Source organism: Salvelinus fontinalis, chromosome 3 (assembly GCF_029448725.1).
Source record: "Salvelinus fontinalis isolate EN_2023a chromosome 3, ASM2944872v1, whole genome shotgun sequence".
Taxonomy (NCBI): domain Eukaryota; kingdom Metazoa; phylum Chordata; class Actinopteri; order Salmoniformes; family Salmonidae; genus Salvelinus; species Salvelinus fontinalis.
In genome coordinates, this window is record NC_074667.1 from 19,485,730 (window position 1) to 19,974,448 (window position 488,719).

Here is a 488,719-nt window from a genome sequence, read left to right on the forward strand (position 1 = left end):
TTTCGTCTCCTTTAAGGTGGTGGCAGCTCTGTTGCCACTAGTTTTAGTGTTACAAAGCAATTCGGTTTAACATTGTGGAGGTTGCAGAGTAGAGATCATTTTTGGTATATTAGAAAACATTAAAAAGTAATCATCCAGAAGATGTATTGGGACCTATGGTTGGAAATATGTTGTCCGGTTAGATTGATTTGTAACAAGTGCACATGCATTTAATGGTAGATTAAAGGGTCAATCTGTGATTGCTACATCCATTTTTGGACTTTTAAATTCATGATATATAGACATTGATAAATGATTCATTTTGAAATCAACAAAGATTTGAAATCTGTATTTTAATGGTAGGGACACTAAATCAAATCAAATAACAGAACAATTTAATTAGATTGCCAACATGACAGAGAAGCCTTAAAAATGTGACACTACAGTCTCAATCACATTCTGGTCTTTTCTATATTGTCTTAGTAAATACAGAGATTTTCATAAAGATGTTTCTATTCACAATGGAAAAAATCTGTCTACTGTACATTGAGGCCACATACATGATACACATGCTAAAATAATTAAACAGTTTAAAAAGATAACCCATGATATCAGGCACTGCATACCCCTAACTTGATTTTTTTTACCCCTAACTGCATACACAATATACGAAGTTGAGGTCATGGTGGGGTCATGGTGGGCCAATCAGACAATTCTGTCATGGAATTTAGTCACAATTCTCCTGGCTCTTCTATGACTGCTCTTTACTGTGGACAGTCAGATGATTCTTTATGATGTCATTCACTGGAAAACAAGATAGGGTGAGTATAATGTTTAGGACAGTATAACATAAATTGTACTTGTAATAGTAAATCACATTGACACTGTCGCGCCACAGGGTGTCATATCACTGCTTTTCTCCAAGCATCCACAGTCAGAGACAGAGCCGCCAGAAAACGTGTGGTTAGACAGCATTTACCCCAGTACTTTTCAAAGCATCAGCTTTTTTCACGTTTATCAGTCCACGTCATAGAAACACATTGGAAAACGATTTGCAACGGAAAATAAAAAGCAGATGTTTATTGCACAAGTTCAAATAGTAACTCCCCCAACTTCAGGCCGCTTGCCTCCGTTTTTTTCTAGTGAATACAACCCTGTCCCTGGGATTTCACACAGTACCCCCACGCTCGCTGCGACAGGTGGATTCACTTGTCAGTCACAGTGGTCTCAGTGCTACAGCATACAGAGACTCATCACCCACACCTCTCAACAACTATGTTTGGTTGCACCTATTTTTTTGACTATGCACTTGGTTTCTTTCTTCGCTCACACTCCTCTCCTGCCTCCCTGGTTGTCTGCCTCATGAGAGAGCTAACACACATTTTCATATCAAACAATGTACATGTTAATAAAAGCTGTTTAGTCGTCCTCTAAAACTTGCTACAATAATCCAATCTATAGCTAGCTAACAAAATTACTAATGTTATCTTTAGTAGCCTAGCTAGATAGATAGATAGCTAACATACGCTAGCTAGGTAGCTAACATACGCTAGCTAGATTGATACAATCATGCAGCCAGCAGGTAACGTTAATAATTTAGACTCATTAAATAAATGTGTTTGGCACAGAATAAAGGGGATGAAACGATCTGCTGCTGCTACCAAAGGCCAAGGGATACTGAAGTTCCTGAAAAGGTTAGTCAGACAGTTTTTTTGCTTCACGAACAATGGCATATTATTTTATTTCTACTGCTGGTGGTTATTCACAAATCTTTGTGGTGCAAATTTCACTGTCTTAAAAGTAAAAAACATACACATTCCACCACAGACAATATGAACACATGTGTCTAACCATAACAGATGAATGGCTAATGCAGAAAGAGAAGATTTATGGATTCTAGCACAACAATGACTTTCACAAATACAGAGAAAGGCAGCCATCATGGCATCAGTCTTTTTGACTAGCTAGTGAATAATGACACCTACTGATATGAACTGGTAATGTAGGTTTGGTTAGAATATAGTGCAATAGAGTGACATTCAATAAATACATATTTTCAATGAAAATGTTGAAAGTAGTTGATTCAATGATTGAATATATGGGTTTTTAGAGGCAATCAGTTCCTACAGTGAGCGCCAGGGAACCAACCTCTGGTGGGCCAGATGGAGACCAGGGCAACAAAACAAGGTTAGTGATTTTATGACTTACTCATAAAACAAACTTTGTTACAAAGTCTGTGTATAGTGTTAAATGTAACCCTGCCTTACATAAAGTTTACAGAATGAATAATAGCAAAATAACACTAATCAGATGAACAAATAGGTTTTATGACAAAATGTAATGACTTTTCTACATTGAAACCTGTGACTTTTTTATTTTTCAACATCCAGTGCTTAACATTGTGTTGTGTGTATAGAGTGAAATAAATATTTAAATACATTGTAACCATTATTTGCATAACGCTCAGCCCTGTTGTCCATTGAAGTTGTCTCTGGCTCTTTTGATACCAGATTCAGAAGAATGAATAATAACAAGGTTTGTGGTAGCTTGAAAGAGTTTGAGCCACCTTTGGCCAGGAGTGTTTCAAATGAACATTACATTTACATTTAAGTCATTTAGCAGACGCTCTTATCCAGAGCGACTTACAAGTACATACATTCATACTTTTTTTGTTTTGTTTGTTTTTTGTACTGACCTGACAAGAAAAAAACCCTGCTTCCATTCAGCCACAAGAGCATTAGTGAGGTTGGGCACTAATGTTGGGTGATTAGGCCTGGCTCCCAGTCAGCGTTCCAATTCATCCCAAAGGTGGGCAGGCCAGTCAAGTTCTTCCACACCGATGTCGACAAACCACTTCTGTATGGACCTCGCCTTGTGCATGGAGGCATTGTCATGCTGAAACAGGAAGGGACCTTCCCCAAACTCTTGCCACAAAGTTTGAAGCACAGAATTGTCTAGAATGTCATTGTATGCTGTAGCGTTAAGATTTCCCTTCACGGAAACTAAGGGTAGGCCCCATGAAAAACAGCCCCAGGCCCCAAACTGTACAGTTGGCACTATGCATTGGTGCAGGTAGCATTCTCTTGGCATCCGCCAAACCCAGATTCGTACGTCAGGCTTCCAGATGGTGAAGTGTGATTCATCACCCCTGAGAACGCATTTCTACTGCTCCAGAGTCCAATGGCGGCAAGCTTTACACCACTCCAGCCGACGCTTGGCATTGCCCATGGTGATTTTAAGCTTGTGTGCATGAGGCCGAGGCTGCTCGGTTGCTCCTACACATTTCCTCTTCACAATAACAGCACTTAGAGTTGACCGGGACAGCTCTAGCAGGGCAGACATTTGACGAACTGACTTGTTGGAAAGATGGCATCTTATGACGGTGCCACATTGTCATTGAGCTCTTCAGTACGTGCCATTCTACTGCCAATGTTTGTCTATGGCGATTGTATGGCTGTGGGCTCGATTTTATACACTTGTCAGCAACGGGTGTGACTAAAATAGCTAAATCCACTAATTTGAAGGGATGTTCACAACTTTTTGGCCATGTTTTTGTGTGTGTGTGTGTGCGTGTGATGGGATGTAAAGACATTATGGACAGTACGCGGAGAGAACAGTATTCAGACCTTAACTTTTTCTACATTTTGTTGCGTTACAGCCTTATTCTAAAATATATTTTCTTCCCTTATCAATCTACACACAATACCCCATAATGACAAAGCAAAAACAGGTTGCAATTTTTTCAAATGTATGAAGAAAAAAAAACGGATATCATATTTACATAAGTATTCAGACCCTTTACTCAGTACCTTGTTGAAGCACCTTTGGCAATGAATACAGTCTCAAATCTTCTTGGGTATGACGCTACAAGTTTGGCACACCTGTTTTTGGGGAGTTTCTCCCATTCTTCTTCGCAAATCCTCTAAAGCTCTGTCAGGTTGGATGGGGAGCGTCGCTGCACAGCTATTTTCAGGTCTCTCCAGAGATGTTAGATCGGGTTCAAGTCCGGGCTCTGGCTGAGCCACTCAGTCTTTCAGAAACTTGTACCGAAGCCACTCCTGCGTTGTCTTGGCTGTGTGCTTAGGGTCGTTGTCCTGTTGGAAGGTGAACCTTTGCCCCAGTCTGAGGTCCTGAGCACTCTGGAGCAGGTTTTCAAAGAGGATTTCTGTGTACTTTGCTCCGTTCATCTTTCCCTCGATCCTGACTAGTCGCTCAGTCCCTGCCGCTGAAAAACATCCCCACAGCCTGATGCTGCCACCACTATGCTTCACCGTAGGGGCGGTGCCAGGTTTCCTTCAGATGTGACGCTTGGCATTCATGCCAAAGAGTTAAATTTTGGTTTCATCAAACCAGAGAATCTTGTTTCTCATGGTCTGAGAGTCCTTTAGGTGGCTTTTTGTAAACTCCAAGCAGGCTGTCATGTGCCTTTTACTGAGGAGTGGCTTCCGTCTGGCCACTCTTCCATAAAGGCCTGATTGGTGGAGTGCTGCAGAGCTGGTTGTCATTCTAGACAGGTGCCTGTTTTTCCAAATCATGTCCAATCAATTGAATTTATCATAGATGGACTCCAATCAAGGATGATCAATGGAAACAGGATGCATCTGAGCTCAATTTCGAGTCTCATAACAAAGAGTCTGAATACTTATGTAAATAGGGTATTTCTGTTTTGAATTTTTAATACATTTGTTTTCATTTTGGGGAATTGTGTGTGTATTGAGAAAATTATTTAAACCATTTTAGAATAACGCTTTAACGTAACAAAATGTCGAAAAAGTCAAGGGGTCTGAATACTTTTCGAATGCACTTCATGTAGTATATCTGAAGAATACGTAGAATAGTATATGTACAGCAATCGTTGAATAGGATGTCCTTGACTAGAATACAGTATCCATATGAAATGGGTAAAACAGCATGTAAACATTATTAAAGTGACCAGTGTTCCATGACAATGTACATAGAGCAGCAGCCCCTAAGGTGCAGGGTTAAGTAACCGGGTGGTAGCTGGTTAGTGATGACAGGGTACTGGGTGGAGGTCTGCTAGTGAGGGCTATTTAAGTCTGATGGCCTTGAGATAGTTGCCTCCTGGATGATAATGGGGTGAACAGGCCATGGCTCGGGTGGCTGAAGTCCTTAATGATCTTCTTAGCCTTCCTGTGACACCCACTGGGTGTTGTATATGTCCTGGAGGGCAGGCAGTGTGCCCCCGGTGATGCTTTGGGAAGACCGCACCTCTCTCTGGAGAGCTGTGCAGTTGCCGTACCAGGCGGTGATACAGTCTGACAGGATGCTCTCAATGGGGCATCTGTAAAAGTTTTTGAGGATTTTAGGGGCCAAGCCGAATTTCTTCAGACTCCTGAGGTTGTGGAGAAGCTGTTGCGCCTTTCTTCACCACACTATCTGTGTGGGTGGACCATTTCAGATTGTCACTGATGTGTACGCCGAGGAACTTGGCTGGGGGGGGGGGGGGGGGGGGGGGTTGTGTTCCCTCAGCTGTCTCCTGATGTCCACGATCAGCTCCATAATTTTGTTGACTTTGAGGGAGAGGTTATTTTCCTGGCACCACTCTGCCAAGGCCCTCACCTCCTCCCTGTAGGGTAGGCTGTCTTGTTGTAATTGGTGATCAGGCCTACCACTATTGTGTCATCTGCAAACTTGATGAATGAGTTGGAGGCATGCGTGACCACACAGTCATGGGTGAACTGGGAATACAGAGGGGTTGAGTACACACCCTTATGGGCCCCTGTTTGAGGATCAGCTTAGTGGAGGGGTTGTTGCCTACCTTCACCACCTTGGGGGCAGCCCATCAGGAAGTCCAGGACCCAGTTGCACAGGGCGGGGTTCAGACCCAGGACCCCAAGCTTAATGATGAGCTTGGAGGGTACTATGGTGTTGAATGTTGATCTGTAGTCAATAAACAGCATTCTTACACAGGTATTCCTCTTGTCCAGATGGGATAGGGAGAGATTGAATATGTCTGTAAACACTCCAGCCAGCTGGTCTGCGCATGCTCTGAGGACGCAGCTTGGGATGCCGTCTGGGAGGGTTAACACGCTTAAATCTCTTACGTCAGCCACGGAGAACGAGAGCGCACAGTCCTTGGGCGCAGCCCTTGTTATCCTCAAAGCTGGTTCGGGAGCAAGATGTCTGTGTCCTCGAAGTGGCTGGTTTTCCCTTTATAATCCGTGATTGTCTGGAGGCCCTGCCACATACAGTACGTCTCGTATCTGAACCGTTGAATTGCGACTCCACTTTGTCTCTGACGTTTTGCCTGTTTGATTTCCTTACGGAGGGCATACTGGACTGCTTGTATTCGACCATATTCCCAGTCACCTTGCCGTGATTAAATGTGGTGGTTTGCGCTTTCAGTTTTGTAGCCATCCCGGAATGTATTGTAACGATGGTCGAGAGTTTTTGAAGCATGAGTACTGCAGGCAATGTGTTGATCAAATCAAATCGATGTCACAGTCAACTTGTTCTCAGTCAACTACCTGGTAAAATAACGGTAAAATAAAAATAAAAATAAATAAAAAAAACATGCGCTGAATACAACAGGTGTTGACCTTACAGTGAAATGCTTACTTACAAGCCAACAATGCAGTTTTAAGAAAAATAAGTGTTAAAGTATTTACTCAAATATACTGAAGTAAAAAAAGATATATACTGTATATAAAAAAATGAAGGAGCAATAAATAATATGCAATAAATATAAATATATAATATTTATAAATAATATAATTTTTTTTAAGTCTGTCATTATCCTCAAATGGGAAGAGTGCTGGAGTATTGAAAACAGGGAATCCAATAATTTTGACTTATGCTTTTGAGAATACTTGATAAACAAAATCTATTTCTCTGAGCAATGACGTTACCATAATATATACAGTACCAGTCAAAAGTTTGGACACACCTACTCATTCAAGAGTTTCTTTATTTTTACTATTGTCTACATTGTAGAATAATAGTAGTGAAGACATCAAAACTATGAAATAACATATGGAATCATGTAATAACCCAAAAAGTGCTAAAAAAATCTAAATATATTTTATATTTCAAATTCTTCCAAGTAGTCACCCTTAGGGCTCCTGAGTGGCGCAGCGGTCTAAGGCACTACATCTCAGTGCAAGAGTTGTCATTGCAGTCCCTGGTTCGAGTCCAGGCTGCATCACATCCGGCCGTGATTGGGACTCCCATAGAGTGGCGCACAATTGGCCCAGCGTCGTCCGGGTTTGGACGGGGTAGGCTGTCATTGCAAATAAGAATTTGCTCTAAACTGACTTGCCTAGTTAAATAAAGGATACAAATAAATTGCCTTGATGATAGCTTTGCACACTCTTGGCATTGTCTCAACCAGATTCATGAGGTAGTTACCTGGAATGCTTTTCCAACAAGTTCCCACATATGCTGAGCACAAGTTGGCTGCATTTCCTTCACTCTGCAGTCCAACTCATCCCAAACAATCTCAATTGGGTTGACGTCGGGTGATTGTGGAGGCCAGGTCATCTGATGCAGCACTCCATCACACTCCTTCTTGGTCAAATAGCCCTTACACAGCCTGGAGGTGTGTTTTGGCTCATTGTCCTGTTGAAAAACAAATGATAGTCCCACTAAGCGCAAACGAGATGGGATGGCGTAGCGCTGCAGAATCCTGTGGTAGCCATGCTGGTTAAGTGTGCCTTGAATTCTAAATAAATCACTGACAGTGTCACCAGCAAAGCACCCCAACACCTCCTCCTCCATGCTTCATGTGGGAACCACACATGTGGAGATAATGTGGAGATAATTCGTTCACCTACCCTGCGTCTCACAAAGACACAGCGGTTGGAACCAAAAATCTCTAATTTGGACTCATCAGACCAAAGGACAGATTTCCACTGGTCTGATGTCCATTGCTCGTGTTTCTTGGCCTAAGCAAGTATTTTCTTCTTCTTGGTGTCCTTTAGTAGTTGTTCCTTTGCAACATTTCAACCATGAAGACCTGATTCACACAGTCTCCTCTGAACAGTTGAAGCTGTAATGTGTCATACTTGAACTCTGTAGCATTTATTTGCACTGCAATTTCTGAGGCTGGTATCTCTAATGAACGTATCCTCTGCAGCATAGGTAACACTGGGTCTTCCTTTCCTGTGGCCGTCCACATGAGTCAGTTTCATCATAGCGCTTGATGTTTTTTGCGACTGCACTTGAACAAACTTTCAAAGTTCTTCAACTTTTCCGGATTGACTGACCTTCATGTTTTAAAGTAACAATGAACTGCCGTTTCTCTTTGCTTATTTGAGCTGTTCTTGCCATACTATGGACTTGGTCTTTTACCAAATAGAGCTATCTTCTGTATACCAACCCTACCTTGTCTGGTTGAGAGAATGCCGAGAGTGTGCAAAGCTGTTATCAAGGCAAAGTGTGGCTACTTTGAAGAATCTCAAATATATTTAGATGTTCAACACTTTTTTGGTTACTACATGATTCTATATGTGTTATTTCATAGTTTTGATGTCTTCACTATTATTATTATTATTATTATTATAGAAAATAGTAAAAGTAAAGAAAAGCTCTTGAATGAGTAGGTCTGTCCAAAATTTTGACTGGTACTGTATACAGTTGAAGCCAGAAGTTTACATACACCTTAGCCAAATACATTTAAACTCAGTTTTTCACAATTCCTGACTTTTAATCCCAGTAAAAATGCCCCGTTTTAGGTCAGTTAGGATCACCAATTTACTTTAAGAATGTGAAATGTCAGAATAATAGTTACAGAATGATTTATTTCAGCTTTTATTTCTTTCATCACATTCCCAGTGGGTCAGAAGTTTACCAACACTCATTTAGTATTTGGTAGCATTGCCTTTAAATTGTTTAACTTGGGTAAAACGTTTTGGGTAGCCTTCCGCAAGCTTCCCACAATAAGTTGGGTGAATTTTGGCCCATTCCTCCTGACAGAGCTGGTGTAACTGAGGCAGGTTTGTAGGCCTCCTTGCTCGCACAGGCTTTTTCAGTTCTGCCCACAAATTTTCTATGGGATTGAGGTCAGGGCTTTGTGATGGCCACTCCAATGCCTTCACTTTGTTGTCCTTAAGCCATTTTGCCACAACTTTGGAAGTATGCTTGGGGTCATTGTACATTTGGAAGACCCATTTGCGACCAAGCTTTAACTTCCTGACTGATGGCTTGAGATGTTGCTTCAATATACCCACATAATTTTCCTACCTCATGATGCCATCTATTTTGTGAAGTGCACCAGTCCCTCCTGCAGCAAAGCACCCCCACAACATGATGCTGCCACCCCCGTGCTTCACGGTTGGGACAGTGTTCTTCGGCTTGCAAGCATCCCCCTTTTTCCTCCAAACATAACGATGGTCATTATGGCCAAACAGTTCTATTTTTGCTTCAACAGACCAGAGGACATTTCTCCAAAAAGTATGATCTTTGTCCCCATGTGCAGTTGCAAACCGTAGTCTGGTTTTGGAGCAGTGCCTTCTTCCTTGCTAAGCAGCCTTTCAGGTTATGTCAATACAGGACTTTTTACTGGGTATATAGATAGTTTTGTACATGTTTCCTCCAGCATCTTCACAAGGTCCTTTGCTGTTGTTCTGTGATTGATTGGCATTTTTCGCACCAAAGTACGTTCATCTCTAGGAGACAGAACGTGTCTCCTTCCTGAGCGGTATGATGGCTGCGTGGTCCCATGGTGTTTATACTTGCATACTATTGTTCGTGCAGATGAACGTGGTACCTTCAGGTGTTTGGAAATTGCTCCCAAGGATGAACCAGACTTGTGGAGGTCTACCATTTGTTTTCTGAGGTCTTGGCTGATTTATTTTGATTTTCCCATGATGTCAAGCAAAGAGGCACTGAGTTTGAAGGTAGGCCTTGAAATACATTCACAGGTACACCTCCAATTGACTCAAATTATGTCAGTAAGCCTATCAGAAGCTTCTAAAGGCATGCCATAATTTTCTGGAATTTTCCAAGCTGTTTAAAGGCACAGTCAACTTAGTGTATGTAAACTTCTGACCCACTGGAATTGTGATCCAGTGAATTATAAGTGAAATAACCTGCCTGTAAACAATTGTTGGAAAAATGACTTGTGTCATGCACAAAGTAGATGTCCTAACCGACTTGCCAAAACTATAGTTTGTTAACAAGAAATGTGTGTAGTGGTTGAAAAACAAGTTTTAATGACTCCAACATAAGTGTATGTAAACTTCTGACTTCAACTGTATATATATATTTTTAGCATACAATATAGCTCAGTATTTGTGTTATTTTATACAGGATTTTTTTGCTAATCTTTTATCAAGGGTTCCAATCATTTTGGACTCCACTGTACTTTTAGATCGGATAGGTTAAGTGTAAGCAACACTGTGGCAACGCCATCTTGCCCTCTGATACACAAAGTGGAATTGTCACCATATTGCTTATTCCTATTCTATCTTGTAAGATCTCAAAAAGTGGATCTAGTGTTAGGGCTAGGGGTTGATTTGGGATTCAGAGATAAGAGACCAACTCATACAGAGTGTCAGAGTAGAAGTCCATATCACTCCTCTGTCTGGCCCAAAGTCAAGGGGCCAGCAGCGTATTCTGGCAGGCTACTGCTGACAGACATTCACGTAATGAATATATACACACACACACATATATATACACACATATACACACATACATATATACACATACATGTATATATGCTCTACATTTCCTGTTTATCATCTGTATCTCCTTTGAGAGATTAGGGATACGAATAAATGCGTTTCCTCTCTCAAACACATGAGTTTCTTTGAAGATGTTGCTGGGTATTGTATAACATTGTTGTGCATCTAAATTTCCAGCATCCCCACCAAAATAACAATAACAGTTTAACCATAGTCATTCTCACCAATTCAAAACAACAAGTGAGAGGAGCCTGGGGTTAGGGTTGGGCGGTATCCAGACTTTCATACCGTCATACCGTTTCTACCACACCGGAGTATACGGTATTACCGAATGTGCACACAAGGGGCACTATTTCAAAACAATTTCGGGCAACAGGGATCTTGATCCAGGAGGGGATTGAATGTCTCTGCTGTAACCAAGACGTTTGATCTTGACCACTTAGCTAGCAAGTTAGCAAACCAAATGCATAGCTGGAACCCTGAGATGGATATAAATTATTTCACACATCTTAGATTTCTTATAGTTATAAGCAGTGGCACGCACCCCTGTAGCCCCCGTGAGCCAGGGGTGCCCTCAACAAATACATTTTTATTCATTTTATTATAAAATATATTATATTAAATTAAACAGTAATGAAAATCATACCGTCTGTATCATACCGTTTCAAAATACCCCAGTATACAGTATAAACGGTATATCGCTCAAGACTACATGGGGTACAGTACATTTCTGCAGTATGCACTATGTTTTTCACTCACCATCATCCAGATAGGCTTGGTTCAGGTTTTCTTGCTTGACCATCACCTTCTCCAGGACTGGCCCACTCTGGCTCCCCGTTATTGGACCCCTCTGGGCCAGGGTAGAGCTATGTCGTGGTGGTAGTCGTGGAGACGTGCCCAAGACTGGCACCACCATCTGCATGAAGTTCTGGTACTGGCCTTCTGATGAACAGGCCTCTGTCGAGGCACCAACCTTCCATGGTGAAGGTGCAGCCGGGTACCCATCACCCACCATGGTGACATGCTGGTGTTGGGCCAATGGGACCGCAACGTTGACAACTCGCTGATTGGTGGCAGAGTGAGAGGGGTTGAAAGGTTGGGAGACTAGGGTGGAGTAGTGCTGGCTACCGATTTAGGACATCTGAGATGGGGAGCCATAGTGGATCATCACTGGGTGGTGGTGGTGCATATCTTGATACAGAACAGGGCTGCTGCCCAGGCTTCTGATTTTACTGGGGTAATAGACAGATGGGTCTTGTTGATAGGCTGACAATCTGACAATGGAGTCGTGGTGGCTTGCCTACTGGCAGGATGCTAAGGTTGTCAAGCCAGCCTTGTGGCTATTAGGGGTAAAGTGGCTACTGGGGGTGTCGTGGTAGGACTTGGGTGACACTCCTAGGACCTTGGACACAGTACAACCCAGCTGGCTAAACTGGAAGTCATCTATGGGTTCCGTTTTAATGGCGGGAACTGAAAAGAACAGTAAATCGGAATTAGACTTTGGATGATCTGAGTTTTAAATGACAGTTGGCGCTAAAAACAAGTTAAATGGATAGTTCACACAAATTACAAAATGATATATTGTCAACAGAAAGCCCTCTAGCCTTTTGGGTTTAGGTTGCCTCTGGGCACGTGCCTTGCCTTGACATGGGCTAATTGATTGACTGACATAACGAGATGCTGATGCACAACTACATTTCTAAATTGCACGTTGTGTATTCTACCATGCTATCTCTCAACAGTAAGTTCAGATCCTGACTGACTTCCTACACACAGCACGCTGCTTACTCTGTGTTTAGGCAGAGGCGGCACCGATTGCCAATATGTAATTTGGGGGAACTATCCCTTTAAATAGTAAGCAATGGGATAGTGATAAAGTTACTGAAATTTAAGGTGTGGCCGTATCCAGTTCTAATAATGACAAAAATATATAAGGCGTATGGATGGACTCACCTGTTAAAGGAGTGTAGGTGAAGTGCTGCGCCTGACTGCGTTTCCTCCTCCCGTTGATCACATAGAAGTTAACTTTAGCCACGTGATAAATGGTGTGATCTCGATATGGAGGGATCTCGACACACAGCATGCTCTTGATATAATATGGTACAGTAGAACATCAGTCATAGAGTATCACTGAGAGTATCACTGGGCGACAGTGTGGACTGTGTATATTCCATATCTCTATACTGAGGCTGTGTGAGATACACTACAAGATCAGAAGTATGTGGACAACCGGTCGGCGAACATCTTATTCGAAAATCATGGGCATTAATATGGAGTTGGTCCCCCCTTTGCGTCTATAACAGCCTCCACTCTTCTGGGAAGGTTTTCCAATAGATGTTTGAACATTGCTGCGGGAACTTGCTTCCAGTCCTGGCTCGCAGTCGGTGTTCCAATTCATCCCAAAGGTGTTTGATGGGGTTGAGGTCAGGGTTCTGTGCAGGCCAGTCAAGTTCTTTCACACCGATCTCGACAAACCATTTCTGTATAAACCTTGCTTTGCGCACAGGGGCATTGTCATGCTGAAACAGGAAAGGGCCTTCCCCAAACGGTTGCCACAAAGTTAGAATCACAGAATTGTCTAGAATGTCATTGTATGCTGTAGCGTTAAGCTTTCCCTTGATCCGCCAAACCTAGATTCTCCAGATGGTGAAGCGTGAATCATCATTCCAGAGAACGTGTTTCCACTGCTCCAGAGTCCAATGGCGGCGGGCTTTACACCACTCCAGCCAACGCTTGGCATTGCGCATGATCATTTTAAGCTTGTGCGTGGCTGCTCGGCCATGGAAACCCATTTTATGAAGCTCCTGACGACCTGTTCTTGTGCTGACGTTCCAAACTCCCTCTGGAAGCAACTCGGTAGTGAGTGTTGCAACTGAGGACAGAAGATTTTTACGCGCTACGTGCTTCAGCACTCAGCGGTCCCGTTCTGTGAGCTTGTGTGGCCTACCACTTCGCGACTGAACCGTTGTTGCTCCTACACATTTCCACTTCACAATAACAGCACTTACAGTTGACCAGGGCAACTCTAGCAGCACAGAAATTTGACAAATGTACTTGTTGGAAAGGTGTCAACCTATGACGGTGCCACGTTGAAAGTCACTGAGCTCTTCAGTAAGGCCATTCTACTGCCAATGTTTGTCTATGTAGATTGCATGGCTGTGTGCTCAATTTTATACACCCGTCAGCAATGGGTGTGGCTGAAATAGACAAATTTACTAATTGAAGGGGTGTCCACATACTTTCGTATATATAGTGTATATATGTAGAAGAAGAGGATTTAGGTAGTACTTTATAAAGCCAATAGTATTTTAATGTCACATAAATGTGTTAGGACAGTAACTCACTGATTGGCTTTTGTCTCGGTCTACTGATGCTTCCACTTCCCAAATCTGCAGCCCATCTGAAAGAAACACAATGCAAGTGCAGTGTACCATTAGCATAAATTGAATAAATTGAATTAAATAATAGGAGCGGAGCAGAGATTGATATGAACAAACTCTAAAATTCGCAGAGAGGGATGTGAAGGCAGCTACAGTAGTAAATCTGGAATAACATTCTTCTATATATTTAATAAATATTATCTAAAACAGGAGCTAACGAGTGTATTTATAGTCAAATGGAACCTTTTAGATCCGAACAAAACACAAATGGCACAAACAAACCCAGTAATGTGGTGGTAGCAACAAACTTAGCAATTACATGTATCATACTCAGGATGTTACGAAAGCATTTATAAATCTATCAAGGTAGTGAGGTTTTATGAAAACCCCCTATTCACCCCCAGTTTCTTCTCAGTAACTGGCATGTAGGCAGTATCAGTAAAGATTCTCTGTCATCTCTGCTCTAGTATATTCCCATCTCAACTTTTACCTACTGCACACAGCCCACGTTTTGAGTAAAGTGAGACAAAAAAAAACTCTCTGCTTGAAGATGATATCTATGGTTTGTCTAACCACATCCTCTCGCACTAAACCACATGGTAAACAAGAGGGCCGTTTACAAACTCATAATGGTACTTATATTCTGCACCCACACCTTGTTACGTGACATCATAATCCTGTAATGACAATACAATGATGGATAATAATCATTGCAATATGTAGGCCCTATGTGGCTCAGTTAGTAAGAGCATAGCGCTGGCCATGCTAAGATCATGGCTTCAATTCCTACAGGGATCACATACATGCACTGTACTGTAGGATGCTTTTGAAAAAATGGTCTCCTAAATGGCATATGATTGAATATTTCAGAACTTTTTGATCTAGTCATTGTTTTCATTTCTGCTGTTATTTGAGCATGTGCAGTGCATCCCTATTTTGTGACTGTTTGAACTTGGGAGTAGTGCGTCACTGTAAACCTGTTATCTAGAGCAAATGTTCTGGGAATTGACTTCTCAATAGGACAACTATTACAAAATAGTTATCAACTACTGCTGAACAAAGTCAGTGGCCTTGTGGTTTGAGTGTCAGAGATCAGGTTGGGATTTGATCCTTGGCAGATTAATACTAAAGATGCCATTACTAGATACAATGATTTGCTTTTGCTTGCTCTTTGGAGTCTAGGCCAGGTTAATGTAAAGCACAACTGCTGATGTAAAAGGGCTTTATATATTTGATTGATTGTAAATTCCTCACCAGGTGTATTCTTCGTGAACACCACCTTGGAATAAGAGGTGAAGTTCTGTCCGGTCAGTATCATCCGCTGTCCCCCTAGAACCGAGCAGCGGTCCATGTCCTGACTCTCTACAGTGGGTAGCCTGGTGGGCCGACCTCTGGGCTGTGGAACCACAGTAGAATATCATTAGGAGAACATTAGAAGAACCATAGGAGTACATTATTTACATTCTGAGGGTGACATTTTGCACAAGCAAATCGCTGTGAGCAAAATAACTAATATTTCAAAAAGACAGGAAGACGTATAGACAGGAAGGCAGTTTACTAAATTCCTGTCATATAATCCTTATATAACATTACATTACTGAAGAAAAGGTTTGGATTAAATTGCTCTGCAGATTATTATTATTATTTGCAGTAGTTAGAAGTCAGGTTGCTGGAACAAAAGTTAACTTACAACACTCGATGGGAAGGGAGGCCACTTGAAGAGAGACATACTGTCCTCCTGGATGGGGAATATGGACCCGGAAGACCAGACGGACACAGGTATTCTTCCGTCCGATGTCTGTCTCTCCTGTCCTCAGCTCAATGTCAGCGTTCCTCAGCTTTAGGATCCCAGCACAGTCAATCCTTTACATAGGAAGTGAACATTTATTTGATTCATTATTTTATAACCTAGTTCTGAAAACATCTGTGTGTGTGTGTACTGTACTGTCTCTAATGTGGCAGCTCTCCTTACACTGCTCTCATGTTGTTCTTGGGCTCCAGAGGGATCTCCAGGACCTTGGTGCCATTGACCATGATCTCGTTGCTCGGTTTTCCCCGTCATGCGGTGCACTTGGTAGAGGGCATGGGGCTTGAGGAGCCTCTTGTCAGCTGTTCCGATGAACACCAGCAAACCCAGTGGAGCTTTGCCTCTATACCCATGAAGCTGTCAACAACAAACAAACAATTTTACCATTAATACTGGAATCTGCCACGTCCATTTGGGATTGGTTCGTCAGAGGGCATAGCGGGATTTCTTAAAAGCTTCCGGACTCTAACCCCGGAAGCTTATAAGAAATCCCGCTATGCCCTCCGACGAACCATCAAACAGGCAAAGCATCAATACAGGACTAAGGTCGAATCATACTACACCGGCTCCGACGCTCGTTGGATGTGGCAGGGCTTGCAAACTATTACAGACTATAAAGGGAAGCACAGGCTGGTAGGCTCGTGCCCATTGACACAAGCCTACCAGACGAGCTAAATTACTTTTATGCTCGCTTCGAGGCAAGTTATACTGAAACATGCATGAGAGCGCCAGCTGTTACGGACAACTGTGTGATCATGCACCCCGCAGCTGATGTGAGTAAGACCTTTAACCTGTCTAGGCTGAGGGTGCCGCTAGCGGCACTCCCCCCCGACCCCCACTGAAAAGGCAGAGCCGCGAAATTCAAAAAAAATATTTTTTTAAAATATTTAACTTTCACACATTATTGAGGATGGGGGCGCTGTTGTGACTATTTATGCTAATCGTGTAATTTTTGAAACGGCTTCCCACAAAGTTCTTGATCGTACAATATGCATATTATTATTATTATTGGATAGAAAACAGTCTATAGTTTCTATAGGAGTTGAAATTTTGTCTCTAAGTGGAACAGAGCCCATTCTACAGCAATTTCCCTGACATGGAGTTAGATTTCAGAAATTTTGGCCACTGTTCTGGAGTCAGTTAAAAGGGCACTGTTATTGCTATGACTATACGGACACTGCTTACGTCTTCCCCTGGATGCCTTTACGTGATGACGATTAAAATGGGGTCGATTGCGCGTTCACAGGCACTATAAATTAAAAAACCCTGTAGCTAGCAAGTCTTTTCTTGGTGCGTAACGCGCGTGGAGGACACCGACCCGCTCCTGTTCCAAGCATTAGTGTTGGGAGTAATCTTTCTCCGGTCATGTTAAGACTCGTTATAGGAGTTAAAAACATCATAAGGTAGTTAATTTAAAGCGTTTTATAGCAATTTATATCCGTTTAGTGCGATTTTGGGACATTTATTTCTGAAACGCTCTGAATTGCTGGGCACGCTTCCAGTTCATCCCGAACGCAGTTGGCATTTCCACATGGCAAGAGGACAGCTTTCCACCAAAAGACGATTGGACCCAAGAAAGGATCCTTTGCCCAAGATACTGATGGAAGAACAGCTCAAAGTAGGACATTTTTATTATGATAAATCGTGTTTCTGTCGAAAAATATTAGTGGCTTAGGACGCCATGTTTTTTGACGTAGCTTCGCTTAGCGCAAACTGTATTGAAAAGTAAGGATAATTTAAAAAATGTAATTCCGCGATTGTATTAAGAATTAAATTGTCTATCAATCCCTGTCCACCCTATATTTTTTAGTCACGTTTATGAGTATTTATGTATAAGAGTAGATCACTGTCTAAGTGGCGCACGGACATTTTCTCACCAGCTGGTCTACATTTCACATTGTCTAACCATGATTTTGGTGGCTAAATATAAACATTTTCGATCAAACTCTATATGGATTGTGTAATATGATGTTACAGGAGTGTCATCTGAAGAATTCTGAGAAGGTTAGTGAAAAAATTAATATATTTTGGCGATGTTGACTTTTATCGCTCACTTTGGCTAGAATCAATGCTGGGCTGCTATGTGCTATGTGCTATGCTAATATAACGATTTATTGTGTTTTCGCTGTAAGACACTTAGAAAATCTGAAATATTGTCTGTATTCACAGGATCTGTGTCTTTCGATTCGTGTATGCTGTGTATTTTTACGAAATGTTTGATGATTAGTAAGTAGGTAAACACGTTGCTCAATGTAGTTCTTCTAGTCCATTTGTGACGGTGGGTGCAATTGTAACCTATGCCATCTACCTGAAATATGCACTTTTTTCTAACAAAACCTATCCCATACCATAAATATGTTATCAGACTGTCATCTGATGAGTTTTTTTCTTGGTTAGGGGCTATAAATATCTTAGTTTAGCCGAATTGGTGATAGCTACTGGTGTTGGTGGACAAATAAAAGATGGTGGATTATGCTAATGTGTTTTTAGGTAATAGATGTACATCTTTACATATTGTGTCTTCCCTGTAAAACATTTTAAAAATCGGACATGTTGACTGGATTCACAAGATCTGTGTCTTTCATTAGCTGTTGGTTAAGGGCTTAAGGGTAAGTAAGCATTTCACTGTACGGTCTACACCTGCTGTATTCGGTAAATGTGACCAATAAAATGTGATTTGATTTTTTAAAACAAAGATGTACCGCAATCAACGAACACGGTTCTTTCCCCCTCTGACATCATTGCACGTGCGATAGAACAGCAGAATATGTACTGTGTCCTCTGTACTGCACAGCTCTGGCATTCTTTCAGCTTTTATACATGAGGGTAAACAATCATATCTCTGACAAAAAAATGAATAATTTTAAACTGTGCACCACATTCTAATGTGTAATCTACAGTAGCACAATTCGTTCTCGACACCTACTCATCAAAAGATGAAACTGTTGAAATCAGAGACATCTATAATTACTTAGGGAACATCGAGGGTTAAATACTCAACAATATCACAGCTCTTATCCATTACATCATGAAGGAAAAGGCCAACTCCGACTTAATTATTTGCATATGTAGCGGATGGCTAATGATTAGCGGATGGTTAGCATTGCTACTGTTGCCCTGGACCCAGAAATGCCTTGGCTTTCACGTCACAGAATGAGAAGACCGCTCATTAATTTAGTAACGAAAGGGTTCAAAGGGTTCACATTTACATGGAAAAAAATATATCAGTAAAGGATGATTTCAGCAGGTTTTGAGTGTGAGATGCTAGCTCACAAATCAACTTACTAAACAGGGAGTCTTCCTCTCCTTTACTTAAGACTCATGTACTCTTCTTCTCAAACTACTTGAATAGAACATTGTAGTAAATAACTTTTTGTAAAGAAGAGTACATGAGAGTATGGGCACTTTCACATATCCCCTGTATGATCTGGATCCAAGAGTGTTTGGTACCCTGATCTGAGTTCTTAAGCATGCGTGAGTAGTGAGTCCAAGATCCAAGACCAGAGTACTAGGTATTGTGAGGGGCAGCGCGAGTCGTGTGTAACTTTTAGCTCGTTACAAACAAGCTAGCTTGCTAACGTCATGTAGAATGAGCATCTTGCAAATCAAACCCTGAAACGGTTATTGTCAGGTCTTGTAAAAGCTAAACTTATTTTGTATAATTCTCACAAACACTCCAGGAAACCGAACGTCATATGTGAAAACACTGTATGATGTAACTGTGCTATGCTGGTGTTGTGGTTGAATGGGTGTAGTCATAATAATGCAGGCTGATACAAGGATGTTCATTTACATATTGCAGCTGGGCACCTGAGACAAACAGGGTGACACAATGACAAGGAAATACCACCACGGACACATATTTATACACACCGGAGTACAAGCTGCACTATACATTGACACTCAAACATCCACACAGGCACATTGTCAACACCCATCCCCACAAACATACATACCTAGATTAAACACACACCTCCCCTCCCCACACCCAGTACCTGAACCACAGTGTGTTCTCCGCCAGGTGCTTTGACTGCTCCCCTGCTGCCCTCTGTCTCATAGTGGGCACGGTGGTGCTGTTTAGGCTGCTGCTCCAGACAGAGCTCATATTGGCCTGAGTGACTGGGCAATTGCAAATCTAGAGGGGGCAGAGATGGCACAGGAATGCTACTGAAGAGGGGAGAGAGAGAGATTTCACTGGTTGTAGCGGATTAAGATCATTAGTACCATTACAAGAATTACAAAAACACATATCAGAACATGAAATCACAATTTCAAATGCAATAGGATTTTCCTAATACTGCTTCTTTACATAGCCTGTCATTAAAGAGTCATTCTTATGAGGGATCATCATTCCCATAGCACATTATACCTGATTGCTCCGTGGGCTAGTGGAACTGGCCAGACAGATGTAGGGAGGATGTAGGTCTCTGCCCCAGCTTTGCCTCTCCTCCCCTGCTCCATGGGGTGCACATAGCCATCCCCCTGGCTCTCTCTGTACGTGTAGCACTCCACAATGGGCTGCACTATCTTGGAGGGCACAGCCCTGGGTAGGCTGGAGCTGAGGCTGCTCAACACCTCTTCAAGGCTGGGAGCCTGCTCAGCGGCATAGGCCTGTGGGTCAGCCTGGGCCCTGGGTCGTTGGGAGTGGTGGGGTGAGGGGCTGAGGCCCCCGGGAGCGCTGCTGCTGGCTGGTGGTCCCCAGGCTGGGGCCGCTGTACTGGTCGTAGGTGCGTTTGCCCTGAGGAGAGGCGGAGCGAGAGCGCGGGTGGGTATGGGAGTGGGGGGAGAATGACCGCTGACTCTGCAGTACCAGGAATGTCTCCTCTGTGATGCTGGTTCATGGGGAGGTCCCTGGGGAGGAGTGAGCCATGGACATGTGGATGCCTTGGAGGTGGTCCAAGGTGGTCAAGCCTACCGCGCCCCCATCACCACTGGGAGATACACAAGGAGAGACCCAGGGAGAGCAAGCAGCCAGCCCGTGGAAGAGTTGCTGCTGGCAGGGCTCAGGCACTGAGGCTCTCTATAGGCTGTATTCTCATAGCCAGACACAGTCAGGGCCGTCGATCTGGGGCTGGCATCCAGGGGCTGAGTCCGGTGAGGGTCCACAGATGGGGTGATCTCAATCCTGGGGCTGGGGGAGGGAGCACCCTCTGGCCTGGAGGGGAGATCCAGCGAGTTAAACCCAGGCCCAGACAGGCAGTCAGTGACAAGGCCATGGTAGTAGGAGGACTGACGGGAGGTTGTATGGGCACAGCTGGAACTGTCCTCACAAGGGTAGGGCACCATAGATGGAGGGTTGTGACCATCGTGAGGGGGAACCCCTGAGTTGTCTGTCAAGAATATGGAAGTATGAAGGGGTTACTCATTTAGGCGAGTGCATCATGGATTGCACCATTTCACGACCAGAATAGAGATTTTTATTTGTTTTTTCTAATTACCATACGCTTGCCATTTTAGTGACAATATTTTTTGTTCTTACAATTTTTTTAATGTACATCAAGCAATTACAAGTAATAATAGGAAACATGTTCCTAAAATTGCATGCGTGTCAAATTGATGGAGTGACATCATTCACCACTGGTTCAACCTGGTTTAATATAAACTCAGTCACAAAACCATGGATTTGTACAAGCAAGAAAAAGCTAATTGAAATATATTATTTTACATTTCGTTTTGTGACTGTAGCCTTTTCTGAGTAGTGTACAAAATATGATTTATGATAAGAATACTTTTGTCTTGTAAATTCTGAATAAAAATCCACGTTATAAACTCCAATTTAAACCTTTATTATTTTAACCCCAAAAGATTCGTCGGAACACATGATTGACTGCACTTCTGGAAAATGCTTGCTGCCTTACCTTCATTCCCGCGAAAGTCATTCTCAGATGGGTTGTACAAAAACAGGTAGGAAAAGTCCAACTCCTCTTCACTGTTATCTTGACGAAGACCTTCCACAAGCGCCAAAGAATTTGGATAATTCTCTTCGTAGATGGAAGTCATCCCACGCACGTAAATTGTTTATCAAAATGAAAAGAATGACAAAACAGCAATAGTTACATTAAACGTGTTACTTTCTCAACGATATAAACTGCACGTTTTCTCGACCAAATTGCAACATCAAGAAACGCACACCTATTTAGGCGAGGTGCTGGCTAGCGGAGTAGAAAACTTGAAAATAAAGGAGAGCCGCACGCTCTAGGAGCTCAGATGCTAAACATATATATATATATATCCATATATATCCATATATATCCATATATATATATATATATCCAACGACAGCCAAGCTGTCTTCATCAGGGTATAATGGTTCAAATGAAACATGACAGCGACAATTTTTTAAAAATCTGTCGATATGGCTTCCTGCTTTTAAGCTGTTGCATAGCATAATTGAGGCAGATGATTCAGTGGTGATGATGTAACTTTGTCGGGTAATTTTGTATCAAATGCTTTGGAATGTTGCTGAATAAAATAACAGACACTGAAATGGCTACTGCATTTTGCATTTCAGGTGTAACAAAACTCTAGACCTACTTCACTATTAATAGGCCTATTATTTCAGAATCATTTGACACAGTTACCTTTATGTTTTAGATGCAACATGATATGATTGACTGAGCCTGAAAACATCATGTTTCATTTTGGAAGCATTAACATAACATAACTGATTTGGCTGCTTTCTGTCACAAGTGGAATTGATAAACTTGCAGTATATGGAAAGCTGTTGGCCTATTTCATTCATGACATAAAATAGGTTACTAATCCAATGGGTGGTGCTACTGTTCACATTGGCGATTTTAGCATGTACATCTTGGTGGGGCAAACTCCCAAAAATTGTTTAGATGCATGCCAGCAAAGCCACTACACAACACAACACTAAACCATACAATACATTAATTGCAGTATAATGGTGACATATGTTAAAGATTGATGATATTTACTAGAAGAGAGAGACCAAGTTGAGACGCTAGACCAGGTGGATAAGGTATGATATTTAAGGCAGTTTAATAAGTTGCAAAGATATCTGACAACACGTGCACGGGCTCGTCCATTTAGCTCAGAGGGAGCTAGCAGGAGGAGCCCCGACTCATATTCTGCAATACATTTTATACAGTGAAATGACGTAGTTAGATTCTAGTAGTTCTGCTCTCCTGACTGGTCGCTGTGAGTGGAGGGCGGTCCCCTTCAGGCTGATATCAATGTTCCATTGGTTCTCAGTAGTGTTCTTTGTCCTTGGAACTCCCGCCTGAAACAGGGGTTTGTGTGTGTGTGTGTGTATATGCATGCGCATGCTCGTTGAGTGCCATGCCGGTCTGGGTTGTCTCTTGTATTGACAAGATGTTGAAGCAGACACCAGCAACTGGCGCCTGAGGTCAGAGCGCCCCCTGCCTTATCAGTGCTCATAAATGGTTTGTGTCAGCCATCTCTCTCTGTGTGTGTGTGGGAGTAAGGTTAGTATCTGGCACAGGCAGAACTGGTTCATCTGTGGGGTGCAGCAAAGTGTTACAACCACGTCTGCTTTAATAATGAAGGCATTATAACAATATTATAGCTAACAAATACAGTGCCCACAAACTATTAGGGCCTACATAAAGCTGTCCCAAAACCTAACCACTGCTACACCTGGCTATCAGTGGAGCCTTGTCTGGCAGAGAAACAATTCATTCAGCTTAATTTACTGCCTTTAAAAAAAACATAGCTGATACGGCTGACTTGCTTAAACAAATGTCGTTTCTACTGTCAATTGAGACCTACAAACTATGGCATAAGGGGGCGACAAGGCAATCTGTAATTTCGATTAAGACATTAATGAGCGAGCTAGGACGGGCGTAGTCAATATAACTATTTGTTCAGCACTTTTGAAATGTACAGCAACAGAATTCAGAACATGGGTTGTTCTTACAGTATTCTCCCTGTACACCAAGTCAGAACCAAATGATAAGTGGGCATAAAGGCAGACAATGACATTTCTCTAAAACAGGCTATAGGCTACATGTGCACCACCAAGTCAGAACAGTAGGTTAGGTTAAGAGGGGAAAAGGAACAAAATGATTAGGGTGAGGCACATGGGCTACTAACAGCTTACTATAGAAACATACACTTAGCATTACTTTCTTAGCAACAATATACATATCTCCCTGGAATATGACATAATTTATGCAGCAGCATGCAATAAATGTTTTACTCACCTTGTTGTGCTGTGCTCACTTGAACAGGAAGTTGGCGCGGCGGTCCTTCGTGGGGCAATGTTGTCATCAAAGTCTGGCATTCTCTGGATTTATGGTGCTTTCAAGACAACTGGGAACTTGGAAAAAAACAAGGTTGATCCATGACGTCAGTAATCTTCAGGTCGGAGCTCTAGAAAGAGGCCCGAGTTCCCAACTTAGAATTCCAAATTGGATGACCATTCAAAACGTATTTTCCCAGTCGGAGCTCATTTTTTTCAGAGTTCCCAGTTGTCTTGAACTCACTGAAGTCTGAGATTTCCCAGTTCCGAGTTTCCAGTTGTTTTGAGTGCAGCAGAAGTCATGCTGGATTGACAGCATGGCCAATGTTGAATGTTTATCCTTTTACACTTGGAAAATAGACCCTTAAACCCAGACTTGGACCACAGACCCACTCCACTGAAGGCTAGTGATTGCTTTGCAATGCTTGCAGTTAGCCACTGATTCTTTCCTAACCACTCATTAGTGAATTTACGATTTCCAACTTGTTGTGTAATATTTTACCAACGGCCGATGAGCACCGAAGTTTACATACACTTAGGTTGGAGTCTTTAAAACTCGTTTTTCAACCAATACACAAATTTCTGTGGATTGCCAAAACTACAGTTTTGGCAAGTCGGTTAGAACATCTACTTTGTGCATGACACAAGTAATTTTTCCAGCAATTGTTTACAGACAGATTATTTCACTTATAATTCACTGTATCACAATTACAGTGGGTCAGAAGTTTACATACATTAAGTTGACTGTGCCTTTAAAAAGCTCTGAAAATTCCAGAAATTGATGTCATGGCTTTAGAAGCTTCTGATAGGCTAATTGACATCATTTGAGTCAATTGGAGGTGTACCTGTGGATGTATTTCAAGGCCTACCTTCAAACTCAGTGCCTCTTTGCTTGACATGGGAAAATCAAAAGAAATCAGCCAAGACCTCAGAAAAAAATTGTGGACCTCCACAAGTCTGGTTCATCCTTGTGAGCAATTTTCAAACACCTGAAGGTACCACGTGCATCTGTACAAACGATAGTGCGCAAGTATAAACACCATGGGACCACGCAGCCGTCATACTGCTCAGGAAGAAGATGTGTTCTGTCTCCTAGAGATGAACGTACTTTGGTGCGAAAAGTACAAATCAATCCTAGAACAACAGCAAAGGACTTTGTGAAGATGCTGGAAGAAACATGTACAAGAGTATCTATATCCACAGTAAAACGAGTCCTATATCGACATAACCTGAAAGGCTGCTCAGCAAGATAGAAGAAATCACTGTTCCAAAATCACCATAAAAAGCCAGACTACGGTTTGCAACTGCACATGGGGACAAAGATCGTACTTTTTGGAGAAATGTCCTCTGGTCTGATGAAACAAAAATATAACTGTTTGGCAAGCCGAAGAACACCATCACAAACGTGAAGCACGGGGTGGCAGCATCATGTTGTGGGGGTGCTTTGCTGCAGGAGGGACTGGTGCACTTCACAAAATAAATGGCATCATGAGGTAGGAAAATTATGTGGATATATTGAAGCAACATCTCAAGACATCAATCAGGAAGTTAAAGCTTGGTCGCAAATGGGTCTTCCAAATGGACAATGACCCCAAGCATACTTCCAAAGTTGTGGCAAAATGGCTTAAGGACAACAAAGTCAAGGTATTGGAGTGGCCATCACAAAGCCCTAACCTCATTCCTATAGAAAATGTGTGGGCAGAACTGAAAAAGTGTGTGCGAGCAAGGAGGGCTACAAACCTGCCTCAGTTACACCAGCTCTGTCAGGAGGAATGGGACAAAATTCACCCAATTTATTGTGGGAAGCTTGTGGAAGGCTACCTGAAACATTTGACCCAAGTCAAACAATTTTAAAGGCAATGCTACCAAATACTAATTGAGTGCATGTAAACTTCTGACCCACTGGGAATGTGATGAAAGAAATAAAAGCTGAAATATATCATTCTCTCTACTATTATTCGGACATTTCACATTGTTAAAATGAAGTGGTGGTCCTAGCTGACCTAAGACAGGGAATTTTGACTAGGATTAAATGTCAGGAAATGTGAAAAACTGAGTTGAAATGTTTTTGGCTAAGGTGTATGTAAACTTCCGACTTCAACTGTAAGCATCACAAATAACGTATTATTAGCAACGCTAGCTTGCTTAACCGTCTAACTAAAATCTCATTGGTTGAAGAATTGTTCCGAATACAAAGGCACTCATGTCATCGTTATAACTTCACCAACCTGGAGACACGAGATCCAGAGTTAGCAAGCCTTAGCCGTAGATTAAGGGGTCTCAAACTACCGGCCTGCGGGCCAAATGCTTGTCTTAGTAAATGCCGCCCACTGCCTGCAGAGTTCTCTTAGAGGTGGGTGGTATTTCTCAAAGTGAACCCTGTTCTGGTTTGATATTGCGGGAAACATGTTGTAATCGTAGCGATTGGCACACAAAGCATAATAACACTTTCCTATTGGGGAGCACAGAGGATGACTTCTCCTGCTCTGGAGATACACCTGGCACAAGCTCTCCCTTCCTTATCACAGGTGAGGGGGTTTCAACGCGGGAGGGGATGGGTGTTGTTGTCACATCAATGCAAATGAGGCTAGAGGCCTGGTGTGGGACGTATCACAGATGGAGGGGCACAACAGCACAGTTTTCCACTCTGTTGGCAGCAAGGTCAACTGGTGCATGTTATCTTACTCACTCACCCTCTTTCTCTCCCTCCCTCTCTCACTCGCTCTCGTTCGCTAAAGGGTGCAGGAGTTCAGAGCAGGGAACACAAGCACCCGCCTGAACCCGTTGCTTCGCAAGCGCACACACAGGGCCTCATAACAAAGTAGTGTCTCCATTACCCCCCTCACCCCCACCCTCCCCAAGCTTAACTGCGTGGGAAGAGTTGAGCAGATGCCGCCTGCGCTTCACAAAACAACTAGCTATGTCACTGCTAGCTAAAAAAGCATGAAACACATTTATATCTGATCAACAGAATGACCTAAGGGCTCTCTGTGCCTCTCTGGCCATATCAACACAGCCTTGGCATTGCCTGCTTTCTAGCACCAAAGTCAGACAGGTGTTGTAACTAACCTGTGCTGTGAGTGGTGGGGATTTATTTTGGTTGCCAGAGAGGCGATTGTAAACACACATGAATGATGAAAGAAAAACAGGTTGGGGACAATGCCCCACATGTGTATATGAGCTTATACTTACATGGAACACACTTCAGTGCACATGTACACTCATGCTTCCATGGTGGGTCTCTGCGTGGGGAATATGCATGGCTGGGTTATTGTACTGTCCCAACATGTTTGTCTTCTTTTGTCTGTATATCTCGCTTTCTGAGCATGTGAGTTCCTGAGCATGTGCGCTGTGACTATTTACTACCACATTGAGCAACATTTTCCACTCCCTCAATGAAACCTGAGAATGTTACTGTACACACCAAGGAATGTTTTTCACCGAGCGAGTGACAATTGTCCTGCCATATTTGTCCATCTCTGAAAAGTCCCCTTCGTAGCAGTACTTTTCCTCTTTTACAGAAGAATCTCAACAAAGCTTAAATGAGAAGTGTAAGCTATGTTGCACAGTACACCAGTTGTCATAACAATGATATCTGAACTTGCAGCTGTCTGTCACAATGAGGTACTTCCCAGCATGCAACAGGAAGCTCCTAAGCGCTTTCATCTTTTAATGAGGCGGTCGTAAAGAGAGAAAGGACATACTGTGTTTGTGTGTGTGTGTGTGTGTGTCATGTCAGATGACGTTCTGCACTGGTGCTACATTAAGAATTAACTTCAGTAAATTAGGCATGTGACTTCCATCGGCCTCTTCTGTCCTTTCTTTCTCTCTCTCACTCAAACACACACACTCTCGGACAGAAGAGTCCCTACCTCGAGAAGACCTCAGTCCATGTCAGTAATTGTGTATCTCTTCTCCTCATTGTCACATAACCCCTTCAAAGTGAGAAAGAAAGCACACCTTCTCGATGGGTCATTGACCGTGTAGAAAAACAGAGTGGGAAACTGGGAGTACTTCCAAAACAGCCGAGACAACATGCAGCGTCAAAGCATGCCACCCGACAAAAGGTTAATGATCCTTGCGGAAAAACAGGTGACAGAGATCTATTTTGTTTCCTCAGTCAGGTGTCAAAATGCCTATTAATAGTGTGTGGAACGACCTCCGATGATGTAGGATGATATCGGAATAAGTAGAACATCTTTTGCATTTCTGTCTCCTGTGACCTCTTTCGACATCTATCCAAAATATTATCTCAACACATGAAACATTTCTGAAATCCTTAAGATGTTTCCTAATCACACACAAAAAACAAATGTTTGATATCATATTCACAGGAGGCATGACACACCCATTTGTGTACATATTTTCAGTTCGCATTTGGTAGACTGGAACAGCAGATTAGATCAACTGAGACACCATTATTGTAGTTCTAATTGTACCCCAATGGTAATTTAACCGAACAAAAATATAAACACATGTAAAGTGTTGGTCCCATGTTTCATGCGCTGAAATAAAAAAAATCACAGAAATATTCCATACACACAAAAAGCTTATTTCTCTCAAATGTTTTGCCCAATTTGTTAACATCCCTGTTAGTGAGCATTTCTCCTTTGCTAAGATAATCCATCCACCTAACAGGTGTGGCATATCAAAAAGCTGGTTAAACAGCATGATCATTACACAGGTGCACCTTGTGCTTGGGACAATAAAAGGCTGCCTTTAAAATGTGCAGTCTTGTCACAACACAATGCAACAGACGTCTCAAGTTGAGGGAGCGTGCAATTGGCATGCTGACTGCAGGGATCTCCACCAGAGCCGCTTCCAACATTGTTTTAAAGAATTTGGCAGTACGTCCAACCAGCTTCACAACCACAGACCATGTGTAACCACTCCAGCCCAGGACCTCCACATCCGGCTTCTTCATCTGCGGGATGGTCTGAGACCAGCTACCTGGACAGCTGATGAAACCGAGGAGTATTTCTGTCTATAATTGTTACGCTGGTATAAAGGATTTGGAAACAGGCGCAGGAATACACAATAGGGTTTTTTAATACACCCAAAACTAACATGTATACAAAAACATTGGGCTGTACCCAAACACAAGAGCGAGGGTAAACCTTGTTGAACGACATGGGACGATTGTCACGAAACCCGCCGAAGATGGGGCCTCTTCCTGTTCGGGCGGCGCTCGGCGGTCGTCGTCGCCGGCCTACTAGCTGCCACCGATCCCCTTTTCTGTTTCATTTAGTGTTGTCTGATTAGTGCACCTGTTTCTTGTTTGGGTTTTGTTTTTGGGCTATATAAACCCGGTAGGCCCACCGGCTTTTGTGCGGGCTTGTTTTTCTGTTATTGGTGTGTGTATATTTTTGTGGATTTTATTTCCCGAACCGTTTCGTCCTGTTTGTTTTGGACTGGGTCTTTTAGTGCCCGTGTGTGTGGTGTTGACCGACACTTTGTTGTTTGGGAATAAATATCCACGTATCAAACTACCCTGCTCTCTGCGCCTGACTCCTCCACCCACTACTTCTAGAAGTCCTGACAGAAGCCCGCACCAACTATGGAGTCAGCAGGAGCAGCGACCACCCCTCTTCCATCGATGGAGGAGCGCGTCCTCCATCGGATCGGTTCGGCGATGGACCTGATGATGGAGTGGATGGAGCGATGGGAGAGGAGTGGTCTCCCGACATCCACCCCAGCTCCCCCACAGACGACGTAACCCGTCCTCCTCCGTCATCGTCTGGTCCCAGCGCGTTGCGTCCCCGAGGGAGTACGATGGGGCGGCGGCTGGGTGCCAGGGATTTTTGCTCCAGCTTGAGCTCTACATGGCTACCGTTCGTCCGACTCCCTCGGGTGAAGAGAGTGTGAGCCTCCTCGTCTCCTGCTTGACGGGTAGAGCCCTGGAATGGGCCAACGCTGTCTGGTACGGCCCAGACTCTGCTCGGGACCACTACCCGGTGAGCGACTGTTTCACCTCAGACAGGAGACGAGGAGCGCGCAAGACTTTGCTTTGGAGTTCCGGACCTTGGCCGCTGGTGCGGGGTGGAATGACAGGGCCCCGATGGACCACTATCGGTGCAGCCTCTAGGAGGACGTCCGCAGGGAGCTAGCTTGTCGGAACACCACACTCTTCCTCGACGAGCTCATTGACTTGTCGATCCGGCTGGACAACCTGCTAGCTGCCCGCGGGCGTTGAGAGGGGGTCCTGTCAGTTCCACCTCCCAGCCCTCCCGCTCCAACTCCGATGGAGTTGGGAGGAGCTGCATCAAGGGGGACCGGAGGAGGAGGCTCCTCCTGCACCTACTGTGGGCGGAGAGGATACACTTCGGACCGGTGCAGGAGGAGTCCGTCTGGGAGTCGAGATGGCAGGCGGAACACTTCTCGGCCACCCCAGGTGAGTAGGCACCAAACTCACCCAGAGCTCCCTGTTGGTCACATGTTTTTATTTATTTTTTCCCCTGCGTTTTTCCCTCTCTCCAGCATAAGGCGCTAGTCGATTCAGGCGCAGCTGGGAGTTTTATGGATCGCGGACTCGCCCGTAGGTTGGGGATTCCGTTGGTGCCGATAGACCCACCCTTCCCCGTACACTCCTTAGATAGCCGACCATTAGGGTCAGGGCTGGTCAGGGAGGCCACGGTTCCGCTGGACATGGTAACACAGGGCGATCATAGGGAGCGGATCAGTTTCTACCTTATCGATTCACCTGCGTTTCCAGTGGTGTTGGGGATTCCCTGGCTGGCTATTCACAATCCCCTAATTTCCTGGAGACGGGGCTCTTCAGGGGTGGTCAGAGGAGTGTTCAGGTAGGTGTATAGGAGTTTCCATCGGTGCCCCGTCGGTGGAGAGTCCAGACCAGGTTTCCACTGTGCGCATTCCCTCAGAATATGCCGATTTGGCTATCGCTTTTTGTAAAGAAAAGGCGACCAAATTACCACCCCATCGACGGGGGGATTGCGTGATAAACCTCCAGGAGAACGCTGCACTTCCCAGGAGTCACTTGTACCCATTGTCACAGGAGGAGACGTTGGCTATGGAGACATATGTTGCGAAAGCTCTGAGACAGGGGTACATTCGGCCCTCCATGTCACCCGTCTCCTCAAGTTTCTTTTTTGTGAAAAAAAGGAGGGAGGACTGCATCCGTGCATTGATTATCGAGGTCTAAATTCCATCACAGTGGGATTTAGTTATCCGCTACCTCTCATCGCTACGGCGGTGGAATGATTCCAAGGAGCGCGTTTTTTCACGAAACTGGACCTCAGGAGTGCATATAATCTGGTGCGTATTCGGGATGGAGACGAGTGGAAAATCGCGTTTAGTACCACATCAGGCCACTATGAGTACCTCGTCATGCCGTATGGGTTAAAGAATGCTCCAGCCGTCTTTCAATCCTTTGTAGATGAGATTCTCAGGGACCTGCACGGGCAGGGTGTGGTGGTATACATTGATGACATCTTGATCTATTCTGCCACATGCGCCGCGCATGTCTCCCTGATGCGCAAGGTACTTGGGTGACTGATGGAGCATGACCTATACGTCAAGGCTGAGAAATGTGTGTTCTCCAAACAAGCCGTTTCCTTCCTGGGTTATCGCATTTCCACCTCGGTGGTAGTGATGGAGTTTGACCGCGTTAACGCCGTGCGTAATTGGTCGACTCCGACCACGGTAAAGGAGGTGCAGTGGTTTTTAGGGTTTGCCAATTACTACCGGAGGTTTATCCGGCGTTTTGGCCAAGAGGCAGTTCCTATTACCTCACTGCTGAAGGGGGGACCGGTGCGTTTACGGTGGTCGGCCGAGGCGGACGGAGCTTTCAACTGGTTGAAGGCGCTGTTTACTGACACGCCCATGTTGGCGCATCCGGACCCCTCGTTAGCGTTCAAAGTGGAGGTGGATGCGTCCGAGGCTGGTGTTGGAGCCGTGCTGTCACAGCGCTCGGGCACGCCACCGAAGCTCCGCCCCTGCGCTTTCTTTTCGAGGAAGCTGGGTCCGGCGGAGCGGAACTATGATGTGGGGGACCGGGAGTTGTTAGCTATGGTAAAAGCCCTGAAGGTGTGGAGACACTGGCTTGAGGGGGCTAAGCACCCTTTCCTCATCTGGACTGACCACCGCAATCTGGAGTATATCCGGGCGACGAGGAGACTGAATCCTCATCAGGCTAGTGGGCCATGTTCTTTACCCGATTTAGATTTACGATCTATTATAGACCAGGTTCCCGGACCGGTCCATCGATCCTACTCCCATCCTTCCAGCTTCTAGGCTGGTGGCTCCGGTGGTATGGGAGGTGGACGCGGACATCAAGTGGGCGTTGTGGTTGGAACCTGCGCCTTCACAGTGTCCTTCCGGTCTTAGGTACGTGCCGCTTGGTGTCCGTGATCAATTGATTCGGTGGGCTCACACACTACCCTCTTCAGGTCATCCGGGGATTGTGAGGACAGTGCGGGGTCTTAGGGGGAAATACTGCTGGCCCACCTTAGCCAAGGACGTGAGGCTCTATGTCTCCTCCTGTTCGGTGTGCGCCCAGAGTAAGGCTCCTAAGCACCTGCCTAGAGGGAAACTACAGCCCCTCCTGGTTCCACAACGGCCATGGTCTCATCTGTCGGTGGACTTTCTTACTGATCTTCCCCCGTCTCAGGGGAACACTACCATCCTGGTCGTTGTGGATCGGTTCTCTAAGTCCTGCCGTCTCCTCCCATTGCCTGGTCTCCCTACGGCCCTACAGACTGCGGAGGCTCTATTTACCCACGTCTTCCAGCACTACGGGGTGCCGGAGGACATCGTATCTGATCGGGGTCCCCAGTTCACGTCCCATGTTTGGAGGGCGTTTATGGAACGTCTGAGGGTCTCGGTCAGCCTGACCTCTGGTTATCACCCCGAGAGTAATGGGCAGGTGGAGAGAGTGAACCAGGAAGTGGGTAGGTTTCTGCGGTCGTATTGTCAGGACCGGCCAGGGGAATGGGCGAGGTACGTCCCATGGGCTGAGTTGGCCCAGACCTCACTCCGTCACTCCTCCACGAACATGTCGCCATTTCAATGCATGTTGGGCTACCAGCCGGTCCTGGCTCCGTAGCATCAGAGTCAGACCGAAGCTCCTGCGGTAGAGGAGTGGGTACAGCGCTCTAGGGAGACCTGGAGGGCAGTCCAGGACGCTCTCAAGCAGGCCGGTGGACGACAGAAGAAGAGCGCTGACCGCCACCGCAGTGAGGCCCCTGTGTTCGCACCAGAGGACAGGGTCTGGCTCTCGACCCGAAACCTGCCCGTCCGCCTGCCCTGCCGGAAGCTGGGACCGCAGTGTGTGGGGCCATTTAAAGTCTTGAGGAGAATAAACGAGGTGTGTTATAGATTACAACTTCCCTCTTACTATCGCATTAACCCCTCGTTTCATGTGTCTCTCCTCAGGCCGGTGGTAGCTGGTCCCCTACAAGAAGGTGAGGTGCCGGAGGTCCCTCCGCCCCCTCTGGACATCGAGGGGTCCCCAGCGTACACGGTATGCACTATTCTGGACTCGAGACACCGGGTGAGGGGCCTGCAGTACCTCATGGACTGGGAGGGGTACGGTCCGGAGGAGAGGTGCTGGGTACCGGTGGGGGACATTTTGGATCTTTCTCTCCTGAAGGACTTCCACCGCCTCCACCCGGATCGCCCTGCACCTCGCCCTCCGGGTCGCCGAAGATGGTGCCTCTTCCTGTTCGGCCTACTAGCTGCCACCGATCCCCTTTTCTGTTTCATTTAGTGTTGTCTGATTAGTGCACCTGTTTCTTGTTCGGGTTTTGGGCTATTTAAACCCGGTAGGCCCGCCGGCTTTTGTGCGGGCTTGTTTTTCTGTTATTGGTGTGTGTATATTTTTGTGGATTATATTTCCCGAACCGCTTCAACCTGTTTGTTTTGGACTGGGTCTTTTAGCGCCTGTGTGTGTGGCGTTGACCGACACTCTGTTGTTTGGGAATAAATATCCACGTATCAAACTACCCTGCTCTCTGCGCCTGACTCCTCCACCCACTACTTCTACAAGTCCTGACTGCACCAATGCATAATAGCTGCACCAACGCATAGGTATTCACACGACTAACGGACATGGGAACAATAACCGACAAAGACAGAGAGCACATATATAACATACTAATCATTGGGAAATGGGAACTAGGTGTGTGTAATCAGACAAGACAGTCCGGGGTTGATGATAATGAATCCCGTTCAGTGAAGCCTAGAAATCCAGTGACGTAGACCTCTGGGAACTGGTGAACAGAATGAGCAGCAGTACCGGGGGTATCCGTGACAATAATGAATCCCTTTTGTGGGGAAAAACGTATTCTGATTGGCTGGGCCTGGCTCCCCAGTGGGTGCATTTCTATTTTTGTTCAGTATATAATTCACAGTGGTTTAGATGTTACAATTATCCTCTACATTGTTTGCTTTGTCACATAAACTGAAATTAGGCAATCATTTTAGCAACCAGGTAATAACAGAGGGATTTCTATACATTGCCGCTTTAAGGTCTGAAAACAAGCTGAACTTTAGAGTGAACTATCACTTTAGTCATAACATATTGTATCCATCTCCAACCAATGAGACAATACATACAGTTAAGGTTAGCATGTTAGCTAGCCATTCTGATTGAGAAGACAATACTGACTCCCAAAACGGTACAGTAGGTTGTTCAGCTCATACGTGATCCCGGATAACCTCTGACATATAACCCTCCCTGATTAACTCCACTGCATCCACCTCAGCCAAGGCCTAATGCAATCAGAGAAAGCGAAATGACCAGGGGTACACAGTGACATACAGAGCCATTATTAGCTATCTACTGCCATGATAAGTGAGGGGCCATGTTGCCTGAAAGAGGTACTTTCACTAGTGATGGCGGGTTGACTCATAACCCGCGTTCCCCGTGGTTATATCCTATATCCGCAGGGTGGGTGGGTTTAGGGTCAGTAAATATTGGGTTTAATAAGGAGAAAGTAATGCATACAATATCCATAAATGTATAATTCCTGTGCAATTCATATCTATAGGCTACGTTGAGATTTTTTTTCTCCATTATTTATATCTGCCGTTAGTGCATAGCCTAAGCTTTAGGGCCTAACTGTAGTGCACCAAATACACGCCAATTGCCAAATGCTTTTGAGAAGAAAAAGTTCAAGGCTATCCTCTGAGGGAAAAAGGACGATGTCGGAGTTTAATTCAGTAAGAGAAAAGCTGTGAAATGGAGAGTTGAAAATAAATACAAAGGAGGGCCAGAACAGTAGTCTAATGTTTGGGAAAGATGGTAAAAGAGGATGATAGCAGAGCCAATATCACTCCCTAAAAACACAACCTTATGGAACAATCCTTGGATAGCTTTTCAGAAATTCATTGATAAATTGTCTCACATGGAAAACGAAAGGCATAGAAACCGTAAATGACTTGGTTATAAGAAATACATTTACTGTATTTCCATGATAGCTTTAAAAATACAATTTGGTTTGACAAATGTAGATATTTTCAAATACATCCAACTTAAGTTTTATCACAACATTTTGATTTGAAATCTTGAGAGCAATTTTGAGAGAATCTGTTTTGAGTCAGAAAAGGATATTCATAAGCTGTACAAATGTCACGATCGTGTGGCGGATTAACGGACCAAAATGCAGCTTTTGGAAAATAAGCCATCTTCTTTTATTATAACACGAAGATGAACACGACACAAAAACACTTTAACAAAACAACAAAACAACAAAACGACCGTGAAGCTACAAACGTTGTGCACAAACATACAGGCTACTAACGTTCTTACATAGACAATTACCCACAACCAACAAAACAAAAACATTCCCCATGTCACACCCTGACCTAACTAAAATAATAAAGAAAACCAAGAATACTAAGGCCAGGGCGTGACATAACCCCCCCCTTGAGGCGCGAACTCCGGGCGCACCATACACAGTCTAGGGGAGGGTCTGGGTGGGCTTCCATCCACGGTGGCGGCTCCGGCTCTGGTCGCGGTCCCCACGTCACCACAGTACCTAAACACCTCCTAGGCTTCCTCCAAACGACCCCCCTCCACATTAACCCCATTGCATTAAAGGGCAGTTCCGGACTAAGGGACAGCTCCGAACTAAGGGCCAGTACCAGGGTAAGGGGCAGTACCAGGGTCAGGGGCAGTACCAGGGTAAGGGGCAGCACCAGGGTAAGGGGCAGCACCAGGGTAAGTGGCAGCACCAGGGTAAGGGGCAGTACCAGGGTAAGGGGCAGCTCCGGACTGAGGAATGGCAGCTCCGGACTGAGGAATGGCAGCTCCGGACTGAGGGACTGCAGCTCCGGACTGAGGGACGGCCCATGGCTGGCTGACAGATCTGGCTGCTCATGGCTGGCTAACGGATCTGGCTGCTCATGGCTGGCTGACGGATCTGGCTGCTCATGGCTGGCTGACGGATCTGGCTGCTCATGGCTGGCTGACGGATCTGGCTGCTCATGGCTAGCTGACGGATCTGGCTGCTCATGGCTAGCTGACGGATCTGGCTGCTCATGGCTAGCTGACGGATCTGGCTGCTCATGGCTAGCTGACGGATCTGGCTGCTCATGGCTAGCTGACGGATCTGGCTGCTCATGGCTAGCTGACGGATCTGGCTGCTCATGGCTAGCTGACGGATCTGGCTGCTCATGGCTAGCTGACGGATCTGGCTGCTCATGGCTAGCTGACGGATCTGGCTGCTCATGGCTGGCTGACGGATCTGGCTGCTCATGGCTGACTGACTGATCTGGCTGCTCCTGTCTGATTGGCGGCTCTGGCAGATCCTGTCTGGTTGGCGGCTCTGGCAGATCCTGTCTGGTTGACGGCTCTGGCAGATCCTGTCTGACGGACGGCTCTAGCGGCTCCTGTCTGGCTGGCGGCTCTAGCGGCTCCTGTCTGGCGGACGGCTCAGTGGGCTCATGGCAGACGGGCGGCTTTGCAGGCTCATGGCAGACGGGCGGCTTTGCAGGCTCATTGCAGACGGATGGCTCAGATGGCGCTGGGGAGACGGATGGCTCAGATGGCGCTGGGGAGACGGATGGCTCAGATGGCGCTTGGCAGACGGGCAGTTCAGTCATCGCTGTGCAGACGGCAGACTCCTGCCGGCTGAAGCGCACTGTAGGCCTGGTGCGTGGTGCCGGGACTGGTAGCACCGGGCTGGGGACACGCATCTCAGGGCTAGTGCGGGGAGAAGGAACAGGGCATACTGGACCCTGGAGACGCACATTAGGCCTAGTGCGTGGTGCCGGAACTGGTGGTACCGGGCTAGGGACACGCATCTCAAGGCTAGTGCGGGGAGCAACAACAGGGCACACTGGACTCTCAAGGCGTACTATAGGCCTTGTGCGTGGTACCGGTACTGGTGGTACCGGGCTGAGGACCCGCACATCAGGGCGAGTACGGGGAGAAGGAACAGTGCGTACAGGACTCTGGAGACACACAGAGGGCTTGGTGCGTGTTGTAGGCACTGGTGGTAATGTGCTGGAGACACGCACCACAGGGCTAGTACGTGGAGGAACAACAGGGCTCTGGAGACACCCAGGAAGCTTGATACGTGGTGTAGGCACTGGTAGTAATGGGCTGGAAACACGCACCTCAAAGCTAGTGCGAGGAGCAGGAACAGTGCGTAAAGGGCTCTGGAGACGCACCTTAGACCTAGTGCTTGGTGCCGGAACTAGTGGTACAGGGCTGGGGACATGCATCTCAGGATGAGTGCAAAAAGTAGGAACAGGACACACCGGGTTGTGAAGGTGTACTGGAGACCTGGTGTGTATAGCCGGCATCAAATCTTCCGGAACTTTAACACGAGTTTCAGGCTGAGTACGAGGAACTGACACAGGTGGCATCGGACAGCTAATACGCTCCTCAGGGAGAATGCATTGCATACTCTGCCAAACCAACAGCTCTCTCTCTTCACTCTCCTCCAATTTCGTCAACAACTCTTCGAATGTCTCATAATCTCCCCTTCGTTCACTCTCCTCCAATCTGTCCAATAACTCCTCGACACACTCAGACTCACCCCTCAACTTCGCCGACTGCTCCAAGTGCCCCCCTCCAAAAAAATTTTTGTGCTGTCTCTTGGGCTTCCTCCCGTGTCTCCGTGCTGCCTCCATCTCTGCCTTGGGGCAGTGATATTCCCCTGGCTGTGACCAGGGTCCTCTCCCGTCTAGAATTTCCTCCCATCTCCAGAAATCCTGTGTAGGTAGGTCCTGTTGCCGCTTTCCATGCCGCTTGGTCCTATGGTGGGTAATTCTGTCACGATCGTGTGGCGGATTAACGGACCAAAATGCAGCTCTTGGAAAATAAGCCATCTTCTTTTATTAAACAACACGAAGATGAACACGACACAAAAACACTTTAACAAAACAACAAAACGACCGTGAAGCTACAAACGTTGTGCACAAACATACAGGCTACTAACGTTCTTACATAGACAATTACCCACAACCAACAAAACAAAAACATTCCCCATGTCACACCCTGACCTAACTAAAATAATAAAGAAAACCAAGAATACTAAGGCCAGGGCGTGACAACAAAACCTTCCAGAGAGCCTACACAACTGATCATCTCTGAGAAAAAAATATAAACTATTGGAAAAAATATTGAAAAAGTACTGATATACAGTTAACAAAAATGTACACTTGATCTAGTATACATTTATGTATAGAATTTATTATACAAGAGACAAAATTCACAATGGCAGAGTCGTGTCTGAAGTGTAAAACTACTAATGACTCAATAAGTCATGCCTCCTGGAAATGTTACAAAATTCTAAAGTTATGGGTAGAGTTGCAAAGATTGATGTCAGAAGTATTGAAATGTAAATGTGCTTTTAATTTGCCTGTCTGTATTTTTCAAAACATGACATATGAGAGTGCAATGAGATACCTGATGGGTTGGACAATACTCTTCTCATCAATTATCTTCAAAAAACATACAAAAAAAGTGGAAATCAGTCAATCCTCCTTCATTCATGCAGTGGAAATGTCAAATGCTTTATTATCTAAAAATTGAAAGATTGAGGATGACGGAGAGAAACAAAATCATGCCGTTTGTGGCAGAAAGTGTACTGGAGATAGGGTTTGGGGCTAGTGTGTCTGGGTAGGTGTGATGTAGTGTTTGTATGATGTAGTCGTTTGTACGTGTATGTTTTGTATAGTTTGTAAAATACAAAATAAAATCGTATAAAAAAAAAGGATGCTAGCAGTGGTATGTTTTCTTCTTTGGGCTGCAAGCCCGAAGCCGGGCACAATATGACAACAGCCCCTTCAAGTGCAGGGCGCGAAATTCTAAATATATTTTTTTGAAATATTTAACTTTCACACATTAACAAGTCCAATACAGCATATGAAACATCTTGTGAAACCAGCCAACATGTCCGATTTTTTTAATGTTTTACAGCGAAAAAACACCACATATATTTATGTTAGCTCACCACCAAATACAAAAAAGGACAGACATTTTTCACAGCACAGGTAGCATGCACAAAGCCAACCTAACTAACCAAGAACCAACCAAACTAACCAAGAACCAACTTCATCAGATGACAGTCTTATAACATGTTATACAATAAATCTATGTTTTGTTAGAAAAATGTGCATATTTGAGGTATAAATCAGTTTTACATTGCAGCTACCAACACAGCTACCGTCACAAATAGGACCGAAGCAGCCAGAGTAATTACAGACACCAACGTCAAATACCTAAATACTCATCATAAAACATTTCTGAAAAATCGATGGTGTACAGCAAATTAAAAACAAACAACTTTCAACTTAACTTTCACACATTAACAAGTCCAATACAGCATATGAAACATCTTGTGAATCCAGCCAATATTTCCGATTTTTTAAGTGTTTTACAGCGAAAACACAATATAGCATTATATTAGCTTACTACAATAGCCAACCACACTACCGCATTCATTCATCAAGGCACGTTAGCGATAGCAATAGGCACGTTAGCGATAGCGAATAAACCAGCAAAAGATATATAATTTTTGACTAACCTTGATAAGCTTCATCAGATGACAGTCCTATAACATCAGGTTATACATACACTTATGTTTTGTTCGAAAATGTGCATATTTAGAGCTGAAATCAGTGGTTATACATTGTGCTAACGTAGCATATTTTTCCCAGAATGTGCGGATATTTTTATGGCACTCAACTATTCTGACCAAATAACTATACATAAACATTACTAAAAAATACATGTGGTATAGGAAATGATAGATACACTAGTTCTTAATGCAATCGCCGTGTTAGAATTCTAAAAATAACTTCATTACGACATCCAGCTTAGGTATAGCGAGAGAGTACCCAAAATCTGGGCACAAACGACTATTTCACATGTTCGACAGATATATGAAATAGCATCATAAAATGGGTCCTACTTTTGACGATCTTTCATCAGAATGTTGTACAAGGGGTCCTTTGTCGGGAACAATCGTTGTTTGGATTTAGAATGTCCTCTTCTCCAGTCAATTAGCACGGAAAGCTAGCAAAGTGGCTCGAAGCTCTCCTTCCTGAACAAAGGCACACAACGCAACACGCCTAACGTCCCGAAAAATGTTCAATAATCGAATAAAACTATATTGAAAAAACATACTTTACGATGATATTGTCACATGTATCAAATAAAATCAAAGCCGGAGATATTAGTCGTCTATAACGACAGCTGTACAGAAGGCAAAACCAGGTCCCTTCACGCGCTCTCCAGAAAACAGGAAACTGGTGACACGTCATACAAAGAGCTTTTGTTCGACCCCAGATCAAGTTATTCACTCCATTTCTTCTCTCACTGCCTGTCGACATCTAGTGGAAGACGTATGAAGTGCATCTATACTACTAAATATCAAGGACATTAATAGGCAGGCCCTAGAACAGAGCATCGATTTCAGATTTTCCACTTCCTGTCAGGAAGTTTGCTGCAAAAGGAGTTACGTTTTACTCACAGATATAATTCAAACGGTTTTAGAAACTAGAGAGTGTTTTCTATCCAATAGTAATAATAATATGCATATTGTACGAGCAAGAATTGAGTACGAGGCCGTGGGCACCTTTTATCCGGCTACTCAATACTGCCCCTGCAGCCCAAACAGGTTATGGATGATTGTGAAACGCTATACAAATTCGACAGTCACAAGATGGGGACTTGGGAACTATATTGGGAACTATACTGTTCAGATGGGTTAAATGGAATAGTAGCCAAACTTAAATCTGGACACTGACTGTAGGTTTATAACTTCTCATATACATAATATTAACTCCAGCATAATTAAGCATTTCTGGAAGTAAAATGACACACCAAACATCAATGTTTACTCAGGAAAAGGAGTGGAGAAATAGATTTCTTTCTTTCGGCATCTTGAGAGAATAAATACACGGTTAGGGACCGTCTGTAAATTGGAATTAAAGGTGGAATTTTTTTTGCATTTTCTTCCTGGTCCCTAAACGTCTTTGCTGCGCAAGAGAAACAGAGATGAAAGAGGAAACCAACTTTACGGATTTCAACTAAATCTAAGCCTTCATTCTATCGATATTGTCACGTTCCTGACCTGTTTTCCTTTGTTTTGTATTCATTTTAGTTGGTCAGGGCGTGAGTTGGGTGGGTTTGTCTATGTTTGTATTTCTATGTGGGGTTTTGTGTTCGGCCTGGTGTGATTCTCAATTAGAGACAGGTGTGTATTGTTTGTCTCTAATTGAGAGTCATACAAAGGCAGCCAGGGTTTCACTGGTGTTTTGTGGGTGTTTGTTCCTGTGTCAGTGTTTGGGCCACACAGGACGGTTGAAGGTTTGTTAGTTTGTTGTTTTGTAGTTTGTAGTGTCTTGTTTGCTGTTCTTCATTAAAAGATGGCTTATTTCCCTCAATCCGCATCTTGGTCCTATCCATGCTCCTTCTCGTCTAAGGGGGAGAACAACATTGACTGCCTTTACAGATATATGACAATTTTCTGGTAGGTAAGGGTTTATTTAGTTTTCTATGGCAACAAGTAATTACAGAGAAGAAAAGCTGCATGCATCTAATAATAGACAAGTTGACAAACAAATAGCCTACCAAAATGTCAGAAATTATAAGCAGAATTATAAAACGGGTTGTTTGGATGCTGATTGGTTGATAGCTGTTAGTTATTTACGATAATCCATGCAAAATGCCATGATGCCATAATACCATAATTACATTTCGAATATCAACACACATCCACTGTCCCGCAGCCCAGCCAAGCATTCATAAACATAAAGTAAAGGGGAAAAAATGATCAGTGTTATTTCCCGATAGTTGCTGGTTGAAAACAATCTACACAGGACCTTATAATCAGCAGGTTTGCATGGGCAGGAGTTTCGACTTTCCATGGTGATATCACAATGCGCTAACTTGGTTAATAGACCAATAACAAAGAGCGTTCCAAACCTCTCTGCCAGTAACAGCTAGTTGTCCGTTTCCCCCTCCCCACTCAGACCACTCCCGGTCAGTCGTAGCAAAATTCTTGATTGAGAAAGTTTTTTGCTAAAAAAAGCTATTTTTGCACTTTTAAAATCTATTGTAGTAAGGGTACTGAATTGTTATCCAGAAATGATTTGATATTGATTAAAAACAGCTGCATTGGGCCTTTATTCTCCCCCCCGGGAAAAAAAGCATCTTGACATTATTTCCACATGCTTCTTGTCTAGCAAGACGTTTGGTACAGCGGGGGTTAATATACACCAACCTGTACAATATTGCAGTTTTTTTGCTGTTGAGCTCTCCACCTGTGCCATGCATATGAATGTGATGAGACTGACAGCTTTTAAACATTTTTTATGACATTGTCACGTTCCTGACCTGTTTTTCCTTTGTTTAGCTTTGTTTAGTTGGTCAGGACGTGAGCTGGGTGGGCAGTCTATGCTATTTGTTTCTTGTTTAGGTTCATTGGTTAATTAGCCTTATATGGTTCTCAATCAGGGGCAGGTATTTGACGTTTCCTCTGATTGAGAACCATATTAAGGTAGGCTGTTCACACCGTTTGTTTGTGGGTGATTGTCTTCCGTGTCTGTGTATGTACCACACGGGACTGTTTCGTTTGTTTTGTTTGTTCCTGTTCGTGCGTTCTTCGTGTTTTGTAAGTTCTCATGTTCAGGTCGGTCTACGTCGTTTTGTTATTTTGTAATTTATCAAGTGTGCTTCGTGTTCGTCTTGTTTAAATAAATTCATTATGTATTCCACACAAGCTGCGTTTTGGTCCGATCCCTGCTCCTCCTCAGACGAGGAGGAGAACAATTGTTACAGACATTTTATTTTTCACATGCGCGGAATAAACTGGTGTAGACTTTATCGTGAAATGCTTGCTTACGAGTCCTTCCCAATGATGCAGAGTTTTAAAAAAAATAATACAAATTAAAATAAAACACTAAAGGAGTAAAATAAAAGGATTGCAATATGCATACAGGTGATTCTGTGTTCGCGTTAGTTAGCTAGCAAAGGATAAGTAACTTTAGACTAGCTATCATCAATAACTATCTTATTGACTGTTTGTTGCCAATTTATACATTATTTATTAAATCATTATTTGCTGAAGTTCTTGTTGCCTGTTTATAAAATATTTATTCAATCATTATTTATTGAAGTTCTTGTCTCTCGTCATCATTGAACATCTGTTATCTAGCTACATGCCAATTATTTGTTTAGCATAGCAACGTGGAATAAATAGAATGAACGATTGGCTTTGCCTTGGGCCTAAGAACAGCCCTTCTTATCACACAATAATCCCTGGGTTCGCATGCCTTATTCCTTAAACATAGGCCTATCTAAAAAGGCCTGTCAAAAAATAGTTTGCGATCTCTGACAATACATTGCATTTTGTATATTTGCGGGCCTCAGATTTCCCCTTCATCACATTATATGTGATATAGTCGGGCGGTTGTGGATGGGTTATTAGCACTTGCGGGCGTGTGCGGGTGAACTAACAGCATCATTAATGTACACTCTATCTGCAGCCTGGTCTCATAGACTAGACGTAACATAGTAAATGTAAATCCAGGATACCAAATTAGCATGATATGTTATGTTTGGTATGGTTACATAAGACAAATGGTTACTTAACCTTTCAAGGACACACGTTCCGCTAGCGGCACACCCCCCACACCCCCACTGAAAAGGCAGAGCCGCGAAATTCAAAAAATATATATTTTTTAAATATTTAACTTTCACACATTAAAGTCCAATACAGCTAATGAAAGACACAGATCTTGTGAATCCAGCCAACATGTCCGATTTTTAAAATGTTTTACAGGGAAGACACAATATGTAAAGATGTAAATCTATTAGCTAAAAACACATTAGCATAATCCACCATCTTTTATTTGTCCACCAACACCAGTAGCTATCACCAATTCGGCTAAACTAAGATATTTATAGCCCCTAACCAAGAAAAAAACTCATCAGATGACAGTCTGATAACATATTTATGGTATAGGATAGGTTTTGTTAGAAAAATGTGCATATTTCAGGTAGATGGCATAGTTTACAATTGCACCCACCGTCACAAATGGACTAGAATAATTACAATGAGCAACGTGTTTACCTATCTACTAATCATCAAACATTTCGTAAAAATACACAGCATACACTAATCGAAAGACACAGATCCTGTGAATACAGACAATATTTCAGATTTTCTAAGTGTCTTACAGCGAAAACACAATAAATCGTTATATTAGCATAGCACATGTGCAAACATTACCCCAGCATTGATTCTAGCCAAAGAGAGCGATAACGTAAACATCGCCAAAATATATTATTTTTTTCACTAACCTTCTCAGAATTCTTCAGATGACACCCCTGTAACATCACATTACAACATACATATACAGTTTGTTCGAAAATGTGCATATTTAGCCACCAAAATCATGGTTAGACAATGGGAAAAGTAGCCCAGCTGGTGAGAAAATGTTCGTGCGCCATATTAGACAGTGATCTACTCGTATACATAAATACTCATAAACGTGACTAAAAAATATAGGGTGGACAGGGATTGATAGACAATTTAATTCTTAATACAATCGCGGAATTACATTTTTTAAATTATCCTTACTTTTCAATACAGTTTGCGCCAAGCGAAGCTACGTCAAAAAAGATGGCGTCCTAAGCCACTAACATTTTTCGACAGAAACACGATTTATCATAATAAATTGTTCCTACTTTGAGCTGTTCTTCCATCAGTATCTTGGGCAAAGGATCCTTTCTTGGGTCTAATCGTCTTTTGGTGGAAAGCTGTCCTCTTGCCATGTGGAAATGCCAACTGCGTTCGGCATGAACTGGAAGCGTGCCCAGAGATTCACAGCGTCTCAGAAATAAATGTCCCAAAATCGGATATAAATTGCTATAAAACGCTTTAAATTAACTACCTTATGATGTTTTTAACTCCCATAACGAGTAGAAACATGACCAGAGTAATATTACTCCCTACACTAATGCTTGGAACAAGTGCGGGTCGGTGGCCGCCGCGCGCATGACGCAGCAAGAAAAGAATTCCTAGCTACAGGTTTTTTTTATTTATAGTGCCTGTGATTGGGCAGTCGACCCCATTCAAATCGTCATCACGTAAAGGCATCCAGGGGAAGACGTAAGCAGTGTCCATATACTCATAGGAATAACATTGGCCTTAAAACTGACTCCAGAACAGGGGCCAACATTTCTGAAATCTGACTCCATGTCAGGGAAATTGCTGTAGAATGAGTTCTGTTCAACTTAGAGACAAAATTTCAACTCCTATAGAAACTATAGACTGTTTTCTATCCAATAATAATAATAATATGCATATTGTACGATCAAAAATTTTGTAGGAAGCCGTTTCAAAAATTACACGATTACCATAAATAGTGACAACAGCACCCCCTAGCCTTAAGAAGTTTTAAGGCAAAAAAACGAAAGTTGTATGGTTGGCCAGAGTGGATGTATAATGCGAGCATCTAGCAACCCAAAGGTTGTGAGTTCAAATTTCATCACGGACAACTTTAGCATTTTATCTAATTATCAACCTTTCAACTACTTACTACTTTTTAGCTACTTTGCAACTACTTAGCATGTTAGCTAACCCTTCCACTAACCCTAACCTTAATCATTTTAGCTAACACTACCCTTAACCTTTTTAGCTAACCCTTTCCCTAACATTCACCCTTTAACCTAACTCCTACACTCCTACCCCAACCTTAACCCTAACATTAGCCACCTAGTTAGAATTAGTAACATATCATACATTTATAAATAATTAAACATATAGAACGTTTGGCAAATTCATAACATATTGTATGTTTTGATAACATATAGTCCAAATTATAATTCACAACATATAGTACAAAATGGGTGATGGATATTCACAAATTAATACATACCATAGGAAATATAACATAACATACTAATTGGAGTGGGTCAGATTTACATACAGATTAATACAAAATGCTCTGAGACTGGGTTACTATCTGGGATCAAGCGCTTCAACATATTTAAGAGGTAAAGTTTTAGTAAGGGCAAAGTGTATTGTTGGTGTGTATCCAACCAGTCTTCAGTAGTGACCACAATGGTTGGGGTCAATTTCATTTCAATTAAGTCAATACAGGAAGTAAACAGAAATGTAAGTTAACCATTTACTCTGCTTTTCAATGAGGGGAATTTGGAATACACTTGGAAAGTGGATGGTGTCACATAGGTAAACACAACTGAAGACCCCTCACAATGTTTGGAGATGTTGTTGACATGGCAGTGCTACGGTAGCTACGGTAGCAAAATAGTATAGGAACGGTTGTTAACTAACTGTAAACAAAATGAGATTGCTAGCTAAGCATCTTGGCTAACTGTGGGGCGAAGAAAATCACCTATTTACAGTGAATTCCTACTGCATCCCTACCACTAGCAAATGGAACACCTCTTAAAAACTGTGAATAGTCTCCGGTAATGTTTCTTTTTGTGATATTTTGTTTCATCTCCACTTTCCAAGCCTATTGGAATTGGACTTTCAGTTTAGCCTACATTCTCATTTGAATTAAATTAAATTGACCACAACCATGGTGACTACAGTTTACACCTGACTATAGCTGTTCACCTATTGACACAGGTAATACAGTGCATTCGGAAAGTATTCAGACCCCTTGACATTTTTCCACATTTTGTTACAGCCTTATTCTAAAATTGATTAAATTGTGTTTTTTCCTCATCAATCTACACAAAATACCGGTCACGTTTTGTGATATAGGAATCGGGAGACAGGTGCAGGAATGCTTAATAGGGGTTTTTATAGACCCAAATTATGGCGTTCCATGTAAAGGCACGGGGACGTAGACCAAACAAACACGTATACAAAACACAGGGTTGAAACCCAAACAAAAGAGCGACGGACATGGGAACAACGGACATGGGAACAATAATCGACAGCCCAATGGAGACCCAATGGGTGTCACGGTTTTCTAAAGTTGATCCCAGAAGCAGACCAGGACAAGGAGAGTAAGACGAAGGTGAGTATTTATTTACAAGTTTGAATGTAGTGATAGAAAAATCCAAGTGACGGAGCGGGCAGCGGAGGTGAGTTGATGGGATTGAATAGGTAGATCCAATGAAGTAACTGAAGTCACCGACGACCAGGTAGGGATGAGATGAGTGTTCCGGGTGAATGACTGTAGACAGAATGCACCATATCTATACATGTGTCGGTGGCGACCTGTCATTCAAGGCAGGTGGGATCTTGCCTGTTTTGCATGTCATTTTGGCATTAATACGTGTCACATATCAGTTTGCTAACTATGTAAAAAAAAAAATATATATAATTGAGTTAATAAAGCCACATACAAACATGGTCTCTTTTTTGTTTTCTTGAGTAAGGCAGCTCCAAAATGCAGGTGTTTCAGCCTAGCTCAGTGTTTTCTGTGGTGGTGGAGCAAGCCTTCAGAAAATAGAAGCATGTGCCTGATTGGCTCAGTGTTCTGTCACTCATGGGGACTCATGGGGACACTAAGTTGCAGGCAGAGTCCAAGTTCTTAGTAAGAGTAGACATTGAACATTTCAGCCCTTTGGGTCCTGTCATAGAGTTATATTATAAGTGCCCTTCCAAGAAGGCTCAAGGTCCATTGGCCACAGATACAATTATTTCAAATCACCTTATATTTGATTGGACTAATCATGTCAACATCTTACTTTCAAAATCTTAGCTAGCAGTCATCATAATGAGTCAAGTGGACAATCTACTGGCAAATCATTTTTAATACTTGTCATACGAAGAGAAATAATGAAGAGAAATTATAGATAAAACGTATCAGTGCTCATCGGCCATTGGACATGGACCCATTACACAACAAGGTGGAAATCATTAATTCAACAAGGAATCAGTGTCACGTTCCTGACCTGTTTTCCTTTTTCTTGTATTTATTTAGTTGGTCAGGGCATGAGTTGGGTGGGTTTGTCTATGTTTGATTTTCTATGTTGGGATGTTTGTGTTCGGCCGGGTATGATTCTCAATCAGAGACAGCTGTCAATCGTTGTCCCTGATTGAGAATCATACTTAGGCAGCCTGGGTTTCACGTGTGTTTTGTGGGTGTTTGTTTCCGTGTCTGTGTTTGTTGCATCACACGGTACTGTATCGGTTTATGCACTTCGTTTAATTGTTTTGTAAGTCAGTTTCAGTTTCGTTATAATAAATCATTATGAACCCTAACCACTCTACGTATTGGTCTGATCCGTCTCGCCTCTCCTCGTCCGAGGAGGAGGAAGAATATGACGATAGCCGTTACAATCAGTGGCTAACTGCAAGCACTGCAAAGCAATCACTAGCCTGCTATTCAGTGGAGTGGCTGTGCTTTTATCCCTGAGTTCCCACCGTAAATACAAGAATTTGATGACAAAGTTTGATGACAAAATTTGCCCACAAAGGACTGCCTCACCATTTTCCTGTTTAAAATATCTACGGGATCGGTGTCGCTATACCGGAACGGTTGAGCTAACGTGCACTAATGTGATTAGCATGACAGTTGTAAGTAACAGCAAACTTTCCAGGACATAGTCATGTCTTATATGGGCAGAAAGCTTACATTTTTTTGTGAATCTAACTGCACTGTCCAATTTACAGTAGCTATTACAGGGAAAAAATACCATGCTATTGTTTGAGGAGAGTGCACAACAACAAAAAACAACTGGTTTGTTACATTCACCTCCGAAGGTAAAGAATGTACTTACATTCAGTAATCTTGCTCTGATTTGTCATCATGAGGGTCCCAGAGATAAAATGTAGCATAGTTTGTTTGATAAAATCAATTTTTATATTCAAATGTAGGAACTGGGTTCTACAGTTTGAACCCCTGCTGTCTCTGGCTCCACACCGACTCCGCCCGGCCATCTAGATGTGTGAAAGTGAGTGTATATGTCAAGGCTCAGTAGAAAATGTATCAATTGACCAATTTGGCACATTTGGGCAGACTTGACACAAAATATTGTCCAGTGTTACAATGCTTCACTGGATCAATCTGAAACTTCGCGCACACACTGCTGTCATCTAGTGGACAAAATCTAAATTGCGCCTAAACTGCAATATTATATTATGGCCTTTCTATTGCATTTCAAAGATGATAAAACAAAAAACAAAAATGCAGGTTTTTATGTTTGTATTATCTTTTGCCAGATCTAATGTGTTATATTCTCCTACATGAATTTCACATTTCCACAAACTTCAAAGTGTTTCCTTTCAAATGGAATCAAGAAATGCATATCCTTGCTTCAGGTCCTGAGCTACAGGCAGTTAGATTTGGGTATATCATTTAAGGCTAAAATGTTTTTTTTTTTTACAATCCTTAAAAAATGTTTTGTATGCTGCTGCATAAATTATGTAAAATGCCAGGGAGATATGTAATACTGTAGCTAAGAAAGTAATACTAAGTGTATGTTGTGTAGTATGCTGTAAGTAGCCCATGTGCATCACACTAATAATTTGGTCTATTTTCACCAACGCAGTATTGTAAACACATCGTTCGTGTGTGATTGTTTGCAGACTTTTTTTTGTACAGCTTTGACAGTCCTACTGATAGTAGTGGTGGTGCTTGGCTTGCATGTGCAAATTCAGCACACACAACATTCTATAATAGAATTGTGTTATTTGACGTGTCAAAATGAAAGCTTGTTTAATGAGTCAAATAGTGTTATTTGACGTGTATCTTTTTTGACATGCAAATACCCAAACAGCATTCAATGTGCCTCACCCGAGTCATTTGGTCTTTTTTCACCTCTTCATTTTGCCTACTGTTCCAACTTGGTGGTGTACATGTAGCCTATAACCTGTTTTAGAGATATGTAATCATCAAATATTGTAAGAGCTTTCATTGTCTGCTTATTTGCCCCCTTTATTTATCCTATGGTTCTGACTTGGTGTGCAGGGAGAACAATGTAAGAATGGCCCATGATCTGAATTCTGTCGCTGTACATTTCAAAGGTGCTGAACAAATAGTTATATTGACTACGTCCGTCGTCGCGCTCTCATTTAATGTCTTAATCGAAATTACGGAATGTCTCTTATTCGCTCGTCGTCACCACCTTATACCATAGCAAGTACATCTTAATTGTCATTAGAAACCACATTTAAGCAAGTCAGCCATATCAGCTATGTTTTTTTTAAAGGCGGTAAATGAGGCTGAATTAACTGTTTCGCTGCCAGACAGGGCTCTGCTGATAACCAGGTGTAGCAGTGGTAAGGTGTTGGGACTGCTGTTGGGACTCTGCTGTTGGGACAGCTTAATGTAGGCCCTAACAGCAATTCATGTATTGCTTAGTGCTGTGTTGTGTAGTGGCTTTGCTTGCCTCACCAAGATTTACATGCTAAAATCGCCACTGATCAGTGTCATGCATGTGTGTTTGTGTTTTGTGTGCACTGTGATTGTACCCATGTGTGTGCTCCTGTGTTAGGGGATTACAAAACCAACATGCTCCCCCTAAGCACGCCAGCAAACATTTCTCAATGTTCAAGGTTATTACGATGGCAAATGACACTCAGTGAGTAAGCACTTTTATAGGGCAACAACATGGTACTTCAAAATCCAAAAACATGCCATCCTCATCGCTGACATGCCCTCATAGTGTGACTGCCGATGGTTCAAGCGAACTGCGTCACCTTCAGTTTAGGCCGATATGTTTATTTATAAATTATGAGGCAAGGGCACTTCCTGCATCTATCTGGGGTCATGCGATCCTCACAATTTGGATTCATAAATGAATGGTGTGGGTTCGCCGGCCACACCATGCAAGCCCGATCCCTGATTGGTTGTGAATAAACACTGTCAAGAGTATATATATTGTGGTAGGCGTCACAGTTCCAAGAAACGAGAACACTGAAACTTCCAAGTTTCCAACAAAGCAAATAAATTAATTAGTGCCCCAGTATTTTTTTTTTGCCTATCACAGCACGAGAATGAGAGCACAAATCCAAAAGGTACCACAGATAGTCGAATTGTTAAAAAAGAAAACGGTTGGTTTGCAGCACTTCAAGCCAACATCTTCAGTGTGCGTCCTGGACCCGAAGGATGCTACATTGGTTGCGCCTTGTCGACACAGTCTTCCCTCGCAGACTCAGAGCCTTGACTCGATACCTGGACCCACCAACTGGCCCTTATTTGGCAGTTTGATAGAACTACTACGCAAAGGAGGGCTGCAAAGACAACACAATGCATTGGTAAATGATAACAAGAATATATTATAACGATAAGAATAATAAGATGAAGAATAAAAACTAAAAACAATTCGACAGATGTTTTATTTTATTTCATTATAATAGATAATAAAGTTGTTTTATTGGTGGATTAAATGTTTTGTGTCTGATATTTCTTCCTTTTAGATTGATTACCATAAGAAATTCGGAAAGATTTTCCGGATGAAACTCGGCTCCTTTGAATCGGTCCATATTGGCGCACCTTGCTTAGTGGAGGCACTCTACAGAAAGGAGAGCGCTTATCCACAGCGTCTGGAGATCAAACCCTGGAAAGCATACCGAGACTTAAGAGGCGAGGCATATGGACTTCTTATTCTGTAAGTGGCACTTTTCAGTATTCCTATGATATCGTGCTATTTGCTCAACAGAAATACACAGATAATCTATTTTAACAGACGTAGCCTACCAATTCATAGATTTCCTGCTGATTTTCAGGGAAGGGGAAGACTGGCAGAGGGTGAGAAGCGCGTTTCAGCAGAAATTGATGAAACCCACAGAAGTCGCGAAACTTGATGGAAAAATAAACCAGGTTTGTAAGATAATTTATCTGCGGTAAAACTGCACATTTCAAGGTGAATTTGATCAAATGATTACTTTTTCTTGTCTCCAAAATGAAGGTGTTGGCCGATTTCGTTAGTAGAATTGGGCAAGTGACTGACAATGGACAATTTGAGGACTTGTACTTCGAATTGAATAAATGGTCAATGGAGAGTAAGTAGCCTATTGTTTATAATGTAAATAACATATTTGTAGTTAGATATTCATATTTACAATAAAGATTGTTGCTTATATGTAATGTGGATGTATTAAATCATTTGAATTATTCTAATGATAATTTAATTGTTTTAAAAACAAAATTAACTAAAAGTCTTATTAGAATGAATGGACATTATAATTGATTTGCTACTGAGGAAAAATTAAATAATACATTAATGCATGTTGTTACTCAATTCATGTTTTCAATGTTTTATTATCTAATTACAGCCATTTGCTTAGTGCTCTACGACAAACGTTTCGGGCTTCTGGATGACAATGTCAACGAGGAGGCTATGACCTTTATCACATCCATAAAGACGGTAAGTGGTCATTGATTTTACACATCCAGTTACTATTTGCCTATAGTGATACAGGTATTGTGGGTGCAGCTGAAGACCCCTGGCTTGGGGATGATTTTAGTGATCTTTCTGTGACAGAGCTATATTGCGATATCGCTCTGAGCCTATAGATAGAGTGCAGTTCACTGAGTTCACTTTAGTGAGTGTGCTAATCACCACTGCTACAGTTACTGATGAGTCAATAGACTATCTGAAACTGGTCCCTGGGTAGGCAGGAATTTACTGGGGCAAACAAATATCTTCAGCAGCCAGGAGACATGCATGTATTTACAACGTCTTTTAAACAACATTTTGTTAGGGTAACCATGGTCCTGTGCTATAAGTTGATATTGAAACACTGGAGGTAGACTTTAAAAATGACTGGTTGCAACGATAAATTGTTACATTGTCATGTACTGTATGTCTTTATTTGATTGTTACATTTAAAGTATCTCTCTCTCTTCCCTCTCTCTCTGTGGATGTGTAGATGATGAGCACATTTGGCGCCATGATGGTCACGCCAGTGGAGCTCCACAAAAAACTGAACACCAAAACATGGCAGGACCACACCACGGCTTGGGACCGTATATTCAGCACAGGTAAAAACTCCTCCTACAATGCCCCCCGACTCTCGGTCCCCTCCCCATCCCTCTAAAGAAACCTCCCCTCCATGTCCACTCTCTCACTCTAAATGCCCCCTGATCTCGCTCCCAACCACCGCTAAAGCAACCAGGTACACGGGTGGGGGGGGGGTCTCTGTGATTTTCCTTTTTAAACCACAGAGGTGGGCTGTATTGCATTAGTGGATACTCATACTGCTCTCAGGGCAGGTCCGCCAGTTTTGACTTGCAGAAGTGACTTTTCATAGCAGGTTAAGAGTACTTACACAGCAGGTTAGGATAGTTAACATGACAGGTTAGGAGAATTAACGTAGCATGTTAGCAGAATTAGGTTAAGGTTAGAAAAAAGGTTAGGGTTAGCTAAAATCCTAAAATTGTCCCCGATGCCAAATCAACCAGGGCTGCCCTGGGAAGTCTTGGGTTCCACTGATTTGAAAAAAAAGCTTTTACCACGGTAGCAGTTCAAAATAGCATTTCAAATAAAAAGGAGAATGGTTAAATTAGCATTATTTTGATTTTTGTTGCATTTAAGGGGGCTCATAGCTCATTCCCCTCCTATACGTCATTTTAATTAAGAATTTGTTCTTATCTGACTTGCCTAGTTAAATAAAGGTTAAATAAAAAAATTCAATAAACAGTGGCCGTGTATGTTGTCCTCGTGGCCAGGTTCAGTAGATATAAGATGGTTGAGGGCTTTTGAAAGTAGCAATAGGGAGTGGAAGTGAGGGCATTTTATGGCTTGTTAAATATCGATGACTTGTTTGTAGAAGTTTACAATTATCATTGTTTATGACTGGTTACAGCTTTTCACAAATAGAATCCATGTTTTGGTGAATAAAGTTGACCATTTAGAATGGCTTTAAAAATGGACTATATGCAGTCATTGTTACCTAGCTTTTTCAAAAATATCTTTCAGTTAATTATTTTGCGTTTGTCTCTTGTTGTTGTCCGCAGCCAAAGTCTACATAGACAAGAAGATAAAGCGCCATGCAGGGGCAACAGGGCCCAGTGATGACTTCCTGTGTGACATCTACCGCCACAGTCAGCTGTCCAAGAAAGAGCTGTACGCCGCCATCACAGAGCTCCAGATCGGAGGAGTGGAGACGGTAAGGATCAGTTGACAAATGTAACAGAGATGGTTTGTGGCGCTAAGTGATTAGCAAGTCTAACCACACTTGCATGATGGGTAACCTTGCTAATCGTTTAGCTTCACGACACTGAAGTGTGATAGTCCTCAAATTTTTTCCCGGTGAACTGTGATGAGTTACATTGCTTGTCACCTGAAGACTTGCTTTAGGCCTAGATTTTCGCTTAGCGGGACCCGGGTTCGAATCTCGGTCGTACAAACAAGAACAGGGCCAGATTTATCATTCACTTGCACCAGCGCCTATTTTGCTCTTCTATTTTCCGAAAAATAAGAGGGGAAAACATGACACTCCATCCTTTGTTGTTGATGACTTTCCACCTTACTTCATTTCTTGCTCCCATACATTGTTTTAACTTATTTACGCTACACTTGAAGTGGTATTCCCTCCCTGTGAGAGAAGAAACAAACAGGTGCAAACTGCAATAGTAGTGGTTCAAAGGCTGAGGTAATCTGGTCTGCAGTCCAGATGGGACAGAAACAACCCTTGAGGAACCCCTCACATTCCTCAGCTACATTTACTGTAGGACCCCCTTTATGGAATGCAGTTTATAGTATCTCTCTGAATGAGTCTGACAACTCTCCCCTCTCCCTCTCACCCTCTCTATCTCTCTCTCTCTCTCTCTCTCTCTCTCTCTCTCCCTCTGTTGATGTTTTCTAGACTGCCAACAGCATGCTGTGGGCTATTTTCAACCTCTCCCGTAACCCCTGCGTTCAGAAGAAGCTGCTCCAAGAAATCAGAGAGGTTCTGCCCGCTAGTCAGACTCCCAGTGCCAAGCACCTCCAGAGAATGCCCTACATCAAGGCCTGCCTCAAGGAATCGATGAGGTACAGTAAGACATTCTACTGGGATGTGACGCAAAAACAATAACACTGCAGTCATCGTGTACTGTATGTCATTCAAACCGGTACACACGTCCAAAACAAATTAGTTGAGGCATGGGCGCTTGGCTTTGTCTGGAAGTAGGTGCAAAAAAAACTATAATAATTTGAATGAAACACAAAAATAAATAAAACATTTGTTGTTGCAATTTTTTAAACAATTTCCTGCAATTCTGCACTGTTTCTTCACAGGGGGAATCCATATTTATTTATTTATTATGTTCTGCCTTAATAAATTATATTGAACTTGAGTACTCTAATTAAAAAATATATATATTTTATCATAACCATTACAGATAACAAATCCTAATTTCTAAATTGCACAATATATATTCAGTCAATAGAAAAGCAAGTGCCATTTAAGACTGACTTATTGAAACCACAGTCAACTGGTTATATTATATCGTAGAACACAATCTTCAAAAAGGCAGTAACCTCGTCAGTGGATAAGCCTATTACTGTGCAAAGGCATAGCCTTGTTTAGTTAATTTAGCAGACAATACACTTTTATTTCCCAAGCCCTTATCATAGTCAACACACACCTAATTTATAGTAAAAAAAACTATGTGATATATCAGAATTAAATAGAACAGAATATTTTTTATAAGGAAAAAAATTGGCACTGTGAAGTGATGCGCATCTCGTGTCTAGAAAAGTTATTCTCAAAGAGTGAACATTTGAAACGGGGCTCAATTTGGCGAGTTGAAAGAAAAACATTTTAGCGTTACAAACCAAAATCGGTCTTATTTTTAATTTACAGACATTTCGAATTGACAAGTGTTTTTTGAGTTTAATGCAGAAACTCACACAGAGAACGTTTATGAATTTTGACAGATTAGCTATTTTCCTTTCAACTTGCCTTTAAAAAAAGGTTTGAGTATGTTTAACTGATCCTAAAGAGCTTATGTATCCTCCTGCTTCAACACTATATTTCCAAACCCTTTTTTCAAATTCCTCCAGGTTATCGCCGTCAGTTCCCTTCACGAGTCGGACCTTAGACAAAGACACTGTGTTGGGGGATTACTCCATTCCCAAGGGGGTAAATGGATTACTTCAAATTCCATCATTTAAGAGTTCATGTTGGGGCGATTACAACAGTTGATGGATGTCTAATCAAGATCTTTATTCTTCATTTGCAGACAGTGTTGATGATCAACAGCCATGCTCAGGGTGCCAATGAGGAATACTTTGACGACAGCAGTCGGTTTAAGCCAGAGCGTTGGCTAAAAGAGAGCAGTACCATTAACCCCTTTGCCCATGTGCCTTTTGGTATTGGGAAGAGGATGTGCATTGGGCGGCGTCTGGCAGAGCTACAGCTGCAGTTGGCACTCTGCTGGGTAAGAACAACCTCCTGTGCCCCCGAAGTGGCCACCAAGTTGCCAACATTGTAGTTTTACCGCAGGTAGTGCTTAACACCTGTGGGCGATATACAGCATATTACTCCGTCTTCCTGCGTCAGGTTTCAATGTGTACAGTCCCTTTTCACATACGTTGTGTTCTAGCCTGAATTGAAAATGGATTCAATTGATATTTTGTGTCACTAGCTTACATACAATACCCCAATAATTATGTTTTTAGAAATGGTTACAAATTAATAAAAAAATGAAAAGGTGAAATGCCTCAATAAGTTTTCAACCCCTTTGTTATGGCAAGCTTAAATAAGTTCAGGAGTCTGCTAAACGTCTAAACGTCTGCTTAACAAGTCACATAATAAGTTGCATGGACTCACTCTGTGTGCAATCATAGTTTTGAACATCATTTTTTTACGACTACCTCATCTGACTACCACATCCTGTTTGCAATAAGGCATGAAAATAAAACTGCAAAACGTGGCAAAGAAATCAACTTTATGTCCTGAATACAAAACGTTATGTTTGGGAAAAATCCAACACCACTGAGTACCACTCTTCATATTTTCAAGCATGGTGGTGACTGCGTCATGTTATGGGTATGCTTGCTATCGGCATGGACTAGAGTTGTTTTAGGATAAAAATAAACAGATTAGAGCTAAGCACAGGTAAAAACCTAGAGCAAAACCTGGTTCAGTGTTCTTTCTAACAGACACAGGGAGACAAATTCACCATTCAGCAGGACAATAACCTAAAACATAAGGACAAATATACACTGGAGTTGCTTACCAAGATGACATTGAATGTTCTTAAGTGGCCTAGTGACAGTTTTGATGTAAACCGGCTTGAGAATCTATCACAAGACTTGAAAATGGCTGTCTAGCAATGATCAACAACCAACTAGACATATCTTAAAGAATAAAAAAAACAGAGCTTGAATAATTTTTAAAATAACAATGTGCAAATATTGTACAATACTGGTGTGCAAAGCTTGTAGAGACTTACCCAGAAAGACTCACAGCTGTAATTGCTGCCAACGGTGATATTAACATGTAAACATGTATTGACTTAGGGGTGTGAATACGTATGTAAATTAGATACTTCTGTATTTAATTTTCAATATATTTGCAAAAATTTCGAAAAACATGTTTTCACTTTGTTTTCATATTCATATTGAATTCAGGCTGTAACACAACAAAAGTCAAGGGGTATGAATACATTCTGAAGACTTTGTTCTGCAATGTGTGTTAACCCTGAATTTCTTTTCTGTCACCATGTGAGTCTTACCTCAATTGATACTGGTTGTCCTTTTACATACCCTTCATAATCTAATGACTGCTCCTTTTTCCCCTCTTTCTATCAGGTCGTCAGAGATTATGAAATTGTGGCGACAGATAGTGAACCAGTTGAAACTATCCATTCGGGGACGCTTGTTCCCAACCGTGAATTACCTGTGGCTTTCATTAGACGATGAGGTAAGAATAACATTCACTCTTGAATATACCTCAAAATCATACATATACTGAAACTTACAGTGCCTTCGTAAAGTATTCAGACCCCTTGACTTTTCCACATTTTGTTACCTTACAGTCTTATTCTAAAATGGAATACATGTTTTTAATAATAATCAGCAATCTACACACAATACCCCATAATGACAAAGCAAAAACAGGTTTTTTGAAAGTTTTGCAAATATGTTCAAAATAAAAAAACAGAAATACCTTATTTACATAAGAATTCAGACACTTTGCTATGAGACTCAAAATTAAGCTCAGGTGAATCGTGATTCCATTGATCATCCTTAAGATGTTTTTACAACTTGATTGGAGTCCACCTGTGGTCAATTCAATTGATTGGACATCATTTTGAAAGGCACACACCTGTCTATATAAGGTCCCACAGTTTACAGTCCATGTCAGAGCAAAAACCAAGCCATGAGGTCGAAGGAATTGTCCGTAGAGCTCCAAGACAGGATTGTGTCGAGGCACAGATCTGTGGAAGGGTACCAAAATATTTCTGCAGCATTGAAGGTCCCCAAGAACACAGTGGCCTACATCATTCTTAAATGGAAGAAGTTTTGGACGACCAAGACTCTTCCTAGAGCTGGCCGTCAGGCAAAACTGAGCAATCGGGGGAGACGGACCTTGGTCAGGGAGGTGACCAAGAACCTGATGGTCACTCTGACAGAGCTCTAGAGTTCCTCTGTGGAGATGGGAGAACCTTCCAGAAGGACAACCATCACTGTAGCACTCCACCAATCAGGCCTTTATGGTAGAGTGGCCAGACGGAAGCCACTCCTCAGTAAAATTCACATGACAGCCCGTTTGGAATTTGCCAAAAGGCACCTAAAGACTCTCAGACCATGAGAAACAAGATTCTCCAGCATGACCGGTTTGGCGATAGGTCAGTCATGGTGTGGGGTGGCATTTCTTTGTGGGGCCGCACAGCCCTCCATGTGCTCGCCAGAGGTAGCCTGACTGCCATTAGGTACCGAGATGAAATCCTCAGACCCCTTGTGAGACCATATGCTGACACATGCACATTTGTGGTCTGCTGGAGGTCATTTTGCACGGCTCTGGCAGTGCACCTCCTTGCACAAAGGCGGAGGTAGCGGTCCTGCTGCTGGGTTGTTGCCCTCCTACGGCCTCCTCCACGTCTCCTGATGTACTGGCCTGTCTCCTGGTAGCGCCTCCATGCTCTGGACACTACGCTGACAGACACAGCAAACCTTTTTGCCACAGTTCGCATTGATGTGCCATCCTGGATGAACTGCACTGCCTGAGCCACTTGTGTGGGTTGTAGACTCCGTCTTATGCTACCACTAGAGTGAGAGCACCGCCAGCATTCAAAAGTGACCAAAACATCAGCCAGGAAGCATAGGAACTGAGAAGTGGTCTGTGGTCACCATCTGCAGAATCACTCCTGTTTTGGGGGTTGTCTTGCTAATTGCCTATAATTTCCACCTTTTGTCTATTCCATTTGCACAACAGCATGTGAAATTTATTGTCAATCAGTGTTGCTTCCTAAGTGGACAGTTTAATTTCACAGAAGTGTGATTGACTTGGAGTTACATTGTGTTGTTTAAGTGTTCCCTTTATTTTTTTGAGCAGTGTATATAGGACCATTCAAAAATTTGGACACACCTACTTTCTTTATTTTTACTATTTTCTACATTGTAAAATAATAGTGAAGACATCAAAACTATGAAATAACACATATGGAATCACGTAGTAACCAAAACAATGTTCTTCAAAGTAGCCACCCTTTGCCTTGATGACAGCTTTGCACACTCTTGGCATTCTCTCAACCAGCTTCATGAGGTAGTCACCTGGAATGCATTTCAATTAACAGGTGTGCCTTGTTAAAAGGGAATTTGTGGAATTTCTTTCCTTCTTAATGTGTTTGAACCAATCAGTTGTGGTGTGACAAGGTAGGGGTGGTATACAGACGATAGTCCTATTTGGTGAAAGACCAAGTCCTTATAATGGCAAGAACAGCTCAAATAAGAAAAGAGAAATGACAGTCCATCATTACTTTAAGACATGAAGTTCAGTCAATCTGGAACGTTTCAAGAACTTTGAAAGTTTCTTCAAGTGCAGTCGCAAAAATCACCAAGCGCAACTGTTCAGAGGAGATTGCGTGAATCAGGCCTTCATTGTCAAATTTCTGTGAAGAAACCACTACTAAAAGACACCAATAATAAGAAGATACTTGGTTGGGCCAAGAAACATGAGCAACGGTTTTGATGTCTTCACTATTATTCTACAGTGTAGAAAATAGGAAAAATATAGAGAAACCCTTTAATGAGTAGGTGTGTCCAAACTTTTGACTGGTACTGTATATTGTATATATAGATATATACCTCATATCTCAAATGAATATAACACACACACACACTTGTGGAATAGACACTAGCTAGAATGCGGTTTTAACCAATCAGCATTCAGGATTAGGCGCACCCGTTGTATAAACACACAATATATAACTATAAAAAGGTACATTCAACTCCACAAAAATAAGAAAACATCTATTAGCAGGTTGTGAAATGTGATATTTGATTCCATGTGTTATTTTCTCCAAAACAGGCTTCAAACACAGATCATTTGGACCTCACTACAGAAAGATAATAGTTCTGGACCTGAATGTCCAGAGAGACTCCCTTTATTGCTGCTCTGTAAATAACAAAGAGAAAATATCAGATCTAAATATATTTGTATGTAATCCTGTCATATATACCTCAAACGAATATAAATGCATTTAAACTATTAACTATGAGAGTTAGCCTACTTGTTGACCAATAACTTTTAGCTTGTGTTGTAAGGCAACTGCACTTTACTGCCCACTAATCTTAAACAACTGTTCTTATGTCGAAAATGTTAAATCAATTATAACTTTTGTATATGTTGTCTTTGTATGTTAAAGTGTATACAGTACATGTATAAAAGCTACTTATGTATTTTTCTCCATTGTGTGTGAAGTGAAATAATAGTGTCAACATGATGTACATTTTAAACATTGTAATTCTTAGAGAGAATATATTTCATCCACTTTTTGTTTTTGTTGCAGTATTTTCAATGTTTGAAATTGTAATTACTTTGCGGAATATGGTTTAAGATGAGTACAACTGTATCATAGCCACACACAAAAGCTAAGGACCTAATGATTTATGGCTTTGGTATATCATAGTAATCAAGTGCTATTTGCATGTGAAAATGTCATGGAATGGTAATTTTACCGGCTCTTGAGCTCAGCTCAGGGCTCCTACTCAGTTAAACCTGCATTAGCAATAGCTACTTCAACTATCCACACACCATAGTACGTCTAGTCTTGCAACAAAAAATATTATAGCGATAAAAGGTAACGTACACTGCACCCCTCTGCCATTCAGTGATCTTCTGCAGTTATCTTTAATATTACAAGTAGCTGTAATGGTAATAGACGGGTATAATATGAACCTATTATAATAGACTTCATATGTCCATCGCACTGTAAATGTTTACGATTTTTTTACTAATCTGGTTTCAATCGTCTGAAATACATGATCTCCTGAAAAGTGATACAATTCTTCATTTCTGCTTTGTGAATTTTGTGTATTTGTGGGAGCATGATATAGTATTTGCATGTATCTTACTGATATATCGTCTTATAAAAGGAGAAGATAGAGGTAGGTAAAGGAATACAGGTATAAACTCCATGCCACAAGGGGCAATGTGTGATCAAAAGTCGACAGTCGACAAACTGATATAACTTTGTTTTAGAGTCTTATTGATAAGAATAATATGAATTACATTAAATGCTTTGTCAACCAATTGGCATCCTATAGGGATAAGTTTTTAGTGTGGAGAAATATGACTATACTGCATCATAGTCAATTATATTATATTTAATTCATATTATTATTTAATTTCACACACACAAGACATTGATTTGAAATACACCGCTGGGTATTTAACACAGTGTACTTCTGCCATCTACTGTTCAAAACATATACTTTATGGTAAAGTCGACATGTCTTGTATCTCAATAAGGAACTTATTTGGACTGAATTACATAATAATTTAATTTCTTATTACATCATTTATGTTGACATTGTGAAAATGAATCTGCAGTAATGTTTAATTTAGTTTTTTTTGGTATATATGGGAGCTAAAAGCTGAATTGCATGCAATGGGAAATTCAAGAAGACATAGCTAAATCAAATCAAATCAAATTGTATTGGTCACCTACACCGTGTTTAGCAGATGTTATAGTGAAATGTTTGTGTTTCCAGCTCCAACAGTGCAGTAATATCTAACAAAAGTAATATCTAACAATTTCACAGCAATTCACACAATACACACAAATCTAAAGTAAAGGAATGGAATTGAGAATATATAAATAATTGGACGAGCAATGTCAGAGTGGCATAGACCAAGATACAGTAGAATAGTATACAGTATATACATATGAGATGAGTAATGCAAAATATGTGAACATTATTAAGTTGACTAGTGTTCCATTATTAAAGTGGACAGTGATTTCAAGTCTATGTATATAGGGCAGCAGCCTCTAATGTGCTAGTGATGGCTATTTAACAGTCTGATGGCCTTGAGATAGAAGCTGTTTTTCAGTCTCTCGGTCCCAGCTTTGATGCACCTGTACAGACCTCACCTTCTGGATGATAGCGGGGTGAACAGGCAGTGGCTCGGGTGGTTGTTGTCCTTGATTATCTTTTTGGCCTTCCTGTGACATTGGGTGCTGTAAGTGTCCTGGAGGGCAGGTAGTTTGCACCCAATGATGCGTTGGGCAGACCGCACCACCCTCTGGAGAGCCCTGCGGTTGTGGGCGGTGCAGTTGCCATACCAGGCAGTGATACAGCCCGACAGGATGCTCTCAATTGTGCATCTGTAAAGATTTGTAAGGGTTTTAGGTGCCAAGCCACATTTCTTCAGCCTCCTGAGGTTGAAGAGGTGCTGTTGTGCCTGTGCAGGTGGACCATTTCAGATTGTCATAGATGTGTACGCTGAGGAACTTGAAGCTTTCCACCTTCTCCACTGCGGTCCCATCGATGTGGATAGGGGGTTCTCCCTCTGCTGTTTCCTGAAGTCCACGATCAGCTCCTTTCTTTTGTTGACGTTGGGTGAGAGGTTATTTTCCTGGCACCCTCACCTCCTCCCTGTAGGCTGTCTCGTCATTGTTGGTAATCCGGCCTACTACTGTTGTGTCGTCTGCAAACTTGATGATTGAGTTGGAGGCGTGTGTGGCCACGCAGTCATTGATGAACAGGGAGTACAGGAGAGGGCTGAGCACGCACCCTTGTGGAGCCCCAGGGTTGAGGATCAGTGAAGTGGAGATGTTGTCTCTTACCTTCACAACCTGGGGCGGCCCGTCAGGAAGTCCAGGACACAGTTGCACTGGGCGGGGTTCAGACCCAGGGCCTCGAGCTTAATGAAGAGCTTGGAGGGTACTATGGTGTTGAATGCTGAGCTATAGTCAATGAACAGCATTCTTATATAGGTATTCCTCTTGTCCAGATGGGATAGGGCAGTGTGCAGTGCGATATCGATTGCATCGTCTGTGGATCTATTGGGGCGATAAGAAAATTGAAGTGGGTCTAGGGTGTCAGGTAGAGGTGATATGATCCTTGACCAGTCGCTCAAAGCACTTCATGATGACAGAAGTGAGTGCTTAGTAATTTAGTTCAGTTACCTTTGCTTTCTTGGGTACAGGAACAATGTTGGACATCTTGAAGCATGTGGGAACAACAGACTGGGATAGGGAGATTTTGAAAATGTCCGTCAACCCTCCAGCCAGCTGGTCTGCGCATGCTCTGAGGACGCGGCTAGGAATGCCGTCTGGGCCGGCAGCTTTGCGAGGGTTAACACGCTTAAATGTCTTACGTCGGCCACGGAGAACGAGAGCCCACAGTCCTTGGTAGCGGACCGCGTTGGTGGCACTGTGTTATCCTCAAAGCGGACAAAGAAGGTGTTTAGCTTGTCCGGAATCAAGATGTAAGTGTCCACGACGTGGCTGGTTTTCTCTTTGTAGTTCGTGATTGTCTGTAGAACCTGCCACATATGTCTTTTGTCTGAGCTGTTGAATTGCGACTCCACTTTGCCTCTGTACTGACGTTTTGCTTGTTTGATTGACTTACGGAGAGAAGAACTACACTGTTTGTATTCAGCCATATTCAATAAATGTGATACAGGAAAGAAAATAATGTTCTATATATCTAGTAATTATTAAAAAATAAGAATAATTATGTAGTAATGTATTAGTATTATCAGTATAATATAGTTAGTTAAAGTTTAAAGTCGGAAGTTTACATACACTTCAGCCAAATACATGTAAACTCAGTTTTTCACAATTCCTGACATTTAATCCTAGTAAAAAGTCCCTGTTTTAGGTCAGTTAGGATCACCACTTTATTTTAAGAATGTGAAATGTCAGAATAATAGAGAGAACGATTTATTTCAGCTTTTATTTCTTTCATCACATTCCCAGTGGGGCAGAAGTTTACATACACTCAATTAGTATTAGGTAGCATTGCCTTTAAATTGTTTAACTTGGGTCAACTGTTTTGGGTAGCCTTCTACAAGCTACCCACAATACGTTGGGTGAATTTTGTCCCATTCCTCCTGACAGAGCTGGTGTAACTGAGGCAGGTTTGTAGGCCTCCTTGCTCGCACACGCTTTTTCAGTTCTGCCCACAAATTTTATATGGGATTGAGGTCAGGGATTTGTGATGGCCACTCCAATACCTTGACTTCGTTCTCCTTAAGCCATTTTGCCACAACTTTGGAAGTATGCTTCGGGTCTTTGTCCAATTGGAAGACCCATTTGTGACCAAGTTTTAACATCCTGACTGATGGCTTGAGATGATGCTTCAATATATCCACATAATGTTCCTCCCTCATGATGCCATCTATTTTGTGAAGTGCACCAGTCCCTCCTGCAACAAAGCACCCCCACAACATGATGCTGCCACCCCCGTGCTTCACGGTTGGGATGGTGTTCTTCGGCTTGCAAGCCTCCCCCTTTTCCCTCAAACATAACCATGGCCATTATGGCCAAACAGTTGTATTTTTGTTTCATCAGACCAGAAGACATTTCTCCAAAAAGTACGATCTTTGTCCCCATGTGCAGTTGCAAACCTTAGTCTGTCTTTTTTTATGGCGATTTTGGAGCAGTGGCTTCTTCCTTGCTGAGCGGCCTTTCAGGTTATGTCGATATAGGACTCGTTCTTCTGTGGATATTGATACTTTTGTACGTGTTTCCTCCAGCATCTACACAAAGTCCTTTGCTGTTGTTCTGGGATTGATTTGCACTTTTCGCACCAAAGTACATTCATCTCTAAGAGACAGAACGTGTCTCCTTCCTGAGCGGTATTACGGCTGCATGGTCCCATGTGTTTATACGTGCGTACTATTGTTTGTACAGCTGATCGTGGTACCTTCAGGCGTTTGGAAATTGCTCCCAAGGATGAACCAGACTTGTGGAGGTCAATAATCTTTTTTCTGAGGTCTTGGCTGATTTCTTTTGATTTTCCCATGATGTCAAGCAAAGAGGCACTGAGTTTGAAAGTAGGCTTTGAAATAAATCCACAGGTACACCTCCAATTGACTCAAATTATGTCAATTAGCCTATCAGAAGCTTCTAAAGCTATGATAATTTTCTGGAATTTTCAGAGCTGTTTAAAGGCACAGTCAACTTAGTGTATGTAAACTTCTGACCCACTGGAATTGTGATACAGTGAATTATAAATGAAATAATCTGTCTGTAAACAATTGTTGGAAAAATGACTTGTGTCATGCACAAAGTAGATGTCCTAACCGACTTGGAAAAACTATAGTTTGTTAACAAGAAATTTGTGGAGTGGTTGAAAAACAAGTTTTAATGACTCCAACCTAAGTGTATGTAAACTTCCGACTTCAACTGTATGTTATCATAGAGCATATCATGTTTTTTCATGTGCCTTTTTTTAAAAGTTGAGTCATAACACATCAAGTGAAAAATGTCTTGTATTTTAATTAGTAAAAAACACATACTGCATTTGATGCATCACACTGTTCAACACTATTTGTGTACCTTATTGATGTTCTCTTAAGTTAAGTGTATTCACCTGTCATGATATTTAACTAAAGTCCAGTTTTAAGTGGACCAGATCTCCATCAGAGCATATTTAAGGACAAAAAAACAAATTTTCCCCTTCGAAAATATCACACTGTGCACACATACCATGTTTATCTTCAAACAAGGCCTTTAGAGTATATGTTTTCCCAATCACCACGTGATTGACCCAGACTCAATATTATCCTCATGTTTTGGTATTTCAAAAGTTTCGAACTCAAAGTCTTGACGGGAAGCACACAAAAACATTGGCAAGTGTTATAAAACGGGTGAGATTATCTTTACCCTTGGTTTCTCAACATGGTCTTTGCTTTGCACAGCTGCCAAGTGTCATTCACCTGAAATGTGTGTGGAGCTGAACTCAAAACAAGTATAATTTGTTGCTTTGCAAGTACAAGGCTATGCATAATAAGAGTATGCCTTATGCAACTGAAAGTGATGTAGATGTAGGCCTAGATTAACTGCGCTTGCCTTGCACAATGCACAGGAACAGTCCCGAAAATGCTGATTTTAAATCGCAGCTCCTCCACCCCCAAACTACTTCCCATGGCTATAGGTGTGTCTACAAATATGCCGTTCCATCACCTTTATGCGTGAGGAAACGATGAATAAGGTTGACCAAGTGGAAAAACATACTTTATTTCTTTCCGATTGAAATAACACCAATCTCCATGCACTGTAATGTATACATTGATAAGAGCTATTGATAAGAGCTAGGTAAATTAGTAATCCGTTTGGATAAGGGGATTGTAAATATAAAATACAATTGTTTTAGATATAATTTACCTTATGATTGCTGGAGACAAATGTGAAACCAGTCATATTTCAGCAAACTGATAGCATGTCAACATGACCAACCTGGTCTCAGAGCATTTTATATTATTCTGTATGTAAATCTGTACACACCATTTAGAATGATATATCACGTTATGTATGGTGTGTATTAATTTGTGGATGTCCATCACCCGTTTTGTATGATATGCTACGAATTACAGTTCGTATTAAATGTTGCAGATTTTCTAAAAATGTACAATGTGTTGCGAATTTGACAAACATAGTATATGTTATGAATTTTCTAAACATATGCAATGTTACGATTTCTAGCTAGGTGGCTAACGTTATCTAGCTGGCTAACGTTATGTAGGCTAGACGTTAGGGGTTAGGGTTAAGACTAGACATTAGGGTTAGGGGTTAGTGTTAAGGTTAGAGTTAAGTTTAGGAATTAGGGTTAGCAGTTTGGTTAAGGTTAGGGTTAGGGTAATGGTTAGCTAAAAGGGGTAAGGTTAGGGTTAGAGGTATTTGCAAAATAGATAAAAAGTAATAAGTATTTGAAAAGTGGCTAATTAGCTATAATACTGAAGTTGTCAGTAATGAGATAAAAGTGGCAAATTATCTAAAATGCTAAAGTTGTCCGTGATGAGATTTGAACTCGCAACCTTTGGGTTGCTAGACATTCACATTATACACCAACCCATACACCCCAACCAACCACCTTATGTTCATTTTTGCCTTAAGTAATCGTATATCTAATATAACCATACCAAATTAACATATACTAATTTAAGTGTCTGGATTTACATTTACTATGTTACATCTAGTCTGAGACCAGGCTGACATGGCACATATTTCGGCCTCTTTTCCACAGTGAAGTATAAATAGCTGTGTCATTATTCAGAATAACAATTTTAGGCTTATGGCTTCATCATTTGCAGGGCTGAAATTTGGAGACCCAAGCCCATGCTGTAGCCTATGGAAACCCATGCACACTGACAGTAGCACAGAACCTACCGAGTTGAGTTATGTGCTCTAGAATGTTGCCCAATTTCTATCTTATTTAATATTATGCACTGTCTGTAGCCATCATCAGTAATACCCACACACATAATAACTGTCACTTTAGTGCAGTGACTGTTAGTTTCCTTAAATTGTAAGCCTACATTTTGCATCATTCCTGTCACGGTTGACTAGGAGTGGAAGGCAGGAATCAGGCACAGAGAGCAGAGGTTCAAGGAAGAAATCGATATATAATCCGGCACAAAAAATGGTCCTACCCAAACACAGGGCGGAAAACACTGACCAACCCAAAACACAGGGTAACACGGTCCGGAGCACAACAACACCTCCAACTCAAAACGTGAACACAAAACAATCCCGCACAAACAAGAGCGGGCTTCACAAACTTAAATAGGTGATTAAATCAAGAAAAAACAAATAGGAACAGGTGCAACTAATAAGACAAAACTAACAGAAAAGGAAAAAGGGATCGGTGGCAGCTAGTAGGGCCGGTGACGCCGACCGCCGAGCACCGCCCGAACAGGCAGGGGAGCCAACTTCGGCGGGAGTCGTGACAATTCCATTACATTGTTACAGTAGTTTACCTTTTTTCCCCCTATGTCACATCCATGTGGTTGTTCCTGGGGGTTGCTAAAAATAGTGGATAATATAAGGCTAAGGTATTACAATTTGTGCAATAATTTAGGACATGTAGCCTATTTGAATCATTATGGAACACAGATCATACACCTGGAGCCTGGATGATGGTTCACAACGACTGGACCACTGTCATCACAGTTCCATGATTAGGGTGAGATTTACAGGACTATTGTTCGAACCCTATTGTTATCATCTTTTAATATTTCATCGACTGAACAATTTAATATGGCAATTTTCAGGATGAATCCAACCACTGTATTTTTGATTCGCTAATATATTTTGTGCCTAGCGGCTCTCCAACCATGTTTATGTATGATTCATAAATACTTTCCTAACCTTAAATAATCTACACACAAGATCAGAGTTTTTTTTTAAAAATCTACCAATTGGTGTTGAAAAGGAGACTAATAGGCTTGTATTTAGATGGATTTCTTTAATTGATCCTTATTCTGACTGTTCTCTTGATTTACATCCCCAGATTCAGATTCGGAGTGGGTTGCAGGTGTGATTGCAGGGTACAGTGAAAATCTTAGGCTTCGAGCTTCAACATGCAGGACTAAATAAAATAGAACAATGAGAAAGGTAATAAAAAAACAACAACAATAGAAATAGCACTATATACATAATAACAACTGTAGCAGGGTTGAATAAATAAATGGCCATCGGGGTGGAGGCAGAGTAATAACTATTGGGGGGGGGGGGGGGGGAGCAGCGGTCAGACTAAATTACTACATAGGGGGTGTGGGGACCAAGTGAAATAAAACATTAATAATACAAAATAAATATTAACAACTGCAACAGTGATGAATGTCATTGGGGGTGGGGGCAGAGTGAAAGTCCTTTGAGGGGGTTGGGGGAAATGTCCATAGGGGAAGCAATAGCAGGTAAGGTAAGTGACTGTTGAGGGGGAAATATCCATAGGGGGAGTAGCAGGGGGAGTGGAGAGCAAGTAGCGGACTAGTGTTGGTTATTCAGCAGTCTGATGATCTGGCGGTAGAAACTATTGGCCAGTCTTCTGGTTTTTGCCATGATGCTCCTGTACTGCCCACGTCTGAGTGATGGAAGCGGGGAGAAAGGGGCATGGCTCGGCTCCCTGGGGTCCCTGATGATCTTCTTGGCTTTCCTGCGACACCTGATGTTGTAGGTGTCCTGGATGACAGGCGGTGTGCACCCAATGGTGCGTTCGACTGCGTGTATCACCCTCTGAAGCAGCTTGTGGTCCGTGGTGGTGGAATTGCCATAACAGGCTGTGATGCACCCCGACAGTATGCTTTCGATGGTGCTCCTGTAGAACACTGTGAGGGCCATCAGGGACAGGACATATTTCTTCAGCATCATGAGGTTGAAAAGTCGCTGTCGTGCCTTCTTCACCACGGTGTCCGTGTGATTTGACCATTTTAGCTTCTCTGTGATGTGTATGCCGAGGAATTTGAAGTTATTGACTGTCTCCACAGTTGATGAGGATGAGGGCATGTCCAGCCTGGTTCCTCCAGAAGTGCATAATCAGACTCCGTTGTTTTGCTGACATTGAGGGAGAGGTTGTTAACCTGGCACCACGCCGTCAGAGTGCCCACCTCCTCCCTGTAGGCCGTCTTGTCGATTTTGGTTATCAAACTTGAAGATGGAGTTTGAACTGTGTGAGGCAACGCAGTCGTGGTTATACAGGGAATACAGGAGGGGACTGAGGACGTACCCTTGTGGGGCCCCCGTGTTGACGACCAGTGTCAAAGGTAAAGTTGCCTACATTCACCTCCTGGGGGTGGCCCGTCAGGAAGTCCAGGACCCAGTTGCATAGGGAGGAGTTCAGACCCAGGGCCGTGAGCTTTGTAATGAGCTTATAGGACACTAGGGTATTGTAGGCTGAGATGTAGTCGATAATCAGCATCCTCATATGTATTCCTTTTGTCCAAGTGGGTAAGGGCAGTGTGCAGTGCAATAGCGATTGCGTCATCCATGGATCTGTCAGGGCGGTAAGAATATGTGAGATTTTTAAGTGTGTCGGGGATGGAGGAGGTAGGGTTTGGTCTTTGACTAGCCTCTCAAAGTACTTCATGATGATGGAAGTGAGTGCTAGTGGTCGGTAGTCAGTTTGGTTATTTTCCCTTTCTGGGGCACAGGGATGATAGTGGACATCTTAAAGCAGGTGGGTATAGCGGCCTGAGATAAAGAGTGATTTAAAATCTCTGAGAACAAAACAGCCAGCTGGTCTGCACATGCTCTGAGGCAATGACTAGGGATGCCGTCTGAGCTGGCAGCCTTGTGAGGGTTAACACTTACATATGTCCTCAGTGGAGACCGTGAGTATATAGTACACATTGTCATCAGGGGCTCTCCTCGGCAGCTTAGAGTCATTGTACTTGAATCATGAAAAAAAAGGTGTTTCGCTCATCCGGTAGGGTGGTTTTGGTGACCACGATGTGGCTGGCTTTCTTTTTATTATCCCTGATTGTTAGGAATCCCTGACACATACACCTTGTGTCTGACTGAATTTCTGCTCCACTTTGTCCCTATACTTGTGTTTTTGCCATCTTGATCCATCTGCGTAGGTCATATTTGTACTGTTTAACCAAATTTTTTCAGTTTCCCTACAAGGCTGCTATCAGTCTACAGTTTCTTATTCGGGTATGTTTTGAAAGACAATATCGGTATACATGTGTCAAAAAGGCATGTATCAGTTGTCAAGAGTAGAATTTTGGCAAGTTAGACAGTCAATGTGTTGGTAATAATTTGTGAGCATGGAATACATTTGAAGTAGAGCTCAGGTGCATCCTGTGTCCACTGATCATCCTTCATATGTTTCCACAACTTGATTGGAGTCCACTTGTGGTCAATTCAATTGATTGGACATGATTTGGAAAGGCACACACCTGTCTATATAAGGTCCCACAGTTGACAATGCATGTCAGAGTAAAAACCAAGCCACGAGGTCGAAGGAATTGTCCATAGATCTCAGACACGGGATTGTGTCGAGGCACAGATCTGGGGAATGGTACCAAAATGTCTGCAGCATTGAAAGTCCCCAGGAACACAGTGGCCTCCATAATTCTTAAATGGAAGAAGTTTGGAACCACCAAGACTGTTAAATTAAAGTGATAGTCCTTAGTGCTTCACGTTGGTTCTGTCATTCTAAATTTGGGTTGGATAATTTATCAACAGTTATAATTATGATTTGGAAAGGCAAGGCTTCTAGAGACAGAGCTATGCCCCCAAAATGTGAGGAGAGCCATTAGATTGTAGCTTGGGCTAACCTTTCCCCAATCTCATTTTTATCAAGGTTGGTGTGAAACTATCATAACATGTGTTCTCTCTCTTCCCTGTGAAAGTCAATATGCATGTGCCCTAGACCAAATTCGGGAGATCTCTAGAGACTGAGAGAAAATTGGCAATGCTAGAAGAATTGTGTAAAATGGCTTTGCAAAACAGAGAGGCTCTTGACTATCTTTTGGCAGGTCAAGGCGACACTTGTGCAATCATTGGCGATGAATGTTGTACTTTTGTCTCAGATCACTCTTCTGATATGACTGATATCACCGAATACATTGCCACTGTTGCTAAGAATAATTCAACACAACCTGCAACTTGGTTGGAATCCCTGTTTGGAAGTTAGGGATCCCAAGTTGCCAAATGGGCTTCAGCGTGTGTTTTTTTCTTAATTTATCTAAATTGTGTTTTTTAACATGTTGTGAATGTGTGTGTATTTTTTATCAATTCACTTACGTTAATAGAAGTAGAAACTTTATTATGATGATAGTATTACCATACTAATTAGATTGTATAATCCAGAATGAAGGCCTTAAAATGATGTGTATGGTTTTATGTGTTGATTTCCCTTACTTTAATAGAAATATGGAAGTTCAAATCTAATGCTTCCTTTAAAATGTAATTATCAGTATCACACAAGTGACACATTTTACTTTGTGAAGAAACAGTCTTGAAAATGATCATCTTGTCTTTGGTGTCATGAACAATCCTTGGTTTCTGCCTGTGCCTGGTAAAGATATGAGTGGGGGCCGTCATGACCATCTGGCAGAACGCCCAGAATATGTTCTTTAACACCTATATCGAATAAAATCAGAGCCGGATATATCTAACGCCTATAACGAGAGCTTTTCCGAATGCAATCCTGAGGTCTGTCTTGCGCCATGACGAATGTTGAAAAGACTGCACACCCGGTTCCAAGAGCTTTTATACGGCCCCAGATATACCTAGACACCCCATTCCAATTCTCACTGCTTACTGACATCTAGGGGAAGGCATATGCAGTGCATGTCGACCCATACATTACATGCAAATTAATAAACTGACTCTGGAACAGAGTGCCCGATTTCAGATTTCTCACTTCCTGACAGGAAGTTTGCTGCAAAATGAGTTCTGTTTTACTAACAGATATAATTCAAACGGTTTTAGAAACTAGAGAGTGTTTTCTATCCAATAGTAATAATAATATGCATATTGTACGAGCAAGAATTGAGTACGAGGCAGTTTAATTTGGGAACGTTTTTTTACAAATTCGAAATTCGCGCCCCCCTATTGAGAAAAGGTTTTAATGGCTGTGATAGGAGAAAATTGAGGATGGATCAACAACATTGTAGTGACTCCACAATACTAACCTAAATGAAAGAGTGAAAAGGAGGAAGCATGTAGAGAATACAGATATTCCAAAACATGCATCCTGTTTGCAATAAGGCACTAAAGTAAAATTGAAAAAAATATATGGCAAAGAAATTAACTTTGTCTTTAGAACAAAGTGTTACGTTTGGGGCAAATCCAACACAACACATCACTGAGTACCACTCTTCATATTTTCAAGCATGGTGGTGGCTGCATCATTGTAACGACTGTCTTCGGGTGAAAGAGAGGAGGACCAAGATGCAGCATAAATATAATCCATATTTAATGGGAAATACTTAAACACCGAACAAACCGACAAAAAGGAACGAAGACGATAAGTCCGTTAAAGTGAACACTAACCACCGGTACACTGAAACAGGAACAATCACCCACAAACAAACAGTGAAAACAGGCTACCTTAATATGGTTCCCAATCAGATACATTGACAAACACCTGCCTCTGAGAACCATATTAGGCCAAACAACAAACCCAACATAGAAACACAAAACATAGAATGCCCACCCAGCTCACGTCCTGACCAACTAAACAAAGGAAATAAGGTCAGGAATGTGACAGTATCCCCCCCCCCCCCCCAAGGTGCGGACTCCGGCCGCAAAACCTGAACCTATAGGGGAGGATCTGGGTGGGCATCTGTCCACGGTGGCGGCTCTGGCGCTGGAGGTGGCCCCCACCCCACCATAGTTAATTCCCGCTTCCGTGGCCTCCTCTTAACGGCGACCCTCCAAATTAACCCCACTGGACTGATGGGCGCCTCTGGACGGAGGGGCAGCTCCGGACTGAGGGGCAGCTCCGGACTGAGGGGCAGCTCCGGACTGACTGACGGCTCTCGCAGGTCATGGCTGACTGACGGCTCTGGCCGGTCCTGGCTGACTGACGGCTCTGGCCGGTCCTGGCTGACTGACGGCTCTGGCCGGTCCTGGCTGACGGGCGGCTCTGGCGGCTCAGGACAGACGGGCGGCTCTGGCGGCTCAGGACAGACGGGCGGCTCTGGCGGCTCAGGACAGACGAGCGGCTCTGACAGCTCAGGACAGACGGGCGGCTCTGACGGCTCAGGACAGACGGGCGGCTCTGACGGAACTGGGCAGACGGACAGCTCAGGCGGCGCTGGGCAGACGGGCACACCTGTAGGGAGGAGACGGAGAGACAGCCTGGTGCGTGGGGCTACCACAGGACCCACCAGGCTGGGGAGACCTACAGGAGGCTTGGTGTTAGGAGGAGGCACCTGAAGGACCCTGCTGTGGGGGAGCACTGGAGCTCTGGTGCGCAGTCTTGGCACCACTCCCCCAGGCTGGATAACTACTCTAGCCCGGACCCTCCAGAGTGCAGGCACAGGTTGAACCGGGCTGTGGGTGAGCACTGGAGATCTCGTGCCTACTACGCGCACCTCTCCCTTAGGCTCCACTCCCACATTTGCCCAGTACGAGCGGAGCGCAGGCATAGGACGCACTGCACCCTCCCAGCGCCCCGGAGACACAGCACGCAGAGCCGGCGCAGCATACCCTGGACCGAAACGGCATACACGCTGCGTACACGCTGAGCAGGCACAAAACGCCCTGGCTGGATACCCACACTCGCATGACACTTTCCCCCCGAAAGCGCACCGGGCTATGGGCACGTACTGGTGACACGTGCACTTAACTGCATAACACGGTGCCTGACCAGTAACGCGCTGCTTATAATAAGCACGAGGAGTGAGCTCAGGTCTGCTACCTGGCTTAGCCACACTCCCCGTATGCCCCCCCCCCCCATAAAAATTCTGGGGCTGCCTCTCGTACCTGTCGCGCTGCCTCCTCATATCGCCGCAGCTCAGCTTTCGCTCCCTCCAGCTTAGCTTTGGGGCGGCGATATTCCCCAGCCTGTGCCCAGGGTCCTTCTCCGTTTAAAATCTCCTCCCATGTCCAGGAGTCCTGATATTTCGACCGCTGCTGCTGTTGCCGCCCGTTACCACGCTGCTTGGTTCTTTTGTGTTGGGTGATTCTGTAACGACTGTCTTCGGGTGAAAGAGAGTAGGACCAAGATGCAGCGTGAATATAATCCATATTTAATGGGAAATACTTAAACACCGAACAAAACAACAAACTGACAAAAAGGAACGAAGACGATACAGTCCCGTAACGTGAACACTAAACACTGGTACACTGAAACAGGAACAATCACCCACAAACAAACAGTGAAACAGGCTACCTTAATATGGTTCCCAATCAGATACAATAACAAACACTTGCCTCTGATTGAGAACCATATTAGGCCAAACAACAAACCCAACATAGAAACACAAAACATAGAATGCCCACCCAGCTCACATCCTGACCAACTAAACAAAGACTAAACAAAGGAAATAAGGTCAGGAACGTGACAATCATGTTATGGGTATAGGATAAAACATTGCTAAGCACAGGCAAATCCTTGAGAAAAAACCTGGCTCAGTTTGCTTTCCAACAGACACAAATTCCCCTTTCAGCAGGACAATAACCTAAAACATAAGGACAAATATACACTGGAGTTGCTTACCAAGACAACATTGAATGTTCCTGAGTTGCCTAATTACCGTTTTGACTTAAATTGGTTTGAAAATCTATGGCAAGACTTAAAAATGGCTGTCTAGCATTGATCAACAACCAACTAGACAGATCTTAAAGAATAGATTTTTTTTTTAATGGTCAAATATTGTACAATCCAGGTCTGCAAAACTCTTAGACTTACTCTGAAAGACTTCAACTGCCAAAGTCGATTCTAACATGTATTAACTCGGGTGTATTTAATTCTCAATAAATTTGCTACAATTTGCAAAAACATGTTGCACTTTGTCATTATAATTTCTTTATTTAATATATTTTGAATTCAAGCTGTAACACAACAATGTGGAATAAGTCAAGGGGTATAAATACTTTCTCAAGGCACTGTATATAGTATACGGTACATATTTTGTCTGTCATGAAATATGGTGCCTCTAGCTCTATCAAACTCTGAACAAATATGGAAAAAACGAAGTGTTACTTCCATCCCGGCTCTCCCCTATGTATGTGTGTGTGTATATTTGAATGTGTGTGGGTTTTGTGTGGGAGTGTCAATGTAGTGTGTGTGTGTGTGAGTCAATGTAGTGTGTGTGAATAGTATGTATATAGTGCATACAGTGCCTATTCACCCCCCTTGGTTATTTTCCTATTTTGTTGCATTACAACCTGTAATTGAAATCGATTTTTTGGGGGGGGTTGTATCATTTGATTTACAGCTGTTATTGACAAATAGACATACCCACCCTTGTCTTAACCAGATGTAGCTTCCCTGTCCTGCCGATGCATGGAAAATCCCGCCAGCTCTATATTATCCGTGTCGTCGTTCAGCCACGACTCAGTGAAACACAAGATATAACAGATGCCTAAAAACCGACGCGTTTCGGCTGCATGGCCATGCAGCCGAAACGCGTCAGTTTTTAAACAACTTTGTTTCTATTGAACATGCCATACTAATAAAGGCATTTTAATTTATTATATGAAGAGTGCCTTGGTCCTCCTTTCTTTTTGATGACCAATTTACACCTTTTACCAAAGAGCTTCTATCTACCAAAATATACTATAGTGTACCTTAGTAGCGCTTCCCTTCCTCCTCTTTCTACAAGATATTACATTTTTTAATGTCCCATTTGTAGGATAGTCTTGATTGTATATCATCCATTTTGTTTTCTAATGGTTGCACGTTGGCCAATAGAATGGATGGTAATGGAGGTTTACTCACTAGTCTACAAATTCTCAGAAGGAAGGCCGACCTCCACCCCCTTTTTCTTCGTCTTTTTTTCACACATAATTCTGGGGATTTGGGCCTGTTCCCGAGAAAGCAGTATATGCTTCACGTCGGACTTGTTAAAGAAAAAATCTTTGTCCAGTTCGAGGTGAGTAATCACTGTTCTGATGTCCAGAAGTTATTTTCTGTCATAAGAGACTGTTGCAGCAACATTATGTACAAAATAAGTAAAAAAATAAGTTACAAACAACGCGAAAATGCAAACAAAATAGCACAGTTGGTTAGGAGCACAGAATACCCCCCTTCTATCAACAATTCCCTCTGAGTAAGTCTGGAGAATATATCTAGGGATCAACACACAACCTTTGGCCTTCTGAAAGTATTAATATCCTTTGACTTATTCCACATTTTGTTGTGTTACAGCCTGATTTAAACATTTATTAAATTGGGGGTGGGGGGGGGTGTTCTCACCCACCTTTACGCAATACCCCATAATGACAAAGTGAAGACATGTTTTTAGAAATGTTTGCTAAATTATTGAAAATTGAATACAGAAATGTCTAATTTACATAAATATTCACACCCCTGAGTCAACACTTTGTAAAGTCACCTTTGGCAGTGATTACAGCTGTGAGTATTTTTGGGTAAGTCTCTTTATCACGTTTTAGGGAAGACTCAGATGCAGACAGTGTTGAAGTAACAAAAGTTTATTACAAGAACAGGGGCAGGCAAAACGACAGGTCAAGGGCAGGCAGAGGTCAGTCATCCAGATCAGAGTCAAAAGGTACAGAACGGCAGGCAGTCTCAGGGTCAGGGCAGGCAGAGGTCAATTATCCAGGGCGGTGTGACAAGGCACAGGACAGCAGGCAGGCTCAGGGTCAGGGCAGGCAGAATGGTCAAAACCGGAAAACCTAAAAAACAGGAACTATAGAAAAAGACAGGAGCAAAGGGAATGACGCTGGTAGGCTTAACGGACAAAACAAACTGGCAACAGACAAACAGAGAACACGGGTATAAAAACACTGGAGATAATGGGGAAGATGGGCTGCAGTCCTCATGCCTCCTTGCTACATGCCTAAGGCACGTTCAAGCAGATGAGCAGGGACCCTGGGTATCTTTATTTTGGTGTTTTTCAGAGTCAGTAGAAAGGCCTCTTTAGAGTCCTAAGTTTTCATAACTGTGACCTTAATCTCAATAAGGGGTGCTGTTTTCACTTTGTAAAAATGTTGTTCCCAAATTAAACTGCCTCGTACTCAATTCTTGCTCGTACAATATGCACATTATTATTACTATTGGATAGAAAACACTCTCTAGTTTCTAAAACCGTTTGAATTATATCTGTTAGTAAAACAGAACTCAAGTTGGAGCAATTTTCCTGTGAGGAAGTGAGAAATCTGAAATCAGGCAGGCTGTTCTGGGGTCAGTTTATTAATTTGCATGTCTTCTATTGGTCGAGATGCACTGCATACGCCTTCCCCTAGATGTCAGCAAATAGTGAGAATTGGAATGGAGTTGCTAGGCAGATCTGAGGCCATATAAAGGGTCTGGGAACGTGGGGTCCACTCTTTTCGACATTCGCCATGACGCAAGACAGACCTCAGGATTGCGTTCTGGAAAGCTCCCGTTATAGGCCTTAGATATATCCGGCTCTGATTTTATTCGATATAGGTGTTAAAGACATCATAATGTTGTTATTTTAAACCGAGTTATATCAGTTTATATCAGTATATTGCGATTTTCGGATAAATCTTTGTGCTGCGTTATAGTGAGTTGGACACGTCTTCGCCACATGGCTAATGTTTACTGCTAATTCCAAAGTTGAAGGCGACAATCTACAACCGAGCAACGATTCCTCTGGACAAAGGACAACTTGCCCAAGATTCTGATGGGAGCTCATCAAAAAGTAAGAAGTATTTATGATGTTAATTCGTTGTTCTGTTGAAAAATGTTGACCTACTATTCCGCCATTAATTTCGGTGCGGTCTCGCTTTAACGCACGCTGTATGTCGTAGTAACGTTAATTTTAAAAATCTAACACAACGGTTGCATTAAGAACTAATGTATCTTTCATTTGCTGTCCAACCTGTATTTTTTTGTCAAGTTTATGATTAGTTACTAATTAGATTAGGTGCCTCTCCCAAGATTTCTCCCGACATTTTGTTGGCAGCTTGGCTACTATTGTCATTGTATAACCACGATTTGTGCTGCTAAATATGCACATTTTCGAACAAACTCTATATGTATTGTGTAATATGATGTTATATGACTGTCATCTGAAGAAGTTTGAGAAGGTTAGTGAAAAAATTAATATATTTTGCTGGTTTATTCGTTATCGCTATTGTTGGCTTGAATCAATGCTGTTGTGTGGTTGGCTATTGTAGTAAGCTAATATAATGCTATATTGTGTTTTCGCTGTAAAACACTTAAAAAATCTGAAATATTGTCTGGATTCACTGGATTTGTCTTTCATTTGCTGTACGCTGTGTATTTTTCATAAATGTTTTAGGATGAGTATATAGGTAATTCACGTTGGTCTCTGTAGTTATTCTAGTTGCTTTGGTGAGAGTTGTGATGGTGGCTGCAATGTAAAACTACGATTTATACCTGAAATATGCACATTTTTCTAACAAAACATATGCTATACAATAAATATGTTATCAGACTGTCATCTGATGAAGTTGTTTCTTGGTTAGTGACTATTTTTATCTTTATTTGGTCGAAATTGTGATAGCTACCTATGCAGGGAAAAAATGGTGGAAAAAAAAGTTGTGTCTTTTGCTATCGTGGTTAGCTAATAGAAATACATATTGTGTCTTCCCTGTAAAACATTTTAAAAATCAGAAATGAAGGCTGGATTCACAAGATGTGTATCTTTCATCTGGTGTCTTGGACTTGTGATTTAATGATATTTAGATGCTAGTATTTACTTGTGACGCTATGCTAGGCTATGCTAGTCAGCTTTTTTACTGATGGGGGTGCTCCCGGATCCGGGATTGGGATCAAGTAGAATTGCCTACATTCTGTAAGCTGTTAGTTTCTTAACAACCGTTCCACAGGTGCATGTGTCATGTTTTGTCATTGATTACCATGTCTTGTCCCTGTGCTTCACTTCTATTCGTTTCCCTCTGCTGGTCTTATTTGGTTCTTTCCCTCTTTCTATCCCTCTCTCTCCCCCTCCCTCTCTCTCTCTCTCTCTCTCGCTCTCTCTATCGTTCCGTTCCTGCTCCCAGCTGTTCCTCATTCTCCTAACTACCTCATTTACTCTTTCACACCTGTCCCCTATTTTGCCCTCTGATTAGAGTCCCTATTTCTCCCTCTGTTTTCCGCTTCTGTCCTTGTCGGATCATTGTTTGATGTTTGCTGTTCTGTGTCCTTGTTCCGCCCTGTCGTGTTTTTGCCTTCATCAGATGCTGCGTGTGAGCAGGTGTCACCTAAGATATATCCAGGAGTATCGTTTTGTTTAAGACTGGAATAAAGACTCTGTTTATGTTAAGTCGCTTTTGGGTCCTCATTCACCAGCATAACAGAATGATCCGACCCACAATGGACCCAGCGACTACGGATTCTCGCAACACTGCTATCAAGATCCAGGAAGCAATGCTCGGCAGACACGAGCAGGAATTGTCTGCTGCTCGTCATGCCGTTGAGACCCTGGCCGCTCAGGTTTCCAACCTCTCAGGACAGTTTCAGAGTCTTCGTCTCGTGCCACCTGCTACTTCCTGGTCTTCCGAGTCTTCGGAACCTAGGGTTAATAACCCACCATGTTACTCTGGGCAACCCACTGAGTGCCGCTCCTTTCTCACCCAGTGTGATATTGTGTTTTCTCTCCAGCCCAACACATACTCAAGAGAGAGAGCTCGGATCGCCTACGTCATATCACTCCTTACTGGTCGGGCTCGGGAGTGGGGCACAGCTATCTGGGAGGCAAGGGTTGAGTGTACTAACGATTATCAGAGCTTTAAAGAGGAGATGATACGGATTTTGATCGTTCAGTTTTTGGGAAGGAGGCTTCCAGGGCCCTGGCTTCCCTATGTCAAGGTGATCGATCCATAACGGATTACTCTATAGAGTTTCGCACTCTTGCTGCCTCCAGTGACTGGAACGAGCCGGCGTTGCTCGCTCGTTTTCTGGAGGGACTCCACGCTAAGGTTAAAGATGAGATTCTCTCCCGGGAGGTTCCTTCCAGCGTGGACTCTTTGATTGCACTCGCCATCCGCATAGAACGACGGGTAGATCTTCGTCACCGAGCTCGTGGAGGAGAGCTCGCGTTAACGGTGTTCCCCCTCTCCGCATCTCAACCATCTCCTCTCACCGGCTCAGAGACTGAGCCCATGCAGCTGGGAGATATTCGCATCTCGACTAAGGAGAGGGAACGGAGAATCACCAACCGCCTTTGTCTCTATTGCGGTTCTGCTGGACATTTTGTTATTTCATGTCCAGTAAAAGACAGAGCTCATCAGTAAGCGGAGGGCTACTGGTGAGCGCTACTACTCAGGTCTCTCCATCAAGATCCTGTACTACATTGTCGGTTCATCTACGCTGGTCTGGTTCAGCTGCTTCCTGCAGTGCCTTGATAGACTCTGGGGCTGAGGGTTGTTTTATGGACGAAGCATGGGCTCGGAAGCATGACATTCCTCTCAGACAGTTAGGGAAGCCCACGCCCATGTTCGCCTTAGATGGTAGTCTTCTCCCCAGTATCAGATGTGAGACACTACCTTTAACCCTCACAGTATCTGGTAACCACAGTGAGACCATTTCCTTTTTGATTTTTCGTTCACCTTTTACACCTGTTGTTTTGGGTCATCCCTGGCTAGTATGTCATAATCCTTCTATAAATTGGTCTAGTAATTCTATCCTATCCTGGAACGTTTCTTGTCATGTGAAGTGTTTAATGTCTGCTATCCCCCCTGTTTCTTCTGTCCCCTCTTCTCAGGAGGAACCTGGTGATTTGACAGGAGTGCCGGAGGAATATCATGATCTGCGCACGGTCTTCAGTCGGTCCAGAGCCAACTCCCTTCCTCCTCACCGGTCGTATGATTGTTGTATTGATCTCCTTCCGGGAACCACTCCTCCTCGGGGTAGACTATACTCTCTGTCGGCTCCCGAACGTAAGGCTCTCGAGGATTATCTGTCTGTTTCTCTTGACGCCGGTACCGTGGTGCCTTCTTCCTCTCCCGCCGGAGCGGGGTTTTTTTTTGTTAAGAAGAAGGACGGTACTCTGCGTCCATGCGTGGATTATCGAGGGCTGAATGACATAACGGTTAAGAATCGTTATCCGCTTCCCCTTATGTCGTCAGCCTTCGAGATTCTGCAGGGAGCCAGGTGCTTTACTAAGTTGGACCTTCGTAACGCTTACCATCTCGTGCGCATCAGAGAGGGGGACGAGTGGAAAACGGCGTTTAACACTCCGTTAGGGCATTTTGAATACCGGGTTCTGCCGTTCGGTCTCGCTAATGCTCCAGCTGTCTTTCAGGCATTAGTTAATGATGTACTGAGAGACATGCTGAACATCTTTGTTTTCGTTTACCTTGACGATATCCTGATTTTTTCACCGTCACTCGAGATTCATGTTCAGCACGTTCGACGTGTACTCCAGCGCCTTTTAGAGAATTGTCTCTACGTGAAGGCTGAGAAGTGCGCCTTTCATGTCTCCTCTGTCACATTTCTCGGTTCTGTTATTTCCGCTGAAGGCATTCAGATGGATCCCGCTAAGGTCCAGGCTGTCAGCGATTGGCCCGTTCCTAAGTCACGTGTCGAGTTGCAGCGCTTTCTCGGTTTCGCTAATTTCTATCGGCGTTTCATTCGTAATTTCGGTCAAGTGGCTGCTCCTCTCACAGCTCTGACTTCTGTCAAGACGTGCTTTAAGTGGTCCGGTTCCGCCCAGGGAGCTTTTGATCTCCTCAAGAAGCGTTTTACGTCCGCTCCTATCCTTGTTACTCCTGACGTCACTAAACAATTTATTGTCGAGGTTGACGCTTCAGAGGTGGGCGTGGGAGCCATTCTGTCCCAGCGCTTCCATTCTGACGATAAGGTCCATCCTTGCGCTTATTTTTCTCATCGCCTGTCGTCATCGGAACGCAACTATGATGTGGGTAACCGCGAACTGCTCGCCATCCGCTTAGCCCTGGGCGAATGGCGACAGTGGTTGGAGGGGGCGACCGTCCCTTTTGTCGTTTGGACTGACCATAAGAACCTTGAGTACATCCGTTCTGCCAAACGACTTAATGCACGTCAAGCTCGTTGGGCGTTGTTTTTCGCTCGTTTCGAGTTCGTGATTTCTTATCGCCCGGGAAATAAGAACACCAAGCCTGATGCCTTATCCCGTCTCTTTGGTTCTTCTGTGGCTTCTACCGACCCCGAGGGGATTCTCCCTGAGGGGCGTGTTGTCGGGTTGACTGTCTGGGGAATTGAGAGACAGGTAAAGCAAGCGCTCACTCACACTGCGTCGCCGCGCGCTTGTCCTAGTAACCTTCTGTTCGTTCCTGTCTCTACTCGTCTGGCTGTTCTTCAGTGGGCTCACTCTGCCAAGTTAGCTGGCCACCCCGGCGTTCGGGGTACGCTTGCTTCTATTCGCCAGCGGTTTTGGTGGCCTACTCAGGAGCGTGACACGCGCCGTTTCGTGGCTGCTTGTTCGGACTGCGCGCAGACTAAGTCAGGTAACTCTCCTCCTGCCGGTCGTCTCAGACCGCTTCCCATTCCTTCTCGACCATGGTCTCACATCGCCTTAGACTTTATTACCGGTCTGCCTTTGTCTGCGGGGAAGACTGTGATTCTTACGGTTGTCGATAGGTTCTCTAAGGCGGCACATTTCATTCCCCTCGCTAAGCTTCCTTCCGCTAAGGAGACGGCACAAATCATCATTGAGAATGTGTTTAGAATTCATGGCCTCCCGTTAGACGCCGTTTCTGACAGAGGTCCGCAATTCACGTCACAGTTTTGGAGGGAGTTCTGTCGTTTGATTGGTGCTTCCGTCAGTCTCTCTTCCGGGTTTCATCCCCAGTCTAACGGTCAAGCAGAAAGGGCCAATCAGACGATTGGTCGCATATTACGCAGCCTTTCTTTTCGTAACCCTGCGTCTTGGGCAGAACAGCTCCCTTGGGCAGAATATGCTCACAACTCGCTTCCTTCGTCTGCTACCGGGCTATCTCCGTTTCAGAGTAGTCTTGGGTACCAGCCTCCTCTGTTCTCGTCCCAGCTCGCCGAGTCCAGCGTTCCCTCCGCTCAGGTTTTTGTCCAACGTTGTGAGCGCACCTGGAGGAGGGTCAGGTCTGCACTTTGCCGTTACAGGGCGCAGACTGTGAGAGCCGCCAATAAACGTAGGATTAAGAGTCCTAGGTATTGTCGCGGTCAGAGAGTGTGGCTTTCCACTCGTAACCTTCCCCTTACGACAGCTTCTCGCAAGTTGACGCCGCGGTTCATTGGTCCGTTCCGTGTCTCTCAGGTCGTCAATCCTGTCGCTGTGCGACTGCTTCTTCCGCGACATCTTCGTCGCGTCCACCCTGTCTTCCATGTCTCCTGTGTCAAGCCTTTTCTTCGCGCCCCCGTTCGTCTTCCCCCCCCCCCCCCCCGTCCTTGTCGAGGGCGCACCTATTTACAGGGTACGGAAGATCATGGACATGCGTTCTCGGGGACGTGGTCACCAGTACTTAGTGGATTGGGAGGGTTACGGTCCTGAGGAGAGGAGTTGGGTTCCATCTCGGGACGTGCTGGACCGTTCGTTGATTGATGATTTCCTCCGTTGCCGCCAGGGTTCCTCCTCGAGTGCGCCAGGAGGCGCTCAGTGAGTGGGGGGGTACTGTCATGTTTTGTCATTGATTACCATGTCTTGTCCCTGTGCTTCACTTCTATTCGTTTCCCTCTGCTGGTCTTATTTGGTTCTTTCCCTCTTTCTATCCCTCTCTCTCCCCCTCCCTCTCTCTCTCTCTCTCTCTCTCGCTCTCGCTCTCTCTATCGTTCCGTTCCTGCTCCCAGCTGTTCCTCATTCTCCTAACTACCTCATTTACTCTTTCACACCTGTCCCCTATTTTGCCCTCTGATTAGAGTCCCTATTTCTCCCTCTGTTTTCCGCTTCTGTCCTTGTCGGATCATTGTTTGATGTTTGCTGTTCTGTGTCCTTGTTCCGCCCTGTCGTGTTTTTGCCTTCATCAGATGCTGCGTGTGAGCAGGTGTCACCTAAGATATATCCAGGAGTATCGTTTTGTTTAAGACTGGAATAAAGACTCTGTTTATGTTAAGTCGCTTTTGGGTCCTCATTCACCAGCATAACAGCATGTTCATTAATTGTTTATGGTTCATTGAACAAGCATGGCAAACAGTGTTTATACCCTTTAAATGAAGATCTGTGAAGTTATTTGGATATTTAATAAATTATCTTTGAAAGACAGCGTCGTTTCTTTTTTTGCTGAGTTTATAACTTTTTCCATCTTCAGAATGGTAACTCTGGATATTATTGTCATCCATTCAGGAGAGTACGTATTGGTGTGTTAAAAGAGTTAGGGTAATAAGTACAGAGGGATCTGTTAGCAGATTAAGTATCTTATTAATTAAAGGCAAACAAATACTTTTGTGTACAGAACTTTTTGTTGTTGTTGCAGTTGTACAGTACATTTCCTGTAATTTAAACATTTTCCCATGGGGTGGGGAGACATTTTTGCTTTTTTAATAGCTAATTTCCTGCAATTCTACACATTTTGCCATGACCTATGCCATATTAATATGATGTCTTAGTGAGAGCCCCCTGGAGGTCAGGGCCCCTGGGTGTGTGTCGGTAATTCGGCCATGATTACTGCAAATTTAGACAGCTAGCTAGACTAACTAGAATAATTTACCAATTGACATTTTTTACTGACATGGGCTAATTTAGTGACTGTCAGTGATCGAGTGACGTATAACAAGAGGAAAACTACTGATGCACAACCAAGTTTCGAAATTGCAACCTTGTGTATTCCAACAAGTTGAGACCCCGCCTGAGTACCCCCAAATTATAAAATAATAACAATATTTATTTTTGAAAAAAATGACAGATGTCCCATCCTCTGTGTCCTCATATGTGGCTTTGGCCCTAATGGCTAATACCTAAGAATGCTAGTCCCAGGTGTTGCGTTCAACCAATCAGGTTGCAGCAGTCTTGTTCATCCCTGGCTTAGCCTCAGCAGGGTCGTCAACAAACGGATGTTCAGGTTTTCAGAGGAAATGGAAGAAGAGAACCTCCCCCGACAGTTTTTAAAATTCTCGTCAAGACCACAATGTGGGGGATCTAGTTTCACTCATGCTACATTAAGTTACCAATGGCTGAACGTGGGGCACAATCACCACCTTTGCAGCCGGAATGAAGAATGTTTTATGTACGAATGTCACGCCCTGGTCATAGAGAGGTTTTTATTCTCTATTTTGGTTAGGCCAGAGTGTGACTAGGGTGGGCATTCTAGTTTCTTTATTTCTATGTTTTTCTTTGTGTTTGACCGGGTGTGGTTCTCAATCAGAGGCAGCTGTCTATCGTTGTCTCTGATTGAGAACCATACGTATGTAGCTCTTTTTTCCTCCTGTGTTTGTGGGAAGTTGACTTTGTTTAGGGCACATAGCCTTTGAGCTTCACGGTTTGTTTTTGTAGTGTTTATTGTTTTGTTCGGCGTCATTTTTATTTAATAAAGAAAATGTACGCACAGCACGCTGCACCTTGGTCCTCTCCTTTCAACAGCCGTGACAACTAACCTAAGGATGTAACTTTGTGTTGCACATTGTGGGGTCAGGTTCAATGGGTTCCGGGGTCAACACCCTTCCCAGGTCTTCGGGAGATAACTTTTTTTTATATAGGACATTTATATGTTGTTTCTGGGGAATTTTGAATGGAAAATTAATCCCAAACTTTCCTCATAATAACTGAAATACCAATAATTGTTGTATTACTTTAAACTGTTGGTCTAACTCTAACAGTTCAGAAAGGAACAACGCTTGGTATTGTTTTGTAGAACAACTGTGAGAAAGTTAGTTCTGGGGTGTGTTAAGTTCGATTGAAATTGAATGCTTGCTACGCTGAGTAACGCATTGTACTGAATGATACATTTCCCTAAAACGTTCTTCAATGTTCCTGAACAGACTTTGAGGTAGCCTACTGTACATTTGCACCGTTTGGTGGGGTGTGGCTCGAGGCAATGGGTGACGTATTTGAAGTGCAGCGGTGCATTTTGAACCCACAACCCAGCCCTTCCCTGTTTTTCAACGGGTCGTTCAGGAAAGCAGAATTTTCGTTGAATTGTACATTACGTTTTTTTTGTTGTAATGAAAGCAGCCCTGGTGACTTTCCTACTCCAAAATTAATTAAAATAAAATGATGGTGACAGCATTCAAATATAATTTTCCCTTTCAGAAATGAGCCTAACAACATATTGGTCCATATTATCCGGCTGGTGTGTTATTTAGTAATAAGCATTATCACCTGTAGCCCAACTGATGCAGAATAGTGGCTATAAATAAATAGGCTGAAGCATGGAGTTGCCCATCTGTATTTTTGCTAATAATGTCCTAGATCATAATTCCCAAACTCTTTCAGTCATGGCCCCTTTTCATCACATGGGAACATCCTATATATAATACCTCCCCCAATTGAATGAACTGCTACTATTGTTACACAAAAATATACCTTTTACTCATCAAGAAACATACAAACACCAGTTCCCGGTTTCCTTTCCATATTGAAATCAATAACAAAAAATGTATAAAGGAGAAATAAACAAGCTTACTGCTGTGCAATGTCACATGCATCTCTATCAATAAAGATTAGGGTGGGACAATTTATTTTGTACATTTTATCAATTGAAGCGAAATATAACGGTGGTTGTGGACGTATTCTTAGTGTGATTTATTAGGTTGCATAAACATGATGAGTGTTTTAATTCCACAATTGTGGCCTTCACATGTGTTTTCTAAACATAATTATGTAGCCTACTAGAAACCAGTTGTTTCTAAGTCTCTAATACTACCAAAGTTGTCTTTGAACTCTTGAACTCTCAAGAATGAGCCCAATATAACCATTACCAATTATCACTTGTTTTAAGAAATAACACTCAAGATGCACAGATTGTCACTTCACAATAACTTTCTCCATTTGAAAAATATCCTTTTTCTATACAAATTCTTATTTGTGTTTATGAATTTACCATGTTAAATGTCCCTGTTCTTTATTTGTTGCAAGTTAGCTCACAGAATTAAGGGTTTGAGAGAGAGAGAGAGAGAGAGAGAGAGAGACTATTGCTCAGTTATCCTTACAAGCCTTGCACAATTGTTTTTCCCCTTCACAATCCAAGGCCCCCATGGACCAGTTCCGGCACATAATTTCTATTTAGAAAGGCCAATTTGACTTCCTGAATAATATATCATGATGAATTTGATGCATTGGAAATTATTTTCCCACCGTAGCTACTGGCTTTATACTATGAAGTACTACTCTAGCCTAATTGTATGATTGGACCCCCCCGCCTCCAATTATGGTTTTGGTTTGGCCCGGTGCTGAGAGGGCGAGTGTATTGCCGGCTGCATAGGATCCCTTTGGAACGACTCAATATCGCCATCTGTCGGGCTTTAGGCTACTGTCTATCCTACATCTTTGCTGATGATCCACCGCCTCTCGGATCCATATGCGTAACCGTTTCCAGACACCGGTTGACGTGATAGCTTTCTCATCATTCAATATCTCATATCAACGAACAAAACGCCGCAGTTTCCAAATACAAGACAGAGGGAAACTTCTTGTTGCTGGTCAATAATACCAAGGACAATCATTTGAGTCGGTGAACAGCCCTCTTAATAGCTGACAGGAGTGTCTGCCTGCATCTGCATCCTTGGTGAATTCCTCCACCGTGTCGCCGCCAAGGCAGGAGACCCGCCGATTGTCTCAACGTTGTGAGGTACTGCCGGCGACACCATGAGCCAGAGGTTTACAGTGACAGCCTTTTCCAAGAGCGACATGTCAGACATCCAGGGCGAGGTGAACCAACTGTTCGAGGGAGATGAACCCACGCCGAGCTATTCAAATAAAGAAGTGTCTTTCAATACGGAGGTGGTGGTCGTGGAAGGTAGGATGCGCGCTGCTACTGTATTGTATGCTACATGGTAACGCCTGGATGCTTGGTGGTTTGCTGCGTGCCACCATAGTGTCTGTGAACAGATGTCTGTGTGTGACTTGAATTTTAAATGACCGCAGGGGCACACGGTCAACAATGTCCTATTTGCATCCATTATTTCAATGGGGTATAAAGCCACAGGTGCATTGCGCAAAATGTCAACCTAATGGCATTTTCTATATACATATTTTTGTATTTAAGTTAATTGAAATGACAGAGAAAACAGAAAAAATGTTTTTTTTATAGGAAATAACTGCCCCAGTAACATAATTTACATGGATTATTATGGAACTGTTTGTTGCACATTAATGATTAGTTGCAATATTGTGCTTTTGGTTTGAAGCATGGTGTCTTATAATGTTGAGTCACAGCAGCTAGATAAGCATGGTATGTTACTTGTTGAGACTCCACGAGTGTGTGTTAATCTTACTGAGATTGTCTGGGTGCATGACAGGTGGATGGTAATTCCAAGCATTGCAATGATCCCCTTCCATTACCATACAAACCCATTCCCTCAAGTTTGAAATGAGTAAACCCTTAGTTTTCAAATATCTGTTGATGGTAGTCAATTTTAGAACATTGTCCATTAAGAATTCTAGCAGTTCACGATTACCAGAGGCAACATGCTATAGATTACAGTTGTTTTCAGGTCCTGTACAGTTCAGTTAATATACATTCTTTCAGAACAGATCAATAGTCGTCATACATATTTTAAGGGCTGGTTCAGGGTAAACACTAAAGATACACATAGATTGCACTTCTTCAAATTCGATTTTGAGTGCTCATTCATCACTTCCCGAGGGTGAATTCAATCAGATCCGCATTGCAGTATGAATGCAGTGTGTGTGTGTGTGTGTGTGCGTGGAATAACATACCTTTTTCCTGTACTTCTTAACATGGTTTAGAATGGTTTAGAATTCTTTTGAGTACTCTACAAGTGGTAGGTAGAATGTGCCCTACCGATTTAGTCTTCCAGTTTTAATAATAAAACCCTCCTGTATGCAGGCAGTAGACAAACAAATATAGGTCTGCTTACTGCATAAAAATGAAAATTTTATTGAATCATGCTCCCATTTGTGACTCGTTTCCGGAAACTAGGCGTATGTCGTACGTCACTACTTCACAGGAGTGCCATTTGAACGGTATTTATTTATTTAAAAAAAAATGCGTTTTTTGGCAAATGCCTTCTTGAACATGTGAACTTTCATGTGCCTTAATAACAAAATACGAATAAAATTGTTAAATTACCAGCCTAGTTGGTTTAGCCACGGAAAAAAGCCAGCAACCTTCCCGCTAGCCATGATTGGCTGAGATAATGAGTGGGCTGGACATGCCGAGAGATGAGTTCAGATTGGTCTGCCATGTAGAAAGCTTCTGTCTATAACATGAGATGGTCAGTATGTGTAGGTAATCCTTTCTAACATAGTTTTTTTGAAAGATATTACGTAGTAGAACTGCATAAGTGTTGCTCTTCACTTTCTGGAGGACCGAGTTTTGAAAGAGTATTCGAGTATGATAGCTAAGGAGAAGGAGAAAAATATGGTGTTTGATTGCAAATATTCAGACAGAGTTCAAAAATGGAACACACAAGGCTGTTGTACAAAACATCTGTCTCCGGATTACATCTTCAAACTAAGAGCAACCGTGGCATCTGTGACAGAGAGGGAGAAGCGTCCGTCCATGAATAAGATAGTCTAGCTAGCTACATTTTCAGATATTACACGTTTCTAATTTTGTCAGAAAGTCATTTTCATTTCAAGTTAAAGTGTACTATTAGCTAGCTAGCTAATGTTAGTTGGCTGGCTAGCTAGCTAACATTACGTGTATGATCTGTGTAGTAATATTATTCGTGTCTCAGATCCATTTGCATTGCTAGTTATAGCCTAATGTTAGCTAGCTAACATTGAACCTGGTTGGTTAGCTACCTGCCGATTCATGCAGGGTAGTACCATTATGAGTTGGGATTATGGTTCATTGTTCAGCTAGCTAGCTACATGTCTAAACAAAAGACTACACTATGGAAGTAACTATTTCAATAGAATGTTTATGCGACAACTGCCTAGAAGGCCAGCATCCCGAAGTCGCCTCTTCACTGTTGACGTTGAGATTGGTGTTTTGTGGGTACTATTTAATGAAGCTGCCAGTTGAGGACTTGTCAGGGATCTTTTTCTCAAACTAGACATTCTAATGTACTTGTCCTCTTGCTCAGTTGTGCACCGAGGCCTCCCACTCCTCTTTCTATTATGGTTAGAGCCAGTTTGTGCTGTTCTGTGAAGGGAGAAGTACACAAGGTGGTACGAGATCTTAAGTTTATTGGCAATTTTTCGCATGGAATAGCCTTACTTTCTCAGAACAAGAATAGACTGACGAGTTTCAGAAGAAAGTTATTTGTTTCTGGCCATTTTGAGCCTGTAATCAAACACACAAATGCTGATGCACAGATACTGAACTAGTCTAAAGAATGCCAGTTTATTGCTTCTTTAATCAAGACAACAGTTTTCAGCTGTGCTAACAGGGTTTTCTAATAATCAATTAGCCTTTTAAATTATAAACTTGGATTAACTAATACAACGTGCCATTGGAACACAGGAGTGATTGTTGCTGATAATGGGCCTATGTACGCCAATGTAGATATTCCATAAAAAATCTGCCGTTTCCAGGTACAATAGTCATTAACAATGTCTACACTGTGTTTCTGATCAATTTGATGTTATTTTATTGGACAAAAAATTTGCTTTTCTTTCAAAAACAAGGACTTTTCTAAGTGACCCCAAACTTTTGAACGGTAGTATATTTAATCCATTTTGAATTCAGGTTGTAACACAACAAAATGTGGAATAAGTCAAAGGGTATGAATACTTTCGGAAGGCACTGTATATCCCCTACTATGTAAACTTAGTATGCAAAATGCCTTCTCAATACTTCTAATTTTTCACTTTGATACACTCGGCAGTATTTATTTTGCAATCTCTCTCTTGCCCAGCGCCTGCACTCGCTTAGTCTTCATGAAGCGCGGCGGGATCACAGTAGAGGTGTCACAAGTAATCGGACAAAACGAGTATCGTAACATAAATGGGCAATTTTCTGGATACGATTATGATCCAAGTATGTTTTGTAATTATCCATGATCGGAAAAAAAGTTATTTTCGGGTGGGGAGAGGCGAAGGTCAAGAGCTGTGCATCCTCTGAAACACAACCCAACCAAGCCTCACTGCTTCTAGACACAATGCCCACTTAACCCGGAAGTCAGCCGCACCAATGCGCCTGAGTCACTAGTGCGAGATTGGACAAAGACATCCCTGCCGGCCAAACTCTCCCCTAACCTGTACGACGCTGGGCCAATTGTGCGCATGCCCCATGGGTCTCACGGTCGCGGCCGGCTGCGATAGATGTTCCTGCTTCTCTGATTGGATAAAGTGAAGCTGTATTTCTCCGTCCAGTCGCTTCATAGTTTCATCCAACCACTTTTCCTTGCATGTTTTGGGACTAATGATTTAGATTGCTGCTGCCTGCTACTATGATACATCACAAAGCGAGGACGTTTGCTATCAAGCGACACTATATACACAAAAGTATGTGAATGCCCCTTCAAATTAGTGGATTTGTCTATTTCAGTCACATGGGTTGCTGACAGGTGTATAAAAGCGAGCACACAGCCATGCAATCTCCATAGGAAAATTGGCAGCAGAATGGCCTTACTGAAGAGCTCAGCGACTTTCAACGTGGCACCGTCACAGGATGACACCTTTCCAACAAGTTAGTTTGTCAAATAGAAACGTCTAGGAGCAACCGCGGCTGATTTGCAAAGTGGTTGGCCACACAGGCTCACAGAATGGTACAGCGTAGCGTGTAAAAATAGTCTGTTCTCTGTTGCAACACTCACTAAAAAGTTCCAAACTGCCTCTGGAAGCAATGTCAGCACAAGAACCATTCGTCGGGAGCTTCATGAGATGGGTTTCCATGGCCGAGCAGGCGCACACAAGCCTAAGATCACCATGCGCAATGCCAAGCGTCGGCCGAGGGGTGTAAAGCTCGCCGCCATTGGACTCTGGAGCTGTGGAAATGCGTTCTCTGGAGTGATGAATCACACTTCACTAGCTGGCAGACAGACGGACGAATGTCAATTGTAAAGTTTGGTGGAGGAGTAATAATGGTCTGGGGCTGTTTTTCATGGTTCGGGCTAGGCCTCTTAGTTCTAGTGAAGTGAAATCTGAATGCTACGGCATACAATGACATTCTAGACGATTCTGTGCTTCCAACTTTGTGGCAACAGTTTGGAGAAGGCCCTTTCCTGTTTCAGCATGACAATGCCCCCGTGCACAAAGCGAGGTCCATACAGAAATGGTTTGTCGAGATTGGTGTGGAAGAACTTGACTGGCCTCCACAGAGCCCTGACCGCAAACCCATCGGACACAATTGGGATGAATTGGAATGCCGACTGCGAGCCAGGTCTATTTGCCCAACATCACTGCCCAACCTCACTAATGCACTTGTGGCTGAATGGAAGCAAGTACCCGTAGCAATGTTCCAACTACTAGTGGAAAGCCTTCCCAGAATAGTGGAGGCTGTTATAGAAACAAAGGGGGGACCAACTCCATATTAATGCCCCATGATTTTGGAATGAGATGTTCGACGAGCAGGTGTCCACATACCTTAGGTCATGTGGTGTATCAATGTGCATAATATCTAACTATTGGGGCAAGGGTAGGGAAAAAAGTTGAAATGCTAATGCACATTCTGACTGAGTGACAGCAAACTTGGCTGACCTCTGCAAGTTCTTCCGATCATGAGTATCATTCAATCCGACTATTAACTGTCAATTACGGATACGATTACAAATACGTGTATGGCCATGTTGGCACCCCCCTAGTTCACAGCCTTATGGAGGCTCTTGTCTCAAAAGCAACAATAACATGGTTACCATGGCAACATCACCTTTTCATTCTCATATTTCATTACAAAGGGTTTTGCAGTGAAGAGAAAAACACTTGGGGAAAAAAGCAAGTGATATGCTGTATGAAGCCAAGCTTTCTTTCACATTTAAATAGATTTTGATTCATTAGTTGTCTGGTAATCAGTTATGCCTTTTAAACAACATTTCAGTAAGAATAATTTCCCCCCCTGAGTGAGCTCCAAGGTCTGTTCCACGCTTACCCTCATATGTATGTCCAATCACAGATTAATAGTATTAAGTAGATGCCGATTTTGTACGACATATCAATTGAAAATTTGTACATCTTTCTCCTCACTGTAAAACCATCTGTAATGCAATATGAGAATGAAAAGGTGCTGTAGCCATGGTAACCATGTTATCGTTGATCCCGAGACAAGAGCATCCATAAGGCTGTGAACCAACAGTGTCTTCTGGCTGGCGACCAAGGGAGTCCCTCTATGAAGAGGTTCCTCCTTTACAGAGGAAAATGAAGAGATGGCAAGATTAGTTCCTACTTGAAATGCAGGCTCTGGCCAAGAGAGTGATTGATACACACAGTAGTATTTATTTTGCAAATTGAAAGCTGAGAAGGCATTTTGCATTCTAATTTTACATAGCAGGGGATATACAGTGCCTTCAGAAAGTATTCATACCCCTTGACCCTTGACTTATTCAACATTTTGTTGCGTTATAGCCTGAATACAAAATGGATTAGATTTTTTCTTCACCCCTCTACACATAATGGCAAAATGAAAAAATGCTGTAATTTCTAAACAGTTCACCTGATATGGATGAAAATACCTTCAAATTAAAGCTGGCAGTCTTCTCTTTAACCTCATAGTATTTGTATCTTTTCAAATCCAAAGGGCTGGAGTACAGAGCCTAAACAACAAAATGTGTCACTGTCCCAATAGTTTTGGCGCTCACCATGGTGGTTTAGTGTGTAACAGTCAAAGTTTGAGATACCTCATCATTCCAAAAAACAATGTATGTACAGTTGAAGTCGGAAGTTTGCATACACCTTAGCCAAATACATTTAAACTCAGTTTTCACAATTCCTGACATTTAATCCTAGTAAAAATTCCCTGTCTTAGGTCAGTTAGGATCACCACTTTATTTTAAGAATGTGAAATGTCAGAATAATAGTAGAAAATGATTTATTTCAGCTTTTATTTCTTTCATCACATTCCCAGTGGGTCAGAAGTTTACATACACTCAATTAGTATTTGGTAGCATTGCCCTTCAAGTGTTTAACTTGGGTCAACCGTTTCAGGTAGCCTTCCACAATAAGTTGGGTGCATTTTGGCCCATTCCTCCAGACAGAGCTGGTGTAACTGAGTCAGGTTTGTAGGCCTCCTTGCTCACACATGCTTTTTCAGTTCTGCCCACAAATGTTCTATGGGATTGAGGTCAGGGCTTTGTGATGGCCACTCCAATACCTTCACTTTGTTGTCCTTAAGCCATTTTGCCACAACTTTGTAAGTATGCTTGGGGTCATTGTTCATTTGGAAGACCCATTTGTGACCAAGCTTTAACTTCCTGACTGATGTCTTGAGATGTTGCTTCAATATATCCACATAATTTTCCTCCCTCATGATGCCATCTATTTTGTGAAGTGCACCAGTCCCTCCTGCAGCAAAGCACCCCCACAACATGATGCTGCCACCCCCGTGCATCACGGTTGGGATGGTGTTCTTCGGCTTGCAAGCCTCCCCCTTTTCCCTCCAAACATAACAATAGTAATTATGGCCAAACAGTTCTATTTTTGTTTCATCACACCAGAGGACATTTTTCCAAAAAGTACGATCTTTGTCCCCCTGTGCAATTGCAAACCGTAGTCTGGCATTTTCATGGCGGTTTTGGTGTTTATACTTGCATACTATTGTTTGTACAGATGAACGTGGTACCTTCAGGCATTTGGAAATTGCTCCCAAGGATGAACCAGACATGTAGAGGTCTACAAGTCTTTTCCTGAGGTCTTGGCTGGTTTCTTTTGATTTTCCCATGATGTCAAGCAAAGAGGCATTGAGTTTGAAGATAGGCCTTGAAATACATGCACAGGTACACCTCCAATTGACTCAAATGATGTTAATTATTCTAGCAGAAGCTTCTAAAGCCATGACATCATTTTCTGGAATTTTCCAAGCTGTTTAAAGGCACAGTCAACTTAGTGTATGTAATCTTCTGACCCACTGGAATTGTGATACAGTGAATTATAAGTGAAATAATCTGTCTGTAAACAATTGTTGGAAAAATTACTTGTGTCATGCACAAAGTAGATGTCCTAACCGACTTGACAAAACTATAGTTTGTTAACAAGAAATTTGTGGAGTGGTTGAAAAATGAGTTTGAATGACTCCAACCTAAGTGTATGTAAACGTCCGACTTCAACTGTAGGTGCCGATGCTATATAACTGCGCCATCAGCTTGATTGTTTAGCAGACATCACTTCTTGCTTATATTCAGTCAACACATACAGTATATCTTACGAATATCATTGAATATAATTGAACTTTAAATTTTTAATTTCTCTTAGAATTAAACCTTAGTAAACAACAGTTTTAGTAAGTAATACTGACGAGTAGTAAGAACATTTTTGTTTGTATTTTTCCGGGTGTGCAGGACAGAGGAATAACAATTCTTACACTATTGTTCTAAATTCAATCACCTTCTTCACCCTCATCATACAGTTCATTGAAATTCAATTTTGAATTTGTGCACAAATATTAGTTTCTATTTGGTTTGTCGCCCATTCATTGTCAGTTAGAGGACACATTAGCGCCTTCAGACCCAAAAGCATAATCAGTGCTCTAACTCCCCCGTGCGCTTGTCTGGAGCAACTAAGCAGTGACGCAGGGTACCGTACTAAACCACAAATTACCTCTAAGTCCCGCAGGATAGTCTCAAAACCTTTAATTGAGCAACCACTGTAGGGGTTGTATACAGAAGATAGCCCTATTTGGTAGAAGACCAAGTGCATATTATGGCAAGACCAGCTCAAATAAGCAAAGAGAAAATGACAGCCCATCATTACTTCAAGACATGATGGTCAGTCAATCTGGAAAAGTTCAAGAACTTTGAAAGTTTCTTCAAGTGCAGTCACAAAAACCATCCAGCGCTATGATGAATCTGGCTCTCATGAGGACCGCCACAGGAAAGGAAGACCCAGAGTTACCTCTGCTGCAAAGGATAACTTCATTAGAATTACCAGCCTCAGACTGCAGCCCAAAATAAATGCTTCAAAAAGTTCAAGTAACAGACACATCTCAACATCAACTGTTCAGAGGAGACGGCGTGAATCAGGCCTTCATGGTCGAATTGCTGCAAAGAAACCACTACTAAAGGACACCAATAATAAGAAGAGACTTGCTTGGGCCAAGACACACGAGCAATGGACATTGCACCGGTGGAAATCTGTCCTTTGGTCCGACGAGTGCAAATTTGAGTTTTGGTTCCAACCGCCGTGTCTTTGTGAGATGCAGAGTAGGTGAACGGATGATCTCCGCATGTGTGGTTCCCACCGTGAAGCAAGAAGGAGGAGGTATGATGGTGTGCTGGTGCTTTTCTGGTGACACTGTTTGTGATTTATTTTGAATTCAAGACCAAATTAACCAGCATGGTTACCACACTATTATGCAGCGATACGCCATCCCATCTGGTTTTCGTTTAGTGGGACTATCATTTGTTTTTCAACAGGACATTTGACCAAGAAGGAGAGTGATGGAGTGCTGCATCAGATGACCTGGCCTCCACAATCATCCGACTTCAAACCAATTGTCACGTTCCTGACCTATTTCTGTTAGTTTGTTGTATGTGTTAGTTGGTCAGGACGTGAGTTTGGGTGGGCATTCTATGTTTTCTGTTTCTATGTTGGTTTATGGGTTGCCTGGTATGGCTCTTAATTAGAGGCAGGTGTTTGGCGTTTCTCTAATTAAGAGTCATATTTAGGTAGGTGTTTTCACAGTGTTCGTTGTGGGTGGTTGTCTCCTGTGTCAGTGTTTGTCGCACCATACGGGACTGTTTCGGTTTGTTTGTTCAGTGTCATTTATGTGTAGGCTTTTTTCCCTGTTCGTGCGTTCTCGTGTGTTATGTGAGTCCGTCGTCCAGATCTGTCTACACCGTTTATTTGTTTTGTTAGTGTATAGTCGAGTTCGTGTTTTTCTTTAATAAATCATGTCTTCACCATCCGCTGCATATTGGTTCAATCCCTGCTCCTCCTCTTCTGATGAAGAGGAAGAGGAAAGCCGTTACACCAATTGAGATGGTTTGGGATGAGTTGGACCGCAGAGTGACGGAAAAGCAGCCAACAAGTGCTCAGCATATGTGGGAACTCATTCAAGACTGTTGGAAAAACATTCCTCATGAAGCTGGTTGAGAAAATGCCAAGAGTGTGCAAAGCTGTCATCAAGGTAAAGGGGGGCTACTTTGAACAATCTCAAATATAAAATATATTTAGATTTTCAACTTGTTTGGTTACTACATGATTCCATATGCGTTATTTCACAGTTTTGATGTCTTCACTATTATTCTACAATGTAGAAAATAGTAAAAAGAATGAAAAACCCTTGAATGTGTAGGTGTGTCCAAACTTCTGACTGGTACTGTATATACAGTATATACACTACCGTTCAAAAGTTTGGGGTCACTTAGAAATGTCCTTGTTTTTGAAAGAAAAGCTCATTTTTTGTCCAATATAATAACATCAAATTGCTCAGAAATATAGTGTACACATTTTTTATGTTGTAAATTACTTTAGCTGGAAACGGCAATTTTTTTAATGGAATATCTACATAGGTGTGCAGAGGTCCATTATCAGCAACCATCACTCCTGTGTTCTAATGGCACGTTGTATTAGCTAATCGAAGTTGATCATTTAATTTTAAAAGGCTAATTGATCATTAGAAAACCCATATGTTAGCACAGCTGAAAACTGTTGTGCTCATTAAAGAAGCGATTAAACTGGCCTTCTTTAGACTAGTTGAGTATCTGGAGCATCAGCATTTGTGGGTTTCATTACAGGCTCAAAATGGCCATAAACAAACACTTTCTGCTGAAACTCGTCAGTGAATTCTTGTTCTGAGAAATGAAAGCTATTCCATGCGAAAAATTGCCAAGAAACTGAAGATCTCCTACAACGCTGTGTACTACTCCTTTCACAGAACAGTGCAATCTGGCTCTAACTAGAATAGAAAGAGGAGTGGGAAGCCGCGATGCACAACTCAGCAAGAGGACAAGTACATTAGAGTGTCTTGTTTGAGAAACAGACTCCTCACAAGTCCTCAACTGGCAGCTTCATTAAATAGTTCCCGCAATACACCAGTCTCAACGTCAACAGCACCTCCAGGATGCTGGCCTTCTAGGCAGAGTTGCAAAGAAAAAGCCATATCTCAGACTGGCCAATAAAAATAAAAAATTAAGATGGACAGAGGAACTCTGCCTAGAAGGCCAGCATCCCAGAGTCGCCTCTTCACTTTTGACGTTGAGACTGATGTTTTGCGGGTACTATTAGCCTTTTAAAATCGCCCACCCTGGAAGCCATAGTTTCTCAATGTATTTGAAAAATCCTCCCAGCTCTCTACCTTTCGATAACCACTCAGCGTGAAAGAGAAAAATGGCATGCTCTGATCCAGTGGAAACTTCATAAAATAGGCCTACCTGATTCCTTCTTATCAGTGCTTGACTTGAACTGAAATAGGTTCCCGTACTCATTTTGGGTGCTGGTACTATTTATATTTAGGTGCAGGAGCTCCACAATACTTTTGAGCTAATATTGTATAAGAGGAACAGGAGCTCAAACAGTAGAAAATGTGAGGTGCTGGTTCTCAGCTACGGTGAACTCCTGCCCAAGTCAAGCACTGCATCTTGTCCTTTGTGCAAATAGCTACAGCTGTATCTGTCCCGAGCTCAATGGAGCTGGAAACCCTGATGGCCCAGAATATTTTATACAATGTTGCAAGTTTGCCTGACCCAAGTTAATAGATGATACAATGTTTCAAGTTTGTTGCAGACGGGCCATGTATAGCCAATGTGATTTATACGATTTTTTATGCGGATCTTTTCTACCTGCAGGCTGCAATGTTTTTATTTGTGGGCTTTAAGTAGGCTATTTTTACATAGTTGGCAATGGCAATAGAAGTTACCTTTTAGGTTTGTTTAATTTAGATTTGGATAGAATTTTGATTAACCACATGACAATGATTTTGAGATATGAAGACGTTATTATAAATTAAATGAAACTGTTCCATGAAAATATGCATATGAAAACCATAACTGGCACGCAGATAGGTAGAAATGGTAAGATAAATTGTCATTCCACATGAGAAAGGTTGCTCGTGTAGCCTATTACCGGCAACTTCAGGCGAGTAATGGCAGAATCTGCTAAAGCCAGCAGGAGCGGGAGGAGAATGGTTGGGTCAGGTTAAGGTTTGTTTCTTCTGGTTATCTAGATCTTTGGCTCCCTCTTGAGTCATTTGTGTCTTATTTCATCAAACAATAAGCTTAAAGCTTCAGACAAGCTCAATGCATACAGTTGATTTTATTAAAACACAGAGTGTGTCTATACAAGGAAAACTACTTGTTTAAAAATGTGGGTATTTGGGGTATTATGGTAGCTCAGCCAATAAGTCAGTTTGGCACAAAGGCTGTTACGGTGACCCTATTGCCGCCACACTGGCTGTCACGAGTCATGAAGGAAGTCAAATTCCATGTGACGGTTTAGTCACAGTAATTAGGCTTCTCCAATCACTGATGCTGCTGATGGCCATTAGTAGCCTACTAAACCTGCTAACTGCCTGGTAATAAGCACTCTACTGTCCCTGTATTGCTCTGATATCGATGCAAATGTATTCAAAGATCTAATCAAACACTTCATGAGAGCCCATGAGCTAATGTTGTGCAACAGTTTTATAGCTTATGCAATTGCATGAAAAAACTGAAAAATGGCCTCTATTAAAAAGAGGAGGATCCCATCAGCTTTCTATAGGCTAGGCCTACTATATTTATTTCTAAACATTCCTAATATTAAGCACATTGCTTCTCTTTACAACAGGAGTATAGCTTACCTGGGCGGCATGAAAATGAACAACGCGAAAAGCATCCTCAATTCGTTATTTATAAAGGTCTTTGAAGCACAACTGTCCCAGACTATGTTTGGAATATTTATTTCTCGTACAGAAAAGGTCAACTTTTGTACTATTGGGGATAGTAGATTGACATAGGATAGTTATTTTGCTGTTCGTTAGAACTACTCATTTTGTTGGCTGACAAAAAGTAAATGTGGACATATGCGTCTCGGATAATTGGATAAGGACATGCACAGTTGCGTCCCCGATGTGTCGGTCTTCACTTAGCAGAAGGCTCCATGATAATCGAGAATTTCAATAAGCCCTTCTCTACGTCTGGCCATGCTTTCCACCTGGCTACCGCAACCCCAGCCAACAGCTCTGCACCTCCCGCAGCAACTGGCCCAAGCTCCCCCCGCTTCTCCTTCACCTAAATCCAGACAGCTGATGTTCTGAAAGAGCTGCAAAATCTGGATCCCTACAAATCATCTGGGCTAGACAATCTGGACCCTCTCTTCCTAAAATTATCCGCCGCCATTGTTGCAACCCATATTACTAGTCTGTACAACCTCTCTTTTGTATCGTCTTAGATTCCTAAAGATTGGAAAGCGGCCGCAGTCATCCCCCTCTTCAAAGGGGGAGACACTCTAGACCCAACCTGTTACAGACCTATTTCCATCCTGCCCTGCCTTTCTAAAGTTTTCGAAAGCCAAGTGAACAAACAGATCACCAAACATTTCGAATCCCACCGTACCTTCCCCGCTATGCAATCTGGTTTTCGAGCTGGTCACGGGTGCACCTCAGCCACGCTCAAGGTCCTAAACGATATCATAACCGCCATCGATAAAAGACATTACTGTGCAGCTATCTTCATCGACCTGGTCAAGGCTTTCGACTCTGTCAATCACAGTATTCTTATCGGCAGACTCAACAGCCTTGGTTTCTCTAATGACTGCCTCGCCTGATTCACTAACTACTTCTCAGTTAGAGTTCAGTGTGTCAAATCGGAGGGCCTGTTGTCCGGACCTCTGGCAGTCTCAATGGGGGTGCTACAGGGTTCAATTCTCGGGCCGACTCTTTTCTCTGTATATATCAAGGATGTCGCTCTTGCTGTGGGTGATTCTTTGATCCACCTCAATGCAGACGACACCCTTCTGTATACATCTGGCCCTTCTTTGGACACGGTGTTAACAAACCTCCAAACGAGATCCAACATCATACAACACTCCTTCCGTGGCCTCCAACTGCTCTTAAATGCAAGTAAAACGAAATGCATGCTCTTCAACCGATCACTGCCCGCAACCGCCCGCATCACTAGCATCACTACTCTGAACGGTTCTGTCTTAGAATATGTGGAAAACTATAAATACCTAGTTGTCTGGCTAGACTGTAAATTATCCTTCCAGACTCACATTAAGCATCTCCAATCCAAAATTAAATCTAGAATCGGCTTACTATTTCGCAACAAAGCCTCCTTCAATCATGCTGCCAAACATACCCTCGTAAAACTGGCCATCCTACCGATCCTTGACTTTGGCGATGTAATTGACAAAATAGCCTCCAACACTCTACTCAGCAAATTGGATGCAGTCTATCACAGTGCCATTTGTTTTGTCACCAAAGCCCCATATACTACCTACCACTGCGACCTGTATGCTCTCGTTGGCTGGTCCTCGCTACATATTCATCGCCAAACCCACTGGCTCCAGGTCATCTATAAGTCTATGCTAGGTAAAGCTCTGCTTTATCTTAGCTCACTGGTCACCATAGCAACACCCACCCGTAGCACGCGCTCCAGCAGGTATATCTCACTGGTCACCCCCAAAGCCAATTCTTCCTTTGGCCGCCTTTCCTTCCAGTTCTCTGCTGCCAATGACTGGAACAAATTGCAAAAAATCACTGAAGTTGGAGACTTATATCTCCTCACTAACTTTAAGCGGCAGCTGTCAGAGCAGCTTACTGATCGCTGCAGCTGTACACAGCCTATCTGTAAATAGCCCATCCTACCAACTACCTACCTCATCCCCTTATTTGTTTTTGTTTTTCTGCTCTTTTGTACACCAGTATTTTTACTTGCAAATCCTCATCTGCACATATATCACTCCAGTGTAAATTGCTAAATTGTAATTACTTCGCCACTATGGCCTACTTATTGCCTTACCTCCTTACTCAATTTGCACACACTGTATACAGATTTTTCTATTGTGTTATTGACTGTATGTTTGTTTATCCCATGTGTAACTCTGTGTTGTTGTTTTTGTTTCGCTTCTTTGCTTTATTTTGGCCAGGTTGCAGCTGTAAATAAGAATTTGTTCGCAACTGGCCTTCCTGGTTAAATAAACATTTACATTTAAGTCATTTAGCAGACGCTCTTATCCAGAGCAACTTACAAATTGGAAAGTTCATACATATTCATCCTGGTCCCCCCGTGGGAATTGAACCCTGGTCCCCCCGTGGGAAATGAACCCACAACCCTGGCGTTGCAAGCGCCATGCTCTACCAACTGAGCCACACGGGACCCAGGTGAAATAAAAAAAATAATAATATAAAATAAAATATAAATATAATATAAAATATATATATAAATTATAAATTATAAAATTTATAATAAAAAATTATAATAATTTATAATTATAAAATATAAAATATATAAATATATAAAATATATAATATAAAATTAAAATAAAAAAATAAAAAATATTGTAGCCTGTGAAAAAGACCCGATCACGTGATGGAGAGCCATGTGAGTGAGAGGTGCTTCAGCCCAAGGGCACAACGACGACTGGCCACAAAAGGCATGGATTTTTTTAAGGGGCATTTCGGCCACACAAAAGGGATGCCGCCGGGAAATTCGAGGCATTATCAAGTGCTTGTCAAATTGTGAATGAGAGACTGATGAAGTGTGTACAGCCTGTGCAAAAAACAAAGCAGAGCTGATGCCTTTCATGCAACTTTTTTCAAATCATCATTAGAGTCGTATTATGCAGCCTTACAATGTATTAAAAATCCAAACATATAGCCCAACGTTTGTATAACAACCAAAGTTACATTAATAACTCTAAATTAAGCATATATAGGACGGCCTATTTATTTGTTAGCTGCTCAACACAGAATAGCTGCATGTGTACACTCCCTCAAATGATTTGGAGAAAATATCCTTTATATTTTATTCAGCTTTGTTCAATTGTTTTCTTCATACTATAAAATAATAGAAAATGATTTACCCAATAAATTACTGGGAGTTTATATAAGGATTGTGCGACTCTCTTTATTTTTATAGTTTATAGTTTAGTTAGTCAGCACCTCAACACAAAAATAATTTTTATTGGTGTGCGCCAGCTCATGTTTTTTATTTTTTAGACCTGTCTAAAATAAATTATGAATTTATTGTCTAGATTTAGGCCATATTATATGGATTTATTAGACCTTTTAAAATGTAGGTGTTCCAAAGGTCTGCATCAGAGGCTTGTAGGCTGTGTGTGGAAGCCAGGAGATGCTAAATGTGTTTATGTTAATTAATGTTCAATTATGAGCCCGGTAGTTATTTGCTTGACAATCACCGGCTGACAAAATTTCGTGACAAAATTTCGTGACCACCACAGCCCTATCTGGCTCTGACATTTATTTTTTGTAGCTGTCAAATACTTGCTTCCTCTATCCTCAGTTGCATGGAATGCAATCCTTGATTCATTGCATCTCCTCTCCTTGTCTCCTTCTCAAAACCAATTCGATGAGAAGATCAGAGGTCCCTCCTCTCTCACCTTCTTATTCAATGGGTTTTGAGGAGGCAGAGAGGATCTGAGGAATGAAGGAAATGCAATTGAAAGGATGCTCCCCTTGTTTTCTCCATTCCTCACCTCCCTCTCAAAGCACATTGGGGGAGAGGAGAGAAGGTTCCTCCCATCGGGCTTCAACGCACTTTCAACGAGAGGCAAGGAGTGGAGAAAAAAGGACAGAGGAAGAAGGAATGTGATGTCTAGTTCACACATAAAGGGAAAGGGAGCTACCTAGTCAGTTGTACAACTGAATGCATTCAACTGAAATGTGTCTTCCGCATTTAACCCAACCCCTCTGAATCAGAGAGGTGCGGAGGGCTGCCTTAACATACACTGCTAGAAGAGTTCACTAATAATAATGATTTCTTTAATGGTTATTACTTTTGTTAATGATTTTGTTGACAGAACCCATTGTATAAAATTATTATATCAACTATTAAAAAATAAAGAAATGCTGTTGGAAGGTTTAGCATGGCTATAAAGGATAGAGAGGTTGACTAAAGCACGAACAGACCTGGCTACTAGGCAAGACAAAGAAACATGCAGTGTCCATGTTTCATGTGACATTTTGAATGAGATGTAGATGTTTTGTTGTAGCTAAGAGTTATGGTCTCATTGTGTCTATCTATACTCTTATTCCTGTAACTACACATTTGAAGCTGCAAAGAAAATCATTTGTTAAATGTATATCAAACCATTTTGAAATGTTGACCTTGATTTCACACATTGGCCCATTAATTTCTAGAAAGACCCATATACTGTACACTAGATTACTGATATGGAGCACTGTGTTAAAGACACCGTGCCTCCATCTTGGCATTCCCCCACCATTGTAGAAAATATTTTAGAAGGTATAGAAATGTATTATTGTTTATTTTCGTATTGCCTAATTTATTATTTTACAGACACCTTAATACTTTTAAATTATATTTTGTGAGCTAAACATAAAAATAACAAAATTAGAAACATTTTCCTTAAAGTATTTTTGTTGTTGTTGAGATTACTAATGTTAATGTCCCCACTACAACAGAAACATACTTTAATACCTGTAATTAAACATATAATTGAAATACTGCAGAATACCATGTACTGTATTCTAATGGAGGATTGCTTCTACTGGGGAGTGCCAATATGGCCGAATATGTCACGATCGTCAACGGGACAGAGAGAGGACCAAGGCGCAGCGCGTGGAAAGTACATCTTTTAATTTAAAGAAGGAAAAAACTAAACAACAAACAAAACAGACGACCGTGAAGCTATCAAACATAAGTGCTGACACAAAACACTTCGACATAGACAATTCCCCACAAACAGCTAAAGCCTATGGTTGCCTTAAATATGGCTCCCAATCAGAGACAACAATAACCAGCTGTCTCTAATTGAGACCCAATTCAGGCAACCATAGACTTTCCTAGATACCTACACTCAACCATAGACACAGCTAGACTTCTATACTAAACATAAACCCAACTACTCTAATAAACCCTCTAAACCTTACAACCACCCTAGACACTACAAAAAACACATACATTCCCCATGTCACACCCTGACCTAACTAAAAATAATTAAGAAAACAAAGAATACTAAGGCCAGGTCGTGACAGAATAGTGACTTCAAAGCCTCTAAATGGCCAATAAATAGCATCAGGAATCCAGGGATTACATACATCATTGGCTGTGAAGTGCAGAGCCTGAGCTCTGATGTAATTTATAGCGTCTTACGGAACAGCCACTGCATTCCAATCTGCCATTTTCAACCTGTATACGGGTAAAAGTGTAAAGGGCTACAGGTCCAGTATGTAGCTTTGTGGATGACCTGACCAACTTCACATAGAAACATGAGTTATCTGTCATTCTCATTGAAAGCAAGTCTGATAATTGGTAGATCCGTTCTAAGTGCACTATTTCTATGATTCCCGTCCATAAGTTATGCTTTTGCATCATTACTTTGGTTTTCTACACCAGTTTCAAACAACCTAAAATTAAATATTTTTGGTTATTGAAAGATATTTCACTGCAGTTTAGATTGTACAATGACTCTACACTAAACATTGCTTTTTTTGTCACAAATTGAAATTAGACAAACATGATAGACTTTTTGCAACCAGATAATGGCTGAGCAATTTCTATATATTACGCCTTTAACCAGGGTTTAACAGTCTACCAATTAGAACTTGAAATCACCAATTTAATTGATGCAAAGGCCGAGACTTATTGTGGGACAACTCCACTATTTTCTCATCTAAACAAAAAGAGTGCATCATTCAACATTTGCTGTTATTCACTTACAGTTGAAGTCGGAAGTTTATATACAATGAGGTTGGAGTCATTAAAACTCGTTTTTCAACCACTCTACAAATTTCTTGTTAATTAACAAACTATAGTTTTCGCAAGTCGGTTAGGACATCTAATTGTTTACAGACAGATTATTTCACTTACAATTCACTGTATCACAATTCCAGTGTGTCAGAAGATTACATACACTAAGTTGACTGTGCCTTTAAACAGCTTGGAACATTCCAGAAAAAGATGTCATGGCTTTCGAAGCATTTGATAGGCTAATTTGCATCATTTAAGTCAATTGGAGGTGTACCTGTGGATGTATTTCAAGGCCTACCTTCAAACTCAGGGCCTCTTTGCTTGACATCATCGGAAAATCTAAAGAAATCAGCCAAGACCTCAGAAAAAGATTTGTAGACCAAATGCCTGAAGATACCAAGTTAATCTGTACAAACAATAGTACGCAAGTATAAACACCATGGGACCACGTAGCCATCATATCGCTCAGGAAGGAGACGCGCTCTGTCTCCTAGAGACAAACGTTCTTTGGTGCGAAAAGTGCAAATCAATCACAGAACAACAGCAAAGGACTTTGTGAAGATTCTGGAAGAAACAGGCACAAAAAGTATCTATATTCACAGTAAAACAAGTCCTATATCGACATAACCTGAAAGGCCGCTCGGCAAGGAAGAAGCCACTGCTCCAAAACCGCCATAAAAAGCCAGACTACGGTTTGCAACTGCACATGGGGACAAAGATTGTACTTTTTTGAGAAATGTCCTCTGGTCTGATGAAAAAAAAATAGAACTGTTTGGCCATAATGACCATTGTTATGTTTGGAGGAAAAATGGGGAGGCTTGCAAGTCAAAGAACAACATCCCAACTGTGAAGCACGGGGACGGCAGCATCATTTTGTGGGCGTGTTTGCTGCAGGAAGAACTGGTGCACTTCACAAAATAGATGGCATCATAAGGCAGGAAGATTATGTGGATATATTGAAGCAACATCTCAAGACATCAGTCAGGAAGTTAAAGCTTGGTCGCAAATGGGTCTTCCAAATGGACAATGACCCCAAGCATACTTCCAAAGTTGTGGCAAAATGGCATAACTTCTTATGGCTGGGGGCAGTATTGAGTAGCTTGGATGAATAAGGTGCCCAGAGTAAACTGCCTGCTACTCAGTCCCAGAAGCTGAAATATGCATATTTTTAGTATATCCGGATAGAAAACACTCTGAAGTTTCTAAAACTGTTTGAATAATGTCTGTGACTATAACAGAACTCATATGGCAGGCAAAAACCTGAGAAATAATCCAACCAGGAAGTGGGAAATCCGAGGTTTGTAGTTTTTCAACTCATTGCCTATCGAATATACAGTGGGATATTGGTCATATTGCACTTCCTAATGCTTCCACTAGATGTCAACAGTCTTTAGAACCTTGTTTGATGCTTCTACTGTGAAGGAGGGGGAATGAGGGCTTTTTGAGTCAAGGGTCTAGCAGAGTGTCATGAGCTGACCACGAGCGTTCACGTGAGAGTTAGCTTGCGTTCCATCGCATTTCTGAAGACAAAGGAATTCTCCGGTTGAAACGTTATTGAATATTTATGATAAAAACATCCTAAAGATTGATTCTATACATCGTTTGACATGTTTCTACGGACTGTAACGGAACATTTGGAATTTTCGTCTGCTCGCGTCTCATGAATTTGAATTACTGGGCTAAACGCGCAAACAATAATGAGGTATTTGGACATAAATTATGTACTTTATCGAACAAATTAAACATTTCTTGTGGAACTGGGATTCCTGGGAGTGCATTCTGATGAAGATCATCAAAGGTAAGTGAATATTTATAACGCTATTTCTGACTTCTGTTGACTCCAACATGGTGGATATCTGTATGGCTGGTTTGTTGTCTGTGCGCTGTACTCAGATTATTGCATGGTTTGCTTTTTCCGTAAAGTTTTTAAAAAATCTGACACAGCGGTTGCATTAAGGAGAAGTATATCTCTAATTCTGTGCATAACACTTGTATCTTATATTAAAGTGTATGATGACTATTTCTGTAAATTGATGTGGCTCTCTGTAAAATCACTGGATGTTTTGGAAGCAAAACATTACTGAACGTAACTCGCCAATGTAAACTGAGATTTTTGAATATAAATATGCACTTTATCGAACAAAAGATACATGTATTGTGTTACATGAAGTCCTATGAGTGTCATCTGATGAAGGTCATCAAAGGTTAGTGATTCATTTTATCTCTATTTCTGCTTTTTGTGACTCCTCTTTTTGGCTGAAAAAATGGCTGTGTTTTTCTGTGAGTAGGTGCAGACCTCACATAATCGTTTGGTGTGCTTTCGTCGTAAAGCCTTTTTGAAATCGGACACTGTGGTGGGATTAACAACAAGGTTATATTTAAAATGGTGTAAAATACTTCTATGTTTGAGGAATTTTAATTATGAGATTTCTGTTGTTTTGAATTTGGCGCCCTGCACTTTCACTGGCTGTTGTCATATCGACCCCGTTAACGGGATCTCAGCCATAAGAAGTTTAACTAATTATGACAAATGTTAAGAAAATGTTGAGCAATGTAATTAAGAATTGACATTTCAAAAAGTTACCTTCCATGTTATGTTGGCTGACAATTTGTTAGCTACTCTATCCTTACGAACTGCATAGCATGTCATTACAGCAGTATTTACTGGTATGTTAGCTAGCTACCTAACATTTGTTGGCTACTAATACATCGAACTTGCCAGTATATTAACTATATGCTATCTAACTAACTACCCAATGTTTATTGACTTGATTATTAGTCGTTGTGCGTTCTCAATTGACTTTCAGGTGCATTCGTAAATTCGCTCTGGCTTTCTACTCCGATTTCAGAGCACTCTGGTCTGAGTGTACCTGTGCCAGAGCACAGAATAACTGATGAATTTATGAACACTCAACACCAGTTGAATATGGCCGGTGTCAGTAAACGTGAGCAAGAAAACGTAATTAAATTGTTGCCAGCAGCACAGAGTCACCAACGCTCTGGATAACATGAAAACAGCCAAACCAGCTCTGCTAGGGCGAGTAAAATGGTCAGAGTGAGGTGTTCTCTCATTTGTGTCTGGAAGTAGCTAGCAAGTTAGCCAGTTAGCTTGGGTGCTTGACTGCCGTCGTGAGGTCAGAATGCTCGGATCAACCCTACTCAGCCAGAGCGTCCAGTGTGTGCTCTGAATATACAAATGAACAATCTAACAACGCTCTGAATTTATGAACGTCCAGGGCACACCCCGAGCGCAGTCTAGCACTCCAGATTAAATGTAATACCCAAAGTCATAAAATGTCGAGCTGGTAATTTATGCTATCAAGCTAGCAAGAGGTTGCATAGCAACAGCATCCACTTCCGGTAGACAAGTGAGGCGCTAGTACGCTCAACTGAAAGGATAGTTTACAGTATACAAAAATGAACTAATAGTATATAGTATAGAGTATGTTAGTATGGGTATTCGAACACAGCTCCGGTCTTCCATTGCATTAGACTCTTCTCTTTGGTCTCGAACAATGACTTGTCCTGGATAAGAAATTATTGGGCCATACAGTATAAAAAGAAATGGGCATGGAGAAATTCATTCAGTGTGTCACGTCCTGACCTTAGTTCCTTTTTTATGTCTCTATTTTAGTTTGGTCAAGGGCGTGAGTTGGGGTGGGCAGTCTATGTTCTTTTTCTATGTTGTTGTGTTTCTATGTGTTTGGCCTGGTGTGGTTCCCAATCAGAGGCAGTTGTCTATCGTTGTCTCTGATTGGGAGCCATACTTAGGTAGCCTGTTTTCCTACTATGATTTGTGGGTAGTTGTTTTCTGTCTTTGTATTAGTTACCAGACGGAACTGTTTCGGTTGTTCTTTGTTTGTTTATTTTGTATTTTAGTGTTCAGTGCATTTTAATAAAATGACGAACACTTACCACGCTGCACATTGGTCCGATCCTTCCTACTCCTCCTCAGACGAAGGAGATCCGTTACACAGTGTAAATCTACAATACTCAAACCAGATGGAAAGTTTGGAGAGAAGATAATTGACCTATTTAAAATAATGTCATCTTTGAGACCAAAATAAAAATTAGACAGTATGTGAGAATAGAACAATTCCCCAAATTCAGGATTGCCACATCCTCTGCCACTCCAACCACATAAGCCCCTTTTTGATCCAGGAAAAACTCTAGACCAGTTGACTTCTACCAAGGCCACAGTGTGTGGGGTCAGCCTTGTACCCCAGTACCTCAGTGTCCATTACAAGGGGCACGGAAGCCTGGACAAATGTTTGTATGTGTCTGTGTATATATTTGTGAGGTTACTCTGAATGACAAATGGGTCCTTGAAACTTTTTCTCCATTTATGAGCTGGTGGATGAACAGTGTGTGGTGTGTGTGCATGTGCATGCCTGTGTGGCATACAGCACAGTGCAGCCTTTTGAAACAGTGCATCATTCATCCCTACCTGTGCATTGTGTTCTTTCTCATCTGTGTTGTTGTTCGTCCTGGACTCTCGCCATTGTGGAGCAGAATGAGCTTGGCCATAACATTGGTGCTGATTAGAGTAAGGGCTTTGTTTTGTTATTATTATTATTATCCAAATCAAGATGGAACCATTAGCGTACTGGGAGCTGTTGATTACGCCTCCTTAACAATGAGCTGTTGACTGTTGCTTTGACATGAGGAGGGCTCTAATCATGCTGTTCTGTCTCCGTGCCACCATTGATGATGTGTGTGAATGGAGGGACTCTTTGATTTGGGAATAATACGCTTCCTGTCTAGTGGAGACGCATGATATCATTCTAATGGCCGTGTTCAGCCCTCTATCACTCGGAGACAGCAGTAATGTTCAGAGTCTCTCTGACCCATTGTATGGCACCCGTGAATGGATTAATAGGATGATTATTAAGTCAATGTTGCAGAAGCTTCAGCAGTGAGTTGGGACTCAAGGACTGTTGTCTATGGAGTGTAATATTATCTGTATTTTTTCTTCCTGTATTTTCTGTCATATCATCGACTCCATAAAATCTGAATAGGAATTGTATGCTAATCCAAAGCAGTGTCTTAGTAATGAATGAGTGTCTGTAAATCACATTTCTCCCTCTAAGCATTATTATCTACCAGGTTATGTTGTGTATCTGTGTCTTTCCAATGATTTCATATTTTTAAACATGTTTAATTTACCTATTATATAACTAGGCAAGTCAGTTAAGAACAAATTCTTATTTACAATGATGGCCTACCCCGGCCAAACCCTCCCCTATCGCTTACAACGCTGGGCCAATTGTGCGCTGCCCTATGGGACTCCTGATCACAGCCAGTTGTGATACAGCCAGGGATCGAACCCGGGTCTGTAGTGACACCTCTAGCACTGTGATGCAGTTTCTTATACTGCTGCTCCACTCAAGGAACCCATCTCAAAACTTCAATACAATCTGATGCTATTCAATACTTCTGGTCAGTAAACACCCTATTTCCAGGATTTAAACACCAGAGATGGGTTGAAAAATGAAGTGGCAAGCAACCTCACAAATTGTAGCCTACCCAGATGGTCCTTACAGGGACTAAAACTTGAGGAAGAACAAAAGGTAAAATATAGACTAAGTGGAGACAAACTTAAAGGAATAATTCACCTAAATTACACAATCACTCGTATTTGTCCTCGCCTTCAAAGTAGTCTATCAGTAAGGAGAGATTGGCACATTTATACTTTTCGCTAACTTAAGTGTCGATGATCATCATGGCACAACAAGAGTAAATGGACAGTAATTATATAACCGTGTAATCGACAAATATGGACAATGATGTGAAAATACTAAAATGACTGTCAGAACCATTTGAATACATCAATTAGGTACAACTTTATAATAAGTAATAAACCAAATATAAGACATTTACAGTTTGTTCACCATTTTATTAATCATTACTCCCACACCAAGGCTGGTCATGACGCACATGAACACCATAATCACAGACACCCCGGACCCACTCCAATTCACATACCTCCCCAACAGATGGATAATTGCACTTCACACTGCCCTCTCCCACCTGGACAAGAGGGGAAATAACTATGTGAGAATGCTGTTCAGAGACTACAGCTCAGCGTTCAACACCATCGTCCCCTCCAAGCTCAACCCCAAGCTTCAAATTCCTTGGCGTCCATATCACTAAGGGCTTAACAGGATCCACACACACACCACCACAATCATGAAGAGGGCACGACAGCGCCAATTGTTTTTAGGGGGTGGATCAGCTTTAATATATTGCGCATAGATTGTTATCTTCCATCAATGTAATTGTCTGCATCATTTCCAATCCCCCATATATTTTTGGGGTAAATATATACACTACTGTTTAAAAGTTTGAGGCCACTTAGAAATGTCCTTGTTTTCCATGAAAACATACATGAAATGAGTTGCAAAATGAATAGGAAATATAGTCAAGATGTTGATAAGGTTATAAATAATGATTTTTAATTGAAATAATAATTGTGTCCTTCAAACTTTGCTTTCGTCAAAGAATCCTCAATTTGCAGCAATTACAATTTGCAATTACAATTTGTTGAGGTAATCTGAAGAGATTTCATCTCGTGCTTTCTGAAGCACCTCCCACAAATTGGATTGGCTTGATGGGCACTTCTTACGTACCATATGGTCAAGCTGCTCCCGCAACAGCTCAATAGGGTTAAGATCTGGTGACTGTGCTGGCCACTCCATTATAGACAGAATACCAGCTGACTGCTTCTTCCCTAAATAGTTATTGCATAGTTTGGAGCTGTGCTTTGTGTCATTGTCCTGTAGTAGGAGGAACTTGGCTCCAATTAAGCGCCGTACACGGGGTATGGTATAGCGTTGCAAAATGGAGTGATAGCCTTCCTTCTTCAAGATCCCTTTTACCCTGTACAAATCTCCCACTTTACCACCAAGTAAGCACCCCCAGATCATCACATTCCCTCTACCATGCTTGACAGATAGCGCCAAGCACTCCTCCAGCGTCTTTTTATTTTTTTCTGCATCTAACGAAAGTTCTTTGTGATCCGAACACCTCAAACTTAGATTCGTCTGTCCATAACTCTTTTTTTCCAATCTTCCTCTGTCCAGTGTCTGTATTCTTTTGCCTATATTAATATTTTATTTTTATTGGCCAGTCTGAGATATGGCTTTTTCTTTGCGACTCTGCCTAGAAGGTCAGCATACCGAAGTCGCCTCTTCACTGTTGACGTTGAGACTGGTGTTTTGCGGGTACTATTTAATGAAGCTTCCAGTTGAGGACTTGTGAGGCATCTGTTTCTCAAACTAGACACTCTAATGTAATTGTCCTCTTGCTCAGTTGTGCACCAGGGCCTCCCACTCCTCTTTCTTTTCTGGTTAGGGTGAATTTGCACTGTTCTGTGAATGGAGTAGTACACCGCATTGTATGAGATCTTCAGTTTCTTGACAATTTCTCGCATGGAATAGCCTTCATTTCTCAGAACAAGAATAGACTGATGAGTTTCAGAAGAAAGGTCTTTGTTTCTTGCCGTTTTGAGCCTGTAATCGAACCCACAGATACTGAACTAGTCCAAAGAAGGCCAGTTTATTGCTTCTTTAATTAGTACAACAGTTTTCAGCTGTGCTAATATAATTGCAAAGGGGTTTTCTAAGGATCAATTAGCCTTTTAAAATGACAAACTTGGATTAGCTAACACAACGTGCCATTGGAACACAGGAGTGATGGTTGCTGGTAATGGGCGCCTATGTACGCCTATGTAGATATTCCATAATACATCATCCTTTTCCAGGTACAATGGTCATTTACAACATTAACAATGTCTACACTGTATTTCTGATCAATTTGAAATTTGATGTTATTTCAATGGACAAAAAATTTGACTTTCTTTCAAAAACAAGTACATTTCTAATTGACCCCAAACTTTTGAATGGTAGTATATATACTACCAGTCAAAAGTTTTAGAATACCTAATTATTCAAGGGTTTTTCTTTATTTTTTACTATGTTCTACATTGTAGAATAATACTGAAGACATCAAAACTATGAAATAACACATATGGAAACATCTAGTAACCAAAAAAGTGTTAAAGAAATCCAAATATAATTCATATTTGAGATTCTTCAAATAGCCACCCGTTGCCTTAATGACAGCTTTGCACACTCTTGGCATTCTCTGAACCAGCTTCATGAGGTAGTCACCTCCAATGCATTTCAATTAACAGGTGTGCCTTCTAAAATGTTAATTTGTGGAATTTCTTTAATTCCTGAGCCAATCAATTGTGTTGTGACATGGTAGGGTTGGTATACAGAAGATAGCCCTATTTGTTAAAAGACCAAGTCCATATTATGGCAAGAACAGCTCAGATAAGCAAAGAGAAACAAACTACAGTCCATCATTACTTTAAGACATGAAGGTCAGTCAATACAGAAAATGTCAAGAACTTTGAATGTTTCTTCAAGTGCAGTCGCAAACACCATCAAGCGCTATGATGAAACTGGCTCTTATGAGGACCGCCACAGGAAAGGAAGACCCAGAGTTACCTCTGCTGCAGAGCATAACTTCATTAGAGTTACCAGCCTCAGAAATTACAGCCCAAATAAATGCTTCACAGAGTTCAAGTATCAGACAGATCTCAACATTAACTGTTCATAGGAGACTGCGTGAATCAGGCCTTCATGGTAAAATTTCTGCAAAGAAACCACTACTAAAGGACAACCAATAAGAAGAAGAGAAACATGAGCAAGAAACACGAGCAATGGACATTAGACTCGCTGAAATCTGTCCTTTGGTCTAATGAGTCCAAATGTTGAGATTTTTGGTTGCAACCATCGTGTCTTTGTGAGACGCAGAGTAGTTGAACGGATGATCTCCGCATCTGTGGTTCCCACCGTGAAGCATAGCATGGAGGAGGTGTGATGGTGTGGGGGTGCTTTGCTGGTGACACTGTCAGTGATTTATTTTGAATTCAAGGCACACTTAACCAGCATGTCTACCACAGCATTCTGCAGCGATACACCATCCCATCTGGTTTGTGCTTAGTGGGACATTTGTTTTTCAAAAGGACAATGACCTAAAACACACCTCCAGGCTGTGTAAGGGCTATTTGACTAAGAAGACGTGATGGAGTGCTGCATCAGATGACCTGGCCTCCAGAATCACCTGACCTCAACCAAATTGAGATGGTTTGGGATGAGTTGGACCGTAGAGTGAAGGAAAAGCACCCAACAAGTACTCATCATATGTGGTAACTCCTTCAAGACTGTTGGAAAAGCATTCCAGGTGAAGCTGGTTGAGAGAATGTCAAGAGTGTGCAAAGCTTCTTCTCTCTACTGTATACACCAAGTCACTCGGCTCCGTCATATCGTCACATGGTCTCTCCTATCATTGCTATGCGGATGACACTCAACTACTTTTCTACTTCCCCCTTCTGACACCCAGGTGCCGACACACATCTCTACGTGCCTGGCAGATATCTCATCTTGGATGTTGGCCCACCACCGCAAGCTCAACAAGATGGAACTGCTCTTCCTCCCGGGGAAGGCCTGCCTGCTCAAAGACCTCTCCATTACAGTTGACAACTCCACAGTGTCACCCCCCCAGAGTGCAAAGAACCATGGCGTGACCCTGGACAACACCCTGCCGTTCTCTGCAAACATCAAACAGTGACCCGCTCCTGCAGGTTCATGCACTAGAACATCCGTAGAGTACGGCCCTACTTCACACAGGAAGCGGCGCAGGTCCTAATCCGGGCACTTGTCCTCTCCCGTCTGGACTACTGTAACTCGCTGTTGGCTGGGCTCCCCGCTGGTGCCATCAAACCCTTCCAACTTATCCAGCTCCCACAGCCCAGTCCAAGCTCTTCTCTGTCCTGGCACCAAAATGGTGGAACCAGCTTCCCCAACTTCTTCAGCATACAGAGAAGTGTTTGGAATTTTGGATGACTGACATGCCCAAAGTAAACTGCCTGTTGCTCAGGCCCAGAAGGATATGCATATAATTGGTAGCATTGGATAGAAAACACTCTGAAGTTTCTAAAACTGTTAAAATAATGTCTGAGTATAACAGAACTGATATGGCAGGCGAAAACCCGAGAAATTCATCCAGATTTTTTTTTTTTTAGGTCACAGGCCATTTCAATGCTAGCCTATGGGATATACAAATAGATAGGACCCCGATTGCAGTTCCTATGGCTTCCACTAGATGTCAACAGACTTTAGACAATGTTTCAGGCTTGTTTCTTGAAAAATGAGCAAGTCGTTTTTCCAAGGTATCTTGGAAAAGTAGTCTTGTTGGCCCGTGAATGAGGTGCACGCCCTTCGTTATTTATCTTCCCTATTGAACATACTATTCTCCGTCTAAAATATTATCATTTATTTAGATATTAGAGTACCTGAGGATTAATTAGAAACATCGTTTGACTTGTTTGGATGAACTTTACCGGTAACTTTTTGGATTTGTTTGTATGCATGTTGAACGAGTGGATTACTGAGATCATTGGCGCCAACTAAACAGACTTTTTGGGATATAAAGAAAGACTTTATCGAACAAAACGACCATTCATTGTGTAGCTGGGACCCTTGGGATTGCAAACAGAGAAAGATCTTCTAAGGTAAGTGATTTATTTAATCACTATTTGTGATTTTGTGATGCCTGTGCTGGTTGAAAAAGTATTTGTGTGGGGCGCTGTCCTCAGATAATCGCATGGTATGCTTTGCCCGTAAAGCCTTTTTGAAATCTGACAACGCGGTTCGATTAACAAGAAGTTTAGCTTGTAAATGATGTAAAATACTTGTATTTTTATGAATATTTAATATTACGATTTTATTTATTTTTTATTTCGCGCTCTGCAATTTCACCAGATGTTGTCGTAAGTGTTCCGCTAGCGGTTCATGCGCCCTAAGGCTAGGACAGCAGAGTCCCTGCACATCTTCTGAAAACATCTGAAACAGTATCTTAAATAATCCTCCTCCTCACCCCCAGCTCTGACTGTACTGATAGCTACGTTATTGGGGTAAAATGTACTTTCTACCCCTGTGCTATGTGGTTGTCCCACCTTGCTAAGATGAATGCTCTAACTGGAAGTCTGCTAAATGACTATAATGTAAAACAATGTAAATGTAAAGTAGGCTACACAATACATTTTCCAGTGACACTGACTCACCCATTGATGAAGATGAAGCCTAGGCTATTCACTCTTATTATAAGATGCTTTATGAATAAGGGCTGTGGTTCTTTGTTGAAACAGCAGGGGGCAGTTGTGTTCTTTATCTCTCTGCTGTGCTGTGCTGCTATTTCATATCTAGTGAATCATGAAGATACAGTATATGTGTGCGTGTGTGTGTGTGTGTGTGTGTGTGTGTGTGTGAGAGAAAGAGGAGCGAATGAGAGAAAGAGATATTGCATACATGTGCATGCATGCATGTGTTCAGGGTACATATGTGTGACGGTGGGGGTTGTGTGATGTGCCTAGTCTATGTCCCTTTGCGTCAGTGTGGGTTTCTGCTTCATGCGTGTGTGTCTGTGTATCTGAGTGTACGTGTGCACACGTGTTTGTGATAGAAATGCCCAGCAGGAGGGAGACATGCAGTTGTCCTTTAGCATAGCCCTCATAGCCTGGTTATATAAGAGTGTCTGCACAAAGAAAGGGGGATGGGGAATTGATAGAAAGAGAATGTGACCAAATCTCACTCACATGAAGGCAATATAGTGAGAAGACATTGCGACACTAGAGGTACAATATACGTATATATATTTGACAGTTTCTCCCTTTACATTGCTGATAATACATCTATTATAAGGCTCAAATAGGTTATTATGAATTTTGATTAAGTATTACTGGGATTTAGGTATATGTCAGCTTAGACAACCATTGGAATAGAGATTCTTCCCCTTGTACACTCTATGTACCTTTGTACATTCACTTACAGTATCTGGTACGTCTCTTGTTTCTCTTTCCCACAGTTCTACCCGCCAATAGGTATCTGGGGTTATGATCCTATCTGTCATCATCACTTTGAGTCTGGGCACTGTTTCCCCTCTCTCCTGGAGGAGAAGTAAGATTGGTGTTGTCCCAAATTGCAGCCTATTCCCTATATCAGGGGAACAAGTACTAATTGAGAAAGTCCGGTCGTACAAATTTCCTAGGTGGCAAAGGTCCAGATGGATATTGTCATTTATCGGCGCAGTAACAAACCCACACCTTGCAACCCATGCAACCGACCCTAAACTCTGCACTGTTCACATCCCTCTTGTTGGCAGAAATGTTGGCCTACCCACCTGCAGTCCATATTGACCCTGTTCTGAGTGCCTGTTGTGTATGGATGCCCTAAATAGTGCTCTACTTTTGACAAGAGCCATATGGGCGCTGGTCAAAAGTAGTGCACTAAATAGGGTATAGGGTGCCATTGGGGACACACACTGAGATTCAGTGAGGGTGACTTATTTGGGCGGTGATTTGTGACTCCCTGCACCCTCCTTCCTCCTTCTACCCAGTCTGAAATAGGAGCCCTAGCTCATTATAAATCACTTGACAAACCGATGCCAGTTCACTCGAAAAGCAAGCAAAAAAGACAGACACGGGTAATATTTCACTGCGGCGAAAAGAAAACCATCGCTCAAAATTGGCGACATTTGAGCCTCTGTTGTTGAACCGAGGCTACTCGAATGGAAATGTAGGACAACAGCAGCAGGAATCAATTTGAATAACAGCCACCGCGACATCAATCCATAATTTAGCAATTCGATGTCGGGAGGGAGAGAATGATGTTGTAGCTTTTTTCCCCTACATTCTTTCCGAGTGAAGAAGGCTGCTGCGTTGGCGAGTGAAGAAGGCTGCTGCGTTGGCGCTCTCTCTTGTGTTGTTGGAGATTGTTGTGCGTTTCCACTGCTTTCTCCTCGCCGTGTCCTGGCATTACATTTAGTTTCATCATGCGGTATCTGACCTATTGGGAGGAGAATCAAGTACACCCCCCCACCCCCTCTGAATCTCACACACACACTTTAATTTGCACCGCAACAGTCTGTAAGCACTGTCACTACAGATGGAGCTGTTGTCTCGAACATGTCGGCATTTGTCAACCGACTGACGGTGCTCGTTCTAGAGATAATACCCTGTGTCTGTAGGGTAATCTTTATGTCCATGTTTAAGAGCATGAATGGCGCCGGAGAGGGGATGGCTGCTGTATTACGGGCTCCTAACCAACTGTGCTATTGTTTGTAACTCATTTTGTACATAATGTTGCTGCTACCGTCTCCTATGACCGAAAATGAGCTTCTGGACATCAGAACAGCGATTACTCACTTCGAACTGGACAAAGATTTTTTCTTTTAATGAGACCGACACGAAGGATATACTACTTTGTCAAGACAAGGCCCAAATCCCCGTCATCAGCGTGAAGAAAATACAAAAAAGGGGGAGGAGGGTGGGGTGTCCTTGTGTAACAGTATAACTTTAGTACTTCCCCTCGCCCCGACCTCAGGCGCGAACCAGGGACCCTCTGCACACATCAACAACGGTCGCCCACGAAGCATCGTTACCCATCGCTCCACAAAGGCCGCGGCCCTTGCAGAGCAAGGGGCAACACTACTTCTAGGTTTCAGAGCAAGTGACGTAACTGATTGAAACGCTAGTAGCGCGTACCCGCTAACTAGCTAGCCATTTCACATCCATTACACTTGTAAGAATTCACCACTTCGCTTTGTCATTATGTGGTATAGTGTGTAGATTAATTTTATACATTTTAGAATAAGTCTGTGACGTTACGAATGTGGAAATAGTCAAGGGGTCTGAATACTTTCTGAATGCACTGTATATAACGTCGATATACGCTGAACAAAAATATAAATGCAACAATTTCAAAGATTTTACTGAGTTACAGTTTATATAAGGAAATCCGTCAATTTAAATAAATAAATTTGGCCCTAATCTGTTGGTCAGAGATACTTAAAAAAAAACGGTCAGTATCTGATGTGACCACCATTTGCTTTGTGCTGCGCGACACAACTCCTTGACATAGAGTTGATCAGGCTGTGGATTGTGGCCTGTGGAATGTTGTCCTACTCCTCTTCAATGGCTGTGCGAAATTGCTTGTATACTGGTGGGGACTGGAACATGCTGTTTTTCACGTCGATCCATAGCATCCCGAACATGCTCAATGGGTGACATGTCTAGTGAGCATCTTTCGGTCCATGGAAGAAACGGGACATTTTCAGCTACCAGGAATTATGTTCATTGTCCGTAGCTTATGCCTGCCCATACCATAACTCCACTGCCACCACGGGGCACTCTGTTCACAACGTTGACATCAGCAAACCGCTTGCCCACAGATGCCATACATGCTGTTTTTTTTATTTAGCTTTCAAATAGCAACATTCTTCCCCTTTCCTTTCCCCTGCCACTCTTCCCCTGATCGTAGCAGGTGTAAAAGTGTATCCATCCAGAGATCAGTATATACTGTTAAGAGAAAGTAGTGCATGTTTTTTGTCAATATACCTAGTAAAAATAATGGTTAACAAACAACTCTTAAGGGGAGCTCTATACCATCTGTGATTTATCCATGATGGACTGTCGTTTCGCTTTGCTTATTTGAGCTGTTCTTGACATAAAATTGACTTAATATGGTATTTTACCAAATAGGGCTAACTTCTGTATACCACCCCTACCTTGTCACAACACAACTGATTGGCTCAAATGCCAAAAAATAAATTCACAAATTATCTTTTAACAAGGCACACCTGTTAATTTAAATGCATTCCAGGTGACTACCTCATGAAGCTGGTTGAGAGAATGCCAAGAGTGTGCAACGCTGTCATCGTGGCAAAGGGTGGCTACTTTGAAGAATCTAAAATATATTTTGATTTGTTTAAGACTTTTTGGGTTACTACATGATTCCATATGTGTTATTTCATAGTGTTGATGTCTTCACTATTATTCTACTGCAAGTACACTGCAAGTATTGACTTTGCATCAACTTCATGTAATTGTCAATAAAAGCCTTTGACACTTATGAAATGCTTGTAATTATACTTCAGTATTCCATAGTAACATCTGACAAAAATATTTTAAAAAATACAATAGAATAGATTACAGTATATACATATGAGATGAGTAAAGCAGTATGTAAACATTATTAAAATTGACGTGTGCCATTATTAAAGTTGCTGGTGATTACAAGTCTATGTAGCAGCATCGAAAGTGCAGGGTTGCGTAACCGGGTGGAAGCCGGCTAGTGATGGCTATTTAACAGTCTGATGGCCTTAAGATAGAAGCTGTTTTTCAGTCTCTCGGTCCCAGCTTTGATGCGCCTGTACTGACCTCGCCTTCTGGATGATAGCGGGGTGAACAGGCCGTGGCTCGGTTGGTTGATGTTCTTGATGATCTTTTAAGGCCTTTCTGTGACATCGGGTGCTGTATGTGTCCTGGAGGGTAGGTAGTTTGCCCCCGGTGATGTGTTGGGCAGACCGCACCACCTCCTGGAGAGCCCTGCGGTTGCGGGAGATGCAGTTACCATACCAGGCTGTGATACAGCCTAACAGGATGCTCTCAATTGTGCATATGTAAAAGTTTTAGGGTTTTAGGGACCAAGACAAATTTCTTCAGCCTCCTGAGGTTGTTGCGCCGCCTTCAGTGTTGTGTACGCTGAGGATCTTAAACCTTTCCACTTGAAGTTCATGATCATCTCCTTTGTATTGTTGACGTTGAGTGAGTGGTTATTTTCCTGGCACGACTCTCCCAGGGCCCTTACCTCCTCCCTGTTGGCCGTTGTGTTGTCTGCAAACTTGATGATTGAGTTGGAGGCATGCATGGCCATGTAGTCATGGGTGAACAGGGAGTGGGCTCCCGAGTGGCACAGCAGTCTAAGGCACTGCATCTCAGTGCTAGAGGCGTGACTACAGACCCTGGTTCGATTCCAGGCTGTATCACAACCGGCCGTGATTTGGAGTCCCATAGGGCGGCGCACAATTGGCCCAGCATCGTCTGGGTTAGGGTTTGGCCGGTTCTTAACTGACATGCCTAGTTAAATAGAGGTTAAATAAAATAAAAAGTGCAGGAGGAGGCTGAGCACGCACCCTTGTGGGACCCCTGTGTTGAGGATCAGCAAAGTGGAGGTGTTGTTTCCTACCTTCACCACCTGGGAACGGCCCATCAGGAAGTCCAGGACCCAGTTGCACAGGGTGGTAAGCCCGAGCTTAACCATGAGCTTAGAGGATACTATGGTGTTGAATGCTGAGCTATAGTCAATGAACAGCATTCTTACATAGGTATTCCTCTTGTCCTGATGGGATACGGCAGTGTGCAGTTCGATGGCGATTGCATCGTCTGTGGATCTATTGGGGCGGTAAGCAAATTGAAGTGGGTCTAGGGTGTCAGGTAAGGTAGAGGTGATATGATCCTTGACTAGCCTCAAAGCACTTCATGATGACAGAAGTGAGTGCTACAGGTCGATAGTCATTTAGTTCAGTTACTTTTGCCTTCTTGGGTACAGGAAGCAAATGGGGACAGCAGACTGGGATAGGGAGAGATTGAATGTCTGTAAACACTCCAGCCATCTGGTCTGTGCATGCTCTGAGGACGTGGATAGGAATGCCGTCTGGGCTGGCAGTCTTGCGAGGGTTAACACATGTCTTACTCACATCGTCCACAGAGAAGGAGAGCCCACAATCCTTGGTAGCGGGCCACGTCGGTGGCAGTGTGTTATCTTTAAAGAAGAAGGTGTTTAGCTAAATCTTGTGAGACACTAATTGTTAGCCGCTAATGCTAATAGCTAGCTAGCTAATAAATGCACTGAGTAAGAGCAAACGTAGCTAGCTAATACAGCTTGATAATACCAGTGGTGGTGTAGACCTAATCAGCATATTGTTTGTGCAACAGTATCTTCTAAATCAAAGAGGAATATGCAAAGCAAGAGTATGTTAGCTACATGAAGTAGCTAAGAGAAGCATGAACGTAACCAAAGCTTATAGGGTCCCCTAGGAAACACGTATCAACACTTTTTTCCCCCTACCCTGTCACAACAACTCCTCCCTGGCATTTTAATTTGTTGTCATCTCAAACACTGTATTCAAAGTGCCTACTATTAAATTCTAACTATAGAATTACAATTGTCATTCTCTTTCTATGATTCCAACAGTTTTGCTAATTTGCAAGTCAAATCACAATTGCAACATTTGGTTAGAAATAAATCCTAGATTATTTGCCCATATCGTGCAGCCCTACATGACAGTGTAGAAATTATCTCAATTGAGCAGTGGTGTAAAGTACTTAAGTAAAAATACTTTCACGTACTACTTTTTTTTTTTTTAATCTGTACTTTATCATTAAAAAAAAAAACTTTTACGTCACTACATTCCTAAAGAAAATACTGTACTTTTTACTTCATACATTTTCCCTGACACCTAAAAGTACTCGTTACATTTTGAATGCTTTAGCAGGACAGGAAAATAGTCCAATTCACGCACTTGTCAAGAGAACATCCCTGGTCATCTACTGCCTCTGATCTGGAGGACTCACTAAACACAATTGCTTTGTTTGTAAATTATGTCTGAGTGTTGGAATGTGCCCCTGGCCATCCGTAAATTTAAAAAACAAGAAAATGGTGCCATCTGGTTTGCTTAATTTAAGGAATTAGAAATTATTTATACTTTTACTTTTGATACTTAAGTACATTTGATCAATTACATTTACATTTGATACTTAAGTATATTTAAAACCAAATGGTTTTAGACTTTTACTCAAGTAGTATATTACTGGATGACTTTTACTTGAGTAATTTTCTATTAACGTATCTTTACTTTTACTCAAGTATGACAATATGGTACTTTTTCCACCACTGCAATTGAGTGCAGGAAATGCAGAAATTATAAAAGTGCTGAAATATGTTTTGGTTGAAGTTGAATTGAATAGTATAAAACAATCAGAATGGAGAAAGACTTATTGAAATCACTTAGTGTATGTGTTGCCACCCTAGGATCACTCACTACTCATACAGCAAATGTAAAACTTTTATTATTCAAAAACTAAAAATACTGTTAAATATCGTCATGTCAACCAATTTTTTATTATATATAGTGATATAATATTTTGGCCATATGGCCCAGCCCTAACGCAGCGCGTGAGTTTCAAGTTTGGGGAAGATCCTTTTAACCATAAAAATGCACCTTTATAATAAAAACATTACATGCATAATCACATTTGTGGTCACTTTTGAGAATGTTGTTTTCTTTCTAATGGATCAGTCACGCTTGTAGCCTACTGCCGTATGCGTATTTCTGAGCTTATAATGTGAAGAAAAAGCCTAATAGTTTATCGCCATTTTAAGCTAATCGTTCTCATCTGTTGCGTCGGGCTCATTGCTTAAAACAGTTTTTTAATTCTAGTGGTTGTATTAAATTGGGATCTATCGCATTCCACAACTCTTCCAGACTATGTTTGGAATATTTATTTATTGCTCAGAATAGAATAGGTCAACTTTTGTACTATGGGGATAGTAGATTGACATAGGCTAGTGCTTTTGCTGTTCGTTAGGCCTCCTCATCTTGCTGGCTGACAAAAAGTAAATGTGGACAGTTCTTCCAATATCTTCAATATGCACCTTGGAATTGGATAAGGAGGGACGCATTTGCATCCCCGATGTGTCTGTCTTTACTTGTAGCCTGTGACAAAGACCCGATCACCATGTGAGTGAGAGGGGCTTCGGCATGCAGCCGGGAGAAAGGAATTATAATTATTATATTCAGTCCAAGGGCAAAACGGCCACTGGCCGCTAAAGGCATAACATTTTTAGGGGGCATTATGTCCATACAAAGGGGATGCAGCCGGGAAATTCGAGGCATTATAAAGTGCTTATCAAATTGTGAATGAGAGACTGATGAAGTGTGTACAGCCTGTGCAAAAAAACAAAGCAGAGCTGATGCCTTTCATGCAACTTTTTTCAAATCATCATTAGTCGCATAATGCTGCCTTAGAATGTATTGAAAATCAAAACATATAGCCCAACATTTGTATCACAACTAAAGTTACATAAATAACTAAATTATGCATATAGGAGTAGTTATTTCTTTATTAACCGCTAAACACAGAATAACCGCATGTGCGCACTCCCTCAAATCTTTTGGAGGAAATAGATGTTCTATTTTATTCAGCTATGTTCAATTGTATTCTTCATACTATAAAATAATGCTATGGAATTCTAAGCAAATATTGTCTGCTAAATGAACTATTGTAGCCCACAGCCATATGGCATAGCCAGATCAGGGCCTAACATAAGGACAACTCAGAGTATGCTATTCTGTTCTTCTGAAATAGACTACATTTTCTTCATATAACGTTTCTTTAGACCTGTCTAAAATAAATAAGGGATTTATTGTGATGGTGTAGGCTATTTTACATGGATGTATTATACTTTTTAAATGTAGATGTTCCAAAGCTCTGCATCAGTGGCTTGTAGGATATGCTTGGAAGCCAGGAGATGCTAAATGTGTTTATGTTAATTGAGGTTAAATTACCGCGAGACCAGCAGTTATTTGCTTGACAATCACCGGCTGAGAGAATTTCATGACCACTATAACTTTAGTCATGAGTGCATTCAGATGCGTGGTCCGCTGCATGGGTTAACTGAGAGGTAGTACATTTGTAGTTTCTGTAGTTAGTCCACCTGCCTCATTTATGTCCAGGGGGGAGGTGGCAGGTGGGTGTAAGGTTACACGATTTAAAGAAATGGCCTGTGTGTCCCTGTAGGGCTGCCTCTTCCACAGCCCACTTCCCTCCACCTCTACCAGGAGCTTGATCCGTGTGCACGGTCCAGGGTTTACACGTCCTCCATCACCATTACTACAGATGCCCTGTTGCTATCGCAATGTCAAAAGGTGACTGCCGTTTTTGTCTTCTTGTCTTTCTGCTTAAGATGCCAAAAACGTACATCTTTTAGAGGTCAGGTTTGAACTCCTACAACTACTCGTAGGCATACTACTACACATACTCACGGCAATGTTTTCGGTACATGTATGGATCTGTAGAGAATATTGTCACGTAAGGTATAGCGTATGTTTTTTTTATATACCGTCATATGACGTTTGGGCTATATTGCCAAACCCAACTACGAATGCTACTACAACTACTACTACTACACTAAATACTGTATTTGAATGGGTTGATAGCAAACACTGTGTAATACCCCATAATATAAATTCACAATGAATTAAATCATCCTCCCCAGTCCACATCCACCTGCAGTGCATGATGGCAGATTAAGACTGCGGCCCCTCCTCTACTGTAAACTTCAATCCATCAGTGTCTGCCTGCTCTGCTGTACCCAGTGTGGCATACAGCACCACCCCCCAGTTTTTCTACCATGTGTTCCTAGTGAATGCGACCCAGCGCTGTATCTCTGCGTCTTTCCATGACCTTCTCCACCACTCCTTTACCCCTGACAAACACCTAGTCCTACCCAGAGTCTATACAGACGCGTGGTTCTTTTCGACATATTGCTCTCAATTTATTTTCTTTGCCCTGCATTTGTTTCTGTCAGTTATCGGAGAGCGTATGCACATGTGTGTATCTAAATTCTTCCAACTAACACGCCACAAACGCCGTTCTCCATCATTGTTTTCACCCCAAACAGTTTTTTTTCCAGTTTCCAAATGTCGCTTTTTTCCCGCCTGTCTTCCTGTTGTACAAATCTGGCATGGGGACGTTTGCTCCAAAATTAATGGATGGAGGGAAGCAACAGTCAACAAACAAGCATTTGGCCGGCTACAGTCAGGTTAATCTGTTGAATGGGGAATAATGGGTGGGAATGATAGCGAAGGATTGTATGTTATTTTTATGGCAGGAGTGTCATTGTGAATGAAGGTGAAAGGACATTTGAAATATTGATATTTTGGGCTTCAGCCATGAACCCTTTACCCCCACCAGTGAAGTGAGCTGAAGCCAGATGGATTGCAAATATAAGTATGTATTGTCTCTCCTGTTTCTCTCTCTCTCTCTCTCACTTTCTCCTCTCCAAAGTATCCTTTTCAATCTCTTTCTGTCTCTCTTGCATTACTGCTAGTCTCTCTCTCTGTATCTCTCTCTCTCTCTCTTCCCCCCTCTCACTCTCTTACACCCTCTCTCCCCTTGGTTTTGGTGCAATGCAGTGGCATTGGAGACACAACAGCTTTGGCATGCCAGGTCTCTCTCTCCCTTTTTCTTTTTTTTTCTTTCTCACTCACTCTCTCTCTCTCACTTCACCCCCTTCTCTGTCTGGCTCTCCCCCTTCTCTCTCTCTCTCTTTCTCTCTCCCTTCTCTCCCCCCTCCCCCCTTTCTCTTTCTCCCTCCCTCTCTTTTAATCCAAAGAGGAGTGTGCATTGAAAAACAGAAACAAGCTGTAACCTCCCAATTTACATATCAAAAAGCATGCACAAGATTTAAAAATGGAACAAACTGAAATCCTTTGCCCTCATTCTGTTAGAAAGAGCTACATATTGCCATACACAGCTGTATAGTTTCAAAAGCCCCTCTTTTGAAACTGTTCACGAGGCAATCACCTCTCCCATTTACATTTTAGATTTAGTCATTTAGCAGACGCTCTTATCCAGAGCGACTTACAGATAGTGCATTCATCTTAAAGATTGCTTGGTAGACGACCACATATCACAGTCGTAGTAAGTAAAAAAATAAAAAAATCCACAAAGAACTTATCAGCAAAGTTAGTGCTAGTAGGAAAAGACAAGTTTTTTTGGGGGGGGGGGTGGGGGTAAGACTGACTGAGATGTCTTATTTAAGATACTCTCCGAAGAGGTAGGGTTTCAGACATTTTCGGAATATGGGCAGGGACCTTGTGTCCTAGCGTCAAGGGGAAGCTGGTTCCACCACTGGGGTGCCAGGACAGAGAAGAGCTTTGACTGTGCTGAGCGGGAGCTGACCTCCTGTAGGGGTGGGATGGCCAAGAAACCAGAGACAGCAGTGTGCTTCATTCTATAGCTAGAGGACTCTCCAGGGGTGATAAATATACTTTTTGTCTTTATCTGTTGTCTAGTACTGTCTTTTTGCTAGCTTTAAGTGCTACATGTCTTCCCAGTAGCCTACTTGGTGTGTGAACTGCTGACTGCTCATAACCTGCTGACGATTGTTGCCACGTCAACCAGGACCAAGGGGCAGGGCAATGTGTCACTTGTTTTAGTAATCAGTGGCTGTATTGGAAGGGGAGTGGTTTCTCCTCTCCTAGGCAATCAACATTTAGTACAGGGAGGTGTGCTCTCCACCTCTGCTCGGCAATTAGCAATTAGTGTTAGTACTTCAGTCTCCTCTGGTTTCTCAGCAGCAGCTGTAAGCGGTGGCAGTTGTGTCAGTGGAGGTCAGCAAAACTAAGACCGATGCCAAAACAAAGACTGTTCTTCTGGGTTTTTCTGCGTTCTTCGCGGAAGGAAAGAGAGGAAGGCTCCACACTCTCACTTGAATAACTTACCTAGTTATTTTCTGATCTCATTTTGCTCTTTTGTAGCTTTGGCCACTTAACTCAGCAAAAAAAGGAAACGTCCTCTCACTGTCAACTGCGTTTCATTTTCAGCAAACTTAACATGTGTAAATATTTGTATGAACATAACAACATTCAGCAACTGAGACATACACTAAACAAGTTCCACAGACATGTGACTAACAGAAATTGAATAATGTGTCCCAGAACAAAGGGGGGGTCAAAATCTAAAGTAACAGTCAGTATCTGGTGTGGCCACTAGCTGCATTAAGTACCACAGTGCATCTCCTCCTCATGGAGTGCACTAGATTTGCCAGTTCTTCCTGTGAGATGTTTCTACAACTCTTCCATCAAGGCACCTGCAAGTTCCCAGACATTTCTGGGGGGAATGGCCCTAGGCCACACCTTCCGATCCAACAGGTCCCAGACTGCTCTTCACTGGCCATGGCAGACCACACTGACATTCCTGTCTTGCAGGAAATCACAAACAGAACGAGCAGTATGGCTGGTGGCATTGTCATGTTGGATGGTCATGTCAGGATGAGCCTGCAGAAGGGTACCACATGAGGGAGGAGGATGTCTTCCCTGTAATGCACAGCGGTGAGATTGCCTGCAATGACAAGCTCAGCCCGATGATGCTGTGACACACCACCCCAGACCATGACGGACCATCCACCTCCAAATCGATCCCGCTCCAGAGTACACGCCTCGGTGTAACGCTCATTCCTTCGACGATAAACGCGAATCCGACCATCACCCCTGGTGGGACAAAACCGCGACCTGTCAGTGAAGTGCACTTTTTGCCAGTCCTGTCTGGTCCAGTGAATGTGGGTTTGTTCTCATAGGTGACTTTGCTGCCGGTGAAGTCTGGTGAGGACCTGCCTTACAATAGGCCTACAAGCCCTCAGTCCAGCCTCTCTCAGCCTACTGCAGACAGTCTGAGCACTGATGGAGGGATTGTGTGTTCCTGGTGTAACTCGGGCAAATGTTGTTGCCATCCTGTACCTGTCCCGCAGGTGTGATGTTTGGATGTACCGATCCTGTGCAGGTGTTACACGTGGTCTGCCACTGCGAGGACGATCGACTGTCCGTCCTGTCTCCCTGTAGCGCTTTGCAATAACGGACATTGCAATTTATTGCCCTGGCCACATCTGCAGTCCTCATGCCTCCTTGCAGCATGCTTAAGGCATGTTCACGCATATGAGCAGGGACCCTGGGCATCTTTCTTTTGGAGTTTTCAGAGTCAGTAGAAAGGTCTCTTTAGTGTCCTAAGTTTTCATAACTGTGACCTAAATTGCCTACCGTCTGTAAACTATTAGTGTCTTAATGACCTTTCCACAGGTAAATGTTCATACATTTTTTATGGTTCATTGAACAAACATGGGAAACGGTGTTTATCCTCTCTAGGGTATGTGGGACGGTGGCATCTCACCTCGTCAACAGCCAGTGAAACTGCAGGGCACCAAATTCAAAACAACAGAAATCCAATAATTAAAATTCCTCAAACATACATGTACTTTACACCATTTTAAAGATAAACTTGTTGTAAATCCAGCCACAGTGTCCAATTTCAAATAGGCTTTATGACGAAAGCAAACCAAACGATTGTGTTAGGTAGGTGCCTATGCACAGAAAAACACAACCATTTTTCCAGCCAAAGAAAGGAGTCACAAGAAGCAGAAAGAGATAAAATTTATCACTAACCTTTGATCATCTTCAAAAGATGACACTCATAGGACTTCAAGTTACACAATACATGTATGTTTTGTTCGGTAAAGTTCATATTTATATCCAAAAATCTCAGTTTACGTTGGCGCGTTATGTTCAGTAGTTCCAAAACATCCGGTGATTTTGCAGAGAGCCACATCAATTTACAGAAATAGTCATCATAAATGTTGATGAATATACAAGTGTTACACACTGAATTTTAGATCCACTTCTCCTTAATGCAACCGCTGTGTCAGATTTCAAAACTTCCGTAAAACTTTACGGAAAAGTAAACCATGCAGTAATCTGAATACGGCGCTCAGACGACAAATCAACCCAAAGAGATATCCGCCATGTTGGAGTCAACATAAGTCAGAAATAGCATTCTAAATATTCACTTACCTTTGATGATCTTCATCCGAATGCACTCCCGGGAATCCCAGTTCCACAATAAATGTTTGTTTTGTTCGATAATGTCCATCATTTATGTCCAAATTCCTCCTTGTTGTTCGCGCGTTCAGTACACAATCTAAACACACGACGCGCGTGCAAGTCCAGCGGAAAGTACGGACGAAAAGTCCAAAAAGTTCCGTTACAGTCCGTAGAAACATGTCAAACGATGTATAGAATCAATCTTTAGGATGTTTTTAACATAAATGTTCAATAATGTTCCAACCAGAGAACTCCTTTGTCTTCAGAAATGCGATGGAACGCAGCTAACTCTCACATGAAGGCGTATGGTCAGCTCGTGGCACTCTGGGAGAGACCTTACTCAATCTCCTCTCATTCGCCCCCCACTTCACAGTAGAAGCATCAAACAAGGTTCTAAAGACTGTTGACATCTAGTGGAAGCCTTAGGAAGTGCAACATGACCCCATTTCCACTGTATCTTGGATAAGCAAAGAGTTGAAAACCTACAAACCTCAGATTTCCCACTTCCTGGTTGGATTTTGTCTCAGGTTTTTGCCTGCCATATGAGTTCTGTTATACTCACAGACATCATTCAAACAGGTTTAGAAACTTCAGAGTGTTTTCTATCCAAATCTACTAATAATATGCATATCCTAGGATCTGGGCCTGAGTAGCAGGCAGTTTACTCTGGGCACGCTTTTCATCCGGACGTGAAAATACTGCTCCCCTACCCCAAAGAAGTTAAACCCTTTACAAAGAAGCTCTGTGAAGTTATTTAGATTTTTATGAATTATCTTTGAAAGACAGGGTCCTGATCAAGGGACATTTCTTTTTTGGCTGAGTTTATGTGTGTGTTTTCTATACCTGTTCGTTCCTCTCCCTGTAGGCTTTACAGGCACTCCCCACCCCATGGCTGCAACCCTTCAAATTTAGTGTACCCTGATCGTACAACCCATGTGGAATTCCGGGTCTCTGGCAGTGTTTGGAACTGCCAATCTGCAGTCAAGATCCCCAAGTTCATCTGAGCCTATGCTTCCCTTCAAACCCTTGACTTTTTGGACCTGACGGAGACATGGATCACCCCAGAGAACACTGATAATCCAGCTGCTCTCTCTTCATCTGACTACGTTTTCTCTCATAGTCCAAGAGCATCTGTATAAGGGGGGCACAAGGCGTGACCCAGATGCAGACACAGGAGGCAGATGGTTAGAGTCCAAGATGTTTATTAACAATCCAAAAGGGGTAGGCAAGAGAATGGTCGTGGACAGGCAAAATGTCAAAACCAGTTTTGAGTTCCAGAGGTACAGAATGGCAGGCAGGCTCAAGGTCAGGGCAGGCGGAATGGTCAGGCAGTCGGGAATAGAGTCCAGAAAAACAGGCAAAGTCAAAACTGAGTGGACTAGCAAAATAGAAGAGACAAGCAGGAGCACGGGAAAAACACACTGGTTGACTTGAACATACAAGACAAACTGGCACAGAGAGACAGGAAACACAGGGATAAATACACCAGGGAAAATAAGTGACACCTGCAGGGGGTGGAGACAATCACATGGACAGGTGAAACAGATCAGGGTGTGACAATCTGGTCGTCTCGGTGGTGGCACAGGGCTACTCATTTCTTCTAACTGGAGATTTTCTCTTTTTTCACTCTCTCACCTGTCCATCTCCTCATTTGAATTCCATGCTGTCAGTGTCACTTGTCCACTCAAGCTTAACATTGTTGTCATTTATCGCCTACCAGGTGCCCTTGGAGAGTGCCTCAATGAGCTTGACACCATGATAAGCTCATTTCCTGATGGCTCACTGCTCTTCGTACTTGGCGACTTCAAGCTTCCGACATTTGCCTTCGATTCATTTCTTTCCAACTCTCTCTTTCCCCTCCTTGCCTCTTTTGAGCTCACCCTTTCCCAATCCCCTCCAACTCACAAGGCAGGCAATACGCTTGACCTCATCTTAACTAGAGGCTATTCGCCTGCTAATCTCAATGCAACCCCCCTCCAGGTCTCTGATCACTACTTTGTTTCCTTTTCCGTCTCCCTTTCCTCCAACCCTAACCACTCAGCCCCTACCCAGATTGCACCGTCGCAATCTTCAATCTCTCTCCCACTACTCTCTCCTCTTCTATCCTATCATCTCTCCCTTCTGCTAAATCCTTCTCCCTCCTGTCTCCTGATTCTGCCTCTTCGACCCTACTCTCGTCCACTTCCGCATCCTATAACGTGCACTGTCCCCTTTCCTCCCTGCTCGGCCCTCCCTTCCTGCTCCGTGGCTGGGTGACTCATTGCGAGCTTACAGAACAGGGCTGCGGGCAGCTGAGCAAAAATGGAGGAAAACTAAACTTCCTGAGGACCTATAATCCTTTCACTCCCTCTTCTATACCTTCTCTTCCTCTCTATCCGCTGCTAATGCAACTTTTTAAAAATCTAATTTAAATTTAAAACCCTAGGAAACTCTTTTCCACCATCTGCCCCCTCCTTAATTTTCCACCTCCTCCCGCTCTGCAGACGACTTTCTCAACCACTTTGAAAAGAATGTTGATGACATTTGCTCCTCATTCACTCAGCCTATTGAGTTCACTGGTCCCACTCACACAGAGCTACCCTACGACCTCTTTCTCCCCTCACTCTCCAGATTAAATTCTGCGACTGGACGCCCAACATCCTGCCCGCTCGACCCCATTCCCTCCTCCATACCATTTCCGAAGAGTTTCTCTCATTCCTCAATTCCCTCATCAACTCATCCATGACCACTGGCTGTGTCCCCTCTGACTTCAAAATGGCTCAAGTCGCTTTCCTCCTCCTGAAGAAACCAATACTCGACTCATCTGACGTTACATTATTTTTTTACTTTTATCCCTTACTTTTCTTTCCAAAACACTTGAGCATACGGTCCCTGATCAACTCTCATTATCTCTCCCAGAACGATCTTCTTGACCCTAAACAGTCAGGCTTCAAGACGGGTCACTCAACCGAGACTGCTCTTCTCTGTCTCAGGAGGCTCTCCACACTGCCAAAGCTGACTCTCTCTCCTCTGTCCTCATCCTAGATCTATCTGCTGCCCTCTCCACCCTCTCAGGGCTGGGCGTCTCATTCTCTGCACACTCTTGGATTGCATCCTATCTGGCAGGCCGCTCCTACCAGGTGATGTGGAGAGGACCACGTGCTCTCACTACTGGTTTCCCCCAGGGGTCAGTTATAGGCCCTCTCCTCTTCTCTCTATACACCAAGTGACTTGGCTCTGACAAATCATCACATGTTCTCTCCTATCATTGCAATGCTGATGACGATCAACTACTTTTCTCCTTCCCCCCTTCTGACACCCAGGCAGCGACACGCATCTCTGCGTGTCTGCTCTTACTCCCAGAGAAGGCCCATCCGCTCAAAGACCTCTCCATCATGGTTGAAAACTCAACAGTGTCACCCTCCCAGAGCGCAAAAAACCTTTGCGTGATCCTGGATAACACCCTGTCGTTCTCTGTGAACCTCAAATCAGTGACTCGCTCCTGCAGGTTTATTCTCTACAACATCCAAAGAGTATGACCCTACCTCACACAGGAAACGGCACAGGTTCTAATCCAGGCACTTGTCCTATCCTGTCTGGACTACTGTAACTCGCTGTTTGCTTGGCTCCACGCTTGTGGAATCAATCCCCTGCAACTTATTCGGAACACTGCTGCCCACCTGGTTTTCAACCATCTCAAGTTCTCCCATGTCACCTCACTCCTCCGCACACTCCACTGGCTTCCAGTCGAAGCTTGCATCCACTACAAGACCATAGTGCTTGCCTACAGAGCAACAAGAGGAGCTGCCCCTCGCTACCGTCAGGCTATTCTCAAACCCTACACCACATCTCGAGCACTCCGTTCTGCCACCTCTGGTCTCTTGGCCCTCCCACCCGTATGGGAGGTTAGCTTCCGCTCAACCCAGTCCAAGCTCTTCTCTATCTTGGCACCCCAACGGTGGAACCAGCTTCCCCCTGAAGCTAGGAAAGCAGAATCCCTGCCCATCTTCCAAGAACACCTGAAACCGTACCTCTTCAAAGAGTATCTTAAATATTGCTGAACTAACGTTTGTACTTGATAGAAAGGGGCTTTAGCATCAGATACAGAGAAGGTCGAGAGGAGAGAGTGGAAGGATGATTGGTCGTCCGGCGCCATTGGACACAAAACCAGAGGTACCAATCTGATATTTTGATTGCACTAAACAGTTCAATTAATCCTAGTAATATCTAGAGCAGGGCTCTCCAACCCTGTTCCTGGAGAGTTACTCTCCTATAGGTTTTCAATCCAACCCCTGTTGTAACTAACCTGAGTCAGTTTATCAACCAGCTAAATATTAGAATCCGGTGCGCTAGAATAGGGTTTGAGTGTGAACCTACAGGACAGTTGTTCTCCAGGAACAGGGATGGAGAGCCCTGACCTAAAGACAAAACTAATTTGGTACATCGTACTTCTGAGCAGTTCTTCAAAAGTCCTGCTGCTGTAGCTTTGTTTCTTGAGGCATTATTGCACGCATCGCCCAGCATGAATCCCACCCTATAATAATCCCAGCTATTTTCACCCAACACTCCCACTCATCAAAATCCAAAGGTACAGCCTCCGATTTAGTATTCCGTGCATGGCGTTACGTAATGCCTTTGTCTGTCAAGCTTGATCACTAGCCAGGCACAAACATAGTTTATTAATGAAAGGAATGGCATAAGAGAGAGGGGTGACTCCTTGGGCACAGTGCACACGATAGGGACTAGGCAGGGAGGCATGGAGACACGGCAGCCCACCCCTGTTGAGGTTTTTACCAAGCCATGCAAAAAAAAAGAGTATGAATTTCATTCAGACGCTTATGATCAAAATGGCCCATTTGCCGTACCAAGACTATTCAGCCTCTATGTAGGTGTGTGTCAGAGGGAAAAGCTTCGGAGGCAGTGTCAGAGAGATAGAATGTGTGGGGCTTGTCCTTTGGTATCATTCCAGATTGACTAAGCACAATCGTCAGGCTCTGTTTTGTGTGCCCCTCTAATTGAATTGTGGCCAGACCAATTGAATGCCAGAGCTGCCTCCATTGAATTTAAAAGTGTAGGTGAATATGTTTATCACATTTCTGCCCACGTTAAGATACACCTCTATATCAGGTTGTGTGAAAGGAAGGCCCAGAAAATTGTTAATGACTCCAGCCAGCCAAGCCATAGACTGTTCTCTATGCTTTCCGCATAGCAAGCGGTACCGCTGCATCAAGTCTGACACCAACAGGCTCCTGAACAGAGTATATCCCCCAAGCCATAAGACTGCTAAATAGCTAACAAAATGGCTACACAGACTATTTGAGTTGACCTTTAGTATATATACAGTACCAGTCAAAAGTTTGGACACACTTACTCGTTCAAGGGTTTTTCTTTATTTTTAATAACACCCATGGAATCATGTAGTAACCCAAAAATGTTAAACAAATCAAAATATATTTGAGATTTGAGGTTCTTCAAATATCCACCCTTTGCCTTGATGACAGCACTCTTGACATTCTCTCAACCAGTTTCATGAGGTAGTTCCCTGGAATGCATTTCAATTAACAGGTGTGCCTTGTTAAAAGTTAATTTGTGGAATTTCTTTCCTGCTTAATACCTTTGAGCCAATCAGTTGTGTTGTGAGGTAGGGGTGGTATACAGACGATAGCCCTATTTGGTAAAAGACCAAGTCCATATTATGGCAAGAACACCTCAGATAAGCAAAGAGAAAAGACAGGCCATCATAACTTTAAGACTTGAAGGTCAGTCAATGTGGAAAATTTCTTCAAGTGCAGTTGCAAAACCCATCAAGCTCTATGATGAAACTGGCTCTCATGAGGACCGCCACAGGAAAGGAAGACCCACAGTTACCTCTGTTGCAGAGGATAAGTTCATTAGAGTTACCAGCCTCAGAAATTGCAGCCCAAATAAATGCTTCACATAGTTCAAGTAACAGACACATCTCAACATCAACTTTTCAGAGGAGACTGCGTGAATCAGGCCTTCATGGTCAAATTGCTGCAAAGAAACCACCACTAAAGGACACCAATAAGAAGAACAGCCTTGCTTGGGCCAAGAAACACGAGCAATGGACATTATACCAGTAGAAATCTGTCCTTTTGGTCTGATAAGTCCACATTTTCAACAGGACAATGACCTAAAACACACCTCCAGGCTGTGTAAGGGCTATTTGACCAAGAAAGAGAGTGATGGAGTGCTGCCTCCACAATCACCTGACCTCAAACCAATTGGGATGGTTTGGGATGAGTTGGACCGCAGAGTGAAGGAAAAGCACCCAACAAGTGTTCAGCATATGTGGGAACTCCTACAAGACTGTTGGAAAAGCATTCCTCATGAAGCTGGTTGAGAGAATGCTAAAAGCTGTCATCAAGCGAAAGGGTGGCTACTTTGAAGAATCTCAAATATAAAATATATTTTTAGTTTTTAACACTTTTTTTGGTTACTACACGATTCTATATGTGTTATTTTACAGTGTCGATGTCTTAACTATTATTCTACAATGTAGAAAATAGTAAAAATAAAGATAAACCCTTGAATGAGTAGGTGTCCAAACGTTTGACTGGTGCTGTAAATATTTTGTTGCACTGTCTATGCGCACTCACAGGACTCTACATACACACACACTTCATTTGCACACACACACTTCATTTGTTCACACACATTTATAGTGACTACACACACGTACACACCCTCACATACAATCATTATATACACTGCTGTTACTCTGTTTATCATATATCCTGATGCCTAATCACCTTACCCCTATACATATCTACCTCTATCCCTCCCGTATCTCTGCATATTGTAAATATGGTATTGGAACTCACTCTTTATATAGCTTACTTACTTCTCGTGTTATTCTTATTTTTCTACCTTATGTTATTTTTAGCACCACCTTTATATTGATTACTGCATTGTTCGGTTTAGAGCTTGCAAGAAAGGCATTTCACTGTACTTGTGCACGTGACATTAAAACTGGAAACTTGAAACCTCCACACGGCACACTCCCGGGGTAGTTTGGTCCTGGTAAATATCAATATGACGTAAAGACAGGAGCGTATGCCATGAGGAGGTTAAGGTCAGTGCCTTTGTTGCAGCTGAAATAGTATGATGTATTTCAAATATTTCAAGTGCCCTCAAATTAGTTTGCACAAATTTGCAAAAAAGTGACAGGTGGGCAGGGTTTGCATTTTGGGGATTATTCCATTGGTTCCATTATGCAATGCAAGCTAAATCAAGCCAGACCTGGGTTCCAAATAGTTTCCTTTCAGAATACTTTTGAGTGTTTGATTGAGGCAACCTCACTCTTGGGACTGTTCTATTGGTTCCATTACACTAGGAAAGGTCAAAACAGCAGAGCTAAAGTATTTGAAAGAAAGCAAATTAATATTTGAGCCCATATACTGTTTTGTCCCAGGTCTACAGGAAATTCCCCTGTATCCCTACATTTACATTAGCTGAATTCCCTATTTGTCACTGATTTAAAGTGTGGGAGAGGTGGATAATGATTCATCAGCGATCAACATCTTGCAAAAAGCAGTCTGTCTCATAGGGCACCAGTGCTACACCTAGCCTACGCTTCACCTAGCTTACGCTTCACCTAGCTTACGCTTCACCTAGCTTACGCTTCACCTAGCTTACGCTTCACCTAGCCTCCCGTGTGTGGGATTGATACCTCAGAATATAACATTTTATTATTTGCGTCTAAGTGTGAATCAAATGGCGAACCGAACGGTACTAAAAACAGAGATGATATTAGAGAATATTACAGACTATTTTAGCATCCCATGTGATTTAAAAAATGCAAAGTGTCAAAGGAAAATCAAATGACACAAATACTGTCTTCTGGTTCGTTATGTCGGTGTGCTTCATATAGGCCTAGTTCTTGCATAACAGAAGCATAGCAATACCATTTTACCCTGGTGCAAGCTTCCTGTCAACAACTGAAATTGCTGGCTGTATTTATTTCTCCATCAAGCAAATAAAGAAATGAATAAGTGAAGGAATAATTGGCGAGGCTAATTAGCATACTGGAAACTTGCATCTCCCTGACTCGGTCAATAGTCTCGCACCCTTTAGACAATTTCAGCTACTTTTCCCCTGTGGAAGCTTATTAATAAGAAGCTTAATCACTCGCTATAGATTGATTTGGAATTCCCCAATGATACATGCATGCTATGATGGTCATGCTTGTAATCCTGTTGGGTAAATATGATTAACTGTGAAAGCAGAGTTGGACAACAATGTGTTAACTTTGACAAAATGTCCCAAATGGCCTCAGTAATCTAAGGGAGTGGTATTCAATCTGTCCACTATTATGGTTTTTCATACGTGTGGGCTCGGGCGTTATTCAATCACAGCCTGTATTTGGAAGTTTCTCAATCCAATCAAAACGACATGATTTTTTCGGCTGCAAGCATGCCAAATTGAATAAAATGTTATTTGTCACATGCTTCGTAAACAGCAGGTGTAGACTAATAGTGAAATCCTTACTTAAGGGCCCTTTCCAACAATGCAGAGAGAAAATAAGAATAATACAAGATATCACAAGGAATGAATACACATCGAGTAATGATAACTTGGCTATATACAGGTGCACAGGGTACTAGTACCAAGTCGATGTGCAGGGGAATTGAGGTAGATATATACAGTGCATTCGGGAAAGTATTCCGAACCCTTGACTCTTGCCACATTTTGTTACGTTACAGCCTTATTCTAAAATGGATAAAAAAATATATACACTACTATCACTATTGTGAGGTATCACAATCTCTTTCAATAATGGCAGGAATGGAGGAGGTCTTTATTCCAGTGAGATTGCTAAAGCAAACACCGCCATGTTTAGTTTTGCCCAACCTAGGTCGAGGCACAGACATGGTCTCAATGGGGATAGCTGAGCTGACTACACTGACTGTGCTAGTGGCAGACTCCACTAAGCTGGCAGGCTGGCTAACAGCCTGCTGCCTGGCCTGCACCCTATCTCATTGTGGAGCTAGGGGAGTTAGAGTCCTGTCAATGTTCGTAGATAAGATGAGCGCACCCCTCCAGCTAGGATGGAGTCCGTCACTCCTCAACAGGTAAGGCTTGGTCCTGTTTGTGGTTGAGTCCCAGAAAGAGGGTCAATTATCTACAAATTCTATCTTTTGGGAGGGACAGAAAACAGTTTTCAACCAGCGATTGAGTTGTGAGACTCTGCTGTAGAGATCATCACTCCCCCTAACTGGGAGGTGGCCAGAGACAATTACTCGATGCCGACACATCTTTCTAGGTGATTTACACGCTGGAGCTATGTTGCGCTTGGTGACCTCTGACAGTTTCATCCTAACATTGTTGGTGCCGACGTGGATAACAATATCCCTATACTCTATACACTCGCCAGTTTTAGCTTTAGCCAGCACCATCTTCAGATTAGCCTTAACATCGTTAGCCCTGCTCCCTGGTAAACAGTGTATGATAGCTGGATGATTCTTTTTAAGTCTAATATTGCGAGTAATGGAGTCGCCAATGACTAGGGTTTTCAATTTGTCAGAGCTAATGGTGGGAGGCTTCGGCGTCTCAGACCCTGTAACGGGAGGAGTAGAGACCAGAGAAGGCTCGGCCTCTGACTCCGACTCGCTGCACAATGGGGAGAAACGGTTGAAAGTTTCTGTCAGCTGAATGAGCGACACCGGTTGAGCATTCCTACAGCATTTCCTTCCAGAAGCCATGAGAAAGTTGTCCGGCCGTGGGGACTGTGCGAGGGGATTTATACTACTATCTGTACTTACTGGTGGCATAGACGCTATTTCATCCTTTTCTACACTTAAATTACCCTTGGCAACTTTACGGTTTGGTAAGAAGAATGCACCTCTCCCCACAGGTGCGATTACTATCTCTGAGGGTTTAGAGCTTGGGGTAGTCACCTCATAAAGTAGTTGGGAGTGCGGCTAGACAGTACACTGTCCTTCTCTCAGCACATATCAAAGTTGCAGGCTAAAGTTAAATCTAGACTTGGTCGCTCCTCTTTCACTCCAGCTGCCAAAATAACCCTAATTCAGATGACCATCCTACCTGTGCTAGATTACGGAGACATAATTTATAGATCGGCAGGTAAGGGTGCTCTCGAGTGGCTATGTTCTTTACCATTCGGCCATCAGATTTTCCACCAATGCTCCTTATAGGACTTATCACTGCACTCTATACTCCTCTGTAAACTGGTTATCTCTGCATATCCGTCGCAAGGCCCACTGGTTGATGCTTATTTATAAAACCCTCTTAGGCCTCACTCCCCCCTATCTGAGATATCTACTGCAGCCCTCATCCTCCACATACAACACCCGTTCTACCAGTCACATTCTGTTAAAGGTCCCCAAAGCACACACATCCGTGGGTCGCTCGTCTTTTCAGTTTGCTGCAGCCAGCGACAGGAACGAGCTGCAACAAACACTCAAACTGGACAGTTTTATCTCAGCCTCTTCATTCAAAGACTCGATCATGGACACTCTTACTGACAGTTGTGGCTGCTTTGCGTGATGTATTGTTGTCGCTACCTTCTTGCCCTTTGTGCTGTTGTCTGTGCCCAATAATGTTTCTACCATGTTTTGTGCTGCTACCATGTTGTGTTGCTTCCATGCTGTGTTGTCATGTGTTGCTGCCTTGCTATGTTGTTGTCTTAGGTCTCTCTTTATTTAGTGTTGTGTTGTCTCTCTTGTCATGATGTGTGTTTTGTCCTATATTTATTTTTATTTTTAATCCCAGCCCCCATCCCCGCAGGAGGCCTTTTGCCTTTTGGTAGGACGTCATTGTAAATAAGAATTTGTTCTTAACTGACTTGCCTAGTTAAATAAAGGTTAAATAAAAAAAATAAAACATCTGCCAAAGGGAGGGTGAGGAAGAGCCTTGTATACGTTTTCCATTTTGAATGTGCATTTTCTTATGGCCCTATACAGCTCATTGAGTGCGGTCTTAGTGCCAGCATCAGTTTGGAGTAGTAAATAGACAGCTACAAAACATATTGATAAAAATGATCTTAGTAAATAGTATGGTCTGCAGCTTTTTATTAGCTAGAGACTTCCTTTACATTAGATGTTAACAAACACACACCCCTCCCCCACTACCTTTACCCGAAGCTGCCGTCTTGTCTAGATGCATGTAGAAACATGTGCATTAGGACTTGTGTAATCCAGAAGAATATTTGTAGTATATGTGAAACTATTGGATATTAAACACTCTTTCTCATGGGCAGCGCTAGGCACATTTTACTTTTGCTTTACCTTTCAATTAAAGCTGCAATATGTAACTTTTGGTGTTTTTATATGTTGAAAAGCTCCAATAGCTCGCTAGAGGTCAACTCGCTAGTGATGCAACAGTAACACTAGTGCGCCCCTAGCCTGCCTGAGAACTGCTGTATACACTGGTATTCATTTTCCCAGTCGGGTCTGATTTTACCATCCAGATTTTGTGACGTGCACAATGAGTGATGTATTTTCCGTCAGTGAGGAGGCGGTTTGATAGCTAGCTAGGCCAACACTTAGCAGAAATTGCTACAGACATGGCAGACGTGAGGGCAAAACGACCTGACCCCGCAGCAACTACTCCTCCATCTATGCAAAAGAAACAGAGCAATTTGGAAAGCAGACAAACAAAAAGGGAACGCGATAGAGCCCGGGCTGGACAATAGGTTAGGCTGGACAATAAAAATTAACCCGAGGCTGAAAATGGCAAAAGAACGTTGGCTAAGCTGGAACACTTGCGCGACGCCATAGCAAATGAATGGAATGGAACGTTCGCAGAGGTTGTTTTGACTGGAGTGATGCTTAGAATTCCATTTTGCCTAAATGGCACCAAAAAATTTATCCCTTTTTATTTTACCACTACAATCTGTTCTTAGGACGAAACTGAAAAATAACAACTTGTGTAGAAAGTTAACATCCGCACCTCGATGGTGCCAAGTCTGCATAACGAGGAAGTATGAAAAAAATTGCAACTTCTGACTATTTTTGGTCTAGCGTTTGAGAGAGGGGATTCTCATGATTAAAATGGTGTCCGAATTGAAAAAAATCGAAACATACATATTGCGAGATATTTGCCGAAATATACCAGCATGCTTCTCCATAGGGAAAAAATGGGGCGAGCTCAGCGTTCCAATGGTAAAAGGTATTTCGGGGCTAGCGTTTGATGACAACGAGATACACTGCCCAGCCTTACATAATTAGAAAGATGAGATTCTCATGATTAAAATGGTGTACAATTTTAAAGAATCTAAATTTCCACATTGTGAGATATTTGGTAAAATAGATAGACATACCTATATTTCCTTATTGTAAACAATGGGACGACCTGAGAGTTCCATGAGTAATTTTTTGTTGTTTACAATTGAGCTTAGTCAATTGAAAACTGCAAAGTACTACACTGATATCGCAGAACTTCAGAGAGCAGTGCTCAGTTGGTTGCTATCAAGGAGAATGGTCCTGAGATCAGATGAACCAAGACTCCCTGAAGTGCCACCACCAACAACGGCTGAGCTGCTACAACTTCGAGGAGACATCTCCCCGCAACACAGCATGCCGCAAACAAACCTTTGAGCTGGGAAGGACCGGCGCTTTCCCTGTTGTCAGACTTGGTGGTCCCTGACAAGTGTGTAAACCTACAGAATACTCCGAATTGTTGTTAAAGAGGTAGGCCGGCCTCCCGAGTGGCACAGCAGTCTAACGCACTGCTTCGCAGTGCTTGAGGCGTCACTACAGAGCCAGGTTCGATCCTGGGCTGTGTCGCAGCCAGCCGCGACCGGGTGACCCATGAGGTGGCCGGGACGTCCTTGTCCCATCGCGCTCTAGCGACTCCTGTGTTGCGGGCCGGGCGCACGCACGGTCGGCAGTTGCACGGTGTTTCCTCCAACACGTTGGTGCAGCTGGCTTCCGGGTTAAGGGACCAAACATATGAATAAGGGACGTTTGTGTGGGCAGCAATAAACTTGTGTGAGAAATTAATAATTGTGCATTTTTTTATCTCGCATATAGTTATCGTTATTGTACTTTTGGAATGGTTTTGGAACGATTTCTGTTCTCTTTTCCTGGATATCGAGGTTCTTGACGGTTTTGTCACAAACCAGCTCGTAGCCCATAACAATGAGTGAGACAACACGGAGATATAGGAATAACAAAAATATATTTATTCATGAAACAGCAGGGAGCAGGTCTCGAACCCTCAACCGTCTAGCCCGAAGTCCGGCGCGCTATCGACTGTGCCGCAAAAGCATTTCCGCGCTTATAAACCCAGGGTCGTTACACTATATACAATTAACAATGGTGTGTGTCGTCAGTATTCAGTAGTGTAAGTGAGTGGTTGCGTGCATAGATGTGGTGGTTATGAGGGGTGTTGAGAGGTGTCAAAACAAACAAACCACAAAATGCCACAACCAAAAAATGAACAGTGTGTCTGCTTGGAGGGAGTCTCCTCAATGAATAAAGTACAGTGTAGTCGTGGAAAGTCTTAAGCTGTTATGTAAACGTAATAAATACATTTAATATTTCAGTGGTGAAATGGCAGCAGTTGTGTGTGCTAAGGTGCAGGAGTCTCGCATGCAGATGCACCAGTGAGGTTGTCCAGAGACCCTGAGATAGCTCTCCGGTACATGATGTCATGGGAAGCGCCTCTCCCCTCTCTTCAAAGGACAGCTCTTGCAATTGAGCCTAAAGTTATGAGGAAAAAAAGCTACATGAAATTACAGAATGCAGCCAAATGCTGCGTGATATGATTATAATGTTATGAAACAGGTAAACAATACCACGGGTGAAAGATTTTTTTTTTTACTAACCTTCATCTCGGCCAGCCTCTCTTCTTGCAGTCGAGCAGCCCTTTCAAGGTCTTCCTGTCCAATTCTTTCTGCAGCCCTGCCTGTGCCCCTGGACGGTCTGCGGCTCATCAAAACTGGAATCCTACAGACAAAAATATGTGCACACTAAACACTTATTAGGATTGTATTGTAATGTTCACTACATGTGTAACCAATAAGGATTTTAATGCAGAGGACTCGAGTATAACACTTCAACAATCCATAAACAACATCTTCATAGCCATGCCAAAAACAAGGGGCCATGCCAGTAATGTTATTAGCTAGCTAGTACAGCTAAGCGTCAGAAGGGCAAAGGATTAAATGCATGCCCAAAGCCAAGGTTATTTTTCATGAATGAAGAGCTATGATAATCAAAATGACACTTCTGCAATCAATACACATCTTCATAGCCACAGCTCTAAACAATCAATTCGGCAGTTATTCACCAGTTAGCTAGCTAGTGTAGGAGTCAGAGAAGGGCAATGGACTTGCCAAAGCCAAGGTTATTTTCCATGAATGCAGAGCTTCGATAGTCAAAATGAATTCTTTGACACGGTTCAAATCTAAATAAATATACTGCATTCTTGCCAGAGGGATCTCCAAAAACACCTGTACACACATAGTTAAGCAGTGCTGGTTTAACATTTTGCCCCAACTTGGATTTTCATCGAACTGAGCACCCAGTTTACCCAAAGGATTAAGCCGTAACTTCAGCACTATCCACGGTTGGCGTAAGCAAGTTGTTTCGTTTTTTAAAAAGTTTGACGAAAGACTAAAACTGTACCTGTGTCAGAAACGGTGTGTGATGCTAAACAAGTCATGTTCTCTGATTCTGACTCAGGTTTTCCTCTCTCAGAGCAGACCTGCGACAGGGCACGAAGCGGTTGATTGATATTTGTGCTGACGGTATCAGACCATAGAGGGCAGTGAAGACAAGTGCTGTGCTCTCGCAGCAACCGCCTCTTCATGATTAGATTAGTGCCTCAGGAAGAAAAGCACCCAAATTGAGAGTCAGAGAAGATGAGAATGTTGTGGGGTGTGAAAGTGAATGAGGCAGAAGGTATGTCTAGCAATGTAACTGGTTTAAACAGGTTTTAGTGACCAATAGCGATAGCACTTTATAATAACTCCACATAATAAAACATTTACAATGATTTAGTAAATAGTTTATTCATCATTTATAAATCATTACTCCATTCATAAGATGTTTATTATAAGTACATTTACTTACCATTAGCTAAGCCTTTTCTGTGGCCTCTTCAACATTTTGGGCTATTTATAATGTTATAAATACTTTATAAATGTATTTTTTGAGTCACCAGTGTAATTTCTTACATAAAGATTGACATGCCATTGGTAGACTATACAGATTATGTTGAAACATATTGCACATTTTATTCCAAAACAGTCACACTGTTGTAATAGTGTAATGAGTTACTTCTATGCTGAGTAAAATAAGGCGTTTCTTCCGGAAACACTAACATTATCATTTCTTGGCAGTTACTTTTGTACTAAAACCAAGGTGTGGATTGCAGTCACTGGTTAGAGCAGTCCACAGACTGCTTACGATGTAAGGAAACAAGAATCTGAATACATCATTTCACTGAACTATCTCATTACTTTAAAGAGACACTACCTTCAAAGGCCCAGTAAAAGTGCCGCCAAAAGTGGCCGAAAAACCCACTAAGCACAGACGTCAATTCAACATCATCCACATTAGTTCAACATAATTTCATTGATGTGGAAACAACATTGATTCAACCATTGTGTGCCCAGTGGGAATGGTCTGCGGTTAAAAGACTAGAAGCATTTAAAGGTTATTACATTTCTACCTGCAAATCATACAGTAAACAGTTTTACCTCAATCAGATATCAACAATAATGAAGGAGTAAAAATCCACGAGAGAAAAATTGGCCCTGTTTTATGATTAGTTTGTTTTTCGGGAGGTTGACATCATTCGCAATCCATTCACATTGCAGCTCTTCTTCATGCCTTTGCAAACAGTTTTCCAACAGTTTTATTTTCCCTTAAATATCCTGTGTTGTGTGCTTATTCATTTAACAGTGATATGTTCTAGGCTATTTTCAGACCTTAAGGGTCATCAGGTACTGCTGAAATGTCGGCCAATGGCATGTTCATCTTTTTCTTCGAAATTACACTGGTCACTCGACATTTCTAAAGTATTTCTAAAGTATAAATAGCCCACACTTTAAATAAGGCCATGCAAAAAGACTTAACTAATGCTTAGTGTATTGTTTATAAGGACCTATATTAAACATATTATGAATAGAGTAATGATTAAGGATGAATAAACTATTTCTAATCCATTATGAATGCTTTATTACATGGCGTTAGTATAAAGCGTTACCTCTGTGCTTACTTTAGGGTTAAATTATGAAACTGAACACAAATAACATTAGTATGAGAGGATGCTCTAAAGTGGTCATAAACAACTATGGTCATTTAGTACTAAAACAAACACAATGTACCAAAAGGAAGGTGAATTAGAACATTTGCGTCCCCCGTCACTCTAAGTACTACTTCAATCTGTGAATAGCATGATGGAAATGTCCAATGCGTCCTGATTATTATTGTATTGTAGGAAAATGTCTATGTATTATACTGTATAATTCATCATTGACTGCCAGCTGTAGGCCTACATGTCAGGACTTCTAGGAGTAGGGGGTTTGGAGTCAGGCGCAGAGAGCAGAGAGTTAGGACAATTGTATTTATTCCGGTACAAAACGGTCACGCCAAAAAACACCAGGCGCATAAAACTGACCGGCCCAAAAACAGGACCCAAACAGTCCGGAGAAAATAAGAAACAAATGCATATCCACGAACTAACAGAGGAACAAGCCCTCACAAAAGCAGGCGGTCAAAACCGGCTTAAATAGCCCTAACCAAAACTCAAACAAGAAACAGGTGTAACCAATAAGACAAAACTAACAGAAAAGGAAAAGGGGATCAGTGGCAGCTAGTAGACCGGTGACGACGACCACCGAGCGCCGCCCGAACAGGAAGAGGAGCCACCTTCGGTGGGAGTCGTGACACTACACAGCATAAAGGCATCTGTTATGGTGGTGTACCATTATGTCTTAGAATTTTTACCAATAGACTTTCATCAAATAGAAGTAGAGACTTCCCACAAAAAAACGTTATTACAACACACATTTAACGATAATGTTTCATTTTAAACTGGTGTTACCGGGAATGTGATTTAAAATGATATAGTAACGATGGTTGCTCAAATAACGCAATGCCGCAAAGTGGGAGCCTGGTCCGAGATCTGTTTGTGCCCTCTTGCCAACTCCTATGGTCATTGTCACAACTAACTGTTTGACGTGACAATGACCGTAGGAGTTGGCAAAACGGCACAAACGCATCTCGAACGATGCTATCAAAGTGGTGCATGTTTCAATGAATCCCAAAGAAAACCTAAATGCAATTATTATGTATAACACAACCAATATGTCCCTTATGTTGATCAAAATGAAAGCAATTCCCTTCTGTCTGAAAGCGTATCGCATTTTCCTTTAAAACTCATAGCTAAACCCGACTGCCTATGAGTCAGTTGCCCAGTTCACGCACACAGGACCATGCACATATCTTTCAGGGGGCAGGTGCTCAAAATGACCCCCCCCTATTTAGCCCTATTTATTTCTGTAACAACACGCTCACTAATCACAAACTAATATTCATAATCTTTTAACTCATGATACACTACATGACCAAAAGTATGTGGACACCTGCTCGTCGAACATCTCATTCGAAAATCATGGGCATTAATATGAAGTTGGTCCCCCCTTTGTTGGTTTAAAAGCCTTCACTCTTCTGGGAAGGCTTACCACTAGATGTTGGAACATTGCTGCGGGGACTTGCTTCCATTCAGCTGCGAGCATTATTGAGGTTAGGCACTGATGTTGGGGGATTAGGCCTGGCTCGCAGTCGGCGTTGCTATTCATCCTAAAGGTGTTCGATGGGGTTAAGAGCAGGGCTCTGTGCAAGCCAGACAAGTTTACTGCCAGTGTTTGTCAATGGAGATTGTATGGCTGTGTGTTCGATTTTTTACAGCTGTCAGCAACGGGTGTGGCTGAAATAGCAGAGTCCATGAATTTGAAGGGGTGTCCACATACTTTTGTATATATAGTGTATATGGCAGGCTGGCTGGCTGGCTAGTGGCTTGTGCGGATTGTTTTTAATGGTGGTTTGTTGTAAGATGGCACCGGAGAAGAAGACAGACGTTTTACGTGCCACCAGCCAATTGTGTTTTTTGTTCATTTATTTCCGTTGTTTGTAACTTATTTTTTTACTTATTTTGTACATAATGTAGCCGCTACCGTCTCTTATGACCGAAAATAACTTCTAGACATCAGGACTTCTAGACATTCGTAGGCGATCGAATAAACCCCCACTTCCCTCCATTCTGCTAGCAAACATGCAATCTTTGGTGTATAAAATAGACGAGTTACGCAGAAGATTAAACTACCAATGGGACATTAAAAACTGTAACATCTTATGCTTCACGGAGTCGTGGCTGAACGACGACAATATCAACATACAGCTGGCTGGTTATACAATATACCGGCAGGATAGAACAGCGGCGTCTGGTAAGACAAGGGGCGGCGGTCTATGTATTTTTGTAAACAACAGCTGGTGCACATCTAAGGAAGTCTCGAGCTATTGCTCGCCTGAGGTAGAGTATCTTATGATAAGCTGTAGACCACACTCTCACTCTCTTTTCAATGAGATTTCATTGGGAATCCAGATTTCTAAGGGACCTTCTTGCAGTTCCTATCACTTCCACTGGATGTCAACAGTCTTTAGAAATTGGTTGAGGTTTTTCCTTTGAGAAATGAAGAAGTAACACTGTTCAGAATGAGGGTAGAGGGAAGTGTACTCTTTGTTAGAGGCGCATGACCTGAAAGCTAGCTACACTTTGTTTTCCTCCGTTATTGAACACAGTATATCCCGTCTTCAATTTTATCGATTATTTACTTTAAGAAATACCTAAAGTTGTATTACAAAAGTAGTTTGAAATGTTTGGACAAAGCTTACAGGTAACTTTTGGTGTCATGTTGCGCGAGTTGGAACCGGTGTTTTTCTGGATCAAACGCTCCAAATAAACTGACATTTTGGATATATATCGACGGAATTAATCAAACAAAAGGACCATTTGTGATGTTTATGGGACATATTGGAGTGCCAACAGAAGAAGCTCGTCAAAGGTAAGGCATGAATTATATCTTTATTTCTGCGTTTTGTGTCGCGCCTGGAGGGTTGAAATATGATGGTCTGTGTTTGTTTGCTTGGTTGCTATCCTCAGATAATAGCATCGTTTGCTTTCGCCGTAAAGCTTTTTTGAAATATGACACGTTGGCTGGATTCACAACAAGTGTAGCTTTAAGGAGTACACCACATTAGTGATTGGCTTCATCAATAAATGAATCGATGACGTCGTCCCCACAGTAACCGTACGTACATACCCCAACCAAAAGCCATGGATTACAGGCAGCATCCGCACTGAGCTAAAGGCTAGAACTGCCACTTTCAAGGAGCGGGACTCTAACCTGGAAGTTTATAAGAAATCCCACAAACCATCAAACAGGCAAAGCGTCAATACAGGACTAAGATCAAATTGTACTACACCGGCTCTTACAAACCATTACAGACTACAAAGGGAAGCACAGCTGAGCGCTGCCCAGTGACACGAGCCTACCAGATGAGCTAAACCACTTCTACGGTCGCTTTGAGGCAAATAACACTGCACATGCATGAGAGCTCCAGCTGTTGCGGAAGACTGTGTGATCAGGCTATCCGCAGCCGATGTGAGTAAGACCTTTAAACAGGTCAACATTCACAAGGCCACAGGGCCAGACCGATTACCAGGACGTGTACTGCGAGCATGTGCTGACCAACTTGCAAGTGTCTTCACTGACATTGTCAACCTCTCCCTGTCCGAGTCTGTAATACCAACATGTTTAAAGCAGCCCACCATAGTCCCTGTGCTCAAGAACACTAAGGTAACCTGCTTAAATGACTATCGATCCATAGCACTCACATCTGTAGCCATGAGGTGCTTTGAAAGGCTGGTCATGGCTCATATCAACACCATCATATTCCAGAAACCCTAGACCCACTCCAAATTGCATACCGCTCCAACAGATCCACAGATGATGCAATCTCTATTGCACTCCACACTGCCCTTTCCCACCTGGACAAAAGGAACACCTATGTGAGAATGCTATTCATTGACTACAGCTCAGCGTTCAACACCATAGTGCCATCAAAGCTCATCAATAAGCTAAGGAACCTGGGACTAAACACCTCCCTCTGCTACTGGATCCTGAACTTCCCGACGGGCTGCCCCCAGGTGGTAACGGTAGGTAACAACACATCCGCCACGCTGATCCTCAACACAGGAGCCCCCCCTCTATACTCCCTGTTCACTCATGACTGCACGGCCAGGCACGACTCCAGTACCATCATTAAATTTGCAGATGACACGACAGTGGTAGGCCAGATCACCGGCAATGATGAGACAGCCTATAGGGAGGAGGTCAGAGACCTGGCCAACAATCTCTCCCTCAACGTGAACAAGACAAAGGGGATGATTGTGGACTGAGCACGCCCCCGTTCTCATCGACGGAGCTGCAGTGGAGCAGGTTAAGAGCTTCAATTTCCTTGGTGTCCACATCACCAACAAACTAACATGGTCCAAGCACACCAAGACACGGCCAGGCACGACTCTGAAGTGGGTACGACAAAACCTATTCCCCCCAGGAGACTAAAAAGATTTGGCGTGGGCCCTCAGATCCTCAAAAGGTTCCACAGCTGCACCATCGAGAGCATCCTGACTGGTTGCTTCACTGCCTGGTATGGCAACTGCTCGGCCTCCGACCGTAAGGCACTACAGAGGGTAGTGCGAACGGCCCAGTACATCACTGGGGCCAAGCTTCCTGCCATCCAGGACCTCTATACCAGGCGGTCTCAGAGGAAGCCCCTAAAAATGGTCAAAGACTCCAGCCACCCTATTCATCGACTGTTCTCTCTGCTACCACACGGCAAGCGGTACCGGAGCACCTAGTCTAGGTCCAAGAGGCTTCTAAACAGCTTCTACCCCCAAGCCATAAGACTCCTGAACATCTTGTCAAATGGCTATCCAGACTATTTGCAGTGCACCCCCCCACCCCCTCTTACACCACTGCTACTCTCTGTTGTCATCTATGCATAGTCATTTTAATAACTCTACCTACATGTACATACTACCTCAACTTACCGGTGCCCCCGCACATTCACTCTGTATCCATACCCCCCTTTATACAGTCTCGCTGTTGTTATTTTGCAGCTGCTCTTTAATGACTTGTTACTTTTATCTCTTATTCTTATCTGTATTTTTTTTAAACTACATTGTTGGTTATGGGCTTGTAAGTAAACATTTCACTGTAAGGTCTACACCTGTTGTATTCGGCGCATGTGACAAATACATTTTGATTTGATTTGATAGAGTCTAGACTACCTGTGTTCAGTGCTTAAATTGTAATCGGCAGGTGCCGGAACAAAAAGTGTGCATGAGAGGTGGGTGACCTGCCTGAGGGAGCTCTGAGAGAGCCTACCGGAATACATGAAAGAAATGCACCTTTATAATAAAGCATTGTATGGATATCATCGCATTTGCGTAGGAGCATAGAGCAGTAGAGTAGACACACGTATAAAGGTTGCACACATCAGGAAAATGTTTGCCTTTTTCAAAAGCATGTCATGCAATTCTACATCATTTTACACGACTGGAGTCTGGAGATTTTGGCGTAGAGTAGAGGCACATAAAGGGGAAAAAAAAAATATATACTTTTTTTTACTTAACCTTTATTTAACTAGGCAAGTCAGTTAAGAACAGATTCTTATTTACAATGCCCGGCCAAACCCGAACGACGCTGGGCCAATTGTGCACCGCCCTATGGGACTCCCAATCACGGCCAGATGTGATACATTCTGGAATCGAACCAGAGACTGTAGTGACGCCTCTTGCACTGAGATGCAGTGCCTTAGACCGCTGCGCCACTTGGGAGCACATCAGGAAAATGTTTTATTTTTTCAAAAGCATTTCATACAATTCTACATTATTTTACATGACTGGAGTCTGGAGATTTTGGCAGAATCTTTTTTTAATACCGCACAAATGATCGAAATGACAAACTACTTTGACAAACTGAGAATATGAGATCAATAAAAATGACCTTGTCTTGAATCAGTCTATAGCCTAGCTGTGTGGAGACACATTGTACAATATGAGGAAATTATAGTCCTAAAAAAGCACCAGTTTCACTGACTCACCCAATGATGCTCAGCTAACTTGCTTTACTTAGTATTTTGTTTTACTTTGTAGAACAATGTTCGCTCTCTCGGCCTATAATTTTTTTTATGTATTCTACAGCAGACAGATTAGTCTTCTCTTTTTAGCAGGAGCCATTTGCTTTCCAACCTGTGTTTTCCCCAGCGAAACGTATTTGAACATTTAGCGAAACGCCTGTTTTGTCAGCAGCGAGTTCCCGACTCTAGGCCATGACTTATTATTGAGCTACACACAATCCACAGCTAGGCTAAAATAAGATATTGATCCTCTGGTGCTAAATTATAGGCCTATTCATGGTGTAATAGGCTATTCTGAATTATTTCATTTATTTAACAGACAGCAGTAATTCTATAACTTTGGCACATTAATATCAATTCATCATCTCCTCCAGCACCCTTCCTGCCGCTATGATTCTATAATGAAATAAATTAGGAAGTGTTGCTGTGCGTAGGCTATCAACCAACCAACCGAATGTTGATGATGATGATGTAGCCTAAATCAGGTGATATCAAATGTTATGCTGCTGTGGCAGTACTGTTGACATTTAAACTAGGTAGCTTGCTACGCACACTCAACCGGTCACATATCTCAAGCAATTCATGTTTGGATACCTGCCATGTGCAATCTCTGTAGCCTACAGGGCAGACTGGAAAAAGGCACAACCAGGCAGGGCAGACCAACGAATAGGGTAGGGGTGGGAGGTGGTGAACTTGACAACATCACGACGACATTTTTTTAATTTTTTTATACCAACACCCAAAATGGCTCTTGGCGAGTGAGAGTGTAAATGGGTAGGTGTTCGTGCACAGGAAGCCCCCTATCTGTGCACATGCCTGCCCGCATATTGGGAAAACAATGGAAGCCAAATTCCCATGCTTTCATTCTGTCAATTCAAATCAGTCAGCCTCAGGCCTCGATGAACATGATAAGCGTCGGAATAAAAATCTGTGGTCTATCGGGCCCTTAAACCTAATCCCCTGGCCGTGAGGGCCTCTTAACCAACGCCACACTCAGCATCCCATTCCAGTCACCTGGGTGAGGAGAGGAGCAGAGGAGGGCTGGACTTCGAAAAGAAGAGCATGGGAGAAAAAGGAAGAGAGGGAAAAAAAGGAAAGCGAGACAGAGAAAAACGAGACTGGCAGGCCCGCTGCTTGCTATTTTGGAGAGGAGTGCTGTTGCCAAGGCAACCAGCGGCCCCTGATTGGTATTTGGAGCAGCTAGCGGAATTGCTGCAGAGGATTTGATGTTCTGTCCATACATTAAAAAAAACTTTGCCATTTCACATGTGCGCCCCCATTTCACTTGCAGTTTCACATGTGGAATTGTATTTTCACATGTAAAAAACATTCGTGAAAATCCCATTTTCACATGTGGAATTGCAAGTTAAAATGTGAAAATCAACCACGTGAAAAAATCAAATTTGCAGGTCAACGTAAAAAAAAAAACGGTGAGCCTATCGCAATAATTAAAACAAAATTTCAATAAAACTGTAGGCTATTACACCACTTTTTTTTTACATTACCACATGTCATAGGCATGAGCACTGGCAATTTGAAAAGGCTGAGATGTCTCTTTCCATTCACCAGTGTTTGGAGTCTGTAAATATGTTGCAAGTGGATGAACGTACATGGGTAGCCCAGTAACTGAGCCCTTTAAAGTGATTGTTTGACAATCAGATGAAAACATCAGGACTGGTTGTGTTTATGCCACAATAACAGGTAATACATTTTAAAAGTTAAACGACCAGGCCCACAGAGATCATTTTGAATTAATAGGGATTCTATGTGTAATTTTAGACCCATACATTTTTCTACCGTCTCCCCTGTAAGAAAACTTTCATATGTGGAATTGCATATTCACATGTGAAAATAACATTTGCGGTATCACACGTGAAAAACTTTCACGTGATTGTTTTTCATGTGGAACTGCAATTTAGATTTTATATGGTAACCCCATCGCTCAGTTTTTCACCGAAACTGTGGTGGGAGGCGCTCTTTGTTAAAGTTTCAATTAAGGATTGCCACTTTAAACACCTTTTAATAGAGTAATAGTGCTATTACTGTAGTGAGGTGCGTACTGGCGGCAGAGAAGTCAGGCGCAGGAGAGCGAAAGCTGATTTACAACGGTGTCGTTTAATATCCATAAACCACCGTCAACAGAACAATACAATAAATGGGTCAAACAAAACCCGGTAAATACTATCATACCGTGCATAAGCACTACAAGAAACAATTACCGACAAGGACATGGGGGGGAACAGAGGGTTAAATACACAACATGTAATTGATGGAATTGGAACCAGGTGTGATGGAAGACGAGACAAAACCAATGGAAAATAAAAAGTGGATCAGCGATGGCTAGAAGGTCGGTGACTTCGAACGCCGCCCGAACAAGGAGAGGGACCAACTTCAGCGGAAGTCGTGACAATTACAGTGCATTCGGACAGTATTCAGACCCCCTTGACTTTTTCCACATTTTGTTATGTTACAGCCTTATTCTTTTAGACATTTTTTCAAATGTATTAAAAATAAAAAACTGAAATATGACATTTACATAAGTGTTCAGACCCTTTACTGAGTACTTTGTTGAAGCACCTTTGGCAGCAATTACAGCCTCGAGTGTTCTTGGGTATGACGCTACAAGCTTGGCACATCTGTTTTTGGGGAGTTTCTCCACTTCTTCTCTGCAGATCATCTCAAGCTCTGTCAGGTTGGAATGGGAGTGTCCCTGCACAGCTATTTTCAGGTCTCTCCAGAGATGTTTGATCGGGTTCAATTCCGGGCTCTGGGCCACTCAAGGACATTCAGAGACTTGTCCCGAAGCCCCTTCTGCGTTGTCTTTACTGTGTGCTTAGGGAAGTTGTATTGTTGGAAGGTGAACCTTCATCCCAGTCTGAGGTGCTGAGGGCTCTGGAGCAGGTTTTCATTAAGGATCTCTCTGTACTTTGCTCCGTTCATCTTTCCCTCGATCCTGACTAGTCTCCCAGGTCCTTCTGCTGAGTAGTGGCTTCCGTCGGGCCTCTCTACCACAAAGGCCTGATTGGTGGAGTGCTGCAGAGATGGTTGTCCTTCTGGAAGGTTATCCCATCTCCACAGAGGGACTCTGGAGCTCTGTCAGAGTAACCATCAGGTTCTTGATTATCTCCCTGACCAAGGCCCTTTTCCACCGATTGTTCAGTTTGGCCAGGCGGCCAGCTCTAGGAAGAGTCTTGGTGGTTTTTCTTCCATTTAAGAATGATGTAAGCCACTGTGTTCTTGGGGACCTTCAATAATGCAGACATTTTTTGGTACCCTTCCCCAGATCTGTGCCTTAATACCATCCTGTATCAGAGCTCTACGGACAATTCCTTCAACCTCGTGGCTTGGTTTTTGCTCTGACATGCACTATCAACTGTTTGACCTTATATAGACAGATGTGTGCCTTTCCAAATCATGTCCAATCAATTGAATTTACCACAGGTGGACTCCAATGAAGTTGTAGAAACATCTCAAGGTTGATTAATGGAAACATGATGCACCTGATCTCAATTTCGAGTCTCATAGCAAAGGCTCTGAATACTTATGTAAATAAGGTATTTCTAAGGGGGGGTTATACTTTGGCAAACATTTATAAAAACCTGTTTGGAGTATTGTGTGTTGATTGATGTGGAACATTTTTTTATTTAATACATTTTTAAATAAGGCTGTAATGTAACAAAAAGGGAAGGGGTCTGAATACTTTCCGATTGCACTGTATATGTATAACGCAATTAAATAAAATGCCTCCATCTTTCCTGCAATTTTCCTTATCTTTAGTTATGTTACCCTGGCCTTTTATTTTGGTGCCTTTTTTCCCGTTACAAGTTCTGGCACATTCATTCAAGTAACATAGCACCCTGCATCCCACTGCTGGTTTGCCTCTGAAGCTAAGTAGGGTTGGTCCTGGTCGGTCCATGGATCAGAGACCAGATGTAGATTGAAAAAGTAATAATAATCCTGTGACAAATAAATGTAATGACAATATCCTGTGACAATAAAATGTGCAGTTTTGTCACACATCACAATGCCACAGATGTCTCCAGTTTTGAGGGAGTGTACAATTGGCATGCTGACTGCTGGAATGTCCACCAGGGCTGTTGCCAGAGAATTGAATGTTCATTTCTCTACCATAAGCCTCCTCCAATGTCGTTTTAGGGAATATGGCAGTATGTTCAACCAGCCTTAGAACCACAGACCATGTGTAGCCACGCCAACCCAGGACCTTCACACCTGCGGGATCGTCTGAGACTAGCCACCCCGGCAGCTGATGAAACTGTGGGTTTGCCAACTGAAGTAACAGGTTGCGTGCTCATCGTCATCACCAAGGTCTTGCCCTGACTGTAGTTCAGCGTCGTAACCGACTTCAGTGGGCAAATGCTCATCTTCGATGGCCATTGTAACATTGGAGAAGTGTGCTCTTCACGGAAGAATACCGATTTCAGCTGTAGCTGGCAGATTGCAGATGTCAACATTGCGAACAGAGTGCCCCAGGGTGGCGGTGGGGTTATGGTATGAGCAGACATGAGCTACGGACAACAAAGACAATTGCCTTTTATCGATGGCAATTTGAACGCACTGAGATACCGTGACGAGATCTTGAGGCCCATTGTCGTGCCGTTCATCCGGTGCCATCACCTCATGTTTCAGCATGATAATGCACGGCCCCATGCTGTAAGGATCCGTACACAATTCCTGGAAGCTGAAAATGTCCCAGTTCTTCCATGGCCTGCATACTCACCAAACATGTCACCCATTGAAAATGTTTTTGGATTCTCTGGATCCATGTCTACGACAGAGTGTTCCAGTTCCTGCCAATATCCAGATACTGCGCACAGCCATTGAAGAGGAGTGGGACAACATTCCACTCTATGTGAAGGCGATGTCGTGCTGCGTTAGTATCTGGTGTGACCACCATTTACCTGACTGGTTTTCTGATCTACGCCCCTTCCTTTTTTTTAAGGTATCTGTGACCAGCAGATGCTTATCTGTATTCCCAAATCATGCGAAATCCATAGATTAGGGCTGATTGACTGATTTCCTTATATGAAGAGTAACTCAGTAAAATCTTCTAAAATTGTTGCGTGTATATTTTTGTTCAGTGTATATACAGTATGTTCTTTCAATGTGATTTTTTTATGTGTTTTTTGGATGGGTGGGGGTCAGGTAATGTGGCGTGAGGCTAGTCGCGGCACGCCGTACACACAATACACTGGGCCGGGGGATGGTGGATGTTCGCAATTGGGCACGGCGCCCCCAGCCGTGTGAACCTCTCCATATTCTGATTGGCGTTCATAATGAGACACATTTGTTATGAGCTCGCTAGCGACGCGTAAAGGTTGTGTTTGTTTTTAGCACCTAGAGCCTCACGGCATGAGCTCTTGAAAGTTTCGCTTATTTTGTCCTTGTACAAATAACAGTAAACAAAGCAATTGTATCTGGCCGTTTTTTCGAAGCTGCTTACATGCTGACAAATTCATCATCCACCCCGTGTTTTGGATGAACGCTAAAAGCTATCTATAAATAATAAGTGTGTCGAAAAATTTGCTCGCCTGAATGTCCTCCCCTCCATCTTCCATTCTCCTTGCGAGTGTGTGTGGGTGTTTGTGTGTATGTGTGTGGGTGTGTGTGTGTCAGATATGTGGAACAGGCGGTTGTGCATGGCTTGATGCCTAACTACGACCTGGGGGAGGTTAGGAGCACATGCAAATGTGGGAGCCTTCTTTCTCTACGGCTCATTAAAAAGACATCCTATTTACATGTACAATTGAATATGTTCAGGTTTCTTACGGCAGACATTCCCAACAAACAGTGAACGTTCCTACAACGCTAGGCAACGTTGCCAATAGACATACACCCTTGCCATATATGAAAACGTTATAGTCATTTCATGGAAACATCCTGTGCCAACGCTTCAGGGTTAACAGCAACTTTAGAAACATGCAAAACTACCACTGAGATTTGACCGGTGATCCTCAAAGTATAAAATGTATTGCAGAAATAGAAATGGTGCTTCTTGTTGACAATTATCAATGAATTCAGATCTCCTTTAACCTAATGGTTAGAAGAGTGTGTAGGGTAGGCTATGATGCTGCCGTTTGTAGGTGTCATGATGAGAAGAGTTTGCACCACTCGCCATGAAAGGCCAGACCTTGCCCAGTAATTTGGATGCTTGCACAGCTAGCCCGTGGGCAAAATGCCAAACCTCCATCAGTGCACATATTCCTAATTCTATCCAGATGTGGGCCATATAGTACGTAGCAGTGCCAGTGCCAGAACCACATGTGCCACGAAAGATTTTGTCTCACTCTCTCTTTCGTTCTATATCTTTCTTTCGTTCTCTCTTTCTTTTGTTCTCTCTCTCGTTCGTCCTCTCTCTCTCTCTCCACTCGCGCAATACCACACCTGTGACCCCAGAGAGTTTCCGAGTGCAGCGTTATAGCCTCTCTTTCTGAACAGCAGAGAGGGGGTAGGGGTCGGGTCTCCACTCCCAGGCATTAGAGTGCTCGTTACAGTGTTTACCCCAGAGGCTCTCACGGGTGCAGAAAATACATTCTCGAGCCTGGCTGTAGAATGGCAGGGTGCAGCTTTACGTTCTTTTTCTATACTTCTGAGGCTCTCACTGTGCATTGTTATGATGTGCGTCCCAAATGACACATTCTCTCTATTACGATGGGGCCTGAGGGGGAAAGCACATATCTAGCAGCTCTCATGCTGCTCTAGTCAAAAGTAGGAATAGCTTCCTAATATTGAGTTGCACCCCCTTTTGCCCTCAGAACAGCCGCGTCGGGGCATGGACTCTACAAGGTGTTGAAAGCGTTCCACAGGGATGCTGACCCTTAGTTGACTCCAATACATCCCACAGTTGTGTCAAGTTGGCTGGATGTCCTTTGGGTGGTGGACCATTCTTGACACACACGAGAAACAGTTGGTCGTAAAAAAAAAAACAGCAGCATTGCAGTTCTTGACACACTCAAACCGGTGCGCCTGGCAACTACTTCCATACCCCGTTCAAAGGCATTTAATCTTTGGTCCTGCCCCTTCACCCTCTGAATGGCACACACACAATGCATGTCTCAATTGTCTCAAAGCTTCAAAATGATTCTTTAACCTGTCTCCCCCCCTTTATCTACACTGATTGGATTCACCTGGTGAGTCTTTGTCATGGAAAGTTCCTAATGTTTGGTACACTCAGTGTAGGTTGCCATTTTGGACACCGCCATGGTCTTTATCTATTACAATGGGGCCCGAGGGGGGAAAGCATATCAATAGCAGCTCACTCAGATTCCCTTACTGAGCCAGTGCTACAGCACCACCACTTATTGACTAGATCAGGTTTAAAGGGAGACAAATTCCATACCCGTTGTCATAATATTGGGAAACAATGTTATTGGATAGTGTCTGGCATTGAGCTGTTCTGTAACATCTCAGTATCATTTTACTCAAAGCAAAACAGGTCGAATTTATACGGCAATGTCATTGAAGTGGTAGCAATACATTTGATTTTTCTAAGACCAAAACACTGAAGTACATTGATGTCATTGAAACTAGAAATGAGAATATATTTTATCTCTAGATTAGACTCTCATTTTCTTTTGCCAGTGGGTATTCAAGATGGCTGCTTCATGCTTCCTCATCGAGAGTGAAGTGGACTGACCACTCATCAAGGAAGGAGCTTACGGGGCCAGAATTCTTTCAAGACATAGCGTATGCTGAGGGAACATCAGACCAAATGGGACCCGTGGCTGTGTGCTATATTTAGTGTAACAGTCTAAGGGCAAAGCTACAGCTGAACAATAACGTGATGGCCAACGGCTAATGGAAAAATGGGTTACACACGTGTCTCCAACTGGGTTTTTAATGCTCGAGCACCATGTAGAGACGTTTCCTAGTTCCAATTTATGAGAGTGAAAATTCCAACCCGACTAGGTAACAACCTCACACCCATCCACATTGTAACACAACATAGGCAAGAAGCACGGTCAATACCACAGACCCAGAAAGGCATGTGCGGTAAGTGGACAGTCTTTTGATAGCAGTAAGTATTTTACACTCATTGCAGATGTCAGTTGTCTCGTGGATGCCGATTAAGGCAGCCTCTGATTCAGAGGGGTTGGGTTAAATGCAGACACCATTCAGTTGTACAACTGACTTGGTATCCCCCTTTCCCTTTCATCCCGATGCCTTTCTGCCCAAACTCCACAACCACTCCGAAGCGTATACAGAATGCCCTGCCGTGTAAATATTTCATAGATGAAAGTGCTTACATCACCCAGCTCTGTGGGAGATACAGGAGCTCCATACTTCTGTCACTTCACTAGGAAGCCACAATCTAAAAAAACGAGAGAAAAAAGAACCCACAATCTAGTCACACACCACTTGGACAGAGATTCCCACATTGCACACAAAATGTCAGTCATTAAGCCGGCATGCCCACTTTTGCACAGTTTTTCAGTTGATTTGGTATGTTACTGTACTGTGGTATCTGTCCCTTACTTCCATCCCGTGTCCTCCACCACCACTCCCAGTGCCCCCCCCCCCCCTGTATTATTCATCATACAGGACTCCTGCCCCGCTTCCCCAAGCTATTTATACCCAGCAGCCCCTGCTCATTTACCGCATCCCTAGTCCCCCGCTGCTCGACACAGCAAGCCTTTATCCATCTGTATCATGGATTACATCCCCTCTCTCTCTCTCTCTCTCTCTCTCTCTCACTCATCTTCCATTTTCTCCCTTGTGATTCGCTTCTCTTCTTCTACTCTCTCTTTACACCCTCCTCCTCAATCCCCACTCACTTCCTCCTTCCATATTAGTTATCCTCAGTCCAAATGTTTATTACTTTTCTATTCAAAGGGTAGTTGTTGGCACAGAGTGGTGACCCAAGCCGGGTTGACAAACCAAGCCATATAGATCACTCACTCGTCGACAATAAAATCATAGCCACGTTTTATTGTTTTCAGTAAAAGCTGCGATATTGAAATATAGTCACAAGGACAAAACATCCTCAACCAGCCACATTATGGTTACAGCAATTACACACGCCATAAACTGTCCCATCCTGATGGGCTCGACCACATGACTACACAGATGCTTAGCCTATGGCTGGCAGCAGTATGTTATTCAACATTTATACCCTCTATATATTAGTGTAATTATACAGTATTATACAATCTCCTTTCCTTTTCTACCTTGTTATTTCTGTCTTTTGTTTCGATCGTTCTCTCAGCCTCTACAAATTGTTTCCCATCTGTCTCCCTCCTTCTGAAGTGCATTTATAGTCTTGAGTGTCCACAACATATACTGAACAAAGATTTGACTGAGTTACAGTTCAAATAAGGAATTTAGTCAATTTAAATAAATTCGTTAGGCCCAAATCGATGGATTTGACATGACTGGGTATCTGTTTGTCACAGATACCTTGAAAAAAAGTATGGGCGTGGATCAGAAAACCAGTCAGTATATGGTGTGAGCACCATTTGCCTCATGCAGCACGACATCCCCTTCGCAGAGTTGATCAGACTGTGTATTGTGGCATGTGGAATGTTGTCCCACTCCTCTTCAATGGCTGTGCGCAGTTGCTGGATATTGGCGGGAACTGGAACACTCTGTCGTACACAGTGATCCAGAGCATCCCAAACGTGCTCAATGAGTTGTGACATGTCTGGTGAGTATGCAGGCCAAGAACTGGGACATTTTCAGCTGAAGCATGAGTTGATGGCGGCGGATGAATGGCACGACAATGGCCTTCAGGATATCATCACGGTATCTCTGTGCAATGAAATTGCCATCGATAAAATGCAATTGTGTTCGTTGTCTGTAGCTTACGCCTGCCCATACCATAACCCCACCGGAACTCTGGGGCACTCTGTTCACAATGTTGACATCAGCAAACTGCTCACCCACATGGCGCCATACACGTGGTCTGTGGTTGTGTTGCCGTTTGAACATACTGCCAAATTCTCTAAAGTAACGTTGGAGGCGGTTTATGGTAGAGAAATGAACATTAAATTCTCTGGCAACAGCTCTGGTGACCATTCCTGCAGTCAGCATGCCAATTGCGCGCTCCCTCAAAACTTGAGACATCTGTGGCATTGTGCTGTGTGACAAAACTGCGCATTTTAGAGTGTAATGATCATGCTGTTTAATCAGCTTCTTGATATACCACACCTGTCAGGTGGATGGATTATCTTGGCAAAGGAGAAATGCTCACTAACAGGGATAAAAACAAATTTGTGCACAACATTTGAGAGAAATAAGCTTTTTGTGCATATGGAAGATTCCTGGGATAATTTTTTCAGCTCATGAAATATGGGACCAATACTTTACATGTTGTGTTTATATTTTTGTTCAGTGTACATCGGTCATAACTTTGTGTATTTATGAATTATCCGTTGTATCTTTAAAAGCGCTGCGTTAACCTCTTTACATTCGATGTCCTTTCTCTGGTTCTAGATTGTACTAGATTCATGCTAGATTGTTGAGAAATTCCATTTGCAGATACACAAGTATTTGCTGTAGTCCCTGGCGCCCCGAAATGAAAAAAAAAATGAATAAATAGACATGGAGAGAATAATAGGGGAGAGGTGACTGATGTGGTTGATGGGAATATTATCTGGGGCCAAATCCTATATTTCATCACCAGGTCAATCATAAGGTTTCCACAACCACAATAGAGACCCAGTCAAGTGTTTCATGTCTTTCGATTCTAATCTTTGTCAGCAAAGAAGGCAATGCCATGTTTATGATCCTACGAATATACACATAAACGCTGAATACTATGGATATACGTGCAAGGAAGATGAAGTTAGATGTGAGAGGAAAGCGACACAATGACTGCATCACTATTCCCAAAGCTGTCACCAAGGCAAAATGTTTACTACATGATCCCATGTCTTATTTTATAGTTTTGAAGTCTCCGCTATTATTCTACAATGTAGAAAATAGGACAAATAGAGAAAAACCCTTGAATGAGTAGGTGTCCAAACTTTTGACTGGTGCTGTATAGGTTTTATGACAAGATTGAGTCGGATGTATGGTTGTAGGTTCCTAATTTAATAACTTCTTTACTTTGAACAACCACGGACAAAAGGTGACAGTGAAATTCTTCCCGAGAGAAAAGAAGGTGTTTTCAATGCGAATACATTTCCACCATCTCCAACGAAAACATAATTCATTTGGGTCAAAGAGGTATTCCCCAGTTGTTGTTGTTTGTTTGAAATGTATCAACAAATGTGGAATTACATCCATTAGATTTTCCCACACGTCTCCATGTGAGGTGTTAATAGCCAGAGTAAAGAGCAAAACTCTGGTCTTTATGTACTCTCTCCTGTCTCTCTGTCTCTCTCTCTCCCTCTCCCCCCCTCCCTCTCTCTTTCTCTCTCTCTCTCTTTATCTCTCTGACCTGACTCAGTGTCTGGGAGAGAGGATCACAGGTGCTTCTCCTCAATACAGGTAACACTGTAGGGGGGACCGGCTAGCTGACCGCACCGTCACCGCGTCATTTCCACTCAACGCTCGCTCACACATCACGAGATTGGCTGTTCCCACCGCGGCTCCTTTCAAGCTTACGTGAGATGAAGCCTTACGGGGGGAATATTGCTAATGAGGCGAAGATCACTGGCTGTCGTTTTGTGTTTGTTTACAATGACATAAGAGGAGCCCCGCTCCTCCTCCTCCTCCTGTATGGTTGGTGGCCAATGGATATAATTATCATGTGGGGGACAACAACAACAGGAAGCGCTGTCAATGTGATGGTTGGATGTGTTTTTGAAGATGCTAGCTAAGGAACGCGCATGCTGCTGGGAGAGAGATGTATACTGTATGATGTGCTAGTTAAGTTGCCAACTAATATGGAGTTGTTTGAAGACTTGCCAGTTGGGTATTCCGTTAGAGAAGAGAAATGGGTGTGGAACGATTTGTGGGATATCCATGCCATTGCCACATGTATGATTTGATTGAATGTGGGAATCATTTTGTTTTATGCGTCAGTAATGAATGGTTTCTCTAGCAATTATCCCTTTGTTAAATGATATGCTTGTGTAGTGTGGCATGTGCTTTGTTGTTCTGTCTGCTCAACACTCTTGGAATACATACTGCTACTTCTCTTTTACACTTGATTTAAAGACTCAGTTTGTAACCCAGCAACATTCAAATCAAACTTTATTGGTCACATACACATGGTTAGCAGATGTTAATGCGAGTGTAGCGAAATGCTTGTGCTTCTAGTTCCAACAGTGCAGTAATATCTAACAAGTAATCTAACAATTCCACAACAACTACCTAATACACACACATCTAAAGGGATGGAATATGTACATATAAATATAAATATATGCATGACCAAGCGACATAGGCAAGATGGTATAAAATACAGTACATACATATGAGATAAGTAATATAAGATATGTAAACATTATTAAAGTGGCATTATTTAAAGTGACTAGTGATCCATTTATTGACGTGGCCAATGATTCGAGTCTGTATGTGGCAAATGATTCGAGTCTGTATGCCTCTCTGTGTTAGTGGTGGCTGTTTAACAGTCTGATGGCGTTGAGATAGAAGCTGTTTTTCACTCTCAGCTTTGATGCACTTGTACTGACCTCGCCTTCTGGATGTTAGCAGGGTGAACACGCAGTGGCTTGGGTGGTTGTTGTCCTTGATGATCTATCTGGCCTTCCTGTGACATTGGGTGCTGTAAGTGTCCTGGACGGCAGGTAGTTTGCCCCCGGTGATGCGTTTTGCAGGCCGCACCAGCCTCTGGAGAGCCTTGCGGTTGAGGGTGGTGCAGTTGCCGTACCAGGCGGTGATACAGCCCGACAGGACACTCTCAATTGTGCACCTGTAAAAGTTTGTGAGGGCTTTACATGACAGGCCAAATTTCATCAGCCTCCTGAGGTTGAAGAGGCGCTGTTGCACCTTCTTCACCACACTGTCTGTGTGGGTGGACCATTTCAGTTTGTCTGTGATATGTACGCCGAGGAACTTAAAACGTTCCACCTTCTCCACTGCTGTACCATCGATGTGGATGTTGGGGTGCTCCCTCTGCTGTTTCCTGAAGTCCACAATCATCTCCTTTGTTTTGTTGACGTTAAGTGAGAGGTTGTTTTCCTGACACCACACTCCGAGTGCCCTCACCTCCTTCCTGTAGGCTGTCTCGTTGTTGTGGGTAATCAAGCCCACTACTGTTGGGCCGTCTGCAAACTTGGTGATAGAGATGGAGGTGTGCATGGCCACGCAGTCGTGGGTGAACAGGGAGTACAGGAGGGGGCTGAGCACGCACCCTTGTGGGGCCCCAGTGTTGAGGATCAGCGAAGTGGAGATATTGTCTTCTGCCTTCACCACCTGGGGGCGGCCTGCCAGGAAGTCCAGGACCCAATTGCACAGGGCGGGTTTGAGACCCAGGGCCTCAAGCTTAATGATGAGCTTGGAGGGTACTATGGTGTTGAATGCTGAGCTGTAGTCAATGAACAGCATTCTTACATAGTTATTCCTCTTGTCCAGATAGGATAGGGCAGTGTGTATTGTGATGGCAATTGTGTCGTCTATGGACCTGTTGGGGCAGTATGCAAACTGAGGTGGGTCTAGAGTGGCAGGTAAGGTGGAGGTGATATGATCCTTGACTAGTCTCTCAAAGCACTTCATGATGACAGAAGTGAGTGCTAGTCATTTAGTTCAGATATCTTTGCCTTCTTGGGTACAGGAACAATGGTGGCCATCTTGAAGCATGTGGGGACAGGAGACTGGGATAGGGAGAGATTGAATATGTTCCTAAACACACCAGCCAGCTGGTCTGCGCATGCTCTGAGGACGTGGTTAGGGATGCCATCTGGGCCGGCAGTGTTGCAAGGGTTAACACGTTTAAATGTCTTACTCGCGTTGGCCACGGAGAAGGAGAGTCCTTGGTAGCGGGCTGCGTCAGTGGCACTGTATTATCCTCAAAGCAGGCAAAGAAGGTGTTTAGTTTGTCTGGAAGAAAGACGTCGGCGTCCGTGAAGTGGCTGGTTTTCTTTTTGTAATCCGTAATTGCCTGTAGACCCTGCCACATACGTCCCGTGTCTGAGCCGTTGAATTGCGACTCCACTTTGTCCCTATACCGACATTCCGCTTGTTTGATTGCCTACACTGTTTATTTTCGACCATATTCTCAGTCATCGTTCCATGGTTAAATGCAGTGGTTTGCGCTTTCAGTTTTGCGCGAACAACTACGCAAATGCATTGATTGTCTCACAGTATGAGTGATTTTGTCTCTTGATCATTTGCGAGCTGTCATGGGAGGGCATATTCATTTGTTTGTGATATACTTCTATACATAGGCCTATACTATAGACCAAAATAGATTCCCATCAGCCTAGTTTCACAACTAAATGGTTCATCAAGATGAAATGGGATCTTGTGAGTTTGTAGGAGGCTGCAAAATGTCTCAAATACAATCTCTCTATCCCTCTTTCTCTCTCTTTCTTTCTCTCTCTCTATGGTTTTAGGTTCCTAATTTAATCATAGATTTACTTTGAACAACCACAGGCAAAAGGTGACAGTGAAATTCTTCCCCTGAGAGAAAATAAGTTGTTTTCAATTCTTAAACATTTCCACCAGCTCCAAAGAGACTCTTTCTCTCTCTGCCACACTCCCTCTTTTTCTCTCTCTCCCGTCGATGAAGGCTGCAAGGTTTCTCAATTCTCTCTTTCTCTCTTTCCCATTGGTGCCAGTAGATGCTGTACATGGAGAGGGCAACACTGTAATCCCACATCACAAAGCCCACATAGCCACATAGTGCTGTTATTATGACTCAAACACAGAATGACGAAGGAGTTCAAATTAAGTGTTACCCAACAAAGTAAGAGGCCGTGTTTAATAAAGCGTTCCTGTGAGTATCAACCAGTCAAATGTAAGTTAGAGTGACACACCGTCCGCACGGAATATTAACCACTGCCGCTGTTTTTCTCGTCTTTAAAAATGCATCCGCCTAAATATTGCATATATTGTACAATTTCATTAATACGGCGTGAGTGTTGAATAATATGGACGCTTCTTATCGTTTGCGCAAAACATCACTCAAACCTGCTTACTTTAGTCTATAGGCAAGGCAAAGCGAAACTTTATGGTTTTCCTTACATATAAATGACCCTCAGCTCCCTAGAATGACACCTTATGCGAATGGGGCCGTCGACCGGTTCACTACTTTCAAAGACAAACCTTTTGTGGAGAAACAAGTAAAGAAAAAAATCAACAGATAAAACAGGTGCTCCATACGATACCCATCCCAGATATTTCATCTCTCTGGAAAGTCATCTTTTAAATTCAGGAGAGGAGAAGTGGATAGATCCTCTCTTTTAGTCCTGTAGCTACACTCAATCTTGAGTTGGGGAGGCTGGGAGAGGTTGGGGCAGGGGAGGCTGAGGGAGGGGAGACTGGGGAGGCTGGAGCCTTTGGCCCTAAGTGTGGGGAGAGCTCTGCTGAACACGTCGGGCCCAATCGCCGCGAGTGAATTTACTGCCGTTCTGCTTCCTGCTCTAGTGGGCAGATAAGATTACAGAATTTAGATTCAGCACCAGTACTCCTCCTCAGCATGGCTAACAAACACACACACACACACACACACACACACACACACACACACACACACACACACACACACACACACACACACACACACACACACACACACACACACACCAACCACACATACAGGGAGAGGAAGGAAGTCCCAGGTTACCATGGTATTTTGTAGCTGCAATACCATGCAATAGGTGGTATGGGTAGATTCACATATTGTAGTCATGAGACAGGCGGATGATTTTGCAATGTAACATACTGTACTTCACCCCACCAGTATCCCTATGCAGAGTGCGTAGCCTGCATTTGATCAATCAACGTGGAGAAAAAATGTGATTTGACCACCAAGTAGACACTTGATATGCCGACTGTTGACAGCTGACAGTTGGTTCGACAGTATACCTCACATACATCCTCACTGAGCCATCTTGTCAGTTCAGGGTGTGCCACGTGCTCAACTATTTGCATATGAATAATACATATAACTAAGTTGACAGATGTTTCAAGAGCCAAGATCTATCCAAAGAAATGTAGAAACAAAAAAACTGCATTCAATTCATATTTTGGGGTGAAATAACATACAGAGATGCAATAATCCATTTACAAAAAGGTGTATCTACCTCCTTTATTTTGTCCTAATTCAATCAGAGCCTCGTGAGGCCCTAATGTTGTTATCTGCGGTTAGCAGACCGCAGGCGGCGTGCAATGACGATCTCGACAGGACAGATTACCTGTGAATGATCCACTCAGAAAAGGACTATCTCTTCTCAAGAGGCTGAGGTGTCAATTGATTTGAATCTTCAGTCCCCAATGTGACGTGTCTCTCTCACACCTCCAGTCAATTACAGGCCAGAAAGACAAATGGTTGGTCTAGTTAACCCAACGGTATATGTTCTAATGATGCCGGTTGCATCCACATGCTCCGGGGAGAAGCTCGTTGGACCTTCGCAAAATGGGGGACAATGTTTCATATTATGAGGCATGTCTTACCTTGCTTCAAAGTAGCCTCTAGCCAAAATCCCACCATAGAAATGGGGAGACAATCATTTCATAAAGACTTATTCATATTGTTCTCCTATTGTAATTATTTTCTTTCAACTTTCTTTCATTGTCTAGCAGCCAAAGGCATTTTCCTAGTCATATTACCAACCCAAGATAGTTGTTACATCTTTATATCTCCCCTCAAAAGGATATTTCCATCTCTGTCCGTGAAACCGCTTCCATGTGCGTCGCGCATTTTAGAACTGTGTTTTCCCGCCAATTGCATTTTGGAACATTTGCCTCTTTGCACATTGTGGCGATTAATATGTGAAGAAGTAATAGTTTAATCAACATTTTAAGCTAAATGTTCAGATCTGTTCCATCAGCCTTACTAATTGATATGGTGTATAGCTCCACTACACTACTTTGATACGCAATGTGGGGAGTAAGGAGTATACGCAATGCCCACTGAAAAATAAGTGGGTATACGGCATATACCTGCATATACCCTTCACTACACCACTGCTCTTGTAAGCCTGTTAAAACACCTTTCACAACGCCACCATCCACCAAGTCAGGACCATTGATGACAACACTCTCTTGACACGTGACACATAACGTGGCCCGAGGTGGGCAGAGTACTGAAAATCTGTACTTAAGAAAAAGTACCGTTACTTAGATTGTAATTTACTCAAGTAATAAGAAGGAAACTATTAAGGAGTAGTTATACATTTAGTTTGGTAATGTTTTACCTTATGGTAAACTGTGACAGCAAACAAAAAGAACAACAAGTTAGTGGAATTGATTTGACATGAATGATTTATTTAACCCTGCCAGCACCATCTTGCAGATGTCGTCCAGCACAGGTAGTCTCCAATGAAGACTGAATTCAACTAAGTCCTTAGGCTGTTCATTTTCAATATACTCAATTTCATAAAAAGGGAAATGGTGCTCAAGACATTGGAATAATTTCACAATTCACAATTTCAGTAGCATTAAAGCTGCAATTTGTAACTTTTTAGGTGACACAACCAAATTCACATAGAAATGTGCGTTATAGATGTGTCATTGTCATTGAAAGCAAGTTTAAGAAGTGGTAGATCTGTTCTGCGTGCGCTATTTCAATGCTTCCTATTCTTAAGTTTTGTGTTTGTACACCAACTTCAAACAGCTGGAAATACAATATTTTTGGTTATGGAAAATATATTTCACAGCGGTTTAGATAGTACATTGAGTCTCTACACCATACTGGCCTGTTTTGTCACATAAACTGAAATGAGGTGAACTATTAGAATTTTAGCAACCAGGAAATGGCGGAGCGATGTTTGCATAGAAAATGCATTTCACAAAATAATTTGAAGTACACGCAATGTTGAATGCGTACTAAAAGGATTTAGATCAAGTGTGATGTTTAAATGTTTACTTAATGAAATATCAAGGAGGATCAGGTTAGTGTTACAACAGTCAAACCAGGGTTGCCGGAAAACGTGTGGTCAGGCGGCATTTGCCACAGCACTTTTCAATCAGGTGCTGCAGGGCCACACTTATTTTGATTTAGTTTAATAAAATATATTGATGCAAAGCTTTAAAAATAGGGACAAAGGGATTTTTATCGATTTGCCTCATGATTGGTCAACTCCTTCACAGTTTCTCTGTCCTTCACATCGGAGTGCTGCTGCAGGCTCTGTGCATGTCTTGACCAATCAATCGCAGGTTGCGTGGGCCGGACACAACACACAAAGCTCAAGTATATATATATATATATTATGTTGGATATAAAAGACTGTTGTAACGTCCTGACCAGAGTTCTTATGTGTTTTGCTTGTTTAGTGTTGGTCAGGACGTGAGCTGGGTGGGAATTCTATGTTGTGTGTCTAGTTTGTCTGTTTCTGTGTCCAGCCTAATATGGTTCTCAATCAGAGGCAGCTGTCAATCGTTGTCCCTGATTGAGAATCATATATAGGAGGCTTGTTTTGTGTTGGGATTTTGTGGGTGTTGGGATTTATTGTTTTGTTGTTTGTAGTGTGCACATATTCTTTATTAAATTATGTTGAACACTAGCCGCGCTGCGTTTTGGTCCTCTCCTTCATCCCAGGAAGAAAACCGTTACAGAATCACCCACCAAACTCGGACCAAGCAACGTGGCAAGGGTTGCTACACATGGGAGGAGATCCTGGCTGGAAAGGATTGCCTCCCATGGGAACAGCTGGAGGCAGCTAGGAGAGCAGAGGCAACCGGAGAGAGGAACCGGCGTTATGAAGGTACGCGGCTAGCACGGAAACCCGAGAAGAAATCCCAAAAATTTCTTGGGGGGGGGGGGGGGTAGGAGACCTGCGCCCACTTCTCATGCTTGCCGTGAAGAGCGGGAGTACGGGCAGACACCGTTTTATGCGGAAGAGCGCACGGTGTCTCCTGTACGTGTGCATAGCCCGGTGCGGGTTATTCCACCTCCCCGCACTGGCCGGGCTAGATTGAGTGTTGAGCCAAGTGCCATGAAGCCGGCTCAACATATCTGGCCTCCAGTACGTCTCCTCGGGCCGGTGTACATGGCACCAGCCTTACGCATGGTGTCCCCGGTTCGCCTACACAGCCCAGTGCGGGTTATTCCACCCCCCCCGCATTGGTCGGGCTACGGGGAGCATGCAACCAGGTAAGGTTGGGCAGGCTCAGTACTCAAGGGAGCCAGTACGCCTGCACGGTCCGGTATATCCGGCGCCACCTTCCCGCCCCAGCCCAGTACCTCCAGTTCCAGCACCCCGCACTCGCCTTATGGTGCGTGGCCCTAGCCCAGTACCACCAGTGCCTACACCACGCACCAGGCTTTCAGTGCGTCTCCAGAGCCCTGTTCCTCCTCCACGCATTCTTCCTATGGTGAGTGTCTCCAGCCCAGTACCTCCAGTTCCGGCACCACGCACCAAGCCTCCTGTGCGTCTCCAGAGCCCTGTACGCACTGTTCCTTCTCCCCGCACTCGCCCTGGGGTGCGTGCCCTCAGCCCGGGAACCTCCAGTTCCGGTACCACACACCAGGCCTATAGTGCGCCTCGAGAGTCCAGTGTGCCCTGTTCCTGTTCCCCCACTAGCCTTGAGGTGCGTGTCTCCAGTCCGGTACCACCAGTTCCGGCACCACGCACCAGGCCTAATGTGCGTCTCAGCAGGTCAGAGTCGGCTGTCTGCCCAACGCCACCTGCACTGCTCGTCTGTCCAGCGCCGTCTGAGCCATCCGTCTGCCCAGCGCCGTCTGAGCCATCTGCCTGCTCAGCGCCGTCTGAGCCATCTGCCTGCCCAGCGCCGTCTGAGCCATCTGCCTGCCCAGCGCCGTCTGAGCCATCTGCCTGCCCAGCGCCGTCTGAGCCATCTGCCTGCCCAGCGCCGTCTGAGCCATCTGCCTGCCCAGCGCCGTCTTGGTCATCTGCCTGCCCAGCGCCGTCTTGGCCATCTGCCTGCCCAGCGCCGTCTGAGCCATCCGCCTGCCCAGCGCCGTCTGAGCCATCCGTCTGCCAAGCGCCGTCTGAGCCATCCGTCTGCCCAGCGCCGTCTGAGCCATCCGTCTGCCCAGCGCCGTCTGAGCCGCCCGTCTGCCCAACGCCGTTAGAGCCGTCCGTCTGTCCCGAGCCATTAGAGCCGCCCGTCTGTCCCGAGCCGTTAGAGCCGTCCGTCAGACAGGAGCTGTCAGAGCCGCCAGCCAGTCAGGAGCTGCCAGAGCCACCAGCCAGTCAGGAGCTGCCAGAGCCACCAGCCAGTCAGGAGCTGCCAGAGCCGCCAGCCAGTCAGGAGCTGCCAGAGCCGCCAGCCAGTCAGGAGCTGCCCTCCAGTCATGAGCTGCCCTCCAGTCATGAGCTGCCACTCAGTCATGAGCTGCCATTAGTCCGGAGCTGCCCTTCAGTCCAGAGCCGCCTCTCTGTCCGGAGCTGCTTTTCAGTCTGGAGTTGCCCCTCTGTCGTGAGCTACCTCTCTGTCGTGAGCTACCTCTCTGTCTTGAGCTACCTCTCTGTCCTGAGCTACCTCTCTGTCCTGAGCTATCTCCTCTATCTAGGGGGGGCCTTGGTGAAGGTTCCTAGACCAAGGTCGGGGGCGAGGGTCGCCACTCAAAGGACGCTAAGGAGGGGGACAAAGACAGTGGTAGAGTGGTGTCCTCGTCCTGCGCCGGAGCCGCCACCGCCACCGCGGACAGATGCCCAGCCAGACCCTCCTTTTGAGTTTTAGGGGTGCGTTCAGAGTCCGCACCTCAGGAGGGGGGTACTGTAACGTCCTGACCAGAGTTTTTATGTGTTTTGCTTGTTTAGTGTTGGTCAGGACGTGAGCTGGGTGGGAATTCTATGTTGTGTGTCTAGTTTGTCTGTTTCTGTGTCCAGCCTTATATGGTTCTCAATCAGAGGCAGCTGTCAATCGTTGTCCCTGATTGAGAATCATATATAGGAGGCTTGTTTTGTGTTGGGATTTTGTGGGTGATTGTTTCCTGTCTCTGTGTTTGTGTTCTGCACCAGATAGGTCTGTCTCGGTTTTCACATTTATTGTTTTGTTGTTTGTAGTGTTCACATATTCTTTATTAAATTATGTTGAACACTAGCCGCGCTGCTTTTTGGTCCTCTCCTTCATCCCAGGAAGAAAACCGTTACAACTTTAAAAACACCAGCTCCAAGTGATTTTAAATTAAGAAATCTGTTCCCACGCATAATGGAGAGACACGTGATCGTATACAAATGTAAAAAAGGTTTGAAATTATTATGTTTTAGTCAAACCTTATATCTGTTTGGGCTTCTTGCGTTCAATTTGCAGTCTACAAATTATTTTGTAATTATGCTCTGGCCCCCCGACCATCCTCTCAAGAAAAAGTCGTCCCGCGGCTGAATCTAGTTGATGATCCCTGGTTTAATGGGTCCGTTTTATTGTCATCTGGCATCTATCATTTTCTCACCTGACTTTACATGGCTAAGCCTAATATCACGAGGGACAGCTGGTTGCTCGGTCACTTTTGCTAGCTGTAATGTTAAATCATTAAATCACCCAGTGAAACGTAAAATGTTTTTTGCGCATTTAAATCAACTTAATAAATATCGTCTTTCTTCAGGAGAAACATATCCGCATTTTCGACCACTCTCGCTTAAAAAGAGGGTGGATCAGTCAGTCATATCATTCTAATTTTCATTCTAAAACTAGAGGAGCAGCCATTTTAATTAGTAAGAACATACCGTTCGCAATGTCAAGTGTAGAGGCAGACTCTGCAGGCCGTTTCATTATTGTAGTAGGAAGACCGTGTACTACACCTGTTATCTTAGCAAACATTTACGCACCAAATTGGGACAACAGTTCATTCTTCACAAATGTACTTTCTCGATTCCCAAATATGGATGCCTAATATTAGATGGTGATATGAATTGTGTACTGTTCCCCAATCAGTATCGTAGCTCTCCTAGGGTATCATCTCCAGACTCGCAATTAATCTCTTAAAACATATGACTTATATGATGCATGGCATTTCCGCAATCCCACAGCTAGGGAGTATTTTTTTTTCTCGACAGTTCATAAGACCTTCTCACATTTAGACCAATTTTTCCTGGACAATAGATTTCTGATTACCACGCTATCGTCATTTCGGATCATTCTCCCCTTACGACGAAGCTAATTATACCAAATACACAGCCTAATTATCATCCTTCGTGGTTTAACTCACTGCTGCTATCAGAAGAAACATTTGTTTGTTTTATATAATCTCAAATTGAGATGCTTAATCAAACCCCTGGAATGTCTCCTACGACAGTATGGGAATCAATGCAAGCCTATCTAAGGGGTCAAATTATATGTACAGCGCAAGATTAAGGAAGTGCAATATTCAACGCCTTGGGGAATTTACAAATAAAATCTTGGATTTGGATATGGCATATTCACAGTCTTCATCCCCAGACCTACTAAAACAAAGTTTGACACTTCAGAAGGAGTTTGATCTTCTTTCAACTCGACAAACTGAAAATCATATTAGTAAATCTCGATACCAAAATTATGAACATGGAGTGAAATCAGGGAAAATTTTAGCACGTCAGGGAACAGCAAATCAAACCATACCTGAGATAAATGACGAGCTGGGTAATGTATTGATCATTAGTGATCAATTCATGCTTTCATAACTTTTACTCACAATTGTGAGAGACCGGCTCATATCGGTTTTATGTAGCAAAATTTGAAATTGTGTTTTTTACATTGGATAAAAGTAGACTGCATTTTTGTGGAACAGTGGGAAAGTAATTATGCTTTGAAGTTGATAAACTTGTAAACTTACTTTTGAGAAAATGGCCTTTGAATCTTTTGGTACCTACTGGAGAGCTCTCATTTGTCTACACCCATTCAGCATTGTTCACACCCTCTTAACCCTTTCATGCGTGAGTTCCAAATATTTCTAACGGTCGCCCCAGCGTGAGTTTTTTTATGCACGTGATGTTAGAACGTTCTCTCCATTCCAGAATGTGATTGTTATGTAACAGTACATTTAACCTGCGCTGCCCTCAAACCAAAGCACGCAGCCTGTTTTATTTGTCAATTTAAAATTATTTTCTAACAAGTTTTTTATTTTCTAATAACAGTTTGAAATGATGTGTGTTTCGCCTTATTCATTCACATAAAAGTAGTCATTTTTACTTTTGCGGACCAATTAATTTTTGGGACATTTCTGACCCGGACAAAATTCCCCAAACACTTCTCAATTGTTTGTGCAGGACATTTACTCATCTGCCGTCCTGCATACACGTGTTCATATTTTCCACCTGTCGCCTGCATCGAAATCAAAGTTGTTTTCGTTACCAATGATACCTTTGGTAATGTGTGCGTTTCTATCAAAGTGCCTTAATACGTTATAATAGTTTCTGCATGTCGTGTTATGTCGTTTCTACTGTAACGTCATGTTTTTATGTACATTCCTTATAACCGCGGACAGGCGATGTAACGTTACTCATTTCATAACATTTATGGTGTTATACTCAATGCTTAGGTATCTAGCTACATTCTCCTATTAGCTCTGGAAAACAATGCTAATTTCGTCAGGGAAGTATTAGCATGTGTTGTATTTCGAAGCTACCCTGGCCTTATGACTCCCAAGTGGCACAGCGTCTCAGCGCTAGAAGCGTCACTACAGAGACCCATCTTCAAATCAAGACTGCGTTTCTATCAAAGTAAGTGCCTAATTACGTTATAATAGTTTCTGTGTCGTGTTATACCGTTTCTACCGTAGCTCACTGTGTATGGAGCATAATATATTTGTGTATATTCCGTATAACCGCGGACACGCTAGGTAACGTTACTCATGTTACTCACCTTTTATGGTGTTATATTCAATCGTGCTGATGTAGCTAGTTACATTATATTAGTTCTGTAAAACAATGCTAAATGCGTCAGAAGTATTGGCATGTTGTATTTTGACGCTACCCTGGAGAAATATCTTATACCACTTGGTCGTTTTCTGAGTACATTCCACAAAGCTGTTTATCATGTCAGCCTTATCCACTGCCCTCATTTTGAGGTAATAGTCAAGCACGCAGTCTGGTTTGATGTTTCTCTGTCTGGTTTGTTTCTCTCTCCCGTCAGGTGGTCCACCTTCCCTGTGGCCAACATGGTTGCTGTATGGACAGTGGAGAGGACTTGGACGTCTCGTTTGTCATGCCACTTTACTGCCAGCTGTTAACATTTCTTATTTTGTATAACGGGTCATTTAGGATGGTAGTAGCGTTGATGAAATGCAGTCATAGCAGCAGAACTAGAAAGCAGTCTTTACTGTCACCAGGAATGTGTACATTTCACAAATTGTGGTTGTCCCCCACTCCTGGCTCTCTCTTCTCCTGTAGCTCCAAGGCATAGTGATTGGTCTCTACTATGTCTCCCACCAGCTCCTCTGTCAGAAACAACTTGAAGCACTCTGCCTCAGTTGGAAATGGCAAGGGGCGTTGCACTCCAGACTGGGACTCATCAACACAATCAGCAGGGCCAGGAGGGATGAAATGGCTGGCAGCCTTCCAGCTACCACAGAACTGTACTTCATCCACTGTCAGTCTGCCACCATCACCACCAGCATCTTCAAAGGGACCTGGGACTTCGTCAGTGGACAAGGGAAATTCAGATTCAGGGTTCTCAGTGGCTACAAGGTTGGGGGGCAGCTCCTCACTCAGTCAGAATCTGATTCCTGACTTTCATACTCTGACTCATTGTCAGAATTTTTAAAAAATCTCCATAATTTCCACATTTGTTTGTTGTCTCCTTTTGAAAGATTGCTAATGCTTCAGCTTAGCTCACTAGCTACATACATAAACAACAACACTGAATGGTTTACAGTGAGAGGGTACGTGGTTGACTGCCGGCACGCGCCACTTGTATCAATAAATCACTATCAGAAAATGTTTCGTGTGGCAATTATTTGTGTATTTACCGTTTTATTCACATGTTTTCAAATCTAGGTGACAAATCATGCATTCCGATTCTTGCACAGATTGTAATGGGCACATATGTGTGTAAAATACTTTTTTGAAGGTTATACTGATTATGATGAGCTAAGCTAATTCCAGCTGTGTAGCCATGTTTGTTGACATACAATGCATTCTGGGTTCACGTAATCGTCTGTTTGACCAAAGATGTTATAACAAAATGAGGTGAGTAAGAGTTCATAAATTCTTTGAGTACTTCCGGAAATGAATGGTGGGATGTGAACGATGGTAGATGACACACCCCTTCAACATGCATACTGTAACGACCCTGCTGTTTCATTACAATACTATAAACAGACCAAACTCATCTCGTCTTCTCTTCGGTTTCTGTGAGGAAAAATGCATGGCTGCGCGCTGAAACTAATCATCGGATTACTTTCGATTTCTATAAAGTTTTACCTAATTATTTCGATCAATGGTGAGAACACCCGTGATGTGATTAATTATACATAGTAATTGCTATTAGCTAATTCATATTGTAGTTTATGTCAGCCTAGAGTTAGAAAATATAACTGCTTGTGTTGGGTCAATCTTTCCTCAGTTAGCGCTAGGACTATTGTAGCCTACATTTTCCCGGTTAGGATGATTGTGTTATGCTATACTGTATATACTTCTGTGAATGTCTGAACATTGAATCCAAAAAATAAACTGCTCACATTCTGGACATAACTTTGTAAGGACTGTTTGTGTAAATAATTTCTGAAAAAAGTGTGGCCAACTCAAACGCTGATTGTTGCGTCATTCGAAACTGGCCGTTCTAAACGAGCGTTCTAAATGGGTGTTCTAATCACACAGGGTGTGATCGTAAGCTTCAGGGACCACTGTAGAACGATCACACCCTGTGTGATGGTACGTGTGAAAGGGTTAAGCCAGCCACACCCACCTCTTTAAGGATTCACATGTGAGGTCATGTGCTAAACAGTAGTGTAGTAAAGATTAAGACTAAAAAATGTAAAAGTAGTAGCCTACAATAAGGAAAAAATCCAGGTAAACAGAAAGATGAAAAGTGTCCAGACAAAAATACATTTTTTTGTGTTTATCTATCCATCTATGTCCTTAATCAGTTTAAAGGAGGACATGTTGCTCATTTGTTGAGCAAAATCAAAGCTGTGGATGTTCGAGAAGGCATTTCTGCCGCAAAAACATTTTGATAAAAAAAAGAAACATTTAAGTTCAAACGGCTCTCCTGTGAAGTCTTGCGACATACGCCTAGTTTCCTGAAATGGGTCACATTTATACACTTCATTAAATACACAAGTAACACTACCTTATTCAACACCTTCTTTGAGAATTTAGATATTCCTACAGTTGAACCTAAGATTTGCTGCTGAATTGGATGAACAGTTATCTGTAGAAGAGATTGTATTGGCAATTAAATCTATGCGGTGTGGTAAATCCTCTGATCCCAATCGATTTCCGAGCAAAGTCTTTAGAATTGTGTTAATCAACTTTCTCCTCTCTTGCTTTCCGTATTTGAGGAATCATTCTCCTCAAACTCTGTACCCTCAACAATGAGACAATGAGACAGGCATTTCACTTATTCTGAAAAATAAAATAAAACTCAGTGTACTTTCTAAGATACTTTCCCGCCGTTTTGAATCAGTCCTTCTTCATTCTTCATTCTTTTTTCAATATTTTATGTATTTATAGTATATTTTATAATCCCTCTTTATCTGACACACAATAAATAGTGTCATCACTTGATTCTGAGAAGGCGATTGATCAGGTGGAGTGGGATTTTCTTTTTTATACTCTCAAATTATTTGGATTTGGTCCCAATTTTATATCCTGGATCAAAGTCCTTTATTTTTCCCTTATGCCTGCAATGTGCACAAATAATAACCTTTCATTCTATCTCCAACTTCAATGTGGGACAAGACTGGGTTGTCCCGTCCCCTCGGATGTTAGCCATCACAATATAGTCTTTAGCCATAGCAATATGTACTAACACCACTATCAAAGCTATTCAAAGAAGGAGCTTAGAGCATAAAGTCTCACTCTATGTGGATGACATGCTATTATATACAGTGCCTTCAGAAAGTATTCAGACCCCTTTTTTTCAAATGTTGTTACGTTACAGCCTTATTCTAAAATTGATTAAATAAATAGTCACAGAAATCTACACACAATACCCCATAATGACAAAGTAATTTTTTTTAATGTATAAACATTTACTAAAAATAAAAACAGAAATTACTTATTTACATAAGTATTCAGACCCTTTGCTATGAGACTCGAAATTGAGCTCAGGTGCATCCTGTTTCCATTGATCATCCTTGAGATGTGTCTACTTGATTGGAGTCCACCTGTGGCAAATTCAATTGATTGGACATTATTTGGAAAGGCACAAACCTGTCTATATAAGGTCCCACAGTTGACAGTGCATGTCAGAGCAAAAACCAAGCCATGAGGTCGACGAAATTTTCCTTAGAGCTCCGAGACAGGACTGTGTGGAGGCACAGATCTGAGGAAGGGTACCGAAAAATGTCTGCAGCATTGAACGTCCCCAAGAACACAGTGGCCTCCATCATTCTTAAATGGAAGAAGTTTGGAACCACCAAGACTCATCCTAGAGCTGGCTGCCTGGCCAAACTGAGCAATCAGAGGAGAAGTACCAAGAACCCGATGGTCACTCTGACAGAGCTCCAGAGTTCCTCTGTGGAGATGGGAGAACCTTTCAGAAGGACAACCATCTCTGCAGCACTCCACCAATCAGGCCTTTATGGTAGTGGCCAGATGGAAGCCACTCCTCAGTAAAATGCACATAACAGCACGCTTGGAGTTTTCCGAAAGGCCCCTAAAGGACTCTCAGACCATGAGAAACAAGATTCTCTGATCTGATGAAGCCAGGATTGAACTCTTTGGCCTGAATGCCAAGCATCATGTCTGGAGGAAGCCTGTCACCATCCCTACGGTGAAGCATGGTGGTGGCAGCATCATGCTGTGGGGATGTTTTTCAGCGACAGGGACTGGGAGACTAGTCCAGATTGAGGGAAAGATGAACTGAGAAAAGTACAGAGATATCCTTGATGAAAACCTGCTCCAGAGAGCTCAGGACCTCAGACTGGGGCGAAGGTTCACCTTTCAACAGGACAACGACCCTAAGCACACAGCCAAGACAATGCAGGAGTGGCTTCGGGACAATTCTCTGAATGTCCTTGAGTAGCCCAGCCAGAGCCCGGACTTGAACCCAATCGAACATTTCTGGAGAGACCTGTAAATAGCTGTGCAGCAACACTCCCCATCCAACCTGACAGAGTTTGAGAGGATCTTCAGTGAAGAATGGGAGAAACTCCCCAAAAACAGGTGTGCCTCGCTTGTAGCATCAAACTCAAGGAGATTCAAGGCTTTAATCGCTGCCAAAGGTGCTTCAACAAATTACCTTTTTAAGGGTCTGAATACTTATATAAATGTGATATTTCAGTTTTTTTTATATCTAATACATTTGCAAAAATGTATAAAAAACGTTTTTTGTCATTATGGGGTATTGTGCGTAGATTGATGAGATATTTTTTTTTTAAATCCAATTTAGAAAAAGGCTGTAATGTAACAAAATGTTGGAAAAACAAGGGTTCTAAATACTTTACGAAACACTGTATGTCTGACGCTTTAACTGTTTTTTCAGGATCTACTAAATATCCAGATTTAAAGTTAATCTTCAAAAAATTGAATTGATTCCTATTAATCCTTCTGCCTTGCAAACTTATTTTAGTAATGTGCCCTTCAGAGTAATTACACAGAAATTTAAATACTTGGAATATGGGTTACACACGATTTCAAATATCTCTATTAAGCCAATTTCCCTCCCTTAACACTCTATTGAACGCTGGCTTTGGGCGGAAAAATTGACAAAAAATTGACACTTTTAAACTTATTTCAATGTATTCCTATCTTTCTGACAAAATAATTTTTTATCCCCACGAATAATCTGTTATCTGCTTTTATCTGGAGCAAGAAAAACCATTGGATACATAAAAGCGTATCGCAGAGATCTTGCCCCCAGGGTGGTCTAGCACTTCCGAAAGTTCAATATTATTACTGGGCAGCTAATATAAGAATCATTCTTATTGGATGACTGAAATCCCTGATGTTGCAGGCCCAAAATGGTTGACCCTAGAGGTTTCATCCTGTGGCCCCACCTCAGCTGCCTTACTCTGATCAAAACTCACATAAGTCCAGGCGATCATTTGTTCTCGGGAATTTTCTACTTCTGCCCCGTTATCAACATTTTCACGTGTGAGCCCCATCGTGAGTTTTTTTATGCGTATGATGTCAGAATAGACTCACTGTTCCAAAATGTGATTGTTACGCAACAGGACAGTTAACCTGTGCTGCCCTCAATTTAAATTATTTTCTAACAAGTTGTATTTTTTGACAACTGTTTGAATTCAGGTTTGTTCCGGCTCCTCATTATTTCACATAGAAGTAGCCAATGTCACTGTTGTGGACCATTTATGTTTGAGGCTTTACTGAACCTGACAAACTTCTCTCTTTGATCAGAGCCCAAGCACCTCCCCAGTGTTTCCCCAGATCAAGTATGCAGACATTTGCGTAGTCTAGCACAAAAATTCCCCCCCCCGGCACATTTTCTGAATAGTGGAATGGCGCTCACATTTCCTTCATTGTTGTTTTCCTTATAAATAATAACTTTGGACATGTGTGCGTTCCAGTCAAAGTAAGTGTATATCGTGTTGTCGTTTCCACTAACACATTTGGAATTCAACAAATGTCTGTCTTTTTGAGTGGGTGAATAAAGGTTGAAATCTTATTGATCTACGTCTCAACCAAATATTACCCACATTTCCACATTGAAATGCCATCATTAAGTTTGCTGACGACACAACACTGGTAGGCCTGATCACAGACAACAATGAGAAAGTCTATAGGGAGGAGGTCAGAGACCTGGCAGTGTGGTGCCAGGACAACAACCTTCTCCCTCAATGTGAGCAAGACAAAGGAGATGATCGTGGACTACAGGAAAAGGAGGGCCGTACAGGCCTCCATCAACATTGATGGGGCTGTAGTGGAGCGGGTTGAGAGCTTCAAATTCCTTGGTGTCCACATCACCAACAAACTATCATTGTCCAGGCACACCAAGACAGTCATGAAGAGGACACGATAACACCTTTTCCCCCTCAGGAGACCGAAAATATTTGGCTTGTCTTCCCAGATCCTCAAAACCTTCTACAGCTGCACCATCGAGAGCATCCTGACTGGTTGCATCACCGACTGGTATGGCAACTGCTCGGCATCCGACCGAAAGGCGCTACGGAGGGTAGTGCGTACGGCCCGCTACATCACTGGGGCCAAGCTTCCTGCCGTCCAGGACCTCTATACTAGTCGTGTCAGAGGAAGGTCCAAAAATTGTCAAAGACTCCAGTCACCCAAGTCATAGACTGTTCTCTCTGCTACTGCACGACAAGTGGTACCGAAGTGCCAAGTCTCAGTCCAAAAGGCTCCTTAACAGCTTCTACCCCAACATGAGCCTCAACTCAGAAATTTGGTGGAAAAATTCAAGGGGTGTGAATACTTTCCATAGGCACTGTAAACGTTCCTTGTGGGGGAAAGTTCTGTCTAAAATAGGTATAATATAGGCCAAGTAGGAGGATGTGAGAATAGTGAACATCATGCACCTTCTTAATTCTGTGAATGGCCTGATTGTCCTGGCACTAAATGCTGCCATGTACAAGACAACGCCTGCAGTGAATGGGTGCAAATGCAGAGACAGGGACAGGGACGCCCACTGACATGCCAAGCGTACAGCTATCAAATTTAACCTCTTAGATTGGTTGTTTACAGGCAATTATTTGTATGGTCTAAATACTAAAGACTTCCATTTCTTAACTCCATGAACATGATGTCAAATTACATATCTTCACCACTGAAGTGTTACATTTGCTAGCTAGTTGAATTACTATAATTAAGTGATTGTGTTAACCAAGTTAGTTAGCTAACTAGCTAAAATTATTTAGAGTGAGTTATCAACTATCAGACTTGAGTCTCAAGTCCTGAAAATTGGAGTCAACCAGTGACCTGGAATTGTACTCAGAGTCGACCAGTAGAGATTTTGTTTTCATAATTCATGTTATGCTAAAATGCTAGCTACAACAAAGCATGTTTGGTAGCTATTAGCTAGCTAGCCTTACTAATATGCAACAAAGCTATTTTTCAAAATTATGAACTGTAGCTTGAAAGATTGTTTGACCGCAGACTTTAGCTTGAACGAGGTACTTGTGACTTGACTTGGACACAAGTATAAAGGACTTGGACTTAAACGCTAGGGCGAATTAGAGCATAATATGGTGTTAACTTCTCTGATCTACCCATCCCGGTATTGGGATAATTGTCATCAGCAACTCTGAATAGCATAGCGCCACAGTCAAATAATATTACAAAAAACCACCTGTCGTCTCAGATTTTGAAATTATGCTTTACAGCGAAAGCAATACAAGCGTTTGTGTAAGTTTATTGATCGCTCGACAAAACATTAAGTACACTTAGCATCAGGTAACTTGGTCACGAAAATCAGAAAAGCAATCAAATTAATCGTTTACCTTTGATGATCTTCGGATGTTTTCACTCACGAGACTCCCAGTTAGACAACAAATGTTCCTTTTGTTCCATAAAGATTATTTTTCTATCCAAATACCTCTGTTCGTTTGGCACGTTATCCTCAGAAATCCACAGGAAAGAGCGGTCACGACAACGCAGATGAAAATTCCAAATAATATCCATAATGTCCACAGAAACATGTCAAATGTTTTTATAATCAATCGTCAGGTTGTTTTTCAAATATATATTCGATAATATATCAACCGGGAGTGTTGGTTTTTCAATAGGACCGGGAGAAACAATGGCCGCCTTTCTCTGTTGCGCAAAACTCACTCTGAGAGCCCCCACCTATCCACTTACGCAATGTGATCGTTCTCGCTAATTTTTCAAAATAAAAGCCTGAAACTATGTCTAAAGACTGTTGACACCTTAGGGAAGCCATAGAAAAAGGAATCTGGTTGATATCCCTTTAAATGGATGATAGGCATCCATAAGAACAGAGAGGTTTAAAAAAAAAAGAGGCACTTCCTGATTGGATTTTCTTCAGGTTTTCGCCTGCAATATCAGTTCTGTTAAACTCACAGACAATAGTTTGACAGTTTTGGAAACTTTAGAGTGTTTTCTATCCTAATCTGACAATTATATGCATATTCTAGTTTTGGGGGCTGAGAAATAGGCCGTTTCAAATGGGTACGTTTTTTAGCCAAAAACGAAAATACTGCCCCCTATACTTAAGAAGTTTTAACAAACTATTAGCATTTCTTGTATTTTGTTTCAATCAAAGTATATGGCACAACCACCCTAAAAAGTGTTTTTGGTGTAACAGTAATGTTATAGGCCTATTATGCTATGGAATTGTATTCGGTTATGTTATGTAAAATGTAAATTAATCATTATGTGATCTTGCGAGACATTGATTAGTCTTTGAAACACGATTGTGAGAAGTGATAATCTGCTATTTGTAATAATAATATGAAGTGATGAGTATGACTATTAGGCGTAAGCAACAGATCTTGATGAGATGTCATTTTAAGAGATCGGAGCATCCTTTGTGGTGCTGAAAGGACAGCGAGCAATGATGTTAAAGAAGCTGAACCAAGTTGTGGTGCTGAAGGATGGCTTTACCATTAGGCCAGTTCAGGAACAAACAACAATAATTTGCAGTAGGCCTATAGCCTAATAGGCCTACGACTATGTGGTGTAGATATTTGTAGGCTATAGCCTAATGTAAATACAAATACAAGCTTAATATCATTGCACTGTTTGCGAGGAGAGCTTTATTGCAAGTAGAAATGTCATTGTATTGTGTAGTTTACACTCTGTATCATGAATAAACGTTGATTTGATTAGCTTGAACACATGGCTACAATATACTGTACCCTATTACAAAATTAAAGTAAACTATCAATTCATAGAATGTATTTGCATAGATTAAACATGCTAAGTAGTGAACATAAATCATTACTACGTAGAATTGCAGAAAATTAATTTTAAAACAGCCATAAGATTCATGCATCTAAATAAAATATAACCTAAATGCATTATTACCTCCAACTTGGCCCAATTCACATTTGAATTTGCCCGCCCTGACATATCAAGCTAGTAGTAGTACCAAACATCGGCCGTGGCATACTGCATACTTTTTACTAAACAGTACGTTTTGCCCTACCCAGTACGTTTATCCCCACCCAGTGACCTTTCGTAGTACGTTTAGTACACAGTATGCAGTTTAATTAAGTAGTAAACAAGCCAGATTCCGGACACGGCCATTGTATTCTGCAACCTGCCCATCCAAGCCTTGTTTGGTGTGTTTTCGCAACAAAATGTCTCCAGGAAATATTTCAGGTTTGCACTGAGCGTTGTTGACGTAGCACAGCGGACTGAAATAGCCCAAAAGTTCAATGTGGCATAAAATTGCCTTAAATGTGATAACAGCAATGAGTTAGTATTTTATCAGGCGCACACATCGTCCACTCAATGATTTTGTAGCAAAAACATAAGTAGAAAAAAATTATATCAATGGCTTTTAATTTTGTGGAAAACAGGTACCTTTCTTGAGAACATACTTCAACAATACTTTTAAGACCTCAGACAAAGCCTCCAGCAACAACAAGTGAAGAGAAAATATTTAATGTACAAAAAATGTTGAATCACTAAAAACTTGTAAATAAATAAAGTAAATAAAATATGGAATAGAAGAAGAATTTAAGCAATGGGGTCTGTGTCCTTCAAGGAATAATATTCAACTTTGTATCTCCACTAACGTAAGAACTAGCGTCATACAGTCATCACTCGATTCCCAGTCACCACGTTTTCTGTAAGCATCTGCTAGTATGTGCCAATATGACTCACGCTGTCACAGAGATTTCTCTAGTTTTGGGTTCACACTCAACATACGCTTGTCTCATTTCAAATTCCAGTATGTTGATAGATCATTTAGCATCTCCAATGAGATTTAAAGTAGATTCCATTCTGACCAAGTAACAAGTGATTGCACAATGATATTTTTGTACAAAATATATTCATCACTTGTGTTTACTCGCGGTTGAATAACAACGCACAACATAATCAGTGACCTGATTGTACGTGACCCATTAGGTTTCACAGGTTGCCATTTATTGTCATGAATCTTGCCCCGGAGGCAGCTCTGCAGAGTTTTTGTGAATTTTCATGATATAGCACATTTTCACTTAGCAGCTGGACCATCTTGCATAAATTACTCAGTTCTGCCTTGTCGTGACGTGACTATCATTAACGTGATGACTGCTATTTATCAAATAATTAGCTACTATGTTTAATTCATACTCGATTAAATGATTCATGTAACAATTAGCTAATTTGGAATTTGAGGCACCACTGTAAAGGTTCTTTATCGAGTTACTGCCTCCCGACTTAAACTCTAAAGATATCTAAATAGCTCTTACATCAATAAAAGTACATTTTTCATTTTTACCTCAGTCTCATTCTGAACATCATATAATCCTTGGATATCTGTACAAACCTTAACCTAAGTGATGAATCAGTGATACACAAATTGGCTTACTTATTTATTTACTAACTAACTAAATCATCACACGGAATACGTAAACACACACAGCGTAAGTTATTGATTACATACATAATAAAATGAAAACAGGTCCCTAGTGGACTAACAAAATCACGACCGTTTGGTTACGCAATGGAAGGGAGGGGTATGTAAGGAGAGGGGGAGACAAAGAGAGTCAACTTATCGTACATACATTTGGAAGCTACGCTCACCGGAATATGAATGCTTTGCACATGAATGACTGCTCATTCAGAAAAGAAATGCAATGTAAATATTTACGCATAGATGTCTTTGTCGTCTCTCTGTTGAACTCGATGGTTCTATGGGAAGTGGTTCGATGTAAGTCTCTGGTTGTCCACCAGAGGTCACAATGTCCTTCTGAGTTGTAGGCTTCTTCTGTCTGGGAGTATTCGTTAGAGTAGATACTTCAGGTGTACCACGTGGTGGTAAGAGGGAGCTGTTCTTCCCTCTCATCTTTGGTAAAATGTCCTAGACTACTTTGCAGACACAGCTAAGCTGCAGACTGTGAATGTTTGGTATAGTCTAGGACATGATTTTTCAGGGTTCAAAATCAAAAGTAACAGTAATCAAAAGTAACAGTAACAATCAGTATCTGGTGTGGTCACCAGCTGCATTAAGTACTGCAGTGCATCTCCTCCTCATGGACTGCACCAGATTTGCCAGTTCTTGCTGTGAGATGTTACCCCACTCTTCCACCAAGGCACCTGCAAGTTCCCGGACATTTCTGGGGGGAATGGTCCTAGCCCTCACCCTCCAACCCAACAGGTCCCAGATGTGCTCAATGCTGGCCATGGCGGAACACTGACATTCCTGTCTTGCAGGAGATCATGCACAGAACAAGCAGTATGTCTGGTGGCATTGTCATACTGTCATATCAGGATGAGCCTGCAGGAATGGTACCACATGAGGGAGGAGGATGTCTTCCCTGTAAAGCACAGCATTGAGATTGCCTGCAATGACAACAAGCTCAGTCCGATGATGCTGTGACACACCAGGTTTGTGCCCGTTGTTGCCGGGGATGTCTGATGAGGACCTGCCTTACAACAGGCCTACAAACCCTCAGTCCAGCCTCTCTCAGCCTATTGCGGACAATCTGAGCACTGATGAGGGATTGTGCATTCCTGGTGTAACTCGGGCAGTTGCCATTCTTTACCTGTCCCGCATGTGTGATGTTCGGATGTACCGATGCTGTGCAGGTGTTGATATACGTGGTCTGCCACTGCGAGGACGATCAGCTGTCCGTCCTGCCTCACTGTAGCACTGTCTTAGGAGTCTCACAGTACGGACATTGCAATTTACAGTTTATTGCCCTGGCCACATCTGCACTCCTCATGCCTCCCTGCAGTATGCCTAAGGCACGTTCACGCAGATGAGCAGGGACCCTGGGCATCTTTCTTTTGGTGTTTTTCAGAGTCAGCAGAAAGGCCTCTTTAGTGTCCTAAGTTTTCATAACTGTGACCTTAATTGCCTACCGTCTGTAAGCTGTTAGTGTCTTAATGACCGTTCCACAGGTGCATGTTCATTAATCGTTTATGGTTCATTGAACAAGCATGGGAAACAGTGTTTAAACCCTTTACAATGAAGATCTGTGAAGTTATTTAGATTTTTACGAGTTATCTTTGAAAGACAGGGTCCTGAAAAAGTGACATTTCTTTTTTTGCTGATTTTATGTTGTCACAGTGTCCGTTGTTTGATGTTGAAGTTTTGGCGGCAAAGTCTCTCTGTGTAGCAAAGGATTTTCAGCCCTCCAATACTGCAGAGCCCAAGGGAGAGTTTCTGCAAGGTATTTAAGTCATAAAACAGGCCAAACTCCCCCCTCTCCTCTCCATGGGGGAGAGAGGGAGGAGGGTCTGGCTATCCTCAAACATTTGCCTAGCTGATGGGTCCTTTTGATCCTCGCCATGGAGATAAGGTCATGACAGCCTCCAGGTCAAGATTAGTGACAATAAATGTCAACCTGTTAGAGCGCACACCTGTACTACAAAGGTTGTGGATAGATGATGATTCTCTGGGCTCAGTAGATTTTGTTCCACATGTCCTGGAATGAGAAATAGAGAATCTTAAATAAGATATATCAGTGTTAAGCCCCAACTAGATAGCTAGTGCTTTTCCTACTAGCACTTCTGTATTGAGGAGAAATGGTCTTCGACTTTGATATGTGGTTGTCTCACCTAGCTATCTTAAGATGAATGCACTAACTGTACAGTAAGTAGCTCTGGATAAGGGTGTCTGCTAAATTGCTAAAATGTAAATGTAATTATAAAACAACTATTTATCGCACTTGACTGCAGAACCTTTGAATTCAATTTACATTTAGGGTGACATTTTCCACAAGCAAATAGTAGTGAGCAGTGGCCAAAATAATATTTAAAATAGACAGGAAAGCACATTGTAGCTCACATCTTAGAAGAATAGTTTCAAATAAAAATTTGTCGGGGAGATTATAATGAGTTCTACCTTTTCGTTTACATTTAACGGAACTTTTGGAACCTTCTGTTCTCAAGAAAACAATTCTTTGACACAGATAATCCCTCTGATGTGGTCTCTATGTGATACAATTCATCTGCATTGTGCAGGATGAGTTGGTCAACTCCCATGTTATTCCCTATTTTAATGCCAAAAACCTCCTTCCACTAATTCGACCCACCACCCCACTCCAGCCCCCTCCACCAATACCTTCAGAGATGCAGCTGGAGAATGTTGATGTCCTAGGTGTTTGTCTCCTGCCGGTTTCACGGGCCTGCTACCATTGAGGGATTAGCACAATATAAAAAGACAACACCCAAGGATGCCCCAACAGGGTCTCTATCAGATAACAACCTCCACCACAACCGTGTTTAGTACAAACAAAGAACCTGCTGTGTCGGAATATTCGGGCAACAACTTTTATCTGCTGACAGCTTCCTGTTGTGTCAGAGACCACAGCTGCGAGGAATCTTTTACATCTTTGGATGTTGCCTCCAAATCAAAGTGTTGTCAGATGTGGGTGGTTTCCGGACTGTCCGGGATACTGGGTGATTATTAACTCGACAACCCCTTGGGTGGAAACTTGCTGACTTACTCTGTCACGTGATTTAATAACCTGGGCCTACCATAATGACATGTTGATGACTTTCTCAGTGCATGGTCAATTGCTCACACATAGTGTAGCCATCTAGGGGGTGGAGGAACACGTTCCCAGATGTCAGAGGCGTTAATTGACAGTATCGAATTGATTCGGTCTCACACAGCACTCTCTTATGTCTCCCTCAAATTGGACACTGTGCATAAGTGTAACGCAAGAAATTATGACCGGCAGGAAGATTGCATTTTTCTACTTTGTAGTCACAACATGATCGTGTATTGTCTGTTTCGTAACAGCTGTAAGTATGAAACGCATGATTCGATTTTGTTTGCGAGAGTGAAGGACACATTCCAATATGGGTCCAGTCAATATAGCGAATTTGCACAGCAGATATAATCTCGTTATTGAATTTGGCAGTGATAGGTAAACCAGCAGAGCACTTTGAATGGAACCTGGCCAAAGGTATCGAAACCAAAGTAACGTTCTCATTATCGAGGAATTCCCTCGGGTTGGTTGAAGACAAATAAGGTTACCATAGTGTAGTTTGTGTGTGTTACTGTACTGAACAGTATCAGCCCTGTGAAATCTGGTGAAGAAGGGGATTAGATGGTTATTTCTGCAAAGGCTTTGTCAGATTTACAGCAGAGAGGGGAATGAGACACAGGGGGAATCTAATTGGAAATTGCTCAGTCTGAGATGTTCGGTTTGCGTTGTAAGTGGCTTTACTAAGACATGGCAATATAAAACTTAGTCCACATAAGTATTACATAATGTTTGATTTAGTTGTTTTTCACATATTTCAGTTTTGGAATTGCTTCTACGTACATTTGGCTTAATCATGCAGTCATATCACAACGTTATTTTAATATAGGCTTAATAAGTGGTGATATTGCAAGATGTAATATTGGCTCTTGTGTATTGTACTCCCTTTTTGTTTATTTGCAGAAATGTACATACATGTCAATAGGAGGTTTTTACAATATACATTTTCCCTAAAGAGAAGATGCATGATTTAACACACATGTGGTCATATATACAGTACATCATGTACTTTTATGTTTTCACTCTGTATCCACCTTGTGACATTGCATTTAACGAGCAACGCATTTACACTTGGCCACAACCTACAACAGGTATATGTCTGCACGTGTCTTCTGGAGGTGGTCAGCCATATCGTAATGATCTTGGTCCTTTCCAAAAAACAGTACTATTTACATTAGGGATGCACGATATAGCGGTGAACATATCGGAATCGGACGATATTAGCTAAAAATTCCAACATCGGCATCGGCCCGCTGTCTAGTTTAACGGTGATGTGCAAAACCGATGTCAAAGGTGAGGTGCATACCTACAGTTGAAGTCGGAAGTTTACATACACCTAAGCCAAATACATTTAAACTCCGTTTTTCACAATTCCTGACATTTCATCCTAGTAAAAATTCCCTTTCTTAGGTCAGTTAGGAATACCACTTTATTTTAACAATGTGAAATGTCAGAATAATAGTAGAGAGAATGATTTATTTCAGCTTTTATTTCTTTCATCACATTCCCAGTGGGTCAGAAGTTTACATACACTCAATTAGTATTTGGTACCATTGCTTTTAAATTGTTCAACTTGGGTCAAACGTTTTGGGTAGCCTTCCACAAGCTTCCCACAATAAGTTGAGTGAATTTTGGCCCATTCCTCCTGACAGAGCGCTGTAACTGAGTCAGGTTTGTAGGCCTCCTTGCTCGCACACACTTTTTCAGTTCTGCCCACAAATTTTCTATAGGATTGAGGTCAGGGCTTTCTGATGGCCACTCCAATACCTTGACTTTGTTGTCCTTAAGCCATTTTGCCACAATTTTGGAAGTATGCTTGGGGTCATTGTTCATTTGGAAGACCCATTTGCGACCAAGCTTTAACTTCCTGACTGATGTCTTGAAATGTTGCTTCAATATATCCACAAAATGTTCCTGCATGATGCCATCTATTTTGTGAAGTGCACCAGTCCCTCCTGAAGCAAAGCATTCCCACATCATGATGCTGCCATCTCCGTGCATCATGGTTGGGATGTTGTTCTTCAGCTTGCAAGCATCCCCCAAAAATAACCATGGTCATTATGGCCAAAGAGTTCTATTTTTGTTTCATCAGACCAGAGGACATTTCTCCAAAAAGTACGATATTTGTCCCCATGTGCAGTTGCAAACCATAGTCTGGCTTTTTTTATGGCAGTTTTGGAGCAGTGGCTTCTTCCTTGCTGAGCGGCCTTTCAAGTTATGTCGATATAGGACTTGTTTTACTGTGAATATAGATACGTTTGTGCCTGTTTCCTCCAGCATCTTCACAAGGTCCTTTGCTGTTGTTCTGTGATTGATTTGCACTTTTCGCACCAAAGTACGTTCATCTCTAGGAGACAGAACGCATCTCCTACCTGAGTGGTATGATGGCTGTGTGGTCCCATGGTGTTTATACTTGCATACTATTGTTTGTACAGATGAACGTGGTACCTTCAGGCGTTTGGAAATTGCTCTCAAGGATGAACCAGTCTTGTGGAGGTCTACAATTTTTTTCTGAGGTCTTGGCTGATTTCTTTTGATTTTCCCATGATGTCAAGCAAAGAGGCATTGAATTTGAAGGTAGGCCTTGAAATACATCCACAAGTACACCTCCAATTGACTCAAATGATGTCAATTAGCCTATCAGAAGCTTCTAAAGCCATGACATCATTTTCTGGAATTTTCCAAGCTGTTTAAAGGCACGGTCAACTTGGTGTATGTAAACTTCTGACCCACTGGAATGTTGATACAGTGAATTATAAGTGAAATTATCTGTCTGTAAACAATTGTTGGGAAAATTACTTGTGTCACGAACAAGTTGATGTCCTGACCGACTTGCCAAAACTATAGTTTGTTAACAAGAAATTTGTGGAGTGGTTGATTAATGAGTTTTAATGATTCCAACCTAAGTGTATGTAAACTTCTGACTTCAACTGTAAGTAATAACCCCACGTAAAATTTAGGGCTACACGTGTAACACAGCATTCCCACAATGTCTGCTGTGTGGATCGAGCAGTCCACAAGTCGAGCAGTCATTTGAAAGAATACGAACATTTTAGTGAGACAACTTAATGGCGAAATCCATTAATGCCAAGATAATGGAATTCATTGATCTCGACAATGAACCGTTTTCTGTCGTGGGTGATGTTGGCTTTCACCGACTGGTCGAGCACCGGTACACACTACCATGTGCACTATTTTTCAGATGTTTCCCTACCGGAATTACACATTAATAGCGCCACTGCTGTTAGCTTCACGACTGACATTTGGACCAGTGATATCAGTCTATTGAGCATGCTGAGTCTGACAACACAGTGGGTCGTCGAGGATTGCATGCTCATGAATGTGCTGGATGCCATACCGCTGCTTCCATTTCAATGGCATTTGAGAGCATGTTTGAAACGTGGAAACATGAACACACTAGCTAGCTCCATTTGAACATCTGACTCGAGAAATAAGCTCATCAACTGCGCCTGCAACAGATGTGATACCCTCTGTCATGGCATTGAAACGCCTGCTCAACAGAACTGCAGACACAGGCTGTGAACAAGCGATTCGGTGGCATTCTCTCTTTGGTGTTTCACCACCATGCTCAATGCTATGTACAAGGACCACTACTTCGATGCAGACAAGAAACAGGGTTGACGTGAAATCTTACACACACATCTGGACAAGATGGAAACGGACACAGTGACAGTGTGCACCGAGGAAGAGAGGCAAAGGACAGACAGAGCTGAAACTTCACTGCTTGATGTGTATGATGAAATCCTGGTTTAGAATGAAACGGCTGAACAAATGAACAACGAAACAGCACAGCAAGTAAGTGAAAGAAATAGGTTTTGATTATGTTTTACTGGTAATGGGGACTTGGGTAAATGCCAACAAAATTACTTTTTGGTCAGTGTATTGTGTGTGTGTAACCTTTATTTAACTAGGTAAGTCAGTTAAGAAAAAAATCTTATTTACAATGACGGCCTACCCGGGCCAAACCCGGACGACGGTTAACGGTATCAGTATTGTTTTTTGGGCGGCAAGGAAAATATTGGATATCGTTATCGGCCAAAAATGTCATCGGTGCATCACTCATTTACATCACACGAGAGATCCGATCGCCCTGTCACGTTGGTCCTGCGAGTGAGCAGTAACCATCAACCATTATTCCCTCAGCCCCCCCTACTCCCCTCCATCCTACCTCTCAGTCCATCCCTTCCTTGACCCAACACAAGGTCACCTGTTCCTACTCAGAGTCATATTTATTTTTAAATGTATCAATGTCTTGCTGTCGTTACGTAGTATTAGGATGCATTTCTCTTCATTATCCAGTGGAGAAGCCTTGAGTAGCAGGACTGGGTCGATAGGACCACTTCTATTTACAAAAACATTAAGCTTCTCATTCCTGCTCGGTTTAGAGTCACACTTTAAGTTCATGACATTTAAATAAGAGCCAAATCCGATGTGGAATTTAGAATGGTGAGTTTGTCTCGAAGGCCCTCTGAGAGGGTTAGAAATGGGTGCTAATTGGGCTTTGGCACTGACATTGAAGATTATGGTGGCTCATGTGGTGGATCACACATGCAAATGCACACACATAACCATGCACACACACACATGCTCATGTGCAGGGGCGTCGTGCACCCATTATATCATCACCTTCCCCCCCTGGAAGTTGGATAATTAAGCATTTTTCAAACACTTGAAACCAAGGTTATTATAGTTAAATAAAAATGTAAAATTAAATCCGAAAGACAATTTATTAAACTGAAATAAATGAATTATGAAAACATTTGAAAAACTACAACTATACTGAAACTATTATCTTTGACTGCAAAACAAACTAAAATAAAAACTAACATGATTTATGTTCAGTTTTAGTTTATTTTAACATTTTGGGGGGCAAAAATGAAATGGGTTTTTCAAGCTTTTTTTATGGGGTTTAGGTTTTCAAGCTTCTGGTTCTGGCGGGTAAATGCTTCCCGTCGATGGCAATCTTTCTAAAAGGCCTAGCTTTTGCATCACTATCACTTGCTATCACCAGAGAGAAAGAGGCAAAGTGAGAGGATTACCTCCACCCACAATCTGTCCCACGTGGTCAATGAGAGAGTGAGGCTTATTTTATAAAATTACGTGAGGCTTATTTGATCAAATAGAGTAATGTTTAGGTGTAGTAGGATTGAATCTTAGTCCTGTATTGATGCTTTTTCTGTTTGACGGTTCTTCGGAGGGTGTAGTGGGATCCGGATTTGTGTCCTGCTCCTTATAAGGCACCATCCAGGACCACTATACCAGGCAGTGTCAGAGGAAGGCTCTCAAAATGGTCAAAGACTCCAGCAATCCAAGTCATAGACTGTTCTCTCTGCTACGTTACTGCACACAAACATGCATATTGACGCCACGCACGCACGCAAGCACACACACGCACATACACACACATACAGACATTTTCAAACTTTTTCACACTTATCTATTATCTGTTTTTATGCACATGGACTCTATCACATTTCAGGTGAGACCCAAATGCAGATTGTGTTGAAGTAACAATGTTTATTTCAGCAACAGGGGCAGGCAAACGACAGGTCAAAACAGGCAGAGGTCGATAATCCAGAGTAGTAGGGCAAGGGTACAGGACAGCAGGCAGGCTCAGGGTCAGGTCAGGCAGAGGTTGGTAATCCAGAGTAGGGGCAAATGCACAGGACGACAGGGAGACTCAGGGTCAGTTAGAGTGGTCAGGCAGGTGGGCTCAGAGTCAGGACAGGCAAGGGTCAAAACCAGGAGGGTGAGAAAAAGAGAGACTGGGGAAAAACAGGGAGCTCAGACAAAACGCTGGTTGACTTGACAAACAAGACGAACTGGAAGCAAAGTTCTGTGAGACATGGATTTACATCTAGACACATGAAAAGTATGTAGTATACTGAGGGTACGGGGCAGCAGAGGATGAACAGCAGCGGGGCGAATGATTTTGGAGCAGGGGTGAAAGGTCTCGGCTTCCGGGGGTGTAGCCGTGGGGCTATAGCGGCGTGCCAGCGCATCCGGCTTAACATGCTTAGGTACCAGTCGGTGTTGCGGAAGTGAAGTGGCACGGGCATTACTGAATTCTTCCCGGAGGTCCTGGTACTCCGCGGGAATGGCGGAGAGGTTCGGGGCAATTTCCAAGCCCCCAGGAAGACGTCTCTGGGCAGGCAGTGCTGATTTCAGGTAATGAGCGTGGCAGAACGTGCTCCAGCCCATGATGGCACCAGTAGTCCAGTCAATTGAGGGATCGTGTCGCTGGAGCCAATAGAATCCCAATACCACAGGAACCTGCGGAGACTCAATTAGCAGTAATTGGTTCGTCTTGCTGTGGTTCCCCGACACTCGTAGGTTGGTATGGTGGGTGACCCGGCCTATAGAGCGCCCGTGCAGCGCTCTAACATCCATGGGAATGGAGAGGGGTTAAGTGGGGATGCCCAGCTCGGATGCCAGGGTAATGTTCATAAGACTCATGTCGGCCCCCGAGTTGATGAGTATCTGGAGAGACTTGGACTGGTCGCCCCACAGCAAGGTGGCATGGAGAGGTGGGTGAGTAGGGGGAGAAGCAAAATGATCCATAAGACCCACCAGAGTACTCATTCCTACCAATGAGCTAGGTTTCTTGAAGGGACAGGTAGACACTTAATGACCGGCAGTACTGTAATACAGACAACTCTAGGTGTTAAGTCTAGGTACGCGTTCGGCTGGAGACAGCTTGGCCCTGCCAAGCTGCATCGGCTCGGGAAGAGGCAAATCGGCTGTCTTCGGAGGCTCATGGAGGATCTCGGGTAAGCTCGGATCCTTTCGGGGATGAAGACACTGGGGACTTTCGGAGTTCATCAGATGCCAGGTGGGATCCTTGAGTGAGCGATTGCGGTTGCAATCAGACCTCTTCTCCCTCCTACGTTCCCGGAACCGACCATCAATCTGGATGGTTAAAGTAATCCCGGGTAGTTCCCGGGTTGCAAGCTTGTCCTTTACTTCCTCCAATAATCCGTGCAGGAACGTGTCGAACAGTGATTCCTGGTTCCAGGCACCCTCCGCTGCTAGCGTGCGGAAATCCACCGCATAGTCTGCCACACTGAGGGAGTCCTGCCGAAGCTGGAGTAACTTCCAGGCAGCCTCTCTCCCGGACACCGGAGCCTCAAACTTTTCTCACTTCCTCCACGAATACCTCCAGACTGAGGCAGACGGCAGATTGTTGCTCCCACACCGCCGTGGCCCAGACAAGTGCCCTCCCGGACATCAGCGGACTAATGTACGCTATCTTCGAGCATTCTGAGGAGAACAAAGAAGGCTGCAGCTCGAAAACAAGGGAGCACTAGGAGAGAAAGGCCTGGCAGGTTCTGGAATCTCCATCATAGCTGTCCAGGGGAGGTAAGCAGGGTTCCCGGGGAACCGGGTTGACGGCGCTGCTACCAACCCGGTTACTGAGGGGCTGGGAGGTTTCCGTCGTGGTAGGCAACCCATGGAATTGCTCCCGAAAAGTGTCCAATGCTAGGTCGTGACGTTCTTCTATGTCCTGGACCCTTTCCATCAGACCACAAAGTAACTCCTTGTGTCTACCAGTGAGGGTTCCTTGGGAGGGGATGGCGTTGCGGAGCTGGTCCAAGTCTGCTGGGTCAGTCATGGCCAGTTCGTACTATGACATTTCAGGTAAGACCCAAATGCAGACTGTGTTGGAGTTACAATGTTTATTACAGCAACAGGGGCAGGCAAACAACAGGTCAAGACAGGCAGAGGTCGATAATCTAGCGTAGTGGGCCAAGGGTACAGGACGGCAGGCAGGCTCAGGGTCAGGTCAGACAGAGGTCGGTAATCCAGAGTAGGGGCAAAGGTACAGGACGACAGGCAGACTCAGGGTCAGTTAGAGTGGTCAGCTAGGCGGGCTCAGAGTCAGGACAGGCAAGGGTCAAAACCAGGAGGGCGAGAAAAAGAGAGACTGGGGAAAAGCAGGAGCTGATACAAAATGCTGGTTGACTTGACAAGCAAGACGACCTGGCAACAGACAAACAGAGTACACAGGTATAACAACCCAGGGGATAATGGGGAAGTTGAGTGACACCTGGAGGAGGGTGGAGACAAGCACAAGGACAGGTGAAACAGATCAGAAGTACTCCTTGTATATAGTTGTCTTATTGTTATTTTATTGTGTTACTATTTCCTTTTTTAGCTAATCGTCATTTTTAACTCTGCATTGTTGGGAAAGGGCTCGTAAATAAGCATTTCACGATAAAGTGTACACCTGTTGTATTTGGCGCATGTGACAAAATAAATCTAGTAAATCAAGTCTGAAAACTAAACAGATTTTTTTTAAATCTAAAAACGAATAGAAAAAAAACCAAATATAAAGTCACAAAACTAGAACCTTGCCTGAAACAGCGTTTTCCTGCAATCTAGAGCCATAATCATTATGCTAATTATATGTAAAAATGTCTGCATAAGTTATCTAAGCACACCTGTTTAATTGTGATTTTATTTAATGATACACATTGATTATTAAAGAACTTTAATGCCTTAGGAGTTACCCTGATAACCTACAATGAGCTCCAAAAGTAATGGAACAGTGACACATTTTTGTTGTTGTTTTAGCTCTGTACTCCAGCACTTTGGATTTGAAATTATACAATGACTATGAGGTTAAATTGCAGACTGTCAGCTTTAATTTGAGGGTATTTTCATCCATATCGGGTGAACCATTTAGAAATTACAGCACTTTTTGTTCATAGTCCCCCTATTTTAGTGGACCAAAAGTATTAGGACAAATTCACTAAAGTAGTCAAAAGTTTAGTATTTGGTCCCATATTCCTAGCACGCAATGATGACATCAGGCTTGTGACTCTACAAACTTTTTGGATGCATTTGCTGTTTGTTTTGGTTGTGTTTCAGATTATTTTGTGCCCAAGGAAATGAATGGTAAATTATGTATTGTGTCATTTTGGCGTCACTTTTACTGAGAATAGAATATGTTGCTAAACACTTCTACATTAATGTGGATGCTACAGTACCATGATTATGGAAAGTTCTATCTCTCTCACTCACTCACTCACTTACTCAGTCACTCACTCAGTCACTCACTCAGTCACTCACTCACTCAGTCACTCACTCACTCACTCACTCACTCACTCACTCACTCACTCACTCACTCACTCACTCACTCACTCACTCACTCACTCACTCACTCACTCACTCACTCACTCACTCACTCACTCACTCACTCACTCACTCACTCACTCTCTCTCTCACTCACTCACTCACTCACTCACTCACTCACTCACTCACTCATATACAGTGCACACACACATGGTCACTCAAACACACCCGCACACATAGATATGCACACAGTGTGTGAATTACAGGAAAGCATTTACCATTCTCATATTTGTTAAAGTGATAATTGTACTGCAACAGTTTCAACCATTTTCTTTCCATGTGACTCCCCTTTGGTGTCTTGACTTTCCTTTTTACAAAAATTGTCCATTTGACAGCAAGTCGCAGCAATTCATTTAGGCTACAAGCGTGTAGGCCTAATGGCATTGCCGAATGTGTCACGTTCCTGACCTGTTTTCCTTTGTCCTGTATTTATTTAGTTGGTCAGTGCGTGAGTTGGGTGGGTTTGTCTATGGATGATTTTCTATGTTGGGATTTTTGTGTTCGGCCTGGTATGATTCTCAATCAGAGGCAGCTGTCAATCGTTGTCCCTGATTGAGAATCATACTTAGGCAGCCTGGGTTTCACGTGTGTTTTGTGGGTGTTTGTTTCCGTGTTTGTGTTTTTCACCACACGGTACTGTATAGGTTTCTGCACTTCGTTTATTTGTTTTTGTAATTCAGTGTTCAGTTTTGTTATATTAAATCATTATGAGCACTAACCACTCCGCGAATTGGTCCGATCCGTCTCGCCTCTCCTCGTCCGAGGAGGAGGACGAATATGAAAGCCGTTACAGAATGTCATTACACTTTTTGGTGTTTTGTAACAGATGTCTCTTTACATTCATCAAATGCCAGGTGCGCAGTGCCCTGTTTGGATGCTGGAGTTTTTTGGGGGAGTGGACGAACGTGCGCAGGTAGACTACTTTTTCTAAGTTATTTCTTTGACAATCCGATTAAAACATCATGACTGGTTGTGTTCATGCCACATTAAAAGGTAATACATTTGTACCATTAAATGACATGCCTTTACTATTATGCCCATACATTTTGTTTTTGCACACATAGGAGGTCCCGTCAAAAAATACAGACCCCCGAATGCACATACTGTACACACATACCCACCAACTCACTCACACTACTATAAACACGCATACTATACAGTCACACACCGAGGGACTCCTAGGGACTCTTCTGACTCATCCCCCACCGCACTCAGGCGTGCTAAATGTAGAACACAGGTCTCCGTCGGAAAGACAAGCCTCCCGTCACTCCCGAGAGCTGGCGTCGACAGCGTCTTAATCCCGCCGCCCGTCTCTCTCCAAACCCAACGCCAAAGCCACAGCGCTGTGAATGCCTAATCAAATCAAATGTTATTTGCTTCGTAAACAACAGGTGTAGACTAACAGTGAAATACTTACTTACGGGTCATTTTCCAACAATGCAGAGTTAAAGATAAGGATTTTTTTTTTTTTTACCTGTTATGCCCAATGTTCAACAACTCTGCCTATCGACTGGAGTGCTGAAGTGACCAAGGGCATGTTACCCAATACTGCGCATCCAATCTGTGGGGCTTAAGTTGCACATTTCTTCCCCACAACAGTCCATCTGGACCAAAAACCTAGCTTTGGTACAGTCTCTTGTTTTAGGGGTTGGCTTAATGATGGAAAAGGGTTCTGTTTTTGAACAGGACTGTGGTTGGCTGGGGTTGTCATAAGCCATGAGGACAAGTGGACAAGACGAATGCTATCTAATGGAGTACCTATAGTGCTGAAGGCCATTGAGACTTAATTGGTTTGGGGGGGTTGGGTAAGAAAGATGATAACATCCATTGGTTTTTACCAGAGAGCCAATGATTGTATCCAGTGGGATTTGCTTTGGAAGGGGGAATGTCATCAAAGAGATGGTTCATATACCACCACAATCATTTCATTTTCCACAGTTGAATTGGTTGCGTAACTCCTCTCTCCTTTATATTACGAAGCATTAACCGATGTGCTATATGTTAAATGGCTGCCAAGTGGGTTCACCAGAAGTTGGTGGTGGATGACATAAACAATTCTCTGGTTAATAGCTGTTTTGTATGTGTTCTGACTGGTTTCTTATTGTTATTGATACGCATTGTAGCAAATTCGTTCATTGAAAGTTCAGCAATTCATTCAAATCAAATGAAATTGTATTTGTCACATGCGCCGAATACAACAGGTGTAGACCTTCACGTGAAATGCTTACTTATAAGCCCTTAACCAACAATGCAGTTCAATAAATAGAGTTTAAAAAAACGAACTAAATAAACGAAAGTAAAAAATACAATAAAAAGTATCACAAGAAAATGACATAACAATAACGAGGCAATATACAGGGGGTACCGGTACCGAGTCAATGTGCGGAAGTACAGGTTAGTCAAGATAATTTGTACATGTAGGTAGGGGTAAAGTGACAGGGGTAAAGTGACTATGCATAGATAATAAACAGTGAGTAGCAGCAGTGTAAAAACGAAGGAGGGCTGGTCAGTGTAAATAGTCCGGGTGGACCTAGACTTGTGTTCCAGTACCACTTGCTGTGCGGTAGCAGAGAGAACAGTCTATGACTTGGGTGACTGGAGTCTTTGACAATTTTATGGGCCTTCCTCTGACACTGCCTAGTATATAGGACCTGGATGGCAGGAAGCTTGGCCCCAGTGATGTACTGGGCCGTACGCACTACTCTCTGTAGCTCCTTACAGTCAGATGCCGAGCAGTTTCCATACCAGGCGGTGATGCAACCGGTCAAGATGCTCTCGATGGTGCAGCTGTAGAACTTTTTGAGAGTTCGTTGGTGATATGGACACAAAGGAACTTGAAACTCTCGACCCGCTACACTACAACTCCGTCGATGATAATGGGGTCTTGTTCGGCCCTCCTTTTCCTATAGTCCACGATCAGGTCCTTTCCTTTCTATATTTGAAGTATAGAGAATTGAATTGTGCGTATCACAGTTACATAGCCATCGAAAGATGGAGGATGCTATTGATTAGTTGGGCAGACAATTATGTGCCAAACATTGAAAACATGATTCCTATTGAAAACAGTCAAATTCCAACATGTCACAACGTGTCCCTAAGACACCATATTAGAGATTGTGACAGCGATTCAAGAATTATACCTTGAGCTGTAAACCAAGGGACCAACTCAGCAATAGGTGGGAGCTCCACCACTACACTAATTATACCTATCCAGACCCCTTAGATCTGCAAACATCGAAGGGTCAGGGCCTAGGGAGTGGGACCAATTGTAGCTATAGGTTGTCATGGAGTATAACATTGATTAACCTCCATGGATAGTCAAGCGAGTTTTGTTTTGTTGGCTAGTTGTTCAGTATTGCAGCCCCATAGGTGTCACGGCCAGTTGTGATACAGCCCAGGATCGAACCAGGGTCTGTAGTGACGCCTCTAGCACTGAGATGCAGTGCCTTAGACCGCTGCGCCACTCGGGAGCCCTACTACTTGTTTATTCATTTATTCATACACTCGTATAACATGGTAACACATGTAATAAGGGTTTCATAAAGCTTGATAAATGCTTCATAAATGCTTCATTTCATGCTTCTGTTTCATTTCATTTAAACATTTTTTTTACCCGAGGTACATCCACTCAATAACAATTCACACTGTTTTTGAGGGAGTTCAAGGGATCCATAAAAACAATAAAAAAACAGACACATTACATAATCAAACACGTTGCAGATTAAATGCACACCAGTCCGATGGTATGATTTGCCTGGAGAGCCATTTCAAATAATGAACCCTCTTTGCTTTGTGATCATTATATCCCTTGTGTATCCAAATAAGGAGTTTATATCGAAATATGTTGTGTGCATCTGTGCTACCCAGACGTATTACAGTTAAGCGCTAACTTATCTGTGGAGTGGTATCCCAACCTGTGGCACACATACACACACGGGGATGAATATGGTTTTGAAAATCAAATGCTTTTCTAATTTTTGTATGAGCCAACACCTCATGAAAGGACAAGATGTTATTTCTGTCTCCACAACTACACAAACGACAGTCTGTCCCCGCTCACCGTGTACTGTCTACGATTAAGACGAAATGACTGACGCTGTTTGAATTGACCGTGATACTTCTATATTGACACCAGTAGCGGTGTGTGGGTAAAATCACCGGGGATGCCAAGCCAATAAAAAAGCCATATTACAACCTATGTTGTGATATGTGCATTGTTTGCGCTATAACCCCCATTCGATCATATGCCACCATGATATACAATAAGGCTGAGACGACAAAAAGACAACGGTCACACAGTGGCGGAATAAATTCAACTACACATAGTAGGTTTTTTTTTCCATCACAAAACCGGAGAGCAACATCTGTTCGGTGAAGTCCACAAAGCAAATATTGCGCGTAAAACAAACAGTTACAGTATATGACCTGCAGCGTGGTCAAGCAAGGTAATGTTTTCAACAGTTTACTAAACAACTACTGATTTAGAACCATGTAGTTACCGCAAGTCAGGACAAAGACAACAGGAGCACTGCCTTCGCTAATCCATCACCATTTCAACTTAAACTATTAAGGCACAAGGCGAGACCCAAATGCAGACACAGGAGGCAGATGGTTGGAGTCTTTACAATGTTTATATCCAAAGGGGTAGGCAAGAGAATGGTCGTGGACAGGCAAAAAGGTATAAAACTAGATCAGAGTCCAGGAAGTACAGAGTGGCAGACAGGCTCGTGGTAAAGGCAGGAAGAATGGTCAGGCAAGCTGATTCAAAGTCCAGAAACAGGCAAGGGTCAAAACCAGGAGGACTAGAAAAAAGAGAATGCAAAAAGCAGGAGAACAGGGAAAACCGCTGGTTGACTTGGAAACATACAAGACAAACTGGCACAGAGAGACAGGAAACACAGGGATAAATACACTGGGGGAAATAAGTGACACCTGGAGGGGGTGGAGACAATCACAAGGACAGGTGAAACAGATCAGGGCGTGACATTAAACATTTAACCCATCATCAAATCAACAAGGCTGTATATGCTTAGTTTAATACCCTGAAAACAAACTTAAAGATACCAAAAACAATTTAGTCCAATCAATGTTGCTAAATATCATGTGGCTGTCCATGGTACTGATTTGTGTGTGTGTGTGTGAGTGTGTGTGTGCGTGCGTAAGTAAAATTGTAAAAAGTTCACTCACCTAGACTAGTTGAACGCCAATGCCATCCTCCTCTCTTTCATTCATGTTGGCAAAACGGTCTATGGCTCTGTCATACAGTACACTTTTAGTTTTTGTTTTCATAGGCTACCTAGCTAACATGCTTGCTAGCCTAACTTCCTCACATGGGCTAAAATTAACCAGCTAAGTTAGCTAGTTAGTTAACGTGAGCCTACTAGGCTACGTCTAGGTTATATATTGAACTTCAATCGTCTCAGACGAGTGGCACATCATATTAATTTATGGTTAGATCAGAATCACCATCATAATACTTTGCCTGTACAGAGAATTAAGTGAAAAACCACAAGTCCAAATCCCAATTACCGTCCATGGTTTAGGAAAGGGACGATTTAACAAGCGAGCTACTGCAAGACATCAACACAAGCAGACCAGAAACAGACCCGGTTTTTCTGAAAATTACGTTTTGCTTCGGAAGTGATTAGATTGGTCTGAAACCAAATGATCTTAGTAATGGTGGGGAAATGCTTGCTAGCATCAACCAATCAAATGCTATGGCAGCAACATGTTATACTCTTTTGGTCCAGACAGCATCAGGTACATTGGCTACACATACAGAGACAGAGGGGCGCTGTTTCCCTCGTGCGGATGATTTCTCTGGTGAGATTCAGCCACTTGCGAATTAATGGAAAATGATGAAAACACAGAGAGATGAACCTGAATATTTAAATGTTTTTAGAATATATATTGTTTTATTAGTGCCATTTTTGGGGAAGCCTGGCATCCCTGACTACACGCCACTGATTGACCCATAAATATGGAGTGTATGGATTAGAGTCCCACTGGGTGGGTAGAAAGCTCTCTGTATTTAAGAGAAAGGATCAAAGAGAGAGGATTATGATAATATCCATGGAGACCCTCAGTTGGCCGTGTGTGTGTTCATGCTTTCGTGTGTGTGTGTGTGCCTGCACGAGCGTGTGTCTTCATTTGCTGTAGCTACGCTGAACGCAGATCATATTGATTGTGCTTGTTCAAAAAGCCCTGACTTGTGATGGAAACACAACGTGTCATTTGCATTTGACATTAAAGCGACCAGCGCTAGCGAGCCAACGTTGATTACAAAGGTGACGTGAAGAAACTTTGATGCATTTTGCATCTGGGTTGGACAGGAACACCAAAGTGGAGCGGCTGAGGAAGGTTAGCGCTCGCTCTACAAACACTGCCGAGTCGTCCCTCTCCAATCACCTTTCCATGTGACAACTGTGAAGAGAGGGAGAGCGAGGGAGACAGAGAGGCAAAGAAAGAGGAAGAGAGAGGGAGGGACATGCAATAAGACCCTTTTGAATACGTGATCAATTTGGCAAGCAGAATTACACTGATTATGTTGGGGGACGTTGGTTGTGCAGAAAGAAAGAGAGAGTGTGCGTGTGTGTGCTTGTCTGTGTGTGAGTGAGTGGGAGATTGAGTAAGAGAGTGAGTGGGAGATTGAGGGAGTGAGGGAGGGAGGGAGAGGGGGGGAGGGAGGGAGGGAGGGAGAGAGGGAGGGAGTGAGTGACTGTGCTGCTTCTAGGCGTTCCATCATCCACTAAACTATTGCAGCCTCCCTCTCTTTTTCCCTCCTCCTCCTGGAAAGATAGAGCAAGAGAGTCACACTTACAAGCCAGTGAGGAGACGACAAGAGGAGGATCTGCAAAGGGGGAGAGAGAGAAAACAAGGACTCGTTCTTGTTCGCCCAACTCTCTTCTCTCCTCTGCTGAGCATCACATAGGGGAGGCAGGACCAGAGGAGAGCATCTCTGGGTTATTTTTCTACTTTGTTTGTTCTGCATTGTTTTGGGGGGAGAAGACAGGAGAGGGGCTGATACCGTTGTAGTATCTCTCCAGTAGAGCTGTTAAAGAGGAGCAAGGATGCTTAACAACCTGACCGACACAGAGGAAGGGGACGGGGGACCCAACGGCCAGGGTGAGTGATTGAATCTGTCTCAAACACACACACAAGCACACACACACACACACACACACACACACACACACACACACACACACACACACACACACGCACACACACACACACAAACGCAAAAACACACGCTCACGTACACATACACATTTGTGCGGTGCATACACACACATCCAGAAGGTAGCGAACAAAAATACATTCGAGTGTGAGTGTGTCGCTGCGTCATGCATTTGTCTGCCTACTTGCTTGCCTGCTTGGGGTGATGCTTTTCCTCTTACTGCAAGGCTGCTGTGACAGGAATAGTAATGGGTTTCTCCCCATATACGACGGATGGGTGATTACAGCACACAGACATACACACAGAAATACACACACACAGAGATACACACACTGCTCTGGTGCAGCGGTCCCCAAACTTCCCAACCACCTTGTCCACCACCACGGCACCTTAAACACTCAAACCGCATATGACGCCCAGTGCCCGGGCAAGCGTGGGCACACGCACACCGCTGCTCGCTAACACAGATGCCAACTTGTCGCTCACTGCTAATCTGCCTGCCCTAGCTGTCAAAACGAGTTCCGTCTCCCAATCCTCCTCCTGTACCTCACATCAGTCACTTCCCATAGCATACAGTAGGCGCTGGGAAAAGAGGGCTTTCAATAAATACCTAAATTACCTGTTGTGTAGGATTACTTGTTTTATTAAATCGTCTGTTTTCACATGTTTGGATTGAACAGGGTTGGGTTCTTAGCTTGCCCTTTGCTCTCGCACGTACTTTTTTCTTTTCTGTGAACAAATCTCCCTTATTTCTGCCTGGGCTCCAACAGATGCGCTGGAGAGCCAGGTTTCATATGAGGAAACAGTCACAGTGCCGCTGCCGCTCGGGAGCTCGCACACCCGCGAGGGCTTCATGATAAAAAACATTGACTGTGGCAGCTCGAAACATGAATATTTAACTTCATGCGGGCATCTTTTGGTGAGAATTATAACAGGGCATGTGGGGATGGAGGGGGAGTGCGACCCGCTCAGACATGATCGGCGCTTCGCTCCTCGTCAAGGGCAAGTTGTTGAGTGCAAGATAAACCCGCATAACAACAGACCCGCTGCGTCAGGCTATCTGACTGCTCGAGCGCTGTTGCGTGTGTGTGTGTGTGTGTGTGTGTGTGTGTGTGTGTGTGTGTGTGTGTGTGTGTGTGTGTGTGTGTGTGTGTGTGTGTGTGTGTGTGTGTGTGTGTGTGTGTGTGAGACCGTGTGTATATGTGTATGTATGTGCTTGTGCATGCATCTAGCTGTTTAACTACAGTGTGTGTGTGTATGTATGAGCAAGTGTGTGTGTGTGTGTGTGTGTGTGTGTGTGTGTGTGTGTGTGTGTGTGTGTGTGTGTGTGTGTGTGTGCAGAAAAACATATGTGGTCATTGACTTTGTTACGTATGTGCCCAAATATGGAATTCAGATTGTCTCAGCGGGCAAGCCGTTCCCTTTTATCTACGGAATGTGCACTTGGCTGTGTGGAGATACATAGGGGATATCTCCTGCTCTGTGATATACACTGAGTCCCCCCCCCCCCATTTTGACCTTAGAACAGCCTCAATTCGTCGGGGCATGGACTCTACAAGGTGTTCGAAAGCGTTCCACAGTGATGCTGGCCCATGTTGACTCTGATGCTTCCCACAGTTGTGTCAAGTTGAGTGGATGTCCAGTGGTGGACTATACACACGGGAAACTGCTGTGAAAACCCCAGCAGCGTTGCAGTTCATGACACAACCTGGTGCGCCTGGCACCTACTACCATACCCCGTTCAAAGACACTTTCATCTTTTGTCCCTCTGAATGGCATACATACACAATCCATGTCTCAATTGTCTCAAGCCTTAAAAATCCTTCTTTAACCTGTCTCTTCCCCTTCATCTACACTGATTGAAGTGGATTTAACAAGTGCCATCAATAAGGGATCATAGCTTTCACCTGGATTCACCTGGTTAGTCTATGTCATGGAAAGAGCAGGTGTTCTTAATGTTTTGTACACTCAGTGTATGTACCCCCACTGCAGCAGATAGAAAAGTCCACTGATCTCAGAATAGAGGCACACATTTACATTTAGCCAGAGGCTTCAAAATGCATCCTGTGCATACAGGAGTCAGTGTGCAGCAAACCTGAATAACTCTGTGTAGTCAATACTATTACTTTTGAAGGCAGAGCGAGAGAGATTGTTTCAGCAGGAAACGTCACTGTGGTGCGGTCTGTGGTGCTGAAATCAGCCTCTGGTTGTATCTGGGTGCACTTGCTGCCGCTGTCCAAGGTGCTGATTTATATCCTTCATTACACGGCTGGGTTACAGGCAGCACTAGGCTATAGAGCTGCTTGCTACAGTACCAGGAGATGTATTTTCTGCATCTTGTAATCACTCAAGATGAAAGGCATTGGTCGGGAGAGAAGAAATATATATAATGCAATTTCTGCGTCGCTCATTTGCATATTTATGAGCTGTAATTTTGCTTCTGCCGCTATATTGTTAATTATTTGCAGTAATTTCAAAAAAATCAAGAATAGAATAAACAAGGGAGCCCCGCGAGTTTGTTTGCTCAGTTTCTTCCTGCGTCGAGAGACTTTGACTGTAAAGCCTTGTTTTTTTAAGGGCTAGAGGAATCTGTTTTTGTCTGTGGGAAAGGGGGGAAGGGGAGGGTTGGAGGATGTTGCTGCATCAAATGTAGCTGTCCACTCTCATCAAGTGAAGTGTGTAAGGTGCTGTGAACATGCCTGCTCTTGTTTCTGTGGTTTTTAGAGGACATCGAGAAGAGAACGTTTTCCTTCCCCTGATGCCTTTGTAAGGAGAACTGCTCACCCTTCAAGAAAGTACATTTTCACATCTATTTTCAGCCTGGCCATGAACTAGGGACATACATTAGCTATCTGGATAAAAAGCTAACACATTTAGGTCTGAGCTAATTCAGAAATGTTGATTACTGTGCATCATTAAATAAAACATTTGACTATATGAACACATTTTGATTGTATAATCTTATTGATGAACTCCATCATACTCTAAATGGACACTGTTCTACAGCTGCACCATCGAGAGCATCCTGACGGGTTGCATCACTGACTGGTATGGCAACTGCTCGGCCTTCGACCGCAAGGCACTACAGAGGGTAGTGCATATGGCCCAGTACATCACCGGGGCCAAGCTTCCGGCCATCCAGGACCTCTATACCAGGCGGTGTCAGAGGAATGCCCTAATAATTGTCAAAGACTCCAGCCACCCTAGTCATAGACTGTTCTCTCTGCTACCGCACGGCAAGCAGTACCAGAGCTCCAAGTCTAGGTCCAAGAGGCTTCTAAACAGTTTCTACCCCAAAACCATAAGACTCCTGAACATCTAATCAAATGGCTACCCAGACTATTTTCATTGCCCCCCCCCCCACACACACACACTTTTATTCTGCTGGTACTCTCTGTTATTATATATGCATAGTCACTTTAATAACTCTACCTACATGTACATATTACCTCAATTACCTCAACTTACCTCAATTACCTCAATTACCTCAACTAACCGGTGCCCCCGCAAATTGACTCTGTACTGGTACCCCCTGTATCTAGCCTCTCTATTGTTGTTTTACTGCTGCTCTTTAATTATTTGTTACTTTTATTTCATACTTTTGGGGGGTATTTTTCTTAAAACTGAATTGTTGGTTAATGGCATGTGATTCTTTTTTTGTTTGATTTGATTTGTTTATTTTCCCTAGTTTGAGCATTGATTGTGTATTCCACAGGGGAGACGGGATATGCAAATAAGGCCCTGAGATAGGGTTCTTGTTAGCATGCGAATGGTTCCAGTGCATATAGGATGTGTCCAAAATGGCTTCTCCCTCTACTTCAAAATAAAAATCCAACCAGCCAAATACTCCAAATGTACTACTTGTATTTTCAAAATCGTGTGTGTTTTAGACTATCTAATTGTATTGCACTATGGTGTGTGTCTGCCTCTTGCCCCACCTACAGCCCTAAGGCTAACACGTTTTGTCTAGGTAATTTGGAGTGATTCGGTTAGTATGTTTGGTTCCAAGGGTGAAGACGTACAGGTGTTGCGCTAATAAGTAGGTGATTTTCCACTAATACGTAGGTTTTTTTGCGCTTAGGAGTGGAAAGGAGGGAAGAAAAACAGATAGACAACTGTTGAAAAGCCCGGGGGCTTTCTGTCTGACAGAGGGGTTAACAACTCTCTCTCATCACTCAGGGTACCATTTGGGACGCAGCCTCTGACAATCCCCATCCATCCAGACTCTCAGCCTACCGCTGCAAACGGGCCCTTTAATGATCTTTTAGTTAGGGCTGACTGCATAATACTGCCAAAAGTCCCCCGAGCATTCTCCAATGGAGGGAGTTTTTTTTTGTAGAAGGAACGTCATTATTCTCTGTCTGTTGACTAGTGGGAGACCTGCAACAGAAATGCGCAGTTAGAGATAGAGATTGCTAGCCGCGACAGAATCGCAGAAACTTGTTGTCGTGGCAAGGAGGCAGATGTACTGAACCTGTGTCTGGGTACTCACGCTCATGGTCTTTACTTAGGGCCAGCTCTAGCTTTTTTTATATGGGACGAAGAGAAAATATTGCAATTTTCTAACAAATTTCTTGCAATTCTACTCATTTTGCCATTGGGCAGAGAGACATATTTGCAGGTTTAAAGCAAGTTTTCTGTAATTCTACCCATTTTGCCATGAGGTGGAAATGCAGCTTTGCCGTTTTAAAGCTAATTGCCTGCAATTCTGCACATTTCGCCATGTTAATGATATCTGAGTGAGAGTGACTAACAAAGTAAATGGGTGCCTCTTGGAGGTCAGGGCCCCTGTGCGCATGCCCCGCGTGCCTGGTTGGTATTCAGCCACGATTACTACATGTTTAGATAGCTGGCTAGACTAATTTACTAATCTAAAAATTGTTAGCTGACATGGCTAATTGAGTGACTATTAGTGACTGACAAAATAAGAGATAAATTGCTGATGCACAACCAAATTTCAAAGTTGCATCTTGTGTAGTCTTCTATTCTAAACTCTCAACAGTAAGTTGAGACCCCCCCCACCGAGTTCCTAAAAAGCACTTATGTCGCTTATACATGGAGCCGGCCCTGACTATTATACACAAACAAATGCATGTTCACGCAGACAACTGTGTATACAGTGCAACACACACACACCCGCACACACAGTCACCTGAGCCGCGCTCCACAACAGTGACTGATTCAGCGGATGCGATTAGGTGCATCGCGGGTCGGCACTTCGAAGGTGATGTCACCTCGGTCTCTGTTATCATTAGTACCACAAAGGGAAAGCCCCAACGGTGCACATAATTACCCGAGAATCATTACTAATTTATCAAAGTCTCCATTTCAGAAATACAATACAATGGCTCATAAATCATACAAGAGCACATAGGGCATAATTACATGTTGCGTAATTAATCTGAACAAAGGTAATAATGAAATATGGAAACAATCACAGGTTTATAAAGATGGGGCAGATGAAGGCTAATTTTGGCTAATTATGCTAACCCACAAGTTGAAATCCAGATAGGAAGGGGTGTTATTCACAGATCGGTTTCCCAATTAAAACTCTAAATGCAGGAGTGTGTAATTAGTGACGATGGGGCGGCTCTCTGAAAAGGCTGTTGACTCATGCAGCACTAATTAACATATCCAACGTAACCAGTCTATCACACACACGGACACACACACATGTGCAAACACACACATTTGGACACACCTACTCATTCAAGGGTTTTTCTTTATTTTTACTATTTTCTACATTGTAGAATAATAGTGAAGACATCAAAACTACTAAATAACACATATGGAATCATGTATTAACCAAAAAAGTGTTAAATATTTGGGATTCTTCAAAGTAGCCACCCTTTGCCTTGATGACAGCTTTGCACACTCTTGGCATTCTCTCAACCAGCTTCACCTTGAATGCTTTTCCAACAGTCTTAAAGGAGTTCCCACATATGCTGAGCACTTGTTGGCTACTTTTCCTTCACTCTGCGGTCCAACTCATCTCAAATCATAATCTCAATTGGGTTGAGGTCGGTTGATTGCGGAGGCCAGGTCATCTGATACAGCTCTCCATTACTATCCTTCTTGGTCAAATAGCCCTTACACAGCCTGGAGGTGTGTTGGGTCATTGTCCTGTTGAAAAACAAATGATAGTCCCACTTAGCGCAAACCAGATGGGATTGCGTATCTCTGCAGAATGCCGTGGTACCCATGCTGGTTAAGTGTGTCTTGAATTCTAAAGAAATCACCAACAGTGTCACCAGCAAAGCACCCCCACACCATCACACCTCCTCCTCCATGCTTCACAGTGGGAACTACACATGCAGAGATCATCCGTTCACCTACTCCGCGTCTCACAAAGACACAGCGTTTGGAACCAAAAATCTCCCATTTGGACTCATCAGACCAAAGGACAGATATCCACCGGTCTAATCTCCATTGCTCGTGTTTCTTGGCACAAGCAAGTCTCTTCTTCTTATAGTTGTTCTTTAGTAGTGGTTTCTTTGCAGCAATTTGACCAAGAAGGCCTGATTTTACGCAGTCAACAGTAGATGTTGAGATGTGTCTGTTACTTGAACTCTGTGAAGCATTTATTTGGGCTGCAATTGCTGAGGCTGGTAACTCTAACGAAGTTATCCTCTGCAGCAGAGGTAACTCTCGGTCTTCCTTTCTTGTGGCGGTCCTCATGAGAGCCAGTTTCATCATAGTGTTTGATGGTTTTTGCGATTGCGCTTGAAGAAACTTTCAAAGATCTTGAAATTTTCCTGATTGACTGACCTTCGTGTATTAAAGTAATGATGGACTGCCGTTTCTCTTTGCTTATTTGAGCTGTTCTTGCCATTATATGGACTTGGTATTTTACCAAATAGGGTCTACCTTCTGTATAGCACCCCTACCTTATCACAACACAACTGATTGGCTCAAAAGCATTAAGAAGGAAACAGATTCCACAAATCAACTTTTAACAAGGCACACCTGTTAATTGAAATGCATTCCAGGTGACTACCTCATGCAGCTGGTTGAGAGAATGCCAAGAGTGTGCAAAGCTGTCATCAAGGCAAAGATGCAAGGATGATTAGACACATTAAGGATTATGTTCTACTCCCCCAGGCTATCCCTATCTCGGTTACACCCACCACATCTTATCTATGGAATGCCAGCTGTAGGTTTTTAGGCTCCTCTCATTTCACACCGATATTTGATGAGAAAGTGCTCATCAAAGCCATTCAATGCATAAACAGTATAACATAATCTTGTAATTTTGCTCTCACATGTTCACTTAGTAATGCATTTTTTTGTCTTTTTATTTTTTATTTTTCAAATTTGACTTTAACGGAATTTAGGATCTAGCTAGTTCTGTATTTGAATAATCCTCCTAACCTCTTGATCCTATGAACCAGTCTGATTCATGAAGCTAGGTAGGTTACAGTTCCTGGCAGACACAACAGAGTGCATTGGCCAGGTATGTAACATGCAGCTGTGGTCTAAGGCTGTTGCACATCTTGGGAGAAGCTACATCTGCACTGATTAAGGCAACGTCTGGGTGTATCTACGCGCTACTCCTGTTCCTTTGTGCTATGAATACAGATTATTTTGATACGGCACATCCTGTACATTTAAATGGGATTATATCATGATCCACCACAGTGCATTGGCTGCATTGTATGTTTGTTAGTTGTTCAAAGCACCCTCCCAGACATGATATATTTGAAGACTAATTATTTGGTCTGTTAAAGGTCCTGTTTGGTTTACTTGTTTGTTTGTTGTTTTTTAGGTTGTTTTGCTTTAAAAGAAAATTACATTCAATGCAGTCATCAGTGATTAAAGTATCAAATGAATATGCCCTAATAATTGTAACGACGTGCGCTGAGAGTCGGGAAGCAAGTTCAGGGAGTGAGTGTTTTAATAAATATACGAAACATAATACAAAACAAGAAACTCGAACAGCACACAGACATGAAACTGAAACAGAAACAATAACGCCTTTGGAAGGAACCAAAGGGAGTGACATATATAGGGAAGGTAATCAGGGAAATGATGGAGTCCAGGTGAGTCTGATGACACACAGTTGCGCGTAACAATGGTGACAGGTGTGTGCTATAATGAGCAGCCTGGTGACCTAGAGGCCTGAGAGGGAGCACACGTAACAGTACCCCCTCCCAGACGCCGACCAAAATGAAGATCCCCAAAATGAAGAGGGGTTCAGGAGCGAACCGGTCACCTCTGCTGAGGCACGGGAAACCTGTCAGTCCGGCTGATACGCGGGAGCATGGCGACCTAGAGCGCCGGAGAGAGCATTCGTGACAGTACCCCCTCCCCGGCGCGTTCGGCTCCAGCCGCAGGACGCCAACCAAAGGGACGACCCCGGGGATCAGGAGCGAACTGGTCACCCCTGCTGATGCGCGTGAACTTGTCGCCGGCTGGGTCGCGGGAACCTGACAGGCCGGCTGAGGCATGAGAGCCTGACGAGCTGGTGGAAGCTGGAGCCGCGCGTCGGGGAGGGGGTACTGTCACGTATACTCCCTCTCCGGGCTCTAGGTCATCAGGCTGCTGATTATCCATCACACCTGTCACCATCGTCTCGCGCACCTGTACCTCATGACACTCACCTGGACTCTTCCCTATATCTGTCAGTCCCATTGGTTCTTTCCTCAGGTGTTATTGACTCTGTTTTCATGTCGGTGCGTTGTTTGTGTTTTGTGTTCATTGTTTCTTTTATTTATTAAAACACTCACTCCCTGAACTTGCTTCCCGACTCTCAGCGCACTCGTTACAATAATAAGAACAACGCTTTAGAGTCCATATGTTTTTATGTAGACAGTTACAGCCATTTTTATCAAATAAAGTCACCCATTTAATCGCAAAAATTAATGGAAAATATATGTGCATTTTTAGATATTTAGATATCAACTTAAGTTGGAATAAACATACTCCACAAGGCCAAGTGCCGTTGACAATTGTAGTTTATTTTGTCAGCTGTCCACAACTTCACGTAGAGCAAACGCTAGAACCACAATGGGCATTTGTTCAGTGCCAGACAAATCTTCCACTGTTATTCATGTGAGCCTGAGAGCCTATTTCCACCATTTCAGTCCCACTCCCAAACACAAACGCTGAGAAATAACACAGAAATCCACACTCCATTACCAACGGACCACCCTGCCTCGTGCCTCGTCCTCCTAAAGCTGTTTTCTCTTTCTCGAGCTAGGAAAACAGCAAAGTGGGTAATGTGCATTACCATGGTTACAGTCCATGCTGTGGGAAGTGTTCCATAGGATCTAAATACACAGCCTTTCATGAGTGGGCTAACCTTGAGAAATACCACCACTCCGTCCCATACAGTCTCCCATCATGCATTGACTTTGATAAGCAAATCAATTAATGGAATGAAGTCGCCCATTAATATATGATTTGACATTTTCCCCAGTGGATTTATCTAATTTGCATTTCACATGATAGTCACGTTTTTCTGTTCTCAAGCTCACAAGCCTCTTTGTCAATGCTTTGCTCTCTCTCTCTCTGGAAAAGAAAGGAGGCTTTTTTTGACAGAGGATTTCTTTCCTGCTGCATTTAATTGCTTGGGTAACTCACCAAATGTGTGTTTCTCCTTTCATACGCAGCCAATTAACTGGATCGGGCGTGCTGGATATCTGTGTGTATGGGAGTGTGCTTATGTACGTGTAGCCAGGTGATTTTTAGAACAAGACCAACATGAATATGAGTCATTGACATGCCTCCTCTCCTGAGACGCTGTTTTGAAGTAAGCAATATGGGGAGTTAGTATTCGTCTGCTTGTGATGCTGGGGAATCAGGAAGCAGTGGTTACAGCCGCAGGAAACCGAGAGCATGACACAGCCTGTGTGGGAGGATCCCTCTGTTGTGTACTGCGGGATTCTGGGATTGCCGCATCTCTAAACATGTAAGAAAGAGCATTAATTGGTGGGGATGAGTGGGCAGAGGAATGAAAGGCGGGTCGGCAGTGGATGTTTGAATTCCCCAAAATAGAGCCTTGGAGGGGAATCAAAAGCACAGGGTTGTAATTGGGTTTAGCAGGGAGGGCTGTGAGCAGGGATCAGTCCCGCTAGCCTGCATCACTGCCAAGCCTCTCTCTCTCTCTCACACACATACTGGATGTAGCTGGGCTGTGGCTAATGAGACTGAATGGAGCTATAGCTAACTCCATAGCATCTGTACTGTGTGAAGAAAGGGAGAAATGGTGGATGGATGGAGGTGTGAAGACATGGAAGATGAACAGATTCATTCATAAATAGATGAGAGGATACTGGGCAGTTATTCAAATAGGTTGAGAATATTTCAGGCATACAGTGCCTTCAGAAAGTCTTCATACCCGTTGACCTATTCCCATTTTGTTGTGTTACAGTCTGAATTCAAAGAATGGATTAAAAAAATATGTCTCACCCATCTACACACAATGGCCCATAATGACAAAGTGAAAAAATGTTTCTAGAAATGTTTGCAAATGTATTGATAATGAAGTACAGAAATACTGTATCTCATTCACATGAGTATACATGTTAGAATCATCTTGGGTAGTTTTTTATAGCTGTGAGTCTTTCTGGGTAAGTCTCTAAGAGCTTTGCACACCTGGATTGTATAATATTTGCAAATTATTATAATAAGAATTCTTCAAATTGATTGTTGATCATTGCTAGACAGCCATTTTCAAGTCTTGCCATAGATTTTCAAGCCGATTTAAGTTAAAACTGTAACTAGGCCACTCAGGAAAATGCAATGTCGTCATGGAAAACAACGCAGCCAACACCATGCTTGAAAATATGAATCGTGGTACTCAGTGTGGTTTGCTCCAAACTTAACACTTTGTATTCAGAATATAAAGTTAATTTCTTTGCTGGATTTTTTGCAGTTTTTCCTTATTGCAAACAGGATGCATGTTTTGGAATATTTTGTATTCTGTACAGGCTTCCTTCTTTTCAGTTTGTCATTTAGGTTAGTGTTGTGGAGTAACTACAATGTTGTTGATCCACCCTCAGTTTTCTCCTATCACAGCCATTAAACTCTTTAACTGTTTTAATGTCACAACTGGCCTCATGGTGAAATCCCTGAGCGGTTTCCTTCCTCTCCAGGCAACTGAGTTAGGAAGGATGCCTGTATCTTTGCATTGACTGGGTGTATTGACACATCATTCAAAGTGTAATTACTAACTTCACCATGCTCAAAGGGATAGTCAATTTCTTTCTTTTTTACCCATCTACCAATAGGTGCCCTTCTTTGCAAGGCATTGGAAAACTTATTTGTGGTTGAATTTGCGTTTGAAATTCACTGCTCGACTGAGGGACCTTACAGATAATTGAATATATGGAGTACAGAGATGAGGTAGTCATTCACAAATCATGTTCAACACTATTACTGCACACAGAGTCCATGCAACTTATTATGTAAATTGTAAAGCACATTTTTACTCCTGAACATATTTAGGCTTACCATAGCAAAGGGGTTGAATACTTATTAACTCAAGACATTTCAGCTTTTCATTTTTTATCAATTCATACAAAAATTCTGAAAACCTAATTCCACTTTGACATTATGGGGTATTGTATGTACTGTAGGCCAGTGACACAAAATCTCAATTTAATCCGTTTTAAATTCAGGCTGTAACACATCAATGTGGAAAAAGTTAACGTGTGTGAATACTTTCTGAAAGCATTGTAGATTAATGTGCACGAACTATACTAATGGAAACTTTGTCATCCATGTGTAAATTAGTCAATAATGGTTACTTCTTAGAAAGTATTGAGCTGTAAAGAGGAGTAAAACAAGGCTGTCCGTTGTCTCCATATCTATTTATTATGGCCATTGAAATGCTAGCTATTAAAATCAGATCCAACAAGAACATCAAGGGGTTAGAAATCCAGGGTTTAAAAACAAAAGTGTCAAGGTATGCCGATGACTGAAGTGTTTTCTTAATAAGTCCACAATCTGGATCCCTGCACAGTCTCATTGAAGATCTTGATCACTTTTCTAGCCTCTGGACTATTGGATCATTAAAAATATATAAATAGACTTACCGCAACCAATTTCAATAGAACGTTTGCAAAAACAGATAACATTCTGCAACCATGTAAGCGGTAAGTACTTGTCTATTTATGGAAAAATCATTGATTAACTCTTTGGTCCTATCGCATTTTACTTACTTACTAATGGCACTGCCTACTCCAGACGACTTGTTTTTTAAAATCATATGAGCAAAAAAATATTTCACTTTATTTGGACCGCTAAGCCAGACAAAATGAAACGTGCCTAATTATAATTAATATAAGTTTGGGAGGCAAAAATGATTAAATATTAAATAATTAAACCGCTCACTAAAAGATAAGTTAAGTTGTAAGTTATACTTAAACCTGAACTGGTTTTCCAGTATGTTATGAAGAAAGGCTCAATCTTTGTACAAAAATTGCCTTTTTGCCTTTATACAGATTACAATTTATAATTTCCGACTAATTGAAAATGAAACTTTGCTTAAAGTATCGCCCTTTCTTAAACAAGCAATACAAAGCTGGTTACAATTTCAATTTTATACTCCAGATAAGATAGAACAAATATTACAATAAATACAGTATTAAGGGTAAACTCAAATATACTGATTGATAAAAAAAACAGTTTATTAAAAAATATATACATATTATATTTATTAATGATATTATGAATAGAAATGGTGGTGTTATTGTAACGGCTGTCCTCGGAAGGAAGAGACCAAGGCGCAACGTTCTTAGAGTTCCACATAAATTAATCACGAAGTGAAACTAAAACAGGACAAAACAATAAAGAATACAACGACCGAACAGCTTCGATGTGCAAACTCCCTGCACACAAACAAAGAACAAGATCCCACACAGAAAGAGGGAAAAGCGCAGCCTAAGTAATGATCCCCAATCAGAGACAACGATAGACAGCTGCCTCTGATTGGGAACCACACTCGGCCAGAAACAAAGAAATACAAAACCTAGAAATACAGAACATAGAATGCCCACCCAAATCACACCCTGACCAAAACAAAATAGAGACAATAAAAGGATCTCTAAGGTCAGGGCGTGACAGTTATGTCACATGTGCATCTCTCAAAAATATATGGGAATGTCTGCTCAATCCAAAGTTACAACCAACTGATTGCAGCATTACTGCAAAAATGGAGGAGGCAAGTGGAATAGGCAGAAAGTAGAGCACTTGTTTGTCTGCCATATATTTAAGATACAAATTGGCTGAAAAGGATAAAAAATAGAAATATATACGGTTGTAAATGGGAAGACATTTGCGATGTACCGATTCCAAGGCACATGGTATATAAACTGATACAAAAAAAACAACACTTGATTCAACACTGAGTTTTTCAATTTAAATTATAAAAAATGAATGCCATAAACAGAATGCTATAAAATTTGGAGCATACAATATCTCAGCTCTGTAGAGTTTTGCTGTGAAGAGACAGAATCACTCGATCATATATTCTGGTATTGCCCCTATGTACATCAGGAATGTTTAAAAAGTCACAACATTCACTTAAAATGGACCTTACAAATAGCAGTGTTGGGCGATTTGGAAAGCCATAGTCAATCAGTCAGTAATATAATACTCGTAGGAAAGATTTTCATTTTTAGCTCACAAACTGTGGATGCTAGGCCATTTGAAAGGATAAAAATGTATTTAAAACATCACAGCACAATTGAAAAATATATGGCACATGGAAATCGCAAGAGTGGTTACTCTAAAGGTCTTGTTTGTTGATGTAGGCACGGCACAGTATGCACTGTACCTGCTTTACTTACCAACAACAAGCAATCACAAGAGGCTGAGTCGCAGTTACCACAGTTCCTGAATACAGAGTTGTGTTCTCACAAAAGGTAAAGTGAAAGCAGAGCTCGAGTGTGACCCTAAGGTTGAGTGTGTGACACTGACGATGACACTATTATCATATTCAAGGTCTACATTTACTTCATGTAATAAATGATTTATGCTTATTAACATGGCATCATTTTGCATTTGCAATCATATTCGAGGTCCAAATGTCCAATTGTATGACAATTGTCATTGCTGGTCAAGTTTATATAATTATTCCAGCTCTCATTTCTATGCCATAATCTGTGTCCCAGATGTAGCCATTCCATGAAAGCTTGAATTCTGACATAAATCTGCCCATTTGTGTGATTGTCCACGATAAAGCTTATTGGTTCATTTGTAATTTTAGTTAAAGTTGTAGGATGGCAGCTACTTTTGACGGAGTAGCAGCTATGGGTGGCTGTCTCTCAGTCTGTGTTCCATAGGGCGCTGGTCAAAAGTAGTGCACTTTAAGGGCAAAGGGCGAGACCCAGATGCAGATGGTTTGAGTCTCTGATATTAATTAGAATCCAAGGGGCAGGCAAGAGAATTGGTCGTGGACAAACAAAAGATCATTAACAAGGTCCAGAAGTTACAGAGTGGCAGGTAGGCTCGAGGGCAGGCAGTATGGTCAGGCAGGCGGGTTCAGCGTCAAGGAAGGCAAGGGTCAAAACCGGGAGGACTAGCAAAAGAGAGATAAGAAAAAGCAGGCGCACAGAAAAACACACTGGTTGACTTGACAAGACAAACGGGGAACACTGGAATAAATACCCAGGGACTAATGGGGAAAACGGGTGACACCTGGAGGTGGGTGGAGACAATCACAAAGACAGGTGAAACAGATCAGGGCGTGACAGTGCACAATGTGGGGAATAAGGTGACATTTGGGATGCACCCTCAAGCAATTCAAACCTTTTCTAACCATCGAGACACTTATAGAGTGATTATTATGGGGTACATATGTGTTTCCTGTATTTAGAGGAATTAGCACTTTAGAAAATAAGCACGGCAAATATGTAACTTTCTAAGCATCTCAATGTGTGAGGAGTGGGCATCTTCATAACCAATTCACCTGCATGTACACCTTAGTAGTTTGTGCTGCTTCCTGGAAAAGACTCCTGCACTTTCTGTCATAAAAGGGTAATATATGGTTATGAAACAAACCATAAACCTATTAGGATATGTCATTGTTGCACTATACAGTCAAATATGGACTGTGTTGTTGACCTTTGTAACCTACGATTTCCCAAACCCCATATAAACTTACTGTAAAAAGAATGAGCATTTTAAAATAACCATGGCTAATGATCTGATTTCATACATCATAATACGAGGGAAACACTGAAATGTTCATGAGCATCACTCAATTAGCGGTATTGTGGCAGTAACATAAAGAGCGGGGCTATACTTTCACCATTTCCATGACAGAGCTATCAGGGTTGTTGAGGAAAATAGTAATTTATACCAAATAAGAAATTTGGTCATTCATTCACCAGCAGTTTTGCCTCAGTTTCATACCTCAACCAATTGTGTCTTAATGTCTGCTATATTGATTCTGAAAATCTGTCTAGAATCTCTGTGTGTGTTTGTTCTAAAATTATGGTCTGTTTCTGCATGGGTTGGCCATTTTCCTGTGCAAATAGGTCAATGTTTGTCATAGTGTTTATCTTCTATTTGATTATGTCTCAGGGTTTGTGGAGGCAGGGCAGAGTTTGTGGGCTGCAGAGTGGGAGGGAAAATGAGTGATAAGACTCGTATTGGCAGATAACCTCTGCGATTACTGCCTTGTCAAAGACACACACACACATACACACACATACACACACACACACACACACACACACACACACACACACACACACACACACACACACACACACACACACACACACACACACACACACACACACACACACACACACACACACACACACACAACAGATTCAGTTTCAAACTATAGCAACAGAAGGCAATATAAGGAGTGTTGTTGCAAGGCCTCTGGACTCTGCTACAGCACTGTAACTGCATTAGTAAAGAGTCTTGATGCCGAGCAGCACCACAGGATAGTTCAGGCATCAACACCAGTTTCCCTATTTCACTGATTCGATAACATGCATTTCAAAAGCCAGACCACCATTTCATTTAAACAGACCACAGTTAAGTGGTGATAGCAATGTAAATATAATCACCCAATCAAATATCAATGCCGCGGGATACAGTATGAAATGCAGACGTCTCTCAGCTGCGTTCTCGCATCTCTTTCCAGGTTACTCAGATCTCTGAAAAAAGCCAGTTTGACATGTCTGCATGCTTTCAGCCGCTGAGTGTCTCTGCTGTGTGAATAGTATTTCCCATTTCATCACAGACAGCCTATCAACATTCTCGGCGAATGGAAATAAACCATCTGTCAAAAATGTCCTCTCCAGGAACCAAAGAGTCGCAAACTATTTTTGTCACATTTGGGCCATCAAAAGAAACCCATTTTCCCTACTGCCACACAGAGAAATGGGATGACATTAAAGGGAGTCTTTTGAGTATTTGGTTACACTAGACTAGAGTGGCTGGGGTGGCTGTTGGTTTTTAAGGTTTGATTTAGCACCTGTCTCTTCCCATTTATTCGGACTATTACATGTTTCTACGCAAATCAATTCTGTCGATGGCTAATCAGTCCGTTTTCATGACTAATTCCAGGATTACGGATTCCTTTGCCTTTAACTGTATTACTAAATACAGTTTACAATTATAGCAATCCATAGTATTGATATAAAAACCATTCACAACAGATTTACTTAATATTAAAGCCTACATATATATGAACGCCCATCAACGCATTTGTAAAAAGTGTCACCGTAACCACTTCTATTCTCAAAGGGCTTGGGTTGAAGGACTGAGTGGACTGAGTATGCGTCCGTCACGACCGTCGCTTTCACAGGGGTCTGTGAAAGTACTTCACCCTCTGTCTTAAGGGTTAAATCCGATTGGACCTTGCGCCCACTGAAAGGGATCCCCTCTGAATCGCCGTCCAGTAATCCCTCAACCTTGGCTCACACATTGCTGATCCGTCCCTTCTCACACCGTCTTTCTGAATTGGAGATTACGAAACCCCAACACTTCCTAATCCCCTCATCCTCATTTTCTACACCACTTCCAGATGATTCATCAAACGGCCACTATTTCAGTTTAACACTGCATAAGACCTTTGCCCCTTGGTGCAATGGGGCAAAGCACTAGCTGGTGCTGCCTGTCAACGTGAAACCGATATTTTATTATGTGGTTTCTCTGGAAAATAAATCAGTGCGCTTCAAAGAATTCCCAAAAAATTCCTAAGTCTGGAATTTTCCTCCCGCCCTTCTTTCCAGGGAGCCATAGTCCCTCGTTCTTCTCCCTCTCCTCGGCTTTGGACGCTCCTTGGATGCGATCCCTGCAGCTAGGAGCACATTTGAGTGGGATTTCATTATCAATGCTTTGCAGAGGGAGGGGGAAAAGCCTTTGATATGGAGGCACAATGTGTGGGAAGAAGAGGAGAGACTCATGGGATAGAGGACGCCATCACAGCACACAGGAACATCAAAGGCCTCATCAGCAGATGTTCCCAAACAAGATCTATGCCAGGTCATCTTAGTCAATTAGACCAGTAATAAGGACAGGTTGATATATTCATGGTGCACTCTGGACTATGTAGTGGGTTGTCGAGTGCCAGCATGTTTTCTCAGATCTTTCCCTAACCCTTTCCTCTCATTGAATATGACATTTGTTAGATTTTCTACCTCTAAATTATCTCTGAAAATGGGCATATGGTTATGTAACAGTATTTTTATATTTGGTCACTAGAGGAGTGACTTTCTACCTTTGTGAGGTTACTGAAGCATTTTTGATGTTGTGCAGACTGAGGAGGTTTTGGAGAAGTGTGCTCATGGCAGGGCTATGTTGGCTTTACGACAGCTGTCAAGTCCGATGTTTCTGAGGGGAAACTGAAACAACACCAAATTATCCATGTTTTGGTATATATGGGGCCTGAAGGGGTGACAAAGCGAATGGTGCGTGGGGTGGCCTAAACAATGCCTGACTGAATGAGGGCATCGTATAACACTTTGGTTTTGTGAGAGGAAAACTTCAAAATAGCCCATAAACATGTCTCACTTAGATGAGTTATTTAGCCTTAAATACTCCATGGTATACGTTTAAACTGTATTTACTGTACAATTACCATACACAAACAGAAAGACTAGGCTCCTTGGTTGATACTAGTGCCTTGATGCGGCTCTGCTCTGAACTCATAAATATGGACACATATGGCATCAAACGAAACGTTACGCAAACATTACGCCTCCAGGGTTACTAAATCGAAATGTTTGACTCGCTTCGAGGTCCCAAAATCACCCCAGGTTGATGCAAAAATAACCCAGCCACACTGTCTGGACAGGTGCAATGAAGCATTCGTTTTTTGGTTTACTTTTAAAGTTTGAGATTTTGTGAATCTCCTGCAAGTGTCTGCCTCTTCCTACAGTATAATTCATGAAGACACATGGCCGCAAAGTGCCTTGTATATACACCCTCCCAAAGACACATAAAGGAATGTTAGCATACAGTCCTAACATGGAGTGTGAGTAGAATAGAGATGCTGCCGAGAAGAACATAGCATGCAAGAGGCATTATTGACACCCCCACTGTCAATATGGGAAATGACAATGCCATACGGGCAATATGTTTGATCTGTGGTGTATCCACTGTGAGCATAAGGGAGCCGTTCAGATGATTGAACATTCCCTCCTTGCCTCGTCCCTGGCACGAGAGAGTGAAAGCCTGCCTGTGACGCCAAGCTTTGTCTTTTGGTGCACGGCTAGTTGCTATGGCAACATGACTTTGCATTCCTTTTCGCATGCTGTTTTTTTTATTATCAATAATCCCTCCCTCTCGCTCGCCACCCTCCTCCGTCCAACTGCAATAGCGCCACACCACAGCTACCATACTTCTAGAATTAAACCATAGCTCATACCCAGGGCTGTTCTAGTATTGCCATTCCACTTCTGATTCTACTAATTTGTACTTTGCAAAAATGACACCATGCCCTGCCACATTATTACTACCATGGTACTCATGCCGCCTTAATACTATTCTATTATGGATTACCACAACTGATATGTACCCACCTTAACCCCCCCCCCCCCCACCCCATTGATGTCTGAAGAATTGGCCTACTTTCTTTGCCATCTTACTCGTACATCTTACATCTCACTGCCACTCTGTAGTTGGCTACTGCTGTTGTAACCACTGCATTGCCGCTTTCTCCATTCAATTATTACAATGTTTCAACAACTAATACACATCAGTTGTCTTCCCATATGTCAGTTGACCAATTTCTTTCCATTCCTGCTTGGGCAGAAACACCATGACACCACACCTACTGGTTGCATGTCATTACCGTTCCTGGGTTCAAATAGTATACGTTTCAAATACTTTAGCTGTGCTTGATTGAGCTTGCCTGGTGCTATGGAACTAATGAAATAGTTCCAAAAGTAAAAAAGCCCACCCATGTGGCACTTAAGTAGTACTATTTTTACTGAAGTACTTTACACCACTGCCTATTTTTAAAAAGGTGTTCCAAAAGTGTTATTCTGCTGTCCCCATAGGAGAACTCGCTTGGGTTCCATTTGGAAACCCTCTGTGGAGAGGATTTATATGGAAAGGGTTCTACCTGGAACCAATGTTTTTTTCAAATAGTTCTCATATGGGGACAGACGAGGAACCCTTTTAAGTTGTAGATAGAACCTTTTCTTCTTGGAGTCTAGTGCGTTACCTTTGTCCAAAACCCTATGGGCCCTGGTCAAAAGTAGTGTACTACACAGGGAATAGGTTGCCACACGAGCTACGGAGATGTGTTAGGACTCCTATCGTTTGATCCTTTCTTTTCCTGGAACGACGGTTGTTCTAATTGGGCTTTTTTACTCAGACAGGATTGAACGGGTCCTAGTTCCTAGTTAATGGGTCCTGTGTAATGGCTGTATAAATGGAAAGTGACAGTGGGATCTTGCGTGTAAGAGACCAGGCAGGGCGGGCAGTATTCAGAGCACTGAGGCAGGCTAATCAATCCCATCAATACATTTAAACACACAGCACCTATGCATATTTGTAAGTACATCCATTGTCACATTGTACCCTTACTCAAATTATGACCCACATACACTGCACACATGTGTCCCTACACTCATACATAAACTAAGACATACTGTACAGTAGTACATTGAGGCTCAGATGCAAATACACACACACTTTCTCAACTGTACACACACACACACAGTCAGATTTGCGCAGGGAAACACGCCCGTTCCATTCGTCATCCAGACAGTCCAACGGATGCAAACCAAATCAAATCAAATTGTATTTGTCATATGCGCCGAATACAACAGGTGTAGTAGACCATACCGTGAAATGCTTACTTACAAATGCATGCAAACTTGTAAGTCGTTATTAATTGTCCTGGCATGCCATGGACAAATCATGGCTCCCAGATACCAGCTCAGTGATCATTTGACATCCCACTGGGCACAGACGTCAATTCAACGTCTCTTCTATGTTGGTTCAATGCACTTTCATTGGAATGACGTGGAAGCAATGTTGATTCAACCAGTGTGTGCCCAGTGGGATGTGATGTAGCGGTAGGCATACTGTACCATAATGAACACAGACTTGATTCTCCCTGACGTTAGCATTTCATATTCAGTTCAGACTTTATTGACCATGTTTTTGCAATAATTAAAACGTTTATTTGGAATACAGGCATATGGTTTAGTGCGTCACAGTACACCCAGATAGAAGATACAAACAGTAAGAGATATCACCATATCAGATGTCATAATAGCAAATCTAGTGATCTCTTTGAATAAGATCTAAACCAGGGCTCTCCAACCCTGTTCCTGGAGAGCTACAGTCCTGTAGGTTTTCGCTCCAACCCTAATCTAGCGCACATGATTCTAATAATTTGCTGGTTGATAGGGTTGGAGAGCCCTGGTCTATACAGACAAATCCAAAATTATTGGAATCCTTGATAAAGATGAGCAAAAAGACAGTATTAAATAAATAATTCAAATACTGAGCTATATTGTGTATTATGTTATACTAATACAATTGCTCAGAGAAAGTAATATTTGTATCTCTTAAAAATATACATTTCACCTAATGAGGATTTATGAGGAAAAAGGCACTGAGCCTTTTTCTAAAATGCTTTATGAGATTGGAGAACACATTGGCAGGGATCTTAGGACATTCCTCCTTGCAGAATCTTTCCAGATCCTTGATAACCTTCATCTACCCTCTTCATTTCAATGGGGTTTAAGTCTGGAGATTGAGAAATGTTGATTTTGTGGTCAATTAACCATTTCTTTGTAGATTTTGATGTGTGCTTGGGGTTATTGTCTTGCTGGAAGCTCCACTTGTGGGCAAGTTTCAGCCTCCTGGCAGAGCCAACCAAGTTAATGATGCCGTTGACCTTAACAAGGGCCCCAGTCTCAGTGGAAGCAGAATAGCCCCATGACATCAACGATCCACCACCATATTTTACAGTAAGTATTAGATTATTTTCCTTTGGCCCTTGTTAAAGGTCCAATGCAGACATGTTTATGTCAATATCAAATAATTTCTGGGTAACAATTAAGTACCTTACTGTAATTGTTTTTAAGTAAAATGGTCAAAAATAAATAAAAATTGCTTCTTAGCAAAGAGCAATTTCTCAAGCAAGAATTTTGCTAGGTCTGTCTTGGGAGTGGAAAACTGAAAACTAGCTGTTATTGTCAGAGAGTTTTGGAACTCTATTTCTTATTGGTCTATTAACTAATTTACCGCATGGTGATGTCACCGTGGAAAGGCGAAAACTCCAGCCCACCAAAACAGGCAAAAATTTCAGGTGATCTTTTCAAACAGCTCTTACACTAAAAGGGCATTATCATAAGTTTCACAATTTCACAGTATAATTCCAACCTCATATATATAAAACCCAGGAAAATCACTTTTTTGACTGTGCTAGGCCTTTAAGGTCAACGGCATCATGAACATTACTCTCTACCAGGACATTTTAGCAGAGAGAGGAAGAGGTGAAGTGAGAGGGTTTACTCCGCCCAAAATCTGTCCACGATAATAAGACCACGAAATTAGGATTTTTTTATGGAGGTCAATGAGAGTGTTCGGTAAAAAAAAGGTAATTGCTAATTTGCTATGTGAGGTTTATTTTATCGAATATACGTTTTGTAATGGTTAGGTTGTTACGAATGCACTAAAATAACTGGATGCACGTGGCATTTTGGCAACTTTGAAAAAAAACAACTTTATATCGGAGTTGTGCCTGTTGTTCAGACGTATATCTCCCTCTCATTGGCTAGAATGGTCCCACCTGATCTTGCCTCCTCCCACCTGCCTTCCATCTTTGAGGACATTTATTTTCCTTGTTAGAGCGGTCACTCGACTATCTTGTCAATAAAATAGAACATCGTTGATTTTAGCCAAAAACAAAGTTGCCTCTGCCAGGAAGCTATAACCCAAAGAAATGGTTAATTGATAACAAAATTAATATTTTGCAATGGCCATCTCAGTCTCCGAAACAAAATTGTATACAATATAGCTCAGTATCTTTTATATATACTGTATTTTATACTGTATTTTTTGCTCATTTTGGACCTGAATGTAATATGCACAATTTGGCAAACTGCCCTAAATGTAACACAAAACATTCCATAACACTGATGTTTTAATTTCTATTCCAACTACCATACAATTGTGTTTTGTGATTTTGCTGGCAACTTTTTAAATCTCAAACGGATATTGCCAAAAACTGTATCCAGTTTTCCCGCACCCAGATTAAGACTAGTCCTGAATGAATCTCTATTCTCAATAGAAAATGTCAATTGAATGTGCTTTTTAGTCCAGGACTAGGCTTAATGTGGGTCCAGGTAACCAACCCCATTGTTTCTATCTAAGGCTGAGTCTACCTTTCTAACATTCTAGGATTCTCTGAGTGGCGTCAGGAAAAGACAGTCTCTCCATAGCCCCCTGTGTTTTCACACCTATCCAACCCATCACTTAATGAGGTTTAACTCATCTGTTAACTCGCTAATGAAGTGGATATGGCATTGGGCGGAGGACACGCAGGGGGCCGCATGGACTCCCTTTGAGATGATAGAGAAAAGGCCTGATCTTTGGTGCACCACAAACTCCCTGACTGGATTTGCCTCGACTGAATTTTTCGTGCTTCGCCACGTTAAATCAACAACTACCGCGCGACAAGCTGGCACTGATGTCTCGGCACATTAGCACATATTTTTTCCCTGTTTTGCAATGTTCCCTCTCAGATTGATTGTCGTTTCGGTGGGTAAGTCTGTGAAGTGTGAGTAACAAGCACTGGCACATGGCGCGATGTAGAACATTTGATTCAGCAACATCTCACTCCCTCGCCGACGTGGCTTTTACAACAACACCTGGGTCTGCAGGATTGATCTGGGCAAGGTGTGTAAACACAAATGGAGTCCTTGTTTGAGTGTGTGTCTGCGTGTGTGTGTGCATGTGTCTTTTTGTGTGTTTGTTAGAGAAAGATTGCTCTTCTTCTAGTAGCTTTGAAGTGTTGCTATTCTCCTATTAAGCTTTATGCTCACAAAGCACGCACGTCAATGTCGTGCGACACGTGTCTCGATATTTTGAGGGCAAAAGACAAAGAAAAAGGGGGAATTCACTTGCTGTATCTTCATTGTATTCATGAAAAAAGCCCTGCACTGAGCTCCAGCACTGTCCCCTTTACTCCCGGCTGGCTGAGCCCTCCCCTCCTGCTCCGTGGCTGAGTGACTCATTGTGAGCTCACAGAACAGGGCCTCGGGAAGCTGAGCGGAAATGGAGGAAAACTTAACTTCCGGAGGACCTATAATATTTTTATTCTCTACCTTCTCTTGCTCTGGATCCACTGCTGAAGTCACTTTCTATCACTCTATATTTCAAGCTTTTCAACCCTAGGAAACATGTATTTTCCACCTTCTCCTCCCTCCTTAATCCTCCACCCCTTCCCTCCTCGTGACAACTTTGTCAACCACTTTAAAAGGAAGGCTGACGACAGCCACTTCTCATTCACTCAGCCTATTGAGTCCACTGGTCCCATTCACACAGAACTACCCTACGCCTTGACCTCTTTCTTCACTCACTCTCCAGTTAAAATCCTGCGACTAGTGAGTTCCGGATGCCTGAAAATCTGCCCGCTCGACCCCATCCACTCGTCCCAATCTTCTGCCATTCCTCACTTCCCTCATCAACTCATCCCTGACCACCTGCTGTGTCCCCTCAGACTTCAAAATGGCCAAAGTTGCTCCCAGACGGGTAGTCCTTCTTCTTTTCTTTCGAAAGCACTTGAGCGTGCCGTCTCTGACTAACTATCTTGCTATCTCTCTCACAATGACCCTAACAAGTCAGGCTTCAAGACAGATCACTCAACCGAGACTGCTCTCCTCTGTGTCACGGAGGCTCTCCGCACTGCCAAAGCTGACACTCTCTTCTCTGTTCTCATCCTCTTAGATCTATGAGCTGCCTTCGACACCTGTGAACCATCAGATCCTCCACTCCACCGTCTCAGGGCTGGGCGTCTCAGGCTCTGCACACCCTTAGATTGCATCCTACCTGGCAGGCCGCTACGACCAGGTGACGTGGAGAGGATCTGTGTCTGCGCTCTCACTACTGGTGTCCTACAGGGCTCGGATCTAGGCCCTCTCTTCTTCTTTCTATACACCAAGTCACTCGGTGCCGTCATATCCTTACATGGTCTCTCCTATCATGGCTATGCAGATGACAACTGCTTTTCTCCTTCCTCCCTTCTAAAACCTAGGTGGCGACACCCAGGTGGCGCCAAAGGAGATAGCTGCCGTTTTAAGATCCCATAACCAATTGTGCTATTGTGTATGTTTCTTTGCGTTGTTTGTACGTTTCTTTGTACATAATGTTTCTATCACCGTGTCTTATGACCGAAAAGAGCTTCAAGATATCAGGACAGGGATTACTCACCCCATACTAGAGGAATGCTTTTTCTTCAAAGAGTCGTCACGTCTGTAGCCATGAAGCGCTTTGAAAGGCTGGTCATGGCTCACATCAACACCATCATCCCAGAAACTCTAGACCCACTCCAATTTGCATACCGCACCAAAAGATCCACAGATGATGCGATCTCTATTGCAATCCACACTGCCCTTTCACACCTGGACAAAAGGAACACCTACAGTTCAAGTCGGAAGTTTCAACCACTCCACAAATTTCTTGTTAACAGATTATAGTTTTGGCAAGTCAGTTATGACATCTACTTTGTGCATGACACAAGTAATTTTTCCAATAATTGTTTACAGACAGATTATTTCACTTATAATCCACTGTATCGCATTTCGAGTGGGTCAAACGTTTACATACATCTTGTTGACTGTGCCTTTAAACAGCTTGGAAAATATGATTTTATGGCTTTAGAAGCTTCTGATAGGCTAATTGACATCATTTGAGTTAATTGGAGGTGTACCTATGGATGTATTTCAAGGCCTACCTTCAAACTCAGTGCCTCTTTGCTTGACATCATGAGAAAATCAAAAGAAATCAGCCAAGTCCTCAGAAAAGAATTGTAGACCTCCACAAGTCTGGTTCATCCTTGGGAGCAATTTCCAAACGCATGAAGGTACCACGGTCATCTGTACAAACAATAGTACGCAAGTATAAACACCATCGGACCACGCAGCCGTCATGCCGCTCAGGAAGGAGACGCGTCCTGTCTCCTAGAGATGAACGTACTTTGGTGCAAAAAATGCAGATCAATCCCAGAACAACAACAAAGAACCTTGTGAAGATGCTGAAGGAAACAGGTACAAAAATATCTAAATCCACAGTAAAGCGAGTCCTATATCGACATAACCTGAATGGCCGCTCAGCAAGGAAGAAGCCACTGCTCCAAAACCACCATAAAAAGTCAGACTATGGTTTGAAACTGCACATGGGGACAAAGATCGTACTTTTTGGAGAAATGTCCTCTGGTCTGATGAAACAAAAATAGAACTGTTTGGCAATAATGACCATCGTTATGTTTGGAGGAAAAGGGGGAGGCTTGCAAGAATCATGATGTGGGGGTGCTTTGCTGCAGGAGGGACTGATGCACTTCACAAAATAGATGGCATCATGAGGGAGAAAAATGTTGTCGATATATTGAAGTAACATCTCAAGACATCTGTCAGGAAATTTAAGCTTGGTCGCAAACAGGTCTTCCAAATGGACAATGACCCCAAGTATACTTACAAAGTTGTGGGAAAATGGCTTAAGGACAACAAAGTCAAGGTATTGGAGTGGCCATGACCAAATCCCTGACCTCAATCCCAAAGAACTGAAAAAGCTTGTGCGAACAAGGAGGCCTACAAACCTGACTCAGTTACACCAGCTCTGTCAGGAGGAATGGGCCAAAATTCACCCAACCTATTGGGGGAAGCTTGTGGAAGGCTACCCGAAACATTTGACCCAAGTTAAACAATTTCAAGGCAATGCTACCAAATAGTAATTGAGTGTATGTAAACTTCTGACCCACTGGGAATGTGATGAAAGAAATAAAAGCTGAAATAAATTATTCTCTCTACTATTATTCTGACATTTCACATTCTTAAAAATGAAAGCTCAACCTTGACAAAACGGAGCTGCTCTTTCTTCCAGAGAAGGTCTATCTGCTCCAAGACCTCTCCATCACGGTTGCCAACCCTACGATGTCCCCCTCCCACAGTGCAAAGAACCTTGGCGTGACCGTGGACAACACCCTGTCATTCTCTGCAAATATCAAAGCAGTGACTCGCTCCTGCAGGTTCATGCTCTACAACATCCGTAGAGTACGACCCTACCTCTCACAGGAAGTGGCGCAGGTCCTAATCCATGCACTTCTAATCTCCCATCTGAACTACTGCAACTCGCTGTTGGCTGGGCTTCCCGGTTGTGCTATCAAACCCCTGCAAATTATCCAGAACTCCGCAGCCAACCTGGTGTTCAACCTTCCCAACTTCTCCCATCACCCCACTCCTCTGCACACTCCTCTGGCTTCCAGACGAAACTCACATCCACTACAAGACCGTGATGGTACATGCATATGGAGCAGCAAGAGGAACTGCCCCTTCCTACCTTCAGGCTATGCTCAAACCCTATACACAAACCTGTTCTGTCACCTCTAGTATCTTGACCGTCCCACCTTACTGACTACGGCTGTAATATGTGGTTGTTTCCCCCATCTATCTTATATAAGATGATTGCACTAACTATAAGTCGCTCTGAATAAGATAAACAGTAAATTATTCAAACGTAAACAGGCTGGTCAATGGTGGGACAGTTTCTGGTGAGTTTCCTTTGGCACTGCCCACAACAATGGGAGGGTGCCTGGCTCACTGCGCCAACTCCCTGCCATGCCAGTCAGCAGCATGCCGCTAAGTAGGTCAGACTGCAATCATACAGCAGGAGGAAGGGAGGAGGAAGAGAAGGAAAAGGGGAGAGAAGAAGGCGAGAGTTCTGATGTTGAGTCGATACTGTCATCCCTCTGTCATCTCACTTACCACCTCCTAATCCCAATACCCACCCCAATCCGCCTCGTGGTCATGACGAGGAACATTAAAGGTGTGCTGTTCCTTGCCGGGAAGCGAGCGCAATTTTTGGCGTTCTATTTATACACGGAACAATGTGCAATCCTGCATGATAGATAGATGCTCTCAACACCAGCAGGCAGAGAGAGTGCTCTTTAGTTTGTTTTCCTGGGAATTTAGCAACACGAGGCGAATAAAATAGTTTTTTCTTTTTTTTATCAATGTGTCGATCTAACTTAGAGTTTGTTTGCACTATGTGTTTTTTCGGGGGTAAAGAAATGTGATGTTTATCACGCTATTAATACGTGAGTCGTGTTTTGGCCATTCGACACAAATTAGCCCACTTCTCAAGTAAATGTGTTTGGGCTTTTTATACAATTTTTATTTGTTCATTCAGCTACAGTGTAACACCTATACAGAGATGCTTAAAACAAAGGTGTGTTATCAGATTCCAGTTCAGGCATATATCTATGCATTTCAATAAGTTTGTCACATCCCTTGAAACCAGGATTCTGTCACTAAGAGATGGAAAACATGTGGGCATTACTTTTAATAATGGAGTGGAGTGAGAGCCTCTGAAGTGTGTCTCTGCTGTGACAGAACTAGACTATGTAAACTCCGTCTAAATCGCCTATTCGGAATAAATATAACATCAAATCCATTAAAATGAGAAAACAAACAAAGATGTGTTTTGACTGGCTGTCAGACCACACAGCCTTTGAAATGAAAGGGATCTCACAATCTTTTTGTCTATAGACTATTTAATCCATGAGATAGCTATAGCCACGTATCTCATGAATATATAAGTGTTAAGCGTTAAGTGTTAATTAGCATGAATATTGGACTCAGTATCTCCATACAAATGATTTGCAAATAGTGTGCGTCTCAATAAAAAAAGAGTTTCTACTATGCGCCATGTTTACCCCAAACATGATTTAAAACAACCAGTTTATTTTCCTGCATCATTAGTTGGCTCAAAACACACACATCACACTCTCTTTCTCACCAAACACCCATCACACACGCTTTTTCTCTTTCTCACCAAACATACATCATACACACTGGTCGTGTCCGAAGACCCATACTAGCATACTACACACTCAAACTGCATACTCATTTTGCCGTTTGATCTAGTAGAAATGACTCATCTTTTCCCACTCGTGTGTTTGACGACAGCTGATAACCAGATAAATTGACGAGCTGTACCAAAACAAATGGCAGGGGTTAATGCAATTGCGCATTGGATGATGCATTCAGAGTACTCTTTTTGAAATTTCATATACTATAAAAAAAAATATATGTTGCATTCTACTTAGTGTGCTAGTATAGGTATTCACATATGGCCACTTACGTTCTCTCTCACACACACACTCACACCCTCCTACGAGTCCACACAGGCCCGGGGAGGTAGTACTAACGACCCCTCACTGTATACACACCCCATCTCCGTCATGCCAGGAAGACCATTACTGCAAATGAAACCCTCTTCCTCCATCACTCTCTCCATCCCGAGACCCCCTTAGAGGAACTGGGAGCTGGTAGAGCTCGACGGAGGTAGAGACGGTTAAACAGCCCGCCTTATTTTGTTAATACCTGTTAATACCATGTCCATAGCCCTTAATGCCAAAGTCAACGGTGTTTAATTGAACTCAAATCAAATCAAACGTTATTTGTCACAGGCACCGAATACAACCTTACAGTGAAATACTTACTTACAAGCCCTTAACCAACAATGCAGTTTTAAGAAGAAAAAAAAAGTTAGAAATAAAAGTAACAAATAATTAAAAAGTCGCAGTAAAATAACAATAGCGAGGCTATATACAGGGGGTACATTTACATTACATTTAAGTCATTTAGCAGACGCTCTTATCCAGAGCGACTTACAAATTGGTGCATTCACCTTATGACATCCAGTGGAACAGCCACTTTACAATAGTGCATCTAAATCTTTTAGGGGGGGGGGGGGGGGGCAGAAGGATTGCTTTATCCTATCCTAGGTATTCCTTGAAGAGGTGGGGTTTCAGGTGTCTCCGGAAGGTGGTGATTGACTCCGCTGTCCTGGCGTCGTGAGGGAGTTTGTTCCACCATTGGTGTGCCAGAGCAGCGAACAGTTTTGACTGGGCTGAGCGGGAACTGTACTTCCTCAGTGGTAGGGAGGCGAGTACAGTTCCCGCTCAGCCCAGTCAAAACTGTTCGCTGTACTGGTACAGAGTCAATGTGCGAGGGCACCGGTTAGTCGATGTAATTGAGGTAATATGTAACTGTAGGTAGAGTTATTAAAGTGACTATGCATAGATAATAACAGAGCGTAGCAGTAGGGTGAAAGGGTTAGGGGCAATGCAAATAGTCTGGGCAGCCATTTGATTAGATGTTCAGGTGTCTTATGACTTGGGGTTAGAAACTGTTGAGACGTAGACTTGGACGTAGACTTGGCACTCCAGTACCGCTTGCCGTACGGTACCAGAGAGAACAGTCTATGACTACGGTGGCTGGATTCATTGACAATTTTTAGGGCCTTCCTCTGACACCACGTAGTGTAGAGGTCCTTGATTGCAGGAAGCTTGGCCCTGGTGATGTACTGGGCCGTATGCACTACCCTCTGTAGTGCCATGCGGTCGGAGGCCGAGCAGTTGCCATACCATTCAGTGATGCAACCAGTCAGAATGCTCTCGATGGTGCAGCTGTAGAACCTTGTGAGGTTCTGAGAACCCATGCCAAATCTTTTCAGTCTCCTGAGGTGGAATAGGTTTTGCCATGCCCTCTTCACCACTGTCTTGGTGTGCTTGGTCCATGTTAGTTTGTTGGTGATGTTGACGCTAAGGAACTTGAAGCTCTCAACCTGCTTCACTACAGCCCCGTCGATGAGAATGGGGGCCTGCTCGGTCCTCCTTTTCCTGTAGTCCACAAGCATCTCCTTTGTCTTGATCACGTTGAGGGAGAGGTTGTTGTCCTTGCACCACATGGTCAGGTCTCTGACCTCCTCCCTATAAGCTGTCTCGTCGTTGTCTGTGATCAGGACTACAACTGTTGTGTCATCGGCAAAATTTATTTTATTTTTTATTTCACCTTTATTTAACCAGGTAGGCTAGTTGAGAACAAGTTCTCATTTGCAACTTCGACCTGGCCAAGATAAAGCAAAGCAGTTTGACACATATAACAACACAGAGTAATACATGGAATTGTCACGCCCTGACCTTTAGAGAGCCTTTTTATTTCTCTATTTGGTTAGGTCAGGGTGTGATTTGGGTGGGCATTCTATGTTCTATATTTCTTAGTTTTTTTGGCAAGTGTGGTTCCCAATCAGAGGCAGCTGTCTATTGTTGTCTCTGATTGGGAATCATACTTAGGCAGCCTTTTTTGCCACCTTAGTTTGTGGGATGTTGTTTTTGTACAGCTCTGTGTAGCCTACCGAACGTTACGGTCGTTTTCCTTTTGTTGTTTTTGGGTGTTCATTTTTAATAAAGATAAAATGTACACCTACCACGCTGCACCTTGGTCCGATCATTTCGACGAGCGTAAGAGGAATAAACATACAATCAATAATACAGTAGAAAAATCTATATACAGCAGGTGCAAATGAGGTAGGATAAGAGAGGTAAGGCAATAAATAGGCCATGGTGGCGAAGTAATTACAATATAGCAATTAAACACTGGAATAGTAGAATGTGCAGAAGATGTATGTGCAAGTAGAGATACTGGGGTGCAAAGGAGAAAGATAAATAAATACATACAGTGTGGGGATAAGGTAGATTGGATGGTCTAATTTACAGATGGGCTATGTACAGGTGCAGAGATCTGTGAGCTGCTCTGACAGCTGGTGCTTAAAGCTAGTGAGGGAGATAAGAGTCTCCAGCTTTAGTGATTTTTGCTGTCCGTTCCAGTCATTGGCAGCAGAGAACTGGAAGGAGAGGCAGTCAATGGAAGAATTGGCTTTGGGGGTGACCAGTGAGATATACCTGCTGGAGCGCGTTTTATGGGTGGGTGCTGCTACGGTGACCAGTGAGCTGAGATAAGGCGGGGCTTTACCTAGCAGAGACTTGTAGATGACCTGGAGCCAGTGAGTTTGGAGACGAGAATGAAGCGAGGGCCAGCCAACGAGAGCATACAGGTCACAATGGTGGGTAGTATATGGGGCTTTGATGACAAAATGGATGGCACTGTGATAGACTGCATCCAATTTGTTGAGTAGAGGGTTGGAGGCTATTTTGTAAATGACATCGCCGAAGTCGAGGATCGGTAGGATGGTCAGTTTTACGAGGGTATGTTTGGCAACATGAGTGAAGGAGGCTTTGTTGCGAAATAGGAAGCCGATTCTAGATTTGATTTTGGATTGGAGATGTTTAATGTGAGTCTGGAAGGAGAGTTTACAGTCTAACCAGACACCTAGGTATTTGTAGTTGTCCACATACTCAAAGTCAGAACCGTCCAGAGTAGTGATGCTGGACGGGTGGGCAGGTGCGGGCAGCGATCAGTTGAAGAGCTTGCATTTAGTTTTACTTGCATTTAAGAGCAGTTGGAGGCCACGGAAGGACAGTTGAATGGCATTGAAGCTCATCTGGAGGTTAGTTAACACAGTGTCCAAAGAAGGGCCAGAAGTATACAGAATGGTGTCGTCTGCATAGAGGTGGATCAAAGAATCACCAGCAGCAAGAGCGACATCATTGATGTATACAGAGAAGAGAGTCGGCCCGAGAATTGAACCCTGTGGCACCCCCATAGAAACTGCCAGAGGTCCGGACAACAGGCCCTCCGATTTGACATACTGAACTCTATCAGAGAAGTAGTTAGTGAACCAGGAGAGGCAGTCATTTGATAAACCAAGGCTGTTGAGTCTGCCAAAAATAATGTTGTGATTGACGGAGTTGAAAGCCTTAGCCAGGTCGATGAATACGGCTGCACAGTAATTTCTCTTATCGATGGCAGTTAAGATATCGTTTAGGACCTTGAGCGTGGCTGAGGTGCACCCATGACCAGCTCTGAAACCAGATTGCATAGTGGAGAAGGTACGGTGTGATTCGAAATGGTCAGTGATCTGTTTGTTAACTTGACTTTCTGATCTTTGGAGGAAGTTGAAAGTCCGTGTTGCCCAGCAACAGCCCCAAAACATCACTGCTCTAGAGGAGATCTGCATGGAGGAATGGGCCAAAATACCAGCAACAGTGTGTGAAAACCTTGTGAAGACTTACAGAAAACGTTTGACCTCTGTCATTGCCAACAAAGGGTATAAAACAAAGTATTGAGATAAACTTTTGTTATTGACCAAATACTTATTTTCCACCATAATTTGCAAATCAATTCATTAAAAATCCTACAATGTGATTTTCTGGAGAAAAAAAAAATTCTCATCTTTTTAAGTGGGAGAACTTGAACTATTGGTGGCTGACTAAATACTTTTTTGCCCCACCTTATGTGGGAGGTGGAATTAAATGGTAGGTTAAGGCATGTTGAGCAGGGCTAGAGGCTCTACAGTGAAATAAGACAATAGTCACTAACCAGGACAGTAATGAACAAGGCATATTGATATTAGGGAGAGGCATGCGTAGCCGGTGATCAATAGGGGTCCAGTGAGTGGTTGGGCTGGCTGGAGACACGGCGATTCAGGCAGCTGGGAGGCCGGGGCTAACAAGCTAGCAGACCGGGGCTACCGGGGCTAGTAAAGCTAGCAGAAGGGCCTTATAGGGACGTCTTGACGGAGGAAAGTCTGTTTTGGCCTCCGCATGCGGTGACGTTGATAGACCAGTTGTGATGGATTAGAAGGGTTCCGAGTAGCAGAGGGGTCCAACTCCAATTGGAAAAATAGGTATAGTGGCCCAAGAAATTGGCTGATGGATCTATACAGCTAACAGTCCAATATGCTATAGACAGCTAGCAGCTAGCGGGCCGCTGCTATCGGATGGGCAATTCAGGGGTGGTCGCGATGTAGAGGCCAGTTGAGTACCGCCTCGAGCAGATTACGTCTAATTGGTGCTTGCTCCGGGATCAACGTTAGCCAGTACTCGGATAGCAGCTAGCTAGCTGCGAAGATCCAGGTGTAAATGACCAGAGCTTGCGGTAGGAATCCGGGGATATGAGGAGAAAATATGTCCGGTATGCTCTGGTTTGAGTCGCGTTGTACAAACTGGCAGAACTTTCCGAGCTAATGGTTAACTGTTGACCACTTGCAGTGGTTAGCTGAATAGTAGCTAGTGAGCTGGCTAGCTTCTGTTGGGTGATTCTAAATATGAGGTGAATAATACTTTAGAAAAAAACAGATCCGCACCACATTGGGTGCCCCCGCCCTGTGATCGTTCAGTTCTCCCACTCCCGCAACAGCAGGGGAGGCAGATAGACTGGAGAGGGAGGAAGATGAGAGCACACATTTCCATATACAGAAAACTGTGTTCTGGGATAAATATAGTAGGTGTTCTGAACATCATGTGGTCATGAAGAAACGTGTCTAGCACACTGTATTGTTTACACTTACATTTATTTGTTAAATATTGAAAGTATATATTGGCTGTTGCTACAGTATTTTAAAGGCATATATTGGCTGTAGCTACATCAGGGGTCTACAGACCACCTATGATTGCAGACCACCTATGACTAGCTCCCCAATACAATTATGAAGTACATTCAATTTTCACGTGTACCACCGCAAACTGTCATAAACAAATCTCACAAGTACAAGACACCGCAATCTCCCATCTACAGTGCCTTGCAAAAGTATTCATTACACTTGCCGTGTTACATTACAACCTGTAATTAAAATTGATTTTTATTTGGATTGCATGTAATGGACATACACAAAGTAGTCCAAATTGGTGAAGTGAAATGAAAAAGAATAACTTTTCAAACGGAAAAGTGGTGCGTGCGTATGTATTCATCCCCTTTGCTATGAAGCCCCTAAATAAGATCTGGTGCAACCAATTACTTTCAGAAGTCACATAATTAGTTAAATAAAGTCCACCTGTGTGCAATCTAAGTGTCACATGATCTCAGTATATATAGACCTGTTCTGAAAGGCCCCAGAGTCTGCAACACCGCTAAGCAAGGTGTACCACCAAGCAAGTGGCACTGTGAAGACCAAGGAGCTCTCCAAACAGGTCAGGGACAAAGTTGTTGAGAAGTACAGATCAGGGTTGGGTCATAAGACATATCAGAAACTTTGAACATCCCACGGAGCACCATTAAATCCATTATTAAAACATTTAAAGAATATGGCACCACAACAAACCTGCCAAGAGAGGGCTACCCACCAAAACTCACGGACTAGGCAAGGAGGGCATTAATCAAAGAGGCAACAAAGAGTCCAAAGATAACCCTGACAGAGCTACAAAGCTCCATAGCGGAGATTGGAGTATCTGTCCATAGGACCATTTTAAGCCGTACAATCCACAGAGCTGGGCTTTACGGAAGAGTGGCCAGAAAAAATAAGCAAGCATGTTTGGTGTTCACCAAAAAGCATGTGTGAGACTCCCCAAACATATGGGAGGAGGTACTCTGGTCAGATGAGACAAAAATTGTGCTTTTTTGCCATCAAGGAAAATGCTATGTCTGGCACAAACCCAACACCTCTCATCACCCCGAGAACACCATGTTTTTCATTGGCTGGGACTGGGAAACTGGTCAGAATTGAAGGAGTGATGAATGGCGCTAAGTACAGAGAAATTATTGAGGGAAACCTGTTTTAGTCTTCCAGAGATTTGAGACTGGGGCGGAGGTTCACCTTCCAGCAGGACAATGACCCTAAGGATACTGTTAAAGCAACACTTGAGTGGTTTAAGGGGAAACATTTAAATATCTTGGAATGGCCTGGTCAAAGCCCAGACCTCAATCCAATTAAGAATCTGTGGTATGACTTAAAGATTGGTGTACACCAGCGGAACCCATCGAACTTGAAGGAGCTGGAGCAGTTTTGCCTTGAAGAATGGGCAAAAATCCCAGTGGCTTGATGTGCCAAGCTTGTAGAGACATACCCTAAGAGACTTGCAGTTGTAGTTGCTGCAAAATGTGGCTCTACAAAGTATTGACTTTGGGGGGTGAATAGTTATGCACGCTCAAGTTCTGTTTTTTGTCTTATTTCTTGTTTGTCTCACAAAAAAAATGTTTTTGCATCTTCAAGGTGGTTGGGATGTTGTGTAAATCAAATGATACAATCTCCCCAAAAATCTGTTTTAATTCCAGGTTGTAAGGCAACAAAATAGGAAAAATGCCAAGGGGGGTGAATACTTTCGCAAAAAAGTATTTACGTTGAGTGAGAGGTTATTTTCCTGTCACCACACTCCGAGTGCCCTCACCTCCTCCCTGTAGGCTGTCAAGACGTTGTTGGTGATCAAGCCCACTACTGTTGTGTCATTTGCAAACTTGATGATTGAGTTGGAGGTGTGCATGGCCAAGCAGTCATGGGTGAACAGGGAGTACAGGAGGGGGCTGAACACGCACCCTTGTGGGGCCCCAGTGTTGAGGATCAGCGAAGGAGAGGTGTTGTTTCCTACCTTCACCACTTGGGGGCGTACCGTCAGGAAGTCCAGGACCCAATTGCACAGGGCAGGGTTGAGACCCAGGGCCTCAAGATTAACGATATGCTTGGAGGCTATTATGGTGTTGAATGCTGAGCTATAGTCAATGAACACCGTTCTTACATAGGGTGGTGTGCAGTGTGATGACGATTGCATTGTCTGTGGACCTATTGGGGCGGTAAGCAAATTGAAGTGGGTCTAGGTTGACAGGTAAGGTGGAGGTGATTTGATTCTTGACTAGTCTCTCAAAGCACTTCATGATGACAGAAGTGAGTGCTACGGGGCGATAGTCATTTAGTTCAGTTACCTTTGCCTTCTTGGGTACAGGAACCATGGTGGCCATCTTGAAGCTTGTGGGGACAGCAGACTGGGATAGGGAGAGATGGAATATGTCCGTAAACACACCAGCCAGCTGGTCTGCGCATTCTCTGATGCCTGGTGGGTATGCAGGCCATGGAACAATTGGAACATCTTCAGCTTCAAGGAATTGTGTATAGATCCTTGCGAAATGGGGCTGTGCATTATCTTGCTGAAACATGAGGGGATTGCGACGGATGAATGGCACGACAATGGGCCTCAGGATCACGTCACGGTATCTCTGTGCATTCAAATTGCTATCGATAAAATGCTATTTTATTCGTTGTCCTTAACATATGCCAGCCCAGACCATAACCCCACTGCCACCATGGGGCACTCTGTTCACAACGTTGACATCGGCATACCATTCACCCACACAAAGCCATATACGCTGTCTGCTATCTGCCCGGTACAGTTGAAACCGGGATTGGTTACACGTGGTCTGCTCCTGTGAGGCCTGTTGGACGTACTGCCAATTCTCTAAAACGATGGTAGAGAAATGAACATTCAATTCTCTGGCACAGCACTGGTGGACATTGCTGCAGTCAGCATGCCAATAGTATACCCCCTTAAAACTTGACACATCTGTGGCATTGTGTTGTGCCACAAAACTGCGCATTTGTGGTCTTTTATTGTCCCCAGCTGAAGGTGCACCCGTGTAATTATCATGCTGTTTAATCAGCTTCTTGATATGCCACACCTGTCAGGTGGATGGATTATCTTGGCAAAGGAGAAATGCTCGCAAACAGGGATGTAACCAAATATGTGTGCAAAATTTGAGAGAAATAAGCTTTATGTGTGTTTGGTAAATTTTTGGAATCTTTTATTTCAACTCATGAAACATGGGACCAACACTTTACATTTTTTTGTTAAGTATATTATTATTTCTATATATTATATATTTTATAATTCATCATCTGTACCTGTAAATACACCTCACCCAGTCCCACCCTGGGTGTCGTATGAAAAGCTGTGTATTGATCTGAGTGGATCCTCTCTCCTTCCCCTCCCATGCTCTCCTAAACGGCTGTGTACAGGAAGCTGTCATCCAAGACCAAGAAGCAATTATTCTGTGGTACTGATTGATGACATGTCCAGCTCCGCTTAATGTTGAGAACAACCCTCGCTGCACCGACAACACACAATATTCTCCACAGCCTTACCCCCCTCCCTCGGTTTTTGTCAAGTCCTGTAAAATTGCATCTGGCATTCATTTGTTGGAATTGGAGACTCAAGCCCATGAATCAAAATCCTCCTCAAATGCAAACACTTGCAAAGATGACAGATTTCATAAAATACCAGAGGGAGTGGGTACAGTTGTGTGTGTGTGTGTGTGTGTGTGTGTGTGTGTGTGTGTGTGTGTGTGTGTGTGTGTGTGTGTGTGTGTGTGCGTGCTTATGTTTGCATGTGTGTGAGAGGGGGGAGCGCTAATGTTGCATGATAGGTAAACCGAGGACTCCTCCTGAAGGTGAGGGAACCAGACGCACACACACACACACACACACACACACACACACACACACACACACACACACACACACACACACACTGCGGTGCACCATTGACTTTCTTCCCCCCTGACAATTTCACACAAAGATAATACATTCCCATAACTATCTAAAATCACATTTGCCAATGTACTAAAGGGGCAATCTGCCGTTCAAACAATAACAAAGGGCCACCCCGCCACTTTTTTGGGTAACAGTGTTGGGCTCAATATCGGAATTGAATTGAGAATGCCTCATACAGTCCAGTTCAATTCTTGAATTTGAATTGAAGTAGTAAACAGGATACAGAATTGCAATTAAAGGAAATAGAGTTGAATTCATTACATTCAAATGCCTGTTCTATTCTATGTTAGGTGTGGTCTATGCAAATATACATCATGTACATAAAACATAAAACGTGTTGTTATATGCATATAAAATATTGTTGAAACAATTGATTTTCAGGACAAACTCTTGAAATTAATGATTAGGAAAACAAACTTGTATGTGAATAATCTAAGTTGTTATATTTCATTAATCACTTCATTAATCAGGCATTAGTTTAAGACTCAAGTTGACCATGAAGCTTTCAAAATGAGGCCAAACAAATTAAATGATTGTTGGAAATATAATTGTCTATTCTAAGCACTAAGGTTAAAAGAGTATATTAACATTGTTTATGGAGAAAAGTGATATATTCTTTGGTATCTTGAAGTGTACCCTTTCAGATTCAATTAAACTTTCATGTTCTATAACTGAGTGGAATTTCTTTGAATTGCACTGAATTAAATTCCTAAACCCTAAATCAGTCCATGAAAATAAGCCCACGAAGTGAGGAAGTTTTGTATGGGGGTCAATGAATGTCGAATTTGGTCAACAAAAGATGTAATTGCTAATTTGCTACTTTATTTGATCGAATATAAGTCTCATAATGGTTAGGCTGTTACGAATTCACTGATAGAAGTGGACGCACGTGGCATTTCGGAAACTATGAAAAAAATGACTTTATATCGGAATAGTGCCTGTTGTTCACACAGGTATCTGCCCTCTCATTGGTTGGAATGATCCCAGCTGATCTCACCTCCTCCCACCTGCGTTCCATCTTTGAGGACATGCATTTCCATTGTTAGAGGGGTCACTTGACTATCTTGTCAATATAATAGAACATCTTTGTTTTACTCATGAGCTAAGGGATTGGGCTAGAGAAATGTAACCACTTTCAAACTGATAGACGGGGTGACCATCCATCATAGTTTAAACCAGGTTCCGAAGCTATACAGTGTTTGTTTACAATTATGTTATTTACCAAAGAAAAGCATACATTTTGTCTTCTGATGGAGTTAGACAGTTGAACTAAGCTCATGAGGCATTTATAAGTTATATCATTAAATAATCAATGGGTAAATATCATTAATTTAAAAGTCCAAAAATGGATGAAGCATTCACAGATTCCAACTCAATGAATGCATTTAATATGTACATTTCCAGTAGGATCTACAGTGCCACACAACATGCACAGCCAACTCACAGTCGGGGGGATTGGTCAGTCCATGCAGATAGAGAGGGAAAAAGAGAGAGAGAGAGATTAAAGAGAGAACGTGTTGAGAAACAACTAGGAGAAATCAAGAGGGATGGAAAGGTGAAGACAGTGAACTAGAGATGAGGGAGGAAGCTAATATTGCTTCACAATAGGCGGTGTCCCAAATGGCACGCTATTCCCTACATAGTGCACTACTTTTAACCAGGGCCCTGTTGAAAAGTAGTGCACTGAATAGGGAATAGAGTGCCATTTTGGATGCAGAGTCACAGAGCTTCTGATCACTGCATCCACGTGGGTTGCGTAACACTTAGTAGGGGGAGAGAGAGGAGCTAGAACTCCATTGAGGGATCAGGCGTTGGTAGTCCAGTGCAGTGCACCACAGAGCAGAACAGATCAGCCTAAAGCTTTGAAGTTCTGGCTACACAAGCCCTTTGAACCTCCCAAGCTTAGATTTTCATGTCTGTTGCTGTGCAATAATTATCCTTTGACCGGGATCCATTTTTAAAGACAGGAAGCGAAACACAAACAGTCCTTCTTATCAACGGGCCGGAAGACAGATAGGTGAAGTTGCTGCATTTAGCCTGTTTGTCTGCGTCTACTTGCCTCGTGCCAAATGGCACCCTTTTCCCTTTATATACAGTGCATCCGGGAAGTATTCAGACCCCTTGACTTTTTACACATTTTGTTACGTTACAGCCTTATCCTAAAATGGATTAAATAATTTTCCCCCCTCATCATTCTACACACAATACCCCAGAATGACAAAGCAAAAACAGGTTTTCAGGAATGTTAGCAAATGTAAAAAAAAATAAGATGAAATATAACATTTACATAAGTATTTGGCCCCTTTACTTAGTACTTTGTTGTGGCACTTTTAGCAGCGATTACAGCCGCAAGTTTTCTTGGGTATGATGCTACAAGCTTGACACACCTGTATTTGGGGAGTTTCTCCCATTCTTCTCTGCAGATCCTCTCAAGCTCTGTCAGGTTGGATGTGGACCGTCGCTGCACAGGTATTTTCAGGTCTCTCCAGAGATGTTCAATCGGGTTCAAGTCCGGGCTCTGGCTGGGCCACTCAAGGACATTCAGAGACATGTCCAGAAGCCACTCCTGTGTTGTCTTGGCTTTGTGCTTAGGGTCATTGTCCTGTTGAAAGGTGAACCTTCGCCCCAGTCTGAGGTCCTGAGCACTCTGGAGCAGGTTTTCATCAAGGATCTCTCTGTACTTTGCTCTGTTCACCTTTCCCTCGATCCTGACTAGTCTCCTAGTCCCTGCCGTTGAAAAACATCCCCACAGCATGATGCTGCCACCACCATGCTTCATCTTAGGGACAGTCCAAGGTTTCCTTCAGATGTGATGCTTGGCATTCAGGCAAAAGAGTTCAATTTTGGTTTCATCTGATATTTCATCAAATATTCTTGTTTCTCATGTTCTGAGAGTTCTTTAGGTTCCTTTTGGCAAACAACAAGTGGGCTGTCATGTGCCTTTTACTGAGGAGTGGCTTCCGTCTGGCCACTCTACCATGAAGGCCTGATTGGTGGAGTGCTGCAGAGATGGTTGTCCTTCTGGAAGGTTTCCCATCTCCAGTGAGGAACTCTGGTGCTCTGTCAGAGTGACCATCAGTTCTTGGTCACCTTCCTGACCAAGGCACTTCTCCCCCGATTGCTCAGTTTGGAAGAGTCTTGGTGGTTCCAAACTTCTTCAATTTAAAAATGATGGAGGCCACTGTGTTCTTGGGGGCCTTCAATGCTGCATACATTTTTTGGCGCCCTTCCCCATATCTGTGCATCGTCAAAATCCTGTCTCGGAGCTCTACAAACAATTCCTTCGACCTAATACAGTGACAATTAAAAGATACCAAAAACGTTTTAGTCCAATCAACGTCAGCTAAATATGATGTGGCTTTCCATGGTACTGACCTCTCTGTGTGTGTGTGTGTGTGTGTGTGTGTGTGTGTGTGTGTGTGTGTGTGTGTGTGTGTGTGTGTGTGTGTGTGTGTGTGTGTGTGTGTGTACGTATGTGCTTGCAAGTAGAAAAAAACATCTTGACTCACCCTACTTGTAGAGAAGCGCCAGCAATGCCATCCTTGTCTTTCATGTTGCCTGAACGTTCTATGACAGTCATACAGTACACCCACGTTTCCCAAACTCGGTCCTGGGGACCCCAAGGGGTGCACGTTTTGGTTTTTGCCGTACACTACACAGCTGATTCAAATAATCAAAGCTTGATGATGAGTTTATTATTTGAATCAGCTGTGTAGTGTTAGGACATAAACCAAAACGTGCACCCCTTGGGGTCTCAAGAACCGAGTTTGGGAAACGCTGCAGTACATGCCTTTAGTTAAAATAGGCTAAAATCCTTTAGGCTAAAATGCTTGCTTGCTAGCCTAACTTCATTTTGTGGGTCTACATGTTGAACTTCCATCCTCTCAGGCCAAGGGCACAATGTATAAATGTATGGTTGGATCAGAATTGCCATTATAGTCATTAGCCTGTAAGGAGAATGTCCAAATCCCTATCTCCATCCATGGCTAATTTAGGAATGGGTCGATTTTTGCTAGCTAGCCACCGGAGGACAACAACACGAGATGCAACAATGAAATGTTTTTCTGTCAATGACGTTTGAATTCTAGTGATGTGATTGGTGTGAAGCCAATTCCAAACTGGCTTCCCTTGGCACATTTTTGGTGAGCAAGAACCATTCACAGCTGAACTCAATCAGTTTAGCTCATCGCTGATTTGCTATTATTTTTTGTATTTTTTTTTTATGAAGGGAGGCCAAATGCTTGCTGGTTTACATTGAATTCAATGTTACAGGCAGCAACAATGTCATACTCTTTTTGACCAGAACAGCATCAGATAGGTGGGCTACACATTCAGAGACAGAGAGCCGCTGTTCCGCTCGCTCGGATGCTTTCTCCGGTGAGATACTTTCAGCATCTTGCGAATAGAAGGAAAATAATGAAACACAGAGACAAATAGATACATTATTTTCTGTGTATTTCTTTCTTTTTTTGTTGTTAATTTTTTGGGGGGAGACTTCCCTTGGCATTCATGAATACAGGCCACTGGCCCTTACTTCATTTTTTTTGCCGCAGACCATTGAAGGGCTTCAAGGATAAGTATGTGATCCTTCTAACAAAGGCAACAATCTCATTGGTGGAAAAGCTTTTTTTGTGTTACATAATATCTTTCCCTTATTCCAACATTTTTCCTAGCATCATTGATTCAGAGAACTGCTGGCTATGCATGTTTCTCGAACCAATTGTCCATAAAGTGGTCAAAATGTGTCAAAATTGATTGCAATGTCGTCATGAGGTTTTACACTGACTATAACATGACGTTTTGTAAACGTTGGTTTAGCAACTAGGGGAAAAAACTGATTAATCTGGTTATAAACTGATTAACCAAATAACAACCAAAGTTTGAAATCTTTGCAAATTGATCTAAAAATCTTTCTTTGAAGGTCGAGCTTCCAATAAATACTACAATTTCTACTACTACTACTACTAGCTAAGTCATTCACTGAGTGTGCGATTTCTCCTAAGACAAATATTTAATAACCGCCACTGCTTCTATTGTTGTAAAAACTCATACAATTGCTTCAGGCAGTCAAATACAAGCCTATCCTTTCCGTAATCATAGGGTCTATTCTTCCAGTGCTCTCTAGTGAGAGCCTATCAGGCATAGTGAAGCTATACACTTAACTCTCTATAGTGCAATACGGTACTTAACTCTCCGCACATAAGGAGAGGCACACAGAGAGCCAGGTTCTAATCAAGGAAATCCAACCGCACTTGGGCGACACTTGACAACCAGCTGTTCAGAGAAAAGTAAAGCCTATCGCTCAGCTGACCTACTGGGTAGCACAGAGCGTATGGATAGAATAACACATAATGTACCATACGCTTCATGCCACGTGACATCCATGCATTCTATTCATTGTTGTTAATGTCTGCGCCATATGGAAGGGCTTGTCCAGTTCTGTTATCGTAAAGGCAAGCAGACCTTCAGCCATTCATGCAGTGCGTACATCTCTGCCTGAAGCAAAAAAACTGGGTTTGAAGTGATAACAGGCTAAATGAATCAGCTATGTTCAGCATACTGTATGTACTCAACAAAGCACATTTTATTTGCCACATGCTTTGTAAACAGCAGGTGAAATGTTCATTTACGGGCTCTTCTCAACAATACAGAGAGAGAAAAAAACAGTCTTCACGACTGTGTTGGTGTGTGTGGACCATGATAATTCCTTAGTGATGTGGACACCAAGGAACTTGAAGCTCTAGACCTGCTCCACTACAGCCCCGTCGATCTGGATGGGAGCGTGCTCAGCCCTCCGTTTCCTGAAGTCCACGATCAGCTCATTTGTCTTGCTGAAGCTGAGGGAGAGGTTATTGTCCTGGCACCACACTGCCAGGTCTCTGACCTCCTCCCTGTAGGCTGTCTCATCGCTGTCGGTGATCAGGCCTACCAATGTTGTATCGTCTGCAAACTTAATGATGGTGTTGGAGTTGTGCACGGCCATGCAGTCGTGGATGAACAGGGAGAAAAGGAGGGGACTGAGCACGCACCCCTGAGGGGCCCCTGTGTTGAGGATCAGTGTGGCGGATGTGTTGTTGCCTACCCTCACCACCTGGGGGTGGCCCATCAGGAAGTCCAGGATCCAGTTGCAGAGGGAGGTGTTTAGTCCCAGAATCCTTAATTATTGATGAGCTTTGAGGGCACTATGGTGTTGAAAGCTGAGCTGTAGTCAATGAATCGCATTCTCACGTAGGTGTTCCTTTTCTGCTGGTGGGAAAGGGCAGTGTGGAGTGCAATAGAGATTGCATCATCCAAGCGTCGGAGCCGGTGTAGTACGATTCAATCTTAGTCCTGTATTGGTGCTTTGCCTGTTTGATGGTTTGTCGGAGGGCATAGCAGGATATCTTATAAGCTTCCGGGTTAGAGTCCGCTCCTTGAAAGCAGCAGCTCTACCCTTTAGCTCAGTGTGAATGTTGCCTGTAATCCATGGCTTCTGGTTGGGGTATGTACGTACCGACACTGTGGGGACGACGTCATCGATGCACTTATTGATAAAGCAAGTGACTGATGTGGTGTACTCCTCAATGCCATTGGAAGAATCCCAGAACATATTCCTGTCTGTGCTAGCAAAACAGTCCTGTAGTTTGGCATCTGCTTCATCTGACCACTATTTTATAGACCGAGTCACTGGTGCTTCCTGCTTTAATTTTTGCTTGTAAGCAGGAATCAGAAAGATAGAATTATGGTCAGATTTGCCAAATGGAGGAAGAAGAGGAAGAGCTTTGTATGCATCTCTGTGTGTGGAATAAAGGTGATCTAGAATAATTTTTCCTCTGGTTGCGCATTTAACATGCTGATAGAAATTAGGTAAAACTGATTTAAGTTTCCCTGCATTTAAAGTCCCCGGCCACTAGGAGTGCAACCTCTGGGTGAGCGGTTTCCTGTTTGCTTATTTCCTTATACAGCTGACTGATTGGGGTCTTAGTGCCAGCATCCATCTGTGGTTGTAAATAAACAGCCAGGAAAAATATAAATGGAAACTCTCTTGGCAAATAGTGTGATCTACAGCTTGTTATTAGATACTCTACTTCAGGTGAGTAAAATCTAGAGACTTCCTTAGATTTCGTGCACCAACTGTTGTTTACAAATATACACAGACCGCCCACCTCGTCTTACCAGAGTGTGCTGTTCTATCTAGCCGGTGCAGCGTATACTCCTCAATGCCATCGGACGAACCCCGGAACATACTCCAGTCTGTGCAAGCAAAACAGTCCTGTAGTTTAGCATCTGCTTCATCTGACCACATTTTTATAGGCCGAGTCACTTGTGCTTCCTGCTTAAATTTTTGCTTGTAAGCAGGAATCAGGAGGATAGAATTATGGTCAGATTTGCCAAATGGAGGACGAGGGAGAGCTTTCTATGCATCTCTGTGTGTGGAGTAAAAGTGGTCTAGAATTCTTTCCCCTCTGGTTGCACATTTAACATGCTGATAGAAATCGGTAAAACTGATTTAAGTTTCCCTGCATTAAAGTCCCCGGGCACTAGGATGGCCGCCTCTGGATAACCATTTTCATGTTTGATTATGGCGGTATACAGCTCATTGAGTGCGGTTTTAGTGCCAACATCGGTATGTGGTGGTATGTAGACATCTACGAAAAATACAGATGAAATCTCTCTCTGTAGATTTTTTTAACCTGGGCAAGTAAATTAAGAACAAATTCTTATTTACAATGACAGCCTAGGAACAGTGTCCCATGTTCAGGGGCAGAACGACAGATTTTGACCTCGTCAGTTTGGGGATGCGATCTAGTAACCTTTCGGTTACTGGCCCAATGCTCTAACCACTTGGCTATCTGCCAGCCCACCAAGGTAGTGTGGTCTACAGCTTATCATGAGATACTCTACCTCAGGCGAGCAAAACCTTGAGACTTCCTTAGATTTTGTGCACCAGCTGTTGTTTACATATATGCATAGGCCCCCGCCCCGTGTCTTACCAGAGGCTGCTGTTCTATCCTGCCGATAGAGTGTATAACCCGCCAGCTGTATGTTCTTAATGTCCTTGTTCAGCCACGACTCGGTGAAACATAAGATATTACAATTTTTAAAGTCCCGTTGGTAGAACATACATGCTTTTAGCTCGTCCCATTTATTTTCCAGCGATTAAACATTAGCTACCTGGACGGAAGGCAAAGGCAGATTAACCACTCGTCGCCTGATCCTCACATGGCACCCTGATCTTTTTCTGTGAAATCTGTTTCCTGCTCCAGCGAATGCCGGGGATCTGGGCCCGGTCGGGTGTCTGTAGTATCTCCTTCCCGTCCGACTCATTGAAGAAAAACTCTTTGGTGAGTAATCGCAGTTCTGATGTCCAGAAGCTCTTTTTCGGTCATAAGAGACAGTAGCATTATGTACAAAACAACTTTCGAACAACGTGAAAAAACAAACAAAATAGCATGGTTCGTTATAAGCCGATAAGATGGCAGCAATCCCCTCTGGCGCCATCTTTATGATTTCATGTCTACAGATCTGAGTTCTAAGGAGTGATAGTCATTTAGACAGGTTACCTTGGTGTTCTTGGGCACAGGGGCTATAGTGATCTGCTTGAAACATGTAGCTATTACAGAGTGGGTCAGGGAGAGGTTGAAAATGTCAGTGACGACATGTGCCAGCTGGTCAGCTCATGCTCTGCGTATGCATCTTGGTAATTATTCTGGCCCTGCGGCCTTGTGAATGTTTGAACCTGTTTGAAGGTCTTACTCACATCGCCTACGGAGAGCGTGATCACACAGTCGTCCAGAACAGCTGGTGCTCTCATGCATGGTTCAGTGTTGCTAGCCTCGAAGTGAGCATGTAATGTATTTAGCTCATCTGGTAGGCTCATGTCACTGGACATCTCGCGGCTTATTTTCCCTTTTTAATCCGTGATAGTTTATTATATATGTGTTACCCTGGGAGGCTTGCTGGGCACACAAACACACACATGCATACAGACTGTACACACACACGCACACACACACACATGCACGAGCACACACATCAGCTGTCACATCAACCACTGCAGGCTTGTCTGCTGACAGGGTGTCTGAAATCATGTTCAGCTCGGCTGTCTCCACCCGCTGTCAGTCAACTAGGCTAAGAAGATCGGGTGTGGACATGCAGAACAAATCACTCACCATCAAACACGGAGGAACTTAAGATTCAAGACACATCACTATTAGATACTCAAGAACTTAGCATTTAGAATACATACACTGCAAAAAGTTGTACATTTAAACTGTTAACAGTTTGACTCTGTAAGAGTTGGTAGAAGAACCTGGTGTTTGTAACTAGTTTAAAAAATATATACTGTATATATTTCATCTTTATTTAACCAGGTAGGCAAGTTGAGAACAAGTTCTCATTTACAATTGCGACCTGGCCAAGATAAAGCAAAGCAGTTCGACACATACAACAACACAGAGTTACACATGGAGTAAAACAAACATACAGTCTATATACAATGTGAGCAAATGAGGTAAGATAATGGATAATGGAGGTAAAAAAGGCCATGGTGGCGAAGTAAATACAATATAGCAAGTAAAACACTGGAATGGTAGATTTGCAGTGGAAGAATGTGTAAAGTACAAATAATGGGGTGCAAAGGAGCAAAATAAATATATACAGTAGGGGAAGGGGTAGTTGTTTGGGCTAAATTGTAGATGGGCTATGTACGGGTGCAGTAATCTGTGAGCTGCTCTGACAGTTGGTGCTTAAAGCTAGTGGGTGGGTGGTAAGTGTTTATTTTTGTAGTTCGTTCCAGTCATTGGCAGCAGAGAACTGGAAGGAGAGGCGGCCAAAGGAGGAATTGGTTTTGGGGGTGACCAGAGAGATATACCTGCTGGAGCGCGTGCTACAGGTGGGTGCTGCTATGGTGACCAGCGAGCTGAGATAAGGAGGGACTTTACCTAGCAGGGTCTTGTAAATGACCTGGAGCCAGTGGGTTTGGCGACGAGTATGAAGCGAGGGCCAGCCAACGAGAGCGTACAGAGCTAGAATGGAGCTATTTACAGGGAGTACCAGTACCAGATCAATGTGCAGGGGTATGAGGTGTTTGAGGTAGACATGTACATGAAGTCAGGACTAGGCATCAGAGTAGATAATAAGACTACAATACAGAACAGAGTAGAGCATAATATTATGCATGTAAAAATGTGTATGTGTGTGTGTTTGTGTTTGTGTAGCTGGTCTGGGTGTGTGTGTAATGCGTGTGGGTGCATATGTACTGTAGTGTGTGTGTGTGTGTCATGTGTGTTTGCCTGTGTGTGTGTGTGTACTCGTCTCTACATGTGATTCTTGCTTAAGCAAAGGATGCATACAGGCACGCACTCACACACATACACACACACACACACACACACACACACACACACACACACACACACACAGTGTGGGATAGGCAAGATCCATAATTCATAAGAGCAATCTAAGGCAGACAAAAGAAGACACTCTCAGTCCATCAGGGTCCACCAGGACACAACAGCCCCAGAAACATAGAAACATCCAAATGGAACCCTTTTCCCTATTTTGTACACTAGGGCTCTGGTCAAAAGTAGCGTACTATGTTGTAGGGAATAGGGTCCCCTTTTGAACGCAGCCCCAGGTCTTTGAAATATCCCAATACTAGTCCACCTAGGCTAGGAGCTCCCCCGAGTCTCTCTCTCACAGACTTCAATCAAAAGAAGTAAGGAGTTGGAGAAAACTCCTCACGCTTACTCGCTAGTTAGTTTGCCTTTCTCCCTTGTTTCTCACTAGGGACATTGGGTAGATTGGTGCATGTAGTGTAGCGTAGCAGCAGCCTCGGGTTGAGGAAGTTTTGTTTTCTGGTACTTGTTTCTGTGCTGTACAATGTAATGAGTTCGTACGCATGTGCTTGAGACATTCATACGCACCCCACAAGCATTCGCGTGTACTGAATGAAACCACCAAAATAGATATGGAGTTTGCTCTAATGTGGCAGATTGCTGGTACTGAACACACGGTCCCAACGAATGGTCTCTTACGGTGAGCATTTGTTTATGAATGCTTAAGTGGTATTTATGCAGTGCTTAGGAAAGCAATGCGTTAGAAGGGGGGAATTGTGGGGGTTTATAGGTGAATTGGATGTTGTGTTTCTGACACATGCGTCTTGGTGTTTCATCTGCACCGTTTACTGCAGAACTCCTGACTGTAGTTTCGAGTTTCATTAGTTGTGTGTACAGGATACACATGGTATACACCGTCCAATTACATGCATACTTGCAGGTTCCTTCTTGACAATGCAACAACAATAAGAAATAATAAGATAAGAATACGAACATAAAGAAAATGCTCAGTAGGGCCTCCAGAGTGGCCCAGCGGTCTAAGGCACTGCTTCACGTTGCTAGCTGCGTTACTACAGATCTTGGTTCGATACCGGGCTGTGTCGCAGCCGGCCACAACCGGGAGACCCGTGAGGCGACGCGCAACTGGCCCAGCATCGTCCGGGTTAGGGGGGGGTTGGCCGGCCTGGATGTCCTTGTCCCATCCCGCTCTAGCGACTCCTGTGACGGTGTTTCCTCCGACACATTGGTGCGGCTGACTTCCGGCGTAGGAGTGCATTGTGTCAAGAAGCGGTGCGGCTTGGCAGGGTTGTGTTTCGGAGGACACACGGCTCTCGACCTTCCACTCTCCCAAGTCCATACTGTAACTACCAATTTGATATGACGAAATTGGGGAGAAAAATTGGTTAATTATTATTTATTTTTTTACATTTGATCAGTTGAATAGAATAAACATTTTAGCATAAGTATAATACAGGAAGCCACAATTGCTTTGTCCAATATTTACACGTGTTTTGGGGATTGGGGGGAACGTTTTTACTCTGTGCAGTATTTAGCCATATGAGTCTGGAAGCAGCAGTTGCGATGTGTGTGTAATGTGAATGTGTGTGTGTGTGCGCTTGTGCGTGTGTGGATGAGTGTATATCTGTATGGGTGAGTGAGTGCATGTGTGCTAAGGTGTGGAGAGTCAGTGCAGGTGGTCAGTCCAGTTCAAGTGTTCAGCTGTCTGATGACTTGTAGATAGAAACTGTCTCTGAGCCTGTTGGTATCAGGCCTCATGCTGCACGAGCGAGTGAACATTTTATGGCTGGGGTTTGTGGGGTCCTTGATGATACTGCAGGACTTCCTCAGGCACCGCTTCAAGTAGATGTCCTGGGTAGGAGTACGGTCCCAGTGGAGGGCCTTGCAATTCCAGTACCAGGCTGTGATGCAACCGGTCAAGACATTCTTGATGGTGCAGCGGTAGTATTTGGAGAGGACGCGGGGTGGCATGCTGAAATTCTTCAGCCACCTTTGAAGGTAGAGATGATGTTGCGCCCTCTTACACAAGAGTGGTGGTGTTGTTGGTCCATGTCAATCAATCAAATGTATTTATAAAGCCCTTTTTACATCAGCCAATGTCACAAAGGGCTATACAGAAACCTAGCCTAAAACCCCAAACAGCAAGCAATGCAGATGTAGAAGGACGGTGGCTAGGAAAAACTCCCTAGAAAGGCAGGAATCTAGGAAGAAACCTAGAGAGGAACCAGGCTCTGAGGGGTGGCCAGTCCTCTTCTGGCTGTGCCGGGTTGAGATTATAACAGTACATGGCCAAGATGTTCAAACGTTCATAAATGACCAACAGGGTCAAATAATAATAAACATCACAATGGTTGTAGAGGGTGCAACAGGTCAGCACCTCAGGAGTAAATGTCAGTTGGCTTTTCATAGCCGAGCATTCAGAGTTCGGTAGAGAGAGTCGAAAACAGCAGGTCTGGGACAAGGTAGCAAGTCCGGTGAACAGGTCATGGTTCCATAGCCGCAGGCAGAACAGTTGAAACTGGAGCAGCAGCACAACCAGGTTGACTGGGGACTGCAAGGAGTCATCAGGCCAGGTAGTCCTGAGGCATGGTCCCAGGACAGGTCCTCCAGGAGGGGAGGGAGAGGGAGAGGGAGAGAGGGAATTAGAGGGAGCATACTTAAATTCACACAGGACACCGGATAAGACAGGAGAAATACTCGATATAACAGATATAATACTAGATATAACAGACTGACCCTAGCCCCCCGACACATGAACTACTGCAGCATAAATACTGGAGGCTGAGACAAGACGGGTCGGGAGACACCGTGGCCCCTTCCGACGATACCCCCGGACAGGGCCAAACAGGCAGAATATAACCCCACCCACTTTGCCAAAGCACAGCAACCACACCACTAGAGGGATTGCTTCAAACCACCAACTTACTACCCTGAGACAAGGCTGAGTATAGCCCACAAAGATCTCCCCCACGGCATGAACCCGAGGGGGGCGCCAAACCTGGACAGGAAGATAATTTCATTGACTCAACCCACTCAAATGATGCACCCCTCCTAGGGACAGGATGGAAGAGCACCAGTAAGCCAGTGACTCAGACCCCGTAATAGGGTTAGAGGCAGAGAATCCCAGTGGAGAGAGGGGAACCAGCCAGGCAGAGACAGCAAGGGTGGTTCGTCGCTCCAGTGCCTTTCCTTTCACCTTCACACCCCTGGGCCAGACTCCACTCAATCATAGGACCTACTGAAGAGATGATTCTTCAATAAAGACTTAAAGGTCGAGACTGAGTCTGCGTCTCTCACATGGATAGGCAGACCATTCCATAAAAATTGAGATCTATAGGAGAAAGCCCTGCCTCCAGACAATAAGGAGGCCTGCGTCTTGTGACTGTAGCATACGTGTAGATATGTACGGTAGGACCAAATCGGAGAGATAGGTAGGAGCAAGCCCATGTAATGCTTTGTAGATTAGCAGTAAAACCTTGAAATCAGCCCTAGCCTTAACAGGAAGTCAGGGTAGAGAGCCTAGCACTGGAGTAATATGATCAAATTGTTTGGTTCTAGTCAAGATTTTAGCAGCCGTGTTTAGCACTAACTGAAGTTTATTTAGTGCTTTGTCCGGGTAGCCGGAAAGTAGAGCATTGCAGTAGTCTAATCTAGAAGTGACAAAAGCATGGATGAACTTTTCTGCATCAGTTTTGGACAGAAAGTTTCAGAATTTTGCAATGTTATGAAGATGAAAAAAAGTTGTCCTTAAAATAGTCTTGATATGTTCGTCAAAAGAGAGATCAGGGTCCAAATGTACGTAAAGGTTTTTCAGTTTTATTTCAGACGACTGTACAACCATCAAGATTAATTGTCAGATTCAACAGAAGATCTCTTTGTTTCTTGGGACCTAGAACTAGCATCTGTTTTGTCCGAGTTTAAAAATAATACATTTGCCGCCATCAGCTTCCTTCCAACATCAGCATCCAGGGAGGGCAATTTTGGGGCTTCACCATCTTTCATCGAAATGTACAGCTGTGTATTGTCCGCATAGCAGTGAAAGTTAACATTATGTTTCTGAATGACATCACCAAGAGGTAAAATATATAGTGAAAACAATAGTGGTCCTAAAACGGAACCTTGAGGAACACCGAAACTTAGTTGATTTGTCAGAGGACAAACCATCCACAGAGACAAACTGATATCTTTGCGACAGATAAGATCTAAAAAAGGCCAGAACTTGTCCGTGTAGACCAATTTGGGTTTCCAATCTCTCCAAAAGAATGTGGTGATCGATGGTGTCTAGAGCAGCACTAAGGTCTAGGAGCATGAGGACAGATGCAAAGCCTTGGTCTGACGCCTTTAAAAGGTAATTTACCACCTTCACGAGTGCAGTCTCAGTGCTATGATGGAGTTTAAAATCAGACTGAAGCATTTTGTATAAATTGTTTGTCTTCAGGAAGGCAGTGAGTCGCTGCGCAACAGCTTTTTCAAAAATGTTTGAGGAATGGGAGATTTGATATAGGCCGATAGTTTTTTCTATTTTCTGGGTCAAGGTTTGGCTTTTTCAAGAGAGGTTTTATTACTACTACTTTTAGTGAGTTTGGTACACATCCGGTGGATAGGGAGCCATTTATTATGTTCAACATAGGAGGGCCAAGCACAGGAAGCAGCTCTTTCAGTCGTTTAGTTAGAATAGAGTCCATTATGCAGCTTAAGGGTGTATCGGCCATTACTATTTTCATGAAAGTGTCAAAAGATACAGGATTAAACAATTTGAGTGTCTCCCATGATACTAGCTAGCAGAGTTGTGCAGACTCAGGACAACTGAGCTTTAGAGAAATATGCAGATTTAAAGAGGAGTCCGTAATTTGCTTTCTAGTGATCATGATCTTTTCGTCAAAAAAGTATATGGATTTATCGCTGCTGAAGTGAAAGCCGTCCTCTCTTGGGGAATGCTTTTTAGTTAGCTTTGCGACAGTATCAAAAATACATTTTGGATTGTTCTTATTTTCCTCAATTAAGTTGGAAAAATAGGAGGATCGAGCAGCAGTGAGGGCTCTATGATATTGCACGGTACTGTCTTTCCATGCTAGTCGGAAGACTTCCAGTTTGGTGCCATTTCCGTTCCAATTTTCTGGAAGCTTGCTTCAGGGCTCTGATATTTTCTTTATACCAGGGAGCTAGTTTCTTATGACAAATGTTTTGTTTTTAGGGGTGCAACTACATCAGGGTATTACGCAAGATTAAGTTAGGTTCCTCAGTTAGGTGGTTATTCGATTTTTGTACTTCAACGTCCTTGGGTAGGTGGAGGGAGTCTGGAAGGGCATTTAGAAATCTTTCGAATGGATGAGGTCTTTATTCCAGTGAGATTGCTAAAGCGAACACCGCCATGTTTAGTTTTGCCCAACCTAGATCAAAGCACAGACACAGTCTCAATGGGGATAGCTGAGCTGACTACACTGACTGTGCTAGTGGCAGACTCCACTAAGCTGGCATGCTGGCTAACAGCCTTCATTGTGGAGATAGATGAGTTAGAGCCCTGTCTATGTTCATAGATAAAATGAGAGCACCCCTCCAGCTAGGATGGAGTCTGTCACTCCTCAACAGGCCAGGCTTGGTCCTGTTTGTGGGTGAGTCCCAGAAAGAGGGCCAATTATCTACAAATTCTATCTTTTGGGAGGGGCAGAAAACAGTTTTCAACCAGCGATTGAGTTGTGAGCTCATCACTCCCCTAACTGGGAGGGGGCCAGAGACAATTACTTGATGCCAACACATCTTTCTAGCTGATTTACACACTGAAGCTATGTTGCACTTGATAACCTCTGACTGTTTCATCCTTACATTGTTGGTGCCGACGTGGATAACAATATCCCTATACTCTCTACACTTGCCAGTTTTAGCCTTAGCCAGCACCATCTTCAGATTAGCCTTTACGTCGGTAGCCCTGTCCCCTGGTAAACAGTGGGGCAGGGCTACAAGAGAGACCAGAGAAGGCTCGGACTCTGACTCCGACTCGTTGCTTAATGGGGAGAACCCGTTGAAAGTTTCTGTCAGCTGAATGAGCGACACCGGTTGAGCATTGCGATGGCATTTCCTTCAAGAAGCCATGAGATAATTGTCCGGCTGCAGGGACTGTGCGAGGGGATTTATACTACTATCTGTACTTACTGGTGGCACAGATGCTGTTTCATACTTTCCTACAATTAAATTGCCCTTGACTAACGAATGCCCCTGAAGCTGGGCTTGCAGCACGGTTATCCTCACCATAAGGCAATATTTCTCCTATATATTATGAGTACAGCTACTGCAGTTAGAGTGCATAATGTTAATGTTACTACTTGACTTTTTTGGCTGGTGGAGGTCCTGCAGAAACATGTCCAGATAAAGCGTCCGAGGTGAAAAAGTTGAATGGAAAAAAGGAAAAAATATAAAACGGTTATTAAAAATGAGAAAGTAAAAACCGCAAAGTTGTCAGGTAGCCAGGTAACGTTAGCAACAAACCGTACAGGAGCACGTAAACAAGTCCTCAGCGATGTGGACGCCAAGGAACTTAAAACTGCAGACTATTTCTACTGCAGCCCCGTCGATGTGGATCGGGGCATGTTCCCTCCTCTGCTTCCTGAAGTCGTGGATCGGGGCATGTTCCCTCCTCTGCTTCCTGAAGTCGTGGATCGGGGCACGTTCCCTCTGCTTCCTGAAGTCGTGGATCGGGGCACGTTCCCTCCTCTGCTTCCTGAAGTCGTGGATCGGGGCATGTTCCCTCCTCTGCTTCCTGAAGTCGTGGATCGGGGCATGTTCCCTCCTCTGCTTCCTGAAGTCAACGTTCGACTCCGTTGTTTTGCTGATGTTGAGGGAGAGGTTGTTGTCTCGACATTGTTGGTTATCAGGCCTTCAACCGTGGTGTCCTGTATCTTTTGGAAGGATGCGTTTACATACACATGAGTTCTGATGTTGTCGTTATGTCAACTTTTGGGTTCAGGAAATGTGTGGGAATCCAAATGCGTTTGACAAAAAATCACCAGCCTTATACCCTCCTACGAAATGCATGACAGATAATATGCAACTGCTACTTTTTGTGAATATGATCAAACAGGATCATCTTATTTTAAGATTTGTTGTCTCATGTACACGCACGTACACACACACACACAAACACACACACACACTGCATTGAACATGTCAGGAAACTCAGCCAGTGGTGATGAATGGACCAGTTTAATCTGAATAGTCTGGTAAAGACAGTTTGGCTACCGTTTCAGGGTCCACAAAAGGGCCCTTTGAAGTGAAGTGGCCTTTGTATTATGAAATGTGCAGTTTACCCATAAACAGAGGGAGAAAATGGGAGCTGTAAGAAGACTAATGGAGCAGGAGCACAAAGGCTTTAACCTTACAGCATCCGTGAAGCAACAGTGAAAGGGTGACATTAGACTTCTTTATGTGCCACTGCACATTGACAGCGTACACACAAGCATACACATTTACGTGCATGGATGCATAAACACACACACACACACACACACAAAAACACACACACACACACACACACACACACACACACACACACACACACACACACACACACACACACACACACACACACACACACACACACACACACACACAAACAAACACATATGCATGTTCACTCACAGAAATGCCCACTCACACACAGAGATCATCAAGACGTGCTCACTAAGCAGTGTATTGGGAAATACATTGAGAGTCAAGTCAATACCCCATTCAAAATCACCCTTCTGTCAAAGGAAGAACATGGTGATGACAGAGTGTTTGAATTGGAGAATGCTCACATAATAGGCGGTGCACTCTCTCTTTCTCCTTCACTGTCATGTCTGTCTTGGTATTTAAGTCTTCTGTTTCTATATGTCTTTCAGCCGCCACAACTTCTTTCTTTCCCTCACTCTCTCCCCTCTCTCTCTTCATCTACATGCTCTCTCTCTTTCTCTCTGTCTCTTTCCTAGTCCCTACTTCTCTCTCTCTCCCCCCTTTCCTCTGGGATTGATTTCGCACCTTTCCCTCCCATGTCTCTTCACGGTGGGCTATTTTCTCCGGGTTCATGCCGTGAGATGGGTTTTCTCTGTCTGCCAGGCAGTACTCCGAGAGCTCTACTTGTTCCCAGCTGTCAACAGAGACAAGGGAGAAGGGCTGTTGACAGTTCGACTGGGAGTGTGTCCTCACTGTCCTGTCATCTGGGCTTTGGGCGAGAATCTGTCTGGGCCACGGGAGACAAGGGTCAGTCGGCAGGATACGCCTCAGGTGCTAATTTGCGGCGGCAATTCACACCTGCACATATTCCATTAAAATTGGTAGGCGAGACGTCGTCTTCGATCAGACCCGGCGAGTGGATAACTGATTCGGACCGAACTAACCCTTTCCCCATCAGACCTGGCGTTATTCAATTTGAGCCTCGCTCGTTCCTCCTCTGTCAGGAGCACCTCGTCCGAAAAAGTGCCAAGTGTAATAAAAGTGTGATAGGTTTTGGGTCGGCGTCCTGAATTGGCATCACTTTGGCACCGGTGCGGAAATGTTCTTCCGAGATTGGTTCACTGGCATGTGGGGAGTGAGGGTGAATTTTAAATGTATGACCTTATGAAAATATGTCAATCTCCCCTTCTCTGGCTTTGCTCCTCTCTCCTCCCTCCCCCACTCCCCCCTCCCCCCTCCACCCTCTTCTTCCCTCCCCATTACACAGCTTAAAAAACGTAAAGGAGTTGAGGTATGGATCACCTTAGCTCTGCAGGCAATTATTCTTCCAGTCTATAAGGAATTGGTCCAATCCCCCTTCTTCCTTCCTATCTCGTCCCCCTTTCCCTTCCTCCCTTCTTCCTTACAGCCCTGTCAAGCTCCACCACCCACCAATTAATGCAGCTCATGCCCCTCTAGGCAGTCACTGTGCAGGAGTGATGTTCCTCTGCCTAGTGGTTACACTGCACCGGACAGGGACTGCTCCTCTCCACACCCTGCCTGCCAGGCTGCCAAGTACCTGGAGGACCATGATAGTGAAGCTCCAATGGGGATCCAGCACACTGCACCCCACTGCGGCGGCTTGCCTGACAGAGTCTGTTTGATTGAGCAGAGAGTCTGGGGAAAGAAGAACGGCCGGTCAAGTAGTGCACTATATAGGGAATAGGGTGCCATTTGCGACACACCTACACTCCACTGTATGGCCACGAAGCTTTTTTAATACCTTTAATACTAATATTATACAATATAGAGAGAGGATTATAAAAGGGTATTGGACCAAACCAGATGAGATAAGTCAGTTAAATCATGCAACAGGCATAATGATAGTGTATTGTATCCATTTTGCCCTTGGCGAAAAATGTACACATGAAAATGTCAATATCGGGTCATAAAATGACAAGGAACCTCACAAATTCAAACTGTAATGAAAAACAAAGAAACATCAATCTCAATAAATGTGTATTACTCTTCGACCCCATAATATCTGAATCATCGTTTTCTCTTGCAGTAGCATATCCCACCCTCACCGCCAGAATCTGAAGACAGTAAACAAATGGACTTTGGAGGGATCGCCGATTTGTATTCAACTTCTTCGACTTTCATACAAGCATCCTTCTGCCAGGTGTCTGAGGCAGATAGGTGATGGATAGTCCTAGCGTTTAAGAGAAATGAAAGCTGATGTCCCCGGCTAGCGGTATGGCACAAAGCCGTGAGAGACCATTACGATGCCTACCCATTCATGATGGGAAGACAACGTCGCTGGCCAATGTGCTAAGAGCTCTCCTAGCTCTCTTCGTAAATGTGCCAACGTCCTTTTGCCCATTGCGTCTCTAGCCAATCAGAAAATGGCTGCTGTCACCTTTGGGTTGGTTGAAGTTGAGAGCGGCTGTGTCAAAGGCGGAACCTCCGTGGCGGGGCTGCGTGAAAACTCATGTTGAGATTGAGCACCTGCATAGTGCATATTGATAATAATTGGAGGGATGTTGTGTATACTCAGATTTCACAAGTGTAAATTGCTTTGTCCTGTCAATAGTTGGTTTGAGAGGAGAACATTGTTGCAGTGTTCTCAATGGTAGCATTCTATGTTAATTGGAAATGTAACAATATAACCCATGAGTGTGTCAGTGGATGTGTGTGTGAGACGGAGAGAGAAGTGAGACAGAGATAGAAAGAAAGAAAGAAAGAAAGAAAGAAGGAGAGATCAGCTACATATCTATTTATGGCCCTATGTGGGCATGTGTAGGCATGATTTTATGTGTCAGTTTGTGTTCAAATAGCCCAGTGTTGGTTTAGTGACAGTGTGGAGGCTGTCATGTCAGTCTGGGGGGGGGGGGGCTTTGCTGGAACAAGCAGGGATTTTTTTGAACGAGAAATTGGCCCAGTTTCGGTTGGCACCGATCTGACATTTTCGCAGAGCGCGATAGCTAGCACTGATGGCTGCCGTAGACTCGCACTCTATAATCTGTACCGCATGAGTACTACAGTACAGATTGCATCGTAATGCTGACCGGACATCATTCACCTTATACCTACTGTTGTAGCCGTGTCAGCAAGCTGGGTCACTGCATCGAGATAACCCACAGCTCAATTATGGCACAAGGATGAGCAGTGAGCAGCACACATCTGGGCTGAGCCAGAGGGAAGGAGTGGATGAGGTAGCTAATGCACATGAACCTAAGCCATTTGGCTCTGCACTATGTGGGGGGAAAAAAACGTTGGGCCACTGCCAATATTAACATGTTGACATGTTGACATATTAACATGTTATTAACCCAACTGACTTTGGGTCAGTTCCATTTCAAATCCTGTCGGTTGAATTGGACATGGCACCTCTCTGTACGAAATGCAATTCAATCCCTGAATTGCCTAGGGTTGAGAGGAAATTGACCCCGAAACCCTGCAGCAAACATCGTAAATGGCCTCTGCCGTTGTTGGCTTAGCACTCTGATAGAGTCAACATTCACATGTGGCTCTTCACCTTTTAAAGAGACCCCTAAAACTCTGTCCACATTTCGTGGGGTTCTACCTGTGCAAAAGCTGCGCGAAGCTGAAAGTATGAGCTTCTGAGCGGCGCTACACTGAGCTTGTACAATTCTACGCAGCACAATCATCCACTGTACAAGGGAAAGCTCCGATTTTCAAGGCTCAAGCTAACTTCTGGAGACTGTCAATTGTTCCATTCGTAAACATTAAGAATACCTATCGCTACATCAACGGGTATGGCACAAAAATACTTGTTTACTGCTGTATCTGAATAATCACTACGATGTTCCAAGGCAAATAACAAGCGAAAAAGTAATAAGGAATTTATGAACACGTTATATCCTCCTGCTTCTAGCCTAGCATTTGTTTTATAACAGCGGGGGGTTTGTAGGGACCATGTTAGAAACCGGTTTATAAAAGCAATAAGGCACTTTGGGGGTTTGTGGTATATGGCCAATATCCAGGCACTCTGTGGCACGATTGTCTTCGGGTGAAAGAGAGGACCAAGGCGCAGCGTGATATAAATACATATTTGTATTTATTTAAGAAAGACGAAGAACACTAACACAAACTAAACAAAACAACAAACCGAACGACCGTGAAGCTATACAAGACAAATAAGTGCAGACACTGGCAACTTACACATAGACAATTACCCACAACCTACCTAATGACTATGGCTGCCTAAATATGACTCCCAATCAGAGACAACGATAGACAGCTGTCTCTAATTGAGAACCAATCTAGGCAACCATAGACTTACATAAACACCTACACTGAACACAACCCCATGAACTCTACAAAAAAAACCTAGACAATACAAACACCCTAAACGAGACAAACGCACACAAACATCCCCCATGTCACACCCTGACCTAACTAAAATAATAAAGAAAACAAAGATAACTAAGGCCAGGGCGTGCCACTCTGCTTTGCGTCGTGCTGAAGAACAGCCCTTAGCTGTGGTATATTGGCATTGTACTACACACCCCAAAAATGCCCAAAATGTTAGGAATCCCTCTCTACTTATGGTTACATCATATATTCATTGAAATCTGCTCAAATATAATTTTACGCTAACTCACAGAACCATTGAACCAAGATGTAGTTAAATAAGCAGCGGTGACATTGACTAGCAGCAGGGGGATGGAGACGGGAGGATGAAGAGGGAGGGGGGGGGATTCTCCAGGGGCCTGCAAGTGACTGAACATCTTCAAGAGCCTCCTGCCAGGAACATAACATGCTCTGGAGTGGCGACGCGCCAGATGCCTTGTCACCTTTTGATAAGTAATCATGGGAAAGTCACTCCGCTGACCCGTCTGCCGCATAGCGCTGTCTGTGATGTCGCAGTCTCCTGATAATATTAAGATATGGGATATACCTTATAGAGTATATGCATCCTCATATATTTACTTTGTAACTGAGATACGGGGAAAGGTGAGTACACAATCAATGTTATATATACCATACATTCCAAGTTTGGGAACATTGGAATGTTTTTCAATCAACCACTGTGACGTCAGATGCATAGGGATTTCAGTGTAGGATTTACTGATTCTATTATGATACATGATATACCATAGGGCATATGCCGCAGCACCAGTTCATACTCTGTAACTTACATTTGGAATAGTGAGTACATCATCAATGTTATTACACATCATCTTTGGGACCTGTTGATGACATTTTACTTTTGAGAAATGATATTTCAGGTACAGTATGTACTTAACACAGACTGTATTCTTCCCCCGGTGTCAAAGCTCGGTTCACAAAGTACTGGCTGACTGCCGCTTTAAGCGATAGTTCCAGTTTGCATGGGACAAATGAGACTGACGAACGACAAGTAGAGAACGGTCAAAGAAAAAAGGCAGGATGTCTTTGAGGACCATCACTTATTGTCATGCCCTGGCTATAGAGAGGTTTTTTATTCTCAATTTTGGTTGGGCCAGGGTGTGACTAGGGTGGGCAGTCTATGTTCTTTTTTCTATGTTGTTGGTTTTCTATGTGTTTGGCCTGGTGTGGTTCCCAATCAGAGGCAGCTGTCTATCGTTGTCTCTGATTGGGAGCCATACTTAGGTAGCCTGTTTTCCCATTTTGTGTTGTGGGTGATTCATTTCTGTTTAGTGTGTGTTGCACCTGACGGAGCTGTTTTGGTTGTCACTTTGTTGTGTTTGCTTTTTAGTGTTCAGTTTCTATTAAACATGACGAACACTTACCACGCTGCGTTTTGGTCTTCACCTTCTTCCGACGACAGCCGTTACACTTATTTTCATAAATTCACCATGGTTCCTTTGATGTTGGAATGCCAATCAATTTACTATCAGGAGAGATGAGCCGGGAAGAGAAAAGGGATACGAGAGTTGTGTAGACCACTCACTTTATAAGGGTGTATTACCCCTTCAAGCGCAACACTGCTCAAGTATGACTCCAGCTGTCTCTTTTTTGATGATCTAAGGAAGGCTGCCAGGCTGTTCGGCAAAAGATCAAATGACCCGGGCTTTGAATCCTAGGGGAGTCTTACAACAGCCTAAAGCCTTGTGTTTGTATGTGTGTGTGGGCATTGATTTCTTTACAACATAGTAGTGATTTGTGTATATTAATATACAGTACAGTGCATGTGTGCAGTTTTCTTCTGGAGTATATCTGATATTATTGTCTATGGATGGAAATATATGACATGCCCTGAAAAGCCCACAACGTGTTGGATTAAATGGACAGGCCTACGTTTTAAACAGAGCAGGTATTTTTGGTTGGGTCTGGGGCGACGTGGGCTGGATTTGAAGTACCGCAGTACCTTTTAATATTCTCCTTCTGCAGCTCTCTGTCGCTCTAACTTTTCTTCTCTCTCTCTCTTCACTCTCTCTCTCTCTATTTCTCCCCCTCTCTGTCTCTCTCTTTTACTCTCTGTCTGTTACTCTAAATCTCTCGGTCTCTTTGTCTCTCTCTCTCTCTCTCTATCAGTTTTTTCCATTTCCCTTTCTCTGCTTGTTGGTCTCGCTCAACCCCCGTCTCTCAGTCTCTCATCACCCACTCTCTCTTTCACTCCCCCGGAGAGAAGCAAGAGTAGAGAGGGGAAATGCAGTTAGCGGTGTACTACCGTCAACCGCACAGGCTGCGTTTTCACTAAAAATAGCTTGACTCGGGGCACAGTCCAAGACATGACCCCAGGTGAGAGGAGCTTAGAGCGTAAATTAAAATATGTGTTTCAGGGAAGGTCGTCCTTGCAAGTTCGACTGACAGGCAAGCGAGTGTGAAACCTTGTGGAATATATATATTTTTTTAAGTGTGCACTTAACTGGGGCTATCAGCCTTGCTCAAAGCCTTGCCGTCCCAAAACATGACATCACATATGTGATGGGTCACTTGTTTGGGGAATGAAGCTCTGATGGGCAACGGCTTCTGTTTATTCATAAAGACGTAGTGAAGCAAACTAAGCGTTGCGCTATTAAGGTATCGAATTATAGAACAGTGAGATGTGAGAAACATTTTACCTTTTTAGGTATGGAATAGAATGGGGAGAACAGGGAGATGTGAGAAACATTTGACCATTTTAGGTATGGAATCGAATGGGGATGCATTGTATTTCAGCCCATCTTATGATGGTTCTGTGTCTCTTCATTCAGGTGATGGGAACCCCAAGGAGAGCAGCCCTTTCATCAACAGCAGTGAAGCCACAGAGAAGAGCCAGCAATACGATGGCAAACATATGGCTCTGTTTGAGGTATGTATAGACACACACACACACACACACACATGCACACATGCAGGAACGAATGCACAGACAGGCAGACAGGCAGGCAGGCAGGCAGGCAGGCAGGCAGGCAGGCAGGCAGACAGACAGACAGACAGACAGACAGACAGACAGACAGACAGACAGACTCACACACACCTACTCATGCATATGCAACACAAGCCAACTGTATGATGACCAGGGTATGGTCCTGCCTGTGAGACTGGAATTTGTAGGCAGATACACACACAAACACACACACACATTCACAGATCAGCGAGTGATTGAATAAGGGCCCTGTCATCGATTAATGAGGGTAATTACTGTTTGAAGGGCGAGTGAACACCTCGGGTTAATACAAGCACATTTCGAAACTGCTACAGAAAATGACTGAGACAAAGCCATTTACCTTCATAAGCAAAAAGCCAAGTGTATTACATTTTTTCTCAAAGGGATCCTCATTTGAAATGATGAGTGGTTTGCTGCATATACTGTATTAAGTAATTTGTATTCATATTACACATTTTATATTTTACACCCCCGATTTTGTCATATTGCTTCCCGCTTTATTTTGCACCACGTCAGATATGCAGGGAATCCATCTTGCGTCCATATGTTCACTACATTGCCAACTGCAGTAATGTTTTATTATGGAATTGACCAAGTGTTATGTTATCCTGTTTGTGTCAATGTACTTTGCAGGAGGAGATGGAGACCAGTCCCATGGTATCGTCTATGCTTAGTAGTCTGGCCAACTACTCCAACCTCCCCCAGGGCAGCAAGGAGCACGAGGAGGAGGCCGACAATGAGGAGGAAGACAAAAAGAAGAAGAAGCCTGTCAAGGTAAGTTGCTGTTGCAACACTGGTCAGTCAGACCAGTAATACAGCACTGGTCAGTCAGACCTGTAACACAGCACTGGTCAGTCAGACCTGTAACACAGCACTGGTCAGTCAGACCTGTAACACAGCACTGGTCACTCAGACCAGTAACACAGCACTGGTCAGTCAGACCTGTAACACAGCACTGGTCAGTCAGACCTGTAACACAGCACTGGTCAGTCAGACCTGTAACACAGCACTGGTCAGTAAGACCTGTAACACAGCACTGGTCACTCAGACCAGTAACACAGCACTGGTCAGTCAGACCTGTAACACAGCACTGGTCAGTCAGACCTGTAACACAGCACTGGTCACTCAGACCAGTAACACAGTACTGGTCAGTCAGACCTGTAACACAGCACTGGTCAGTCAGACCTGTAACACAGCACTGGTCAGTCAGACCTGTAACACAGCACTGGTCACTCAGACCAGTAACACAGCACTGGTCACTCAGACCAGTAACACAGCACTGGTCAGTCAGACCTGTAACACAGCACTGGTCAGTCAGACCTGTAACACAGCACTGGTCAGTCAGACCTGTAACACAGCACTGGTCACTCAGACCAGTAACACAGCACTGGTCAGTCAGACCTGTAACACAGCACTGGTCAGTCAGACCTGTAACACAGCACTGGTCAGTCAGACCTGTAACACAGCACTGGTCACTCATACCAGTAACACAGCACTGGTCAGTCAGACCTGTAACACAGCACTGGTCAGTCAGACCTGTAACATAGCACTGGTCAGTCAGACCTGTAACACAGCACTGGTCAGTCAGACCTGTAACACAGCACTGGTCACTCAGACCTGTAACACAGCACTGGTCAGTCAGACCTGTAACACAGCACTGGTCAGTCAGACCTGTAACACAGCACTGGTCAGTCAGACCTGTAACACAGCACTGGTCAGTCAGACCTGTAACACAGCACTGGTCAGTCAGACCTGTAGCATAAGGGGCCAGTCAGTCGGCAGGTAGCCTAGTGGTTAGAGTGTTGGACTAGTAACCGAAAGGTTGCAAGATCAAATCCCTGAGCTGACAAGGTAAAAATCTGTTCTGCCCCTGAACAAGGCAGTTAACCCACTGTTCCTAGGCTGTCATTGAAAATAAGAATTTGTTCTTAACTGACTTGCCTAGTTAAATAAAGGTTAAAAAAAAGACCTGTAACACAGCACTGGTCAGTCAGACCTGTAAAATAACACAACTCAGTCAGAACCTGACTCAAAGCCTTATCACCCATCTATTTCTGTTTGGTTTCAATCTATATTTCGTTTTTGGTTATTTTTTCTGGCTCTCTGTTTTACCTTCCTCATTTTTGTCAGTCCTTTTTACCTGGACTGTTCCTCTGCATTAGCGTTTAAGTTACTTACTTTTACAGTCTTTTCAGTTGGCACTTTCTTTTATCTTCCACTATATCCCTGATCCTGATCCCTGCACCAACCTCCTCCTCGAGTTGAGAGATAGATATATCGGATTCAGTACTCCTCCAATGGTAGCGCCGGGAAGCAGAGGCTAATCTTCCCGGTCACCTTCCCCGGCCCTTCGATACTTAATTAGCCCGCTCGGTACGCCAAGCAGCTGCTTCTCCAATCAGCAGCCCATTTCAAAGGCAATCTCCCCATCACCAGGAGAGGCTTTTCATTAAGGCAGCCGATGGCGTTTATCATTCCGACAGCGATCCCTTTCTCTCTCTCCTCTCCTCTTTCCTCCCTCTCCCTTTCACCGTCAACCCATTGAGTATGACGGCTGGAGCGTTTTGTACGGCGCAGTGTGAAAGGAGAGATTAGAGGGTTTTCATACCGTGCGACACCAGGGAACAGTCTGGAGGTTGCCGGGGTTAAGATGGAAACCGTTTCCCCCAATCTGTGGGGGCTGAGTGTTTTTCCCCTGTGAGTTTATAATGGGAAGAATGATGATGGTGTGGTGAAAAATACTGGATCCCCATCTCTAATGGTGTTTTCCTTCCAGGTCATTGTGTTTTACAATGCCTCTTCATTTTCTCATTAGAAGCTCCAGTCGTGCATTAGTATTCATGCCGGTAGCCTTGCGAAGATGGTATCTTGATTAATGTTGCGTCATGTTATACTACAGTTGCGTCTGCAGTTTGACCGTGTTGATAATCGAGCGAAATGGAGATTTCACAGCTTACATATGCCCCTAATTAGCAAACAGAAAGTGGGGTTAAATCTTAACGGTAGTCATTGTTATCCTGTAGCAGAATATTCCAGCAAGCAGGAATGACCATGTAGTAATAATTCTAGCCTGCAGCACTTCATGTTCCTCCTATGTACTTGGCTAAATGACACCCATGCACATATAGACATAGGCACTTTTTCTACCCATGCACAAACATCTCCCCCTTCCCCCGCTCTTTCTCTCTCTCCTCTCCCTTCCCCTCTTTCTCTCTCACACTCACCATAGACATAGACACACACAGACACAGACACACACAGACACATACACACACACACACACACACATTTCTTCTTCTCGCCTCACTCCCTCTCCTCTCCTTCTCTCTTCTCCCTCTCCCCGCCTCTGTCTCTCTCCTACACACACACAAACACCATTGACACGTGGTGTTTATCCATACCTATATGCGGACATTTGGAGGGAGATATTTGGTGCCCTCTCTCCTCTCTCTCTCTCCCCCCCTCTTTAGTAATTCAGCACATCTGAGCCGAAACGCATTAGCCCTGTCAGCTACTGTTTGCGCAACAGAGCGTGAAGATGGCCTTGCAAGCTCCTAGCACCCGCTCCCCACACCTCTCGTTGCACCTCAGCACTTGTATTGCTTTAGAAGTCGAGGTACAGCATCTGCACTCGCTCTGCTTACTATATTATCACCTCAATTGTACAGTACTGTATACCCCCCCCAGCTACGTCAGCTTTCTTCCAGACAGTTACCGCAGTATTAAGTTCAAGTCCACTCTTCTCTTTTCCCCTCAGCAACAGCCTTCTTTCTTCTCCTCTCCTTTCTTCTTTTTTCCCCTATTTCCTAATCTCCTCAGCTCTATTTCCCCTCCTCGTTTTTTCTCTCGTTACGTCCTCTGCAGCTAGGTCGTCCATTTACTCTCTTTTCCTCTACATTTTTTCTCTCTTCTTCTTTCCTCCTCCCTCACCTCATCTCCTCATTTCTCTTCTCCTCTTCTCTCGCCTGACCCCATTTATCTCCTTCTCCCCACCCGAAACCCATCTCTTATACCAGGAAAAAGCTGTCCAAATGCCTTAACCAGTCCTCTGTATATCCTCTTAAGCTGCCGACACACTACATGACACACAACACTGAACAGAGTTCTAAAAGCACATTTAATGGCTTTCATAATGGCATTTATGTAATGCATGAGACAATAAATATCAACCGTGTTTTGCTTTTGTTTAGGAGCCTGTACAACATTCGTAGACCATCTGTAGACAGCGCTCGTAGAACCTTACACATAACACGAAAGAAGGAAGGCAGCAGTCCCACTCCTTGAATGCTTGTTCTATATTGGATAGAGATGGTGAGATAGAGATAGTTGAAATAGGGTTTGTGTCAGAAGGGTGTGGGCCAGATTAGAGTTACACACCGACACATGTGGTCTGAAGTCAGCGACCATAACAGCTAAACAACCCCAGGCCATGAAGGGTGCATTTGTAAAGAATCCTTATCGGCCTCCAGTGTCTGTGTCTGTGGAGAACAAGAGGGACCTGTGAGTGGTCTCAGGTGGCTGTGGTGGGCTAAGGATCGAGTGAGGGGGTGATTGAGTAAGGGGCGGCGAGGATGGGGGCACCTGGGTGGCGAGGTGGCAGAGAGCTGGTTCTGAAGCAGCTGTTACGAGCGGGGGGGGGGGGGGGGGGGGTTGTTGGCAGGAGGTGGAGCCTGCTGTGGGACCTCCGCACCTGAGCCAGATATCACTGGGCTGACTGCGTATCCCAGGGGGTCGTGGGGCAGCTGTCTCTTCTCAACACTGCGGCGCCAACCCGTAGTGTCACCGCCGCCGCTGTGTTCGCCGTCCTCGGCTGTTCCAGCTCCAACGGTCTCCGAGGGAAATCGTCATGCTGCTAGCTACCAGCCGATGTTCTATTGGGCCTCACTTGTTCTCCGGATTCTAGAAGTCTAGGTCCGGGATTGTATGGCACTCCTGGTCCAGGAATGAAATGCCAATTGAATGCGAATGGAAGTGGAGCTCCCTAAAATAGAGGTATTGGATCCCCCATACGGAGTAATTCAATAGAAACAAGTGTCCCATCTGCTGTGGCTACTTCCTCAATGTAAACGAATTAGACACGTTCTTTTTTTCTTTTTTTGCGATACGTTTTGTCTTCCCAATCGTGTGGCATTTTGGCCAATCTCAACAAGTGTATTCTTCTTCATTTTTATTGTGTAGGCTACAGGACATGCTCACTGTCTATCTGCCTGGTAGCGTTATAATAATCTTACTGAGACCATGCATGTGTCCCAAATGGCACCCTATTCCCTACATAATGCACTCAGGTGGCTGCACTATCGAGGGAATGAGGCGCCATTTGGGACCGAACGTTAACAAACAACCCTATGTTGTAAACAGTGTTGAAGCTTTCACAGCTTTTTTTCCCAATCTGGGTGTATGTTTCTGCAGGGATATATTGTGTATTGTTCGCCATCGAGAAGCGCTCCGACAGTAGACTGAGACGCAGGGCTGAGGGTCTTTTGTGTTGCTCTACTGTGTGTGGAAGCGCTGAAAATGACCTCGTATGGAGACAACTACGGAGGGCTTTCTCTCACTTTGATTGTCGCTGTATTCCCCCTTTTGTGGGGTCTTGTTGCTTTATGGGTATTTGTCCACCCAGTGCGAATGGTGTTGTTGGGAATAGAGTGTAGATAGAAAGAGCCCATCGATCTACGCATACAGTAGCTAGGAGACTTTCCAAATGGAACCGTATTCCCTTTACAGTGCACTACTTTTGACCAGGGCCCATACTCTCCTGGTTTGGATGTTTTCTTTTCACATGGTCCTTTCTGGCGCGATTCTAGGAACTATGGCGGATGCCTAACCGGGCCATCGCTGTACAGCTCAGCTCAGTAGTGTGAAAAGGGTATTAGAGGGAATAATGACGCAGCTATCAAATGGAATTCACAGAGTAACACTGTAGTTTGTTTTCACTGATTTAAGATGTGTTCCGGTTGAGAGTGTCCATTCATACGGTGTCCATATTAGGACAGTCTCAGGACTTGTCCTAATATGGACACCGTACATAAAGGTCAACTGGGGAAATCAGAAGTTTACGAGTACTCTTCAGATACTTTTTTGCAGAGGGGTGCTCTGTTAATTTGACCGCCCTCCGACAGAGTGGTTGTGCAAAGGATAGGAAGTTAGCAAAGCGATACATCATTCAGCATCATAGTACCTATAGAAAATACATTTAATCTTGTGTGATTTGTTACACACTATTGTGTGCTATGTAATTGGAGGGATACAGTGTTGTCACTATTAACGTACAGTAGATGTTATTAGAATCTGACCCCTATACTCCGGCTATAGTCCCCTGATCATGTTTCTGCAAGGACAGCGATTTACAGCAGTTTTTCAACTCTACACCAAAGTACTGATGGAAGGTGTACTTTCAGCCCACTACACCTGGAGTGTATTGTATATTACATACGTCCCTGAGGGACCCCCAGCCACTCGTATGGAAGTTCATGGAAATTCTATGTTCTTAATTATAGCCATGTTAAAGAGTGGATGAAAGATCGATCAAAGTGGTGTAAAGTTGGAAAAAGACCTGACAAATGTTGGCTCTCTGCTGTACTGCTGTAAAAACAATTAACATCATTTAATATTCTGTTTGATTCAAAAAATCCACTGTCACGATCATCGTAAGAAGCGGACCAAAGCGCAGCGTGGTTTGAATACATTCCTCTATCTTTAATGAAGAATACTTAAACAAACTTACAAAACAAAACGAATAAGACGAACGTGACCGCTATATAAACAATGTGCTAACATGCAACATAACATAGACAATAACCCACAACCCACAATACAAAACAGGATACCTAAATATGGTTCCCAATCAGAGACAACGCAAAACACCTGTCTCTGATTGAGAACCATATCAGGCCAAACACATAGAAATATACAAACCAGACATACAACATAGAATGCCCACACAGATCACACCCTGACCAACCAAAACATAAAACATACAAAGCAAACTATGGTCAGGGCGTGACATCCACTTAATTGTCCTGCATAATTTTTTATTTAAAAGAGAATATTTCAGCCACATGTCATGCATATTTTAATCACATTTTTGTTTAGACCAAACAGACATTCTAGCATCTACCTTTCGGTGTATCTTTCACTCATTTAGCATAGGGGAAAGGTCAAAACAAATCCATTAAGCTCATAATAATTCAACATATTACATAATAACTTTAAACAGTACCACTGCCCCCGTATTGAAATCACTATTAACCATGCAAAGTGTATTCATCTAATAACTGGAGCTGTTTCTGGAAATGGTGTATTGGTGAAATGGAATGTAAAAGCCTGTACAATTTGAAGGAGGCAAAAATAAAAGTATGATAATTGCAAAACCCAAATGCCATTCAATTATTTGAAAAAGTCAATTCCATTCTGACAAAAGTCATGACAAAAAAAATCTGACAGCAATCTCTAAATAAGTGGAAGGCCTAGGGAACTTTAGAGTTTGAATTTAGAATAGAACAAAAACTTTATTGAGATTCTTGCCGCACACTGCACACTGAAGGGCACAGCCACAGCAGCTCTCTCATTTGCATAAGCCAGACCCCAGGCAAACTGTGAGAGTCATTGCCATAAGGAGAGAGAGATGACAAAGATGGACTGGTGTTTGTTCTTTGCCGCCCCCATAGGGAACGTGAGAATGCGTGGTTTTGATCGTCGATTGAAGGTGAATAACATTCCCAGTATAAATCATCCTTGTGGTGTTGCTTGCGGGTGTAAAATAGGATTTCAAAGAATAGATGTTAGGGGAACTGTCAGATAAAAACCAACAGAGGGAAATGAACAAAAACAGGTCAGCTAAAGTGTCAGCCCCTGAGTACAGTATGGTGTCCCCTAACGGGCAAAATATCGACAGGGGGAAATGGGCTAGAAGAAGAGGTTCCACAAAACAAATGGGGCTGAATCTTAACTTGCGTTACAAAAATAAGGATTTGGCCCAGATGAACCATAATTCAGGATTACTCCACCCTACTTTACTAGAGTACTTTACCACATTGGTGTGGACGATATATTTGACTAATAGTCTCAGTGGTCAGGTTTGATACAGAACAACATAATATGTTGAACAAACTGGATTCGGACCCGGGTCTCATGCCCGCCACAAGACTACACAATCCCGCTCGACTAAACCTAGTCTTCAGGTTTGCAGGCAATCTAACATCGTCTACACAGTTTCAGCAGCATTTCTCAAGTGATGAGCTTTCTAAGTGGAACTCTGCGTGTGCACTTGGCCTGTTGTTCCTCGGGAAAATGAGAATATAATTATGTTTGTGTGACTTTTCAAGACTCTCCAAACAGGCTCTTATTAATATCCGAAGCCCAGCTTTTCAAATCAAATTATATCAGACCCAGAATTTGCACGCTTAATATTCATTTAATGTCAGGAATTCATCAGGATGCCCTTTTTTTCCTCGTAGATGATTTAATTAAAAAGACTAGTTTCTCAACTCAACAGCTGCTGCCAGTACAAGCCCCAGGAATGTTCTCTCGCATTAGTCAGTGCCCCCCAGGCCTGGAAAACTCTCAGAATCGCAGTTAAGAAGCATTAAAGTATCAAAGTTAACATTATGCTCAAGAAACATGACAACCGTCTCGTCCTGTTGTGTTCTCAAGGTCTTTATGTCATCACTTTCAGCTTCATATTGGACAATGACTTCCCCTAAAGCCATTACTGCTTCACAACACTTACAGGTACACACCAGACTGACACAGCGAAAACAATGTCTGTAGATAAGCCTATTTTAAAAGAGTTGTCGGCCAGCCCTCTTCACATCCTCATCGATCCTATTCATCAGACTGGCAGTGATGTCACCATAGAAATAGAATCACTAGAATAGGCCTTCCTCCTGGGACTACTTCCTGCTTTACTCTTAGATTGAAGATGACAAACATTAAGACAACGGGTTTCTGATATCTCATAACACTTTGCAACAATGGGACCAGCTATGCTAGTCAGCAATGGCACTGGTTAGCTAGCAACGATGCTGGTCACAGATTTGTGACGACGCTGTCGTAACCTGTATATTTTCGATCTAGCTTTACTCCTATGGGTACACCCTAAATAGCCGCCGGTCCAAGCATTGTGACATCATTGACTTGTTAAGGGACTTCCGCTCTAGTGATTATATTTCTGTGGATGTCACAGCCATTTAAAATTACAGATTGTGCTGTAATTATATCTATTGAATTGCCTCAATTGAGGTTAATTGTCATGGAGTATGATTTTGAAGTCGAAGTTTGACATTTACAGTGATTTTACATTGTCAAGAGCATATCATCAATGATTCTTTCTGCAAGGAAGCTGTGTTCCACCCATTTTTAACTAATTTCCTCACTATTTTCCCCTTGAGACTTTGATTATGCATTCCAAGTGAAAGTGCTGAGATGCAGCATAAGTCTTTGATTTTAAATCTCATAAGAAATTGCCAGCGAGGGTCTGTTCACTCACTTAGGATCACCACTGGATATTGGGACAATTACGTTTTATTGGCACAAGTTGTCCTTGAGCCGGAAATGAATGACTCCATTATGCATGTGGGTCAACTGTGGCGCACTTCAACTGTAACACACATACACATGCACACACACCTAGCCAACCATGCACGCATGCACACACATACACACATACACACATACAGCCCCACAAACACACACACCACATAAAACACATCCCGAAAAACAGAAGGAGAAACTGCCCATTAATAAATCTAGTAAACAACACAGAGCCTCTCCACCCATTTTTGATCAGTAATTGCAGTCCATGGGTTGGCCTTGAAACTCTGTCAATGTGCCATCCAGCTCCTAGGCCATTCATTCCCATGGGAGGAAAGAAAATATACAAATACTCTATGGAAAAACCGAATAGTATCAGCGTGTTTTTAATAGACTGCCACATTGCACCCGGGGTTAGAATTACTCTCTTGGTGGTGCTGTAGTCCTAGTGGACTGTGTACGGTTGTAACTTTTCCAAAATTACCAGGTTTCCATGAAATTCTCGTCTGAGAAATCCTTGGCTATGGTTACTTGTCGCGTGGTTCACACATCCATTTCTGTTACAAAAGCATGTGATAACCCAGTCATTAAAGACCTCATGTACCTAAAGTGTGTGTCCACTTCCTCTTCCCCTCCATACAGGCTCCAGCGCTGGGGACCCTGATGGGAGTGTACCTCCCCTGCATCCAGAACATCTTCGGGGTGATCCTGTTCCTGCGGATGACCTGGATGGTCGGCATCGGAGGAGTCATTGGCTCCTTCATCATCGTCTTCATGTGCTGTTCCACTGTAAGTACCTGTGTTCGAATCTGAGACACCTACATGCAGGGATGGAAATTAAGCTAGCACGCTAGCCTGTGGCTAGTATTTTTTAGACCGAATTAGTACAAATTGCAGTCTACTAGCCTGGCTGGCCAGTGCCCAAAATCCTTAACTTCCATCCCTGCCTGCATGTAATGAGACTGTGTTAGCCTTTTGAGCTAAAGTCTAGGCAGTCTAACCTCTACGGGATGGGAGTCCCTAAACAATGACGGTTGTTGCTAACGTGCGCTAATGTGACTAGAATGACGTTGTATACAACAGCCAACTTTCCGGGACATAGACATGTCTTATATGGGCCGAAAACTGAAATTCTTGTTAATCTAACTACACTGTCCAATTAACAGTAGCTATTACAGTGAAAAAATACCATGCTATTGTTTGAGGAGAAAAATCTTTTATCACGGCAACTGGTTTGATACATTCACCTCTGAAGGTAAATAATGTACTTACATTCAGTAATCTTGCTATGATTTGTCATCCCAGAGATAAAATGTAGCATAGATTTGTTTTATTCTTATGTTCAAATGTAGGAACTGGGGTCTACAGTTTGACCCCACTGCTGTCTCTGGCTCCACACCCACCCCGTCCGGCCATCTAGATGTGTGAAAGTTAGTGTATAAGCTAATGATCCATCATGTATGACATTCCTTGGAGTGTGTAAGCTTACATTTTTTATTACCATAGCATTTTTGTATGTTCTCTATAGTTATGTACTTGAAAATGTAAATCTTTCCTCGATCAGTCTGAAACTTTGCACACACACTGCTGTCATCTGGTGGCCAAAGGGTATATTACACCTAGACTCCTATCTGAAAGAATGGCCTTTCTCTTGCATTTTAAAGATGATGGAAGAAAAAAACATAGCAAAAAAGCTGCATTTTTTTTGTTTGTATTATCTTTTACCAGATCTAATGTGTTATATTCTCCTACATGAATTTCACATTTCCACAAACTTCAGTGTTTCCTTTCAAATGGTATCAAGACTACGCATATCCTTGCTTCATTTTAGGTGAAAAATAAAAATAAAAAAGGTTACGATCGTTTGTCAATGTCTTCATGTGCTGTTACACTGTAAGTGTCTTTCAAATCAGTGCAGCAATATCTAACAAGTCATCTAACAATTCCACAACAACTACCTAATACACACAAATCTAAGTAAAGGAATTTAATAAGAACATATACATATGAATATATGGATGAGAAAATGACCGAGCGGCATAGGCAAGATGCAATAGATGGTATAAAATACAGTATATACATATGAGATGAGTAATACAAGATATGTAAACATTATTAAAGTGGCATTATTAAAGTGACTAGTGATCCATTTCTTAAAGTGGCAAATGATTTCAAGTCTGTATGTAGGCAGCAGCCTGACTGTGTCTGTGTTACTCATTGGGTTGGGGGGGGGGTGAATTTGGGGGTGGACTGCATGCTAGACTGTGTTAGACTGATGAGCTAAAGTCTATGCTCCTTTGTTAATGTCCTCATGTGCTATTTCATCCTAACTACAGTGCCTTCAGAAAGTATGTACACCTCTTGACTTTTTCCACATTTTGTTGAGTAACAGGCTGAATAAAACATTTATTAAATTACAATTTTGTGTCACTGGCCTAACCACAATCCCCAATAGTGTCAAAGTGTAATTATTATTATTTATTTTTTTACAAATTAAATATTAATGAAAAGATGAAATGTCTTGAGTCAATAAGTATTCAACCCCTTTACTATGGCAAGCCTAAATAAGTTCAGAAGTACACATTTGCTCAAAAAGTCACATAATAAATTGCATGGACTGATTTTTGAATGACTACCTCATCTCTGTACCCCATACATCTGTAGGTCCCTCAGTCGAGCATTACATTTCAAACACAGATTCAACCACAAAGACCAGGGAGATTTTCCAATGCCTCACAAAGAAGGGCACCTATTGGTAGATGGGTATAAAAAAAAAAGCAGACAGTGAATATCCCTTTGAGCATGGTGAAGTTATTAATTGCACTTTGGATGGTGTATCAATACACCCAGTCACTACAAAGATACAGGCGTACTTCCTAACTCAGTTGCCGGAGAGGAAGGAAACTGCTCAGAGATTTCACAATGAGGCCAATGGTGACTTTAAAACATTTACAGAGTTTAATGACTTTGATGAGAGATGGATCAACAACATTGTAGTTACTCCACAATACTAATCTAAATGACAGAGTGAAAAGAAGGAAGCTATTCCAAAACATGCACCCTGTTTTCAATAAGGCACTAAAGTAAACAAGAAACAAACTTTATGTCCTGAAATCAAAGCGTTATATTTGAGGCAAATACAACGCAACACATTAGTGAGTACCACTCTTCATATTTTCAAGCATGGTGGTGGCTGCATCATGTCAAGGGAATGCTTGTCATCGGCAAGAACTAGGGATTTTGTTTTGGGATAAAAATGAATGGAATAGAGCCAAGCACAGTCAAAATCCTATAGGAAAACCTGGTTCAGTCTGCTCTCCAACAGACATTGGAAGACAAATTCACCTTTCAGCAGGACAATAACCTAAAACATAAGGCCAAATATACACTGGAGTTGCTTACCAAGGTGACATTGAATGTTCCTGAGTGCCCTAGTTACAATTTTTAATTAAATCTGATTTAAAATCTATGTCAAGATTTGAAAATGGCTGTCTAGCAATGATCAAAAACCAACTTGACAGAGCTTGAAGAATTTTGAAAATAATAAACTGCAAATATTGTACAATAGAGGTGTGCAAAGCTCTTAAAGACTTACCCAGAAAGACTCACAGCTTTAATTGCTGCCAAAGGTGATTCTAACATGTTTTGACTCAGGGGTGTGAATATTTATGTATATTAGATATTTCAGTATTTCGTTTTCAGTAAATTTGCTAAAATTTCGAAAAACATGCTTTCACTTTGTCATTATGAGGTATTGTCTGTCGATGGGTGAGAGAAAAATAATCAATTTAATTTTGAATTCAGGCTGTAACACAACAAAATTTGGAATAAGTCAAGGGGTAGGAATCATTTCTGAAGGCACTGTATGTTTATTTACATGTATATTAACGTAACCTTTACTCGGCTACGTAGCCCATTAAGAACAACTTTTCTTTTACAATTACAAACTGGATGGTTAAGAGGTGAACAGTTTAAAACAAGTGACAATGTTTTCTAGCCACCATTGTCAGCACAACCATTTTTAATGCTATGCCCTTAGCACCGAACAAGGTGTCACTGAGAAGTGGCAGCTACAATATGATTGGGTTTGCCTGTTTGACATGTGTTTGTCATAATACAGTACATCACGTTGGTTTCTCCCGAATGATCTCAATGCATGATTCTCATTCTGTACTGCCAAAGAGAGGAGGTGCACTTACATGTACCAGTAGACCCAATTTTATTGCAAACATGTCAACTCATGTCAGCGCCAATGTTCTCTCTATGGGTTTGACTTCAGTTTTGATCCCATGAAATGCGGATCAATGCGATGGCTCGTTTAAAAGCTACCGAATATTACACTGAACAAAAATGTAAACGCAACTAAAGTGTAAAGTGTAAAGCATGTAAAGTGCTGGTCCCATGTTTCATGAGTTCAAGTAAAAGATCCCAGAAATTTTCCGTAGGCACTAAAAGCTTATTTATCTCAAATTTTGTGCACAAATTTGTTTACATCCCTGTTGGTGAGCATTTTATCCTTTGTCAAGATAATCTATCCACCTGACAGGTGTGACATATCACAAAACCTTGTGCTGGGGACAATAAAGGCCACTCTAAAATGTGCAGTTTTGTCACACAACACAATGCCACAGATGTCTCAAGTTTTGGGTGAGCATGCAATTTTTTAATACTGGATTTAATGGTGCTCCGTGGGATGTTCAAAGTTTCTGATATTTCTTTATAACCCAACCCTGATCTATACTTCTCCACAACTTTATCCCTGACCTGTTTGGAGAGCTATTTGGTCTTCATGGTGCCACTTGCTTGGTGGTGCCCCTTGCTTAGTGGTTTTGCAGACTCTGATTCCTTTCAGAACAGGTGTATATATACTGAGATCATGTGACAGATCATGTGACACTTAGATTGCACACAGGTGGACTTTCTTTAACTAATTATTTGACTTCTGAAGGTAATTGGTTGCACCAGATCTTATTTAGGGGCTTCATAGCAAAGGGGAGGAATGCACACACCGCTTTTCTGTTTTTTTTTATTTTTTAAACAAGTTATTTTTTTCATTTCCCTTCACCAATTTGGACTATTTTGTGTATGTCCATTACATGAAATCCAAATAAAAATCCATTTAAATTACAGGATGTTATGCAACAAAATAGGAAAAACGTCAAGGGGGATGAATTATTTTGCAAGGCACTGTATAGTCTATTAAGCAACTAATTCTAAACATTAATAAATATTGAAATTTCATCAATCACAAATTACATGAACCTCTCCTGGAATAGATAAAAAAAAAATAATAATACTAAACCCTCCCCTTTTGAAAGAACATGACCCTCCCCATTTTCCTCAAGGTAACCATTCTGTCAATTTTGATCATTCCCTATGCATGTATTTATAATGTACTTACCCAGGAGCAAGCAAATTAATATAAAGTGAAGTAGCATGTTTAATTACTTGGTGGTTACAATGTAACAACCTTTGCAGACAATAGGCTAACATGCTGAACACACCGGACACGTCGCGTGCGCGAGCGTCGCAAGATATATTTACAAATCCATGTTATTCAATTATTACACCCACACTGCTTGCGCGCGCCAACGAGCGTCTGCGATACCAAGGTCTAAAATAGAACTCCTTTCTATTTCTGACACAGATCGCGCTGAAAGTCCTGCCTCTCCCATCTCCTCATTGGTTTATAGAAGCAGGTACCCACGTGCCATCTCCTCATTGGTTATACCCACATGGGTGATTGAAAGACGAACTGTTTTGCCGGTTGTCGTTGTAATAATATGAAAGTTTAGATGCCGATCACCATATAAGTTCAAAGATGAAAAAGCCTGGAAGGAGGAGAGATCACTAGAAACGATTCGGTTGACCGTTTTAGGTGTGGATTAATTGTCGGAGTAGAGGACCTTGTGCATTTCAGGTAAAATAACAACTCAATGTTTATATCCCAGGACAAATTAGCTAGCAACAGCAAGCTAGCTAAATAGGACAATTAGCTAGCAAGTGCAAGCTAACTAGCTAAATCGCCATACATGTTTAATGCTTTTCGACCTGTCCCCAAATTAATGTAATTGGTTCAGAGTTTGTTTTGATATTTTATCCTGTGTGTCGTGATCGCATTTGGTGTAGGGGGACAAAATAAATGTATGCAGGATAGTGCACAATGGCGCACGCGCGCAGCCGGTTTGGGTTCCGTGTAACCAGGAGAAATATGGAGACGAGAAAATTTTGATCATATTCAAACCATTCAAATATAATTCCACATTTCAAACTTAAAGCAATAACTATTTGTAAAATGTACTAACTAGATAGTAAAACGTACTAACACAGGTTGGTAAAGCTAGCTAGCTAGCATTTCCCAATTTTACACTAATGTAGCTAAGCACTGGCACAATGTCAACACGTTTTCCAACTCTGTCAACAAATGTTACAAAAATGGCATAAAACATATAAAACGTTTAGTTACCGATGTTATTTCACTATTACAAACCTTTATAAGCACAACAAATTAAGAGACAGAAATAGCAAAATAGTGCAGTATGAAGATAGGCAGAAATTTCTTCTCCAATAGAAATCCCCAATCACACTTATTGGCAATGTCATGGCGACGTTGGCTAGCTAAGCTCATGCGCAGAAACAAGTCATCGGGTCTAACGGCCATCTCACACCGAACAGCTCATGTGGAGGCCATCAAATCAAGAACAAGTTTTATTGGCACATACACCGGATAGGTACAGTGAAATGTGTTGTTTTACAGGGTCAGCCATAGTAGTACGGTGGCCCTGGAGCAAATTAGGGTTAAGTGCCTTGCTCAAGGGCACATTGTAAGGTTTTTCACCTTGTCAAAGGCACTCGATATAAAGTTATTTTTGACAAAAATGTAATGTTTAACTACTTAAGACATTGGCTCAAATCTAGGTTGTGCCTTAAGATGTCGAGAAAATGAACAACTAAGGAAGAATTTTTTACTTCTCTCATTGACTTGTCAAACCCCAAACCCTGGCCTGGTCTGCTTGGTCTGTTTCGCAAGTGTCCCCGGAAGTCTTGCGATGTGCCTCTGGGTTTAGAAACTCTGTGGAAATAGCATGTGGCTTCCATTTTGGCTGCAGAGGACATTGTGAGAGGTCATTGTGACATTTTTCCTGTGAACTCTCAATTCTTCAAAAACGCAAAAGAAACTCATGAAACATTTTGTGACATTGTACGTTTGCACATTCAAAATAAGAAAATAAGAAGCCAGAAGAATGCTGGACTGTCACCAGGAAATTATGTCACACTGACCTCACACCTCTTACACTCTCTTCTGCAGCCAAAATGGAGGCCACATGCTAGTTCTGTCTCTTAATTCGTTGTGTTTATAAAGGTTTGTAATGTTCAAAAATTTAATTTAAGTCTCAAAATAGTGAAATAGCATCGATTTTGTAACAACATTGTAATTACAGAGTTGGTTGTTAAAGATTAATACATTGTAAGTACAATTTAAGTAAAAGGGTTATACCTATTGTTCTCCTGTCTTCTGGTTAGCCTATTGTCTGCTGCGGTTGTTACATTGCAACTACATGGTAATTATAAAGGTTATACCCTACTATACCCTACTAACATAATATCCAATGTTGTCTTTGTACATTTGGCCTTGTTTTTAAGGTTATTGTCCTGCTGAAAGGTAAATGTGTCTCCCAGTGTCTGAAAAACTCCTCAGTCCTTAATGAGTGCAAGCATATCCATAACATGATGCAGCCACCACTATGCTTGAAAATATGGAGAATGGAACCCAATAATGTGTTGTATTGGATTTGCCCCAAACATAACACTTTGTATTCAGGACAAAAAGTGAATTGCTTTGCCACATTTTTTGCTTTATCACTTTAGTGCCTTGTTGCAAACAGGATGCATGTTTTGGAATATTTTTATTCTATACAGGCATCATTCTTCTCACTCTTTCAATTAGGTTAGTATGTGGGCCTCCCGGGTGGTGCAGTGGTCTAGGGCACGGCATCGCAGTGCTAGCTGCGCCACCAGAGTCTTTGGGTTCGCGCCCAGGCTGGGCTGGGTTCGTGCCCAGGCTCTGTCGCAACCGGGAGGTCTGTGGGGCGACGCACAATTGGCATAGCGTCGTCCGGGTTAGGGAGGGTTTGGCCGGTAGGGATATCCTTGTCTCAGTATGTAAAATGTAATAAAATGTATGCACTCTACTGTAAGTCGCTCTGGATAAGAGTGTCTGCTAAATGACTAAAATGTAAATGTAAAATGTGGAGTGACTACAATGTTGTTGATCCATTCTCAGTTTTTTATTATCACAGTCACTAAACTCTCTATCTGTTTTAAATTCACCATTGGCCTCATGGTGACATCCCTGAGCAGTTTCCTTCCTCTCCGGCAACGGCAAATTCTTTCTCCTGAACTTATTTAGGCTTGCCATAACAAAGGGGTTGAATACTTATTGACTCAAGACATTTCAGCTTTTCATTTTTTATTAATTTGTAGAACTTTCGAAAAACAGAATTCCACTTTGACACTATGGGGTATTGGGTGTAAATGAAGGCTGTAAATCAACAAAATGTGGAAAAAGTCAATGTGTGTAAATACTTTTTGAAGGCACTATAAGTCTATGGCAATTGTATTGACATTGAAATGCATTGGGAGCTCATTTAAATATTGTTGTAGTACAAAATGTATATAGCAAATATTTTCTCTAACAATCTAAGTTAGTACAGTCTGCACATTTGGAAGTTGGTTTCGTGTTAAGCTATTAAACGACTTAGTGAGCAGAATAAATCCAATAATAATAATATGAGTAAGAAAAAAATCGAGAGTTGTTCATTGCTTTGCATGCACACCTAACTAGACGTTGGACTGATATCTGTGCCCAGTGGGTGGTGATTGGATAATACATGTTAAATTGACTTTTTCCTCTCGTATTTCCTCCATTAATCCTCCATATTGTTTATGTTTATCAATTATATATATTCCCTGCTATTTAAAATGTGCCATTTTATTTAAAGTATTTACATTTGAAAGATAAATATGGGTAACGAAAAATAATGAACTCGGATGGTACAAGGACACAAATCCTCTGAGATGTAGATCAAAGCATGTTGAAAAAAGACCTGTGGAAAGAGAACCCTGAAGATACACACACACACACACACACACTATCAGTCACACAGCTCAGCCCTGAGCCCTGGCACGCTGGGGCTTGAGTGTGATCAGTCTCGGAGCAGCCCCCTCCTGTCTTCCCCTGAGCCCCTTACATAACTCAGCTAGTCTCTGAGCCTACCGCAAAGCAGATAAGACAATCCAGGGGAGAGAGAATGCCACACTACATCAGCCAGGAGAGATATGGTGTGTGTGTGTGTGTGTGTGTGTGTGTGTGTGTGTGTGTGTGTGTGTGTGTGTGTGTGTGTGTGTGTGTGCGTGCGTGCGTGCGTGCGTGCGTGCGTGCGTGCGTGCGTGCGTGTGTTCACACACATGTGTGTGTGTGGGGGTGTATGTCCATGCATGTGTGCATGTGTGTGTGCAATGGTGGTAGGAGCAACGCATCTGAGTGTCTTCCCGCTCCCGTTAGACAAACAGCCATATAAATAAGCTCTGCGCAGAGCACTCCCTTTACTGGCTGTGTTCTCAAACCAAAATAACTATCCCGAAATTGGTTCTGTTTTTCAGAACATACATTAGGTTGCGGCAAATGTTCTCATAAAACGAAAACTGTCCAGTTGTGCTGATGATTATACAATGTTTGTGTAAAACATTCGCCTGACATTGCAAGAACATTCCCAAAACACATTTCTTCTGTTCTTTGATTTGATTTGATTTGATTGGGATCTCTGTCAGTCTCCATTTGGACAAATCTTCAAAGAGTGCTTAAACATTAAAATACAATTGATAATACAATCACATTTTCACATATAACATACTGTTGCAAACAACAAACATAATACACTGACATATTGATCAGATAAATACTCTAACAGGCTGAAAAGATACAGTAGTTTGGTTCCTTGATCTACCATAGTCATGCACAACCTTCCAATTTATTATATTTAAATGGTTCTAAAGTATTGTTTGAATTTATATATTGAAAGGTTTCCAGTCTGCTCAAATAAATTATTAAATGTATTCATTGCTCTGAATCGAAATGTTATTTTGCCTATTCCTCTTTTCTGCCAGAATAACACATAGATGGTGTACAACTTATTTATAGTATTGACTGAATGTCTGTCTCTTACCAACTGAATACTGTTGTGAATAGGCCGTTTTAAATGGTGTACATTGTGTAATTAAATAAGCATGTTTTTTTTAAATTACAGTGCATTCGGAAAGTATTCCAACCCATTGACTTCATCAACATTTTGTTATTGTCACGTTCCTGACCTGTTTTCTGTTGTTTTGGTATGTGTTTAATTGGTCAGGGCGTGAATTTGGGTGGGTAGTCTATGTTATGTGTTTTCTATGTTGGGTTAATGGGTTGCCTGGTATGGCTCTCAGAGGCAGGTGTTTGGCGTTTCCTCTAATTGAGAGTCATATTAAGGTAGGTTGTTTCACACTGTTTGTTGTGGGTGGTTGTCTTCCGTGTCTGTGTATGTTGCACCACACGGGACTGTTTCGGTATGTTTGTTTGTTCGGTTTTTGTGTAGTCTGTTTTCCCTGTCCGTGCGTTCTTCGTGTTACATGTAAGTTCTTAAGTTTAAGTCTGTTTAGGTCGGTTTGTTATTTTGTATCCTTCCAAGTGTTTGTTTTCGTGTTTCGTGTTTCGTCTTTGTGTTAATAAATCATTATGTATCCACACCCCGCTGCACGTTGGTCGTATGAAGAGGAGGAGGAACGCCGTTACAGTTATGTTACAGCCTTATTCTAAAATTGATGAAATCGTTTTTCCCCCTCATCAATCTACACACAATACCCCATAATGACAAAGCATAAACAGGTTTAGACATTTTTGCAAATGTGTTAAAAATAAAAAGCTGAATTATCACATTTACATAAGTATTCAGACCCTTTACTCAGTTCTGTGTTGAAGCACTGTTGGCAGCAATTACAGCCTCGACACTTCTTGGGTATGACGCTTCAAGCTTGGCACACCTGTATTTGGGGAGTTTCTCCCACTCTTTTCTGCAGATCCTCTCAAGCTCTGTGAGAGATGTTCGATCGGGTGCGGCCTCTGTCTGAGCCACTCAAAGACATTCAGAGACTTTTCCCGAAGCCACTCCTGTGTTGTCTTGGCTGTGTGGTTAGGGTTGTGGTCCTATTGGATGGTGAACCTTTGCCCCAGTCTGAGGTCCTGAGCGCTCTGTAGCAGGTTTTCATCAAGGATCTCTCTGTACATTGCTCCATTCATCTTTCTCTCAATCCTGACCAGTCTCCCAGTCCCTGTTGCTGAAAAACATCCCCACAGCTTGATGCTGCCACCACCATGCTTCACCGTATGGATGGTACCAGGTTTCCTCCAGACGTGACACTTGGCATTCCGGCGGAAGAGTTCAATCTTGGTTCCATCAGACCAGAGAATCTTGTTTCTCGTGGTCTGAGAGTCCTTTAAGTGCCTTTTGGCAAACTCCAAGCGAGCTGTCATGTGCCTTTTTATTGAGGAGTAGCTTCTATCTGGCCACTCTACCATAAAGGTCTGATTGGTGGAGTGCTGCAGAGAGGGTTGACCTTCTGGACGGTTCTACCATCTCCACAGAGGAACTCTGGAGGTCTGTCAGAGTGAACATCAGGTTCTTGGTCACCTCCCTGACCAAGGCCTTTCTCCCCTGATTGCTCAATTTTGGCCAGGCGGCCAGCTCTTGGAAGAGTCTTGGTGGTTCCGAACTTCTTCCATTTAAGAATGATGGATGCCACTGTGTTCTTGGGGACCTTCAATGCTACAGAAATGTTTTGGTACCTTTCCCCAGATCTGTGCCTCGACACAATCCTGTCTCGGAGCTCTACGTAGAATTCCTTTGACCTCATGGCTTGTTTTTATTCCTGACATGCAATTTCAACTGTGGGACCCTTTATAGACAGCTGTGTGACTTTCCAAATCATGCCCAATCAATTGAATTTACCACAGGTGGACTCCAATCAAGTTGTAGAAACATCTCAAGGATGATCAATGGAAACAGGATGCACCTGAGCTCAATTTCGAGTCTCATAGCAAAGGGTCTGAATATTTATGGAAATACGGTATTTCATTGTTATTTTTGCAAAATTTTCTAAAAACCTGTTTTCACTTTGTCCTTATGGGGTATTGTGTGTAGATTGGTGAGGAAAATGTTATATTTAATAAAGTGTGGAAAAAGGGAAGAGGTCTGAGTACTTTCCAAATGCACTGTGTCTTGTTGATTGATGACCACCCATCTCCACCTTAAAACAACCCTTGCTTCCTAATCTCACTTGCTGATGCTTTCCCCCAGACCAATAGTTCACCTGACTCCCAATTAATGTTTGGGTTATTTGGTTAAGAATTTTTCCCGGTAAATATTTAGCTATCCTTATGATCATAAAAGCAGTTTTTTAAACTTATTTTTTAGAGATTAGTTATTTGAGATGACCATTATACGCAGTTGTCTTGCTGCACCTCTAGTAGTTTTCTTTTCTGCCACTTCCTCAATTTGTACTCCCCTCATGCTTAATCACATCCTATGTTGTGTTGGCCTTTTCCTTGTGGAACAGACCAATATAACCTTGGTTTTCTTGGCGTTCAAAACAAGTTTGTTCCGGCAAACCCATTCTCTGATGTTTCCCAGATCTCCTTGTAGAGCTTGCTGTACCAGTTGAACCGATTATCTTGCTGTATAAATTGTAGTATCATCTGCAAATATGGTATCTTGAGTTTCAGATAAGGCAAAAGGAAGGTTGTTGGTATATTTTAAGTAAAGAAGTGACCCAAGGCAGCTGCCCTGCGGTATTCCACAGTTTAAAGCATGAGGGGAAGAAAACAACCCATTGATATAGGTGGACTGTTTCCTCTCAGTTAGATAGCAAAGCTGCCTCCTTAAACCCATAATGCAATAATTTTGTCAAAAAGATTTAATTATCCACTAAATCACATTCTGCACTGAAATCTAAAAATAGTAAACCCACAAACCTGCCATTATCCATAGCACTGAGCCACTGGTCAGGCATGTCAACCAATGTAGTGGTAGTGGAATGGTTTTTGCGATATGCTTGCTGATTGGCTGTGATCATATCATTATTTTACATGTACTCCCATGTTTGTCTACACACAATACCCTCCAATATCTTACTGAGTGAAGGGAGTAGACTGATTGGTTGACTATTGGCAGGAGTAATGGGTTCTTTGCTGTCTTTCGGGATTAGACACAGCTTAGCATGCTTCATACATTTGGAAAATTCCCCTTTTCCAGTGATCGATTTCATATGTATTTCAGTGAAGCTGCAATCTGGGGAGCAGCATAACGAAGTAAAACATTTTCCATAAAATCATATAACCCGTAGATTTACCATTGGGTAATGACTTCAATGGTTTTAACACTTCCTCTACTGACACCAATGGTAGACTAACAGAGCAGGTTTTTTTGCTCATAATACGATCATCAATCCATTGGACAACAGCATGTTTGGAAGAATGGGTGTTTACATTATCTCTCAGTAAATTTGTTTTCTTTGTAAAAAATCATCTGGAATTTGTTTTGGCAATATCAGCTAGTTTTGTTATTTTCTCCCATCAAGCTCCACACTAGATGGGCATGATGAGATAGATGTACCCTTGAGATATATGTACCCAGTTAAGTAAGCCCTTAATTGTATTCCATACCTTTTTTGAATAATTTTTACAATCAATAAATGCATTTTTGTAATAAAAAAAAAAGTTTTCATATGATTAAATTAACTGCATTATTAGGTAGTGTTCTATAATTATGTTCATCAATTCCCTGTTTATATTTGGCTGCTAAGACTTTTGCCATATGATGCCTCACCCAGTTCATCATCAATCCATGGAGATGGACAAGCCCAAACTGTACTCTTTCTTACATGATGGTCCATTACCCCAGTGATTTAAATAATCCTCTAGATAAATCAGCTCCCAGGGTACAGCAGCCAAATCATTTTGAAATTACTCATGATTAAATGTTAAAAGATTTCTCTTGACCACAATCCTTGTGGGTTTCTTTGGAACCTTGGTGTTCATGGTGGTGGTCACAATATTAGGGTCTGTCCAGGCTACTGGCATTGATCTGGCCTTTAAGCATTGCAATGGTATATTACAGAAGATCAGATCAATGCACGTTTTTGAACGGTGACCAAACTTAGTTGATAATCTGTAGTGTCATTAACCATGTGTTTCAAACCACAACTCTCGGCATATCTCATTAATTTAGTTATATTTGAATTATAACGATCCTTCCAATTTATATTGAAATCACCCCAGATAAATACTGTACATCTCTGTTACTATCTGTGGCCTGGTCAAACTCAGTGCAATTGTCATCCAGATAAGACACCTGTAACGCCTGTCATCGGAAGGAGTGGACCAAAGCGCAGCGTGGAAAGTGTTCATGATTTATTTATCAAAGAAACACTTGAACAAAGTAACAAAACTAAAGCGAACAGTTCTGTCAGGTAACAGAGACTAAACAGAAATTAACTACCCACAAAACACAGGTGGGAAAAAGGCTGCCTAAGTATGATTAACCAATCAGAGACAACGATAGACAGCTGCTTCTGATTGGGAACCACACTCGGCCAAAAACAAAGAAATAGAAAACATAGAAATGAAGACACTAGAATGCCCACCCTGGCCTAACCAAAATAGATATTAAAAGCCTCTCTATGGCCAGGGTGTGACAACACCTTAGAGCTAAGAGGTCTATACACACATCCTACCAATATGGGTGTCTGGTGAGGCAGATCTACTTGAGCCCATAATGCCTCTACTTGACATACATTAAGGTCATCCCTCATTTAATAAGGTATATGATTCTGAATGTGCAATGTTACACCAACACCATTCCTATTTCTGTCCCTTCTAAGTAGGCTATATCCATGAATGTTAATTGCCCATCATTAACGGATGCATCCAAATGCTCTTTCGGTTAAAGCTAAAATATTATTTATGTTGACCAACTTTAAAACCTTATGCATTTTGTTAGGAAGGCTACGTAACTTGAGCTATATGCAGACCTTTCCTTGTCAAGGGAAGATCAATAGAGCATGTATTCGTTATGTATTCGTTATAGTTGAAGTCGTCATGATACACTAAAACACACAAACTCAGATTTGAACATTGGATTAAAATAGCCAGGGAGTTACTCTAGAGTCCCGATACAGTTGGATTAAAATAGCCAGGGAGTTACTCTAGAGTCCCGATACAGTTGGATTAAAATAGCCAGGGAGTTACTCTAGAGTCCCGATACAGTTGCCCGTTGATGTAAAGTTTATCCATCACCAAGGAGACTTGTTGGTTTAGGCAACGCTTTTCTTTCAGGATGGGATACAGTTTTTTTCCCTTTCATTGATCTCTATGGGGAAGTGATCATTCATTCCAAAAGCAGTGTCTCTGAGTTCTCTGCGCCTGCTCGTCGTCATTTCCTTTTTCTTAAAATGTTCAAAACATTCAATAATAGCCCAGGGCCTATTCCCAGAGGCCTTACCCATTCTATGGACTTTGGAGAAAGTGACATTACGCATCTGTGGGAAGTTTCAGTTGAGTTGACATAAAGTCTCGGACAGCATCCTCACAGTCTCTGCTGTTGTCATTCTCAGGTATACCTGAGAAGATGAGATTGTCCCGCATTGATCGACCCTGTACATCAAGAAAGGTTTCTTTAAGTTATTTGTTTTCCCTTTGCACCACCTCCACTTTGCCATGAATAGAGTCTACAGTACCTTTCAGCTCTGTTCTCTTTCCTCAGATAATCAACCTGACATTGGCTGAATTCTAGACTGGTACATAATGCATTGATGTCTTCTTGTAGTATATCCATGAGATCAAGTTTGGCAAGCCTTTAATTGATGGATTTCAGCAAGTCAACATCCATCTCCATGAACATCTCCCCACCCTCTTGCTTGGGGATGGTTTGGTGCTATCGTTGATACTGCTTGGCCAACTTGGCTTTGTTTTGTTTTGTTGATTGTATTTGTTGTCTGAAACAGCACTTGAACCTTCCGAAACCTGCAACATGTTTCTTTGAGCTTGTAAGTATCTCTCGTCAATGAATCCTTCAAGCTCTTCAATGGATTCTGAAGCATCCAGCGTATTTGCAGGCAGACTAAAAAATATATAAAACCAACCATGTGTCTTTCCGGACGTATACAGACCATCAGTAGATTAACCCAATACAAAAATGAAATGTGTCAATTGTGTACTCACTCCTGCCTGTTAAATTGAACTATTTGCCACAAACAATTAACTCAAGATCGGACTACAGGAAATCGGTCGGTATGAACGTGTATAAACTCTGTAATAAGTGCTGGTAGGACCTGGTTCCCAGAATGTTTCATTAGGTTGTGGGAGCAATCTGTTTGGAACATTATGGGGAACATCACAAAAGATATATTCCCAAAACACAAAAGCTGTCCAGTTGTGCAGATGATTATACAATGTTTCTTTTAGGGTGTAAAAAAACCTTCACTTGATGATACAAGAACATTCCCAGAACACATGTTTTTATAATCTTTAATAAAACAAAATTTCTTTAGGTTGTGGGAACATTGTGGGAACATGACGAGATATGTTTCCAAAGGACAGTGAAACACTCCTTGATATTAAAATAGGCACGACAAGCTGCTAATAAAAAACGCAGAGTTATCGATACACTTGGCTACTCATTCATTGCAGCTGCAGCGGTGAGTGAAAGTATGTTTTGTAATAGTGATGAATAAAAACAGTGTTGACAGTGCTGAATAAAATTTATACATGAACTCACTCATAAAAGCAGGATCTCTTTGCTGTTTTCTTTGACAGTCTCTCTCTGGCTAGTATCAAACTTTGCTGTGGCTGGGATCCCGGAAGCCACAGTGATTTGAGGTGTCCGATTGGCCAGCGCAGTAGGGGCACTCGATTTAGCCACAGGTCTCTCAGTCCGCAGGGTAGGCAGAGTTTGTCTTTTCAGACCAATTAAATGGGAAAAAATGGGAAAACTTTGCCTACCTGGTGCACAGGGTTTCTGAATCAAGTACACCTACCGCCAACAGCGCAACACAGATTTAAAAAATTGAGCGAATTACTTTATGCCTTTATCGTTGGATTTTCGACATAAATGTTTGGTGATTGACTAGTGTTAGGTTCTAAATGAACCTATTAATACTCACGGACGCTTAATAAAGCTCAAACCAAGTTTATTCACCCATTGGGTCGATACAGCTGCATAAGACAAAATACATATTCACACAAGCACTGATATTTAACCCTTTCTCCTATGCTGAGTCTCCTCCTCCACAACCGAACAGCCAATGCATCTCTGTTGCTAGACAGAACCTTAGTGATATCTCTTCTTCCTCACTTCCTCTAACCTGAACTCTGCAACCAAAGTGCTCACTCCTCCCCAACTCACGGCTGTCATGTTGACTCGTACCAGACTGTCTTTTTTCCTCCCATAGGATCCCTGATGGCTAACAATAACATATCCGGACAGAATGTAAACGTTATACATTCCCGTCTCTCCCTCAGTGACATCAATAAGTATATTTCATATTTTCAGAACCCAACAGTCCCTCCTCTTGAACATTAGCTTCCTACTGTTCAACTTCGAACTTGGAAATTACTTATAAATGAACAAACAATGATGACACAACATGAACAAAAAAATAAAACATGATTAACATTCACAGTGAGGTTTACAAACTCAAACTCACTTATGGCCTCTGTTCTATAGTCACACCATGCACACTCTTATTTCTCATAGAACACTGATAATAACATGTACGCTAGAGCTGTTGAATTCTTCCATTTCAACTTTCTCCTTCAGGTTCCTAAGAGAGTGATAGCACAGGACTTGAAAAGCAACAAGAAACACAAAACATAACAGTATTAACAATGTGGTAAGCTATGCATAGTCATATATGCGAAGAAAACCCAAAGTTTGACAACATGACAATTCCCACTCTCTCTTCGCCTGATTCTATGCCTACAGAATTATTTTCTGCTAGATTCCACAGAAAAGAAGGCCCTAGAAAACCTAATTATTTTACCCAGTCTTTCCCATCAGGCCACAGGTTATAATAGGTGTTCCCCAAGCCATGTCATTTTCACTTTGTTCCCCATCTCCTTCTTCCTCCATTGCCACCTGATAGGCACGTCACCTGATAGGCAAGTGCGTAGCCCTAATCAACGCTACATCCTCTTGAGGTAACTCAGCACTGTATGTACGTTTTATCTCAATTCCTCTAGAATGTTGTCCAGTGTACAATTACTCCAACATCTATCCTTTTATATGATGCATTAACCAATAAATCAACTAACCCAACCCAGCTATGGCGGTTCAAGTAGCTCCCAGTCCCAAGTGTGAACCCACCGAGGAGAGACATGATGATCTTTACCGCTGCAGGTGCTGCAAGGAGTACTGTGTGTGGACCAAACCAACGCTGTCCCAACACCCCCCCGCCTGGTGTATCTTGATGTACACTCAATCTCCAGAATTCAGCCCATGCTCTTGGTTATCTCCTGCTCCTCATGTGCAGAATTCACCTGGGAATATTGACACTGCAACGCATGGGTCATATCCTGACAACCTAGACTCTCCCATTATGGCCAGATCACTAATTTGTGACCTGTGAATAACAGCACCCAATAGTCCCATCGGTCTCCCAGTTATCACTTCATGAGGCATAAATAAATTCATGAGTCCTCAAAAAATGATACCCCAACAATGCTACTAGAGTAACCCCTGCTACTACTGACACTACCCATGACGCATACCTCAAAATACTGCTCCATGCTGTAACTATAGCCTCCTTTAATTACTGGCCCTACAGCGACTGCCGTGAGAGTAACTACTGCGTGTTTGCTGGCTGTTAGAAATGGGGGAAGAGATTAATGGCGTTGGAAGAATATCCAACCTAACAAAATTCTGAGCCACATATTTCTTTAAAGTTGACAATAGTGTCTGGAATGCCAACACTATCTCTGCTACTCTCACCATGATCTGGGTATGTGTAACGTTCAATTTAACTTCTTATGGGCAGGTGGGACGGTAGCATCCCACCTGGCCAACATCCAGTGAAATTGCAGAGCGCGAAATTCAAAAATACCAAATTCAAATATTTAACATTCTTGAAAATATATGTGTCACACATCAAATTATAGCTTAACTTCTTGTTAATCCAGCCACTGTCAGATTTTAAAAAGGCTTTACAGCGGGGGGAAAAAAACATGCGATTGTCTGAGGACAGCGCCCCGCATGCAAACACATGAAAATCATATTTCAACCAGGCAGGTACCCCACAAATGTCAGAAATAGCGATATAATTCATGCCTTACCTTTGAAGGTCTTATTCTGTTACCTAAACCTAAACCTATAGGGGAGGGTCTGGGTGGGCATCTATCCGCGGTGGCAGCTCTGGTGCGGGACGTGAACCCTCGCAGCGGGCCCCGGACAGGAGGGCGACTCTGGCAGCTCCGGACAGGAGGGCGACTCTGGCAGCTCCGGACAGGAGGGAGACTCTGGCAGCTCCGGACAGGAGGGAGACTCTGGCAGCTCCGGACAGGAGGGGCTGTGCTGGCGAACCGGGGACACCGTGCGTAGGGCTGGCGCAGGATAACCCGGACCGAGGAGACGCACTGGAGGACAGATGTGCTGACCCGGCACCATCCCTCCTGGCTCGATGCCCACTCTAGCCCGGCCGATGTGCACGCCTCCTCGAGCCAACTCCTCATAGCGTCGCCGCTCCGCCTTAGATGCCTCCAGCTCCTCTTTAGAACGGCGATACTCTCCTGTCTGTGCCCATGGTCCCTTGCCGTCCAGGATTTCCTCCCATGTTCAACTCTCCAACAAATGCTGCCCTCTCCTACCACGCTGCTTGGTCCTTTGGTGGTGGGTAGTTCTGTCACGCTTCTCGTGGGCTGAAGGAAGAGTGGACCAAGTTGCAGCGTTTAAAGTGTTCATGATTTTATCCAAAAAAACAAATCGAACAAAAACAACAAACAGGAGAACGAAAGCGAAACAGTTCTGTCTGGTGCAGACACAAAAACAACTACCCACAAAACACAGGTGGGAGAAGGCTACCTAAGTATGGTTGTCAATCAGAGACAACGATAGAAAAGAAAGTGTACATTTTGTTAGCATTCATTATGCTACATCTTAATCAGCAATCCAAAGTATTAATTATGAACCAAACATGATAATGGTAAATCCACTGTCCTTACTCCAATCATTAAACGTTTGTTTTAATCCACCCCATCATTTATGTATCCTTTATTTAGCATGTACTACCCTTAGACACAAAATTGATCCAAGATGGCGTAGCAGTGCACACTACTTTGTTCGTCCTCTCGTGTACTTTTGGATTTTTCATATTTTTTTTGTATATATCAATCGCTTTTCCATTTTAATTCAATTATACCTTCCGGTAACCTGCCTCACCCAATGTGATACGGAACTGCTATTATTTTAAATTTTTAGACCTTATAGCAAGAACCACCTAGCCATCAGAAGCTAACCAGCTAATTAGCCACAAGATATTTAGTCATTGTTAGCCACTGCTAGCGGCCTTTACCTTCCGCACAGATACCAGCCTGGATAATACTCACCAGCCTACCAGTATCGGACTGTCTCTCCACTACAACTCCGGATTCCTTCCGTAATCCCTGGACCATTACTGATATTCACAGCTAGCTAGCACCCACCGAGTTACCCAGTACCGAAGCTATCCCTGAGGCCCACATCCCGGCCTACTCAGTTGTTCACCTGGACTCCACCCAAACATGGCTAGAACCCACTACTCCACCGGATCCTTGCCGTAAGCTCTGGACCTTGGCACCGGATCACCGCTGCTACCGAATTACTAAAAACTAAATTACTACAACTACAATACCTCTTTCGCCATCTGGCTTGGATCCTTTGTTGACACGGCGCCCCGCCGCACCACCACGACTGGTCTGCTGACGAATACTCCATCCGCTGTGCCTTCAACCGGCCTCCATCGGACGTCGGGGCAGACGCTTCTGCTAGCCCCGGGCTACTAACTTTAAACGCTGTGTCGCCCGCGTGCTAGCGTAGTAGCGACTACTTCGCGGCTTCCCTGTTCCGTCTATTGCTGCCCCCTGGACCCGATGACCACTTGGCTACATAGCTGATGCCTGCTGGACTGTCCATTAATCACGGTACTCCATTCTCAACGGCTGGCCAAGCCTTCCTCCTGGCTACTCCAACCCCGGCCAACAGCTCCACCCCCCCCCCCCCTCCCCCCTGCAGCTACTCACCCAAGCCTCCCCAGCTTCTCCTTCACCCAAATCCAGATAGCAGATGTTCTGAAAGAGCTGCAAAACCTGGACCCGTACAAATCAGCTGGGCTAGATAATCTGGACCCTCTCTTTCTAAAACTATCCACCGCCATTGTTGCAACCCCTATTACCAGCCTGTTCAACCTCTCTTTCGTATTGTCCGAGATCCCTAAAGATTGGAAAGCTGCTGCGGTCATCCCCCTCTTTAAAGGGGGTGACACCCTAGACCCAAACTGTTACAGACCTATATCCATCCTGCCCTGCCTATCTAAAGTCTTCGAAAGCCAAGTTAATATTACAGATCACTGACCATTTCGAATCCCACCGTACCTTCTCCGCTGTGCAATCCGGTTGCCGAGCCGGCCACGAGTGCACCTCAGCCACGCTCAAGGTACTAAACGATATCATAACCGCCATCGATAAAAGACAGTACTGTGCAGCCGTCTTCATCGACCTGGCCAAGGCTTTCGACTCTGTCAATCACCGTATTCTTATCGGCAGACTCAATAGCCTTGGTTTTTCTAATGACTGCCTCGCCTGTTTCACCAACTGCTTTGCAGACAGAGTTCAGTGTGTCAAATCGGAGGGCATGTTGTCCGGACCTCTGGCAGTCTCTATGGGGGTGCCACAGGATTCAATTCTCGGGCCGACTCTTTTCTCTGTATATATCAATGATGTCGCTCTTGCTGCGGGCGATTCCCTGATCCACCTTTACGCAGACGACACCATTCTATATACTTCTGGCCCTTCCTTGGACACTGTGCTAACTAACCTCCAAACGAGCTTCAATGCCATACAACACTCCTTCCATGGCCTCCAACTGCTCTTAAACGCTAGTAAAACCAAATGCATGCTTTTCAACCGTTCGCTGCCCGCACCCGTCCGCCCGACTAGCATCACCACCCTGGACGGTTCCGACCTAGAATATGTGGACAACTATATATACCTAGGTGTCTGGTTAGACTGTAAACTCTCCTTCCAGACTCATATTAAACATCTCCAATCCAAAATCAAATCTAGAATCGGCTTTCTATTTCGCAACAAAGTCTCCTTCACTCACGACGTAAAACTTACCCTCGTAAAACTGACCATCCTACCGATCCTCGACTTCGGCGATGTCATCTACAAAATAGCTTCAAAATTCTACTCAGCAAACTGGATGCAGTCTATCACAGTGCCATCTGTTTTGTTACCAAATCACCTTATACCACCCACCACTGCGACCTGTATGCTCTAGTCGGTTGGCCCTCGCTACATATTCGTCGCCAGACCCACTGGCTCCAGGGCATCTATAAGTCAATGCTAGGTAAAGCTCCGCCTTATCTCAGTTCACTGGTTACGATAACAGCACCCACCCGTAGCACACGTTCCAGCAGGTATATCTCACTGATCATCCCCAAAGCCAACACCTCATTTGGCCGCCTTTCTTTCCAGTTCTCTGCTGCAAGTGACTGGAACGAATTGCAAAAATCGCTGAAGTTGGAGACTTTTATTTCCCTCACCAACTTTAAACATCAGCTATCTGAGCAGCTAACCGATCGCTGCAGCTGTACATAGTCCATCTGTAAATAGCCCACCCAATCTACATACCTCATCCCCATACTGTTTTTATTTGATTTACTTTTCTGCTTTTTTGCACACCAGTATCTCTACTTGCACATCATAATCTGCTCATTTATCACTCCAGTGTTAATCTGCTAAATTGTAATTATTCGCTCTTATGTCCTGTTTATTGCCTACCTCCTCATGCCTTTTGCACACACTGTATATAGACTTTCTTTTTTTTCTACTGTGTCATTGACTTGTTTATTGTGTTATTGGCTTGTTTATTGTTTACTCCATGTGTAACTCTGTGGTGTTGTCTGTGTCACACTGCTTTGCTTTATCTTGGCCAGGTCGCAGTTGTAAATGAGAAGTCATTCTCAACTAGCCTACCTGGTTAAATAAAGGTGAATTGAAAAAATATATATATTAAACACTGCGACATTATCTCGCCACCAAGTCTAACGATTCACTGGTCTCTTTCCCCCATGATTCTCCATAACCACCGCACTACAATGGCCTTCATGTTCATGAACGAAACATTTTAGTTAAGTTCATTTTAGGTTTGGTAACCCCAATACTAATTTCTCGTGACCCTTTCGTCCATTCTATACATTTATTTCAGAATAAGACAACATAAAATGTAAATCTATTTCATAATTAAACACCATAAAATGACTCATGAGATTAAACCCCCCCAAGGTTTGCAAGGAGTGTTTGGCCGGATCATTTTTATTTGTTACCTCTTTAGAATCCATTCCCCTGAAATTTTGCCTAGATTCTTCAACCCAAAATACTTTTTCCGGGAATCAAATGTAGCCAATTTCTCATCATAAGGAATCCATGATATTTGATCCCTGGCAGCTATTAAAAACAATTGAGATGTTGACTCCTACGTCTCCATTCACATAGAAACTGTAATCTCTATGACCCACTATCGATCAAACCGAGGCCATACATTACTATGTAACATTTTCCTGTCCAGCTGCTTTCAAGAAGATTTGTTGCGGCTCTTTTGAAGAAAAAAAATGGAAACGCTTGCATGGCAGCATTTCCTGCGAATGCAGCAGGTTTCATTCCCACTCTACACTCATTCTTCCAATGACCAATGACCAAAACCAACCTTTCTTTATTGCTACTGCTAATACACCCAAATCAAACAGCGTTAAAACATTTTGGGGGGAATGTTAGCGCAAACCCTAGCTAGAACTTAATTGGAATGTTAATGAATGTTCTAGGAATGTTCCTGGTTTGCTGGGCTCTTTGTTGTTATCAATAGACATCATTGATTGTTAGGCCTATATAGGATGTTCATTTGACCACCCTGTTGCAAGATACATTTTCTTGCATTGTAATTTCCACTTTAATTAAGGCTAGGCGTCCCGCTAGCGGGACAACTTCCGGTGAAACTGGAGGGCGTGCAATTCAAATAAATAATCATAAAAATTATGGATATTAAATATTTAGGAACATACAAGTGTCTTATATCGGTTAAAGCTTAAATTCTTGTTAATCTAACTGCACTGTCCGATTTACAATACACTTTACAGTGAAAGCATGCCATGCGATTGTTTGAGGACGGCACCCCACATCAAAATATTTTTCCACCAGCACCGGTTTCATAAATTCACAAATAGCAATTAAATATTAATTTACTTTTTGAAAATATTCCTCTGATTTGTCATCCAAAGGGTCCCAGCTACATGTAGTGTCGTTCTGTTAGATAAAATACTTCTTTATATCCCAAAAAGTCTGTTTAGTTGGCACCATCGATTTGAGTAATCCACTCGTTCAACATGCAGAGAAAGGAATCCAAAAAGCTACCGCTAAACTTAAAACAAGTCAAAATACGTTCCTATTTAATCCTCAGATACCCTAAAATGTAATTAAACTATAATATTTCACACGGAAAGAAGTATGTTCAATAAGGCAACTATATTAGCAGGTGTGTGTCCTCTTCGTTGCGCGCGCATACACTGATTTCCAAGTCTGAGTCCCTGTATCAAAGCTCATAATTATTCCTCGTTTGGGAAGCCTGAAACCTTGAACAAGACTACTGACACCCAGTGGAAACCATAGGAATTGCATACTGGGAGCTAGATTACATTTTTTCACTATATGTTCCAATGGAAGAGCATGGGCTCTCAAAAAAATATATATTTCTGGTTGGTTTTTCTTTAGGTTTTCACCTACCATATCTATTGTGTTATAGTCTCCTACATTATTCTAACATTTATACAAACTTCAGAGTGTTTTCTTTCCAATGGTACCAATTATATGCATATCTTGGCTTTAGGACCTGAGCAACAGGCAGTTTACTTTGGGCACGTCATTCAGGCAGAAATTGAGAAAAATAGACCCTATCCTGATTAAAATGTCTTAATTTGCCCTAACGAAAAATGTATCAACCATACAAGAATTTCCATTAATTGTCATCCACATAGTAATTCCTCTTGCTGCAGGATTATTTTCCTGCTTTGAAAAACTAGTCAAATTAAGATCCTATACCTGGGTAGTCTCGGATGACATCTCCATTAATGTCAGTGGAACATTCCATAACGTCAAATTATAGTTTTTGAGATCATTGTGGGAATATAACCTGCTTTTCTTATGGGTGTTTTAATAACATCTCCATCAACATTAGCAGAACGTTTACGTAATGTTTTCTCAGAACCATTTCTATTGCTCTCACATTTTGTTGCGGCACATTTTGTTGCGGCAGAATGTTCTAAAAACATTACTGCTAAATTGTGTTATTACATTACCTGGAAACCTAATGAGAACAATTGGGAAATGTTCTATGTTGATGATGGTTGTTACAGAAGTTGTGCACAACATTTTAGTGAAAGTAAAATTTAAAAATTCTTATTCTGAAGAAAATACAAATGTTGATAAAAACTAGAGCGTAAGGTGAATCTTGGGTGACATACCGCTATATTCAAACGTATGTAATATTGGGCCATTTCGCCATCATACATTCTGGGAAGCATTGTGTTATGCGTCTCCATGTGATGCGTCTCTGGAGCAATGTCCCATTAAACCGTATGCTTGAAGGAGCATCCGACCATTATTAACGTGGTATTTCACTAGAGGAGTGGTGTGCCTGTGTATGTCCCCAGCTCTTTGTGTAGCATAACACACCGCTGTCTATTTTTACCACTGATAATGAATGTAGCCTTGTTGTCACCATGATCAAATTAGCTTTAGTTGTCAGATGGAAAGTCTGTTGTTTGTTCACCCTATTCATTTCTTCCAGGTCCTGTGTCCCCAGTACAGTTGTTTTTCCTCCCTTCTTCTGGCCTCTGTCCTCCCTCATCTCTCTCTCTTGCTGTCATCCCTCTCTCTGCTGTCTCTCTCTCTCTCTCTCTCTCTGCGTGGCAAGGTGCTTCCCTAACTTGTTGAATTCCAATTTTGGCAGTCCATTTTGGCAGTCCACCTACCTGAATTTGTATACTTGAAACTCGTGTTTTTGTTTGCAACTGTTTTCTAATGTTTGGACTAATGATTACACTACATTCAACAAAGACAAAGCAACATTTTTACCCTCTGTGGTTGCAGCCGCATAGGAGAGAAAGGTAGTATCCTTATAACTGTAATATTATTACCAATAATAAACAGGTACATATTGTATGTATGAGTTTATTGGGGGTTAGGGGCACATCATCCCTCCCCTTTCACGGAAGGTACCGAGTGTGTTGTTTTTGGTCACAAAAGGGCCAGCTCCTTGTAATCATTCCTTGTGAAGACTTGAGGGGCAGTATTGAGTGAGTTTTGCTACAGAAATCCTGCCCTGTGTCTACATCCCATCCCTTCTGGTATCCCTTCTGGTATAATCACGGAAGAGATGGACACGCCTCTACTTCACCGCTACTACTATTCCACTTGCAGGCATCCTTTTTTTTGTGCTTTTATTTCAACATTTGCTATATGCAATTACATCTTTGTCCAGTTTTGAGAAGCGCCTGTGTGAGGATGTGAGACAATACGATAACCTCTACAGTCCTTAAATTAAGTTGTATTCGGACAAAGAACGCAAACGATAACAGCTGGAAGGAGATATCACAGAATTTGGAAACCGATACCGATATCAAAGATAAATGGAGTACGATTCGGTGCTGGTACGTTCGCAATCTGATAAAGGTGAAGGAGAAGAGGAATGGGGCTGCTGCCGTCAGTGTGTGTCCCGCAACTCTGGTTTCCCTGTCTGCCGACATGTTTATTGGGTCCAGGAAGCTGGTGCACCACCTGTCTTCACTCTCGGGGGCGCAGGTCCCCAGTGGGTGTGGAGTGGTCAACAAACACGGGGTAGATGTGCCGTGTTAATGACTGTGTTGTAAGTGTCTGCGGTGCAAAGGCAGATGTGGAGGGCCAGATTCCCGCTTCTCCCTCCCTCTGGTTGGGGTATGTACATACGATCGCTGTGGGGACGACGTCATCGATGAACTTATTGATGAAGCCAGTGGCTGATGTGGTGTACTTCTCAATGCCATCCAAAGAATCCTGGAACATGTTCTAGTCTGTGCTAGCAAAAAAGTTCTGAAGCTTAGCGTGTGCATCATCTGACCACTTCCGTATTGAGTGAGTCACTGGTACTCCCTGTTTTAGTTTTTGCTTGTAAGCAGGAATCAGAAGGAATTGTGTCAAACAATTCACATGCAATCCTTAAATCTCAAACAACCATATTGTACTTGCTCATTAATTCAATGGTTGTTGGTTTGTTGGAAGGACCCATAATGACATCTGTTTCAGGGGCTTTAGTATTAGGACTGAAAAGGCATACAATGGTAACAAAGCCCTTAAAAGGATTTAATGATATGAGAGCATTACCATTAGCAATATGGCCACAATCTGGGAAAGCTTGTTAGAGAAAAGTGATGTTGACATGTATCTGTGGAGGCTTATGCGTTTTACATTGACAACAACAAACCTGCGATTAAATGGTGTTGTCTTGCAAAACATTAGACAGTCTAGTTAGCATTTGGGCTATATGTTTGTTCTGTGCTCCTTCTGCGAAATAGATGCAATCTGGGTAAGAAAATGAACATCAAATCAGATTGTTCTTTTAAAATAAGTTCCCCTTCCCATGTTGAAAAGTAAGGATAATAGCTGAAACAAGTGTTAATTCAATTTCCTAATTTGTCATTTGACTGCATAGTAACTTGGCAGCTCATTGAGGCAAAACTATTTCTGATTTACAAATTGACCCGAAGCCCCTATTCCTTAGCCACTAGATCTTAGAGGATTAGATATGGCGGTATTTCTCATCCAGCCAATTAGAAGAGAAGATCAAATCAAATCAAATTGATTAATAAAGCCCTTCTTACATCAGCTGATATCGCAAAGTGCTGCACAGAAACCCAGCCTAAAACCCCAAACAGCAAGCAATGCAGGTGTAGAAGCACGGTGGCTAGGAAAAACACCCTAGAAAGGCCAGAACCTAGGAAGAAACCTAGAGAGGAACCCGACTATGAGGGGTGGCTAGTCCTCTTCTGGCTGTGCCGGGTGGAGATTATAACAGAACATGGCCAAGATGTTCAAATGTTCATAGATGACCAGCAAGGTCAAATAATAATAATCACAGTGGTTGTCGAGAGTGCAACAGGTCAGCACCTCAGGAGTAAATGTCAGTTGGGTTTTCATAGCCGATCATTCAGAGTATCTCTACCGCTCCTGCTGTCTCTAGAAAGTTGAAAACAGCGGCTCTGGGACAGGTAGCACGTCCGGTGAACAGGTCAGGGTTCCATAGCCGCAGGCAGAACAGTTGAAACTGGAGCAGCAGCACGGCCAGGTGGACTGGGGACATCAAGGAGTCATCAGGCCAGGTAGTCCTGAGGCATGGTCCTAGGGCTCAGGTCCTCTGAAAGAGAGAAAGAAAGAATTAGAGAGTGCATACTTAAATTCACACAGGACACCAGATAAGACAGGAGAAATACTCCAATTATAACAGACTGACCCTAGCCCCCGACACATAAACTACTGCAGCATAAATACTGGAGGGTGAGACAGGAGGGGTCGGGAGACACTGTGATCCCGTCCGACTATACCCCCGGACAGGGACAAACAGGCAGGATGTAACCCCACCCACTTTTCCAAAGCACAGCCCCTACACCACTAGAGGGATATCTTCAACCACCAACTTACCATCCTGAGACAAGGCCGAGTATACCCCACAAAGATCTCCGCCACGGTACAACCCAAGGGGGGGCGCCAACCCAGACAGGAAGATCACGTCAGTGACTCAACCCACTCAAGTGACGCACCCCTCCGAGGGACGGCATGGAAGAGCATCAGTAAGCCAGTGACTCAGCCCCTGTAATAGGGTTAGAGGCAGAGAATCCCAGTGTGAATCCCCTTCACACTCCTGGGCCAGACTACACTCAATCATAGGACCTACTGAAGAGATGAGTCTTCAATAAAGACTTAAAAGTTGAGACCGAGTCTGCGTCTCTCGCATGGGTAGGCAGACCCAGAAAAAGCCCTGCCTATTTTCAATATACCAGGGAGCTAGTTTCTTATGACAAATGTTTTTGGTTTTTAGGGGTCGACTGCATCAAGGGTATTGTGCAAAGTTAAATTGAGTTCCTCAGTTAGATGGTTAACTGATTTTTGTACTCTGACGTCCTTGGGTAGGCGGAGGGAGCCTGGAAGGGCATCTAGGATTCTTTGGGTTGTAGCACAACTTTTGATGATCCTTGGTTGGGGTCTGAGCAGATTATTATGATTGCAAACGTAATAAAATGGTGGTCCGATAGTCCAGGATTATGAGGAAAAAAGAAGATCCACAACATTTATTCCACGGGACAAAACTAGGTTCAGAGTATGACTGTGGCAGTGAGTAGGTCCGGAGACATGTTGGACAAAACCCACTGAGTCGATGATGGCTCCGAAAGCCTTTTGGATTGGGTCGTGGACTTTTCCATGTGAAAATTAAAGACACCAAAAATTAGAATATTATCTGCCATGACTACAAGGTCCGATAGGACTTCAGGGAACTCAGTGAGGAACGCTGTATATGCCCCAGGAGCCCTGTAAACAGTAGCTAAAAAAAGTGATTGAGTAGGCTGCATAGATTTTATGACGAGAAGCTCAAAAGACGAAAACGTCAGGTTCTTTTTGTAAATTGAAATTTGCTATCATAAATGTTAGCAACACCTCGACCTTTGCGGGATGCGTGGGGGATATGGTCACTAGTGTAACTGGAGGTGAGGCCTCATTTAACACAGTAAATTCATCAGGCTTAAGCTATGTTTCAGTCAGGCCAATCACATCAAGATTATGATCAGTGATTAGTTCATTGACTATAACTGCCTTGGAAGTGAGGGATCTAACATTAAGTAGCCCTATTTTGAGATGTGAGGTATCACAATCTCTTTCAATTATGGCAGGAATGGAGGAGGTCTTTATTCCAGTGAGATTGCTAAGGCGAACACCGCCATGTTCAGTTTTGCCCAACCTAGGTCGAGGCACAGACATGGTCTCAATGGGGATAGCTGAGCTGACTACACTGACTGTGCTAGTGGCAGACTCCACTAAGCTGGCAGGCTGGCTAACAGCCTGCTGCCTGGCCTGCACCCTATCTCATTGTGGAGCTAGGGGAGTTAGAGCCCTGTGTATGTTCGTAGATAAGACGAGAGCACCCCTCCAGCTAGGATAGAGTCCGTCACTCCTCAACAGGCCAGGCTTGGTCCTGTTTGTGGGTGAGTCCCAGCAAGAGGGCCAATTATCTACAAATTCTATATTTTGGGAGGGGCAGAAAACAGTTTTTTAACCAGCGATTGAGTTGTGAGAGTCTCAATTACTATATTGCATAGATATCTATCCAACTCTCAGATCTACGAGGGTGCTTAGGATGTAGGGGTTAGGGGTCGATTTGGAATTCAGCACACATACGTTTGCTAATAAGTCTAAAAACAGAAGACATCTCTATTCACTTTTACCTGACAATGCAGTCAGTAGTGAACCTGCTCCAATAGACTGATGTACAGTATACTCTACAATAGAGACCATGAACTTGCCCTTCTGTGGCATTGAAAAGTCTAGTACATTTATATAATGATGGCTATAGTTCACTTTCTCAGGGCAGGTTCAAACCACTTCCTGTCAAAACCAATTTCAGCACGACTTCAGCAAAGTCATTCAAAAGAGTTGTAGTTTCATTTGGACAATACAATCAATCGGAACTCCACTCTATTGGAGTCTGAAGCTAGATCATTTTGACCCTATTGAGGCTAGTGCTTGTGTTCACAAAGCTTCCTGTTCAGAAGACAGAGGCACAAAGACACAAAAAGGCACTCGGCTCCCAATCCAATGGACTTTTCTTGTCGGCAACGCTATGGAATCGATGACTTAGCTTGTTAGGGACATGTGGATTTGCAATTATTCCGGACTCTCTGTGTACCACTTCCCAGCTCGTCCCATGGTTATTCTCCCTGCTGAGCGGTGTTGTGTTGTGTCTCATCCAGAACTGGCAGATTAAATGGCTGTGTAATCGTCATTTTTAGAGTCTTGTTTATTAGCCAGGGGACGTGTTGGTACTGTAGCGTCTCAGGATGCCAGCAAAGTCTGAGAATCAGTCAATAGGACAAGCCCTTTGGAAAGGATATTACCTGAATCTCCTAAAACTGGGACTACAAATGAACGGCACTTACTGTATTCTAAGGCTGCATGATGCAACTCTAATGATAATTAGAAAAAAGTTGCATGAAAGGCATTAGCTCTGCTTTGATTTTTTTGCACTTCATCAGTCTCTCATTCACATTTTGACAAGCACTTGATAATGTGTCGAATTTCCCGGCGGCATCCCCTTTTTGTGGCCGTAATGCCCCCTAAAGAATTCCATGCCTTTTTGCGCCCAGTGGCCATTGTTTCCCTTGGGTTGAATATAATAATTATAATTCCCTTCTCCCGGCTGCGTGCTGAAGCACCTCTCACTCACATGACATCTGATCGGGTCTTTCTCACAGGCTACAAGTGAAGAAAGACATGCAGGACGCAACTGCACACGTCCTTATCCAATTCCGAGGAGCGTATTGAAGACATGGGAAGAATTGTCCACATGTACTTTTCGTCAGCCAACAAGATGAGTCTGCCTAACAAACAGCAAAAGCACCAGCCTATGTCAATCCACTATCCCCTATAGTACAAAAGTCGACCTATTCTATTCGGTGTGAGAAAGAAATATTCCAAACACAGTCTGGGACAGTTGTGGGATGCAATAGATCCCAAATTATGGCAACCACTAGCATCAAAAAAACTGTTTTAAGCAATGAGCCTGATGCAACAGATGAGAACGTTTAGCTTAAAATGTTGCTAAACTATTATGCTATTTCTTTACATTATAAGCGCAGCAATGCGCACAGGGCAGTAGGCTAAAGCGCAAGTGTTCCATTAGCAGGAAAAAACCTTTATCAGAAGTGACAACTAATGTGATGATGCATGTAACGCTTTAAGGTGCATTTTTATGGTGAAAATGATCTTCCCCAAACTTTAAACTCACGCGCTGTGTATGTTCGCCAGTTTGGCTCTACACCCGTTATAAAGCAGATTAATGTGCTTAATTTTAATGAGCTATTTGGACACTTTAGTTGTGATACTAACCTTAACAAAACATATAGGCCTATGAGCTAGGCTACATGAGGTGTGCGACTATGACTTAAAAAGTCACCAAAAAAGCATGCACTGTTTCATTCTTAAGCTGGGCATCACTCACAAGTGGTAGGCTAATATTGTCACCCATTACACTAATCTTTATTTAATTTTGTCTTTACATATTACTCAATAATATACAGTGGCTTGCAAAAGTATTCACCCCTCTTGGAATCCTATTTTGTTGCCTTACAACCTGGAATTAAAATTGATTTTGGGGGGGTTGTATCATTTGACTTACACAACATGCCTACCACTTTGAAGATGCACAATATTTTTGGTGTGTGAAACAAACAAAAACAAAGAAATAAGACAAGAAAAACAGAAAACTTGAGCGTGCATAACTATTCACCCCCCTCAAACTGCTCCAGCTCCTTCAAGTTGGATGGGTTCCGCTGGTTTACAGCAATGTCACGATCGTCCATGGGAGAGAGATAGGACCAAGGCGCAGCGTGTAAATAATACATCTTCTCTTTATTTAGGAGATGAACTAACGAAGCAAAACAACAAATCGAAGAACGTGAAACCAAAACCGACTAAATGCAAAACATGCAAACTTGAAACAGACCTAGACACAGACTAAGACGATGACTAAATCAATGACCCAACAAACACATGATGCCTATGGCCGCCTAAAATATGGCTCCCAATCAGAGACAAATGAAAGACACCTGTCTCTGATTGAGAAACCACTCAGGCAACCATAGACATACCTAGAAACCCTCACTAAACCATAGACATACCTAGACATACTCACTCAACACAAAACCACAAACACAAAACCCAACAACCCCTTAACCATATAACCACCCAAACACAAACCTTCCCCATGTCACACCCTGACCTAACAAACATAATAAAGGAAACAAAGATAACTAAGGCCAGGGTGTGACATAACCCCCCCCTTAAGGTGCGAACACCGGGCGCACCAACACAAAGTCTAGGAGAGGATCCGGGGTAGGCCTTAATATGGCGGCGGCTCGGGTGCAGGACGTGGCCCCCACTCCACCATAGTCGATCTCCGCTTCGGTGTCTCTGGTAGATCCTGGCTGAATGGCGGATTCAGCCGATCATGGCTGGCGGGCGACTCTGGCTGATCATGGCTGGCGGGCGACTCTGGCTGATCATGGCTGGCGGGCGACTCTAATGGCTCGTGGCAGACGGATGGCTCAGATGGCGCTGGGTAGACGGATGGCTCAGATGGCGCTGGGCAGACTGGCAGCTCTGACGGCTCGGGGCAGACTGGCAGCTCTGACGGCTCGGGGCAGACTGGCAGCTCTGACGGCTCGGGGCAGACTGGCAGCTCTGACGGCTCGGGGCAGACTGGCAGCTCTGACGGCTCGGGGCAGACTGGCAGCTCTGACGGCTCGGGGCAGACTGGCAGCTCTGACGGCTCGGGGCAGACTGGCAGCTCTGACGGCTCGGGGCAGACTGGCAGCTCTGACGGCTCGGGGCAGACTGGCAGCTCTGACGACTCGGGGCAGACTGGCAGTTCTGGCCGGCTGAGACGCACTATAGGCCTGGTGCGTGGTGCCGGAACTGGTGGTACCGGGCTAGGGACACGCACCTGAAGGCTAGTGCGGGGAGAAAGAACAGGGCATACTGGATCCTGGATACGCACATTAGGCCTAGTGCGTGGTGCCGGAACTGGTGGTACCGGGCTGGGACCACACATCTCAGGGCTAGTGCGGGGAGCAGCAACAGGACACACTGGGCTCTCAAAGCGCACTATAGGCCTAGTGCGTGGTACCGGCACAGGTGGTACCGGGATGAGGACACGCACCTCAGGGCGAGTGCGGGGAGAAGCAACAATGCGAACAGGGCTCTGGAGACACCCTGGAATCCTGGGGCGTGGTGCCGGAACTGGTGGTACTGGGCTGGGGCGGGAAGGTGTTACAGAAGGTGTAGGACTAGGAATGCACACAGGAGGCCTGGTTCGTGGGACTGTCATTCCCAGACGGTTAGCACGCAACTCAGGACGAGCATGAAGAACTGACTCAGGTAACATCACCTCCCGCACACGCTCTGTCGGGTGGATGTCGTGCCTCACGCACCAACACAGCAGGTCCCTCTTTTCACTCTCCTCCAAACTCCTCATTAAGTCCTTAACAGTCTCTGTATTAATCCCATTGCTCACCTCCAATCTCCGAACCACTGGCTCTGGTTCCCTCCTTTCACGCTGCTTGGTCCAAATTGGTTGGGTCATTCTGTCACGATCGTCCATGGGAGAGAGATAGGACCAAGGCGCAGCGTGTAAATAATACATCTTCTCTTTATTTAGGAGATGAACTAACGAAGCAAAACAACAAATCGAAGACCGTGAAACCAAAACCGACTAAATGCAAAACATGCAAACTTGACACAGACCTAGACACAGACTAAGACAATGACTAAATCAATGACCCAACCAACACATGATGCCTATGGCCGCCTAAAATATGGCTCCCAATCAGAGACAAATGAAAGACACCTGTCTCTGATTGAGAAACCACTCAGGCAACCATAGACATACCTAGAAACCCTCACTAAACCATAGACATACCTAGACATACTCACTCAACACAAAACCACAAACACAAAACCCAACAACCCCTTAACCATATAACCACCCAAACACAAACCTTCCCCATGTCACACCCTGACCTAACAAACATAATAAAGGAAACAAAGATAACTAAGGCCAGGGTGTGACAAGCAATCTTTAAGTCATACCACAAATTCTCAATTGGATTTAGGTCTGGGCTTTGACCAGGCCATTCCAAGACATTTAAATGTTTCCCCTTAAACCACTCGATTGTTGCTTTAGCAGTATGCTTAGGGTCATTGTCCTGCTGGAAGGTGAACCTCCATTCCAGTCTCATATCTCTGGAAGACTGAAACAGGTTTCCCTCAAGAATTTCCCTGTATTTAGCACCATCCATCATTCCTTCAAATCTGACCAGTTTCCCAGTCCCTGTCGATGAAAAGCATCCCCACAGCATGATGCTTCCACCACCATGCTTCACTGTGGGGACGTTGCTCTCGGGGTGATGAGAGGTGTTGGGTTTGCGCCAGACATAGCGTTTTCCATTATGGCCAAAAAGCTCAATTTTAGTCTCATCTGACCAGAGTACCTTTTTCCATATGTTTGGGGAGTCTCCCACATGCCTTTTGGTGAACACCAAACGTGTTTGCTTATTTTTTTCTTTAAGCAATGGCTTTTTTCTAGCCACTCTTCCGTAAAGCCCAGCTCTGTGGAGTGTACGGCTTAAAGTGGTCCTATGGACAGATACTCCAATCTCCGCTGTGAAGCTTTGCAGCTCCTTCAGGGTTATCTTTGGTCTCTTTGTTGCCTCTCTGATTTAATGCCCTCCTTGCCTGGTCCGTGAGTTTAGGTGGGCGGCCCTCTCTTGGCAGGTTTGTTGTGGTGCATATTCTTTCCATTTTTTTATGGATGGATTTAATGGTGCTCCGTGGGATATTCAAAGATTCTGATATTTTTTTATAACCCAATCCTGATCTGTACTTCTCCACAACTTTGTCCCTGACCTGTTTGGAGAGCACCTTGGTCTTCATGGTGCAGCTTGCTTGGTGGTGCCCCTTGCTTAGTGGTGTTGCACACTCTGGGGCTTTTCAGAACATGTGTATATATACTGAGATCATGTGACAGATCATGTGACACTTGCACACAGGTGGACTTTATTTAACTAATTGTGACATCTGAAGGTAATTGGTTGCACCAGATCTTATTTAGGAGCTTCATAGCAAAGAGGGTGAATACATATGCACGCACCACTTTTCCGTTTTTTATTTTTCGAATTTTTTGAAACAAGTCATTTGTTTCATTTCACTTCTCCAATTTGGACTATTTTGTGTATGTCCATTACATGAAATCCAAAATAAAAATACATTTAAATGATAGGTTGTGATGCAAAAAAATCGGAAAAACGCTAAGGGGGATGAATACTTTTGCAAGGCGCTGTTTGTGTGAAATGGACCATTATCAGGCACCTGTCTTGAAACAGGGTCAGAGGAAAAAAATACATGTCACCTATGCACTTAAATAGCAAATTTTGGCGCTTTTCCTGTGGTTCATTTTCATGCCAGGCAGTTAGGTTATACTCCCGTTGTAAAGAGAAGCAATGTGCTTAATATTAGAAAGTTGAGAAATAAATATAAATAAATAGGCTTAGCTGAGGGAATATGAAACCCATGTAGGACTTCTCTTCAAGCAAATTGATGTTAGGGGTTTTGCACCACCATATTTCTAATAATGCACTGTCTAGCTACCACAAATCAAATGTATTCTTCACATGCTTTGTAAACAACAGGTGTAGATTAACATTGAAATGCTTACGGGCCCTTCCCAACAATGCAGAGAGAAATGAAATATAGAAAAGTAATAACACGTAATAATACAGGTAATAATACATACACAATGAGTAAAAAATAACTTGGTTATATACATGGGGTAGTAGTACTGAGTCAATGTGCAGGGGTACGAGGTAATTGAGGAAGATATGTACATGTAACTAGGAATAAAGTGACAGGATAGATAATAAACAGTAGCAGCAGCATATGTGATGAGTTAAAAAAGTTAGTGCAAAAAGGGTCAATGCAGATAGTCCAGGTAGCTATTTGGTTAACTATTTAACTAGCTATAGTATTAAGCAGTCTTATGCCTTGGAGATAGAAGATGCTCATGGTCCTGTTGGTTCCAGACTTCTATCGCCATGCGGTAGAACGAGAACAGTCTATGGCTTGGGTGGCTGGAGTCTTTGACAGTTTTTAGGGCCTTCTTCTGACACCGCCTCGTATAAAGGTCTTGATGGCAGGGAGCTCGGCCCCAGTGATGTACTGGGCTGTACGCACTACACTTTGTTGCGCCTTGCACCCGGATGCCAAGCAGTTTCCATACCAAGTGGTGATGCAGCCAATGAAGATGCTCTCACTGGTGCAGCTATAGAATATTTTGAGAATGCCAAATCTTTCCAGCTCCTGAGGGGAAGAGGCGTTTTCATGCTCTCTTCACGACTGTGTTGGTGTGTGTGGACCATGATGAATCTTTAGTAAACCCACTTAACTAGGAGTCCTACTCTAGCTCTTCATTTCTTAATACCAGCTCTCTGGGAAGGCTTTGGTTTATGAGCTAACGTCACTGTGATGCAGTCTGTAGGCTTATAACATGAATGTCATTGCTCCAACGATTGTATGTGTAATCCCCATCAATCCGTGTGTCCTTTGGGACTGACAATACCAACCGAACGTCTTCCCAAAGTCCTCCTTTAGTAGTATCCAAACATAAACTTGACGATTCTCTTATAAACCAAGCATGAATTTAGTCCTGAAGTCTGTGTCAAAATTCTCATTTGGATCCCTGTTAGCTGTTCCAGTGGGTGGAGCATTTATTTGTGGCTGCTAAATCATGACGTAGTCATGTGACCACTGTGTCACTGGGAGGCAAAGCGATTACAGTTGTACATTTACATTTTAGTCATTTAGCAGATTCTCTTATCCACAGCAACTTAGAGTTAGTGCATTCCAGGGCTCTACGGTGCTACCATTTTGGTCGGATATGCTCCTACATATTTTACTATAGTACCTTGAATTTTTGTTTGGCCCCTAAGTGGGAAAAAACTATACTACAGTATGCTACAAAATTATATAGTAAGCACTACACAATCAAGGAACACTACAGTGTGAAGTATAGAATGTTCCAGTGTACTATGAAATTATATCGTAACTACTACACATGATCAAGGGATAGTACAGTGTGTAGTATAGTATTCTACCCAGCCAACAGAGAGTTGCAGTAGTCCAGACGGGAGATGATAAGTGCCTGGACTAGGGCCTGCACCACTTCCCTGGTGATGAAAGGTCATACTCTACAGATGTTGTCGAGCAGGGGTATTCAACTCTTACCCTACGGGGTCCGGAGCCTGCTGGTTTTCTGTTCTACCTGATAATTGCACCCACTAAATCAGTCCCTGATGAGAAGGGAACAATGAAAAAACCCAGTGGAACTGGCTTCGAGGTCCAGAGTTTGTTGGAGGGTTGTAGACCATGAACCTGTTTGCAGAGATCGAAAGTATGGGTTCTTTGCACTCTGAAAAGGGGACATCGTAGAGTTGTCAACTGTGATGGAGAGGTTTGGAGCGGGGAGGGCAAATAGCAGCTCCGTCCTGTCAAGTTTGAGCTTGAGGTGGTGGGCCGACATCCAAGCTGAGAGGTCTGCCAGGCACACAGAGATGCATGTCGCCACCTGGGTGTCAGAAGGGGGGAAGGAGAAAAGTAGTTGAGTGTCATTTGCATAGCAGCCGAAGTACAATTTATTTGGGGTGACACAGAAAACTGTCCATACCGTCATCTCTGGCAGCTGATCAAAACAAACCAACAGGATGTAGCCTAGCGTATAGCTACAGTATTACACAAAAAAACGAAAGGGAATGTTTTCTCCGAAACCGAAGAGGTAACAATTACATAGTGAAGAGGAGCTCAGCCACGAGGCTGCTGCACTTGTCACGTGCTGATCAAAATATGTGTAACGATGTGCGCTGAGAGTCGGGAAGCAAGCTCAGGGAGTGAGTGTTTTAATAAAATAAATGGAACATAACACAAAACAAGAAACACTAACAGCACACAGACACAACTGAAACAGAAACAATAACGCCTAGTGAAGAGACCAAAGAGAGTGACATATAATAGGGAAGGTAATCAGGGAGGGGATGGACTCCAGGTGGGTCGGAAGATGCGCAGGTGCGCGTAACGATGGTGACAGGTGTGCGCCATAACTAGCAGCCTGGTGACCTAGAGGCCGGAGAGGGAGCACACATGACAATATGGTATTTGGAATGTGGGCATCATTGCTGCTGTCACTCTGTTCTTTGTCTCTCAGTAAATAATGTCTTTGTTGACCACAAACTAAATAGTAAGCCATTGCAAACCAAAATAGATTCAACACAGACTGAGAGGAAGTTTCATGAACACAATAATTCCTAATCCTGATTTATAGCAGACTCAGAATCAAACAAGAGATTAGGCAACTTCCGTCACCCAGACAGATAGGAATAATGCCTTCATCTCATACTTATGCTGTGGTCATGTTTGATTTGGGTTAGTAACACTTAATTTCAACCCACCAAGACCCATCTTCTAAATGCAGTCATAAATATGTAATATGACACCTAAAAGCCATAGGCACCAGTAATTATTCCGCGACAAATCATTAAACCATTGCACTGACATGCATAAGAGCAAATAGTTAGTAGTTGCCATGTTTATACCTCTGCAGACATAATAATGTTTGTTTGGATGTGTCACGTTCCTGACCTGTTTTCTGTTGTTTTTGTATTTGTTTAGTATGGTCAGGGCGTGAGTTGGGGTGGGCAGTCTATGTTATTTGTTTCTTGTTTAGGTTCATGGTTAATTATCCTTATATGGTTCTCAATCAGGGGCAGGTGTTTGACATTTCCTCTGATTGAGAACCATATTAAGGTAGGCTGTTCTCACTGTTTGTTTGTGGGTGATTGTCTTCCGTGTCAGTGTTTTGTACCACACGGGACTGTTTCGTTTTGTCTAGTCTGTTCCTGTTCGTGCGTTCTTCGTTTTATGTAAGTTCTCATAGTTCAGGTCGGTCTACGTCGTTTTTGTTATTTTGTAATTTATTCAAGTGTACTTCGTGTTTCGTCTTGTCTTAATAAATTCATCATATATTCATCACCCGCTGCATTTTGGGTCCGATCCTTGCTCCTCCTCGTCCGAGGAGGAGAACGACTTAGACGTCCGTTACAGGATGTTCTTTGCAATCCCACCTGGCTTGTTATGTCTGCTGATGGGGTTTGTTATGTCTGCTTCCGGTAGCATCAAAGTCTTTTGAAGTTGACGACAAGGAGCTGAAGTAGTGTTACTGCATGTGAGATGGTCTCTTACTAAAAGCTGCATAATGAACTCTGGTGATTCCCTGAACCACACACTGGCCCATGTAGCCCCTCCCTATATATGAGTCCCACCCATTTCATATTATACATTTCAACAATTGCTGACGACGTTGGCTCTGCCCATTCATATCATCCTGTCATGCGTATACAGTGTTAAGCGTTATATAAAAAGTAGAAAGCGTTACAATGAAGGGCTCGAGTATTGAGTCCCTCACAGGTTTCCTCAGGTGACACAGTCAGTACCGCGCTATCTCCCACTCTTAACGTTCCCATACAACTGTGTCGAGTGATTCACTCGGCCTCGAACTACCTCGTCCTCGAATTTTCCAGCCTGCCCACATCAGATAAACCACTTAAACAATTAGTCTTATCTGCTCTCCTCAGAGAGAGTGAGCCTTACTTCATTATGACCCGATAAGAGAGTAATATGGCACGGTCGAGCAGACTGTTGTGAACCCAGACAGACAGCTGTGTTCACAAGAAACATTAACCGTCGTCCACCCCCATCCTCTCACATGCTAGTTATTACACACACCTCTCTCTCTTTCTGTCCTCTGGGTTATATCTCTTTCTGTCTTTGTTGGCCTGCCTCTCTCTGTGTATGTCTCTCTCTGTATATGTCTCTCTCTGTGTATCTCTCTCTCTGTGTATCTCTCTCTCTCTCTCTCTTTCTCTCTCTCTCTCTCTCCCTACATAGACATTAAGGAAGTACACCACGGCTAATTAAATATTATTACTGTTGAAGCCATATTTTTTCTCAGACACACACATATTAATGACTTGATTTATTTTAATCTCATAAATGTCTCTCTAGTTTTCCCTCACTACTCACTCTCTCTTAAACACAAGTAAATCACTCAGTTTCTCTCTCAGATACACACTCTTCCCCTGTCATATACACAGACACACACACACTCCATTTACCTGGCTGCCATACTCTGGGTACTTTAGTAAATGTCTGCCTACAGTTGATCTTTATTGTTCCATGTCCTATCGGTGCATCTGATCACATCTCGACTCAAAGCCAAACAGACAGATTGATGTGCTTGGCGGGAGGATGTGCCTTGTCGATCGCTTGATGACTCTTTCGTTGACAGCCCACTGGGTTGTTATTCTATCGAACTTCCAGTCATGGACATCAGAATATTCAAATCTAAATTCACCGTTGTCCTTATCAACTAACAAGGTCCTCTATAGACAACTAGATTTTTCCCCCATTTGTGTTTCACCTGGAAAAACATGTGAAATATCCTGTCAAGTAGGGTGTAACAGATTGAATGTAACACAATACTAACATCCCATTTCCCCTCTCTGTTCTCTTCTCTCCACATCTCCCTCTCTTTAGACCATGCTGACTGCAATCTCAATGAGTGCCATTGCTACCAATGGAGTAGTGCCAGGTGGGTGAGCATGCGTTGGCATCCGGGTTCGCTGTTGGGAATAGTACCTCCGCTTCAATTCCCTTTTGGCTCAAAATGCATATTCAGTGGAGTAGCCCTAGCAATGCGATAATATTAGTTTACGTCCAGACTCCTGGGTCCCTACATGAACCTTACACAGCTATGTTTATATGATTAGAGATGGTATCCAATAATCACGTCTTACACTGGCTGACTCGCCCCTTGATTGGCTTAGAGCAGAGGTGAGAGGAAATTACAGGCTTGAGCTGTTTTATCAGACGGTGCTGCAGCACCCACAGCAACCGCGTTTCCCACGGCTATTATGCCTGGACCTGTGCGTTAAGAAAAGCAAACGTTTGTTTGCCGTTGCAAAACATTTTTCTTTGGCGTGCCCTAATGAACATGACCCTGCTCTGATTTGGGAATAGCAGGGTTTGGGTCACTTATATTTAAACTCAGGGAAATTACGTGAAATATAGTGATGCTTTGAAAGAAGCAATTGTATTTGAAAATGATGGCAATGCTGCAAAATGGCATATATCATTCCAAATCCGTATCATTCCAAATCAATTCAGTTGCAGATGCTGTTTGTATATAATATTTCATTAAAAAGTATGTCATTGACAGAGTGTTTGTATTTATTTGTTGTCTGTAGCTGGAGGATCCTACTACATGATCTCCCGTTCTTTGGGGCCTGAGTTTGGGGGTGCTGTGGGCATTTGTTTCTACCTCGGGACAACGTTCGCTGGGGCCATGTACATCCTGGGGTCCATCGAACTCTTACTGGTAAGAACCTGGGCGTGAAATACTTATCTTTCTATCACTGTCTGTGTCGGTCTCTCTCTCTCTTTCTCTCTCTCTCTCTCTCTCTCTCTCTCTCTCTCTCTCTCTCTCTCTCTCTCTCTCTCTCTCTTTCTCTCTCTCTTTCTCTCTCTCTCTCTCTCTCTCTCTCTCTCTCTCTCTCTCATTCTGCTTTGATGCTATTTCCTCCCTCTCTTCTCCACAATGAATTATAATAAATATAAAGATCTTTCATCTTTGTCTGCCCCCCTCCTCGCTCCTCCCTCTCTTTTTTCATACTCATTCTTTCTCTCCCTATTCTGCATTAGGGAGAGCTTAGGCGTTGGCTGAGTAATAAGACCATTAATTGAAACTGCCGCCTCTTCTCAATACGAATTGGAGGAGGTCTGAGGTTTCTCCACTCAGGCCATTTCCTCCCATGCATTTTGACAGAAGTTGCGGAGAGAGGACGCAATGAATCAAGGAAATACAATTGAGATTCACCCTATCTAGGTTTTTCTTTGATGGCTTTGACTGGATCTGTACATTCTGATCTAGCCTAGAGGTTAATTTGGTCTTCTGGGTTAAAGCTTGATTAGTTTCCATTGTGGAATAACAAACCCCTCTGAATTGTGAGGAGAGGATCTGGAAAAGGCTGCTTTGAATTTAGTTTATCCCTCCATAGAAGCACAAAAAGGAGCTATATTTAGAATGACGAACGGTTCACATTGAAGCTTGAGATTTGGCCCAATTGTACGTTGCACCACATGATAACTCAACTTCACTAGTGTAATGAACATCCAAGTTATACGGCTCCACTTATTATTTTCCTATTGTCTTAAATTGATTGATTGGTATGGAAGAAGAATACTTTATTGGAATGGCATATCTGACAAAATGTACTATATTAAATCAAATCAAATTGTATTTGTCACAAACACATGGTTAGCAGATGTTAATGTGAGTGTAGGGAAATGCTTGTGCTTCTAGTTCCGACAATGCAGTAATAACCAACGAGTAATCTAACCTAACAATTCCACAACTACTACCTTATACACACAAGTGTAACGGGATAAATAATATGTACATAAAGGTATATGAATGAGTGATGGTACAGAATGGCATAGGCAAGATGCAGTAGATGGTATCGAGTACAGTATATACATATGAGATGAGTAATGTAGGGTATGTAAACATAAAAGTGCATAGTTTAAAGTGGCTAGTGATACATGTATTACATAAAGATGGCAAGATGCAGTAGATGATATCGAGTACAGTATATACATATACATTATATTAAGTGACATTGTGATACATTTTTGATCAATTTCCATCAATTTCCATTATTAAAGTGAGCTGGAGTTGAGTCAGTATGTTGGCAGCAGTCACTCGATGTTAGTGGTGGCTGTTTAACAGTCTGATGGCCTTGAGATAGAAGCTGTTTTTCAGTCTCTCGGTCCCTGCTTTGATGCACCTGTACTGACCTCGTCTTCTGGATGATAGCGGGGTGAACAGGCAGTGGCTCGGGTGGTTGTTGTCCTTGATGATCTTAATGGCCTTCCTGTGACATCGGGTGGTGTAGGTGTCCTGGAGGGCAGGTAGTTTGCCCCCAGTGATGCGTTGTGCAGACCTCACTACCCTCTGGAGATTCTTACGGTTGTGGGCGGAGCAGTTGCCGTACCAGGCGGTGATACAGCCCGACAGGATGCTCTTGATTGTGCATCTGTAGAAGTTTGTGAGTGCTTTTGGTGACAAGCCGAATTTCTTCAGCCTCCTGAGGTTGAAGAGGCGCTGCTGCGCCTTCTTCACAACTCTGTCTGTGTGGGTGGACCAATTCAGTTTGTCCCTGATGTGTACGCCGAGGAACTTAAAACTTACTGCCCTCTCCACTACTGTCCCGTCGATGTAGATAGGGGTTGCTCCCACTGCTGTTTCCTGAAGTCCACAATCATCTTCTTTGTTTTGTTGACGTTGAGTGTGAGGTTATTTTCCTGACACCACACTACGAGGTATCAATTATGTATCATAATGCAGGTGGTTCGAGCCGTGAATGCTGATTGGCTGACACCCGTGGTATATCAGACCGTACACCACGGGTATGACAAAACATGTATTTTTATTGCTCTAATTACATTGGTAACCAGTTTATAATAGCAATAAGGCACCTCTGGGGTTTGTGGTATATGGCCAATATACCACAGCTAATGGCTGTATCCTATTGGCCATATACCACACCCCCTCGTGCCTTATTGCTTAATTATAGCCTCGGTATAAAAGGGATAATCAACTCGGGGCTCTATGCGTTCTCTGGAAACTTCTGACCATCTCTTCTGCAGAGTGACCTTGATAGTCCTGTTTGTCACTGTTGGGTCTCTCTTTCTTGCTCATAGGCTTTGTCCTTAAGCGCTGTTTTATCCTTAAAATTCCTCAGTCAATAGGGAAAGGACACCATGTTATGAACACAGCCATATACAGACAAGGTTGGCAAACTTGTTTGAAGAGAGAAGAAGAGTAGAATTTCAAAAATGTACACCATGTTGGCACAAAGAGCTTCAAGTCGATCATTTCATACAATTGTTAGGACACATTCAATATCAATATATGTCCTATGTAACTGTCATCTCTCTCTCTCTCGTTTTCTCTCTCTCTCACTCCCCCACCCCCCTCCCCCGTTACCCTCCCTTACAGATCTACATCCTCCCCCAGGCGGCCATTTTTAAGATGGAGGGTCTGGAGGGGGCCGAGGCGGAGGCGGCGATGCTGAACAACATGCGCGTGTACGGCACTATTGTGCTCAGTTTCATGGCCACGGTGGTGTTCGTGGGGGTCAAGTACGTCAACAAGCTGGCCCTGCTTTTTCTGGCCTGCGTCATACTCTCCATCCTGGCCGTGTATGCCGGAGTCATCAAGACAGCCATCGAACCGCCTGACTTCCCGTAAGGGCCCCCCCTACTGTTCAATTAGCCTGCTCCCAGATCTGTCTGTGTCGTCTTGTCAAGTCCTATGGTCATTGTCCCATGAGAACGACCATAGGAGTTGGAAAGACAGAACAAACAGATGTGGGACCAGGCTACTCTTCAATATTGGGGCTGAGCCGAACTTGAGCAATGTGGATGTGACGTGAATCATGTTTGATGTCATTTATATATTTATATAATTGGGGCCCATATTGGGGGATTTGGGTTTTGAGACTTTTGTTGCAATATAATTTGACCACATGTTCACCCATTTTAAGACGATTTGAAGTATAATGAAAATATATAGGAAGGATGTTCAATGCGCATAAGCAGATGGGTTAAATACAAATGGAACATATTCATCTCGTGTGACATTTTCAGTAGGGAGTACTCTTCTGTTCAATATGGGGACTGATACCCACAGACTTGTGCTAGCTCTCAAAGCCAATGCCTAGTCTTCGACTCAGGTGACTAACTCAGTCTAAAGTTGTCTGCATGGGCAGTTGGGGTTTGATTCCCGGTCGCCACACTAACACAAGTAATGTGTAGCTTATGTTGTTCTTGTCGATAACTGTTCTGTACTTTGTCGTGTATTTGTACGTTTTATGTGGGCCCCAGGAAGAGAATCTGCTAATGGGGATCCTAATAAACAAAACTAATACACTAACACATCTCCCCTGCTGCGCAGAGTCTGTATGCTGGGGAATCGCCCGCTGATCTCCAAAGGGATCGATGTGTGCGCCAAAACACTGGAGAGTGGCAACGGCACAGTCACCACCAAGCTGTGGAAGATCTTCTGCGATACTCCCTTCCTCAACGCCACCTGTGACGAGTACTTTGCCAACAACAACGTGTCCTTTATCCAGGGCATCCCCGGGGTCATGAGCGGCATCCTCAAAGGTGACCAAACACAGTTAACTATTAGTCTTCTTCTGGTTCAGTTGGTAGAGCACGCCACTTGCAATGCCAGGATTGTGCGCTCTATTGCTGCGAGAGTCACCGATACGTAAAATGCATGCATGTATGATGGTCACTTTTAATTAAAGTGTTTGCTAAAAGGCTAACATAATATTATATTATTATAAATACTATTATTTTGTGGCTATCTACTTTTTCTTTCCAAACACAGTTACACCTACAGCATAAATAACATGCACTGTTCTGGTCCACCAACACTCAGGTCACTGTACCTACAGTACAGTACACATGCTTGTACACACACGCATGCGGGAAACACACACGCGTGCTCTTGCAGGAAGCATACTGCACTTTCTTTATTTGCCGCCCAATTGTATGTACTGCACAATGGAACTAAAGGTCAAGCGATTATAAATAATATTCTCCCTCCCTCCCTTTCTCGCTCTCTCTCTCCAAACCCCCTCACTCTCTTTCCCTTTATCTCCCTCTTCCTCCTCTCTTTACCATTAAATTGCCCTCTCTCTCCCTCTTTCTCCCTGTTTACTTCCCCCCCCCCCTCTCCCTCTTCCTCCCTTCCACCCCCCCCCCCCCCCTCCCCCCCACACACACACAGAGAACCTATTTGGGAATTACCTGGAGAAGGGCAATCTGGTGGCCAAGATTGGGATTGCGACCGTGGAGGGCCCCGATGAAACTCTGACCAACTCCAACCGCTACGTCCTGGCCGACATCACCAGCTTCTTCACCCTTCTGGTCGGCATCTACTTCCCCTCCGTCACAGGTCAGCTGACAGGAAGGGATAATGCAAAGAGGAAGAGACACAGAGCTGAAACTCATTCCGCTCATCCTCAAAGGGTGAATTCACCAAGGGTGAATCTGAAGGAAAAGAGAGGACGCAAGGGATCGAGGGAAAATACTCACCCTTTGTGTTGTTTTGTGTGGTTATTTTTTTAAATCTAGATAGGGGAGATGTGTTATTGAAACATTTTACGATACTGTCAAAGATTCATTTGAAGTCATGATTTTTTTTTTACACAAAAAGCAATTGTTTGTCATTAGAAGGATCAATTTGCTGTATTTTTCAGTTGCGGTAATTTGACAAAGGAAAGTAGGTTTCAAATCGACATACACACGCTATTATGTGAGTTTCTAAGCCCACCATTTGATTATCTGAGTTTTCTTATAGACCTCTGCCTGTGTTTTGAAAACAATTCTCAGACTGAAACGTTGACACGGCAAATGTGCAGAGGTTATTGTGTGAGCAGGAGTTTTTCTAAAGTGACCTCTCTTCTTGTGTTTCACAGGGATCATGGCCGGATCCAACCGGTCTGGAGACCTGCGTGACGCACAGAAGTCCATCCCCATCGGCACTATCATGGCCATCACCACTACCTCACTAGTGTGTATCCTTTCACTGCTCCCCTTTCTGGACTCAATGGGCTAGTGCACTACTTTTAGCTGTCGCTCACATGCCATCTACCAATAGTAAAATAGCTCTATTTTATACAAAACCTTTTTTATTTGACTTTTCAACATAAAATATATATTAGGTTTGATTGAATTGGGCCTTTAGCCTCAAGCTTGTTATGTTTATAATGATAACAATTTCAAATAAACCGTGGTGTTCTTTATCTCAAAGTAACCGTTACAGAACAAAGCAATTAATCATGTACCACAATACAGCAGACATAACCCAACAATAACAGTGCTGTCGAACTGTGTACTTATGTAACTCTCAATGTGCAGACATAACAGAGATAAGTGAGGATATGTCCCTAGGTGCTAGCAATGAGTGTGTGTCTGTCTGTTTTCCTTAATGTGACCTTATAGACATGTCCGCTGTGGTCCTGTTCGGTGCCTGTATCGATGGAGTGGTACTGAGGGACAAGTAAGTTATGCATAATGAGCCAAAATGTCTGCAATTGTTTCAAAATTTCTCAGTCAAGCTTTCCAGGTGCTCAGGTACTAGATTTAGGGATGCTATACCTGGTTCGTATTCGACAGAAAATGTTTTAAAACAAAAATTAGCACATTTACTTCAGTTGTAGTCCAGTCCCTCCCTGTTTTAATCAGTTTTCTTCGGTTTGGTGCCTAAATCAAATCAAATGTATTTATATAGCCCTTCTTGCATCAGCTGATATCGATCAATAGGACTCAGGTAATTGTCTCTCCTCCTACCTTTCTTCATGTCTGATTGGCTGGGTGTCATGTCCATCTCCCTCAGGTTTGGAGAGGGAGTCAATGGCAACCTGGTCATTGGCACCTTGGCCTGGCCATCCCCGTGGGTGATTGTAATTGGCTCCTTCTTTTCCACCTGCGGAGCGGGGCTTCAGAGCTTGACGGGCGCCCCACGTCTCATGCAGGCCATCTCCAGGGATGGTGTCGTGCCCATCCTACGGGTCAGTCTCAGTCATTCTGCCAACATTCTAGCATTTTACACTGATCTGGGACCATTTGTTTTCATAATTCTGTCAGTGTTCAGCAATTAGCACCGATCTGGGTACATTTGTTATGATCTATCTGTCAGCATTCAGCAATTAGCACTGATCTGGGTACATTTGTTATGATTTTTTCTGTCAGCGTTCAGCATTAAGCACTGATCTGGGACAATTTGCTATGTTGATTTGTCAACATGTCTCATGTCAGTCTCAGGTGACATTGGACACTACCACACTTGCCTGCCCTCTCTCACGAATTCTTTCATTCACATTCAATGTTGATGGTTGGTGTCTGTGTACACTAATGTTAATCCTCAGGTCCCAGGCAAGGGTCAGGTCTCACGTGAGCGTGGTTCACTGAAACACCTCTGTTACATCTACAGTACATACAACCTGCCTTGAAATAATGGAATAGCTATTGTATGTTGTAACTCTATCCCCTCTAACATCTCAGTGTGTGATGTGTCCTCCAGGTGTTTGGCCATGGGAAGGCCAATGGGGAGCCCACCTGGGCCCTGCTGCTGACCGCCTGTATCTGTGAGATAGGGATCCTCATTGCCTCCCTGGACGCAGTGGCCCCCATCCTCTCCATGTGAGTGTCTATGAGCGGGACCAGGTGTTGTTCCCCACCACAGGACCTTGCCTGGGAAAAACTCGGGGTCCTAGTTACAGCCTATAACTAGGGCCCAGATTTTTTTCTGGTCAGGTCACATGGCCAGGTAAAACTCCTGGCCCTATGTATGACTGCTGAAGTGCACTCATCCTGTACCAATATGGACTGTCTAATATGCACACTGTAAATATGATATATACTTCTGACAAGTGACAATTTAAATTTTGGCACTTAAGATAAAGTTAAACACATTCACTGAACAAAAATCTAAAAGCAACATGCAACAATTTCTAAGATTTTACAGTTACAGTTCATATAAAAAAAATCTGTAAATTTAAATGAATTCATTAAGCCCTAATCTATGGATTTCACATGACTAGGAATAGAGATGTGCATATGTTGGTCACAGATACATAAACAAAAAATAGGGGTGTGGATCACCAGCCAGTATCTGGTGCGACCACGATTTGCCTCATACAGCGCGACACAGGCTGTTGATTGTGGCCTGTGCAATGTTGTCCCACTCCTCTTCAATGGCTGTGTGAAGTTGCTGGATATTGGTGGCAGCTGGAACACGCTGTCGTGCACGTCGACCCAGAGCATCCAAAACATGCTCTGGTGAGGATGTAGGCCATGGAAGAACTGGGACATTTTCAACTTCCCGGAATTTTGTACAGATCCTTGCGACATGCATTATCATGCTGAAACATGAGGTGATGGTGGCAGATGAATGGCATGACAATGGGCCTCAGGATCTCGTCACGGTATCTCTCTGCATTCAAATTGCCATTGATAAACGCAATTGTTTTCGTTGTCCATAGCTTAAATGCCTGCCCATACTTAACCCCACTGCCACCATGGGGCACTCTGTTCACAATGTTGACATCAGCAGGTGAGCATTTGCCCACTGAAGTCGGTTACAACGCCGAACTGCAGTCAGTTCAAGATCCTGGTGAGGACAACGAGCACGAAGATGAGCTTCCCTGAGACGGTTTTTGATAGTTTGTGCAAAAATTCTTTGGTTGTGCAAACCCACAGTTTCATCAGCTATCCAGGTGGCTGGTCTCAGACGATACCGCAGTTCAAGAAGCTGGGCTGGTGTGGTTACACATGGTCTGCGGTTGTGAGGCCGGTTGGACGTACTGCCAAAATCTCTTAAACAACGGTAGACTGGTAGAGAAATTAACATTCAATTCTCTGGCAGAAGCTCTGGTGGACATTCCTGCAGTCAGCATGCCAATTGCACGCTCCCTCAAAAGTTGAGACAAAACGTGTGGCATTGTGTGGTGTGACAAAAACTGCACATTTTAGAATGACCTGTGTATATGATCATGGTGTTTAATCAACTTCTCGATATGCCTCACCTGACAGGTGGATGGATTATCTTGGCAAAGGAGACATGCTCACTAACAGTATAGCTAGAGGACTCCTGATAAATTATCAGGGTCCCGCTTTAAATGACGTTCAGCTTATACAGGCTTCATAATGTCTTCATAAGAACCACATAAATGTGTTACAAAGCATCTGTAACGGTAGGTCATGCTTTATAAAGGGTTCATAAATCTGGCATAACTGTGTGACATAATCACCCATGTCAAATGTGACATAACCCACTGTTTCGAATGTGAAATAAACATGTGCTTTATAAAGGGTGACGTGTTGTGCTGTAGGTGAAGTCATGTTAGTCACATTACACCTAATCTCGTTCCCAGACACTTCTGCCCAAATGCACGTACGGTCTGGTGGACCAACACATAAAACTTGGCCTTCATTAGTTATGGTTAGGTTTAAAATTTGAAATGGTGAAGCGTGATTCATCACTCCAGAGAAGGCATTTCCACTGCTCCAGAGTCTGACGGCGGTGAGCTTCACACCACTCCAGCCTACACTTGGCATTGCACATGGTAATCTTAGGCTTGTGTACAGCTACTCGGCCATGGAAACCCATTTCATGAAGCTCCTGACAAACAGTTCTTATGTTGACGTTGCTTCCAGAGGCAGTTTGGAACTCGGTAGTGAGTGTTGCAACCCGAGGACAGACAATTTTTACATGCTGCTCACTTCAGCACTCTGCGGTCCTGTTCTGTGAGCTTGTGTGGCCTACCACTTCGTGGCTGAGCCGTTGTTGCTCCTAGACATTTCCACTTCACAATAACAGCACTAACAGTTGACCAGGGCAGGTCTAGTCGGGGAAGATGGCATCCTATGACGGTGCCACGTTGAAAGTCACAGAACTCTTTGGTAAGGCCATTCTACTGCCAATGTTTGTCTATGGAGATTGCATGGCTGTATGCTCGATTTTATACACCTGTCAGCAGCGGATGTGGCTGAAATAGCCGAGTCCACAAATTTGAAGGGGTGTCCGCATACTTTTGTATATATAGTGTACTTTACTCAATAAGGTCTCTCTCGTTGAATTCTATGATCACTCCTACTAAGGCCAAGTTTGAATGGTTGATATCCCAGGCTTATACATATGTGCTGTGTGCGCAATAGCCTGGTGACGACGTTAGACCAAGAAACACTTATCTTGATAAGGAAATTGAAAGGGGCTTTCTTCTGGAAGTAAGTTACATGTTCCTCAGTACACAAACACACACACACACAACAATATAATGAGCCGTACCATGCAGTGAAGGGCCTAGGCAGGTTTTTGACACAACAATATAACCAGCCATACCGTGCGGTGCTAAGCCCAGTCAGGTCTTTGACACAACAATATAACAAGCCATACCATGTGGTGCTAGGCCCAGTCAGGTCTTTGACACGTTCACCTTCTCCCCCGCTGAAATATCAGCCACAAAATGTTGGCACCATTGTAACAGGTTGTAGTCAAGCCCTGGTCTCCAGCAGAACAGAAGAGGAATACGAATACTTTGTTTGAAGTGAGACACCTTCAGTCATTCATAACACATCCATAAAGACTTTGGTCATTCATAACACATCCATAAAGACTCTATATTGCATGTCACTGTAATTACTTTAAAGTCAGACCCCTTTGGTCATTTATAACACATACATAAATGCCTTGTATCATATGATGCTGTACTTACTATGAAGTCAGACACTTTTGGTCATTCATTACACATACAGTACCAGTCAAAAGTGTGTACACACCTACTCATTCAAGGGTTTTTCTTTATTTTGACTATTTTAGAATAATAGTGACAACAAAACTATGAAATAACACATATGGAATCATGTAGTAATGAAAAAAGTGTTTTTTTTTTTTAAAGTAGCCACTCTTTGCACACTCTTGGCATTCTCTCAACCAGATTCACCTTGAAATCTTTTCCAAGAGTCTTGAAGGAGTTCCCACATATGTTGAGCACTTGTTGGCTGCTTTTCCTTCACTCTGCGGTCCAACTCATCCCAAACCATCTCAATTGGGTCAATACAGGACTAAGATCGAATCGTACTACACATGCTCTGATGCCTGTCGGATGTGACAGGGCTTGCAACCATTACAGACTACAAAGGGAAGCACAGCCAAGAGCTTCCCAGTGACACAAGCCTACCAGACGAGCTAAACTACTTCTGTGCTCGCTTCGAGGCAAATAACACTGAAACATGCATGAGAGTACCAGCTGTCCCAGTAGACTGTTTGATCACGCTCTCCTTAGCCGTTGTGATTAAGACCTTTAAAAAGGTCAATATTCACAAGGCCGCAGGGCCAGACGGATTACCAGGACGTGTACAGTCGTGGCCAAAAGTTTTGAGAATGACACAAATATTAATTTTCACAAAGTCTGTTGCCTCAGTTTGTATGATGGCAATTTGCATATACTCCAGAATGTTATGATGAGTGATCAGATGAATTGATATTAATTGCAAAGGTCCTCTTTGCCATGCAAATTAACTGAATTCCCCAAAAACATTTCCAATGCATTTCAGCCCTGCCACAAAAGGACCAGCTGACATCACGTCAGTGATTCTCTCGTTAACACAGGTGTGAGTGTTGACGAGGACAAGGCTGGAGATCACTCTGTCATGCTGATTGAGTTCGAATAACAGACTGGAAACTTCAAAAGGAGGGTGGTGCTTGGAATCATTGTTCTTGGGCGCTTGCCCAAGAAAGTCCAGCAAGCGCCAGGACTGTCTCCTAAATTTGATTCAGCAGAAAATCACAGAAAATCACATTGTAGGATTTTTAATGAATTTATTTGCAAATTATGGTGGAAAATAAGTATTTGGTCACCTACAAACAAGCAGGATTTCTGGCTCTCACAGACCTGTAACTTCTTCTTTAAGAGGCTCCTCTGTCCTCCACTCGTTACCTGTATTTATGGCACCTGTTTGAACTTGTTATCAGTATAAAAGACACCTGTCCACAACCTCAAACAGTCACACTCCAAACTCCACTATGGCCAAGACCAAAGAGCTGTCAAAGGACACCAGAAACAAAATTGTAGACCTGCACCAGGCTGGGAAGACTGAATCTGCAATAGGTAAGCAGCTTGGTTTGAAGAAATCAACTGTGGGAGCAATTATTAGGAAATGGAAGACATACAAGACCACTGATAATCTCCCTCGATCTGGGGCTCCACGCAAGATCTCACCCCGTGGGGTCAAAATGATCACAAGAACGGTGAGCAAAAATCCCAGAACCACACGGGGGAACCTAGTGAATGACCTGCAGAGAGCTGGGACCAAAGTAACAAAGCTTGCCATCAGTAACACACTACGCCGCCAGGGACTCAAATCCTGCAGTGCCAGACGTGTCCCCCTGCTTAAGCCAGTATATGTCCATGCCCATCTGAAGTTTGCTAGAGAGCATTTGGATGATCCAGAAGAAGATTGGGAGAATGTCATATGGTCAGATGAAAGCAAAATATAACTTTTTGGTAAAAACTCAACTCGTCGTGTTTGGAGGACAAAGAATGCTGAGTTGCATCCAAAGAACACCATACCTACTGTGAAGCATGGGGGTGGAAACATCATGCTTTGGGGCTGTTTTTCTGCAAAGGGACCAAGACAACTGATCCTTGTAAAGGAAAGAATGAATGGGGCCATGTATCGTGAGATTTTGAGTGAAAACCTCCTTCCATCAGCAAGGGCATTGAAGATGAAACGTGGCTGGGTCTTTCAGCATGACAATGATCCCAAACACACCGCCCGGGCAACAAAGGAGTGGCTTCGTAAGAAGCATTTCAAGGTCCTGGAGTGGCCTAGCCAGTCTCCAGATCTCAACCCCATAGAAAATCTTTGGAGGGAGTTGAAAGTCCGTGTTGCCCAGCAACAGCCCCAAAACATCACTGATCTAGAGGAGATCTGCATGGAGGAATGGGCCAAAATACCAGCAACAGTGTGTGAAAACCTTGTGAAGACTTACAGAAAACATTTGACCTCTGCCATTGCCAACAAAGGGTATATAATAAAGTATTGAGATAAACTTTTGTTATTGACCAAATACTTATTTTCCACCATAATTTGCAAATAAATTCATTAAAAATCCTACAATATGATTTTCTGGATTTTTTTTCTCATTTTGTCTGTCATAGTTGAAGTGTACCTATGATGAAAATTACAGGCCTCTCATCTTTTTAAGTGGGAGAACTTGCACAATTGATGGCTGACTAAATACTTTTATGCCCCACTGTATATGTTGGGTCCATGGCCAGGAAACTCCCCAGACCTTAATCCCATTGAGAACTTGTGGTCAATCCTCAAGAGGCGGGTGGACAAACAAAACCCCACAAATTCTGACAATCTCCAAGCATTGATTATGCAAGAATGGGCTGCCATCAGTCGGGATGTGGCCCAGAAGTAATTGTACACCATGCCAGGGCGGATTGCAGAGGGTCAACACTGCAAATATCGACTCTCATCAACTTCATGTAATTGTCAATAAAAGCCTTTGACAGTTATGAAATGGTTGTAATTACAATTCAGCATTCCATAGTAACATCTGACAAAAATATCTAAAGTCACTGAAGCAGCAAACTTTGTGGAAATTAATATTTGTGTCATTCTCAAAACTTTTGGCTACGACTGTACTCCGAGCATGCGCTGACCAACTGGCAAGTGTCTTCACTGACATTTTCAACCTCTCCTAGTCCAAGTCTGTAATACCACATGTTTTAACCCTTGTGTTGTCTTAAGGGTCAAAAATGACCCGCCACTATGTTTAACAGCAGAGAATACCCCTTAAATGGTCTTTGTTCGACTTGAAATTTGATGACTTTTCCTAGATTGACCGCAGCATTAGAAAAAGTGAAACATAGCCTTTGTTCATGTTCCTTTGAAAGCTGTACACCACCAGTGTACAAATATTGTCTTTGGGTCATTTTTGACCCGGCAGTTATAAAATAATTTACACACCATAAAAACCATTAGATTATGTGTGCTACTGATTGAACTCAAACAAAACTAAAATTGTCTTGTGCATGTGCAGCATCTCCCCTCCACGACCACACACATGACTCAAGTTCACAGACAAAATAAATAAAAAATCATACAAAATAAACAACATTTCAGACTAAATAAAAATGTCTTGAAAGCATTGTTTACTAATGGGGAATGCAGTCAGAGGCTATAAAGCTGCTGCAGATGACAGTCCCCCCAGTTCTCTCTTTGCTGAAGCCATAATTGCGCATTTCAGTGCCCAACAGGTCATAGATCAAATTTTTTCAGATGTCCAGGATGAACAAGAGAACAATGATTTAGAAGAGGAGGTATCTGAAGAAGAAGATGTGGAAAAATACAACCCAGAGCACGATGCATCGTCTTTGGATGAAGAAGAAATCCCCCAAGCTGAAAGAGAGACATTTTTGTCAAAGAACAGCAAAATAACATGGTCCTTGTCACCATATGACAACCAGGGCAGGATGACAGCACAAAATGTCATATGGATGACCCCAGGGCCCACAAGACATGCAGTTTCCCATGCCCAGGATATCGCCTCAACATTCCACATGTTCATCACACCAGCCATCGAAAAAATCCTCCTGAAGACGACAAATTTGGAGGGTTTCCATAAATATGGAGACAACTGGAAAAGGATGGATGTGATGGATTTTCCGTGCCATGATGCCACTGGAAGTCTTTCACACTTTCTCAAGAATGCTAAGATTCGATAACCGTGAGTCAAGACCTGCAAGACGTGTGAGAGACAAATTGCTGGCCATACATAAGGTCTGGGAGAAGTGGGTGGAGCGTCTGCCATACCTCTACAACCCTGGGCCTGAAGTAACAGTGGATGAGCACCTGGTTCCATTCAGATGTAAATGCATATTTTCATATCTGTAATGTAAGTGATTTTCACTGTTCATTTTATTATGTATTGCTGTAATATCACTGATTTATGTGATTCTATTCTGTGACACTGATACTAATTACTGATAGTAATCTCTTTTGTCAAAAGGTCGCTGTCCTTTCCAGCAGTAGATGCCCAGCAAGCCAGCAGAGTATGGCATCAAGATATGGGTGCCCTGAGACGCACAATCCAGCTACGCTTCGAATATGCAAGTCTACACTGGGAAGCCGACCAGTGGAGGCCCGGAAAAGAACCAGGGGATGCTGGTTGTGCTTGATGTGACAGATGGACTGAGGGGGCACAATGTCACGTGACAATTTCTTCACCTCTAATGAACGCAGCCAGCAGCTCCTGAAGAGGAAGATCACCATGGTTGGCACAGTTAGAAAGAACAAGCCTGAGCTCCCCCCTGCACTCCTCGCAACAACGGGGAGAGAGGCCTTCTCATCAAAGTTTGCCTTCACCCCCACCACCGCTCTAGAGTCTTACCTCCCAAAGAGGAACAATAATGTGGTCCTCCTGAGCACACTGCACAAAACGGCTGAGATCAGTGATCGTGAGGACAGGAAGCCAGCCATCATCCTGGACTACAACCACAACAAAGGAGGCGTGGCAACCTGGACAAGGTGATTGGAACTTACAGCTGCAAGAGAATGACTGCCCGCTGGCCCCTGGTCATCTTCCATCACATCATTGATGTGTTCTCATACAATGCCTTCATGATATGGAACAACATCAACCCTACATGGAAGCCTGATAAGCGGAACAAGAGGAGGGTGTTCCTGGAGCAGCTGAGCAAGGCACTTGTAACCCCACACATTCAAAGAAGGGAGTGTCTCCCCCGCACAGCAGCCTCTGCAGCGCTTGTGAAAGCTGTTCAGGGTGCTGAATCTTGTCCTGATCCACCTGAGGCTTCAGCTGGGGCAGGCAAGAGGAGAAGATGCCAATTCTGCCCCCAAACAAGGATTGTAAAACAAATACTATGTCCTGCACATGTGAGAAATACATCTGCAAAGTCCATGCACACACTTGCATACTGTCCTACATGTGCTAATTAGAGTTGATTGATTTCTGTTCTTCACGTTTTTGTTTTGTATCTATTATCTTATTTTATTCTTATTTATTGTTGTTGTTTATACACCTTGTGGGTGGGGGCAATGGTTAAAAAATGGGAGAAGTCTAGTATTTTGTAGTTGAATTCCTCCTTGTACAGTATATAAGAATATATCACTATGTTGCCAAAAAAGTTCAATACTGTTATTGTTTCCCTTCAATAAAATGTATTCAAAACTACTTTCTGCCCATTTCTGCTACTTTCTTAGGCTATACACGTGATTTATTTTGCTAAAAAATATATGTTTACACCTATGCAGTACCTTTAGCAATAATAACAATGATAATAAACCTCTACTTTAGTCAAGAAAACAATTATGGCAGGTGTGTTGATTAAATGCAGTCTTTCTGCATTGGGAAGAGGGAAAACCCAGATATTCACAAAGTTTGTGATGAATGACAGGTTGTTTCTTCATGCAAAATAGATTTGGGGTTTAAAATTCAATTAAGCTGCTTTATTTTAGGGGTTTAGTGAAGGCGAGTCATTTTTGACCCTTAGGACACGAATGTTAAGACTACACAAGGGTTAAGCAGACCACCATGGTGCCTGTGCCCAAGAACATTAAGGTAACCTGCCTAAATGACTACCGACCCGTAGCAATCACGTCTGTAGCCATGAAGTGCATTGAAAGGCTGGTCATGGCTCACATCAACACCATCATCCCAGAATCCCTAGACCCACTTCAATTTGCATACCGCCCTCTCTATTGCACTCCACACTGCCCTTTCCCACCTGGACAAAAGGAACACCTATGTGAGAATGCTATTCATTGACTACAGCTCAGCGTTCAACACAGTGCCCTCAAAGCTCATCAATAAGCTAAGGACACTGGGACTAAAACCCTCCCTCTGCAGCTGGATCCTGGGCTTCCTGATGGGCTGCGCCCAGGTGGTAAGGGTAGGTAACAACACATCCGCCGCGCTGATCCTCAACACGGGGGCCCCTCAGGGGTGCGTGCTCAGCCCCCTCCTGTACTCCCTGTTCACTCATGACTGCACGGTCAGGCACGACTCCAACACCACCATTAAGTTTGCCGATGATACAACAGTGGTAGGCCTGATCACTGACAACGACAGACAGCCTATAGGGAGGAGGACAGAGACCTGGCCGTGTGGTGCCAGAACAACAACCTCTCCCTCAACGTGATCAAGACAAAGGAGATGACTGTGGACTACATCGACCGGGCTGCAGTGGAGCAGGTTGAGAGCTTCAAGTTCCTTGGTGTCCACATCACCAACAAACTAACATGGTCCAAGCACACCAAGACAATCGTGAAGAGAGCACAACAAAACCTTTTCCTCCTCAGGAGACTGAAAATATTTGGCATGGGTCCTCAGATCCTCAAAAGGTTCTACAGCTGCACCATCGAGAGCATCCTGACTGGTTGCATCACTGCCTGGTATGGCAACTGCTCTGCCTCCGACCGCAAGGCACTACAGAGGGTAGTGCGAACGGCCCAGTACATCACTGGGGCCAAGCTTCCTGCCATCCAGGACCTCTATAGCAGGCAGTGTCAGGAAGGCCCTAAAAATTGTCAGACTCCAGCCACCTTAGTCATAGACTGTTCTCTCTGCTACCGCACGGCAAGCGGTACCGGAACGCCAAGTCTAGGTCCAAGAGGCTTCTTAACAGCTTCTACCCCCAAGCCATAAGACTCCTGAACATCTAATCAAATGGCTACCCAGACTATTTGCATTTCCCCCCCCCCCCCTCTTTTACACCGCTGCTACTCTCTGTTGTTATCTTTGCATAGTCACTTTAATAACTCTACCTACATGTACATGTATGTAAGCCTCAACGAACTGGATCCTCCGCACATTGACTCTGTACCGGTACCCCCTGTGTATAGTCTCGCTATTGTTATTTTACTGCTGCTCTTTGATTATTTGTTACTTTTATTCCTTATTCTTATCCGTATGTTTTTAAACTGCATTGATGGTTAGGGGCTCGTAAGTAAGCATTTCACTGTAAGGTCTACAGCTGTTGTATTTGGCACATGCGACTAATACAATTTGATTTGATTTGATTATGTTCACACAGTTATCCCACATTTATGAACCCTTTATAGAGCATGACATAGGGTTATAGATGATTTGTGATACATTTATGTAATGTTTATCAAGGCTTTATGAAGGATTTACGAAGCCTTTATAAGCTGCATGTTATTTAAAGCAGGACCGCGATAAGTATCATTTTTGTCTTTATCTGTTGTCTAGTACTGTCTTTTTGCCCAGCTAGGGCCATCTACTTTAAGTGCTGCCTGTCTTCCCAGTAGCCTACTTGGTGTGTGAACTGCTGACTGCTCATAACTTGCAGATGATTGTTGACACATCAACAGCGATCAAGGGGCAGGGCAATTTGTGACTCGTTTTAGTAATCAGTGGCTGTATTGGAGGGGGCGTGGTTTCACCTCTTTGGAAAGTATTTAGACCCCTTGACTTTTTCCACATTTTGTTAGGTTACAGCCTTATTTGAAAATGTATTCCAAAAAAATTCCCCTCATCAATCTACACACAATACCCAAATACTGACGAAGCAAAAACTGTTTTTCAGACAATCTCGCTAATTATATCACATTTACTTAAGTATTCAGACACTCCCCCCATTTAAAAAAATAATAATTCCTGAACCAACAATTGCACTCTACATTTTGCGTCAGTATGTAACGTCAGTATGTAAGGCTAGGATTTACTATAGTAACATCTGACAATGGTTTTTATTTGGTTAAAAGCATATAAGCAACTTATAAGCGAGTAATTGGTGCCTTATAGACATACACGTTTCCAAATAAACAGAAAATGGATGTAAGCCACATTGTTGTCTCTCTCGCTTTTTGCCATGGCTGAAGGCTTTGTTTCTGTTATGTAGGTTCTTTCTGATGTGCTACATGTTTGTGAACCTGGCCTGTGCCTTGCAAACCCTCCTGAGGACGCCTAACTGGAGGCCACGCTTCAAGTTCTATCACTGGTGAGTCCCACAAAATCCCATCAAAAGGAACACATCCTAAGAGATGATACAAGGGCCTTGAATGTGTGTGTGTTGTGCGCCCGGCCCTTCGTCCAGTCGCATCAAACTGTATCGGGCAGTGCTGTGCTGAGAGAAATGTGAGTTTTTTTCTCAGCGCTGCCTGATATGCTCTGATGAGGCTGAAGGAAGAGCCAGCGCACACCAAGAATTGGAGTTGAGACGCACACACACTCTCATATACGTGCGTGCGTCTGTTTTTATACTGTTTCATGTACATGTATGTCTGCATGTGTACGTGCATGTGTGTGTGCATTCTGCACATGTGTGTAATCTAATCCTCTCTCTGTTTGTGTCTCTTTACAGGGCCCTGTCCTTCCTGGGCATGAGTCTGTGTCTATCGCTCATGTTCATCTGTTCCTGGTTCTATGCCATTGTTGCCATGGTGATCGCTGGCAGTATCTACAAGTATATTGAGTTCCATGGGTGAGTGTAGCGCGACCCATGAGACAGATTGGATTTGCTGGCTGTGTGTTTGTGTGTGTTTGTGGTGTCTGTGTATTGGGGGGGGGGGGGGGGGGGTTAAAATTCAGTCAAGCCAGTTAAAGGGGAAATGTGTCGATTGGGGTTGCCACTGTTTGGACAGCTTAGTGTTATGGCTTGCTGTGCTGAGACAATGGCTTGGGTTGCAATTACATGACTTGATGGTAAAGCTGGTTGAAAACAGAGCTTGGCTAACAACGACTTAGCATTCTGTCTGTAGGAAGAGATGCTATAAAGCATGACTTTTGCAGCGATGATTGATTTTTAGACAACTTTTTAAGCTAAGTTCTTTAAAGACCCATGCTCACACAATTCTTATGGCCCACTAAACCGATAGCCTACCGAACGGTGAAAATAGGTTAGACATTTAGAAGCCTGTGCAGTTGATTGAATAATAATGTTATAATATCGTCATTTTAATTTGTAATAGACATGTAATAACACATAGGCCTAGTTATTAGGCTTTTAATGGTGTAATAATAACTATGTAATACCATTAGTTGTGACATGATTGAATGATATAACCCTGGTGTTTGATTGTGTGACAGGGCGGAGAAAGAGTGGGGTGATGGGATACGAGGCATTTCTCTCAGCGCCGCCCGATATGCTCTGATGAGACTGGACGAGGGGCCGGCGCACACCAAAAACTGGAGGTGAGACGTGCACACACAGACAAACACAAACACACACACAGTGTACCAGACCTGGGTTCAAATCAGGGGTTCGAACCGGTTCAGGAAACAGAACTGAAAAACAAAAAATAATGACCTTTTCAGAGGAAGGGAACCAGATCCGGGAATGAAAGTGATCTCTATTGTTCTGGAACATAACAGTTATTTTAAGATATTGAGAACTGGTTTAATAATGTTAATTTTAGTTCCACAAATATTCATGATGTCTATTATATAATTTTGTAATTCAATGAAGTAATAATGCTAGTAATAGCCTAAACATATTCCAATTCACGTCATGCCATGATGTTCAGCGCCTTAAACCAAGTCCCCTCCATGTCCACCCCTCTCTCTTGTTCTCTACCTGTGAAATTTCAGTCGCATCTCGCGCCTGCACTTAGTTGACCAATCAACCATTTTATCCGTTCCACTGTAAGCTGCTCTAGCGACGCTAATTGGAGGAGTATTTCATGCTGAAAACCTCATATTTGTAACGGCTTTCGTTGGTGGAAAGAGAGGAGGACCAAAATGCAGCGTGGTACGTATCCCTAATATTATTTAATCGAGAATGAATACAAAATACAAAAGAACAAGAGAATAAATGAAAACCGAAACAGTACCGTATGGTGCAAACACTAACACAGGAAACAATCACCCACAAAACACAATAGAAAACAGGCTACCTAAATATGGCTCCCAATCAGAGACAACGACTGACACATGCCTCGGATTGAGAACCATACTAGGCCAAACACATAGAAATATAACAACAGAACAAAACATAGAAAAACAACATAGAATGCCCTGACCAACTAAAATAAAGACATAAAAAAGGAACTAAGGTCAGAACGTGACAATATTAAACAACAATGGTATTCGCTAAGTTGATGCTTTATACACTGAGCGTTTGAAACATTAGGAACACCAGCTCTGAAGTACTCAAAAGGGCCACTAGATGTCTTGTGATAGATTACATAAAATCCTTGAAAGATACCAAAATTCTAGTCATTTACTGGCAAACTTTGATTGTTTCCTGTAGTATACCCTTCCTTTCCAAGATCCAAGATCCAACTCCTGGTTCAAATTCTTGTGTATTTCAGTATCTGGTATTTAAAATACTTTTTTCTGTGTATTTGATTATTTCCAAAACAAATACTTGTATTTTGTATTTGAATTGTTATAATAATAAAATACTTTCCTAGAAGACTATTTGAAACCAAAAATATTTCAAATACCCTCAAATACTTTACATCCCATATCTTCCACCAACTACTGAAAATCTGTAAGGCACAAATTCCCAACACTGAGCAGAGTTGTTACTGAGTACCTGCATGTCCCAGCATCCTCTGCAGCTGTGGAGCGGCTTTTCAGCATTGGAGGGCGTATCTTCAGACCAGATCACTGCACAAACCCTGGTGTTTTAGAAATGTAACATGGCATCTTGTCCTCTTTCATGGGCTGTGTTGTTACGTTGTCTAATGATTGGAGACAGGTGCAGGAATACGAAATCGTTTAAAAAAAAATCTCCACCCAAACAAAAGAGCGAGGTGTAAACCTGTAAATAATACATGAGACGAGACCCGTAAAACAAGTGCACAAAAACACGAAGCATGGGAGCCGATACAATAGTACAGGTACTCACAGGACCAACGGACATGGCAACAATAACAGACAAGGACAATGATGAACAGAGGGCAAATATAAACCCTAATCAGGGGGAATGGGAACCAGGTGTGCGTAATGAGACAGTCCGGGGTTGGTGGTAATGAATCCAGTTCAGTGATGCCTAGAAAGCTGGTGACGTAGACCTCCGGAGCTGGTGAATGGAATGAGCAGCAGTACCGGGGGGGTGGGGATCCGTGACAGTACACCCCCCAACGCGCTGCACAAGCATCTGGACGATACCGGCCTCGGGGACGACCACAGGGACACGGTGCAGGTCGGTCAGGGCGCCGACGGTGAAAATCCCTGGTCAACGAAGCATCGAGGATGTCCACCACATGAACCCAGCACCGCTCCTCTGGGCCGTACCCATCTCAGTCGATGAGGTACTGGAGATGCCCCGCCCGATGCCTCAAATCCAGGACTTCACGGACCAAGTACACCGACCGTCCCTCGATGTCCAGAGGAGGAGGCGGGGGATCACTGGGTCCAGCCTCAGCGAGGTGACCAGGTACCACTGGCCTGAGGAGAGACACATGAAAAGTCGGGTTAATGCGGTAATCAGCAGGGAGTTGCAAACGGTACTTTACCTCATTGACCCTCCTCAGGACATTAAACGGCCCCACAAACTGCGGGCTCAGCTTCCAGCAGGGCAGGCGGAGGGGCAGGCGGAGGGTGGAGAGCCAGACCCGGTCGCCTGGAGAGAAGACAGGTGCCTCACTGCAGTGGCGGTCGGCCTGTTCCTTGTGCCGACCCATGGCCCGCTGGAGACCAGTGTGCGCAGCATTCCAGGTCTCCTCAGTGCGCCGAAACCACTCATCCACCGCAGTGGCCTCGGTCTGGCTCGGATGCCAAAGTGCCAGGGCCGGCTGATACCCCAACACCATGACACCCAGTGGTTCCATGAACGCTTTCCATATGCGTGAGGTGAACTGAGCTCCACGATATGACACAATGTCCTCCGGGATCCCGTAGTGCCGGAAGACGTGCGTAAAAAGAGACTCCGTGATTTGCATGGCTGATGGGAGCCCAGGCAGAGGAAGGAGGCGACAAGCTTCGGAAAATCAGTTCCCCTGGGAGTGGGGAAGGTCATTGACAAAGTCCACCGAGAGGTGAGAACAGGACAAGTACATTAGACTATCTAGTTTGAGAAACAGACGCCTCACAAGTCCTCAGCTGGCAGCTTCATTAAATAGCACCCGCAAAACACCAGTCTCAATGTCAACAGTGAAGAGGCGACTCCGGGATGCTGGCCTTCACAATCCTTCGATTGTATCACACATAATTGAACGAGATCTTCAGTTTCTTGCCAATTTCTCGCATGGAACAGCTATCATTTCTCAGAACAAGAATAGACTGACCAGTTTCAGAAGAAAGTCTTTGTTTCTGGGCATTTTGAGCCTGTAATCGAACCCACAAATGCTGATGCTCTAGATACTCAACTATTCTAAAGAAGGCCTGTTTTATTGCTTCTTTAATAAGGACAACATTTTTCAGCTGTGCTAACATAATTGCAAGAGGGTTTTCTAATGATCAATTAGCCTTTTAAAGTGATAAACTTGGATTAGCTAACGCAACGTGCCATTGGAACACAGGAGTGACGATTGCTGATAATGAGCCTCTGTACGCCTATGTAGATATTCCATAAAAAATCCGCTGTTTCCAGCTACAATAGTCATTTACAACATTAACAATGTCTACACTGTATTTCTGATCAATTTGATGTTATTTTAATGAAGAAAAAATGTTTTTAAAGTTAAAAAAATGACATTTATAATTGACATTGACAGGTAGTGTACATTCATAACTATTTTCAAAAACATACCAAATAACAATACATACTAAATTACAATATTTATTTGAAAATACTGTCTTTCAAATACTTCCAACAATATGTATTTGAATGAATGGTAACTCATGCCAATACTTTCCAAATAGTGTTTTCAAATACATTCCAATATTCAACTACTTGTTTTTTCAAAAGAAGCTTATCTGAATATTTGTTTGGAAATGTAATAAAACATTATTGAAATACCTAAAATAGTAATTTAACCCAGGTCTGCAGTGTACACAAATAAACCTACATAAATAAGCTACACAGGCCATTCCGTGTCACCTATCTAATTAACATTGAAATGAATGACATGTCTGTGCATGTGGAGCGTTCCATTTAATTAATTTTGAGCTACTGTCATGGTACAGAAAATAATAATTTTACAGACATACTCGTGATAACCTCAGTGCACTCTTGCTTCCTTTTCTCTCTCGTTATTTCACTTGTTCTCTACCTTTCTCACCTCTACTCTACTTACTTCCTCTCTTTCTCTTTGTCACCTTACTCTCCCTTTCAATCTTTCGAATCTCTGTGCTACACTTTAAATTCAACTCAAAATTCAACAATGGAATGACAGAAGTATACATTTTTGTTTTGACAAATCAACACGTTGAAACTCTTTCTCCTATTATTCCTTTCCTTCCTTCCTTCCTTCCTTCCTTCCTTCCTTCCTTCCTTCCTTCCTTCCTTCCTTCCTTCCTTCTTTCCTTCCTTCCTTCCTTCCTTCCTTCATTCCTTCCTTCCTTCCTTCCTTCCTTCCTTACTTCCTTCCTTCCTTCCTTCCTTCCTTCTGTGACTCCCTCTGTCTCACTCAAGGCCTCAGCTGCTGGTGTTGGTCAGTACGGACGTGGAGCAGAATGTGGAGCAGCCTCGTCTGCTCTCGCTGACCAATCAGCTGAAAGCGGGCAAAGGGCTGACCATTGTGGGCACTGCCTTGGCAGGCACCTACCTGGAGAACCACCCCCAGGCCCAGCAAGCAGAGCAGGTTAGATACAGTTGAAGTCAGAAGTTTACATACACCTCAGCCAAATACATTTAAACTCAGTTTTTCACAATTCCTAACATTTAATCCAAGTAAAAATTCCCTGTCTTAGGTCAGTTAGGATCACCAATTTATTTTAAGAATGTGAAATGTCAGAATAATAGTAGAGAGAATTATTTATTTCAGCTTTTATTTCTTTCATCACATTCCCAGTGGGTCAGAAGTTTACATACATTCAATTAGTATTTGGTAGCATTGCCCTTAAATTGTTTAACTTCGGGCAAACGTTTCGGGTAGCTTTCCACAAGCTTCCCACAATAAGTTGGGTGAATTTCGGCCCATTCCTCCTGACAGAGCTGGTGTAACTGAGTCAAGTTTGTAGGCCTCCTTGCTCGCACACACACTTTTTCAGTTCTGCTCACAAATTTTCTATAGGATCGAGGTCAGGGCTTTGTGATGGCCACTCCAATACCTTGACTTTGTTGTCCTTAAGCCATTTTTCCACAACTTTGGAAGTATGCTAGGGTCATTGTCCGTTTGGAAGACCCATTTGCGACCAAGCTTTAACTTCCTGACCGATGTCTTGAGATGTTGCTTCAATATATCCACATAATGTTCCTACCTCATGATGCCATCTATTTTGTGAAGTGCACCAGTCCCTCTTGCAGCAAAGAACCCCCACAACATGATGCTGCCAACCCCGTACTCTACAGTTGGGATGGTGTTCTTCAGCTTGCAAGCCTCCCCCTTTTCCTCCAAACATAACAATGGGCATGATGGCCAAACAGTTCTATTTTTGTTTCATCAGACCAGAGGAAATTTCTCCAAAAAGTACGATCTTTGTCCCCATGTGCAATTGCAAACTGTAGTCTGGCTTTTTTATGGCGGTTTTGGAGCAGTGGCTTCTTCCTTGCTGAGCGGCCTTTCAGGTTATGTCAATATAGGACTCGTTTTACTGTGGATATAGATACTTTTGTACCTGTTTCCTCCAGCATCTTCAGAAGGTCATTTGCTGTTGTTCTGGGATTGATTTGCACTTTTCGCATCAAAGTACGTTCATCTCTAGGAGACAGAACGTGTCTTCTTCCTGAGCGGTATGACGGCTGCGTGGTCCCATGGTGTTTATACTTGTGTACTATCGTTTGTACAGATGAACGTGGTACCTTCAGGCGTTTGGAAATTGCTCCCAAGGATGAACCAGACTTGTGGAGACCAACAATTTTGGCTGATTTATTTAGATTTTCCCATGATGTCAAGCAAAGAGGCACTGAGTTTGAAGGTAGACCTTGAAATACATCCACAGGTACGCCTCCAATTGACTCAAAATACGTCAATTAGCCTATCAATAGCTTCCAAAGCCATGACATAATTTTCTGGAATTTTCCAAGCTGTTTAAAGGCACAGTCAACTTAGTGTATGTGAACTTTTGACTCACTGGAATAGTGATACAGTGAATTACAAGTGAAATAATCTGTCTGTAAACAATTTTTGGAAAAATTACTTGTGTCATGCACAAAGTGGATGTCCTAACCGACTTGCCAAAACTATAGTTTGTAACAAGAAATTTGGGGAGTGGTTGAAAAACAAGTTTTAATGACTCCAAACCTAAATGTACGTAAACTTCCGACTTCAACTTTACTAGGCAGATCTCATGGCATCCCACTGCATATCACACAAACAGCACTACTCTCCGATCTGGACTGATTTAGACTTGATCCTGTGACTCTGTTCCAATGTCCACACTTGCGTAGCCGTACCTAAAATCAGTGTCACCACCGTCCATTTCACCCTTCAACTGCTGGGCAAGTTGTTGACCCTTACTGCCCTCTGTGGCTTAGTTGGTTCCCTTACACTGCTCTCACTCTCTTTCATCCCCTCCCCTCTCCTCTCTTCTATCCCTCCCCCTCTCCCTCCCTCTCTCCTCTGCCCTTCATTCTCTCTCTCACCCCCGCCCCCTATCCCCTCCAGTCTCTGCGTAAGCTGATGGAGACAGAGAAGGTGAAGGGCTTCTGCCAGGTCACCATCTCGTCCAACATGCGCGACGCCACCTCCCACCTGCTCCAGGCCAGTGGGCTGGGCGGTCTCATGCACAACACGGTGCTGGTCAGCTGGCCACGCAACTGGAAGCAGGCTGACGACCACCAGACCTGGAGGGACTTCATCGGTGGGTCACAAAGGGGGTCAAGGGTGGATGGTCAAGTAGGATGGGGGGAGTAGGAAAAACAAACACATTGTTTATCTAGGTTATTACTGTCTTATTACCATGTTACCTTTCTAAGTAAATTCTGGTCATTTTTGCACCGTACACTGAATCAGATCTGTCGGTTGAACTTTAAATCAGGATCTTTGGGGGATGTTGTAGACATATCATTGAAGATAATCCTTATATTTAGTTTTTTTGTACGCAACATTATCACTTTAATCCATATTGTACCTATACAGGATGGTACATGAACTATCAGATCTTCACAAGATCTTCCATAAAGGTTACTGAGTGATCATCAGACTCATATTAGATTCAATCCCCCCCTCTTCCCTCTCTGTCCTGTCCTGTAGAGCTGGTTAGGGAGACCACAGCCGCTCACCTAGCCCTGCTGGTGCCCAAGAACATCGCTGCCTTCCCGTCCAATGGAGAGCGCTTCTCAGAGGGCCACATTGACGTGTGGTGGATCGTCCATGATGGAGGCATGCTGATGCTGCTGCCTTTCCTTCTGCGCCAGCACAAGGTAGGCTGCCTACCACACGCCCACCCTGAGATATGGGTCGCATTGCATCGGCCATGTTTTAAATAGACATTATTAAACTCTATTTATAAACTCGGTGGTTCGAGCCCTGAATGCTGATTGGCTGACAGCCATGGCACATCAAACCGTATACATTTATTTTTACTGCTCTAATTACGTTTGTAACCAGTTTATAATAGCAATAAGGCACCTCGGGGGTTTGTGATATACGGCCAATTTACCACGGCTAAGGGCTGTGTCCAGGCACTCCACGTTGTGTCGTACATAAAGAACAGCCCTGAGCAGTGGTATATTGTTCATATTCCACACCCCCACGGGCATTATTGCTTAAATATAAAGCTAGTCATGCACTCAGTTTTATAGTAAAGTGCAATGTACATTTTTAAAAACTATAGTGCAGGGTATTCGTACAATCAGTGCGTTAACTAATCAATGTGCATTCTATGGCAGTTTCTATACATCATCATGAAGGTTCTAACCAGAATACTTTATTTAATTTAAATGTAATTTTATTTAACTAGGCAAGTCAGTTAAGAACAAATTCTTATTTACAATGACGGCATACCCCGGCCAAACCCGGACGACGCTGGGCCAATTGTGCGCCGCCCTATGGGACTCCCAATCACGGCCGGTTGTGATACAGCCTAGATTCAAACCAGGAACTGCAGTGACGCCTCTTGCACTGAGATGCAGTGTCTTAGACCGCTGCACCACTCGGGAGCCCAACCTGTATAACAGGTTATAGATGAGCAAGTTACAATGGTCTTTCCTACCGACAGGTGTGGAGGAAGTGCGGATAACTGTATGACTGGTTATAGATGAGCAAGTTACAATGGTCTTTCCTACCGACAGGTGTGGAGGAAGTGCGGATAACTGTATGACTGGTTATAGATGAGCAAGTTACAATGGTCTTTCCTACCGACAGGTGTGGAGGAAGTGCGGATAACTGTATGACTGGTTATAGATGAGCAAGTTACAATGGTCTTTCCTACCGACAGGTGTGGAGGAAGTGCGGATAACTGTATGACTGGTTATAGATGAGCAAGTTACAATGGTCTTTCCTACCGACAGGTGTGGAGGAAGTGCGGATAACTGTATGACTGGTTATAGATGAGCAAGTTACAATGGTCTTTCCTACCGACAGGTGTGGAGGAAGTGCGGATAACTGTATAACCGGTTATAGATGAGCAGGTGCCACTGGTCTTTTCTACTAATAGGTGTGGAGGAAGTGCAGGATGCGCATCTTCACCGTGGCCCAGATGGACGACAACAGCATCCAGATGAAGAAAGACCTGACCACCTTCCTGTACCACCTGCGTATCGATGCCGAGGTTGAAGTGGTGGAAATGGTAAGAATCCATGTCTGTCTATGACCGTTTCAGATGTGATTAAAGATACACAATGGGAGTTTACTTGTTAATTGTTTACTCCAATTTGAGTCTTGAATGTTGGCTGTATGGATCATATTACATAGATGATATAATATGAATCATCATTGTATTATGTATGAAAGTGTGTTAGCCGTCTCCCATGTCCCTTGCAGTGCTGCTGTCCATCCAGTAGACTGATGACACCAAACACAAAGTTGTCCATATGACATCCATAGGACGCCTGGTGTATCTGTCCATCCTCAATACACTAACCCACTAACCTACACTCTCCCCTCTCAGCATGACAGCGATATCTCAGCCTACACCTATGAGAAGACCCTGGTAATGGAACAGCGATCGCAGATCCTCAAACAGATCAACCTGACCAAGACGGAGCGAGAGAGAGAGGTAGGGTTGCAAAGTTACCGGTAATTTACCAAAGTTACTGGAATTGTTGGTCATCTATGGCAATCTATGGTAACGTTGGTAATTTATACATTTAAAAAGTGTATTGATATATAGTATTCATTTTTTTTTATCTGTGTTCAAATTGTCCATGAATTTCTAGTGGATAGACCATATGGTTCAAGAGAAAATAGACAAACTAATGAAAAAAGTATCTAATCAACAATGGCATTATTTTCTATAAACTCTGCAACACTTCAAACAATTGACTTTTTTCACAACTACCACCAGTTTGGCAACAAATCATTTACAACAAAGAGTATATAAATATATATATTTTTTTATATAATCTTCTTTGATTATTTTACATGTGATAAGGCCACACAGAGGGGCAGAGACAATTACAGACACCTGTGATAATCTGAAGTACTGAAAAGGGCCACTAGAAATCTTGTGATAAACAACATAAAATCATTGAAAGTTACCAAAATTCTGGTAGTATACTTGTAATATACCGTCCCTTTGCACCCCTAGAAAGAGGTACCGCTTTACACAGAATTACTAGAATAGACTAAGCCTTTTATATTATTTTTTACTTTTACGCCAGATAAAATTTATTCACTGTTTAACAAATTTTCCCCCCAGAAAATTGAGCCGAGAGAGCGAATTAAAAAAATTAAAAAAATAGGTGGATAAGGAATAACAGCACTTTCAGACTGATTTTCATTAATACACAAATTATCATTAATGAACATTATTCACATAGGATGTATAATAGAATGCAATATTATATCATATTCAAAAATTATTGAAAAAAAAAGTAATGTATTATTAAGTTATGTATTATGAATGCATTATCAGTTCATTAATCTACATAACTGTATAGCCTAACACATTCAAGAATGATTGACAATAAATAATTGTAATCAAACTAAAATGCTGACACATAATAATGAGTTCATTACCGGAATGCATCTCTATAGCCTAGGCGTTAACAAAATATTCATACAAATATGATTAGGCCTCTCATAGACTAGGCCTTATTGAAAGAGGGTCAATCAAGTTAGGTCTGCCAAATGAATGTAGCATTTGAAAAATATACATAAATCCAGCAAAAGAATATAACCTTTAATCCCAAAATTTAATGTTGTTTATAACATGCACAATTAGAAGCATCAATATATATATAGAGCAAGTATGACTAAATTCGAGCCCAGTAACTTTGCTCACTGCATCCTCCTTCGATTGTCTCGTCTGGCTGCCACGAAATGCCTCCACCTACTGATCTGCACGAAGTGTGCGCGTGCTACTGGTGATGTACTGTACTTTGCTGGACATGCTAGCTCTTCTCTGCGGAGCATTATCACTTCACACGCATTACGTCGTGGTGTTATCGGTTGGCCTACTACTACTGGTAGTACCGGTAAAATGTCAATTATGAATCGCAAATCGACATAAAGCTGACACACTTCTATTTCATCAATCATTTTGACTTCGTTTTGGTTTGCACTGCGTCTTTGCTGATGAATGCCCTGATCTCTGGCCAGTCAATTGGTTAAATTACATTGTTGTTTCGTCTATGAATCGCTTCTAATAGATCGCAAAATGATGCAATAACCATAAATTTAACCGACTGTTTGTTTATAATGAGGGACGTACCATGTTTAACATGGACACATAAACAGTAGGAATTTGCGCTGGCTTCAGCCATGACAGCATGAGAGAGAAATGAAACATCTGCACGTCGCCTGCAGGTGCGAGCGCGTGTGTTTCACTGTCCAAACCGAGGCTCGAACATGATCTGAGCGCGTGATCTGAGGCTGTTTGGTCTCTTGCGCATCAATTTGGGAAAGCCTCAAGGGAGAGCGGACAGAGCATTATAAACAAAGAGCTGCATATATTGGCCAAAAAATAACACATCAGATTACTTTTTTTTTCTTCCAGTGTGTGGAGAAAAGTGAGGTGGGGCATCCATTATTAAACAGTAATTCAACTTTGTCTGGCCTTACCATGCCACTACTGCACGTTACCCTTTGCAACACGTCAATGAACAACGTCTGAAAAGCCGGTTTGGTTTCATAAAGAGAAAAACAAACAAGATAGTGATCATGTTGTAATGACATTAGCACTCCTCAATGCTTCATTTAACCTGGGGACTATAAAGCCAGTGTGTGTACATCCAATATCTTTCCTGATGCTGGGTAAACCGAGCAAGACATAAGAACATAAATAATTCATCTCACAGTATTGCTGCACCCAACCATAATTAAATTGTCTACATTGACAGACAATGTTCTGAAAACGTCAATGTTCACATCAACGTTCAAAACCTTGTTTTGTCTCCATGTAGACAATACCAAATAAGAAATGTGTCACGTTGTGGTGATATTAGCCCTCCAATGTCTAATTCACACTATAGGGCTGACCCGAACAGAACTGTGCTGGTTTGCATATTTCATTTTTTCCTCGTCTCGATTCCAGCAACTATGATGGATGCGAAACCAGGCCAGCCCAGTACAGCTTGGCTTGGCTAAGTTCAGTTTGGCTCCGTCGTGTGAAAGGCTTTATTCAGCTCCGTGTCTTCTTTCCGCAGATCCAGAGCATCACAGACTCATCCCGCGGATCCATCCGGCGTAAGAACCCTGCAGCTGCAACCACCCAGATGAGTGTGACCGAGGAACAGCCCGGTGGGAGCAGCAAGGAGGAGGAGAAACCCGAGGAGGAGGTCGGTACTGGTACTGTCCGGTCAACTGAGCCACATTCACTCTAACCAGGGTGTATCATTAAGAATTAATGCTATGAGGCCAGCATCGGCAAAGACTTGAAAGCAGAGAAGTCAATTGACTTGTGAGGGGTTGTGATGTGATTGTGAACTACTGGTGAATAAACATTAGGAGATCAGTGTTTTTGACCCTGGGGTGGTGGTTTTTCCAGACTTCCTTCATTTTTTATGCTGTGAGGATAATTGCGGTCAGGCATAGTCAAGGAATGGTTAGGAATGATTAAAGGACTGGTGTTGTGAACCACTGGTGTTGACATTGGGTGGTCAGTGGTTTTTACCCTTAGGTAGTGGTTTTTCAGGTTTCCAACTCGTTCTACAGGTGGGTGGGGATTTATGCTTTGAGGACAGTTGCAGTCAGGCACAGTCCAGAAAATAATGTTTAAGGGGCTGGGTTTGTGAACCGCTGGTGTTGACATTAAGAGGTCAGCGACCCCAGGGTAGTGTTTTTTTTACACTTTCAACTCACTTTACAGTGGGCTTTTTATTTTTTATTTTTTTAGGTCAGGCACAGTCAGGGAATGGTTAAGGGAAAAGGGAAGACTCACACTGGCTCTCGACTGGTTAGGGTGTTTCTTGCAATTTATTGGATACCAGGATTTTTTAAATGTAACCTTTATTTTATCAGGGAGTCATACTGAGACCAAGGTTTATTTTACAGATGAGCCCTGAATTCCATAAATGACAGAAAATACACACATCACAAAATAAATCCAAAATGTAAGCAGAAAGAAAAGCACAGTCATAAAAAACAAACACATTCCTCAGTAATAAGGGCCTCAATCAGCTTTCTGAATTGCCCAAGAGGCACCAGAATAAAATGTAAGAACATTTTGAAGATTGTTCCACAAATAAGGGGCAAGAAAACTAAAAGGTCAGAAGAGACCAAAGGAATTTCCAGAGTCAGCCAACTCTGAGACTGGGTCTGGTAACTCTTATGTCTAAAGATTAGTAATGATGATACAGTTGAAGTCGGAAGTTTACATACACTTAGGTTGGAGTCATTAAAACTCGTTTTTCAACCACTCCCCAAATTTCTTGTTACAAACTATAGTTTTGGCAAGTCGATTAGGACATCTACTTTGTGCATGACACAAGTAATTTTTCCAAAAATTGTTTATAGACAGATAGTTTCACTTATAGTTCACTGTATCACAATTCCAGTGGGTCAGAAGTTTACATACACTAAGTTAACTGTGCCTTTAAACAGCTTGGAAAATCATCATGGCTTTAGAAGCTTCTGATAGGCTAATTAACATCATTTGAGTCAATTGGAGGTGTACCTGTGGATATATTTCAAGGCCTACCTTCAAACTCAGTGCCTCTTTACGTGACATAATGGGAAAATCAAAAGAAATCAGCCAAGACCTCAGAAAAAAAATTGTAGACCTCCACAAGTCTCGTTCATCCTTGGGAGCAATTTCCAAACACCTGAAGGTACCACGTTCATCTGTACAAAAAATAGTACGCAAGTATAACCGTCATGGGACTACGCAGCAGTCATACCACTCAGGAAGAAGACAAGTTCTGTCTCCTAGAAATGAACATACTTTGGTGCGAAAAGTGCGGGGACAAAGATCATACATTTTGGAGAAATGTCCTCTGGTCTGATGAAACAAAAATAGAACCGTTTGACCATCATGACCATCGTTACGTTTGGAGGAAAAAGGGTGAGGCGTGCAAGCTGAAGAACACCATCACAATCGTGAAGCACGAGGGTGGCAGCATCATGTTGTGGGGGTGCTTTGCTGCAGGAGGGACTGGTGCATTTCACAAAATAGATGGCATCATGAGGTAGGAACATTATGTGGATATATTGAAGCAACAAGACATCAGTCAGTAAGTTAAAGCTTGGTCGCAAATGGGTCTTCCAAATGGACAATGACCCCAAGCATACTTCCAAAGTTGTGGCAAAATGGCTTAAGGACAACAAAGTCAAGGTATTGGAGTGGCCATCACAAAGCCCTGACCTCAATCCTAAGGAAAATGTGTGGGCAGACCTGAAAAAGTGTGTGTGCGAGCAAGGAGGCCTACAAACCTGACTCAGTTACACCAGCTCTGTCAGGAGGAATGGGACAAAATTCACCCAACTTATTGTGGGAAGCTTGTGGAAGGATACCCGAAACATTTGACCCAAGTTAAAAAATTTAAGGGCAACGCTACCAAATACTAAATGAGTGTATGTAAACTTCTGACCCACTGGGAATGTGATGAAATAAATAAATGCTGAAGTAAATAATTCTCTCTGCTATTATTCTGACATTTTACATTCTTAAAATAAAATGGTGATCCTAACTGACCTAAAACAGGGATTTTTACTAGGATTATATGTCAGCTATTGTGAAAAACTGAGTTTAAATGTATTTGGCTAAAGTGTATGTAAACTTCCGACTTCAACTGTAGGTACAGTGGGACTTTTGGTAAAAGGGCTTTATAAATGAAAACATAGCAATGTATGTGACATCAAAGAGGGCCAACTAACTTTCTGGAAGAGAATGCAGTGATGAGTACTAAAATTGTCGCCCGTAATAAAGCACAGTGCGCTATGATAAACTGCATCAAAAGGCTTTCATGAAGTGGCATCTGCATTCATATATATCTAGAAACGTCGACTGAATAATCTGCTTTCTACTATTTCGCAAGACGCAGGACCTATTTCTATAGAGAAGACCAGTTTGATTCTCAGCTTCCTAACTAACACATCGATATGCTTTTTAAAAGACAGCTTTTCATCTATCCAGATGCCAAGATATTTGTAGCAGGGACACGATCAATATGGACACCATCCAAAGTACATATGCTTAAATCATCAGTTATTTTTATGCGTAGAGAACAACATATACTTAGTTTTACCTGCATTCAGTGTTAATTTCAGGTCAATAAAGTATAACAGTCTATTCTGTAATAGAATGAAGGCAGGCTGTAGTTCAGATAGAGCCTGGTCAACCGTGGGGGCAATATTATACACAACAGTATCATCGGCATACAAGCGCAGGTAAAAAACAATTGACATACAAGTCGATATTATTAATGTAAACAGTAAAAAGAACAGAACCCAGAATCGACCTCTGTGGGACACCTTTCGTAATATCCAGGAAACTGTATATAACACCATCAGTAGATGGTACATAGTGGTTAGAGCGTTGGGCTGGTTAGAGGTTGCTGGATCGAATCCCCGAGCTGACAAGGTAAAAATCTGTCATCTGCCCCTGAGCAAGGAAGTTAACCCACTCTTCCCCGGGCGCCGAAGACGTTTATGTCGATAAAGGCAGCCCTCCGCAACTCTCTGATTCAGAGGGGTTGGGTTAAATGCGGAAGACACATTTCAGTTGAATGCATTCAGTTGTACAACTGACTAGGTATCCCCCTTTCCCTTACATTGAGTTCTACATGTCAAGTCATTTTTAAACCAGTTGCATGCAGCCTGGTCTAGGCCAATTTAGGAAAGCCTCTGAATTAGCAGTGAGTGATCAACAGTATCGAAAGCCTTTGACAGGTCAATGAAGGGGGCAGCACAATGTTGCCTTTTATCCATACAGTTAACCACATATTTTATGACCAGGGATGCAGCAGAGATAGTGCTATGACTTGGTCTAAAACCTGACTGATGCACATTTAGAATATATTTCATAGATAAGAAAGATCTTAGCTGAGAATTAATCAAGGATTCTAATAGTTTAGCTTAGCAAGAAGGTTTAGAAATAGGCTGATAATTATTTAGGTCACAAGGGTCACCACCTTTGTGAAGGGGGAGTACATGGGCCGCCTTCCAAACCTTGGGGATTGTACCAGATATAATCATGAGGTAAAAATATGGGTTAATGATTCAGCATTTAGGGGGGCAGAGAGCTGCAGCAAAAATAGATCGACCATATCAGCTCCAGGGGATTTTTTACATAAATTTTCAGCAAGGCATCAGGCACATCACAGATAGTAAGTTGTTGAAATGAAAAGATTCACTAGAAGTTGACGGGTTAACCATTGAGTCAGCTGAAGGCTTGCAGATTGACTGACCAGGGTCAACTACACCACTGTTTTCCTCAAATAAAAAGCCTGCCGAGATAAAAAATAAATAAATAATTAAAACCAGACAGAACTTGCTTAGTCAGGGAAGAAGAGGAATTTGTATGTTTCAGTGCATTTACTGTTTTCCAAAATTGACCAGCAGAGTCTGACCAGCAGAGTCAGAGATGGAGCTTAAAAAGTAGCTTGATTTATCTTTGTTATTCGAGATAGTACATCTGTTTCTCAATTGTCTGAAAGATTGTCAGTCCAATACAGAGTCAGTTTTCCTTGCTTTGGCCCAGGCCTGATTTCTCATCTGAATGAGCTCAGATAACTCAAAAGAAAACAAAGAGTTCGATCTATCTTTAACTCTGAATTGTTTAAAAGGGACATGTTTATCTGCCATAGGAATAAATATTGAAGATACATTTTCTAAAGCCAACTCAGGGTCAGGAATACAGCAGAAAGTGGCTAAATCAGAGTGGAACCAGAGTAAATCCCAGCAACAAATAAATGTATATTCTGGTTTATGGACACATCTACAACCAGGAGTTCAAATTTCTTGGGAACAGAAATATTCTAAGATTGGGATGCCATGAAATTAGATTTGACATATATGGCCACTCCTCCTCCTTTCTGTACTCTGTCACATCTAAATACATTATAATAATATACTTCAATATCTTTATCAGAGACAGAACCATTTAACCATGTTTCCGGGAGAACCAGAATGTCAGGACATGAGTCCTGTACCCAATTGTCAATTGTGTCCATTTTTGTGACCATTTAGGTGCATTAGCCCAAGACCCCTATGAAATGTAAAGTTAGAGGGCGTATTACGATAATTCCCATAAGAGCTAACAGGCATAGGGTCATCTGCAGTTATTTGTTGAGTGAGCTGAGATTTTGCCAAGGTCCCTGTCCGACCATGTGAGAGCAAAGCAGACTGAGCATTTGACAGACCTCCGCCAAATTGCTGGATGCAGGGGCTGGAGCGAGAACTGGTGGAACAGTGTTGACAGAGCTCAGTCTACCCGCCAAAGGAGTGGAGCTGCTGCAGGGGACCAGAGTGGCTTCCAATGCTCCATTCTGGGTGTGCACAGGAGGTCTTGGTGTGGCTCCTGTTGCAGGGTTGGGGCTGCCATGGGGGCAGAAGTGTCCCAGGCCTGTCCTGGGGATGGGAGTAGGGATGGTGACCAAAACTAGCCTGGGAGGGAGGTTGTGGGGGGAAATGAGGAGGGGGTTGTGGAGAAGAGTGTGTCTGGCGAAGTTCCAAACTATCAGAATATGTAGGCTGATGATTTGAACGATACATGGTGTGGACTGTATCATGTGGTGTAGTCCACACCACCTCAACATTGTTTTGCCAGACCCTATGGTAATGGTCAGTGCTGTGTAGAACTGGGCTGAGTTGAGGTGGGCCTGGTTTGGTAGAGCTGTGCTGTGCTGTGATGTGTCAGGTCCGGTAGAGCTGTGCTGAGGCGGGCCGGGTCTAGTAGAGCTGTGCTGTGATGGGCTGGGTCTGGTTGTGCTGTGCTGTGCTGTGCTGTGATGGGCAGGATCTGGTTGAGTTGTACTGTGATGGGCCAGGTCTGGTAGAGCTGTGCTGAGGCGGGCCTGGTCTGGTAGCATGAGAGGGAGGTTTTAGGGGGAATTGAAGATGGTGGTGTGGAGGGCAGTGTGGCTGGCGATGCTCCAAACTCTGTGTTGGGCCTCTTTTACTGCATACGGCTTGGGCATAGCTCAATGTATCTGCATGCAGTTCCTGGGAGAGAATTGGTGGAGGGTGGTGTGGGGGGCAAGTGTTGCTGGCTGTTCTCCAGTCTCTGTGAAGGGCCACCGGGTGCAGGTCTAGGAGCGTCTGATTTGTCTCAGGGAGTTGGTGGCTGGTCTGCTGCTCCTTTGAGGTGAGGTGGACAGGCCACTAACAGCAACATCCTTTAACATCCTGGTGAAGGTGGGGAAGGTCTCTTTGTACAGCTGCACAATGCACTGCAGGCCTGTGTTTTTAATATGTGTAACATTAGGGAAAAAGTCAGTCTGCCTTTGAATTTCTGTTTGTTGATGAAAAGTCATAGTAAGGTGAGTAGGCCACAGATGCGTTGATTCAAAAGTTCCTTTTCAGACCTTTTTAATCAGCCCAATTGTATGACTGACCGCCAACATCAAGGCCTTCTTGATAATCTCTCTCTCTCTCTCTCTCCTCTGACCCTCACACTCACTCTGTTGTTCCACCTCGCCTCATCTCACCTTGTCTCTCCCCACCCTGTCTCGTGATCTCAGTCTGTCTCTGTCGCTGTGTCCCCCCCCTCTCAGGTTCAGCTTATCCATGACAGCACCACCCCAGCCAGTCCCATCAACCCGGCTACCCTGACCCCGGCCACCGAAGGGGGTGCCCAGACCCCAGGGTCTGCCCAGGTCCAGATGACCTGGACGGAAAAGGCCGATGGTGAGCTGGCCAAGCCGCCTGGCGCCTCCACACCGGAGGGCATCAAAGACATCTTCAACATGAAGCCGTGAGTGTGTTTTGGCAAAACTGGTTTATAGGCCCTGATGAAGACCTGAGTGGTAAACGTTGTCAATAGTATACAAAGTCTCTTTTCACCTTAAGAAATAGCTGGTATACTCCCATGTTGGCACCGAAAGTTCTTGAAGAGTAGCATTCTGATTGGTGTTCTCTTAATAAAGGGATAGTTCACTCCAAAACTATATTTTAGTATTTTGTTCATTAATCCACTAAATACAATCCCATGTCAGCAGTCAAGTTTTCAAAAAAAGAGCACTTTTTTGAGCACTTTTTTGAATACTTGACAGTTTGCATTCTCACCTTTAATCTTGTGTTTCTCTCCCTTGTCATGCTGCAGTGAGTGGGAAAACCTGTAAGTATTTCTGTAGCTCAAATGTTGGTGGAGCTTACATAAAACAGTGTTCTGGGAGAAAAAAAAATTTGGGTGGAAAGTCTTGTTTTATATATACAGTTGAAGTCAGAAGTTTACATACACTTAGATTGGAGTCATTAAAACTTGTTTTTCAACCACTCCACAAATGTCTCGTTTAACAAGCTATAGTTTTGGCAAGTCGGTTAGGACATCTACTTTGTGCACGACACAAGTAATTTTTCCAACAATTGTTTACAGACAGATAATTTCACTTATAGTTCACTGTATCACAGTTCCAGTGGGTCAGAAGATTACATACACTAAGTTGACTGTGCCTTGAAACAGCTTGGAAAATTCCAGAAAATGATGTCATGGCTTTAGAAGCTTCTGATAGGCTTATTGACATAATTTGAGTCAATTGGAGGTATACCTGTGGATGTATTTCAAGGCCTACCTTCAAACTCAGTGCCTCTTTGCTTGACATCATGGGGAAAATCAAAAGAAATCAGCCAAGACCTCAGAAAAAAAATTGTAGGTCTCCACAAGTCTGGTTCATCATTGGGAGACATTTCCAAACGCCTGAAGGTACCACGTTCATCTTTTCCAACAACAGTACGCAAGTATAAACACCATGGCACCACGCAGCCATCATCCCGCTCAGGAACGAGACGCGTTCTGTCTCCTAGAGATGAACGTACTTTGGTGCGAAAAGTGCAAATCAATCCCAGAACAACAGCAAAGGACCTTGTGAATATGCTGGAGGAAACAGGTACAAGTGTATCGATATCAAGAGTAAAACGAGTCCAATTTCGACATAACCTGAAAGGCCACACAGCAAGGAAAAAGCCACTGCTCCAAAACCGCAATAAAAAAGCCAGACTATGGTTTGCAACTGCACATGGGGACAAAGATCGTACTTTTTGGAGAAATGTCCTCTGGTCTGATGAAACAAAAATATAACTGTTTGGCCATAATGACCATCGTTATGTTTGGAGGAAAAAGGGGGAGGTTTGCAAGCCGAAGAACACCATCCCAACCGTGAAGCACGGGGGAGGCAGCATCATGTTGTGGGGGTGCTTTGCTGCAGGAGGGACTGGTGCACTTCACAAAATAGATGGCATCATGAGACAGGAACATTATGTGGATATATTGAAGCAACATCTCAAGACATCAGTCAGGAAGTTAAAGCTTGGTCGCAAATGGGTCTTCCAAATGGACAATGACCCCCAAGCATACTTCCAAAGTTGTGGCAAAATGGCTTAAGGACAACAATGTCAAGGTATTGGAGTGGCCATCACAAAGCCCTGACCTCAATCCTATAGAAAATTTGTGAGCAGAACTGAAAAAGTGTGTGTGCGAGCAAGGAGGCCTACAAACCTGACTCAGTTACACCAGCTCTGTCAGGAGGAATGGGCCAAAATTCACCCAACTTATTGTGGGAAGCTTGTGGAAGGCTACCTGAATCGTTTGACCCAAGTTGAACATTTTAAAGGCAATGCTACCAAATACTAATTGAGTGTATGTAAATTCTGGCCCACTGGGAATGTGATGAAAGCTGAAATAAATCGTTCTGTCTGCTATTATTCTGACATTTCACATTCTTAAAATAAAGTGGGGATCCTAACTGACCTAAACAGGGAATTTTTACTCTGATTAAATGTCAGGAATTGTGAAAAACTATTTGGCTAAGGTGTATGTAAACTTCCAACTTCAACTGTACATTTCCTCAAGGATTCCAAAGACCAAGTCAGCATAGCAAAGGTTGCATGAGGGAAGGAATTAATGAGTAAAAGAGTGACCATTTGTTTTAGCTGTTTGTGAATTAGTAGCCTGAAAGGGTATTTGTTTCACAGTTTGTTTCACTGAATGCCTAAACATAACACTGCATTATGAACAAATGATGGTTTGGAGCTCAGTAGCGGCCATCTTGTTTATTCCAACAGAAACCAGTCCAATGTGAGACGCATGCACACAGCACTGAGGCTGAATGGTGTCATCGTGAAGAAATCCTCAGAGGCCAAGCTGGTGCTCCTTAACATGCCCGGGCCGCCCAAAAACCGAGCGGGCGATGAGAACTGTATCCTTCTTTCGCTATCGCTCTCTCTCACTCTCAGGGAACTTCCAAGGGTGGTCGTGTTAGAACAGACAAACATTTATTATCGCAAGCACAGGGTCGGCTCTAGCCTTTTGGGGGCTCTAAGCAAGATTTGGTTAGGGGTCTCCCCACCTTGCGGCAAAAAAATGTAATGGCCCCCCATCTTGATGACAGAGAGAACATTTTTTATTTTAAAGTTCATTTCCTGCAATTTCCCAATTTTATAACAAATTGAATGCAATTCTACTCATTTTGCCTTGGGGTGGAGAGACATTTTTGCAGTTTTAAAGCTAATTTCCCAAATGTTGCACATTTTGCAATGACTTATGACATGTTTATATGATATCTGAGTGAGAATGACTAACAAAATCAATGGGGGGCAACTGGAGTTCAGGGCCCCTGGGCACGTGTCCTGTGTGCCGGTTTGGTATTTGGCCAATTTTAGATTGCTGGGTACCAATCAAAAAATGTACGTGGCTAATTATAAACTAATTGAGAGACTGACAAAACAAGAGAAAAACTGCTGATGCACAACCACATTATTCTTGGTGTAAGTTAGGTTTAGAGTTTAGGTGAGGGTTAGGGTGAATGGTGGAAATCGGAGTGGTTATTAGAGAGTGTCTGAAGTTGGACTTGGCGTCCATTTTCACACTGTATGGAGTTATTTGTATTTGTATTTATTATGGACCCCCATTAGCCACTGCCAAGGCAGCATCTACTCTTCCTGGGGTCCAACAAAAATTAATACAGTCATATACGTTATAGTACAATTTGTAAACATTAAAATATATTTTACAACAGATTTCACACATTAAGTGTGTGCCCTCCGGCCACTATACTCCAACACACACTCCAGGTGTAGTGTGTATGTTATGTGTGTTTGTATGTGTGTGTTTCAGTGGAGGCTGGTGACTTGAAACATTGACGAGGATGGGAGACCCACAGTATAGGCACGGAATGAACAGAGACAGTTAGGCAAAAGAGCTAAGAATAAAGTTAGTCCAAGCAAGGAGTAAAATCATTGATGTGTAATAATGTGATTGTGTTTGTGTGTGTGATTGACGCTACATACAGTAATCAGAGAAAATTGATAGGGGTGCTCACAGTGCTTGGAGAGGAAACATTCAATGTGCCAGTGGATGAGCGGGGCCATGAGACATGTCAGAAGGTAGGTGTAGCTGGTGCATGAAGTCAGGCGCAGGAGAGCAGAATGAGTGAGCAACGTACTTTACTCAAAATAAAGGCACAAGGTAAACATACACTTGACCAACAATAAACGGTAATCAATTACGCACGGGTGTAAACAGCACCCGTCGAAAACCAGCCATAACGTACCGAATGAACATAGAAACAATCACGCACAAAAACATGGGGGAAACGGAGGGTTAAATACATGAACATGTAATTGGGGAATGAAACCAGGTGTGTAAACAAAGACAAAACAAATGGAAAATGAAAGGTGGATCGGCAATGGCTAAAAGACCAGTGACGTCGACCGCCGAACGCCGCCCGAACAAGGAGATGGACCGACTTCGGCGGAAGTCGTGACACTTCAGTTCAAGTCAGGAGAGAGTTGACAATGGTAGTGGAGTGGTCATCACCTCTTAATCAGGGAACAGGATAGCAGATACTTTCCATTACAGCTGCACCATCGTAGGTTTGGGCAACGAGTTTCTCTATGAAGTTGACACATTAAAGTAGCCCAAGAAACGTTCCTGAATACATCCCTGATCATCCACATACCTGACAATAACTGACCATTTTTCCCCCCTGAGGTCCAGAGTTTTACCTTATCGTTAACCTAACCAGAAAAACTCTGGATCCTATAAGGTATGACAGTGATTAATCACGTATAAAAAAGTTGTATATGGACTATGATGGGACTAGGGCTGTGCCAGCCGGTTATTTTCAAGCATATAACTGTCGGTCTCGTGGTAATTGCCCGTCAATTAACATAAACACATTTAGCATCTCTTGTCTACCACACTCTTGGCCTTTGGAACATCTACATTTAAAAAAAAAAATGTAATAAATCCATATAATATAGCCTACACCTTCACAATAAATCTATTATTTATTTTTGACAGGTCTAAAGAATCATGATATGAAGGAAATGTAGTCCATTTCACAAGAACAGAATAGCATAATCTGAGTTGTCCTTATGTTAGGTCCTGATCTGGCTATGCCATATGGCTGTGGGCTACACTAGTTCATTTAGCAGACAAGATTTGGTTAGAATTCCATGGCATTATTTTATATAATTTTATAGTATGAAGAATCCAATTAAACAAAGCTGAATAAAATAGAAAGGATATTTTCTCCAAATGATTTGAGTGAGTGTGCACATGCAGCTATTCTGTGTTGAGGGGTTACCAAAGAAATAGGTACTTCTATATACTTAATTTAGAGGTATTATGGTAACTTTAGGGGTTCTACTAGGTTGGGCTATATGTTAAAATGTTTAATACATTGGAAGGCTGCATGATGCGACTCTAATGATGATTTGATTTGTAGGCTGTACACACTTCAACAGTCTCTCATTCACAATTTGACAAGCACTTGATAATGCCTCAAATTTCCCGGCGACATCCCCTTTGTGTGGCTGTAACGCACCCTAAAAAATCCCTGCCTTTTATGGCCAGTGGCCGTGCTCTGAAGCGCCTCTTACTCACATGGCTCTCCATCACGTGATCGGGTCTTTCTCAGGCTACAAGTAAAGACAGACACTTTGGGGACGCAACTGCATTCGTCCTTATCTAATTCCGAGGTGCATATTGAAGATATTGAAAGAACCTTCCACCTTAACTTTTCGTCAGCCAACAACATGATTGGGCCAAACGAACAGCAAAATAACTAGCCTATGTCAATCTACTATCCCCCATAGTACAAAAGTTGACCTATTCTAATCTGTGTGAGAAGTAAATATTCCAACATAGTATGGGACAGTTGTGGGATGCGATAGATCCCAAATTAATACATCCACTAGCATCCCCCCCAAAAATATTTACTTACGCAATGAGGCTGACGCAACCGATTAGAATGTTTAGCTTAAAATGTGATAAACTATTGGGCTATTTCTTCATAAATGCAGCAGTGCGCACACGGCAGTAGGCTATAAGCGCGAATGTTCCATTAGAGGGAAAACATCATTATCGAAAGTGACCGCAAATGCGATTATGCATGTAAAACTTTTATTATAAAAGTGCATTTTTCATGAGTTTTTTAAAACCATATGACCTGATTAGGAAAAACTGGTCCCATTTTTCCTAATCAGGTCACATGGTTTTAAAAAACTCCCGAAAAAAACTCCTGAAAACCCTGTCCAGCTGCAGCCACCTTATACTTGTAGATATTCATTATATTTAGACTAGATTAAGAGGGGGATTTCATCTACCCGGACACAGAGACAACAACTGATAGACAATATACGTAACTCACAGGGCTGAGCTTGCTTTATGCATGTTTGCTTCATGCAGGCCTATGCAATTGTAGGCCTAATAAAACATGAACTCTGTTATCCATATTATGTTCATTGATTAATTCCAGTTAATAATTTTGGATTGGCAGCCTAGCAGCCCAAGTTTGAATATAAACCATATTTGATCACATTTACATTTTCTCCAGATACACAAAGGGACTATAAATACTTAACGTTATCAAAAACTACTCTCTTTAATCTCGCTTTTAATGGCTGATGCGATGGAAGCTATCAAATCATTATTTCTTAATTTCGACATCCCAGAAAAGACGTCCCGTATGTTCATCAAGTAAAACATCGTAATGTGCAATTACCTCTGCAAATTTCTTGTGGTTGGCCTTAATAGCGGAACTTTCCCTTTTGTGTCCTCTAAAAGCCAATTCTTGCATGCCCAAAAATGCAGTGTTGTCGATAAGATGGATATGTGTGCAACAAAAGTTCAACACTCACCTACAGCTACCATTTCTGTCAGGCTATGCATACAGTATGACCCATACGTTCGATAAATCCAACATATGCACCACACAGATCCCACTGCAACTGCCGCTGCAACGCAATGCTGCAAGGCAAACGCAGCGTTCCATTGGACATGAATGTACTTCTGGTGTTCCAATATGCTGTTGGTGTGATCGAGGCGCTACTTTCTCATTGTGTTGCGCAGTTTAAGTACGCAGAACTTCGTCCACATGATCAATGTGTTTTTTTCCCAGAAGCTTGAATCTGATGCAGGCATTTATATGCTCTGTGCTTTTGTTATGCCTTTTAGCTGAACAATCAATGTTCTTCAGGTCACTGTACCCTATGTAAGGTGGTGAGGCCAACGAGCCTTCTAGGAAAACGGAAGCTAGCTGTCCTCCGGTTACACCATAGTGCTACCCCAGAGAGTGCTGTTGAAGTTACTACAGACCTGATTTGCAAAACAGTGTTTTTTTATCAATTATTTGGTGACATATTTTTAGGATAATTTTTTTTCATTTTTCATTATTTTTATTTTTATGAAATTTCATTGAGAAAGATGGTCCTCCCCTCCCTCCTCAGAGGGTTGTTTGTACCTGTGTGTGTGAATCTTCACAGTCCGAGTTGTTCCATAAGGTGTGTTTTTATGTTATTTCAATCTGATTTTACTGCTTGCATGAGTTACTTGATGTGGAATAGAGTTCCATGTAGCCATGGCTCTATGTAGTATTGTGCGCCTCCTATACTCGGTTCTGGACTTGCGGGCGGTGAAGAGACCTCTGGTAGCATGTCTTATGGGATATGCATGGGTGTCTGAGCTGTGTTCTAGTAGTTTAAACAGACAGCTTGGTGCATTCAACATGTCAATACTTCTTACAAAAACAAGAAGTGATGAAGTCAATCTCTCCTCTACATTGAGCCATAAGAGATTGACATGCATATGATTAATGTTAGCTTTAAGTTTACATTTAAGGACCAGCTGTGCTGCCGTGCTTCTGGGCCAGTTGTAATTTTCTGAATTCCCTCTTTGTTGCACCTGACCACTTGACTGAGCAGTAGTCCAGGTGTGACAAAACTCGGGCCCGTAGGACCTGCCTTGTTTATATTGTTGTTAAGAAGGCAGAGTAACGCTTTATTATGGACAGACCTTTCCCCATCATAGCTACTGTTGCATCAATATGTTTTGACCATAACAGTTTACAATCCAGGGTTACTCCAAGCAGAGTAGTCTCATCAACTCAATTTCCACATTATTCATTACAATAATTAGTTGAGATTTATGGTTCAGTTAATGATTTGTCCCAAATACAATCCATTTAGATTTAGAAATATTTAGGACTAACTTATTTCTTGCCACTCATTCTGACACTGACTGCAGCTGTTTGTTAAGTATTGCAGTGATTTCACTCAATGTAGTAGCTGGCATGTATAGTATTGAGTCATCCAGATACATAGCTTTACTCAGAGCCAGTGTCAGGTCATTACATTAGAAAAGATTGAAAAAAGTAAGGGGCCTAGACAGCTGCCCTGGGAAATGCCTGATTCTACCTGGATAATGTTGTTGAGGCTACCATTAAATAACACTGTGTTCTGTTAGACAGGGAACTCTCAATCCACAGTAAATGTTTTCAAATGTATAAAATGTTTTAAACAGAAATACCTTATTTAGAGAATTCAGGCCATTTGCTATGAAACTCGAAATTGAGCTCAGGTACATCCTGTTTCCATTGATCATACTTGAGATGTTTCTACAACTTGATTAGAGTCCACTTGTGATATATTGATTGGACATGATTTGGAAAGGCTGTCTATATAAGGTCCCACAGTTGACAGTGCATGTCATAGAAAAAACCAAGCCATGAGGTCGAAGGAATTGTCTGTAGAGCTCTGAGCCAGGATTGTGTTGAGGCACAGATCTGAGGAAGGGTACCAAAAAATGTCTGCAGCATTGAAGGTCCCCAAGAACACAGTGGCCTCCATCATTCTTAAATGGAAGTAGTTTGGAACCACCAAGGCTCATCCTAGAGCTGGCCGCCCGGCCAAACTGTGCTATCGGGGGAGAAGGACCAAGAACCTGATGGTCACCCTAACAGAGCTTCAGAGTTCTTCTGTGGAGATGGGAGAAACTTCCAGAAGAACAACCATCTCTGCAGCACTCCACCAATCAGGCCTTTATGGTAGAGTGGTCAGACAGAAGCCACTCCTCAGTAAAAAGCACATGACACCCCTCTTGGAGTTTGCCAAAATGCTCATAAAGGACTCAGACCATGAGAAACAAGATTCTCTGGTCTGATGAAACCAATATTGACATCTTTGGCCTGAATGCCAAGCGTCACGTCTGGAGGAAACCCGGCACCATCCCTACGGTGAAGCATGGTGGTGGCAGCATCATGCTGTGGGGATGTTTTTCAGCGACAGGGACTGTGAGACTAGTCAGGATTGAGGCAAAGATGAACGGAGCAAAGTACAGAAAGATCCTTGAAGAAAATCTGCTCCAAAGTACTTGGGACCTCAGACTGGGGAGAAGGTTCACCCTCCGACAGGACAGCAACCCTAAGCATACAGCCAAGGCAACGCAGGAGTGGCTTCGTGACACGTCTCTGAATGTCCTTGAGTAGCCCAGACTTGAACCCAATCAAACATCTTTGGAGAGACCTGAAAATAGCTTTGCAGCGATGCTCAAAATGCAACCAGACAGAGCTTAAGAGGATCTGTAAAAAAATAATTGAACTCCTCAAATACAGGTGTGCCAAGCTTGTAGAGTTATACCAAGAAGATTCTAGGCTGTAATTGCTGCCAAAGGTGCTTCAGCAAAGTACTGAGTAAAGGGTCTGAATACTTATGTAAATGTGATATTTCAGGGTTTTTATATATACATTTGCAAGCATTTCAAAAAACTGCTTTTGCTTTGTCATTATGGGGTATTTTGTGTAGAATTATGAGATTTAAAAAAAATCTCTTTTAGAAAAAGGCTGTAGCGTAACTAAATGTGAAAAAAGTCAAGGGGTCTGAATACTTTCTGAATGCATTGTATACTTTTTTTGTCAGCAGAATACTATGATGGATAATGTCAAAAGCCTCACTGAAGTCTAACAAAACAGCTCTCACAATATTTATTATCAACTTCTTTCAGTCGTTTATGTAAGTGCGATGCATGTTGAATGCCCTGCCCTATAAAATAGCATTGTTTCTGGTCAAACATAATTTTCTACTAAGGGTTGGTAACAGGCTGATTGGTCAGCTATTTGAGCCAGTAAAGGGTGCTTTATTATTCTTGGGTAACGGAATGACTTCTTGCTTCCCAGGCTTAGATTGAAGAGATGGCAATTAGGAGCAATATCCGGCCTCCCGAGTAGCACAGTGGTCTAAGGCACTACATAGAAGTTGCTAGCTGTGCCACTAGAAATCCTGGTTAGATTCCAGGCACTGTCACAGCCGGCCGCGACCGGGAGACTCATGGGGCGACGTACAATTGGCCCAGCGTCGTACGGGTTAGGGGAGGGTTTGGCTGGCAGGGATGTCCTTGTCTCATCACGCTCTAGAGACTCCTGTGGCGGGACAGGCGCATGCATGCTGACACGGCGCCAGGTGTATTGTGTTTCATCCGACACATTGGTGTGGCTGGCTTCTGGGTTAAGTGGGCATTGTGGTTGGGTCGTGTTTCGGAGGACACATGGCTCTTGACCAGTCTAGAGTGCCCCTATAATCCCATCCTCCCGAGTTGTAGGTCCAGTGGCCTGGGACGTAGATGTGGAGATCCGCCAGGCTTCAGAGAGGGAGCCCGCACTCCTGAACTGTCCTCCTGAGCGCATCTATGTTCCCACAAGGATAAGGGATCAGCTGCTGACCTGGGCACACACAGCTGTCGTCACTGGACATCCAGGTATTTCTCGCACTATCCACTCCATCACTGAGAAGTACTGGTGGCCCACCTTGGCGCAGGATGTAACTCGTTATGTCAACTCCTGTTCCGTATGTGCCCAACCAAGTCCCCCTGGAATGCACCAGCGGGAAAGCTCTTGCCGCTTCCCGTGCCTCAGCGACCCTGGTCTCATCTATCCATCGACTTTGTAACTGATCTCCGCTCTGACGGTTTCACCATCATTCTGGTAGTAGTGGATAGATTTTCTAAGTCATGACGTTTAATCCCTCTTCCTGGTCCCCCCACTGCTCTCCAGCTCGCTGAGGCACTCTTACAGTAGGTCTTCCGGCATTATGGCCTTCCGGAGGACATCGTTTCCAACCGTGGCCCCCAATTCACATCACGAGTATGGAGGGCCTTCATGGAGAAGCTCTGGGTCACGGTCAGCCTCACTTCCGGGTTACCATGGAGAGGATGAACCAGGAGCTGGGGAGGTTCCTGAGGAGTCACTCTCAGGACCAATAGGGTGCGTGGGAATGAGTCTTTCCATGGGCAGAGTACGCCCAGAACTCGCTGCGTCTCTCTTCCACTGGGTTGATCCCCTTCCAGTGTGTTCTGGGTTTTCAGCCGGCCCTGGCCTCCAAACTGAAGCTCCTGCAATTCATCAGTGGTTCCGCACGCGCAGAAGTGTGGAGTGATGCGCATGTTAGACTCCAGCGTGCCGTCCATCGTCAAAAGGAACAGGCAGACCGCCACCACAGTGAGACCCCTGTGTTCCACCCTGGGGATCGCATCTGGCTCTCTACCAGCAACATCCCACTCCACCTGCCCTGCAAGAAACTGAGCCCCCGGTTTGTGGGGCCGTTCAAGGTTCTCCGTAGGGTCAATGAGGTGACGTATAGGATAGAGTTGCCTAGTCACTATCGTATCTCATCCTCATTTCATGTCTCCCTTCTCTCAGGCCGGTGGTTCCTGGTCCCCTAGCTGATGTTGTCCCCCACGACACCCGACCACCTCCCCTGGATGTCGAGGGGAGTCCGGCGTATGCTGTCAGATCCGTACTGGACTCACTGCGTCGTGGGGGTCAACTCCAGTATCTGGTGGACTGGGAGGGGTATGGCCTAGAGGAGCGGTGTTGGGTTCCGTTGGAGGACATTCTGGATCCCAACATCCATGCTTTCCACTTCCTCGGGGTCGCCACCCTGGTCGGCGTCATCCTGCGGCAGGAGCCGCACATCAGAGGAGGGGTACTGTCACGTCTGCTCCTCCCCTCCGGCGCGCAATGTCGCCAGAATACTAACCACCGGTCCTGGGATTCATCATTACGCACACCTGGCATCCTTCATTACGCACACCTGCAGATCATCATGATTCACACCTAGACTCCATTACCTTCCTCATTACCTACCCTTTATATGTCCCACCCTTATGTTCATTCCTTAGTCAGTATTGTTTCCCTGTTTTCATGCTATCTCGCCACTGTTAAGCTGTCTTGTTTCATGTTTGTTGTTTTATTAAACATTCTCTTTCTCATCAGGTCTATGAGTCCCTTCTCCTTCCCTCGCATGTTTGGGGTGCCGTCAGTGCACACAGAAGCCAGATTTGACAAGTTAATATTATTATCAGCAAAAAATAGGGCTTTCAGAGTATCCTCTCCTTGTGTTTGTCCTTGAAGGGGCAGTAAACATAAGTTCCTCTCTGAATGACTCGTTTTTGAGGTAAGCGGACCCAAACACATAATTTTCTCTGCAACAGTGCTAGATCTGTCCATTTGTTGTTGTCCTTTGAGCTGTCCTTTAAGTTGCGCTATTTTGTTGTTTCTGAGGTTGCTTTGTGGTGGATATGTTTTTTCAAAGTGGGCATGGTGTGACTGGAAATGTCGCTCTCAATTTGCTCGTTTAAAACAATTGACTGCCTTCTGGCAAATAAGACAAAGTGAGCTAGTCCCATCAAGTACAAAAAAAAACTTGCCTGTCCATTTCTCTTGGAACTTTCTGTGTTCTTCTTGAATCGACCGTATCCTTCTCTTCGCCACCAGAGCCAATTTAGCCACGCTAGCTATGTTAGCTATCTGCATTTCCCCACCACCATCTTCCTGATTTTCCTGGTTCTCCGGTGGTTGCTCGTTCACAGCTTGTTCTCCAGCTCTTCCCCTACATTTTCATTGTCAATAGATTTACGTTTCTTTTTTACAATAAAACGATCCATGTCGACCAGACTGCAAAAATAGCTAGTAGCAAACTGATATGTGTCGGTCGCTGTAACTGAGCAGTTGCATTCTATTTCGGCCTTTCTCTTCAACAGCTGCACTATACTGCCATCTATCTGCCGTCCAGTGAACAATACACATATTCAATGAAGTGATTCAGGCCTGCATTAAAAACATTGAATTGAAATTGTATCATTGTTATGTATTATGGAAGGAAAATAGGAAAATCACTGTGAGACGCAAATTAAGAGCTCGGCCTGCGGGCTGCACAGTGAGTACCACTGATCTAGTATAATGATTAGCCTCATACACATTGTCTATTGGTATCGTTTATAAAATTGAGAACATATAAACAGTATGTGAGTTAAGCTATTCTCTGCTTCAGATGCACAATGTCAAGGATGAATTGCAAATGCCCATATGGCTAATCGCAGGGTTTCCCAAACTCGGTCCTCGGGACTCCAAGGGGTGCACGTTTTGGTTTTTAACCTAGCACTACACATCTGATCTGATTCAAATAATAATCTAATCATCAAGCTTCAAATAATTTTAATCAGCTGTGTAGTGTTAGGGAGAAAAATAAACGTGCACTCCTTTTGGTCCGGAGGACTGAGTTTGGGAAACGCTGGGCTAATGCCATCATACTGTAGTCCAGTGGTTCCCAACTCCGTTCCTCAAGTCTCCCCAACAGTACAGAGTTTTATTGTTATCCCAGAAAAGCACACCTGATTCAACTTGTCAACTAATCATCAGGCCCTCAATGAGTTGAGTCAGCTATGTTTGTCTGGGGCTGCAACAAAAATGTGCTGTGGGGGGTACTCAATGACTGGAGTTGGGAACCACTGCTGTAGGCGTATGGCTGCATTGGCGTTGCATGCCGTTATCAGCTGCAAAATGGGTTCACATGGCTGATATCCTGATAAAAGAGTGACAATCAAATAAAACTAATTGGAGAGCTTACAACTGAACAAAAATGTAGGTAATGTTCATTTAAGAAAAATAACAGACAAATTAGAGCTAGATTCCCTTACCCTCTTTTATTGCAGGATTGTGAGATGTGATTTTAATCAAAATTGACACAATTTCACCTTGAAAAATAGTTTACAATTAAAATAAGTAAACACTTCAGAATCAACACAATTTTATATCATTTCAAAGTGAACAAGTAGTCTAACTCATATCTGAAGGTTAGACATCTTAGTTACAAGTGGGCTATTACTAAAACATAATTTAATTTGAACAAAAAAAGGTTAACCTCACTCTACTGATCCCTGATCTACTGGGTGAGCAGACTTCTGTTCCAGCCAAGCAATAGCACACTTGATTATCAACTAATTAGGTTTGATAAATTCAATCAGGTGTGCTAGTGCTGGGCTGGAACAGAAGACTGCACACCCAGCTGGGTTGGCCTGCTCCAGTTGTAATAGGTTTATACAGTACATTGACTTTTAAACTGTATTTTTGTTTACAAAATGTGCTAACATAGGTACACATAATTCTTGGTATACAAGGATTTACCCTTATTCTCTTGCGACATTCATTGGGACCTCATCTGCAGACAGGGTTACACAGCTCTGTATCTGAGGGCAGAAAAACATCAAAGTAAAAAGGCAGCATTATTCTCAAATTAGACAGCATTGAATATTATGTTACTATATATCTCTGTCCTCAGTTTATCTCGCTAAGGACTGGAACTAGAGAATCTTTTAGTAATATCTTCCCACAAAGGTACCTGCCATATCCAGAGTAGCCTACTCTCCATTCCGACAGCTGGAACTGCTAGCTAATCCTTTCACCCTCTTCCATGGCTGTTACTGTAGCAAGCTAGCTACAAATGCATTTCAAGTTATAACAATAAATACATTATATCAAGATAGGTAGCTAACTAGCTAATATGAAGTTAGCTAACTGGTGATATTTAATTCACTTGGCTAGCTATACAGTATGTAAAGTTAGTTAGCTACTGTAGCTAGCTAGCTAGCAAACATTATGTTAGCAGCTCATTTGAGTTAGCCTGCACACAAATTTCCTATAGCTATCATTTTCAAAATATATGTTTTTACTTGAATAGGTTCTCCCACTGCCTCTGTTTTCTGGATCCTTCGAAAAAAATTAAATAATGGGCAATCTGGAAGCAAAATGTGGACAATTGGAGGACTTTCCCCAGACTGACTGATCTTCCAACATGAAGCCTTGTGCGGTTGCTAGGGGATTTGTGATGCAACTGCAAGCCCTCTATACCTCTCTGTTGATATCACATACATTATCAAGCATTTCACACATATTATCCAGATACTGACTGTTAGCACTTGGTGGTCTATAGCAGCTTCCTACAAGAATGAGCTTTATGTGGGGCAGATGAACCTGTATCCATATTACTTCAACAGTATTTGACATGAGATCCTCTCTACGCTTAACTGGAATATAAACCACAACACCACCCCCCGTTAGCATTTCTGTTTGCATGTTATAACTATGTATTCCTACCACTATACCATCAAAGGTATTATCTAAGTGAGTTTCAGAGATCAGTATATGAATGTCGTCTGTTACTAGCAAGTTGTCGATTTCATGGACCTTGTTTCTTAGGCTACATACAGGATGTTAATGTCGGCTATTTTTAGAATTTTGCTGTGATGCTTGATTGTTTTACTGAGCAGCTTATCAGAAGTAGATATGAAAGTGATATTTATATTTGAGCTGATAGTGCAGGGTGAGCTGCACACAGTGAACGTCCTACTAGGGCACACTGCCTCAGTGATAATAGTTTAACTCTGGTTCATAGACATATGATTACTGCATACAATAGCTATAGGATTGACAGAGGCATTCGGGGACTTAGAGGGACATAAATTAGGTTACTTATATTATGACTTCCAACGCTCATGGGACAATGTACATTTGCTGCAGCACTACGACAACTCAGAGACACAATGGTAGGGATTATCTGAGCAGGGCTTGGTTCATTGATAAGTCATTGTCCAGGAGCCAAGATGATTTGGATGGACTCGGTCATTCCTGTAAAGCGTCTTCTGTTTCCAGAAGGTGACAAAGTTATCTCTAAAAGTTATGCCAATGTAAGGGGCTTAATACAGGTGTATTCCAGCCACTAGGGGGTACTCAGGTGAAGCCCATGGGAAATAAAGAAATATAGTTTAAGTGAATTGGGGAGAGGAAGAAAGATGAACAAAAAGTGCTGTAAACTGCTGTTACATGTCCTGATATGATTAAAGTCAAGTAAACAGTACCTTTCGTGGTGTAGTTTATATTATAAGCTCGTAGAAAGGGTAACACCAACAAAGCTACAGTAATCTTTTAGCCAGGTGTGTAATGCCAGTAGCCTGCTGAATCTTTCACAGCCGCGGTCCAACGATGGTACCTGGCCTGAAATAATTGGCTGCTTTTTTAGAAACTTTCTAAGCTAGAATCAGTTTAAAAAACAATCAATTTTCAGCAGTTCCGAGCTAGCCCTACTAATGTTGTTTGACCCCACATGGACTACAACAGCATCAGCCCCCTGGCTTCCACAGCATTTTTCTGTAGGATCTGTAAATGAACATACTATAGCTTTACTCATGTTAACACTCCCATGGAGTTTACAGAATAGAGTATGTCTTAAGTCATCTTCGCACAGCTTATCTGCCCATAGAAGCTGTGTCGATACAAATAAGTATCTGACTTTTTTTCGTTTTTTCGTTTTCGTTTTCTTTTTTGTGTCCACCACACTGGGGTAGTGGGCTGAAGAGGGGGTGTTCTGGGAGAGGGGTGCAGGGTAGTCTTGTGGAACATGAACCTTACCTCCCACTTCCCCAATGTGGGATGATTATTTCTAACGACTGTCGATGGTATTATATGCCTATGATTAAATTAAGAAAGAAAAAAGAGACGGAACCTTGCAAAAAAAAAATACATTAAAAAACTATTTATAATAAAGAGAGAAATGATTATAAAAAATTGTTGGAGGTGGGTAAAACATTTTAATAAAATAAATATTAAAACAAGTCAGTATCTGGCTACTAATAAAAGTAAGCATAACGCTACAGAGGTGCACCAGTTAGTTGTTTTCCTTAACTTTTGCGCCCTCTCAGACATGGAGTTCCTGGAGGTCCTGACTGAAGGTCTCAACAGGGTTCTCCTGGTTCGCGGTGGCGGTCGTGAGGTCATCACCATCTACTCTTGAGAGAGCAGCCCCCCCCCCCCCCCCCAAGTCCCTGATCCCCCCCCCCCCCCCCCCTTCCATTTTTTTCTGTCAGACACTCCCCTCACACCCAAGCAATACCCCATCTCACCTTGCGTCTCTTCACGCTATCTTCTGTTTGCCTTAAAACACACTCTCACACACACAATCTATTCAGACTAGTAGGATGCTATTTAGATTACCTCACACACTTTAGAGCCTTTTCCGGTTCTCTAAGATGTCAGAGGTAGCCTCTTTTAGCTTCATATCCAGACCACATATCATCTAGAGCAGATGGCTCAGAGACTTCACCTCCCCCTGTCCGTGGCCCAAATAACCTACAAAGGAAAGGTTTAGTCCAATTCACCCAGCAAGATTATCAATCAGTACTCTGAAATGAAATAGCGTGAAATACTGCCCTCTGCTGATTGCAGGTAGCCATCACAGTCCAGTTCCACACCCTTTGTGCTATTCATAGCTGCCTATTGGTCAGTCCACTGGTCACTTGGTTATGGAGTCAAGGATACAGAGGGTTAGGTGAGCTGGGTTGTTCAGTGTGATGTGTGTGTCTGCGTGTGTTGAAGGCTGCGTTTGCACAGGTAGCCCAATTATGATGTTTTCTTCAGTAATTGGTCTTTTGACCAAATCAGATAAGCTCTGAAAAAGATCTGATGTGATTGGTCAGAAGACGAATTATTGGAAAAAATATCAGAATTAGGATACCTGTGTAGACGCAGCTTAAGTGTCTCATTCATCCGATTGTGGTTTGTTTTTATGAGGGGATGTTTTAGAGTGCCATCAATTTGGAGTCACCTACCTATCAACATGGAGTAGCATACCGCAAGACTGAACAGTGGTCAGTGGAGAACTGAGGATGTTGACGTTGTGTAGCTAGTCGTGTATATGACCCTGCGAAACCACAGCGAAGAGAGAATACCAAAAGACTCCTGTGGGAAACCCTGTTCATTAAGTGCGGAGATAACCACCGTCGAGAAAGACTGCTACCCATGGTCATGGTTGGTGGTTTGAAGAGAACTTGGTCATTCTTTTAATCAGGGTAAGTTGTGAACGAAGGAACAAAGTTTGGAGGAAGATGGGAGAGAAACGAACAAGCCTCCGGGATGACATAGATCGTGCTCTATGAACTTTGACCTCATCTTGAGTACAACATGTCGTCCTCAGGTCGCTGTACTTTGTTTTTGCTCTCGCACTGTCATCATATTTATACTTCTCCCTTTTCCCCCTTTCTAAGTGTCTATGTGTCCCGTCTAGATCCAGCCACTGTTAGTGCCAAAAACAACAAGGCTAGCTTGATTTAAGATATTGATACGTTGTTATTAAACTGTGAGGAGCGTTCTTAGCGGAAAAGTCGTCTGACAGAAAAGCAGGGGATCTATCTCAATGTTCTTTCCTTGATTCCTACTATCCCCTTTGCTCGCCTCCTTGGACAGAGGAGAGACAAAGAATCGAGGAAAGACAATTGAAAAAGAGCCCCTGCTCTTATGTCAGACGACCTTTCCACTAAGAACGAGAAACTAAAAAGAGCCAGGGAAAGATTATGAGCAGAGAATGAGAAAGAAAAACGAGGAAGAGACAGGAATAGATTATGAGCAGTGAGTTCATCATTGTCAGACACCCACACCCCTTGACCCCTGTGTGGATCACTGTAAATAGTGTAAAAGATCTGACACGTTGTTAATTATGAGTGTAGTATGTTTGTGACTTACTAAAAAGCTTCTAGTCGAGAAAATGTTCCTTCTCTCAAAGGGTCGGCTTAAAACTGCTTTTGGATGGCTTAGGCTCCTATCACTATGGTAACTGTCACTGTTTCCCTGACGAGTACTGCACCTGCACTGTCCCCCACTGTGCAACAGGTGATTTAATGAATTTACCAGTTCATTAAATGAACATTTTTCCACCTAGAAAACAAAATGTTGTTTCTTATGTTTATAGACAAAAGTTATGCATATTTATATAATAGAGATATCATTTGAATTATCGCAAAAAAATATATTATGTTGTTTTGCCAAATTTAGATATGTTTACATGTGCCATATAAAAAAAAATATTTTTTAAATGAAATAGATCTATGAAAGTCTAATATTGATTTAAATTACAGAGTACAAATTGTGCATTAGGTTGAAGGGTTAGTGTGCAATTATATAGTAATAGATATAAAGTGATGGAATGGAAAAGGGTTACACAGCTATGAAACTCACCCCATCCGTAACACTGAACCCTATGCAGTATAATCCAAATATGTGATTTCATATCCACAAAATTGGCACAGATTTGAGCCAATATGTATGGCCCTGACAATGAATGGATTATTAGCTAATTACAACAAAGACGTTTAAAGTGAATTTTGAAAGGAATGTGCAATAGCTGAAATTTGGTCTCACATATTCATGTTATTTATTTTTTTACTCATCTATTTTGTATGTAGATTTCATATGTCTAAGGAATTTATTAATATATCACAATGACCAAGGACAACTATCATCATGTATTTATTTTGTGTTTTTAAAGTCACTTGCACTTGTAGTAGAACTATGAATATATATATATATAATAGAGGGTTCAAAACAACAAATTACACTAGTTTATAGAGCTGTTGAACCCAGTATTTATGTTTAAAGTGTTGTTTGAAAGTCAGACTCATATGTTGTGAATTCTGCTAGTATTATTAGAGTTATTTGTAAATTAACACATCTAAAGGAACATACAAAAGATATCAGAAAAAGGGTAGGCATATATAGAAATACATATCAATGCTGGTGGTTTGTCTCCTCCAAGACTTGACCCGGCTTTACCTATTAACTATTGACCTGAGAGTCTTTCTGGACAGGAGTCTTTTTCAGCTTTGGAAGAGAACTTTCCTGAACATATTATACAGTATCTTGAGGCAATACTTATACCATTAGGGTGCAATTTGTTTGGGAGTCCAGGGGCAGTCCCCCCCAGTGCTTTTTTATTATTTTCACAAATGGCACTGTTGATTATTCCATCCTCTGCAATCCACATTTAGCCTAGAGAAACTCTTAGCCCAGACTGCAACTTTGAACGTTTTATCAAGTTGAATTGACAACAATCGTGCAATAAAGTGTTGTTAGAACTTAAAGATAGTAAAGTTCTTTGTTTTACATTTTGATTGATATGTGTGAAATGTTAACTGCAATTCACTGGTAGTTCTCTGCCAGTTACATCAGATCTCTTACTAGAGCAAACTCTAGCGACTGGTCTAGCCACTGCTAGTTTTTACATATGGCCAATATATGACTACAACCATATGACTCTCTCCTATTATTACACAATTTGATTAATAGACACTCATATCAACTTTCAAAATACTTGGCTATTTTGGAATTTTACTACAACATTGCCTGCATTGACTGAGCCTTTAATCTATTTATAAAGAAAAGATCTCAAATGTTGGTGAAAAAAAGATTTATGGGAAATGAGTTTGTTTGAATTTCCAATGTGTTTTATAATTACTGTTTGCATGGTCTTATGTGGAAATATTTGTTTCAGTGGTATATGGTGTGATGACTTATATGTACAAGGCAAGTGGTTTGGAAGGGGAATGTCCTCCATCTACACAAGGGCTCCCTTTGGGGGTCTGTGATTAAACTACAAGACGTTGCTTTGGTCACAGAAAAGAGAACTTGAGAATGATTGCCTCGTGGTTACATAGTTAGACATTAAAAACAAGTATTTTGCAAAAAAAAAGTATAAGTTCACAATATTGTTGTCAATCTTGCTAAATTAATGTTGCGTAACGTAATATGAGTTTATGCGTTGAATAGATGGGCCTGAGAGATGTTCCTTTTGCTTTGTATATAACACTGCAGTCAAAAACACTATAGCCTACGGCGATGTTTGTTGTCCTTTGTTGTACACTGTTTTATCACTGTGGACAAAGTCTTAGCGTTTTGTAAGATTATGTGCAATATTGTTTTTTTACTTGGGGAATCATTTTTCATTTGGTTGTATAACATTGTTGTTTTTCATTGGAACACATTAACAACTGACAAGTTGGCGGTGTGCTCATTAGAATGTTTAGAGCCAGGTCTTATGGACCATAAAGTTATTTTGTGTTCATCTCCTCTGTGGTGGCTGAGACAGAAAAGCACTTTATCTAGAGCTAACACTTGTTGTGATTGAAGGTTAGAGGACATAATCAGTGTTTAATAAAAACTAACTTGCCCAGTTTACACACCGATTCATAGCTTCCTCTGGTGGTAGGAGTGTGTACTGCAGCCAGTTGAAGTAAGATCTGGGTGACAGAGAAAAACTGCAGTTTTTCACTGCAATTATAAACTAACTTTTCATTTAATTTTCTTCCTTTCACTTTAAGTATGTGCAAGGGCAGTTTTGGCGTGCAGTAAAACTATTTGGTTGTTTTTCTTTTCTCCATTTTGTTTTTGGAAAGAATCACAGTAGATGGTTGATTTATAAAAAAAATACTCTAATCGTGTATATGATTTAGGGTTAAATAAGTATTTATAATAAAATAAACAGGTTTGGAGAGCTTTTAAGCACAAAATATTTTGGTGAATAAAAAATACAGTGGTTTGATTCATCCTGAAGTTGCCATATTAAATAGTTTAATCCATGAGATATTGCAAGGTGAGGAAACTGTACAATAGGGGTTGAACAGTAGTGCTATAAATCTACCCTAATAATCCTCACTAATCATGGAACTGTGATGACAACGGTCCAGTCGTGAACCACGCGCCTCGCTCTAGGTTTAAACTTCTACGTATGACCTGTGTTCCATAATGATTCATATCCCAACCAGTGGCGACCCGTCATTCAGAGCAGAGCCCCACCTGTTTTGAGCCCCACATTTTTTTGCAAAAAAACAGGGCTTTCCTGTTTTGCATGTTATTTTGGCATTAATACGTGTCACATATCAGTTTGCAAACAATGTAAAAAAAAAAAATATAGATATCATTGAGTTAATAAAGCTGCATACTAACATGGTCTCTTTTTTGTTTTCTTGATTAAGGCAGCTCCAAAATGCAGGTGTAGCTCAGTGCTTTCTGTGGTGGTGGGGCAAGCCGGCAGAAAATACGGAGCGTTGCGCCGTGATTGGCTCAGTGTTCTGTCACTCATTGGGACACTACGTCACCGCTAAGTCTAAGGGTAGAGCTAGAAAATTCTAGCCCCTTGGGTGCTGCCATAGAGTTACATTAGAAGTTCCCATCCAAGAAGGCTCAAGGTCATTGGCCACAGATAAAATTACGTCAAATCACATTATATGTACAGTAGCTTTGATTGGACTGAACATATCAACATCCTACTTTCAAAATCTTAGCTAGTGGCCTCCCAAGTGGCGCAGTGTTCTAAGGCACTGCACCGCAGTGCTAGCTGTGCCACTAGAGATTCTGGGTTTGAGTCCAGGCTCTGTCGCAGCCGGCCGCAACCGGGAGACCCATGGGGTGGCACACAATTGGCCCAGCATTGTCCGGGTTAGGGGAGGGTTTGGCCAGCAGGGGTGTCCTTGTCCCATCACGCACTAGTGACTCCTGTGGCGGTCCGGACACAGTGCACGCTGACACGGTCATCAGGTGTATGGTATTTCCTCCGACACATTGGTGCGGCTGGCTTCTTGGTTAAGTGGGAATTGTGTCAAGAAGCAGTGCTGCTTGGTTGGGTTGTTTCGGAGGATGCACGGCTCTCGACCTTCGCCTCTCCCGAGTCTGTACGGGAGTTGCAGCGATGAGACAAGACTATAACTACCAATTGGGAAGAAAAAGGGGTAAAACATATATATTAAAAAAATCTCAGCTAGCACACATCATTAATCAAGTCGACAATCTACTGGCAAATCCTTTTTAATCCTTGACATATGAAGAGAAATGATGAAGAGAAATTATAGATAAAACGTATCGGTGCTCATCGGCCATTGGACATAAACATTACACAACAAGTTGGAAATTGCAAATTCAACAATGAGTGGTTTGGAAAGAATCAGTGACAGTGGCTAACTGCAAGCATTTCAAAGCAATCACTAGCCTGCTACTCAGTGGAGTGGCTGTGTGGTCCCAAATCTGGGATTAAGGGGCTCTATTCCAAATTTAAAATTATAAACATTAAACATTGGCCATGCGGTCAATGAAGCATGATTTGTGCCATGCTCAATACAACTTGACTTCAGTGACTTCAAGACAAGTGGGAAGTTAGGAATAAATATGCTCCGAAAGGGAAAATACGTTTTGAACGGTCATCCAACTCGGAATTGTAAATCCGGCCTCTTTCTAGAGCTATGACCTGAGGATCAATGACGTCATCATGATTCAACCTTGTTTTTTCCCGAGTTCCCAGTTGTTTTGAAAGCACCATAAATCCAGAGAAACTAGACTTCGAGGACAGAATTTGGCCACGAAGGACCACCGCACTACTTTCCTGTTCAAGCGAGCACAGCACAACAAGGTGAGTCCAAAAATGTATTGTATGCTGCTGCATAGATTATGTAATATGCCAGGGAGATATCTATACTGTAGCCAAGCAAGTAATACTAAGTGTATGTTGTGTAGTAAGATTTTAGTAGCCCATGTGCCTCACCCTAATAATTTGGTCTATTTACCCCTCTTAGTTTTATCTACTGTTCTGACTAGGTTGTGCACGTGTAGGTTATAACCTGTTTAAGAGGAATGTTATCATCGAATATTGTAAGAGATTTCATTGTCTACTTATATGCCCCATTTTATTTATCCTTCGGTTCTGACTTGGTGTACATGGAGTATACTGTAAGAACGGCTCATGTTCTGAATTCTGTCGCTGTAAATTTCAAAAGTGCTAATCAAATATTTATGTTGACTAAGTCCGTCCTAGCTCGCTCATTACTACTATAATTTGCGCATGGCTAAAGAAGTCTATAGCTTGGGTCTCCAAATTTCATCCCTGCAAGTTAAGGCCAACATTTCATACATTTCCCGGTGGAAAAGTTGATATGCTTCAGTTATCTGAAGCATATCCACTGACTGGTGACTGGTTTTACATGTCTCCAGTAATCATAAGGTACAACTAGAATGTAGCCTATTTAGAATGTGTTCAGAATGGAGATCAATTAAAGATAGTAATTAAATCATATGCATAAGCTATTTATTTCCATTTCAGAACCATGCATTGATTTAAAAACACATTGTTACGTACGCCTCTTGGAAGAGGGAACACAACACCCTGCTACAACTCAACTCCCCGTGGAGTGAAAGATGAATGGGATTGTAGGTGGGGGGAAGGATGACAAAGACAGAGAATTTACTGAGAATTTATTCCTTCACACTGTCAATTTGGGGAAAAGGGGCTGGACGGAACCAAAGCAAAGACAGTAAAAAAAATTTTTTTTTTTTACTCTCCTAACTTCACTGCCTACCCACTACTTCCCTAATATTTTAGCACCACCTGGTGCGCTAACCAGAATGCAGGGGGTGGTCCGCCCAGGTCTTACCTAGTGTGCATAAACAGTAAATACTACAGGTTATGTATGTCCGCAGGCCTCTTGCCTAAGCACTCCCTAGATGCCTTCCCCTTCCCCCCGGGGAACAAATGAAAAATAATACAAACGTAAGTAAACAATTTCAATAATCAAAAACACTGCGTCCTATGGGGACACACATACCTTAGAAGCAGCGGCTACAAAATACTTAACAAAAACCTGTCTCTGAGCAACAACCAACACAGGACATAACCATCAGCTCCCTCTCAGCAACAACCAACACAGGACATACTAATAAGCTCTCTGTCTGAGCAACAAACACAGAACATAACCATCAGCTCTCTCTCAGCAAAGGAACACTGGCTTTTCTAGCTGGAGAAGGAGTCTGTAATGGGATACAGATGTATCCTCTGACGAGAGGGCGGGGTCAGCTCCAATTAGCAATGGGACCGACCAATCAGCTGCTTGGGGGGAATCCAGGAAGCCATTTCCTGAAACATACACATACAAACAAAACCACAAAACAGAAATTGGGGAACGTAACACACCTTTTCATGATCTGTAGGCATCACGTGAAAATGTGTTGGAGAGCCTTTATGGATGAAAGAAAAAGAAAAGTGATTTGATGAATTCTGAAAATTGCCACATTCAGTTCTTCAACCCATGGTAATGTTGGAAGATTAGTGTACATATAATTATAATAGGGAGAATAGTGTACAATACCCTGGTCTATTGCCCGCATGGAACTATGTGACCATGGAACTATGTGATGACAAGGTCAAGTATTGCGCCAAGGTTGGCAGCCGTCGCAGTGGGGTGCACTGCTGCAGAGGAAGAAAAAACAGTCATTGTGCTGCTGTTAATGCTGTTATGAGTTCAATTAAAGTTCAAGAACAGACTACTGTAAATGGAGGAGCAAAACCCAGCTTTGCCATTTTGCACCTCTTTCAAGCCCCATTTGATGGCAACGTTGAGAGTCTTACCTGCATGTGAGTAGGCTCTTACGATGTATTCCCTCTTGACCCTCAAATACTCTGAGACTGTCCAGCTCCACTGGAGTCAAGAACCTAGGACATCAAAGAGAAAAGTCTTACTTCATGTCAAACACATACATACAAACCCCACTATGACAATTTACACACAATGGGACGATCTGAAGGGCACCATTCTGTGCTGTTCTCCTCATTCCGGGTTGGATGGGAATTTACATAAAAAGCATGGTCATGTGCAACAGCTCAATTTCAAGCAACGACAGTCTACCAGAGAGAGATGGAGGGGAAACAAGTAGGAGAAAATTAGATGGATAAAGGTGAAACAGAATGGCTGTTAAGACAGTGAAAGACAATAGAACTAATAGGCGCTGGCAGGGTGAAAATAAAAAAAATGTAATGTGTCCAGCCAACCTATGGAGATAAGTGTTTTCGAGAGATGGCTAGCTAACATCATTCACAAAACAAATTATGCTAACCTTAGCGACATTTCTAGTTAACGTTACAATATATTTTCAAGTCACCGCGATCGGTCGTGTGCATTCCAGTTGCGCCTTCAAAGTAGAAGTTTTGATCTTCTTTCGGGATCACGGGGAAAACTGCATTTTCGTTGCAGCAGAACACAACAAAGCAACAACCATCCCAATTTGAGGTGCGGAACCTAACAGTCTGCGCAATTTGATACGCGCTAGTATTGTGCTGTCCTGGGACCAGCTCATCGCGAAGACGTTACTAGTTACCACAGCCACAAAGCCATAATTATATCTAAACTCCGCCTATTTGTACACTTTCTCTACTTAAAATCGTATTTTAAACCTATCGTTAACCACACCGCTAATGTTAGTCATAACCCTAAATTAAGACCAACAAACACATTTTTGTTTTCATTGATATAGCCTAGTTTTTGTTTGTGGCTGTCGTAACTAGTGACAACCCATCACGAGCTCCAACTAACAAATTATTAACATTGCATGCAATTTTACCCCAAAATGTTTCATTTGGTGTTGTCCCTGCTGTTGGGAGCGTCGGGGACTATTGGGGCACCTGAAGCAGATACAATGAAGTTCCTCCCTGGGCTTCAAAAGCAGCCTAACTTCAAACAGTACTCAGGATACTTCAATGTGGCTGACAACAAACCCCCTCACTACTGCTGAGTTGCTAATGTTACCTGGGGTCATTCCTACAATGCTGTGCCTTTTCTATCCCCAGGAAATATCACTTCTTACTCAGTGTAAAATGTGGATTCCAAAAGGCTTTAAATATAAGGTCAGGAGTCATTTACCTTAAAAACACAAAAATATGCATCTTAAAATGATATTTTATGCGTTTTGAACACATTTTCAGTGGATGTAGGCTTTTTTTCCATGGCCCCTGATGTTATTCATCAACTTCCACGAGAAATATAAGCCATTATAATAACATTTTAAATCTTCATTACTTTCTAGTCCTATTTATATTTTCTCTTGTCAATAACGCTTTTTTCATGATTATTGTATTATATTTAAGATTTTCGGTGTGTCCCTGATAACACTTTTCACCCTGTTAACGTCAGTTTGTTGTAATTCTCAATTTAAAGAAAACAACCCTTTCCTACAATGGCATTCAATAAGCTTCATAATTTATTCGGTGGGAAAACATATAAACACTCAGTTGTATCTATTTTTCCATGTTTTATGTTGTTAGTCTGGGTTCAATCCCTGGCATATCCACTCCTTTTAGGGGCTCCAGAGTGGCACAGTGGTCTAAGGCACTGCATCTCAGTGCTAGAGGTGTCACTACAGACCCTGGTTCGATTCCAGGCTGTATGGGGAGTCCCATAGGTTGGCGCACAATTGGCCCAGCGGGTTAGGGTTAGGCCGGGGTAGGCCGTCATTGTAAATGATCATTTGTTTTTAACTGACTTGCCTAGTAAAATAAAGGTGCTTTTTTAAATTTTATGTCTCACTCATAAATGTCCTCCGTGTTAGGCAACGTTGTGCCATTAGTTGTATATAAAATTTACAACATTTCAAAATGTTAAAATATCCTGTTTAAGTGTTCATCATTGTGAAGCTCAATCTTACTCACTCACAGAGTTATGGCTAATTTAGGCTCCAAAAAATGCCTTTTTTTGTTTTGCAAACATCACCAAAACATGGAGTTTCACAGAGCAACTATCATCATTACTGCCGTTACGCATGGTGTGTACTTCCAAGAAATGGCGAAATAATGGACTTTCTGACGGGCCGCCCCCAGGTGGTGAGGGTAGGAAACAACATTTCCACCTCGCTGATCCTCAAATCTGGGGCCCCACAAGGGAGCGTGTTCAGCCCTCTCCTGTACTCCCTGTTCACCCATGACTGCGTGGCCATGCACGCCTTCAACTCAATCATCAAGTTTTCAGACGACACTACAGTGGTAGGCTTGATTACCAACAACGACGAGACGGCCTACAGGGAGGAGGTGAGGGCCCTCGGAGTGTGGTGTCAGGAAAATAACCTCACACTCAACGTCAACAAAACAAAGGAGATGATCGTGGACTTCAGGAAACAGCAGAGGGAGCACCCCCCTATCCACATCGACGGGACAGTAGTGGACGTTCGTTGGCGTACACATCACGGACAAACTGAAATGGTCCACCCACACAGACAGCGTGGTGAAGAAGACGCAACAGCGGCTCTTCAACCTCAGGAGGCTGAAGAAATTTGGCTTGTCACCTAAAACAATCACAAACTTTTACAGATGCACAAACGAGAGCATTTTTAAAATGTTTTAGAAAGTATTCAGAAATGAATACTTCGAACCACTTTGATAAAAAGGGAATGTGTCAATGCTTCAGCTGTATTCACATTGATTCTGTCATGATTTTTTAATAAAACTGTTCTTTACCAATAATTCAGGTGAGGGATTTATCAGAGATTTCAAGAAAATTTAGTTTTTGTCTTTTTATAAATTTTTTGATTTATTTATTAAACACTTTGCCATACTGAATGTTGTTCGGTTAGGCCCTAGTTACACATGTAAGGAAAACCTTTCAATCATTGAATAGTCTTTGCAGGTATGAAGCCATATTTACAAAAGTACGTTTTTTTGTTTTTTTTCCAGTTAACATTCATTAAACATTTAATTTCTCAAATAGTACATTTTATTTCTCACCAGCTAGCTCTCCATTTGACTAATGGTAAAGTAAAGTAGGCAATTTTGTTTGTAGAAACACATTTTAAATTAGTTTTAAGTTTAGCATATATTATACAGTTAAGCATTGTCATTTTTAAAAGGATGGTGAAGAGCACACAATTAATTCCTGACATTAGCATGGGCATTGACATGACCATGGGCAATTCTTATGACACGAGGTTAGGTATTGTTTTGAGTAGTACACTCACATACAGTATGTGCCCTTCTGAGGTGAGAATTTTGATTATTTATCTCTATACACTATTAAAAAATTAGGCAACAGAATAAAAGTATATTTAAAGCACTTTTCAAAATAGCAATACATAGGAAAAAAATACTAAAGGAATGGTATTATTATGGTGATCTTTCTACATAAGCATGATTCGTATTATCCATTTCGCTCTCATATATATTGGACAGGTTGCAGTCTAGCTTATTATCTTGGATTCTTAAAAGATTTGGAATCCGCATGGTTTGGTGAAATTGTTACAGTAGAGTCTGCTACATGTAGATAAGGCATGTGCCCTTGAGGACATAGAAACACGGGATTGGATGGGTGTTTATCCTTGGTTAAGATATCTATCCTTGGTTATTGCTGGTGGAGAATTCTCTTTAGATGGCGTTCTCGGCATCAGCCTGGATTTTCCTCTCGATCACCTCCCTTAGGCCCTTGCTGAAATGTAGGTCTGCCCCAATGATGAGGTAACCCTGAAAGGTCAAGTGAAAGGTGGGAGAAGCGGATTTAGCTGCGGTTCATCAACAGGGCCACATTCAGAAGGCAAATGTTATGTAACGTACTGCATAGAAATAAGAATAGAGCTGAAGTGATTCATTTTTCAATATGGCATAGAGGTGTGTTTGTTCTACATAACATAGCCTATTTCTATCTGAGCATGCATTGATGTTGTGCCCTGCTGATTGGCCAAGATGTCAAGATGATGTTGTAGGTGATAATGATTGTCATGAATAATATCGGACAATTGCCACTCAGATAATAGTGAACAAGCTATAATTTGATTAGTATATCAAATGTGTTATCCTCGCATAGTAGAAGTAACAGAAGCCTTGAGACTCACGTTATGATACTCCACCACTTCCTCTATGAAGTCCATACCATCTGCAAGAGGGATAGCGACGCCTCTCTTGGTCCAGTCTGAAATTGAATTACAGATGAAAGATTAAAAATACAAAGTCATCCATTTTGAAAAAATATATTTTTGTTATCTGAGTTACATGTTTTTATGTACATTGAGTATTTATTGTGGGGTTAAACTGATCTGCTTTAAAAGGATACTCACTATTGATGATGGGTACTATTGAGATCTGCAGCATAGTCTTGAGGGGGATTTGTAGGGGAATAAGCTATAGAGACAGAACAAAGACATTTTTATTTATTTAATTTAAATAGGCAAGCCAGTTAAGAACAAATTCTTATTTACAATGACGGCCTACCCCGGCCAACCCCTAACCCGGACAACGCTGGGCCAATTATGCGCCCCCCTATGGGACTCTCAATCATGGGCGTTTGTGATACAGCCTGGAAACGAACCAGGGTCTGTAGTGATGTCTCTAGCACTGAGATGCAGTGCCTTAGACCACTGCGCCACTCGTGAGCCCATACCTGAAATATATTACTGTAAGGGTTAATGGTAGGGGAGATTGTGGATGGTCGTCTCACAGGTTGGTTGTCAAATGTGTATTTTAAGATTAGGTCATCCACCTGGTCAATTCATGTCTTCATCACAAAGGTGAGGGGAATTTTTAAAAAGTTTTTCAAAGGTGAAATTAAAAAGGTCTTTGTTAATATAATACCATAAGTTTACAGGACTTCAGAAAGGTGTTGAACCCAGAGCTATACATAAAGTGCCTTGCAAAAGTATTCACCCCCTTGGTGTTTTTCCTATTTTGATGCATTACAACCTGTAATTTAAATGGATTTTCATTTGGATTTCATGTAATGAACATACACACAATAGTCAAAATTGGTGAAGTGAAATTTAAAAAATTACTTGTTTAAAAAAAATAAACGGAAAAGTGGTGCATGCATATTTATTTATTTTACTAGGCACCGGCTTTGCTATGAAGCTCCTAAATAAGATCTGGTGCAACCAATTACCTTCAGAAGTCACAATTAGTTAAATAAAGTCCACCTGTGTGCAATCTAAGTGTCACACGATCTGTCACATGATGTCAGTATATATACACCTATTCTGAAAGGCCCCAGAGGCTGCAACACCACTAAGCAAGGGGCACCACCAAGCAAGCGGCACCATGAAGACCAAGGAGCTCTCCAAACAGGTCTTGGACAAAGTTCTGGAGAAGTACAGATCAGGGTTGGGTTGTAAAAAAAAATCTGAAACTTTGAACATCCCATGGTGCACCATTAAATCCATTATTAAAAAATAGAAAGAATATGGCACCATAACAAACCTGCCAAGAGAGGGTTGCCCACCAAAACTCACAGACCAGGCAAGGAGGGAATTAAATCAGAGAGGCAACAAAGAGACCAAAGATAACCCTGAGGGACCTGCAAACTCCACAGCGGAGATTGGAGTATCTGTCCATAGGACCACTTTAAGCCGTACACTCCACAGAGCTGGGCTTTACAGAAGAGTGGCCAGAAAAAAAAGCAATTGCTTAAAGAAAAAAGTAAGCAAACACATTTGGTGTTCGCCAAAAGGCATGTGGGAGATTCCCCAAACATATGGAAGAAGGTATTCTGGTCAAATTAGACTACAATTGAGCTTTTTGGCCATCAAGGAAAATGCTATGTCTGGCGCAAACCCAACACCTCTCATCACCCCGCAAACCCTATCCCCACAGTGAAGCATGGTGGTGGCAGCATCATGTTGTGGGGATGTTTTTCCTTGGCAGGGACTGGGAAACTGGTCAGATTTGAAGGAATGATGGATGGCGCTAAATACAGGGAAATTCTTGAGGGAAACCTGTTTCAGTCTTCCAGAGATTTGAGACTGGGATGGAGGTTCACCTTCCAGCAGGACAATGACCATAAGCATACTGCTAAAGAAACACTTGAGTGGTTTAAGGGGAAACATTTAAATGTATTGGAATGGCCTAGTCAAAGCCCAGACCTCAATCCAATTGAAAATCTGTGGTATGACTTAAAGATTGCTGTACACCAGCGGAACCCATCGAATTTGAGGGAGCTGGATCAGCTTTGCCTTGAAGAAGGGGCAAAAATCCCAGTGGCTAGATGTGCCAAGCATATAGAGACATACCCTAAGAGACTTGCAGCTGTAATTTCTGCAAAAGGTGACTCTACAAAGTGTTGACTTTGGGTGGGTGAATACTTATATACGCTCAAATTTTGTTTTTTAGTCTTATTTCTTGTATGTTTCACAATAAAAACTATTTTGCATCTTCAAAGTGGTAGGCATGTGTAAATCAAATGATACAACCCCCCCCAAAATCAATTTTAATTCCAGGTTGTAAGGCAACAAAATAGTAAAAATGCCAAGGGGGTGAATACTTTCACAAGTCACTGTATGTTACAGAGATCAATAGAACATAGACCGTAAGGTAAAGTGCAAGGACGGTGTCATTGGCCATTAAAATAATCTGATCTAACCAAGTGGATATTCGTAAAATACTTCATCATTTATGTGTTCTAACAGGCCCACAATGTTGTTACTAAAATCTTTTTGGATATATTTGTCTGTTTTCGCTGCATAATATTTAGAAGGTGTCCTTTTCAGAATTAGAAAAAAAATCTAAATGCTAACTCTAGTTCAATTACACTGATAGCATAGCTAGCCATATAGAAATCGATGGTGGTAGTTGAAGCCGTTTTAAGTGTAATGCAGTTGATTGGTGACATTTATATTTTAGTCATTTAGCAGACGCTCTTATCCAGAGCGACTTAGACTAGTGAGTTAAAACATTTTTTCATACTAGTCCCCGTGGAAAACAAACCCACAACTCTGACATTGCAAGCACCATGCTCTACCAACTGAGCCACACGGGACCAACGTCTTGGGGTTGACAACTACCCAGATTTGTACCACAATATTGTGTGAAATACACATAAACAATAGCCTGAATGTAGACACATTTTGATGGGCAGCGATGAAAAGATTCTGAATTTTCCTCCCACGAGCTGCCCACGGGGGGGGGGGGGGGGGGGGGGGGTGCGCATGGCATTTGGATTGTTTTGGTCAAATTCCATTTACCACATCACCCATAGACATAGTTACACAGTAAATCAGATGAGAGTTGATATCACAGGGTAAACAAATGTACAGTCGTGGCCAAAAGTTTTGAAAATGACAAATATTAATTTTCACAAAGTCTGCTGCCTCAGTTTGGTATGATGGCAATTTGCATAATCTCCAGAATATTATGAAGAGTGATCAGATGAATTGCAATGAATTGCCATGCAAATTAACTGAATCGCCAAAAAACATTTCCACTGCATTTCAGTCCTGCCACAAAAGGACCAGCTGACATCATGTCAGTGATTCTCTCATTAACACAGGTGTGAGTGTTGATGAGGACAAGGCTGGAGATCACTCTGTCATGCAGATTGAGTTCGAATAACAGACTGGAAGCTTCAAAAGGAGGGTGGTGCTTGGAATCATTGTTCTTCCTCTGTCAACCATGGTTACCTGCAAGGAAACACGTGCCGTCATCATTGCTTTGCACAAAAGGCCTTCACAGGCAAGGATATTGCTGCCAGTAAGATTACACCTAAATCAATCATTTATCGGATCATCAAGGAGAGCGGTTCAATTGTTGTGAAGAAGGCTTCAGGGCGCCCAAGAAAGTCCAGCAAGCGCCAGAACCGTCTCCTAAAGTTGATTCAGCTGCGGGATCGGGGCACCACCAGTACAGAGCTTGCTCAGGAATGGCAGCAGGCAGGTGTGAGTACATCTGCACGCACAGTGAGGCGAAGACTTTTGGAGGATGGCCTGGTGTCAAGAAGGGCAGCAAAGAAGCCACTTCTCTCCAGGAAAAACATCAGGGACAGACTGATATTCTGCAAAATGTACAGGGATTGGACTGCTAAGGACTGGGGTAAAGTCATTTCTCTGATGAATTGCCTTTCTGATTGTCTGGGGCATCCGGAAAAAAGCTTGTCCGGAGAAGACAAGGTGAGCGCTACCATCAGTCCTGTGTCATGTCAACAATAAAGCATCCTGAGACCATTCATGTGCGGGGTTCCTTCTCAGCCAAGGGAGTGGGCTCACTCACAATTTGCCTAAGAACACAGCCATGAATAAAGAATTGTACCATCACATCCTCCGAGAGCAACTTCTCCCAACCATCCAGGAACAGTTTGGTGACGAACAATGCCTTTTCCAGCATGATGGAGCACCTTGCCATAAGGCAAAAGTAAGTGGCTCGTTGAACAAAACATCGATATTTTGGGTCCATGGCCAGGAAACTCCCCAGACCTTAATCCCTTTGAGAACTTGTGGTCAATCCTCAAGAGGCGGGTGGACAAACAAAAACCCACAAATTCTGACAAACTCCAAGCATTGATTATGCAAGAATGGGCTGCCATCAGTCAGGATGTGGCCCAGAGTTGAATTAACAGCATGCCAGGGCGGATTGCAGAGGTCTTGAAAAAGAAGGGTCAACACTGCAAATATTGACTCTTTGCATCAACTTTATATAATTGTCAATATAAGCCTTTGACACTTATGAAATGCTTGTAATTACACTTCAGTATTCCATAGTAACATCTGACAAAAAATATCTAAAGACACTGAAGCAGCAAACTTTGTGGAAATTAATATTTGTGTCATTCACAAAACTTTTGGCCACAACTGTAGAGTTCAATTGACTACTGGAGTTATTTTAACCCTCAACAGAGTGATATGCTCCCTGGAGTTAATTTGATTAAGTTGATTGGGACTGAGTACTTTAAACTCCATTAAGAGTAACCAGATACAGCAAAGATGGGGGATAAATTAAGACTCAGGCTGTTTACCATTGAAAAGAATGGTCAGTTCCTGTCTACTTACTTAATTTATAAATCCTCTCCCATATACACCAATGTGATAGCAGCTGAGTCTGGGCTACTAAGTTCATTGACTTCCATTGAAACAGAAACATGAGGTAGTGTCATTGTCATATTTCCCAGCATGCTCTGTTGCAGGGTGATTTTTAGAATTGTTTGTTTCAATATCTGTGTTTTCACAGATATAAAAATATCTTATGCTACACATTGATATGTAACATACATTTTCAAAAACTCTAATCTCTAAGTGGTTGGCGTTATTGATTCAGTTAATGACAAGCAGTGGTGGAAAAAGAACCCAAATGTCATACTTAAGTAAAAGTAAAGATACCATAATAGAAAATGACTCAAGTAAAAGTAAAAGTCACCCAGTAAAATACTGCTTGAGTGAAAGTCAAAGTATTTGGTTTTAAACATACTTAAGTATCAAAAGCAAATGTAATTGATACAATGTACTTAAGTATCAAAAGAAAATATAAAAAAATCTAATTCCTTACATTAAGCAAACCAGACGGCACGATTTTCTTCTTTTTTTAAATTTACGGATAGCCAGGGGCACACTCCAACACTCAGACATCATTTACAAATGAAGCATTTGTGTTTATTGAATCTGCCAGATCAGGTTGGGGATGGCCAGGGATGTTCTCTTGATAAGTGTGTGAATAGGACCATTTTCCTGTCCTGGTAAGCATTCAACATGTAACAAGTACTTTCGGGTGTCAGGGAAAACGTATGGAGTAAAAAGTACATTATTTTCTTCTGGAATGTAGTGATTGCAAAGTACTTATACAAAAAAAAGTACTTAAGTAAAAATACATTAAAGTACTAGTTAAGTACTTTACACCACTGCTGACAAGGCTTTTTCAGTTTACATGCTGTAGGTAGTCTGAAAACAGCTCTCCTGCCTTGTCTGACATGCAATCTGAATGTAAATTGTGGGTGATGTAAAATTGCTGAACAATCCTCCCTCTTAAATGGATACCAATAGAGATCAGATGTAACATTGCAAGCCACCATATGACACAATTGAGTATGGTTACATACAGTGATGTAAAGTGTGTAGATGGGTGAGAGAAAAAAACGATTTAATGCATTTTTAAATCAGGCTGTGAAAACAAAATGTGGAATAAGTCAAGGGGTATGAATACTTTCTGAAGGCACTATAAATTAATCACTAATCCATGCAGACCCATCACACGATGCTGTGCCTCCAAACCATTTCTACCGTAAGATACCTCATTGCATCAAGGTGGATGAAACACAGTTCCGATTTACGAGGAGTGTAAAGGACTACATTCTGAAACGAATCAATTTGGACAACCCCAATGAGTATGATGTCTGTTTGAAATTTAACCTTGAATTTGAAGTTTTATAAACCACTTGGTAAAACACTCCCTTTGATATAGAGACTGTTGTGGTTTATGAGTCCAGCGCAGTGGAACAACCTCATTCTACCAGTCAGGGCTTCTATTCTATTCTGCTGGATCCATTTCTGATGCGTTGACCACCCAGAGAAGCAAGGAGTATAACATAACTGTTGAGGTCAGTAAAGTTCCTGTTTAATGTACAGCCATCCTATGGATTCCGGAGGAGAAGACAACCATGCAGCAGACCACTGCTATGTAGTGTGCTAATGAAGAAAATAACATCTTTCTTCAGACCAATACTAAATCATGGTCCAACTATGTCACCTGCCAAGCTAGAGAGACAAACCTTGGCATGCCGGAAGGCCTTTTTTCATCTGATTATGACTGCCGCTCAGATGTCCAAAGTTTCATTTCTGAGTTTTATTATTCCTACAAAGAGTTGTATTCCTCAATGTTCTCTGAGAACATGTGCTTTCCTCAGAACCACTTTGAGGGTAGGTCTATATGCCATAAGAGATCCCCAAAGGGATCCATACGTTTATCCAAATGAAAACGGGATGATTCTGACATGGAAATGCCGGTCAAAAGATACACACTTTGATTCTGGACGGAGATCAAGCAATGTTCTCTGAATTAATTAATTTATAAATCCCCTTTGAAATTAAATATTTGTCCTTTTGCTTCTTTACTTTTCTCTTGTGGAAACAGGTGTTGTTTCATTGGTCTTCATTATTAGTCTTGATTTGGGTTAAGGCATTAGGTTGAATGTAGTGCAAGTGAAATTATATAGGGTCGTTAGAAAGCGAGAGAGAGCGCAGAATCTTACCGCCAGTGATTCCAAAGCAGACTGGTTGGAGTAGATTTTAAACCTGTCAATAACAACAGAATACACTTAATGAATTTGCCTGTGATGCTACAATGATATTGTGTGTGTATGTGTTGAGGTGTGTTTGTATGTGTATGTATGAGTGCGTGCGTGTGTGAGTACATGCATGCCTACCTCCTCAAGTCTGCGTGAACAGCCAGTCTCTTGCCCTTCATGGACACCTTGGCATTGAATTTGGCCTCCTGCAAGGACCAGAAAGATAAACTTTATCAGTGCGCTGGTCTCTAGACTTTTCCTTCCTGCTTACCTTGAGGAAATCACTGATCTGACATGGTTAAACTAGTGAGAGCAATGGGTGGAAACCACATTTTCACCCATCCTCTCACTTACAGAGCAGCGATTACCTCAATGAAAGGAAGAACGCTTTTTTTTTGTGAACATTTTTTTTAATTTGATCATGTCAAAGGCAATAAAATCGATAAAAAAACTATACAATTGTCCCACCTTTTTCAACAACACCCATACCAAACATACCCCTGGCAGCCCCAACCTCAGTCAACACATAATATAAAGGAGCAGAAACATACAGATCAAATAATAACAACAAACACTCGAATGAAATTTAAAAGTACACACAATGAGACTGTTTACCAATATATCGCCACTAAGAAAGCATTAGGAAGAATGCATTTGGAACAATATACACTGCTAAAAAAAAAATAAAGGGAACACTTAAACACAATGTAACTCCAAGTCAATCACACTTCTGTGAAATCAAACTGTCCACTTAGGAAGCAACACTGATTGACAATAAATTTCACATGCTGTTGTGAAAATGGAATAGACAAAAGGTGGAAATTATAGGCAATTAGCAAGACACCCCCCAAAACAGGAGTGATTCGGCAGGTGGTGACCACAGACCACTTCTCAGTTCCTATGCTTCCTGGCTGATGTTTTGGTCACTTTTGAATGCTGGCGGTGCTCTCACTCTAGTGGTAGCATGAGACGGAGTCTACAACCCACACAAGTGGCTCAGGTAGTGCAGTTCATCCAGGATGGCCCATCAATGCGAACTGTGGCAAAAAGGTTTGCTGTGTCTGTCAGCGTAGTGTCCAGAGCGTGCAGGCGCTACCAGGAGACAGGCCAGTACATCAGGAGACGTGGAGGAGGCCGTAGGAGGGCAACAACCCAGCAGCAGGACCGGTACCTCCGCCTTTGTGCAAGGAGGTGCACTGCCAGAGCCCTGCAAAATGACCTCCAGCAGGCCACAAATGTGCATGTGTCAGCATATGGTCTCACAAGGGGTCTGAGGATCTAATCTCGGTACCTAATGGCAGTCAGGCTACCTCTGGAGAGCACATGGAGGGCTGTGCGGCCCCACAAAGAAATGCCACCCCACACCATGACTAACCCATCGCCAAAGCGGTCATGCTGGAGGATGTTGCAGGCAGCAGAACGTTCTCCACGGCGTCTCCAGACTCTGTCACGTCTGTCACATGTGCTCATGTGCTCAGTGTGAACCTGCTTTCATCTGTGAAGAGCACAGGGCGCCAGTGGTGAATTTGCCAATCTTGGTGTTCTCTGGCAAATGCCAAATGTCCTGCACGGTGTTGGGCTGTAAGCACAACCCCCACCTGTGGACGTCAGGCCCTCATACCACCCTCATGGAGTCTGTTTCTGACCGTTTGAGCAGACACATGCACATTTGTGGCCTGCTGGAGGTCATTTTGCAGGGCGCTGGCAGTGTACCTCCTTGCACAAAGGCGGAGGTACCGGTCATGCTGCTGGGTTGTTGCCCTCCTACGGCCTCATCCACGTCTCCTGATGTACTGGCCTGTCTCCTGGTAGCGCCTGCATGCTCTGGACACTACGCTGACAGACACAGCAAACCTTTTTGCCACAGTTCGCATTGATGTGCCATCCTGGATGAACTGCACTACCTGAGCCACTTGTGTGGGTTGTAGACTCCGTCTCATGTTACCACTAGAGTGAGAGCACCGCCAGCATTCAAAAGTGACCAAAACATCAGCCAGGAAGCATAGGAACTGAGAAGTGGTCTGTGGTCACCACCTGCAGAATCACTCCTGTTTTGGGGGGTGTCTTGCTAATTGCCTATAATTTCCACCTTTTGTCTATTCCATTTGCACAACAGTATGTGAAATTTATTGTCAATCAGTGTTGCTTCCTAAGTGGACAGTTTGATTTCACAGAAGTGTGATTGACTTGGAGTTACATTGTGTTGTTTAAGTGTTCCCTTTATTTTTTTGAGCAGTGTATATCCTTCCTTTTTCAGTTCCTACAGAGCCAATCCTTAGCCTAACTATCAACTACTCTCATCGTTGTTCTTTTTTTATTATTTTTTTATAAATATCTGTAGCTATTAAATGTAGAACATGAGAAGACAAGGCGTCTTCTTTCTCACCATGGTCATGCTGCTGAGCTGAACAGGCGCCTTGCCGGGCGGTAGCACCATCACCGTGACGATGGCAGTGATGGCCACGGTGACCCCGGAGGTCTTGATCATTGTCTTGGGGGCAGAGTTCAACTCCAGTTGCAGGGAGATAGGGTACTCCATTAGGGCTGGGCTCTGAGAGAGACACGCAGGCACACACACACACACACACACACACACACACACACACACACACACACACACACACACACACACACACACACACACACACACACACACACACACACACACACACACACACACACACACACACACACACACACACACACACACACACACACAGGAGTGGGTGAGTGGAATTCAATGTTTTGACCCTATTTGTGGGGGCATCAGGTCACAATCCCGACATACATACTCACAATCATCATAATGGTGCCAAAATATGTTGTCCTAAGGAGCATCTCCAGATCCTTTGGCATCTGAAAACATAGTATTAAATTGCTTGTATTAGAAATTACTATATTCATGTCATACTACTACTAGAACAATATTGGTATGCTGTGAAAAAATAACAACTCAGAAATTGCATCTGATTTAAGTATGCGGACTCCTTTTTCACTAGTATATATTTTCAGCCTAATGATTGGGCAGATCACCTTATTATGTAAAGAGGTGCAGAACCAAGCATGACTCAGCTGCTTATTAAAATCTGTGTCAACATGTTTGGTAGCACCTCTGATGCAGACACCACTTCTTAAAGACTATAACAGACAATATGGAATAATTCACCTTGGAACTAAGAATTACTTGCGTCGTGTCATGTGTAGGCTAAAATGCAGGGGAGAGAGTACGGTTGCAAGACATAATGGGGGACTCGGGCCTCATACTTACGTGCTCGTTGGCGATATTCCGTTGGAATATGCCAGCTTTATAATAGGAGTACAACCCACTGTCAAAGAAGTACTCGGACAGAGCCAGGTACACCATGCGGTCGTACTCTCTCACAATTGGGTTGATGGCATAGTTCACCAAGGTGTTGCTCTCGTTCCTGAGCTCAAAGAACATGCCCTGTGTGGCACAGTAAAGAGAGAGGAAGATACAATACTGTAGAGATGAGAGTGAGATACAAAAATAAGTAACACTTTATTTTAGGCGTAACTACATAAAGGCTTCATAAAACAATTATCATCTATAAGCAGTTTGATTATGTCAACAACTGCATGTTGATAATTGCAGTATGAGTGACATTACTGTGACTTTAACAAAAATATCAACTCACTGTTGTATGTAGTGAATGCATAATGTATGGTTCTGGATGTGTTATGTAGTGCTTATGTATGTAGCTTTCAGATAATGTGTTACCCAAACATACAAACATCACATACACCCGGTATGAGACTAATGCACAGCAAGCTAGACTCTCTCACTCACCCTGAAATCCATGTCAAGACTCCTTGAAGTCACCACAGGGTCACTGAGGAGGGAGTAGTCGATCCCCACATAGTTGTCTACTTCTGTTCGCACTGGATGGGTCCAAATGAAAACAAATACAATTATCTTTTCTGTGTGCAAAACTTATAGTCAGATTTTTTATTTTTTTTTAAATGTTAGTTTTGTTATTTAACCAATCTCTCAAGGCATTTTCCAGAACCACTGTACTATCTTACCTGGAATTGTCTCCAACAAAGAGTTGATTAGAACCAAACCAGCGTGGTTCATGACAGGGCAGATCTATGAAAAGAACAGACAAATGTTAAAGGAACTGTCCAGTGCCCCATATTTCAATGAAATATAGCCTATAATCAATTACAATATGAGTGAAATAGATTTTCTTCCAAAAATTATGATTCAGTATGTTAAAAAGTAGCTTTTATGTCTACCCATACTTGCCCTGTTCATTCAGAGCAGAACGATGTGGGCTTAACACAGTCATCGTAAATATGAATGACGAGTAAACAGCTGATTAGCCAGCTCAGCCAATGAAGATTTAATCATAAGTGTTGATATGTTGTAAGTGTAACCAGTGTTCTAGAATGAAATGAACTGATCTGTCAGCACCTGCTGGTTCAGAAGGAAGCGCATTCCTGTGGTCAAAAAAGTCGCCAGGAAGTCATACACCCTCCTGCAACGGAGTAAACCAGAGTTGTCAATTGTTGAATTACACCCACTCATGTCCAAAAGCTGAAAAATGCTCCAATATTGCTTTTAGCCACATTATACTGAAATTAGTCTCCATTGCACACATAATTAACATTAAAAAAAACTCTTTGTCAAGGGAGACCTGACTCAGGATCAATTTTGTCTTTTAAATCATAATGAAGGGACAGATTATTACAATAAGATTATTATAGACAGAGAGGATCTTAGATCAGCACACCTACTCTGAGACACTTGATACGTGGACCCTGGACAAGAAAGCAGCTCAAGTATTTTAAAAAGACTATCAACAGGATTTACCCCAAGGTGCCAGTGAACTTCATTTTCATTTTGGCGATGGAGGCATCGCAGGTGATGTTGGAGATCTTGAGGCGTCCCAACTCATCTCTGGTCATGTGCAGGACAGTGTGGATGTTCACGCCTTCTGCAGAGGCATTGATGGCTCCGGTGTCATAGCTATGAGACCACAGAAAATTAATATTTTCAGACCACCATCATACACACTCATCAACGTCCTAATCTCAACCATATAAAGTAGCATCAAAAGGTTTGAACTTCCAATACACTCTCCTTGGACATCATCTTTGAAGTTTGATGTCATCAATCTAGCGTACCGCTGCATGACTGAACTCCTCAAGGCTCTACAAGATACCATTGTGAGTATTTAACCACAGGCATTATTTTGCATATTATTTTCTTGACACATTTAATTTAATTTATTTCACCTTTATTTAAACAGATAAGTCAATTGAGAACCGATTCTCAATTAAATTAACGACAGAGCCAACAGGCATAACATTGCAACAGTGAACAGGACAACACACAACACGACAAAAAATAAAATACACTATACAGAAATATTCACAATGGGTTAGGGCAGAAAAGTCCAAGGAAACACAACAGACGTAATCATCAGCAGGTACGTTGATCAGATAGCAGCTCAGTTCATGTTTTTGAAGGAGTGTGACGGGGCGAATGTGTCAAATTTTAAGATCTTTTGCAGCTCGTTCTAATCTTGGAGGCGGAAAACTGAAATGAATGACGGCCAATTCATTTGGGAATGACCAGTGTGATACAGTGCCTTTGGAAACTATTCATACCCCTTGACTTATTCCACATTTTGTTGTGTTACAGCCTGAATTCAAAATTGATTAAATTGTAGTTTTTTCTCACCCATTTACACATAATACCCCATAATGAGAAAGTGAAAAGATACAGAAATATCTCTTTTACATAAGTCTTCACACCCCTGAGTCAATACTTTATTGAAGCACCTATGGCAGTGATTAGTCTTTCTGGGTAAGTCTCTAAGAGCTTTCCACACCTGGATTGTGCAACATTTGCCCATTATTCTTTTCACAACTCTTCAAGCTCTGTCAAATTGGTTGTTGATCATTGCTAGACAACCATTTCCAGGTCTTGCCATAGATTTTGAAGTAGATTTAAGTTTTAAAAAACTAAGTCAGCCACATTCACTGTCTTCTTGGTAAGCAACTTCAGTGTAGGTTTGGCCTTGTGTTTTAGGTTATTGTCCTGCTGAAAGATGAATTTATCTCCAAGTGTCTAGTGGAAATCAGACTGATCCAGGTTTTTGCTTGGAAATATGGAGAGTGGTACAATTATTTGGATTTGCCCCAAACATAACACTTTGTATTTAGGACAAAAAGTGAATTGCTTTGCCACATTTTTTGCAGTATTACTTAAGTGACTTGTTGCAAACAGGATGCATTTTGGAGTATTTGTATGCTGTACAGGCTTCCTTCTTTTCACTGTGCCAATTAGGTTAGTATTGTGGAGTAACTACAATGTTGTTGATCCATCCTTAGTTTTCTCTTATCACAGCCATTGGCCTCATGATGAAATACCTACGTGGTTTCCTTCCTCTCCGGCAACTGAGTTAGGCCTGTATCTTTGTAGTAACTGGGTGTATTGACACGCCATACAAAGTGTAATTAATAACTTCACCATGCTCAAAGGGATATTCAATGTTTGCTTTTTTAATTTATAATCATCTACCAATAGGTGTCCTTCTTTGTAAGGCTTTGAAAAAACTCCCTGGTCTTTGTGGTTGAATCTGTGTTTGAAATGAGCTGCTCGACTGAGGGAAATTACATATATAGTATGTGATGGATACAGAGATGAGGTAGTCATTAAAATATAATGTTAAACACTTTTATTGCACACAGAGTGAGTCCATGCAACTTAGTATGTGACTTGTTAAGCAAATGTTAAGCAAATTAACTTATTTAGGCTTGCCATAACAAAGAGGTTGAATACTTATTGACTCAAGACATTTCAGCTTTTAATTTTTGATTTGTACATATTTCTAAAAACATATTTCCACTTCGACATTATGGGGTACTGTGTGTACAGGTTCCTATTGGTATTGGAGATGTTGAGGAGTGAGCTGAGGTAGGGGGGGGGGGGGGGCTTAAATGCACTAGGCTAGAAATAGAGACAGTAGTCGATAAAGAGCACTCACAATAACCAGTATACGATGTGTCTCTGGAAGCTGAGAGCGATGGAGGAGTTCTGCACATTGAAGAGCAGTCCTAGGCCAGGCTGGAAGGCCAGGTCAGCATAGGTCAGATTCAGCTCATTTATCTTCACCCTGACCCACAGGAAGGAAGAGACTCAGATCAGTGCTTGGGCTGATACTCGAAAGAAATCTGACTAGAAATGTACTAGAAGTTCTCTTTTGGTAGCAGAAATCCTGTAGCCTGGTTGTCAATGGGTTGAAGTTGGCCAAAACAGAAACAGTGAGTGGGTAGCAATACCCTCTACATGGGTTTACATGGGTTGATTTTCCAAGAACCCAGATGTCTAGAAGATGACCTATAAAGTCAGTTTGGCTACTGGACTTTCTCTTACAGAAGATTAAGAAGTTATGGCCTCTTCAACCAGAGAGATTGCTATGCACATCCTTCTTTTTCACTTCATGTAGTAAGCTAAGCCATCTGTCTGGTTTACGAGGCTAGAGCGTTTGTATCTCTTAAAAGAGAATGTCCAGTTGCTAAACTTTATAGGTCATCTTTTAGAAATCCAGGTTCTTGGAAAACCAACCAATGCAGACTCTGCCCACAGTTCCATGATACAGTGGTTCTTCCTTTAAAAGTTGCGTCATACTGCAGCACACCTTGCGGGCTGCCGCAGAATTCTATGGCACATTATTTAATTGTCAGCCATTGTTACCATTAACTTCTCTGGGATAGGTGGGACAGTAGCGTCCCACTTGGCCAAAATCCAGAAAAAATGTAGCGCGCCAAATTCAAATATATTACTATAAAAGTCAATCTTTCATGAAATCACACATGAAAGACACCAAATTAAAGCTACACATGTTGTGAATCCAGCCAATATGTCTGATTTCAAAAAGGATTTACGGGGAAAGCACACCAAACAATTATGTTTGCTCAGTACATAGCCACAGAAAAACACAGCCATTTTCCCAGCAAAAGATAGTAGTCACAAAACGCAGAAATAGAGATAAAATTAATCACTAACCTTTGATGATCTTCATCAGATAACACTCATAGGACATCATGTTACACAATACATTTATGTTTTGTTCGATAATGTGCATATTTATATACACAAATCTCAGTTTACATTGGCGCCATGTTCAGAAATGCCTCCAAAATATCCGGAGTAATTGCAGAGAGCCACGTCAAATAACAGAAATACTCATCATAAACTTTGATGAAAAGATACATGTTTTACACAGAATTAAAGATACACTTGTTCTTATTGCAACCGCTGTGTCAGATTTCAAAAAGAAGACAGCTGCAGTACAACATTATAAAATGGAATTATCAACAGGCATTTTCCGTTAGGGCAAATCTGATCTGTGAGAATGTCTAAGGGGCTTTTATATAATTCTAAATGAATGAATAATAATAATCGCTTTATTAAAAAAGAACGATGTTTTGGAGATGCTTTCGTTTTCAAATAACCTAAAGTGAGCGGGAAAAAGGCCGTTCTTGAACATGGGGTGAGACATTCTTACTAATTTCTAAATAAATCCAGTTTGTTATTTAGAATTATTTATTTCTGTTTTTAGAAGGAGAGAAACCAAAAGCCCACCATCACCTCATGGATCTCTCGGTTTCTGCCGGCACGGGTATCGAACCAGCATCTGTAACAACGTAGTTTGCACTGCGATGCACTGTCTTAAACCGCTACGCCACTCGCCAGCAGCATACCACCCTGCATACCACTACTGGCTTGCTTCTGAAGCTAAGCAGGGTTGGTCCTGGTCAGGCCCTGGATGGGAGACCAGATGCTGCTGGAAGTGGTGTTGGAGGGCCAGTAGGAGGCACTCTTTCCTCTGGTCTAAAAAATATGCCAATGCCCCAGGGCAGTGATTGGGGACACTGCCCTGTGTAGGGTGCTGTCTTTCAGATGGGACGTTAAACGGGTGTCCTGACTCTCTGAGGTCATTAAAGATCCCATGGCACTTATCGTAAGAGTAGGGGTGTTAACCCTGGTGTCCTGGCTAAATTCCCAATCTGGCCCTCAAACCATCATGGTCACCTAATAATCCCCAGTTTACAATTGGCTCATTCATCCCCCTCCTCTCCCCTGTAACTATTCCACAGGTCGTTGCTGCAAATGAGAACGTGTTCTCAGTCAACTTACCTGGTAAAATAACGGTACAATAAAATAAATAAATAAAAAACTCGGGAGGCCCCATCCACAAAGTTTTTAATGCTGATCAATAGCCTAGCACAATGTATCAGGGTTAATAATAGTAAAACTAATACTTTATCTCCCTTCCACATGTTAAAGGTTCCAATTGATAAAGTCGTTTTATTAATTAGTATATTTGAGTTGAACCACAATAGTTGTAGGCCCTCATATGAAAGGGATCTGGAGACAATTCGATGGCAGAAACTTCTGAGCAATAACATGGATGGATCCCAGGGCTTACTCTTTGATGGTGTACTGGAAGCGGCCCTCTTTGCCCTTCATCTCTGGCATGGTGATGTTGCTCAGTTCCTCAACCACAAACTTCTGCGTCTCGTACTTCACTGAAATGCAGGTGGAAAGAGTTGAGTTTAGAGTCTAGAACTACCTGATGAATACCTTAAGCAGACAATCCTGACAACTGAGAGGGGCTAAATGGATGACGGTGCTTTGGTAGAGAAAAATTCGGATAGCGGCAATGCAGTGGAGATAACGTCTTCCTTTGGTCAAGACTGACCGTTGAAGACTGTCTGGGACCATTGTAGACTGTTGAAAACTATTAAGATCACATGTACAAGAGCGTTTTTTTGGGTGAATTTCTTACACATTTCGAGCCCCCTGTTAGTGATCCGGATCTTGCAGCCTGGCGGTTCTTCTGCTGACATGGCGGCGATTAGAGGGAACAAGAAGAGGATAGACACCATACAGGAAGCCATCGTGACTGCCTGCAGGGGGGTCAAAACAGAAGAGAGGGAGAGTGGATAAGGACCCAGCCACCTCAAAGCTCAAGCACTAACACGTCCGACTCAACCAGGGTTGACTTGGGATCTATAGAGCCTAAACAGACTAAGTATTGCCTTACTTGTAGAACTACTCAATACTAGACCTCCAACCGGTCACTCTCAGTCATAAAAGGATCAGTTTATCGTTGGTGAACAGCTTTCTGTGGTTGCTTTACTCTTCTTCGAAACGAGGGCGAATAACATGATTCATCCAGTTCTTATGAACTTTATTGATGCTTTGTTCCATGAGACTCAATATGAATCTAAAGTCTGGTCATCAAGGTTTATATTATAAAATAAATGGGTATTCATTTCAAACATAAAATGTCATATTAAAGTCAAAGGTTATTTTAAAAGTCAGGTTATGAATGCCTTTTGGAGAAACGTAGTGCACTGTCTATATCAATGTTCCTCTTACCCTTTTCCTGGGACAGTGAACAGAATCGAAAACTAAATGTAGAGACATGATTACTAGCCGCTTACAAACAGGTACATTGTACCCCTTTCATTATCAAAAAGATAGGCAATTTAGAGATACTATGGCAGTGTAGTTACAATAACAGATGTTATTGTAGGCTAATCTGTGCATTCATATTGTCAACCTTGCTTACAAATGTTTTGAAAAGAGTCCCTAGATATCATGAGCAACAGCAACGTCAATGGAGTTATTCCTTCTTGTCCTATACACCACTCTCACGCCCCACCACCCCACATTCTCTCCATCACAAGTTAGAATTCAAAGACTTCTCTTCCCTGAAAGAAATCCTGCACCAAAATCTCTTACCTCAATGATGGAGGGTCTGTGGAAGGCCAAACAAGAGAGAAAAACAAAGAGAACCCCTAAATGTTCGTCTTCTTTCAGGTATCTCCACAGTCTGAAATTCAAATGCTGCAGTCCGTTTCTCTGCCCTGCTGTAGCATGTACAGTTGCTGAGTAAGTGAGTCAGAGAGAGAGAGAGAGAGAGAGAGAGAGTGTATGTGCGTGTCAAAGAGTGTGTGTGTGTGTGTGTGTGTGTGTGTGTGTGTGTGTGTGTGTGTGTGTGTGTGTGTGTGTGTGTGTGTGTGTGTGTGTGTAAAGCTGCACAGCCCTTTGTCTCATTCAACAGCAGGGACAGCAGTGATTGCTCTACTAACCCCCCATGGTGAGGAACTGAAAGGCATCAAAGGAAAGCAGGATGTTTTTTGACCCATAACATTGACTGACTTACACCCACCCCCGCCAACCCCATTTAGCTTAGACTCTCTACAGTCTAAACTCATAAAAAATGCCTCCCAGGGAATGAAACAAATACTCGACAGTAACTCACTAACATGATCCTACACGGTTCTCACATCATCTGCCTTGTCTGGTCTTATCAGCATGTGTGTGTGGAGTGCGGGAACCGGTTAACTCAACAATTGGAGAGAACAAAACAAGATAGAACAGTTATTCAATGAGACTCAAGGAGGTCATTGACCCCCAAGGGGGACATCTACCCAAAGACATTTTCCATTGATTAGACAATTTATACAATTTCCTCACCCCTTTCTCTGAAGGGGGGAAAGATTGAGGGGTCCCAGAAGGAACTGCGTCAGTGTCTTCTGCACAACAGCATTGACCACCACACAAGGAGGAATGCATGTGCAGCTGTACGTGTCTCACTTCAGACATATAAATCACCAAGTGTTTAAAGCTGCAATATGTCACTTTTTTGTATTTGTTTTTATAGTGGTCATCCAAAGTGATGCAACAGTAACAATATTGTGCATCTAGCCTTCCTGGCGAGAACCACTGCATTCATTGGTTTTCATTTTCCTTGTCTGGTCGGATTTTCCAGCCAGATTTTTGGGGCGCACACAATGAGTGACGTGTTTTCCATCAGCGAGGTGGCAGTGTGATAGCTAGCTAGCTGAGCCCATGGCCAGCACTTGGCTAATGGCGAGAGGAAATAGCTAGCTTACAGACATGGCAGATGCGAGGGGCAAAAGACCTGACCAGTCAGCAACTATTATTCCATCTAAGCCAAAGAAAGACACATTTTGAGAGCAGACAGGCAAAAAGGGAAAGTGATAGAGAGCGGGCCAAGACGAGAGTAAACCTCAGATTTGCGTTCACACAGTGGAGAGAACTAAGAGAGTTGAAGGGATTTTATTCAAAAAAAATTCTGCTGAAAAGGTAAGTTCTTGATCTGAATGCCCTGTCTTTAGTCAGCTGTTGTACAACACAACATTTGAAATCTTATTCCATCTTTCTGCTAAAGGAGAAACTACAATAACAAGTCTTGAAGGTGAAGTGTCTACACACTGAAAAATACACCGAAATCCCAGGAACTTCAGACAGCAGTGTTGAGAAGACTGGGCTCTTAAATTGGGGCTACCAAGGAGTATGATCCTGAGATCAGATGACCCATGACTCCCTGAAGTGCCACCACCAACAACGGCTGAGCTGCTACAACTTCGAGGAGACGTCGCCCCGCAACACAGCATGCCGCAAACAAACCTTTGAGCTGGGAAGGACCGGCGCTTTCCCTGTTGTCAGACTTTGTGGTTCCCGAGAAGTGTGAAAACCTACAGAGAAATTCAGAATTGTTGTTGAAAGAGGTGGGCCTTCAACCAAACATATATATTATATAAATAAGGGAAGTTTGTGGGGGCAACAACAAACTTGTGTGAGAGACAATACTTGCACATGTTTTATCTAGCATATAATCGTCAGTATTGTACTTTTGTAATGGTTTTAGAATAATTCACTAAACTGTTCTCTTGTCCTGGATGTCTATACTCTTGACAGTTTACACTTCAAATTAGCAGACATACAGGTGGGTAGATATCTAGAAAAACAGATGGACTACCCTGGTGTAAATACAGTAAAAAAAAACAAATTGGTCCATTACACAGATCAGGTCAAAACCTTTTATTAGGGAGATAAACAAGAACACAAGGTAGTCTCTGTAACCTTCCTCAAAATAAAAGACAGTGTAAGGGAAACATTCTGATAAAGTACTGAACTGATATCAACCAGATGAAGGCAAAATTCACACACAAAAAATGACGGAGTATTGTTCCTAATTGGGATCCAAATGAGGAATAAAGTACAGTATAGTGTTAACCTGTTATGTAAACATACTTGGTAATAAATCGATTGAATATTGCAGTGGTGAAATGGCAGCAGTTGTGTGCTGTAAGGTGCAGGAGTCTCCCTGTAATTCATACAGGTGCACCATCGAGGTTGTCCGGAGACCGTGGGATAGCTCTCCGGTACTCCATGATGTCAAAAATTACTCCAGGTAGATGGTGCTAACCATCTCGGCCAGCCTCTCTTCTTGCAGTCGAGCAGCCCTTTCAAGGTCTTCCTGTCCAATTCTTTCTGCAGCCCTGCCTGTGCCCCTGGATGGTCTGCGGCTCTTCAAAACTGGAATCCTAAAGACAAAAATATGTGCACACTAAACACTTATTAGGATTGTATTATAATGTTCACTACATGTATAACCAATAAGAATTTTCATGCAGAAGAGTCGAGTATAAAACTTCTACAATCAATACACATCTTCATAGTCATAGCTCTTGACAATCAGGGGGCCATTCCAGTAATGTTAATAGCCAGCTAGTAAAGGAGTCAGAGAAGGGCAAAGGACTTGCTAAGGCCACGGACATTTTTTGAGGTCAGGGCTCTGTGCAGGCCGGTCAAGTTCTTCCACACCGATCTCGACAAACCATTCCTGTATGGATCTCGCTTTGTGCACGGGGAAATTGTCATGCTGAAACAGGAAATGGTCTTCCCCAAACTGTTGCCACAAAATTGGAAGCACAGAATCGTCTAGAATGTAATTGTGTGATGTACCATTAAGATTTCCCTTCACTGGAACTAAGGGGCCTTGCCCGAACCATGAAAAACCCCATACTATTATTCCTCCTCCACTTGTGTGCGGCTGGTCGGCCATGGAAACCCATTTCATGAAGCTCCAGACGACCAGTTCTTCTGCTGATGTTGCTTCCAGAGGCAGTTTGGAACTCGGTATTGAGTGTTGCAACTGAGAACAGACAATTTTTTAATGTGCTGCGCATCACACAAGTTCTGTGAGCTTGTGTGGTCTACCATTTTTCGGCTGAGCCATTGTTGCTCCTAGAAGTGTTCACTTCACAATAACAGCACTTAAAGATGACTGGGGCAGCTCTAGCAGGGCAGAAATTTTAAGAAGTCAGTTTGTGCCATGGTGAAAGTAACTGAGCTCTTCAGTAAGGCCATTGTCATGACTGTCCACGAGTATCCAAATAGGTCAGATCAGGTTTGCAATGAATAACTTAAATCAGACCCCCTATCACCCGTGGAGGGTGAAGGAAAGAAGTAGTAGGGATTAACAACTCACGCCTTGTTGTAAATCAAGGGAGAAGATCCAGGCCTATGCTCTCAGAATTCACCTAAGGAATGTACTTTGTCTCAATTGGCTGAAACTCTAACACGTTCAAAAGCGAATACAGGAACAATATTTCTAATGTAGAACGTGAGGAATCGTCAGAGGCGATCTATAGAACAATAATGCAATTTTGTTTGTTATTTTGTGATGTCATTAAACATTTTATAAAATAAATACTGTAACTTGGAAAGTATACCGACTACATGGATGAAGTTTCCATACTATGGATTGTGCATGTAATATGAAAAATTATGAGTGTTTTTGTTAACCTCTCTGGGATAGATGGGACGCTTGCGTCCCAACAGCCATGTCAAAATGTAGAGCGCCAAATTAAAAAAAATTATATAAAATTAAACTTGATTAAATCACACATATAAGATATCAAATTAAAGCTACACTCGTTGTGAATCCAGCCAACATGTCAGATTTCAAAAAGGCTTTTCGGCGAAAGCATAAGATGCTATTATCTGATGATAGCCCAATGTAAACAAGAGAGTGTAGCCTATTTCAACCATGCTAGCGCTACTCAAAACGCTAATATAAAATATAAAACATGCATTACCTTTGACGAGATTCTTTTGTTGGCACTCCAATATGTCCCATAAACATCACAAATGGTCCTTTTGTTCGATTAATTCCATCCATATATATCCAAATTGTCCATTTATTTGGCGCCGTTGTACCAGGAAAAACAGCGTTCAATTTGAACAAAATCACGACACAATATCTAAACAAAATTACCTCTAAACTTTGCCAAAACATTTCAAAGTACTTTTGTAATACAGCTTAAGGTATTTGTAAACGTTAATAATCGATCAAATTGAAGACAGGTCAATCTGTTTTCAATACAGGATATCAACAAACTCACGGAACATTTCACGTCTTGCCCAAATCTCAAACATAAACAAACGACGTCCCTCCACTTCCGGGTCAATATCTTGTTCACCTCACTAAGAAAAAACCTTAACCATTTTCCATACAATGGCGACATCCAGTGGAAGCAGTAGAAACTGCGCATTTACTGATTAGAATTCTGGTTTGCCCAAAACAATCCATTGAACATAGAGGAACTTAACAATAAAAAAGTTAGTCCTCAGGGTTTTGACTGCTATATAAGTTCTGTTATACTTACAGATATGATTCAAACAGTTTTAGAAACTTCAGAGTGTTTTCTATCCAAATCTACTAATTATATGCATATCTTATATTCTGGGGATGAGTAGCACGAAGTTGAAATTGCGCACGCTATTTTTCCCTAAGTGAAAATTCTGCACCCTATCATCAAGAAGTTAAGAGAGGGATGAGATTTGAGAAGATATAAGAGATAATTGTTTTCCATAACTTTGCACAGTGAGTAACCACCGCCCTGGAGTGAGGTCAGAGAGTGTGTCAGCCAGCCGGAATCGCCCCTTTAGAGCAAAAAAGGTATAAATGATGGGTTAAGAAATTAACACATTGAACCAGAAAAAGCATGAAGTGGCAGCTAAAATGGTTTGAACTTTGAATCTCAACACGAGGTGGAGATGATTAACTCACCTCCTGGACAATCACTGGTACGACTGATTAGCTGTCCTAAGAACAGTATCCTTGAAAGCAAATTTAAGTAGGACCATCCTGTTACTCTGCTCAAACCATCTTATTACGCTAGTCTCATCACCTCATTGGTGAACTATTGATCTGGCTGGCTAGCCTATCTTCAAAAAAGCATCTTCAAGAGCGAATGAAAGGAAAATCAACTCAAGGATGCCCGTTCACTGAGAGATCGCCAGCGAACTCAGGCATTTCACGTAAATACATTCATATGTTCATGATTTTTTGCTCATTCATGTGCAAAGTATAAGGTTATTGTACGTGAGAGTAGTTTCTGAATGTGGCAATGTTATTAAGTGTATCTGTCCCTCTCTTCTTTAACAAGTATCCATGTCATTCCGCTAGGGACCTGTTTACATCGTATTACATCTCCAGTCAATAACCAGTGCAGAGTGCATGTGTTTATCCTGTGTTCCCATTTAATTAGCTAGTAAATAAATAATTTAACCAATTTGTGTGGTACTGAATCATAAAAAAGGCTCTGGTTTTTGCAGATGCAAGGAGGTTACGACTGTTCAGAATGGTGACATGATACAAGGTTATGATTAATAAGTTGACTGTTTATAGATGTGATGGGTAAAATACCTTTTAGAGTTTAATTAAAGAAACGCTCTCGTGGTGCCCCAGATCCTAATTAGTTAATTGTTACATGGTTAATTAAAAAATAAAAAATAAAAATTTTATTTCACCTTTATTTAACCAGGTAGGCAAATTGAGAACACGTTCTCATTTACAATTGCGACCTGGCCAAGATAAAGCAAAGCAGTTCGACACATACAACAACACATAGTTACACATGGAGTAAAACAAACATACAGTCAATAATACAGTGAAAAATAAGTCTATATACAATGTGAGCAAGTGAGGTGAGATAAGGGAGGTGAAGGCTAATAAAATATATATATAAATAAAAATATAAAAAAGGCCATGGTGGCGAAGTAAATACAATATAGCAAGTAAAAAAACAAAAAAACAAAAAAACTTGGGTAACAATTAAACGTAGTTGGTTAATTAGATAAATAACAGTCTTTAGATTAATGTTAAAGTCAAGTCACGACACGACACCATTCTACTGCCAGTGATTGTCTATGGAGATTGCATGGCTGTGTGCTCGATTTTATACACCTGTCAGCAACAGTGTGGCTGAAATAATTTAATCCACTAATTTGAAGGGGTACTTTTTGCATATATAGTGTATGTACAGTGTGACATTTGCCTTGGGCCGTTACTCTTCTCTATCTTTTACAAATGATTTTCCACTTGTCTTACAAGACTCTAAAATGACTAAGAATGCTGAGGTTTGCACACTTTAAACATCAGCACCAACAGCCAGTGAGCTCACTGAGACTTTTAGCAATGACTTGCAGTCAGTTTAAGAATGGGTAATTAATAATAAACTGGTCTTAAATACAGTTGAAGTCGGAAGTTTACTAACACTTTGTAACGGTAGTCCTCCTCCTCTTCAACCGAAAAGGAGGAGTATTGAGGGAACCAAGGCGCAGCGAAGTTTGAACACATAATGATTTATTAAATAAACAAAATAGACAAAGACGAAAACGAACTATACTGGATATAACTAACAAAATAACAAAACGATGTAGACAATCCTGAACGACGAACTTACATACAACGTGACGAACGAAATGAACAGGAACAGACTACATGAAATGAACAAACCGTATACAGTCCCGTATGGTGCAAACATTGACACGGACACAGGAGACAACCACCCACAAACAAACACTGTGAACCGCCTACCTAAATATGACTCTCAATTAGAGGAACGCCAAACACCTGCCTCCAATTGAGAGCCATACCAGGCAACCCTAAACCAACATAGAAACAGACAACATAGAATGCCCACCCAAACTCACGTCCTGACCAACTAACACACAAAACTAAACAGAAAACAGGTCAGGAACATGACATAACCCCCCCCTCAAGATGCGTACTCCGAACGCATCACCAAAAAGTCCAGGGGAGGGTCTGGGTGGGCATCTGACCACGGTGGTGGCTTAGGCTCCGGGCGTGGTTCCCACCCCACCATAATCAATCTCCGCTTCCGTAGCCTCCCCACAATGACCACCCTCCAAATAACCCCACCTAAATTTAGGGGCAACACCAGAATCAAGGACAGCTCTGGGACAAGGTAGCTCAGGACAGAGGGATAGCTTAGGAGAGAGAGGTAGCTCAAGATAAAGAGGTAGCTCAGGATAGAGGGGCAACTCCGGACTGAAGGGCAGCTCCGGACAGAGAGACAGCTCTGGACTGATAGGCAGTTCTGGGTATCTAGCCTTTTCAGGCTGAAGGGCAGCTCATGGCTGACTGACGACTCTCGATGCTCATGGCTGGCTGACGGCTCTCGACGCTCATGGCAGGCTGACGGCTCTCGACGCTCATGGCAGGCTGACGGCTCTCGACGCTCATGGCAGGCTGACGGCTCTCGACGCTCATGGCAGGCTGACGGCTCTCGACGCTCATGGCAGGCTGACGGCTCTCGACGCTCATGGCAGGCTGACGGCTCTCGACGCTCATGGCAGGCTGACGGCTCACGACGCTCATGGCGCTCTGACGGCTCACGACGCTCATGGCGCTCTGACGGCTCTGGCTGCTCATGGCTCTCTGACGGCTCTGGCTGCTCATGGCTCACTGACGGCTCTGGCTGCTCATGGCTCTTTGACGGCTCTGGCTGCTCATGGCTCGCTGGCGGCTCTGGCAGATCCTGTCTGGTTGGCGGCTCTGGCAGATCCTGTCTGGTTGGCGGCTCTGGCAGATCCTGTCTGGTTAGCGGCTCTGGCAGATCCTGTCTGGTTGGCGGCTCTGGCAGATCCTGTCTGGTTGGCGGCTCTGGCAGATCCTGTCTGGTTGGCGGCTCTGGCAGATCCTGTCTGGCTGACGGCTCTAGCGGCTCCTGTCTGGCTGATGGCTCTAGCGGCTCCTGTCTGGCTGACGGCTCTGTAGGCTCATGGCAGACGGGCGGCTTTGCAGGCTCATGGCAGACGGGCGGCTTTGCAGGCTCCTGGCAGACGGATGGCTCAGATGGCGCTGGGGAGACGGATGGCTCAGATGGCGCTGAGGAGACAGATGGCTCAGATGGCGCTGGGGAGACGGATGGCTCAGATGGCGCTGGGGAGACGGATGGCTCAGATGGCGCTGGGAAGACGGATGGCTCAGATGGCGCTGGGAAGACGGATGGCTCTGGCCGGATATGGCGCACTGTAGACCTGGTGCGTGGTGCCGGAACTGGAGGCACCGTGCTAATGATAAGCACCTTCCTACTAGTGCGGGGAGCAGGGACAGGGCACACTGTATTCTCAAAGCCTACTCTATCCCTGATGCGTGGTACCGGCACTGGTGACACCGGGCTGAGGACAAGCACATCAGGATTAGTAGGGGGAGAAGATACAGTGGGTTCAGGGCTCTGGAGACGCACTGGTAGCTTAGTGCGTGGGACCGGAACTGGAGGCACCGGGCTAGATACACGCACTACAGGGAGAGTGCGTGGAGGAGGAACAGGGCTCAGGATACGCACTGGTAGCCTAGTGCGTAGTGTATACACTGTAGGTACTAGGCTGGGGCGGGGAGGTGGTGCCGGAAATACCGGACCGTGGAGGCGTACTGGCTCTCTTGAGCATTGAACCTGCCTGACCTTACCTGGTTGAATGCTCCCGGTTGCCCGACCAGTGCGGGGAGGTGGAATAACCCGCACCGGCCTATGTAGGCGAACCGGAGAAACCATGCGTAAGGCCGGTGCCATGTATGCCGGCCCGAGGAGACGCACTGGTGACCAGATGCGTTGAGCCGGCCTCATGACACCTGGCTCAATACCCAATCTAGCCCTCCCAGTGCGGGGAGGTGGAATAACCCGCACCGGGCTATGCACTCGTACAGGAAACACCGTGCGCTCTACTGCGTAACACGGCGCCTGCCCGTACTCCCGCTCTCCACGGTGAGCCTGGGAAGTGGGCGCAGGTCTCCTACCTGCCCTTGGCCCACTACCCTTTAGCCCCCCCCCAAGAAATTTTTGGGAGTTACTCACAGGCTTTTTCGGCTTCCGTGCCAGACGCGTTCCCTCATAGCTCCGGTTCCTCTCTCCGGTAGCCTCCGCTCTCCTCAGTGCCTCCAGCTGTTCCCATGGGAGGCGATCTCTACCAGCTAGGATCTCCTCCCATGTGTAGACACCCTTTCCGTCCAAAACATCGTCCCAAGTCCATTCCTCCTTCTTGCGCTGTCCCTTACTCCGTTTAAACCGCTGCTTGGCTCTGGATTGGTGGGTGGTTCTGTAACGGTAGTCCTCCTCCTCTTCAACCGAAAAGGAGGAGTATTGAGGGAACCAAGGCGCAGCGAAGTTTGAACACATAATGATTTATTAAATAAACAAAATAGACAAAGACGAAAACGAACTATACTGGATATAACTAACAAAATAACAAAACGATGTAGACAATCCTGAACGACGAACTTACATACAACGTGACGAACGAAATGAACAGGAACAGACTACATGAAATGAACAAACCGTATACAGTCCCGTATGGTGCAAACATTGACACGGACACAGGAGACAACCACCCACAAACAAACACTGTGAACCGCCTACCTAAATATGACTCTCAATTAGAGGAACGCCAAACACCTGCCTCCAATTGAGAGCCATACCAGGCAACCCTAAACCAACATAGAAACAGACAACATAGAATGCCCACCCAAACTCACGTCCTGACCAACTAACACACAAAACTAAACAGAAAACAGGTCAGGAACATGACACACTTAGGTTGGAGTCATTAAAACTCATTTTTCAACCACTCCACAAATTTCTTGTTAACAAACTACAGTTTTGGCAAGTCAGTTAGGACATCCACTTTGTGCATGACACAAATAATTTTTCTAACAATTGTTTACAGACAGATTATTTCACTTAGAATTCTCTGTATCACAATTCCAGTCGGTCAGAAGGTTACATACACCAAGTTGACTGGCACAGATAATTATGTAATAGCTTTAGAAGCTTCTGATAGGCTAATTGACATAATTTAAGTAAATTGGAGGTGTACCTGTGGATGTATTTCAAGGCCTACCTTCAAACTCAGTGCCCCTTTGCTTGACATCATGGGAAAGTCAAAAGAAATCAGCCAAGACCTCAGAAAAAGAATTGGAGACCACGTTCATCTGTACAAACAATAGTACGCAAGTATAAACACCATGGGACCACACAGCCATCAAATCAATCCCAGAACAACAGCAAAGGACCGTGTGAAGATGCTGGAGGAAACAGGTACAAAAGTATCTATATCCACAGTAAAACGAGTCCTACATCAACATAACCTGAAAGGCCACTCAGCAAGGAAGAAGCCACTGCTCCAAAACCGCCATAAAAAAGCCAGACTACGGTTTGCAACTGCACATGGGGACAAAGATCATACTTTTTGGAGAAATGTCCTCTGGTCTGATGAAACAAAAATAGAACTGTTTAGCCATAATGACCATCGTTATGTTTGGAGGGAAAAGGGGGAGGCTTGCAAGCCGAAGAACACCATCCCAACCGTGAAGCACAGGGGTGACAGCATCATGTTGTGGGAGTGCTTTGCTGAAAGAGGGACTGGTGCACTTCACAGAATAGATGGCATCATGAGGCAGGAAAATGTGGATATATTGAAGCATCTCAAGACATCAGTCAGGAAGTTAAAGCTTGGTCTCAAATGGGTCTTCCAAATGGACAATGACCTCAAGCATACTTCCAAAGTTGTGGCAAAATGGCTTAAGGACAACAAAGTCAAGGCATTGGAGTGGCCATCAAAAAGCCCTGACCTCAAGCCTATAGAACATTTGTGGGCAGAACTGAAAAAGTGTGTGTGAGCAAGGAGGCCTACAAACTTGACTCAGTTACAGCAGCTCTGTCAGAATGGGACAAAATTCACCCAACTTATTGTGGGAAGCTTGTGGAGGTCTACCCAAAACTTTTGACCCAAGTTAAATAATGTAAAGGCAATGCTACCAAATACTAATTGAGTGCATGTCAACTTCTGACCCACTGGGAATGTGATGAAAGAAATAAAAGCTGAAATAAATAATTCTCTCTACTATTATTCTGACATTTCACATTCTTAAAATAAAAGTGGTGACCCTAATGGACCTAAGACAGGGATTTTTTTATTAAGATTAAATGTCAGGAATTGTGAAAAACTGAGTTTAAATATATTTGGCTAAGGTGTATGTAAACTTCCGACTTCAACTGTAGATCTAAAACCAAAAGCTTTGTATTCGGTTCAAAGCATTCTCTTAGACCTAAACCTCAACTGGAGTTGTGTATAAAGGGTGTGACCATTGAACAAGTTGAAGAAGCTGAACTCCTAGGAGTAACATTGGATTGTCAGTTATCATGGTCAAGTCATATTGACAAAGGTGTTGTGAAGATGGGGAGAGGTTCAGTATGTCTATTATAAAAATATGTTCTGCGTTTTTTTTTTTTTTTTCCTCCCATTTTCTCCCCAATTTTCGTGGCATCCAATCGCTAGTAATTACTACCTTGTCTCATCGCTACAACTCCCGTACGGGCTTGGGAGAGACGAAGGTCGAAAGCCATGCGTCCTCCGAAGCACAACCCAACCAGCCGTACTGCTTCTTAACACAGCGCGCCTCCAACCTGGAAGCCAGCCGCACCAATGTTCTGCGTTTTTGACACCAAGATCAACTGTACTAGTTGTTCAGGTTTTGATATTGATTAACCATGATGCTCCCTCCACCATACTTTACAGTTGGGATGAGGTTTTGATGTTGGTGTGCTGTGCCTTTTTTTCTCCACACACAGTGTTGTGTGTTCCATCCAAACAACTCAACTTTAGTTTAATCTGTCCACAGAATATATTGCCAGAAGCGCTGTGGAACATCCAGGTGCTCTTTTGTGAACTTCAGGCGTGCACCAATGTTTTTTTTGTACAGCAGTAGCTTCTTCCGTGGTGTCATCCCATGAACACCATTCTTCTTTATCGTAGACTCGTCAACAGAGATGTTAGCATGTTCCAGAGATTTATGTAAGTCTTTAGCTGACACTGACAGGATTCTTCTTAACCTCTTTTAGCATTCTGCACTGTGCTCTTGCAGTCATCTTTGAAGGATGGCCACTCGTAGGGAGAGTAGCAACAGTGCTGAACTTTCTCCATTTATAGACAATTTGTCTTACCGTGGACTGATAAACATCAAGGCTTTAAGATATACTTTTGTAACCCTGTACAGCTTAATGCAAGTCAACAATTCTTAATATTAGGTCTTCTGAGATCTTTTGTTCGAGGCATGGTTCACATCAGGCAATGCTTCTTGTGAATAGCAAACACAAATATTGTGAGTTTTTTTTATAGGGCAAGGCAGCTCTAACCAATATCTCCAATCTCGTCTCATTGATTGGACTCCAGGTTAGCTGACTCCTAACTCCAATTAGCTTTTGGAAAAGTCATTAGCCTAGGAGTTCACATACTTTTTCAAACCAACACTGTGAATGTTTAAATTATATATTCAATATCGACAAGAAAAATACAATAATCTGTGTGTTATCAGTTTAAGCACGCTGTGTTCGTCTGTTGTTGTGACTAAAATGAAGATCAGATCAAACTTTGACTAATTTATGCAGAAATCCAGGTAATTCCAAAGGGTTCACATACTTTTTTCTTGCCACTGTATAAGGTCCCACAGTTGACAGTGCATGTCACAGCAAAAACCAAGCCATAAAGTCGAAGGAATTGTCCTTAGAGCTTAGAACAGGATTGTGTCGAGGCACAGATCTTAGGGAAGGGTACAAACAAATGTCTGCAGCATTGAAGGTCCCCACGAACACAGTGGCCTCAATCATTCTTAAATGGAAGATGTTGGAACCACCAAGACTCTTCCTAGAGCTGGCCGCCCGGCCAAACTGAGCAATCGGGGGAGAAGGGCCATGGTCAGGGAGGTGAACAAGAACCCGTTGGTCACGCTGACAGAGCTCTGGAGTTCCTCTGTGGAGATGGGAGAACTTTTCAGAAGAACACCATCTCTGCAGCACTCCACTAATCAAGCCTTTATGATAGTGGTCAGACAGAAGCCACTCCTCAGTAAAAGGCACATGACAGCCCGCTTGGAGTTTTCCAAAAGGCACCTAAAGACTCTCAGACCATGAGAAAGGTCTGATGAAACCAATATTGAACTCTTTGGCCTGAATGTCAAGTATCACTTCTGGAGGAAACCTGGCACCATCCCTACAGTGAAGCATGGTGGTGGCAGCATCATGCTGTGGGGATGTTTTTCAGCGGCAGGGACTGGGAGACTAGTCAGGATTGAGGGAAGGGTGGAGCAAAGTACAGAGAGATCTTTGATGAAAGCCTGCTCCAGAGTGCTCAGGACCTCTGACTGGGGTGAAGGTTCACCTTCCAACAGGACACAGCCAAGCACACAGTCAAGAGAACGCAGGAGTGGCTTTGGGACAAGTCTCTGAATGTCCTTGAGTGGCCCAGCCAGAGCCCGGACTTGGACCCGATAGAACATCTCTGGAGAGACCTGAAAATAGCTGTGCAGCAACGCTCCCCATCCAACCTGACAGAGCTTGAGAGGATCTGCCAAGCTTGTAGTCTGATACCCAAGAAGACTCAATGCTGTGATCACTGCCAAAGGTGCTTCAACAAAGTACTGAGTAAAGGGTCTGAATAATTATGTAAATGTAATATTTCAGTATTTTTATTTGTAATAAATTAGCAACAATTTCAACAAAAAAAAAACGTTTTTTGCTTTGTCATTTTGGGGTATTTTGTGTAGATTGATGTGGGGGAAAAAAACATTTAATCAATTTTAGAATAAGGCTGTAACTTAACGTAACAAATTGTGGAAAGAGTCAAGGGGTCTGAATACCTGTTATTATTAATATATATTTATTGATTTAATGAGATATCTTATGTTGTTCTCGTCTGTTACTGTTCTGTACTTTGTCATGTATTTGTACGTTTTATGTGGACCCAAGGAAGAGTAGCTGCTACACGTGCAGTAGCTAATGGGGATCCTAATAAACTTAACTAAACCATTGTATATCATCCTCCATCTCCCAGTTATGGGAATCTTTCTCCAGATAACTATTTTGGCTGATAGGAAACAAGTGTTTTGCAACAGAGTAGAGTGAGGGTACTCCAGTTTAAACACACATGTGTACTGTGGTATCCAGGCCATTGACCGATAGAGAACTCTGAGTGAAGAGATCTGGGAAAAGGGCGTGTTTGTATGAGGTTGTATTAATGCTCTCTTGTGTTTAGTATCTCATGAACTCATGTAGTACATAAATCAGGTAATTAGCAGTGGTTTATTATTATGTGTATGCCAAATAATTTCCATTTTAAATAACAAACATCTCAGGAGACACATAGGCAAGAGTAGCCCCAAAAAAGATCAGCCCCCCCCCCAAAAAAAACTAAACAACAAACTTGCTAGATACCAGGGTTGAGGTCCATTTTGAATTGAGTTGCGAATTGCTCTTCAAATTAAATTCAAGAATTGAATTGGTATTAAATTGGCCACACCACACAGGAGGCAGAATTTGAATTGAATTTGAATTATAGGAAGTACAATTTAATTCAATGAAATTCCATGAAATTCAAATGGCTTATTTATTCTACACATCACTATACAAATGCTTATTATGACATCATGTATGGATACCAATTCCATGTAACGTATGGTTGAAATATTTAATTTTAAAAACATTCTCCTAAAACTACATTAAATCCCTACAGTGACATGTTTTACAGTGGCCTATTCTAAGAACATATTGTGGGTTGTCTATAATAATTTATAATTCCCTTAATGTTTTAAATATCAGGAAATATAAGTTTCCCAGAATGCATTAGATCAAAAACTGGAGTATGAAAGGGAACAATGATCTCATGACAATGAAAAAAACTGTTAGAAATATTTAATATTTGAAATGGTATGTGTATGCTTTGCATTAATTGGCAGATACAAATCTGATAAAATATTTGTCAAATTAATGATATGTTTCATGTCTCAGTTGAATTGGTTTGAATTAAATAATGTTTCCTTCCATTCAAATTCTGCTTCTTGTGGGGTGGGGCCAACTCAAATGCAATGGTTCAATGGAATTAAATTGAGAAATTCCGAATTGACCACAACCCTGCTCGATACCAGTCAAGTAACTAGCAAACTAGTGATGTTATGCGTGTTGAGGCTTTGCATCAAGTTTCCTCACTTGATCTCAGAAATAAGATATTATGCAGAGCAAGTCAGAGCTGACTGATTCAGCACCTGCTACATCTCTACATAAAAAATTGTCATAGCCTCAGGTGCTATTTCAATAGGCATGACTTAATTTTAGGACCCCAGGGCCTAAAATTTGCTGGTCAAAGTATTACTTTCATTGAGTGAAGATGAGCTGCAATACTGCCGTCGTTGATCATTATTTTCATGTGATCAGTCTTTTTTCCTACTTTCAACATCTATCTCAAAGTTATCATTTTATCATTACTAAAACACAGCACCTTAAATTCCACTGAAAGGTGTCCTCATCAATTAAGCTTTAACTTACATTGTCACACACACCAAGTTGAAACAGAAGAATGTATTGAGATTTGATCAAATCTCTAATCTCAGTGTTGGAATTCATCCAAGTGATATGCTCTAACATAATTACAGTAAACACGGGATTTAAATACAGACCGCTTAAACTGACTACATAAACAGCATTTTCCACATCCACTTAATACCTTTTGAATTGATAATGGTAACAACCCGTTTGGTAAACCTCTAATTGGGCGAAGCCTTCCTATAGTTCACTCTGTTGTATTATCCCACATCATAAAACACAAATCCAAACCAGTCTGGAAAAATAAATTCTGTGCAGCATCTCAGCATGAATCTTAGCAGGATATTAGTTTCTAACTTTAATTTAATAAACACATTCAACTATACCTGAAAGTCAAACACCCACTCACCTTTGCTTGTGCCATTGTGGAGATGGCACAGAAAAGTATTTGTCCTCTGCCTGGTCTGTTTACATCAGTGGTTCTCAATCCTGGTCCTGGGGACCAAAAGGGGTGGACATTTTTGTTTTAGCCCTAGCACTACACACCTGATTCAAATCCTAAAAGCCTTTTGATGAGTTGATCATTTGAATCAGCTGTGTAGTGCTAGGGCAAAAACAAAAATGTGCATCCCTTTGGGTCCCCAGGGCCAGGATTGAGAACCAGCGGTCTACATCATCTTAATCTCTTTTACTCACATCCCTCATTTCCCTAATTTTGCTTGAGCAGTGAATATAATCAGACATCATACCAATTTTAGAATACATGCAAGTGTATATGCAAAATCCCAAATTATGATTCATTTTCATGACCTGAAACATCCTTGAAGGGCCCAGTTTGCAGATAGCTTTTCTTTTTGCAAGGCTGTCCATAATAAAATACAAAAACTGGCTAGTACCAACCATTGGATAGATTGGGCTAAACCAGTAGTATGTTATAATTGTAGCATACTCTTAAGACAGTGAGAATTTCCCAATAAGGTTGCCATTGGAGGCCTATATCATATATTTTTACCAGTTTTATTGACCTGGTGCAATGTTAGGTAAGTTGGTGTATGCCATGTCGATTTAGGTCACTTTTATGCCGTCAAGTTGTTGCACAGACAACTGAACTGTACAGGAATGCTGAACAAATTGGGAGCCACGGGGGCAGGGTTGGTTCAGTGTTAAGCTGTTGCCATTTAAGTCTCTGGAGCAAACAGATCCTAATGGTTCCCAGCTCCTCACCACAATGATGGCTCATCTCACTTCTTTTATGTATATTTTAACATAAAACAGCCATTCTGAGAAGTGGGAGGATATTTAAAATGAGCTAAATGGGGTTCTGCATCAAGTGTAGGCTACCGCATGAAATTGAACGGGTGAATTACAATGTGCTCAAAAGGGGCCAGAAGTAATATGTTCATCATGTTTAATCATTTTAATGGCCATAGTAGAACAGAACATCCGTACACCGCCAGATGTTTGTTCAATTGAAACTCTCATTTTAGTTGTTCGGTTTTACAACCATTTGGACTAATGATTACACCCCACTGTTGGCATGCACATTTCAAACAACCCAGTCACACCCGAGGCACAGTAATCACAGCAATAAAAAGCAATTTCTTGAGATCATGTGCAGGGAACAGATGGTATAGATTATTTATTTTTTTAGAAATGTCTGAAATTCCTTTAGCCTATTACCAGGACTGCAACTTTTATTTGACAAATAACCAAAATATGTTATACAGTTTAGAATATTTAACATTCAGTGCACACAAAATGGAACAATACAAAGAAAGAGACAGAATATCAACATTAATTGATTTATTAGTCTTAGTTATTAATTTATTAGTCAACATAAAGACATGAGTACATCTGGTTGACATGGTATCATCACATAGGCATAATGCAACATCTTCTAACATTATAATAAATACATAGACTACTGAGCATGTCACTAATAATGGGTTGTATCAATTGAAAATGTAGGCACAAAACAAAACTACACAAAAGTGAATATAATTCGATTTATTTCGTAATCCCAACCATGCCATCGGAGTATTACTGGTTAAATAGTTCAGACGAGTTCGCAAATGTGTTTTTGCATGACTACTTTCATTAGAAAGTTCTGAAGAACTAGCTACTAAGATTCAGCAACAAATGCCCTTCTACATATGGCTACTTCTCAATGACAAATATTGCCTAAAACGAGGACTAAACTGGCGCGTGCGCAATACCAAGGCCCGAGTCCCCGATACAAGATGGCGGAGAAGGTGGAGAGGCAGGTCCGGATTGAATAGAGCAAAGGCTATACAAGGTTCCCAACAAACCTCTATAAGGTAAGGGGAATAACCACATTAGTGCTATAGGAAGGCCATGGGCAGGTGGCGGAACATGCAGGGTATCATATGATCCACTCAAAATGTACACGCATTGTCAAAGCACGAAATAAACAAACAATATTGTCTGCAAGGGTTGCTATGACTCGGTATCGCGCGCCATCTTGTCTCAACCAAAGTGCGCGCCTACATATTTGTATGTGTTTCAAGTAAAAGGGGTTCAGATACGCCTATTTTGACAGCATATACCTGGTACCCTTACTAATTCTCGTCATTTATATGTACCAATAACCCCATTTCGTACAGTATCCTACCGTATTTTATCTGTTTTCCACGTATCCCTTACTTGGGTTCCAAGATGCTGCCATTGCCTTTTATTGTGTAGCGCAGCTACCAGATGTTCTCCCCTCCTTCGTGTTTGTTTTCGGGCGGTGTAGCAGGCGCATGCGTGTCCTTTTGCTAATTTATGTACGATAAAGATAAACGCATCTGCAAGATGTCAATTTGAAGTGTTATGCTAATCAAAAGGACATAAAATTAATAATGAAACACTAGGTACTAAAATGCATAGGTATAGCTAGACAGTTAACTATCTAGCTACATGTTTTATACATACATTCATGTTAAGGTAGATGGTGAAGTTAAACTATCGTAATCCCCACTGCTGGTATCACTCTGCTCGTTCGGAGGGAGTTGACGACGCAGATAATGCCGGTGCACTGTTGCCAATAACACATTGTGGAAGTACAGCATAATCTATCAAACTACTGTTACCCCTCTAGAAGTACTAGTCTGGCTAATTACTCTTGTGCGCTCGCTACGGGTCTGGATGAATGAGTTCTATCATTCATTCATTGAATGATTACCACTAGTAGGCTACCATTCACTCCAGACTATAACAGCAGAATTGTCAGGACGATCAAGAGGTCTTGCTTGTTGAATAGTAACCACAATTAAATGATATGGCCAAGCGAAAATCCTTGGAACGCTGTGATGGCGGCGAGTAGGCTAGTGAGGATGCGGCGGTTGGAGAAGCAACATAAGTGCTGTAATGCGATCAATATGGACGATCGTTCTGAGGATATGGTCAAGAAACTGAATGGTCTGTAATGGAAAGGAAGAGGAAAAGGAGGCCATGCTACTTACTGAAAGCAGTGGCGCTTCTGGTGAAGAGAGTGTAAAGGTATGATGGTGTTTGTGACCCCAGGGCCCAATTTACAGGACTACACCAAATCTTGCCTCGAGACCTGCAAACCGGTGACACCCATCATATGCTAGCAAAAACGGCGAACAGCGTTGTAGGCCGTCATTATAAATACGATTTTGTTCTTAAACTGACTTGCCTAGTTAAATATAGGTTCAATACAAGGAAAAGTAATGAACATAATACAATTAATAGTGTAACGACCCTGGGTTTATAAGCGCGCAAATCGACTCTGCCGCTCGAGCATGCTTTTGCGGCACAGTCGATAGTGCCGCAAAAGAGGTCGAGGGTTCGAGACCTGCTCCCTGCTGTTTCATTACAATAGATTCAATTGACATTTGTTTTGGTCACTGGTCACACTACCCCAAAATGTCGAAGTGGAATTGTTTTCTTTTTTTTCTCACAAATTAGTAAAAAATGAAAAGCTGAAATGTCTTGAGTCATTAAGTATTAAACCCCATTGTTATCAATCAAATGTATTTATAAAGCCCTTCTTACATCAGCTGACGTCACAAAGTGCTGTACAGAAACTCAGCCTAAAACCCAAACAGCAAGCAATGCAGGTGTAGAAGCATGGTCTTGCCATAGATTTTCAAGTAGATTTAAGTCAAAACTGTAACTCGGCCACTGTCTTCTTGGTAAGCAACGCCAGTGTAGATTTGACCTTGTGTTTTAGGTTATTGTCCTGCTGAAAGGTAAATTCGTCTCCCAGTTCTGGTGGAAAGCACACTGAACCAAGATTTCCTCGAGGATTTTGCCTGTGCTTAGCTCTATTCCATTTCTTTTTTATCCTGAAAAACTCCCCAGTCCTTAATGATTACAAGCATACCCATAACATGATGCAGTCACCACTATGCATGAAAATATGGAGAGTGGTTCTCTAATGTGTTGTATTGGATTTGCCCCAAACATAACACTTTGTATTCAGGACAAGAAGTTAATTGTTTTGCCACATTTTCTTTGCAGTATTACTTTAGTGCCTTGTTGCAAATAGGATGCATGTTTTAGAATATTTGTATTATGTACAGGGTTCCTTCTTTTCACTCTGTCAATTAGGTTAGTATTGTGGAGCAACTACAGTCTTGATCCATACTCAATTTTCTCCCATCGCAGCCATTACACTTCGTCACGGTTTTAAAATCACCATTGGCCTCGTGAAATCCTTGAGGGGTTTCCTTCCTCTCCGGCAACTGATTTAAGAAGGATGCCTGTATCTTTGTAATAACTGTGTGTATTGATACACCATCCAAAGAGTAATTCATAACTTCACCATGCTCAAAGGGAAATTTAATGTCTGCTTTTAAATATTTTTTTTAACCCAATCTACCAATGGGTGCCCTTCTTTGTGAGGCATTGGAAAACCTCCCTTTGTGGTTGAATCTGTGTTTGAAATTCCATGCAACTTATTTTGTGACTTGTTAAGCACATTTTTACTCCTGAACTTATTTAGGGTTCCCATAACAAAGTGTTTGAGTCCTTATTGACTCAAGACGTTTCAGCTTTTCATTTTTTATTAATTTGAAAAACATTGTAGCGGTGTTAGAGAGGGGTAAAGATAAAGATTTTGTTTGGGCGCCAGACAAGTATTTACCCTGCCGAAAGGAAAAGAGTAGGATCGAGTACCACTACCAGACCCACCCACATCAGCAGAAGAGACTGCCTAGAGTGTAGTCTGTTTGCCAGATAGCCTGTGGAGAGAAAAGATGAGACACCATATAAAACACATCACAGCACAGGGGTAACCCAACCAATATTACCTCATACAATAATAATGGCTGAGCAATTTAACGGCAACTTCATAGAAACAATTTACAAGAAAGAACCCAGTCATCAACATTAGAGGATTTGCAATAACCTATATTATCTCCCAGTGGAGGAGTGTATAGAGGATATGAATTTGGGGGGTGTTCATAGACCAAACAAAGGCCTTAAAATGTCCAAAATCATCTTGGCCACATGTCAATAGTATCACCCCACATCAATACAGTTCAAAGAGCAATACACCATAAACTTGCAAGCAACCTCCCGTTTAGCTACAATGTAAACCCAAATACTTTTGCCAGGGCAATAATAGTCCAGCGACACTGAACATCAAAGGGAAGCGCATTGGAGTAAAAACAGTCTGCTGCAGTGTAAAGCACTGGAACGATAGAGGGGGAGAGAGAGGGGTCTTAGCCTGTTATGGCTGCAGCCTGACGCCGGTACACTTATGACAACATCCAGCTCAGGTGCAGGGCGCGAAATTCAAAATCTATTTTTTTTTAAATATTTAACTTTCACACATTAACAAGTCCAATACAGCATTTGAAAGATAAACATCTTGTCAATCCAGCCAACATGTCCGATTTTTTAAATGTTTTACAGAGAAAACACCACATATATTTATGTTAGCTCACCACCAAATAAAAAAGACAGACATTTTTCACAGCACAAGTAGGATGCAAGTAGCATGCACAAGCCAACCTAACTAACCTAGAACCAACCTAAATAACCTAGAGAAAACTACCTCGGATGACAGTCCTATAACATGTTACACAATAAATCTATGTTTTGTTCAAAAAATGTGCATATTTTAGCTATAAATCAGTTTTACATGACTGCTCCCATCATAGCTACAGTCTGAAATCGCACAGGAGTAGCCAGAGAAAATACAGACACCAACGTCAACTACTAATTACACATCATAAAACATTTCAGAAAAATATATGGTGGATAGCTAATGAAAGACAAAGATCGTGTGAATAGAGCCAATATTTCCGATTTTTGAAGTGTTTTACAGCGAAAACACAATATATCGTTATATTAGCTTACTACATTAGCTAGCACACGGCAGCATTGATTCTAGTCAAATGGTAGCATAGCACAGTTCGACAGATATATGAAAAAGCATCCCAAATTGGGTCCTTATCTTTGTTGATCTTCCATCAGAATGTTGTAAAGGGGTCCATTGTCCAGTACAGTCTTTGTTTGGGATCCAGAACGAACTATTTCCCTCTTGAATTAGCAAGCACACTGGCCGTGCGGCGCTAACCTCTCCTTCTTCAAACAATTCTTCCAAAGCATCACGTCTAAAGTCACGAATAAATTTCAATAATATAATTAAACTATATTGAAAAAACATACTTTAGGATGATTTTGTGACATGTATCAAATAATATCGAAGCCAGAGATCATATTCACCTTTAACGAGCGTTTTCCAGGAGCCGAGTCCAGGTTCTACTTCGCGCCCAGAAAAATAAATAAAGTGTGCAAGTCTCACTCCAAGAGGTTGTGTTCAGTCCCTGGACGAGATATTCAAGTCCTTTCTGCTCTCACTTCCGCATGACACCCAGTGGAAGGCGTATGACGTGTTTCTACAGTCCTAAGTGACATGCCCTTTTATAGACAAGGTCTTGAAGAGAGACATCGATTTTGGAAAACTCACTTCCGGATAGGAAATGGGCTGTAAAAATATTTCTGTTCCACTTAGAGAAATAATTCAAACGTTTTTAGAAACTAGAGACTGTTTTCTATCCAATAGTAGTAGTAATATGCATATTGTAAGAGCAAAAATTGATTAAGAGGCCGTTTGAAAATGTGCACATATTTTCCAGTTTTTCAATACGCCCCCTGCAGCCATAAGAAGTTAGTGCAACGGCAAGCCTGAAGTTAACAGCTGTCTGTCTGATGGTTTTTGTTTGTTTGTATGTCAAAGCTTTGCAACAATGTTGCTACTAATCCATGCGATCAATAACTGGTGCGGTCCCAAAAGATAACCACGATCTAGAGCGCTAACACCGACGATCGAGTTAAACACTTTACAAACTCGGCACGCTGACAATAAGCAAGACTTCTGCAGAATTGCACACCCTGATCAAACTGCCGCGCCAACCTGAGAGCTCCCTCCCAGATAGCCGGAAGAGCAATCTTTATTTCCTCCTTTCTGACTGCTGATGCGCTCTTAAAGTGGTGGCGCATGGTGAAGGCTATGTGCAAGATTTCGCCCCAACATAAATCCACTTTGACATTTTTGGGTATTGTGTGTAGGCCAGTGACAAAAAAAATCCAATTGTAATCCATTTCGAATACAGGCTGTAACACAACATAATGTGGAAAATGTCAAGGGGCGTGAATACTTTCTGAAGGCATATACGTAGGGTATACATGAGGCTTAAGATCAGTGCTTAGGAAGGAAAGGATACCGGCTTTGTCTATGTTTGACTTGCTACTTACAAGTGAGAAGAACCAGACTGGAGATAGATTTGACCTTTCTGACACCTTTCCCGTGCAGACGAGCTCGTCCAGGCCGGCTGGTCGAAATGCCGGAGCGAGCGGGCGAATCGGCCCCACTGGTTCAACCGCTTCACCAATCAGTGGATGTGGGAGATGCCAGTCCTGGGGCAGCATGATGTCATTGTGAGTGCAAAATGGTTATAGCTTCTTGATGTGGGACAGAGGGAAAAATAAATGTTCTCTTTATTTATTTTCTTAGTACCTCACGCTCTCTTTTTTCCAGAAACTGTCTCTTGATGGAACTTGGTCTGAACGTTATCAACATCACTCTTCTCCAGCGGTTTTCTAGCGGCGGCAGCTGCCCTGTTTGTTCCCGTCTTTGTAGTCCGACCTGCTGGGTTTGAATGCTGCCTCGGTGGAAGGGGCAGGTGTCGCCGGCGTGGGCAATGGGCAGCGCAAGAGACGCCTGTCGGAGGAGGCCGCCCAGGGTGGTCTTAACAGCTTCAAGAGGCCCAAGGTGAGTCATTGAGCAGGACACGTTTCTTAGTCAATGCCGCAAAATTATACAAGTGTGACAATTTTCATGCTTCTATACCAGTGATTTTTGTTTTGTGAGCTTATCTACTAATGTCTCTTACATTTGACAGCAGGGAATGAATGTTTAAACAGAATATGGTGTGCCCCTTGTCTCTTTAGATTGTTTTAAACTGTTTTTAAATTGGAATATTTCCTCTGTCACCCTAATCCAATATGTGACTGTGTCATTGACAGGTTGAGATTGGTATACCTGTAACCCCAACGACCCCCACAGTGCCCGTCTCACCCATTACCCCCAGGGCAAAGCCGTGGAACTCTACCACAGGCACAGAGGACAAGCCAGGTCAGCCGGCATCGGCCCTATACCGTCCCACCATGTGAGTACAGCCACACATCAGTCACTGGAATCGAAATGTAGACATCCCATCGCCCCATGTCCATTTCAACTGATAAAAATGCAAATTAAAATGCCATGGTGTATGGACTCAGATCTTCATCCCAACAGCTCATTTGCCAGTTTTTGGTACGGTTTCTCGGACGCAGGTTGACGATTATTGGGATGTGTTGTCCTTAAGGCAGAACTGAGCACAAAAAAAAAGTTTTCCCCGCTTGATGGGCCAACTGCAATGTCAAAATTGGCTATAATGTAAAAATTCATGAAAACCAACATTTTTGTTTTAATTTAAGTTTAGGCATTAGGGTTAGCAGTGTTGTTAGGTTTAAAGTCAGATCGTATGACTTTGTGGCTGTACCAGCTAGTGACCACTCTGCAGAGCTCCCTCCAGAACAAGATTAATGACGAAAAAAGCTAACCTGCCTCTCAAAGTTTAGTAATCCTGGGTTTAAAGCTATTTCGATGGTGATTCTACATTGGCCATGATTTTTATTATAGAGCTAGGAAGAAAAACTGGCCCTTTGTTATGTAGAACACTACCTGAGGAAGTAGTTTTGTCACAACTGCTTGTGTTTCTATAAATATTTGTGTAGCCTGTAGTACACTACAGTCAGTGCGAATTACACCGTGACATAACACATTTTTATGGACATAATAATAAAGACTTAATTTAACGGTAAAAATGTATTGCCTTTTAATGTGTCATGAACACCACCAGTCATGATGCTTTCATCTGATGGTCAGACAAATAGCTTCAAAGCGTAGGCTACCTGTGCATGTTCGTCCACTCCAAAATAATCCAAAAAGTGCAATGCATGTATACTCGTGCCATTTGATGAATGGAAATGGACATCTGTTACAAAACACCAAAAAGTGTGCCAAATGACATTCAGCGGTGGCTATTGATTAGGCCTACATTAATTGATACATCTTCCTGAGAAAGTTACCTTTTTGGTAGCCTGAAATGGGGATGAAACTGTCCCGGGAAAAACGGGATGGTCAATTTTTACTAGACTATGCTGCAATGTGTAGGCATATTACCATGAACTTCAAATAAGCCTACCTGTAGCCAGTGATGTAGTGGTAAAATAAAAAGTTGGGTTAACTCGGATTACCGGTCATGGTGGGAAAACCCCCCCACTTCCTATACTTTCAATTAGGACGGTATCCAGATTTTCATCTTGCATATCTTTCATATATCTTCATTAAGAAATGTAACTGGCTACATTCTTTCTATGATAGACCTAAACATTAGAAATATGATGGCCATGCATAGTTTTTGCCAAAAAATTTGGCATTCAACACCATAGTACCCTCCAAGCTCATCGTTAAGCTTGAGTCCCTGGGTCTGAAACCCGCCCTGTGAAACTGGGTCCTGGACTTCGTGACTGGCCACCCCCAGGTGGTGAGTTAGGAAAAAAAACACCTCTACTTTGCTGATCCTCAACACTGGGGCCCCTTAAGGATGCGTGCTCAGCCATGTACTCCGGCCTGATTACCAACAATGACGAGACCGCCTACAGGGAGGAGGTGAGGGCCCTGGGAGTGTGTTGCCAGGAAAATAACCTCTCACTCAACGTCAACATACAAAGGAGATGATTGTGGACCCCCCCCCCCCCCCCCATTCCACATCGACGGGACCGCAGTGGAAAAGATGGTTAGTTTTAAGTTCCTTGGCGTACACATCACTGACAAACTGAAATGGTCCACCCACACAGGTAGTGTGGTGAAAAAGCGCATCAGCGACTGAATGAAGAAACTTGTCTTGTCACCTAAAATCCTCACAAACTTTTACAGATGCAGGTGAGAGCAGGTATCACCGCCTGGTACGGCAACTGCACCGCCCACAACCGCAGGACTCTCCAGAATCACCCTGTGCGGTCTGCCCAACGCATCATCGGGGACAAACTACCTGCCCTCCAGGACACCTACAGCACCCGATGTCACAGGAAGGCCAAAAAGATCATCAAGGACAACAACCACCCAAGCCACTGCCTGTTCACCCCGCTATCATCCAGAAGGCGAGGTCAGTACATGTGCATCAAAGCTGGGATCGAGAGCTGTTTGCAGTCTCTATTGCAAGGCCAGACTGTTAAATAGCACATTAGAGGCTGCTGCCCTATATACATAGACTTGCAATCACTGGCCACTTTAATAATGGAACACTAGTCACTTTAATAATGTTTACATATTTTGCATTACTCATCTCATATGTATATTCTATTCTACTGTATCTTAGTCTATGCCGCTCTGACATATTTTAATTCCTTTACTTTAGATTGTGTGTATTGTTAGATATTACTGCACTGTTGGCGCTAGAAACACAATCATTTCACTACACCCGCAATAGCATCTGCTGAACAAGGACAGTTGAAGTCAGAAGTTTACGGAAAATCATTAAAGACTCCAGCCACCCAAGCCATACACCGTTCTCTCTGCTTCCACACAGCAAACGGTGCATGAAGTCATCTACTAAGATACAGTTGAAGTCGGAAGTTTACATATACTTAGGTTAGTCATTTAAACTAGTTTTTCAACCACTCCACAAATTTCTTGTTATCAAACTATAGTTTTGGCAAGTCAGTTAGGACATCTACTTGTTTACAGACAGATTATTTCACTTATAATTCACTGTCACTATTCCAGTGGGTCAGAAGTTTATATACACTAAGTTGACTGTGCCTTTAAACAGCTTGGAAAATTCCAGAAAATGTCATGGCTTTAGAAGCTTCTGATAGGCTAATTGACATCTTTTGAGTCAATTGGAGGTGTACTTGTGGATGTATTTCAAGGGCTACCTTCAAACTCAGTACCTCTTTGCTTGATATCATGGTAAAATCAAAAGAAATCAGCCAAGACCTCAAAAACAATTGTAGACCTCCACAAGTCTGGTTCATCCTTGGGAATAATTTCCAAACGCCTGAAGGTACCACGTTCATCTGTACAAACAATAGTACGCAAGTATAAACACCATGGGACCACGCAGCCGTCATACTGCTCAGGAAGGAGATGCGTTCTGTCTCCTAGAGATGAACGTACTTTGGTGCGAAAAGTGCAAATCAATCCCAGAACAACAGCAAAGGACTTTGTGAAGATGCTGGAGGAAACGGGAACAAAAGTATAGCTTTCCACAGTGAAGCGAGTCCTATATCAACATAACCTGAAAGGCCGCTCAGCAAGGAAGAAGCCACTGCTCCAAAACCGCCATAAAGCCAGACTATGGTTTGTAACTGCACAGGAGGGACTGGTGCACTTCACAAAATCGATAGCATCATGAGAAAAGAAATGTATGTGGATATATTGAGCAACATTTCAAGACGTCAGTCAGGAAGTTAAAGCTTGGTCGCAAATGGGTCTTCCAAATGGACAATGACCCCAAGCATAATTCCAAAGTTGTGTCAAAATGGCTTAAGGCCAACAGAGTCAAGGTTTTGGAGTGGCCATCACAAAGCCCTGATCTCAATCCCATAGAAAATTTGTGGGCAGAACTGAAAAACAGTGTGCGAGCAAGGAGGCCTACAAACCTGACTCAGTTACAGCAGCTCTGTCAGGAGGAATGGGCCAAAATTCACCCTACTTATTGTGGGAAGCTTGTGGAAGGCTATCTGAAATGTTTGACCAAAGTTAAACAATTTAAGTGCAATGGTAGCAAATACTAATTGAGTGTATGTAAGGTTCTGACCCACTGGGAATGTGATGAAATAAATAAATGCTGAAATAAATAATTATTTCTGCTATTATTCTTACATTTCACATTCTTAAAATAAAGTGGTGATCCTAACTGACCTAAGACAGGGAATTTTTACTTGGATTAAATGTCAGGAATTGTGAAACACTGAGTTTAAATGTATTTGGCTAAGGTGTATGTACATTTGACTTCAACTGTATGTATATGTTAGGTAAGGCTGCAGTCAGTTAGTTGTAATTTCGGATAGAGCAAACATTTCCATATATTTTTGTTAACTACACGTGACAACTCCGCCTTTCCTATTCATAATATAATTTAATCCAATGTTTGAGTTTAACCTTAATATTTGTTACTTGTTCTGTCTTTTCTCGGGATGAAACTGGAATTGCAACCAGCTTTGTATGGGTTGTTTTTAGAAAGGGCGATATTTTGAAAATGGTTCCATTATCAATTGACTGAAAGTGAGGTTGTAATATGGATTTCCTTTATTTCCCTTATAAAGGCAATTTTTTGAACAATGGGTGAGCTTTTCTTACTAATCTACTGGAGAACTAGTTTTGGTTTAAGTATAACTTTTGTATGACTGATGCTTTTAGTAAGAGGTTTAATGCTTGACTATTTAATAATTTTTGCCCCCCGAACTCATTCATTATATAAATAAGCACATTTAATTTTGTCTGGCTTGCCGTTCCTAATAAAGGAAAATGTATTTCAGCTCATATCATTTTATAAACTAATTATTTGGCATAGGCATGCACTTTGTGGCCTGCTGGAGGTCATTTTGCAGGGCTCTGGCAGTGCACCTCCTTGCACAAAGGCGGAGGTAGCGGTCCTGCTGCTGGGTTTTTGCCCTCCTACGGCCTCCTCCACGTCTCCTGATGTACTGGCCTGTCTCCTGGTAGCGCCTCCATGCTCTGGACACTACGTTGACAGACACAGCAAACCTTTTTGCCACAGCTCGCATTGATGTGCCATCCTGGATGAACTGCACTACCTGAGCCACTTGTGTGGGTTGTAGACTCCGTCTCATGCAACCACTAGAGTGAAAGCACCGCCGCCAGCATTCAAAAGTGACCAAAACATAAGCCAGGAAGCATAGGAACTGAGAAGTGGTCTGTGGTCACCACCTGCAGAATCACTCCTTTATTGGGGGTGTCTTGCTAATTGCCTATAATTTCCACCTTTTGTCTATTCCATTTGCACAACAGCATGTGAAATTTATTGTCCATCAGTGTTGCTTCCTAAGTGGACAGTTTGATTTCTCAGAAGTGTGATTGACTTGGAGTTACATTGTGTTGTTTAAGAGTTCCCTTTATTTTTTTGAGCAGTGTATATTCTTTAATTAACGTCTGCATGGCTTGATTCAATACAGTAAATTCCGTTGTCTGATGTTGCACAAGGAGCTAGTGAAAAATGAGTGCGTCAGGCTGGTGCAATTTTGTTGCATGTGAAATGTCGTCTTAGCAATTCATTCAATGTATGGTTAATTTGGACAACAGTGGCTCCTCTCAACACTTTTTCATTTACTACTATTTTGTCATTTCTTATGCCAGGTTGTCCCGCATCAAGTACAAAGAGGAGGCCGGAAGCTCTTATTCAAATACGCTGAAGCTGCCAAAAAAAGATTGACTCGAGGTAGGTGTTTCTGGCACACTAGAATTAATTTTTACAATTCCCTTTTTATATGGCCTGATATTCTTTGATGTCGCTCCCAAGTATGACGTTATAGAAGCTGTCTTAAAGAATTCGAGCCACTAATATGTTCTGGCACACCGCTACATAAAGCCCCTTGACAATTTAGAATGTACTCTATATGGCCGAGAAGTTATATAACTCAAGTGATGTCTCAGCATTTTTTAAGACCACCGCTTTGACTGCAAGATTCAGCTCATAACATAAAAAGCAACACAATGTCTCAGTATTTCGGCATCCTACATAGAAAGCTTTTATAGACCTGAAGCAGAAACCCGCAGCTTCTGGGTTTGCACTCTAATACTAAACCAAAACCGTCCCTTCTCTTTCTCCAACTGTCTTGACTGAGTGGTAGCTTGGATAGATTGGAGAAAAACTGAAGAGAAAAGAAAGCATTTAAATGGGAGATTGATTGGGCTCGTTGAGTGTCTCTTTGGTTTGAAATGCTTTGTCTTGCTTGGAGAATGACCGGTGTGTTTTATGTCCTGTTAGAAACGCCACACCAGACAGCCGGAAGGTTGTGAAATGGAATGCGGAGGACACCGTGAACTGGCTACGGAGAGACCTCTCAGCCAGTAAAGAAGACTACATGGTATGTGTGTGTGTGTGGTCAAGGAGTAGAGTTTGTGTGTGTGTGTACTCATGTGTAGTTGAGTAGTAGATTGTGTGGTTTAGAAGTGTGGTGAACTGTATGTTTGTGGCAAAAAAAATGTATCCATTGCTGTATAAATTCACCTCAATGGAAAGTACACTGACATGTATCTGTTGAAAAGCGGATCCTAAAACAAGTTTTTCCCTCAGGATCGTCTGGAGCACTTGCGGAAACAGTGTGGTCCCCATGTAACGGCAGTAGCCAAAGACTCTGTGGAGGGAATTTGTTCAAAGATCTACCACATCTCAGTAGAGTACGTGCGACGTATTCGCCAGGCTCACCAGACCTTGCTGAAGGACTGCAACATCACGGGTGAGACGTGCTAGCTAGCTAAATCGCCTTAGACTCTGCACACTAGGCTAGACGCCATCCATTTATCCCCACCCACGGTCTCTGTGACATGATATTTTGATTCACCTATTTCGATTCACCTATACAAGTGCATTGGTCCGCGGACCCCAAACTGATCCAAATGTAGTATTCGCCTGTCAGAAAAAAGATTAAAACGTTACGAATCGCCTGTTCACTACATTATTTTGGTTCATTTTCCATTTTTTTACCTTTAATCTTTTCTGAAAACTGATACGTCCTCCTTCAGTATCGAACTGCATTGACAGTCATTAATTTACAATTCATTTTGCATGCTAAACAACCCCAGGCAATATCAGTAGACTAGTAAAACTGGGCACTGTGCCCGGCTTCGCACGCTGGCTAATATGAGGAATGCCCCTGTTCCTGATCTTTCACATCTGCACGGCACCTTCAACATTCAAATGCTAAAATGGCTTCCTTGATATTATGTTTTATTAGTTGAGTGACAACCTATATAATTTGCTAGGTTATTGTTATCTATGCGATGTTGAATATCTTGTTTTACCGGAATATAGGTAAATTACCAGAGACTCAACTCTCATCTAGCTAAACCTGCTGAACGGGGCATACAATAGATTTTAGTTTGATTGTTTAGTTTCACCATCAGCGATAATTTTGCTTTAAACAATCAGTGCCTTCAGAATGTGCTCATACCTCTTTATATTTTGTTGCTACAGCCTGAAATCCAAATGGATTAAATAAATAAATGCTGACCCATCTACACACAATAACCCATAATGACAAAGGGAAAACATGTTTTTGGAAGATTTTGCCAATTTAGTGGGGGAAAATAAATGAATAAATATATATACAGAAATCTCATTTACATAAGTATTCATACCCCTGAGTCCATACATGTTAGAATCACCTCTGGTAGCGATTTACAGTCTTTCTGGGTAAGTATCTAAAAAATTTCCACACCTGGTGTCGGTTGGAAAGCAGACTGAACAACTGCCCGAGTTACACCAGGAATGCAAAATCCCTCCATCAGTGCTCAGACTGTCCGCAATAGGCTGAGAGACGCTGGACTGAGGGCTTGTAGGCCTGTTGTAAGGCAGGTCCTCACCAGACATCACCGGCAACAATGTTGCTTATGGGCACAAAACCACCGTCGCTGGACCAGGCAGGACTGGCGGTTTTGTTACACCAGGGGTGATGGTCGGATTTGTGTTTATCGTCGAAGGAATGAGCGTTACACCAAGACCTGTACTCTGGAGCGGGATCGATTTGGAGGTGGAGGGTCCGTCATGTCACAGCATCATCGGACTGAGCTTATTGTCATTGCAGGCAATCTCAACACTGTGCGTTACAGGAAAGACATCCTCCTCCCTCATGTGGTACCCTCCCTGCAGGCTCATCCTGACATGACCTTCCAGCATGACAATGCCACCATCCATACTGCAAGTTCTGTGCGTGATTTCCTGCAAGACAGGAATGTGAGCCATTGCAGCAAAGAGCTTGGATCTCAATCCCATTGAGCACGTCTGGGACCTGTTAGATTGGAGGGTGAGGGCTAGAGCCATTCCAACCAGAAATATCCGGGAACTTGCAGGTGCCTTGGTGGAAGAATGGGGTAACATCTCACAGCAAGAATTGGCCAATATGGTGCAGTCCATGAGGAGGAGATGCACTGAAGTGGTGTTGGAGGGCCAGTAGGAGGCACTCTTTCCTCTGGTCTAAAAAATATCCCAATGCCCCTGGGCAGTGATTGGGGACACTGTGTAGGGTGCCGTCTTTCGGATGGGACGTTAAACGGGTGTCCTGACTCTCTGAGGTCATTAAAGATCCCATGGCACTTATCGTAAGAGTAGGGGTGTTAACCCCGGTGTCCTGGCTAAATTCCCAATCTGGCCCTCAAACCATCATGGTCACCTAATAATCCCCAGTTTACAATTGGCTCATTCATCCCCCTCCTCTCCCCTGTAACTATTCCCCAGGTCGTTGCTGCAAATGAGAACGTGTTCTCAGTCAACTTACCTGGTAAAATAACGGTTAAATAAAAATAAAAATAAGCGAAGAGAAACAACAATCCATTAGTACTTTAAGACATGAAGGTCAGTCAATCTGGAAAATGTCAAGAAATTTGAAAGTTTCTTCAAATGCAGTTGCAAAAACCATCAAGCGCTATGATGAAACTGGTGCTCATGAGGACCGCCACAGGAAATGAAGACCCTGCATTACCTCTGCTGCAAAGGATAAGTTCATTAGAGTTACCAGCCTCAGATTGCAGTCCAAATAAATGCTTCACAGAGTTCAAGTAACAGACACCTCAACATCAACTGTTCAGAGGAGACTCAGAATCAGGCCTTCATGGTTGAATTGCTGCAAAGAAACCACTACTAAAGGACACCGATAATAAGAAGATACTTATTTGGGCCAAGAAACAAGAGCAATGGACATTAGAATGGTGGAAATCTCCTTTTGGTCTGTCCAAATGTGAGATTTTTGATTCCAACCACTGTGTCCTTGTGAGACGCAGAGTGGGTGAACGGATGATCTCTGCATGTGTGGTTCCCACCTTGAAGCATGGAGGAGGTGGTGTGGGAGTGCTTTGCTGGTGACACTGTCTGTGATTTTATTTCGAATGTAAAGCACACTTAACCAGCATGGCTACCACACCATTCTGCAGCGATACGCCATCCCATCTGGTTTGCGCTTAGAGGGACTATCATTTGGTTTTTCAACAGGGCAGTATCCCAAAACACATCCCCAGGCTGTGTAAAGGCTATTTGACCAAGTAGAGTGATGGAGTGTTGCATAAGATGACTTGGCCTTCACAATCACCCGACCTCAAGCCAATTGATATGGTTTGGGATGAGTTGGACCGCAGAGTGAAGGAAAAGCAGCCAACAAGTGCTCAGCATATGGGAACTCCTTCAAGAATGTTGTTAAAGCATTCCTCATGAAGCTGGTTGAGAGAATGCCAAGAGTGTGTAAAGATGTCATCAAGGCAAAGGGTGGCTACTTTGAATAACCTTAACACTTTTTTTTTTACTACATGATGTGTTATGTCACAGTGTTGATGTCTTCACTATTATTTTACAATGTAAAAATAAAGAAAACCCTTTAATGAGGTGTCAACTTTTGAGTGTGTGTAACATTATTCAATTAGCACGCCCTTTGAAGAAGTTGCCTCTATTTTCCCTCCCGTGCGTGACATCATCACCATTTCTATTCCAATGTATCTCAGAACTAATAGGATGTCCAACTTATATATATATTTTTAAATCAACCAGATTTTTTGTCTCACCTGTCTGTATATTGCTGCAGTGCTGACTGATCCGGGTCTTAAGGCTTCGACGGGTTTTCCCTATGTAAGACAGACCGCGGGGACATTTCAACATGTAAACAACATTGGTGGACATGCAGGTAATCAGGCCTTTGATCTTAAATCTTTGTCCTGTGCTGGGTAAATGAGTCACATTTTATACTTGGAACTGCCCAAGTACCCTTTCGAAAAGGACTCTCCCGGATGCACCCTGAATAGAACACTAGCATAGTTGCAGTCTAATTGCACTGTATGAAGGGAGTTTAAATATCTTTCTCACTTCCTCTCTCAGGGAGGAGATGTACTACAAGGCAGTTCACGGCACGGTGGTCATCTTCCTGCAGAATGACGCCGGCTTCACCAAGTGGGAGCATTGGGCTCCCCAGTTCCCTCCTCCACCTCCTCTGTGCCCACTATGCCCTCCCCAGCCAGTGCGGGGGTGTCGGGCAACAAAGACTCTACTGCCGCCAAGACGGCACCTGAGTGATCAGCCAGTTTGGACACATCACCCGCTAGCCAGGAAAACAGCAGTAGTTCTTGTAGTCCTCTGGAAAATACTACACCACCTTCCGAGGCAGCCAGCCTTTAAAAGCCGGGGAGGGGACATGGGTGAGTAATGTGTGTTTTGGGGATGGGGACCCTACAACTGGTGCTGAGAGAGTGTGGGGTGAGGATTTGGCCCGGGACTACTCGGGCGCTTGGGTAGCCTACGAAGGAGGGCCTCTCCCCTAAAATAGGTTTACTTTCTCTGCCTCGCCTATTTAATATTAGTTCTACTAGGTTTTTATGATTCTGGTCGTTATTTACTATAGTATCTCTCGTTGCTTTTTATCAATGTAGCTAGTGGTAGCGGTTTACTAGGATTTATTTTTCCATCATTGTTGCTGTCATTGTCAGTTATTATTGAGTAATTCTATTCCTTGTTCATTGACCTTTTGCTGTAGAGTGCGTCCAAAATGGCACCCTGAGAATAGGGTGCCATTTGGAACATACATTTTAATCTGCTCCCGGACAGCAGGACTTGGTTGTCGGTTTTGACGTGTGGAATTGAAAAGTGAGTCCTTGGAAAAGTTTTTTGTCTTGTTTGTCCAAATCCTCTCTATCCCTTAATAGGTACAGAAAGGAGATGTGTCATTGGGTGATAAGGCAGCTATGTTTCTAACCCCCTTAAGCCTACAAATAGTTTAGAGGCAATCATTGTACATAGGACGGTCATCAGTAAGTTAGAGCAGGGTTTCCCAAGCTCGGTTTTTGCCCTAGCAGTACACAGTGATTCAAATAATCAAAGCATGATGATGTTTTAAATCAGCTGTGTAGTGCTAGGGGAAAAAACAAAACGGGCACCCAGGGTGGGCCCCAGGACCGAGTTTGGGAAACCCTCAGAGTACTGAATGAGAGAGATTGAGGACTTTGAAGACATTGCATTTCTTTGTGGACTATTTTTATGCAGGTCACACATACCACAGAGTAGTAGTTCCATATCGGCCAAGTCGATACACCATTTCCATATCTGCAGTTAGAGGAATTTTGTAAAAAATAATTATCAATAAATGCAAATACAGGCCATTAATACATCTTACAATGGCAATATGTTAAGCATTGGCTCGAGCAACAGCTGAATTACTATGCCTTTCCCCCTGCGCTATGTGTAAATCCAAAACAACTGACAAAATTTGTTGAACTGGCTTGTTGAGCAAAATACAGTATGTCCCTTTGCTTATAACCCTGTCCGCGTCTCTAAAATATGGTAAAGTACTAAATGAAATAATACCCGATGTAAATTATACCCTCGTTAAACATAATTTTGGGAAATTCTGTGATTGTGTTAAACATGGTTGCGTTATTTTCACATTGTAGTGCGTGGTATGGCATGGAAACATAGAATAGTTATGCTGTTTTTAATCCCTCCAATCATTATTTTTATATGTACACCAGTATGACATTAGAACGCATCACTGGGCAGCACAATGAATGTACATTTTTAAATGGCAAAACAGAAGGTCTCAGATGCATCCCACATGGCACTATATTCCCTTTGCACTATATAGGGAATACGGTGCCATTAGGGATGCAGCCAAAGCGACTCACCTCGGCCTCAGTCATCTAGCCGAGAGAATAAATGTATAAAAAATAAGATAAATGTTTATTATACAATTCCTCATTATATGACATTGTCTCTGTCCTTGTAAACTATGATCCTCACGCACTACTATGCCATCTCCGCATATATTCTTATCTATAGCCTGAATGCTTGTACAATGGTTTTAGGCATACGTTTCTTACTAGAACTCTTCACTTGCCTTTGCCCCATTTGTATATACTTAGGATTTTGGTTTTTATAGAAAAGTAATTAGGCATGGGGCTGGAGGTTAAGGCAAGGTTCTGTTTATGCTGTTGCAAATGTATGATGGTTGTCTTGCTCTTTGAACATAATACTTACTGCAGCAAGTCTGGCATCGTGCCCAAGAACCTGAAGACAAACTCTAGCCATTCATTCTTCGTAATTTGAGCGTCGAGCGACAGTCACATACCCTGATCCTAGTATGTTTCTGTCACCAGCAAAACAAAGTGTAGATATTGTACCGAAAATTGGTATGAAGTATGTTATTTTTCTCCACTACAGTTGTATTGAACTCTGATAGCAAAAATAATAATTGTGCTGTCTGTTTATCCATGATTTTTTTATTTTAGTTAATTTAACATGATTTAAGAAATCTGTTTTATGTATTATAGTTTATTGCATATAAATTGTTTTAAACTAAACCAAAGTTTTATTAAAATAAATATCTATATTGTATGTAAAAGTAGTGTGTATGATTGCATTAGTAATGCTTAAGGTGTAACCAGCAAAATTACTACTTGAGTTTTATTTTTATAATTCTCTTTTTTTGTTCTGGTAAGAGCATATTTTATGTTTGGAATTTTTTGCATTACATTTCTGACACCTTAAATCATAAGATATATTTGTATTCTTTAATCAGTTCATAGACTTTTTACATAAAGGATGTATGAATACATTAATGTATCCCTATCGGTTTACCCTTATGGTCATTTATTGTCTGTAGAGCATCTAATACCATAAAATGTCTCAATGTGATTCCTATGGGCAAGAATCAGGAGAATGTAAATGCTGAATTCATTCATTTTCCTAGTTCCCTCTGAGTAAATTATCAATGTTGTTACATGATCTGTCCATTGGAACTAGTATAGAAATGCGCCGAATCACATTTGCTCCCAGTAAAATGTGTCAAACCATGTATGTTATTTGGATCTCTAATAAACTAGAACACCGTAGTAAGTTTTCAAGCTCTCTTCAAGATGCTTACTTATCTTCTGACACCACATGTTTTGGGCTTTGAACCATAATTTGAACAGCTCTCACAGACTTTAAAATATTAGATACATTTTTCCATAGTTTTTCCATTCCTCTTACAGTGCATTTGTTAAGTATTCAGACCCCTTTACTTTTTCCACATTTTGTTTGTTACAGCCTTATTCTAAAACTGATTAAATTAATGGTTTTCCTTCCGAGTGGTACAGCGGTCTAAGGCACTGCTTCTCAGTGCTAGAGGCGTCACTACAGACCCTGGTTCGATTCCTGGCTCTATCACAACCAGCCGTGATTGGGAGTCCCATATGGTGGCGCACAATTGGTCCAGCGTCGTTAGGGTTTGGCAGGCCGTCATTGTAAATAAGAATTTGTTCTTAACTGACTTGCCTAGTTAAATAAAATCGTTCTACATGTAACAGTAATACTTTAGTCCGTCCCCTCGCGCGAACCAGGAACCCTCTGCACACATCAACAAGTCACCCACGAAGCATCGTTACCCATCGCTCCACAAAAGCCGCGGCCCTTGCAGAGCAAGGGGAACCACTACTTCAAGGTCTCAAAGCGAGTGACGTCAGCGGTTGTGCGCGCTAATAGCATTTCAATCGGTAACTAGCTAGCCATTTCACATCGGTTACACTCACCCCCCTTTCGACCTCCTTTTCCGCAGCAACCAGTGATCCGGGTCAACAGCATCAATGTAACAGTATAACTTTACGTCCGTCCCCTCGTCCCGACCCAGGGACCCTCTGCACACATCAACAACTGACACCTACGAAGCGTCGTTACCCATCGCTCCACAAAAGCGGCGGCCCTTGCAGAGCAAGGGGAACCACTACTTCAAGGTCTCAAAGCGAGTGACGTCACCGATTGAAATGCCATTAGCGCGCACCACCGCTAACTAGCTAGCCATTTCACATCGGTTACATACACACAATATTCCATAATGACAATGTGAAAACAGGTTTTTTGACATTTTTGCAAACATATATAAAACAAGTTTTTATAGAAAATACTTATGAAAATATGTTAAGATGCTTAAAATTGAGCTCAGGTGCATCCTGGTTCCATTGATCATCTTTGAGATTTTTCTACAACTTGATTGGAGTCCACCTGTGGTAAATTCAATTGATTGGACATGATTTGGAAAGGCACACACCTGCCTATATAAGGTCCCATAGTTGACAGTGCATGTCAGAGAAAAAAAAAAACAAGCCATGAGGTCGAAAGAATTGTCCGTAGAGCGCCGAGACAGGATTGTGTTGAGGAACAGATCTGTGGAAGGGTACCAAAAACTCTGCAGCATTGAAGGTCCCCAAGAACACTGGCCTCCATCATTCTTAAATGGAAGAAGTTTGGAACCACCAAAGCTCTTCCTAGAGCTGCCTGCCCGGCCAAACTGAGCAATCGGGGGGGAGAAGGGCCTTGGTCAGGGAGGTGACCAAGAACCCGATGGTCACTCTGACAGGGCTCCAGAGTTCCTCTGTGGAGATTGGTGGAGGTCTTCCAGAAGGACTCCACCAATCAGGCCTTTATGGTAGAGTGGCCAGATGGAAGCCACTCCTCAGCAAAAGAAACAAGTTGGCCAAAAGGCACTTAAAGACTGACCATAAGAAACTAGATTTGGTCTAAGGCACTGCATCTCAAAGTAGGAGGCGTCACTACAGTCCCTGGTTTGATTCCAGGCTGAACCACATCCGGCCGTGATTGGGAGTCCCATAGGGCGGTGCACAATTGACCCAGCGTTGTCCGGGTTTGGCCGGGGTGGGCTGTCATTGTAAATAAGAATGTGTTCTTAACTGACTTGCCTAGTTAAATTAATAAAAATGTATAATTTGCTAAAATTTCTAAAAACCTGTTTTTGCATTGTGTGGGAGGGGACGATGACGGCGTAACCTGGACAAAACTTAATGCTGTCTGTTTGTAACATTGTAGTTTCAGGAACAGAAAACTGTTTTAAGATCAAACGATTCATCGATGAGAAAATGTGCATAATATCGGCCAAATCCATCTCGCGCGATCTTCTCCCACTGCCGGCCATCGGGCTTCCTCTCATCACCATATTTGGTGGTGAGTGGAAACGCCAAAGGGATGCTTCATATTTATATATCCGGGGAAACATCTGGCTCATTCTTTGATATTACTTTGGGGAAATAAAAACGTATACTGTCATGCTAGTAATTACAACCGTAATGTTACAACCCAGTATGCTGATAGCAGTGCGGAATAGTCAGTATATTCCAAAATGTTTGGTGATAGTCAAATTGCTGCTGAAAGCCCCTACAAAGATGGCGGCTGCATTGGTTCATAAGCTTTCGTCACACGGACACGCTTTTACGCGTGCGCTGAATACATTTTGGTACCTCCCGTACAATAGATGGCAGTCATATGTTCGTTTTGGTTTTTAGAAACATCGTCTGTCAAAGAACAATTGTGTGGTTAGAAAATGAGACTGTTGCTTTTGATTGCTGGAATATTCTGTAAAGTTACTCAAGTAATTTGACAGCACGCATTTAGAAAACCATCAAGTCTTATTTTGTACAAATATATTTAAGATCTATTCGCAATTTGACAATTGCCCACTTCTGCAAAAGCGTCGAGACGGAACAGTTTTCCTGGTCGCGAGCTACCGCGAGGATCTATTCAATCATCACACCCAAGACTGTTGTCTTCAAATTAATACTTGCTAAATGGGTGCTCATCGAAGTGAGGGACGGAGGGATTGGCTTCAACAAGATGCTGTTGAACAGCCGCCCATACAAACTATGGTGAGCGCTAAGCATCTACAAATACCATAACATACTTTCTTACGAACTGTGATTGCTACACAGTCATGTTACGATAAAGTGCACAACTGATAGTCCTTTTAAATAGTTTTGTATTTGTCAGTGAAAGTGGACAACTGATAGATGCTAATTTAAAGACAATCTCATCTGTCAATGATAGCTAGCTATCGCAGATTGATAGTTTGAGCTCATTCCTCAACCTTTGCGTGGAAGCGAGGCAATTATGTGTTTTGCGATTGTCATTTCAACAGTCTATAGGCCGGGCGTACGCTACACGTTTTTGCCGTCCCAAAGGAATTTTCATAATCTGTTGAGTTGATTTTTTTTTACCATTTCATTGGTCCTTTAAGTGAAATCTGTATTTACCCGGTGCACCGGGCTATGCTAAACTCAATCCACCAATATTGGCCTACATTTGCGTCTTACCATGACATAAACCAAAAATATGATTTCATATTAAGTCCATATTCTGCGTCTTCGTCTCTTTTTTAAATATTTGTTTTTTTACAAAAGTATACATCTGCACATAATGCGTTACACTGTTTCAGTGACGGCATATTTTTCCTTACGACAACCAACAAACTCAGGGCAGGAACAACGAGGCAATTAATAATCGTGTAACATTAGCACCCACGTCCTGTGGTTGAGAATGGACGGAATTAAAGATTTGGGAGAAGGAAATCAGAAAATGTGAGCACGTCAAAGTTAAGATTAAGTCGTGTAGTGTGTGCACAGCAGAAGTTTTGCAGTAGTGGTTGGCATTCAAATGTATTTATAAACTGGGCGTTCAAGCCCTGAAAGCTGTGGTATATTTAAGCAATAAGGCACAAGGGGGTGTGGCTGTTCTTAGGCACGACGTAACGCGTGCCTTATTGCTATTATAAACTGGTTACCAATGTAATTAGAGCAGTAAAAATATGTTTTGTCATACCCCGTGGTATACGGTCTGATATACCACGGCTGTCAGCCAATCAGCATTCAGGGTTCGAACCACCCAGTTTAAAATAGACCATATACCACGTGTATGACAAAACATTTTATTTTTTACTGCTCTAATTACGTTGTAAACAAAGGAGAGCCACACACTCTAGGAGCTCAGATGCAAAAATGTAATGTCCAACCTTTTGACAGCCAAGCTGTCTTCATCAGGGTATAATCACAAACACTGCGAGATGACTCGTTTATATAGTGTCAAAAGACACACAGATGTCTGTAATCATGGCCAAATGTGGCTTAATATCATTGGTTAATTCTCAAGTATTAAAATGGCATACAAAGAACACCATAGAAAAAACAAATGGATAGCATACGGTCATAGATTCATTTTAGACTACGCAAGCTTACAAACAATTACAATGGCAAAGTTACAATAATCACAAGAATGGCCATTCTTGGCCAGCACCTCGCCTAAACAGGTGTGCGTTTCTTTTTCTTCTAATTACGTTGTAACCAGTTTATAATAGCAATAAGGCACAACGTTTTTTTTTGTATATGGCGAATATACCATAGCTAAGAGCTGTTCTAATTAAGCAATAAGGCACCTCGGGGGTTTGTGGTGTGGTATATTATACCACAAACCCCCGAGGTGCCTTATTGCTTAAATAGGTCATAATTCAAAAAACACTGAATTCTAACTGAAGCCGGGCGGGCCAGTTGTCCTCTTTGACGCCTCACTCAATTAAAATGTCTCTATTTTGGTGTTTTATTGCTGACTCTGTGCATCTTTTGCCTCTTCTTCCAGAATCCATGGAACATCATGATAAAACACAGACAGGTCCATCGCAGGGGCAGACGCTCACAGATGACCGTGAGGTAAGTTGACTGACTATTAAAGGGATCGTTCACTCAAACACATCTGTGTATTTTGTTAATTAGTCCACATTTAATAGTAATACAATACCAAATATTGTACATGTCAGCAGCCAAGTTTAAGATATATAATTTTTAGTACAGAGCTAAAACTGTGATTTGTTTTGTGAGAATGACTTTCCAGACAGATTATCCAAAAGGTGTAATATAGCTAATCTATTCACTATCATTGTTCATCTAGTTACACGGATCCTGCTATATCCATGGACCTCCTCCGAACGGTTCTACAGCCCAGCTTCAATGAGGACATTATGGGAGTCTTCAGAAAATACATGAAGGTAAGTCTGCTGGAATTTATTTTCTTCCGAATTCCATGCATTTTAAATGGCGATTATCCCATTGCTATGTGAATATCTTCTCACAGTGCATACTCCCAGGACATGCATTTGTTTACTCATAACTTCAACTATCGTAATTCTTTCGAGGGATTTGATCAAATTTGAAATCCTTACTCAACACAGCTTACAAATTGAACATGCTTTTTATTAGACATTTTTCATAGTACCTTTTCATATGATTTAACGAGAGCACGTAATGGTTTTACACCCCAAACAAATCTGAAATGTAAACTAACAGTCACTACTCTGCCATTGATATGCTCATACTTTGGCATTTATTTGTCTCTGAAATGTGACTCCTTTCTTCTGTTGAGAGCAGTCTTCGTAGCTTGACTTTCTTTTACCGCAGTTCTTTGAGAAAGCAGCCAGCAATGTCAAGGAGAACGTTGGAGACGACGTGCAGACCGACCAGCTGATCCGAGAAGCCTGCAGAAACTGCCTGGAAAATGTAAGAAAGCAGCTAAATGTATTTAAGAAGTATCTCTGTGTAGATTGTGTGTTTAACACACGGAGACATCTATTGGTAATGTTCATTTCCTGTCCCTTGTCAGGCCAAACAGATCTTTTCAGATGGGGAGAAAGCGGTGGCAAGACCAGGGCCTGAGCTTCCATTCAAGGTAAAGGACGATTTTAAATGAGTGAAGAGAACGATGGCTTTTTTTTCCATCCATCTTTCCTTGATTTCTCACCTCAAAGTGCATTAGAGGAGAAGAAGGACTGAGGGGAGGGCCTTGAAACTTCTCCTCCAATATAGTTGAAAGGAGGCGAGGAGATAGGATGCGAGGTATTGCAGAAGGACTTATCTAGATGGAGCCCAAGTCTCATATAAATTAAGTTGTTTTAATGTGAACATGATACACTGATTCACGCTTCCAAAAGGTGATGTTGTTATTTGAAAGTGAGTATGCTGCCTAGAAGTATGAATGAGTGATTTACTCATTGCATTAGTCTTATTGCTCCTAAATCATAAATGGAGTTCTTGGAAGGATAGTAGCGAGAACGCTGTCACTTTCATCTCAGCAACGATGTCTATTTTCTTACAGCGGGTGAAACTAGATGATGAGTCCAGCCAAAGGGCCAGTCCTGTTCCAAAAAAGGTAAACTAGTCTGCCCTTCTTGTAGAAATAAACTTTTCGACTTCATCAAAAACAATAAAGATACCAAAAACCCAGAGTAACTGACAATTTTGATTTTTTTTTTTACAGCGGAAAGGGCGCCCAACCGCTCCTGTCGGTTCTTACGACAAACCTGTTACATATAGCAATGTGTGAGTATGTGCTCCTGTTCGACAAGACATGATTTCACCTTGCTGCCAGTGAAGTTGTTTTCTTTGTCAAAACCTATGCAAAATACAAGTAAAAGCACTGATTCATGAATGCTCATACTCAAATTCACATATAAGTGATGGTAATTTAGTTTTTTATTTAACCTTTATTTAACTAGGCAAGTCAGGTAAGACAAATTCTTATTTACAATGACGACCTAGGAACAGTGGGTTAACTGCCTTGTTCAAGGGCAGAACGACAGATTTTTACCTTGTCAGCTTGGGGATTCGATCTAGCAACCTTTCGGTTACCGACCCAATGCTCTAACTTCTATGCTACCTGTCGCCCTGGATCTCAGCAATGTAAATATAGCTTAAAATGAATATTCAAACATTTATGCTGTAAAATGCCATGATTCATATGCACGTTCACCCAGTGTATACCCCCCTCTGTAGGCCCAAGCCCAAGACATTGGAGTCTGTAAAGCGTGAGGGACCAAAGGTGAGTTTATTGCATTTATTAATTACGTGATAATGGCTAAATGCAATAGTCATCAATCGATTACCGTGAAACTATAACTAACTATTTTCTCTCATGCGTTCTAATATTTCAAAAGCACAGTCCTTTTTGGATGAAATTAAGATGAAAGTATGTAATTTGTTTGAATTATGTCCCATGGATTTGAGTGATTCATTTTCTCTATACATTTTATATTCTACAGTGGGAACCTTCCAGACTGAATGAAGGAAGCACATTTGTTCTTGGGTCCAGGGCAAACAAGTAAGTGAAAATTAAGGGGAGTGTATTAACAACGTTCAATTGACTCACACAAAAAAAATAGAAAGATGATGACATTGAGTTACATGAAGTGTGGTCCAATGTCCAACTGTATATTTGTCTGCATTGCTTCTAATGCATATCTAAATCCCTGCTTATCTGTAGGGCTTTAGGAATGGGTGGCACCAGAGGAAGGATTTACATCAAACATGCTGAACTCTTCAAGGTAAATCTCTCTCTCTCTCGTGATGTACATTTGGTTGTATATCAAACGTACAGATCTGGTTCCAAATCTAACCTACTGCATGATCCCAAATGTATTTTGGGACAAAATAAGAGCAATGAAAGAAGCATCAACTGAAATATTTATTTTCCAGACGGTTTTATTATAATACATTCAGAGAACATGGCATATTTAAAAATGTTATGCTAAATATGTTCTCTTGTCTAGAATCAAAATCTATGTGTACTGGCAGGCATTTCCATGCCAGGATCCTCCCTTTTTTTTCTCTCTTCTTCTTTTGAATGTGCTTAGGGTTCCCATTATAGATCTCCTATGGCATATAACTCAGAAACCACCCTTTGGATATCTGGACAGTGGTCATAATCAAATGAAAAAAGGCCTTCCAGCAAGCCACGGTCTACTATCTCTCTTGCTTGATGTGTTATGTAGTTGGACCATGATTTGGTATTGGTCAGAGGAAAGGTGTTCGCTTCTTCATAAGCACACTACATTGCACTTCATAGCACTTCATAAGCACACTACATTGCACTTCATAGCACTTCATAAGCACACTACCATGCAACAGCGGCGGTCCGTTACATGGTCGTCTCCCCCGGGATCCATAGGGTGGCTGTGCATTGAACAGAATCTTTACTGACCTCGACAGTTACGTTATCCTCCTTGCTGCTTTCATTGGTCAATGCTTCAGAAAAGGATATAGTGTTATTATCCACTATATTTATTCCTCATGTCACTATTTTTATTTGATCAATGAAATATATTTATAAAGCCCTTTTTACATCAGCAGATGTCACAAAGCGTTTATACAGAAACCCAGCCTAAAACCTCAAAGAGCAAGCAATGCACATGTAGAAGCATGGTGGCTAGGAAAAACTCACTAGAAAGGCAGGAACCTAGGAAGAAACCTAGAGGAACCAGGCTATGAGGGGTGGCCAGTCCTCTTCTGGCTGTGCCGGGTGGAGATTATAACAGTACATGGCCAAGATGTTCTTAGATGACCAGCAGGGTCCAATAATAATCACAATGGCTATAGAGGGGGTGGCAGGTAGCCTAGTGGTTAGAGTGTTGGACTAGTAACCGAAAGGTTGCACGATCGAATCCCTGAGCTGACAAGGTAAAAATCTGTCGTTCTGCCCCTGAACAAGGCAGTTAACCCACTGTTCCTAGGCCTATATTGAAAATAAAAATGTGTTCTTAACTTGCCTAGTTAAATAAAGGTAAAATTAAAAAAAACAGGTCAGCACCTCAGGAGTAAATGTCAGTTGTCTTTTCATAGCTGAACATTCAGAGGTCAAGACTGCAGGTGCGGGGGTAGAGGGAGAGGCTGGGTCGAAACAGCAGGTCTTGGATAAGGTAGCATGTCCAGTGAACAGGTCAGGGTTCCATAGCCACAGGCAGAACAGCAGAAACTGGATCAGCAGCACGAGCAGGGGGGACGGGGACAGCTAGGAGTCATTTGGCCAGATAGTCCTGAGGCATGGTCCTGGGGCTCAGTTCTTTCGAGAGGGGAGAAAGTAAGGGAGATGTGGGAGAATTTGGGGGAGCATACTTAAGATCACATAGGACACCAGATAAGACAGGAGAATTACACCAGGTAGGACAGACTGACCATAGCCCCCGGCACATAGACTAAACTCAGCAATAAAAGAAATATCCTCTCACTGTCAACTGTGTTTTATTTTCAGCAAACTTAACATGTGTAAATATTTGTATGAACATAAGATTCAACAACAGACATGAACTGAACAAGTTCCACACACGTGACTAACAGCAATGGAATAATGTGTCCCTGAACAAAGGGGGAGATCAAAAGTAACAGTCAGTATCTGGTGTGGCCACTAGCTGCATTAAGTACGCCAGTGCATCTCCTCCTCATGGACTGTGCCAGATATGCCAGTTCTTGCTGTGAGATGTGACCCCACTCTTCCACCAAGGCACCTGCAAGTTCCCAGACATTTCTGGGGGGAATGGCCCTAACCCTCAACCTCTGAACCAACAGGTCCCAGACGTGCTCAATGCGATTGAGATCCGGGCTCTTTGCTAGCCAAGGCAGAACACTGACATTCCTGTCTTGCAGGAAATCACGCACAGAACAAGCAGTATGGCTGGTGGCATTGTCATGCTGGAGGGTCATGTCAGGATTGAAACGTCCCTTTTTCACTGTTGCTCCAAGCAGAGGAAACTGCAGTTCTGAAATATATCAAAAAGCTTGAAGACTTCTACCCGAAGCCCATACATGCCGCAGCGTACATGTTGGACCCCAAGTATGCTGGCAAGATCATCCTGTCTAGTGCAGAGATCAACAAGGCCTATGGTGTCATCACTACCGTGTCTCGCCACCTTGGCCTGGATGAGGGCAAGGTTCTTGGCAGTCTGGCAAAGTACACTTCCAAGCAAGGGCTTTGGGAAGGAGATGCAATATGGCAGTCGTGCCAACATATCTCATCAGCCACCTGGTGGAAGGGACTTTGTGGATCTGGGCCTCTTTCCCCTGTTGCCTCCATCCTCCTCCAAATCCCACCAACATCAGCCGCCTCGGAGCGCATCTGGTCCTTGTTTGGGAACACACACATCAAAGAACGCAACAGGCTGACCAATACAAGGTTTGAAAAATCCAGGCAAATTTGAGGATTTTTGAGCCTGACAACGAGCCATCATCAACAAGGTTGGAAAGTGAAGATGAGGCCTCAGTCTGATGTTCAAGAGGTGGACATTGAGGAGGTCCAGGGAGAAGACGTGGAAGCCTGAGAGGATGACATAATTTTACAGATGTATGTTGAAAACGTTTTTGGGAGATGTGATGGATCATTGGTAATCATTCAATATTCCTGTGTTGTTGTTCAGTGAAATCATCCAATGTGAAAAGTCAACTCATTTAATTAATGTTCAATTTGTAACTAAATTGTATTGGAAGGATTTAATCATTTGCAATTGTCTACTTATAAGGTAAAATGTTTGTTTGTCTCCATATGATATGGTAAATATATCCAATGCAAAAAACATATACATTTTATATGGTATTAATTTTCAAATATTCCCATGGAAATGTTCAACCTCTGAATATTCCCCAAAATGTGCAACCCTACTTGAGACAGGGGAGGTCAGGGGACACTGTGGCCCTGTTCAACGATACCCCCAGACAGGGCCAACCAGGCAGGATATAACCCCATCCACTTTGCCAAAGCACAGCCCCCACACCACCAGAGGGATATCAACAAACCACCAACTTACTACCCTGAGACAAGGCGGCGTATAGCCCACAAGGATCTCCCCCACCACACAAGCACGAGAGGTAGCAAAACCAGACAGCAAAATCACGTCAAGTCGAGTGACTCAGCCCCCGTAATGGGGTCAGAGAATGAGAGTGTAGAGAAGGGAGCCGGCCAGGCAGAGACGGCAAGGATGGTTAGTCACTACAGTGCCTTGCCGTTCACATTCGCACCCTTGGGTCAGATTACACTCAATCATAGGACCTACTGAAGAGATGAGTCTTTAGTAAAGATTGAGACCGCGTCTGAGTCTCACATGGATCGGCAGCCCGTTCCATAAAAAATTAGCTCTGTAGGCGAAAGCCCTGCCTCCAGCTGTTTGCTTATACATTTTGCTGTTTGCTTATATAGCCATGTAATCTCCATAGACAAACATTGGCAGTAGACTGGCCTTACTGAAGAGCTCAGTGACTTTCAACGTGGCACCGTCATAGGATGCCACCTTTCCAACAAGCCAGCTGGTCAAATTTCTTCCCTGCTAGAGCTGGCCCGGTCTACTGTAATTGCTGTTTTTGTGAAGTGGAAACATCTTGGCGCAATAACGGCTCAGCCGCGAAGTGGTAGGCCTCACAGAACGGGACTGCAGAGTGCTGAAGTGTGTAAAAATCGTTTGTCCTTGGTTGCAACACTCACTACCGAGTTCCAAACAGCCTCTGGAAGCAAAGTCAGCACAATAATTGTTTGTCAGAGCTTCATGAGATGGGTTTCCATGGCCGAGCAGCCGCACAAGCCTAAGTGTAAAGTGTTAAGCTTGCCGCAATTGGACTCTGGAGCAGTGGAAACACGTTCTCTGTAATGATGAATCACGCTTCACCGTCTGGCAGTCCGACGGATGAATCTGGGTTTGATGGATACCAGGAGAGCTCTACCTGACCGAATGGGTATGTCAACTGTAAAGTTTGGTGGAGGAGGAATTATGGTCTGGGATGATTTTCCATGGTTCGAGGTTGGCCCCTTAGTTCCAGTGAAGGGAAATCTTAACAGCATACAATTACATTCTAGACGATTCTGTGCTTCCAACTTTGTGGCAATCGTTTGAAGGTCCTTTACTGTTTCAGCATGATAATGCCCCTGTGCACAAAGCGAGGTCCATACAGAGTTTTGAGGGGGAAATCAGTGTGGAAGAACTTGACTGGCCTGCACAGAGCCCAGACCTCAACCCCATCAAACAACTTTGGAATAAATTGGAACGACGAGCAGAATTTCTATGATCTATGTCATCATAGAAAGTAATCAACATTCTAATCATGCCTCAACATTCTATTACTATGGTTTCAACCTCGCTCTAGTCCTTTATGCCTATCTTTATTACTAACAAAAATGTCCACCTATTAGAACCTCCTATAAAAATGACCCTGGGCCTCAAGGTTTTGTGACGCTGACATGAATTGACCAAGTGGGTGACCTCTTGATTCATGTGTACATTGGGAGCTAAAAAACTGAATTGCAGTAGCACATACAATAAAATCTAAAAGTCAAACATATGGAACAGGGATGGCCATGTGCGAGGACGGTTGCAACACTGCTCTATTATGCTAACCAACTTGTGAGTGAGACAACCAGTATCCCCTACCATAAACCATCACAAAGCTTACATAAAGTAATAATACTGTGTGTCTGTGTTTTTTTTCAGTATGCGGCTGATGCTCAGGACAAACACTGGTTGGCAGAGAGACAGCATATGAGAGCCACAGGTGGAAAGATGGTAAGAGCTCTGTACCAAACTCTAACCTCGTTGCAGATCTCGTTGTGCTTTAGCCAGACTCCTCTGTCATGTTCATTGTCATGCAAAGTTGGCTCTGTCATGTTCATTGTCATGCAAAGTTGGCTCTGTCATGTTCATTGTCATGCAAAGTTGGCTCTGTCATGTTCATTGTCATGCAAAGTTGGCTCTGTCATGTTCATTGTCATGCAAAGTTGGCTGAAGGACAAACATTTCACATCCAAATGTGAGTTATACACTGAGTGTACAAACCATTAGGAAGCTGCTCTTTCTATGACACACTGACCAGGTCAATCCAGGTGAAAGCTATTATCCCTCGTTGATGTCACCAGTTAAATCTACTACAATCGGTGTAGATGAAGGGGAGGAGACAGGTTAGAAGAATTTTTAAGCTTTGAGACATCGATTGTGTATGTGTGTCATTGAGGGTGAATGGGCAAGACCAGTGGTTCCCAAACTAGAGGTCGCGACCCTTTTGAAAATTATTCAACTCTAAAAGATCCATTTCAACCAGGGTGCCCATAGATCATAGGAAAAGGCCGCAGTTGACCATTGCACTTGAATCATTCCTACGGTGAATGTCTAGGCCCCCTACGCTATGAAACCACACACTATTGCAGAGACTTTGATATTACCGGCCACAATTGATATGGTGAAAACATGATATAGGGAGGCACAGAAACTCACATTAATTCCTTTGTCAGATAACACTGTTAATCATAGAATTTATGCTATTGCTAGCAATCAAGAGGAAACTGAATGAATGACTCTTAACTCCCCAGCTTAAGCTCTCCAAATGCACTTTAGCTGTGAGGGCTGAGATACCCATGCATTGACTTTTGTTCGCTATACATGTTGGGGAATTCTTTAGACAAAGTCATATTATTCTTTTTCGTGATTCCCGAGCATGAAATGGCACAGGGGATGTTCAGTGTGCTGCGTGGCTATATTGACAAAAAAACAGATTCTGTGGGCTTTTGCACAAATGGGTCTTCTATGGCAGATTGGCAGGCAGTCCTCTGCACTCTAGTTATGAATGTGTCTCCCTCTGCCATATGGACGTGTTGTATAATACACAGAGAGCAACTGATGGCAAAAGAGCTGAGCACAGAACTCTGCGATATGCTGCAGCAGGTAACTTCGATTGTAAACTACATCAAACCACATACACTGCGTGAACGCCTGTTCACAACACTACATGGAGATATGGGATCAGAGCATGACAATGTTCTCAATGTTCTGTTTCACTCCGAGGCTTGGTGGTTATCGAGGGGGAGTGTTGGAAAGAGGTTTCACATTGAGAGAGGAACTGTTATCATTCACAATGGATGTGTCGTGGAAATTCTTACACGGGGACACTCAAAGTCAAACTTAAATGAATCATCCTTTATTTGTCAGCGTGTTGGAGAGGTTCTAACCAACTCAATGTACCATAGTACATATGTCTATCAGGAGCTCTGCCTGGGCAGTCCCAGCAGTTGTCTTATATACAGAAAAGTTACATTTGTATGATTTAGCATAATTCATGAATCATTACCATTTTGTTTCATTCATGTGACAGACTAATACCTCACGATGGTTCTTCTCTCTAAGCTGAGACATTGAAACTGAGATGTATTTTGTTCTTTCTCAAAACAAGGCCTCAGCTACTGATAGTGAGGATTTGTACAGTCAGCCACTTGCATGAACACAGAAATTGGTTTATAGAACAGCACATGAATAGAACACAGAAATGTGTTATAAGAAAAGCACAATCAAAAGTTTATTACAGATGTTAAAACAACAAAGCAGACTTGGTTGACTTTCTGTATAATGAAAAGAATGTCTCCTTGACTATGTAAGACATACAGGTATTTGGGGAACTGAATGAACTGAATGCAAGCAATCTACATATGTGACCAAATCAGTGGATTCAAAGGAAATAATTCTTATTGGAGAGAGTCTTTCAAAAGCGAACTATGCCACCTTCCCTCGGCTGTGCATGTTTCTAACAGAAAACAGCATCAGTAAGTGTCCCACTCGAGTGATGACTGCTCACCTCCAATGCTTGGAAGAGCAATTTGGGATTTGGGACCTACTTCCCAATCCATTTGACTGATTCTGGATCCGTTGACATGCCGGTAAGTGACATCGAACAGCTGATCGAGCTGTCATGTGACCGAATGCTTCAGACAACGCATTCATAGGTCAATACAGAGGAGTTTTTGTTCCTGACTCAAAGGGAATACCCTGCTGTCTCCCTCTGAACATTAATGCCGCATTCAAAACAACTGGGAACTCGAAATCTCTGACTTCATTGCGTTGAAGACAACTGGGAACTCTTGGGGGGGGTCAAGCTTAGACTGGGGAAAAATTGTTTTGAACGGCCATTCAACTCGGAATTCCAACTTCGGTACTAGGGCCTCTTTCTAGAGCTCCGACTTTCCCACCTGAACGTCACTGATGTCATAATTTGACCCCGTATTTTCGCAAGTTCCCAGTTGTTTTGAAAGCACCATAAAACTCATGGTACCTTTCGCCAGCTCATATCTGTATGAAGCTGGATTCAGTGCTCTCGTCTGCATTAACCAGATATCGACCCAGGTTGGATGTGACAGCAGAAATGAGGTGTGTACTGTCAACCACGCCCACTGACATTGAGTAGCTCCGACGCGAAATGCATCAAGCACACTTATCTCATTAGTGGTGGTGAGATACATTGTCAGATTAATTTGCAATTGACTGTTATAGCCCACATTAAATGTATGTGATTGTGAGTTAAGACAATCAGAAATACAGTTAGAATGTTTTTCAATTGACTGCCATAGCCCCAAATAAAGTAAACATTGGCTGTTAATTACATAATTACACTGCTCAAAAAAATAAAGGGAACACTTAGGCAACACAATGTAACTCCAAGTCAATCACACTTCTGTGAAATCAAACTGTCCACTTAGGAAGCAACACTGATTGACAATAAATTTCACATGCTGTTGTGCAAATGGAATAGACAAAAGGTGGAAATTATAGGCAATTAGCAAGACACCCCCCCAAAACAGGAGTGATTCTGCAGGTGGTGACCACAGACCACTTCTCAGTTCCTATGCTTCCTGGCTGATGTTTTGGTCACTTTTGAATGCTGGTGCCGGTGCTCTCACTCTAGTGGTAGCATGAGACGGAGTCTACAACCCACACAAGTGGCTCAGGTAGTGCAGTTCATCCAGGATGGCACATCAATGCGAACTGTGGCAAAAAGGTTTGCTGTGTCTGTCAGCGTAGTGTCCAGAGCATGCAGGCGCTACCAGGAGACAGGCCAGTACATCAGGAGACGTGGAGGAGGCCGTAGGAGGGCAACAACCCAGCAGCAGGACCGCTACCTCCGCCTTTGTGCAAGGAGGTGCACTGCCAGCGCCCTGCAAAATGACCTCCAGCAGGCCACAAATGTGCATGTGTCTGCTCAAACGGTCAGAAACAGACTCCGTGAGGGTGGTATGAGGGCCCGACGTCCACAGGTGGGGGTTGTGCTTACAGCCCAACACCGTGCAGGACGTTTGGCATTTGCCAGAGAACACCAAGATTGGCAAATTCGCCACTGGCGCCCTGTGCTCTTCACAGATGAAAGCAGGTTCACACTGAGCACATGAGCACATGTGACAGAGTCTGGAGACGCCGTGGAGAACGTTCTGCTGTCTGCAACATCCTCCAGCATGACCGGTTTGGCGATGGGTCAGTCATGGTGTGGGGTGGCATTTCTATGTGGGGCCGCACAGCCCTCCATGTGCTCGCCAGAGGTAGCCTGACTGCCATTAGGTACCGAGATGAGATCCTCAGACCCCTTGTGAGACCATATGCTGACACATGCACATTTGTGGCCTGCTGGAGGTCATTTTGCAGGGCTCTGGCAGTGCACCTCCTTGCACAAAGGCGGAGGTAGCGGTCCTGCTGCTGGGTTGTTGCCCTCCTACGGCCTCCTCCACGTCTCCTGATGTACTGGCCTGTCTCCTGGTAGCGCCTGCATGCTCTGGACACTACGCTGACAGACACAGCAAACCTTTTTGCCACAGTTCGCATTGATGTGCCATCCTGGATGAACTGCACTACCTGAGCCACTTGTGTGGGTTGTAGACTCCGTCTCATGCTACCACTAGAGTGAGAGCACCGCCAGCATTCAAAAGTGACCAAAACATCAGCCAGGAAGCATAGGAACTGAGAAGTGGTCTGTGGTCACCACCTGCAGAATCACTCCTGTTTTGGGGGGTGTCTTGCTAATTGCCTATAATTTCCACCTTTTGTCTATTCCATTTGCACAACAGCATGTGAAATTTATTGTCAACCAGTGTTGCTTCCTAAGTGGACAGTTTGATTTCACAGAAGTGTGATTGACTTGGAGTTACATTGTGTTGTTTAAGTGTTCCCTTTATTTTTTTGAGCAGTGTATTTTCACATGGTTGGGGTCGCACTAATTTTCAGACATCAAAATGGGGTCATAGGGCCATAAGTTTGGGAACCCCTGGGCAAGAGAAAGATTGAACTGTCTTTGAAACAGGATATGGTAGTAGGTGCCAGGTGCACCGGTTTGAGTGTGTCAGGAACTGCAACGCTGTTGGTTTATAGTAATTTAGTATGTTAAGATGCTTTTCTGTGCTGGAATGATGTGGGCGTATACACAACAGAATGCTGTGGGCGTATACTGGTCATTTAAAAATATAAGTAGACTGCTGGTTGGCCCAATCATCCTCCTCTAGACCGCTGATTGGCCAGCTCATCCTCCTCAGAAGTATGACATCATTCTCTATGAGGAAATGGCAAGCATTTTTTTTAAACGGTCTGTGAGATACAAGTTTGAAGTGGGGTTATTGAAGTTTTTTTTCATTTATTATTATTTAATTCATGCATTGGCCGCATGAGTATAGCGTGAATCAACAACACTATTTGGGTATGCGTTAACAGAATATGAACATTTTAATGTGAGATTTTCACAGGACAGTTGCCTTAAGCTTCACTTTTCTGCTTTGTAAACACTAGCTTCTTCAAATATAATATTTTTGCTTATTGAAAAGATATTTGTTTAGATTTGTATTATTCTCTACAGTGTTGCTTATTTAGTCACATAAACTGAAATTAGGTGAACATGATCGTATATAGCAACCAGGTAATGGCGGAGCGATTTCTACATATTGTAAGTTTAAAAACAAGTTTGATTTGCTAAATGTATTAGCAAATGTAAGCTAATCTGAACATTTTATGATTTTATAGGCCTATCTCCTTATTGAAGAGGACGTCCAGGACCTTTCTCTGAGTGACGATTACAAGTAAGGAAAACCTTTTGTTGGTCCCCATCTTATCCAGTAAGTGTCAATCTGTCAATGAACTGAGTATCTTCGATGACTATTCACTTCTTAAACCAGGCACACCTCACCTGGTCGCCCCAGATGAGTTGGCCATAGCCTACAGCTCAAACAGGCTAAATCAAGCCCAATGGGTGTTACACTGGTGTCATGATGAGATTATGATTCTGTTGTTTATTTGATCTTTTTTCCAGAGATTGCCCCGACCTAAAAATGAACCCAATTGAATTAAAGCCTTTTACGGTTCCTGGGTGGATGATTGAAAAGATGCAGAAGGCCATGGAGGTCCAGAGTTCGGGGAAGGAATAAAGTTGTACTTTGTGTGCGGGGAAGGAATAAAATCCTGGTTTGCGTCCCTATGGCACCTTATTCCCCATATAGAGCCCTACTTTTGACCCGAGCAATATACTGTAGGCCATGGTCAAAAGTAGTGCACGACATAGGGAATAGGGTGCCATTTGGGATGCAAACCTAGAAAACCACAGAACAAAAAGAATTCCTGTCATATCAAATCACGAGAGACTGGACAAGTGTGCCAATGTATTTTCTGCCTGTGTGGCTTTGGATGCAGTGTCATTGTATACAACTACTGAACAGTGTTCTTTGATGAAAAAATGTGCCCCTTTTTTCTATTTGTATCCTTACTGTACTGTAACGTTAAAAGGGGCTCTATGGCAGGCTATGGCCCCTTGGTAATAGAACGGTTCTTGGGGGGGAGGGTGTATTCCCCCCACATAATGAATATACAAGGAGTTTCCATTGTTCTTGTACAGTGATTTTGTTTTCCCATTTACTAGACTGTATTCTCAATTTTATATTTTAAAATGTTTCTACAATGTCAGTTGCTTTTGTTTGTCATTTGCTGTAATTTTATTTTTTACTACAAACTTTCAAGAGCAGAATGTATTTAATTTTGTCTTTTCGGATTAGCTGACTATGATTTAAAAGGATATGGGTGCTTGATGATCACTTTGTTAGTCATTTCTATGCAAAATACATGTTTTAATGACTATAGCTATATTTTGTTTAGTGTTTTGGTCATGACATCGTACTTCATGGCATAGACCTTGAACTTAAACCATGTCCTTTTTTTCTATCAAAAACGTGAATCAACCATCACTTAATATACAGTTGAAGTTGGAAGTTTACATACACCTTAGCCAAATGCATTTAAACTCAATTTTTCACAATTCCTGACATTGAATCCTAGTAAAAATTCCCTGTTTTAGGTCAGTTAGGATCACCACTTTATTTTAAGAATGTGAAATGTCAGAATAATAGATAATTATTTATTTCAGCTTTTATTTCTTTCATCACATTCCCAGTGGGTCAGAAGTTTACATACACTCAATTAGTATTTGTTAGCATTGCCTTTAAATTGTTTAACTTGGGTCAAACGTTTCAGGTAGCCTTCCACAAGCTTCCCACAATAAGTTGGGTGAATTTTGGCGCATTCCTCCTCACAGAGCTGGTGTAACTGAGTCAGGTTTGTAGGCCTCCTTGCTCGCACACTCTTTTTCAGTTCTGCCCACAAATGTTCTATAGGGTTGAGGTCAGGGCTTTGAGATGGCCACTCCAATACCTTGACTTTATTGTCCTTGAGCCATTTTGCCACAACTTTGGAAGTATGCTTGGGGTCATTGTCCATTTGGAAGACCCAATTGCGACCAAGCTTTAACTTCCTGACTGATGTCTTGAGATGTTGCTTCAATAGATCAACATCATTTCCCCTCATGATGCTGCCACCCCTGTGCTTCATGGTTGGGATGGTGTTCTTCGGCTTGCAAGCCTCCCCGTTTTACCTCCAAACATAATGATGGTCATTATGGCCAAACGGTTCTATTTTTGTTTCATCAGACCAGAGGACATTTCTCCAAAAAGTTTTATCTTGTCCCCATGTGCAGTTGCAAACTGTAGTCAGGCTTTTTTATGTCGGTTTTGGAGCAGTGGCTTCTTCCTTGCTGAGCGGCCTTTCAGGTTATGTCGATATAGGACTCGTTTTACTGTGGATATAGATACCTTTGTGTCTGTTTCCTCCAGCATCTTCACAAGGTCCTTTGCTGGTGTGCTGGGATTGATTTGCACTTTTTGCACCAAAGTACATTCATCTCAAGGAGACAGAACGCATCTCCTTCCTGAGCGGTATGATGGCTGCGTGGTCCCATGATGTTTATACTTGCGTACTATAGTTTGTACAGATGAACGTGGTACCTTCAGGCGTTTGGGAATTGCTCCCAAGGATAAACCAGACTTTGGAGGTCTACAATTTTTTCCCTGAGGTCTTGGCTGATGATTTCCCCATGATGTTAAGCAAAGAGGCACTGAGTTTGAAGGTAGGCCTTGATATACATCCACAAGTACACCTCCAATAGGCTAATTGACATCATTTGAGTCAATCAGAAGCTTCTAAAGCCAATTTTCAAAGCTGTTTAAAGGCACAGTTAACTAAGTATATGTAAACTTCTGACCCACTGGAGTTGTGATAAAGTGAAATAATCTGTTAACAATTGTTGGAAAAATTACTTGTGCGATGCACAAAGTAGATGTCCTAACTGACTTGCCTTGCCTATAGTTTGTTAACAAGAAATTTGTGGAGTGGTTGAAACACTTAGGTTAGAGTCCTTTTAAACTAATTTATATTAACTTCCGACTTCAACTGTATTTAAATGTGTTATTTACGTTTTTTATTTTTAATACATTTGCAAATTAATTTTAAAACTTGTTTTTGCTTTGTCATGTGTAGATTGATAAAAAAAAATAAGAAGGCTGTTACCTAACAAAATGTGGAAAAAGTCAAGGGGTCTGAATAATTTCCAAATGCACTGTAGATCATAGTGGTCAGAATAAGGCCTGTCCTTATTGGCAAGGTAGTAGGCTGACCTGAACAAAGCACAGATGGCTTTTAGTTATGACGCATTCATACTATCACATCTTTTCATTTGTATAAACCTAGCTGTTTGTCCCCGACATTTGCAACATTGTTAAAATATTCAAATTCGATCTCCAGCTGTCCCATAGTAATGAACGTGTCGGGATGAGACCGACAGGCAGCTTTTCTCAGCCAGTCGAAAACATGAATCAGCATAATCTTTATGGATATATACAAAGGACTATCAATAGAAAACAGTTTAAACAAAACTAAGTGCAGCTAGTTTGCAGTCTTTCCAGCTCCCGTTTGAAGGGATTGTGTTAGCTGTGTTGTTGGCTAGCTCCTCTGAACAGGTGTCCTTTTCTATGTCAGGTGAAATTGCACATTATTAGCTCATTGTTATGGGTGTATCCAAATAAGTTACACTAGAAAACAGCTTAAACTAATGCAAATGCAGCTACTTTGTTGTTATTCTGGCTGCACTGTTTGATGTGACCGTAAGTTAGCCGTTGTTGGCTAGCTAGGAAGGAAGGGATAAGAACGTTGCCAGCCAGTATGGCAATAGAATATTTTGAATGAACGTCCAAATATACAGAACAAAAATACTTAATGACTGGGTTGCGTCTCTGGCAACCGAACCGATAGAACAAACGACCAGCTGGCTTCGGTAGCAACCCTAGATTTGTGTCAGACTATATCTTGTGGAAGGATGAAATAGTATGAATAAATTAATCAAAATAAGTTTTTTAATGAAAATATCTAAATCATTATTTGAATATGTTGGTAACCCGTTGTATATAAGTGATAATGCCCTCGAAGCCAGTGTTTGGAGGATATATTGGTTTACTAACAACACCCATGCCAATGTATCCTCCAAACACCGGCTTCTCGGCAGTGGCGTGCCGTGGGCCTGGTGCCTGGGCCTTCAGTGAGGTCCTACACAGTCCCACCCGAATTAATCCACCTCTTATTACCATCATTATGATGCCAAGACTCTAGACACTATACATTTAGACAGAAACGCAGTATAACCAGGCGTTGCGTCACCTTGAAATTGACATTTTTATTCAGAGAATTGCAGGGGAAGAGTACAATACAGTACAGTTCAACTAATAGGCAAGAACATAGTCGAGTGCAACAGAGTTATATTAATATTCTTCTATCCATTTCTGGTCCACAAACTTTGAGCTTTAAGTCCAAAAAAAAAAAGAATACAGTGTGTTCACTAAACAGCGCATTGTCGCACCCAAAGCAGTTTCACCGTGATGATAAAGACACATAACTATTCACTGAAAATAAAAGAAAACAAATAATTTGCAACATAGGCTATTTGCCATTTTATTTTGTTAATATATAGGCTATTTAATATTATCGAAATAAAATGCGAAACATACATACACATTTAATAAAAAATAAAATGCATTGTATGCCTACTCACCAAAGACTGATTATTTGAACACAAAATCCTTCCTCCTTTCTTTCCTCAAGAAGACTTCAATGACTCTGTTGTACAGTCTATTTGTGCGTTTTAGTTCCACCAATAAGTCATTTTCTATCGACATGGAGGCTAATGCTGAAAGCCGAGTCTGTCCAGTAGCATTTCTGGAATACGTTTTGATTCGCTTTACGGCGGAGAATGACCGCTTGACAGAAGCCGTGGACACAGGGATAGTCACTGTCACACATGCCAATGTGTAAAGTTGCCCCATGTCCTCATTCAGATTTTTCTGCTTAAGGAAATCAAGGAGATCAGAGGGACTTTTCCCTTCAAAATTAGTCATAGCATACATTACAGTCAGTTCTGTTTTTAGCTTGGATAGGTCGAACAGTGTTCCGTGACTCTCTGTTAAACTGGAGAAGGCTGTTTGCGGGATTTTTTTCCGGTAGGTCTGAAAGTGCTGGGGGTCCAGGAAGGAGAGAAACATTAGTTTTTCTTGGTCTTGAAACCTGTTTCGTATCTGGCAAAGAATGTTGTCCAGAATATTGCTGTGGAGTTGTTGGTAGTATGTGCGAGGGTCTCTTTGTGCTGGGCCTCTGCGTGCGCTGGGTGAACTTGAGATGCGCGCTGTGTCATCGTAGATTTGACTGAACCTGCGCCTCTTTCGCTCAATTGTGTCACAACTCGTTCACCCTTGTCAGGCAGAATTGTACATCCAAAGTTTGTTTCTGTAGAATTCCAAAAAGCACATCCGAATAATTAAAAATCCCATTGAATGTTTCAAGCAAAAAACAAAACTCAAAATCATCCAAAAGTGCATTAACCTGTTTGGGCTGCAGGGGCAGTATTGAGTAGCCGGATAAAAGGTGCCCATTTCAAACGGCCTCGTACTCAATTCTTGCTCGTACAATATTCATATTATTATTACTATTGGATAGAAAACACTCTCTAGTTTCTAAAACCATTTGAATTATATCTGTGAGTAAAACAGAACTCCTTTTGCAGCAAACTTCCTGACAGGAAGTGGAAAATCTGAAATCGATGCTCTCTTCTAGGGGCTGCCTATTAAAGTCCTTGATATTTTTATTCGTTTAGATGCACTTCATACGTCTTCCACTAGATGTCGACAAGGAGTGAGAGAAGAAATGGAGTGTGTAACTTGATCTGGGCTCGAATAAATGCTCTTTGTATGACGTGTCACCAGTTTCCTGTTTTCTGGAGAGCGCGTCAAGGGACCTGGATTTGCCTTCTGATAAGCTGTCGGTATGGACGACTAATATCTCCGGCTTTTGATTTTATTTGATACATGTGACAATATCATCGTAAAGTATTTTTTTTCAATATAGTTGAATCAGATTATTGAAATTTCTTCGGGAGTTTTGCCGTGTTCCGTTCTCTTCCGTTTGTTGACATGGAGAGATTTGCGCCACTTGGCAAGTGTGCTTGTTAAATCGAGAGGGAAAAAGGCCGTTCTAAATCCAAATAACGATTGTTCCCGACAAAGGACCCCTTGTACAACATTCTGATGAAAGATCAGCAAAAGTAGGACCCATTTTATGCTATTTCATATATCTGTCGAACATGTTGTGCTAGTCGTTTGCGCCCAGCTTTTGGGTACTCTCTCGCTATACCTAAGCTGGATGTCGTAATGAAGTTATTTTTAGAATTCTAACACGGCGATTGCATTAAGAACTAGTGTATCTATCATTTCCTATACAACATGTATTTTTTAGTTATGTTTATGAATAGTTATTTGGTCAGAATATGTGTGTCAGAAAAATATCCGGACATTGTGGGAAAAAGATGCTACGTTAGCACAATGTATAACCACTGATTTCAGCTCTAAATATGCACATTTTCGAACAAAAAAAATAAGTGTATGTATAACCTGATGTTATAGGACTGTCATCTGATGAAGCTTATCAAGGTTAGTCAAAAATTATATATCTTTTGCTGGTTTGTTACGATCGCTAACTTTTGCTACTGGGAAATGGCTTGTGTTTCTGGCTATTGTGGTAAGCTAATATAACGCTATATTGTGTTTTCGCTGTAAAACATTTGATAAATCGGAAATATTGGCTGGATTCACAAGATGCTTGTCTTTCATTTGCTGTACACTATGTATTTTTCAGAAATGTTTTATGATGAGTATTTAGGTATTTGACGTTGGTGTCTGTAATTATTCTGGCTGCTTTCGGTGCAATTTCTGATTGTAGCTGCAATGTATACTATGATTTATACCTGAAATATGCACATTTTTCTAACAAAACATAGATTTATTGAATAACATGTTATAAGACTGTCATCTGATGAAGTTGTTTGTTGGTTAGTTTGGTTGGTTCTTGGTTAGTTAGGTTGGCTTTGTGCATGCTACCTGTGCTGTGAAAAATGTCTGTCCTTTTTTGTATTTGGTGGTGAGCTAACATAAATATACGTGCTATTTTCGCTGTAAAACATTTAAAAAATCTGACATGTTGGCTGGATTCACAAGATGTGTACTTTTCATTTGCTGTATTGGACTTGTTAATGTGTGAAAGTTAAATATTTCTAAAAAATATATTTTGAATTTCGCACCCTGCACTTGAAGTGGCTGTTGTCATATTGTGGCCGGCCTCGGGCTTGCAGCCAGAAGAATCCATCAGCCATAAGCACAGTATCCCCGTCATGGTCATCATGATGTTCCAGTAAGTGGTTAAACAGCTCCTTTAGGGCAACTCTCTTTTCAAAGACTGCATTGACCAATCTAGATGTATTGGCCACCTGGTTGGTGCAACCTTAGGAAGACGACGCTTGCAGATGTCATCCAGCAGTTGCGTGCGCTTAGGGGATCGTGAGAAAAATGCTGCAAGGCCATTGAGGTTGTCAAAGAAGACCTTGCATTCTTTAAGCTTTGAGGCTCCTTGAGTCAGTACTAAATTTAGTCAATGTGCATAGCAGTGAATGAATAAGGCCATCGGTGACCTCTCCTTAACTTTAGCCTGCACCCCATTGAGTCCAGATGCCATGACTGCTGCGCCATCAAAACACTGTGCCACAACTTTATCCAGACTACATTCATTTTCCTCCAAGAAACGGAAAATAAGAGCGACAATGTCATCAGCTCGCTTGCCGCTTGTCTCATCTTCAAATCGGATAAATCGCTCCTTGACTCCTGTGTCCGTCACATAACGCAGGACGAGTGAGAGCTGTGCTGCATTTCCCACATCTGTTGTCTCGTCCACCATAGCAGCAACAAAGGGAGCTTTTTTAATCTCCATTTTGATCTCTTCTCCCATCACTTCAAGAATAGCATAAATTAGGTCATTTTGTATTTTGCCTGACGTCCCAATGAACACTTTGTTAGTGGACAGGTGGTATTGTAAATCTGTGTTGCTTTCAGAAAGAAAAGAAAGAAGCTCCACGTAGTTCCCTTTGTTTGTGGAGTCAGCCCTTTCATCGTGTCCCCTAAATGAAAGTTCCTGTTTACCCAAAAACATGACAAAATCAATGAGTCTTTTCAATATTTCCCTATTTTTCTTCACCATTTCATTGTGCAGCTCCGTTGCCCTGCGCGCTTGTTCGTTGAGCTGTAGATCCACTCGGGTGTCCCCAAAAGTTTTCAAAAGTACCATTGCTTGTAAGTGCCCAGCCGTACCTTGGTGTCTCGTTGCTGCCTTGGTTAGACAACTCAAGTTTGCAAAGCCAGTGTGGCTCCAAACACCAAATTGATCACTTGCAAATAATAGGCATTCCCAGCAGTACAGTTTGCAGTGCTTCTCGGAGCCTGTGAGTCATTGATAGCGCTCGTAGTTGGAACTTTGAAAGTGGCGAACGAACCCCTTTCCCCGTCTGTGACAGGCTTTGCAGCGTCGGCGTCAGGCGACCTCTCCTTACAATGTCTAACGTTTCTTGAAAAGTTCGTCTTGAGAATGGCGTTATAATTATATCCTCGACCAAATCGATATCTTCTCCTCCTTCCGCCATTGTGGGTTGAAAAAACAGCTTAGTAGTACGCAAATTAATTTGTTTATCAAATTCAGTTTCCTAGTTCTGAGGTTCTGCATAGACCTGCCCATAGGACCTGCCTCTCAATATTGGTAATCCAATCAAAAGACGTGCACGCACTACGCCTGCTAGCTGGCTCCTGTGTAACACTGGAGCCAGCCAGCAGGCGTACAATAGCCAACTCTAAAGCTGATTGGTTGACACTAAATTTTCATTTCCATTCACTTTAAGCTACAAGCGCCCGCACTGTTGATTCTGAAGGCCTGAGGGCAGATTTTAGACCCCTGGCAACACATGATGGCTGAATATGATTGGATAAAAGATCTAACATAAAGACCAGCCCTCCAAATCTCAACCTGGGGCTGAAAGCAGTGCAACCAAGAGGAAAGCTATGAAATGAAGAGTATAACTCTTACTCTGGGGAATAATTTAATACATATTTGTGGGAAAATATATTTAAAAAAATATTATATTCTGATGATGTTTAGGCCAACAGAGAAGGCCTTGCTGGCCCTGACGGCCCACCACTGCTTCTCGGGTATTATCACTTAATTATCTACTTCCTTAGAGTCAGATGAATTCATGGATACCATTTTTATGCCTCTGCATCCAGTATGAAGGAAGTTAGAAGTTGTTTCGTGAGTCAATGCTAACTAGTGTTAGCGCAATGACTGGATGTCTATGGTATATACTAGCGTGCTAGCAGCTACCCATAGACTTCCAGTCATGCGCTAACGCTAGTTAGCAATTGCGCTAACACCAGTTAGCAACTTCCTTCAAACTGCATGCAAAGGCATAAAAAAGATATCCACTGGTTCATCTGACTCTGGGGAAGTAGATAAAGGTCTTCCTTGCCAAAATCTCAAAGTATCATTTTAACCATTTTGTAAATTTAAACTTCAATGGGCATGGTTGTGGGAAGATGTTTTTTTTTTGTGTAATGGCTATTTTGGTCCACTGGGAATAGTAAAGGCCATACAGTACTTTTCTGATTTATCAGGGGGTGCTGCAGCACCCTTAGTACCCCTTTTTTTGTGTGTGTATTTTATTCATAATACAAAAATCAACTTACATTGCTACATCAAACATGTCTAGCAAACCAAACACAGGTATTAACAGTGCTCAAACATACAAAAAAAAAAAAAAAAAAATACCAAAAATAAACAATTTAAGTGCAATTATATTCACTCTGAAAATATCTTATTATAATGATTCATGAAGGTGTCATTCTTGTTGTTATTCACTAGGGTTAGTGTTTTAATAAGATAATTCAATTCAATCAGAAAAATTGGTAATTTTAGTATAGAATTTTTGAATTTTTGTTTGTGTAAAGTATTTGGCAACAAGAATAAAAAAATTAACAATAATTTCAGTGGTTTTGTTATCATTGCAATAGTAACATATTATATGTTGGGTTATCTCTCCAAGGTGGCTTAGCAGTTCAGACGTCTTTTCCGTATTGTCTTGTCGTGTCCTGTATATATATATATATTTACACCTTTTCTTCACATATCTTTTATTTATTTTATTATCCAAGAACTCAACTACAAAAGATTTCCTGCAAAAGCTTTCCTGCAACCCGCTTCACCAATTACAATAAGTAATATTTACCTCAATCTGAAAATCCATCGTGGAAGATAGCCAGGGGCTAATTCAGAAGCTAGCCTGATAGCTAACCAGAAGCTACTCCGATAGCTAGCCAGAAGCTAATCTGTAGCTGCCCCGAAATTAGCCGGTTTGCTAGCTAGCGTTGGTGTTTCAGCTGCCCACGTTTTGCGGTCATCAGCTATTCCTTTAGCTCGATAATCTACCGGCACTTTTGTGCAACGCGACTCAGACCGGAGCATTCCGGGACTTTTTTTCTCCCAGTTTCCCCGGATTCCAACCGCAGGCTCTGGACACTTGCACCTTGATTTCGCAGCTAGCTAGCTGCATACCGTGTGACTATTGGCTTACGTCGACCCCGGAGCAAACTCAAATCATGCTGGAGCTAGCCAGCTGAGGAGTTCCATCACCATCCGGACCCGTTTCTTTTGTTGCTGCTGCAGATACGGAACCCCACCGGGCCTTCACGACTGACTGCCGACGTTATCTGCCCGAGGGATTTATCCAACCGGCAAATCCGTCCCGACGTTACCTGAACGCTCACCTGAGGCCCGCTAATCGTTAGCTGTCCTATCGGCTGCTATCTGAACAAAACCCCACTACACGGAACCTACCGACGGAAACGCACGAGGTATCTACAAACAGACCTCCATCCTATGCTGCTACCGATAGCCATATACCCGGCCAGCTGTCTGGATCGCCACGACCCCAACCAACCTCTACTCACTGGACCCTTACTGATCACTCGATTAAGCATGCCTCTCCTTAATGTAAATATGCCTTGTCCATTGCTGTTCTGGTTAGTGTTTATTGGCTTATTTCACTGTAGAGATTCTAGCCCTGCTCTCTATACCATATCCAACCTATCAGTTCCACCACCCACATATGCGATGACATCACCTGGTTTCAATGATGTTTCTAGAGACAAGATCTCTCTCATCATCACTCAATACCTAGGTTTACCTCCACTGTATTCACATCCTACCATACCTTTGTCTGTACATTATTCCTTTAAACTATTTTATCGCCCCCAGAAACTTCCTTTTACTCTCTGCTCTAGTAGCTCTAGGCGACCAATTCTCATAGCTTTTAGCCGTACCATTATCCTACTTCTCCTCTGTTCCTCTGGTGATGTAGAGGTGAATCCAGGCCCTGCAGTACCTGGCTCCACTCCTATTCCCCAGGCGCTCTCTTTTGATGACTTCTGTAACCGTAATAGCCTTGGCTTCATGCATGTTAACATTAGAAGCCTCCTCCCTAAGTTTGTTTTGTTCACTGCTTTAGCACACTCTACCAACCCGGATGTTTTAGCCGTGTCTGAATCCTGGCTTAGAAAGACCACCAAAAATTCAGACATTTTTATCCCCAATTACAATATTTTCAGACAAGATAGAACGGCCAAAGGGGGCGGTGTTGCAATCTACTGCAAAGACTGCCTGCAGAGTTCTGTTATACTATCCAGGTCTGTTCCCAAACAATTTGAACTTCTACTTTTAAAAATCCACCTCTCTAAAAACAAGTCTCTCACCGTTGCCGCCTGCTATAGACCACCCTCTGCCCCCAGCTGTGCTCTGGACACTATATGTGAACTGATTGCCCCCCATCTATCTTCAGAGCTCGTGCTGCTAGGCGACCTAAATTTGAACATGCTCAACACCCCAGCCACCCTACAATCTAAGCTTGATGCCCTCAATCTCACACAAATTATCAATGAACCTACCAGGTACCACCCCAATTCCGTAAACACGGGTACCCTCATAGATATCATCCTAACAAACTTGCACTCCAAATACACCTCTGCTGTTTTCAACCAAGATCTCAGCGATCACTGCCTCATTGCCTGCATCCGTAATGGGTCAGCGGTCAAACGACCTCCACTCATCACTGTCAAACGCTCCCTGAAACACTTCAGCGAGCAGGCCTTCCTAATCGACCTGGCCGGGATATCCTGGAAGGATATTGATCTCATCCCGTCAGTAGAGGATGCCTGGTCATTTTTTAAAAATGCCTTCCTCACCATCTTGAATAAGCATGCCCCATTCAAGAAATTTAGAACCAGGAACAGATATAGCCCTTGGTTCTCTCCTGACCTGACTGCCCTTAACCATCAGAAAAACATCCTATGGCGTTCTGCATTAGCATCGAACAGCCCCCGTGATATGCAACTTTTCAGGGAAGCCAGAAACCAATATACACAGGCAGTTAGAACAGCCAAGGCTAGCTTTTTCAAGCAGAAATTTGCTTCCTGCTACACAAATTCAAAAAAGTTCTGGGACACCGTAAAGTCCATGGAGAATAAGAACACCTCCTCCCAGCTTCCAACCGCTCTGAAGATAGGAAACACTGTCACCACCGACAAATCCACTATAATTGAGAATTTCAATAAGCATTTTTCTACGGCTGGCCATGCTTTCCACCTGGCTACCCCTACCCCGGACAACAGCACTGCCCTCCCCTCTGCTACTCGCCCAAGCCTTCCCCATTTCTCTTTCTCCCAAATACAGTCAGCTGATGTTCTTAATGAGCTGCAAAATCTGGACCCTTACAAATCAGCCGGGCTAGATAATCTGGACCCTTTCTTTCTAAAACTATCTGCTGAAATTGTTGCCACCCCTATTACTAGCCTCTTCAACCTCTCTTTCGTGTCGTCTGAGATCCCCAAAGATTGGAAAGCAGCTGCGGTTATCCCCCTCTTCAAAGGGGGGGACACCCTTGACCCTAACTGCTACAGACCTATATCTATCCTACCCTGCCTTTCTAAGGTCTTCGAAAGCCAAGTCAACAAACAGATTACCGACCATTTCGAATCACACCACACCTTCTCCGCTATGCAATCTGGTTTCAGAGCTGGTCATGGGTGCACCTCAGCCACGCTCAAGGTCATAAACGATATCGTAACCGCCATCGATAGGAAACAATACTGTGCAGCCGTATTCATTGACCTGGCCAAGGCTTTTGACTCTGTCAATCACCACATCCTCATTGGCAGACTCGACAGCCTTGGTTTCTCTAATGATTGCCTCGCCTGGTTCACCAACTACTTCTCTGATAGAGTTCAGTGTGTCAAATCGGAGGGTCTGTTGTCCGGGCCTCTGGCAGTCTCTATGGGGGTGCCACAGGGTTCAATTCTTGGACCGACCCTCTTCTCTGTTTACATCAATGATGTCGCTCTTGCTGCTGGTGATTCTCTGATCCACCTCTACGCAGACGACACTATTCTGTATACTTCTGGCCCTTCTTTTGACACTGTGTTAACAACCCTCCAGACGAGCTTCAATGCCATACAACTCTCCTTCCGTGGCCTCCAACTGCTCTTAAATACAAGTAAAACCAAATGCATGCTCTTCAACCGATCGCTGCCTGCTCCTGCCCGCCTGTCCAACATCACTACTTTGGACGGCTCTGACTTAGAATATGTGGACAACTACAAATACCTAGGTGTCTGGTTAGACTGTAAACTCTCCTTCCAGACCCACATCAAACATCTCCAATCCAAAGTCAAATCTAGAATTGGCTTCCTATTCCGCAACAAAGCATCCTTTACTCATGCTGCCAAACATACCCTTGTAAAACTGACCATCCTACCAATCTTCGACTTCGGTGATGTCATTTACAAAATAGCCTCCAAAACCCTACTCAATAAATTGGATGCAGTCTATCACAGTGCCATCCGTTTTGTCACCAAAGCCCCATATACTACCCACCACTGCGACCTGTACACTCTCGTTGGCTGGCCCTCGCTTCATACTCGTCGCCAAACCCACTGGTTCCAGGTCATCTACAAGACCCTGCTAGGTAAAGTCCCCCCTTATCTCAGCTCGCTGGTCACCATAGCAGCACCTACCTGTAGCACGCGCTCCAGCAGGTATATCTCTCTAGTCACCCCCAAAACCAATTCTTCCTTTGGACGCCTCTCCTTCCAGTTCTCTGCTGCCAATGACTGGAACGAACTACAAAAATCTCTGAAACTGGAAACACCTATCTCCCTCACTAGCTTTAAGCACCAGCTGTCAGAGCAGCTCATAGATTACTGCACCTGTACATAACCCATCTACAATTTAGCCCAAACAACTACCTCTTTACCTACTGTATTTATTTATTAATTTATTTTGCTCCTTTGCACCCCATTATTTCTGTCTCTACTTTGCACTTTCTTCCAATGCAAACCAACCATTCCAGTGTTTTTTAGTTTTTATTTTACTTGCTGTGTTGTACTCACTTCGCCTCCATGGCCTTTTTATATTTTATTTATTTATACATATATCTGTTTGCCTTCACCTCCCTTATCTCACCTCACTTGCTCACATTGTATATAGACTTATTTTTTTTCACTGTATTATTGACTATATGTTTGTTTTTACTCCATGTGTAACTATGTGTTGTTGTATGTGTCGAACTGCTTTGCTTTATCTTGGCCAGGTCGCAATTGTAAATGAGAACGTGTTCTCAATTTGCCTACCTGGTTAAATAAAGGTTAAATAAAAATATAAAAATAAAATAAATATATTTTATGTTAAAATTATAGGCAGTGTTCATAATGGTAAATAAGTACTTTGCAAGGTTTTCCCAAAATTCTGACACAAATGTACATTCAAAGAACAAGTGAGACAGATTCTCACCTTCTTTTTCACAGAAAACGCAGATATCATCAATAGCCACAAATTTGGAAATCATAGTTACATGGATATATCTTATGTAAAATTTTGAAGTGCACTTCCTTAACTTTGTTTGGTATACAGTATTTGTAAGGCCTTAACCATACATTTTTCCAGACAATGTCAGGAATAAGCATGTTCCAGAAAAACGTTCCTCTCGGTGTAAGTTGGTTTTGTGAATGAAGAATTTGTCTTATATATTTATTACAACAAGATTTCTCAAGTAAGCCCATGCCTTCCAATCTGAGTTCTGGATAAACTTTGTGATCATTCCCAAAATTAAGATGACTTTTCATAAGTGTAGTTAGACCACTGGGAACGGCTTTGATCACAGAAATAAACTCTCTGAAAGGTATTGGCAACTCTTTCATTGTTATAAATTGTTCATATGTGAGAATATTACCCTTGTTGTCGAAAATATCTAGAACAAAGTCAATATTCCTCTCATGCCACCTGGGGTAGAACAATGACTTATTCCTTACAGTAATGTCTGAATTATTCCACAAAAGAGCTTTATGAGGGGAAAAATTGTGCAGGAAACATATTTTCCAGGCCATTAAAGCTTGTTGGTGAAACCTAGCCAATTTAGCAGGTAATCTTTCAGGAATATAATTACATTTCAGTAAAAATCGAAGACCTCCCAATTTATTAAACACATTATTTGGAATGAAATACCATATTGAGTCAGTATCGAGCAAACATTTTTTCAGCCAATTTATCTTGAAAGTGTTATTTATGTCAACAAAATCCAACACTTCTAGACCGCCTTCAGCTCTTTTGTTAGAAAGGACAGATTTTTTTAGTTTGTGAGACTTATTTTTCCAGATGAAGTCAAGAAAGGTCTTATTTATCTCTTTACAAGTAGCTGGATTTACACATAACGATAATGAGGGGTACACAAAACGAGACAGTCCCTCTGCCTTGGACAGAAGTACTCTCCCAAGTATAGAAAGATCTCTTTGTAGCCAATTATTAAATATATTTTTAGTTCTCTTAATTTTAGGAGAGAAATTCAAATGTTATCTGACTAAGTGTTTTTTTGACAGTTGTTGTCTGACTAAGTGTTTTTTTGACAGATGTATTCCTAAATATTTAACACAGTCCTTTACAGGAATATTTTCAATTTCTTTATCATCAGAGTCAAATAAACATAAGATTTCACATTTAGAAACATTCAGCATTAATCCTGATGCAATAGAAAATGCCGTTATAGCACCCTCAGTACCCCTACTTCCCGCTATGTCAGTGGGGTGACGTCAGAGTTGGGACGACCCATGGACTTTCCCGTTTTCATTTGTGGATGACTACCGTTGAAAATGGTCCGGGATCCTTGGGACGTCCAATGCTTGACTGAAATAGGTGCGGGTGTCACGTCCTGACCATAGAGAGCCCTTATTTTCTATGGTAGAGTAGGTCAGGGCGTGACGGGGGGGGGGGGGGGGTTTAGTTTAGTTTTTCTATGTTGGTGTTTGGTATGATCCCAATTAGAGGCAGCTGGCTATCGTTGTCTCTAATTGGGGATCATATTTAAGTAGCATTTTTTCCACCTGTATTTTATGGGATATTGTTTTGAGTTAGTGTATGTTACACCTCTTAGTTACGGTTTGTTGTTTGTTTCTTTCTTTGTTGTTTTGTGTGTTTCTAATAAATAATATGTGGAAACCATATCGCGCTGCAGTTTGGTCCAATAATTATTCCAGCGGACGTGACAGAATATCCCATCAAACCAGGACCAAGCCCAAAGAGGGAAGTATTTCTGGACATGGGATGAAGTGATGGGGAGATGCGAAACCCTTCCTTGGCGACAGACGGAAGGAGATTATGGAGGACAGCGACGACGACAGGGTTCGTGGCTACAGAAAGCCCAAGGACAACCCTAAGTTTTTTGGGGGGGGAGGAGGTTGTCAGCTCAGGGATTCGCTTCTACTCGTCAGGCTACCTGCCACCCCCATAATGTCATTAGCTGCGATTTAGGTGTGTTATTTATGAACTTTTTAATAAACATTACACATCAAATATCCTAACAATGAGGAAAAAAGTAGCTGGCTTGAGGATAAATTCAGCCACTATTTAGGCATATTGTTGTCTGGCTAATAGCCTACATAAATGGGCTGCAAAATTCAAGGTTAATTAAAATGGGCCTAAATCAAATTAAGTCCAACTTGAGAGACTCCCCTTGTGTCCTGAAGTACTCCTTTTTTGTGTGCAAATGTTTTCACCACGATCTGTAGGTCCAGGTTGTGGGCCCAAATGTTTTCTATACTGTGTATTGCCAACCCAGGCAGTCTTTCCTGAGACATTGGGCATTATATGTTCATTCCACTGCGGATGTAGTCTTGAAAGATGCATGCCAAGATATACCAGAGATAAGGGACTTGATATTGCAACCACACAACTCAAAGCCGGTTCACCAGTATGCATAGTCACTTTACCCCTACCTACATGTACAAATGACCTCAAATAACCCGTACCCCCACACATTGACTCGGTACCGGTACCCCCTGTATAAAGCCTAATTATTGTTATTTTATTGTGTTACTTTATTTTTAAAAATGTAATTAAATGTTTTACTTTAGTTTATTTAGTAAACATTTTCTTAACTCTATTTTCTTAACTGCATTGTTGGTAAAGGGCTTGTAAGTAAGCATTTCACTGCAAGGTCTACACCTGTTGTATTCGGCGCATGTGACAAATAAAATTTGATTTGATTTGAACGAAAATCGCAAACAGATCTTTTTGTTCAAGCCCTCAAAAACTGTTATATGCTAAATATGATAATCTGTTTGCTTATGCCACTTTATTGGCTGCCCAGTATCCAGACGACCTGTCCCTGGAGCTTCCTATACAGTTCATCTCTTTAACATGTTGAGGCCGGCAATCAAGGAGAATGAGCGGCTCAATTAAAGATGTTACTGATCTGCTGTATTTGACGCACTCCTCCTTTCTGCCCAGTTTCCCTGATGTTGCTACGGCACTCAAGCTGTTTGTAACCATCCCTGCAACTGTCGCTTTTGCAGTGAGATTGTTTTCTAAACTAAATAACTATTCTGAACGCAACATGCAGCAATTTCAAAGATTTTACAGTTACAGTTCATATGAGAAAATCAGTCAATTGAAATAAATTCATTAGGCCCTAATCTATAGATTTCACATGACTGGGCTAGGGTGCAGCCATGGGTGGGCATAGGCCCACCCACTTGGGAGACAGGCCCACCCACTCGGGAGCCAGTCCTAGCCAATCATAATTAGTTTTTCCCCACAATAAGGCTTTTACCCCACAGTTTCATCAGCTGTCCGGGTGGTTGGTTTCAGACGATCCCGCAGGTGAAGAAGCCAAATTTGGAGGTGCTGGGCTGGTGTGGTTACAGGTGGTCTGCTGTTGAGGCCGTTTGGACGTACTGCCAAAATTCTCTAAAATGATGTTGGAGGTGGCTTATGGTAGAGAAATTAACATTCAATTATCTGGTAACAGCTCCGGTGGGCATTCCTGCATTCAGCATGCTAATTGGACACTCCCTCAACTTGAGACATTTGTTATTGTGTGACAAAATTGCACATATTAGAGTGGCTTTTTATTGTCCCCAGCACATCTGTGTAATGGATGGAGTCTTTTGGCAAAGGAAAAATGCTCACTAACAGAGATGTCAAACAAATTTGTGGACAAAACTTGAGAGAAATAAGCATTTTGGCCATATGGAACATTTCTGGGATCTTTTATTTCAGCTCATGAAACATGGGACCAACACTACATGTTGCATTTATATTTTTGTTCAGTAAAGATAAGAAGCATTAGGCTCACGGTCTGATATGAGCTTTGAAAAGCTGCGTAAGCTCCACTCATCGCACTAGCGCCGTTGTAGCCTTGACCATGGCATCTATTCGCCGATATCCCCGGTAGCCGGACATACACTACATGACTTCGCCACGAATTTGTCACGTTTATTTGCCGTCCGAGACAACTTTTCATGATCGGGTTGAAATTCTATGAACATGTGCAGGATCAGTACGTTGGGATTCGTGTAGTTTGAGCAAGGTAAGGACGCACCGATGCCGGCCTTTCTGTTCTCCAGACCCCTGTCAGATGTCCTGATAATTTTCTGGCATGTCAGAAATTTTGGCATCTTGTATTATGAGCATTGCTACGACGCGATTGGACAAGGACTACTGCCAAGAGCCAATGAGCACTCAGCATTGGAGACCAAAACAAGGATGGCTAAGAGGAAAGCAGCAACCTGCAAGTTGTCACTAGTTTAAGACAGCCACTATGTCAAAATAGGCTATATCGTAAACATTTCTGAAAACCTTAATTTGAGGTTAGGGTTAGGCATAAAGTAAGAAAGGTTAGGGTTAGGGTTAAGGTTTACCTAACCTGGTTAAGTTTAGGGTTAAATTTAAAATCTGATTTTAAGAAGATAAATTGTAGAAATAGGCAGGGTTTAGCCACAATGATGACAGATTGGTGGTTGTGGAGAGAATGCAGCTGCCTTTTCAATATGAAAAGTTTTCACCTCCAATTCCCTCTGTAAATAAATCCATATTCTCCATGTCTGCCCATTCATCTGCTGGTGCAAATTCTACGCCTCAGTCTTTTTTTGGGGTGATGTTTCTGCACATAATAATGTGCACACTTATAAAGCAGCTTGCTGTTTGCATGTAAGAGTTTTTTCCCTAAGACAACGGAGAAGAGGAAGGCAGGATCAAATAGGAATCATTGTGTAACGTGAGCACCCATGTCCTGGGGTTGAGGATTTGGGACAAGGAAATAGAGAAATGTGAGCACATCCAAGTTGTTAAGATTTAAGAAATCATGTAGTGTATGCCCAGCATTATACTTTCAATCAGAATTTTGGGGGGGAGGTTTTCATATCCTGGGGCACTTTTTCAGTCACACTATGAAGCCCAATAAACAAACACTTCACTTACTAGTACATATATGGAATTTAAAAAAGGTTAATGAAAAAAATTGTTTTTGGAGGGTTACTGTCATGAACTATTAAATTAAATGAATTATTAATTTAAAACAATTTGACCTCTGTGACAGGCGCATGGCCCCCCAGCACGATATTCCAGTGGGTGTAGACAGAGGTTAAGATTAGGGTCGTCCCAAGGATGCCAAATAGCACAGACCTGTACAAATGAATTCGGACCAACCATTTGGCAATCTGTCACTTCCGAATGATCTTTCCCCCAATCACATCGACGTATTTAGTAGGCGCATTCTTTCAAATGGTTGCTACGGAGTTGCTTTGTTTAAAACATGAAGTTGCGATTGGTCATGTTCGCAAACAGAGCTGTGACACCGTTTTGAGAAATAACATTTAAACGGGGGCGGGATATCTACACTGTTTGAAAATCTCAGTAGCAGTAAAACTGAGTTGGTGAAGACAGAACAGACACATCAGGCAAGTTACATTATGGCAACATTTGAGGCTTATTTTTGTTGGGGGCTGGTTGTTCTAAGTTGGTTATTCAGCTAACGTTAGGTGGCTAAAGAAGTCATTCAACCTGTTTTATGCTGCAACAAGATAACACTCACTCAGCTAACCGTTAGCTGGCTAGCTAATGTAGCTTGTATTTGCGCTGTAACAATGTTTAACTAGCTAGCTAACATTATTAGCAAACATACTCATGTGTTATTAGCTAACCGTGGTAAATTGTGTTGTGCCTAGCCCAGGATATATGTGGCCTACGTTAGCCAATGCAAACATTTCTAACGTTAGCTATGCCTTGCTAGCTGAAATGGATAACTAGGCAATTTAAAAATTCAGCTAACTAACGTCATGACAACACCCTGGTTAGTTGCTTGCAGGCGCGAAGCAAAATGCCGTGCACTTGAGTGTTTTCAAGTAGCTAATATTTGTCTTTACTAGCAAGCTAGTTTAGTTTCCGACGTTAGCTAATTATCGTCCTCTCGATTGTTCTTCCAGTAGAAGAATGGCCTCTCAAAATATGGACCCTGCAGCAGCCTCATCCACAGCAGCTCTGAAAGGCACTGAGACCGGTGGGAGTGCAGCAAAGGGCTCAGTCACGAAAAGGTTTGACATTTAGTTTTGTTCATCTAGATTTAAGCTAATCTTAGTTCCCAGCTTTAGTAGGAAAGTAACGTTAACATGTAAGTGGAGGAACCAGACAGTATTCTGTAATTTGATTGGTGCCACTATTTGGCCATAGGCTAGTCGGTGTAAAAAGTTTGGGCATTTCTGAATCTTTGCTTTTTATATCCTAGACTTCAACAAGAACTTATGACACTAATGGTAAGTGTTCCCCATGTAGGACCATCTCTTTATAATCACAATTTGAGATAGCAATCAACATATTTTGTAGAATTGCTATTTCCTTGATCTGATGTTTATTTCTTCATCGTGTAGATGTCTGGAGATAAAGGGATCTCCGCTTTCCCGGAGTCTGACAACCTTTTTAAGTGGATAGGAACGATAGACGGAGCGCAGGGAACAGTAAGTCGTGTTTACTTTCTACCCCAGCATGAAAAGTACAGCCTCAGTAGTTGCTCAGATTTTAAGAACAGTAACCCTATACCATATGAACATGGCCAACAAGGTCTACGGTATAACTCCTTTGAACATTCAAACGCTTGCTGTGAAATGCTTTTGCACACAAACAGTATAACAAAAATCTTCCATCGTTCATTCTTAGGTTTACGAAGGCCTGAGGTACAAGCTGTCGTTGGAGTTCCCCAGTGGCTACCCGTACAAAGCCCCCCGAGTGAAGTTCGTCACGCCATGTTTTCACCCCAACGTCGATGATCAGGGCTTCATCTGTCTCGATATCTTGAAAGACAAATGGTCAGCCCTGTACGACGTACGGTCCATTCTTCTGTCCATCCAGAGTTTATTAGGAGGTAAGGCACTTCCAACAGATTAATAAATGGCACTCAGTTCATCAAGTTCACTGGAATTCACCCAACCAACTAGGTTTAACAGTGCTTTGCGATCAAATCACTGTCCAAGTTGTCACCTGTTTTTATTATTGTTTTGAGTTGGTGTGCCACTGTCCAATTTTAACTTTGTACTACTATGTCTTCAGAGCCCAACATTGAGAGTCCATTGAACACTGCTGCTGCTGAGCTTTGGGATAACCAGGAAGGTTAGTATATGGACACATCTGTCCCAACATGGTGCACTTCTGACCAGGGCCCATAGGTCATTTGGGACGCACACTGTTAATACTCGTGTCACGAGTCAAGTTGTATGATGTTAAACAAACTTGCACTATATTAAGCAAAGGATGTTTTTCTTTCAGCCTTCAAAGTCCATTTGAACACAACCTACAAGAACTGACTCAAGCTATTACAATCCTGCCATGTGTTTTATGTCTGTGTTTTTCTATACTCTAATTATGTACATTTCAATACTGGGTATGTCTGTACAATATTTTTGTTTGTATGACCTCTATGTGAATAAAGATGTCTAGGTATGTTAATTTTGGCTCTATTGGTTACTTTCCACTCAACATTTGGCTTTATTTCACTTTGAAAAATATATTTATCTATCACTAACTTCAATACTTATGATGGATATAATGACCATAAACATCTATCCTCTGCATAGTTCATAATGCCTTCAAAGGCTGCTTGTAAATTTAGATTGGATATCCATCAGGATTTATCCCAGTATTCTACACGGGTTCTTCCCCCATCTATGCGGTCTGACACCCATGTCTCACTGGGCCATGGCTCTGGTGTACTTGCTCACACTTGGTGCCAAGCCACTGGTACTTTTAAGATGGCATTTTAAACTTCTCGAAAACCAACTTTTGATAATGCAAAGGTTGACCATTCTGCTCTTCACAAGTCCTCACTGTCAGCCCTAACTGGAAGCAATTTCCCTTAGTGTAACACTGGTGTTAGGGAGCAGTTATGCAGCTTTGACTACCCAAAGACATTTGTCCACCAGTCATTTTATTAGCCAAATGAAAATGACTTATGCCTGCATGTGTTTTTCTCTGCATCACTGACAACATTCAGTAACCAAGTGTTCAAGATTACACCCCAAATTTGTCAAGTCAATAGACAAAATACATCACCTTAACAGTTTAGGGGATGATACCATCTTGGGACACCACCTCTATCTCTTCCAGTCACACTCGTTCTGAGACTGGGCACCCTCCACCCAGGCGTCTTCAGTACTCCACTGCTAGCCGGGGGGGGGTTGGACCGACGCCACCAGAAGCCCCTGTTTTAACCAGGGCCCAATGGTCATTCCTTTGTTTCAAGGGGAAGCGGTCTATTACGTCACTGGCTTTGACAGGTCCTGTTGGTGCTTCTCTAACCCAGTGAGGACGAGAACCCACCACCCCCCCCACCTGTTGATTTTCTTGTCCAGAGTCTCCCAGCTGTCTGCAAACCTGGATCATGAGACAACACAGACGGAGTGGAATTTGCATATGATGCACACACTATACAATGCATTTCCCAAGTACACAAATTCTTGCACTTGTGGTTTCAGTTCCAGATGTAATTGATCTGTTAAAATGACAGTTCTGTCAATTACAATATTGTATACTTTATAGACACCAACGGGCTGAAAATGTTGCACTTCAAAAGATATATCCTGAATTTGAATGGAAGGGTCCAGATCTTGAGGTCCATTAAGCATTCAACAGCATTGCAGTGGCCTTACCTGTGCAGATTCTATAAGCCAGTGCTCTGGTCTCGCCCATCTCAGAAATCTGCCGTCCGAGTTGCTTCTGACAGAGGTGGCCATTTGTTGGAAACAGGCAGTCACCTTGCTCAGGGCCTGCTGGACAACCTCAAACTCTGTGACCTGCTGCTTCCTAGCCTGGAGCTCATCCACTGACTTCCGCCACGATTCATCTGAACCAGTGGAGACTGCTGAGGGGAGGACAGCTCATAATGTCTGGAACGGAGCAAATGGAATGGCGTCAAACACATGGAAACCATGTGTGTGTGGTGTATTTGATACCCTTCCACCTCTTCCACTCCAGCCATTATCACAAGCCCGTCGTCCCCAAATAAAGAACCTCCTGTGATCTGAACCTGCACAGAGAAACCATACAACAAAATGTAATACAATACTTCCATAATTGGTCCATTTACACAGATATTCTATCTTTTTTGCTGTCTCATTACCCAACCTTATGTAACAGTATTGCTTCCGTCCCTCTCCTCGCCCCTACCTGGGGTCGATCCAGGGACCCTCTGCACACATCAACAGCCACCCTCGAAGCATCGTTAACCATCGCGCCACAAAAGCCACGGCCCTTGCAGAGCAAGGGAACAACTACTTCAAGGTCTCAGAGCAAGTGACGTCACCGATTGAAACGCTATTAGCGCGCACCACCACTAACTAGCTAGCCATACACTTACACACATCTAAAGTGCCTTGCTCAAGAGCACAAAAGTAGGTATTATATGGGATATTGAAGCCGTTAACCCTCCAGCTGCCAGCTCGCTTCCTGTAGGATCCCTATCAAGCATCTAGGGGATAAAATCCGGGAACCCTCTGGTTACCGGCTCACATCTCTAACCTTAAGGCTATCAAACCATAGCCTATTCATGGTACAGACTAAATAAATGACAGTAATAAATACAAATAATAAAAAATTCTCACAACTTCACTAAACCAGGGGAATGTATTGTTATTATAAAACCAATATAGTCCTGAATATTGATAGTCATCTCTGATGATGATGATTATGATGATTGGCATTTAATGTTCACTTTAAAAGTATCATGAAGTTGTATTTTCTTTAAGGGTTCAAGGCTAGACAGCAAATATCCCTCATCCTCTCCCTTTATATTTCAATTAAAAAATATTCTTAGCATTACTATCAGTATTCCAGAATCTACAATCCAAATCTATACTCTGCCACCACTAATAACTCCACTAATTTCCACCAACTTTATCATGACCACATATGAAACACAAAATACAGGAATCTGGAATCAAGAGTTATTAGCTACTTAGCAATTTACCAATCACCAAACGTCAACAGACAAATAGCTAACTCACCTCTGTTTTGAAAAGACTCCCCAGGGTCTCATGCTTTCTTATAGCCTATGGCCAAGTTGACAGCCTTCGACACAAGACTGAATACAACTGAGGAACTTCAGGATAAACCCTCAGTATTCGGCTTCCTCCTCCACACCCCCCTGCTTAGTCTTTCCTCGCTGGCACTGGCAGGAATTGGTCTTCAGGGAAACACTTTTCATTTAGGCCAACCCAAGCAGCTGAGGCCCATGGAACCATTTGGTCTCTTGCTCTTCTTCCAAAATAAAAGTACTTTACGTCAATTGGGGACAGAAAACAACTGAATAGTTTATTTCCAAAACGCTTTATCCACCAATTCTTCCATTTGTATTTTTTAATCAGAAATGATTGCTTGTGGGTACTTTCATGTGTGTGTAAAATGTTACAGTTCTAAGATTTTTTATTCATACTATAGATTTCAAATGTATATGAAAAATGCTAAATGCAAAAGGATTCTGACCCCTTGGATTTCTTCCAATTTTATTGTGTTACAAAGTGGGATTAAAATTGATTTAATTGTAATTTTTTGTCAACGATACTTTGTCAAAGTGGAAGAAAAATGTGACTTAATAAAAAAGTTGAATAAGAAATTAAATAACTAAAATATAGTCGTTGCATAAGTATTCAGCCTCAATGTTTAGGCAAGCCTAAATTATTTCAGGAGTAAAATTTGGCTTAACAAATAACATAACAAGTTACATGGACTCACTCAGTGTGAAATAATTGGGGCTGACATTATTCTTTAAAT

At 42.6% G+C, this 488,719-nt stretch overlaps 5 protein-coding genes, 3 long non-coding RNA genes and 1 pseudogene across 21 annotated transcripts; 5 read left to right on the forward strand and 4 right to left on the reverse strand.

The window, feature by feature from the left end:
* Positions 1 to 313: 313 nt before the first annotated feature.
* Positions 314 to 21,986, reverse strand: LOC129840625 (nuclear factor of activated T-cells, cytoplasmic 2-like; annotated as a pseudogene).
* Positions 21,987 to 22,793: 807 nt separating this feature from the next.
* Positions 22,794 to 27,957, reverse strand: LOC129840634 (uncharacterized). The gene is made up of 2 exons (XR_008757225.1): positions 27,232 to 27,957; positions 22,794 to 24,117 (listed from the first exon to the last, which is right to left on the reverse strand). It is a non-coding gene; the product is annotated as an uncharacterized LOC129840634 (long non-coding RNA).
* Positions 27,958 to 51,231: 23,274 nt separating this feature from the next.
* Positions 51,232 to 61,896, forward strand: LOC129840639 (1,25-dihydroxyvitamin D(3) 24-hydroxylase, mitochondrial-like). The gene is made up of 12 exons (XM_055908653.1): positions 51,232 to 51,704; positions 51,867 to 52,057; positions 52,176 to 52,269; positions 52,358 to 52,451; positions 52,725 to 52,816; positions 53,322 to 53,433; positions 54,409 to 54,560; positions 55,260 to 55,426; positions 56,441 to 56,519; positions 56,620 to 56,817; positions 58,193 to 58,304; positions 60,915 to 61,896. Exons 1-11 carry the CDS (start codon positions 51,444 to 51,446, stop codon positions 58,301 to 58,303), a joined length of 1,551 nt encoding a protein of 516 aa, XP_055764628.1. The 5' UTR covers positions 51,232 to 51,443; the 3' UTR covers position 58,304; positions 60,915 to 61,896.
* A 26,936-nt stretch (positions 61,897 to 88,832) lies between these two features.
* Positions 88,833 to 377,847, forward strand: LOC129840644 (solute carrier family 12 member 5-like). 5 transcript variants are annotated; one of them, XM_055908662.1, is made up of 26 exons: positions 88,833 to 89,316; positions 271,027 to 271,124; positions 271,836 to 271,976; positions 281,376 to 281,522; positions 322,564 to 322,618; positions 323,274 to 323,404; positions 326,087 to 326,334; positions 327,044 to 327,255; positions 327,887 to 328,054; positions 328,578 to 328,676; positions 329,104 to 329,161; positions 329,498 to 329,672; positions 330,185 to 330,303; positions 341,562 to 341,660; positions 342,024 to 342,143; positions 342,749 to 342,853; positions 347,184 to 347,352; positions 349,318 to 349,513; positions 349,906 to 350,075; positions 351,311 to 351,442; positions 351,764 to 351,871; positions 354,462 to 354,593; positions 360,936 to 361,168; positions 361,517 to 361,531; positions 363,475 to 363,608; positions 377,720 to 377,847. In XM_055908662.1, the coding sequence occupies exons 1-26, from the start codon at positions 89,166 to 89,168 to the stop codon at positions 377,809 to 377,811; spliced, it is 3,507 nt and encodes a 1,168-aa protein (XP_055764637.1). In that variant the 5' UTR covers positions 88,833 to 89,165; the 3' UTR covers positions 377,812 to 377,847. The 5 variants fall into 5 exon arrangements, with proteins under 5 accessions (XP_055764637.1, XP_055764646.1, XP_055764655.1 ...); XM_055908680.1 differs by having other exon boundaries at positions 88,834 to 89,316; positions 360,969 to 361,168; XM_055908688.1 differs by lacking the exon at positions 88,833 to 89,316 and adding an exon at positions 207,799 to 208,195.
* LOC129840708 (uncharacterized) lies at positions 145,172 to 146,734 on the reverse strand. Its single transcript, XR_008757253.1, has 3 exons — positions 146,611 to 146,734; positions 145,809 to 145,929; positions 145,172 to 145,683 (listed from the first exon to the last, which is right to left on the reverse strand). It is a non-coding gene; the product is annotated as an uncharacterized LOC129840708 (long non-coding RNA).
* On the forward strand, positions 174,595 to 179,103 carry LOC129840706 (uncharacterized). Its single transcript, XR_008757252.1, has 2 exons — positions 174,595 to 177,887; positions 178,300 to 179,103. It is a non-coding gene; the product is annotated as an uncharacterized LOC129840706 (long non-coding RNA).
* Positions 377,848 to 383,632: 5,785 nt separating the features above from the next.
* Positions 383,633 to 426,910, reverse strand: LOC129840668 (phospholipid transfer protein-like). 2 transcript variants are annotated; one of them, XM_055908715.1, is made up of 18 exons: positions 426,780 to 426,910; positions 407,434 to 407,554; positions 407,074 to 407,173; positions 404,626 to 404,754; positions 402,444 to 402,599; positions 402,045 to 402,108; positions 401,654 to 401,717; positions 401,418 to 401,509; positions 400,878 to 401,054; positions 400,406 to 400,465; positions 399,996 to 400,160; positions 397,748 to 397,815; positions 397,574 to 397,616; positions 390,696 to 390,759; positions 390,474 to 390,550; positions 386,236 to 390,105; positions 385,976 to 386,076; positions 383,633 to 385,743 (listed from the first exon to the last, which is right to left on the reverse strand). In XM_055908715.1, the coding sequence occupies exons 2-16, from the start codon at positions 407,543 to 407,545 to the stop codon at positions 390,010 to 390,012; spliced, it is 1,467 nt and encodes a 488-aa protein (XP_055764690.1). In that variant the 5' UTR covers positions 407,546 to 407,554; positions 426,780 to 426,910; the 3' UTR covers positions 383,633 to 385,743; positions 385,976 to 386,076; positions 386,236 to 390,009. The 2 variants fall into 2 exon arrangements, with proteins under 2 accessions (XP_055764690.1, XP_055764681.1); XM_055908706.1 differs by lacking the exon at positions 426,780 to 426,910 and adding an exon at positions 408,396 to 408,596.
* Positions 426,050 to 467,599, forward strand: LOC129840678 (deoxynucleotidyltransferase terminal-interacting protein 1-like). Of its 8 annotated transcripts, XM_055908748.1 has the most exons (23): positions 426,050 to 426,465; positions 431,940 to 432,064; positions 432,165 to 432,398; positions 432,653 to 432,795; positions 434,610 to 434,838; positions 437,003 to 437,021; positions 438,054 to 438,135; positions 438,685 to 438,784; positions 438,994 to 439,156; positions 442,487 to 442,585; positions 442,777 to 443,093; positions 450,340 to 450,410; positions 450,649 to 450,745; positions 451,155 to 451,253; positions 451,357 to 451,422; positions 451,849 to 451,902; positions 452,011 to 452,072; positions 452,526 to 452,571; positions 452,792 to 452,850; positions 453,013 to 453,073; positions 457,994 to 458,065; positions 463,319 to 463,374; positions 463,605 to 467,599. In XM_055908748.1, the coding sequence occupies exons 12-23, from the start codon at positions 450,355 to 450,357 to the stop codon at positions 463,717 to 463,719; spliced, it is 843 nt and encodes a 280-aa protein (XP_055764723.1). In that variant the 5' UTR covers positions 426,050 to 426,465; positions 431,940 to 432,064; positions 432,165 to 432,398; positions 432,653 to 432,795; positions 434,610 to 434,838; positions 437,003 to 437,021; positions 438,054 to 438,135; positions 438,685 to 438,784; positions 438,994 to 439,156; positions 442,487 to 442,585; positions 442,777 to 443,093; positions 450,340 to 450,354; the 3' UTR covers positions 463,720 to 467,599. The 8 variants fall into 8 exon arrangements, with proteins under 8 accessions (XP_055764723.1, XP_055764712.1, XP_055764731.1 ...); XM_055908737.1 differs by lacking the exon at positions 437,003 to 437,021; XM_055908756.1 differs by lacking the exon at positions 437,003 to 437,021 and having other exon boundaries at positions 432,220 to 432,398.
* A 15,523-nt stretch (positions 467,600 to 483,122) lies between these two features.
* LOC129840711 (ubiquitin-conjugating enzyme E2 C-like) lies at positions 483,123 to 485,401 on the forward strand. 2 transcript variants are annotated; one of them, XM_055908826.1, is made up of 7 exons: positions 483,123 to 483,363; positions 483,892 to 483,996; positions 484,188 to 484,215; positions 484,330 to 484,416; positions 484,616 to 484,820; positions 485,006 to 485,065; positions 485,222 to 485,401. In XM_055908826.1, the coding sequence occupies exons 2-7, from the start codon at positions 483,896 to 483,898 to the stop codon at positions 485,257 to 485,259; spliced, it is 519 nt and encodes a 172-aa protein (XP_055764801.1). In that variant the 5' UTR covers positions 483,123 to 483,363; positions 483,892 to 483,895; the 3' UTR covers positions 485,260 to 485,401. The 2 variants fall into 2 exon arrangements, with proteins under 2 accessions (XP_055764801.1, XP_055764792.1); XM_055908817.1 differs by having other exon boundaries at positions 483,125 to 483,363; positions 483,889 to 483,996.
* The last annotated feature ends 3,318 nt before the right edge of the window (positions 485,402 to 488,719 follow it).

Coding starts and splice junctions, on each gene's coding strand:
- LOC129840639 (XM_055908653.1), top strand. CDS start 51,444: ATGAGAGCACAAATCCAAAAGGTACCACAGATAGTCGAATTGTTAAAA. Junction 52,058..52,175: donor GCATATGGACTTCTTATTCT/GTAAGTGGCACT, acceptor GCTGATTTTCAG/GGAAGGGGAAGACTGGCAGA. Junction 52,270..52,357: donor TTGATGGAAAAATAAACCAG/GTTTGTAAGATA, acceptor TCCAAAATGAAG/GTGTTGGCCGATTTCGTTAG.
- LOC129840644 (XM_055908662.1), top strand. CDS start 89,166: ATGAGCCAGAGGTTTACAGTGACAGCCTTTTCCAAGAGCGACATGTCA. Junction 271,977..281,375: donor AGAAGAAGAAGCCTGTCAAG/GTAAGTTGCTGT, acceptor CCCTCCATACAG/GCTCCAGCGCTGGGGACCCT. Junction 327,256..327,886: donor CATGAGCGGCATCCTCAAAG/GTGACCAAACAC, acceptor ACACACACACAG/AGAACCTATTTGGGAATTAC.
- LOC129840668 (XM_055908715.1), bottom strand. CDS start 407,545: ATGGCTTCCTGTATGGTGTCTATCCTCTTCTTGTTCCCTCTAATCGCC. Junction 401,718..402,044: donor GCTTCCTTCTGAACCAGCAG/GTGCTGACAGAT, acceptor TTCTTTTCATAG/ATCTGCCCTGTCATGAACCA. Junction 390,760..397,573: donor CTGCTTTGGAATCACTGGCG/GTAAGATTCTGC, acceptor CTGTCTCTATAG/CTTATTCCCCTACAAATCCC.
- LOC129840678 (XM_055908727.1), top strand. CDS start 448,503: ATGGGTGCTCATCGAAGTGAGGGACGGAGGGATTGGCTTCAACAAGAT. Junction 450,411..450,648: donor CGCTCACAGATGACCGTGAG/GTAAGTTGACTG, acceptor TTGTTCATCTAG/TTACACGGATCCTGCTATAT. Junction 451,903..452,010: donor CCAGTCCTGTTCCAAAAAAG/GTAAACTAGTCT, acceptor TTTTTTTTACAG/CGGAAAGGGCGCCCAACCGC.
- LOC129840711 (XM_055908826.1), top strand. CDS start 483,896: ATGGCCTCTCAAAATATGGACCCTGCAGCAGCCTCATCCACAGCAGCT. Junction 484,216..484,329: donor AAGAACTTATGACACTAATG/GTAAGTGTTCCC, acceptor TTCATCGTGTAG/ATGTCTGGAGATAAAGGGAT. Junction 484,821..485,005: donor CATCCAGAGTTTATTAGGAG/GTAAGGCACTTC, acceptor CTATGTCTTCAG/AGCCCAACATTGAGAGTCCA.